The sequence below is a fragment of the Danio rerio genome, chromosome 20 (assembly GCF_049306965.1).
Source record: "Danio rerio strain Tuebingen ecotype United States chromosome 20, GRCz12tu, whole genome shotgun sequence".
Lineage (NCBI taxonomy): Eukaryota > Metazoa > Chordata > Actinopteri > Cypriniformes > Danionidae > Danio > Danio rerio.
In genome coordinates, this window is record NC_133195.1 from 18,890,929 (window position 1) to 19,448,330 (window position 557,402).

Consider the following 557,402-nt stretch of genomic DNA (forward strand, 5'->3'; position numbering starts at 1 on the left):
ACCCAGGGGTCCACCTCTCTCCCTTGACTTGAAGTATAGGCCCCAGGGTGCCCCCTGGCCCTCCACCTAGGGAACTAGGACCCCAGCAAGCTACCCAGGGGTCCACCTCTCTGCCTGGACTTGCAGTAGAGGCCCCAGGGTGCCCCCTTGGCCTCCACCTAGGGGCCTCTGACCCCAGCAAGCTACCCAGGGGTCCACCTTTCTCCCTGGACTTGAAGTATAGGCCCAAGGATGCCCACTGGCCCTCCACCCAGGGGCCTAAGACCCCAACAAGCTACCCAGGGGTCCACAACTCTCCCTGGACTTGCAGTAGAGGCCCCTGGGTGCCCCCTGGCCCTCCACCTAGGGGCCTAAGACCCCAGCAAGCTACCCAGGGGTCCACCTCTCTCCCTTGACTTGAAGTATAGGCCCCAGGGTGCCTCCTGGCCCTCCACCTAGGGGACTAGGACCCCAGCCAGCTACCCAGGGGTCCACCTCTCTGCCTGGACTTGCAGTAGAGGCCCCAGGGTGCCCCCTTGCCCTCCACCCAGGGGCCTCTGACCCCAGCAAGCTAACCAGGGGTCCACCTCTCTCCCTGGACTTGCAGTAGAGGCCCTAGGGTACTTCCTGGCCCTCCACCTAGGGGCCTCTGACCCCAGCAAGCTACCCAGGGGTCCACCTTTCTCCCTGGACTTGAAGTATAGGCCTCAGGGTGCCTCCTGGCCCTACACCTAGGGGCCTAAGACCCCAGCAAGCTACCCAGGGGTCCACAACTCTCCCTGGACTTGCAGTAGAGGCCCCAGGGTGCCCCCTTGGCTTCCACCTAGGGGACTCTGACCCCAGCAAGCTACCCAGGGGTTCAAAACTCTCCCTGGACTTGCAGTAGAGGCCCCAGGGTGCCCCCTTGGCCTCTACCCAGGGGCCTAAGACCCCAGCAAGCTACCCAGGGGGTCCACCTCTTTCCCTGGACTTGCAGTAGAGGCCCTAGGGTACCTCCTGGCCCTCCACCTAGGGGCCTTTGACCTCAGCAAGCTACCCAGGGGTCCACAACTCTCCCTGGACTTGCAGTACAGGCCCCAGGGTGCCCCCTTGGCCTCCACCTAGGGGCCTCTGACCCCAGCAAGCTACCCAGGGGACCACAACTCTCCCTGGACTTGCAGTAGAGGCCCTAGGGTACCTCCTGGCCCTCCACCTAGGGGCCTTTGACCCCAGCAAGCTACCCAGGGGTCCACAACTCTCCCTGGACATGCAGTAGAGGCCCCAGGGTGCCCCCTTGGCCTCCACCTAGGGGCCTCTGACCCCAGCAAGCTACCCAGGGGCCCACAACTCTCCCTGGACTTGCAGTAGAGGCCCCAGGGTGCCCCCTTGGCCTCCACCCAGGGGCCTCTGACCCCAGCAAGCTACCCAGGGGTCCACATTTCTCCCTGGACTTGAAGTATAGGCCCAAGGGTGCCCACTGGCCATCCACCTAGGGGCCTAAGACCCCAACAAGCTACCCAGGGGTCCACAACTTTCCCTGGACTTGCAGTAGAGGCCCCAGGGTGCCCCCTGGCCCTCCACCTAGGGGCCTCTGTCCCCAGCAAGCTACCCAGGGGTCCACCTCTCTCCCTTGACTTGAAGTATAGGCCCCAGGGTGCCCCCTGGCCCTCCACCTAGGGGACTAGGACCCCAGCAAGCTACCCAGGGGTCCACCTCTCTGCCTGGACTTGCAGTAGAGGCCCCAGGGTGCCCACTGGCCCTCCACCTAGGGGCCTAAGACCCCAGCTAGCTACCCAGGGGTCCACCTCTCTGCCTGGACTTGCAGTAGAGGCCCCAGGGTGCCCCCTTGCCCTCCACCCAGGGGCCTCTGACCCCAGCAAGCTACCCAGGGGTCCACCTCTCTCCTTGGACTTGCAGTAGAGGCCCTAGGGTACCTCCTGGCCCTCCACCTAGGGGCCTCTGACCCCAGCAAGCTACCCAGGGGTCCACAACTCTCCCTGGACTTGCAGTAGAGGCCCCAGGGTGCCCCCTTGGCCTCCACCCAGGTGCCTCTGACCCCAGCAAGCTACCCAGGGGTCCACCTTTCTCCCTGGACTTGAAGTATAGGCCTCAGGGTGCCCACTGGCCCTCCACCTAGGGGCCTAAGACCCCAGCAAGCTACCCAGGGGTCCACAACTCTCCCTGGACTTGCAGTAGAGGCCCCAGGGTGCCCCCTTGGCCTCCACCCAGGGGCCTCTGACCCCAGCAAGCTACCCAGGGGTCCACCTTTCTCCCTGGACTTGAAGTATAGGCCCAAGGGTGCACACTGGCCCTCCATCTAGGGGCCTAAGACCCCAACAAGCTACCCAGGGGTCCACAACTCTCCCTGGACTTGCAGTAGAGGCCCCAGGGTGCCCCCTGGCCCTCCACCTAGGGGCCTAAGACCCCAGCAAGCTACCCAGGGGTCCACTTCTCTCCCTTGACTTGAAGTATAGGCCCCAGGGTGCCCCTTGGCCCTCCACCTAGGGGACTAGGACCCCAGCTAGCTACCCAGGGGTCCACCTCTCTGCCTGGACTTGCAGTAGAGGCCCCAGGGTGCCCCATTGCCCTCCACCCAGGGGCCTCTGACCCCAGCAAGCTACCAAGGGGTCCACCTCTCTCCCTGGACTTGCAGTAGAGGCCCTAGGGTACCCCCTGGCCCTCCACCTAGGGGCCTCTGACCCCAGCAAGCTACCCAGGGGACCACAACTCTCCCTGGACTTGCAGTAGAGGCCCCAGGGTGCCCCCTTGGCCTCCACCCAGGGGCCTCTGACCCCAGCAAGCTACCCAGGGGTCCACCTTTCTCCCTGGACATGAAGTATAGGCCTCAGGGTGCCCACTGGCCCTCCACCTAGGGGCCTAAGACCCCAGCAAGCTACCCAGGGGTCCACAACTCTCCCTGGACTTGCAGTAGAGGCCCCAGGGAGCCCCCTGGCCCTCCACCTAGGGAACTCTGACCCCAGCAAGCTACCCAGGGGTCCACAACTCTCCCTGGACTTGCAGTAGAGGCCCCAGGGTGCCCCCTGGCCCTCCACCCAGGGGTCTAAGACCCCAGCAAGCTACCCAGGGGTCCACCTCACTCCCTGGACATGCAGTAGACGCCCCAGGGTGCCCCCTGGCCCTCCACCTAGTGGCCTTTGACCCCAGGAAGCTATCCAGGGGTCCACCTTGCTCCCTGGACTTGCAGTAGAGGCCCAAGAAGGCCACCTGGCCCTCCATCTAGGGGCCTAGGACCCCAGAAAGCTACCCAGGGGTCCACCTCTTTCCCTGGACTTGCAGTAGAGGCCCCAGGGTGCCCCTTTGCCCTCCAAAAAGGAGTCTTTGACCCCAGCAACCTACCCAGTTGTCCACCTCTTTCCCTGGACTTGGAGGATAGGCCCCAGGGTGCCCCCTGGCCCTCCACCTAGGGGCCTTTGACCCCAGCAAGCTACCCTGGGAGTCCTCCTCTTTCCCTGGACTTGCAGTAGAGGCCCTAGGGTGCCCCCTTGGCCTCCACCTAAGGGCCTCTGACCCCAGCAAGCTACCCAGGGGTCCAAAACTCTCCCTGGACTTGCAGTAGAGGCCCCAGGGTGCCCCCTTAGCCTCCACCCAGGGGCCTCTGACCCCAGCAAGCTACCCAGGGGGTCCACCTCTTTTCCTGGACTTGCAGTAGAGGCCCTAGGGTACCTCCTGGCCCACCACCTAGGGGCCTCTGACCCCAACAAGCTACCCAGGGGACCACAACTCTCTCTGGACTTGCAGTAGAGGCCCCAGGGTACCCCCTTGGCCTCCACCCAGGGTTCTCTGACCCCAGCAAGCTACCCAGGGGGTCCACCTCTTTCCCTGGACTTGCAGTAGAGGCCCTAGGGTACCTCCTGGCCTTCCACCTAGGGGCCTTTGACCCCATCAAGCTACCCAGGGGTCCACAACTCTCCCTGGACTTGCAGTAGAGGCCCCAGGATGCCCCCTTGGCCTCCACCTAGGGGCCTCTGACCCCAGCAAGCTACCCAGGGGTCCACAACTCTCCCTGGACCTGCAGTAGAGGCCCCAGGGTGCCACCTTGGCCTCCACTCAGGGGCCTCTGACCCCAGCAAGCTACCCAGGGGTCCACTTTTCTCCCTGGACTTGAAGTATAGACCCAAGGGTGCCCACTGGCCATCCACCTAGGGGCCTAAGACCCCAACAAGCTACCCAGGGGTCCACAACTCTCCCTGGACTTGCAGTATAGGCCCCAGGGTGCCCCTTGGCCCTCCACCTAGGGGCCTAGGACCCCAGAGAGCTACCCAGGGGTCCACCTCTCTCCCTGGACTTGCAGTAGAGGCCCTGTGGTACCTCCTGGCCCTGCACCTAGGGGCCTCTGACCCCAGCAAGCTACCCAGGGGTCCACAACTCTCCCTGGACTTGCAGTAGAGGCCCCAGGATGCCACCTTGGCTTCCACCTAGGGGACTCTGACCCCAGCAAGCTACCCAGGGGTTCAAAACTCTCCCTGGACTTGCAGTAGAGGCCCCAGGGTGCCCCCTTGGCCTCCACCCAGGGGCCTCTGACCCCAGCAAGCTACCCAGGGGGTCCACCTCTTTCCCTGGACTTGCAGTAGAGGCCCTAGGGTACCTCCTGGCCCTCCACTTAGGGGCCTTTGACCCCAGCAAGCTACCCAGGGGTCCACAACTCTCCCTGGACTTGCAGTACAGGCCCCAGGGTGCCCCCTTGGCCTCCACCTAGGGGCCTCTGACCCCAGCAAGCTACCCAGGGGACCACAACTCTCCCTGGACTTGCAGTAGAGGCCCCAGGGTACCCCCTTGGCCTCCACTCAGGGGCCTCTGACCCCAGCAAGCTACCCAGTGGGTCCACCTCTTTCCCTGGACTTGCAGTAGAGGCCCTAGGGTACCTTCTGGCCCTCCACCTAGGGGCCTTTGACCCCAGCAAGCTACCCAGGGGTCCACAACTCTCCCTGGACTTGCAGTAGAGGCCCCAGGGTGCCCCCTTGGCCTCCACCTAGGGGCCTCTGACCCCAGCAAGCTACCCAGGGGCCCACAACTCTCCCTGGACTTTTGTAGAGAACCCAGGGTGCCCCCTCGGCCTCCACCCAGGGGCCTCTGACCCCAGCAAGCTACCAACGGGTCCGCCTTTCTCCCTGGACTTGAAGTATAGGCCCAAGGGTGCCCACTGGCCATCCACCTAGGGGCCTAAGACCCCAACAAGCTACCCACGGGTCCACCTTTCTCCCTGGACTTGAAGTATAGGCCCAAGGGTTTCCACTGGCCCTCCACCCAGGGGCCACTGACCCCAGCAAGCTACCCAGGGGTCCACCTTTCTCCCTGGACTTGAAGTATAGGCCCAAGGGTGCCCACTGGCCATCTACTTAGGGGCCTAAGACCCCAACAAGCTACCCAGGGGTCCACAACTCTCCCTGGACTTGCAGTAGAGGCCCCAGGGTGCCCCCTGGCCCTCCACCTAGGGGCCTCTGACCCCAGCAAGCTAGCCAGGAGTCCACCTCTCTCCCTGGACTTGCAGTATAGGACCCAGGGTGCCCCCTGGCCCTCCACCTAGGGACCTAAGACCCCAGCAAGCTACCCAGGGGTCCACCTTTCTCCCTGGACTTGAAGTATAGGCCCAAGGGTGCCCACTGGCCCTCCACCTAGGGGCCTAAGACCCCAACAAGCTACCCAGGGGTCCACAACTCTCCCTGGACTTGCAGTAGAGGCCCCAGGGTGCCCCCTGGCCTTCCACCTAGGGGCCTAAGACCCCAGCAAGCTACCCAGGGGTCAACCTCTCTCCCTTGACTTGAAGTATAGGCCCCAGGGTGCCCCCTGGCCCTCCACCTAGGGGACTAGGACCCCAGCTAGCTACCCAGGGGTCCACCTCTCTGCCTGGACTTGCAGTAGAGGCCCCAGGGTGCCCCCTTGCCCTCCACCCAGGGGCCTAAGACCCCAGCAAGCTACCCAGGGGTCCACCTCTCTCCCTGGACTTGCAGTAGAGGCCCTAGGGTACCTCCTGGCCCTCCACGTAGGGGGCCTCTGACCCCAGCAAGCTACCCAGGGGTCCACAACTCTCCCTGGACTTGCAGTAGAGGCCCCAGGGTGCCCCCTTGGCCTCCACCCAGGGGCCTCTGACCCCAGCAAGCTACCCAGGGGTCCACCTTTCTCCCTGGACTTGAAGTATAGGCCTTAGGGTGCCCACTGGCCCTCCACCTAGGGGCCTAAAACCCCAGCAAGCTACCCAGGGGTCCACAACTCTCCCTGGACTTGCAGTAGAGGCCCCAGGGTGCCCCCTTGGCCTCCACCTAGGGGCCTCTGACCCCAGCAAGCTACCCAGGGGTCCACCTCTCTCCCTTGACTTGAAGTATAGGCCCCAGGGTGCCCCCTGGCCCTCCACCTAGGGGACTAGGACCCCAGCAAGCTACCCAGGGGTCCACCTCTCTGCCTGGACTTGCAGTAGAGGCCCCAGGGTGCCCCCTTGGCCTCCACCTAGGGGCCTCTGACCCCAGCAAGCTACCCAGGGGTCCACAACTCTCCCTGGACTTGCAGTAGAGGCCGCAGGGCGCCCCCTTGGCCTCCACCCAGGGGCCTCTGACCTCAGCAAGCTACCCAGGGGTCCACCTTTCTCCCTGGACTTGAAGTATAGGCCCAAGGGTGCCCTCTGGCCCTCCACCTAGGGGCCTAAGACCCAAACAATCTACCCAGGGGTCCAAAACTCTCCCTGGACTTGCAGTAGAGGCCCCAGGGTGCCCCCTTGGCCTCCACCCAGGGGCCTCTGACCCCAGCAAGCTACCCAGGGGGTCCTTCTCTTTCCCTGGACTTGCAGTAGAGGCCCTAGGGTACCTCCTGGCCCTCCACCTAGGGGCCTTTGACCCCAGCAAACTACCCAGGGGTGCACAACTCTCCCTGGACTTGCAGTAGAGGCCCCAGGGTGCCCCCTTGGCCTCCACCTAGGGGCATCTGACCCCAGCAAGCTACCCAGGGGACCACAACTCTCCCTGGACTTGCAGTAGAGGCCCCAGGGTACCCCCTTGGCCTCCACCCAGGGGCCTCTGACCCCAGCAAGCTACCCAGGGGGTCCACCTCTTTCCCTGGACTTGCAGTAGAGGCCCTAGGGTAACTCCTGGCCCTCCACCTAGGGGCCTTTGACCCCAGCAAGCTACCCAGGGGCCCACAACTCTCCCTGGACTTGCAGTAGAGGCCCCAGGGTGCCCCCTTGGCCTCCACCTAGGGGCCTCTGACCCCAGCAAGCTACCCAGGGGTCCACAACTCTCCCTGGACTTGTAGTAGAGGCCCCAGGGTGCCCCCTTGGCCTCCACCCAGGGGCCTCTGACCCCAGCAAGCTACCCAGGGGTCCACCTTTCTCCCTGGACTTGAAGTATAGGCCCAAGGGTGCCCACTGGCCATCCACCTAGGGGCCTAAGACCCCAACAAGCTACCCAGGGGTCCACAACTCTCCCTGGACTTGCAGTAGAGGCCCCAGGGTGCCCCCTGGCCCTCCACCTAGGGGCCTCTGACCCCAGCAAGCTACCCAGGGGTCCATCTCTCTCCCTGGACTTGCAGTATAGGCCCCAGAGTGGCCCCTGGCCCTCCACCTAGGGACCTAAGACCCCAGCAAGCTACCCAGGGGTCCACCTCTCTCCCTTGACTTGAAGTATAGGAGCCAGGGTGCCCCCTGGCCCTCCACCTAGGGAACTAGGACCCCAGCAAGCTACCCAGGGGTCCACCTCTCTGCCTGGACTTGCAGTAGAGGCCCCAGGGTGCCCTCTTGGCCTCCACCTAGGGGCCTCTGACCCCAGCAAGCTACCCAGGGTTCCACCTTTCTCCCTGGACTTGAAGTATAGGCCCAAGGATGCCCACTGGCCCTCCACCTAGGGGCCTAAGACCCCAACAAGCTACCCAGGGGTCCACAACTCTCCCTGGACTTGCAGTAGAGGCCCCTGGGTGCCCCCTGGCCCTCCACCTAGGGGCCTAAGACCCCAGCAAGCTACCCAGGGGCCCACCTCTCTCCCTTGACTTGAAGTATAGGCCCCAGGGTGCGCCCTGGCCCTCCACCTAGGGGACTAGGACCCCAGCAAGCTACCCAGGGGTCCACAACTCTCCCTGGACTTGCAGTAGAGGCCCCAGGGTGCCCCCTGGCCCTCCACCCAGGGGCCTAAGACCCCAGCAAGCTACCCAGGGGTCCACCTCTCTCCCTGGACATGCAGTAGACACCCCAGGGTGCCCCCTGGCCCTCCACCTAGTGGCCTTTGACCCCAGGAAGCTATCCAGGGGTCCACCTTGCTCCCTGGACTTGCAGTAGAGGCCCAAGAAGGCCACCTGGCCCTCCATCTAGGGGCCTAGGACCCCAGAAAGCTACCCAGGGGTCCACCTCTCTCCCTGGACTTGCAGTAGAGGCCCCAGGGTGCCCCCTTGCCCTCCAAAAAGGAGTCTTTGACCCCAGCAACCTACCCAGTAGTCCACCTCTTTCCCTGGACTTGGAGGATAGGCCCCAGGGTGCCCCCTGGCCCTCCACCTAGGGGCCTTTGACCACAGCAAGCTACCCTGGGGGTCCTCCTCTTTGCCTGGACTTGCAGTAGAGGCCCTAGGGTGCCCCCTTGGCCTCCACCTAAGGGCCTCTTACCCCAGCAAGCTACCCAAGGGTCCAAAACTCTCCCTGGACTTGCAGTAGAGGCCCAAGGGTGCCCCCTTGGCCTCCACCCAGGGGCCTCTGACCCCAGCAAGCTACCCAGGGGGTTCACCTCTTTCCCTGGACTTGCAGTAGAGGCCCTAGGGTACCTCCTGGCCCTCCACCTAGGGGCCTTTGACCCCAGCAAGCTTCCCAGGGGTCCACAACTCTCCCTGGACTTGCAGTACAGGCCCCAGGGTGCCCCCTTGCCCTCCACCTAGGGGCCTAAGACCCCAGCAAGCTACCCAGGGGTCCACAACTCTCACTGGACTTGCAGTACAGGCCCCAGGGTGCCCCCTTGGCTTCCACCTAGGGGCCTCTGACCCCAGCAAGCTACCCAGGGGTCCAAAACTCTCCCTGGACTTGCAGTAGAGGCCCCTGGGTGCCCCCTTGGCCTCCACCTAGGGGCCTCTGACCCCAGCAAGCTACCCAGGGGACCACAACTCTCCCTGGACTTGCAGTAGAGGCCCCAGGGTCACCCCTTGGCCTCCACCTAGGGGCCTCTGACCCCAGCAAGCTACCCAGGGGTCCACAACTCTCCCTGGACTTGCAGTAGAGGCCCCAGGGTGCCCCCTTGGCCTCCACCCAGGGGCCTCTGACCCCAACAAGCTACCCAGGGGTCCACCTTTCTCCCTGGACTTGAAGTATAGGCCCAAGGGTGCCCACTGGCCATCCACCTAGGGGCCTAAGACCCCAACAAGCTACCCAGGGGTCCACAACTCTCCTTGGACTTGCAGTAGAGGCCCCAGGGTGCCCCCTGGCCCTCCACCTAGGGGCCTCTGACCCCAGCAAACTACCCAGGGGTCCACAACTCTCCCTGGACTTGCAGTAGAGGCCCCAGGGTGCCCCCTTGGCCTCCACCTAGGGGCCTCTGACCCCAGCAAGCTACCCAGGGGTCCACCTCTCTCCCTTGACTTGAAGTATAGGCCCCAGGGTGCCCCCTGGCCCTCCACCTAGGGGACTAGGACCCTAGCAAGCTACCCAGGGGTCCACCTCTCTGCCTGGACTTGCAGTAGAGGCCCCAGGGTGCCCCCTTGGCCTCCACCTAGGGGCCTCTGACCCCAGCAAGCTACCCAGGGGTCCACAACTCTCCCTGGACTTGCAGTAGAGGCCGCAGGGCGCCCCCTTGGCCTCCACCCAGGGGCCTCTGACCTCAGCAAGCTACCCAGGGGTCCACCTTTCTCCCTGGACTTGAAGTATAGGCCCAAGGGTGCCCTCTGGCCCTCCACCTAGGGGCCTAAGACCCAAACAATCTACCCAGGGGTCCAAAACTCTCCCTGGACTTGCAGTAGAGGCCCCAGGGTGCCCCCTTGGCCTCCACCCAGGGGCCTCTGACCCCAGCAAGCTACCCAGGGGGTCCTTCTCTTTCCCTGGACTTGCAGTAGAGGCCCTAGGGTACCTCCTGGCCCTCCACCTAGGGGCCTTTGACCCCAGCAAACTACCCAGGGGTGCACAACTCTCCCTGGACTTGCAGTAGAGGCCCCAGGGTGCCCCCTTGGCCTCCACCTAGGGGCATCTGACCCCAGCAAGCTACCCAGGGGACCACAACTCTCCCTGGACTTGCAGTAGAGGCCCCAGGGTACCCCCTTGGCCTCCACCCAGGGGCCTCTGACCCCAGCAAGCTACCCAGGGGGTCCACCTCTTTCCCTGGACTTGCAGTAGAGGCCCTAGGGTAACTCCTGGCCCTCCACCTAGGGGCCTTTGACCCCAGCAAGCTACCCAGGGGCCCACAACTCTCCCTGGACTTGCAGTAGAGGCCCCAGGGTGCCCCCTTGGCCTCCACCTAGGGGCCTCTGACCCCAGCAAGCTACCCAGGGGTCCACAACTCTCCCTGGACTTGTAGTAGAGGCCCCAGGGTGCCCCCTTGGCCTCCACCCAGGGGCCTCTGACCCCAGCAAGCTACCCAGGGGTCCACCTTTCTCCCTGGACTTGAAGTATAGGCCCAAGGGTGCCCACTGGCCATCCACCTAGGGGCCTAAGACCCCAACAAGCTACCCAGGGGTCCACAACTCTCCCTGGACTTGCAGTAGAGGCCCCAGGGTGCCCCCTGGCCCTCCACCTAGGGGCCTCTGACCCCAGCAAGCTACCCAGGGGTCCATCTCTCTCCCTGGACTTGCAGTATAGGCCCCAGAGTGGCCCCTGGCCCTCCACCTAGGGACCTAAGACCCCAGCAAGCTACCCAGGGGTCCACCTCTCTCCCTTGACTTGAAGTATAGGAGCCAGGGTGCCCCCTGGCCCTCCACCTAGGGAACTAGGACCCCAGCAAGCTACCCAGGGGTCCACCTCTCTGCCTGGACTTGCAGTAGAGGCCCCAGGGTGCCCTCTTGGCCTCCACCTAGGGGCCTCTGACCCCAGCAAGCTACCCAGGGTTCCACCTTTCTCCCTGGACTTGAAGTATAGGCCCAAGGATGCCCACTGGCCCTCCACCTAGGGGCCTAAGACCCCAACAAGCTACCCAGGGGTCCACAACTCTCCCTGGACTTGCAGTAGAGGCCCCTGGGTGCCCCCTGGCCCTCCACCTAGGGGCCTAAGACCCCAGCAAGCTACCCAGGGGCCCACCTCTCTCCCTTGACTTGAAGTATAGGCCCCAGGGTGCGCCCTGGCCCTCCACCTAGGGGACTAGGACCCCAGCAAGCTACCCAGGGGTCCACAACTCTCCCTGGACTTGCAGTAGAGGCCCCAGGGTGCCCCCTGGCCCTCCACCCAGGGGCCTAAGACCCCAGCAAGCTACCCAGGGGTCCACCTCTCTCCCTGGACATGCAGTAGACACCCCAGGGTGCCCCCTGGCCCTCCACCTAGTGGCCTTTGACCCCAGGAAGCTATCCAGGGGTCCACCTTGCTCCCTGGACTTGCAGTAGAGGCCCAAGAAGGCCACCTGGCCCTCCATCTAGGGGCCTAGGACCCCAGAAAGCTACCCAGGGGTCCACCTCTCTCCCTGGACTTGCAGTAGAGGCCCCAGGGTGCCCCCTTGCCCTCCAAAAAGGAGTCTTTGACCCCAGCAACCTACCCAGTAGTCCACCTCTTTCCCTGGACTTGGAGGATAGGCCCCAGGGTGCCCCCTGGCCCTCCACCTAGGGGCCTTTGACCACAGCAAGCTACCCTGGGGGTCCTCCTCTTTGCCTGGACTTGCAGTAGAGGCCCTAGGGTGCCCCCTTGGCCTCCACCTAAGGGCCTCTTACCCCAGCAAGCTACCCAAGGGTCCAAAACTCTCCCTGGACTTGCAGTAGAGGCCCAAGGGTGCCCCCTTGGCCTCCACCCAGGGGCCTCTGACCCCAGCAAGCTACCCAGGGGGTTCACCTCTTTCCCTGGACTTGCAGTAGAGGCCCTAGGGTACCTCCTGGCCCTCCACCTAGGGGCCTTTGACCCCAGCAAGCTTCCCAGGGGTCCACAACTCTCCCTGGACTTGCAGTACAGGCCCCAGGGTGCCCCCTTGCCCTCCACCTAGGGGCCTAAGACCCCAGCAAGCTACCCAGGGGTCCACAACTCTCACTGGACTTGCAGTACAGGCCCCAGGGTGCCCCCTTGGCTTCCACCTAGGGGCCTCTGACCCCAGCAAGCTACCCAGGGGTCCAAAACTCTCCCTGGACTTGCAGTAGAGGCCCCAGGGTGCCCCCTTGGCCTCCACCTAGGGGCCTCTGACCCCAGCAAGCTACCCAGGGGACCACAACTCTCCCTGGACTTGCAGTAGAGGCCCCAGGGTCACCCCTTGGCCTCCACCTAGGGGCCTCTGACCCCAGCAAGCTACCCAGGGGTCCACAACTCTCCCTGGACTTGCAGTAGAGGCCCCAGGGTGCCCCCTTGGCCTCCACCCAGGGGCCTCTGACCCCAACAAGCTACCCAGGGGTCCACCTTTCTCCCTGGACTTAAAGTATAGGCCCAAGGGTGCCCACTGGCCATCCACCTAGGGGCCTAAGACCCCAACAAGCTACCCAGGGGTCCACAACTCTCCTTGGACTTGCAGTAGAGGCCCCAGGGTGCCCCCTGGCCCTCCACCTAGGGGCCTCTGACCCCAGCAAGCTACCCAGGGGTCCACCTCTCTCCCTGGACTTGCAGTATAGGCCCCAGGGTGCCCCCTGGCCCTCCACCTAGGGACCTAAGACCCCAGCAAGCTACCCAGGGGTCCACCTTTCTCCCTGGACTTGAAGTATAGGCCCAAGGGTGCCCACTGGCCCTCCACCTAGGGGCCTAAGACCCCAACAAGCTACCCAGGGGTCCACAACTCTCCCTGGACTTGCAGTAGAGGCCCCAGGGTGCCCCCTGGCCCTCCACCTAGGGGCCTAAGACCCCAGCAAGCTACCCAGGGGTCAACCTCTCTCCCTTGACTTGAAGTATAGGCCCCAGGGTGCCCCCTGGCCCTCCACCTAGGAGACTAGGACCCCAGCTAGCTACCCAGGGGTCCACCTCTCTGCCTGGACTTGCAGTAGAGGCCCCAGGGTGCCCCCTTGCCCTCCACCTAGGGGCCTCTGACCCCAGCAAGCTACCCAGGGGTCCAGCTCTCTCCCTGGACTTGCAGTAGAGGCCCTAGGGTACCTCCTGGCCCTCCACCTAGGGGCCTCTGACCCCAGCAAGCTACCCAGGGGTCCTCAACTCTCCCTGGACTTGCAGTAGAGGCCCCAGGGTGCCCCATTGGCCTCCACCCAGGGGATTCCGACCCCAGCAAGCTACCCAGGGGTCCACCTTTCTCCCTGGACTTGAAGTATAGGCCTCAGGGTGCCCCCTGGCCCTCCACCTAGGGGCCTAAGAGCCCAGCAAGCTACCCAGGGGTCCACAACTCTCCCTGTACTTGCAGTAGAGGCCCCATTGTGCCCCCTGGCCCTCCACCTAGGGGCTTCTGACCCCAGCAAGCTACCCAGGGGTCCAAAACTTCCCCTGGACTTGCAGTAGAGGCCCCAGGGTGCCCCCTGGCCCTCCACCTAGGGGCCTCTGACCCCAGCAAGCTACCCAGGGGTCCACCTCTCTCCCTGGACTTGCAGTATAGGCCCCAGGGTGCCCCCTGGCCCTCCACCTAGGGACCTAAGACCCCAGCAAGCTACCCAGGGGTCCAACTCTCTCCCTTGACTTGAAGTATAGGCCCCAGGGTGCCCCCTTGCCCTCCAAAAAGGAGTCTTTGACCCCAGCAACCTACCCAGTAGTCCACCTCTTTCCCTGGACTTGGAGGATACGCCCCAGGGTGCCCCCTGGCCCTCCACCTAGGGGCCTTTGACCACAACAAGCTACCCAGGGGTCCACAACTCTCCCTGGACTTGCAGTAGAGGCCCCAGGGTGCCCCCTTGGCCTCCACCCTGGGGCCTCTGACGCCAGTAAGCTACCCAGGGGTCCACCTTTCTCCCTGGACTTGAAGTATAGGCCCAAGGGTGCCCACTGGCCATCCACCTAGGGGCCTAAGACCCCAACAAGCTACCCAGGGGTCCACAACTCTCCCTGGACTTGCAGTAGAGGCCCCAGGGTGCCCCCTGGCCCTCCACCTAGGGGCCACTGACCCCAGCAAGCTACCCAGGGGTCCACCTCTCTCCCTGGACTTGCAGTATAGGCCCCAGGGTGCCCCCTGGCCCTCCACCTAGGGACCTAAGACCCCAGCAAGCTACCCAGGGGTCCACCTCTCTCCCTTGACTTGAAGTATAGGCCCCAGGGTGCCCCCTGGCCCTCCACCAAGGGGCCTCTGACCCCAGCAAGCTACCCAGGGGTCCACCTCTCTCCCTGGACTTGCAGTAGAGGCCCTGGGGTACCTCCTGGCCCTCCACCTAGGGGCCTCTGACCCCAGCAAGCTACCCAGGGGTCCACAACTCTCCCTGGACTTGCCGTAGAGGCCCAAGGGTGCCCCCTTGGCCTCCACCCAGGGGCCTCTGACCCCAGCAAGCTACCCATGGGTCCACCTTTCTCCCTGGACTTGAAGTATAGGCCTCAGGGTGCCTCCTGGCCCTCCACCTAGGGGCCTAAGACCCCAGCAAGCTACCCAGGGGTCCACAACTCTCCCTGGACTTGCAGTAGAGGCCCCAGGATGCCCCCTTGGCTTCCACCTAGGGGACTCTGACCCCAGCAAGCTACCCAGGGGTTCAAAACTCTCCCTGGACTTGCAGTAGAGGCCCCAGGGTGCCCCCTTGGCCTCCACCCAGGGGCCTCTGACCCCAGCAAGCTACCCAGGGGGTCCACCTCTTTCCCTGGACTTGCAGTAGAGGCCCTAGGGTACCTCCTGGCCCTCCACTTAGGGGCCTTTGACCCCAGCAAGCTACCCAGGGGTCCACAACTCTCCCTGGACTTGCAGTACAGGCCCCAGGGTGCCCCCTTGGCCTCCACCTAGGGGCCTCTGACCCCAGCAAGCTACCCAGGGGACCACAACTCTCCCTGGACTTGCAGTAGAGGCCCCAGGGTACCCCCTTGGCCTCCACTCAGGGTCCTCTGACCCCAGCAAGCTACCCAGGGGGTCCACCTCTTTCCCTGGACTTGCAGTAGAGGCCCTAGGGTACCTTCTGGCCCTCCACCTAGGGACCTTTGACCCCAGCAAGCTACCCAGGGGTCCACAACTCTCCCTGGACTTGCAGTAGAGGCCCCAGGGTGCCCCCTTGGCCTCCACCTAGGGGCCTCTGACCCCAGCAAGCTACCCAGGGGCCCACAACTCTCCCTGGACTTGCAGTAGAGGCCCCAGGGTGCCCCCTTGGCCTCCACCCAGGGGCCTCTGACCCCAGCAAGCTACCCAGGGGGTCCACCTCTCTCCCTGGACTTGCAGTAGAGGCCCTGGGGTACCTCCTGGCCCTCCACCTAGGGGCCTCTGACCCCAGCAAGCTACCCAGGGGTCCACAACTCTCCCTGGACTTGCAGTAGAGGCCCAAGGGTGCCCCCTTGGCCTCCACCCAGGGGCCTCTGACCCCAACAATCTACCCAGGGGTCCACCTTTCTCCCTGGACTTGAAGTATAGGCCCAAGGGTGCCCACTGGCCCTCCACCCAGGGGCCTCTGACCCCAGCAAGCTACCCAGGGGTCCACCTTTCTCCCTGGACTTGAAGTATAGGCCCAAGGGTGCCCACTGGCCATCCACTTAGGGGCCTAAGACCCCAACAAGCTACCCAGGGGTCCACAACTCTCCCTGGACTTGCAGTAGAGGCCCCAGGGTGCCCCCTGGCCCTCCACCTAGGGGCCTCTGACCCCAGCAAGCTACCCAGGGGTCCACCTCTCTCCCTGGACTTGAAGTATAGGCCCAAGGGTGCCCACTGGCCCTCCACCTAGGAGCCTAAGACCCCAACAAGCTACCCAGGGGTCCATAACTCTCCCTGGACTTGCTGTAGAGGCCCCAGGGTGCCCCCTGGCCCTCCACCTAGGGGCCTAAGACCCCAGCAAGCTACCCAGGGGTCAACCTCTCTCCCTTGACTTGAAGTATAGGCCCCAGGGTGCCCCCTGGCCCTCCACCTAGGGGACTAGGACCCCAGCTAGCTACCCAGGGGTCCACCTCTCTGCCTGGACTTGCAGTAGAGGCCCCAGGGTGCCCCCTTGCCCTCCACCCAGGGGCCCCTGACCCCAGCAAGCTACCCAGGGGTCCACCTCTCTCCCTGGACTTGCAGTAGAGGCCCTAGGCTACCTCCTGGCCCTCCACGTAGGGGCCTCTGACCCCAGCAAGCTACCCAGGGGTCCACAACTCTCCCTGGACTTGCAGTAGAGGCCCCAGGGTGCCCCCTTGGCCTCCACCCAGGGGCCTCTGACCCCAGCAAGCTACCCAGGGGTCCACCTTTCTCTCTGGACTTGAAGTATAGGCCTCAGGGTGCCCACTGGCCCTCCACCTAGGGGCCTAAGACCCCAGCAAGCTACCCAGGGGTCCACAACTCTCCCTGGACTTGCAGTAGAGGCCCCAGGGTGCCCCCTTGGCCTCCACCCAGGGGCCTCTGACCCCAGCAAGCTACCCAGGGGTCCACATTTCTCCCTGGACATGAAGTATAGGCCCAAGGGTGCCCACTGGCCATCCACCTAGGGGCCTAAGACCCCAACAAGCTACCCAGGGGACCACAACTCTCCCTGGACTTGCAGTAGAGGCCCCAGGGTGCCCCCTGGCCCTCCACCTAGGGGCCTCTGACCCCAGCAAGCTACCCAGGGGTCCACCTTTCTCCCTGGACTTGAAGTATAGGCCTCAGGGTGCCCCCTGGCCCTCCACCTAGGGGCCTAAGACCCCAGCAAGCTACCCAGGGGTCCACAACTCTCCCTGTACTTGCAGTAGAGGCCCCATTGTGCCCCCTGGCCCTCCACCTAGGGGCTTCTGACCCCAGCAAGCTACCCAGGGGTCCAAAACTTCCCCTGGACTTGCAGTAGAGGCCCCAGGGTGCCCCCTGGCCCTCCACCTAGGGGCCTCTGACCCCAGCAAGCTACCCAGGGGTCCACCTCTCTCCCTGGACTTGCAGTATAGGCCCCAGGGTGCCCCCTGGCCCTCCACCTAGGGACCTAAGACCCCAGCAAGCTACCCAGGGGTCCACAACTCTCCCTGGACTTGCAGTAGAGGCCCCAGGGTTCCCCCTGGCCCTCCACCTAGGGGCCTAAGACCCCAGCAAGCTACCCAGGGGTCCACCTCTCTCCCTAGACATGCAGTAGACGCCCCAGGGTGCCTCCTGGCCCTCAACCTAGTGGCCTTTGACCCCAGGAAGCTATCCAGGGGTCCACCTTGCTCCCTGGACTTGCAGTAGAGGCCCAAGAAGGCCACCTGGCCCTCCATCTAGGGGCCTAGGACCCCAGAAAGCTACCCAGGGGTCCACCTCTCTCCCTGGACTTGCAGTAGAGGCCCCAGGGTGCCCCCTTGCCCTCCAAAAAGGAGTCTTTGACCCCAGCAACCTACCCAGTAGTCCACCTCTTTCCCTGGACTTGGAGGATAGGCCCCAGGGTGCCCCCTGGCCCTCCACCTAGGGGCCTTTGACCACAACAAGCTACCCAGGGGTCCACAACTCTCCCTGGACTTGCAGTAGAGGCCCCAGGGTGCCCCCTTGGCCTCCACCCTGGGGCCTCTGACCCCAGTAAGCTACCCAGGGGTCCACCTTTCTCCCTGGACTTGAAGTATAGGCCCAAGGGTGCCCACTGGCCATCCACCTTGGGGCCTAAGACCCCAACAAGCTACCCAGGGGTCCACAACTCTCCCTGGACTTGCAGTAGAGGCCCCAGGGTGCCCCCTGGCCCTCCACCTAGGGGCCACTGACCCCAGCAAGCTACCCAGGGGTCCACCTCTCTCCCTGGACTTGCAGTATAGGCCCCAGGGTGCCCCCTGGCCCTCCACCTAGGGACCTAAGACCCCAGCAAGCTACCCAGGGGTCCACCTCTCTCCCTTGACTTGAAGTATAGGCCCCAGGGTGCCCCCTGGCCCTCCACCTAGGGGCCTCTGACCCCAGCAAGCTACCCAGGGGTCCACCTCTCTCCCTGGACTTGCAGTAGAGGCCCTGGGGTACCTCCTGGCCCTCCACCTAGGGGCCTCTGACCCCAGCAAGCTACCCAGGGGTCCACAACTCTCCCTGGACTTGCAGTAGAGGCCCAAGGGTGCCCCCTTGGCCTCCACCCAGGGGCCTCTGACCCCAGCAAGCTACCCAGGGGTCCACCTTTCTCCCTGGACTTGAAGTATAGGCCTCAGGGTGCCTCCTGGCCCTCCACCTAGGGGCCTAAGACCCCAGCAAGCTACCCAGGGGTCCACAACTCTCCCTGGACTTGCAGTAGAGGCCCCAGGGTGCCCCCTGGCCCTCCACCTAGGGGCCTAAGACCCCAGCAAGCTACCCAGGGGTCAACCTCTCTCCCTTGACTTGAAGTATAGGCCCCAGGGTGCCCCCTGGCCCTCCACCTAGGAGACTAGAACCCCAGCTAGCTACCCAGGGGTCCACCTCTCTGCCTGGACTTGCAGTAGAGGCCCCAGGGTGCCCCCTTGCCCTCCACCTAGGGGCCTCTGACCCCAGCAAGCTACCCAGGGGTCCAGCTCTCTCCCTGGACTTGCAGTAGAGGCCCTAGGGTACCTCCTGGCCCTCCACCTAGGGGCCTCTGACCCCAGCAAGCTACCCAGGGGTCCTCAACTCTCCCTGGACTTGCAGTAGAGGCCCCAGGGTGCCCCATTGGCCTCCACCCAGGGGATTCCGACCCCAGCAAGCTACCCAGGGGTCCACCTTTCTCCCTGGACTTGAAGTATAGGCCTAAGGGTGCCCCCTGGCCCTCCACCTAGGGGCCTAAGACCCCAGCAAGCTACCCAGGGGTCCACAACTCTCCCTGTACTTGCAGTAGAGGCCCCATTGTGCCCCCTGGCCCTCCACCTAGGGGCCTCTGACCCCAGCAAGCTACCCAGGGGTCCAAAACTTCCCCTGGACTTGCAGTAGAGGCCCCAGGGTGCCCCCTGGCCCTCCACCTAGGGGCCTCTGACCCCAGCAAGCTACCCAGGGGTCCACCTCTCTCCCTGGACTTGCAGTATAGGCCCCAGGGTGCCCCCTGGCCCTCCACCTAGGGACCTAAGACCCCAGCAAGCTACCCAGGGGTCCACCTCTCTCCCTTGACTTGAAGTATAGGCCCCAGGGTGCCCCCTGGCCCTCCACCTAGGGGACTAGGACCCCAGCAAGCTACCCAGGGGTCCACCTCTCTGCCTGGACTTGAAGTAGAGGCCCCAGGGTGCCCCCTTGGCCTCCACCTAGGGGCCTCTGACCCCAGCAAGCTACCCAGGGGTCCACAACTCTCCCTGGACTTGCAGTAGAGGCCGCAGGGTGCCCCCTTGGCCTCCACCCAGGGGCCTCTGACCCCAGCAAGCTACCCAGGGGTCCACCTTTCTCCCTGGACTTGAAGTATAGGCCCAAGGGTGCCCTCTGGCCCTCCACCTAGGGGCCTAAGACCCCAACAAGCTACCCAGGGGTCCACAACTCTCCCTGGACTTGCAGTAGAGGCCCCAGGGTTCCCACTGGCCCTCCACCTAAGGGCCTAAGACCCCAGCAAGCTACCCAGGGGTCCACCTCTCTCCCTAGACATGCAGTAGACGCCCCAGGGTGCCTCCTGGCCCTCCACCTAGTGGCCTTTGACCCCAGGAAGCTATCCAGGAGTCCACCTTGCTCCCTGGACTTGCAGTAGAGGCCCAAGAAGGCCACCTGGCCCTCCATCTAGGGGCCTAGGACCCCAGAAAGCTACCCAGGGGTCCACCTCTCTCCCTGGACTTGCAGTAGAGGCCCCAGGGTGCCCCCTTGCCCTCCAAAAAGGAGTCTTTGACCCCAGCAACCTACCCAGTAGTCCACCTCTTTCCCTGGACTTGGAGGATAGGCCCCAGGGTGCCCCCTGGCCCTCCACCTAGGGGCCTTTGACCACAACAAGCTACCCAGGGGTCCACAACTCTCCCTGGACTTGCAGTAGAGGCCCCAGGGTGCCCCCTTGGCCTCCACCCTGGGGCCTCTGACCCCAGTAAGCTACCCAGGGGTCCACCTTTCTCCCTGGACTTGAAGTATAGGCCCAAGGGTGCCCACTGGCCATCCACCTAGGGGCCTAAGACCCCAACAAGCTACCCAGGGGTCCACAACTCTCCCTGGACTTGCAGTAGAGGCCCCAGGGTGCCCCCTGGCCATCCACCTAGGGGCCACTGACCCCAGCAAGCTACCCAGGGGTCCACCTCTCTCCCTGGACTTGCAGTATAGGCCCCAGGGTGCCCCCTGGCCCTCCACCTAGGGACCTAAGACCCCAGCAAGCTACCCAGGGGTCCACCTCTCTCCCTTGACTTGAAGTATAGGCCCCAGGGTGCCCCCTGGCCCTCCACCTAGGGGCCTCTGACCCCAGCAAGCTACCCAGGGGTACACCTCTCTCCCTGGACTTGCAGTAGAGGCCCTGGGGTACCTCCTGGCCCTCCACCTAGGGGCCTCTGACCCCAGCAAGCTACCCAGGGGTCCACAACTCTCCCTGGACTTGCCGTAGAGGCCCAAGGGTGCCCCCTTGGCCTCCACCCAGGGGCCTCTGACCCCAGCAAGCTACCCAGGGGTCCACCTTTCTCCCTGGACTTGAAGTATAGGCCTCAGGGTGCCTCCTGGCCCTCCACCTAGGGGCCTAAGACCCCAGCAAGCTACCCAGGGGTCCACAACTCTCCCTGGACTTGCAGTAGAGGCCCCAGGATGCCCCCTTGGCTTCCACCTAGGGGACTCTGACCCCAGCAAGCTACCCAGGGGTTCAAAACTCTCCCTGGACTTGCAGTAGAGGCCCCAGGGTGCCCCCTTGGCCTCCACCCAGGGGCCTCTGACCCCAGCAAGCTACCCAGGGGGTCCACCTCTTTCCCTGGACTTGCAGTAGAGGCCCTAGGGTACCTCCTGGCCCTCCACTTAGGGGCCTTTGACCCCAGCAAGCTACCCAGGGGTCCACAACTCTCCCTGGACTTGCAGTACAGGCCCCAGGGTGCCCCCTTGGCCTTCACCTAGGGGCCTCTGACCCCAGCAAGCTACTCAGGGGACCACAACTCTCCCTGGACTTGCAGTAGAGGCCCCAGGGTACCCCCTTGGCCTCCACTCAGGGGCCTCTGACCCCAGCAAGCTACCCAGGGGGTCCACCTCTTTCCCTGGACTTGCAGTAAAGGCCCTAGGGTACCTTCTGGCCCTCCACCTAGGGGCCTTTGACCCCAGCAAGCTACCCAGGGGTCCACAACTCTCCCTGGACTTGCAGTAGAGGCCCCAGGGTGCCCCCTTGGCCTCCACCTAGGGGCCTCTGACCCCAGCAAGCTACCCAGGGGCCCACAACTCTCCCTGGACTTGCAGTAGAGGCCCCAGATGCCCCCTTGGCCTCCACCCAGGGGCCTCTGACCCCAGCAAGCTACCAAGGGGTCCGCCTTTCTCCCTGGACTTGAAGTATAGGCCCAAGGGTGCCCACTGGCCATCCACCTAGGGGCCTAAGACCCCAACAAGCTACCCAGGGGTCCACCTTTCTCCCTGGACTTGAAGTATAGGCCCAAGGGTGCCCACTGGCCCTCCACCCAGGGGCCTCTGACCCCAGCAAGCTACCCAGGGGTCCACCTTTCTCCCTGGACTTGAAGTATAGGCCCAAGGGTGCCCACTGGCCATCCACTTAGGGGCCTAAGACCCCAACAAGCTACCCAGGGGTCCACAACTCTCCCTGGACTTGCAGTAGAGGCCCCAGGGTGCCCCCTGGCCCTCCACCTAGGGGCCTCTGACCCCAGCAAGCTACCCAGGGGTCCACCTCTCTCCCTGGACTTGCAGTATAGGCCCCAGGGTGCCCCCTGGCCCTCCACCTAGGGACCTAAGACCCCAGCAAGCTACCCAGGGGTCCACCTTTCTCCCTGGACTTGAAGTATAGGCCCAAGGGTGCCCACTGGCCCTCCACCTAGGGGCCTAAGACCCCAACAAGCTACCCAGGGGTCCACAACTCTCCCTGGACTTGCAGTAGAGGCCCCAGGGTGCCCCCTGGCCCTCCACCTAGGGGCCTAAGACCCCAGCAAGCTACCCAGGGGTCAACCTCTCTCCCTTGACTTGAAGTATAGGCCCCAGGGTGCCCCCTGGCCCTCCACCTAGGGGACTAGGACCCCAGCTAGCTACCCAGGGGTCCACCTCTCTGCCTGGACTTGCAGTAGAGGCCCCAGGGTGCCCCCTTGCCCTCCACCCAGGGACCTCTGACCCCAGCAAGCTACCCAGGGGTCCACCTCTCTCCCTGGACTTGCAGTAGAGGCCCTAGGGTACCTCCTGGCCCTCCACGTAGGGGCCTCTGACCCCAGCAAGCTACCCAGGGGTCCACAACTCTCCCTGGTTTTGCAGTAGAGGCCCCAGGGTGCCCCCTTGGCCTCCACCCAGGGGCCTCTGACCCCAGCAAGCTACCCAGGGGTCCACCTTTCTCCCTGGACTTGAAGTATAGGCCTCAGGGTCCCCACTGGCCCTCCACCTAGGGGCCTAAGACCCCAGCAAGCTACCCAGGGGTCCACAACTCTCCCTGGACTTGCAGTAGAGGCCCCAGGGTTCCCCCTGGCCCTCCACCTAGGGGCCTAAGACCCCAGCAAGCTACCCAGGGGTCCACTCTCTCCCTAGACATGCAGTAGACGCCCCAGGGTGCCTCCTGGCCCTCAACCTAGTGGCCTTTGACCCCAGGAAGCTATCCAGGGGTCCACCTTGCTCCCTGGACTTGCAGTAGAGGCCCAAGAAGGCCACCTGGCCCTCCATCTAGGGGCCTAGGACGCCAGAAAGCTACCCAGGGGACCACCTCTCTCCATGGACTTGCAGTAGAGGCCCCAGGGTGCCCCCTTGCCCTCCAAAAAGGAGTCTTTGACCCCAGCAACCTACCCAGTGGTCCACCTCTTTCCCTGGACTTGGAGGAAAGGCCCCAGAGTGCCCCCTGGCCCTCCACCCAGGGGCTTCCGACCCCAGCAAGCTACCCAGGGGTCCACCATTCTCCCTGGACTTGAAGTATAGGCCTCAGGGTGCCCCCTGGCCCTCCACCTAGGGGCCTAAGACCCCAGCAAGCTACCCAGGGGTCCACAACTCTCCCTGTACTTGCAGTAGAGGCCCCATTGTGCCCCCTGGCCCTCCACGTAGGGGCCTTTGACCACAACAAGCTACCCAGGGGTCCACAACTCTCCCTGGACTTGCAGTAGAGGCCCCAGGGTGCCCCCTTGGCCTCCACCCTGGGGCCTCTGACCCCAGTAAGCTACCCAGGGGTCCACCTTTCTCCCTGGACTTGAAGTATAGGCCCAAGGGTGCCCACTGGCCCTCCACTTAGGGACCTAAGACCCCAGCAAGCTACCCAGGGGTCCACCTCTCTCCCTGGACTTGCAGTAGAGGCCCCAGGGTGCCCCTTGGCCCTCCACCTAGGGGCCACTGACCCCAGCAAGCTACCCAGGGGTCCACCTCTCTCCCTGGACTTGCAGTATAGGCCCCAGGGTGCCCCCTGGCCCTCCACTTAGGGACCTAAGACCCCAGCAAGCTACCCAGGGGTCCACCTCTCTCCCTTGACTTGAAGTATAGGCCCCAGGGTGCCCCCTGGCCCTCCACCTAGGGGCCTCTGACCCCAGCAAGCTACCCAGGGGTCCACCTCTCTCCCTGGACTTGCAGTAGAGGCCCTGGGGTACCTCCTGGCCCTCCACCTAGGGGCCTAAGACCCCAGCAAGCTACCCAGGGGTCCACAACTCTCCCTGGACTTGCAGTAGAGGCCCCAGGATGCCCCCTTGGCTTCCACCTAGGGGACTCTGACCCCAGCAAGCCACCCAGGGGTTCAAAACTCTCCCTGGACTTGCAGTAGAGGCCCCAGGGTGCCCCCTTGGCCTCCACCCAGGGGCCTCTGACCCCAGCAAGCTACCCAGGGGGTCCACCTCTTTCCCTGGACTTGCAGTAGAGGCCCTAGGGTACCTCCTGGCCCTCCACTTAGGGGCCTTTGACCCCAGCAAGCTACCCAGGGGTCCACAACTCTCCCTGGACTTGCAGTACAGGCCCCAGGGTGCCCCCTTGGCCTTCACCTAGGGGCCTCTGACCCCAGCAAGCTACCCAGGGGACCACAACTCTCCCTGGACTTGCAGTAGAGGCCCCTGGGTACCCCCTTGGCCTCCACTCAGGGGCCTCTGACCCCAGCAAGCTACCCAGGGGGTCCACCTCTTTCCCTGGACTTGCAGTAGAGGCCCTAGGGTACCTTCTGGCCCTCCACCTAGGGGCCTTTGACCCCAGCAAGCTACCCAGGGGTCCACAACTCTCCCTGGACTTGCAGTAGAGGCCCCAGGGTGCCCCCTTGGCCTCCACCTAGGGGCCTCTGACCCCAGCAAGCTACCCAGGGGCCCACAACTCTCCCTGGACTTGCAGTAGAGGCCCCAGGGTGCCCCCTTGGCCTCCACCCAGGGGCCTCTGACCCCAGCAAGCTACCAAGGGGTCCGCCTTTCTCCCTGGACTTGAAGTATAGGCCCAAGGGTGCCCACTGGCCATCCACCTAGGGGCCTAAGACCCCAACAAGCTACCCAGGGGTCCACCTTTCTCCCTGGACTTGAAGTATAGGCCCAAGGGTGCCCACTGGCCCTCCACCTAGGGGCCTCTGACCCCAGCAAGCTACCCAGGGGTCCACCTTTCTCCCTGGACTTGAAGTATAGGCCCAAGGGTGCCCACTGGCCATCCACTTAGGGGCCTAAGACCCCAACAAGCTACCCAGGGGTCCACAACTCTCCCTGGACTTGCAGTAGAGGCCCCAGGGTGCCCCCTGGCCCTCCACCTAGGGGCCTCTGACCCCAGCAAGCTACCCAGGGGTCCACCTCTCTCCCTGGACTTGCAGTATAGGCCCCAGGGTGCCCCCTGGCCCTCCACCTAGGGACCTAAGACCCCAGCAAGCTACCCAGGGGTCCACCTTTCTCCCTGGACTTGAAGTATAGGCCCAAGGGTGCCCACTGGCCCTCCACCTAGGGGCCTAAGACCCCAACAAGCTACCCAGGGGTCCACAACTCTCCCTGGACTTGCAGTAGAGGCCCCAGGGTGCCCCCTGGCCCTCCACCTAGGGGCCTAAGACCCCAGCAAGCTACCCAGGGGTCAACCTCTCTCCCTTGACTTGAAGTATAGGCCCCAGGGTGCCCCCTGGCCCTCCACCTAGGGGACTAGGACCCCAGCTAGCTACCCAGGGGTCCACCTCTCTGCCTGGACTTGCAGTAGAGGCCCCAGGGTGCCCCCTTGCCCTCCACCCAGGGACCTCTGACCCCAGCAAGCTACCCAGGGGTCCACCTCTCTCCCTGGACTTGCAGTAGAGGCCCTAGGGTACCTCCTGGCCCTCCACGTAGGGGCCTCTGACCCCAGCAAGCTACCCAGGGGTCCACAACTCTCCCTGGTTTTGCAGTAGAGGCCCCAGGGTGCCCCCTTGGCCTCCACCCAGGGGCCTCTGACCCCAGCAAGCTACCCAGGGGTCCACCTTTCTCCCTGGACTTGAAGTATAGGCCTCAGGGTGCCCACTGGCCCTCCACCTAGGGGCCTAAGACCCCAGCAAGCTACCCAGGGGTCCACAACTCTCCCTGGACTTGCAGTAGAGGCCCCAGGGTTCCCCCTGGCCCTCCACCTAGGGGCCTAAGACCCCAGCAAGCTACCCAGGGGTCCACTCTCTCCCTAGACATGCAGTAGACGCCCCAGGGTGCCTCCTGGCCCTCAACCTAGTGGCCTTTGACCCCAGGAAGCTATCCAGGGGTCCACCTTGCTCCCTGGACTTGCAGTAGAGGCCCAAGAAGGCCACCTGGCCCTCCATCTAGGGGCCTAGGACCCCAGAAAGCTACCCAGGGGTCCACCTCTCTCCCTGGACTTGCAGTAGAGGCCCCAGGGTGCCCCCTTGCCCTCCAAAAAGGAGTCTTTGACCCCAGCAACCTACCCAGTGGTCCACCTCTTTTCCTGGACTTGGAGGAAAGGCCCCAGGGTGCCCCCTGGCCCTCCACCCAGGGGCTTCCGACCCCAGCAAGCTACCCAGGGGTCCACCTTTCTCACTGGACTTGAAGTATAGGCCTCAGGGTGCCCCCTGGCCCTCCACCTAGGGGCCTAAGACCCCAGCAAGCTACCCAGGGGTCCACAACTCTCCCTGTACTTGCAGTAGAGGCCCCATTGTGCCCCCTGGCCCTCCACCTAGGGGCCTCTGACCCCAGCAAGCTACCCAGGGGTCCAAAACTCTCCCTGGACTTGCAGTAGAGGCCCCAGGGTGCCCCCTGGCCCTCCACCTAGGGGCCTCTGACCCCAGCAAGCTACCCAGGGGTCCACCTCTCTCCCTGGACTTGCAGTATAGGCCCCAGGGTGCCCCCTGGCCCTCCACCTAGGGACCTAAGACCCCAGCAAGCTACCCAGGGGTCCACCTCTCTCCCTTGACTTGAAGTATAGGCCCCAGGGTGCCCCCTGGCCCTCCACCTAGGGGACTAGGACCCCAGCAAGCTACCCAGGGGTCCACCTCTCTGCCTGAACTTGAAGTAGAGGCCCCAGGGTGCCCCCTTGGCCTCCACCTAGGGGCCTCTGACCCCAGCAAGCTACCCAGGGGTCCACAACTCTCCCTGGACTTGCAGTAGAGGCCGCAGGGTGCCCCCTTGGCCTCCACCCAGGGGCCTCTGACCCCAGCAAGCTACCCAGGGGTCCACCTTTCTCCTTGGACTTGAAGTATAGGCCCAAGGGTGCCCTCTGGCCCTCCACCTAGGGGCCTAAGACCACAACAAGCTACCCAGGGGTCCACAACTCTCCCTGGACTTGCAGTAGAGGCCCCAGGGTTCCCCCTGGCCCTCCACCTAGGGGCCTAAGACCCCAGCAAGCTACCCAGGGGTCCACCTCTCTCCCTAGACATGCAGTAGACGCCCCAGGGTGCCTCCTGGCCCTCAACCTAGTGGCCTTTGACCCCAGGAAGCTATCCAGGGTTCCACCTTGCTCCCTGGACTTGCAGTAGAGGCCCAAGAAGGCCACCTGGCCCACCATCTAGGGGCCTAGGACCCCAGAAAGCTACCCAGGGGTCCACCTCTCTCCCTGGACTTGCAGTAGAGGCCCCAGGGTGCCCCCTTGCCCTCCAAAAAGGAGTCTTTGACCCCAGCAACCTACCCAGTGGTCCACCTCTTTCCCTGGACTTGGAGGATAGGCCCCAGGGTGCCCCCTGGCCCTCCACCTAGGGGCCTCTGACCCCAGCAAGCTACCCAGGGGTCCAAAACTCTCCCTGGACTTGCAGTAGAGGCCCCAGGGTGCCCCCTGGCCCTCCACCCAGGGGCCTCTGACCCCAGCAAGCTACCCAGGGGTCCACCTTTCTCCCTGGACTTGAAGTATAGGCCTCAGGGTGCCTCCTGGCCCTCCACCTAGGGGCCTCTGACCCCAGCAAGCTACCCAGGGGGTCCACCTCTTTCCCTGGACTTGCAGTAGAGGCCCTAGGGTACCTCCTGGCCCTCCACCTAGGGGCCTCTGACCCCAGCAAGCTACCCAGGGGTCCACCTTTCTCCCTGGACTTGAAGTATAGGCCCAAGGATGCCCACTGGCCCTCCACCTAGGGGCCTAAGACCCCAACAAGCTACCCAGGGGTCCACAACTCTCCCTGGACTTGCAGTAGAGGCCCCTGGGTGCCCCCTGGCCCTCCACCTAGGGGCCTAAGACCCCAGCAAGCTACCCAGGGGTCCACCTCTCTCCCTTGACTTGAAGTATAGGCCCCAGGGTGCCCCCTGGCCCTCCACCTAGGGGACTAGGACCCCAGCCAGCTACCCAGGGGTCCACCTCTCTGCCTGGACTTGCAGTAGAGGCCCCACGGTGCCCCCTTGCCCTCCACCCAGGGGCCTCTGACCCCAGCAAGCTACCCAGGGGTCCACCTCTCTCCCTGGACTTGCAGTAGAGGCCCTAGGGTACCTCCTGGCCCTCCACCTAGGGGCTTCTGACCCCAGCAAGCTACCCAGGGGTCCACCTTTCTCCCTGGACTTGAATTATAGGCCTCAGGGTGCCTCCTGGCCCTACACCTAGGGGCCTAAGACCCCAGCAAGCTACCCAGGGGTCCACAACTCTCCCTGGACTTGCAGTAGAGGCCCCAGGGTGCCCCCTTGGCTTCCACCTAGGGGACTCTGACCCCAGCAAGCTACCCAGGGGTTCAAAACTCTCCCTGGACTTGCAGTAGAGGCCCCAGGGTGCCCCCTTGGCCTCTACCCAGGGGCCTAAGACCCCAGCAAGCTACCCAGGGGGTCCACCTCTTTCCCTGGACTTGCAGTAGAGGCCCTAGGGTACCTCCTGGCCCTCCACCTAGGGGCCTTTGACCTCAGCAAGCTACCCAGGGGTCCACAACTCTCCCTGGACTTGCAGTACAGGCCCCAGGGTGCCCCCTTGGCCTCCACCTAGGGGCCTCTGACCCCAGCAAGCTACCCAGGGGACCACAACTCTCCCTGGACTTGCAGTAGAGGCCCCAGGGTACCCCCTTGGCCTCCACCCAGGGGCCTCTGACCCCAGCAAGCTACCCAGGGGTCCACCTCTTTCCCTGGACTTGCAGTAGAGGCCCTAGGGTACCTCCTGGCCCTCCACCTAGGGGCCTTTGACCCCAGCAAGCTACCCAGGGGTCCACAACTCTCCCTGGACATGCAGTAGAGGCCCCAGGGTGCCCCCTTGGCCTCCACCTAGGGGCCTCTGACCCCAGCAAGCTACCCAGGGGCCCACAACTCTCCCTGGACTTGCAGTAGAGGCCCCAGGGTGCCCCCTTGGCCTCCACCCAGGGGCCTCTGACACCAGCAAGCTACCCAGGGGTCCACATTTCTCCCTGGACTTGAAGTATAGGCCCAAGGGTGCCCACTGGCCATCCACCTAGGGGCCTAAGACCCCATAAAGCTACCCAGGGGTCCACAACTTTCCCTGGACTTGCAGTAGAGGCCCCAGGGTGCCCCCTGGCCCTCCACCTAGGGGCCTCTGTCCCCAGCAAGCTACCCAGGGGTCCACCTCTCTCCCTTGACTTGAAGTATAGGCCCCAGGGTGCCCCCTGGCCCTCCACCTAGGGGACTAGGACCCCAGCAAGCTACCCAGGGGTCCACCTCTCTGCCTGGACTTGCAGTAGAGGCCCCAGGGTGCCCACTGGCCCTCCACCTAGGGGCCTAAGACCCCAGCTAGCTACACAGGGGTCCACCTCTCTGCCTGGACTTGCAGTAGAGGCCCCAGGGTGCCCCCTTGCCGTCCACCCAGGGGCCTCTGACCCCAGCAAGCTACCCAGGGGTCCACCTCTCTCCTTGGACTTGCAGTAGAGGCCCTAGGGTACCTCCTGGCCCTCCACCTAGGGGCCTCTGACCCCAGCAAGCTACCCAGGGGTCCACAACTCTCCCTGGACTTGCAGTAGAGGCCCCAGGGTGCCCCCTTGGCCTCCACCCAGGGGCCTCTGACCCCAGCAAGCTACCCAGGGGTCCACCTTTCTCCCTGGACTTGAAGTGTAGGCCTCAGGGTGCCCACTGGCCCTCCACCTAGGGGCCTAAGACCCCAGCAAGCTACCCAGGGGTCCACAACTCTCCCTGGACTTGCAGTAGAGGCCCCAGGGAGCCCCCTGGCCCTCCACCTAGGGAACTCTGACCCCAGCAAGCTACCCAGGGGTCCACAACTCTCCCTGGACTTGCAGTAGAGGCCCCAGGGTGCCCCCTGGCCCTCCACCCAGGGGTCTAAGACCCCAGCAAGCTACCCAGGGGTCCACCTCACTCCCTGGACATGCAGTAGACGCCCCAGGGTGCCCCCTGGCCCTCCACCTAGTGGCCTTTGACCCCAGGAAGCTATCCAGGGGTCCACCTTGCTCCCTGGACTTGCAGTAGAGGCCCAAGAAGGCCACCTGGCCCTCCATCTAGGGGCCTAGGACCCCAGAAAGCTACCCAGGGGTCCACCTCTTTCCCTGGACTTGCAGTAGAGGCCCCAGGGTGCCCCTTTGCCCTCCAAAAAGGAGTCTTTGACCCCAGCAACCTACCCAGTGGTCCACCTCTTTCCCTGGACTTGGAGGATAGGCCCCAGGGTGCCCCCTGGCCCTCCACCTAGGGGCCTTTGACCCCAGCAAGCTACCCTGGGAGTCCTCCTCTTTCCCTGGACTTGCAGTAGAGGCCCTAGGGTGCCCCCTTGGCCTCCACCTAAGGGCCTCTGACCCCAGCAAGCTACCCAGGGGTCCAAAACTCTCCCTGGACTTGCAGTAGAGGCCCCAGGGTGCCCCCTTGGCCTCCACCCAGGGGCCTCTGACCCCAGCAAGCTACCCAGGGGGTCCACCTCTTTTCCTGGACTTGCAGTAGAGGCCCTAGGGTACCTCCTGGCCCTCCACCTAGGGGCCTCTGACCCCAACAAGCTACCCAGGGGACCACAACTCTCTCTGGACTTGCAGTAGAGGCCCCAGGGTACCCCCTTGGCCTCCACCCAGGGTTCTCTGACCCCAGCAAGCTACCCAGGGGGTCCACCTCTTTCCCTGGACTTGCAGTAGAGGCCCTAGGGTATCTCCTGGCCTTCCACCTAGGGCCCTTTCACCCCATTAAGCTACCCAGGGGTCCACAACTCTCCCTGGACTTGCAGTAGAGGCCCCAGGATGCCCCCTTGGCCTCCACCTAGGGGCCTCTGACCCCAGCAAGCTACCCAGGGGTCCACAACTCTCCCTGGACTTGCAGTAGAGGCCCCAGGGTGCCCCCCTGGCCTCCACTCAGGGGCCTCTGACCCCAGCAAGCTACCTAAGGGTCCACCTTTCTCCCTGGACTTGAAGTATAGACCCAAGGGTGCCCACTGGCCATCCACCTAGGGGCCTAAGACCCCAACAAGCTACCCAGGGGTCCACAACTCTCCCTGGACTTGCAGTATAGGCCCCAGGGTGCCCCTTGGCCCTCCACCTAGGGGCCTAGGACCCCAGAAAGCTACCCAGGGGTCCACCTCTCTCCCTGGACTTGCAGTAGAGGCCCCAGGATGCCCCCTTGGCCTCCACCTAGGGGCCTCTGACCCCAGCAAGCTACCCAGGGGTCCACAACTCTCCCTGGACTTGCAGTAGAGGCCCCAGGATGCCCCCTTGGCCTCCACCTAGGGGCCTCTGACCCCAGCAAGCTACCCAGGGGTCCACAACTCTCCCTGGACTTGCAGTAGAGGCCCCAGGGTGCCCCCTTGGCCTCCACTCAGGGGCCTCTGACCCCAGCAAGCTACCTAAGGGTCCACCTTTCTCCCTGGACTTGAAGTATAGACCCAAGGGTGCCCACTGGCCATCCACCTAGGGGCCTAAGACCCCAACAAGCTACCCAGGGGTCCACAACTCTCCCTGGACTTGCAGTATAGGCCCCAGGGTGCCCCTTGGCCCTCCACCTAGGGGCCTAGGACCCCAGAAAGCTACCCAGGGGTCCACCTCTCTCCCTGGACTTGCAGTAGAGGCCCTGGGGTACCTCCTGGCCCTCCACCTAGGGGCCTCTGACCCCAGCAAGCTACCCAGGGGTCCACAACTCTCCCTGGACTTGCAGTAGAGGCCCAAGGGTGCCCCCATGGCCTCCACCCAGGGGCCTCTGACCCCAGCAAGCTACCCAAGGGTCCACCTTTCTCCCTTGACTTGAAGTATAGGCCTCAGGGTGCCTCCTGGCCCTCCACCTAGGGGCCTAAGACCCCAGCAAGCTACCCAGGGGTCCACAACTCTCCCTGGACTTGCAGTAGAGGCCCCAGGATGCCCCCTTGGCTTCCACCTAGGGGACTCTGACCCCAGCAAGCTACCCAGGGGTTCAAAACTCTCCCTGGACTTGCAGTAGAGGCCCCAGGGTGCCCCCTTGGCCTCCACCCAGGGGCCTCTGACCCCAGCAAGCTACCCAGGGGGTCCACCTCTTTCCCTGGACTTGCAGTAGAGGCCCTAGGGTACCTTCTGGCCCTCCACCTAGGGGCCTTTGACCCCAGCAAGCTACCCAGGGGTCACAACTCTCCCTGGACTTGCAGTAGAGGCCCCAGGGTGCCCCCTTGGCCTCCACCTAGGGGCCTCTGACCCCAGCAAGCTACCCAGGGGCCCACAACTCTCCCTGGACTTGCAGTAGAGGCCCCAGGGTGCCCCCTTGGCCTCCACCCAGGGGCCTCTGACCCCAGCAAGCTACCAAGGGGTCCGCCTTTCTCCCTGGACTTGAAGTATAGGCCCAAGGGTGCCCACTGGCCATCCACCTAGGGGCCTAAGACCCCAACAAGCTACCCAGGGGTCCACCTTTCTCCCTGGACTTGAAGTATAGGCCCAAGGGTTTCCACTGGCCCTCCACCCAGGGGCCACTGACCCCAGCAAGCTACCCAGGGGTCCACCTTTCTCCCTGGACTTGAAGTATAGGCCCAAGGGTGCCCACTGGCCATCCACTTAGGGGCCTAAGACCCCAACAAGCTACCCAGGGGTCCACAACTCTCCCTGGACTTGCAGTAGAGGCCCCAGGGTGCCCCCTGGCCCTCCACCTAGGGGCCTCTGACCCCAGCAAGCTAGCCAGGGGTCCACCTCTCTCCCTGGACTTGCAGTATAGGCCCCAGGGTGCCCCCTGGCCCTCCACCTAGGGACCTAAGACCCCAGCAAGCTACCCAGGGGTCCACCTTTCTCCCTGGACTTGAAGTATAGGCCCAAGGGTGCCCACTGGCCCTCCACCTAGGGGCCTAAGACCCCAACAAGCTACCCAGGGGTCCACAACTCTCCCTGGACTTGCAGTAGAGGCCCCAGGGTGCCCCCTGGCCCTCCACCTAGGGGCCTAAGACCCCAGCAAGCTACCCAGGGGTCAACCTCTCTCCCTTGACTTGAAGTATAGGCCCCAGGGTGCCCCCTGGCCCTCCACCTAGGGGACTAGGACCCCAGCTAGCTACCCAGGGGTCCACCTCTCTGCCTGGACTTGCAGTAGAGGCCCCAGGGTGCCCCCTTGCCCTCCACCCAGGGGCCTTTGACCCCAGCAAGCTACCCAGGGGTCCACCTCTCTCCGTGGACTTGCAGTAGAGGCCCTAGGGTACCTCCTGGCCCTCCACGTAGGGGGCCTCTGACCCCAGCAAGCTACCCAGGGGTCCACAACTCTCCCTGGACTTGCAGTAGAGGCCCCAGGGTGCCCCTTTGGCCTCCACCCAGGGGCCTCTGACCCCAGCAAGCTACCCAGGGGTCCACCTTTCTCCCTGGACTTGAAGTATAGGCCTCAGGGTGCCCACTGGCCCTCCACCTAGGGGCCTAAAACCCCAGCAAGCTACCCAGGGGTCCACAACTCTCCCTGGACTTGCAGTAGAGGCCCCAGGGTGCCCCCTTGGCCTCCACCTAGGGGCCTCTGACCCCAGCAAGCTACCCAGGGGTCCACCTCTCTCCCTTGACTTGAAGTATAGGCCCCAGGGTGCCCCCTGGCCCTCCACCTAGGGGACTAGGACCCCAGCAAGCTACCCAGGGGTCCACCTCTCTGCCTGGACTTGCAGTAGAGGCCCCAGGGTGCCCCCTTGGCCTCCACCTAGGGGCCTCTGACCCCAGCAAGCTACCCAGGGGTCCACAACTCTCCCTGGACTTGCAGTAGAGGCCGCAGGGCACCCCCTTGGCCTCCACCCAGGGGCCTCTGACCTCAGCAAGCTACCCAGGGGTCCACCTTTCTCCCTGGACTTGAAGTATAGGCCCAAGGGTGCCCTCTGGCCCTCCACCTAGGGGCCTAAGACCCAAACAATCTACCCAGGGGTCCAAAACTCTCCCTGGACTTGCAGTAGAGGCCCCAGGGTGCCCCCTTGGCCTCCACCCAGGGGCCTCTGACCCCAGCAAGCTACCCAGGGGGTCCTTCTCTTTCCCTGGACTTGCAGTAGAGGCCCTAGGGTACCTCCTGGCCCTCCACCTAGGGGCCTTTGACCCCAGCAAACTACCCAGGGGTGCACAACTCTCCCTGGACTTGCAGTAGAGGCCCCAGGGTGCCCCCTTGGCCTCCACCTAGGGGCATCTGACCCCAGCAAGCTACCCAGGGGACCACAACTCTCCCTGGACTTGCAGTAGAGGCCCCAGGGTACCCCCTTGGCCTCCACCCAGGGGCCTCTGACCCCAGCAAGCTACCCAGGGGGTCCACCTCTTTCCCTGGACTTGCAGTAGAGGCCCTAGGGTAACTCCTGGCCCTCCACCTAGGGGCCTTTGACCCCAGCAAGCTACCCAGGGGCCCACAACTCTCCCTGGACTTGCAGTAGAGGCCCCAGGGTGCCCCCTTGGCCTCCACCTAGGGCCCTCTGACCCCAGCAAGCTACCCAAGGGTCCACAACTCTCCCTGGACTTGTAGTAGAGGCCCCAGGGTGCCCCCTTGGCCTCCACCCAGGGGCCTCTGACCCCAGCAAGCTACCCAGGGGTCCACCTTTCTCCCTGGACTTGAAGTATAGGCCCAAGGGTGCCCACTGGCCATCCACCTAGGGGCCTAAGACCCCAACAAGCTACCCAGGGGTCCACAACTCTCCCTGGACTTGCAGTAGAGGCCCCAGGGTGCCCCCTGGCCCTCCACCTAGGGGCCTCTGACCCCAGCAAGCTACCCAGGGGTCCATCTCTCTCCCTGGACTTGCAGTATAGGCCCCAGAGTGCCCCCTGGCCCTCCACCTAGGGACCTAAGACCCCAGCAAGCTACCCAGGGGTCCACCTCTCTCCCTTGACTTGAAGTATAGGAGCCAGGGTGCCCCCTGGCCCTCCACCTAGGGAACTAGGACCCCAGCAAGCTACCCAGGGGTCCACCTCTCTGCCTGGACTTGCAGTAGAGGCCCCAGGGTGCCCCCTTGGCCTCCACCTAGGGGCCTCTGACCCCAGCAAGCTACCCAGGGTTCCACCTTTCTCCCTGGACTTGAAGTATAGGCCCAAGGATGCCCACTGGCCCTCCACCTAGGGGCCTAAGACCCCAACAAGCTACCCAGGGGTCCACAACTCTCCCTGGACTTGCAGTAGAGGCCCCTGGGTGCCCCCTGGCCCTCCACCTAGGGGCCTAAGACCCCAGCAAGCTACCCAGGGGTCCACCTCTCTCCCTTGACTTGAAGTATAGGCCCCAGGGTGCGCCCTGGCCCTCCACCTAGGGGACTAGGACCCCAGCAAGCTACCCAGGGGTCCACAACTCTCCCTGGACTTGCAGTAGAGGCCCCAGGGTGCCCCCTGGCCCTCCACCCAGGGGCCTAAGACCCCAGCAAGCTACCCAGGGGTCCACCTCTCTCCCTGGTCATGCAGTAGACACCCCAGGGTGCCCCCTGGCCCTCCACCTAGTGGCCTTTGACCCCAGGAAGCTATCCAGGGGTCCACCTTGCTCCCTGGACTTGCAGTAGAGGCCCAAGAAGGCCACCTGGCCCTCCATCTAGGGGCCTAGGACCCCAGAAAGCTACCCAGGGGTCCACCTCTCTCCCTGGACTTGCAGTAGAGGCCCCAGGGTGCCCCCTTGCCCTCCAAAAATGAGTCTTTGACCCCAGCAACCTAACCAGTAGTCCACCTCTTTCCCTGGACTTGGAGGATAGGCCCCAGGGTGCCCCCTGGCCCTCCACCTAGGGGCCTTTGACCACAGCAAGCTACCCTGGGGGTCCTCCTCTTTGCCTGGACTTGCAGTAGAGGCCCTAGGGTGCCCCCTTGGCCTCCACCTAAGGGCCTCTTACCCCAGCAAGCTACCCAAGGGTCCAAAACTCTCTGCCTGGACTTGCAGTAGAGGCCCCAGGGTGCCCCCTTGGCCTCCACCTAGGGGCCTCTGACCCCAGCAAGCTACCCAGGGGTCCTCAACTCTCCCTGGACTTGCAGTAGAGGCCCCAGGGTGCCCCATTGGCCTCCACCCAGGGGATTCCGACCCCAGCAAGCTACCCAGGGGTCCACCTTTCTCCCTGGACTTGAAGTATAGGCCTCAGGGTGCCCCCTGGCCCTCCACCTAGGGGCCTAAGACCCCAGCAAGCTACCCAGGGGTCCACAACTCTCCCTGTACTTGCAGTAGAGGCCCCATTGTGCCCCCTGGCCCTCCACCTAGGGGCCTCAGACCCCAGCAAGCTACCCAGGGGTCCAAAACATCCCCTGGACTTGCAGTAGAGGCCCCAGGGTGCCCCCTGGCCCTCCACCTAGGGGCCTCTGACCCCAGCAAGCTACCCAGGGGTCCACCTCTCTCCCTGGACTTGCAGTATAGGCCCCAGGGTGCCCCCTGGCCCTCCACCTAGGGACCTAAGACCCCAGCAAGCTACCCAGGGGTCCACCTCTCTGCCTTGACTTGAAGTATAGGCCCCAGGGTGCCCCCTGGCCCTCCACCTAGGGGACTAGGACCCCAGCAAGCTACCCAGGGGTCCACCTCTCTGCCTGGACTTGAAGTAGAGGCCCCAGGGTGCCCTCTTTGCCTCCACCTAGGGGCCTCTGACCCCAGCAAGCTACCCAGGGGTCCACAACTCTCCCTGGACTTGCAGTAGAGGCCGCAGGGTGCCCCCTTGGCCTCCACCCAGGGGTCTCTGACCCCAGCAAGCTACCCAGGGGTCCACCTTTCTCCCTGGACTTGAAGTATAGGCCCAAGGGTGCCCTCTGGCCCTCCACCTAGGGGCCTAAGACCCCAACAAGCTACCCAGGGGTCCACAACTCTCCCTGGACTTGCAGTAGAGGCCCCAGGGTTCCCCCTGGCCCTCCACCTAGGGGCCTAAGACCCCAGCAAGCTACCCAGGGGTCCACCTCTCTCCCTAGACATGCAGTAGACGCCCCAGGGTGCCTTCTGGCCCTCAACCTAGTGGCCTTTGACCCCAGGAAGCTATCCAGTGGTCCACCTTGCTCCCTGGACTTGCAGTAGGGGCCCAAGAAGGCCACCTGGCCCTCCATCTAGGGGCCTAGGACCCCAGAAAGCTACCCAGGGGTCCACCTCTCTCCCTGGACTTGCAGTAGAGGCCCCAGGGTGCCCCCTTGCCCTCCAAAAAGGAGTCTTTGACCCCAGCAACCTACCCAGTAGTCCACCTCTTTCCCTGGACTTGGAGGATAGGCCCCAGGGTGCCCCCTGGCCCTCCACCTAGGGGCCTTTGACGACAACAAGCTACCCAGGGGTCCACAACTCTCCCTGGACTTGCAGTAGAGGCCCCAGGGTGCCCCCTTGGCCTCAACCCTGGGGCCTCTGACCCCAGTAAGCTACCCAGGGGTCCACCTTTCTCCCTGGACTTGAAGTATAGGCCCAAGGGTGCCCACTGGCCATCCACCTAGGGGCCTAAGACCCCAACAAGCTACCCAGGGGTCCACAACTCTCCCTGGACTTGCAGTAGAGGCCCCAGGGTGCCCCCTGGCCCTCCACCTAGGGGCCACTGACCCCAGCAAGCTACCCAGGGGTCCACCTCTCTCCCTGGACTTGCAGTATAGGCCCCAGGGTGCCCCCTGGCCCTCCACCTAGGGACCTAAGACCCCAGCAAGCTACCCAGGGGTCCACCTCTCTCCCTTGACTTGAAGTATAGGCCCCAGGGTGCCCCCTGGCCCTCCACCTAGGGGCCTCTGACCCCAGCAAGCTACCCAGGGGTCCAGCTCTCTCCCTGGACTTGCAGTAGAGGCCCTGGGGTACCTCCTGGCCCTCTACCTAGGGGCCTCTGACCCCAGCAAGCTACCCAGGGGTCCACAACTCTCCCTGGACTTGCAGTAGAGGCCCAAGGGTGCCCCCTTGGCCTCCACCCAGGGGCCTCTGACCCCAGCAAGCTACCCAGGGGTCCACCTTTCTCCCTGGACTTGAAGTATAGGCCTCAGGGTGCCTCCTGGCCCTCCACCTAGGGGCCTAAGTCCCCAGCAAGCTACCCAGGGGTCCACAACTCTCCCTGGACTTGCAGTAGAGGCCCCAGGATGCCCCCTTGGCTTCCACCTAGGGGACTCTGACCCCAGCAAGCTACCCAGGGGTTCAAAACTCTCCCTGGACTTGCAGTAAAGGCCCCAGGGTGCCCCCTTGGCCTCCACCCAGGGGCCTCTGACCCCAGCAAGCTACCCAGGGGGTCCACCTCTTTCCCTGGACTTGCAGTAGAGGCCCTAGGGTACCTCCTGGCCCTCCACTTAGGGGCCTTTGACCCCAGCAAGCTACCCAGGGGTCCACAACTCTCCCTGGACTTGCAGTACAGGCCCCAGGGTGCCCCCTTGGCCTCCACCTAGGGTTCTCTGACCCCAGCAAGCTACCCAGGGGACCACAACTCTCCCTGGACTTGCAGTAGAGGCCCCAGGGTACCCCCTTGGCCTCCACTCATTGGCCTCTGACCCCAGCAAGCTACCCAGGGGGTCCACCTCTTTCCCTGGACTTGCAGTAGAGTCCCTAGGGTACCTTCTGGCCCTCCACCTAGGGGCCTTTGACCCCAGCAAGCTACCCAGGGGTCCACAACTCTCCCTGGACTTGCAGTAGAGAACCCAGGGTGCCCCCTTGGCCTCCACCTAGGGGCCTCTGACCCCAGCAAGCTACCCAGGGGCCCACAACTCTCCCTGGACTTGCAGTAGAGGCCCCAGGGTGCCCCCTTGGCCTCCACCCAGGGGCCTCTGACCCCAGCAAGCTACCAAGGGGTCCGCCTTTCTCCCTGGACTTGAAGTATAGGCCCAAGGGTGCCCACTGGCCATCCACCTAGGGGCCTAAGACCCCAACAAGCTACCCAGGGGTCCACCTTTCTCCCTGGACTTGAAGTATAGGCCCAAGGGTGCCCACTGGCCCTCCACCCAGGGGCCTCTGACCCCAGCAAGCTACCCAGGGGTCCACCTTTCTCCCTGGACTTGAAGTATAGGCCCAAGGGTGCCCACTGGCCATCCACTTAGGGGCCTAAGACCCCAACAAGCTACCCAGGGGTCCACAACTCTCCCTGGACTTGCAGTAGAGGCCCCAGGGTGCCCCCTGGCCCTCCACCTAGGGGCCTCTGACCCCAGCAAGCTACCCAGGGGTCCACCTCTCTCCCTGGACTTGCAGTATAGGCCCCAGGGTGCCCCCTGGCCCTCCACCTAGGGACCTAAGACCCCAGCAAGCTACCCAGGGGTCCACCTTTCTCCCTGGACTTGAAGTATAGGCCCAAGGGTGCCCACTGGCCCTCCACCTAGGGGCCTAAGACCCCAACAAGCTACCCAGGGGTCCACAACTCTCCCTGGACTTGCAGTAGAGGCCCCAGGGTGCCCCCTGGCCCTCCACCTAGGGGCCTAAGACCCCAGCAAGCTACCCAGGGGTCAACCTCTCTCCCTTGACTTGAAGTATAGGCCCCAGGGTGCCCCCTGGCCCTCCACCTAGGAGACTAGGACCCCAGCTAGCTACCCAGGGGTCCACCTCTCTGCCTGGACTTGCAGTAGAGGCCCCAGGGTGCCCCCTTGCCCTCCACCTAGGGGCCTCTGACCCCAGCAAGCTACCCAGGGGTCCAGCTCTCTCCCTGGACTTGCAGTAGAGGCCCTAGGGTACCTCCTGGCCCTCCACCTAGGGGCCTCTGACCCCAGCAAGCTACCCAGGGGTCCTCAACTCTCCCTGGACTTGCAGTAGAGGCCCCAGGGTGCCCCATTGGCCTCCACCCAGGGGATTCCGACCCCAGCAAGCTACCCAGGGGTCCACCTTTCTCCCTGGACTTGAAGTATAGGCCTCAGGGTGCCCCCTGGCCCTCCACCTAGGGGCCTAAGAGCCCAGCAAGCTACCCAGGGGTCCACAACTCTCCCTGTACTTGCAGTAGAGGCCCCATTGTGCCCCCTGGCCCTCCACCTAGGGGCTTCTGACCCCAGCAAGCTACCCAGGGGTCCAAAACTTCCCCTGGACTTGCAGTAGAGGCCCCAGGGTGCCCCCTGGCCCTCCACCTAGGGGCCTCTGACCCCAGCAAGCTACCCAGGGGTCCACCTCTCTCCCTGGACTTGCAGTATAGGCCCCAGGGTGCCCCCTGGCCCTCCACCTAGGGACCTAAGACCCCAGCAAGCTACCCAGGGGTCCAACTCTCTCCCTTGACTTGAAGTATAGGCCCCAGGGTGCCCCCTTGCCCTCCAAAAAGGAGTCTTTGACCCCAGCAACCTACCCAGTAGTCCACCTCTTTCCCTGGACTTGGAGGATACGCCCCAGGGTGCCCCCTGGCCCTCCACCTAGGGGCCTTTGACCACAACAAGCTACCCAGGGATCCACAACTCTCCCTGGACTTGCAGTAGAGGCCCCAGGGTGCCCCCTTGGCCTCCACCCTGGGGCCTCTGACGCCAGTAAGCTACCCAGGGGTCCACCTTTCTCCCTGGACTTGAAGTATAGGCCCAAGGGTGCCCACTGGCCATCCACCTAGGGGCCTAAGACCCCAACAAGCTACCCAGGGGTCCACAACTCTCCCTGGACTTGCAGTAGAGGCCCCAGGGTGCCCCCTGGCCCTCCACCTAGGGGCCACTGACCCCAGCAAGCTACCCAGGGGTCCACCTCTCTCCCTGGACTTGCAGTATAGGCCCCAGGGTGCCCCCTGGCCCTCCACCTAGGGACCTAAGACCCCAGCAAGCTACCCAGGGGTCCACCTCTCTCCCTTGACTTGAAGTATAGGCCCCAGGGTGCCCCCTGGCCCTCCACCAAGGGGCCTCTGACCCCAGCAAGCTACCCAGGGGTCCACCTCTCTCCCTGGACTTGCAGTAGAGGCCCTGGGGTACCTCCTGGCCCTCCACCTAGGGGCCTCTGACCCCAGCAAGCTACCCAGGGGTCCACAACTCTCCCTGGACTTGCAGTAGAGGCCCAAGGGTGCCCCCTTGGCCTCCACCCAGGGGCCTCTGACCCCAGCAAGCTACCCATGGGTCCACCTTTCTCCCTGGACTTGAAGTATAGGCCTCAGGGTGCCTCCTGGCCCTCCACCTAGGGGCCTAAGACCCCAGCAAGCTACCCAGGGGTCCACAACTCTCCCTGGACTTGCAGTAGAGGCCCCAGGATGCCCCCTTTGCTTCCACCTAGGGGACTCTGACCCCAGCAAGCTACCCAGGGGTTCAAAACTCTCCCTGGACTTGCAGTAGAGGCCCCAGGGTGCCCCCTTGGCCTCCACCCAGGGGCCTCTGACCCCAGCAAGCTACCCAGGGGGTCCACCTCTTTCCCTGGACTTGCAGTAGAGGCCCTAGGGTACCTCCTGGCCCTCCACTTAGGGGCCTTTGACCCCAGCAAGCTACCCAGGGGTCCACAACTCTCCCTGGACTTGCAGTACAGGCCCCAGGGTGCCCCCTTGGCCTCCACCTAGGGGCCTCTGACCCCAGCAAGCTACCCAGGGGACCACAACTCTCCCTGGACTTGCAGTAGAGGCCCCAGGGTACCCCCTTGGCCTCCACTCAGGGGCCTCTGACCCCAGCAAGCTACCCAGGGGGTCCACCTCTTTCCCTGGACTTGCAGTAGAGGCCCTAGGGTACCTTCTGGCCCTCCACCTAGGGGCCTTTGACCCCAGCAAGCTACCCAGGGGTCCACAACTCTCCCTGGACTTGCAGTAGAGGCCCCAGGGTGCCCCCTTGGCCTCCACCTAGGGGCCTCTGACCCCAGCAAGCTACCCAGGGGCCCACAACTCTCCCTGGACTTGCAGTAGAGGCCCCAGGGTGCCCCCTTGGCCTCCACCCAGGGGCCTCTGACCCCAGCAAGCTACCCAGGGGTCCACCTCTCTCCCTGGACTTGCAGTAGAGGCCCTGGGGTACCTCCTGGCCCTCCACCTAGGGGCCTCTGACCCCAGCAAGCTACCCAGGGGTCCACAACTCTCCCTGGACTTGCAGTAGAGGCCCAAGGGTGCCCCCTTGGCCTCCACCCAGGGGCCTCTGACCCCAACAATCTACCCAGGGGTCCACCTTTCTCCCTGGACTTGAAGTATAGGCCCAAGGGTGCCCACTGGCCCTCCACCCAGGGGCCTCTGACCCCAGCAAGCTACCCAGGGGTCCACCTTTCTCCCTGGACTTGAAGTATAGGCCCAAGGGTGCCCACTGGCCATCCACTTAGATGCCTAAGACCCCAACAAGCTACCCAGGGGTCCACAACTCTCCCTGGACTTGCAGTAGAGGCCCCAGGGTGCCCCCTGGCCCTCCACCTAGGGGCCTCTGACCCCAGCAAGCTACCCAGGGGTCCACCTCTCTCCCTGGACTTGCAGTATAGGCCCCAGGGTGCCCCCTGGCCCTCCACCTAGGGACTTAAGACCCCAGCAAGCTACCCAGGGGTCCACCTATCTCCCTGGACTTGAAGTATAGGCCCAAGGGTGCCCACTGGCCCTCCACCTAGGAGCCTAAGACCCCAACAAGCTACCCAGGGGTCCATAACTCTCCCTGGACTTGCAGTAGAGGCCCCAGGGTGCCCCCTGGCCCTCCACCTAGGGGCCTAAGACCCCAGCAAGCTACCCAGGGGTCAACCTCTCTCCCTTGACTTGAAGTATAGGCCCCAGGGTGCCCCCTGGCCCTCCACCTAGGGGACTAGGACCCCAGCTAGCTACCCAGGGGTCCACCTCTCTGCCTGGACTTGCAGTAGAGGCCCCAGGGTGCCCCCTTGCCCTCCACCCAGGGGCCCCTGACCCCAGCAAGCTACCCAGGGGTCCACCTCTCTCCCTGGACTTGCAGTAGAGGCCCTAGGCTACCTCCTGGCCCTCCACGTAGGGGCCTCTGACCCCAGCAAGCTACCCAGGGGTCCACAACTCTCCCTGGACTTGCAGTAGAGGCCCCAGGGTGTCCCCTTGGCCTCCACCCAGGGGCCTCTGACCCCAGCAAGCTACCCAGGGGTCCACCTTTCTCTCTGGACTTGAAGTATAGGCCTCAGGGTGCCCACTGGCCCTCCACCTAGGGGCCTAAGACCCCAGCAAGCTACCCAGGGGTCCACAACTCTCCCTGGACTTGCAGTAGAGGCCCCAGGGTGCCCCCTTGGCCTCCACCCAGGGGCCTCTGACCCCAGCAAGCTACCCAGGGGTCCACATTTCTCCCTGGACATGAAGTATAGGCCCAAGGGTGCCCACTGGCCATCCACCTAGGGGCCTAAGACCCCAACAAGCTACCCAGGGGACCACAACTCTCCCTGGACTTGCAGTAGAGGCCCCAGGGTGCCCCCTGGCCCTCCACCTAGGGGCCTCTGACCCCAGCAAGCTACCCAGGGGTCCACCTTTCTCCCTGGACTTGAAGTATAGGCCTCAGGGTGCCCCCTGGCCCTCCACCTAGGGGCCTAAGACCCCAGCAAGCTACCCAGGGGTCCACAACTCTCCCTGTACTTGCAGTAGAGGCCCCATTGTGCCCCCTGGCCCTCCACCTAGGGGCTTCTGACCCCAGCAAGCTACCCAGGGGTCCAAAACTTCCCCTGGACTTGCAGTAGAGGCCCCAGGGTGCCCCCTGGCCCTCCACCTAGGGGCCTCTGACCCCAGCAAGCTACCCAGGGGTCCACCTCTCTCCCTGGACTTGCAGTATAGGCCCCAGGGTGCCCCCTGGCCCTCCACCTAGGGACCTAAGACCCCAGCAAGCTACCCAGGGGTCCACAACTCTCCCTGGACTTGCAGTAGAGGCCCCAGGGTGCCTCCTGGCCCTCAACCTAGTGGCCTTTGACCCCAGGAAGCTATCCAGGGGTCCACCTTGCTCCCTGGACTTGCAGTAGAGGCCCAAGAAGGCCACCTGGCCCTCCATCTAGGGGCCTAGGACCCCAGAAAGCTACCCAGGGGTCCACCTCTCTCCCTGGACTTGCAGTAGAGGCCCCAGGGTGCCCCCTTGCCCTCCAAAAAGGAGTCTTTGACCCCAGCAACCTACCCAGTAGTCCACCTCTTTCCCTGGACTTGGAGGATAGGCCCCAGGGTGCCCCCTGGCCCTCCACCTAGGGGCCTTTGACCACAACAAGCTACCCAGGGGTCCACAACTCTCCCTGGACTTGCAGTAGAGGCCCCAGGGTGCCCCCTTGGCCTCCACCCTGGGGCCTCTGACCCCAGTAAGCTACCCAGGGGTCCACCTTTCTCCCTGGACTTGAAGTATAGGCCCAAGGGTGCCCACTGGCCATCCACCTTGGGGCCTAAGACCCCAACAAGCTACCCAGGGGTCCACAACTCTCCCTGGACTTGCAGTAGAGGCCCCAGGGTGCCCCCTGGCCCTCCACCTAGGGGCCACTGACCCCAGCAAGCTACCCAGGGGTCCACCTCTCTCCCTGGACTTGCAGTATAGGCCCCAGGGTGCCCCCTGGCCCTCCACCTAGGGACCTAAGACCCCAGCAAGCTACCCAGGGGTCCACCTCTCTCCCTTGACTTGAAGTATAGGCCCCAGGGTGCCCCCTGGCCCTCCACCTAGGGGCCTCTGACCCCAGCAAGCTACCCAGGGGTCCACCTCTCTCCCTGGACTTGCAGTAGAGGCCCTGGGGTACCTCCTGGCCCTCCACCTAGGGGCCTCTGACCCCAGCAAGCTACCCAGGGGTCCACAACTCTCCCTGGACTTGCAGTAGAGGCCCAAGGGTGCCCCCTTGGCCTCCACCCAGGGGCCTCTGACCCCAGCAAGCTACCCAGGGGTCCACCTTTCTCCCTGGACTTGAAGTATAGGCCTCAGGGTGCCTCCTGGCCCTCCACCTAGGGGCCTAAGACCCCAGCAAGCTACCCAGGGGTCCACAACTCTCCCTGGACTTGCAGTAGAGGCCCCAGGGTGCCCCCTGGCCCTCCACCTAGGGGCCTAAGACCCCAGCAAGCTACCCAGGGGTCAACCTCTCTCCCTTGACTTGAAGTATAGGCCCCAGGGTGCCCCCTGGCCCTCCACCTAGGAGACTAGAACCCCAGCTAGCTACCCAGGGGTCCACCTCTCTGCCTGGACTTGCAGTAGAGGCCCCAGGGTGCCCCCTTGCCCTCCACCTAGGGGCCTCTGACCCCAGCAAGCTACCCAGGGGTCCAGCTCTCTCCCTGGACTTGCAGTAGAGGCCCTAGGGTACCTCCTGGCCCTCCACCTAGGGGCCTCTGACCCCAGCAAGCTACCCAGGGGTCCTCAACTCTCCCTGGACTTGCAGTAGAGGCCCCAGGGTGCCCCATTGGCCTCCACCCAGGGGATTCCGACCCCAGCAAGCTACCCAGGGGTCCACCTTTCTCCCTGGACTTGAAGTATAGGCCTAAGGGTGCCCCCTGGCCCTCCACCTAGGGGCCTAAGACCCCAGCAAGCTACCCAGGGGTCCACAACTCTCCCTGTACTTGCAGTAGAGGCCCCATTGTGCCCCCTGGCCCTCCACCTAGGGGCCTCTGACCCCAGCAAGCTACCCAGGGGTCCAAAACTTCCCCTGGACTTGCAGTAGAGGCCCCAGGGTGCCCCCTGGCCCTCCACCTAGGGGCCTCTGACCCCAGCAAGCTACCCAGGGGTCCACCTCTCTCCCTGGACTTGCAGTATAGGCCCCAGGGTGCCCCCTGGCTCTCCACCTAGGGACCTAAGACCCCAGCAAGCTACCCAGGGGTCCACCTCTCTCCCTTGACTTGAAGTATAGGCCCCAGGGTGCCCCCTGGCCCTCCACCTAGGGGACTAGGACCCCAGCAAGCTACCCAGGGGTCCACCTCTCTGCCTGGACTTGAAGTAGAGGCCCCAGGGTGCCCCCTTGGCCTCCACCTAGGGGCCTCTGACCCCAGCAAGCTACCCAGGGGTCCACAACTCTCCCTGGACTTGCAGTAGAGGCCGCAGGGTGCCCCCTTGGCCTCCACCCAGGGGCCTCTGACCCCAGCAAGCTACCCAGGGGTCCACCTTTCTCCCTGGACTTGAAGTATAGGCCCAAGGGTGCCCTCTGGCCCTCCACCTAGGGGCCTAAGACCCCAACAAGCTACCCAGGGGTCCACAACTCTCCCTGGACTTGCAGTAGAGGCCCCAGGGTTCCCACTGGCCCTCCACCTAAGGGCCTAAGACCCCAGCAAGCTACCCAGGGGTCCACCTCTCTCCCTAGACATGCAGTAGACGCCCCAGGGTGCCTCCTGGCCCTCCACCTAGTGGCCTTTGACCCCAGGAAGCTATCCAGGAGTCCACCTTGCTCCCTGGACTTGCAGTAGAGGCCCAAGAAGGCCACCTGGCCCTCCATCTAGGGGCCTAGGACCCCAGAAAGCTACCCAGGGGTCCACCTCTCTCCCTGGACTTGCAGTAGAGGCCCCAGGGTGCCCCCTTGCCCTCCAAAAAGGAGTCTTTGACCCCAGCAACCTACCCAGTAGTCCACCTCTTTCCCTGGACTTGGAGGATAGGCCCCAGGGTGCCCCCTGGCCCTCCACCTAGGGGCCTTTGACCACAACAAAATACCCAGGGGTCCACAACTCTCCCTGGACTTGCAGTAGAGGCCCCAGGGTGCCCCCTTGGCCTCCACCCTGGGGCCTCTGACCCCAGTAAGCTACCCAGGGGTCCACCTTTCTCCCTGGACTTGAAGTATAGGCCCAAGGGTGCCCACTGGCCATCCACCTAGGGGCCTAAGACCCCAACAAGCTACCCAGGGGTCCACAACTCTCCCTGGACTTGCAGTAGAGGCCCCAGGGTGCCCCCTGGCCATCCACCTAGGGGCCACTGACCCCAGCAAGCTACCCAGGGGTCCACCTCTCTCCCTGGACTTGCAGTATAGGCCCCAGGGTGCCCCCTGGCCCTCCACCTAGGGACCTAAGACCCCAGCAAGCTACCCAGGGGTCCACCTCTCTCCCTTGACTTGAAGTATAGGCCCCAGGGTGCCCCCTGGCCCTCCACCTAGGGGCCTCTGACCCCAGCAAGCTACCCAGGGGTCCACCTCTCTCCCTGGACTTGCAGTAGAGGCCCTGGGGTACCTCCTGGCCCTCCACCTAGGGGCCTCTGACCCCAGCAAGCTACCCAGGGGTCCACAACTCTCCCTGGACTTGCAGTAGAGGCCCAAGGGTGCCCCCTTGGCCTCCACCCAGGGGCCTCTGACCCCAGCAAGCTACCCAGGGGTCCACCTTTCTCCCTGGACTTGAAGTATAGGCCTCAGGGTGCCTCCTGGCCCTCCACCTAGGGGCCTAAGACCCCAGCAAGCTACCCAGGGGTCCACAACTCTCCCTGGACTTGCAGTAGAGGCCCCAGGATGCCCCCTTGGCTTCCACCTAGGGGACTCTGACCCCAGCAAGCTACCCAGGGGTTCAAAACTCTCCCTGGACTTGCAGTAGAGGCCCCAGGGTGCCCCCTTGGCCTCCACCCAGGGGCCTCTGACCCCAGCAAGCTACCCAGGGGGTCCACCTCTTTCCCTGGACTTGCAGTAGAGGCCCTAGGGTACCTCCTGGCCCTCCACTTAGGGGCCTTTGACCCCAGCAAGCTACCCAGGGGTCCACAACTCTCCCTGGACTTGCAGTACAGGCCCCAGGGTGCCCCCTTGGCCTTCACCTAGGGGCCTCTGACCCCAGCAAGCTACTCAGGGGACCACAACTCTCCCTGGACTTGCAGTAGAGGCCCCAGGGTACCCCCTTGGCCTCCACTCAGGGGCCTCTGACCCCAGCAAGCTACCCAGGGGGTCCACCTCTTTCCCTGGACTTGCAGTAGAGGCCCTAGGGTACCTTCTGGCCCTCCACCTAGGGGCCTTTGACCCCAGCAAGCTACCCAGGGGTCCACAACTCTCCCTGGACTTGCAGTAGAGGCCCCAGGGTGCCCCCTTGGCCTCCACCTAGGGGCCTCTGACCCCAGCAAGCTACCCAGGGGCCCACAACTCTCCCTGGACTTGCAGTAGAGGCCCCAGATGCCCCCTTGGCCTCCACCCAGGGGCCTCTGACCCCAGCAAGCTACCAAGGGGTCCGCCTTTCTCCCTGGACTTGAAGTATAGGCCCAAGGGTGCCCACTGGCCATCCACCTAGGGGCCTAAGACCCCAACAAGCTACCCAGGGGTCCACCTTTCTCCCTGGACTTGAAGTATAGGCCCAAGGGTGCCCACTGGCCCTCCACCCAGGGGCCTCTGACCCCAGCAAGCTACCCAGGGGTCCACCTTTCTCCCTGGACTTGAAGTATAGGCCCAAGGGTGCCCACTGGCCATCCACTTAGGGGCCTAAGACCCCAACAAGCTACCCAGGGGTCCACAACTCTCCCTGGACTTGCAGTAGAGGCCCCAGGGTGCCCCCTGGCCCTCCACCTAGGGGCCTCTGACCCCAGCAAGCTACCCAGGGGTCCACCTCTCTCCCTGGACTTGCAGTATAGGCCCCAGGGTGCCCCCTGGCCCTCCACCTAGGGACCTAAGACCCCAGCAAGCTACCCAGGGGTCCACCTTTCTCCCTGGACTTGAAGTATAGGCCCAAGGGTGCCCACTGGCCCTCCACCTAGGGGCCTAAGACCCCAACAAGCTACCCAGGGGTCCACAACTCTCCCTGGACTTGCAGTAGAGGCCCCAGGGTGCCCCCTGGCCCTCCACCTAGGGGCCTAAGACCCCAGCAAGCTACCCAGGGGTCAACCTCTCTCCCTTGACTTGAAGTATAGGCCCCAGGGTGCCCCCTGGCCCTCCACCTAGGGGATTAGGACCCCAGCTAGCTACCCAGGGGTCCACCTCTCTGCCTGGACTTGCAGTAGAGGCCCCAGGGTGCCCCCTTGCCCTCCACCCAGGGACCTCTGACCCCAGCAAGCTACCCAGGGGTCCACCTCTCTCCCTGGACTTGCAGTAGAGGCCCTAGGGTACCTCCTGGCCCTCCACGTAGGGGCCTCTGACCCCAGCAAGCTACCCAGGGGTCCACAACTCTCCCTGGTTTTGCAGTAGAGGCCCCAGGGTGCCCCCTTGGCCTCCACCCAGGGGCCTCTGACCCCAGCAAGCTACCCAGGGGTCCACCTTTCTCCCTGGACTTGAAGTATAGGCCTCAGGGTGACCACTGGCCCTCCACCTAGGGGCCTAAGACCCCAGCAAGCTACCCAGGGGTCCACAACTCTCCCTGGACTTGCAGTAGAGGCCCCAGGGTTCCCCCTGGCCCTCCACCTAGGGGCCTAAGACCCCAGCAAGCTACCCAGGGGTCCACTCTCTCCCTAGACATGCAGTAGACGCCCCAGGGTGCCTCCTGGCCCTCAACCTAGTGGCCTTTGACCCCAGGAAGCTATCCAGGGGTCCACCTTGCTCCCTGGACTTGCAGTAGAGGCCCAAGAAGGCCACCTGGCCCTCCATCTAGGGGCCTAGGACGCCAGAAAGCTACCCAGGGGACCACCTCTCTCCATGGACTTGCAGTAGAGGCCCCAGGGTGCCCCCTTGCCCTCCAAAAAGGAGTCTTTGACCCCAGCAACCTACCCAGTGGTCCACCTCTTTCCCTGGACTTGGAGGAAAGGCCCCAGGGTGCCCCCTGGCCCTCCACCCAGGGGCTTCCGACCCCAGCAAGCTACCCAGGGGTCCACCATTCTCCCTGGACTTGAAGTATAGGCCTCCGGGTGCCCCCTGGCCCTCCACCTAGGGGCCTAAGACCCCAGCAAGCTACCCAGGGGTCCACAACTCTCCCTGTACTTGCAGTAGAGGCCCCATTGTGCCCCCTGGCCCTCCACGTAGGGGCCTTTGACCACAACAAGCTACCCAGGGGTCCACAACTCTCCCTGGACTTGCAGTAGAGGCCCCAGGGTGCCCCCTTGGCCTCCACCCTGGGGCCTCTGACCCCAGTAAGCTACCCAGGGGTCCACCTTTCTCCCTGGACTTGAAGTATAGGCCCAAGGGTGCCCACTGGCCATCCACCTAGGGGCCTAAGACCACAACAAGCTACCCAGGGGTCCACAACTCTCCCTGGACTTGCAGTAGAGGCCCCAGGGTGCCCCTTGGCCCTCCACCTAGGGGCCACTGACCCCAGCAAGCTACCCAGGGGTCCACCTCTCTCCCTGGACTTGCAGTATAGGCCCCAGGGTGCCCCCTGGCCCTCCACTTAGGGACCTAAGACCCCAGCAAGCTACCCAGGGGTCCACCTCTCTCCCTTGACTTGAAGTATAGGCCCCAGGGTGCCCCCTGGCCCTCCACCTAGGGGCCTCTGACCCCAGCAAGCTACCCAGGGGTCCACCTCTCTCCCTGGACTTGCAGTAGAGGCCCTGGGGTACCTCCTGGCCCTCCACCTAGGGGCCTAAGACCCCAGCAAGCTACCCAGGGGTCCACAACTCTCCCTGGACTTGCAGTAGAGGCCCCAGGATGCCCCCTTGGCTTCCACCTAGGGGACTCTGACCCCAGCAAGCTACCCAGGGGTTCAAAACTCTCCCTGGACTTGCAGTAGAGGCCCCAGGGTGCCCCCTTGGCCTCCACCCAGGGGCCTCTGACCCCAGCAAGCTACCCAGGGGGTCCACCTCTTTCCCTGGACTTGCAGTAGAGGCCCTAGGGTACCTCCTGGCCCTCCACTTAGGGGCCTTTGACCCCAGCAAGCTACCCAGGGGTCCACAACTCTCCCTGGACTTGCAGTACAGGCCCCAGGGTGCCCCCTTGGCCTTCACCTAGGGGCCTCTGACCCCAGCAAGCTACCCAGGGGACCACAACTCTCCCTGGACTTGCAGTAGAGGCCCCAGGGTACCCCCTTGGCCTCCACTCAGGGGCCTCTGACCCCAGCAAGCTACCCAGGGGGTCCACCTCTTTCCCTGGACTTGCAGTAGAGGCCCTAGGGTACCTTCTGGCCCTCCACCTAGGGGCCTTTAACCCCAGCAAGCTACCCAGGGGTCCACAACTCTCCCTGGACTTGCAGTAGAGGCCCCAGGGTGCCCCCTTGGCCTCCACCTAGGGGCCTCTGACCCCAGCAAGCTACCCAGGGGCCCACAACTCTCCCTGGACTTGCAGTAGAGGCCCCAGGGTGCCCCCTTGGCCTCCACCCAGGGGCCTCTGACCCCAGCAAGCTACCAAGGGGTCCGCCTTTCTCCCTGGACTTGAAGTATAGGCCCAAGGGTGCCCACTGGCCATCCACCTAGGGGCCTAAGACCCCAACAAGCTACCCAGGGGTCCACCTTTCTCCCTGGACTTGAAGTATAGGCCCAAGGGTGCCCACTGGCCCTCCACCCAGGGGCCTCTGACCCCAGCAAGCTACCCAGGGGTCCACCTTTCTCCCTGGACTTGAAGTATAGGCCCAAGGGTGCCCACTGGCCATCCACTTAGGGGCCTAAGACCCCAACAAGCTACCCAGGGGTCCACAACTCTCCCTGGACTTGCAGTAGAGGCCCCAGGGTGCCCCCTGGCCCTCCACCTAGGGGCCTCTGACCCCAGCAAGCTACCCAGGGGTCCACCTCTCTCCCTGGACTTGCAGTATAGGCCCCAGGGTGCCCCCTGGCCCTCCACCTAGGGACCTAAGACCCCAGCAAGCTACCCAGGGGTCCACCTTTCTCCCTGGACTTGAAGTATAGGCCCAAGGGTGCCCACTGGCCCTCCACCTAGGGGCCTAAGACCCCAACAAGCTACCCAGGGGTCCACAACTCTCCCTGGACTTGCAGTAGAGGCCCCAGGGTAACCCCTTGGCCTCCACCCAGGGGCCTCTGACCCCAGCAAGCTACCCAGGGGGTCCACCTCTTTCCCTGGTCTTGCAGTAGAGGCCCTAGGTTACCTCCTGGCCCTCCACCTAGGGGCCTTTGACCCCAGCAAGCTACCCAGGGGTCCACAACTCTCCCTGGACTTGCAGTAGAGGCCCCAGGGTGCCCCCTTGGCCTCCACCTAGGGGCCTCTGACCCCAGCAAGCTACCCAGGGGTCCACAACTCTCCCTGGACTTGCAGTAGAGGCCCCAGGGTGCCCCCTTGGCCTCCACCCAGGGGCCTCTGACCCCAGCAAGCTACCCAGGGGTCCACCTTTCTCCCTGGACTTGAAGTATAGGCCCAAGGGTGCCCACTGGCCATCCACATAGGGGCCTAAGACCCCAACAAGCTACCCAGGGGTCCACAACTCTCCCTGGACTTGCAGTAGAGGCCCCAGGGTGTTCCCTGGCCCTCCACCTAGGGGCCTCTGACCCCAGCAAGCTACCCAGGGGTCAACCTCTCTCCCTGGACTTGCAGTATAGGCTCCAGGGTGCCCTCTGGCCCTCCACCTAGGGACCTAAGACCCCAGCAAGCTACCCAGGGGTACACCTCTCTCCCTTGACTTGAAGTATAGGCCCCATGGTTCCCCCTGGCCCTCCACCTAGGGGACTAGGACCCCAGCAAGCTACCCAGGGGTCCGCCTACATGCCTGGACTTGCAGTAGAGGCCCCAGGGTGCCCCCTTGGCCTCCACCTAGGGGCCTCTGACCCCAGCAAGTTACCCAGGGGTCCACAACTCTCCCTGGACTTGCAGTTGAGGCCCCAGGGTGCCCCCTTGGCCTCCACCCAGGGGCCTCTGAATACCAGCAAGCTACCCAGGCGTCCACCTTTCTCCCTGGACTTGAAGTATAGGCCCAAGGGTGCCCACTGGCCCTCCACCAAGGGCCTAAGACCCCAACAAGCAACCCAAGGGTCCACAACTCTCCCTGGACTTACAGTAGAGGCCCCAGGGTGCCCCCTGGCCCTCCACCTAGGGGCCTAAGACCCCAGCAAGCTACCCAGGGGTCCACCTCTCTCCCTTGACTTGAAGTATAGGCCCCAGGGTGCCCCTGGCCCTCCACCTAGGAGACTAGGACCCCAGCTAGCTACCCAGGGGTCCACCTCTCTGCCTGGACTTGCAGTAGAGGCCCCAGGGTGCCCCCTTGCCCTCCACCTAGGGGCCTCTGACCCCAGCAAGCTACCCAGGGGTCTAGCTCTCTCCCTGGACTTGCAGTAGAGGCCCTAGGGTACCTCCTGGCCCTCCACCTAGGGGCTTCTGACCCCAGCAAGCTACCCAGGGGTCCTCAACTCTCCCTGGACTTGCAGTAGAGGCCCCAGGGTGCCCCATTGGCCTCCACCCAGGGGATTCCGACCCCAGTAAGCTACCCAGGGGTCCACCTTTCTCCCTGGACTTGAAGTATAGGCCTCAGGGTGCCCCCTGGCCCTCCACCTAGGGGCCTAAGACCCCAGCAAGCTACCCAGGGGTCCACAACTCTCCCTGTACTTGCAGTAGAGCCCCCATTGTGCCCCCTGGCCTTCCACCTAGGGGCCTCTGACCCCAGCAACCTACCCAGGGGTCCAAAACTTCCCCTGGACTTGCAGTAGAGGCCCCAGGGTGCCCCCTGGCCCTCCACCTAGGGGCCTCTGACCCCAGCAAGCTACCCAGGGGTCCACCTCTCTCCCTGGACTTGCAGTATAGGCCCCAGGGTGCCCCCTGGCCCTCCACCTAGGGACCTAAGACCCCAGCAAGCTACCCAGGGGTCCACCTCTCTCCCTTGACTTGAAGTATAGGCCCCAGGGTGCCCCCTGGCCCTCCACCTAGGGGACTAGGACCCCAGCAAGCTACCCAGGGGTCCACCTCTCTGCCTGGACTTAAAGTAGAGGCCCCAGGGTGCCCCCTTGGCCTCCACCTAGGGGCCTCTGACCCCAGCAAGCTACCCAGGGGTCCACAACTCTCCCTGGACTTGCAGTAGAGGCCGCAGGGTGCCCCCTTGGCCTCCACCCAGGGGCCTCTGACCCCAGCAAGCTACCCAGGGGTCCACCTTTCTCCCTGGTCTTGAAGTATAGGCCCAAGGGTGCCCTCTGGCCCTCCACCTAGGGGCCTAAGACCCCAACAAGCTACCCAGGGGTCCACAACTCTCCCTGGACTTGCAGTAGAGGCCCCAGGATTCCCCCTGGCCCTCCACCTAGGGGCCTAAGACCCCAGCAAGCTACCCAGGGGTCCACCTCTCTCCCTAGACATGCAGTAGACGCCCCAGTGTGCCTCCTGGCCCTCAACCTAGTGGCCTTTGACCCCAGGAAGCTATCCAGGGGTCCACCTTGCTCCCTGGACTTGCAGTAGAGGCCCAAGAAGGCCACCTGGCCCTCCATCTAGGGGCCTAGGACCCCAGAAAGCTACCCAGGGGTCCACCTCTCTCCCTGGACTTGCAGTAGAGGCCCCAGGGTGCCCCCTTGCCCTCCAAAAAGGAGTCTTTGACCCCAGCAACCTACCCAGTAGTCCACCTCTTTCCCTGGACTTGGAGGATAGGCCCCAGGGTGCCCCCTGGCCCTCCACCTAGGGGCCTTTGACCACAACAAGCTACCCAGGGGTCCACAACTCTCCCTGGACTTGCAGTAGAGGCCCCAGGGTGCCCCCTTGGCCTCCACCCTGGGGCCTCTGACCCCAGTAAGCTACCCAGGGGTCCACCTTTCTCCCTGGACTTGAAGTATAGGCCCAAGGGTGCCCACTGGCCATCCACCTAGGGGCCTAAGACCCTAACAAGCTACCCAGGGGTCCACAACTCTCCCTGGACTTGCAGTAGAGGCCCCAGGGTGCCCCCTGGCCCTCCACCTAGGGGCCACTGACCCCAGCAAGCTACCCAGGGGTCCACCTCTCTCCCTGGACTTGCAGTATAGGCCCCAGGGTGCCCCCTGGCCCTCCACCTAGGGACCTAAGACCCCAGCAAGCTACCCAGGGGTCCACCTCTCTCCCTTGACTTGAAGTATTGGCCCCAGGGTGCCCCCTGGCCCTCCACCTAGGGGCCTCTGACCCCAGCAAGCTACCCAGGGGTCCACCTCTCTCACTGGACTTGCAGTAGAGGCCCTGGGGTACCTCCTGGCCCTCCACCTAGGGGCCTTTGACCCCAGCAAGCTACCCAGGGGTCCACAACTCTCCCTGGACTTGCAGTAGAGGCCCAAGGGTGCCCCCTTGGCCTCCACCCAGGGGCCTCTGACCCCAGCAAGCTACCCAGGGGTCCACATTTCTCCCTGGACTTGAAGTATAGGCCTCAGGGTGCCTCCTGGCCCTCCACCTAGGGGCCTAAGACCCCAGCAAGCTACCCAGGGATCCACAACTCTCCCTGGACTTGCAGTAGAGGCCCCAGGATGCCCCCTTGGCTTCCACCTAGGGGACTCTGACCCCAGCAAGCTACCCAGGGGTTCAAAACTCTCCCTTGACTTGCAGTGGAGGCCCCAGGGTGCCCCCTTGGCCTCCACCCAGGGGCCTCTGACCCCAGCAAGCTACCCAGGGGGTCCACCTCTTTCCCTGGACTTGCAGTAGAGGCCCTAGGGTACCTCCTGGCCCTCCACTTAGGGGCCATTGACCCCGGCAAGCTACCCAGGGGTCCACAACTCTTCCTGGACTTGCAGTACAGGCCCCAGGGTGCCCCCTTGGCCTCCACCTAGGGGCCTCTGACCCCAGCAAGCTACCCAGGGGACCACAACTCTCCCTGGACTTGCAGTAGAGGCCCCAGGGTACCCCCTTGGCCTCCACTCAGGGGCCTCTGACCCCAGCAAGCTACCCAGGGGGTCCACCTCTTTCCCTGGACTTGCAGTAGAGGCCCTAGGGTACCTCCTGGCCCTCCACCTAGGGGCTTCTGACCCCAGCAAGCTACCCAGGGGTCCTCAACTCTCCCTGGACTTGCAGTAGAGGCCCCAGGGTGCCCCATTGGCCTCCACCCAGGGGATTCCGACCCCAGTAAGCTACCCAGGGGTCCACCTTTCTCCCTGGACTTGAAGTATAGGCCTCAGGGTGCCCCCTGGCCCTCCACCTAGGGGCCTAAGACCCCAGCAAGCTACCCAGGGGTCCACAACTCTCCCTGTACTTGCAGTAGAGGCCCCATTGTGCCCCCTGGCCTTCCAACTAGGGGCCTCTGACCCCAGCAAGCTACCCAGGGGTCCAAAACTTCCCCTGGACTTGCAGTAGAGGCCCCAGGGTGCCCCCTGGCCCTCCACCTAGGGGCCTCTGACCCCAGCAAGCTACCCAGGGGTCCACCTCTCTCCCTGGACTTGCAGTATAGGCCCCAGGGTGCCCCCTGGCCCTCCACCTAGGGACCTAAGACCCCAGCAAGCTACCCAGGGGTCCACCTCTCTCCCTTGACTTGAAGTATAGGCCCCAGGGTGCCCCCTGGCCCTCCACCTAGGGGACTAGGACCCCAGCAAGCTACCCAGGGGTCCACCTCTCTGCCTGGACTTGAAGTAGAGGCCCCAGGGTGCCCCCTTGGCCTCCACCTAGGGGCCTCTGACCCCAGCAAGCTACCCAGGGGTCCACAACTCTCCCTGGACTTGCAGTAGAGGCCGCAGGGTGCCCCCTTGGCCTCCACCCAGGGGCCTCTGACCCCAGCAAGCTACCCAGGGGTCCACCTTTCTCCCTGGACTTGAAGTATAGGCCCAAGGGTGCCCTCTGGCCCTCCACCTAGGGGCCTAAGACCCCAACAAGCTACCCAGGGGTCCACAACTCTCCCTGGACTTGCAGTAGAGGCCCCAGGATTCCCCCTGGCCCTCCACCTAGGGGCCTAAGACCCCAGCAAGCTACCCAGGGGTCCACCTCTCTCCCTAGACATGCAGTAGACGCCCCAGGGTGCCTCCTGGCCCTCAACCTAGTGGCCTTTGACCCCAGGAAGCTATCCAGGGGTCCACCTTGCTCCCTGGACTTGCAGTAGAGGCCCAAGAAGGCCACCTGGCCCTCCATCTAGGGGCCTAGGACCCCAGAAAGCTACCCAGGGGTCCACCTCTCTCCCTGGACTTGCAGTAGAGGCCCCAGGGTGCCCCCTTGCCCTCCAAAAAGGAGTCTTTGACCCCAGCAACCTACCCAGTAGTCCACCTCTTTCCCTGGACTTGGAGGATAGGCCCCAGGGTGCCCCCTGGCCCTCCACCTAGGGGCCTTTGACCACAACAAGCTACCCAGGGGTCCACAACTCTCCCTGGACTTGCAGTAGAGGCCCCAGGGTGCCCCCTTGGCCTCCACCCTGGGGCCTCTGACCCCAGTAAGCTACCCAGGGGTCCACCTTTCTCCCTGGACTTGAAGTATAGGCCCAAGGGTGCCCACTGGCCATCCACCTAGGGGCCTAAGACCCCAACAAGCTACCCAGGGGTCCACAACTCTCCCTGGACTTGCAGTAGAGGCCCCAGGGTGCCCCCTGGCCCTCCACCTAGGGGCCACTGACCCCAGCAAGCTACCCAGGGGTCCACCTCTCTCCCTGGACTTGCAGTATAGGCCCCAGGGTGCCCCCTGGCCCTCCACCTAGGGACCTAAGACCCCAGCAAGCTACCCAGCGGTCCACCTCTCTCCCTTGACTTGAAGTATTGGCCCCAGGGTGCCCCCTGGCCCTCCACCTAGGGGCCTCTGACCCCAGCAAGCTACCCAGGGGTCCACCTCTCTCACTGGACTTGCAGTAGAGGCCCTGGGGTACCTCCTGGCCCTCCACCTAGGGGCCTTTGACCCCAGCAAGCTACCCAGGGGTCCACAACTCTCCCTGGACTTGCAGTAGAGGCCCAAGGGTGCCCCCTTGGCCTCCACCCAGGGGCCTCTGACCCCAGCAAGCTACCCAGGGGTCCACATTTCTCCCTGGACTTGAAGTATAGGCCTCAGGGTGCCTCCTGGCCCTCCACCTAGGGGCCTAAGACCCCAGCAAGCTACCCAGGGGTCCACAACTCTCCCTGGACTTGCAGTAGAGGCCCCAGGATGCCCCCTTGGCTTCCACCTAGGGGACTCTGACCCCAGCAAGCTACCCAGGGGTTCAAAACTCTCCCTGGACTTGCAGTGGAGGCCCCAGGGTGCCCCCTTGGCCTCCACCCAGGGGCCTCTGACCCCACCAAGCTACCCAGGGGGTCCACCTCTTTCCCTGGACTTGCAGTAGAGGCCCTAGGGTACCTCCTGGCCCTCCACTTAGGGGCCTTTGACCCCGGCAAGCTACCCAGGGGTCCACAACTCTCCCTGGACTTGCAGTACAGGCCCCAGGGTGCCCCCTTGGCCTCCACCTAGGGGCCTCTGACCCCAGCAAGCTACCCAGGGGACCACAACTCTCCCTGGACTTGCAGTAGAGGCCCCAGGGTACCCCCTTGGCCTCCACTCAGGGGCCTCTGACCCCAGCAAGCTACCCAGGGGGTCCACCTCTTTCCCTGGACTTGCAGTAGAGGCCCTAGGGTACCTTCTGGCCCTCCACCTAGGGGCCTTTGACCCCAGCAAGCTACCCAGGGGTCCACAACTCTCCCTGGACTTGCAGTAGAGGCCCCAGGGTGCCCCCTTGGCCTCCACCTAGGGGCCTCTGACCCCAGCAAGCTACCCAGGGGCCCACAACTCTCCCTGGACTTGCAGTAGAGGCCCCAGGGTGCCCCCTTGGCCTTTACCCAGGGGCCTCTGACCCCAGCAAGCTACCAAGGGGTCCGCCTTTCTCCCTGGACTTGAAGTATAGGCCCAAGGGTGCCCACTGGCCATCCACCTAGGGGCCTAAGACCCCAACAAGCTACCCAGGGGTCCACCTTTCTCCCTGGACTTGAAGTATAGGCCCAAGGGTGCCCACTGGCCCTCCACCCAGGGGCCTCTGACCCCAGCAAGCTACCCAGGGGTCCACCTTTCTCCCTGGACTTGAAGTATAGGCCCAAGGGTGCCCACTGTCCATCCACTTAGGGGCCTAAGACCCCAACAAGCTACCCAGGGGTCCACAACTCTCCCTGGACTTGCAGTAGAGGCCCCAGGGTGCCCCCTGGCCCTCCACTTAGGGGCCTCTGACCCCAGCAAGCTACCCAGGGGTCCACCTCTCTCCCTGGACTTGCAGTAAAGGCCCCAGGGTGCCCCCTGGCCCTCCACCTAGGGACCTAAGACCCCAGCAAGCTACCCAGGGGTCCACCTTTCTCCCTGGACTTGAAGTATAGGCCCAAGGGTGCCCACTGGCCCTCCACCTAGGGGCCTAAGACCCCAACAAGCTACCCAGGGGTCCACAACTCTCCCTGGACTTGAAGTATAGGCCCAAGGGTGCCCACTGGCCCTCCACCTAGGGGCCTAAGACCCCAATAAGCTACCCAGGGGTCCACAACTCTCCCTGGACTTGCAGTAGAGGCCCCAGGGTGCCCCCTGGCCCTCCACCTAATGGCCTAAGACCCCAGCAAGCTGCCCAGGGGTCAACCTCTCTCCCTTGACCTGAAGTATAGGCCCCAGGGTGCCCCCTGGCCCTCCACCTAGGAGACTAGGACCCCAGTTAGCTACCCAGGGGTCCACCTCTCTGCCTGGACTTGCAGTAGAGGCCCCAGGGTGCCCCCTTGCCCTCCACCTAGGGGCCTCTGACCCCAGCAAGCTACCCAGGGGTCCAGCTCTCTCCCTGGACTTGCAGTAGAGGCCCTAGGGTACCTCCTGGCCCTCCACCTAGGGGCCTCTGACCCCAGCAAGCTACCCAGGGGTCCTCAACTCTCCCTGGACTTGCAGTAGAGGCCCCAGGGTGCCCCATTGGCCTCCACCCAGGGGATTCCGACCCCAGCAAGCTACCCAGGGGTCCACCTTTCTCCCTGGACTTGAAGTATAGGCCTCAGGGTGCCCCCTGGCCCTCCACCTAGGGGCCTAAGACCCCAGCAAGCTACCCAGGGGTCCACAACTCTCCCTGTACTTGCAGTAGAGGCCCCATTGTGCCCCCTGGCCCTCCACCTAGGGGCCTCTGACCCCAGCAAGCTACCCAGGGGTCCAAAACTTCCCCTGGACTTGCAGTAGAGGCCCCAGGGTGCCCCCTGGCCCTCCACCTAGGGGCCTCTGACCCCAGCAAGCTACCCAGGGGTCCACCTCTCTCCCTGGACTTGCAGTATAGGCCCCAGGGTGCCCCCTGGCCCTCCACCTAGGGACCTAAGACCCCAGCAAGCTACCCAGGGGTCCACCTCTCTCCCTTGACTTGAAGTATAGGCCCCAGGGTGCCCCCTGGCCCTCCACCTAGGGGACTAGGACCCCAGCAAGCTACCCAGGGGTCCACCTCTCTGCCTGGACTTGAAGTAGAGGCCCCAGGGTGCCCCCTTGGCCTCCACCTAGGGGCCTCTGACCCCAGCAAGCTACCCAGGGGTCCACAACTCTCCCTGGACTTGCAGTAGAGGCCACAGGGTGCCCCCTTGGCCTCCACCCAGGGGCCTCTGACCCCAGCAAGCTACCCAGGGGTCCACCTTTCTCCCTGGACTTGAAGTATAGGCCCAAGGGTGCCCTCTGGCCCTCCACCTAGGGGCCTAAGACCCCAACAAGCTACCCAGGGGTCCACAACTCTCCCTGGACTTGCAGTAGAGGCCCCAGGATTCCCCCTGGCCCTCCACCTAGGGGCCTAAGACCCCAGCAAGCTACCCAGGGGTCCACCTCTCTCCCTAGACATGCAGTAGACGCCCCAGGGTGCCTCCTGGCCCTCAACCTAGTGGCCTTTGACCCCAGGAAGCTATCCAGGGGTCCGCCTTGCTCCCTGGACTTGCAGTAGAGGCCCAAGAAGGCCACCTGGCCCTCCATCTAGGGGCCTAGGACCCCAGAAAGCTACCCAGGGGTCCACCTCTCTCCCTGGACTTGCAGTAGAGGCCCCAGGGTGCCCCCTTGCCCTCCAAAAAGGAGTCTTTGACCCCAGCAACCTACCCAGTAGTCCACCTCTTTCCCTGGACTTGGAGGATAGGCCCCAGGGTGCCCCCTGGCCCTCCACCTAGGGGCCTTTGACCACAACAAGCTACCCAGGGGTCCACAACTCTCCCTGGACTTGCAGTAGAGGCCCCAGGGTGCCCCCTTGGCCTCCACCCTGGGGCCTCTGACCCCAGTAAGCTACCCAGGGGTCCACCTTTCTCCCTGTACTTGAAGTATAGGCCCAAGGGTGCCCACTGGCCATCCACCTAGGGGCCTAAGACCCCAACAAGCTACCCAGGGGTCCACAACTCTCCCTGGACTTGCAGTAGAGGCCCCAGGGTGCCCCCTGGCCCTCCACCTAGGGGCCACTGACCCCAGCAAGCTACCCAGGGGTCCACCTCTCTCCCTGGACTTGCAGTATAGGCCCCAGGGTGCCCCCTGGCCCTACATCTAGGGACCTAAGACCCCAGCAAGCTACCCAGGGGTCCACCTCTCTCCCTTGACTTGAAGTATAGGCCCCAGGGTGCCCCCTGGCCCTCCACCTAGGGGCCTCTGACCCCAGCAAGCTACCCAGGGGTCCACCTCTCTCCCTGGACTTGCAGTAGAGGCTCTGGGGTACCTCCTGGCCCTCCACCTAGGGGCCTCTGACCCCAGCAAGCTACCCAGGGGTCCACAACTCTCCCTTGACTTGCAGTAGAGGCCCAAGGGTGCCCCCTTGGCCTCCACCCAGGGGCCTCTGACCCCAGCAAGCTACCCAGGGGTCCACCTTTCTCCCTGGACTTGAAGTATAGGCCTCAGGGTGCCTCCTGGCCCTCCACCTAGGGGCCTAAGACCCCAGCAAGCTACCCAGGGGTCCACAACTCTCCCTGGACTTGCAGTAGAGGCCCCAGGATGCCCCCTTGGCTTCCACCTAGGGGACTCTGACCCCAGCAAGCTACCCAGGGGTTCAAAACTCTCCCTGGACTTGCAGTAGAGGCCCCAGGGTGCCCCCTTGGCCTCCACCCAGGGGCCTCTGACCCCAGCAAGCTACCCAGGGGGTCCACCTCTTTCCCTGGACTTGCAGTAGAGGCCCTAGGGTACCTTCTGGCCCTCCACCTAGGGGCCTTTGACCCCAGCAAGCTACCCAGGGGTCCACAACTCTCCCTGGACTTGCAGTAGAGGCCCCAGGGTGCCCCCTTGGCCTCCACCTAGGGGCCTCTGACCCCAGCAAGCTACCCAGGGGCCCACAACTCTCCCTGGACTTGCAGTAGAGGCCCCAGGGTGCCCCCTTGGCCTCCACCCAGGGGCCTCTGACCCCAGCAAGCTACCAAGGGGTCCGCCTTTCTCCCTGGACTTGAAGTATAGTCCCAAGGGTGCCCACTGGCCATCCACCTAGGGGCCTAAGACCCCAACAAGCTACCCAGGGGTCCACCTTTCTCCCTGGACTTGAAGTATAGGCCCAAGGGTGCCCACTGGCCCTCCACCCAGGGGCCTCTGACCCCAGCAAGCTACCCAGGGGTCCACCTCTCTCCCTGGACTTGCAGTAGAGGCCCCAGGGTGCCCCCTTGCCCTCCAAAAAGGAGTCTTTGACCCCAGCAACCTACCCAGTAGTCCACCTCTTTCCCTGGACTTGGAGGATAGGCCCCAGGGTGCCCCCTGGCCCTCCACCTAGGGGCCTTTGACCACAGCAAGCTACCCTGGGGGTCCTCCTCTTTGCCTGGACTTGCAGTAGAGGCCCTAGGGTGCCCCCTTGGCCTCCACCTAAGGGCCTCTTACCCCAGCAAGCTACCCAAGGGTCCAAAACTCTCCCTGGACTTGCAGTAGAGGCCCCAGGGTGCCCCCTTGGCCTCCACCCAGGGGCCTCTGACCCCAGCAAGCTACCCAGGGGGTCCACCTCTTTCCCTGGACTTGCAGTAGAGGCCCTAGGGTACCTCCTGGCCCTCCACCTAGGGGCCTTTGACCCCAGCAAGCTACCCAGGGGTCCACAACTCTCCCTGGACTTGCAGTACAGGCCCCAGGGTGCCCCCTGGCCCTCCACCTAGGGGCCTAAGACCCCAGCAAGCTACCCAGGGGTCCACAACTCTCACTGGACTTGCAGTACAGGCCCCAGGGTGCCCCCTTGGCTTCCACCTAGGGGCCTCTGACCCCAGCAAGCTACCCAGGGGTCCAAAACTCTCCCTGGACTTGCAGTAGAGGCCCCAGGGTGCCCCCTTGGCCTCCACCTAGGGGCCTCTGACCCCAGCAAGCTACCCAGGGGACCACAACTCTCCCTGGACTTGCAGTAGAGGCCCCAGGGTAACCCCTTGGCCTCCACCTAGGGGCCTCTGACCCCAGCAAGCTACCCAGGGGTCCACAACTCTCCCTGGACTTGCAGTAGAGGCCCCAGGGTGCCCCCTTGGCCTCTACCCAGGGGCCTCTGACCCCAGCAAGCTACCCAGGGGTCCACCTTTCTCCCTGGACTTGAAGTATAGGCCCAAGGGTGCCCACTGGCCATCCACCTAGGGGCCTAAGACCCCAACAAGCTACCCAGGGGTCCACAACTCTCCTTGGACTTGCAGTAGAGGCCCCAGGGTGCCCCCTGGCCCTCCACCTAGGGGCCTCTGACCCCAGCAAGCTACCCAGGGTCCACCTCTCTCCCTGGACTTGCAGTATAGGCCCCAGGGTGCCCCCTGGCCCTCCACCTAGGGACCTAAGACCCCAGCAAGCTACCCAGGGGTCCACCTCTCTCCCTTGATTTGAAGTATAGGCCCCAGGGTGCCCCCTGGCCCTCCACCTAGGGGACTAGGACCCCAGCAAGGTACCCAGGGGTCCACCTCTCTGCCTGGACTTGCAGTAGAGGCCCCAGGGTGCCCCCTTGGCCTCTACTTAGGGCACTCTGACCCCAGCAATCTACCCAGGGGTCCACAACTCTCCCTGGACTTGCAGTAGAGGCCCCAGGGTAACCCCTTGGCCTCCACCCAGGGGCCTCTGACCCCAGCAAGCTACCCAGGGGGTCCACCTCTTTCCCTGGTCTTGCAGTAGAGGCCCTAGGTTACCTCCTGGCCTTCCACCTAGGGGCCTTTGACCCCAGCAAGCTACCCAGGGGTCCACAACTCTCCCTGGACTTGCAGTAGAGGCCCCAGGGTGCCCCCTTGGCCTCCACCTAGGGGCCTCTGACCCCAGCAAGCTACCCAGGGGTCCACAACTCTCCCTGGACTTGCAGTAGAGGCCCCAGGGTGCCCCCTTGGCCTCCACCCAGGGGCCTCTGACCCCAGCAAGCTACCCAGGGGTCCACCTTTCTCCCTGGACTTGACGTATAGGCCCAAGGGTGCCCACTGGCCATCCACATAGGGGCCTAAGACCCCAACAAGCTACCCAGGGGTCCACAACTCTCCCTGGACTTGCAGTAGAGGCCCCAGGGTGTTCCCTGGCCCTCCACCTAGGGGCCTCTGACCCCAGCAAGCTACCCAGGGGTCAACCTCTCTCCCTGGACTTGCAGTATAGGCCCCAGGGTGCCCTCTGGCCCTCCACCTAGGGACCTAAGACCCCAGCAAGCTACCCAGGGGTACACCTCTCTCCCTTGACTTGAAGTATAGGCCCCATGGTTCCCCCTGGCCCTCCACCTAGGGGACTAGGACCCCAGCAAGCTACCCAGGGGTCCGCCTCAATGCTTGGACTTGCAGTAGAGGCCCCAGGGTGCCCCCTTGGCCTCCACCTAGGGGCCTCTGACCCCAACAAGCTACCCAGGGGTCCACAACTCTCCCTGGACTTGCAGTTGAGGCCCCAGGGTGCCCCCTTGGCCTCCACCCAGGGGCCTCTGAATACCAGCAAGCTACCCAGGCGTCCACCTTTCTCCCTGGACTTGAAGTATAGGCCCAAGGGTGCCCCCTGGCCCTCCACCTAGGGGCCTAAGACCCCAGCAAGCTACCCAGGGGTCCACCTCTCTCCCTTGACTTGAAGTATAGGCCCCAGGGTGCCCCTGGCCCTCCACCTAGGAGACTAGGACCCCAGCTAGCTACCCAGGGGTCCACCTCTCTGCCTGGACTTGCAGTAGAGGCCCCAGGGTGCCCCCTTGCCCTCCACCTAGGGGCCTCTGACCCCAGCAAGCTACCCAGGGGTCCAGCTCTCTCCCTGGACTTGCAGTAGAGGCCCTAGGGTACCTCCTGGCCCTCCACCTAGGGGCTTCTGACCCCAGCAAGCTACCCAGGGGTCCTCAACTCTCCCTGGACTTGCAGTAGAGGCCCCAGGGTGCCCCATTGGCCTCCACCCAGGGGATTCCGACCCCAGTAAGCTACCCAGGGGTCCACCTTTCTCCCTGGACTTGAAGTATAGGCCTCAGGGTGCCCCCTGGCCCTCCACCTAGGGGCCTAAGACCCCAGCAAGCTACCCAGGGGTCCACAACTCTCCCTGTACTTGCAGTAGAGGCCCCATTGTGCCCCCTGGCCCTCCACCTAGGGGCCTCTGACCCCAGCAAGCTACCCAGGGGTCCAAAACTTCCCATGGACTTGCAGTAGAGGCCCCAGGGTGCCCCCTGGCCCTCCACCCAGGGGCCTCTGACCCCAGCAAGCTACCCAGGGGTCCACCTCTCTCCCTGGACTTGCAGTATAGGCCCCAGGGTGCCCCCTGGCCCTCCACCTAGGGACCTAAGACCCCAGCAAGCTACACAGGGGTCCACCTCTCTCCCTTGACTTGAAGTATAGGCCCCAGGGTGCCCCCTGGCCCTCCACCTAGGGGACTAGGACCCCAGCAAGCTACCCAGGGGTCCACCTCTCTGCCTGGACTTGAAGTAGAGGCCCCAGGGTGCCCCCTTGGCCTCCACCTAGGGGCCTCTGACCCCAGCAAGCTACCCAGGGGTCCACAACTCTCCATGGACTTGCAGTAGAGGCCGCAGGGTGCCCCCTTGGCCTCCACCCAGGGACCTCTGACCCCAGCAAGCTACCCAGGGGTCCACCTCTCTCCCTGGACTTGCAGTAGAGGCCCTAGGGTACCTCCTGGCCCTCCACGTAGGGGCCTCTGACCCCAGCAAGCTACCCAGGGGTCCACAACTCTCCCTGGTTTTGCAGTAGAGGCCCCAGGGTGCCCCCTTGGCCTCCACCCAGGGGCCTCTGACCCCAGCAAGCTACCCAGGGGTCCACTCTCTCCCTAGACATGCAGTAGACGCCCCAGGGTGCCTCCTGGCCCTCAACCTAGTGGCCTTTGACCCCAGGAAGCTATCCAGGGGTCCACCTTGCTCCCTGGACTTGCAGTAGAGGCCCAAGAAGGCCACCTGGCCCTCCATCTAGGGGCCTAGGACCCCAGAAAGCTACCCAGGGGTCCACAACTCTCCCTGTACTTGCAGTAGAGGCCCCAGGGTGCCCCCTTGCCCTCCAAAAAGGAGTCTTTGACCCCAGCAACCTACCCAGTGGTCCACCTCTTTCCCTGGACTTGGAGGAAAGGCCCCAGGGTGCCCCCTGGCCCTCCACCCAGGGGCTTCCGACCCCAGCAAGCTACCCAGGGGTCCACCTTTCTCCCTGGACTTGAAGTATAGGCCTCAGGGTGCCCCCTGGCCCTCCACCTAGGGGCCTAAGACCCCAGCAAGCTACCCAGGTGTCCACAACTCTCCCTGTACTTGCAGTAGAGGCCCCATTGTGCCCCCTGGCCCTCCACCTAGGGGCCTCTGACCCCAGCAAGCTACCCAGGGGTCCAAAACTCTCCCTGGACTTGCAGTAGAGGCCCCAGGGTGCCCCCTGGCCCTCCACCTAGGGGCCTCTGACCCCAGCAAGCTACCCAGGGGTCCACCTCTCTCCCTGGACTTGCAGTATAGGCCCCAGGGTGCCCCCTGGCCCTCCACCTAGGGACCTAAGACCCCAGCAAGCTACCCTGGGGTCCACCTCTCTCCCTTGACTTGAAGTATAGGCCCCAGGGTGCCCCCTGGCCCTCCACCTAGGGGACTAGGACCCCAGCAAGCTACCCAGGGGTCCACCTCTCTGCCTGGACTTGAAGTAGAGGCCCCAGGGTGCCCCCTTGGCCTCCACATAGGGGCCTCTGACCCCAGCAAGCTACCCAGGGGTCCACAACTCTCCCTGGACTTGCAGTAGAGGCCGCAGGGTGCCCCCTTGGCCTCCACCCAGGGGCCTCTGACCCCAGCAAGCTACCCAGGGGTCCACCTTTCTCCTTGGACTTGAAGTATAGGCCCAAGGGTGCCCTCTGGCCCTCCACCTAGGGGCCTAAGACAACAACAAGCTACCCAGGGGTCCACAACTCTCCCTGGACTTGCAGTAGAGGCCCCAGGGTTCCCCCTGGCCCTCCACCTAGGGGCCTAAGACCCCAGCAAGCTACCCAGGGGTCCACCTCTCTCCCTAGACATGCAGTAGACGCCCCAGGGTGCCTCCTGGCCCTCAACCTAGTGGCCTTTGACCCCAGGAAGCTATCCAGGGTTCCACCTTGCTCCCTGGACTTGCAGTAGAGGCCCAAGAAGGCCACCTGGCCCTCCATCTAGGGGCCTAGGACCCCAGAAAGCTACCCAGGGGTCCACCTCTCTCCCTGGACTTGCAGTAGAGGCCCCAGGGTGCCCCCTTGCCCTCCAAAAAGGAGTCTTTGACCCCAGCAACCTACCCAGTGGTCCACCTCTTTCCCTGGACTTGGAGGATAGGCCCCAGGGTGCCCCCTGGCCCTCCACCTAGGGGCCTCTGACCCCAGCAAGCTACCCTGGGGGTCCTCCTCTTTCCCTGGACTTGCAGTAGAGGCCCCAGGGTGCCCCCTTGGCCTCCACCCAGGGGCCTCTGACCCCAGCAAGCTACCCAGGGGGTCCTCCTTTTTCCCTGGACTTGCAGTAGAGGCCCTAGGGTACCTCCTGGCCCTCCACCTAGGGGTCTTTGACCCCAGCAAACTACCCAGGGGTGCACAACTCTCCCTGGACTTGCAGTACAGGCCCCAGGGTGCCCCCTTGGCCTCCACCTAGGAGCATCTGACCCCAGCAAGCTACCCAGGGGACCACAACTCTCCCTGGACTTGCAGTAGAGGCCCCAGGGTACCCCCTTGGCCTCCACCCAGGGGCCTCTGACCCCAGCAAGCTACCCAGGGGGTCCACCTCTTTCCCTGGACTTGCAGTAGAGGCCCTAGGGTACCTCCTGGCCCTCCACCTAGGGGCCTCTGACCCCAGCAAGCTACCCAGGGGTCCACCTCTCTCCCTTGACTTGAAGTATAGGCCCCAGGGTGCCCCCTGGCCCTCCACCTAGGGAACTAGGACCCCAGCAAGCTACCCAGGGGTCCACCTCTCTGCCTGGACTTGCAGTAGAGGCCCCAGGGTGCCCCCTTGGCCTCCACCTAGGGGCCTCTGACCCCAGCAAGCTACCCAGGGGTCCACCTTTCTCCCTGGACTTGAAGTATAGGCCCAAGGATGCCCACTGGCCCTCCACCTAGGGGCCTAAGACCCCAACAAGCTACCCAGGGGTCCACAACTCTCCCTGGACTTGCAGTAGAGGCCCCTGGGTGCCCCCTGGCCCTCCACCTAGGGGCCTAAGACCCCAGCAAGCTACCCAGGGGTCCACCTCTCTCCCTTGACTTGAAGTATAGGCCCCAGGGTGCCTCCTGGCCCTCCACCTAGGGGACTAGGACCCCAGCCAGCTACCCAGGGGTCCACCTCTCTGCCTGGACTTGCAGTAGAGGCCCCAGGGTGCCCCCTTGCCCTCCACCCAGGGGCCTCTGACCCCAGCAAGCTAACCAGGGGTCCACCTCTCTCCCTGGACTTGCAGTAGAGGCCCTAGGGTACTTCCTGGCCCTCCACCTAGGGGCCTCTGACCCCAGCAAGCTACCCAGGGGTCCACCTTTCTCCCTGGACTTGAAGTATAGGCCTCAGGGTGCCTCCTGGCCCTACACCTAGGGGCCTAAGACCCCAGCAAGCTACCCAGGGGTCCACAACTCTCCCTGGACTTGCAGTAGAGGCCCCAGGGTGCCCCCTTGGCTTCCACCTAGGGGACTCTGACCCCAGCAAGCTACCCAGGGGTTCAAAACTCTCCCTGGACTTGCAGTAGAGGCCCCAGGGTGCCCCCTTGGCCTCTACCCAGGGGCCTAAGACCCCAGCAAGCTACCCAGGGGGTCCACCTCTTTCCCTGGACTTGCAGTAGAGGCCCTAGGGTACCTCCTGGCCCTCCACCTAGGGGCCTTTGACCTCAGCAAGCTACCCAGGGGTCCACAACTCTCCCTGGACTTGCAGTACAGGCCCCAGGGTGCCCCCTTGGCCTCCACCTAGGGGCCTCTGACCCCAGCAAGCTACCCAGGGGACCACAACTCTCCCTGGACTTGCAGTAGAGGCCCTAGGGTACCTCCTGGCCCTCCACCTAGGGGCCTTTGACCCCAGCAAGCTACCCAGGGGTCCACAACTCTCCCTGGACATGCAGTAGAGGCCCCAGGGTGCCCCCTTGGCCTCCACCTAGGGGCCTCTGACCCCAGCAAGCTACCCAGGGGCCCACAACTCTCCCTGGACTTGCAGTAGAGGCCCCAGGGTGCCCCCTTGGCCTCCACCCAGGGGCCTCTGACCCCAGCAAGCTACCCAGGGGTCCACATTTCTCCCTGGACTTGAAGTATAGGCCCAAGGGTGCCCACTGGCCATCCACCTAGGGGCCTAAGACCCCAACAAGCTACCCAGGGGTCCACAACTTTCCCTGGACTTGCAGTAGAGGCCCCAGGGTGCCCCCTGGCCCTCCACCTAGGGGCCTCTGTCCCCAGCAAGCTACCCAGGGGTCCACCTCTCTCCCTTGACTTGAAGTATAGGCCCCAGGGTGCCCCCTGGCCCTCCACCTAGGGGACTAGGACCCCAGCAAGCTACCCAGGGGTCCACCTCTCTGCCTGGACTTGCAGTAGAGGCCCCAGGGTGCCCACTGGCCCTCCACCTAGGGGCCTAAGACCCCAGCTAGCTACCCAGGGGTCCACCTCTCTGCCTGGACTTGCAGTAGAGGCCCCAGGGTGCCCCCTTGCCCTCCACCCAGGGGCCTCTGACCCCAGCAAGCTACCCAGGGGTCCACCTCTCTCCTTGGACTTGCAGTAGAGGCCCTAGGGTACCTCCTGGCCCTCCACCTAGGGGCCTCTGACCCCAGCAAGCTACCCAGGGGTCCACAACTCTCCCTGGACTTGCAGTAGAGGCCCCAGGGTGCCCCCTTGGCCTCCACCCAGGTGCCTCTGACCCCAGCAAGCTACCCAGGGGTCCACCTTTCTCCCTGGACTTGAAGTATAGGCCTCAGGGTGCCCACTGGCCCTCCACCTAGGGGCCTAAGACCCCAGCAAGCTACCCAGGGGTCCACAACTCTCCCTGGACTTGCAGTAGAGGCCCCAGGGTGCCCCCTTGGCCTCCACCCAGGGGCCTCTGACCCCAGCAAGCTACCCAGGGGTCCACCTTTCTCCCTGGACTTGAAGTATAGGCCCAAGGGTGCACACTGGCCCTCCATCTAGGGGCCTAAGACCCCAACAAGCTACCCAGGGGTCCACAACTCTCCCTGGACTTGCAGTAGAGGCCCCAGGGTGCCCCCTGGCCCTCCACCTAGGGGCCTAAGACCCCAGCAAGCTACCCAGGGGTCCACCTCTCTCCCTTGACTTGAAGTATAGGCCCCAGGGTGCCCCTTGGCCCTCCACCTAGGGGACTAGGACCCCAGCTAGCTACCCAGGGGTCCACCTCTCTGCCTGGACTTGCAGTAGAGGCCCCAGGGTGCCCCATTGCCCTCCACCCAGGGGCCTCTGACCCTAGCAAGCTACCAAGGGGTCCACCTCTGTCCCTGGACTTGCAGTAGAGGCCCTAGGGTACCCCCTGGCCCTCCACCTAGGGGCCTCTGACCCCAGCAAGCTAACCAGGGGACCACAACTCTCCCTGGACTTGCAGTAGAGGCCCCAGGGTGCCCCCTTGGCCTCCACCCAGGGGCCTCTGACCCCAGCAAGCTACCCAGGGGTCCACCTTTCTCCCTGGACATGAAGTATAGGCCTCAGGGTGCCCACTGGCCCTCCACCTAGGGGCCTAAGACCCCAGCAAGCTACCCAGGGGTCCACAACTCTCCCTGGACTTGCAGTAGAGGCCCCAGGGAGCCCCCTGGCCCTCCACCTAGGGAACTCTGACCCCAGCAAGCTACCCAGGGGTCCACAACTCTCCCTGGACTTGCAGTAGAGGCCCCAGGGTGCCCCCTGGCCCTCCACCCAGGGGTCTAAGACCCCAGCAAGCTACCCAGGGGTCCACCTCACTCCCTGGACATGCAGTAGACGCCCCAGGGTGCCCCCTGGCCCTCCACCTAGTGGCCTTTGACCCCAGGAAGCTATCCAGGGGTCCACCTTGCTCCCTGGACTTGCAGTAGAGGCCCAAGAAGGCCACCTGGCCCTCCATCTAGGGGCCTAGGACCCCAGAAAGCTACCCAGGGGTCCACCTCTTTCCCTGGACTTGCAGTAGAGGCCCCAGGGTGCCCCTTTGCCCTCCAAAAAGGAGTCTTTGACCCCAGCAACCTACCCAGTTGTCCACCTCTTTCCCTGGACTTGGAGGATAGGCCCCAGGGTGCCCCCTGGCCCTCCACCTAGGGGCCTTTGACCCCAGCAAGCTACCCTGGGAGTCCTCCTCTTTCCCTGGACTTGCAGTAGAGGCCCTAGGGTGCCCCCTTGGCCTCCACCTAAGGGCCTCTGACCCCAGCAAGCTACCCAGGGGTCCAAAACTCTCCCTGGACTTGCAGTAGAGGCCCCAGGGTGCCCCCTTAGCCTCCACCCAGGGGCCTCTGACCCCAGCAAGCTACCCAGGGGGTCCACCTCTTTTCCTGGACTTGCAGTAGAGGCCCTAGGGTACCTCCTGGCCCACCACCTAGGGGCCTCTGACCCCAACAAGCTACCCAGGGGACCACAACTCTCTCTGGACTTGCAGTAGAGGCCCCAGGGTACCCCCTTGGCCTCCACCCAGGGTTCTCTGACCCCAGCAAGCTACCCAGGGGGTCCACCTCTTTCCCTGGACTTGCAGTAGAGGCCCTAGGGTACCTCCTGGCCTTCCACCTAGGGGCCTTTGACCCCATCAAGCTACCCAGGGGTCCACAACTCTCCCTGGACTTGCAGTAGAGGCCCCAGGATGCCCCCTTGGCCTCCACCTAGGGGCCTCTGACCCCAGCAAGCTACCCAGGGGTCCACAACTCTCCCTGGACCTGCAGTAGAGGCCCCAGGGTGCCACCTTGGCCTCCACTCAGGGGCCTCTGACCCCAGCAAGCTACCCAGGGGTCCACTTTTCTCCCTGGACTTGAAGTATAGACCCAAGGGTGCCCACTGGCCATCCACCTAGGGGCCTAAGACCCCAACAAGCTACCCAGGGGTCCACAACTCTCCCTGGACTTGCAGTATAGGCCCCAGGGTGCCCCTTGGCCCTCCACCTAGGGGCCTAGGACCCCAGAAAGCTACCCAGGGGTCCACCTCTCTCCCTGGACTTGCAGTAGAGGCCCTGTGGTACCTCCTGGCCCTCCACCTAGGGGCCTCTGACCCCAGCAAGCTACCCAGGGGTCCACAACTCTCCCTGGACTTGCAGTAGAGGCCCCAGGATGCCCCCTTGGCTTCCACCTAGGGGACTCTGACCCCAGCAAGCTACCCAGGGGTTCAACACTCTCCCTGGACTTGCAGTAGAGGCCCCAGGGTGCCCCCTTGGCCTCCACCCAGGGGCCTCTGACCCCAGCAAGCTACCCAGGGGGTCCACCTCTTTCCCTGGACTTGCAGTAGAGGCCCTAGGGTACCTCCTGGCCCTCCACTTAGGGGCCTTTGACCCCAGCAAGCTACCCAGGGGTCCACAACTCTCCCTGGACTTGCAGTACAGGCCCCAGGGTGCCCCCTTGGCCTCCACCTAGGGGCCTCTGACCCCAGCAAGCTACCCAGGGGACCACAACTCTCCCTGGACTTGCAGTAGAGGCCCCAGGGTACCCCCTTGGCCTCCACTCAGGGGCCTCTGACCCCAGCAAGCTACCCAGTGGGTCCACCTCTTTCCCTGGACTTGCAGTAGAGGCCCTAGGGTACCTTCTGGCCCTCCACCTAGGGGCCTTTGACCCCAGCAAGCTACCCAGGGGTCCACAACTCTCCCTGGACTTGCAGTAGAGGCCCCAGGGTGCCCCCTTGGCCTCCACCTAGGGGCCTCTGACCCCAGCAAGCTACCCAGGGGCCCACAACTCTCCCTGGACTTGCAGTAGAGAACCCAGGGTGCCCCCTCGGCCTCCACCCAGGGGCCTCTGACCCCAGCAAATTACCAACGGGTCCGCCTTTCTCCCTGGACTTGAAGTATAGGCCCAAGGGTGCCCACTGGCCATCCACCTAGGGGCCTAAGACCCCAACAAGCTACCCACGGGTCCACCTTTCTCCCTGGACTTGAAGTATAGGCCCAAGGGTTTCCACTGGCCGTCCACCCAGGGGCCACTGACCCCAGCAAGCTACCCAGGGGTCCACCTTTCTCCCTGGACTTGAAGTATAGGCCCAAGGGTGCCCACTGGCCATCTACTTAGGGGCCTAAGACCCCAACAAGCTACCCAGGGGTCCACAACTCTCCCTGGACTTGCAGTAGAGGCCCCAGGGTGCCCCCTGGCCCTCCACCTAGGGGCCTCTGACCCCAGCAAGCTAGCCAGGAGTCCACCTCTCTCCCTGGACTTGCAGTATAGGACCCAGGGTGCCCCCTGGCCCTCCACCTAGGGACCTAAGACCCCAGCAAGCTACCCAGGGGTCCACCTTTCTCCCTGGACTTGAAGTATAGGCCCAAGGGTGCCCACTGGCCCTCCACCTAGGGGCCTAAGACCCCAACAAGCTACCCAGGGGTCCACAACTCTCCCTGGACTTGCAGTAGAGGCCCCAGGGTGCCCCCTGGCCTTCCACCTAGGGGCCTAAGACCCCAGCAAGCTACCCAGGGGTCAACCTCTCTCCCTTGACTTGAAGTATAGGCCCCAGGGTGCCCCCTGGCCCTCCACCTAGGGGACTAGGACCCCAGCTAGCTACCCAGGGGTCCACCTCTCTGCCTGGACTTGCAGTAGAGGCCCCAGGGTGCCCCCTTGCCCTCCACCCAGGGGCCTAAGACCCCAGCAAGCTACCCAGGGGTCCACCTCTCTCCCTGGACTTGCAGTAGAGGCCCTAGGGTACCTCCTGGCCCTCCACGTAGGGGGCCTCTGACCCCAGCAAGCTACCCAGGGGTCCACAACTCTCCCTGGACTTGCAGTAGAGGCCCCAGGGTGCCCCCTTGGCCTCCACCCAGGGGCCTCTGACCCCAGCAAGCTACCCAGGGGTCCACCTTTCTCCCTGGACTTGAAGTATAGGCCTTAGGGTGCCCACTGGCCCTCCACCTAGGGGCCTAAAACCCCAGCAAGCTACCCAGGGGTCCACAACTCTCCCTGGACTTGCAGTAGAGGCCCCAGGGTGCCCCCTTGGCCTCCACCTAGGGGCCTCTGACCCCAGCAAGCTACCCAGGGGTCCACCTCTCTCCCTTGACTTGAAGTATAGGCCCCAGGGTGCCCCCTGGCCCTCCACCTAGGGGACTAGGACCCCAGCAAGCTACCCAGGGGTCCACCTCTCTGCCTGGACTTGCAGTAGAGGCCCCAGGGTGCCCCCTTGGCCTCCACCTAGGGGCCTCTGACCCCAGCAAGCTACCCAGGGGTCCACAACTCTCCCTGGACTTGCAGTAGAGGCCGCAGGGCGCCCCCTTGGCCTCCACCCAGGGGCCTCTGACCTCAGCAAGCTACCCAGGGGTCCACCTTTCTCCCTGGACTTGAAGTATAGGCCCAAGGGTGCCCTCTGGCCCTCCACCTAGGGGCCTAAGACCCAAACAATCTACCCAGGGGTCCAAAACTCTCCCTGGACTTGCAGTAGAGGCCCCAGGGTGCCCCCTTGGCCTCCACCCAGGGGCCTCTGACCCCAGCAAGCTACCCAGGGGGTCCTTCTCTTTCCCTGGACTTGCAGTAGAGGCCCTAGGGTACCTCCTGGCCCTCCACCTAGGGGCCTTTGACCCCAGCAAACTACCCAGGGGTGCACAACTCTCCCTGGACTTGCAGTAGAGGCCCCAGGGTGCCCCCTTGGCCTCCACCTAGGGGCATCTGACCCCAGCAAGCTACCCAGGGGACCACAACTCTCCCTGGACTTGCAGTAGAGGCCCCAGGGTACCCCCTTGGCCTCCACCCAGGGGCCTCTGACCCCAGCAAGCTACCCAGGGGGTCCACCTCTTTCCCTGGACTTGCAGTAGAGGCCCTAGGGTAACTCCTGGCCCTCCACCTAGGGGCCTTTGACCCCAGCAAGCTACCCAGGGGCCCACAACTCTCCCTGGACTTGCAGTAGAGGCCCCAGGGTGCCCCCTTGGCCTCCACCTAGGGGCCTCTGACCCCAGCAAGCTACCCAGGGGTCCACAACTCTCCCTGGACTTGTAGTAGAGGCCCCAGGGTGCCCCCTTGGCCTCCACCCAGGGGCCTCTGACCCCAGCAAGCTACCCAGGGGTCCACCTTTCTCCCTGGACTTGAAGTATAGGCCCAAGGGTGCCCACTGGCCATCCACCTAGGGGCCTAAGACCCCAACAAGCTACCCAGGGGTCCACAACTCTCCCTGGACTTGCAGTAGAGGCCCCAGGGTGCCCCCTGGCCCTCCACCTAGGGGCCTCTGACCCCAGCAAGCTACCCAGGGGTCCATCTCTCTCCCTGGACTTGCAGTATAGGCCCCAGAGTGGCCCCTGGCCCTCCACCTAGGGACCTAAGACCCCAGCAAGCTACCCAGGGGTCCACCTCTCTCCCTTGACTTGAAGTATAGGAGCCAGGGTGCCCCCTGGCCCTCCACCTAGGGAACTAGGACCCCAGCAAGCTACCCAGGGGTCCACCTCTCTGCCTGGACTTGCAGTAGAGGCCCCAGGGTGCCCTCTTGGCCTCCACCTAGGGGCCTCTGACCCCAGCAAGCTACCCAGGGTTCCACCTTTCTCCCTGGACTTGAAGTATAGGCCCAAGGATGCCCACTGGCCCTCCACCTAGGGGCCTAAGACCCCAACAAGCTACCCAGGGGTCCACAACTCTCCCTGGACTTGCAGTAGAGGCCCCTGGGTGCCCCCTGGCCCTCCACCTAGGGGCCTAAGACCCCAGCAAGCTACCCAGGGGCCCACCTCTCTCCCTTGACTTGAAGTATAGGCCCCAGGGTGCGCCCTGGCCCTCCACCTAGGGGACTAGGACCCCAGCAAGCTACCCAGGGGTCCACAACTCTCCCTGGACTTGCAGTAGAGGCCCCAGGGTGCCCCCTGGCCCTCCACCCAGGGGCCTAAGACCCCAGCAAGCTACCCAGGGGTCCACCTCTCTCCCTGGACATGCAGTAGACACCCCAGGGTGCCCCCTGGCCCTCCACCTAGTGGCCTTTGACCCCAGGAAGCTATCCAGGGGTCCACCTTGCTCCCTGGACTTGCAGTAGAGGCCCAAGAAGGCCACCTGGCCCTCCATCTAGGGGCCTAGGACCCCAGAAAGCTACCCAGGGGTCCACCTCTCTCCCTGGACTTGCAGTAGAGGCCCCAGGGTGCCCCCTTGCCCTCCAAAAAGGAGTCTTTGACCCCAGCAACCTACCCAGTAGTCCACCTCTTTCCCTGGACTTGGAGGATAGGCCCCAGGGTGCCCCCTGGCCCTCCACCTAGGGGCCTTTGACCACAGCAAGCTACCCTGGGGGTCCTCCTCTTTGCCTGGACTTGCAGTAGAGGCCCTAGGGTGCCCCCTTGGCCTCCACCTAAGGGCCTCTTACCCCAGCAAGCTACCCAAGGGTCCAAAACTCTCCCTGGACTTGCAGTAGAGGCCCAAGGGTGCCCCCTTGGCCTCCACCCAGGGGCCTCTGACCCCAGCAAGCTACCCAGGGGGTTCACCTCTTTCCCTGGACTTGCAGTAGAGGCCCTAGGGTACCTCCTGGCCCTCCACCTAGGGGCCTTTGACCCCAGCAAGCTTCCCAGGGGTCCACAACTCTCCCTGGACTTGCAGTACAGGCCCCAGGGTGCCCCCTTGCCCTCCACCTAGGGGCCTAAGACCCCAGCAAGCTACCCAGGGGTCCACAACTCTCACTGGACTTGCAGTACAGGCCCCAGGGTTCCCCCTTGGCTTCCACCTAGGGGCCTCTGACCCCAGCAAGCTACCCAGGGGTCCAAAACTCTCCCTGGACTTGCAGTAGAGGCCCCAGGGTGCCCCCTTGGCCTCCACCTAGGGGCCTCTGACCCCAGCAAGCTACCCAGGGGACCACAACTCTCCCTGGACTTGCAGTAGAGGCCCCAGGGTCACCCCTTGGCCTCCACCTAGGGGCCTCTGACCCCAGCAAGCTACCCAGGGGTCCACAACTCTCCCTGGACTTGCAGTAGAGGCCCCAGGGTGCCCCCTTGGCCTCCACCCAGGGGCCTCTGACCCCAACAAGCTACCCAGGGGTCCACCTTTCTCCCTGGACTTGAAGTATAGGCCCAAGGGTGCCCACTGGCCATCCACCTAGGGGCCTAAGACCCCAACAAGCTACCCAGGGGTCCACAACTCTCCTTGGACTTGCAGTAGAGGCCCCAGGGTGCCCCCTGGCCCTCCACCTAGGGGCCTCTGACCCCAGCAAGCTACCCAGGGGTCCACAACTCTCCCTGGACTTGCAGTAGAGGCCCCAGGGTGCCCCCTTGGCCTCCACCTAGGGGCCTCTGACCCCAGCAAGCTACCCAGGGGTCCACCTCTCTCCCTTGACTTGAAGTATAGGCCCCAGGGTGCCCCCTGGCCCTCCACCTAGGGGACTAGGACCCCAGCAAGCTACCCAGGGGTCCACCTCTCTGCCTGGACTTGCAGTAGAGGCCCCAGGGTGCCCCCTTGGCCTCCACCTAGGGGCCTCTGACCCCAGCAAGCTACCCAGGGGTCCACAACTCTCCCTGGACTTGCAGTAGAGGCCGCAGGGCGCCCCCTTGGCCTCCACCCAGGGGCCTCTGACCTCAGCAAGCTACCCAGGGGTCCACCTTTCTCCCTGGACTTGAAGTATAGGCCCAAGGGTGCCCTCTGGCCCTCCACCTAGGGGCCTAAGACCCAAACAATCTACCCAGGGGTCCAAAACTCTCCCTGGACTTGCAGTAGAGGCCCCAGGGTGCCCCCTTGGCCTCCACCCAGGGGCCTCTGACCCCAGCAAGCTACCCAGGGGGTCCTTCTCTTTCCCTGGACTTGCAGTAGAGGCCCTAGGGTACCTCCTGGCCCTCCACCTAGGGGCCTTTGACCCCAGCAAACTACCCAGGGGTGCACAACTCTCCCTGGACTTGCAGTAGAGGCCCCAGGGTGCCCCCTTGGCCTCCACCTAGGGGCATCTGACCCCAGCAAGCTACCCAGGGGACCACAACTCTCCCTGGACTTGCAGTAGAGGCCCCAGGGTACCCCCTTGGCCTCCACCCAGGGGCCTCTGACCCCAGCAAGCTACCCAGGGGGTCCACCTCTTTCCCTGGACTTGCAGTAGAGGCCCTAGGGTAACTCCTGGCCCTCCACCTAGGGGCCTTTGACCCAAGCAAGCTACCCAGGGGCCCACAACTCTCCCTGGACTTGCAGTAGAGGCCCCAGGGTGCCCCCTTGGCCTCCACCTAGGGGCCTCTGACCCCAGCAAGCTACCCAGGGGTCCACAACTCTCCCTGGACTTGTAGTAGAGGCCCCAGGGTGCCCCCTTGGCCTCCACCCAGGGGCCTCTGACCCCAGCAAGCTACCCAGGGGTCCACCTTTCTCCTGGACTTGAAGTATAGGCCCAAGGGTGCCCACTGGCCATCCACCTAGGGGCCTAAGACCCCAACAAGCTACCCAGGGGTCCACAACTCTCCCTGGACTTGCAGTAGAGGCCCCAGGGTGCCCCCTGGCCCTCCACCTAGGGGCCTCTGACCCCAGCAAGCTACCCAGGGGTCCATCTCTCTCCCTGGACTTGCAGTATAGGCCCCAGAGTGGCCCCTGGCCCTCCACCTAGGGACCTAAGACCCCAGCAAGCTACCCAGGGGTCCACCTCTCTCCCTTGACTTGAAGTATAGGAGCCAGGGTGCCCCCTGGCCCTCCACCTAGGGAACTAGGACCCCAGCAAGCTACCCAGGGGTCCACCTCTCTGCCTGGACTTGCAGTAGAGGCCCCAGGGTGCCCTCTTGGCCTCCACCTAGGGGCCTCTGACCCCAGCAAGCTACCCAGGGTTCCACCTTTCTCCCTGGACTTGAAGTATAGGCCCAAGGATGCCCACTGGCCCTCCACCTAGGGGCCTAAGACCCCAACAAGCTACCCAGGGGTCCACAACTCTCCCTGGACTTGCAGTAGAGGCCCCTGGGTGCCCCCTGGACCTCCACCTAGGGGCCTAAGACCCCAGCAAGCTACCCAGGGCCCACCTCTCTCCCTTGACTTGAAGTATAGGCCCCAGGGTGCGCCCTGGCCCTCCACCTAGGGGACTAGGACCCCAGCAAGCTACCCAGGGGTCCACAACTCTCCCTGGACTTGCAGTAGAGGCCCCAGGGTGCCCCTGGCCCTCCACCCAGGGGCCTAAGACCCCAGCAAGCTACCCAGGGGTCCACCTTCTCCCTGGACATGCAGTAGACACCCCAGGGTGCCCCCTGGCCCTCCACCTAGTGGCCTTTGACCCCAGGAAGCTATCCAGGGGTCCACCTTGCTCCCTGGACTTGCAGTAGAGGCCCAAGAAGGCCACCTGGCCCTCCATCTAGGGGCCTAGGACCCCAGAAAGCTACCCAGGGGTCCACCTCTCTCCCTGGACTTGCAGTAGAGGCCCCAGGGTGCCCCTTGCCCTCCAAAAAGGAGTCTTTGACCCCAGCAACCTACCCAGTAGTCCACCTCTTTCCCTGGACTTGGAGGATAGGCCCCAGGGTGCCCCCTGGCCCTCCACCTAGGGGCCTTTGACCACAGCAAGCTACCCTGGGGGTCCTCCTCTTTGCCTGGACTTGCAGTAGAGGCCCTAGGGTGCCCCCTTGGCCTCCACCTAAGGGCCTCTTACCCCAGCAAGCTACCCAAGGGTCCAAAACTCTCCCTGGACTTGCAGTAGAGGCCCAAGGGTGCCCCCTTGGCCTCCACCCAGGGGCCTCTGACCCCAGCAAGCTACCCAGGGGGTTCACCTCTTTCCCTGGACTTGCAGTAGAGGCCCTAGGGTACCTCCTGGCCCTCCACCTAGGGGCCTTTGACCCCAGAAAGCTTCCCAGGGGTCCACAACTCTCCCTGGACTTGCAGTACAGGCCCCAGGGTGCCCCCTTGCCCTCCACCTAGGGGCCTAAGACCCCAGCAAGCTACCCAGGGGTCCACAACTCTCACTGGACTTGCAGTACAGGCCCCAGAAGCCCCCTTGGCTTCCACCTAGGGGCCTCTGACCCCAGCAAGCTACCCAGGGGTCCAAAACTCTCCCTGACTTGCAGTAGAGGCCCCAGGGTGCCCCCTTGGCCTCCACCTAGGGGCCTCTGACCCCAGCAAGCTACCCAGGGGACCACAACTCTCCCTGGACTTGCAGTAGAGGCCCCAGGGTCACCCCTTGGCCTCCACCTAGGGGCCTCTGACCCCAGCAAGCTACCCAGGGGTCCACAACTCTCCTGGACTTGCAGTAGAGGCCCCAGGGTGCCCCCTTGGCCTCCACCCAGGGGCCTCTGACCCCCAACAAGCTACCCAGGGGTCCACCTTTCTCCCTGGACTTGAAGTATAGGCCCAAGGGTGCCCACTGGCCATCCACCTAGGGGCCTAAGACCCCAACAAGCTACCCAGGGGTCCACAACTCTCCTTGGACTTGCAGTAGAGGCCCCAGGGTGCCCCCTGGCCCTCCACCTAGGGGCCTCTGACCCCAGCAAGCTACCCAGGGGTCCACCTCTCTCCCTGGACTTGCAGTATAGGCCCCAGGGTGCCCCCTGGCCCTCCACCTAGGGACCTAAGACCCCAGCAAGCTACCCAGGGGTCCACCTTTCTCCCTGGACTTGAAGTATAGGCCAAGGGTGCCCACTGGCCCTCCACCTAGGGGCCTAAGACCCCAACAAGCTACCCAGGGGTCCACAACTCTCCCTGGACTTGCAGTAGAGGCCCCAGGGTGCCCCCTGGCCCTCCACCTAGGGGCCTAAGACCCCAGCAAGCTACCCAGGGGTCAACCTCTCTCCCTTGACTTGAAGTATAGGCCCCAGGGTGCCCCTGGCCCTCCACCTAGGAGACTAGGACCCCAGCTAGCTACCCAGGGGTCCACCTCTCTGCCTGGACTTGCAGTAGAGGCCCCAGGGTGCCCCCTTGCCCTCCACCTAGGGGCCTCTGACCCCAGCAAGCTACCCAGGGGTCCAGCTCTCTCCCTGGACTTGCAGTAGAGGCCCTAGGGTACCTCCTGGCCCTCCACCTAGGGGCCTCTGACCCCAGCAAGCTACCCAGGGGTCCTCAACTCTCCCTGGACTTGCAGTAGAGGCCCCAGGGTGCCCCATTGGCCTCCACCCAGGGGATTCCGACCCCAGCAAGCTACCCAGGGGTCCCACCTTTCTCCCTGGACTTGAAGTATAGGCCTCAGGGTGCCCCCTGGCCCTCCACCTAGGGGCCTAAGAGCCCAGCAAGCTACCCAGGGGTCCACAACTCTCCCTGTACTTGCAGTAGAGGCCCCATTGTGCCCCCTGGCCCTCCACCTAGGGGCTTCTGACCCCAGCAAGCTACCCAGGGGTCCAAAACTTCCCCTGGACTTGCAGTAGAGGCCCCAGGGTGCCCCCTGGCCCTCCACCTAGGGGCCTCTGACCCCAGCAAGCTACCCAGGGGTCCAACTCTCTCCCTGGACTTGCAGTATAGGCCCCAGGGTGCCCCCTGGCCCTCCACCTAGGGACCTAAGACCCCAGCAAGCTACCCAGGGGTCCAACTCTCTCCCTTGACTTGAAGTATAGGCCCCAGGGTGCCCCCTTGCCCTCCAAAAAGGAGTCTTTGACCCCAGCAACCTACCCAGTAGTCCACCTCTTTCCCTGGACTTGGAGGATACGCCCCAGGGTGCCCCCTGGCCCTCCACCTAGGGGCCTTTGACCACAACAAGCTACCCAGGGGTCCACAACTCTCCCTGGACTTGCAGTAGAGGCCCCAGGGTGCCCCCTTGGCCTCCACCCTGGGGCCTCTGACGCCAGTAAGCTACCCAGGGGTCCACCTTTCTCCCTGGACTTGAAGTATAGGCCCAAGGGTGCCCACTGGCCATCCACCTAGGGGCCTAAGACCCCAACAAGCTACCCAGGGGTCCACAACTCTCCCTGGACTTGCAGTAGAGGCCCCAGGGTGCCCCCTGGCCCTCCACCTAGGGGCCACTGACCCCAGCAAGCTACCCAGGGGTCCACCTCTCTCCCTGGACTTGCAGTATAGGCCCCAGGGTGCCCCCTGGCCCTCCACCTAGGGACCTAAGACCCCAGCAAGCTACCCAGGGGTCCACCTCTCTCCCTTGACTTGAAGTATAGGCCCCAGGGTGCCCCCTGGCCCTCCACCAAGGGGCCTCTGACCCCAGCAAGCTACCCAGGGGTCCACCTCTCTCCCTGGACTTGCAGTAGAGGCCCTGGGGTACCTCCTGGCCCTCCACCTAGGGGCCTCTGACCCCAGCAAGCTACCCAGGGGTCCACAACTCTCCCTGGACTTGCAGTAGAGGCCCAAGGGTGCCCCCTTGGCCTCCACCCAGGGGCCTCTGACCCCAGCAAGCTACCCATGGGTCCACCTTTCTCCCTGGACTTGAAGTATAGGCCTCAGGGTGCCTCCTGGCCCTCCACCTAGGGGCCTAAGACCCCAGCAAGCTACCCAGGGGTCCACAACTCTCCCTGGACTTGCAGTAGAGGCCCCAGGATGCCCCCTTGGCTTCCACCTAGGGGACTCTGACCCCAGCAAGCTACCCAGGGGTTCAAAACTCTCCCTGGACTTGCAGTAGAGGCCCCAGGGTGCCCCCTTGGCCTCCACCCAGGGGCCTCTGACCCCAGCAAGCTACCCAGGGGGTCCACCTCTTTCCCTGGACTTGCAGTAGAGGCCCTAGGGTACCTCCTGGCCCTCCACTTAGGGGCCTTTGACCCCAGCAAGCTACCCAGGGGTCCACAACTCTCCCTGGAATTGCAGTACAGGCCCCAGGGTGCCCCCTTGGCCTCCACCTAGGGGCCTCTGACCCCAGCAAGCTACCCAGGGGACCACAACTCTCCCTGGACTTGCAGTAGAGGCCCCAGGGTACCCCCTTGGCCTCCACTCAGGGGCCTCTGACCCCAGCAAGCTACCCAGGGGGTCCACCTCTTTCCCTGGACTTGCAGTAGAGGCCCTAGGGTACCTTCTGGCCCTCCACCTAGGGGCCTTTGACCCCAGCAAGCTACCCAGGGGTCCACAACTCTCCCTGGACTTGCAGTAGAGGCCCCAGGGTGCCCCCTTGGCCTCCACCTAGGGGCCTCTGACCCCAGCAAGCTACCCAGGGGCCCACAACTCTCCCTGGACTTGCAGTAGAGGCCCCAGGGTGCCCCCTTGGCCTCCACCCAGGGGCCTCTGACCCCAGCAAGCTACCCAGGGGTCCACCTCTCTCCCTGGACTTGCAGTAGAGGCCCTGGGGTACCTCCTGGCCCTCCACCTAGGGGCCTCTGACCCCAGCAAGCTACCCAGGGGTCCACAACTCTCCCTGGACTTGCAGTAGAGGCCCAAGGGTGCCCCCTTGGCCTCCACCCAGGGGCCTCTGACCCCAACAATCTACCCAGGGGTCCACCTTTCTCCCTGGACTTGAAGTATAGGCCCAAGGGTGCCCACTGGCCCTCCACCCAGGGGCCTCTGACCCCAGCAAGCTACCCAGGGGTCCACCTTTCTCCCTGGACTTGAAGTATAGGCCCAAGGGTGCCCACTGGCCATCCACTTAGGGGCCTAAGACCCCAACAAGCTACCCAGGGGTCCACAACTCTCCCTGGACTTGCAGTAGAGGCCCCAGGGTGCCCCCTGGCCCTCCACCTAGGGGCCTCTGACCCCAGCAAGCTACCCAGGGGTCCACCTCTCTCCCTGGACTTGCAGTATAGGCCCCAGGGTGCCCCCTGGCCCTCCACCTAGGGACTTAAGACCCCAGCAAGCTACCCAGGGGTCCACCTATCTCCCTGGACTTGAAGTATAGGCCCAAGGGTGCCCACTGGCCCTCCACCTAGGAGCCTAAGACCCCAACAAGCTACCCAGGGGTCCATAACTCTCCCTGGACTTGCAGTAGAGGCCACAGGGTGCCCCCTGGCCCTCCACCTAGGGGCCTAAGACCCCAGCAAGCTACCCAGGGGTCAACCTCTCTCCCTTGACTTGAAGTATAGGCCCCAGGGTGCCCCCTGGCCCTCCACCTAGGGGACTAGGACCCCAGCTAGCTACCCAGGGGTCCACCTCTCTGCCTGGACTTGCAGTAGAGGCCCCAGGGTGCCCCCTTGCCCTCCACCCAGGGGCCCCTGACCCCAGCAAGCTACCCAGGGGTCCACCTCTCTCCCTGGACTTGCAGTAGAGGCCCTAGGCTACCTCCTGGCCCTCCACGTAGGGGCCTCTGACCCCAGCAAGCTACCCAGGGGTCCACAACTCTCCCTGGACTTGCAGTAGAGGCCCCAGGGTGCCCCCTTGGCCTCCACCCAGGGGCCTCTGACCCCAGCAAGCTACCCAGGGGTCCACCTTTCTCTCTGGACTTGAAGTATAGGCCTCAGGGTGCCCACTGGCCCTCCACCTAGGGGCCTAAGACCCCAGCAAGCTACCCAGGGGTCCACAACTCTCCCTGGACTTGCAGTAGAGGCCCCAGGGTGCCCCCTTGGCCTCCACCCAGGGGCCTCTGACCCCAGCAAGCTACCCAGGGGTCCACATTTCTCCCTGGACATGAAGTATAGGCCCAAGGGTGCCCACTGGCCATCCACCTAGGGGCCTAAGACCCCAACAAGCTACCCAGGGGACCACAACTCTCCCTGGACTTGCAGTAGAGGCCCCAGGGTGCCCCCTGGCCCTCCACCTAGGGGCCTCTGACCCCAGCAAGCTACCCAGGGGTCCACCTTTCTCCCTGGACTTGAAGTATAGGCCTCAGGGTGCCCCCTGGCCCTCCACCTAGGGGCCTAAGACCCCAGCAAGCTACCCAGGGGTCCACAACTCTCCCTGTACTTGCAGTAGAGGCCCCATTGTGCCCCCTGGCCCTCCACCTAGGGGCTTCTGACCCCAGCAAGCTACCCAGGGGTCCAAAACTTCCCCTGGACTTGCAGTAGAGGCCCCAGGGTGCCCCCTGGCCCTCCACCTAGGGGCCTCTGACCCCAGCAAGCTACCCAGGGGTCCACCTCTCTCCCTGGACTTGCAGTATAGGCCCCAGGGTGCCCCCTGGCCCTCCACCTAGGGACCTAAGACCCCAGCAAGCTACCCAGGGGTCCACCTCTCTCCCTTGACTTGAAGTATAGGCCCCAGGGTGCCCCCTGGCCCTCCACCTAGGGGACTAGGACCCCAGCAAGCTACCCAGGGGTCCACCTCTCTGCCTGGACTTGAAGTAGAGGCCCCAGGGTGCCCCCTTGGCCTCCACCTAGGGGCCTCTGACCCCAGCAAGCTACCCAGGGGTCCACAACTCTCCCTGGACTTGCAGTAGAGGCCGCAGGGTGCCCCCTTGGCCTCCACCCAGGGGCCTCTGACCCCAGCAAGCTACCCAGGGGTCCACCTTTCTCCCTGGACTTGAAGTATAGGCCCAAGGGTGCCCTCTGGCCCTCCACCTAGGGGCCTAAGACCCCAACAAGCTACCCAGGGGTCCACAACTCTCCCTGGACTTGCAGTAGAGGCCCCAGGGTTCCCACTGGCCCTCCACCTAAGGGCCTAAGACCCCAGCAAGCTACCCAGGGGTCCACCTCTCTCCCTAGACATGCAGTAGACGCCCCAGGGTGCCTCCTGGCCCTCCACCTAGTGGCCTTTGACCCCAGGAAGCTATCCAGGAGTCCACCTTGCTCCCTGGACTTGCAGTAGAGGCCCAAGAAGGCCACCTGGCCCTCCATCTAGGGGCCTAGGACCCCAGAAAGCTACCCAGGGGTCCACCTCTCTCCCTGGACTTGCAGTAGAGGCCTCAGGGTGCCCCCTTGCCCTCCAAAAAGGAGTCTTTGACCCCAGCAACCTACCCAGTAGTCCACCTCTTTCCCTGGACTTGGAGGATAGGCCCCAGGGTGCCCCCTGGCCCTCCACCTAGGGGCCTTTGACCACAACAAGCTACCCAGGGGTCCACAACTCTCCCTGGACTTGCAGTAGAGGCCCCAGGGTGCCCCCTTGGCCTCCACCCTGGGGCCTCTGACCCCAGTAAGCTACCCAGGGGTCCACCTTTCTCCCTGGACTTGAAGTATAGGCCCAAGGGTGCCCACTGGCCATCCACCTAGGGGCCTAAGACCCCAACAAGCTACCCAGGGGTCCACAACTCTCCCTGGACTTGCAGTAGAGGCCCCAGGGTGCCCCCTGGCCATCCACCTAGGGGCCACTGACCCCAGCAAGCTACCCAGGGGTCCACCTCTCTCCCTGGACTTGCAGTATAGGCCCCAGGGTGCCCCCTGGCCCTCCACCTAGGGACCTAAGACCCCAGCAAGCTACCCAGGGGTCCACCTCTCTCCCTTGACTTGAAGTATAGGCCCCAGGGTGCCCCCTGGCCCTCCACCTAGGGGCCTCTGACCCCAGCAAGCTACCCAGGGGTCCACCTCTCTCCCTGGACTTGCAGTAGAGGCCCTGGGGTACCTCCTGGCCCTCCACCTAGGGGCCTCTGACCCCAGCAAGCTACCCAGGGGTCCACAACTCTCCCTGGACTTGCAGTAGAGGCCCAAGGGTGCCCCCTTGGCCTCCACCCAGGGGCCTCTGACCCCAGCAAGCTACCCAGGGGTCCACCTTTCTCCCTGGACTTGAAGTATAGGCCTCAGGGTGCCTCCTGGCCCTCCACCTAGGGGCCTAAGACCCCAGCAAGCTACCCAGGGGTCCACAACTCTCCCTGGACTTGCAGTAGAGGCCCCAGGATGCCCCCTTGGCTTCCACCTAGGGGACTCTGACCCCAGCAAGCTACCCAGGGGTTCAAAACTCTCCCTGGACTTGCAGTAGAGGCCCCAGGGTGCCCCCTTGGCCTCCACCCAGGGGCCTCTGACCCCAGCAAGCTACCCAGGGGGTCCACCTCTTTCCCTGGACTTGCAGTAGAGGCCCTAGGGTACCTCCTGGCCCTCCACTTAGGGGCCTTTGACCCCAGCAAGCTACCCAGGGGTCCACAACTCTCCCTGGACTTGCAGTACAGGCCCCAGGGTGCCCCCTTGGCCTTCACCTAGGGGCCTCTGACCCCAGCAAGCTACTCAGGGGACCACAACTCTCCCTGGACTTGCAGTAGAGGCCCCAGGGTACCCCCTTGGCCTCCACTCAGGGGCCTCTGACCCCAGCAAGCTACCCAGGGGGTCCACCTCTTTCCCTGGACTTGCAGTAAAGGCCCTAGGGTACCTTCTGGCCCTCCACTTAGGGGCCTTTGACCCCAGCAAGCTACCCAGGGGTCCACAACTCTCCCTGGACTTGCAGTAGAGGCCCCAGGGTGCCCCCTTGGCCTCCACCTAGGGGCCTCTGACCCCAGCAAGCTACCCAGGGGCCCACAACTCTCCCTGGACTTGCAGTAGAGGCCCCAGATGCCCCCTTGGCCTCCACCCAGGGGCCTCTGACCCCAGCAAGCTACCAAGGGGTCCGCCTTTCTCCCTGGACTTGAAGTATAGGCCCAAGGGTGCCCACTGGCCATCCACCTAGGGGCCTAAGACCCCAACAAGCTACCCAGGGGTCCACCTTTCTCCCTGGACTTGAAGTATAGGCCCAAGGGTGCCCACTGGCCCTCCACCCAGGGGCCTCTGACCCCAGCAAGCTACCCAGGGGTCCACCTTTCTCCCTGGACTTGAAGTATAGGCCCAAGGGTGCCCACTGGCCATCCACTTAGGGGCCTAAGACCCCAACAAGCTACCCAGGGGTCCACAACTCTCCCTGGACTTGCAGTAGAGGCCCCAGGGTGCCCCCTGGCCCTCCACCTAGGGGCCTCTGACCCCAGCAAGCTACCCAGGGGTCCACCTCTCTCCCTGGACTTGCAGTATAGGCCCCAGGGTGCCCCCTGGCCCTCCACCTAGGGACCTAAGACCCCAGCAAGCTACCCAGGGGTCCACCTTTCTCCCTGGACTTGAAGTATAGGCCCAAGGGTGCCCACTGGCCCTCCACCTAGGGGCCTAAGACCCCAACAAGCTACCCAGGGGTCCACAACTCTCCCTGGACTTGCAGTAGAGGCCCCAGGGTGCCCCCTGGCCCTCCACCTAGGGGCCTAAGACCCCAGCAAGCTACCCAGGGGTCAACCTCTCTCCCTTGACTTGAAGTATAGGCCCCAGGGTGCCCCCTGGCCCTCCACCTAGGGGACTAGGACCCCAGCTAGCTACCCAGGGGTCCACCTCTCTGCCTGGACTTGCAGTAGAGGCCCCAGGGTGCCCCCTTGCCCTCCACCCAGGGACCTCTGACCCCAGCAAGCTACCCAGGGGTCCACCTCTCTCCCTGGACTTGCAGTAGAGGCCCTACGGTACCTCCTGGCCCTCCACGTAGGGGCCTCTGACCCCAGCAAGCTACCCAGGGGTCCACAACTCTCCCTGGTTTTGCAGTAGAGGCCCCAGGGTGCCCCCTTGGCCTCCACCCAGGGGCCTCTGACCCCAGCAAGCTACCCAGGGGTCCACCTTTCTCCCTGGACTTGAAGTATAGGCCTCAGGGTGCCCACTGGCCCTCCACCTAGGGGCCTAAGACCCCAGCAAGCTACCCAGGGGTCCACAACTCTCCCTGGACTTGCAGTAGAGGCCCCAGGGTTCCCCCTGGCCCTCCACCTAGGGGCCTAAGACCCCAGCAAGCTACCCAGGGGTCCACTCTCTCCCTAGACATGCAGTAGACGCCCCAGGGTGCCTCCTGGCCCTCAACCTAGTGGCCTTTGACCCCAGGAAGCTATCCAGGGGTCCACCTTGCTCCCTGGACTTGCAGTAGAGGCCCAAGAAGGCCACCTGGCCCTCCATCTAGGGGCCTAGGACGCCAGAAAGCTACCCAGGGGACCACCTCTCTCCATGGACTTGCAGTAGAGGCCCCAGGGTGCCCCCTTGCCCTCCAAAAAGGAGTCTTTGACCCCAGCAACCTACCCAGTGGTCCACCTCTTTCCCTGGACTTGGAGGAAAGGCCCCAGAGTGCCCCCTGGCCCTCCACCCAGGGGCTTCCGACCCCAGCAAGCTACCCAGGGGTCCACCATTCTCCCTGGACTTGAAGTATAGGCCTCAGGGTGCCCCCTGGCCCTCCACCTAGGGGCCTAAGACCCCAGCAAGCTACCCAGGGGTCCACAACTCTCCCTGTACTTGCAGTAGAGGCCCCATTGTGCCCCCTGGCCCTCCACGTAGGGGCCTTTGACCACAACAAGCTACCCAGGGGTCCACAACTCTCCCTGGACTTGCAGTAGAGGCCCCAGGGTGCCCCCTTGGCCTCCACCCTGGGGCCTCTGACCCCAGTAAGCTACCCAGGGGTCCACCTTTCTCCCTGGACTTGAAGTATAGGCCCAAGGGTGCCCACTGGCCATCCACCTAGGGGCCTAAGACCACAACAAGCTACCCAGGGGTCCACAACTCTCCCTGGACTTGCAGTAGAGGCCCCAGGGTGCCCCTTGGCCCTCCACCTAGGGGCCACTGACCCCAGCAAGCTACCCAGGGGTCCACCTCTCTCCCTGGACTTGCAGTATAGGCCCCAGGGTGCCCCCTGGCCCTCCACTTAGGGACCTAAGACCCCAGCAAGCTACCCAGGGGTCCACCTCTCTCCCTTGACTTGAAGTATAGGCCCCAGGGTGCCCCCTGGCCCTCCACCTAGGGGCCTCTGACCCCAGCAAGCTACCCAGGGGTCCACCTCTCTCCCTGGACTTGCAGTAGAGGCCCTGGGGTACCTCCTGGCCCTCCACCTAGGGGCCTAAGACCCCAGCAAGCTACCCAGGGGTCCACAACTCTCCCTGGACTTGCAGTAGAGGCCCCAGGATGCCCCCTTGGCTTCCACCTAGGGGACTCTGACCCCAGCAAGCCACCCAGGGGTTCAAAACTCTCCCTGGACTTGCAGTAGAGGCCCCAGGGTGCCCCCTTGGCCTCCACCCAGGGGCCTCTGACCCCAGCAAGCTACCCAGGGGGTCCACCTCTTTCCCTGGACTTGCAGTAGAGGCCCTAGGGTACCTCCTGGCCCTCCACTTAGGGGCCTTTGACCCCAGCAAGCTACCCAGGGGTCCACAACTCTCCCTGGACTTGCAGTACAGGCCCCAGGGTGCCCCCTTGGCCTTCACCTAGGGGCCTCTGACCCCAGCAAGCTACCCAGGGGACCACAACTCTCCCTGGACTTGCAGTAGAGGCCCCAGGGTACCCCCTTGGCCTCCACTCAGGGGCCTCTGACCCCAGCAAGCTACCCAGGGGGTCCACCTCTTTCCCTGGACTTGCAGTAGAGGCCCTAGGGTACCTTCTGGCCCTCCACCTAGGGGCCTTTGACCCCAGCAAGCTACCCAGGGGTCCACAACTCTCCCTGGACTTGCAGTAGAGGCCCCAGGGTGCCCCCTTGGCCTCCACCTAGGGGCCTCTGACCCCAGCAAGCTACCCAGGGGCCCACAACTCTCCCTGGACTTGCAGTAGAGGCCCCAGGGTGCCCCCTTGGCCTCCACCCAGGGGCCTCTGACCCCAGCAAGCTACCAAGGGGTCCGCCTTTCTCCCTGGACTTGAAGTATAGGCCCAAGGGTGCCCACTGGCCATCCACCTAGGGGCCTAAGACCCCAACAAGCTACCCAGGGGTCCACCTTTCTCCCTGGACTTGAAGTATAGGCCCAAGGGTGCCCACTGGCCCTCCACCTAGGGGCCTCTGACCCCAGCAAGCTACCCAGGGGTCCACCTTTCTCCCTGGACTTGAAGTATAGGCCCAAGGGTGCCCACTGGCCATCCACTTAGGGGCCTAAGACCCCAACAAGCTACCCAGGGGTCCACAACTCTCCCTGGACTTGCAGTAGAGGCCCCAGGGTGCCCCCTGGCCCTCCACCTAGGGGCCTCTGACCCCAGCAAGCTACCCAGGGGTCCACCTCTCTCCCTGGACTTGCAGTATAGGCCCCAGGGTGCCCCCTGGCCCTCCACCTAGGGACCTAAGACCCCAGCAAGCTACCCAGGGGTCCACCTCTCTCCCTTGACTTGAAGTATAGGCCCCAGGGTGCCCCCTGGCCCTCCACCTAGGGGACTAGGACCCCAGCAAGCTACCCAGGGGTCCACCTCTCTGCCTGGACTTGAAGTAGAGGCCCCAGGGTGCCCCCTTGGCCTCCACCTAGGGGCCTCTGACCCCAGCAAGCTACCCAGGGGTCCACAACTCTCCCTGGACTTGCAGTAGAGGCCGCAGGGTGCCCCCTTGGCCTCCACCCAGGGGCCTCTGACCCCAGCAAGCTACCCAGGGGTCCACCTTTCTCCTTGGACTTGAAGTATAGGCCCAAGGGTGCCCTCTGGCCCTCCACCTAGGGGCCTAAGACCACAACAAGCTACCCAGGGGTCCACAACTCTCCCTGGACTTGCAGTAGAGGCCCCAGGGTTCCCCCTGGCCCTCCACCTAGGGGCCTAAGACCCCAGCAAGCTACCCAGGGGTCCACCTCTCTCCCTAGACATGCAGTAGACGCCCCAGGGTGCCTCCTGGCCCTCAACCTAGTGGCCTTTGACCCCAGGAAGCTATCCAGGGTTCCACCTTGCTCCCTGGACTTGCAGTAGAGGCCCAAGAAGGCCACCTGGCCCACCATCTAGGGGCCTAGGACCCCAGAAAGCTACCCAGGGGTCCACCTCTCTCCCTGGACTTGCAGTAGAGGCCCCAGGGTGCCCCCTTGCCCTCCAAAAAGGAGTCTTTGACCCCAGCAACCTACCCAGTGGTCCACCTCTTTCCCTGGACTTGGAGGATAGGCCCCAGGGTGCCCCCTGGCCCTCCACCTAGGGGCCTCTGACCCCAGCAAGCTACCCTGGGGGTCCTCCTCTTTCCCTGGACTTGCAGTAGAGGCCCCAGGGTGCCCCCTTGGCCTCCACCCAGGGGCCTCTGACCCCAGCAAGCTACCCAGGGGTCCACAACTCTCCCTGGACTTGCAGTAGAGGCCCAAGGGTGCCCCCTTGGCCTCCACCCAGGGGCCTCTGACCCCAGCAAGCTACCCAGGGGTCCACCTTTCTCCCTGGACTTGAAGTATAGGCCTCAGGGTGCCTCCTGGCCCTCCACCTAGGGGCCTCTGACCCCAGCAAGCTACCCAGGGGGTCCACCTCTTTCCCTGGACTTGCAGTAGAGGCCCTAGGGTACCTCCTGGCCCTCCACCTAGGGGCCTCTGACCCCAGCAAGCTACCCAGGGGTCCACCTTTCTCCCTGGACTTGAAGTATAGGCCCAAGGATGCCCACTGGCCCTCCACCTAGGGGCCTAAGACCCCAACAAGCTACCCAGGGGTCCACAACTCTCCCTGGACTTGCAGTAGAGGCCCCTGGGTGCCCCCTGGCCCTCCACCTAGGGGCCTAAGACCCCAGCAAGCTACCCAGGGGTCCACCTCTCTCCCTTGACTTGAAGTATAGGCCCCAGGGTGCCCCCTGGCCCTCCACCTAGGGGACTAGGACCCCAGCCAGCTACCCAGGGGTCCACCTCTCTGCCTGGACTTGCAGTAGAGGCCCCACGGTGCCCCCTTGCCCTCCACCCAGGGGCCTCTGACCCCAGCAAGCTACCCAGGGGTCCACCTCTCTCCCTGGACTTGCAGTAGAGGCCCTAGGGTACCTCCTGGCCCTCCACCTAGGGGCTTCTGACCCCAGCAAGCTACCCAGGGGTCCACCTTTCTCCCTGGACTTGAATTATAGGCCTCAGGGTGCCTCCTGGCCCTACACCTAGGGGCCTAAGACCCCAGCAAGCTACCCAGGGGTCCACAACTCTCCCTGGACTTGCAGTAGAGGCCCCAGGGTGCCCCCTTGGCTTCCACCTAGGGGACTCTGACCCCAGCAAGCTACCCAGGGGTTCAAAACTCTCCCTGGACTTGCAGTAGAGGCCCCAGGGTGCCCCCTTGGCCTCTACCCAGGGGCCTAAGACCCCAGCAAGCTACCCAGGGGGTCCACCTCTTTCCCTGGACTTGCAGTAGAGGCCCTAGGGTACCTCCTGGCCCTCCACCTAGGGGCCTTTGACCTCAGCAAGCTACCCAGGGGTCCACAACTCTCCCTGGACTTGCAGTACAGGCCCCAGGGTGCCCCCTTGGCCTCCACCTAGGGGCCTCTGACCCCAGCAAGCTACCCAGGGGACCACAACTCTCCCTGGACTTGCAGTAGAGGCCCCAGGGTACCCCCTTGGCCTCCACCCAGGGGCCTCTGACCCCAGCAAGCTACCCAGGGGTCCACCTCTTTCCCTGGACTTGCAGTAGAGGCCCTAGGGTACCTCCTGGCCCTCCACCTAGGGGCCTTTGACCCCAGCAAGCTACCCAGGGGTCCACAACTCTCCCTGGACATGCAGTAGAGGCCCCAGGGTGCCCCCTTGGCCTCCACCTAGGGGCCTCTGACCCCAGCAAGCTACCCAGGGGCCCACAACTCTCCCTGGACTTGCAGTAGAGGCCCCAGGGTGCCCCCTTGGCCTCCACCCAGGGGCCTCTGACACCAGCAAGCTACCCAGGGGTCCACATTTCTCCCTGGACTTGAAGTAAAGGCCCAAGGGTGCCCACTGGCCATCCACCTAGGGGCCTAAGACCCCATAAAGCTACCCAGGGGTCCACAACTTTCCCTGGACTTGCAGTAGAGGCCCCAGGGTGCCCCCTGGCCCTCCACCTAGGGGCCTCTGTCCCCAGCAAGCTACCCAGGGGTCCACCTCTCTCCCTTGACTTGAAGTATAGGCCCCAGGGTGCCCCCTGGCCCTCCACCTAGGGGACTAGGACCCCAGCAAGCTACCCAGGGGTCCACAACTCTCCCTGGACTTGCAGTAGAGGCCCCAGGATGCCCCCTTGGCTTCCACCTAGGGGACTCTGACCCCAGCAAGCTACCCAGGGGTTCAAAACTCTCCCTGGACTTGCAGTAAAGGCCCCAGGGTGCCCCCTTGGCCTCCACCCAGGGGCCTCTGACCCCAGCAAGCTACCCAGGGGGTCCACCTCTTTCCCTGGACTTGCAGTAGAGGCCCTAGGGTACCTCCTGGCCCTCCACTTAGGGGCCTTTGACCCCAGCAAGCTACCCAGGGGTCCACAACTCTCCCTGGACTTGCAGTACAGGCCCCAGGGTGCCCCCTTGGCCTCCACCTAGGGGCCTCTGACCCCAGCAAGCTACCCAGGGGACCACAACTCTCCCTGGACTTGCAGTAGAGGCCCCAGGGTACCCCCTTGGCCTCCACTCATTGGCCTCTGACCCCAGCAAGCTACCCAGGGGGTCCACCTCTTTCCCTGGACTTGCAGTAGAGTCCCTAGGGTACCTTCTGGCCCTCCACCTAGGGGCCTTTGACCCCAGCAAGCTACCCAGGGGTCCACAACTCTCCCTGGACTTGCAGTAGAGAACCCAGGGTGCCCCCTTGGCCTCCACCTAGGGCCCTCTGACCCCAGCAAGCTACCCAGGGGCCCACAACTCTCCCTGGACTTGCAGTAGAGGCCCCAGGGTGCCCCCTTGGCCTCCACCCAGGGGCCTCTGACCCCAGCAAGCTACCAAGGGGTCCGCCTTTCTCCCTGGACTTGAAGTATAGGCCCAAGGGTGCCCACTGGCCATCCACCTAGGGGCCTAAGACCCCAACAAGCTACCCAGGGGTCCACCTTTCTCCCTGGACTTGAAGTATAGGCCCAAGGGTGCCCACTGGCCCTCCACCCAGGGGCCTCTGACCCCAGCAAGCTACCCAGGGGTCCACCTTTCTCCCTGGACTTGAAGTATAGGCCCAAGGGTGCCTACTGGCCATCCACTTAGGGGCCTAAGACCCCAACAAGCTACCCAGGGGTCCACAACTCTCCCTGGACTTGCAGTAGAGGCCCCAGGGTGCCCCCTGGCCCTCCACCTAGGGGCCTCTGACCCCAGCAAGCTACCCAGGGGTCCACCTCTCTCCCTGGACTTGCAGTATAGGCCCCAGGGTGCCCCCTGGCCCTCCACCTAGGGACCTAAGACCCCAGCAAGCTACCCAGGGGTCCACCTTTCTCCCTGGACTTGAAGTATAGGCCCAAGGGTGCCCACTGGCCCTCCACCTAGGGGCCTAAGACCCCAACAAGCTACCCAGGGGTCCACAACTCTCCCTGGACTTGCAGTAGAGGCCCCAGGGTGCCCCCTGGCCCTCCACCTAGGGGCCTAAGACCCCAGCAAGCTACCCAGGGGTCAACCTCTCTCCCTTGACTTGAAGTATAGGCCCCAGGGTGCCCCCTGGCCCTCCACCTAGGAGACTAGGACCCCAGCTAGCTACCCAGGGGTCCACCTCTCTGCCTGGACTTGCAGTAGAGGCCCCAGGGTGCCCCCTTGCCCTCCACCTAGGGGCCTCTGACCCCAGCAAGCTACCCAGGGGTCCAGCTCTCTCCCTGGACTTGCAGTAGAGGCCCTAGGGTACCTCCTGGCCCTCCACCTAGGGGCCTCTGACCCCAGCAAGCTACCCAGGGGTCCTCAACTCTCCCTGGACTTGCAGTAGAGGCCCCAGGGTGCCCCATTGGCCTCCACCCAGGGGATTCCGACCCCAGCAAGCTACCCAGGGGTCCACCTTTCTCCCTGGACTTGAAGTATAGGCCTCAGGGTGCCCCCTGGCCCTCCACCTAGGGGCCTAAGAGCCCAGCAAGCTACCCAGGGGTCCACAACTCTCCCTGTACTTGCAGTAGAGGCCCCATTGTGCCCCCTGGCCCTCCACCTAGGGGCTTCTGACCCCAGCAAGCTACCCAGGGGTCCAAAACTTCCCCTGGACTTGCAGTAGAGGCCCCAGGGTGCCCCCTGGCCCTCCACCTAGGGGCCTCTGACCCCAGCAAGCTACCCAGGGGTCCACCTCTCTCCCTGGACTTGCAGTATAGGCCCCAGGGTGCCCCCTGGCCCTCCACCTAGGGACCTAAGACCCCAGCAAGCTACCCAGGGGTCCAACTCTCTCCCTTGACTTGAAGTATAGGCCCCAGGGTGCCCCCTTGCCCTCCAAAAAGGAGTCTTTGACCCCAGCAACCTACCCAGTAGTCCACCTCTTTCCCTGGACTTGGAGGATACGCCCCAGGGTGCCCCCTGGCCCTCCACCTAGGGGCCTTTGACCACAACAAGCTACCCAGGGATCCACAACTCTCCCTGGACTTGCAGTAGAGGCCCCAGGGTGCCCCCTTGGCCTCCACCCTGGGGCCTCTGACGCCAGTAAGCTACCCAGGGGTCCACCTTTCTCCCTGGACTTGAAGTATAGGCCCAAGGGTGCCCACTGGCCATCCACCTAGGGGCCTAAGACCCCAACAAGCTACCCAGGGGTCCACAACTCTCCCTGGACTTGCAGTAGAGGCCCCAGGGTGCCCCCTGGCCCTCCACCTAGGGGCCACTGACCCCAGCAAGCTACCCAGGGGTCCACCTCTCTCCCTGGACTTGCAGTATAGGCCCCAGGGTGCCCCCTGGCCCTCCACCTAGGGACCTAAGACCCCAGCAAGCTACCCAGGGGTCCACCTCTCTCCCTTGACTTGAAGTATAGGCCCCAGGGTGCCCCCTGGCCCTCCACCAAGGGGCCTCTGACCCCAGCAAGCTACCCAGGGGTCCACCTCTCTCCCTGGACTTGCAGTAGAGGCCCTGGGGTACCTCCTGGCCCTCCACCTAGGGGCCTCTGACCCCAGCAAGCTACCCAGGGGTCCACAACTCTCCCTGGACTTGCAGTAGAGGCCCAAGGGTGCCCCCTTGGCCTCCACCCAGGGGCCTCTGACCCCAGCAAGCTACCCATGGGTCCACCTTTCTCCCTGGACTTGAAGTATAGGCCTCAGGGTGCCTCCTGGCCCTCCACCTAGGGGCCTAAGACCCCAGCAAGCTACCCAGGGGTCCACAACTCTCCCTGGACTTGCAGTAGAGGCCCCAGGATGCCCCCTTGGCTTCCACCTAGGGGACTCTGACCCCAGCAAGCTACCCAGGGGTTCAAAACTCTCCCTGGACTTGCAGTAGAGGCCCCAGGGTGCCCCCTTGGCCTCCACCCAGGGGCCTCTGACCCCAGCAAGCTACCCAGGGGGTCCACCTCTTTCCCTGGACTTGCAGTAGAGGCCCTAGGGTACCTCCTGGCCCTCCACTTAGGGGCCTTTGACCCCAGCAAGCTACCCAGGGGTCCACAACTCTCCCTGGACTTGCAGTACAGGCCCCAGGGTGCCCCCTTGGCCTCCACCTAGGGGCCTCTGACCCCAGCAAGCTACCCAGGGGACCACAACTCTCCCTGGACTTGCAGTAGAGGCCCCAGGGTACCCCCTTGGCCTCCACTCAGGGGCCTCTGACCCCAGCAAGCTACCCAGGGGGTCCACCTCTTTCCCTGGACTTGCAGTAGAGGCCCTAGGGTACCTTCTGGCCCTCCACCTAGGGGCCTTTGACCCCAGCAAGCTACCCAGGGGTCCACAACTCTCCCTGGACTTGCAGTAGAGGCCCCAGGGTGCCCCCTTGGCCTCCACCTAGGGGCCTCTGACCCCAGCAAGCTACCCAGGGGCCCACAACTCTCCCTGGACTTGCAGTAGAGGCCCCAGGGTGCCCCCTTGGCCTCCACCCAGGGGCCTCTGACCCCAGCAAGCTACCCAGGGGTCCACCTCTCTCCCTGGACTTGCAGTAGAGGCCCTGGGGTACCTCCTGGCCCTCCACCTAGGGGCCTCTGACCCCAGCAAGCTACCCAGGGGTCCACAACTCTCCCTGGACTTGCAGTAGAGGCCCAAGGGTGCCCCCTTGGCCTCCACCCAGGGGCCTCTGACCCCAACAATCTACCCAGGGGTCCACCTTTCTCCCTGGACTTGAAGTATAGGCCCAAGGGTGCCCACTGGCCCTCCACCCAGGGGCCTCTGACCCCAGCAAGCTACCCAGGGGTCCACCTTTCTCCCTGGACTTGAAGTATAGGCCCAAGGGTGCCCACTGGCCATCCACTTAGGGGCCTAAGACCCCAACAAGCTACCCAGGGGTCCACAACTCTCCCTGGACTTGCAGTAGAGGCCCCAGGGTGCCCCCTGGCCCTCCACCTAGGGGCCTCTGACCCCAGCAAGCTACCCAGGGGTCCACCTCTCTCCCTGGACTTGCAGTATAGGCCCCAGGGTGCCCCCTGGCCCTCCACCTAGGGACTTAAGACCCCAGCAAGCTACCCAGGGGTCCACCTATCTCCCTGGACTTGAAGTATAGGCCCAAGGGTGCCCACTGGCCCTCCACCTAGGAGCCTAAGACCCCAACAAGCTACCCAGGGGTCCATAACTCTCCCTGGACTTGCAGTAGAGGCCCCAGGGTGCCCCCTGGCCCTCCACCTAGGGGCCTAAGACCCCAGCAAGCTACCCAGGGGTCAACCTCTCTCCCTTGACTTGAAGTATAGGCCCCAGGGTGCCCCCTGGCCCTCCACCTAGGGGACTAGGACCCCAGCTAGCTACCCAGGGGTCCACCTCTCTGCCTGGACTTGCAGTAGAGGCCCCAGGGTGCCCCCTTGCCCTCCACCCAGGGGCCCCTGACCCCAGCAAGCTACCCAGGGGTCCACCTCTCTCCCTGGACTTGCAGTAGAGGCCCTAGGCTACCTCCTGGCCCTCCACGTAGGGGCCTCTGACCCCAGCAAGCTACCCAGGGGTCCACAACTCTCCCTGGACTTGCAGTAGAGGCCCCAGGGTGCCCCCTTGGCCTCCACCCAGGGGCCTCTGACCCCAGCAAGCTACCCAGGGGTCCACCTTTCTCTCTGGACTTGAAGTATAGGCCTCAGGGTGCCCACTGGCCCTCCACCTAGGGGCCTAAGACCCCAGCAAGCTACCCAGGGGTCCACAACTCTCCCTGGACTTGCAGTAGAGGCCCCAGGGTGCCCCCTTGGCCTCCACCCAGGGGCCTCTGACCCCAGCAAGCTACCCAGGGGTCCACATTTCTCCCTGGACATGAAGTATAGGCCCAAGGGTGCCCACTGGCCATCCACCTAGGGGCCTAAGACCCCAACAAGCTACCCAGGGGACCACAACTCTCCCTGGACTTGCAGTAGAGGCCCCAGGGTGCCCCCTGGCCCTCCACCTAGGGGCCTCTGACTCCAGCAAGCTACCCAGGGGTCCACCTTTCTCCCTGGACTTGAAGTATAGGCCTCAGGGTGCCCCCTGGCCCTCCACCTAGGGGCCTAAGACCCCAGCAAGCTACCCAGGGGTCCACAACTCTCCCTGTACTTGCAGTAGAGGCCCCATTGTGCCCCCTGGCCCTCCACCTAGGGGCTTCTGACCCCAGCAAGCTACCCAGGGGTCCAAAACTTCCCCTGGACTTGCAGTAGAGGCCACAGGGTGCCCCCTGGCCCTCCACCTAGGGGCCTCTGACCCCAGCAAGCTACCCAGGGGTCCACCTCTCTCCCTGGACTTGCAGTATAGGCCCCAGGGTGCCCCCTGGCCCTCCACCTAGGGACCTAAGACCCCAGCAAGCTACCCAGGGGTCCACAACTCTCCCTGGACTTGCAGTAGAGGCCCCAGGGTGCCTCCTGGCCCTCAACCTAGTGGCCTTTGACCCCAGGAAGCTATCCAGGGGTCCACCTTGCTCCCTGGACTTGCAGTAGAGGCCCAAGAAGGCCACCTGGCCCTCCATCTAGGGGCCTAGGACCCCAGAAAGCTACCCAGGGGTCCACCTCTCTCCCTGGACTTGCAGTAGAGGCCCCAGGGTGCCCCCTTGCCCTCCAAAAAGGAGTCTTTGACCCCAGCAACCTACCCAGTAGTCCACCTCTTTCCCTGGACTTGGAGGATAGGCCCCAGGGTGCCCCCTGGCCCTCCACCTAGGGGCCTTTGACCACAACAAGCTACCCAGGGGTCCACAACTCTCCCTGGACTTGCAGTAGAGGCCCCAGGGTGCCCCCTTGGCCTCCACCCTGGGGCCTCTGACCCCAGTAAGCTACCCAGGGGTCCACCTTTCTCCCTGGACTTGAAGTATAGGCCCAAGGGTGCCCACTGGCCATCCACCTTGGGGCCTAAGACCCCAACAAGCTACCCAGGGGTCCACAACTCTCCCTGGACTTGCAGTAGAGGCCCCAGGGTGCCCCCTGGCCCTCCACCTAGGGGCCACTGACCCCAGCAAGCTACCCAGGGGTCCACCTCTCTCCCTGGACTTGCAGTATAGGCCCCAGGGTGCCCCCTGGCCCTCCACCTAGGGACCTAAGACCCCAGCAAGCTACCCAGGGGTCCACCTCTCTCCCTTGACTTGAAGTATAGGCCCCAGGGTGCCCCCTGGCCCTCCACCTAGGGGCCTCTGACCCCAGCAAGCTACCCAGGGGTCCACCTCTCTCCCTGGACTTGCAGTAGAGGCCCTGGGGTACCTCCTGGCCCTCCACCTAGGGGCCTCTGACCCCAGCAAGCTACCCAGGGGTCCACAACTCTCCCTGGACTTGCAGTAGAGGCCCAAGGGTGCCCCCTTGGCCTCCACCCAGGGGCCTCTGACCCCAGCAAGCTACCCAGGGGTCCACCTTTCTCCCTGGACTTGAAGTATAGGCCTCAGGGTGCCTCCTGGCCCTCCACCTAGGGGCCTAAGACCCCAGCAAGCTACCCAGGGGTCCACAACTCTCCCTGGACTTGCAGTAGAGGCCCCAGGGTGCCCCCTGGCCCTCCACCTAGGGGCCTAAGACCCCAGCAAGCTACCCAGGGGTCAACCTCTCTCCCTTGACTTGAAGTATAGGCCCCAGGGTGCCCCCTGGCCCTCCACCTAGGAGACTAGAACCCCAGCTAGCTACCCAGGGGTCCACCTCTCTGCCTGGACTTGCAGTAGAGGCCCCAGGGTGCCCCCTTGCCCTCCACCTAGGGGCCTCTGACCCCAGCAAGCTACCCAGGGGTCCAGCTCTCTCCCTGGACTTGCAGTAGAGGCCCTAGGGTACCTCCTGGCCCTCCACCTAGGGGCCTCTGACCCCAGCAAGCTACCCAGGGGTCCTCAACTCTCCCTGGACTTGCAGTAGAGGCCCCAGGGTGCCCCATTGGCCTCCACCCAGGGGATTCCGACCCCAGCAAGCTACCCAGGGGTCCACCTTTCTCCCTGGACTTGAAGTATAGGCCTAAGGGTGCCCCCTGGCCCTCCACCTAGGGGCCTAAGACCCCAGCAAGCTACCCAGGGGTCCACAACTCTCCCTGTACTTGCAGTAGAGGCCCCATTGTGCCCCCTGGCCCTCCACCTAGGGGCCTCTGACCCCAGCAAGCTACCCAGGGGTCCAAAACTTCCCCTGGACTTGCAGTAGAGGCCCCAGGGTGCCCCCTGGCCCTCCACCTAGGGGCCTCTGACCCCAGCAAGCTACCCAGGGGTCCACCTCTCTCCCTGGACTTGCAGTATAGGCCCCAGGGTGCCCCCTGGCCCTCCACCTAGGGACCTAAGACCCCAGCAAGCTACCCAGGGGTCCACCTCTCTCCCTTGACTTGAAGTATAGGCCCCAGGGTGCCCCCTGGCCCTCCACCTAGGGGACTAGGACCCCAGCAAGCTACCCAGGGGTCCACCTCTCTGCCTGGACTTGCAGTAGAGGCCCCAGGGTGCCCACTGGCCCTCCACCTAGGGGCCTAAGACCCCAGCTAGCTACACAGGGGTCCACCTCTCTGCCTGGACTTGCAGTAGAGGCCCCAGGGTGCCCCCTTGCCGTCCACCCAGGGGCCTCTGACCCCAGCAAGCTACCCAGGGGTCCACCTCTCTCCTTGGACTTGCAGTAGAGGCCCTAGGGTACCTCCTGGCCCTCCACCTAGGGGCCTCTGACCCCAGCAAGCTACCCAGGGGTCCACAACTCTCCCTGGACTTGCAGTAGAGGCCCCAGGGTGCCCCCTTGGCCTCCACCCAGGGGCCTCTGACCCCAGCAAGCTACCCAGGGGTCCACCTTTCTCCCTGGACTTGAAGTGTAGGCCTCAGGGTGCCCACTGGCCCTCCACCTAGGGGCCTAAGACCCCAGCAAGCTACCCAGGGGTCCACAACTCTCCCTGGACTTGCAGTAGAGGCCCCAGGGAGCCCCCTGGCCCTCCACCTAGGGAACTCTGACCCCAGCAAGCTACCCAGGGGTCCACAACTCTCCCTGGACTTGCAGTAGAGGCCCCAGGGTGCCCCCTGGCCCTCCACCCAGGGGTCTAAGACCCCAGCAAGCTACCCAGGGGTCCACCTCACTCCCTGGACATGCAGTAGACGCCCCAGGGTGCCCCCTGGCCCTCCACCTAGTGGCCTTTGACCCCAGGAAGCTATCCAGGGGTCCACCTTGCTCCCTGGACTTGCAGTAGAGGCCCAAGAAGGCCACCTGGCCCTCCATCTAGGGGCCTAGGACCCCAGAAAGCTACCCAGGGGTCCACCTCTTTCCCTGGACTTGCAGTAGAGGCCCCAGGGTGCCCCTTTGCCCTCCAAAAAGGAGTCTTTGACCCCAGCAACCTACCCAGTGGTCCACCTCTTTCCCTGGACTTGGAGGATAGGCCCCAGGGTGCCCCCTGGCCCTCCACCTAGGGGCCTTTGACCCCAGCAAGCTACCCTGGGAGTCCTCCTCTTTCCCTGGACTTGCAGTAGAGACCCTAGGGTGCCCCCTTGGCCTCCACCTAAGGGCCTCTGACCCCAGCAAGCTACCCAGGGGTCCAAAACTCTCCCTGGACTTGCAGTAGAGGCCCCAGGGTGCCCCCTTGGCCTCCACCCAGGGGCCTCTGACCCCAGCAAGCTACCCAGGGGGTCCACCTCTTTTCCTGGACTTGCAGTAGAGGCCCTAGGGTACCTCCTGGCCCTCCACCTAGGGGCCTCTGACCCCAACAAGCTACCCAGGGGACCACAACTCTCTCTGGACTTGCAGTAGAGGCCCCAGGGTACCCCCTTGGCCTCCACCCAGGGTTCTCTGACCCCAGCAAGCTACCCAGGGGGTCCACCTCTTTCCCTGGACTTGCAGTAGAGGCCCTAGGGTACCTCCTGGCCTTCCACCTAGGGGCCTTTCACCCCATTAAGCTACCCAGGGGTCCACAACTCTCCCTGGACTTGCAGTAGAGGCCCCAGGATGCCCCCTTGGCCTCCACCTAGGGGCCTCTGACCCCAGCAAGCTACCCAGGGGTCCACAACTCTCCCTGGACTTGCAGTAGAGGCCCCAGGGTGCCCCCTTGGCCTCCACTCAGGGGCCTCTGACCCCAGCAAGCTACCTAAGGGTCCACCTTTCTCCCTGGACTTGAAGTATAGACCCAAGGGTGCCCACTGGCCATCCACCTAGGGGCCTAAGACCCCAACAAGCTACCCAGGGGTCCACAACTCTCCCTGGACTTGCAGTATAGGCCCCAGGGTGCCCCTTGGCCCTCCACCTAGGGGCCTAGGACCCCAGAAAGCTACCCAGGGGTCCACCTCTCTCCCTGGACTTGCAGTAGAGGCCCTGGGGTACCTCCTGGCCCTCCACCTAGGGGCCTCTGACCCCAGCAAGCTACCCAGGGGTCCACAACTCTCCCTGGACTTGCAGTAGAGGCCCAAGGGTGCCCCCATGGCCTCCACCCAGGGGCCTCTGACCCCAGCAAGCTACCCAAGGGTCCACCTTTCTCCCTTGACTTGAAGTATAGGCCTCAGGGTGCCTCCTGGCCCTCCACCTAGGGGCCTAAGACCCCAGCAAGCTACCCAGGGGTCCACAACTCTCCCTGGACTTGCAGTAGAGGCCCCAGGATGCCCCCTTGGCTTCCACCTAGGGGACTCTGACCCCAGCAAGCTACCCAGGGGTTCAAAACTCTCCCTGGACTTGCAGTAGAGGCCCCAGGGTGCCCCCTTGGCCTCCACCCAGGGGCCTCTGACCCCAGCAAGCTACCCAGGGGGTCCACCTCTTTCCCTGGACTTGCAGTAGAGGCCCTAGGGTACCTTCTGGCCCTCCACCTAGGGGCCTTTGACCCCAGCAAGCTACCCAGGGGTCACAACTCTCCCTGGACTTGCAGTAGAGGCCCCAGGGTGCCCCCTTGGCCTCCACCTAGGGGCCTCTGACCCCAGCAAGCTACCCAGGGGCCCACAACTCTCCCTGGACTTGCAGTAGAGGCCCCAGGGTGCCCCCTTGGCCTCCACCCAGGGGCCTCTGACCCCAGCAAGCTACCAAGGGGTCCGCCTTTCTCCCTGGACTTGAAGTATAGGCCCAAGGGTGCCCACTGGCCATCCACCTAGGGGCCTAAGACCCCAACAAGCTACCCAGGGGTCCACCTTTCTCCCTGGACTTGAAGTATAGGCCCAAGGGTTTCCACTGGCCCTCCACCCAGGGGCCACTGACCCCAGCAAGCTACCCAGGGGTCCACCTTTCTCCCTGGACTTGAAGTATAGGCCTAAGGGTGCCCACTGGCCATCCACTTAGGGGCCTAAGACCCCAACAAGCTACCCAGGGGTCCACAACTCTCCCTGGACTTGCAGTAGAGGCCCCAGGGTGCCCCCTGGCCCTCCACCTAGGGGCCTCTGACCCCAGCAAGCTAGCCAGGGGTCCACCTCTCTCCCTGGACTTGCAGTATAGGCCCCAGGGTGCCCCCTGGCCCTCCACCTAGGGACCTAAGACCCCAGCAAGCTACCCAGGGGTCCACCTTTCTCCCTGGACTTGAAGTATAGGCCCAAGGGTGCCCACTGGCCCTCCACCTAGGGGCCTAAGACCCCAACAAGCTACCCAGGGGTCCACAACTCTCCCTGGACTTGCAGTAGAGGCCCCAGGGTGCCCCCTGGCCCTCCACCTAGGGGCCTAAGACCCCAGCAAGCTACCCAGGGGTCAACCTCTCTCCCTTGACTTGAAGTATAGGCCCCAGGGTGCCCCCTGGCCCTCCACCTAGGGGACTAGGACCCCAGCTAGCTACCCAGGGGTCCACCTCTCTGCCTGGACTTGCAGTAGAGGCCCCAGGGTGCCCCCTTGCCCTCCACCCAGGGGCCTTTGACCCCAGCAAGCTACCCAGGGGTCCACCTCTCTCCGTGGACTTGCAGTAGAGGCCCTAGGGTACCTCCTGGCCCTCCACGTAGGGGGCCTCTGACCCCAGCAAGCTACCCAGGGGTCCACAACTCTCCCTGGACTTGCAGTAGAGGCCCCAGGGTGCCCCTTTGGCCTCCACCCAGGGGCCTCTGACCCCAGCAAGCTACCCAGGGGTCCACCTTTCTCCCTGGACTTGAAGTATAGGCCTCAGGGTGCCCACTGGCCCTCCACCTAGGGGCCTAAAACCCCAGCAAGCTACCCAGGGGTCCACAACTCTCCCTGGACTTGCAGTAGAGGCCCCAGGGTGCCCCCTTGGCCTCCACCTAGGGGCCTCTGACCCCAGCAAGCTACCCAGGGGTCCACCTCTCTCCCTTGACTTGAAGTATAGGCCCCAGGGTGCCCCCTGGCCCTCCACCTAGGGGACTAGGACCCCAGCAAGCTACCCAGGGGTCCACCTCTCTGCCTGGACTTGCAGTAGAGGCCCCAGGGTGCCCCCTTGGCCTCCACCTAGGGGCCTCTGACCCCAGCAAGCTACCCAGGGGTCCACAACTCTCCCTGGACTTGCAGTAGAGGCCGCAGGGCACCCCCTTGGCCTCCACCCAGGGGCCTCTGACCTCAGCAAGCTACCCAGGGGTCCACCTTTCTCCCTGGACTTGAAGTATAGGCCCAAGGGTGCCCTCTGGCCCTCCACCTAGGGGCCTAAGACCCAAACAATCTACCCAGGGGTCCAAAACTCTCCCTGGACTTGCAGTAGAGGCCCCAGGGTGCCCCCTTGGCCTCCACCCAGGGGCCTCTGACCCCAGCAAGCTACCCAGGGGGTCCTTCTCTTTCCCTGGACTTGCAGTAGAGGCCCTAGGGTACCTCCTGGCCCTCCACCTAGGGGCCTTTGACCCCAGCAAACTACCCAGGCGTGCACAACTCTCCCTGGACTTGCAGTAGAGGCCCCAGGGTGCCCCCTTGGCCTCCACCTAGGGGCATCTGACCCCAGCAAGCTACCCAGGGGACCACAACTCTCCCTGGACTTGCAGTAGAGGCCCCAGGGTACCCCCTTGGCCTCCACCCAGGGGCCTCTGACCCCAGCAAGCTACCCAGGGGGTCCACCTCTTTCCCTGGACTTGCAGTAGAGGCCCTAGGGTAACTCCTGGCCCTCCACCTAGGGGCCTTTGACCCCAGCAAGCTACCCAGGGGCCCACAACTCTCCCTGGACTTGCAGTAGAGGCCCCAGGGTGCCCCCTTGGCCTCCACCTAGGGCCCTCTGACCCCAGCAAGCTACCCAAGGGTCCACAACTCTCCCTGGACTTGTAGTAGAGGCCCCAGGGTGCCCCCTTGGCCTCCACCCAGGGGCCTCTGACCCCAGCAAGCTACCCAGGGGTCCACCTTTCTCCCTGGACTTGAAGTATAGGCCCAAGGGTGCCCACTGGCCATCCACCTAGGGGCCTAAGACCCCAACAAGCTACCCAGGGGTCCACAACTCTCCCTGGACTTGCAGTAGAGGCCCCAGGGTGCCCCCTGGCCCTCCACCTAGGGGCCTCTGACCCCAGCAAGCTACCCAGGGGTCCATCTCTCTCCCTGGACTTGCAGTATAGGCCCCAGAGTGCCCCCTGGCCCTCCACCTAGGGACCTAAGACCCCAGCAAGCTACCCAGGGGTCCACCTCTCTCCCTTGACTTGAAGTATAGGAGCCAGGGTGCCCCCTGGCCCTCCACCTAGGGAACTAGGACCCCAGCAAGCTACCCAGGGGTCCACCTCTCTGCCTGGACTTGCAGTAGAGGCCCCAGGGTGCCCCCTTGGCCTCCACCTAGGGGCCTCTGACCCCAGCAAGCTACCCAGGGTTCCACCTTTCTCCCTGGACTTGAAGTATAGGCCCAAGGATGCCCACTGGCCCTCCACCTAGGGGCCTAAGACCCCAACAAGCTACCCAGGGGTCCACAACTCTCCCTGGACTTGCAGTAGAGGCCCCTGGGTGCCCCCTGGCCCTCCACCTAGGGGCCTAAGACCCCAGCAAGCTACCCAGGGGTCCACCTCTCTCCCTTGACTTGAAGTATAGGCCCCAGGGTGCGCCCTGGCCCTCCACCTAGGGGACTAGGACCCCAGCAAGCTACCCAGGGGTCCACAACTCTCCCTGGACTTGCAGTAGAGGCCCCAGGGTGCCCCCTGGCCCTCCACCCAGGGGCCTAAGACCCCAGCAAGCTACCCAGGGGTCCACCTCTCTCCCTGGTCATGCAGTAGACACCCCAGGGTGCCCCCTGGCCCTCCACCTAGTGGCCTTTGACCCCAGGAAGCTATCCAGGGGTCCACCTTGCTCCCTGGACTTGCAGTAGAGGCCCAAGAAGGCCACCTGGCCCTCCATCTAGGGGCCTAGGACCCCAGAAAGCTACCCAGGGGTCCACCTCTCTCCCTGGACTTGCAGTAGAGAGCCCAGGGTGCCCCCTTGCCCTCCAAAAAGGAGTCTTTGACCCCAGCAACCTAACCAGTAGTCCACCTCTTTCCCTGGACTTGGAGGATAGGCCCCAGGGTGCCCCCTGGCCCTCCACCTAGGGGCCTTTGACCACAGCAAGCTACCCTGGGGGTCCTCCTCTTTGCCTGGACTTGCAGTAGAGGCCCTAGGGTGCCCCCTTGGCCTCCACCTAAGGGCCTCTTACCCCAGCAAGCTACCCAAGGGTCCAAAACTCTCCCTGGACTTGCAGTAGAGGCCCCAGGGTGCCCCCTTGGCCTCCACCCAGGGGCCTCTGACCCCAGCAAGCTACCCAGGGGGTCCACCTCTTTCCCTGGACTTGCAGTAGAGGCCCTAGGGTACCTCCTGGCCCTCCACCTAGGGGCCTTTGACCCCAGCAAGCTACCCAGGGGTCCACAACTCTCCCTGGACTTGCAGTACAGGCCCCAGGGTGCCCCCTGGCCCTCCACCTAGGGGCCTAAGACCCCAGCAAGCTACCCAGGGGTCCACAACTCTCACTGGACTTGCAGTACAGGCCCCAGGGTGCCCCCTTGGCTTCCACCTAGGGGCCTCTGACCCCAGCAAGCTACCCAGGGGTCCAAAACTCTCCCTGGACTTGCAGTAGAGGCCCCAGGGTGCCCCCTTGGCCTCCACCTAGGGGCCTCTGACCCCAGCAAGCTACCCAGGGGACCACAACTCTCCCTGGACTTGCAGTAGAGGCCCCAGGGTCACCCCTTGGCCTGCACCTAGGGGCCTCTGACCCCAGCAAGCTACCCAGGGGTCCACAACTCTCCCTGGACTTGCAGTAGAGGCCCCAGGGTGCCCCCTTGGCCTCCACCCAGGGGCCTCTGACCCCAACAAGCTACCCAGGGGTCCACCTTTCTCCCTGGACTTGAAGTATAGGCCCAAGGGTGCCCACTGGCCATCCACCTAGGGGCCTAAGACCCCAACAAGCTACCCAGGGGTCCACAACTCTCCTTGGACTTGCAGTAGAGGCCCCAGGGTGCCCCCTGGCCCTCCACCTAGGGGCCTCTGACCCCAGCAAGCTACCCAGGGGTCCACCTCTCTCCCTGGACTTGCAGTATAGGCCCCAGGGTGCCCCCTGGCCCTCCACCTAGGGACCTAAGACCCCAGCAAGCTACCCAGGGGTCCACCTCTCTCCCTTGACTTGAAGTATAGGCCCCAGGGTGCCCCCTGGCCCTCCACCTAGGGGACTAGGACCCCAGCAAGGTACCCAGGGGTCCACCTCTCTGCCTGGACTTGCAGTAGAGGCCCCAGGGTGCCCCCTTGGCCTCAACCTAGGGCACTCTGACCCCAGCAATCTACCCAGGGGTCCACAACTCTCCCTGGACTTGCAGTAGAGGCCCCAGGGTAACCCCTTGGACTCCACCCAGGATCCTCTGACCCCAGCAAGCTACCCAGGGGGTCCACTTCTTTCCCTGGTCTTGCAGTAGAGGCCCTAGGTTACCTCCTGGCCCTCCACCTAGGGGCCTTTGACCCCAGCAAGCTACCCAGGGGTCCACATCTCTCCCTGGACTTGCAGTAGAGGCCCCAGGGTGCCCCCTTGGCCTCCACCTAGGGGCCTCTGACCCCAGCAAGCTACCCAGGGGTCCACAACTCTCCCTGGACTTGCAGTAGAGGCCCCAGGGTGTCCCCTTGGCTTCCACCCAGGGGCCTCTGACCCCAGCAAGCTACCCAGGGGTCCACCTTTATCCCTGGACTTGAAGTATAGGCCCAAGGGTGCCCACTGGCCATCCACATAGGGGCCTAAGACCCCAACAAGCTACCCAGGGGTCCACAACTCTCCCTGGACTTGCAGTAGAGGCCCCAGGGTGTTCCCTGGCCCTCCACCTAGGGGCCTCTGACCCCAGCAAGCTACCCAGGGGTCAACCTCTCTCCCTGGACTTGCAGTGTAGGCCCCAGGGTGCCCTCTGGCCCTCCACCTAGGGACCTAAGACCCCAGCAAGCTACCCAGGGGTACACCTCTCTCCCTTGACTTGAAGTATAGGCCCCATGGTTCCCCCTGGCCCTCCACCTAGGGGACTAGGACCCCAGCAAGCTACCCAGGGGTCCGCCTCTATGCCTGGAATTGCAGTAGAGGCCCCAGGGTGCCCCCTTGGCCTCCACCTAGGGGCCTCTGACCCCAACAAGCTACCCAGGGGTCCACAACTCTCCCTGGACTTGCAGTTGAGGCCCCAGGGTGCCCCCTTGGCCTCCACCCAGGGGCCTCTGAATACCAGCAAGCTACCCAGGGGTCCACCTTTCTCCCTGGACTTGAAGTATAGGCCCAAGGGTGCCCACTGGCCCTCCACCTAGGGGCCTAAGACCCCAGCAAGCTACCCAGGGGTCCACAACTCTCCCTGGACTTGCAGTAGAGGCCCCAGGGTGCCCCCTTGGCCTCCACCCAGGGGCCTCTGACCCCAGCAAGCTACCCAGGGGTCCACCTCTCTCCCTGGACTTGCAGTATAGGCCCCAGGGTGCCCCCTGGCCCTCCACCTAGGGACCTAAGACCCCAGCAAGCTACCCAGGGGTCCACCTCTCTCCCTTGACTTGAAGTATAGGCCCCAGGGTGCCCCCTGGCCCTCCACCTAGGGGACTAGGACCCCAGCAAGGTACCCAGGGGTCCACCTCTCTGCCTGGACTTGCAGTAGAGGCCCCAGGGTGCCCCCTTGGCCTCAACCTAGGGCACTCTGACCCCAGCAATCTACCCAGGGGTCAACAACTCTCCCTGGACTTGCAGTAGAGGCCCCAGGGTAACCCCTTGGACTCCACCCAGGATCCTCTGACCCCAGCAAGCTACCCAGGGGGTCCACCTCTTTCCCTGGTCTTGCAGTAGAGGCCCTAGGTTACCTCCTGGCCCTCCACCTAGGGGCCTTTGACCCCAGCAAGCTACCCAGGGGTCCACATCTCTCCCTGGACTTGCAGTAGAGGCCCCAGGGTGCCCCCTTGGCCTCCACCTAGGGGCCTCTGACCCCAGCAAGCTACCCAGGGGTCCACAACTCTCCCTGGACTTGCAGTAGAGGCCCCAGGGTGTCCCCTTGGCCTCCACCCAGGGGCCTCTGACCCCAGCAAGCTACCCAGGGGTCCACCTTTATCCCTGGACTTGAAGTATAGGCCCAAGGGTGCCCACTGGCCATCCACATAGGGGCCTAAGACCCCAACAAGCTACCCAGGGGTCCACAACTCTCCCTGGACTTGCAGTAGAGGCCCCAGGGTGTTCCCTGGCCCTCCACCTAGGGGCCTCTGACCCCAGCAAGCTACCCAGGGGTCAACCTCTCTCCCTGGACTTGCAGTATAGGCCCCAGGGTGCCCTCTGGCCCTCCACCTAGGGACCTAAGACCCCAGCAAGCTACCCAGGGGTACACCTCTCTCCCTTGACTTGAAGTATAGGCCCCATGGTTCCCCCTGGCCCTCCACCTAGGGGACTAGGACCCCAGCAAGCTACCCAGGGGTCCGCCTCTATGCCTGGAATTGCAGTAGAGGCCCCAGGGTGCCCCCTTGGCCTCCACCTAGGGGCCTCTGACCCCAGCAAGCTACCCAGGGGTCCACAACTCTCCCTGGACTTGCAGTAGAGGCCGCAGGGTGCCCCCTTGGCCTCCACCCAGGGGCCTCTGACCCCAGCAAGCTACCCAGGGGTCCACCTTTCTCCTTGGACTTGAAGTATAGGCCCAAGGGTGCCCTCTGGCCCTCCACCTAGGGGCCTAAGACCACAACAAGCTACCCAGGGGTCCACAACTCTCCCTGGACTTGCAGTAGAGGCCCCAGGGTTCCCCCTGGCCCTCCACCTAGGGGCCTAAGACCCCAGCAAGCTACCCAGGGGTCCACCTCTCTCCCTAGACATGCAGTAGACGCCCCAGGGTGCCTCCTGGCCCTCAACCTAGTGGCCTTTGACCCCAGGAAGCTATCCAGGGTTCCACCTTGCTCCCTGGACTTGCAGTAGAGGCCCAAGAAGGCCACCTGGCCCACCATCTAGGGGCCTAGGACCCCAGAAAGCTACCCAGGGGTCCACCTCTCTCCCTGGACTTGCAGTAGAGGCCCCAGGGTGCCCCCTTGCCCTCCAAAAAGGAGTCTTTGACCCCAGCAACCTACCCAGTGGTCCACCTCTTTCCCTGGACTTGGAGGATAGGCCCCAGGGTGCCCCCTGGCCCTCCACCTAGGGGCCTCTGACCCCAGCAAGCTACCCTGGGGGTCCTCCTCTTTCCCTGGACTTGCAGTAGAGGCCCCAGGGTGCCCCCTTGGCCTCCACCCAGGGGCCTCTGACCCCAGCAAGCTACCCAGGGGTCCACAACTCTCCCTGGACTTGCAGTAGAGGCCCAAGGGTGCCCCCTTGGCCTCCACCCAGGGGCCTCTGACCCCAGCAAGCTACCCAGGGGTCCACCTTTCTCCCTGGACTTGAAGTATAGGCCTCAGGGTGCCTCCTGGCCCTCCACCTAGGGGCCTCTGACCCCAGCAAGCTACCCAGGGGGTCCACCTCTTTCCCTGGACTTGCAGTAGAGGCCCTAGGGTACCTCCTGGCCCTCCACCTAGGGGCCTCTGACCCCAGCAAGCTACCCAGGGGTCCACCTTTCTCCCTGGACTTGAAGTATAGGCCCAAGGATGCCCACTGGCCCTCCACCTAGGGGCCTAAGACCCCAACAAGCTACCCAGGGGTCCACAACTCTCCCTGGACTTGCAGTAGAGGCCCCTGGGTGCCCCCTGGCCCTCCACCTAGGGGCCTAAGACCCCAGCAAGCTACCCAGGGGTCCACCTCTCTCCCTTGACTTGAAGTATAGGCCCCAGGGTGCCCCCTGGCCCTCCACCTAGGGGACTAGGACCCCAGCCAGCTACCCAGGGGTCCACCTCTCTGCCTGGACTTGCAGTAGAGGCCCCACGGTGCCCCCTTGCCCTCCACCCAGGGGCCTCTGACCCCAGCAAGCTACCCAGGGGTCCACCTCTCTCCCTGGACTTGCAGTAGAGGCCCTAGGGTACCTCCTGGCCCTCCACCTAGGGGCTTCTGACCCCAGCAAGCTACCCAGGGGTCCACCTTTCTCCCTGGACTTGAATTATAGGCCTCAGGGTGCCTCCTGGCCCTACACCTAGGGGCCTAAGACCCCAGCAAGCTACCCAGGGGTCCACAACTCTCCCTGGACTTGCAGTAGAGGCCCCAGGGTGCCCCCTTGGCTTCCACCTAGGGGACTCTGACCCCAGCAAGCTACCCAGGGGTTCAAAACTCTCCCTGGACTTGCAGTAGAGGCCCCAGGGTGCCCCCTTGGCCTCTACCCAGGGGCCTAAGACCCCAGCAAGCTACCCAGGGGGTCCACCTCTTTCCCTGGACTTGCAGTAGAGGCCCTAGGGTACCTCCTGGCCCTCCACCTAGGGGCCTTTGACCTCAGCAAGCTACCCAGGGGTCCACAACTCTCCCTGGACTTGCAGTACAGGCCCCAGGGTGCCCCCTTGGCCTCCACCTAGGGGCCTCTGACCCCAGCAAGCTACCCAGGGGACCACAACTCTCCCTGGACTTGCAGTAGAGGCCCCAGGGTACCCCCTTGGCCTCCACCCAGGGGCCTCTGACCCCAGCAAGCTACCCAGGGGTCCACCTCTTTCCCTGGACTTGCAGTAGAGGCCCTAGGGTACCTCCTGGCCCTCCACCTAGGGGCCTTTGACCCCAGCAAGCTACCCAGGGGTCCACAACTCTCCCTGGACATGCAGTAGAGGCCCCAGGGTGCCCCCTTGGCCTCCACCTAGGGGCCTCTGACCCCAGCAAGCTACCCAGGGGCCCACAACTCTCCCTGGACTTGCAGTAGAGGCCCCAGGGTGCCCCCTTGGCCTCCACCCAGGGGCCTCTGACACCAGCAAGCTACCCAGGGGTCCACATTTCTCCCTGGACTTGAAGTAAAGGCCCAAGGGTGCCCACTGGCCATCCACCTAGGGGCCTAAGACCCCATAAAGCTACCCAGGGGTCCACAACTTTCCCTGGACTTGCAGTAGAGGCCCCAGGGTGCCCCCTGGCCCTCCACCTAGGGGCCTCTGTCCCCAGCAAGCTACCCAGGGGTCCACCTCTCTCCCTTGACTTGAAGTATAGGCCCCAGGGTGCCCCCTGGCCCTCCACCTAGGGGACTAGGACCCCAGCAAGCTACCCAGGGGTCCACAACTCTCCCTGGACTTGCAGTAGAGGCCCCAGGATGCCCCCTTGGCTTCCACCTAGGGGACTCTGACCCCAGCAAGCTACCCAGGGGTTCAAAACTCTCCCTGGACTTGCAGTAAAGGCCCCAGGGTGCCCCCTTGGCCTCCACCCAGGGGCCTCTGACCCCAGCAAGCTACCCAGGGGGTCCACCTCTTTCCCTGGACTTGCAGTAGAGGCCCTAGGGTACCTCCTGGCCCTCCACTTAGGGGCCTTTGACCCCAGCAAGCTACCCAGGGGTCCACAACTCTCCCTGGACTTGCAGTACAGGCCCCAGGGTGCCCCCTTGGCCTCCACCTAGGGGCCTCTGACCCCAGCAAGCTACCCAGGGGACCACAACTCTCCCTGGACTTGCAGTAGAGGCCCCAGGGTACCCCCTTGGCCTCCACTCATTGGCCTCTGACCCCAGCAAGCTACCCAGGGGGTCCACCTCTTTCCCTGGACTTGCAGTAGAGTCCCTAGGGTACCTTCTGGCCCTCCACCTAGGGGCCTTTGACCCCAGCAAGCTACCCAGGGGTCCACAACTCTCCCTGGACTTGCAGTAGAGAACCCAGGGTGCCCCCTTGGCCTCCACCTAGGGCCCTCTGACCCCAGCAAGCTACCCAGGGGCCCACAACTCTCCCTGGACTTGCAGTAGAGGCCCCAGGGTGCCCCCTTGGCCTCCACCCAGGGGCCTCTGACCCCAGCAAGCTACCAAGGGGTCCGCCTTTCTCCCTGGACTTGAAGTATAGGCCCAAGGGTGCCCACTGGCCATCCACCTAGGGGCCTAAGACCCCAACAAGCTACCCAGGGGTCCACCTTTCTCCCTGGACTTGAAGTATAGGCCCAAGGGTGCCCACTGGCCCTCCACCCAGGGGCCTCTGACCCCAGCAAGCTACCCAGGGGTCCACCTTTCTCCCTGGACTTGAAGTATAGGCCCAAGGGTGCCCACTGGCCATCCACTTAGGGGCCTAAGACCCCAACAAGCTACCCAGGGGTCCACAACTCTCCCTGGACTTGCAGTAGAGGCCCCAGGGTGCCCCCTGGCCCTCCACCTAGGGGCCTCTGACCCCAGCAAGCTACCCAGGGGTCCACCTCTCTCCCTGGACTTGCAGTATAGGCCCCAGGGTGCCCCCTGGCCCTCCACCTAGGGACCTAAGACCCCAGCAAGCTACCCAGGGGTCCACCTTTCTCCCTGGACTTGAAGTATAGGCCCAAGGGTGCCCACTGGCCCTCCACCTAGGGGCCTAAGACCCCAACAAGCTACCCAGGGGTCCACAACTCTCCCTGGACTTGCAGTAGAGGCCCCAGGGTGCCCCCTGGCCCTCCACCTAGGGGCCTAAGACCCCAGCAAGCTACCCAGGGGTCAACCTCTCTCCCTTGACTTGAAGTATAGGCCCCAGGGTGCCCCCTGGCCCTCCACCTAGGAGACTAGGACCCCAGCTAGCTACCCAGGGGTCCACCTCTCTGCCTGGACTTGCAGTAGAGGCCCCAGGGTGCCCCCTTGCCCTCCACCTAGGGGCCTCTGACCCCAGCAAGCTACCCAGGGGTCCAGCTCTCTCCCTGGACTTGCAGTAGAGGCCCTAGGGTACCTCCTGGCCCTCCACCTAGGGGCCTCTGACCCCAGCAAGCTACCCAGGGGTCCTCAACTCTCCCTGGACTTGCAGTAGAGGCCCCAGGGTGCCCCATTGGCCTCCACCCAGGGGATTCCGACCCCAGCAAGCTACCCAGGGGTCCACCTTTCTCCCTGGACTTGAAGTATAGGCCTCAGGGTGCCCCCTGGCCCTCCACCTAGGGGCCTAAGAGCCCAGCAAGCTACCCAGGGGTCCACAACTCTCCCTGTACTTGCAGTAGAGGCCCCATTGTGCCCCCTGGCCCTCCACCTAGGGGCTTCTGACCCCAGCAAGCTACCCAGGGGTCCAAAACTTCCCCTGGACTTGCAGTAGAGGCCCCAGGGTGCCCCCTGGCCCTCCACCTAGGGGCCTCTGACCCCAGCAAGCTACCCAGGGGTCCACCTCTCTCCCTGGACTTGCAGTATAGGCCCCAGGGTGCCCCCTGGCCCTCCACCTAGGGACCTAAGACCCCAGCAAGCTACCCAGGGGTCCAACTCTCTCCCTTGACTTGAAGTATAGGCCCCAGGGTGCCCCCTTGCCCTCCAAAAAGGAGTCTTTGACCCCAGCAACCTACCCAGTAGTCCACCTCTTTCCCTGGACTTGGAGGATACGCCCCAGGGTGCCCCCTGGCCCTCCACCTAGGGGCCTTTGACCACAACAAGCTACCCAGGGATCCACAACTCTCCCTGGACTTGCAGTAGAGGCCCCAGGGTGCCCCCTTGGCCTCCACCCTGGGGCCTCTGACGCCAGTAAGCTACCCAGGGGTCCACCTTTCTCCCTGGACTTGAAGTATAGGCCCAAGGGTGCCCACTGGCCATCCACCTAGGGGCCTAAGACCCCAACAAGCTACCCAGGGGTCCACAACTCTCCCTGGACTTGCAGTAGAGGCCCCAGGGTGCCCCCTGGCCCTCCACCTAGGGGCCACTGACCCCAGCAAGCTACCCAGGGGTCCACCTCTCTCCCTGGACTTGCAGTATAGGCCCCAGGGTGCCCCCTGGCCCTCCACCTAGGGACCTAAGACCCCAGCAAGCTACCCAGGGGTCCACCTCTCTCCCTTGACTTGAAGTATAGGCCCCAGGGTGCCCCCTGGCCCTCCACCAAGGGGCCTCTGACCCCAGCAAGCTACCCAGGGGTCCACCTCTCTCCCTGGACTTGCAGTAGAGGCCCTGGGGTACCTCCTGGCCCTCCACCTAGGGGCCTCTGACCCCAGCAAGCTACCCAGGGGTCCACAACTCTCCCTGGACTTGCAGTAGAGGCCCAAGGGTGCCCCCTTGGCCTCCACCCAGGGGCCTCTGACCCCAGCAAGCTACCCATGGGTCCACCTTTCTCCCTGGACTTGAAGTATAGGCCTCAGGGTGCCTCCTGGCCCTCCACCTAGGGGCCTAAGACCCCAGCAAGCTACCCAGGGGTCCACAACTCTCCCTGGACTTGCAGTAGAGGCCCCAGGATGCCCCCTTGGCTTCCACCTAGGGGACTCTGACCCCAGCAAGCTACCCAGGGGTTCAAAACTCTCCCTGGACTTGCAGTAGAGGCCCCAGGGTGCCCCCTTGGCCTCCACCCAGGGGCCTCTGACCCCAGCAAGCTACCCAGGGGGTCCACCTCTTTCCCTGGACTTGCAGTAGAGGCCCTAGGGTACCTCCTGGCCCTCCACTTAGGGGCCTTTGACCCCAGCAAGCTACCCAGGGGTCCACAACTCTCCCTGGACTTGCAGTACAGGCCCCAGGGTGCCCCCTTGGCCTCCACCTAGGGGCCTCTGACCCCAGCAAGCTACCCAGGGGACCACAACTCTCCCTGGACTTGCAGTAGAGGCCCCAGGGTACCCCCTTGGCCTCCACTCAGGGGCCTCTGACCCCAGCAAGCTACCCAGGGGGTCCACCTCTTTCCCTGGACTTGCAGTAGAGGCCCTAGGGTACCTTCTGGCCCTCCACCTAGGGGCCTTTGACCCCAGCAAGCTACCCAGGGGTCCACAACTCTCCCTGGACTTGCAGTAGAGGCCCCAGGGTGCCCCCTTGGCCTCCACCTAGGGGCCTCTGACCCCAGCAAGCTACCCAGGGGCCCACAACTCTCCCTGGACTTGCAGTAGAGGCCCCAGGGTGCCCCCTTGGCCTCCACCCAGGGGCCTCTGACCCCAGCAAGCTACCCAGGGGTCCACCTCTCTCCCTGGACTTGCAGTAGAGGCCCTGGGGTACCTCCTGGCCCTCCACCTAGGGGCCTCTGACCCCAGCAAGCTACCCAGGGGTCCACAACTCTCCCTGGACTTGCAGTAGAGGCCCAAGGGTGCCCCCTTGGCCTCCACCCAGGGGCCTCTGACCCCAACAATCTACCCAGGGGTCCACCTTTCTCCCTGGACTTGAAGTATAGGCCCAAGGGTGCCCACTGGCCCTCCACCCAGGGGCCTCTGACCCCAGCAAGCTACCCAGGGGTCCACCTTTCTCCCTGGACTTGAAGTATAGGCCCAAGGGTGCCCACTGGCCATCCACTTAGGGGCCTAAGACCCCAACAAGCTACCCAGGGGTCCACAACTCTCCCTGGACTTGCAGTAGAGGCCCCAGGGTGCCCCCTGGCCCTCCACCTAGGGGCCTCTGACCCCAGCAAGCTACCCAGGGGTCCACCTCTCTCCCTGGACTTGCAGTATAGGCCCCAGGGTGCCCCCTGGCCCTCCACCTAGGGACTTAAGACCCCAGCAAGCTACCCAGGGGTCCACCTATCTCCCTGGACTTGAAGTATAGGCCCAAGGGTGCCCACTGGCCCTCCACCTAGGAGCCTAAGACCCCAACAAGCTACCCAGGGGTCCATAACTCTCCCTGGACTTGCAGTAGAGGCCCCAGGGTGCCCCCTGGCCCTCCACCTAGGGGCCTAAGACCCCAGCAAGCTACCCAGGGGTCAACCTCTCTCCCTTGACTTGAAGTATAGGCCCCAGGGTGCCCCCTGGCCCTCCACCTAGGGGACTAGGACCCCAGCTAGCTACCCAGGGGTCCACCTCTCTGCCTGGACTTGCAGTAGAGGCCCCAGGGTGCCCCCTTGCCCTCCACCCAGGGGCCCCTGACCCCAGCAAGCTACCCAGGGGTCCACCTCTCTCCCTGGACTTGCAGTAGAGGCCCTAGGCTACCTCCTGGCCCTCCACGTAGGGGCCTCTGACCCCAGCAAGCTACCCAGGGGTCCACAACTCTCCCTGGACTTGCAGTAGAGGCCCCAGGGTGCCCCCTTGGCCTCCACCCAGGGGCCTCTGACCCCAGCAAGCTACCCAGGGGTCCACCTTTCTCTCTGGACTTGAAGTATAGGCCTCAGGGTGCCCACTGGCCCTCCACCTAGGGGCCTAAGACCCCAGCAAGCTACCCAGGGGTCCACAACTCTCCCTGGACTTGCAGTAGAGGCCCCAGGGTGCCCCCTTGGCCTCCACCCAGGGGCCTCTGACCCCAGCAAGCTACCCAGGGGTCCACATTTCTCCCTGGACATGAAGTATAGGCCCAAGGGTGCCCACTGGCCATCCACCTAGGGGCCTAAGACCCCAACAAGCTACCCAGGGGACCACAACTCTCCCTGGACTTGCAGTAGAGGCCCCAGGGTGCCCCCTGGCCCTCCACCTAGGGGCCTCTGACCCCAGCAAGCTACCCAGGGGTCCACCTTTCTCCCTGGACTTGAAGTATAGGCCTCAGGGTGCCCCCTGGCCCTCCACCTAGGGGCCTAAGACCCCAGCAAGCTACCCAGGGGTCCACAACTCTCCCTGTACTTGCAGTAGAGGCCCCATTGTGCCCCCTGGCCCTCCACCTAGGGGCTTCTGACCCCAGCAAGCTACCCAGGGGTCCAAAACTTCCCCTGGACTTGCAGTAGAGGCCCCAGGGTGCCCCCTGGCCCTCCACCTAGGGGCCTCTGACCCCAGCAAGCTACCCAGGGGTCCACCTCTCTCCCTGGACTTGCAGTATAGGCCCCAGGGTGCCCCCTGGCCCTCCACCTAGGGACCTAAGACCCCAGCAAGCTACCCAGGGGTCCACAACTCTCCCTGGACTTGCAGTAGAGGCCCCAGGGTGCCTCCTGGCCCTCAACCTAGTGGCCTTTGACCCCAGGAAGCTATCCAGGGGTCCACCTTGCTCCCTGGACTTGCAGTAGAGGCCCAAGAAGGCCACCTGGCCCTCCATCTAGGGGCCTAGGACCCCAGAAAGCTACCCAGGGGTCCACCTCTCTCCCTGGACTTGCAGTAGAGGCCCCAGGGTGCCCCCTTGCCCTCCAAAAAGGAGTCTTTGACCCCAGCAACCTACCCAGTAGTCCACCTCTTTCCCTGGACTTGGAGGATAGGCCCCAGGGTGCCCCCTGGCCCTCCACCTAGGGGCCTTTGACCACAACAAGCTACCCAGGGGTCCACAACTCTCCCTGGACTTGCAGTAGAGGCCCCAGGGTGCCCCCTTGGCCTCCACCCTGGGGCCTCTGACCCCAGTAAGCTACCCAGGGGTCCACCTTTCTCCCTGGACTTGAAGTATAGGCCCAAGGGTGCCCACTGGCCATCCACCTTGGGGCCTAAGACCCCAACAAGCTACCCAGGGGTCCACAACTCTCCCTGGACTTGCAGTAGAGGCCCCAGGGTGCCCCCTGGCCCTCCACCTAGGGGCCACTGACCCCAGCAAGCTACCCAGGGGTCCACCTCTCTCCCTGGACTTGCAGTATAGGCCCCAGGGTGCCCCCTGGCCCTCCACCTAGGGACCTAAGACCCCAGCAAGCTACCCAGGGGTCCACCTCTCTCCCTTGACTTGAAGTATAGGCCCCAGGGTGCCCCCTGGCCCTCCACCTAGGGGCCTCTGACCCCAGCAAGCTACCCAGGGGTCCACCTCTCTCCCTGGACTTGCAGTAGAGGCCCTGGGGTACCTCCTGGCCCTCCACCTAGGGGCCTCTGACCCCAGCAAGCTACCCAGGGGTCCACAACTCTCCCTGGACTTGCAGTAGAGGCCCAAGGGTGCCCCCTTGGCCTCCACCCAGGGGCCTCTGACCCCAGCAAGCTACCCAGGGGTCCACCTTTCTCCCTGGACTTGAAGTATAGGCCTCAGGGTGCCTCCTGGCCCTCCACCTAGGGGCCTAAGACCCCAGCAAGCTACCCAGGGGTCCACAACTCTCCCTGGACTTGCAGTAGAGGCCCCAGGGTGCCCCCTGGCCCTCCACCTAGGGGCCTAAGACCCCAGCAAGCTACCCAGGGGTCAACCTCTCTCCCTTGACTTGAAGTATAGGCCCCAGGGTGCCCCCTGGCCCTCCACCTAGGAGACTAGAACCCCAGCTAGCTACCCAGGGGTCCACCTCTCTGCCTGGACTTGCAGTAGAGGCCCCAGGGTGCCCCCTTGCCCTCCACCTAGGGGCCTCTGACCCCAGCAAGCTACCCAGGGGTCCAGCTCTCTCCCTGGACTTGCAGTAGAGGCCCTAGGGTACCTCCTGGCCCTCCACCTAGGGGCCTCTGACCCCAGCAAGCTACCCAGGGGTCCTCAACTCTCCCTGGACTTGCAGTAGAGGCCCCAGGGTGCCCCATTGGCCTCCACCCAGGGGATTCCGACCCCAGCAAGCTACCCAGGGGTCCACCTTTCTCCCTGGACTTGAAGTATAGGCCTAAGGGTGCCCCCTGGCCCTCCACCTAGGGGCCTAAGACCCCAGCAAGCTACCCAGGGGTCCACAACTCTCCCTGTACTTGCAGTAGAGGCCCCATTGTGCCCCCTGGCCCTCCACCTAGGGGCCTCTGACCCCAGCAAGCTACCCAGGGGTCCAAAACTTCCCCTGGACTTGCAGTAGAGGCCCCAGGGTGCCCCCTGGCCCTCCACCTAGGGGCCTCTGACCCCAGCAAGCTACCCAGGGGTCCACCTCTCTCCCTGGACTTGCAGTATAGGCCCCAGGGTGCCCCCTGGCCCTCCACCTAGGGACCTAAGACCCCAGCAAGCTACCCAGGGGTCCACCTCTCTCCCTTGACTTGAAGTATAGGCCCCAGGGTGCCCCCTGGCCCTCCACCTAGGGGACTAGGACCCCAGCAAGCTACCCAGGGGTCCACCTCTCTGCCTGGACTTGCAGTAGAGGCCCCAGGGTGCCCACTGGCCCTCCACCTAGGGGCCTAAGACCCCAGCTAGCTACACAGGGGTCCACCTCTCTGCCTGGACTTGCAGTAGAGGCCCCAGGGTGCCCCCTTGCCGTCCACCCAGGGGCCTCTGACCCCAGCAAGCTACCCAGGGGTCCACCTCTCTCCTTGGACTTGCAGTAGAGGCCCTAGGGTACCTCCTGGCCCTCCACCTAGGGGCCTCTGACCCCAGCAAGCTACCCAGGGGTCCACAACTCTCCCTGGACTTGCAGTAGAGGCCCCAGGGTGCCCCCTTGGCCTCCACCCAGGGGCCTCTGACCCCAGCAAGCTACCCAGGGGTCCACCTTTCTCCCTGGACTTGAAGTGTAGGCCTCAGGGTGCCCACTGGCCCTCCACCTAGGGGCCTAAGACCCCAGCAAGCTACCCAGGGGTCCACAACTCTCCCTGGACTTGCAGTAGAGGCCCCAGGGAGCCCCCTGGCCCTCCACCTAGGGAACTCTGACCCCAGCAAGCTACCCAGGGGTCCACAACTCTCCCTGGACTTGCAGTAGAGGCCCCAGGGTGCCCCCTGGCCCTCCACCCAGGGGTCTAAGACCCCAGCAAGCTACCCAGGGGTCCACCTCACTCCCTGGACATGCAGTAGACGCCCCAGGGTGCCCCCTGGCCCTCCACCTAGTGGCCTTTGACCCCAGGAAGCTATCCAGGGGTCCACCTTGCTCCCTGGACTTGCAGTAGAGGCCCAAGAAGGCCACCTGGCCCTCCATCTAGGGGCCTAGGACCCCAGAAAGCTACCCAGGGGTCCACCTCTTTCCCTGGACTTGCAGTAGAGGCCCCAGGGTGCCCCTTTGCCCTCCAAAAAGGAGTCTTTGACCCCAGCAACCTACCCAGTGGTCCACCTCTTTCCCTGGACTTGGAGGATAGGCCCCAGGGTGCCCCCTGGCCCTCCACCTAGGAGCCTTTGACCCCAGCAAGCTACCCTGGGAGTCCTCCTCTTTCCCTGGACTTGCAGTAGAGACCCTAGGGTGCCCCCTTGGCCTCCACCTAAGGGCCTCTGACCCCAGCAAGCTACCCAGGGGTCCAAAACTCTCCCTGGACTTGCAGTAGAGGCCCCAGGGTGCCCCCTTGGCCTCCACCCAGGGGCCTCTGACCCCAGCAAGCTACCCAGGGGGTCCACCTCTTTTCCTGGACTTGCAGTAGAGGCCCTAGGGTACCTCCTGGCCCTCCACCTAGGGGCCTCTGACCCCAACAAGCTACCCAGGGGACCACAACTCTCTCTGGACTTGCAGTAGAGGCCCCAGGGTACCCCCTTGGCCTCCACCCAGGGTTCTCTGACCCCAGCAAGCTACCCAGGGGGTCCACCTCTTTCCCTGGACTTGCAGTAGAGGCCCTAGGGTACCTCCTGGCCTTCCACCTAGGGGCCTTTCACCCCATTAAGCTACCCAGGGGTCCACAACTCTCCCTGGACTTGCAGTAGAGGCCCCAGGATGCCCCCTTGGCCTCCACCTAGGGGCCTCTGACCCCAGCAAGCTACCCAGGGGTCCACAACTCTCCCTGGACTTGCAGTAGAGGCCCCAGGGTGCCCCCTTGGCCTCCACTCAGGGGCCTCTGACCCCAGCAAGCTACCTAAGGGTCCACCTTTCTCCCTGGACTTGAAGTATAGACCCAAGGGTGCCCACTGGCCATCCACCTAGGGGCCTAAGACCCCAACAAGCTACCCAGGGGTCCACAACTCTCCCTGGACTTGCAGTATAGGCCCCAGGGTGCCCCTTGGCCCTCCACCTAGGGGCCTAGGACCCCAGAAAGCTACCCAGGGGTCCACCTCTCTCCCTGGACTTGCAGTAGAGGCCCTGGGGTACCTCCTGGCCCTCCACCTAGGGGCCTCTGACCCCAGCAAGCTACCCAGGGGTCCACAACTCTCCCTGGACTTGCAGTAGAGGCCCAAGGGTGCCCCCATGGCCTCCACCCAGGGGCCTCTGACCCCAGCAAGCTACCCAAGGGTCCACCTTTCTCCCTTGACTTGAAGTATAGGCCTCAGGGTGCCTCCTGGCCCTCCACCTAGGGGCCTAAGACCCCAGCAAGCTACCCAGGGGTCCACAACTCTCCCTGGACTTGCAGTAGAGGCCCCAGGATGCCCCCTTGGCTTCCACCTAGGGGACTCTGACCCCAGCAAGCTACCCAGGGGTTCAAAACTCTCCCTGGACTTGCAGTAGAGGCCCCAGGGTGCCCCCTTGGCCTCCACCCAGGGGCCTCTGACCCCAGCAAGCTACCCAGGGGGTCCACCTCTTTCCCTGGACTTGCAGTAGAGGCCCTAGGGTACCTTCTGGCCCTCCACCTAGGGGCCTTTGACCCCAGCAAGCTACCCAGGGGTCACAACTCTCCCTGGACTTGCAGTAGAGGCCCCAGGGTGCCCCCTTGGCCTCCACCTAGGGGCCTCTGACCCCAGCAAGCTACCCAGGGGCCCACAACTCTCCCTGGACTTGCAGTAGAGGCCCCAGGGTGCCCCCTTGGCCTCCACCCAGGGGCCTCTGACCCCAGCAAGCTACCAAGGGGTCCGCCTTTCTCCCTGGACTTGAAGTATAGGCCCAAGGGTGCCCACTGGCCATCCACCTAGGGGCCTAAGACCCCAACAAGCTACCCAGGGGTCCACCTTTCTCCCTGGACTTGAAGTATAGGCCCAAGGGTTTCCACTGGCCCTCCACCCAGGGGCCACTGACCCCAGCAAGCTACCCAGGGGTCCACCTTTCTCCCTGGACTTGAAGTATAGGCCTAAGGGTGCCCACTGGCCATCCACTTAGGGGCCTAAGACCCCAACAAGCTACCCAGGGGTCCACAACTCTCCCTGGACTTGCAGTAGAGGCCCCAGGGTGCCCCCTGGCCCTCCACCTAGGGGCCTCTGACCCCAGCAAGCTAGCCAGGGGTCCACCTCTCTCCCTGGACTTGCAGTATAGGCCCCAGGGTGCCCCCTGGCCCTCCACCTAGGGACCTAAGACCCCAGCAAGCTACCCAGGGGTCCACCTTTCTCCCTGGACTTGAAGTATAGGCCCAAGGGTGCCCACTGGCCCTCCACCTAGGGGCCTAAGACCCCAACAAGCTACCCAGGGGTCCACAACTCTCCCTGGACTTGCAGTAGAGGCCCCAGGGTGCCCCCTGGCCCTCCACCTAGGGGCCTAAGACCCCAGCAAGCTACCCAGGGGTCAACCTCTCTCCCTTGACTTGAAGTATAGGCCCCAGGGTGCCCCCTGGCCCTCCACCTAGGGGACTAGGACCCCAGCTAGCTACCCAGGGGTCCACCTCTCTGCCTGGACTTGCAGTAGAGGCCCCAGGGTGCCCCCTTGCCCTCCACCCAGGGGCCTTTGACCCCAGCAAGCTACCCAGGGGTCCACCTCTCTCCGTGGACTTGCAGTAGAGGCCCTAGGGTACCTCCTGGCCCTCCACGTAGGGGGCCTCTGACCCCAGCAAGCTACCCAGGGGTCCACAACTCTCCCTGGACTTGCAGTAGAGGCCCCAGGGTGCCCCTTTGGCCTCCACCCAGGGGCCTCTGACCCCAGCAAGCTACCCAGGGGTCCACCTTTCTCCCTGGACTTGAAGTATAGGCCTCAGGGTGCCCACTGGCCCTCCACCTAGGGGCCTAAAACCCCAGCAAGCTACCCAGGGGTCCACAACTCTCCCTGGACTTGCAGTAGAGGCCCCAGGGTGCCCCCTTGGCCTCCACCTAGGGGCCTCTGACCCCAGCAAGCTACCCAGGGGTCCACCTCTCTCCCTTGACTTGAAGTATAGGCCCCAGGGTGCCCCCTGGCCCTCCACCTAGGGGACTAGGACCCCAGCAAGCTACCCAGGGGTCCACCTCTCTGCCTGGACTTGCAGTAGAGGCCCCAGGGTGCCCCCTTGGCCTCCACCTAGGGGCCTCTGACCCCAGCAAGCTACCCAGGGGTCCACAACTCTCCCTGGACTTGCAGTAGAGGCCGCAGGGCACCCCCTTGGCCTCCACCCAGGGGCCTCTGACCTCAGCAAGCTACCCAGGGGTCCACCTTTCTCCCTGGACTTGAAGTATAGGCCCAAGGGTGCCCTCTGGCCCTCCACCTAGGGGCCTAAGACCCAAACAATCTACCCAGGGGTCCAAAACTCTCCCTGGACTTGCAGTAGAGGCCCCAGGGTGCCCCCTTGGCCTCCACCCAGGGGCCTCTGACCCCAGCAAGCTACCCAGGGGGTCCTTCTCTTTCCCTGGACTTGCAGTAGAGGCCCTAGGGTACCTCCTGGCCCTCCACCTAGGGGCCTTTGACCCCAGCAAACTACCCAGGCGTGCACAACTCTCCCTGGACTTGCAGTAGAGGCCCCAGGGTGCCCCCTTGGCCTCCACCTAGGGGCATCTGACCCCAGCAAGCTACCCAGGGGACCACAACTCTCCCTGGACTTGCAGTAGAGGCCCCAGGGTACCCCCTTGGCCTCCACCCAGGGGCCTCTGACCCCAGCAAGCTACCCAGGGGGTCCACCTCTTTCCCTGGACTTGCAGTAGAGGCCCTAGGGTAACTCCTGGCCCTCCACCTAGGGGCCTTTGACCCCAGCAAGCTACCCAGGGGCCCACAACTCTCCCTGGACTTGCAGTAGAGGCCCCAGGGTGCCCCCTTGGCCTCCACCTAGGGCCCTCTGACCCCAGCAAGCTACCCAAGGGTCCACAACTCTCCCTGGACTTGTAGTAGAGGCCCCAGGGTGCCCCCTTGGCCTCCACCCAGGGGCCTCTGACCCCAGCAAGCTACCCAGGGGTCCACCTTTCTCCCTGGACTTGAAGTATAGGCCCAAGGGTGCCCACTGGCCATCCACCTAGGGGCCTAAGACCCCAACAAGCTACCCAGGGGTCCACAACTCTCCCTGGACTTGCAGTAGAGGCCCCAGGGTGCCCCCTGGCCCTCCACCTAGGGGCCTCTGACCCCAGCAAGCTACCCAGGGGTCCATCTCTCTCCCTGGACTTGCAGTATAGGCCCCAGAGTGCCCCCTGGCCCTCCACCTAGGGACCTAAGACCCCAGCAAGCTACCCAGGGGTCCACCTCTCTCCCTTGACTTGAAGTATAGGAGCCAGGGTGCCCCCTGGCCCTCCACCTAGGGAACTAGGACCCCAGCAAGCTACCCAGGGGTCCACCTCTCTGCCTGGACTTGCAGTAGAGGCCCCAGGGTGCCCCCTTGGCCTCCACCTAGGGGCCTCTGACCCCAGCAAGCTACCCAGGGTTCCACCTTTCTCCCTGGACTTGAAGTATAGGCCCAAGGATGCCCACTGGCCCTCCACCTAGGGGCCTAAGACCCCAACAAGCTACCCAGGGGTCCACAACTCTCCCTGGACTTGCAGTAGAGGCCCCTGGGTGCCCCCTGGCCCTCCACCTAGGGGCCTAAGACCCCAGCAAGCTACCCAGGGGTCCACCTCTCTCCCTTGACTTGAAGTATAGGCCCCAGGGTGCGCCCTGGCCCTCCACCTAGGGGACTAGGACCCCAGCAAGCTACCCAGGGGTCCACAACTCTCCCTGGACTTGCAGTAGAGGCCCCAGGGTGCCCCCTGGCCCTCCACCCAGGGGCCTAAGACCCCAGCAAGCTACCCAGGGGTCCACCTCTCTCCCTGGTCATGCAGTAGACACCCCAGGGTGCCCCCTGGCCCTCCACCTAGTGGCCTTTGACCCCAGGAAGCTATCCAGGGGTCCACCTTGCTCCCTGGACTTGCAGTAGAGGCCCAAGAAGGCCACCTGGCCCTCCATCTAGGGGCCTAGGACCCCAGAAAGCTACCCAGGGGTCCACCTCTCTCCCTGGACTTGCAGTAGAGGCCCCAGGGTGCCCCCTTGCCCTCCAAAAAGGAGTCTTTGACCCCAGCAACCTAACCAGTAGTCCACCTCTTTCCCTGGACTTGGAGGATAGGCCCCAGGGTGCCCCCTGGCCCTCCACCTAGGGGCCTTTGACCACAGCAAGCTACCCTGGGGGTCCTCCTCTTTGCCTGGACTTGCAGTAGAGGCCCTAGGGTGCCCCCTTGGCCTCCACCTAAGGGCCTCTTACCCCAGCAAGCTACCCAAGGGTCCAAAACTCTCCCTGGACTTGCAGTAGAGGCCCCAGGGTGCCCCCTTGGCCTCCACCCAGGGGCCTCTGACCCCAGCAAGCTACCCAGGGGGTCCACCTCTTTCCCTGGACTTGCAGTAGAGGCCCTAGGGTACCTCCTGGCCCTCCACCTAGGGGCCTTTGACCCCAGCAAGCTACCCAGGGGTCCACAACTCTCCCTGGACTTGCAGTACAGGCCCCAGGGTGCCCCCTGGCCCTCCACCTAGGGGCCTAAGACCCCAGCAAGCTACCCAGGGGTCCACAACTCTCACTGGACTTGCAGTACAGGCCCCAGGGTGCCCCCTTGGCTTCCACCTAGGGGCCTCTGACCCCAGCAAGCTACCCAGGGGTCCAAAACTCTCCCTGGACTTGCAGTAGAGGCCCCAGGGTGCCCCCTTGGCCTCCACCTAGGGGCCTCTGACCCCAGCAAGCTACCCAGGGGACCACAACTCTCCCTGGACTTGCAGTAGAGGCCCCAGGGTCACCCCTTGGCCTGCACCTAGGGGCCTCTGACCCCAGCAAGCTACCCAGGGGGTCCACCTCTTTCCCTGGACTTGCAGTAGAGGCCCTAGGGTACCTTCTGGCCCTCCACCTAGGGGCCTTTGACCCCAGCAAGCTACCCAGGGGTCACAACTCTCCCTGGACTTGCAGTAGAGGCCCCAGGGTGCCCCCTTGGCCTCCACCTAGGGGCCTCTGACCCCAGCAAGCTACCCAGGGGCCCACAACTCTCCCTGGACTTGCAGTAGAGGCCCCAGGGTGCCCCCTTGGCCTCCACCCAGGGGCCTCTGACCCCAGCAAGCTACCAAGGGGTCCGCCTTTCTCCCTGGACTTGAAGTATAGGCCCAAGGGTGCCCACTGGCCATCCACCTAGGGGCCTAAGACCCCAACAAGCTACCCAGGGGTCCACCTTTCTCCCTGGACTTGAAGTATAGGCCCAAGGGTTTCCACTGGCCCTCCACCCAGGGGCCACTGACCCCAGCAAGCTACCCAGGGGTCCACCTTTCTCCCTGGACTTGAAGTATAGGCCTAAGGGTGCCCACTGGCCATCCACTTAGGGGCCTAAGACCCCAACAAGCTACCCAGGGGTCCACAACTCTCCCTGGACTTGCAGTAGAGGCCCCAGGGTGCCCCCTGGCCCTCCACCTAGGGGCCTCTGACCCCAGCAAGCTAGCCAGGGGTCCACCTCTCTCCCTGGACTTGCAGTATAGGCCCCAGGGTGCCCCCTGGCCCTCCACCTAGGGACCTAAGACCCCAGCAAGCTACCCAGGGGTCCACCTTTCTCCCTGGACTTGAAGTATAGGCCCAAGGGTGCCCACTGGCCCTCCACCTAGGGGCCTAAGACCCCAACAAGCTACCCAGGGGTCCACAACTCTCCCTGGACTTGCAGTAGAGGCCCCAGGGTGCCCCCTGGCCCTCCACCTAGGGGCCTAAGACCCCAGCAAGCTACCCAGGGGTCAACCTCTCTCCCTTGACTTGAAGTATAGGCCCCAGGGTGCCCCCTGGCCCTCCACCTAGGGGACTAGGACCCCAGCTAGCTACCCAGGGGTCCACCTCTCTGCCTGGACTTGCAGTAGAGGCCCCAGGGTGCCCCCTTGCCCTCCACCCAGGGGCCTTTGACCCCAGCAAGCTACCCAGGGGTCCACCTCTCTCCGTGGACTTGCAGTAGAGGCCCTAGGGTACCTCCTGGCCCTCCACGTAGGGGGCCTCTGACCCCAGCAAGCTACCCAGGGGTCCACAACTCTCCCTGGACTTGCAGTAGAGGCCCCAGGGTGCCCCTTTGGCCTCCACCCAGGGGCCTCTGACCCCAGCAAGCTACCCAGGGGTCCACCTTTCTCCCTGGACTTGAAGTATAGGCCTCAGGGTGCCCACTGGCCCTCCACCTAGGGGCCTAAAACCCCAGCAAGCTACCCAGGGGTCCACAACTCTCCCTGGACTTGCAGTAGAGGCCCCAGGGTGCCCCCTTGGCCTCCACCTAGGGGCCTCTGACCCCAGCAAGCTACCCAGGGGTCCACCTCTCTCCCTTGACTTGAAGTATAGGCCCCAGGGTGCCCCCTGGCCCTCCACCTAGGGGACTAGGACCCCAGCAAGCTACCCAGGGGTCCACCTCTCTGCCTGGACTTGCAGTAGAGGCCCCAGGGTGCCCCCTTGGCCTCCACCTAGGGGCCTCTGACCCCAGCAAGCTACCCAGGGGTCCACAACTCTCCCTGGACTTGCAGTAGAGGCCGCAGGGCACCCCCTTGGCCTCCACCCAGGGGCCTCTGACCTCAGCAAGCTACCCAGGGGTCCACCTTTCTCCCTGGACTTGAAGTATAGGCCCAAGGGTGCCCTCTGGCCCTCCACCTAGGGGCCTAAGACCCAAACAATCTACCCAGGGGTCCAAAACTCTCCCTGGACTTGCAGTAGAGGCCCCAGGGTGCCCCCTTGGCCTCCACCCAGGGGCCTCTGACCCCAGCAAGCTACCCAGGGGGTCCTTCTCTTTCCCTGGACTTGCAGTAGAGGCCCTAGGGTACCTCCTGGCCCTCCACCTAGGGGCCTTTGACCCCAGCAAACTACCCAGGCGTGCACAACTCTCCCTGGACTTGCAGTAGAGGCCCCAGGGTGCCCCCTTGGCCTCCACCTAGGGGCATCTGACCCCAGCAAGCTACCCAGGGGACCACAACTCTCCCTGGACTTGCAGTAGAGGCCCCAGGGTACCCCCTTGGCCTCCACCCAGGGGCCTCTGACCCCAGCAAGCTACCCAGGGGGTCCACCTCTTTCCCTGGACTTGCAGTAGAGGCCCTAGGGTAACTCCTGGCCCTCCACCTAGGGGCCTTTGACCCCAGCAAGCTACCCAGGGGCCCACAACTCTCCCTGGACTTGCAGTAGAGGCCCCAGGGTGCCCCCTTGGCCTCCACCTAGGGCCCTCTGACCCCAGCAAGCTACCCAAGGGTCCACAACTCTCCCTGGACTTGTAGTAGAGGCCCCAGGGTGCCCCCTTGGCCTCCACCCAGGGGCCTCTGACCCCAGCAAGCTACCCAGGGGTCCACCTTTCTCCCTGGACTTGAAGTATAGGCCCAAGGGTGCCCACTGGCCATCCACCTAGGGGCCTAAGACCCCAACAAGCTACCCAGGGGTCCACAACTCTCCCTGGACTTGCAGTAGAGGCCCCAGGGTGCCCCCTGGCCCTCCACCTAGGGGCCTCTGACCCCAGCAAGCTACCCAGGGGTCCATCTCTCTCCCTGGACTTGCAGTATAGGCCCCAGAGTGCCCCCTGGCCCTCCACCTAGGGACCTAAGACCCCAGCAAGCTACCCAGGGGTCCACCTCTCTCCCTTGACTTGAAGTATAGGAGCCAGGGTGCCCCCTGGCCCTCCACCTAGGGAACTAGGACCCCAGCAAGCTACCCAGGGGTCCACCTCTCTGCCTGGACTTGCAGTAGAGGCCCCAGGGTGCCCCCTTGGCCTCCACCTAGGGGCCTCTGACCCCAGCAAGCTACCCAGGGTTCCACCTTTCTCCCTGGACTTGAAGTATAGGCCCAAGGATGCCCACTGGCCCTCCACCTAGGGGCCTAAGACCCCAACAAGCTACCCAGGGGTCCACAACTCTCCCTGGACTTGCAGTAGAGGCCCCTGGGTGCCCCCTGGCCCTCCACCTAGGGGCCTAAGACCCCAGCAAGCTACCCAGGGGTCCACCTCTCTCCCTTGACTTGAAGTATAGGCCCCAGGGTGCGCCCTGGCCCTCCACCTAGGGGACTAGGACCCCAGCAAGCTACCCAGGGGTCCACAACTCTCCCTGGACTTGCAGTAGAGGCCCCAGGGTGCCCCCTGGCCCTCCACCCAGGGGCCTAAGACCCCAGCAAGCTACCCAGGGGTCCACCTCTCTCCCTGGTCATGCAGTAGACACCCCAGGGTGCCCCCTGGCCCTCCACCTAGTGGCCTTTGACCCCAGGAAGCTATCCAGGGGTCCACCTTGCTCCCTGGACTTGCAGTAGAGGCCCAAGAAGGCCACCTGGCCCTCCATCTAGGGGCCTAGGACCCCAGAAAGCTACCCAGGGGTCCACCTCTCTCCCTGGACTTGCAGTAGAGGCCCCAGGGTGCCCCCTTGCCCTCCAAAAAGGAGTCTTTGACCCCAGCAACCTAACCAGTAGTCCACCTCTTTCCCTGGACTTGGAGGATAGGCCCCAGGGTGCCCCCTGGCCCTCCACCTAGGGGCCTTTGACCACAGCAAGCTACCCTGGGGGTCCTCCTCTTTGCCTGGACTTGCAGTAGAGGCCCTAGGGTGCCCCCTTGGCCTCCACCTAAGGGCCTCTTACCCCAGCAAGCTACCCAAGGGTCCAAAACTCTCCCTGGACTTGCAGTAGAGGCCCCAGGGTGCCCCCTTGGCCTCCACCCAGGGGCCTCTGACCCCAGCAAGCTACCCAGGGGGTCCACCTCTTTCCCTGGACTTGCAGTAGAGGCCCTAGGGTACCTCCTGGCCCTCCACCTAGGGGCCTTTGACCCCAGCAAGCTACCCAGGGGTCCACAACTCTCCCTGGACTTGCAGTACAGGCCCCAGGGTGCCCCCTGGCCCTCCACCTAGGGGCCTAAGACCCCAGCAAGCTACCCAGGGGTCCACAACTCTCACTGGACTTGCAGTACAGGCCCCAGGGTGCCCCCTTGGCTTCCACCTAGGGGCCTCTGACCCCAGCAAGCTACCCAGGGGTCCAAAACTCTCCCTGGACTTGCAGTAGAGGCCCCAGGGTGCCCCCTTGGCCTCCACCTAGGGGCCTCTGACCCCAGCAAGCTACCCAGGGGACCACAACTCTCCCTGGACTTGCAGTAGAGGCCCCAGGGTCACCCCTTGGCCTGCACCTAGGGGCCTCTGACCCCAGCAAGCTACCCAGGGGTCCACAACTCTCCCTGGACTTGCAGTAGAGGCCCCAGGGTGCCCCCTTGGCCTCCACCCAGGGGCCTCTGACCCCAACAAGCTACCCAGGGGTCCACCTTTCTCCCTGGACTTGAAGTATAGGCCCAAGGGTGCCCACTGGCCATCCACCTAGGGGCCTAAGACCCCAACAAGCTACCCAGGGGTCCACAACTCTCCTTGGACTTGCAGTAGAGGCCCCAGGGTGCCCCCTGGCCCTCCACCTAGGGGCCTCTGACCCCAGCAAGCTACCCAGGGGTCCACCTCTCTCCCTGGACTTGCAGTATAGGCCCCAGGGTGCCCCCTGGCCCTCCACCTAGGGACCTAAGACCCCAGCAAGCTACCCAGGGGTCCACCTCTCTCCCTTGACTTGAAGTATAGGCCCCAGGGTGCCCCCTGGCCCTCCACCTAGGGGACTAGGACCCCAGCAAGGTACCCAGGGGTCCACCTCTCTGCCTGGACTTGCAGTAGAGGCCCCAGGGTGCCCCCTTGGCCTCAACCTAGGGCACTCTGACCCCAGCAATCTACCCAGGGGTCCACAACTCTCCCTGGACTTGCAGTAGAGGCCCCAGGGTAACCCCTTGGACTCCACCCAGGATCCTCTGACCCCAGCAAGCTACCCAGGGGGTCCACTTCTTTCCCTGGTCTTGCAGTAGAGGCCCTAGGTTACCTCCTGGCCCTCCACCTAGGGGCCTTTGACCCCAGCAAGCTACCCAGGGGTCCACATCTCTCCCTGGACTTGCAGTAGAGGCCCCAGGGTGCCCCCTTGGCCTCCACCTAGGGGCCTCTGACCCCAGCAAGCTACCCAGGGGTCCACAACTCTCCCTGGACTTGCAGTAGAGGCCCCAGGGTGTCCCCTTGGCTTCCACCCAGGGGCCTCTGACCCCAGCAAGCTACCCAGGGGTCCACCTTTATCCCTGGACTTGAAGTATAGGCCCAAGGGTGCCCACTGGCCATCCACATAGGGGCCTAAGACCCCAACAAGCTACCCAGGGGTCCACAACTCTCCCTGGACTTGCAGTAGAGGCCCCAGGGTGTTCCCTGGCCCTCCACCTAGGGGCCTCTGACCCCAGCAAGCTACCCAGGGGTCAACCTCTCTCCCTGGACTTGCAGTATAGGCCCCAGGGTGCCCTCTGGCCCTCCACCTAGGGACCTAAGACCCCAGCAAGCTACCCAGGGGTACACCTCTCTCCCTTGACTTGAAGTATAGGCCCCATGGTTCCCCCTGGCCCTCCACCTAGGGGACTAGGACCCCAGCAAGCTACCCAGGGGTCCGCCTCTATGCCTGGAATTGCAGTAGAGGCCCCAGGGTGCCCCCTTGGCCTCCACCTAGGGGCCTCTGACCCCAACAAGCTACCCAGGGGTCCACAACTCTCCCTGGACTTGCAGTTGAGGCCCCAGGGTGCCCCCTTGGCCTCCACCCAGGGGCCTCTGAATACCAGCAAGCTACCCAGGGGTCCACCTTTCTCCCTGGACTTGAAGTATAGGCCCAAGGGTGCCCACTGGCCCTCCACCTAGGGGCCTAAGACCCCAGCAAGCTACCCAGGGGTCCACAACTCTCCCTGGACTTGCAGTAGAGGCCCCAGGGTGCCCCCTTGGCCTCCACCCAGGGGCCTCTGACCCCAGCAAGCTACCCAGGGGTCCACCTCTCTCCCTGGACTTGCAGTATAGGCCCCAGGGTGCCCCCTGGCCCTCCACCTAGGGACCTAAGACCCCAGCAAGCTACCCAGGGGTCCACCTCTCTCCCTTGACTTGAAGTATAGGCCCCAGGGTGCCCCCTGGCCCTCCACCTAGGGGACTAGGACCCCAGCAAGGTACCCAGGGGTCCACCTCTCTGCCTGGACTTGCAGTAGAGGCCCCAGGGTGCCCCCTTGGCCTCAACCTAGGGCACTCTGACCCCAGCAATCTACCCAGGGGTCAACAACTCTCCCTGGACTTGCAGTAGAGGCCCCAGGGTAACCCCTTGGACTCCACCCAGGATCCTCTGACCCCAGCAAGCTACCCAGGGGGTCCACCTCTTTCCCTGGTCTTGCAGTAGAGGCCCTAGGTTACCTCCTGGCCCTCCACCTAGGGGCCTTTGACCCCAGCAAGCTACCCAGGGGTCCACATCTCTCCCTGGACTTGCAGTAGAGGCCCCAGGGTGCCCCCTTGGCCTCCACCTAGGGGCCTCTGACCCCAGCAAGCTACCCAGGGGTCCACAACTCTCCCTGGACTTGCAGTAGAGGCCCCAGGGTGTCCCCTTGGCCTCCACCCAGGGGCCTCTGACCCCAGCAAGCTACCCAGGGGTCCACCTTTATCCCTGGACTTGAAGTATAGGCCCAAGGGTGCCCACTGGCCATCCACATAGGGGCCTAAGACCCCAACAAGCTACCCAGGGGTCCACAACTCTCCCTGGACTTGCAGTAGAGGCCCCAGGGTGTTCCCTGGCCCTCCACCTAGGGGCCTCTGACCCCAGCAAGCTACCCAGGGGTCAACCTCTCTCCCTGGACTTGCAGTATAGGCCCCAGGGTGCCCTCTGGCCCTCCACCTAGGGACCTAAGACCCCAGCAAGCTACCCAGGGGTACACCTCTCTCCCTTGACTTGAAGTATAGGCCCCATGGTTCCCCCTGGCCCTCCACCTAGGGGACTAGGACCCCAGCAAGCTACCCAGGGGTCCGCCTCTATGCCTGGAATTGCAGTAGAGGCCCCAGGGTGCCCCCTTGGCCTCCACCTAGGGGCCTCTGACCCCAACAAGCTACCCAGGGGTCCACAACTCTCCCTGGACTTGCAGTTGAGGCCCCAGGGTGCCCCCTTGGCCTCCACCCAGGGGCCTCTGAATACCAGCAAGCTACCCAGGGGTCCACCTTTCTCCCTGGACTTGAAGTATAGGCCCAAGGGTGCCCACTGGCCCTCCACCTAGGGGCCTAAGACCCCAGCAAGCTACCCAGGGGTCCACAACTCTCCCTGGACTTGCAGTAGAGGCCCCAGGGTGCCCCCTTGGCCTCCACCCAGGGGCCTCTGACCCCAGCAAGCTACCCAGGGGTCCACATTTCTCCCTGGACATGAAGTATAGGCCCAAGGTTTCCCACTGGCCATCCACCTAGGGGCCTAAGACCCCAACAAGCTACCCAGGGGTCCACAACTCTCCCTGGACTTGCAGTAGAGGCCCCAGGGTGCCCCCTGGCCCTCCACCTAGGGGCCTCTGACCCCAGCAAGCTACCCAGGGGTCCACCTCTCTCCCTTGACTTGAAGTATAGGCCCCAGGGTGCCCCCTGGCCCTCCACCTAGGGGACTAGGACCCCAGCAAGCTACCCAGGGGTCCACCTCTCTTTCTGGACTTGCAGTAGAGGCCCCAGGGTGCCCCCTTGGCCTCCACCTAGGGGCCTCTGACCCCAGCAAGCTACCCAGGGGTCCTCAACTCTCCCTGGACTTGCAGTAGAGGCCCCAGGGTGCCCCCTTGGCCTCCACCCAGGGGATTCCGACCCCAGCAAGCTACCCAGGGGTCCACCTTTCTCCCTGGACTTGAAGTATAGGCCTCAGGGTGCCCCCTGGCCCTCCACCTAGGGGCCTAAGACCCCAGCAAGCTACCCAGGGGTCCACAACTCTCCCTGTACTTGCAGTAGAGGCCCCATTGTGCCCCCTGGCCCTCCACCTAGGGGCTTCTGACCCCAGCAAGCTACCCAGGGGTCCAAAACTTCCCCTGGACTTGCAGTAGAGGCCCCAGGGTGCCCCCTGGCCCTCCACCTAGGGGCCTCTGACCCCAGCAAGCTACCCAGGGGTCCACCTCTCTCCCTGGACTTGCAGTATAGGCCCCAGGGTGCCCCCTGGCCCTCCACCTAGGGACCTAAGACCCCAGCAAGCTACCCAGGGGTCCACCTCTCTCCCTTGACTTGAAGTATAGGCCCCAGGGTGCCCCCTGGCCCTCCACCTAGGGGACTAGGACCCCAGCAAGCTACCCAGGGGTCCACCTCTCTGCCTGGACTTGAAGTAGAGGCCCCAGGGTGCCCCCTTGGCCTCCACCTAGGGGCCTCTGACCCCAGCAAGCTACCCAGGGGTCCACAACTCTCCCTGGACTTGCAGTAGAGGCCGCAGGGTGCCCCCTTGGCCTCCACCCAGGGGCCTCTGACCCCAGCAAGCTACCCAGGGGTCCACCTTTCTCCCTGGACTTGAAGTATAGGCCCAAGGGTGCCCTCTGGCCCTCCACCTAGTGGCCTAAGACCCCAGCAAGCTACCCAGGGGTCCACAACTCTCCCTGGACTTGCAGTAGAGGCCCCAGGGTTCCCCCTGGCCCTCCACCTAGGGGCCTAAGACCCCAGCAAGCTACCCAGGGGTCCACCTCTCTCCCTAGACATGCAGTAGACGCCCCAGGGTGCCTCCTGGCCCTCAACCTAGTGGCCTTTGACCCCAGGAAGCTATCCAGGGGTCCACCTTGCTCCCTGGACTTGCAGTAGAGGCCTAAGAAGGCCACCTGGCCCTCCATCTAGGGGCCTAGGACCCCAGAAAGCTACCCAGGGGTCCACCTCTCTCCCTGGACTTGCAGTAGAGGCCCCAGGGTGCCCCCTTGCCCTCCAAAAAGGAGTCTTTGACCCCAGCAACCTACCCAGTAGTCCACCTCTTTCCCTGGACTTGGAGGATAGGCCCCAGGGTGCCCCCTGGCCCTCCACCTAGGGGCCTTTGACCACAACAAGCTACCCAGGGGTCCACAACTCTCCCTGGACTTGCAGTAGAGGCCCCAGGGTGCCCCCTTGGCCTCCACCCTGGGGCCTCTGACCCCAGTAAGCTACCCAGGGGTCCACCTTTCTCCCTGGACTTGAAGTATAGGCCCAAGGGTGCCCACTGGCCATCCACCTTGGGGCCTAAGACCCCAACAAGCTACCCAGGGGTCCACAACTCTCCCTGGACTTGCAGTAGAGGCCCCAGGGTGCCCCCTGGCCCTCCACCTAGGGGCCACTGACCCCAGCAAGCTACCCAAGGGTCCACCTCTCTCCCTGGACTTGCAGTATAGGCCCCAGGGTGCCCCCTGGCCCTCCACCTAGGGACCTAAGACCCCAGCAAGCTACCCAGGGGTCCACCTCACTCCCTTGACTTGAAGTATAGGCCCCAGGGTGCCCCCTGGCCCTCCACCTAGGGGCCTCTGACCCCAGCAAGCTACCCAGGGGTCCACCTCTCTCCCTGGACTTGCAGTAGAGGCCCTGGGGTACCTCCTGGCCCTCCACCTAGGGGCCTCAGACCCCAGCAAGCTACCCAGGGGTCCACAACTCTCCCTGGACTTGCAGTAGAGGCCCAAGGGTGCCCCCTTGGCCTCCACCCAGGGGCCTCTGACCCCAGCAAGCTACCCAGGGGTCCACCTTTCTCCCTGGACTTGAAGTATAGGCCTCAGGGTGCCTCCTGGCCCTCCACCTAGGGGCCTAAGACCCCAGCAAGCTACCCAGGGGTCCACAACTCTCCCTGGACTTGCAGTAGAGGCCCCAGGATGCCCCCTTGGCTTCCACCTAGGGGACTCTGACCCCAGCAAGCTACCCAGGGGTTCAAAACTCTCCCTGGACTTGCAGTAGAGGCCCCAGGGTGCCCCCTTGGCCTCCACCCAGGGGCCTCTGACCCCAGCAAGCTACCCAGGGGGTCCACCTCTTTCCCTGGACTTGCAGTAGAGGCCCTAGGGTACCTCCTGGCCCTCCACTTAGGGGCCTTTGACCCCAGCAAGCTACCCAGGGGTCCACAACTCTCCCTGGACTTGCAGTACAGGCCCCAGGGTGCCCCCTTGGCCTCCACCTAGGGGCCTCTGACCCCAGCAAGCTACCCAGGGGACCACAACTCTCCCTGGACTTGCAGTAGAGGCCCCAGGGTACCCCCTTGGCCTCCACTCAGGGGCCTCTGACCCCAGCAAGCTACCCAGGGGGTCCACCTCTTTCCCTGGACTTGCAGTAGAGGCCCTAGGGTACCTTCTGGCCCTCCACCTAGGGGCCTTTGACCCCAGCAAGCTACCCAGTTCAATTCAATTCAATTCAGCTTTATTTGTATAGCGCTTTTACAATGTAGATTGTGTCAAAGCAGCTTCACATAAATGGTCATAGTAATTGGAACAGTGTGGTTCAGGTTTTAGTGTTTAAGTTCAGTTCAGTTCAGTTTAGCTCTGTTCAGTGTGATTTAATCATTACTGAGAGTTCAAACACTGAAGAGCAAATTCAACGATGCGTAGCTCTACCAATCCTGAACCATGCGAGGCAGTGGCGACAGCGGAGAGGGAAAAAAAAACTTCACCTGATGGGAGTGAAGAAAAAAAACCTTGAGAGAACCAGACTCAGTTGGGCACGACCATTTTAATTTCTCCGCTGGCCAAAAGTCTTGTGCAGAACTTCATTCGCCGTGGTTTATTCTGGAAGATGGCCTCAATGAAGACTCGTCTGTCCCTGGAGCGTCGCTGGAATCAGACTCATGTTCTCCACTCCCCACGACCATCAGCGCAGCAGCAGCTCAGGATATGGCCTGGTCCCGGATATGGAATCCTTGGGATCATCACGTCGCTGGTCTTGGATCCAATCAGTGACTCCGCCTAATCTGAGGACCTCGGGATGAGTATCCCCAGGTGAAAATAGAGAATAAAGAGAATAATTAGCGTAGCTGCTGTTCATAGTGTATGTAAGCAAGATGTAGAAGCCAGTGTGGAACCTGCTAGGTGATGCACTGAGTGTATGCTTTACTAAACAGATAGGTCTTTAATCTAGTTTTGAACTGGGAGAGTGTGTCTGAGCCTCGGACATTACCAGGAAGGCTATTCCAGAGTGTAGGAGCCATGAAAGAGAAGGCTCGACCTCCTTTACTTGATTTTGCTATTCTAGGTACTACCAGAAGCCCTGAATTTTGAGATCTTAAGGAGCGAGTTGGTTCGTAGCGAGACAGAAGGTTGGTTAGATAAACAGGAGCTAGATTATTTAGAGCTTTATAGGTGAGAAGTAATATTTTAAATTCAATACGAAATTTAACAGGCAGCCAGTGTAAGGAGGATAAAATTGGGGTTATATGATCATATTTTCTAGACCTGGTCAGAACTCTGGCTGCTGCATTTTGCACTAATTGAAGTTTGTTAATAGAGGATGCTGGGCAGCCAGCAAATAGAGCATTACAGTAATCCAGTCTCGAAGTCATAAAAGCATGGACTAGCTTTTCTGCATCTGAGATGGATAGCATATTTCGTAATTTAGCGATATTTCTCAGATGAAAGAAGGCAGTTTTTGTGACATGGGATATATGGTTTTTAAAAGTTAGATTGCTGTCTAATATGACACCCAGATCTTTTATAGTAGAGCTAAAGCTAACTTTGTATCCCCCTAATTGTAAATTGAGTTGCGAGATCTGCTGTGTGCAAGATTTAGGCCCAATAAGTAATAATTCTGTTTTGTCTGAGTTTAAGAGAAGAAAATTGTTGGTCATCCAGTCTTTGATGTCTTTGATACACTCAGTTAGTTTAGAAAGTTCAGACGTCTCGTCAGGTTTAGTGGAAATATCTAATTGAGTATCATCTGCATAGCAGTGAAAGCTGATCCCATGTCTTCTAATAATGTCTCCCATAGGTAGCATGTAAATTGTAAACAGTAAAGGGCCTAAAACTGATCCTTGAGGCACCCCATACTTTACTGGGCAGATTTGTGAAGGCTGTCCATTAAGATTTACAAACTGGTAGCGGTCAGTTAAGTATGACTTAAACCATTGTAGAGCCTGTCCCTGGACACCTGTAGACTTTAAGCGATTTATGAGGATATTGTGGTCAATGTTATCAAATGCCGCACTAAGATCGAGTAAAACTAATAGCGAGACGCACCCTCGGTCAGCAGCTAAGAGTAAATCGTTGGTTATTTTCACTAAGGCGGTTTCTGTACTGTGGTGAGCCCTGAAACCTGACTGAAACACTTCAAAAATATTGTTTGTCTGCAGAAAAGAGCATAATTGAGTGGAAACAACTTTTTCTAGTATTTTAGACATAAATGGAAGATTTGAAATAGGCCTATAGTTAGCTAAGTTGTTGGTGTCTAGTTGCGGTTTCTTAATAATAGGCTTAATAACAGCTAGCTTGTAAGAGTTTGGAACATGGCCTATAGATAAAGAAGAGTTGATAATGTTAAGAAGAGGTTCTCCTATAGCAGGTAGCAGCTCTTTCAGTAATTTTGTTGGAATTGAGTCCAGCATACACGTAGCTGGTTTAGAGCTATTTATAATTTTCACTAACTCTTCATGTTCTATGATTTTGAAGCAGTGTAGGTTATTAATATGATTTAATGAAATATTTACAGGATTTGGAGTATAAGCCGGTGCAGAAAGTTTGGCATCTCCTATTTTCTGTCTAAAGCCTTCTATTTTATTACTGAAAAAATTCATGAAGTCATCACTACTAATTTGCGGTGGAGTAGTTTGGACCCAGGGGTCCACAACTCTCCCTGGACTTGCAGTAGAGGCCCCATGGTGCCCCCTTGGCCTCCACCTAGGGGCCTCTGACCCCAGCAAGCTACCCAGGGGCCCACAACTCTCCCTGGACTTGCAGTAGAGGCCCCAGGGTGCCCCCTTGGCCTCCACCCAGGGGCCTCTGACCCCAGCAAGCTACCAAGGGGTCCGCCTTTCTCCCTGGACTTGAAGTATAGGCCCAAGGGTGCCCACTGGCGATCCACCTAGGGGCCTAAGACCCCAACAAGCAACCCAGGGGTTCACCTTTCTCCCTGGACTTGAAGTATAGGCCCAAGGGTGCCCACTGGCCCTCCACCCAGGGGCCCCTGACCCCAGCAAGCTACCCAGGGGTCCACCTTTCTCCCTGGACTTGAAGTATAGGCCCAAGGGTGCCCACTGGCCATCCACTTAGGGGCCTAAGACCCCAACAAGCTACCCAGGGGTCCACAACTCTCCCTGGACTTGCAGTAGAGGCCCCAGGGTGCCCCCTGGCCCTCCACCTAGGGGCCTAAGACCCCAGCAAGCTACCCAGGGGTCAACCTCTCTCCCTTGACTTGAAGTATAGGCCCCAGGGTGCCCCCTGGCCCTCCACCTAGGGGACTAGGACCCCAGCTAGCTACCCAGGGGTCCACCTCTCTGCCTGGACTTGCAGTAGAGGCCCCAGGGTGCCCCCTTGCCCTCCACCCAGGGGCCTCTGACCCCAGCAAGCTACCCAGGGGTCCACCTCTCTCACTGGACTTGCAATAGAGGCCCTAGGGTACCTCCTGGCCCTCCACGTAGGGGCCTCTGACCCCAGCAAGCTACCCAGGGGTCCACAACTCTCCCTGGACTTGCAGTAGAGGCCCCAGGGTGCCCCCTTGGCCTCCACCCAGGGGCCTCTGACCCCAGCAAGCTACCCAGGGGTCCACCTTTCTCCCTGGACTTGAAGTATAGGCCTCAGGGTGCCCACTGGCCCTCCACCTAGGGGCCTAAGACCCCAGCAAGCTACCCAGGGGTCCACAACTCTCCCTGGACTTGCAGTAGAGGCCCCAGGGTGCCCCCTTGGCCTCCACCCAGGGGCCTCTGACCCCAGCAAGCTACCCAGGGGTCCACATTTCTCCCTGGACATGAAGTATAGGCCCAAGGGTGCCCACTGGCCATCCACCTAGGGGCCTAAGACCCCAACAAGCTACCCAGGGGTCCACAACTCTCCCTGGACTTGCAGTAGAGGCCCCAGGGTGCCCCCTGCCCCTCCACCTAGGGGCCTCTGACCCCAGCAAGCTACCCAGGGGTCCACCTCTCTCCCTTGACTTGAAGTATAGGCCCCAGGGTGCCCCCTGGCCCTCCACCTAGGGGACTAGGACCCCAGCAAGCTACCCAGGGGTCCACCTCTCTTTCTGGACTTGCAGTAGAGGCCCCAGGGTGCCCCCTTGGCCTCCACCTAGGGGCCTCTGACCCCAGCAAGCTACCCAGGGGTCCTCAACTCTCCCTGGACTTGCAGTAGAGGCCCCAGGGTGCCCCATTGGCCTCCACCCAGGGGATTCCGACCCCAGCAAGCTACCCAGGGGTCCACCTTTCTCCCTGGACTTGAAGTATAGGCCTCAGGGTGCCCCCTGGCCCTCCACCTAGGGGCCTAAGACCCCAGCAAGCTACCCAGGGGTCCACAACTCTCCCTGTACTTGCAGTAGAGGCCCCATTGTGCCCCCTGGCCCTCCACCTAGGGGCTTCTGACCCCAGCAAGCTACCCAGGGGTCCAAAACTTCCCCTGGACTTGCAGTAGAGGCCCCAGGGTGCCCCCTGGCCCTCCACCTAGGGGCTTCTGACCCCAGCAAGCTACCCAGGGGTCCAAAACTTCCCCTGGACTTGCAGTAGAGGCCCCAGGGTGCCCCCTGGCCCTCCACATAGGGGCCTCTGACCCCAGCAAGCTACCCAGGGGTCCACCTCTCTCCCTGGACTTGCAGTATAGGCCCCAGGGTGCCCCCTGGCCCTCCACCTAGGGACCTAAGACCCCAGCAAAATACCCAGGGGTCCACCTCTCTCCCTTGACTTGAAGTATAGGCCCCAGGGTGCCCCCTGGCCCTCCACCTAGGGGACTAGGACCCCAGCAAGCTACCCAGGGGTCCACCTCTCTGCCTGGACTTGCAGTAGAGGCCCCAGGGTGCCCCCTTGCCCTCCACCTAGGGGCCTCTGACCCCAGCAAGCTACCCAGGGGTCCAGCTCTCTCCCTGGACTTGCAGTAGAGGCCCTAGGGTACCTCCTGGCCCTCCACCTAGGGGCTTCTGACCCCAGCAAGCTACCCAGGGGTCCTCAACTCTCCCTGGACTTGCAGTAGAGGCCCCAGGGTGCCCCATTGGCCTCCACCCAGGGGATTCCGACCCCAGTAAGCTACCCAGGGGTCCACCTTTCTCCCTGGACTTGAAGTATAGGCCTCAGGGTGCCCCCTGGCCCTCCACCTAGGGGCCTAAGACCCCAGCAAGCTACCCAGGGGTCCACAACTCTCCCTGTACTTGCAGTAGAGGCCCCATTGTGCCCCCTGGCCCTCCACCTAGGGGCCTCTGACCCCAGCAAGCTACCCAGGGGTCCAAAACTTCCCATGGACTTGCAGTAGAGGCCCCAGGGTGCCCCCTGGCCCTCCACCCAGGGGCCTCTGACCCCAGCAAGCTACCCAGGGGTCCACCTCTCTCCCTGGACTTGCAGTATAGGCCCCAGGGTGCCCCCTGGCCCTCCACCTAGGGACCTAAGACCCCAGCAAGCTACCCAGGGGTCCACCTCTCTCCCTTGACTTGAAGTATAGGCCCCAGGGTGCCCCCTGGCCCTCCACCTAGGGGACTAGGACCCCAGCAAGCTACCCAGGGGTCCACCTCTCTGCCTGGACTTGAAGTAGAGGCCCCAGGGTGCCCCCTTGGCCTCCACCTAGGGGCCTCTGACCCCAGCAAGCTACCCAGGGGTCCACAACTCTCCCTGGACTTGCAGTAGAGGCCGCAGGGTGCCCCCTTGGCCTCCACCCAGGGACCTCTGACCCCAGCAAGCTACCCAGGGGTCCACCTCTCTCCCTGGACTTGCAGTAGAGGCCCTAGGGTACCTCCTGGCCCTCCACGTAGGGGCCTCTGACCCCAGCAAGCTACCCAGGGGTCCACAACTCTCCCTGGTTTTGCAGTAGAGGCCCCAGGGTGCCCCCTTGGCCTCCACCCAGGGGCCTCTGACCCCAGCAAGCTACCCAGGGGTCCACCTTTCTCCCTGGACTTGAAGTATAGGCCCCAGGATTCCCCCTGGCCCTCCACCTAGGGGCCTAAGACCCCAGCAAGCTACCCAGGGGTCCACTCTCTCCCTAGACATGCAGTAGACGCCCCAGGGTGCCTCCTGGCCCTCAACCTAGTGGCCTTTGACCCCAGGAAGCTATCCAGGGGTCCACCTTGCTCCCTGGACTTGCAGTAGAGGCCCAAGAAGGCCACCTGGCCCTCCATCTAGGGGCCTAGGACCCCAGAAAGCTACCCAGGGGTCCACAACTCTCCCTGTACTTGCAGTAGAGGCCCCAGGGTGCCCCCTTGCCCTCCAAAAAGGAGTCTTTGACCCCAGCAACCTACCCAGTGGTCCACCTCTTTCCCTGGACTTGGAGGAAAGGCCCCAGGGTGCCCCCTGGCCCTCCACCCAGGGGCTTCCGACCCCAGCAAGCTACCCAGGGGTCCACCTTTCTCCCTGGACTTGAAGTATAGGCCTCAGGGTGCCCCCTGGCCCTCCACCTAGGGGCCTAAGACCCCAGCAAGCTACCCAGGTGTCCACAACTCTCCCTGTACTTGCAGTAGAGGCCCCATTGTGCCCCCTGGCCCTCCACCTAGGGGCCTCTGACCCCAGCAAGCTACCCAGGGGTCCAAAACTCTCCCTGGACTTGCAGTAGAGGCCCCAGGGTGCCCCCTGGCCCTCCACCTAGGGGCCTCTGACCCCAGCAAGCTACCCAGGGGTCCACCTCTCTCCCTGGACTTGCAGTATAGGCCCCAGGGTGCCCCCTGGCCCTCCACCTAGGGACCTAAGACCCCAGCAAGCTACCCTGGGGTCCACCTCTCTCCCTTGACTTGAAGTATAGGCCCCAGGGTGCCCCCTGGCCCTCCACCTAGGGGACTAGGACCCCAGCAAGCTACCCAGGGGTCCACCTCTCTGCCTGGACTTGAAGTAGAGGCCCCAGGGTGCCCCCTTGGCCTCCACCTAGGGGCCTCTGACCCCAGCAAGCTACCCAGGGGTCCACAACTCTCCCTGGACTTGCAGTAGAGGCCGCAGGGTGCCCCCTTGGCCTCCACCCAGGGGCCTCTGACCCCAGCAAGCTACCCAGGGGTCCACCTTTCTCCTTGGACTTGAAGTATAGGCCCAAGGGTGCCCTCTGGCCCTCCACCTAGGGGCCTAAGACCACAACAAGCTACCCAGGGGTCCACAACTCTCCCTGGACTTGCAGTAGAGGCCCCAGGGTTCCCCCTGGCCCTCCACCTAGGGGCCTAAGACCCCAGCAAGCTACCCAGGGGTCCACCTCTCTCCCTAGACATGCAGTAGACGCCCCAGGGTGCCTCCTGGCCCTCAACCTAGTGGCCTTTGACCCCAGGAAGCTATCCAGGGTTCCACCTTGCTCCCTGGACTTGCAGTAGAGGCCCAAGAAGGCCACCTGGCCCTCCATCTAGGGGCCTAGGACCCCAGAAAGCTACCCAGGGGTCCACCTCTCTCCCTGGACTTGCAGTAGAGGCCCCAGGGTGCCCCCTTGCCCTCCAAAAAGGAGTCTTTGACCCCAGCAACCTACCCAGTGGTCCACCTCTTTCCCTGGACTTGGAGGATAGGCCCCAGGGTGCCCCCTGGCCCTCCACCTAGGGGCCTCTGACCCCAGCAAGCTACCCTGGGGGTCCTCCTCTTTCCCTGGACTTGCAGTAGAGGCCCCAGGGTACCCCCTTGGCCTCCACCCAGGGGCCTCTGACCCCAGCAAGCTACCCAGGGGGTCCTCCTTTTTCCCTGGACTTGCAGTAGAGGCCCTAGGGTACCTCCTGGCCCTCCACCTAGGGGTCTTTGACCCCAGCAAACTACCCAGGGGTGCACAACTCTCCCTGGACTTGCAGTACAGGCCCCAGGGTGCCCCCTTGGCCTCCACCTAGGAGCATCTGACCCCAGCAAGCTACCCAGGGGACCACAACTCTCCCTGGACTTGCAGTAGAGGCCCCAGGGTACCCCCTTGGCCTCCACCCAGGGGCCTCTGACCCCAGCAAGCTACCCAGGGGGTCCACCTCTTTCCCTGGACTTGCAGTAGAGGCCCTAGGGTACCTCCTGGCCCTCCACCTAGGGGCCTCTGACCCCAGCAAGCTACCCAGGGGTCCACCTCTCTCCCTTGACTTGAAGTATAGGCCCCAGGGTGCCCCCTGGCCCTCCACCTAGGGAACTAGGACCCCAGCAAGCTACCCAGGGGTCCACCTCTCTGCCTGGACTTGCAGTAGAGGCCCCAGGGTGCCCCCTTGGCCTCCACCTAGGGGCCTCTGACCCCAGCAAGCTACCCAGGGGTCCACCTTTCTCCCTGAACTTGAAGTATAGGCCCAAGGATGCCCACTGGCCCTCCACCTAGGGGCCTAAGACCCCAACAAGCTACCCAGGGGTCCACAACTCTCCCTGGACTTGCAGTAGAGGCCCCTGGGTGCCCCCTGGCCCTCCACCTAGGGGCCTAAGACCCCAGCAAGCTACCCAGGGGTCCACCTCTCTCCCTTGACTTGAAGTATAGGCCCCAGGGTGCCTCCTGGCCCTCCACCTAGGGGACTAGGACCCCAGCCAGCTACCCAGGGGTCCACCTCTCTGCCTGGACTTGCAGTAGAGGCCCCAGGGTGCCCCCTTGCCCTCCACCCAGGGGCCTCTGACCCCAGCAAGCTAACCAGGGGTCCACCTCTCTCCCTGGACTTGCAGTAGAGGCCCTAGGGTACTTCCTGGCCCTCCACCTAGGGGCCTCTGACCCCAGCAAGCTACCCAGGGGTCCACCTTTCTCCCTGGACTTGAAGTATAGGCCTCAGGGTGCCTCCTGGCCCTACACCTAGGGGCCTAAGACCCCAGCAAGCTACCCAGGGGTCCACAACTCTCCCTGGACTTGCAGTAGAGGCCCCAGGGTGCCCCCTTGGCTTCCACCTAGGGGACTCTGACCCCAGCAAGCTACCCAGGGGTTCAAAACTCTCCCTGGACTTGCAGTAGAGGCCCCAGGGTGCCCCCTTGGGCTCTACCCAGGGGCCTAAGACCCCAGCAAGCTACCCAGGGGGTCCACCTCTTTCCCTGGACTTGCAGTAGAGGCCCTAGGGTACCTCCTGGCCCTCCACCTAGGGGCCTTTGACCTCAGCAAGCTACCCAGGGGTCCACAACTCTCCCTGGACTTGCAGTACAGGCCCCAGGGTGCCCCCTTGGCCTCCACCTAGGGGCCTCTGACCCCAGCAAGCTACCCAGGGGACCACAACTCTCCCTGGACTTGCAGTAGAGGCCCTAGGGTACCTCCTGGCCCTCCACCTAGGGGCCTTTGACCCCAGCAAGCTACCCAGGGGTCCACAACTCTCCCTGGACATGCAGTAGAGGCCCCAGGGTGCCCCCTTGGCCTCCACCTAGGGGCCTCTGACCCCAGCAAGCTACCCAGGGGCCCACAACTCTCCCTGGACTTGCAGTAGAGGCCCCAGGGTGCCCCCTTGGCCTCCACCCAGGGGCCTCTGACCCCAGCAAGCTACCCAGGGGTCCACATTTCTCCCTGGACTTGAAGTATAGGCCCAAGGGTGCCCACTGGCCATCCACCTAGGGGCCTAAGACCCCAACAAGCTACCCAGGGGTCCACAACTTTCCCTGGACTTGCAGTAGAGGCCCCAGGGTGCCCCCTGGCCCTCCACCTAGGGGCCTCTGTCCCCAGCAAGCTACCCAGGGGTCCACCTCTCTCCCTTGACTTGAAGTATAGGCCCCAGGGTGCCCCCTGGCCCTCCACCTAGGGGACTAGGACCCCAGCAAGCTACCCAGGGGTCCACCTCTCTGCCTGGACTTGCAGTAGAGGCCCCAGGGTGCCCACTGGCCCTCCACCTAGGGGCCTAAGACCCCAGCTAGCTACCCAGGGGTCCACCTCTCTGCCTGGACTTGCAGTAGAGGCCCCAGGGTGCCCCCTTGCCCTCCACCCAGGGGCCTCTGACCCCAGCAAGCTACCCAGGGGTCCACCTCTCTCCTTGGACTTGCAGTAGAGGCCCTAGGGTACCTCCTGGCCCTCCACCTAGGGGCCTCTGACCCCAGCAAGCTACCCAGGGGTCCACAACTCTCCCTGGACTTGCAGTAGAGGCCCCAGGGTGCCCCCTTGGCCTCCACCCAGGGGCCTCTGACCCCAGCAAGCTACCCAGGGGTCCACCTTTCTCCCTGGACTTGAAGTATAGGCCCAAGGGTGCACACTGGCCCTCCATCTAGGGGCCTAAGACCCCAACAAGCTACCCAGGGGTCCACAACTCTCCCTGGACTTGCAGTAGAGGCCCCAGGGTGCCCCCTGGCCCTCCACCTAGGGGCCTAAGACCCCAGCAAGCTACCCAGGGGTCCACCTCTCTCCCTTGACTTGAAGTATAGGCCCCAGGGTGCCCCTTGGCCCTCCACCTAGGGGACTAGGACCCCAGCTAGCTACCCAGGGGTCCACCTCTCTGCCTGGACTTGCAGTAGAGGCCCCAGGGTGCCCCATTGCCCTCCACCCAGGGGCCTCTGACCCCAGCAAGCTACCAAGGGGTCCACCTCTCTCCCTGGACTTGCAGTAGAGGCCCTAGGGTACCCCCTGGCCCTCCACCTAGGGGCCTCTGACCCCAGCAAGCTACCCAGGGGACCACAACTCTCCCTGGACTTGCAGTAGAGGCCCCAGGGTGCCCCCTTGGCCTCCACCCAGGGGCCTCTGACCCCAGCAAGCTACCCAGGGGTCCACCTTTCTCCCTGGACATGAAGTATAGGCCTCAGGGTGCCCACTGGCCCTCCACCTAGGGGCCTAAGACCCCAGCAAGCTACCCAGGGGTCCACAACTCTCCCTGGACTTGCAGTAGAGGCCCCAGGGAGCCCCCTGGCCCTCCACCTAGGGAACTCTGACCCCAGCAAGCTACCCAGGGGTCCACAACTCTCCCTGGACTTGCAGTAGAGGCCCCAGGGTGCCCCCTGGCCCTCCACCCAGGGGTCTAAGACCCCAGCAAGCTACCCAGGGGTCCACCTCACTCCCTGGACATGCAGTAGACGCCCCAGGGTGCCCCCTGGCCCTCCACCTAGTGGCCTTTGACCCCAGGAAGCTATCCAGGGGTCCACCTTGCTCCCTGGACTTGCAGTAGAGGCCCAAGAAGGCCACCTGGCCCTCCATCTAGGGGCCTAGGACCCCAGAAAGCTACCCAGGGGTCCACCTCTTTCCCTGGACTTGCAGTAGAGGCCCCAGGGTGCCCCTTTGCCCTCCAAAAAGGAGTCTTTGACCCCAGCAACCTACCCAGTTGTCCACCTCTTTCCCTGGACTTGGAGGATAGGCCCCAGGGTGCCCCCTGGCCCTCCACCTAGGGGCCTTTGACCCCAGCAAGCTACCCTGGGAGTCCTCCTCTTTCCCTGGACTTGCAGTAGAGGCCCTAGGGTGCCCCCTTGGCCTCCACCTAAGGGCCTCTGACCCCAGCAAGCTACCCAGGGGTCCAAAACTCTCCCTGGACTTGCAGTAGAGGCCCCAGGGTGCCCCCTTAGCCTCCACCCAGGGGCCTCTGACCCCAGCAAGCTACCCAGGGGGTCCACCTCTTTTCCTGGACTTGCAGTAGAGGCCCTAGGGTACCTCCTGGCCCACCACCTAGGGGCCTCTGACCCCAACAAGCTACCCAGGGGACCACAACTCTCTCTGGACTTGCAGTAGAGGCCCCAGGGTACCCCCTTGGCCTCCACCCAGGGTTCTCTGACCCCAGCAAGCTACCCAGGGGGTCCACCTCTTTCCCTGGACTTGCAGTAGAGGCCCTAGGGTACCTCCTGGCCTTCCACCTAGGGGCCTTTGACCCCATCAAGCTACCCAGGGGTCCACAACTCTCCCTGGACTTGCAGTAGAGGCCCCAGGATGCCCCCTTGGCCTCCACCTAGGGGCCTCTGACCCCAGCAAGCTACCCAGGGGTCCACAACTCTCCCTGGACCTGCAGTAGAGGCCCCAGGGTGCCACCTTGGCCTCCACTCAGGGGCCTCTGACCCCAGCAAGCTACATAGGGGTCCACTTTTCTCCCTGGACTTGAAGTATAGACCCAAGGGTGCCCACTGGCCATCCACCTAGGGGCCTAAGACCCCAACAAGCTACCCAGGGGTCCACAACTCTCCCTGGACTTGCAGTATAGGCCCCAGGGTGCCCCTTGGCCCTCCACCTAGGGGCCTAGGACCCCAGAAAGCTACCCAGGGGTCCACCTCTCTCCCTGGACTTGCAGTAGAGGCCCTGTGGTACCTCCTGGCCCTGCACCTAGGGGCCTCTGACCCCAGCAAGCTACCCAGGGGTCCACAACTCTCCCTGGACTTGCAGTAGAGGCCCCAGGATGCCCCCTTGGCTTCCACCTAGGGGACTCTGACCCCAGCAAGCTACCCAGGGGTTCAAAACTCTCCCTGGACTTGCAGTAGAGGCCCCAGGGTGCCCCCTTGGCCTCCACCCAGGGGCCTCTGACCCCAGCAAGCTACCCAGGGGGTCCACCTCTTTCCCTGGACTTGCAGTAGAGGCCCTAGGGTACCTCCTGGCCCTCCACTTAGGGGCCTTTGACCCCAGCAAGCTACCCAGGGGTCCACAACTCTCCCTGGACTTGCAGTACAGGCCCCAGGGTGCCCCCTTGGCCTCCACCTAGGGGCCTCTGACCCCAGCAAGCTACCCAGGGGACCACAACTCTCCCTGGACTTGCAGTAGAGGCCCCAGGGTACCCCCTTGGCCTCCACTCAGGGGCCTCTGACCCCAGCAAGCTACCCAGTGGGTCCACCTCTTTCCCTGGACTTGCAGTAGAGGCCCTAGGGTACCTTCTGGCCCTCCACCTAGGGGCCTTTGACCCCAGCAAGCTACCCAGGGGTCCACAACTCTCCCTGGACTTGCAGTAGAGGCCCCAGGGTGCCCCCTTGGCCTCCACCTAGGGGCCTCTGACCCCAGCAAGCTACCCAGGGGCCCACAACTCTCCCTGGACTTGCAGTAGAGAACCCAGGGTGCCCCCTCGGCCTCCACCCAGGGGCCTCTGACCCCAGCAAGCTACCAACGGGTCCGCCTTTCTCCCTGGACTTGAAGTATAGGCCCAAGGGTGCCCACTGGCCATCCACCTAGGGGCCTAAGACCCCAACAAGCTACCCACGGGTCCACCTTTCTCCCTGGACTTGAAGTATAGGCCCAAGGGTTTCCACTGGCCCTCCACCCAGGGGCCACTGACCCCAGCAAGCTACCCAGGGGTCCACCTTTCTCCCTGGACTTGAAGTATAGGCCCAAGGGTGCCCACTGGCCATCTACTTAGGGGCCTAAGACCCCAACAAGCTACCCAGGGGTCCACAACTCTCCCTGGACTTGCAGTAGAGGCCCCAGGGTGCCCCCTGGCCCTCCACCTAGGGGCCTCTGACCCCAGCAAGCTAGCCAGGAGTCCACCTCTCTCCCTGGACTTGCAGTATAGGACCCAGGGTGCCCCCTGGCCCTCCACCTAGGGACCTAAGACCCCAGCAAGCTACCCAGGGGTCCACCTTTCTCCCTGGACTTGAAGTATAGGCCCAAGGGTGCCCACTGGCCCTCCACCTAGGGGCCTAAGACCCCAACAAGCTACCCAGGGGTCCACAACTCTCCCTGGACTTGCAGTAGAGGCCCCAGGGTGCCCCCTGGCCTTCCACCTAGGGGCCTAAGACCCCAGCAAGCTACCCAGGGGTCAACCTCTCTCCCTTGACTTGAAGTATAGGCCCCAGGGTGCCCCCTGGCCCTCCACCTAGGGGACTAGGACCCCAGCTAGCTACCCAGGGGTCCACCTCTCTGCCTGGACTTGCAGTAGAGGCCCCAGGGTGCCCCCTTGCCCTCCACCCAGGGGCCTAAGACCCCAGCAAGCTACCCAGGGGTCCACCTCTCTCCCTGGACTTGCAGTAGAGGCCCTAGGGTACCTCCTGGCCCTCCACGTAGGGGGCCTCTGACCCCAGCAAGCTACCCAGGGGTCCACAACTCTCCCTGGACTTGCAGTAGAGGCCCCAGGGTGCCCCCTTGGCCTCCACCCAGGGGCCTCTGACCCCAGCAAGCTACCCAGGGGTCCACCTTTCTCCCTGGACTTGAAGTATAGGCCTTAGGGTGCCCACTGGCCCTCCACCTAGGGGCCTAAAACCTCAGCAAGCTACCCAGGGGTCCACAACTCTCCCTGGACTTGCAGTAGAGGCCCCAGGGTGCCCCCTTGGCCTCCACCTAGGGGCCTCTGACCCCAGCAAGCTACCCAGGGGTCCACCTCTCTCCCTTGACTTGAAGTATAGGCCCCAGGGTGCCCCCTGGCCCTCCACCTAGGGGACTAGGACCCCAGCAAGCTACCCAGGGGTCCACCTCTCTGCCTGGACTTGCAGTAGAGGCCCCAGGGTGCCCCCTTGGCCTCCACCTAGGGGCCTCTGACCCCAGCAAGCTACCCAGGGGTCCACAACTCTCCCTGGACTTGCAGTAGAGGCCGCAGGGCGCCCCCTTGGCCTCCACCCAGGGGCCTCTGACCTCAGCAAGCTACCCAGGGGTCCACCTTTCTCCCTGGACTTGAAGTATAGGCCCAAGGGTGCCCTCTGGCCCTCCACCTAGGGGCCTAAGACCCAAACAATCTACCCAGGGGTCCAAAACTCTCCCTGGACTTGCAGTAGAGGCCCCAGGGTGCCCCCTTGGCCTCCACCCAGGGGCCTCTGACCCCAGCAAGCTACCCAGGGGGTCCTTCTCTTTCCCTGGACTTGCAGTAGAGGCCCTAGGGTACCTCCTGGCCCTCCACCTAGGGGCCTTTGACCCCAGCAAACTACCCAGGGGTGCACAACTCTCCCTGGACTTGCAGTAGAGGCCCCAGGGTGCCCCCTTGGCCTCCACCTAGGGGCATCTGACCCCAGCAAGCTACCCAGGGGACCACAACTCTCCCTGGACTTGCAGTAGAGGCCCCAGGGTACCCCCTTGGCCTCCACCCAGGGGCCTCTGACCCCAGCAAGCTACCCAGGGGGTCCACCTCTTTCCCTGGACTTGCAGTAGAGGCCCTAGGGTAACTCCTGGCCCTCCACCTAGGGGCCTTTGACCCCAGCAAGCTACCCAGGGGCCCACAACTCTCCCTGGACTTGCAGTAGAGGCCCCAGGGTGCCCCCTTGGCCTCCACCTAGGGGCCTCTGACCCCAGCAAGCTACCCAGGGGTCCACAACTCTCCCTGGACTTGTAGTAGAGGCCCCAGGGTGCCCCCTTGGCCTCCACCCAGGGGTCTCTGACCCCAGCAAGCTACCCAGGGGTCCACCTTTCTCCCTGGACTTGAAGTATAGGCCCAAGGGTGCCCACTGGCCATCCACCTAGGGGCCTAAGACCCCAGCAAGCTACCCAGGGGTCCACCTCTCTCCCTTGACTTGAAGTATAGGAGCCAGGGTGCCCCCTGGCCCTCCACCTAGGGAACTAGGACCCCAGCAAGCTACCCAGGGGTCCACCTCTCTGCCTGGACTTGCAGTAGAGGCCCCAGGGTGCCCTCTTGGCCTCCACCTAGGGGCCTCTGACCCCAGCAAGCTACCCAGGGTTCCACCTTTCTCCCTGGACTTGAAGTATAGGCCCAAGGATGCCCACTGGCCCTCCACCTAGGGGCCTAAGACCCCAACAAGCTACCCAGGGGTCCACAACTCTCCCTGGACTTGCAGTAGAGGCCCCTGGGTGCCCCCTGGCCCTCCACCTAGGGGCCTAAGACCCCAGCAAGCTACCCAGGGGCCCACCTCTCTCCCTTGACTTGAAGTATAGGCCCCAGGGTGCGCCCTGGCCCTCCACCTAGGGGACTAGGACCCCAGCAAGCTACCCAGGGGTCCACAACTCTCCCTGGACTTGCAGTAGAGGCCCCAGGGTGCCCCCTGGCCCTCCACCCAGGGGCCTAAGACCCCTGCAAGCTACCCAGGGGTCCACCTCTCTCCCTGGACATGCAGTAGACACCCCAGGGTGCCCCCTGGCCCTCCACCTAGTGGCCTTTGACCCCAGGAAGCTATCCAGGGGTCCACCTTGCTCCCTGGACTTGCAGTAGAGGCCCAAGAAGGCCACCTGGCCCTCCATCTAGGGGCCTAGGACCCCAGAAAGCTACCCAGGGGTCCACCTCTCTCCCTGGACTTGCAGTAGAGGCCCCAGGGTGCCCCCTTGCCCTCCAAAAAGGAGTCTTTGACCCCAGCAACCTACCCAGTAGTCCACCTCTTTCCCTGGACTTGGAGGATAGGCCCCAGGGTGCCCCCTGGCCCTCCACCTAGGGGCCTTTGACCACAGCAAGCTACCCTGGGGGTCCTCCTCTTTGCCTGGACTTGCAGTAGAGGCCCTAGGGTGCCCCCTTGGCCTCCACCTAAGGGCCTCTTACCCCAGCAAGCTACCCAAGGGTCCAAAACTCTCCCTGGACTTGCAGTAGAGGCCCAAGGGTGCCCCCTTGGCCTCCACCCAGGGGCCTCTGACCCCAGCAAGCTACCCAGGGGGTTCACCTCTTTCCCTGGACTTGCAGTAGAGGCCCTAGGGTACCTCCTGGCCCTCCACCTAGGGGCCTTTGACCCCAGCAAGCTTCCCAGGGGTCCACAACTCTCCCTGGACTTGCAGTACAGGCCCCAGGGTGCCCCCTTGCCCTCCACCTAGGGGCCTAAGACCCCAGCAAGCTACCCAGGGGTCCACAACTCTCACTGGACTTGCAGTACAGGCCCCAGGGTGCCCCCTTGGCTTCCACCTAGGGGCCTCTGACCCCAGCAAGCTACCCAGGGGTCCAAAACTCTCCCTGGACTTGCAGTAGAGGCCCCAGGGTGCCCCCTTGGCCTCCACCTAGGGGCCTCTGACCCCAGCAAGCTACCCAGGGGACCACAACTCTCCCTGGACTTGCAGTAGAGGCCCCAGGGTCACCCCTTGGCCTCCACCTAGGGGCCTCTGACCCCAGCAAGCTACCCAGGGGTCCACAACTCTCCCTGGACTTGCAGTAGAGGCCCCAGGGTGCCCCCTTGGCCTCCACCCAGGGGCCTCTGACCCCAACAAGCTACCCAGGGGTCCACCTTTCTCCCTGGACTTGAAGTATAGGCCCAAGGGTGCCCACTGGCCATCCACCTAGGGGCCTAAGACCCCAACAAGCTACCCAGGGGTCCACAACTCTCCTTGGACTTGCAGTAGAGGCCCCAGGGTGCCCCCTGGCCCTCCACCTAGGGGCCTCTGACCCCAGCAAGCTACCCAGGGGTCCACAACTCTCCCTGGACTTGCAGTAGAGGCCCCAGGGTGCCCCCTTGGCCTCCACCTAGGGGCCTCTGACCCCAGCAAGCTACCCAGGGGTCCACCTCTCTCCCTTGACTTGAAGTATAGGCCCCAGGGTGCCCCCTGGCCCTCCACCTAGGGGACTAGGACCCCAGCAAGCTACCCAGGGGTCCACCTCTCTGCCTGGACTTGCAGTAGAGGCCGCAGGGCGCCCCCTTGGCCTCCACCCAGGGGCCTCTGACCTCAGCAAGCTACCCAGGGGTCCACCTTTCTCCCTGGACTTGAAGTATAGGCCCAAGGGTGCCCTCTGGCCCTCCACCTAGGGGCCTAAGACCCAAACAATCTACCCAGGGGTCCAAAACTCTCCCTGGACTTGCAGTAGAGGCCCCAGGGTGCCCCCTTGGCCTCCACCCAGGGGCCTCTGACCCCAGCAAGCTACCCAGGGGGTCCTTCTCTTTCCCTGGACTTGCAGTAGAGGCCCTAGGGTACCTCCTGGCCCTCCACCTAGGGGCCTTTGACCCCAGCAAACTACCCAGGGGTGCACAACTCTCCCTGGACTTGCAGTAGAGGCCCCAGGGTGCCCCCTTGGCCTCCACCTAGGGGCATCTGACCCCAGCAAGCTACCCAGGGGACCACAACTCTCCCTGGACTTGCAGTAGAGGCCCCAGGGTACCCCCTTGGCCTCCACCCAGGGGCCTCTGACCCCAGCAAGCTACCCAGGGGGTCCACCTCTTTCCCTGGACTTGCAGTAGAGGCCCTAGGGTAACTCCTGGCCCTCCACCTAGGGGCCTTTGACCCCAGCAAGCTACCCAGGGGCCCACAACTCTCCCTGGACTTGCAGTAGAGGCCCCAGGGTGCCCCCTTGGCCTCCACCTAGGGGCCTCTGACCCCAGCAAGCTACCCAGGGGTCCACAACTCTCCCTGGACTTGTAGTAGAGGCCCCAGGGTGCCCCCTTGGCCTCCACCCAGGGGCCTCTGACCCCAGCAAGCTAGCCAGGGGTCCACCTTTCTCCCTGGACTTGAAGTATAGGCCCAAGGGTGCCCACTGGCCATCCACCTAGGGGCCTAAGACCCCAACAAGCTACCCAGGGGTCCACAACTCTCCCTGGACTTGCAGTAGAGGCCCCAGGGTGCCCCCTGGCCCTCCACCTAGGGGCCTCTGACCCCAGCAAGCTACCCAGGGGTCCATCTCTCTCCCTGGACTTGCAGTATAGGCCCCAGAGTGGCCCCTGGCCCTCCACCTAGGGACCTAAGACCCCAGCAAGCTACCCAGGGGTCCACCTCTCTCCCTTGACTTGAAGTATAGGAGCCAGGGTGCCCCCTGGCCCTCCACCTAGGGAACTAGGACCCCAGCAAGCTACCCAGGGGTCCACCTCTCTGCCTGGACTTGCAGTAGAGGCCCCAGGGTGCCCTCTTGGCCTCCACCTAGGGGCCTCTGACCCCAGCAAGCTACCCAGGGTTCCACCTTTCTCCCTGGACTTGAAGTATAGGCCCAAGGATGCCCACTGGCCCTCCACCTAGGGGCCTAAGACCCCAACAAGCTACCCAGGGGTCCACAACTCTCCCTGGACTTGCAGTAGAGGCCCCTGGGTGCCCCCTGGCCCTCCACCTAGGGGCCTAAGACCCCAGCAAGCTACCCAGGGGCCCACCTCTCTCCCTTGACTTGAAGTATAGGCCCCAGGGTGCGCCCTGGCCCTCCACCTAGGGGACTAGGACCCCAGCAAGCTACCCAGGGGTCCACAACTCTCCCTGGACTTGCAGTAGAGGCCCCAGGGTGCCCCCTGGCCCTCCACCCAGGGGCCTAAGACCCCAGCAAGCTACCCAGGGGTCCACCTCTCTCCCTGGACATGCAGTAGACACCCCAGGGTGCCCCCTGGCCCTCCACCTAGTGGCCTTTGACCCCAGGAAGCTATCCAGGGGTCCACCTTGCTCCCTGGACTTGCAGTAGAGGCCCAAGAAGGCCACCTGGCCCTCCATCTAGGGGCCTAGGACCCCAGAAAGCTACCCAGGGGTCCACCTCTCTCCCTGGACTTGCAGTAGAGGCCCCAGGGTGCCCCCTTGCCCTCCAAAAAGGAGTCTTTGACCCCAGCAACCTACCCAGTAGTCCACCTCTTTCCCTGGACTTGGAGGATAGGCCCCAGGGTGCCCCCTGGCCCTCCACCTAGGGGCCTTTGACCACAGCAAGCTACCCTGGGGGTCCTCCTCTTTGCCTGGACTTGCAGTAGAGGCCCTAGGGTGCCCCTTGGCCTCCACCTAAGGGCCTCTTACCCCAGCAAGCTACCCAAGGGTCCAAAACTCTCCCTGGACTTGCAGTAGAGGCCCAAGGGTGCCCCCTTGGCCTCCACCCAGGGGCCTCTGACCCCAGCAAGCTACCCAGGGGGTTCACCTCTTTCCCTGGACTTGCAGTAGAGGCCCTAGGGTACCTCCTGGCCCTCCACCTAGGGGCCTTTGACCCCAGCAAGCTTCCCAGGGGTCCACAACTCTCCCTGGACTTGCAGTACAGGCCCCAGGGTGCCCCCTTGCCCTCCACCTAGGGGCCTAAGACCCCAGCAAGCTACCCAGGGGTCCACAACTCTCACTGGACTTGCAGTACAGGCCCCAGGGTGCCCCCTTGGCTTCCACCTAGGGGCCTCTGACCCCAGCAAGCTACCCAGGGGTCCAAAACTCTCCCTGGACTTGCAGTAGAGGCCCCAGGGTGCCCCCTTGGCCTCCACCTAGGGGCCTCTGACCCCAGCAAGCTACCCAGGGGACCACAACTCTCCCTGGACTTGCAGTAGAGGCCCCAGGGTCACCCCTTGGCCTCCACCTAGGGGCCTCTGACCCCAGCAAGCTACCCAGGGGTCCACAACTCTCCCTGGACTTGCAGTAGAGGCCCCAGGGTGCCCCCTTGGCCTCCACCCAGGGGCCTCTGACCCCAACAAGCTACCCAGGGGTCCACCTTTCTCCCTGGACTTGAAGTATAGGCCCAAGGGTGCCCACTGGCCATCCACCTAGGGGCCTAAGACCCCAACAAGCTACCCAGGGGTCCACAACTCTCCTTGGACTTGCAGTAGAGGCCCCAGGGTGCCCCCTGGCCCTCCACCTAGGGGCCTCTGACCCCAGCAAGCTACCCAGGGGTCCACCTCTCTCCCTGGACTTGCAGTATAGGCCCCAGGGTGCCCCCTGGCCCTCCACCTAGGGACCTAAGACCCCAGCAAGCTACCCAGGGGTCCACCTTTCTCCCTGGACTTGAAGTATAGGCCCAAGGGTGCCCACTGGCCCTCCACCTAGGGGCCTAAGACCCCAACAAGCTACCCAGGGGTCCACAACTCTCCCTGGACTTGCAGTAGAGGCCCCAGGGTGCCCCCTGGCCCTCCACCTAGGGGCCTAAGACCCCAGCAAGCTACCCAGGGGTCAACCTCTCTCCCTTGACTTGAAGTATAGGCCCCAGGGTGCCCCCTGGCCCTCCACCTAGGAGACTAGGACCCCAGCTAGCTACCCAGGGGTCCACCTCTCTGCCTGGACTTGCAGTAGAGGCCCCAGGGTGCCCCCTTGTCCTCCACCTAGGGGCCTCTGACCCCAGCAAGCTACCCAGGGGTCCAGCTCTCTCCCTGGACTTGCAGTAGAGGCCCTAGGGTACCTCCTGGCCCTCCACCTAGGGGCCTCTGACCCCAGCAAGCTACCCAGGGGTCCTCAACTCTCCCTGGACTTGCAGTAGAGGCCCCAGGGTGCCCCATTGGCCTCCACCCAGGGGATTCCGACCCCAGCAAGCTACCCAGGGGTCCACCTTTCTCCCTGGACTTGAAGTATAGGCCTCAGGGTGCCCCCTGGCCCTCCACCTAGGGGCCTAAGAGCCCAGCAAGCTACCCAGGGGTCCACAACTCTCCCTGTACTTGCAGTAGAGGCCCCATTGTGCCCCCTGGCCCTCCACCTAGGGGCTTCTGACCCCAGCAAGCTACCCAGGGGTCCAAAACTTCCCCTGGACTTGCAGTAGAGGCCCCAGGGTGCCCCCTGGCCCTCCACCTAGGGGCCTCTGACCCCAGCAAGCTACCCAGGGGTCCACCTCTCTCCCTGGACTTGCAGTATAGGCCCCAGGGTGCCCCCTGGCCCTCCACCTAGGGACCTAAGACCCCAGCAAGCTACCCAGGGGTCCAACTCTCTCCCTTGACTTGAAGTATAGGCCCCAGGGTGCCCCCTTGCCCTCCAAAAAGGAGTCTTTGACCCCAGCAACCTACCCAGTAGTCCACCTCTTTCCCTGGACTTGGAGGATACGCCCCAGGGTGCCCCCTGGCCCTCCACCTAGGGGCCTTTGACCACAACAAGCTACCCAGGGGTCCACAACTCTCCCTGGACTTGCAGTAGAGGCCCCAGGGTGCCCCCTTGGCCTCCACCCTGGGGCCTCTGACGCCAGTAAGCTACCCAGGGGTCCACCTTTCTCCCTGGACTTGAAGTATAGGCCCAAGGGTGCCCACTGGCCATCCACCTAGGGGCCTAAGACCCCAACAAGCTACCCAGGGGTCCACAACTCTCCCTGGACTTGCAGTAGAGGCCCCAGGGTGCCCCCTGGCCCTCCACCTAGGGGCCACTGACCCCAGCAAGCTACCCAGGGGTCCACCTCTCTCCCTGGACTTGCAGTATAGGCCCCAGGGTGCCCCCTGGCCCTCCACCTAGGGACCTAAGACCCCAGCAAGCTACCCAGGGGTCCACCTCTCTCCCTTGACTTGAAGTATAGGCCCCAGGGTGCCCCCTGGCCCTCCACCAAGGGGCCTCTGACCCCAGCAAGCTACCCAGTGGTCCACCTCTCTCCCTGGACTTGCAGTAGAGGCCCTGGGGTACCTCCTGGCCCTCCACCTAGGGGCCTCTGACCCCAGCAAGCTACCCAGGGGTCCACAACTCTCCCTGGACTTGCAGTAGAGGCCCAAGGGTGCCCCCTTGGCCTCCACCCAGGGGCCTCTGACCCCAGCAAGCTACCCATGGGTCCACCTTTCTCCCTGGACTTGAAGTATAGGCCTCAGGGTGCCTCCTGGCCCTCCACCTAGGGGCCTAAGACCCCAGCAAGCTACCCAGGGGTCCACAACTCTCCCTGGACTTGCAGTAGAGGCCCCAGGATGCCCCCTTGGCTTCCACCTAGGGGACTCTGACCCCAGCAAGCTACCCAGGGGTTCAAAACTCTCCCTGGACTTGCAGTAGAGGCCCCAGGGTGCCCCCTTGGCCTCCACCCAGGGGCCTCTGACCCCAGCAAGCTACCCAGGGGGTCCACCTCTTTCCCTGGACTTGCAGTAGAGGCCCTAGGGTACCTCCTGGCCCTCCACTTAGGGGCCTTTGACCCCAGCAAGCTACCCAGGGGTCCACAACTCTCCCTGGACTTGCAGTACAGGCCCCAGGGTGCCCCCTTGGCCTCCACCTAGGGGCCTCTGACCCCAGCAAGCTACCCAGGGGACCACAACTCTCCCTGGACTTGCAGTAGAGGCCCCAGGGTACCCCCTTGGCCTCCACTCAGGGGCCTCTGACCCCAGCAAGCTACCCAGGGGGTCCACCTCTTTCCCTGGACTTGCAGTAGAGGCCCTAGGGTACCTTCTGGCCCTCCACCTAGGGGCCTTTGACCCCAGCAAGCTACCCAGGGGTCCACAACTCTCCCTGGACTTGCAGTAGAGGCCCCAGGGTGCCCCCTTGGCCTCCACCTAGGGGCCTCTGACCCCAGCAAGCTACCCAGGGGCCCACAACTCTCCCTGGACTTGCAGTAGAGGCCCCAGGGTGCCCCCTTGGCCTCCACCCAGGGGCCTCTGACCCCAGCAAGCTACCCAGGGGTCCACCTCTCTCCCTGGACTTGCAGTAGAGGCCCTGGGGTACCTCCTGGCCCTCCACCTAGGGGCCTCTGACCCCAGCAAGCTACCCAGGGGTCCACAACTCTCCCTGGACTTGCAGTAGAGGCCCAAGGGTGCCCCCTTGGCCTCCACCCAGGGGCCTCTGACCCCAACAATCTACCCAGGGGTCCACCTTTCTCCCTGGACTTGAAGTATAGGCCCAAGGGTGCCCACTGGCCCTCCACCCAGGGGCCTCTGACCCCAGCAAGCTACCCAGGGGTCCACCTTTCTCCCTGGACTTGAAGTATAGGCCCAAGGGTGCCCACTGGCCATCCACTTAGGGGCCTAAGACCCCAACAAGCTACCCAGGGGTCCACAACTCTCCCTGGACTTGCAGTAGAGGCCCCAGGGTGCCCCCTGGCCCTCCACCTAGGGGCCTCTGACCCCAGCAAGCTACCCAGGGGTCCACCTCTCTCCCTGGACTTGCAGTATAGGCCCCAGGGTGCCCCCTGGCCCTCCACCTAGGGACTTAAGACCCCAGCAAGCTACCCAGGGGTCCACCTATCTCCCTGGACTTGAAGTATAGGCCCAAGGGTGCCCACTGGCCCTCCACCTAGGAGCCTAAGACCCCAACAAGCTACCCAGGGGTCCATAACTCTCCCTGGACTTGCAGTAGAGGCCCCAGGGTGCCCCCTGGCCCTCCACCTAGGGGCCTAAGACCCCAGCAAGCTACCCAGGGGTCAACCTCTCTCCCTTGACTTGAAGTATAGGCCCCAGGGTGCCCCCTGGCCCTCCACCTAGGGGACTAGGACCCCAGCTAGCTACCCAGGGGTCCACCTCTCTGCCTGGACTTGCAGTAGAGGCCCCAGGGTGCCCCCTTGCCCTCCACCCAGGGGCCCCTGACCCCAGCAAGCTACCCAGGGGTCCACCTCTCTCCCTGGACTTGCAGTAGAGGCCCTAGGCTACCTCCTGGCCCTCCACGTAGGGGCCTCTGACCCCAGCAAGCTACCCAGGGGTCCACAACTCTCCCTGGACTTGCAGTAGAGGCCCCAGGGTGCCCCCTTGGCCTCCACCCAGGGGCCTCTGACCCCAGCAAGCTACCCAGGGGTCCACCTTTCTCTCTGGACTTGAAGTATAGGCCTCAGGGTGCCCACTGGCCCTCCACCTAGGGGCCTAAGACCCCAGCAAGCTACCCAGGGGTCCACAACTCTCCCTGGACTTGCAGTAGAGGCCCCAGGGTGCCCCCTAGGCCTCCACCCAGGGGCCTCTGACCCCAGCAAGCTACCCAGGGGTCCACATTTCTCCCTGGACATGAAGTATAGGCCCAAGGGTGCCCACTGGCCATCCACCTAGGGGCCTAAGACCCCAACAAGCTACCCAGGGGACCACAACTCTCCCTGGACTTGCAGTAGAGGCCCCAGGGTGCCCCCTGGCCCTCCACCTAGGGGCCTCTGACCCCAGCAAGCTACCCAGGGGTCCACCTTTCTCCCTGGACTTGAAGTATAGGCCTCAGGGTGCCCCCTGGCCCTCCACCTAGGGGCCTAAGACCCCAGCAAGCTACCCAGGGGTCCACAACTCTCCCTGTACTTGCAGTAGAGGCCCCATTGTGCCCCCTGGCCCTCCACCTAGGGGCTTCTGACCCCAGCAAGCTACCCAGGGGTCCAAAACTTCCCCTGGACTTGCAGTAGAGGCCCCAGGGTGCCCCCTGGCCCTCCACCTAGGGGCCTCTGACCCCAGCAAGCTACCCAGGGGTCCACCTCTCTCCCTGGACTTGCAGTATAGGCCCCAGGGTGCCCCCTGGCCCTCCACCTAGGGACCTAAGACCCCAGCAAGCTACCCAGGGGTCCACAACTCTCCCTGGACTTGCAGTAGAGGCCCCAGGGTTCCCCCTGGCCCTCCACCTAGGGGCCTAAGACCCCAGCAAGCTACCCAGGGGTCCACCTCTCTCCCTAGACATGCAGTAGACGCCCCAGGGTGCCTCCTGGCCCTCAACCTAGTGGCCTTTGACCCCAGGAAGCTATCCAGGGGTCCACCTTGCTCCCTGGACTTGCAGTAGAGGCCCAAGAAGGCCACCTGGCCCTCCATCTAGGGGCCTAGGACCCCAGAAAGCTACCCAGGGGTCCACCTCTCTCCCTGGACTTGCAGTAGAGGCCCCAGGGTGCCCCCTTGCCCTCCAAAAAGGAGTCTTTGACCCCAGCAACCTACCCAGTAGTCCACCTCTTTCCCTGGACTTGGAGGATAGGCCCCGGGGTGCCCCCTGGCCCTCCACCTAGGGGCCTTTGACCACAACAAGCTACCCAGGGGTCCACAACTCTCCCTGGACTTGCAGTAGAGGCCCCAGGGTGCCCCCTTGGCCTCCACCCTGGGGCCTCTGACCCCAGTAAGCTACCCAGGGGTCCACCTTTCTCCCTGGACTTGAAGTATAGGCCCAAGGGTGCCCACTGGCCATCCACCTTGGGGCCTAAGACCCCAACAAGCTACCCAGGGGTCCACAACTCTCCCTGGACTTGCAGTAGAGGCCCCAGGGTGCCCCCTGGCCCTCCACCTAGGGGCCACTGACCCCAGCAAGCTACCCAGGGGTCCACCTCTCTCCCTGGACTTGCAGTATAGGCCCCAGGGTGCCCCCTGGCCCTCCACCTAGGGACCTAAGACCCCAGCAAGCTACCCAGGGGTCCACCTCTCTCCCTTGACTTGAAGTATAGGCCCCAGGGTGCCCCCTGGCCCTCCACCTAGGGGCCTCTGACCCCAGCAAGCTACCCAGGGGTCCACCTCTCTCCCTGGACTTGCAGTAGAGGCCCTGGGGTACCTCCTGGCCCTCCACCTAGGGGCCTCTGACCCCAGCAAGCTACCCAGGGGTCCACAACTCTCCCTGGACTTGCAGTAGAGGCCCAAGGGTGCCCCCTTGGCCTCCACCCAGGGGCCTCTGACCCCAGCAAGCTACCCAGGGGTCCACCTTTCTCCCTGGACTTGAAGTATAGGCCTCAGGGTGCCTCCTGGCCCTCCACCTAGGGGCCTAAGACCCCAGCAAGCTACCCAGGGGTCCACAACTCTCCCTGGACTTGCAGTAGAGGCCCCAGGGTGCCCCCTGGCCCTCCACCTAGGGGCCTAAGACCCCAGCAAGCTACCCAGGGGTCAACCTCTCTCCCTTGACTTGAAGTATAGGCCCCAGGGTGCCCCCTGGCCCTCCACCTAGGAGACTAGAACCCCAGCTAGCTACCCAGGGGTCCACCTCTCTGCCTGGACTTGCAGTAGAGGCCCCAGGGTGCCCCCTTGCCCTCCACCTAGGGGCCTCTGACCCCAGCAAGCTACCCAGGGGTCCAGCTCTCTCCCTGGACTTGCAGTAGAGGCCCTAGGGTACCTCCTGGCCCTCCACCTAGGGGCCTCTGACCCCAGCAAGCTACCCAGGGGTCCACAACTCTCCCTGTACTTGCAGTAGAGGCCCCATTGTGCCCCCTGGCCCTCCACCTAGGGGCCTCTGACCCCAGCAAGCTACCCAGGGGTCCAAAACTTCCCCTGGACTTGCAGTAGAGGCCCCAGGGTGCCCCCTGGCCCTCCACCTAGGGGCCTCTGACCCCAGCAAGCTACCCAGGGGTCCACCTCTCTCCCTGGACTTGCAGTATAGGCCCCAGGGTGCCCCCTGGCCCTCCACCTAGGGACCTAAGACCCCAGCAAGCTACCCAGGGGTCCACCTCTCTCCCTTGACTTGAAGTATAGGCCCCAGGGTGCCCCCTGGCCCTCCACCTAGGGGACTAGGACCCCAGCAAGCTACCCAGGGGTCCACCTCTCTGCCTGGACTTGAAGTAGAGGCCCCAGGGTGCCCCCTTGGCCTCCACCTAGGGGCCTCTGACCCCAGCAAGCTACCCAGGGGTCCACAACTCTCCCTGGACTTGCAGTAGAGGCCGCAGGGTGCCCCCTTGGCCTCCACCCAGGGGCCTCTGACCCCAGCAAGCTACCCAGGGGTCCACCTTTCTCCCTGGACTTGAAGTATAGGCCCAAGGGTGCCCTCTGGCCCTCCACCTAGGGGCCTAAGACCCCAACAAGCTACCCAGGGGTCCACAACTCTCCCTGGACTTGCAGTAGAGGCCCCAGGGTTCCCACTGGCCCTCCACCTAAGGGCCTAAGACCCCAGCAAGCTACCCAGGGGTCCACCTCTCTCCCTAGACATGCAGTAGACGCCCCAGGGTGCCTCCTGGCCCTCCACCTAGTGGCCTTTGACCCCAGGAAGCTATCCAGGAGTCCACCTTGCTCCCTGGACTTGCAGTAGAGGCCCAAGAAGGCCACCTGGCCCTCCATCTAGGGGCCTAGGACCCCAGAAAGCTACCCAGGGGTCCACCTCTCTCCCTGGACTTGCAGTAGAGGCCCCAGGGTGCCCCCTTGCCCTCCAAAAAGGAGTCTTTGACCCCAGCAACCTACCCAGTAGTCCACCTCTTTCCCTGGACTTGGAGGATAGGCCCCAGGGTGCCCCCTGGCCCTCCACCTAGGGGCCTTTGACCACAACAAGCTACCCAGGGGTCCACAACTCTCCCTGGACTTGCAGTAGAGGCCCCAGGGTGCCCCCTTGGCCTCCACCCTGGGGCCTCTGACCCCAGTAAGCTACCCAGGGGTCCACCTTTCTCCCTGGACTTGAAGTATAGGCCCAAGGGTGCCCACTGGCCATCCACCTAGGGGCCTAAGACCCCAACAAGCTACCCAGGGGTCCACAACTCTCCCTGGACTTGCAGTAGAGGCCCCAGGGTGCCCCCTGGCCATCCACCTAGGGGCCACTGACCCCAGCAAGCTACCCAGGGGTCCACCTCTCTCCCTGGACTTGCAGTATAGGCCCCAGGGTGCCCCCTGGCCCTCCACCTAGGGACCTAAGACCCCAGCAAGCTACCCAGGGGTCCACCTCTCTCCCTTGACTTGAAGTATAGGCCCCAGGGTGCCCCCTGGCCCTCCACCTAGGGGCCTCTGACCCCAGCAAGCTACCCAGGGGTCCACCTCTCTCCCTGGACTTGCAGTAGAGGCCCTGGGGTACCTCCTGGCCCTCCACCTAGGGGCCTCTGACCCCAGCAAGCTACCCAGGGGTCCACAACTCTCCCTGGACTTGCAGTAGAGGCCCAAGGGTGCCCCCTTGGCCTCCACCCAGGGGCCTCTGACCCCAGCAAGCTACCCAGGGGTCCACAACTCTCCCTGGACTTGCAGTAGAGGCCCCAGGGTGCCCCCTTGCCCTCCAAAAAGGAGTCTTTGACCCCAGCAACCTACCCAGTGGTCCACCTCTTTCCCTGGACTTGGAGGAAAGGCCCCAGAGTGCCCCCTGGCCCTCCACCCAGGGGCTTCCGACCCCAGCAAGCTACCCAGGGGTCCACCATTCTCCCTGGACTTGAAGTATAGGCCTCAGGGTGCCCCCTGGCCCTCCACCTAGGGGCCTAAGACCCCAGCAAGCTACCCAGGGGTCCACAACTCTCCCTGTACTTGCAGTAGAGGCCCCATTGTGCCCCCTGGCCCTCCACGTAGGGGCCTTTGACCACAACAAGCTACCCAGGGGTCCACAACTCTCCCTGGACTTGCAGTAGAGGCCCCAGGGTGCCCCCTTGGCCTCCACCCTGGGGCCTCTGACCCCAGTAAGCTACCCAGGGGTCCACCTTTCTCCCTGGACTTGAAGTATAGGCCCAAGGGTGCCCACTGGCCATCCACCTAGGGGCCTAAGACCACAACAAGCTACCCAGGGGTCCACAACTCTCCCTGGACTTGCAGTAGAGGCCCCAGGGTGCCCCTTGGCCCTCCACCTAGGGGCCACTGACCCCAGCAAGCTACCCAGGGGTCCACCTCTCTCCCTGGACTTGCAGTATAGGCCCCAGGGTGCCCCCTGGCCCTCCACTTAGGGACCTAAGACCCCAGCAAGCTACCCAGGGGTCCACCTCTCTCCCTTGACTTGAAGTATAGGCCCCAGGGTGCCCCCTGGCCCTCCACCTAGGGGCCTCTGACCCCAGCAAGCTACCCAGGGGTCCACCTCTCTCCCTGGACTTGCAGTAGAGGCCCTGGGGTACCTCCTGGCCCTCCACCTAGGGGCCTAAGACCCCAGCAAGCTACCCAGGGGTCCACAACTCTCCCTGGACTTGCAGTAGAGGCCCCAGGATGCCCCCTTGGCTTCCACCTAGGGGACTCTGACCCCAGCAAGCCACCCAGGGGTTCAAAACTCTCCCTGGACTTGCAGTAGAGGCCCCAGGGTGCCCCCTTGGCCTCCACCCAGGGGCCTCTGACCCCAGCAAGCTACCCAGGGGGTCCACCTCTTTCCCTGGACTTGCAGTAGAGGCCCTAGGGTACCTCCTGGCCCTCCACTTAGGGGCCTTTGACCCCAGCAAGCTACCCAGGGGTCCACAACTCTCCCTGGACTTGCAGTACAGGCCCCAGGGTGCCCCCTTGGCCTTCACCTAGGGGCCTCTGACCCCAGCAAGCTACCCAGGGGACCACAACTCTCCCTGGACTTGCAGTAGAGGCCCCTGGGTACCCCCTTGGCCTCCACTCAGGGGCCTCTGACCCCAGCAAGCTACCCAGGGGGTCCACCTCTTTCCCTGGACTTGCAGTAGAGGCCCTAGGGTACCTTCTGGCCCTCCACCTAGGGGCCTTTGACCCCAGCAAGCTACCCAGGGGTCCACAACTCTCCCTGGACTTGCAGTAGAGGCCCCAGGGTGCCCCCTTGGCCTCCACCTAGGGGCCTCTGACCCCAGCAAGCTACCCAGGGGCCCACAACTCTCCCTGGACTTGCAGTAGAGGCCCCAGGGTGCCCCCTTGGCCTCCACCCAGGGGCCTCTGACCCCAGCAAGCTACCAAGGGGTCCGCCTTTCTCCCTGGACTTGAAGTATAGGCCCAAGGGTGCCCACTGGCCATCCACCTAGGGGCCTAAGACCCCAACAAGCTACCCAGGGGTCCACCTTTCTCCCTGGACTTGAAGTATAGGCCCAAGGGTGCCCACTGGCCCTCCACCTAGGGGCCTCTGACCCCAGCAAGCTACCCAGGGGTCCACCTTTCTCCCTGGACTTGAAGTATAGGCCCAAGGGTGCCAACTGGCCATCCACTTAGGGGCCTAAGACCCCAACAAGCTACCCAGGGGTCCACAACTCTCCCTGGACTTGCAGTAGAGGCCCCAGGGTGCCCCCTGGCCCTCCACCTAGGGGCCTCTGACCCCAGCAAGCTACCCAGGGGTCCACCTCTCTCCCTGGACTTGCAGTATAGGCCCCAGGGTGCCCCCTGGCCCTCCACCTAGGGACCTAAGACCCCAGCAAGCTACCCAGGGGTCCACCTTTCTCCCTGGACTTGAAGTATAGGCCCAAGGGTGCCCACTGGCCCTCCACCTAGGGGCCTAAGACCCCAACAAGCTACCCAGGGGTCCACAACTCTCCCTGGACTTGCAGTAGAGGCCCCAGGGTGCCCCCTGGCCCTCCACCTAGGGGCCTAAGACCCCAGCAAGCTACCCAGGGGTCAACCTCTCTCCCTTGACTTGAAGTATAGGCCCCAGGGTGCCCCCTGGCCCTCCACCTAGGGGACTAGGACCCCAGCTAGCTACCCAGGGGTCCACCTCTCTGCCTGGACTTGCAGTAGAGGCCCCAGGGTGCCCCCTTGCCCTCCACCCAGGGACCTCTGACCCCAGCAAGCTACCCAGGGGTCCACCTCTCTCCCTGGACTTGCAGTAGAGGCCCTAGGGTACCTCCTGGCCCTCCACGTAGGGGCCTCTGACCCCAGCAAGCTACCCAGGGGTCCACAACTCTCCCTGGTTTTGCAGTAGAGGCCCCAGGGTGCCCCCTTGGCCTCCACCCAGGGGCCTCTGACCCCAGCAAGCTACCCAGGGGTCCACCTTTCTCCCTGGACTTGAAGTATAGGCCTCAGGGTGCCCACTGGCCCTCCACCTAGGGGCCTAAGACCCCAGCAAGCTACCCAGGGGTCCACAACTCTCCCTGGACTTGCAGTAGAGGCCCCAGGGTTCCCCCTGGCCCTCCACCTAGGGGCCTAAGACCCCAGCAAGCTACCCAGGGGTCCACTCTCTCCCTAGACATGCAGTAGACGCCCCAGGGTGCCTCCTGGCCCTCAACCTAGTGGCCTTTGACCCCAGGAAGCTATCCAGGGGTCCACCTTGCTCCCTGGACTTGCAGTAGAGGCCCAAGAAGGCCACCTGGCCCTCCATCTAGGGGCCTAGGACGCCAGAAAGCTACCCAGGGGACCACCTCTCTCCATGGACTTGCAGTAGAGGCCCCAGGGTGCCCCCTTGCCCTCCAAAAAGGAGTCTTTGACCCCAGCAACCTACCCAGTGGTCCACCTCTTTCCCTGGACTTGGAGGAAAGGCCCCAGGGTGCCCCCTGGCCCTCCACCCAGGGGCTTCCGACCCCAGCAAGCTACCCAGGGGTCCACCATTCTCCCTGGACTTGAAGTATAGGCCTCCGGGTGCCCCCTGGCCCTCCACCTAGGGGCCTAAGACCCCAGCAAGCTACCCAGGGGTCCACAACTCTCCCTGTACTTGCAGTAGAGGCCCCATTGTGCCCCCTGGCCCTCCACGTAGGGGTCTTTGACCACAACAAGCTACCCAGGGGTCCACAACTCTCCCTGGACTTGCAGTAGAGGCCCCAGGGTGCCCCCTTGGCCTCCACCCTGGGGCCTCTGACCCCAGTAAGCTACCCAGGGGTCCACCTTTCTCCCTGGACTTGAAGTATAGGCCCAAGGGTGCCCACTGGCCATCCACCTAGGGGCCTAAGACCACAACAAGCTACCCAGGGGTCCACAACTCTCCCTGGACTTGCAGTAGAGGCCCCAGGGTGCCCCTTGGCCCTCCACCTAGGGGCCACTGACCCCAGCAAGCTACCCAGGGGTCCACCTCTCTCCCTGGACTTGCAGTATAGGCCCCAGGGTGCCCCCTGGCCCTCCACTTAGGGACCTAAGACCCCAGCAAGCTACCCAGGGGTCCACCTCTCTCCCTTGACTTGAAGTATAGGCCCCAGGGTGCCCCCTGGCCCTCCACCTAGGGGCCTCTGACCCCAGCAAGCTACCCAGGGGTCCACCTCTCTCCCTGGACTTGCAGTAGAGGCCCTGGGGTACCTCCTGGCCCTCCACCTAGGGGCCTAAGACCCCAGCAAGCTACCCAGGGGTCCACAACTCTCCCTGGACTTGCAGTAGAGGCCCCAGGATGCCCCCTTGGCTTCCACCTAGGGGACTCTGACCCCAGCAAGCTACCCAGGGGTTCAAAACTCTCCCTGGACTTGCAGTAGAGGCCCCAGGGTGCCCCCTTGGCCTCCACCCAGGGGCCTCTGACCCCAGCAAGCTACCCAGGGGGTCCACCTCTTTCCCTGGACTTGCAGTAGAGGCCCTAGGGTACCTCCTGGCCCTCCACTTAGGGGCCTTTGACCCCAGCAAGCTACCCAGGGGTCCACAACTCTCCCTGGACTTGCAGTACAGGCCCCAGGGTGCCCCCTTGGCCTTCACCTAGGGGCCTCTGACCCCAGCAAGCTACCCAGGGGACCACAACTCTCCCTGGACTTGCAGTAGAGGCCCCAGGGTACCCCCTTGGCCTCCACTCAGGGGCCTCTGACCCCAGCAAGCTACCCAGGGGGTCCACCTCTTTCCCTGGACTTGCAGTAGAGGCCCTAGGGTACCTTCTGGCCCTCCACCTAGGGGCCTTTGACCCCAGCAAGCTACCCAGGGGTCCACAACTCTCCCTGGACTTGCAGTAGAGGCCCCAGGGTGCCCCCTTGGCCTCCACCTAGGGGCCTCTGACCCCAGCAAGCTACCCAGGGGCCCACAACTCTCCCTGGACTTGCAGTAGAGGCCCCAGGGTGCCCCCTTGGCCTCCACCCAGGGGCCTCTGACCCCAGCAAGCTACCAAGGGGTCCGCCTTTCTCCCTGGACTTGAAGTATAGGCCCAAGGGTGCCCACTGGCCATCCACCTAGGGGCCTAAGACCCCAACAAGCTACCCAGGGGTCCACCTTTCTCCCTGGACTTGAAGTATAGGCCCAAGGGTGCCCACTGGCCCTCCACCCAGGGGCCTCTGACCCCAGCAAGCTACCCAGGGGTCCACCTTTCTCCCTGGACTTGAAGTATAGGCCCAAGGGTGCCCACTGGCCATCCACTTAGGGGCCTAAGACCCCAACAAGCTACCCAGGGGTCCACAACTCTCCCTGGACTTGCAGTAGAGGCCCCAGGGTGCCCCCTGGCCCTCCACCTAGGGGCCTCTGACCCCAGCAAGCTACCCAGGGGTCCACCTCTCTCCCTGGACTTGCAGTATAGGCCCCAGGGTGCCCCCTGGCCCTCCACCTAGGGACCTAAGACCCCAGCAAGCTACCCAGGGGTCCACCTTTCTCCCTGGACTTGAAGTATAGGCCCAAGGGTGCCCACTGGCCCTCCACCTAGGGGCCTAAGACCCCAACAAGCTACCCAGGGGTCCACAACTCTCCCTGGACTTGCAGTAGAGGCCCCAGGGTAACCCCTTGGCCTCCACCCAGGGGCCTCTGACCCCAGCAAGCTACCCAGGGGGTCCACCTCTTTCCCTGGTCTTGCAGTAGAGGCCCTAGGTTACCTCCTGGCCCTCCACCTAGGGGCCTTTGACCCCAGCAAGCTACCCAGGGGTCCACAACTCTCCCTGGACTTGCAGTAGAGGCCCCAGGGTGCCCCCTTGGCCTCCACCTAGGGGCCTCTGACCCCAGCAAGCTACCCAGGGGTCCACAACTCTCCCTGGACTTGCAGTAGAGGCCCCAGGGTGCCCCCTTGGCCTCCACCCAGGGGCCTCTGACCCCAGCAAGCTACCCAGGGGTCCACCTTTCTCCCTGGACTTGAAGTATAGGCCCAAGGGTGCCCACTGGCCATCCACATAGGGGCCTAAGACCCCAACAAGCTACCCAGGGGTCCACAACTCTCCCTGGACTTGCAGTAGAGGCCCCAGGGTGTTCCCTGGCCCTCCACCTAGGGGCCTCTGACCCCAGCAAGCTACCCAGGGGTCAACCTCTCTCCCTGGACTTGCAGTATAGGCTCCAGGGTGCCCTCTGGCCCTCCACCTAGGGACCTAAGACCCCAGCAAGCTACCCAGGGGTACACCTCTCTCCCTTGACTTGAAGTATAGGCCCCATGGTTCCCCCTGGCCCTCCACCTAGGGGACTAGGACCCCAGCAAGCTACCCAGGGGTCCGCCTACATGCCTGGACTTGCAGTAGAGGCCCCAGGGTGCCCCCTTGGCCTCCACCTAGGGGCCTCTGACCCCAGCAAGTTACCCAGGGGTCCACAACTCTCCCTGGACTTGCAGTTGAGGCCCCAGGGTGCCCCCTTGGCCTCCACCCAGGGGCCTCTGAATACCAGCAAGATACCCAGGCGTCCACCTTTCTCCCTGGACTTGAAGTATAGGCCCAAGGGTGCCCACTGGCCCTCCACCAAGGGCCTAAGACCCCAACAAGCAACCCAAGGGTCCACAACTCTCCCTGGACTTACAGTAGAGGCCCCAGGGTGCCCCCTGGCCCTCCACCTAGGGGCCTAAGACCCCAGCAAGCTACCCAGGGGTCCACCTCTCTCCCTTGACTTGAAGTATAGGCCCCAGGGTGCCCCTGGCCCTCCACCTAGGAGACTAGGACCCCAGCTAGCTACCCAGGGGTCCACCTCTCTGCCTGGACTTGCAGTAGAGGCCCCAGGGTGCCCCCTTGCCCTCCACCTAGGGGCCTCTGACCCCAGCAAGCTACCCAGGGGTCTAGCTCTCTCCCTGGACTTGCAGTAGAGGCCCTAGGGTACCTCCTGGCCCTCCACCTAGGGGCTTCTGACCCCAGCAAGCTACCCAGGGGTCCTCAACTCTCCCTGGACTTGCAGTAGAGGCCCCAGGGTGCCCCATTGGCCTCCACCCAGGGGATTCCGACCCCAGTAAGCTACCCAGGGGTCCACCTTTCTCCCTGGACTTGAAGTATAGGCCTCAGGGTGCCCCCTGGCCCTCCACCTAGGGGCCTAAGACCCCAGCAAGCTACCCAGGGGTCCACAACTCTCCCTGTACTTGCAGTAGAGCCCCCATTGTGCCCCCTGGCCTTCCACCTAGGGGCCTCTGACCCCAGCAACCTACCCAGGGGTCCAAAACTTCCCCTGGACTTGCAGTAGAGGCCCCAGGGTGCCCCCTGGCCCTCCACCTAGGGGCCTCTGACCCCAGCAAGCTACCCAGGGGTCCACCTCTCTCCCTGGACTTGCAGTATAGGCCCCAGGGTGCCCCCTGGCCCTCCACCTAGGCACCTAAGACCCCAGCAAGCTACCCAGGGGTCCACCTCTCTCCCTTGACTTGAAGTATAGGCCCCAGGGTGCCCCCTGGCCCTCCACCTAGGGGACTAGGACCCCAGCAAGCTACCCAGGGGTCCACCTCTCTGCCTGGACTTGAAGTAGAGGCCCCAGGGTGCCCCCTTGGCCTCCACCTAGGGGCCTCTGACCCCAGCAAGCTACCCAGGGGTCCACAACTCTCCCTGGACTTGCAGTAGAGGCCGCAGGGTGCCCCCTTGGCCTCCACCAAGGGGCCTCTGACCCCAGCAAGCTACCCAGGGGTCCACCTTTCTCCCTGGTCTTGAAGTATAGGCCCAAGGGTGCCCTCTGGCCCTCCACCTAGGGGCCTAAGACCCCAACAAGCTACCCAGGGGTCCACAACTCTCCCTGGACTTGCAGTAGAGGCCCCAGGATTCCCCCTGGCCCTCCACCTAGGGGCCTAAGACCCCAGCAAGCTACCCAGGGGTCCACCTCTCTCCCTAGACATGCAGTAGACGCCCCAGGGTGCCTCCTGGCCCTCAACCTAGTGGCCTTTGACCCCAGGAAGCTATCCAGGGGTCCACCTTGCTCCCTGGACTTGCAGTAGAGGCCCAAGAAGGCCACCTGGCCCTCCATCTAGGGGCCTAGGACCCCAGAAAGCTACCCAGGGGTCCACCTCTCTCCCTGGACTTGCAGTAGAGGCCCCAGGGTGCCCCCTTGCCCTCCAAAAAGGAGTCTTTGACCCCAGCAACCTACCCAGTAGTCCACCTCTTTCCCTGGACTTGGAGGATAGGCCCCAGGGTGCCCCCTGGCCCTCCACCTAGGGGCCTTTGACCACAACAAGCTACCCAGGGGTCCACAACTCTCCCTGGACTTGCAGTAGAGGCCCCAGGGTGCCCCCTTGGCCTCCACCCTGGGGCCTCTGACCCCAGTAAGCTACCCAGGGGTCCACCTTTCTCCCTGGACTTGAAGTATAGGCCCAAGGGTGCCCACTGGCCATCCACCTAGGGGCCTAAGACCCTAACAAGCTACCCAGGGGTCCACAACTCTCCCTGGACTTGCAGTAGAGGCCCCAGGGTGCCCCCTGGCCCTCCACCTAGGGGCCACTGACCCCAGCAAGCTACCCAGGGGTCCACCTCTCTCCCTGGACTTGCAGTATAGGCCCCAGGGTGCCCCCTGGCCCTCCACCTAGGGACCTAAGACCCCAGCAAGCTACCCAGGGGTCCACCTCTCTCCCTTGACTTGAAGTATTGGCCCCAGGGTGCCCCCTGGCCCTCCACCTAGGGGCCTCTGACCCCAGCAAGCTACCCAGGGGTCCACCTCTCTCACTGGACTTGCAGTAGAGGCCCTGGGGTACCTCCTGGCCCTCCACCTAGGGGCCTTTGACCCCAGCAAGCTACCCAGGGGTCCACAACTCTCCCTGGACTTGCAGTAGAGGCCCAAGGGTGCCCCCTTGGCCTCCACCCAGGGGCCTCTGACCCCAGCAAGCTACCCAGGGGTCCACATTTCTCCCTGGACTTGAAGTATAGGCCTCAGGGTGCCTCCTGGCCCTCCACCTAGGGGCCTAAGACCCCAGCAAGCTACCCAGGGATCCACAACTCTCCCTGGACTTGCAGTAGAGGCCCCAGGATGCCCCCTTGGCTTCCACCTAGGGGACTCTGACCCCAGCAAGCTACCCAGGGGTTCAAAACTCTCCCTGGACTTGCAGTGGAGGCCCCAGGGTGCCCCCTTGGCCTCCACCCAGGGGCCTCTGACCCCAGCAAGCTACCCAGGGGGTCCACCTCTTTCCCTGGACTTGCAGTAGAGGCCCTAGGGTACCTCCTGGCCCTCCACTTAGGGGCCTTTGACCCCGGCAAGCTACCCAGGGGTCCACAACTCTTCCTGGACTTGCAGTACAGGCCCCAGGGTGCCCCCTTGGCCTCCACCTAGGGGCCTCTGACCCCAGCAAGCTACCCAGGGGACCACAACTCTCCCTGGACTTGCAGTAGAGGCCCCAGAGTACCCCCTTGGCCTCCACTCAGGGGCCTCTGACCCCAGCAAGCTACCCAGGGGGTCCACCTCTTTCCCTGGACTTGCAGTAGAGGCCCTAGGGTACCTCCTGGCCCTCCACCTAGGGGCTTCTGACCCCAGCAAGCTACCCAGGGGTCCTCAACTCTCCCTGGACTTGCAGTAGAGGCCCCAGGGTGCCCCATTGGCCTCCACCCAGGGGATTCCGACCCCAGTAAGCTACCCAGGGGTCCACCTTTCTCCCTGGACTTGAAGTATAGGCCTCAGGGTGCCCCCTGGCCCTCCACCTAGGGGCCTAAGACCCCAGCAAGCTACCCAGGGGTCCACAACTCTCCCTGTACTTGCAGTAGAGGCCCCATTGTGCCCCCTGGCCTTCCACCTAGGGGCCTCTGACCCCAGCAAGCTACCCAGGGGTCCAAAACTTCCCCTGGACTTGCAGTAGAGGCCCCAGGGTGCCCCCTGGCCCTCCACCTAGGGGCCTCTGACCCCAGCAAGCTACCCAGGGGTCCACCTCTCTCCCTGGACTTGCAGTATAGGCCCCAGGGTGCCCCCTGGCCCTCCACCTAGGGACCTAAGACCCCAGCAAGCTACCCAGGGGTCCACCTCTCTCCCTTGACTTGAAGTATAGGCCCCAGGGTGCCCCCTGGCCCTCCACCTAGGGGACTAGGACCCCAGCAAGCTACCCAGGGGTCCACAACTCTCCCTGGACTTGCAGTAGAGGCCCCAGGGTGCCCCCTGGCCCTCCACCCAGGGGCCTAAGACCCCAGCAAGCTACCCAGGGGTCCACCTCTCTCCCTGGACATGCAGTAGACACCCCAGGGTGCCCCCTGGCCCTCCACCTAGTGGCCTTTGACCCCAGGAAGCTATCCAGGGGTCCACCTTGCTCCCTGGACTTGCAGTAGAGGCCCAAGAAGGCCACCTGGCCCTCCATCTAGGGGCCTAGGACCCCAGAAAGCTACCCAGGGGTCCACCTCTCTCCCTGGACTTGCAGTAGAGGCCCCAGGGTGCCCCCTTGCCCTCCAAAAAGGAGTCTTTGACCCCAGCAACCTACCCAGTAGTCCACCTCTTTCCCTGGACTTGGAGGATAGGCCCCAGGGTGCCCCCTGGCCCTCCACCTAGGGGCCTTTGACCACAGCAAGCTACCCTGGGGGTCCTCCTCTTTGCCTGGACTTGCAGTAGAGGCCCTAGGGTGCCCCCTTGGCCTCCACCTAAGGGCCTCTTACCCCAGCAAGCTACCCAAGGGTCCAAAACTCTCCCTGGACTTGCAGTAGAGGCCCAAGGGTGCCCCCTTGGCCTCCACCCAGGGGCCTCTGACCCCAGCAAGCTACCCAGGGGGTTCACCTCTTTCCCTGGACTTGCAGTAGAGGCCCTAGGGTACCTCCTGGCCCTCCACCTAGGGGCCTTTGACCCCAGCAAGCTACCCAGGGGTCCACAACTCTCCCTGGACTTGCAGTAGAGGCCCCAGGGTGCCCCCTTGGCCTCCACCTAGGGGCCTCTGACCCCAGCAAGCTACCCAGGGGACCACAACTCTCCCTGGACTTGCAGTAGAGGCCCCAGGGTCACCCCTTGGCCTCCACCTAGGGGCCTCTGACCCCAGCAAGCTACCCAGGGGTCCACAACTCTCCCTGGACTTGCAGTAGAGGCCCCAGGGTGCGCCCTTGGCCTCCACCCAGGGGCCTCTGACCCCAACAAGCTACCCAGGGGTCCACCTTTCTCCCTGGACTTGAAGTATAGGCCCAAGGGTGCCCACTGGCCATCCACCTAGGGGCCTAAGACCCCAACAAGCTACCCAGGGGTCCACAACTCTCCTTGGACTTGCAGTAGAGGCCCCAGGGTGCCCCCTGGACCTCCACCTAGGGGCCTCTGACCCCAGCAAGCTACCCAGGGGTCCACAACTCTCCCTGGACTTGCAGTAGAGGCCCCAGGGTGCCCCCTTGGCCTCCACCTAGGGGCCTCTGACCCCAGCAAGCTACCCAGGGGTCCACCTCTCTCCCTTGACTTGAAGTATAGGCCCCAGGGTGCCCCCTGGCCCTCCACCTAGGGGACTAGGACCCCAGCAAGCTACCCAGGGGTCCACCTCTCTGCCTGGACTTGCAGTAGAGACCCCAGGGTGCCCCCTTGGCCTCCACCTAGGGGCCTCTGACCCCAGCAAGCTACCCAGGGGTCCACAACTCTCCCTGGACTTGCAGTAGAGGCCGCAGGGCGCCCCCTTGGCCTCCACCCAGGGGCCTCTGACCTCAGCAAGCTACCCAGGGGTCCACCTTTCTCCCTGGACTTGAAGTATAGGCCCAAGGGTGCCCTCTGGCCCTCCACCTAGGGGCCTAAGACCCAAACAATCTACCCAGGGGTCCAAAACTCTCCCTGGACTTGCAGTAGAGGCCCCAGGGTGCCCCCTTGGCCTCCACCCAGGGGCCTCTGACCCCAGCAAGCTACCCAGGGGGTCCTTCTCTTTCCCTGGACTTGCAGTAGAGGCCCTAGGTTACCTCCTGGCCCTCCACCTAGGGGCCTTTGACCCCAGCAAACTACCCAGGGGTGCACAACTCTCCCTGGACTTGCAGTAGAGGCCCCAGGGTGCCCCCTTGGCCTCCACCTAGGGGCATCTGACCCCAGCAAGCTACCCAGGGGACCACAACTCTCCCTGGACTTGCAGTAGAGGCCCCAGGGTACCCCCTTGGCCTCCACCCAGGGGCCTCTGACCCCAGCAAGCTACCCAGGGGGTCCACCTCTTTCCCTGGACTTGCAGTAGAGGCCCTAGGGTAACTCCTGGCCCTCCACCTAGGGGCCTTTGACCCAAGCAAGCTACCCAGGGGCCCACAACTCTCCCTGGACTTGCAGTAGAGGCCCCAGGGTGCCCCCTTGGCCTCCACCTAGGGGCCTCTGACCCCAGCAAGCTACCCAGGGGTCCACAACTCTCCCTGGACTTGTAGTAGAGGCCCCAGGGTGCCCCCTTGGCCTCCACCCAGGGGCCTCTGACCCCAGCAAGCTACCCAGGGGTCCACCTTTCTCCCTGGACTTGAAGTATAGGCCCAAGGGTGCCCACTGGCCATCCACCTAGGGGCCTAAGACCCCAACAAGCTACCCAGGGGTCCACAACTCTCCCTGGACTTGCAGTAGAGGCCCCAGGGTGCCCCCTGGCCCTCCACCTAGGGGCCTCTGACCCCAGCAAGCTACCCAGGGGTCCATCTCTCTCCCTGGACTTGCAGTATAGGCCCCAGAGTGGCCCCTGGCCCTCCACCTAGGGACCTAAGACCCCAGCAAGCTACCCAGGGGTCCACCTCTCTCCCTTGACTTGAAGTATAGGAGCCAGGGTGCCCCCTGGCCCTCCACCTAGGGAACTAGGACCCCAGCAAGCTACCCAGGGGTCCACCTCTCTGCCTGGACTTGCAGTAGAGGCCCCAGGGTGCCCTCTTGGCCTCCACCTAGGGGCCTCTGACCCCAGCAAGCTACCCAGGGTTCCACCTTTCTCCCTGGACTTGAAGTATAGGCCCAAGGATGCCCACTGGCCCTCCACCTAGGGGCCTAAGACCCCAACAAGCTACCCAGGGGTCCACAACTCTCCCTGGACTTGCAGTAGAGGCCCCTGGGTGCCCCCTGGCCCTCCACCTAGGGGCCTAAGACCCCAGCAAGCTACCCAGGGGCCCACCTCTCTCCCTTGACTTGAAGTATAGGCCCCAGGGTGCGCCCTGGCCCTCCACCTAGGGGACTAGGACCCCAGCAAGCTACCCAGGGGTCCACAACTCTCCCTGGACTTGCAGTAGAGGCCCCAGGGTGCCCCCTGGCCCTCCACCCAGGGGCCTAAGACCCCAGCAAGCTACCCAGGGGTCCACCTCTCTCCCTGGACATGCAGTAGACACCCCAGGGTGCCCCCTGGCTCTCCACCTAGTGGCCTTTGACCCCAGGAAGCTATCCAGGGGTCCACCTTGCTCCCTGGACTTGCAGTAGAGGCCCAAGAAGGCCACCTGGCCCTCCATCTAGGGGCCTAGGACCCCAGAAAGCTACCCAGGGGTCCACCTCTCTCCCTGGACTTGCAGTAGAGGCCCCAGGGTGCCCCCTTGCCCTCCAAAAAGGAGTCTTTGACCCCAGCAACCTACCCAGTAGTCCACCTCTTTCCCTGGACTTGGAGGATAGGCCCCAGGGTGCCCCCTGGCCCTCCACCTAGGGGCCTTTGACCACAGCAAGCTACCCTGGGGGTCCTCCTCTTTGCCTGGACTTGCAGTAGAGGCCCTAGGGTGCCCCCTTGGCCTCCACCTAAGGGCCTCTTACCCCAGCAAGCTACCCAAGGGTCCAAAACTCTCCCTGGACTTGCAGTAGAGGCCCAAGGGTGCCCCCTTGGCCTCCACCCAGGGGCCTCTGACCCCAGCAAGCTACCCAGGGGGTTCACCTCTTTCCCTGGACTTGCAGTAGAGGCCCTAGGGTACCTCCTGGCCCTCCACCTAGGGGCCTTTGACCCCAGCAAGCTTCCCAGGGGTCCACAACTCTCCCTGGACTTGCAGTACAGGCCCCAGGGTGCCCCCTTGCCCTCCACCTAGGGGCCTAAGACCCCAGCAAGCTACCCAGGGGTCCACAACTCTCTCTGGACTTGCAGTACAGGCCCCAGGGTGCCCCCTTGGCTTCCACCTAGAGGCCTCTGACCCCAGCAAGCTACCCAGGGGTCCAAAACTCTCCCTGGACTTGCAGTAGAGGCCCCAGGGTGCCCCCTTGGCCTCCACCTAGGGGCCTCTGACCCCAGCAAGCTACCCAGGGGACCACAACTCTCCCTGGACTTGCAGTAGAGGCCCCAGGGTCACCCCTTGGCCTCCACCTAGGGGCCTCTGACCCCAGCAAGCTACCCAGGGGTCCACAACTCTCCCTGGACTTGCAGTAGAGGCCCCAGGGTGCCCCCTTGGCCTCCACCCAGGGGCCTCTGACCCCAACAAGCTACCCAGGGGTCCACCTTTCTCCCTGGACTTGAAGTATAGGCCCAAGGGTGCCCACTGGCCATCCACCTAGGGGCCTAAGACCCCAACAAGCTACCCAGGGGTCCACAACTCTCCTTGGACTTGCAGTAGAGGCCCCAGGGTGCCCCCTGGCCCTCCACCTAGGGGCCTCTGACCCCAGCAAGCTACCCAGGGGTCCACCTCTCTCCCTGGACTTGCAGTATAGGCCCCAGGGTGCCCCCTGGCCCTCCACCTAGGGACCTAAGACCCCAGCAAGCTACCCAGGGGTCCACCTTTCTCCCTGGACTTGAAGTATAGGCCCAAGGGTGCCCACTGGCCCTCCACCTAGGGGCCTAAGACCCCAACAAGCTACCCAGGGGTCCACAACTCTCCCTGGACTTGCAGTAGAGGCCCCAGGGTGCCCCCTGGCCCTCCACCTAGGGGCCTAAGACCCCAGCAAGCTACCCAGGGGTCAACCTCTCTCCCTTGACTTGAAGTATAGGCCCCAGGGTGCCCCCTGGCCCTCCACCTAGGAGACTAGGACCCCAGCTAGCTACCCAGGGGTCCACCTCTCTGCCTGGACTTGCAGTAGAGGCCCCAGGGTGCCCCCTTGCCCTCCACCTAGGGGCCTCTGACCCCAGCAAGCTACCCAGGGGTCCAGCTCTCTCCCTGGACTTGCAGTAGAGGCCCTAGGGTACCTCCTGGCCCTCCACCTAGGGGCCTCTGACCCCAGCAAGCTACCCAAGGGTCCTCAACTCTCCCTGGACTTGCAGTAGAGGCCCCAGGGTGCCCCATTGGCCTCCACCCAGGGGATTCCGACCCCAGCAAGCTACCCAGGGGTCCACCTTTCTCCCTGGACTTGAAGTATAGGCCTCAGGGTGCCCCCTGGCCCTCCACCTAGGGGCCTAAGAGCCCAGCAAGCTACCCAGGGGTCCACAACTCTCCCTGTACTTGCAGTAGAGGCCCCATTGTGCCCCCTGGCCCTCCACCTAGGGGCTTCTGACCCCAGCAAGCTACCCAGGGGTCCAAAACTTCCCCTGGACTTGCAGTAGAGGCCCCAGGGTGCCCCCTGGCCCTCCACCTAGGGGCCTCTGACCCCAGCAAGCTACCCAGGGGTCCACCTCTCTCCCTGGACTTGCAGTATAGGCCCCAGGGTGCCCCCTGGCCCTCCACCTAGGGACCTAAGACCCCAGCAAGCTACCCAGGGGTCCAACTCTCTCCCTTGACTTGAAGTATAGGCCCCAGGGTGCCCCCTTGCCCTCCAAAAAGGAGTCTTTGACCCCAGCAACCTACCCAGTAGTCCACCTCTTTCCCTGGACTTGGAGGATACGCCCCAGGGTGCCCCCTGGCCCTCCACCTAGGGGCCTTTGACCACAACAAGCTACCCAGGGGTCCACAACTCTCCCTGGACTTGCAGTAGAGGCCCCAGGGTGCCCCCTTGGCCTCCACCCTGGGGCCTCTGACGCCAGTAAGCTACCCAGGGGTCCACCTTTCTCCCTGGACTTGAAGTATAGGCCCAAGGGTGCCCACTGGCCATCCACCTAGGGGCCTAAGACCCCAACAAGCTACCCAGGGGTCCACAACTCTCCCTGGACTTGCAGTAGAGGCCCCAGGGTGCCCCCTGGCCCTCCACCTAGGGGCCACTGACCCCAGCAAGCTACCCAGGGGTCCACCTCTCTCCCTGGACTTGCAGTATAGGCCCCAGGGTGCCCCCTGGCCCTCCACCTAGGGACCTAAGACCCCAGCAAGCTACCCAGGGGTCCACCTCTCTCCCTTGACTTGAAGTATAGGCCCCAGGGTGCCCCCTGGCCCTCCACCAAGGGGCCTCTGACCCCAGCAAGCTACCCAGGGGTCCACCTCTCTCCCTGGACTTGCAGTAGAGGCCCTGGGGTACCTCCTGGCCCTCCACCTAGGGGCCTCTGACCCCAGCAAGCTACCCAGGGGTCCACAACTCTCCCTGGACTTGCAGTAGAGGCCCAAGGGTGCCCCCTTGGCCTCCACCCAGGGGCCTCTGACCCCAGCAAGCTACCCATGGGTCCACCTTTCTCCCTGGACTTGAAGTATAGGCCTCAGGGTGCCTCCTGGCCCTCCACCTAGGGGCCTAAGACCCCAGCAAGCTACCCAGGGGTCCACAACTCTCCCTGGACTTGCAGTAGAGGCCCCAGGATGCCCCCTTGGCTTCCACCTAGGGGACTCTGACCCCAGCAAGCTACCCAGGGGTTCAAAACTCTCCCTGGACTTGCAGTAGAGGCCCCAGGGTGCCCCCTTGGCCTCCACCCAGGGGCCTCTGACCCCAGCAAGCTACCCAGGGGGTCCACCTCTTTCCCTGGACTTGCAGTAGAGGCCCTAGGGTACCTCCTGGCCCTCCACTTAGGGGCCTTTGACCCCAGCAAGCTACCCAGGGGTCCACAACTCTCCCTGGACTTGCAGTACAGGCCCCAGGGTGCCCCCTTGGCCTCCACCTAGGGGCCTCTGACCCCAGCAAGCTACCCAGGGGCCCACAACTCTCCCTGGACTTGCAGTAGAGGCCCCAGGGTGCCCCCTTGGCCTCCACCCAGGGGCCTCTGACCCCAGCAAGCTACCCAGGGGTCCACCTCTCTCCCTGGACTTGCAGTAGAGGCCCTGGGGTACCTCCTGGCCCTCCACCTAGGGGCCTCTGACCCCAGCAAGCTACCCAGGGGTCCACAACTCTCCCTGGACTTGCAGTAGAGGCCCAAGGGTGCCCCCTTGGCCTCCACCCAGGGGCCTCTGACCCCAACAATCTACCCAGGGGTCCACCTTTCTCCCTGGACTTGAAGTATAGGCCCAAGGGTGCCCACTGGCCCTCCACCCAGGGGCCTCTGACCCCAGCAAGCTACCCAGGGGTCCACCTTTCTCCCTGGACTTGAAGTATAGGCCCAAGGGTGCCCACTGGCCATCCACTTAGGGGCCTAAGACCCCAACAAGCTACCCAGGGGTCCACAACTCTCCCTGGACTTGCAGTAGAGGCCCCAGGGTGCCCCCTGGCCCTCCACCTAGGGGCCTCTGACCCCAGCAAGCTACCCAGGGGTCCACCTCTCTCCCTGGACTTGCAGTATAGGCCCCAGGGTGCCCCCTGGCCCTCCACCTAGGGACTTAAGACCCCAGCAAGCTACCCAGGGGTCCACCTATCTCCCTGGACTTGAAGTATAGGCCCAAGGGTGCCCACTGGCCCTCCACCTAGGAGCCTAAGACCCCAACAAGCTACCCAGGGGTCCATAACTCTCCCTGGACTTGCAGTAGAGGCCCCAGGGTGCCCCCTGGCCCTCCACCTAGGGGCCTAAGACCCCAGCAAGCTACCCAGGGGTCAACCTCTCTCCCTTGACTTGAAGTATAGGCCCCAGGGTGCCCCCTGGCCCTCCACCTAGGGGACTAGGACCCCAGCTAGCTACCCAGGGGTCCACCTCTCTGCCTGGACTTGCAGTAGAGGCCCCAGGGTGCCCCCTTGCCCTCCACCCAGGGGCCCCTGACCCCAGCAAGCTACCCAGGGGTCCACCTCTCTCCCTGGACTTGCAGTAGAGGCCCTAGGCTACCTCCTGGCCCTCCACGTAGGGGCCTCTGACCCCAGCAAGCTACCCAGGGGTCCACAACTCTCCCTGGACTTGCAGTAGAGGCCCCAGGGTGCCCCCTTGGCCTCCACCCAGGGGCCTCTGACCCCAGCAAGCTACCCAGGGGTCCACCTTTCTCTCTGGACTTGAAGTATAGGCCTCAGGGTGCCCACTGGCCCTCCACCTAGGGGCCTAAGACCCCAGCAAGCTACCCAGGGGTCCACAACTCTCCCTGGACTTGCAGTAGAGGCCCCAGGGTGCCCCCTTGGCCTCCACCCAGGGGCCTCTGACCCCAGCAAGCTACCCAGGGGTCCACATTTCTCCCTGGACATGAAGTATAGGCCCAAGGGTGCCCACTGGCCATCCACCTAGGGGCCTAAGACCCCAACAAGCTACCCAGGGGACCACAACTCTCCCTGGACTTGCAGTAGAGGCCCCAGGGTGCCCCCTGGCCCTCCACCTAGGGGCCTCTGACCCCAGCAAGCTACCCAGGGGTCCACCTTTCTCCCTGGACTTGAAGTATAGGCCTCAGGGTGCCCCCTGGCCCTCCACCTAGGGGCCTAAGACCCCAGCAAGCTACCCAGGGGTCCACAACTCTCCCTGTACTTGCAGTAGAGGCCCCATTGTGCCCCCTGGCCCTCCACCTAGGGGCTTCTGACCCCAGCAAGCTACCCAGGGGTCCAAAACTTCCCCTGGACTTGCAGTAGAGGCCCCAGGGTGCCCCCTGGCCCTCCACCTAGGGGCCTCTGACCCCAGCAAGCTACCCAGGGGTCCACCTCTCTCCCTGGACTTGCAGTATAGGCCCCAGGGTGCCCCCTGGCCCTCCACCTAGGGACCTAAGACCCCAGCAAGCTACCCAGGGGTCCACAACTCTCCCTGGACTTGCAGTAGAGGCCCCAGGGTTCCCCCTGGCCCTCCACCTAGGGGCCTAAGACCCCAGCAAGCTACCCAGGGGTCCACCTCTCTCCCTAGACATGCAGTAGACGCCCCAGGGTGCCTCCTGGCCCTCAACCTAGTGGCCTTTGACCCCAGGAAGCTATCCAGGGGTCCACCTTGCTCCCTGGACTTGCAGTAGAGGCCCAAGAAGGCCACCTGGCCCTCCATCTAGGGGCCTAGGACCCCAGAAAGCTACCCAGGGGTCCACCTCTCTCCCTGGACTTGCAGTAGAGGCCCCAGGGTGCCCCCTTGCCCTCCAAAAAGGAGTCTTTGACCCCAGCAACCTACCCAGTAGTCCACCTCTTTCCCTGGACTTGGAGGATAGGCCCCAGGGTGCCCCCTGGCCCTCCACCTAGGGGCCTTTGACCACAACAAGCTACCCAGGGGTCCACAACTCTCCCTGGACTTGCAGTAGAGGCCCCAGGGTGCCCCCTTGGCCTCCACCCTGGGGCCTCTGACCCCAGTAAGCTACCCAGGGGTCCACCTTTCTCCCTGGACTTGAAGTATAGGCCCAAGGGTGCCCACTGGCCATCCACCTTGGGGCCTAAGACCCCAACAAGCTACCCAGGGGTCCACAACTCTCCCTGGACTTGCAGTAGAGGCCCCAGGGTGCCCCCTGGCCCTCCACCTAGGGGCCACTGACCCCAGCAAGCTACCCAGGGGTCCACCTCTCTCCCTGGACTTGCAGTATAGGCCCCAGGGTGCCCCCTGGCCCTCCACCTAGGGACCTAAGACCCCAGCAAGCTACCCAGGGGTCCACCTCTCTCCCTTGACTTGAAGTATAGGCCCCAGGGTGCCCCCTGGCCCTCCACCTAGGGGCCTCTGACCCCAGCAAGCTACCCAGGGGTCCACCTCTCTCCCTGGACTTGCAGTAGAGGCCCTGGGGTACCTCCTGGCCCTCCACCTAGGGGCCTCTGACCCCAGCAAGCTACCCAGGGGTCCACAACTCTCCCTGGACTTGCAGTAGAGGCCCAAGGGTGCCCCCTTGGCCTCCACCCAGGGGCCTCTGACCCCAGCAAGCTACCCAGGGGTCCACCTTTCTCCCTGGACTTGAAGTATAGGCCTCAGGGTGCCTCCTGGCCCTCCACCTAGGGGCCTAAGACCCCAGCAAGCTACCCAGGGGTCCACAACTCTCCCTGGACTTGCAGTAGAGGCCCCAGGGTGCCCCCTGGCCCTCCACCTAGGGGCCTAAGACCCCAGCAAGCTACCCAGGGGTCAACCTCTCTCCCTTGACTTGAAGTATAGGCCCCAGGGTGCCCCCTGGCCCTCCACCTAGGAGACTAGAACCCCAGCTAGCTACCCAGGGGTCCACCTCTCTGCCTGGACTTGCAGTAGAGGCCCCAGGGTGCCCCCTTGCCCTCCACCTAGGGGCCTCTGACCCCAGCAAGCTACCCAGGGGTCCAGCTCTCTCCCTGGACTTGCAGTAGAGGCCCTAGGGTACCTCCTGGCCCTCCACCTAGGGGCCTCTGACCCCAGCAAGCTACCCAGGGGTCCTCAACTCTCCCTGGACTTGCAGTAGAGGCCCCAGGGTGCCCCATTGGCCTCCACCCAGGGGATTCCGACCTCAGCAAGCTACCCAGGGGTCCACCTTTCTCCCTGGACTTGAAGTATAGGCCTAAGGGTGCCCCCTGGCCCTCCACCTAGGGGCCTAAGACCCCAGCAAGCTACCCAGGGGTCCACAACTCTCCCTGTACTTGCAGTAGAGGCCCCATTGTGCCCCCTGGCCCTCCACCTAGGGGCCTCTGACCCCAGCAAGCTACCCAGGGGTCCAAAACTTCCCCTGGACTTGCAGTAGAGGCCCCAGGGTGCCCCCTGGCCCTCCACCTAGGGGCCTCTGACCCCAGCAAGCTACCCAGGGGTCCACCTCTCTCCCTGGACTTGCAGTATAGGCCCCAGGGTGCCCCCTGGCCCTCCACCTAGGGACCTAAGACCCCAGCAAGCTACCCAGGGGTCCACCTCTCTCCCTTGACTTGAAGTATAGGCCCCAGGGTGCCCCCTGGCCCTCCACCTAGGGGACTAGGACCCCAGCAAGCTACCCAGGGGTCCACCTCTCTGCCTGGACTTGAAGTAGAGGCCCCAGGGTGCCCCCTTGGCCTCCACCTAGGGGCCTCTGACCCCAGCAAGCTACCCAGGGGTCCACAACTCTCCCTGGACTTGCAGTAGAGGCCGCAGGGTGCCCCCTTGGCCTCCACCCAGGGGCCTCTGACCCCAGCAAGCTACCCAGGGGTCCACCTTTCTCCCTGGACTTGAAGTATAGGCCCAAGGGTGCCCTCTGGCCCTCCACCTAGGGGCCTAAGACCCCAACAAGCTACCCAGGGGTCCACAACTCTCCCTGGACTTGCAGTAGAGGCCCCAGGGTTCCCACTGGCCCTCCACCTAAGGGCCTAAGACCCCAGCAAGCTACCCAGGGGTCCACCTCTCTCCCTAGACATGCAGTAGACGCCCCAGGGTGCCTCCTGGCCCTCCACCTAGTGGCCTTTGACCCCAGGAAGCTATCCAGGAGTCCACCATGCTCCCTGGACTTGCAGTAGAGGCCCAAGAAGGCCACCTGGCCCTCCATCTAGGGGCCTAGGACCCCAGAAAGCTACCCAGGGGTCCACCTCTCTCCCTGGACTTGCAGTAGAGGCCCCAGGGTGCCCCCTTGCCCTCCAAAAAGGAGTCTTTGACCCCAGCAACCTACCCAGTAGTCCACCTCTTTCCCTGGACTTGGAGGATAGGCCCCAGGGTGCCCCCTGGCCCTCCACCTAGGGGCCTTTGACCACAACAAGCTACCCAGGGGTCCACAACTCTCCCTGGACTTGCAGTAGAGGCCCCAGGGTGCCCCCTTGGCCTCCACCCTGGGGCCTCTGACCCCAGTAAGCTACCCAGGGGTCCACCTTTCTCCCTGGACTTGAAGTATAGGCCCAAGGGTGCCCACTGGCCATCCACCTAGGGGCCTAAGACCCCAACAAGCTACCCAGGGGTCCACAACTCTCCCTGGACTTGCAGTAGAGGCCCCAGGGTGCCCCCTGGCCATCCACCTAGGGGCCACTGACCCCAGCAAGCTACCCAGGGGTCCACCTCTCTCCCTGGACTTGCAGTATAGGCCCCAGGGTGCCCCCTGGCCCTCCACCTAGGGACCTAAGACCCCAGCAAGCTACCCAGGGGTCCACCTCTCTCCCTTGACTTGAAGTATAGGCCCCAGGGTGCCCCCTGGCCCTCCACCTAGGGGCCTCTGACCCCAGCAAGCTACCCAGGGGTCCACCTCTCTCCCTGGACTTGCAGTAGAGGCCCTGGGGTACCTCCTGGCCCTCCACCTAGGGGCCTCTGACCCCAGCAAGCTACCCAGGGGTCCACAACTCTCCCTGGACTTGCAGTAGAGGCCCAAGGGTGCCCCCTTGGCCTCCACCCAGGGGCCTCTGACCCCAGCAAGCTACCCAGGGGTCCACCTTTCTCCCTGGACTTGAAGTATAGGCCTCAGGGTGCCTCCTGGCCCTCCACCTAGGGGCCTAAGACCCCAGCAAGCTACCCAGGGGTCCACAACTCTCCCTGGACTTGCAGTAGAGGCCCCAGGATGCCCCCTTGGCTTCCACCTAGGGGACTCTGACCCCAGCAAGCTACCCAGGGGTTCAAAACTCTCCCTGGACTTGCAGTAGAGGCCCCAGGGTGCCCCCTTGGCCTCCACCCAGGGGCCTCTGACCCCAGCAAGCTACCCAGGGGGTCCACCTCTTTCCCTGGACTTGCAGTAGAGGCCCTAGGGTACCTCCTGGCCCTCCACTTAGGGGCCTTTGACCCCAGCAAGCTACCCAGGGGTCCACAACTCTCCCTGGACTTGCAGTACAGGCCCCAGGGTGCCCCCTTGGCCTTCACCTAGGGGCCTCTGACCCCAGCAAGCTACTCAGGGGACCACAACTCTCCCTGGACTTGCAGTAGAGGCCCCAGGGTACCCCCTTGGCCTCCACTCAGGGGCCTCTGACCCCAGCAAGCTACCCAGGGGGTCCACCTCTTTCCCTGGACTTGCAGTAAAGGCCCTAGGGTACCTTCTGGCCCTCCACCTAGGGGCCTTTGACCCCAGCAAGCTACCCAGGGGTCCACAACTCTCCCTGGACTTGCAGTAGAGGCCCCAGGGTGCCCCCTTGGCCTCCACCTAGGGGCCTCTGACCCCAGCAAGCTACCCAGGGGCCCACAACTCTCCCTGGACTTGCAGTAGAGGCCCCAGATGCCCCCTTGGCCTCCACCCAGGGGCCTCTGACCCCAGCAAGCTACCAAGGGGTCCGCCTTTCTCCCTGGACTTGAAGTATAGGCCCAAGGGTGCCCACTGGCCATCCACCTAGGGGCCTAAGACCCCAACAAGCTACCCAGGGGTCCACCTTTCTCCCTGGACTTGAAGTATAGGCCCAAGGGTGCCCACTGGCCCTCCACCCAGGGGCCTCTGACCCCAGCAAGCTACCCAGGGGTCCACCTTTCTCCCTGGACTTGAAGTATAGGCCCAAGGGTGCCCACTGGCCATCCACTTAGGGGCCTAAGACCCCAACAAGCTACCCAGGGGTCCACAACTCTCCCTGGACTTGCAGTAGAGGCCCCAGGGTGCCCCCTGGCCCTCCACCTAGGGGCCTCTGACCCCAGCAAGCTACCCAGGGGTCCACCTCTCTCCCTGGACTTGCAGTATAGGCCCCAGGGTGCCCCCTGGCCCTCCACCTAGGGACCTAAGACCCCAGCAAGCTACCCAGGGGTCCACCTTTCTCCCTGGACTTGAAGTATAGGCCCAAGGGTGCCCACTGGCCCTCCACCTAGGGGCCTAAGACCCCAACAAGCTACCCAGGGGTCCACAACTCTCCCTGGACTTGCAGTAGAGGCCCCAGGGTGCCCCCTGGCCCTCCACCTAGGGGCCTAAGACCCCAGCAAGCTACCCAGGGGTCAACCTCTCTCCCTTGACTTGAAGTATAGGCCCCAGGGTGCCCCCTGGCCCTCCACCTAGGGGACTAGGACCCCAGCTAGCTACCCAGGGGTCCACCTCTCTGCCTGGACTTGCAGTAGAGGCCCCAGGGTGCCCCCTTGCCCTCCACCCAGGGACCTCTGACCCCAGCAAGCTACCCAGGTGTCCACCTCTCTCCCTGGACTTGCAGTAGAGGCCCTAGGGTACCTCCTGGCCCTCCACGTAGGGGCCTCTGACCCCAGCAAGCTACCCAGGGGTCCACAACTCTCCCTGGTTTTGCAGTAGAGGCCCCAGGGTGCCCCCTTGGCCTCCACCCAGGGGCCTCTGACCCCAGCAAGCTACCCAGGGGTCCACCTTTCTCCCTGGACTTGAAGTATAGGCCTCAGGGTGCCCACTGGCCCTCCACCTAGGGGCCTAAGACCCCAGCAAGCTACCCAGGGGTCCACAACTCTCCCTGGACTTGCAGTAGAGGCCCCAGGGTTCCCCCTGGCCCTCCACCTAGGGGCCTAAGACCCCAGCAAGCTACCCAGGGGTCCACTCTCTCCCTAGACATGCAGTAGACGCCCCAGGGTGCCTCCTGGCCCTCAACCTAGTGGCCTTTGACCCCAGGAAGCTATCCAGGGGTCCACCTTGCTCCCTGGACTTGCAGTAGAGGCCCAAGAAGGCCACCTGGCCCTCCATCTAGGGGCCTAGGACGCCAGAAAGCTACCCAGGGGACCACCTCTCTCCATGGACTTGCAGTAGAGGCCCCAGGGTGCCCCCTTGCCCTCCAAAAAGGAGTCTTTGACCCCAGCAACCTACCCAGTGGTCCACCTCTTTCCCTGGACTTGGAGGAAAGGCCCCAGAGTGCCCCCTGGCCCTCCACCCAGGGGCTTCCGACCCCAGCAAGCTACCCAGGGGTCCACCATTCTCCCTGGACTTGAAGTATAGGCCTCAGGGTGCCCCCTGGCCCTCCACCTAGGGGCCTAAGACCCCAGCAAGCTACCCAGGGGTCCACAACTCTCCCTGTACTTGCAGTAGAGGCCCCATTGTGCCCCCTGGCCCTCCACGTAGGGGCCTTTGACCACAACAAGCTACCCAGGGGTCCACAACTCTCCCTGGACTTGCAGTAGAGGCCCCAGGGTGCCCCCTTGGCCTCCACCCTGGGGCCTCTGACCCCAGTAAGCTACCCAGGGGTCCACCTTTCTCCCTGGACTTGAAGTATAGGCCCAAGGGTGCCCACTGGCCATCCACCTAGGGGCCTAAGACCACAACAAGCTACCCAGGGGTCCACAACTCTCCCTGGACTTGCAGTAGAGGCCCCAGGGTGCCCCTTGGCCCTCCACCTAGGGGCCACTGACCCCAGCAAGCTACCCAGGGGTCCACCTCTCTCCCTGGACTTGCAGTATAGGCCCCAGGGTGCCCCCTGGCCCTCCACTTAGGGACCTAAGACCCCAGCAAGCTACCCAGGGGTCCACCTCTCTCCCTTGACTTGAAGTATAGGCCCCAGGGTGCCCCCTGGCCCTCCACCTAGGGGCCTCTGACCCCAGCAAGCTACCCAGGGGTCCACCTCTCTCCCTGGACTTGCAGTAGAGGCCCTGGGGTACCTCCTGGCCCTCCACCTAGGGGCCTAAGACCCCAGCAAGCTACCCAGGGGTCCACAACTCTCCCTGGACTTGCAGTAGAGGCCCCAGGATGCCCCCTTGGCTTCCACCTAGGGGACTCTGACCCCAGCAAGCCACCCAGGGGTTCAAAACTCTCCCTGGACTTGCAGTAGAGGCCCCAGGGTGCCCCCTTGGCCTCCACCCAGGGGCCTCTGACCCCAGCAAGCTACCCAGGGGGTCCACCTCTTTCCCTGGACTTGCAGTAGAGGCCCTAGGGTACCTCCTGGCCCTCCACTTAGGGGCCTTTGACCCCAGCAAGCTACCCAGGGGTCCACAACTCTCCCTGGACTTGCAGTACAGGCCCCAGGGTGCCCCCTTGGCCTTCACCTAGGGGCCTCTGACCCCAGCAAGCTACCCAGGGGACCACAACTCTCCCTGGACTTGCAGTAGAGGCCCCAGGGTACCCCCTTGGCCTCCACTCAGGGGCCTCTGACCCCAGCAAGCTACCCAGGGGGTCCACCTCTTTCCCTGGACTTGCAGTAGAGGCCCTAGGGTACCTTCTGGCCCTCCACCTAGGGGCCTTTGACCCCAGCAAGCTACCCAGGGGTCCACAACTCTCCCTGGACTTGCAGTAGAGGCCCCAGGGTGCCCCCTTGGCCTCCACCTAGGGGCCTCTGACCCCAGCAAGCTACCCAGGGGCCCACAACTCTCCCTGGACTTGCAGTAGAGGCCCCAGGGTGCCCCCTTGGCCTCCACCCAGGGGCCTCTGACCCCAGCAAGCTACCAAGGGGTCCGCCTTTCTCCCTGGACTTGAAGTATAGGCCCAAGGGTGCCCACTGGCCATCCACCTAGGGGCCTAAGACCCCAACAAGCTACCCAGGGGTCCACCTTTCTCCCTGGACTTGAAGTATAGGCCCAAGGGTGCCCACTGGCCCTCCACCTAGGGGCCTCTGACCCCAGCAAGCTACCCAGGGGTCCACCTTTCTCCCTGGACTTGAAGTATAGGCCCAAGGGTGCCCACTGGCCATCCACTTAGGGGCCTAAGACCCCAACAAGCTACCCAGGGGTCCACAACTCTCCCTGGACTTGCAGTAGAGGCCCCAGGGTGCCCCCTGGCCCTCCACCTAGGGGCCTCTGACCCCAGCAAGCTACCCAGGGGTCCACCTCTCTCCCTGGACTTGCAGTATAGGCCCCAGGGTGCCCCCTGGCCCTCCACCTAGGGACCTAAGACCCCAGCAAGCTACCCAGGGGTCCACCTTTCTCCCTGGACTTGAAGTATAGGCCCAAGGGTGCCCACTGGCCCTCCACCTAGGGGCCTAAGACCCCAACAAGCTACCCAGGGGTCCACAACTCTCCCTGGACTTGCAGTAGAGGCCCCAGGGTGCCCCCTGGCCCTCCACCTAGGGGCCTAAGACCCCAGCAAGCTACCCAGGGGTCAACCTCTCTCCCTTGACTTGAAGTATAGGCCCCAGGGTGCCCCCTGGCCCTCCACCTAGGGGACTAGGACCCCAGCTAGCTACCCAGGGGTCCACCTCTCTGCCTGGACTTGCAGTAGAGGCCCCAGGGTGCCCCCTTGCCCTCCACCCAGGGACCTCTGACCCCAGCAAGCTACCCAGGGGTCCACCTCTCTCCCTGGACTTGCAGTAGAGGCCCTAGGGTACCTCCTGGCCCTCCACGTAGGGGCCTCTGACCCCAGCAAGCTACCCAGGGGTCCACAACTCTCCCTGGTTTTGCAGTAGAGGCCCCAGGGTGCCCCCTTGGCCTCCACCCAGGGGCCTCTGACCCCAGCAAGCTACCCAGGGGTCCACCTTTCTCCCTGGACTTGAAGTATAGGCCTCAGGGTGCCCACTGGCCCTCCACCTAGGGGCCTAAGACCCCAGCAAGCTACCCAGGGGTCCACAACTCTCCCTGGACTTGCAGTAGAGGCCCCAGGGTTCCCCCTGGCCCTCCACCTAGGGGCCTAAGACCCCAGCAAGCTACCCAGGGGTCCACTCTCTCCCTAGACATGCAGTAGACGCCCCAGGGTGCCTCCTGGCCCTCAACCTAGTGGCCTTTGACCCCAGGAAGCTATCCAGGGGTCCACCTTGCTCCCTGGACTTGCAGTAGAGGCCCAAGAAGGCCACCTGGCCCTCCATCTAGGGGCCTAGGACCCCAGAAAGCTACCCAGGGGTCCACCTCTCTCCCTGGACTTGCAGTAGAGGCCCCAGGGTGCCCCCTTGCCCTCCAAAAAGGAGTCTTTGACCCCAGCAACCTACCCAGTGGTCCACCTCTTTTCCTGGACTTGGAGGAAAGGCCCCAGGGTGCCCCCTGGCCCTCCACCCAGGGGCTTCCGACCCCAGCAAGCTACCCAGGGGTCCACCTTTCTCACTGGACTTGAAGTATAGGCCTCAGGGTGCCCCCTGGCCCTCCACCTAGGGGCCTAAGACCCCAGCAAGCTACCCAGGGGTCCACAACTCTCCCTGTACTTGCAGTAGAGGCCCCATTGTGCCCCCTGGCCCTCCACCTAGGGGCCTCTGACCCCAGCAAGCTACCCAGGGGTCCAAAACTCTCCCTGGACTTGCAGTAGAGGCCCCAGGGTGCCCCCTGGCCCTCCACCTAGGGGCCTCTGACCCCAGCAAGCTACCCAGGGGTCCACCTCTCTCCCTGGACTTGCAGTATAGGCCCCAGGGTGCCCCCTGGCCCTCCACCTAGGGACCTAAGACCCCAGCAAGCTACCCAGGGGTCCACCTCTCTCCCTTGACTTGAAGTATAGGCCCCAGGGTGCCCCCTGGCCCTCCACCTAGGGGACTAGGACCCCAGCAAGCTACCCAGGGGTCCACCTCTCTGCCTGGACTTGAAGTAGAGGCCCCAGGGTGCCCCCTTGGCCTCCACCTAGGGGCCTCTGACCCCAGCAAGCTACCCAGGGGTCCACAACTCTCCCTGGACTTGCAGTAGAGGCCGCAGGGTGCCCCCTTGGCCTCCACCCAGGGGCCTCTGACCCCAGCAAGCTACCCAGGGGTCCACCTTTCTCCTTGGACTTGAAGTATAGGCCCAAGGGTGCCCTCTGGCCCTCCACCTAGGGGCCTAAGACCACAACAAGCTACCCAGGGGTCCACAACTCTCCCTGGACTTGCAGTAGAGGCCCCAGGGTTCCCCCTGGCCCTCCACCTAGGGGCCTAAGACCCCAGCAAGCTACCCAGGGGTCCACCTCTCTCCCTAGACATGCAGTAGACGCCCCAGGGTGCCTCCTGGCCCTCAACCTAGTGGCCTTTGACCCCAGGAAGCTATCCAGGGTTCCACCTTGCTCCCTGGACTTGCAGTAGAGGCCCAAGAAGGCCACCTGGCCCACCATCTAGGGGCCTAGGACCCCAGAAAGCTACCCAGGGGTCCACCTCTCTCCCTGGACTTGCAGTAGAGGCCCCAGGGTGCCCCCTTGCCCTCCAAAAAGGAGTCTTTGACCCCAGCAACCTACCCAGTGGTCCACCTCTTTCCCTGGACTTGGAGGATAGGCCCCAGGGTGCCCCCTGGCCCTCCACCTAGGGGCCTCTGACCCCAGCAAGCTACCCTGGGGGTCCTCCTCTTTCCCTGGACTTGCAGTAGAGGCCCCAGGGTGCCCCCTTGGCCTCCACCCAGGGGCCTCTGACCCCAGCAAGCTACCCAGGGGTCCACCTCTCTCACTGGACTTGCAGTAGAGGCCCTGGGGTACCTCCTGGCCCTCCACCTAGGGGCCTCTGACCCCAGCAAGCTACCCAGGGGTCCACAACTCTCCCTGGACTTGCAGTAGAGGCCCAAGGGTGCCCCCTTGGCCTCCACCCAGGGGCCTCTGACCCCAGCAAGCTACCCAGGGGTCCACCTTTCTCCCTGGACTTGAAGTATAGGCCTCAGGGTGCCTCCTGGCCCTCCACCTAGGGGCCTCTGACCCCAGCAAGCTACCCAGGGGGTCCACCTCTTTCCCTGGACTTGCAGTAGAGGCCCTAGGGTACCTCCTGGCCCTCCACCTAGGGGCCTCTGACCCCAGCAAGCTACCCAGGGGTCCACCTTTCTCCCTGGACTTGAAGTATAGGCCCAAGGATGCCCACTGGCCCTCCACCTAGGGGCCTAAGACCCCAACAAGCTACCCAGGGGTCCACAACTCTCCCTGGACTTGCAGTAGAGGCCCCTGGGTGCCCCCTGGCCCTCCACCTAGGGGCCTAAGACCCCAGCAAGCTACCCAGGGGTCCACCTCTCTCCCTTGACTTGAAGTATAGGCCCCAGGGTGCCCCCTGGCCCTCCACCTAGGGGACTAGGACCCCAGCCAGCTACCCAGGGGTCCACCTCTCTGCCTGGACTTGCAGTAGAGGCCCCACGGTGCCCCCTTGCCCTCCACCCAGGGGCCTCTGACCCCAGCAAGCTACCCAGGGGTCCACCTCTCTCCCTGGACTTGCAGTAGAGGCCCTAGGGTACCTCCTGGCCCTCCACCTAGGGGCTTCTGACCCCAGCAAGCTACCCAGGGGTCCACCTTTCTCCCTGGACTTGAATTATAGGCCTCAGGGTGCCTCCTGGCCCTACACCTAGGGGCCTAAGACCCCAGCAAGCTACCCAGGGGTCCACAACTCTCCCTGGACTTGCAGTAGAGGCCCCAGGGTGCCCCCTTGGCTTCCACCTAGGGGACTCTGACCCCAGCAAGCTACCCAGGGGTTCAAAACTCTCCCTGGACTTGCAGTAGAGGCCCCAGGGTGCCCCCTTGGCCTCTACCCAGGGGCCTAAGACCCCAGCAAGCTACCCAGGGGGTCCACCTCTTTCCCTGGACTTGCAGTAGAGGCCCTAGGGTACCTCCTGGCCCTCCACCTAGGGGCCTTTGACCTCAGCAAGCTACCCAGGGGTCCACAACTCTCCCTGGACTTGCAGTACAGGCCCCAGGGTGCCCCCTTGGCCTCCACCTAGGGGCCTCTGACCCCAGCAAGCTACCCAGGGGACCACAACTCTCCCTGGACTTGCAGTAGAGGCCCCAGGGTACCCCCTTGGCCTCCACCCAGGGGCCTCTGACCCCAGCAAGCTACCCAGGGGTCCACCTCTTTCCCTGGACTTGCAGTAGAGGCCCTAGGGTACCTCCTGGCCCTCCACCTAGGGGCCTTTGACCCCAGCAAGCTACCCAGGGGTCCACAACTCTCCCTGGACATGCAGTAGAGGCCCCAGGGTGCCCCCTTGGCCTCCACCTAGGGGCCTCTGACCCCAGCAAGCTACCCAGGGGCCCACAACTCTCCCTGGACTTGCAGTAGAGGCCCCAGGGTGCCCCCTTGGCCTCCACCCAGGGGCCTCTGACACCAGCAAGCTACCCAGGGGTCCACATTTCTCCCTGGACTTGAAGTATAGGCCCAAGGGTGCCCACTGGCCATCCACCTAGGGGCCTAAGACCCCATAAAGCTACCCAGGGGTCCACAACTTTCCCTGGACTTGCAGTAGAGGCCCCAGGGTGCCCCCTGGCCCTCCACCTAGGGGCCTCTGTCCCCAGCAAGCTACCCAGGGGTCCACCTCTCTCCCTTGACTTGAAGTATAGGCCCCAGGGTGCCCCCTGGCCCTCCACCTAGGGGACTAGGACCCCAGCAAGCTACCCAGGGGTCCACCTCTCTGCCTGGACTTGCAGTAGAGGCCCCAGGGTGCCCACTGGCCCTCCACCTAGGGGCCTAAGACCCCAGCTAGCTACACAGGGGTCCACCTCTCTGCCTGGACTTGCAGTAGAGGCCCCAGGGTGCCCCCTTGCCGTCCACCCAGGGGCCTCTGACCCCAGCAAGCTACCCAGGGGTCCACCTCTCTCCTTGGACTTGCAGTAGAGGCCCTAGGGTACCTCCTGGCCCTCCACCTAGGGGCCTCTGACCCCAGCAAGCTACCCAGGGGTCCACAACTCTCCCTGGACTTGCAGTAGAGGCCCCAGGGTGCCCCCTTGGCCTCCACCCAGGGGCCTCTGACCCCAGCAAGCTACCCAGGGGTCCACCTTTCTCCCTGGACTTGAAGTGTAGGCCTCAGGGTGCCCACTGGCCCTCCACCTAGGGGCCTAAGACCCCAGCAAGCTACCCAGGGGTCCACAACTCTCCCTGGACTTGCAGTAGAGGCCCCAGGGAGCCCCCTGGCCCTCCACCTAGGGAACTCTGACCCCAGCAAGCTACCCAGGGGTCCACAACTCTCCCTGGACTTGCAGTAGAGGCCCCAGGGTGCCCCCTGGCCCTCCACCCAGGGGTCTAAGACCCCAGCAAGCTACCCAGGGGTCCACCTCACTCCCTGGACATGCAGTAGACGCCCCAGGGTGCCCCCTGGCCCTCCACCTAGTGGCCTTTGACCCCAGGAAGCTATCCAGGGGTCCACCTTGCTCCCTGGACTTGCAGTAGAGGCCCAAGAAGGCCACCTGGCCCTCCATCTAGGGGCCTAGGACCCCAGAAAGCTACCCAGGGGTCCACCTCTTTCCCTGGACTTGCAGTAGAGGCCCCAGGGTGCCCCTTTGCCCTCCAAAAAGGAGTCTTTGACCCCAGCAACCTACCCAGTGGTCCACCTCTTTCCCTGGACTTGGAGGATAGGCCCCAGGGTGCCCCCTGGCCCTCCACCTAGGGGCCTTTGACCCCAGCAAGCTACCCTGGGAGTCCTCCTCTTTCCCTGGACTTGCAGTAGAGACCCTAGGGTGCCCCCTTGGCCTCCACCTAAGGGCCTCTGACCCCAGCAAGCTACCCAGGGGTCCAAAACTCTCCCTGGACTTGCAGTAGAGGCCCCAGGGTGCCCCCTTGGCCTCCACCCAGGGGCCTCTGACCCCAGCAAGCTACCCAGGGGGTCCACCTCTTTTCCTGGACTTGCAGTAGAGGCCCTAGGGTACCTCCTGGCCCTCCACCTAGGGGCCTCTGACCCCAACAAGCTACCCAGGGGACTACAACTCTCTCTGGACTTGCAGTAGAGGCCCCAGGGTACCCCCTTGGCCTCCACCCAGGGTTCTCTGACCCCAGCAAGCTACCCAGGGGGTCCACCTCTTTCCCTGGACTTGCAGTAGAGGCCCTAGGGTACCTCCTGGCCTTCCACCTAGGGGCCTTTCACCCTATTAAGCTACCCAGGGGTCCACAACTCTCCCTGGACTTGCAGTAGAGGCCCCAGGATGCCCCCTTGGCCTCCACCTAGGGGCCTCTGACCCCAGCAAGCTACCCAGGGGTCCACAACTCTCCCTGGACTTGCAGTAGAGGCCCCAGGGTGCCCCCTTGGCCTCCACTCAGGGGCCTCTGACCCCAGCAAGCTACCTAAGGGTCCACCTTTCTCCCTGGACTTGAAGTATAGACCCAAGGGTGCCCACTGGCCATCCACCTAGGGGCCTAAGACCCCAACAAGCTACCCAGGGGTCCACAACTCTCCCTGGACTTGCAGTATAGGCCCCAGGGTGCCCCTTGGCCCTCCACCTAGGGGCCTAGGACCCCAGAAAGCTACCCAGGGGTCCACCTCTCTCCCTGGACTTGCAGTAGAGGCCCTGGGGTACCTCCTGGCCCTCCACCTAGGGGCCTCTGACCCCAGCAAGCTACCCAGGGGTCCACAACTCTCCCTGGACTTGCAGTAGAGGCCCAAGGGTGCCCCCATGGCCTCCACCCAGGGGCCTCTGACCCCAGCAAGCTACCCAAGGGTCCACCTTTCTCCCTTGACTTGAAGTATAGGCCTCAGGGTGCCTCCTGGCCCTCCACCTAGGGGCCTAAGACCCCAGCAAGCTACCCAGGGGTCCACAACTCTCCCTGGACTTGCAGTAGAGGCCCCAGGATGCCCCCTTGGCTTCCACCTAGGGGACTCTGACCCCAGCAAGCTACCCAGGGGTTCAAAACTCTCCCTGGACTTGCAGTAGAGGCCCCAGGGTGCCCCCTTGGCCTCCACCCAGGGGCCTCTGACCCCAGCAAGCTACCCAGGGGGTCCACCTCTTTCCCTGGACTTGCAGTAGAGGCCCTAGGGTACCTTCTGGCCCTCCACCTAGGGGCCTTTGACCCCAGCAAGCTACCCAGGGGTCACAACTCTCCCTGGACTTGCAGTAGAGGCCCCAGGGTGCCCCCTTGGCCTCCACCTAGGGGCCTCTGACCCCAGCAAGCTACCCAGGGGCCCACAACTCTCCCTGGACTTGCAGTAGAGGACCCAGGGTGCCCCCTTGGCCTCCACCCAGGGGCCTCTGACCCCAGCAAGCTACCAAGGGGTCCGCCTTTCTCCCTGGACTTGAAGTATAGGCCCAAGGGTGCCCACTGGCCATCCACCTAGGGGCCTAAGACCCCAACAAGCTACCCAGGGGTCCACCTTTCTCCCTGGACTTGAAGTATAGGCCCAAGGGTTTCCACTGGCCCTCCACCCAGGGGCCACTGACCCCAGCAAGCTACCCAGGGGTCCACCTTTCTCCCTGGACTTGAAGTATAGGCCCAAGGGTGCCCACTGGCCATCCACTTAGGGGCCTAAGACCCCAACAAGCTACCCAGGGGTCCACAACTCTCCCTGGACTTGCAGTAGAGGCCCCAGGGTGCCCCCTGGCCCTCCACCTAGGGGCCTCTGACCCCAGCAAGCTAGCCAGGGGTCCACCTCTCTCCCTGGACTTGCAGTATAGGCCCCAGGGTGCCCCCTGGCCCTCCACCTAGGGACCTAAGACCCCAGCAAGCTACCCAGGGGTCCACCTTTCTCCCTGGACTTGAAGTATAGGCCCAAGGGTGCCCACTGGCCCTCCACCTAGGGGCCTAAGACCCCAACAAGCTACCCAGGGGTCCACAACTCTCCCTGGACTTGCAGTAGAGGCCCCAGGGTGCCCCCTGGCCCTCCACCTAGGGGCCTAAGACCCCAGCAAGCTACCCAGGGGTCAACCTCTCTCCCTTGACTTGAAGTATAGGCCCCAGGGTGCCCCCTGGCCCTCCACCTAGGGGACTAGGACCCCAGCTAGCTACCCAGGGGTCCACCTCTCTGCCTGGACTTGCAGTAGAGGCCCCAGGGTGCCCCCTTGCCCTCCACCCAGGGGCCTTTGACCCCAGCAAGCTACCCAGGGGTCCACCTCTCTCCGTGGACTTGCAGTAGAGGCCCTAGGGTACCTCCTGGCCCTCCACGTAGGGGGCCTCTGACCCCAGCAAGCTACCCAGGGGTCCACAACTCTCCCTGGACTTGCAGTAGAGGCCCCAGGGTGCCCCTTTGGCCTCCACCCAGGGGCCTCTGACCCCAGCAAGCTACCCAGGGGTCCACCTTTCTCCCTGGACTTGAAGTATAGGCCTCAGGGTGCCCACTGGCCCTCCACCTAGGGGCCTAAAACCCCAGCAAGCTACCCAGGGGTCCACAACTCTCCCTGGACTTGCAGTAGAGGCCCCAGGGTGCCCCCTTGGCCTCCACCTAGGGGCCTCTGACCCCAGCAAGCTACCCAGGGGTCCACCTCTCTCCCTTGACTTGAAGTATAGGCCCCAGGGTGCCCCCTGGCCCTCCACCTAGGGGACTAGGACCCCAGCAAGCTACCCAGGGGTCCACCTCTCTGCCTGGACTTGCAGTAGAGGCCCCAGGGTGCCCCCTTGGCCTCCACCTAGGGGCCTCTGACCCCAGCAAGCTACCCAGGGGTCCACAACTCTCCCTGGACTTGCAGTAGAGGCCGCAGGGCACCCCCTTGGCCTCCACCCAGGGGCCTCTGACCTCAGCAAGCTACCCAGGGGTCCACCTTTCTCCCTGGACTTGAAGTATAGGCCCAAGGGTGCCCTCTGGCCCTCCACCTAGGGGCCTAAGACCCAAACAATCTACCCAGGGGTCCAAAACTCTCCCTGGACTTGCAGTAGAGGCCCCAGGGTGCCCCCTTGGCCTCCACCCAGGGGCCTCTGACCCCAGCAAGCTACCCAGGGGGTCCTTCTCTTTCCCTGGACTTGCAGTAGAGGCCCTAGGGTACCTCCTGGCCCTCCACCTAGGGGCCTTTGACCCCAGCAAACTACCCAGGGGTGCACAACTCTCCCTGGACTTGCAGTAGAGGCCCCAGGGTGCCCCCTTGGCCTCCACCTAGGGGCATCTGACCCCAGCAAGCTACCCAGGGGACCACAACTCTCCCTGGACTTGCAGTAGAGGCCCCAGGGTACCCCCTTGGCCTCCACCCAGGGGCCTCTGACCCCAGCAAGCTACCCAGGGGGTCCACCTCTTTCCCTGGACTTGCAGTAGAGGCCCTAGGGTAACTCCTGGCCCTCCACCTAGGGGCCTTTGACCCCAGCAAGCTACCCAGGGGCCCACAACTCTCCCTGGACTTGCAGTAGAGGCCCCAGGGTGCCCCCTTGGCCTCCACCTAGGGCCCTCTGACCCCAGCAAGCTACCCAAGGGTCCACAACTCTCCCTGGACTTGTAGTAGAGGCCCCAGGGTGCCCCCTTGGCCTCCACCCAGGGGCCTCTGACCCCAGCAAGCTACCCAGGGGTCCACCTTTCTCCCTGGACTTGAAGTATAGGCCCAAGGGTGCCCACTGGCCATCCACCTAGGGGCCTAAGACCCCAACAAGCTACCCAGGGGTCCACAACTCTCCCTGGACTTGCAGTAGAGGCCCCAGGGTGCCCCCTGGCCCTCCACCTAGGGGCCTCTGACCCCAGCAAGCTACCCAGGGGTCCATCTCTCTCCCTGGACTTGCAGTATAGGCCCCAGAGTGCCCCCTGGCCCTCCACCTAGGGACCTAAGACCCCAGCAAGCTACCCAGGGGTCCACCTCTCTCCCTTGACTTGAAGTATAGGAGCCAGGGTGCCCCCTGGCCCTCCACCTAGGGAACTAGGACCCCAGCAAGCTACCCAGGGGTCCACCTCTCTGCCTGGACTTGCAGTAGAGGCCCCAGGGTGCCCCCTTGGCCTCCACCTAGGGGCCTCTGACCCCAGCAAGCTACCCAGGGTTCCACCTTTCTCCCTGGACTTGAAGTATAGGCCCAAGGATGCCCACTGGCCCTCCACCTAGGGGCCTAAGACCCCAACAAGCTACCCAGGGGTCCACAACTCTCCCTGGACTTGCAGTAGAGGCCCCTGGGTGCCCCCTGGCCCTCCACCTAGGGGCCTAAGACCCCAGCAAGCTACCCAGGGGTCCACCTCTCTCCCTTGACTTGAAGTATAGGCCCCAGGGTGCGCCCTGGCCCTCCACCTAGGGGACTAGGACCCCAGCAAGCTACCCAGGGGTCCACAACTCTCCCTGGACTTGCAGTAGAGGCCCCAGGGTGCCCCCTGGCCCTCCACCCAGGGGCCTAAGACCCCAGCAAGCTACCCAGGGGTCCACCTCTCTCCCTGGTCATGCAGTAGACACCCCAGGGTGCCCCCTGGCCCTCCACCTAGTGGCCTTTGACCCCAGGAAGCTATCCAGGGGTCCACCTTGCTCCCTGGACTTGCAGTAGAGGCCCAAGAAGGCCACCTGGCCCTCCATCTAGGGGCCTAGGACCCCAGAAAGCTACCCAGGGGTCCACCTCTCTCCCTGGACTTGCAGTAGAGGCCCCAGGGTGCCCCCTTGCCCTCCAAAAATGAGTCTTTGACCCCAGCAACCTAACCAGTAGTCCACCTCTTTCCCTGGACGTGGAGGATAGGCCCCAGGGTGCCCCCTGGCCCTCCACCTAGGGGCCTTTGACCACAGCAAGCTACCCTGGGGGTCCTCCTCTTTGCCTGGACTTGCAGTAGAGGCCCTAGGGTGCCCCCTTGGCCTCCACCTAAGGGCCTCTTACCCCAGCAAGCTACCCAAGGGTCCAAAACTCTCTGCCTGGACTTGCAGTAGAGGCCCCAGGGTGCCCCCTTGGCCTCCACCTAGGGGCCTCTGACCCCAGCAAGCTACCCAGGGGTCCTCAACTCTCCCTGGACTTGCAGTAGAGGCCCCAGGGTGCCCCATTGGCCTCCACCCAGGGGATTCCGACCCCAGCAAGCTACCCAGGGGTCCACCTTTCTCCCTGGACTTGAAGTATAGGCCTCAGGGTGCCCCCTGGCCCTCCACCTAGGGGCCTAAGACCCCAGCAAGCTACCCAGGGGTCCACAACTCTCCCTGTACTTGCAGTAGAGGCCCCATTGTGCCCCCTGGCCCTCCACCTAGGGGCCTCAGACCCCAGCAAGCTACCCAGGGGTCCAAAACTTCCCCTGGACTTGCAGTAGAGGCCCCAGGGTGCCCCCTGGCCCTCCACCTAGGGGCCTCTGACCCCAGCAAGCTACCCAGGGGTCCACCTCTCTCCCTGGACTTGCAGTATAGGCCCCAGGGTGCCCCCTGGCCCTCCACCTAGGGACCTAAGACCCCAGCAAGCTACCCAGGGGTCCACCTCTCTGCCTTGACTTGAAGTATAGGCCCCAGGGTGCCCCCTGGCCCTCCACCTAGGGGACTAGGACCCCAGCAAGCTACCCAGGGGTCCACCTCTCTGCCTGGACTTGAAGTAGAGGCCCCAGGGTGCCCTCTTTGCCTCCACCTAGGGGCCTCTGACCCCAGCAAGCTACCCAGGGGTCCACAACTCTCCCTGGACTTGCAGTAGAGGCCGCAGGGTGCCCCCTTGGCCTCCACCCAGGGGTCTCTGACCCCAGCAAGCTACCCAGGGGTCCACCTTTCTCCCTGGACTTGAAGTATAGGCCCAAGGGTGCCCTCTGGCCCTCCACCTAGGGGCCTAAGACCCCAACAAGCTACCCAGGGGTCCACAACTCTCCCTGGACTTGCAGTAGAGGCCCCAGGGTTCCCCCTGGCCCTCCACCTAGGGGCCTAAGACCCCAGCAAGCTACCCAGGGGTCCACCTCTCTCCCTAGACATGCAGTAGACGCCCCAGGGTGCCTTCTGGCCCTCAACCTAGTGGCCTTTGACCCCAGGAAGCTATCCAGTGGTCCACCTTGCTCCCTGGACTTGCAGTAGGGGCCCAAGAAGGCCACCTGGCCCTCCATCTAGGGGCCTAGGACCCCAGAAAGCTACCCAGGGGTCCACCTCTCTCCCTGGACTTGCAGTAGAGGCCCCAGGGTGCCCCCTTGCCCTCCAAAAAGGAGTCTTTGACCCCAGCAACCTACCCAGTAGTCCACCTCTTTCCCTGGACTTGGAGGATAGGCCCCAGGGTGCCCCCTGGCCCTCCACCTAGGGGCCTTTGACGACAACAAGCTACCCAGGGGTCCACAACTCTCCCTGGACTTGCAGTAGAGGCCCCAGGGTGCCCCCTTGGCCTCAACCCTGGGGCCTCTGACCCCAGTAAGCTACCCAGGGGTCCACCTTTCTCCCTGGACTTGAAGTATAGGCCCAAGGGTGCCCACTGGCCATCCACCTAGGGGCCTAAGACCCCAACAAGCTACCCAGGGGTCCACAACTCTCCCTGGACTTGCAGTAGAGGCCCCAGGGTGCCCCCTGGCCCTCCACCTAGGGGCCACTGACCCCAGCAAGCTACCCAGGGGTCCACCTCTCTCCCTGGACTTGCAGTATAGGCCCCAGGGTGCCCCCTGGCCCTCCACCTAGGGACCTAAGACCCCAGCAAGCTACCCAGGGGTCCACCTCTCTCCCTTGACTTGAAGTATAGGCCCCAGGGTGCCCCCTGGCCCTCCACCTAGGGGCCTCTGACCCCAGCAAGCTACCCAGGGGTCCAGCTCTCTCCCTGGACTTGCAGTAGAGGCCCTGGGGTACCTCCTGGCCCTCTACCTAGGGGCCTCTGACCCCAGCAAGCTACCCAGGGGTCCACAACTCTCCCTGGACTTGCAGTAGAGGCCCAAGGGTGCCCCCTTGGCCTCCACCCAGGGGCCTCTGACCCCAGCAAGCTACCCAGGGGTCCACCTTTCTCCCTGGACTTGAAGTATAGGCCTCAGGGTGCCTCCTGGCCCTCCACCTAGGGGCCTAAGTCCCCAGCAAGCTACCCAGGGGTCCACAACTCTCCCTGGACTTGCAGTAGAGGCCCCAGGATGCCCCCTTGGCTTCCACCTAGGGGACTCTGACCCCAGCAAGCTACCCAGGGGTTCAAAACTCTCCCTGGACTTGCAGTAAAGGCCCCAGGGTGCCCCCTTGGCCTCCACCCAGGGGCCTCTGACCCCAGCAAGCTACCCAGGGGGTCCACCTCTTTCCCTGGACTTGCAGTAGAGGCCCTAGGGTACCTCCTGGCCCTCCACTTAGGGGCCTTTGACCCCAGCAAGCTACCCAGGGGTCCACAACTCTCCCTGGACTTGCAGTACAGGCCCCAGGGTGCCCCCTTGGCCTCCACCTAGGGGCCTCTGACCCCAGCAAGCTACCCAGGGGACCACAACTCTCCCTGGACTTGCAGTAGAGGCCCCAGGGTACCCCCTTGGCCTCCACTCATTGGCCTCTGACCCCAGCAAGCTACCCAGGGGGTCCACCTCTTTCCCTGGACTTGCAGTAGAGTCCCTAGGGTACCTTCTGGCCCTCCACCTAGGGGCCTTTGACCCCAGCAAGCTACCCAGGGGTCCACAACTCTCCCTGGACTTGCAGTAGAGAACCCAGGGTGCCCCCTTGGCCTCCACCTAGGGGCCTCTGACCCCAGCAAGCTACCCAGGGGCCCACAACTCTCCCTGGACTTGCAGTAGAGGCCCCAGGGTGCCCCCTTGGCCTCCACCCAGGGGCCTCTGACCCCAGCAAGCTACCAAGGGGTCCGCCTTTCTCCCTGGACTTGAAGTATAGGCCCAAGGGTGCCCACTGGCCATCCACCTAGGGGCCTAAGACCCCAACAAGCTACCCAGGGGTCCACCTTTCTCCCTGGACTTGAAGTATAGGCCCAAGGGTGCCCACTGGCCCTCCACCCAGGGGCCTCTGACCCCAGCAAGCTACCCAGGGGTCCACCTTTCTCCCTGGACTTGAAGTATAGGCCCAAGGGTGCCCACTGGCCATCCACTTAGGGGCCTAAGACCCCAACAAGCTACCCAGGGGTCCACAACTCTCCCTGGACTTGCAGTAGAGGCCCCAGGGTGCCCCCTGGCCCTCCACCTAGGGGCCTCTGACCCCAGCAAGCTACCCAGGGGTCCACCTCTCTCCCTGGACTTGCAGTATAGGCCCCAGGGTGCCCCCTGGCCCTCCACCTAGGGACCTAAGACCCCAGCAAGCTACCCAGGGGTCCACCTTTCTCCCTGGACTTGAAGTATAGGCCCAAGGGTGCCCACTGGCCCTCCACCTAGGGGCCTAAGACCCCAACAAGCTACCCAGGGGTCCACAACTCTCCCTGGACTTGCAGTAGAGGCCCCAGGGTGCCCCCTGGCCCTCCACCTAGGGGCCTAAGACCCCAGCAAGCTACCCAGGGGTCAACCTCTCTCCCTTGACTTGAAGTATAGGCCCCAGGGTGCCCCCTGGCCCTCCACCTAGGAGACTAGGACCCCAGCTAGCTACCCAGGGGTCCACCTCTCTGCCTGGACTTGCAGTAGAGGCCCCAGGGTGCCCCCTTGCCCTCCACCTAGGGGCCTCTGACCCCAGCAAGCTACCCAGGGGTCCAGCTCTCTCCCTGGACTTGCAGTAGAGGCCCTAGGGTACCTCCTGGCCCTCCACCTAGGGGCCTCTGACCCCAGCAAGCTACCCAGGGGTCCTCAACTCTCCCTGGACTTGCAGTAGAGGCCCCAGGGTGCCCCATTGGCCTCCACCCAGGGGATTCCGACCCCAGCAAGCTACCCAGGGGTCCACCTTTCTCCCTGGACTTGAAGTATAGGCCTCAGGGTGCCCCCTGGCCCTCCACCTAGGGGCCTAAGAGCCCAGCAAGCTACCCAGGGGTCCACAACTCTCCCTGTACTTGCAGTAGAGGCCCCATTGTGCCCCCTGGCCCTCCACCTAGGGGCTTCTGACCCCAGCAAGCTACCCAGGGGTCCAAAACTTCCCCTGGACTTGCAGTAGAGGCCCCAGGGTGCCCCCTGGCCCTCCACCTAGGGGCCTCTGACCCCAGCAAGCTACCCAGGGGTCCACCTCTCTCCCTGGACTTGCAGTATAGGCCCCAGGGTGCCCCCTGGCCCTCCACCTAGGGACCTAAGACCCCAGCAAGCTACCCAGGGGTCCAACTCTCTCCCTTGACTTGAAGTATAGGCCCCAGGGTGCCCCCTTGCCCTTCAAAAAGGAGTCTTTGACCCCAGCAACCTACCCAGTAGTCCACCTCTTTCCCTGGACTTGGAGGATACGCCCCAGGGTGCCCCCTGGCCCTCCACCTAGGGGCCTTTGACCACAACAAGCTACCCAGGGATCCACAACTCTCCCTGGACTTGCAGTAGAGGCCCCAGGGTGCCCCCTTGGCCTCCACCCTGGGGCCTCTGACGCCAGTAAGCTACCCAGGGGTCCACCTTTCTCCCTGGACTTGAAGTATAGGCCCAAGGGTGCCCACTGGCCATCCACCTAGGGGCCTAAGACCCCAACAAGCTACCCAGGGGTCCACAACTCTCCCTGGACTTGCAGTAGAGGCCCCAGGGTGCCCCCTGGCCCTCCACCTAGGGGCCACTGACCCCAGCAAGCTACCCAGGGGTCCACCTCTCTCCCTGGACTTGCAGTATAGGCCCCAGGGTGCCCCCTGGCCCTCCACCTAGGGACCTAAGACCCCAGCAAGCTACCCAGGGGTCCACCTCTCTCCCTTGACTTGAAGTATAGGCCCCAGGGTGCCCCCTGGCCCTCCACCAAGGGGCCTCTGACCCCAGCAAGCTACCCAGGGGTCCACCTCTCTCCCTGGACTTGCAGTAGAGGCCCTGGGGTACCTCCTGGCCCTCCACCTAGGGGCCTCTGACCCCAGCAAGCTACCCAGGGGTCCACAACTCTCCCTGGACTTGCAGTAGAGGCCCAAGGGTGCCCCCTTGGCCTCCACCCAGGGGCCTCTGACCCCAGCAAGCTACCCATGGGTCCACCTTTCTCCCTGGACTTGAAGTATAGGCCTCAGGGTGCCTCCTGGCCCTCCACCTAGGGGCCTAAGACCCCAGCAAGCTACCCAGGGGTCCACAACTCTCCCTGGACTTGCAGTAGAGGCCCCAGGATGCCCCCTTGGCTTCCACCTAGGGGACTCTGACCCCAGCAAGCTACCCAGGGGTTCAAAACTCTCCCTGGACTTGCAGTAGAGGCCCCAGGGTGCCCCCTTGGCCTCCACCCAGGGGCCTCTGACCCCAGCAAGCTACCCAGGGGGTCCACCTCTTTCCCTGGACTTGCAGTAGAGGCCCTAGGGTACCTCCTGGCCCTCCACTTAGGGGCCTTTGACCCCAGCAAGCTACCCAGGGGTCCACAACTCTCCCTGGACTTGCAGTACAGGCCCCAGGGTGCCCCCTTGGCCTCCACCTAGGGGCCTCTGACCCCAGCAAGCTACCCAGGGGACCACAACTCTCCCTGGACTTGCAGTAGAGGCCCCAGGGTACCCCCTTGGCCTCCACTCAGGGGCCTCTGACCCCAGCAAGCTACCCAGGGGGTCCACCTCTTTCCCTGGACTTGCAGTAGAGGCCCTAGGGTACCTTCTGGCCCTCCACCTAGGGGCCTTTGACCCCAGCAAGCTACCCAGGGGTCCACAACTCTCCCTGGACTTGCAGTAGAGGCCCCAGGGTGCCCCCTTGGCCTCCACCTAGGGGCCTCTGACCCCAGCAAGCTACCCAGGGGCCCACAACTCTCCCTGGACTTGCAGTAGAGGCCCCAGGGTGCCCCCTTGGCCTCCACCCAGGGGCCTCTGACCCCAGCAAGCTACCCAGGGGTCCACCTCTCTCCCTGGACTTGCAGTAGAGGCCCTGGGGTACCTCCTGGCCCTCCACCTAGGGGCCTCTGACCCCAGCAAGCTACCCAGGGGTCCACAACTCTCCCTGGACTTGCAGTAGAGGCCCAAGGGTGCCCCCTTGGCCTCCACCCAGGGGCCTCTGACCCCAACAATCTACCCAGGGGTCCACCTTTCTCCCTGGACTTGAAGTATAGGCCCAAGGGTGCCCACTGGCCCTCCACCCAGGGGCCTCTGACCCAAGCAAGCTACCCAGGGGTCCACCTTTCTCCCTGGACTTGAAGTATAGGCCCAAGGGTGCCCACTGGCCATCCACTTAGGGGCCTAAGACCCCAACAAGCTACCCAGGGGTCCACAACTCTCCCTGGACTTGCAGTAGAGGCCCCAGGGTGCCCCCTGGCCCTCCACCTAGGGGCCTCTGACCCCAGCAAGCTACCCAGGGGTCCACCTCTCTCCCTGGACTTGCAGTATAGGCCCCAGGGTGCCCCCTGGCCCTCCACCTAGGGACTTAAGACCCCAGCAAGCTACCCAGGGGTCCACCTATCTCCCTGGACTTGAAGTATAGGCCCAAGGGTGCCCACTGGCCCTCCACCTAGGAGCCTAAGACCCCAACAAGCTACCCAGGGGTCCATAACTCTCCCTGGACTTGCAGTAGAGGCCCCAGGGTGCCCCCTGGCCCTCCACCTAGGGGCCTAAGACCCCAGCAAGCTACCCAGGGGTCAACCTCTCTCCCTTGACTTGAAGTATAGGCCCCAGGGTGCCCCCTGGCCCTCCACCTAGGGGACTAGGACCCCAGCTAGCTACCCAGGGGTCCACCTCTCTGCCTGGACTTGCAGTAGAGGCCCCAGGGTGCCCCCTTGCCCTCCACCCAGGGGCCCCTGACCCCAGCAAGCTACCCAGGGGTCCACCTCTCTCCCTGGACTTGCAGTAGAGGCCCTAGGCTACCTCCTGGCCCTCCACGTAGGGGCCTCTGACCCCAGCAAGCTACCCAGGGGTCCACAACTCTCCCTGGACTTGCAGTAGAGGCCCCAGGGTGCCCCCTTGGCCTCCACCCAGGGGCCTCTGACCCCAGCAAGCTACCCAGGGGTCCACCTTTCTCTCTGGACTTGAAGTATAGGCCTCAGGGTGCCCACTGGCCCTCCACCTAGGGGCCTAAGACCCCAGCAAGCTACCCAGGGGTCCACAACTCTCCCTGGACTTGCAGTAGAGGCCCCAGGGTGCCCCCTTGGCCTTCACCCAGGAGCCTCTGACCCCAGCAAGCTACCCAGGGGTCCACATTTCTCCCTGGACATGAAGTATAGGCCCAAGGGTGCCCACTGGCCATCCACCTAGGGGCCTAAGACCCCAACAAGCTACCCAGGGGACCACAACTCTCCCTGGACTTGCAGTAGAGGCCCCAGGGTGCCCCCTGGCCCTCCACCTAGGGGCCTCTGACCCCAGCAAGCTACCCAGGGGTCCACCTTTCTCCCTGGACTTGAAGTATAGGCCTCAGGGTGCCCCCTGGCCCTCCACCTAGGGGCCTAAGACCCCAGCAAGCTACCCAGGGGTCCACAACTCTCCCTGTACTTGCAGTAGAGGCCCCATTGTGCCCCCTGGCCCTCCACCTAGGGGCTTCTGACCCCAGCAAGCTACCCAGGGGTCCAAAACTTCCCCTGGACTTGCAGTAGAGGCCCCAGGGTGCCCCCTGGCCCTCCACCTAGGGGCCTCTGACCCCAGCAAGCTACCCAGGGGTCCACCTCTCTCCCTGGACTTGCAGTATAGGCCCCAGGGTGCCCCCTGGCCCTCCACCTAGGGACCTAAGACCCCAGCAAGCTACCCAGGGGTCCACAACTCTCCCTGGACTTGCAGTAGAGGCCCCAGGGTGCCTCCTGGCCCTCAACCTAGTGGCCTTTGACCCCAGGAAGCTATCCAGGGGTCCACCTTGCTCCCTGGACTTGCAGTAGAGGCCCAAGAAGGCCACCTGGCCCTCCATCTAGGGGCCTAGGACCCCAGAAAGCTACCCAGGGGTCCACCTCTCTCCCTGGACTTGCAGTAGAGGCCCCAGGGTGCCCCCTTGCCCTCCAAAAAGGAGTCTTTGACCCCAGCAACCTACCCAGTAGTCCACCTCTTTCCCTGGACTTGGAGGATAGGCCCCAGGGTGCCCCCTGGCCCTCCACCTTGGGGCCTTTGACCACAACAAGCTACCCAGGGGTCCACAACTCTCCCTGGACTTGCAGTAGAGGCCCCAGGGTGCCCCCTTGGCCTCCACCCTGGGGCCTCTGACCCCAGTAAGCTACCCAGGGGTCCACCTTTCTCCCTGGACTTGAAGTATAGGCCCAAGGGTGCCCACTGGCCATCCACCTTGGGGCCTAAGACCCCAACAAGCTACCCAGGGGTCCACAACTCTCCCTGGACTTGCAGTAGAGGCCCCAGGGTGCCCCCTGGCCCTCCACCTAGGGGCCACTGACCCCAGCAAGCTACCCAGGGGTCCACCTCTCTCCCTGGACTTGCAGTATAGGCCCCAGGGTGCCCCCTGGCCCTCCACCTAGGGACCTAAGACCCCAGCAAGCTACCCAGGGGTCCACCTCTCTCCCTTGACTTGAAGTATAGGCCCCAGGGTGCCCCCTGGCCCTCCACCTAGGGGCCTCTGACCCCAGCAAGCTACCCAGGGGTCCACCTCTCTCCCTGGACTTGCAGTAGAGGCCCTGGGGTACCTCCTGGCCCTCCACCTAGGGGCCTCTGACCCCAGCAAGCTACCCAGGGGTCCACAACTCTCCCTGGACTTGCAGTAGAGGCCCAAGGGTGCCCCCTTGGCCTCCACCCAGGGGCCTCTGACCCCAGCAAGCTACCCAGGGGTCCACCTTTCTCCCTGGACTTGAAGTATAGGCCTCAGGGTGCCTCCTGGCCCTCCACCTAGGGGCCTAAGACCCCAGCAAGCTACCCAGGGGTCAACCTCTCTCCCTTGACTTGAAGTATAGGCCCCAGGGTGCCCCCTGGCCCTCCACCTAGGGGACTAGGACCCCAGCTAGCTACCCAGGGGTCCACTTCTCTGCCTGGACTTGCAGTAGAGGCCCCAGGGTGCCCCCTTGCCCTCCACCCAGGGGTCTCTGACCCCAGCAAGCTACCCAGGGGTCCACCTCTCTCCCTGGACTTGCAGTAGAGGCCCTAGGGTACCTCCTGGCCCTCCACATAGGGGCCTCTGACCCCAGCAAGCTACCCAGGGGTCCACAACTCTCCCTGGACTTGCAGTAGAGGCCCCAGGGTGCCCCCTTGGCCTCCACCCAGGGGCCTCTGACCCCAGCAAGCTACCCAGGGGTCCACCTTTCTCCCTGGACTTGAAGTATAGGCCTCAGGGTGCCCACTGGCCCTCCACCTAGGGGCCTAAGACCCCAGCAAGCTACCCAGGGGTCCACAACTCTCCCTGGACTTGCAGTAGAGGCCCCAGGGTGCCCCCTTGGCCTCCACCCAGGGGCCTCTGACCCCAGCAAGCTACCCAGGGGTCAACATTTCTCCCTGGACATGAAGTATAGGCCCAAGGGTGCCCACTGGCCATCCACCTAGGGGCCTAAGACCCCAACAAGCTACCCAGGGGTCCACAACTCTCCCTGGACTTGCAGTAGAGGCCCCAGGGTGCCCCCTGGCCCTCCACCTAGGGGCCTCTGACCCCAGCAAGCTACCCAGGGGTCCACCTCTCTCCCTTAACTTGAAGTATAGGCCCCAGGGTGCCCCCTGGCCCTCCACCTAGGGGACTAGGACCCCAGCAAGCTACCCAGGGGTCCACCTCTCTTTCTGGACTTGCAGTAGAGGCCCCAGGGTGCCCCCTTGGCCTCCACCTAGGGGCCTCTGACCCCAGCAAGCTACCCAGGGGTCCACAACTCTCCCTGGACTTGCAGTAGAGGCCCCAGGGTGCCCCCTTGGCCTCCACCTAGGGGCCTCTGACCCCAGCAAGCTACCCAGGGGTCCACAACTCTCCCTGGACTTGCAGTAGAGGCCGCAGGGTGCCCCCTTGGCCTCCACCCAGGGGCCTCTGACCTCAGCAAGCTACCCAGGGGTCCACCTTTCTCCCTGGACTTGAAGTATAGGCCCCAGGGTGCCCCCTTGGCCTCCGCCCAGGGGCCTCTGACCCCAGCAAGCTACCCAGGGGGTCCTTCTCTTTCCCTGGACTTGCAGTAGAGGCCCTAGGGTACCTCCTGGCCCTCCACCTAGGGGCCTTTGACCCCAGCAAACTACCCAGGGGTGCACAACTCTCCCTGGACTTGCAGTACAGGCCCCAGGGTGCCCCCTTGGCCTCCACCTAGGGGCATCTGACCCCAGCAAGCTACCCAGGGGACCACAACTCTCCCTGGACTTGCAGTAGAGGCCCCAGGGTACCCCCTTGGCCTACACCCAGGGGCCTTTGACCCCAGCAAGCTACCCAGGGGGTCCACCTCTTTCCCTGGACTTGCAGTAGAGGCCCTAGGGTAACTCCTGGTCCTCCACCTAGGGGCCTTTGACCCCAGCAAGCTACCCAGGGGTCCACAACTCTCCCTGGACTTGTAGTAGAGGCCCCAGGGTGCCCCCTTGGCCTCCACCCAGGGGCCTCTGACCCCAGCAAGCTACCCAGGGGTCCACCTTTCTCCCTGGACTTAAAGTATAGGCCCAAGGGTGCCCACTGTCCATCCACCTAGGGGCCTAAGACCCCAACAAGCTACCCAGGGGTCCACAACTCTCCCTGGACTTGCAGTAGAGGCCCCAGGGTGCCCCCTGGCCCTCCACCTAGGGGCCTCTGACACCAGCAAGCTACCCAGGGGTCCACCTCTCTCCCTGGACTTGCAGTATAGGCCCCAGAGTGCCCCCTGGCCCTCCACCTAGGGACCTAAGACCCCAGCAAGCTACCCAGGGGTCCACCTCTCTCCCTTGACTTGAAGTATAGGAGCCAGGGTGCCCCCTGGCCCTCCACCTAGGGAACTAGGACCCCAGCAAGCTACCCAGGGGTCCACCTCTCTGCCTGGACTTGCAGTAGAGGCCCCAGGGTGCCCCCTTGGCCTCCACCTAGGGGCCTCTGACCCCAGCAAGCTACCCAGGGTTCCACCTTTCTCCCTGGACTTGAAGTATAGGCCCAAGGATGCCCACTGGCCCTCCACCTAGGGGCCTAAGACCCCAACAAGCTACCCAGGGGTCCACAACTCTCCCTGGACTTGCAGTAGAGGCCCCTGGGTGCCCCCTGGCCCTCCACCTAGGGGCCTAAGACCCCAGCAAGCTACCCAGGGGTCCACCTCTCTCCCTTGACTTGAAGTATAGGCCCCAGGGTGCGCCCAGGCCCTCCACCTAGGGGACTAGGACCCCAGCAAGCTACCCAGGGGTCCACAACTTTCCCTGGACTTGTAGTAGAGGCCCCAGGGTGCCCCCTGGCCCTCCACCCAGGGGCCTAAGACCCCAGCAAGCTACCCAGGGGTCCACCTCTCTCCCTGGACATGCAGTAGACGCCCCAGGGTGCCCCCTGGCCCTCCACCTAGTGGTCTTTGACCCCAGGAAGCTATCCAGGGGTCCACCTTGCTCCCTGGACTTGCAGTAGAGGCCCAAGAAGGCCACCTGGCCCTCCATCTAGGGGCCTAGGACCCCAGAAAGCTACCCAGGGGTCCACCTCTCTCCCTGGACTTGCAGTAGAGGCCCCAGGGTGCCCCCTTGCCCTCCAAAAAGGAGTCTTTGACCCCAGCAACCTACCCAGTAGTCCACCTCTTTCCCTGGACTTGGAGGATAGGCCCCAGGGTGCCCCCTGGCCCTCCACCTAGGGGCCTTTGACCACAGCAAGCTACCCTGGGGGTCCTCCTCTTTGCCTGGACTTGCAGTAGAGGCCCTAGGGTGCCCCCTTGGCCTCCACCTAAGGGCCTCTTACCCCAGCAAGCTACCCAAGGGTCCAAAACTCTCCCTGGACTTGCAGTAGAGGCCCCAGGGTGCCCCCTTGGCCTCCACCCAGGGGCCTCTGACCCCAGCAAGCTACCCAGGGGGTCCACCTCTTTCCCTGGACTTGCAGTAGAGGCCCTAGGGTACCTCCTGGCCCTCCACCTAGGGGCCTTTGACCCCAGCAAGCTACCCAGGGGTCCACAACTCTCCCTGGACTTGCAGTACAGGCCCCAGGGTGCCCCCTGGCTCTCCACCTAGGGGCCTAAGACCCCAGCAAGCTACCCAGGGGTCCACAACTCTCACTGGACTTGCAGTACAGGCCCCAGGGTGCCCCCTTGGCTTCCACCTAGGGGCCTCTGACCCCAGCAAGCTACCCAGGGGTCCAAAACTCTCCCTGGACTTGCAGTAGAGGCCCCAGGGTGCCCCCTTGGCCTCCACCTAGGGGCCTCTGACCCCAGCAAGCTACCCAGGGGACCACAACTCTCCCTGGACTTGCAGTAGAGGCCCCAGGGTCACCCCTTGGCCTCCACCTAGGGGCCTCTGACCCCAGCAAGCTACCCAGGGGTCCACAACTCACCCTGGACTTGCAGTAGAGGCCCCAGGTTGCCCCCTTGGCCTCCACCCAGGGGCCTCTGACCCCAGCAAGCTACCCAGGGGTCCACCTTTCTCCCTGGACTTGAAGTATAGGCCCAAGGGTGCCCACTGGCCATCCACCTAGGGGCCTTAGACCCCAACAAGCTACCCAGGGGTCCACAACTCTCCTTGGACTTGCAGTAGAGGCCCCAGGGTGCCCCCTGGCCCTCCACCTAGGGGCCTCTGACCCCAGCAAGCTACCCAGGGGTCCACCTCTCTCCCTGGACTTGCAGTATAGGCCCCAGGGTGCCCCCTGGCCCTCCACCTAGGGACCTAAGACCCCAGCAAGCTACCCAGGGGTCCACCTCTCTCCCTTGACTTGAAGTATAGGCCCCAGGGTGCACCCTGGCCCTCCACCTAGGGGACTAGGACCCCAGCAAGGTACCCAGGGGTCCACCTCTCTGACTGGACTTGCAGTAGAGGCCCCAGGGTGCCCCCTTGGCCTCCACCTAGGGCACTCTGACCCCAGCAATCTACCCAGGGGTCCACAACTCTCCCTGGACTTGCAGTAGAGGCCCCAGGGTAACCCCTTGGCCTCCACCCAGGGGCCTCTGACCCCAGCAAGCTACCCAGGGGGTCCACCTCTTTCCCTGGTCTTGCAGTAGAGGCCCTAGGTTACCTCCTGGCCCTCCACCTAGGGGCCTTTGACCCCAGCAAGCTACCCAGGGGTCCACAACTCTCCCTGGACTTGCAGTAGAGGCCCCAGGGTGCCCCCTTGGCCTCCACCTAGGGGCCTCTGACCCCAGCAAGCTACCCAGGGGTCCACAACTCTCCCTGGACTTGCAGTAGAGGCCGCAGGGTGCCCCCTTGGCCTCCACCCAGGGGCCTCTGACCCCAGCAAGCTACCCAGGGGTCCACCTTTCTCCCTGGACTTGAAGTATAGGCCCAAGGGTGCCCACTGGCCATCCACATAGGGGCCTAAGACCCCAACAAGCTACCCAGGGGTCCACAACTCTCCCTGGACTTGCAGTAGAAGCCCCAGGGTGTTCCCTGGCCCTCCACCTAGGGGCCTCTGACCCCAGCAAGCTACCCAGGGGTCAACCTCTCTCCCTGGACTTGCAGTATAGGCCCCAGGGTGCCCTCTGGCCCTCCACCTAGGGACCTAAGACCCCAGCAAGCTACCCAGGGGTACACCTCTCTCCCTTGACTTGAAGTATAGGCCCCATGGTTCCCCCTGGCCCTCCACCTAAGGGACTAGGACCCCAGCAAGCTACCCAGGGGTCCGCCTCTATGCCTGGACTTGCAGTAGAGGCCCCAGGGTGCCCGCTTGGCCTCCACCTAGGGGCCTCTGACCCCAACAAGCTACCCAGGGGTCCACAACTCTCCCTGGACTTCCAGTTGAGGCCCCAGGGTGCCCCCTTGGCCTCCACCCAGGGGCCTCTGAATACCAGCAAGCTACCCAGGGGTCCACAACTCTCCCTGTACTTGCAGTAGAGGCCCCATTGTGCCCCCTGGCCCTCCACCTAGGGGCCTCTGACCCCAGCAAGCTACCCAGGGGTCCAAAACATCCCCTGGACTTGCAGTAGAGGCCCCAGGGTGCCCCCTGGCCCTCCACCTAGGGGCCTCTGACCCCAGCAAGCTACCCAGGGGTCCACCTCTCTCCCTGGACTTGCAGTATAGGCCCCAGGGTGCCCCCTGGCCCTCCACCTAGGGACCTAAGACCCCAGCAAGCTACCCAGGGGTCCACCTCTCTCCCTTGACTTGAAGTATAGACCCCAGGGTGCCCCCTGGCCCTCCACCTAGGGGACTAGGACCCCAGCAAGCTACCCAGGGGTCCACCTCTCTGCCTGGACTTGAAGTAGAGGCCCCAGGGTGCCCCCTTGGCCTCCACCTAGGGGCCTCTGACCCCAGCAAGCTACCCAGGGGTCCACAACTCTCCCTGGACTTGCAGTAGAGGTCGCAGGGTGCCCCCTTGGCCTCCACCCAGGGGCCTCTGACCCCAGCAAGCTACCCAGGGGTCCACCTTTCTCCCTGGACTTGAAGTATAGGCCCAAGGGTGCCCTCTGGCCCTCCACCTAGGGGCCTAAGACCCCAACAAGCTACCCAGGGGTCCACAACTCTCCCTGGACTTGCAGTAGAGGCCCCAGGATTCCCCCTGGCCCTCCACCTAGGGGCCTAAGACCCCAGCAAGCTACCCAGGGGTCCACCTCTCTCCCTAGACATGCAGTAGACGCCCCAGGGTGCCTCCTGGCCCTCAACCTAGTGGCCTTTGACCCCAGGAAGCTATCCAGGGGTCCACCTTGCTCCCTGGACTTGCAGTAGAGGCCCAAGAAGGCCACCTGGCCCTCCATCTAGGGGCCTAGGACCCCAGAAAGCTACCCAGGGGTCCACCTCTCTCCCTTGACTTGCAGTAGAGGCCCCAGGGTGCCCCCTTGCCCTCCAAAAAGGAGTCTTTGACCCCAGCAACCTACCCAGTAGTCCACCTCTTTCCCTGGACTTGGAGGATAGGCCCCAGGGTGCCCCCTGGCCCTCCACCTAGGGGCCTTTGACCACAACAAGCTACCCAGGGGTCCACAACTCTCCCTGGACTTGCAGTAGAGGCCCCAGGGTGCCCCCTTGGCCTCCATCCTGGGGCCTCTGACTCCAGTAAGCTACCCAGGGGTCCACCTTTCTCCCTGGACTTGAAGTATAGGCCCAAGGGTGCCCACTGGCCATCCACCTAGGGGCCTAAGACCCCAACAAGCTACCCAGGGGTCCACAACTCTCCCTGGTTCTTGCAGTAGAGGCCCCAGGGTGCCCCCTGGCCCTCCACCTAGGGGCCACTGACCCCAGCAAGCTACCCAGGGGTCCACCTCTCTCCCTGGACTTGCAGTATAGGCCCCAGGGTGCCCCCTGGCCCTCCACCTAGGGACCTAAGACCCCAGCAAGCTACCCAGGGGTCCACCTCTCTCCCTTGACTTGAAGTATTGGCCCCAGGGTGCCCCCTGGCCCTCCACCTAGGGGCCTCTGACCCCAGCAAGCTACCCAGGGGTCCACCTCTCTCACTGGACTTGCAGTAGAGGCCCTGGGGTACCTCCTGGCCCTCCACCTAGGGGCCTCTGACCCCAGCAAGCTACCCAGGGGTCCACAACTCTCCCTGGACTTGCAGTAGAGGCCCAAGGGTGCCCCCTTGGCCTCCACCCAGGGGCCTCTGACCCCAGCAAGCTACCCAGGGGTCCACCTTTCTCCCTGGACTTGAAGTATAGGCCTCAGGGTGCCTCCTGGCCCTCCACCTAGGGGCCTAAGACCCCAGCAAGCTACCCAGGGGTCCACAACTCTCCCTGGACTTGCAGTAGAGGCCCCAGGATGCCCCCTTGGCTTCCACCTAGGGGACTCTGACCCCAGCAAGCTACCCAGGGGTTCAAAACTCTCCCTGGACTTGCAGTAGAGGCCCCAGGGTGCCCCCTTGGCCTCCACCCAGGGGCCTCTGACCCCAGCAAGCTACCCAGGGGGTCCACCTCTTTCCCTGGACTTGCAGTAGAGGCCCTAGGGTACCTCCTGGCCCTCCACTTAGGGGCCTTTGACCCCAGCAAGCTACCCAGGGGTCCACAACTCTCCCTGGACTTGCAGTACAGGCCCCAGGGTGCCCCCTTGGCCTCCACCTAGGGGCCTCTGACCCCAGCAAGCTACCCAGGGGACCACAACTCTCCCTGGACTTGCAGTAGAGGCCCCAGGGTACCCCCTTGGCCTCCACTCAGGGGCCTCTGACCCCAGCAAGCTACCCAGGGGGTCCACCTCTTTCCCTGGACTTGCAGTAGAGGCCCTAGGGTACCTTCTGGCCCTCCACCTAGGGGCCTTTGACCCCAGCAAGCTACCCAGGGGTCCACAACTCTCCCTGGACTTGCAGTAGAGGCCCCAGGGTGCCCCCTTGGCCTCCACCTAGGGGCCTTTGACCCCAGCAAGCTACCCAGGGGCCCACAACTCTCCCTGGACTTGCAGTAGAGGCCCCAGGGTGCCCCCTTGGCCTCCACCCAGGGGCCTCTGACCCCAGCAAGCTACCAAGGGGTCCGCCTTTCTCCCTGGACTTGAAGTATAGGCCCAAGGGTGCCCACTGGCCATCCACCTAGGGGCCTAAGACCCCAACAAGCTACCCAGGGGTCCACCTTTCTCCCTGGACTTGAAGTATAGGCCCAAGGGTGCCCACTGGCCCTCCACCCAGGGGCGTCTGACCCCAGCAAGCTACCCAGGGGTCCACCTTTCTCCCTGGACTTGAAGTATAGGCCCAAGGGTGCCCACTGGCCATCCACTTAGGGGCCTAAGACCCCAACAAGCTACCCAGGGGTCCACAACTCTCCCTGGACTTGCAGTAGAGGCCCCAGGGTGCCCCCTGGCCCTCCACCTAGGGGCCTCTGACCCCAGCAAGCTACCCAGGGGTCCACCTCTCTCCCTGGACTTGCAGTATAGGCCCCAGGGTGCCCCCTGGCCCTCCACCTAGGGACCTAAGACCCCAGCAAGCTACCCAGGGGTCCACCTTTCTTCCTGGACTTGAAGTATAGGCCCAAGGGTGCCCACTGGCCCTCCACCTAGGGGCCTAAGACCCCAACAAGCTACCCAGGGGTCCACAACTCTCCCTGGACTTGCAGTAGAGGCCCCAGGGTGCCCCCTGGCCCTCCACCTAGGGGCCTAAGACCCCAGCAAGCTACCCAGGGGTCAACCTCTCTCCCTTGACTTGAAGTATAGGCCCCAGGGTGCCCCCTGGCCCTCCACCTAGGAGACTAGGACCCCAGCTAGCTACCCAGGGGTCCACCTCTCTGCCTGGACTTGCAGTAGAGGCCCCAGGGTGCCCCCTTGCCCTCCACCTAGGGGCCTCTGACCCCAGCAAGCTACCCAGGGGTCCAGCTCTCTCCTTGGACTTGCAGTAGAGGCCCTAGGGTACCTCCTGGCCCTCCACCTAGGGGCCTCTGACCCCAGCAAGCTACCCAGGGGTCCTCAACTCTCCCTGGACTTGCAGTAGAGGCCCCAGGGTGCCCCATTGGCCTCCACCCAGGGGATTCCGACCCCAGCAAGCTACCCAGGGGTCCACCTTTCTCCCTGGACTTGAAGTATAGGCCTCAGGGTGCCCCCTGGCCCTCCACCTAGGGGCCTAAGACCCCAGCAAGCTACCCAGGGGTCCACAACTCTCCCTGTACTTGCAGTAGAGGCCCCATTGTGCCCCCTGGCCCTCCACCTAGGGGCCTCTGACCCCAGCAAGCTACCCAGGGGTCCAAAACTTCCCCTGGACTTGCAGTAGAGGCCCCAGGGTGCCCCCTGGCCCTCCACCTAGGGGCCTCTGACCCCAGCAAGCTACCCAGGGGTCCACCTCTCTCCCTGGACTTGCAGTATAGGCCCCAGGGTGCCCCCTGGCCCTCCACCTAGGGACCTAAGACCCCAGCAAGCTACCCAGGGGTCCACCTCTCTCCCTTGACTTGAAGTATAGGCCCCAGGGTGCCCCCTGGCCCTCCACCTAGGGGACTAGGACCCCAGCAAGCTACCCAGGGGTCCACCTCTCTGCCTGGACTTGAAGTAGAGGCCCCAGGGTGCCCCCTTGGCCTCCACCTAGGGGCCTCTGACCCCAGCAAGCTACCCAGGGGTCCACAACTCTCCCTGGACTGGCAGTAGAGGCCGCAGGGTGCCCCCTTGGCCTCCACCCAGGGGCCTCTGACCCCAGCAAGCTACCCAGGGGTCCACCTTTCTCCCTGGACTTGAAGTATAGGCCCAAGGGTGCCCTCTGGCCCTCCACCTAGGGGCCTAAGACCCCAACAAGCTACCCAGGGGTCCACAACTCTCCCTGGACTTGCAGTAGAGGCCCCAGGGTTCCCCCTGGCCCTCCACCTAGGGGCCTAAGACCCCAGCAAGCTACCCAGGGGTCCACCTCTCTCCCTAGACATGCAGTAGACGCCCCAGGGTGCCTCCTGGCCCTCAACCTAGTGGCCTTTGACCCCAGGAAGCTATCCAGGGGTCCACCTTGCTCCCTGGACTTGCAGTAGAGGCCCAAGAAGGCCACCTGGCCCTCCATCTAGGGGCCTAGGACCCCAGAAAGCTACCCAGGGGTCCACCTCTCTCCCTGGACTTGCAGTAGAGGCCCCAGGGTGCCCCCTTGCCCTCCAAAAAGGAGTCTTTGACCCCAGCAACCTACCCAGTAGTCCACCTCTTTCCCTGGACTTGGAGGATAGGCCCCAGGGTGCCCCCTGGCCCTCCACCTAGGGGCCTTTGACCACAACAAGCTACCCAGGGGTCCACAACTCTCCCTGGACTTGCAGTAGAGGCCCCAGGGTGCCCCCTTGGCCTCCACCCTGGGGCCTCTGACCCCACTAAGCTACCCAGGGGTCCACCTTTCTCCCTGGACTTGAAGTATAGGCCCAAGGGTGCCCACTGGCCATCCACCTAGGGGCCTAAGACCCCAACAAGCTACCCAGGGGTCCACAACTCTCCCTGGACTTGTAGTAGAGACCCCAGGGTGCCCCCTGGCCCTCCACCTAGGGGCCACTGACCCCAGCAAGCTACCCAGGGGTCCACCTCTCTCCCTGGACTTGCAGTATAGGCCCCAGGGTGCCCCCTGGCCCTCCACCTAGGGACCTAAGACCCCAGCAAGCTACCCAGGGGTCCACCTCTCTCCTTTGACTTGAAGTATAGGCCCCAGGGTGCCCCCTGGCCCTCCACCTAGGGGCCTCTGACCCCAGCAAGCTACCCAGGGGTCCACCTTTCTCCCTGGACTTGAAGTATAGGCCCAAGGGTGCCCACTGGCCATCCACCTAGGGGCCTAAGACCCCAACAAGCTACCCAGGGGTCCACCTTTCTCCCTGGACTTGAAGTATAGGCCCAAGGGTGCCCACTGGCCCTCCACCCAGGGGCGTCTGACCCCAGCAAGCTACCCAGGGGTCCACCTTTCTCCCTGGACTTGAAGTATAGGCCCAAGGGTGCCCACTGGCCATCCACTTAGGGGCCTAAGACCCCAACAAGCTACCCAGGGGTCCACAACTCTCCCTGGACTTGCAGTAGAGGCCCCAGGGTGCCCCCTGGCCCTCCACCTAGGGGCCTCTGACCCCAGCAAGCTACCCAGGGGTCCACCTCTCTCCCTGGACTTGCAGTATAGGCCCCAGGGTGCCCCCTGGCCCTCCACCTAGGGACCTAAGACCCCAGCAAGCTACCCAGGGGTCCACCTTTCTCCCTGGACTTGAAGTATAGGCCCAAGGGTGCCCACTGGCCCTCCACCTAGGGGCCTAAGACCCCAACAAGCAACCCAGGGGTCCACAACTCTCCCTGGACTTGCAGTAGAGGCCCCAGGGTGCCCCCTGGCCCTCCACCTAGGGGCCTAAGACCCCAGCAAGCTACCCAGGGGTCAACCTCTCTCCCTTGACTTGAAGTATAGGCCCCAGGGTGCCCCCTGGCCCTCCACCTAGGGGACTAGGACCCCAGCTAGCTACCCAGGGGTCCAACTCTCTGCCTGGACTTGCAGTAGAGGCCCCAGGGTGCCCCCTTGCCCTCCACCCAGGGACCTCTGACCCCAGCAAGCTACCCAGGGGTCCACCTCTCTCCCTGGACTTGCAGTAGAGGCCCTAGGGTACCTCCTGGCCCTCCACGTAGGGGCCTCTGACCCCAGCAAGCTACCCAGGGGTCCACAACTCTCCCAGGTTTTGCAGTAGAGGCCCCAGGGTGCCCCCTTGGCCTCCACCCAGGGGCCTCTGACCCCAGCAAGCTACCCAGGGGTCCACCTTTCTCCCTGGACTTGAAGTATAGGCCTCAGGGTGCCCACTGGCCCTCCACCTAGGGGCCTAAGACCCCAGCAAGCTACCCAGGGGTCCACAACTCTCCCTGGACTTGCAGTAGAGGCCCCAGGGTTCCCCCTGGCCCTCCACCTAGGGGCCTAAGACCCCAGCAAGCTACCCAGGGGTCCACTCTCTCCCTAGACATGCAGTAGACGCCCCAGGGTGCCTCCTGGCCCTCAACCTAGTGGCCTTTGACCCCAGGAAGCTATCCAGGGGTCCACCTTGCTCCCTGGACTTGCAGTAGAGGCCCAAGAAGGCCACCTGGCCCTCCATCTAGGGGCCTAGGACCCCAGAAAGCTACCCAGGGGTCCACCTTTCTCCCTGGACTTGCAGTAGAGGCCCCAGGGTGCCCCCTTGCCCTCCAAAAAGGAGTCTTTGACCCCAGCAACCTACCCAGTGGTCCACCTCTTTCCCTGGACTTGGAGGAAAGGCCCCAGGGTGCCCCCTGGCCCTCCACCCAGGGGCTTCCGACCCCAGCAAGCTACCCAGGGGTCCACCTTTCTCCCTGGACTTGAAGTATAGGCCTCAGGGTGCCCCCTGGCCCTCCACCTAGGGGCCTAAGACCCCAGCAAGCTACCCAGGGGTCCACAACTCTCCCTGTACTTGCAGTAGAGGCCCCATTGTGCCCCCTGGCCCTCCACCTAGGGGCCTCTGACCCCAGCAAGCTACCCAGGGGTCCAAAACTCTCCCTGGACTTGCAGTAGAGGCCCCAGGGTGCCCCCTGGCCCTCCACCTAGGGGCCTCTGACCCCAGCAAGCTACCCAGGGGTCCACCTCTCTCCCTGGACTTGCACTATAGGCCCCAGGGTGCCCCCTGGCCCTCCACCTAGGTACCTAAGACCCCAGCAAGCTACCCAGGGGTCCACCTCTCTCCCTTGACTTGAAGTATAGGCCCCAGGGTGCCCCCTGGCCCTCCACCTAGGGGATTAGGACCCCAGCAAGCTACCCAGGGGTCCACCTCTCTGCCTGGACTTGAAGTAGAGGCCCCAGGGTGCCCCCTTGGCCTCCACCTAGGGGCCTCTGACCCCAGCAAGCTACCCAGGGGTCCACAACTCTCCCTGGACTTGCAGTAGAGGCCGCAGGGTGCCCCCTTGGCCTCCACCCAGGGGCCTCTGACCCCAGCAAGCTACCCAGGGGTCCACCTTTCTCCTTGGACTTGAAGTATAGGCCCAAGGGTGCCCTCTGGCCCTCCACCTAGGGGCCTAAGACCACAACAAGCTACCCAGGGGTCCACAACTCTCCCTGGACTTGCAGTAGAGGCCCCAGGGTTCCCCCTGGCCCTCCACCTAGGGGCCTAAGACCCCAGCAAGCTACCCAGGGGTCCACCTCTCTCCCTAGACATGCAGTAGACGCCCCAGGGTGCCTCCTGGCCCTCAACCTAGTGGCCTTTGACCCCAGGAAGCTATCCAGGGTTCCACCTTGCTCCCTGGACTTGCAGTAGAGGCCCAAGAAGGCCACCTGGCCCTCCATCTAGGGGCCTAGGACCCCAGAAAGCTACCCAGGGGTCCACCTCTCTCCCTGGACTTGCAGTAGAGGCCCCAGGGTGCCCCCTTGCCCTCCAAAAAGGAGTCTTTGACCCCAGCAACCTACCCAGTGGTCCACCTCTTTCCCTGGACTTGGAGGATAGGCCCCAGGGTGCCCCCTTGGCCTCCACCCAGGGGCCTCTGACCCCAGCAAGCTACCCAGGGGGTCCACCTCTTTCCCTGGACTTGCAGTAGAGGCCCTAGGGTACCTCCTGGCCCTCCATTTAGGGGCCTTTGACCCCAGCAAGCTACCCAGGGGTCCACAACTCTCCCTGGACTTGCAGTACAGGCCCCAGGGTGCCCCCTTGGCCTCCACCTAGGGGCCTCTGACCCCAGCAAGCTACCCAGGGGACCACAACTCTCCCTGGACTTGCAGTAGAGGCCCCAGGGTACCCCCTTGGCCTCCACTCAGGGGCCTCTGACCCCAGCAAGCTACCCAGGGGGTCCACCTCTTTCCCTGGACTTGCAGTAGAGGCCCTAGGGTACCTTCTGGCCCTCCACCTAGGGGCCTTTGACCCCAGCAAGCTACCCAGGGGTCCACAACTCTCCCTGGACTTGCAGTAGAGGCCCCAGGGTGCCCCCTTGGCCTCCACCTAGGGGCCTCTGACCCCAGCAAGCTACCCAGGGGCCCACAACTCTCCCTGGACTTGCAGTAGAGGCCCCAGGGTGCCCCCTTGGCCTCCACCCAGGGGCCTCTGACCCCAGCAAGCTACCAAGGGGTCCGCCTTTCTCCCTGGACTTGAAGTATAGGCCCAAGGGTGCCCACTGGCCATCCACCTAGGGGCCTAAGACCCCAACAAGCTACCCAGGGGTCCACCTTTCTCCCTGGACTTGAAGTATAGGCCCAAGGGTGCCCACTGGCCCTCCACCCAGGGGCGTCTGACCCCAGCAAGCTACCCAGGGGTCCACCTTTCTCCCTGGACTTGAAGTATAGGCCCAAGGGTGCCCACTGGCCATCCACTTAGGGGCCTAAGACCCCAACAAGCTACCCAGGGGTCCACAACTCTCCCTGGACTTGCAGTAGAGGCCCCAGGGTGCCCCCTGGCCCTCCACCTAGGGGCCTCTGACCCCAGCAAGCTACCCAGGGGTCCACCTCTCTCCCTGGACTTGCAGTATAGGCCCCAGGGTGCCCCCTGGCCCTCCACCTAGGGACCTAAGACCCCAGCAAGCTACCCAGGGGTCCACCTTTCTCCCTGGACTTGAAGTATAGGCCCAAGGGTGCCCACTGGCCCTCCACCTAGGGGCCTAAGACCCCAACAAGCTACCCAGGGGTCCACAACTCTCCCTGGACTTGCAGTAGAGGCCCCAGGGTGCCCCCTGGCCCTCCACCTAGGGGCCTAAGACCCCAGCAAGCTACCCAGGGGTCAACCTCTCTCCCTTGACTTGAAGTATAGGCCCCAGGGTGCCCCCTGGCCCTCCACCTAGGAGACTAGGACCCCAGCTAGCTACCCAGGGGTCCACCTCTCTGCCTGGACTTGCAGTAGAGGCCCCAGGGTGCCCCCTTGCCCTCCACCTAGGGGCCTCTGACCCCAGCAAGCTACCCAGGGGTCCAGCTCTCTCCTTGGACTTGCAGTAGAGGCCCTAGGGTACCTCCTGGCCCTCCACCTAGGGGCCTCTGACCCCAGCAAGCTACCCAGGGGTCCTCAACTCTCCCTGGACTTGCAGTAGAGGCCCCAGGGTGCCCCATTGGCCTCCACCCAGGGGATTCCGACCCCAGCAAGCTACCCAGGGGTCCACCTTTCTTCCTGGACTTGAAGTATAGGCCTCAGGGTGCCCCCTGGCCCTCCACCTAGGGGCCTAAGACCCCAGCAAGCTACCCAGGGGTCCACAACTCTCCCTGTACTTGCAGTAGAGGCCCCATTGTGCCCCCTGGCCCTCCACCTAGGGGCCTCTGACCCCAGCAAGCTACCCAGGGGTCCAAAACTTCCCCTGGACTTGCAGTAGAGGCCCCAGGGTGCCCCCTGGCCCTCCACCTAGGGGCCTCTGACCCCAGCAAGCTACCCAGGGGTCCACCTCTCTCCCTGGACTTGCAGTATAGGCCCCAGGGTGCCCCCTGGCCCTCCACCTAGGGACCCAAGACCCCAGCAAGCTACCCAGGGGTCCACCTCTCTCCCTTGACTTGAAGTATAGGCCCCAGGGTGCCCCCTGGCCCTCCACCTAGGGGACTAGGACCCCAGCAAGCTACCCAGGGGTCCACCTCTCTGCCTGGACTTGAAGTAGAGGCCCCAGGGTGCCCCCTTGGCCTCCACCTAGGGGCCTCTGGCCCCAGCAAGCTACCCAGGGGTCCACAACTCTCCCTGGACTTGCAGTAGAGGCCGCAGGGTGCCCCCTTGGCCTCCACCCAGGGGCCTCTGACCCCAGCAAGCTACCCAGGGGTCCACCTTTCTCCCTGGACTTGAAGTATAGGCCCAAGGGTGCCCTCTGGCCCTCCACCTAGGGGCCTAAGACCCCAACAAGCTACCCAGGGGTCCACAACTCTCCCTGGACTTGCAGTAGAGGCCCCAGGGTTCCCCCTGGCCCTCCACCTAGGGGCCTAAGACCCCAGCAAGCTACCCAGGGGTCCACCTCTCTCCCTAGACATGCAGTAGACGCCCCAGGGTGCCTCCTGGCCCTCAACCTAGTGGCCTTTGACCCCAGGAAGCTATCCAGGGGTCCACCTTGCTCCCTGGACTTGCAGTAGAGGCCCAAGAAGGCCACCTGGCCCTCCATCTAGGGGCCTAGGACCCCAGAAAGCTACCCAGGGGTCCACCTCTCTCCCTGGACTTGCAGTAGAGGCCCCAGGGTGCCCCCTTGCCCTCCAAAAAGGAGTCTTTGACCCCAGCAACCTACCCAGTAGTCCACCTCTTTCCCTGGACTTGGAGGATAGGCCCCAGGGTGCCCCCTGGCCCTCCACCTAGGGGCCTTTGACCACAACAAGCTACCCAGGGGTCCACAACTCTCCCTGGACTTGCAGTAGAGGCCCCAGGGTGCCCCCTTGGCCTCCACCCTGGGGCCTCTGACCCCAGTAAGCTACCCAGGGGTCCACCTTTCTCCCTGGACTTGAAGTATAGGCCCAAGGGTGCCCACTGGCCATCCACCTAGGGGCCTAAGACCCCAACAAGCTACCCAGGGGTCCACAACTCTCCCTGGACTTGCAGTAGAGGCCCCAGGGTGCCCCCTGGCCCTCCACCTAGGGGCCACTGACCCCAGCAAGCTACCCAGGGGTCCACCTCTCTCCCTGGACTTGCAGTATAGGCCCCAGGGTGCCCCCTGGCCCTCCACCTAGGGACCTAAGACCCCAGCAAGCTACCCAGGGGTCCACCTCTCTCCCTTGACTTGAAGTATAGGCCCCAGGGTGCCCCCTGGCCCTCCACCTAGGGGCCTCTGACCCCAGCAAGCTACCCAGGGGTCCACCTTTCTCCCTGGACTTGAAGTATAGGCCCAAGGGTGCCCACTGGCCCTCCACCTAGGGGCCTAAGACCCCAACAAGCTACCCAGGGGTCCACCTTTCTCCCTGGACTTGAAGTATAGGCCCAAGGGTGCCCACTGGCCCTCCACCCAGGGGCCTCTGACCCCAGCAAGCTACCCAGGGGTCCACCTTTCTCCCTGGACTTGAAGTATAGGCCCAAGGGTGCCCACTGGCCATCCACTTAGGGGCCTAAGACCCCAACAAGCTACCCAGGGGTCCACAACTCTCCCTGGACTTGCAGTAGAGGCCCCAGGGTGCCCCCTGGCCCTCCACCTAGGGGCCTCTGACCCCAGCAAGCTACCCAGGGGTCCACCTCTCTCCCTGGACTTGCAGTATAGGCCCCAGGGTGCCCCCTGGCCCTCCACCTAGGGACCTAAGACCCCAGCAAGCTACCCAGGGGTCCACCTTTCTCCCTGGACTTGAAGTATAGGCCCAAGGGTGCCCACTGGCCCTCCACCTAGGGGCCTAAGACCCCAACAAGCAACCCAGGGGTCCACAACTCTCCCTGGACTTGCAGTAGAGGCCCCAGGGTGCCCCCTGGCCCTCCACCTAGGGGCCTAAGACCCCAGCAAGCTACCCAGGGGTCAACCTCTCTCCCTTGACTTGAAGTATAGGCCCCAGGGTGCCCCCTGGCCCTCCACCTAGGGGACTAGGACCCCAGCTAGCTACCCAGGGGTCCACCTCTCTGCCTGGACTTGCAGTAGAGGCCCCAGGGTGCCCCCTTGCCCTCCACCCAGGGACCTCTGACCCCAGCAAGCTACCCAGGGGTCCACCTCTCTCCCTGGACTTGCAGTAAAGGCCCTAGGGTACCTCCTGGCCCTCCACGTAGGGGCCTCTGACCCCAGCAAGCTACCCAGGGGTCCACAACTCTCCCAGGTTTTGCAGTAGAGGCCCCAGGGTGCCCCCTTGGCCTCCACCCAGGGGCCTCTGACCCCAGCAAGCTACCCAGGGGTCCACCTTTCTCCCTGGACTTGAAGTATAGGCCTCAGGGTGCCCACTGGCCCTCCACCTAGGGGCCTAAGACCCCAGCAAGCTACCCAGGGGTCCACAACTCTCCCTGGACTTTTAGTAGAGGCCCCAGGGTTCCCCCTGGCCCTCCACCTAGGGGCCTAAGACCCCAGCAAGCTACCCAGGGGTCCACTCTCTCCCTAGACATGCAGTAGACGCCCCAGGGTGCCTCCTGGCCCTCAACCTAGTGGCCTTTGACCCCAGGAAGCTATCCAGGGGTCCACCTTGCTCCCTGGACTTGCAGTAGAGGCCCAAGAAGGCCACCTGGCCCTCCATCTAGGGGCCTAGGACCCCAGAAAGCTACCCAGGGGTCCACCTCTCTCCCTGGACTTGCAGTAGAGGCCCCAGGGTGCCCCCTTGCCCTCCAAAAAGGAGTCTTTGACCCCAGCAACCTACCCAGTGGTCCACCTCTTTCCCTGGACTTGGAGGAAAGGCCCCAGGGTGCCCCCTGGCCCTCCACCCAGGGGCTTCCGACCCCAGCAAGCTACCCAGGGGTCCACCTTTCTCCCTGGACTTGAAGTATAGGCCCCAGGGTGCCCCCTGGCCCTCCACCTAGGGGCCTAAGACCCCAGCAAGCTACCCAGGGGTCAACCTCTCTCCCTTGACTTGAAGTATAGGCCCCAGGGTGCCCCCTGGCCCTCCACCTAGGGGACTAGGACCCCAGCTAGCTACCCAGGGGTCCACCTCTCTGCCTGGACTTGCAGTAGAGGCCCCAGGGTGCCCCCTTGCCCTCCACCCAGGGACCTCTGACCCCAGCAAGCTACCCAGGGGTCCACCTCTCTCCCTGGACTTGCAGTAGAGGCCCTAGGGTACCTCCTGGCCCTCCACGTAGGGGCCTCTGACCCCAGCAAGCTACCCAGGGGTCCACAACTCTCCCTGGTTTTGCAGTAGAGGCCCCAGGGTGCCCCCTTGGCCTCCACCCAGGGGCCTCTGACCCCAGCAAGCTACCCAGGGGTCCACCTTTCTCCCTGGACTTGAAGTATAGGCCTCAGGGTGCCCACTGGCCCTCCACCTAGGGGCCTAAGACCCCAGCAAGCTACCCAGGGGTCCACAACTCTCCCTGGACTTGCAGTAGAGGCCCCAGGGTTCCCCCTGGCCCTCCACCTAGGGGCCTAAGACCCCAGCAAGCTACCCAGGGGTCCACTCTCTCCCTAGACATGCAGTAGACGCCCCAGGGTGCCTCCTGGCCCTCAACCTAGTGGCCTTTGACCCCAGGAAGCTATCCAGGGGTCCACCTTGCTCCCTGGACTTGCAGTAGAGGCCCAAGAAGGCCACCTGGCCCTCCATCTAGGGGCCTAGGACCCCAGAAAGCTACCCAGGGGTCCACCTCTCTCCCTGGACTTGCAGTAGAGGCCCCAGGGTGCCCCCTTGCCCTCCAAAAAGGAGTCTTTGACCCCAGCAACCTACCCAGTGGTCCACCTCTTTCCCTGGACTTGGAGGAAAGGCCCCAGGGTGCCCCCTGGCCCTCCACCCAGGGGCTTCCGACCCCAGCAAGCTACCCAGGGGTCCACCTTTCTCCCTGGACTTGAAGTATAGGCCTCAGGGTGCCCCCTGGCCCTCCACCTAGGGGCCTAAGACCCCAGCAAGCTACCCAGGGGTCCACAACTCTCCCTGTACTTGCAGTAGAGGCCCCATTGTGCCCCCTGGCCCTCCACCTAGGGGCCTCTGACCCCAGCAAGCTACCCAGGGGTCCAAAACTCTCCCTGGACTTGCAGTAGAGGCCCCAGGGTGCCCCCTGGCCCTCCACCTAGGGGCCTCTGACCCCAGCAAGCTACCCAGGGGTCCACCTCTCTCCCTGGACTTGCACTATAGGCCCCAGGGTGCCCCCTGGCCCTCCACCTAGGGACCTAAGACCCCAGCAAGCTACCCAGGGGTCCACCTCTCTCCCTTGACTTGAAGTATAGGCCCCAGGGTGCCCCCTGGCCCTCCACCTAGGGGATTAGGACCCCAGCAAGCTACCCAGGGGTCCACCTCTCTGCCTGGACTTGAAGTAGAGGCCCCAGGGTGCCCCCTTGGCCTCCACCTAGGGGCCTCTGACCCCAGCAAGCTACCCAGGGGTCCACAACTCTCCCTGGACTTGCAGTAGAGGCCGCAGGGTGCCCCCTTGGCCTCCACCCAGGGGCCTCTGACCCCAGCAAGCTACCCAGGGGTCCACCTTTCTCCTTGGACTTGAAGTATAGGCCCAAGGGTGCCCTCTGGCCCTCCACCTAGGGGCCTAAGACCACAACAAGCTACCCAGGGGTCCACAACTCTCCCTGGACTTGCAGTAGAGGCCCCAGGGTTCCCCCTGGCCCTCCACCTAGGGGCCTAAGACCCCAGCAAGCTACCCAGGGGTCCACCTCTCTCCCTAGACATGCAGTAGACGCCCCAGGGTGCCTCCTGGCCCTCAACCTAGTGGCCTTTGACCCCAGGAAGCTATCCAGGGTTCCACCTTGCTCCCTGGACTTGCAGTAGAGGCCCAAGAAGGCCACCTGGCCCTCCATCTAGGGGCCTAGGACCCCAGAAAGCTACCCAGGGGTCCACCTCTCTCCCTGGACTTGCAGTAGAGGCCCCAGGGTGCCCCTTTGCCCTCCAAAAAGGAGTCTTTGACCCCAGCAACCTACCCAGTGGTCCACCTCTTTCCCTGGACTTGGAGGATAGGCCCCAGGGTGCCCCCTTGGCCTTCACCTAGGGGCCTCTGACCCCAGCAAGCTAACAAGGGGACCACAACTCTCCCTGGACTTGCAGTAGAGGCCCCAGGGTACCCCCTTGGCCTCCACTCAGGGGCCTCTGACCCCAGCAAGCTACCCAGGGGGTCCACCTCTTTCCCTGGACTTGCAGTAGAGGCCCTAGGGTACCTTCTGGCCCTCCACCTAGGGGCCTTTGACCCCAGCAAGCTACCCAGGGGTCCACAACTCTCCCTGGACTTGCAGTAGAGGCCCCAGGGTGCCCCCTTGGCCTCCACCTAGGGGCCTCTGACCCCAGCAAGCTACCCAGGGGCCCACAACTCTCCCTCGACTTGCAGTAGAGGCCCCAGGGTGCCCCCTTGGCCTCCACCCAGGGGCCTCTGACCCCAGCAAGCTACCAAGGGGTCCGCCTTTCTCCCTGGACTTGAAGTAGAGGCCCAAGGGTGCCCACTGGCCATCCACCTAGGGGCCTAAGACCCCAACAAGCTACCCAGGGGTCCACCTTTCTCCCTGGACTTGAAGTATAGGCCCAAGGGTGCCCACTGGCCCTCCACCCAGGGGCCTCTGACCCCAGCAAGCTACCCAGGGGTCCACCTTTCTCCCTGGACTTGAAGTATAGGCCCAAGGGTGCCCACTGGCCATCCACTTAGGGGCCTAAGACCCCAACAAGCTACCCAGGGGTCCACAACTCTCCCTGGACTTGCAGTAGAGGCCCCAGGGTGCCCCCTGGCCCTCCACCTAGGGGCCTCTGACCCCAGCAAGCTACCCAGGGGTCCACCTCTCTCCCTGGACTTGCAGTATAGGCCCCAGGGTGCCCCCTGGCCCTCCACCTAGGGACCTAAGACCCCAGCAAGCTACCCAGGGGTCCACCTTTCTCCCTGAACTTGAAGTATAGGCCCAAGGGTGCCCACTGGCCCTCCACCTAGGGGCCTAAGACCCCAACAAGCAACCCAGGGGTCCACAACTCTCCCTGGACTTGCAGTAGAGGCCCCAGGGTGCCCCCTGGCCCTCCACCTAGGGGCCTAAGACCCCAGCAAGCTACCAAGGGGTCAACCTCTCTCCCTTGACTTGAAGTATAGGCTCCAGGGTGCCCCCTGGCCCTCCACCTAGGGGACTAGGACCCCAGCTAGCTACCCAGGGGTCCACCTCTCTGCCTGGACTTGCAGTAGAGGCCCCAGGGTGCCCCCTTGCCCTCCACCCAGGGAGCTCTGACCCCAGCAAGCTACCCAGGGGTCCACCTCTCTCCCTGGACTTGCAGTAGAGGCCCTAGGGTACCTCCTGGCCCTCCACGTAGGGGCCTCTGACCCCAGCAAGCTACCCAGGGGTCCACAACTCTCCCTGGTTTTGCAGTAGAGGCCCCAGGGTGCCCCCTTGGCCTCCACCCAGGGGCCTCTGACCCCAGCAAGCTACCCAGGGGTCCACCTTTCTCCCTGGACTTGAAGTATAGGCCTCAGGGTGCCCACTGGCCCTCCACCTAGGGGCCTAAGACCCCAGCAAGCTACCCAGGGGTCCACAACTCTCCCTGGACTTGCAGTAGAGGCCCCAGGGTTCCCCCTGGCCCTCCACCTAGGGGCCTAAGACCCCAGCAAGCTACCCAGGGGTCCACTCTCTCCCTAGACATGCAGTAGACGCCCCAGGGTGCCTCCTGGCCCTCAACAAAGTGGCCTTTGACCCCAGGAAGCAATCCAGGGGTCCACCTTGCTCCCTGGACTTGCAGTAGAGGCCCAAGAAGGCCACCTGGCCCTCCATCTAGGGGCCTAGGACCCCAGAAAGCTACCCAGGGGTCCACCTCTTTCCCTGGACTTGCAGTAGAGGCCCCAGGGTTCCCCCTGGCCCTCCACCTAGGGGCCTAAGACCCCAGCAAGCTACCCAGGGGTCCACCTCTCTCCCTAGACATGCAGTAGACGCCCCAGGGTGCCTCCTGGCCCTCAACCTAGTGGCCTTTGACCCCAGGAAGCTATCCAGGGTTCCACCTTGCTCCCTGGACTTGCAGTAGAGGCCCAAGAAGGCCACCTGGCCCTCCATCTAGGGGCCTAGGACCCCAGAAAGCTACCCAGGGGTCCACCTCTCTCCCTGGACTTGCAGTAGAGGCCCCAGGGTGCCCCCTTGCCCTCCAAAAAGGAGTCTTTGACCCCAGCAACCTACCCAGTGGTCCACCTCTTTCCCTGGACTTGGAGGATAGGCCCCAGGGTGCCCCCTTGGCCTTCACCTAGGGGCCTCTGACCCCAGCAAGCTACCCAGGGGACCACAACTCTCCCTGGACTTGCAGTAGAGGCCCCAGGGTACCCCCTTGGCCTCCACTCAGGGGCCTCTGACCCCAGCAAGCTACCCAGGGGGTCCACCTCTTTCCCTGGACTTGCAGTAGAGGCCCTAGGGTACCTTCTGGCCCTCCACCTAGGGGCCTTTGACCCCAGCAAGCTACCCAGGGGTCCACAACTCTCCCTGGACTTGCAGTAGAGGCCCCAGGGTGCCCCCTTGAGCTCCACCTAGGGGCCTCTCACCCCAGCAAGCTACCCAGGGGCCCACAACTCTCCCTCGACTTGCAGTAGAGGCCCCAGGGTGCCCCCTTGGCCTCCACCCAGGGGCCTCTGACCCCAGCAAGCTACCAAGGGGTCCGCCTTTCTCCCTGGACTTGAAGTATAGGCCCAAGGGTGCCCACTGGCCATCCACCTAGGGGCCTAAGACCCCAACAAGCTACCCAGGGGTCCACCTTTCTCCCTGGACTTGAAGTATAGGCCCAAGGGTGCCCATTGGCCCTCCACCCAGGGGCCTCTGACCCCAGCAAGCTACCCAGGGGTCCACCTTTCTCCCTGGACTTGAAGTATAGGCCCAAGGGTGCCCACTGGCCATCCACTTAGGGGCCTAAGACCCCAACAAGCTACCCAGGGGTCCACAACTCTCCCTGGACTTGCAGTAGAGGCCCCAGGGTGCCCCCTGGCCCTCCACCTAGGGGCCTCTGACCCCAGCAAGCTACCCAGGGGTCCACCTCTCTCCCTGGACTTGCAGTATAGGCCCCAGGGTGCCCCCTGGCCCTCCACCTAGGGACCTAAGACCCCAGCAAGCTACCCAGGGGTCCACCTTTCTCCCTGGACTTGAAGTATAGGCCCAAGGGTGCCCACTGGCCCTCCACCTAGGGGCCTAAGACCCCAACAAGCAACCCAGGGGTCCACAACTCTCCCTGGACTTGCAGTAGAGGCCCCAGGGTGCCCCCTGGCCCTCCACCTAGGGGCCTAAGACCCCAGCAAGCTACCAAGGGGTCAACCTCTCTCCCTTGACTTGAAGTATAGGCTCCAGGGTGCCCCCTGGCCCTCCACCTAGGGGACTAGGACCCCAGCTAGCTACCCAGGGGTCCACCTCTCTGCCTGGACTTGCAGTAGAGGCCCCAGGGTGCCCCCTTGCCCTCCACCCAGGGACCTCTGACCCCAGCAAGCTACCCAGGGGTCCACCTCTCTCCCTGGACTTGCAGTAGAGGCCCTAGGGTACCTCCTGGCCCTCCACGTAGGGGCCTCTGACCCCAGCAAGCTACCCAGGGGTCCACAACTCTCCCTGGTTTTGCAGTAGAGGCCCCAGGGTGCCCCCTTGGCCTCCACCCAGGGGCCTCTGACCCCAGCAAGCTACCCAGGGGTCCACCTTTCTCCCTGGACTTGAAGTATAGGCCTCAGGGTGCCCACTGGCCCTCCACCTAGGGGCCTAAGACCCCAGCAAGCTACCCAGGGGTCCACAACTCTCCCTGGACTTGCAGTAGAGGCCCCAGGGTTCCCCCTGGCCCTCCACCTAGGGGCCTAAGACCCCAGCAAGCTACCCAGGGGTCCACTCTCTCCCTAGACATGCAGTAGACGCCCCAGGGTGCCTCCTGGCCCTCAACCTAGTGGCCTTTGACCCCAGGAAGCAATCCAGGGGTCCACCTTGCTCCCTGGACTTGCAGTAGAGGCCCAAGAAGGCCACCTGGCCCTCCATCTAGGGGCCTAGGACCCCAGAAAGCTACCCAGGGGTCCACCTCTCTCCCTGGACTTGCAGTAGAGGCCCCAGGGTGCCCCCTTGCCCTCCAAAAAGGAGTCTTTGACCCCAGCAACCTACCCAGTGGTCCACCTCTTTCCCTGGACTTGGAGGAAAGGCCCCAGGGTGCCCCCTGGCCCTCCACCCAGGGGCTTCCGACCCCAGCAAGCTACCCAGGGGTCCACCTTTCTCCCTGGACTTGAAGTATAGGCCTCAGGGTGCCCCCTGGCCCTCCACCTAGGGGCCTAAGACCCCAGCAAGCTACCCAGGGGTCCACAACTCTCCCTGTACTTGCAGTAGAGGCCCCATTGTGCCCCCTGGCCCTCCACCTAGGGGCCTCTGACCCCAGCAAGCTACCCAGGGGTCCAAAACTCTCCCTGGACTTGCAGTAGAGGCCCCAGGGTGCCCCCTGGCCCTCCACCTAGGGGCCTCTGACCCCAGCAAGCTACCCAGGGGTCCACCTCTCTCCCTGGACTTGCACTATAGGCCCCAGGGTGCCCCCTGGCCCTCCACCTAGGGACCTAAGACCCCAGCAAGCTACCCAGGGGTCCACCTCTCTCCCTTGACTTGAAGTATAGGCCCCAGGGTGCCCCCTGGCCCTCCACCTAGGGGATTAGGACCCCAGCAAGCTACCCAGGGGTCCACCTCTCTGCCTGGACTTGAAGTAGAGGCCCCAGGGTGCCCCCTTGGCCTCCACCTAGGGGCCTCTGACCCCAGCAAGCTACCCAGGGGTCCACAACTCTCCCTGGACTTGCAGTAGAGGCCGCAGGGTGCCCCCTTGGCCTCCACCCAGGGGCCTCTGACCCCAGCAAGCTACCCAGCGGTCCACCTTTCTCCTTGGAGTTGAAGTATAGGCCCAAGGGTGCCCTCTGGCCCTCCACCTAGGGGCCTAAGACCACAACAAGCTACCCAGGGGTCCACAACTCTCCCTGGACTTGCAGTAGAGGCCCCAGGGTTCCCCCTGGCCCTCCACCTAGGGGCCTAAGACCCCAGCAAGCTACCCAGGGGTCCACCTCTCTCCCTAGACATGCAGTAGACGCCCCAGGGTGCCTCCTGGCCCTCAACCTAGTGGCCTTTGACCCCAGGAAGCTATCCAGGGTTCCACCTTGCTCCCTGGACTTGCAGTAGAGGCCCAAGAAGGCCACCTGGCCCTCCATCTAGGGGCCTAGGACCCCAGAAAGCTACCCAGGGGTCCACCTCTCTCCCTGGACTTGCAGTAGAGGCCCCAGGGTGACCCCTTGCCCTCCAAAAAGGAGTCTTTGACCCCAGCAACCTACCCAGTGGTCCACCTCTTTCCCTGGACTTGGAGGATAGGCCCCAGGGTGCCCCCTGGCCCTCCACCTAGGGGCCTTTGACCCCAGCAAGCTACCCTGGGGGTCCTCCTTTTTCCCTGGACTTGCAGTAGAGGCCCTAGGGTACCTCCTGGCCCTCCACCTAGGGGTCTTTGACCCCAGCAAACTACCCAGGGGTGCACAACTCTCCCTGGACTTGCAGTACAGGCCCCAGGGTGCCCCCTTGGCCTCCACCTAGGGGCATCTGACCCCAGCAAGCTACCCAGGGGACCACAACTTTCCCTGGACTTGCAGTAGAGGCCCCAGGGTACCCCCTTGGCCTCCACCCAGGGGCCTCTGACCCCAGCAAGCTACCCAGGGGGTCCACCTCTTTCCCTGGACTTGCAGTAGAGGCCCTAGGGTACCTCCTGGCCCTCCACCTAGGGGCCTCTGACCCCAGCAAGCTACCCAGGGGTCCACCTCTCTCCCTTGACTTGAAGTATAGGCCCCAGGGTGCCCCCTGGCCCTCCACCTAGGGAACTAGGACCCCAGCAAGCTACCCAGGGGTCCACCTCTCTGCCTGGACTTGCAGTAGAGGCCCCAGGGTGCCCCCTTGGCCTCCACCTAGGGGCCTCTGACCCCAGCAAGCTACCCAGGGGTCCAACTTTCTCCCTGGACTTGAAGTATAGGCCCAAGGATGCCCACTGGCCCTCCACCTAGGGGCCTAAGACCCCAACAAGCTACCCAGGGGTCCACAACTCTCCCTGGACTTGCAGTAGAGGCCCCTGGGTGCCCCCTGGCCCTCCACCTAGGGGCCTAAGACCCCAGCAAGCTACCCAGGGGTCCACCTCTCTCCCTTGACTTGAAGTATAGGCCCCAGGGTGCCCCCTGGCCCTCCACATAGGGGACTAGGACCCCAGCCAGCTACCCAGGGGTCCACCTCTCTGCCTGGACTTGCAGTAGAGGCCCCAGGGTGCCCCCTTGCCCTCCACCCAGGGGCCTCTGACCCCAGCAAGCTACCCAGGGGTCCACCTCTCTCCCTGGACTTGCAGTAGAGGCCCTAGGGTACCTCCTGGCCCTCCACCTAGGGGCCTCTGACCCCAGCAAGCTACCCAGGGGTCCACCTTTCTCCCTGGACTTGAAGTATAGGCCTCAGGGTGCCTCCTGGCCCTACACCTAGGGGCCTAAGACCCCAGCAAGCTACCCAGGGGTCCACAACTCTCCCTGGACTTGCAGTAGAGGCCCCAGGGTGCCCCCTTGGCTTCCACCTAGGGGACTCTGACCCCAGCAAGCTACCCAGGGGTTCAAAACTCTCCCTGGACTTGCAGTAGAGGCCCCAGGGTGCCCCCTTGGCCTCTACCCAGGGGCTTAAGACCCCAGCAAGCTACCCAGGGGGTCCACCTCTTTCCCTGGACTTGCAGTAGAGGCCCTAGGGTACCTCCTGGCCCTCCACCTAGGGGCCTTTGACCTCAGCAAGCTACCCAGGGGTCCACAACTCTCCCTGGACTTGCAGTACAGGCCCCAGGGTGCCCCCTTGGCCTCCACCTAGGGGCCTCTGACCCAAGCAAGCTACCCAGGGGACCACAACTCTCCCTGGACTTGCAGTAGAGGCCCCAGGGTACCCCCTTGGCCTCCACCCAGGGGCCTCTGACCCCAGCAAGCTACCCAGGGGTCCACCACTTTCACTGGACTTGCAGTAGAGTCCCTAGGGTACCTCCTGGCCCTCCACCTAGGGGCCTTTGACCCCAGCAAGCTACCCAGGGGTCCACAACTCTCCCTGGACATGCAGTAGAGGCCCCAGGGTGCCCCCTTGGCCTCCACCTAGGGGCCTCTGACCCCAGCAAGCTACCCAGGGGCCCACAACTCTCCCTGGACTTGCAGTAGAGGCCCCAGGGTGCCCCCTTGGCCTCCACCCAGGGGCCTCTGACCCCAGCAAGCTACCCAGGGGTCCACATTTCTCCCTGGACTTGAAGTATAGGCCCAAGGGTGTCCACTGGCCATCCACCTAGAGGCCTAAGACCCCAACAAGCTACCCAGGGGTCCACAACTTTCCCTGGACTTGCAGTAGAGGCCCCAGGGTGCCCCCTGGCCCTCCACCTAGGGGCCTCTGTCCCCAGCAAGCTACCCAGGGGTCCACCTCTCTCCCTTGACTTGAAGTATAGGCCCCAGGGTGCCCCCTGGCCCTCCACCTAGGGGACTAGGACCCCAGCAAGCTACCCAGGGGTCCACCTCTCTGCCTGGACTTGCAGTAGAGGCCCCAGGGTGCCCACTGGCCCTCCACCTAGGGGCCTAAGACCCCAGCTAGCTACCCAGGGGTCCACCTCTCTGCCTGGACTTGCAGTAGAGGCCCCAGGGTGCCCCCTTGCCCTCCACCCAGGGGCCTCTGACCCCAGCAAGCTACCCAGGGGTCCACCTCTCTCCTTGGACTTGCAGTAGAGGCCCTAGGGTACCTCCTGGCCCTCCACCTAGGGGCCTAAGACCCCAGCAAGCTACCCAGGGGTCCACAACTCTCCCTGGACTTGCAGTAGAGGCCCCAGGGTTCCCCCTGGCCCTCCACCTAGGGGCCTAAGACCCCAGCAAGCTACCCAGGGGTCCACAACTCTCCCTGGACTTGCAGTAGAGGCCCCAGGGTGCCCCCTTGGCCTCCACCCAGGGGCCTCTGACCCCAGCAAGCTACCCAGGGGTCCACCTTTCTCCCTGGACTTGAAGTATAGGCCTCAGGGTGCCCACTGGCCCTCCACCTAGGGGCCTAAGACCCCAGCAAGCTACCCAGGGGTCCACAACTCTCCCTGGACTTGCAGTAGAGGCCCCAGGGTGCCCCCTTGGCCTCCACCCAGGGGCCTCTGACCCCAGCAAGCTACCCAGGGGTCCACCTTTCTCCCTGGACTTGAAGTATAGGCCCAAGGGTGCACACTGGCCCTCCACCTAGGGGCCTAAGACCCCAACAAGCTACCCAGGGGTCCACAACTCTCCCTGGACTTGCAGTAGAGGCCCCAGGGTGCCCCCTGGCTCTCCACCTAGGGGCCTAAGACCCCAGCAAGCTACCCAGGGGTCCACAACTCTCCCTGGACTTGCAGTAGAGGCCCCAGGGTGCCCCCTTGGCTTCCACCTAGGGGACTCTGACCCCAGCAAGCTACCCAGGGGTTCAAAACTCTCCCTGGACTTGCAGTAGAGGCCCCAGGGTGCCCCCTTGGCCTCTACCCAGGGGCTTAAGACCCCAGCAAGCTACCCAGGGGGTCCACCTCTTTCCCTGGACTTGCAGTAGAGGCCCTAGGGTACCTCCTGGCCCTCCACCTAGGGGCCTTTGACCTCAGCAAGCTACCCAGGGGTTCAAAACTCTCCCTGGACTTGCAGTAGAGGCCCCAGGGTGCCCCCTTGGCCTCTACCCAGGGGCTTAAGACCCCAGCAAGCTACCCAGGGGGTCCACCTCTTTCCCTGGACTTGCAGTAGAGGCCCTAGGGTACCTCCTGGCCCTCCACCTAGGGGCCTTTGACCTCAGCAAGCTACCCAGGGGTCCACAACTCTCCCTGGACTTGCAGTACAGGCCCCAGGGTGCCCCCTTGGCCTCCACCTAGGGGCCTCTGACCCAAGCAAGCTACCCAGGGGTCCACAACTCTCCCTGGACTTGCAGTACAGGCCCCAGGGTGCCCCCTTGGCCTCCACCTAGGGGCCTCTGACCCAAGCAAGCTACCCAGGGGACCACAACTCTCCCTGGACTTGCAGTAGAGGCCCCAGGGTACCCCCTTGGCCTCCACCCAGGGGCCTCTGACCCCAGCAAGCTACCCAGGGGTCCACCACTTTCCCTGGACTTGCAGTAGAGGCCCTAGGGTACCTCCTGGCCCTCCACCTAGGGGCCTTTGACCCCAGCAAGCTACCCAGGGGTCCACAACTCTCCCTGGACATGCAGTAGAGGCCCCAGGGTGCCCCCTTGGCCTCCACCTAGGGGCCTCTGACCCCAGCAAGCTACCCAGGGGCCCACAACTCTCCCTGGACTTGCAGTAGAGGCCCCAGGGTGCCCCCTTGGCCTCCACCCAGGGGCCTCTGACCCCAGCAAGCTACCCAGGGGTCCACATTTCTCCCTGGACTTGAAGTATAGGCCCAAGGGTGTCCACTGGCCATCCACCTAGAGGCCTAAGACCCCAACAAGCTACCCAGGGGTCCACAACTTTCCCTGGACTTGCAGTAGAGGCCCCAGGGTGCCCCCTGGCCCTCCACCTAGGGGCCTCTGTCCCCAGCAAGCTACCCAGGGGTCCACCTCTCTCCCTTGACTTGAAGTATAGGCCCCAGGGTGCCCCCTGGCCCTCCACCTAGGGGACTAGGACCCCAGCAAGCTACCCAGGGGTCCACCTCTCTGCCTGGACTTGCAGTAGAGGCCCCAGGGTGCCCACTGGCCCTCCACCTAGGGGCCTAAGACCCCAGCTAGCTACCCAGGGGTCCACCTCTCTGCCTGGACTTGCAGTAGAGGCCCCAGGGTGCCCCCTTGCCCTCCACCCAGGGGCCTCTGACCCCAGCAAGCTACCCAGGGGTCCACCTCTCTCCTTGGACTTGCAGTAGAGGCCCTAGGGTACCTCCTGGCCCTCCACCTAGGGGCCTAAGACCCCAGCAAGCTACCCAGGGGTCCACAACTCTCCCTGGACTTGCAGTAGAGGCCCCAGGGTTCCCCCTGGCCCTCCACCTAGGGGCCTAAGACCCCAGCAAGCTACCCAGGGGTCCACAACTCTCCCTGGACTTGCAGTAGAGGCCCCAGGGTGCCCCCTTGGCCTCCACCCAGGGGCCTCTGACCCCAGCAAGCTACCCAGGGGTCCACCTTTCTCCCTGGACTTGAAGTATAGGCCTCAGGGTGCCCACTGGCCCTCCACCTAGGGGCCTAAGACCCCAGCAAGCTACCCAGGGGTCCACAACTCTCCCTGGACTTGCAGTAGAGGCCCCAGGGTGCCCCCTTGGCCTCCACCCAGGGGCCTCTGACCCCAGCAAGCTACCCAGGGGTCCACCTCTCTCCCTTGACTTGAAGTATAGGCCCCAGGGTGCCCCTTGGCCCTCCACCTAGGGGACTAGGACCCCAGCTAGCTACCCAGGGGTCCACCTCTCTGCCTGGACTTGCAGTAGAGGCCCCAGGGTGCCCCATTGCCCTCCACCCAGGGGCCTCTGACGCCAGCAAGCTACCAAGGGGTCCACCTCTCTCCCTGGACTTGCAGTAGAGGCCCTAGAGTACCCCCTGGCCCTCCACCTAGGGGCCTCTGACCCCAGCAAGCTACCCAGGGGACCACAACTCTCCCTGGACTTGCAGTAGAGGCCCCAGGGTGCCCCCTTGGCCTCCACCCAGGGGCCTCTGACCCCAGCAAGCTACCCAGGGGTCCACCTTTCTCCCTGGACATGAAGTATAGGCCTCAGGGTGCCCACTGGCCCTCCACCTAGGGGCCTAAGACCCCAGCAAGCTACCCAGGGGTCCACAACTCTCCCTGGACTTGCAGTAGAGGCCCCAGGGAGCCCCCTGGCCCTCCACCTAGGGAACTCTGACCCCAGCAAGCTACCCAGGGGTCCACAACTCTCCCTGGACTTGCAGTAGAGGCCCCAGGGTGCCCCCTGGCCCTCCACCCAGGGGTCTAAGACCCCAGCAAGCTACCCAGGGGTCCACCTCACTCCCTGGACATGCAGTAGACGCCCCAGGGTGCCCCCTGGCCCTCCACCTAGTGGCCTTTGACCCCAGGAAGCTATCCAGGGGTCCACCTTGCTCCCTGGACTTGCAGTAGAGGCCCAAGAAGGCCACCTGGCCCTCCATCTAGGGGCCTAGGACCCCAGAAAGCTACCCAGGGGTCCACCTCTTTCCCTGGACTTGCAGTAGAGGCCCCAGGGTGCCCCTTTGCCCTCCAAAAAGGAGTCTTTGACCCCAGCAACCTACCCAGTGGTCCACCTCTTTCCCTGGACTTGGAGGATAGGCCCCAGGGTGCCCCCTGGCCCTCCACCTAGGGGCCTATGACCCCAGCAAGCTACCCTGGGAGTCCTCCTCTTTTCCTGGACTTGCAGTAGAGGCCCTAGGGTGCCCCCTTGGCCTCCACCTAAGGGCCTCTGACCCCAGCAAGCTACCCAGGGGTCCACAACTCTCCCTGGACTTGCAGTAGAGGCCCCAGGGTGCCCCCTTGGCCTCCACCCAGGGGCCTCTGACCCCAGCAAGCTACCCAGGGGGTCCACCTCTTTTCCTGGACTTGCAGTAGAGGCCCTAGGGTACCTCCTGGCCCTCCACCTAGGGGCCTCTGACCCCAACAAGCTACCCAGGGGACCACAACTCTCTCTGGACTTGCAGTAGAGGCCCCAGGGTACCCCCTTGGCCTCCACCCAGGGTTCTCTGACCCCAGCAAGCTACCCAGGGGGTCCACCTCTTTCCCTGGACTTGCAGTAGAGGCCCTAGGGTACCTCCTGGCCTTCCACCTAGGGGCCTTTGACCCCATCAAGCTACCCAGGGGTCCACAACTCTCCCTGGACTTGCAGTAGATGCCCCAGGATGCCCCCTTGGCCTCCACCTAGGGGCCTCTGACCCCAGCAAGCTACCCAGGGGTCCACAACTCTCCCTGGACTTGCAGTAGAGGCCCCAGGGTGCCCCCTTGGCCTCCACTCAGGGGCCTCTGACCCCAGCAAGCTACCCAGGGGTCCACCTTTCTCCCTGGACTTGAAGTATAGGCCCAAGGGTGCCCACTGGCCATCCACCTAGGGGCCTAAGACCCCAACAAGCTACCCAGGGGTCCACAACTCACCCTGGACTTGCAGTATAGGCCCCAGGGTGCCCCTTGGCCCTCCACCTAGGGGCCTAGGACACCAGAAAGCTACCCAGGGGTCCACCTCTCTCCCTGGACTTGCAGTAGAGGCCCCAGGGTGCCCCTTTGCCCTCCAAAAAGGAGTCGTTGACCCCAGCAACCTACCCAGTGGTCCACCTCTTTCCCTGGACTTGGAGGATAGGCCCCAGGGTGCCCCCTGGCCCTCCACCTAGGGGCCTTTGACCCCAGCAAGCTACCCTGAGGGTCCTCCTCTTTCCCTGGACTTGCAGTAGAGGCCCTAGGGTGCCCCCTTGGCCTCCACCTAAGGGCCTCTGACCCCAGCAAGCTATCCAGGGGTCCAAAACTCTCCCTGGACTTGCAGTAGAGGCCCCAGGGTGCCCCCTTGGCCTCCACCCAGGGGCCTCTGACCCCAGCAAGCTACCCAGTGGGTCCACCTCTTTCCCTGGACTTGCAGTAGAGGCCCTAGGGTACCTCCTGGCCCTCCACCTAGGGGCCTCTGACCCCAGCAAGCTACCCAGGGGACCACAACTCTCCCTGGACTTGCAGTAGAGGCCCCAGGGTACCCCCTTGGCCTCCACCCAGGGTTCTCTGACCCCAGCAAGCTACCCAGGGGGTCCACCTCTTTCCCTGGACTTGCAGTAGAGGCCCTGTGGTACCTCCTGGCCCTCCACCTAGGGGCCTTTGACCCCAGCAAGCTACACAGGGGTCCACAACTCTCCCTGGACTTGCAGTACAGGCCCCAGGGTGCCCCCTTGGCCTCCACCTAGGGGCCTCTGACCCTAGCAAGCTACCCAGGGGACCACAACTCTCCCTGGACTTGCAGTAGAGGCCCCAGGGTACCCCCTTGGCCTCCACCCAGGGGCCTCTGACCCTAGCAAGCTACCCAGGTGGTCCACCTCTTTCCCTGGACTTGCAGTAGAGAACCTAGGGTACCTCTTGGCCTTCCACCTAGGGGCCTTTGACCCCAGCAAGCTACCCAGGGGTCCACAACTCTCCCTGGACTTGCAGTAGAGGCCCCAGGGTGCCCCCTTGGCCTCCACCTAGGGGCCTCTGACCCCAGCAAGCTACCCAGGGGTCCACAACTCTCCCTGGACTTGCAGTAGAGGCCCCAGGGTGCCCCCTTGGCCTCCACCCTGGGGCCTCTGACCCCAGTAAGCTACCCAGGGGTCCACCTTTCTCCCTGGACTTGAAGTATAGGCCCAAGGGTGCCCACTGGCCATCCACCTAGGGGCCTAAGACCCCAACAAGCTACCCAGGGGTCCACAACTCTCCCTGGACTTGCAGTAGAGGCCCCAGGGTGCCCCCTGGCCCTCCACCTAGGGGCCACTGACCCCAGCAAGCTACCCAGGGGTCCACCTCTCTCCCTGGACTTGCAGTATAGGCCCCAGGGTGCCCCCTGGCCCTCCACCTAGGGACCTAAGTCCCCAGCAAGCTACCCAGGGGTCCACCTCTCTCCCTTGACTTGAAGTATAGGCCCCAGGGTTCCCCCTTGGCCTCCACCCAGGGGCCTCTGACCCCAGCAAGCTACCCAGGGGTCCACCTTTCTCCCTGGACTTGAAGTATAGGCCTCAGGGTGCCCACTGGCCCTCCACCTAGGGGCCTAAGACCCCAGCAAGCTACCCAGGGGTCCACAACTCTCCCTGGACTTGCAGTAGAGGCCCCAGGGTGCCCCCTTGGCCTCCACCCAGGGGCCTCTGACCCCAGCAAGCTACCCAGGGGTCCACCTTTCTCCCTGGACTTGAAGTATAGGCCCAAGGGTGCACACTGGCCCTCCACCTAGGGGCCTAAGACCCCAACAAGCTACCCAGGGGTCCACAACTCTCCCTGGACTTGCAGTAGAGGCCCCAGGGTGCCCCCTGGCCCTCCACCTAGGGGCCTAAGAACCCAGCAAGCTACCCAGGGGTCCACCTCTCTCCCTTGACTAGAAGTATAGGCCCCAGGGTGCCCCTTGGCCCTCCACCTAGGGGACTAGGACCCCAGCAAGCTACCCAGGGGTCCACCTCTCTCCCTTGACTTGAAGTATAGGCCCCAGGGTGCCCCCTGGCCCTCCACCTAGGGGCCTCTGACCCCAGCAAGCTACCCAGGGGTCCACCTTTCTCCCTGGACTTGAAGTATAGGCCCAAGGGTGCCCACTGGCCCTCCACCTAGGGGCCTAAGACCCCAACAAGCTACCCAGGGGTCCACCTTTCTCCCTGGACTTGAAGTATAGGCCCAAGGGTGCCCACTGGCCCTCCACCCAGGGGCCTCTGACCCCAGCAAGCTACCCAGGGGTCCACCTTTCTCCCTGGACTTGAAGTATAGGCCCAAGGGTGCCCACTGGCCATCCACTTAGGGGCCTAAGACCCCAACAAGCTACCCAGGGGTCCACAACTCTCCCTGGACTTGCAGTAGAGGCCCCAGGGTGCCCCCTGGCCCTCCACCTAGGGGCCTCTGACCCCAGCAAGCTACCCAGGGGTCCACCTCTCTCCCTGGACTTGCAGTATAGGCCCCAGGGTGCCCCCTGGCCCTCCACCTAGGGACCTAAGACCCCAGCAAGCTACCCAGGGGTCCACCTTTCTCCCTGGACTTGAAGTATAGGCCCAAGGGTGCCCACTGGCCCTCCACCTAGGGGCCTAAGACCCCAACAAGCAACCCAGGGGTCCACAACTCTCCCTGGACTTGCAGTAGAGGCCCCAGGGTGCCCCCTGGCCCTCCACCTAGGGGCCTAAGACCCCAGCAAGCTACCCAGGGGTCAACCTCTCTCCCTTGACTTGAAGTATAGGCCCCAGGGTGCCCCCTGGCCCTCCACCTAGGGGACTAGGACCCCAGCTAGCTACCCAGGGGTCCACCTCTCTGCCTGGACTTGCAGTAGAGGCCCCAGGGTGCCCCCTTGCCCTCCACCCAGGGACCTCTGACCCCAGCAAGCTACCCAGGGGTCCACCTCTCTCCCTGGACTTGCAGTAAAGGCCCTAGGGTACCTCCTGGCCCTCCACGTAGGGGCCTCTGACCCCAGCAAGCTACCCAGGGGTCCACAACTCTCCCAGGTTTTGCAGTAGAGGCCCCAGGGTGCCCCCTTGGCCTCCACCCAGGGGCCTCTGACCCCAGCAAGCTACCCAGGGGTCCACCTTTCTCCCTGGACTTGAAGTATAGGCCTCAGGGTGCCCACTGGCCCTCCACCTAGGGGCCTAAGACCCCAGCAAGCTACCCAGGGGTCCACAACTCTCCCTGGACTTTTAGTAGAGGCCCCAGGGTTCCCCCTGGCCCTCCACCTAGGGGCCTAAGACCCCAGCAAGCTACCCAGGGGTCCACTCTCTCCCTAGACATGCAGTAGACGCCCCAGGGTGCCTCCTGGCCCTCAACCTAGTGGCCTTTGACCCCAGGAAGCTATCCAGGGGTCCACCTTGCTCCCTGGACTTGCAGTAGAGGCCCAAGAAGGCCACCTGGCCCTCCATCTAGGGGCCTAGGACCCCAGAAAGCTACCCAGGGGTCCACCTCTCTCCCTGGACTTGCAGTAGAGGCCCCAGGGTGCCCCCTTGCCCTCCAAAAAGGAGTCTTTGACCCCAGCAACCTACCCAGTGGTCCACCTCTTTCCCTGGACTTGGAGGAAAGGCCCCAGGGTGCCCCCTGGCCCTCCACCCAGGGGCTTCCGACCCCAGCAAGCTACCCAGGGGTCCACCTTTCTCCCTGGACTTGAAGTATAGGCCCCAGGGTGCCCCCTGGCCCTCCACCTAGGGGCCTAAGACCCCAGCAAGCTACCCAGGGGTCAACCTCTCTCCCTTGACTTGAAGTATAGGCCCCAGGGTGCCCCCTGGCCCTCCACCTAGGGGACTAGGACCCCAGCTAGCTACCCAGGGGTCCACCTCTCTGCCTGGACTTGCAGTAGAGGCCCCAGGGTGCCCCCTTGCCCTCCACCCAGGGACCTCTGACCCCAGCAAGCTACCCAGGGGTCCACCTCTCTCCCTGGACTTGCAGTAGAGGCCCTAGGGTACCTCCTGGCCCTCCACGTAGGGGCCTCTGACCCCAGCAAGCTACCCAGGGGTCCACAACTCTCCCTGGTTTTGCAGTAGAGGCCCCAGGGTGCCCCCTTGGCCTCCACCCAGGGGCCTCTGACCCCAGCAAGCTACCCAGGGGTCCACCTTTCTCCCTGGACTTGAAGTATAGGCCTCAGGGTGCCCACTGGCCCTCCACCTAGGGGCCTAAGACCCCAGCAAGCTACCCAGGGGTCCACAACTCTCCCTGGACTTGCAGTAGAGGCCCCAGGGTTCCCCCTGGCCCTCCACCTAGGGGCCTAAGACCCCAGCAAGCTACCCAGGGGTCCACTCTCTCCCTAGACATGCAGTAGACGCCCCAGGGTGCCTCCTGGCCCTCAACCTAGTGGCCTTTGACCCCAGGAAGCTATCCAGGGGTCCACCTTGCTCCCTGGACTTGCAGTAGAGGCCCAAGAAGGCCACCTGGCCCTCCATCTAGGGGCCTAGGACCCCAGAAAGCTACCCAGGGGTCCACCTCTCTCCCTGGACTTGCAGTAGAGGCCCCAGGGTGCCCCCTTGCCCTCCAAAAAGGAGTCTTTGACCCCAGCAACCTACCCAGTGGTCCACCTCTTTCCCTGGACTTGGAGGAAAGGCCCCAGGGTGCCCCCTGGCCCTCCACCCAGGGGCTTCCGACCCCAGCAAGCTACCCAGGGGTCCACCTTTCTCCCTGGACTTGAAGTATAGGCCTCAGGGTGCCCCCTGGCCCTCCACCTAGGGGCCTAAGACCCCAGCAAGCTACCCAGGGGTCCACAACTCTCCCTGTACTTGCAGTAGAGGCCCCATTGTGCCCCCTGGCCCTCCACCTAGGGGCCTCTGACCCCAGCAAGCTACCCAGGGGTCCAAAACTCTCCCTGGACTTGCAGTAGAGGCCCCAGGGTGCCCCCTGGCCCTCCACCTAGGGGCCTCTGACCCCAGCAAGCTACCCAGGGGTCCACCTCTCTCCCTGGACTTGCACTATAGGCCCCAGGGTGCCCCCTGGCCCTCCACCTAGGGACCTAAGACCCCAGCAAGCTACCCAGGGGTCCACCTCTCTCCCTTGACTTGAAGTATAGGCCCCAGGGTGCCCCCTGGCCCTCCACCTAGGGGATTAGGACCCCAGCAAGCTACCCAGGGGTCCACCTCTCTGCCTGGACTTGAAGTAGAGGCCCCAGGGTGCCCCCTTGGCCTCCACCTAGGGGCCTCTGACCCCAGCAAGCTACCCAGGGGTCCACAACTCTCCCTGGACTTGCAGTAGAGGCCGCAGGGTGCCCCCTTGGCCTCCACCCAGGGGCCTCTGACCCCAGCAAGCTACCCAGGGGTCCACCTTTCTCCTTGGACTTGAAGTATAGGCCCAAGGGTGCCCTCTGGCCCTCCACCTAGGGGCCTAAGACCACAACAAGCTACCCAGGGGTCCACAACTCTCCCTGGACTTGCAGTAGAGGCCCCAGGGTTCCCCCTGGCCCTCCACCTAGGGGCCTAAGACCCCAGCAAGCTACCCAGGGGTCCACCTCTCTCCCTAGACATGCAGTAGACGCCCCAGGGTGCCTCCTGGCCCTCAACCTAGTGGCCTTTGACCCCAGGAAGCTATCCAGGGTTCCACCTTGCTCCCTGGACTTGCAGTAGAGGCCCAAGAAGGCCACCTGGCCCTCCATCTAGGGGCCTAGGACCCCAGAAAGCTACCCAGGGGTCCACCTCTCTCCCTGGACTTGCAGTAGAGGCCCCAGGGTGCCCCTTTGCCCTCCAAAAAGGAGTCTTTGACCCCAGCAACCTACCCAGTGGTCCACCTCTTTCCCTGGACTTGGAGGATAGGCCCCAGGGTGCCCCCTTGGCCTTCACCTAGGGGCCTCTGACCCCAGCAAGCTAACAAGGGGACCACAACTCTCCCTGGACTTGCAGTAGAGGCCCCAGGGTACCCCCTTGGCCTCCACTCAGGGGCCTCTGACCCCAGCAAGCTACCCAGGGGGTCCACCTCTTTCCCTGGACTTGCAGTAGAGGCCCTAGGGTACCTTCTGGCCCTCCACCTAGGGGCCTTTGACCCCAGCAAGCTACCCAGGGGTCCACAACTCTCCCTGGACTTGCAGTAGAGGCCCCAGGGTGCCCCCTTGGCCTCCACCTAGGGGCCTCTGACCCCAGCAAGCTACCCAGGGGCCCACAACTCTCCCTCGACTTGCAGTAGAGGCCCCAGGGTGCCCCCTTGGCCTCCACCCAGGGGCCTCTGACCCCAGCAAGCTACCAAGGGGTCCGCCTTTCTCCCTGGACTTGAAGTAGAGGCCCAAGGGTGCCCACTGGCCATCCACCTAGGGGCCTAAGACCCCAACAAGCTACCCAGGGGTCCACCTTTCTCCCTGGACTTGAAGTATAGGCCCAAGGGTGCCCACTGGCCCTCCACCCAGGGGCCTCTGACCCCAGCAAGCTACCCAGGGGTCCACCTTTCTCCCTGGACTTGAAGTATAGGCCCAAGGGTGCCCACTGGCCATCCACTTAGGGGCCTAAGACCCCAACAAGCTACCCAGGGGTCCACAACTCTCCCTGGACTTGCAGTAGAGGCCCCAGGGTGCCCCCTGGCCCTCCACCTAGGGGCCTCTGACCCCAGCAAGCTACCCAGGGGTCCACCTCTCTCCCTGGACTTGCAGTATAGGCCCCAGGGTGCCCCCTGGCCCTCCACCTAGGGACCTAAGACCCCAGCAAGCTACCCAGGGGTCCACCTTTCTCCCTGAACTTGAAGTATAGGCCCAAGGGTGCCCACTGGCCCTCCACCTAGGGGCCTAAGACCCCAACAAGCAACCCAGGGGTCCACAACTCTCCCTGGACTTGCAGTAGAGGCCCCAGGGTGCCCCCTGGCCCTCCACCTAGGGGCCTAAGACCCCAGCAAGCTACCAAGGGGTCAACCTCTCTCCCTTGACTTGAAGTATAGGCTCCAGGGTGCCCCCTGGCCCTCCACCTAGGGGACTAGGACCCCAGCTAGCTACCCAGGGGTCCACCTCTCTGCCTGGACTTGCAGTAGAGGCCCCAGGGTGCCCCCTTGCCCTCCACCCAGGGAGCTCTGACCCCAGCAAGCTACCCAGGGGTCCACCTCTCTCCCTGGACTTGCAGTAGAGGCCCTAGGGTACCTCCTGGCCCTCCACGTAGGGGCCTCTGACCCCAGCAAGCTACCCAGGGGTCCACAACTCTCCCTGGTTTTGCAGTAGAGGCCCCAGGGTGCCCCCTTGGCCTCCACCCAGGGGCCTCTGACCCCAGCAAGCTACCCAGGGGTCCACCTTTCTCCCTGGACTTGAAGTATAGGCCTCAGGGTGCCCACTGGCCCTCCACCTAGGGGCCTAAGACCCCAGCAAGCTACCCAGGGGTCCACAACTCTCCCTGGACTTGCAGTAGAGGCCCCAGGGTTCCCCCTGGCCCTCCACCTAGGGGCCTAAGACCCCAGCAAGCTACCCAGGGGTCCACTCTCTCCCTAGACATGCAGTAGACGCCCCAGGGTGCCTCCTGGCCCTCAACAAAGTGGCCTTTGACCCCAGGAAGCAATCCAGGGGTCCACCTTGCTCCCTGGACTTGCAGTAGAGGCCCAAGAAGGCCACCTGGCCCTCCATCTAGGGGCCTAGGACCCCAGAAAGCTACCCAGGGGTCCACCTCTTTCCCTGGACTTGCAGTAGAGGCCCCAGGGTTCCCCCTGGCCCTCCACCTAGGGGCCTAAGACCCCAGCAAGCTACCCAGGGGTCCACCTCTCTCCCTAGACATGCAGTAGACGCCCCAGGGTGCCTCCTGGCCCTCAACCTAGTGGCCTTTGACCCCAGGAAGCTATCCAGGGTTCCACCTTGCTCCCTGGACTTGCAGTAGAGGCCCAAGAAGGCCACCTGGCCCTCCATCTAGGGGCCTAGGACCCCAGAAAGCTACCCAGGGGTCCACCTCTCTCCCTGGACTTGCAGTAGAGGCCCCAGGGTGCCCCCTTGCCCTCCAAAAAGGAGTCTTTGACCCCAGCAACCTACCCAGTGGTCCACCTCTTTCCCTGGACTTGGAGGATAGGCCCCAGGGTGCCCCCTTGGCCTTCACCTAGGGGCCTCTGACCCCAGCAAGCTACCCAGGGGACCACAACTCTCCCTGGACTTGCAGTAGAGGCCCCAGGGTACCCCCTTGGCCTCCACTCAGGGGCCTCTGACCCCAGCAAGCTACCCAGGGGGTCCACCTCTTTCCCTGGACTTGCAGTAGAGGCCCTAGGGTACCTTCTGGCCCTCCACCTAGGGGCCTTTGACCCCAGCAAGCTACCCAGGGGTCCACAACTCTCCCTGGACTTGCAGTAGAGGCCCCAGGGTGCCCCCTTGAGCTCCACCTAGGGGCCTCTGACCCCAGCAAGCTACCCAGGGGCCCACAACTCTCCCTCGACTTGCAGTAGAGGCCCCAGGGTGCCCCCTTGGCCTCCACCCAGGGGCCTCTGACCCCAGCAAGCTACCAAGGGGTCCGCCTTTCTCCCTGGACTTGAAGTATAGGCCCAAGGGTGCCCACTGGCCATCCACCTAGGGGCCTAAGACCCCAACAAGCTACCCAGGGGTCCACCTTTCTCCCTGGACTTGAAGTATAGGCCCAAGGGTGCCCATTGGCCCTCCACCCAGGGGCCTCTGACCCCAGCAAGCTACCCAGGGGTCCACCTTTCTCCCTGGACTTGAAGTATAGGCCCAAGGGTGCCCACTGGCCATCCACTTAGGGGCCTAAGACCCCAACAAGCTACCCAGGGGTCCACAACTCTCCCTGGACTTGCAGTAGAGGCCCCAGGGTGCCCCCTGGCCCTCCACCTAGGGGCCTCTGACCCCAGCAAGCTACCCAGGGGTCCACCTCTCTCCCTGGACTTGCAGTATAGGCCCCAGGGTGCCCCCTGGCCCTCCACCTAGGGACCTAAGACCCCAGCAAGCTACCCAGGGGTCCACCTTTCTCCCTGGACTTGAAGTATAGGCCCAAGGGTGCCCACTGGCCCTCCACCTAGGGGCCTAAGACCCCAACAAGCAACCCAGGGGTCCACAACTCTCCCTGGACTTGCAGTAGAGGCCCCAGGGTGCCCCCTGGCCCTCCACCTAGGGGCCTAAGACCCCAGCAAGCTACCAAGGGGTCAACCTCTCTCCCTTGACTTGAAGTATAGGCTCCAGGGTGCCCCCTGGCCCTCCACCTAGGGGACTAGGACCCCAGCTAGCTACCCAGGGGTCCACCTCTCTGCCTGGACTTGCAGTAGAGGCCCCAGGGTGCCCCCTTGCCCTCCACCCAGGGACCTCTGACCCCAGCAAGCTACCCAGGGGTCCACCTCTCTCCCTGGACTTGCAGTAGAGGCCCTAGGGTACCTCCTGGCCCTCCACGTAGGGGCCTCTGACCCCAGCAAGCTACCCAGGGGTCCACAACTCTCCCTGGTTTTGCAGTAGAGGCCCCAGGGTGCCCCCTTGGCCTCCACCCAGGGGCCTCTGACCCCAGCAAGCTACCCAGGGGTCCACCTTTCTCCCTGGACTTGAAGTATAGGCCTCAGGGTGCCCACTGGCCCTCCACCTAGGGGCCTAAGACCCCAGCAAGCTACCCAGGGGTCCACAACTCTCCCTGGACTTGCAGTAGAGGCCCCAGGGTTCCCCCTGGCCCTCCACCTAGGGGCCTAAGACCCCAGCAAGCTACCCAGGGGTCCACTCTCTCCCTAGACATGCAGTAGACGCCCCAGGGTGCCTCCTGGCCCTCAACCTAGTGGCCTTTGACCCCAGGAAGCAATCCAGGGGTCCACCTTGCTCCCTGGACTTGCAGTAGAGGCCCAAGAAGGCCACCTGGCCCTCCATCTAGGGGCCTAGGACCCCAGAAAGCTACCCAGGGGTCCACCTCTCTCCCTGGACTTGCAGTAGAGGCCCCAGGGTGCCCCCTTGCCCTCCAAAAAGGAGTCTTTGACCCCAGCAACCTACCCAGTGGTCCACCTCTTTCCCTGGACTTGGAGGAAAGGCCCCAGGGTGCCCCCTGGCCCTCCACCCAGGGGCTTCCGACCCCAGCAAGCTACCCAGGGGTCCACCTTTCTCCCTGGACTTGAAGTATAGGCCTCAGGGTGCCCCCTGGCCCTCCACCTAGGGGCCTAAGACCCCAGCAAGCTACCCAGGGGTCCACAACTCTCCCTGTACTTGCAGTAGAGGCCCCATTGTGCCCCCTGGCCCTCCACCTAGGGGCCTCTGACCCCAGCAAGCTACCCAGGGGTCCAAAACTCTCCCTGGACTTGCAGTAGAGGCCCCAGGGTGCCCCCTGGCCCTCCACCTAGGGGCCTCTGACCCCAGCAAGCTACCCAGGGGTCCACCTCTCTCCCTGGACTTGCACTATAGGCCCCAGGGTGCCCCCTGGCCCTCCACCTAGGGACCTAAGACCCCAGCAAGCTACCCAGGGGTCCACCTCTCTCCCTTGACTTGAAGTATAGGCCCCAGGGTGCCCCCTGGCCCTCCACCTAGGGGATTAGGACCCCAGCAAGCTACCCAGGGGTCCACCTCTCTGCCTGGACTTGAAGTAGAGGCCCCAGGGTGCCCCCTTGGCCTCCACCTAGGGGCCTCTGACCCCAGCAAGCTACCCAGGGGTCCACAACTCTCCCTGGACTTGCAGTAGAGGCCGCAGGGTGCCCCCTTGGCCTCCACCCAGGGGCCTCTGACCCCAGCAAGCTACCCAGCGGTCCACCTTTCTCCTTGGAGTTGAAGTATAGGCCCAAGGGTGCCCTCTGGCCCTCCACCTAGGGGCCTAAGACCACAACAAGCTACCCAGGGGTCCACAACTCTCCCTGGACTTGCAGTAGAGGCCCCAGGGTTCCCCCTGGCCCTCCACCTAGGGGCCTAAGACCCCAGCAAGCTACCCAGGGGTCCACCTCTCTCCCTAGACATGCAGTAGACGCCCCAGGGTGCCTCCTGGCCCTCAACCTAGTGGCCTTTGACCCCAGGAAGCTATCCAGGGTTCCACCTTGCTCCCTGGACTTGCAGTAGAGGCCCAAGAAGGCCACCTGGCCCTCCATCTAGGGGCCTAGGACCCCAGAAAGCTACCCAGGGGTCCACCTCTCTCCCTGGACTTGCAGTAGAGGCCCCAGGGTGACCCCTTGCCCTCCAAAAAGGAGTCTTTGACCCCAGCAACCTACCCAGTGGTCCACCTCTTTCCCTGGACTTGGAGGATAGGCCCCAGGGTGCCTCCTGGCCCTCCACCTAGGGGCCTTTGACCCCAGCAAGCTACCCTGGGGGTCCTCCTTTTTCCCTGGACTTGCAGTAGAGGCCCTAGGGTACCTCCTGGCCCTCCACCTAGGGGTCTTTGACCCCAGCAAACTACCCAGGGGTGCACAACTCTCCCTGGACTTGCAGTACAGGCCCCAGGGTGCCCCCTTGGCCTCCACCTAGGGGCATCTGACCCCAGCAAGCTACCCAGGGGACCACAACTTTCCCTGGACTTGCAGTAGAGGCCCCAGGGTACCCCCTTGGCCTCCACCCAGGGGCCTCTGACCCCAGCAAGCTACCCAGGGGGTCCACCTCTTTCCCTGGACTTGCAGTAGAGGCCCTAGGGTACCTCCTGGCCCTCCACCTAGGGGCCTCTGACCCCAGCAAGCTACCCAGGGGTCCACCTCTCTCCCTTGACTTGAAGTATAGGCCCCAGGGTGCCCCCTGGCCCTCCACCTAGGGAACTAGGACCCCAGCAAGCTACCCAGGGGTCCACCTCTCTGCCTGGACTTGCAGTAGAGGCCCCAGGGTGCCCCCTTGGCCTCCACCTAGGGGCCTCTGACCCCAGCAAGCTACCCAGGGGTCCAACTTTCTCCCTGGACTTGAAGTATAGGCCCAAGGATGCCCACTGGCCCTCCACCTAGGGGCCTAAGACCCCAACAAGCTACCCAGGGGTCCACAACTCTCCCTGGACTTGCAGTAGAGGCCCCTGGGTGCCCCCTGGCCCTCCACCTAGGGGCCTAAGACCCCAGCAAGCTACCCAGGGGTCCACCTCTCTCCCTTGACTTGAAGTATAGGCCCCAGGGTGCCCCCTGGCCCTCCACATAGGGGACTAGGACCCCAGCCAGCTACCCAGGGGTCCACCTCTCTGCCTGGACTTGCAGTAGAGGCCCCAGGGTGCCCCCTTGCCCTCCACCCAGGGGCCTCTGACCCCAGCAAGCTACCCAGGGGTCCACCTCTCTCCCTGGACTTGCAGTAGAGGCCCTAGGGTACCTCCTGGCCCTCCACCTAGGGGCCTCTGACCCCAGCAAGCTACCCAGGGGTCCACCTTTCTCCCTGGACTTGAAGTATAGGCCTCAGGGTGCCTCCTGGCCCTACACCTAGGGGCCTAAGACCCCAGCAAGCTACCCAGGGGTCCACAACTCTCCCTGGACTTGCAGTAGAGGCCCCAGGGTGCCCCCTTGGCTTCCACCTAGGGGACTCTGACCCCAGCAAGCTACCCAGGGGTTCAAAACTCTCCCTGGACTTGCAGTAGAGGCCCCAGGGTGCCCCCTTGGCCTCTACCCAGGGGCTTAAGACCCCAGCAAGCTACCCAGGGGGTCCACCTCTTTCCCTGGACTTGCAGTAGAGGCCCTAGGGTACCTCCTGGCCCTCCACCTAGGGGCCTTTGACCTCAGCAAGCTACCCAGGGGTCCACAACTCTCCCTGGACTTGCAGTACAGGCCCCAGGGTGCCCCCTTGGCCTCCACCTAGGGGCCTCTGACCCAAGCAAGCTACCCAGGGGACCACAACTCTCCCTGGACTTGCAGTAGAGGCCCCAGGGTACCCCCTTGGCCTCCACCCAGGGGCCTCTGACCCCAGCAAGCTACCCAGGGGTCCACCACTTTCACTGGACTTGCAGTAGAGTCCCTAGGGTACCTCCTGGCCCTCCACCTAGGGGCCTTTGACCCCAGCAAGCTACCCAGGGGTCCACAACTCTCCCTGGACATGCAGTAGAGGCCCCAGGGTGCCCCCTTGGCCTCCACCTAGGGGCCTCTGACCCCAGCAAGCTACCCAGGGGCCCACAACTCTCCCTGGACTTGCAGTAGAGGCCCCAGGGTGCCCCCTTGGCCTCCACCCAGGGGCCTCTGACCCCAGCAAGCTACCCAGGGGTCCACATTTCTCCCTGGACTTGAAGTATAGGCCCAAGGGTGTCCACTGGCCATCCACCTAGAGGCCTAAGACCCCAACAAGCTACCCAGGGGTCCACAACTTTCCCTGGACTTGCAGTAGAGGCCCCAGGGTGCCCCCTGGCCCTCCACCTAGGGGCCTCTGTCCCCAGCAAGCTACCCAGGGGTCCACCTCTCTCCCTTGACTTGAAGTATAGGCCCCAGGGTGCCCCCTGGCCCTCCACCTAGGGGACTAGGACCCCAGCAAGCTACCCAGGGGTCCACCTCTCTGCCTGGACTTGCAGTAGAGGCCCCAGGGTGCCCACTGGCCCTCCACCTAGGGGCCTAAGACCCCAGCTAGCTACCCAGGGGTCCACCTCTCTGCCTGGACTTGCAGTAGAGGCCCCAGGGTGCCCCCTTGCCCTCCACCCAGGGGCCTCTGACCCCAGCAAGCTACCCAGGGGTCCACCTCTCTCCTTGGACTTGCAGTAGAGGCCCTAGGGTACCTCCTGGCCCTCCACCTAGGGGCCTAAGACCCCAGCAAGCTACCCAGGGGTCCACAACTCTCCCTGGACTTGCAGTAGAGGCCCCAGGGTTCCCCCTGGCCCTCCACCTAGGGGCCTAAGACCCCAGCAAGCTACCCAGGGGTCCACAACTCTCCCTGGACTTGCAGTAGAGGCCCCAGGGTGCCCCCTTGGCCTCCACCCAGGGGCCTCTGACCCCAGCAAGCTACCCAGGGGTCCACCTTTCTCCCTGGACTTGAAGTATAGGCCTCAGGGTGCCCACTGGCCCTCCACCTAGGGGCCTAAGACCCCAGCAAGCTACCCAGGGGTCCACAACTCTCCCTGGACTTGCAGTAGAGGCCCCAGGGTGCCCCCTTGGCCTCCACCCAGGGGCCTCTGACCCCAGCAAGCTACCCAGGGGTCCACCTTTCTCCCTGGACTTGAAGTATAGGCCCAAGGGTGCACACTGGCCCTCCACCTAGGGGCCTAAGACCCCAACAAGCTACCCAGGGGTCCACAACTCTCCCTGGACTTGCAGTAGAGGCCCCAGGGTGCCCCCTGGCTCTCCACCTAGGGGCCTAAGACCCCAGCAAGCTACCCAGGGGTCCACAACTCTCCCTGGACTTGCAGTAGAGGCCCCAGGGTGCCCCCTTGGCTTCCACCTAGGGGACTCTGACCCCAGCAAGCTACCCAGGGGTTCAAAACTCTCCCTGGACTTGCAGTAGAGGCCCCAGGGTGCCCCCTTGGCCTCTACCCAGGGGCTTAAGACCCCAGCAAGCTACCCAGGGGGTCCACCTCTTTCCCTGGACTTGCAGTAGAGGCCCTAGGGTACCTCCTGGCCCTCCACCTAGGGGCCTTTGACCTCAGCAAGCTACCCAGGGGTTCAAAACTCTCCCTGGACTTGCAGTAGAGGCCCCAGGGTGCCCCCTTGGCCTCTACCCAGGGGCTTAAGACCCCAGCAAGCTACCCAGGGGGTCCACCTCTTTCCCTGGACTTGCAGTAGAGGCCCTAGGGTACCTCCTGGCCCTCCACCTAGGGGCCTTTGACCTCAGCAAGCTACCCAGGGGTCCACAACTCTCCCTGGACTTGCAGTACAGGCCCCAGGGTGCCCCCTTGGCCTCCACCTAGGGGCCTCTGACCCAAGCAAGCTACCCAGGGGTCCACAACTCTCCCTGGACTTGCAGTACAGGCCCCAGGGTGCCCCCTTGGCCTCCACCTAGGGGCCTCTGACCCAAGCAAGCTACCCAGGGGACCACAACTCTCCCTGGACTTGCAGTAGAGGCCCCAGGGTACCCCCTTGGCCTCCACCCAGGGGCCTCTGACCCCAGCAAGCTACCCAGGGGTCCACCACTTTCCCTGGACTTGCAGTAGAGGCCCTAGGGTACCTCCTGGCCCTCCACCTAGGGGCCTTTGACCCCAGCAAGCTACCCAGGGGTCCACAACTCTCCCTGGACATGCAGTAGAGGCCCCAGGGTGCCCCCTTGGCCTCCACCTAGGGGCCTCTGACCCCAGCAAGCTACCCAGGGGCCCACAACTCTCCCTGGACTTGCAGTAGAGGCCCCAGGGTGCCCCCTTGGCCTCCACCCAGGGGCCTCTGACCCCAGCAAGCTACCCAGGGGTCCACATTTCTCCCTGGACTTGAAGTATAGGCCCAAGGGTGTCCACTGGCCATCCACCTAGAGGCCTAAGACCCCAACAAGCTACCCAGGGGTCCACAACTTTCCCTGGACTTGCAGTAGAGGCCCCAGGGTGCCCCCTGGCCCTCCACCTAGGGGCCTCTGTCCCCAGCAAGCTACCCAGGGGTCCACCTCTCTCCCTTGACTTGAAGTATAGGCCCCAGGGTGCCCCCTGGCCCTCCACCTAGGGGACTAGGACCCCAGCAAGCTACCCAGGGGTCCACCTCTCTGCCTGGACTTGCAGTAGAGGCCCCAGGGTGCCCACTGGCCCTCCACCTAGGGGCCTAAGACCCCAGCTAGCTACCCAGGGGTCCACCTCTCTGCCTGGACTTGCAGTAGAGGCCCCAGGGTGCCCCCTTGCCCTCCACCCAGGGGCCTCTGACCCCAGCAAGCTACCCAGGGGTCCACCTCTCTCCTTGGACTTGCAGTAGAGGCCCTAGGGTACCTCCTGGCCCTCCACCTAGGGGCCTAAGACCCCAGCAAGCTACCCAGGGGTCCACAACTCTCCCTGGACTTGCAGTAGAGGCCCCAGGGTTCCCCCTGGCCCTCCACCTAGGGGCCTAAGACCCCAGCAAGCTACCCAGGGGTCCACAACTCTCCCTGGACTTGCAGTAGAGGCCCCAGGGTGCCCCCTTGGCCTCCACCCAGGGGCCTCTGACCCCAGCAAGCTACCCAGGGGTCCACCTTTCTCCCTGGACTTGAAGTATAGGCCTCAGGGTGCCCACTGGCCCTCCACCTAGGGGCCTAAGACCCCAGCAAGCTACCCAGGGGTCCACAACTCTCCCTGGACTTGCAGTAGAGGCCCCAGGGTGCCCCCTTGGCCTCCACCCAGGGGCCTCTGACCCCAGCAAGCTACCCAGGGGTCCACCTCTCTCCCTTGACTTGAAGTATAGGCCCCAGGGTGCCCCTTGGCCCTCCACCTAGGGGACTAGGACCCCAGCTAGCTACCCAGGGGTCCACCTCTCTGCCTGGACTTGCAGTAGAGGCCCCAGGGTGCCCCATTGCCCTCCACCCAGGGGCCTCTGACGCCAGCAAGCTACCAAGGGGTCCACCTCTCTCCCTGGACTTGCAGTAGAGGCCCTAGAGTACCCCCTGGCCCTCCACCTAGGGGCCTCTGACCCCAGCAAGCTACCCAGGGGACCACAACTCTCCCTGGACTTGCAGTAGAGGCCCCAGGGTGCCCCCTTGGCCTCCACCCAGGGGCCTCTGACCCCAGCAAGCTACCCAGGGGTCCACCTTTCTCCCTGGACATGAAGTATAGGCCTCAGGGTGCCCACTGGCCCTCCACCTAGGGGCCTAAGACCCCAGCAAGCTACCCAGGGGTCCACAACTCTCCCTGGACTTGCAGTAGAGGCCCCAGGGAGCCCCCTGGCCCTCCACCTAGGGAACTCTGACCCCAGCAAGCTACCCAGGGGTCCACAACTCTCCCTGGACTTGCAGTAGAGGCCCCAGGGTGCCCCCTGGCCCTCCACCCAGGGGTCTAAGACCCCAGCAAGCTACCCAGGGGTCCACCTCACTCCCTGGACATGCAGTAGACGCCCCAGGGTGCCCCCTGGCCCTCCACCTAGTGGCCTTTGACCCCAGGAAGCTATCCAGGGGTCCACCTTGCTCCCTGGACTTGCAGTAGAGGCCCAAGAAGGCCACCTGGCCCTCCATCTAGGGGCCTAGGACCCCAGAAAGCTACCCAGGGGTCCACCTCTTTCCCTGGACTTGCAGTAGAGGCCCCAGGGTGCCCCTTTGCCCTCCAAAAAGGAGTCTTTGACCCCAGCAACCTACCCAGTGGTCCACCTCTTTCCCTGGACTTGGAGGATAGGCCCCAGGGTGCCCCCTGGCCCTCCACCTAGGGGCCTATGACCCCAGCAAGCTACCCTGGGAGTCCTCCTCTTTTCCTGGACTTGCAGTAGAGGCCCTAGGGTGCCCCCTTGGCCTCCACCTAAGGGCCTCTGACCCCAGCAAGCTACCCAGGGGTCCACAACTCTCCCTGGACTTGCAGTAGAGGCCCCAGGGTGCCCCCTTGGCCTCCACCCAGGGGCCTCTGACCCCAGCAAGCTACCCAGGGGGTCCACCTCTTTTCCTGGACTTGCAGTAGAGGCCCTAGGGTACCTCCTGGCCCTCCACCTAGGGGCCTCTGACCCCAACAAGCTACCCAGGGGACCACAACTCTCTCTGGACTTGCAGTAGAGGCCCCAGGGTACCCCCTTGGCCTCCACCCAGGGTTCTCTGACCCCAGCAAGCTACCCAGGGGGTCCACCTCTTTCCCTGGACTTGCAGTAGAGGCCCTAGGGTACCTCCTGGCCTTCCACCTAGGGGCCTTTGACCCCATCAAGCTACCCAGGGGTCCACAACTCTCCCTGGACTTGCAGTAGATGCCCCAGGATGCCCCCTTGGCCTCCACCTAGGGGCCTCTGACCCCAGCAAGCTACCCAGGGGTCCACAACTCTCCCTGGACTTGCAGTAGAGGCCCCAGGGTGCCCCCTTGGCCTCCACTCAGGGGCCTCTGACCCCAGCAAGCTACCCAGGGGTCCACCTTTCTCCCTGGACTTGAAGTATAGGCCCAAGGGTGCCCACTGGCCATCCACCTAGGGGCCTAAGACCCCAACAAGCTACCCAGGGGTCCACAACTCACCCTGGACTTGCAGTATAGGCCCCAGGGTGCCCCTTGGCCCTCCACCTAGGGGCCTAGGACACCAGAAAGCTACCCAGGGGTCCACCTCTCTCCCTGGACTTGCAGTAGAGGCCCCAGGGTGCCCCTTTGCCCTCCAAAAAGGAGTCGTTGACCCCAGCAACCTACCCAGTGGTCCACCTCTTTCCCTGGACTTGGAGGATAGGCCCCAGGGTGCCCCCTGGCCCTCCACCTAGGGGCCTTTGACCCCAGCAAGCTACCCTGAGGGTCCTCCTCTTTCCCTGGACTTGCAGTAGAGGCCCTAGGGTGCCCCCTTGGCCTCCACCTAAGGGCCTCTGACCCCAGCAAGCTATCCAGGGGTCCAAAACTCTCCCTGGACTTGCAGTAGAGGCCCCAGGGTGCCCCCTTGGCCTCCACCCAGGGGCCTCTGACCCCAGCAAGCTACCCAGTGGGTCCACCTCTTTCCCTGGACTTGCAGTAGAGGCCCTAGGGTACCTCCTGGCCCTCCACCTAGGGGCCTCTGACCCCAGCAAGCTACCCAGGGGACCACAACTCTCCCTGGACTTGCAGTAGAGGCCCCAGGGTACCCCCTTGGCCTCCACCCAGGGTTCTCTGACCCCAGCAAGCTACCCAGGGGGTCCACCTCTTTCCCTGGACTTGCAGTAGAGGCCCTGTGGTACCTCCTGGCCCTCCACCTAGGGGCCTTTGACCCCAGCAAGCTACACAGGGGTCCACAACTCTCCCTGGACTTGCAGTACAGGCCCCAGGGTGCCCCCTTGGCCTCCACCTAGGGGCCTCTGACCCTAGCAAGCTACCCAGGGGACCACAACTCTCCCTGGACTTGCAGTAGAGGCCCCAGGGTACCCCCTTGGCCTCCACCCAGGGGCCTCTGACCCTAGCAAGCTACCCAGGTGGTCCACCTCTTTCCCTGGACTTGCAGTAGAGAACCTAGGGTACCTCTTGGCCTTCCACCTAGGGGCCTTTGACCCCAGCAAGCTACCCAGGGGTCCACAACTCTCCCTGGACTTGCAGTAGAGGCCCCAGGGTGCCCCCTTGGCCTCCACCTAGGGGCCTCTGACCCCAGCAAGCTACCCAGGGGTCCACAACTCTCCCTGGACTTGCAGTAGAGGCCCCAGGGTGCCCCCTTGGCCTCCACCCTGGGGCCTCTGACCCCAGTAAGCTACCCAGGGGTCCACCTTTCTCCCTGGACTTGAAGTATAGGCCCAAGGGTGCCCACTGGCCATCCACCTAGGGGCCTAAGACCCCAACAAGCTACCCAGGGGTCCACAACTCTCCCTGGACTTGCAGTAGAGGCCCCAGGGTGCCCCCTGGCCCTCCACCTAGGGGCCACTGACCCCAGCAAGCTACCCAGGGGTCCACCTCTCTCCCTGGACTTGCAGTATAGGCCCCAGGGTGCCCCCTGGCCCTCCACCTAGGGACCTAAGTCCCCAGCAAGCTACCCAGGGGTCCACCTCTCTCCCTTGACTTGAAGTATAGGCCCCAGGGTTCCCCCTTGGCCTCCACCCAGGGGCCTCTGACCCCAGCAAGCTACCCAGGGGTCCACCTTTCTCCCTGGACTTGAAGTATAGGCCTCAGGGTGCCCACTGGCCCTCCACCTAGGGGCCTAAGACCCCAGCAAGCTACCCAGGGGTCCACAACTCTCCCTGGACTTGCAGTAGAGGCCCCAGGGTGCCCCCTTGGCCTCCACCCAGGGGCCTCTGACCCCAGCAAGCTACCCAGGGGTCCACCTTTCTCCCTGGACTTGAAGTATAGGCCCAAGGGTGCACACTGGCCCTCCACCTAGGGGCCTAAGACCCCAACAAGCTACCCAGGGGTCCACAACTCTCCCTGGACTTGCAGTAGAGGCCCCAGGGTGCCCCCTGGCCCTCCACCTAGGGGCCTAAGAACCCAGCAAGCTACCCAGGGGTCCACCTCTCTCCCTTGACTAGAAGTATAGGCCCCAGGGTGCCCCTTGGCCCTCCACCTAGGGGACTAGGACCCCAGCTAGCTACCCAGGGGTCCACCTCTCTGCCTGGACTTGCAGTAGAGGCCCCAGGGTGCCCCATTGCCCTCCACCCAGGGGCCTCTGACCCCAGCAAGCTACCAAGGGGTCCACCTCTCTCCCTGGACTTGCAGTAGAGGCCCTAGGGTACCCCCTGGCCCTCCACCTAGGGGCCTCTGACCCCAGCAAGCTACCCAGGGGACCACAACTCTCCCTGGACTTGCAGTAGAGGCCCCAGGGTGCCCCCTTGGCCTCCACCCAGGGGCCTCTGACCCCAGCAAGTTACCCAGGGGTCCACCTTTCTCCCTGGACATGAAGTATAGGCCTCAGGGTGCCCACTGGCCCTCCACCTAGGGGCCTAAGACCCCAGCAAGCTACCCAGGGGTCCACAACTCTCCCTAGACTTGCAGTAGAGGCCCCAGGGAGCCCCCTGGCCCTCCACCTTGGGAACTCTGACCCCAGCAAGCTACCCAGGGGTCCACAACTCTAACTGGACTTGCAGTAGAGGCCCCAGGGTGCCCCCTGGCCCTCCACCCAGGGGTCTAAGACCCCAGCAAGCTACCCAGGGGTCCACCTCACTCCCTGGACATGCAGTAGACGCCCCAGGGTGCCCCCTGGCCCTCCACCTAGGGGCCTCTGACCCCAGCAAGCTACCCAGGGGTCCACAACTCTCCCTGGACTTGCAGTAGAGGCCCAAGGGTGCCCCTTTGCCCTCCAAAAAGGAGTCTTTGACCCCAGCAACCTACCCAGTGGTCCACCTCTTTCCCTGGACTTGGAGGATAGGCCCCAGGGTGCCCCCTGGCCCTCCACCTAGGGGCCTTTGACCCCAGCAAGCTACCCTGGGAGTCCTCCTCTTTCCCTGGACTTGCAGTAGAGGCCCTAGGGTGCCCCCTTGGACTCCACCTAAGGGCCTCTGACCCCAGCAAGCTACCCAGGGGTCCAAAACTCTCCCTGGACTTGCAGTAGAGGCCCCAGGGTACCCCCTTGGCCTCCACCCAGGGTTCTCTGACCCCAGCAAGCTACCCAGGGGGTCCACCTCTTTCCCTGGACTTGCAGTAGAGGCCCTAGGGTACCTCCTGGCCTTCCACCTAGGGGCCTTTGACCCCAGCAAGCTACCCAGGGGTCCACAACTCTCCCTGGACTTGCAGTAGAGGCCCCAGGATGCCCCCCTTGGCCTCCACCTAGGGGCCTCTGACCCCAGCAAGCTACCCAGGGGTCCACAACTCTCCCTGGACTTGCAGTAGAGGCCCCAGGGTGCCCCCTTGGCCTCCACCCAGGGGCCTCTGACCCCAGCAAGCTACCCAGGGGTCCACCTTTCTCCCTGGACTTGAAGTATAGGCCCAAGGGTGCCCACTGGCCATCCACCTAGGGGCCTAAGACCCCAACAAGCTACCCAGGGGTCCACAACTCTCCCTGGACTTGCAGTATAGGCCCCAGGGTGCCCCTTGGCCCTCCACCTAGGGGCCTAGGACCCCAGAAAGCTACCCAGGGGTCCACCTCTCTCCCTGGACTTGCAGTAGAGGCCCCAGGGTGCCCCTTTGCCCTCCAAAAAGGAGTCGTTGACCCCAGCAACCTACCCAGTGGTCCACCTCTTTCCCTGGACTTGGAGGATAGGCCCCAGGGTGCCCCCTGGCCCTCCACCTAGGGGCCTCTGACCCCAGCAAGCTACCCTGAGGGTCCTCCTCTTTCCCTGGACTTGCAGTAGAGGCCCTAGGGTGCCCCCTTGGCCTCCACCTAAGGGCCTCTGACCCCAGCAAGCTATCCAGGGGTCCAAAACTCTCCCTGGACTTGCAGTAGAGGCCCCAGGGTGCCCCCTTGGCCTCCACCCAGGGGCCTCTGACCCCAGCAAGCTACCCAGGGGGTCCACCTCTTTCCCTGGACTTGCAGTAGAGGCCCTAGGGTACCTCCTGGCCCTCCACCTAGGGGCCTCTGACCCCAGCAAGCTACCCAGGAGACCACAACTCTCCCTGGACTTGCAGTAGAGGCCCCAGGGTACCCCCTTGGCCTCCACCCAGGGTTCTCTGACCCCAGCAAGCTACCCAGGGGGTCCACCTCTTTCCCTGGACTTGCAGTAGAGGCCCTGTGGTACCTCCTGGCCCTCCACCTAGGGGCCTTTGACCCCAGCAAGCTACACAGGGGTCCACAACTCTCCCTGGACTTGCAGTACAGGCCCCAGGGTGCCCCCTTGGCCTCCACCTAGGGGCCTCTGACCCTAGCAAGCTACCCAGGGGACCACAACTCTCCCTGGACTTGCAGTAGAGGCCCCAGGGTACCCCCTTGGCCTCCACCCAGGGGCCTCTGACCCCAGCAAGCTACCCAGGTGGTCCACCTCTTTCCCTGGACTTGCAGTAGAGAACGTAGGGTACCTCTTGGCCTTCCACCTAGGGGCCTTTGACCCCAGCAAGCTACCCAGGGGTCCACAACTCTCCCTGGACTTGCAGTAGAGGCCCCAGGGTGCCCCCTTGGCCTCCACCTAGGAGCCTCTGACCCCAGCAAGCTACCCAGGGGTCCACAACTCTCCCTGGACTTGCAGTAGAGGCCCCAGGGTGCCCCCTTGGCCTCCACCCTGGGGCCTCTGACCCCAGTAAGCTACCCAGGGGTCCACCTTTCTCCCTGGACTTGAAGTATAGGCCCAAGGGTGCCCACTGGCCATCCACCTAGGGGCCTAAGACCCCAACAAGCTACCCAGGGGTCCACAACTCTCCCTGGACTTGCAGTAGAGGCCCCAGGGTGCCCCCTGGCCCTCCACCTAGGGGCCACTGACCCCAGCAAGCTACCCAGGGGTCCACCTCTCTCCCTGGACTTGCAGTATAGGCCCCAGGGTGCCCCCTGGCCCTCCACCTAGGGACCTAAGTCCCCAGCAAGCTACCCAGGGGTCCACCTCTCTCCCTTGACTTGAAGTATAGGCCCCAGGGTGCCCCCTGGCCCTCCACCTAGGGGCCTCTGACCCCAGCAAGCTACCCAGGGGTCCACCTCTCTCCCTGGACTTGCAGTAGAGGCCCTGGGGTACCTCCTGGCCCTCCACCTAGGGGCCTCTGACCCCAGCAAGCTACCCAGGGGTCCACAACTCTCCCTGGACTTGCAGTAGAGGCCCAAGGGTGCCCCCTTGGCCTCCACCCAGGGGCCTCTGACCCCAGCAAGCTACCCAAGGGTCCACCTTTCTCCCTGGACTTGAAGTATAGGCCTCAGGGTGCCTCCTGGCCCTCCACCTAGGGGCCTAAGACCCCAGCAAGCTACCCAGGGGTCCACAACTCTCCCTGGACTTGCAGTAGAGGCCCCAGGATGCCCCCTTGGCTTCCACCTAGGGGACTCTGACCCCAGCAAGCTACCCAGGGGTTCAAAACTCTCCCTGGACTTGCAGTAGAGGACCCAGGGTGCCCCCTTGGCCTCCACCCAGGGGCCTCTGACCCCAGCAAGCTACCCAGGGGGTCCACCTCTTTCCCTGGACTTGCAGTAGAGGCCCTAGGGTACCTCCTGGCCCTCCACTTAGGGGCCTTTGACCCCAGCAAGCTACCCAGGGGTCCACAACTCTCCCTGGACTTGCAGTACAGGCCCCAGGGTGCCCCCTTGGCCTCCACCTAGGGGCCTCTGACCCCAGCAAGCTACCCAGGGGACCACAACTCTCCCTGGACTTGCAGTAGAGGCCCCAGGGTACCCCCTTGGCCTCCACTCAGGGGCCTCTGACCCCAGCAAGCTACCCAGGGCGTCCACCTCTTTCCCTGGACTTGCAGTAGAGGCCCTAGGGTACCTTCTGGCCCTCCACCTAGGGGCCTTTGACCCCAGCAAGCTACCCAGGGGTCCACAACTCTCCCTGGACTTGCAGTAGAGGCCCCAGGGTGCCCCCTTGGCCTCCACCTAGGGGCCTCTGACCCCAGCAAGCTACCCAGGGGCCCACAACTCTCCCTGGACTTGCAGTAGAGGCCCCAGGGTGCCCCCTTGGCCTCCACCCAGGGGCCTCTGACCCCAGCAAGCTACCAAGGGGTCCGCCTTTCTCCCTGGACTTGAAGTATAGGCCCAAGGGTGCCCACTGGCCATCCACCTAGGGGCCTAAGACCCCAACAAGCTACCCAGGGGTCCACCTTTCTCCCTGGACTTGAAGTATAGCCCCAAGGGTTTCCACTGGCCCTCCACCCAGGGGCCACTGACCCCAGCAAGCTACCCAGGGGTCCACCATTCTCCCTGGACTTGAAGTATAGGCCCAAGGGTGCCCACTGGCCATCCACCTAGGGGCCTAAGACCCCAACAAGCTACCCAGGGGTCCACAACTCTCCCTGGACTTGCAGTAGAGGCCCCAGGGTGCCCCCTGGCCCTCCACCTAGGGGCCTCTGACCCCAGCAAGCTAGCCAGGGGTCCACCTCTCTCCCTGGACTTGCAGTATAGGCCCCAGGGTGCCCCCTGGCCCTCCACCTAGGGACCTAAGACCCCAGCAAGCTACCCAGGGGTCCACCTTTCTCCCTGGACTTGAAGTATGGGCCCAAAGGTGCCCACTGGCCCTCCACCTAGGGGCCTAAGACCCCAACAAGCTACCCAGGGGTCCACAACTCTCCCTGGACTTGCAGTAGAGGCCCCAGGGTGCCCCCTGGCCCTCCACCTAGGGGCCTAAGACCCCAGCAAGCTACCCAGGGGTCAACCTCTCTCCCTTGTCTTGAAGTATAGGCCCCAGGGTGCCCCCTGGCCCTCCACCTAGGGGACTAGGACCCCAGCTAGCTACCCAGGGGTCCACCTCTCTGCCTGGACTTGCAGTAGAGGCCCCAGGGTGCCCCCTTGCCCTCCACCCAGGGGCCTCTGACCCCAGCAAGCTACCCAGGGGTCCACCTCTCTCCCTGGACTTGCAGTAGAGGCCCTAGGGTACCTCCTGGCCCTCCACGTAGGGGGCCTCTGACCCCAGCAAGCTACCCAGGGGTCCACAACTCTCCCTGGACTTGCAGTAGAGGCCCCAGGGTGCCCCCTTGGCCTCCACCCAGGGGCCTCTGACCCCAGCAAGCTACCCAGGGGTCCACCTTTCTCCCTGGACTTGAAGTATAGGCCTCAGGGTGCCCACTGGCCCTCCACCTAGGGGCTTAAGACCCCAGCAAGCTACCCAGGGGTCCACAACTCTCCCTGGACTTGCAGTAGAGGCCCCAGGGTGCCCCCTTGGCCTCCACCTAGGGGCCTCTGACCCCAGCAAGCTACCCAGGGGTCCACAACTCTCCCTGGACTTGCAGTAGAGGCCCCAGGGTGCCCCCTTGGCCTCCACCCAGGGGCCTCTGACCCCTGCAAGCTACCCAGGGGTCCACATTTCTCCCTGGACATGAAGTATAGGCCCAAGGGTGCCCACTGGCCATCCACCTAGGGGCCTAAGACCCCAACAAGCTACCCAGGGGTCCTCAACTCTCCCTGGACTTGCAGTAGAGGCCCCAGGGTGCCCCCTGGCCCTCCACCTAGGGGCCTCTGACCCCAGCAAGCTACCCAGGGGTCCACCTCTCTCCCTTGACTTGAAGTATAGGCCCCAGGGTGCCCCCTGGCCCTCCACCTAGGGGACTAGGACCCCAGCAAGCTACCCAGGGGTCCACCTCTCTGCCTGGACTTGCAGTAGAGGCCCCAGGGTGCCCCCTTGGCCTCCACCTAGGGGCCTCTGACCCCAGCAAGCTACCCAGGGGTCCAAAACTCTCCCTGGACTTGCAGTAGAGGCCCCAGGGTGCCCCCTTGGCCTCCACCCAGGGGCCTCTGACCCCAGCAAGCTACCCAGGGGTCCACCTTTCTCCCTGGACTTGAAGTATAGGCCCAAGGGTGCCCACTGGCCATCCACCTAGGGGCCTAAGACCCCAACAAGCTACCCAGGGGTCCACAACTCTCCCTGGACTTGCAGTATAGGCCCCAGGGTGCCCCTTGGCCCTCCACCTAGGGGCCTAGGACCCCAGAAAGCTACCCAGGGGTCCACCTCTCTCCCTGGACTTGCAGTAGAGGCCCCAGGGTGCCCCTTTGCCCTCCAAAAAGGAGTCGTTGACCCCAGCAACCTACCCAGTGGTCCACCTCTTTCCCTGGACTTGGAGGATAGGCCCCAGAGTGCCCCCTGGCCCTCCACCTAGGGGCCTCTGACCCCAGCAAGCTACCCTGAGGGTCCTCCTCTTTCCCTGGACTTGCAGTAGAGGCCCTAGGGTGCCCCCTTGGCCTCCACCTAAGGGCCTCTGACCCCAGCAAGCTATCCAGGGGTCCAAAACTCTCCCTGGACTTGCAGTAGAGGCCCCAGGGTGCCCCCTTGGCCTCCACCCAGGGGCCTCTGACCCCAGCAAGCTACCCAGGGGGTCCACCTCTTTCCCTGGACTTGCAGTAGAGGCCCTAGGGTACCTCCTGGCCCTCCACCTAGGGGCCTCTGACCCCAGCAAGCTACCCAGGGGACCACAACTCTCCCTGGACTTGCAGTAGAGGCCCCAGGGTACCCCCTTGGCCTCCACCCAGGGTTCTCTGACCCCAGCAAGCTACCCAGGGGGTCCACCTCTTTCCCTGGACTTGCAGTAGAGGCCCTGTGGTACCTCCTGGCCCTCCACCTAGGGGCCTTTGACCCCAGCAAGCTACACAGGGGTCCACAACTCTCCCTGGACTTGCAGTAGAGGCCCCAGGGTGCCCCCTTGGCCTCCACCTAGGGGCCTCTGACCCTAGCAAGCTACCCAGGGGACCACAACTCTCCCTGGACTTGCAGTAGAGGCCCCAGGGTGCCCCTTTGGCCTCCACCTAGGGGCCTCTGACCCCAGCAAGCTACCCAGGTGGTCCACCTCTTTCCCTGGACTTGCAGTAGAGAACCTAGGGTACCTCTTGGCCTTCCACCTAGGGGCCTTTGACCCCAGCAAGCTACCCAGGGGTCCACAACTCTCCCTGGACTTGCAGTAGAGGCCCCAGGGTGCCCCCTTGGCCTCCACCTAGGGGCCTCTGACCCCAGTAAGCTACCCAGGGGTCCACCTTTCTCCCTGGACTTGAAGTATAGGCCCAAGGGTGCCCACTGGCCATCCACCTAGGGGCCTAAGACCCCAACAAGCTACCCAGGGGTCCACAACTCTCCCTGGACTTGCAGTAGAGACCCCAGGGTGCCCCCTGGCCCTCCACCTAGGGGCCACTGACCCCAGCAAGCTACCCAGGGGTCCACCTCTCTCCCTGGACTTGCAGTATAGGCCCCAGGGTGCCCCCTGACCCTCCACCTAGGGACCTAAGTCCCCAGCAAGCTACCCAGGGGTCCACCTCTCTCCCTTGACTTGAAGTATAGGCCCCAGGGTGCCCCCTGGCCCTCCACCTAGGGGCCTCTGACCCCAGCAAGCTACCCAGGGGTCCACCTCTCTCCCTGGACTTGCAGTAGAGGCCCTGGGGTACCTCCTGGCCCTCCACCTAGGGGCCTCTGACCCCAGCAAGCTACCCAGGGGTCCACAACTCTCCCTGGACTTGCAGTAGAGGCCCGAGGGTGCCCCCTTGGCCTCCACCCAGGGGCCTCTGACCCCAGCAAGCTACCCAAGGGTCCACCTTTCTCCCTGGACTTGAAGTATAGGCCTCAGGGTGCCTCCTGGCCCTCCACCTAGGGGCCTAAGACCCCAGCAAGCTACCCAGGGGTCCACAACTCTCCCTGGACTTGCAGTAGAGGCCCCAGGATGCCCCCTTGGCTTCCACCTAGGGGACTCTGACCCCAGCTAGCTACCCAGGGGTCCACCTCTCTGCCTGGACTTGCACTAGAGGCCCCAGGGTGCCCCCTTGCCCTCCACCTAGGGACCTAAGTCCCCAGCAAGCTACCCAGGGGTCCACCTCTCTCCCTTGACTTGAAGTATAGGCCCCAGGGTGCCCCCTGGCCCTCCACCTAGGGGCCTCTGACCCCAGCAAGCTACCCAGGGGTCCACCTCTCTCTGGACTTGCAGTAGAGGCCCTGGGGTACCTCCTGGCCCTCCACCTAGGGGCCTCTGACCCCAGCAAGCTACCCAGGGGTCCACAACTCTCCCTGGACTTGCAGTAGAGGCCCGAGGGTGCCCCCTTGGCCTCCACCCAGGGGCCTCTGACCCCAGCAAGCTACCCAAGGGTCCACCTTTCTCCCTGGACTTGAAGTATAGGCCTCAGGGTGCCTCCTGGCCCTCCACCTAGGGGCCTAAGACCCCAGCAAGCTACCCAGGGGTCCACAACTCTCCCTGGACTTGCAGTAGAGGCCCCAGGATGCCCCCTTGGCTTCCACCTAGGGGACTCTGACCCCAGCAAGCTACCCAGGGGTTCAAAACTCTCCCTGGACTTGCAGTAGAGGCCCCAGGGTGCCCCCTTGGCCTCCACCCAGGGGCCTCTGACCCCAGCAAGCTACCCAGGGGGTCCACCTCTTTCACTGGACTTGCAGTAGAGGCCCTAGGGTACCTCCTGGCCCTCCACTTAGGGGCCTTTGACCCCAGCAAGCTACCCAGGGGTCCACAACTCTCCCTGGACTTGCAGTACAGGCCCCAGGGTGCCCCCTTGGCCTCCACCTAGGGGCCTCTGACCCCAGCAAGCTACCCAGGGGACCACAACTCTCCCTGGACTTGCAGTAGAGGCCCCAGGGTACCCCCTTGGCCTCCACTCAGGGGCCTCTGACCCCAGCAAGCTACCCAGGGGGTCCACCTCTTTCCCTGGACTTGCAGTAGAGGCCCTAGGGTACCTTCTGGCCCTCCACCTAGGGGCCTTTGACCCCAGCAAGCTACCCAGGGGTCCACAACTCTCCCTGGACTTGCAGTAGAGGCCCCAGGGTGCCCCCTTGGCCTCCACCTAGGGGCCTCTGACCCCAGCAAGCTACCCAGGGGCCCACAACTCTCCCTGGACTTGCAGTAGAGGCCCCAGGGTGCCCCCTTGGCCTCCACCCAGGGGCCTCTGACCCCAGCAAGCTACCAAGGGGTCCGCCTTTTTCCCTGGACTTGAAGTATAGGCCCAAGGGTGCCCACTGGCCATCCACCTAAGGGCGTAAGACCCCAACAAGCTACCCAGGGGTCCACAACTCTCCCTGGACTTGCAGTAGAGGCCCCAGGGTGCCCCCTGGCCCTCCACCTAGGGGCCTAAGACCCCAGCAAGCTACCCAGGGGTCAACCTCTCTCCCTTGACTTGAAGTATAGGCCCCAGGGTGCCCCCTGGCCCTCCACCTAGGGGACTAGGACCCCAGCTAGCTACCCAGGGGTCCACCTCTCTGCCTGGACTTGCAGTAGAGGCCCCAGGGTGCCCCCTTGCCCTCCACCCAGGGGCCTTTGACCCCAGCAAGCTACACAGGGGTCCACCTCTCTCCCTGGACTTGCAGTAGAGGCCCTAGGGTACCTCCTGGCCCTCCACGTAGGGGGCCTCTGACCCCAGCAAGCTACCCAGGGGTCCACAACTCTCCCTGGACTTGCAGTAGAGGCCCCAGGGTGCCCCCTTGGCCTCCACCCAGGGGCCTCTGACCCCAGCAAGCTACCCAGGGGTCCACCTTTCTCCCTGGACTTAAAGTATAGGCCTCAGGGTGCCCACTGGCCCTCCACCTAGGGGCCTAAGACCCCAGCAAGCTACCCAGGGGTCCACAACTCTCCCTGGACTTGCAGTAGAAGCCCCAGGGTGCCCCCTTGGCCTCCACCTAGGGGCCTCTGACCCCAGCAAGCTACCCAGGGGTCCACAACTCTCCCTGGACTTGCAGTAGAGGCCCCAGGGTGCCCCCTTGGCCTCCACCCAGGGGCCTCTGACCCCAGCAAGCTACCCAGGGGTCCACATTTCTCCCTGGACATGAAGTATAGGCCCAAGGGTGTCCACTGGCCATCCACCTAGGGGCCTAAGACCCCAACAAGCTACCCAGGGGTCCTCAACTCTCCCTGGACTTGCAGTAGAGGCCCCAGGGTGCCCCCTGGCCCTCCACCTAGGGGCCTCTGACCCCAGCAAGCTACCCAGGGGTCCACCTCTCTCCCTTGACTTGAAGTATAGGCCCCAGGGTGCCCCCTGGCCCTCCACCTAGGGGACTAGGACCCCAGCAAGCTACCCAGGGGTCCACCTCTCTGCCTGGACTTGCAGTAGAGGCCCCAGGGTGCCCCCTTGGCCTCCACCTAGGGGCCTCTGACCCCAGCAAGCTACCCAGGGGTCCACAACTCTCCCTGGACTTGCAGTAGAGGCCGCAGGGCGCCCCCTTGGCCTCCACCCAGGGGCCTCTGACCTCAGCAAGCTACCCAGGGGTCCATCTTTCTCCCTGGACTTGAAGTATAGGCCCAAGGGTGCCCTCTGGCCCTCCACCTAGGGGCCTAAGACCCAAACAATCTACCAAGGGGTCCAAAACTCTCCCTGGACTTGCAGTAGAGGCCCCAGGGTGCCCCCTTGGCCTCCACCCAGGGGCCTCTGACCCCAGCAAGCTACCCAGGGGGTCCTTCTCTTTCCCTGGACTTGCAGTAGAGGCCCTAGGGTACCTCCTGGCCCTCCACCTAGGGGCCTTTGACCCCAGCAAACTACCCAGGGGTGCACAACTCTCCCTGGACTTGCAGTAGAGGCCCCAGGGTGCCCCCTTGGCCTCCACCTAGGGGCATCTGACCCCAGCAAGCTACCCAGGGGACCACAACTCTCCCTGGACTTGCAGTAGAGGCCCCAGTGTACCCCCTTGTCCTCCACCCAGGGGCCTCTGACCCCAGCAAGCTACCCAGGGGGTCCACCTCTTTCCCTGGACTTGCAGTAGAGGCCCTAGGGTAACTCCTGGCCCTCCACCTAGGGGCCTTTGACCCCAGCAAGCTACCCAGGGGCCCACAACTCTCCCTGGACTTGCAGTAGAGGCCCCAGGGTGCCCCCTTGGCCTCCACCTAGGGGCCTCTGACCCCAGCAAGCTACCCAGGGGTCCACAACTCTCCCTGGACTTGTAGTAGAGGCCCCAGGGTGCCCCCTTGGCCTCCACCCAGGGGCCTCTGACCCCAGCAAGCTACCCAGGGGTCCACCTTTCTCCCTGGACTTGAAGTATAGGCCCAAGGGTGCCCACTGGCCATCCACCTAGGGGCCTAAGACCCCAACAAGCTACCCAGGGGTCCACAACTCTCCCTGGACTTGCAGTAGAGGCCCCAGGGTGCCCCCTGGCCCTCCACCTAGGGGCCTCTGACCCCAGCAAGCTACCCAGGGGTCCATCTCTCTCCCTGGACTTGCAGTATAGGCCCCAGAGTGCCCCCTGGCCCTCCACCTAGGGACCTAAGACCCCAGCAAGCTACCCAGGGGTCCACCTCTCTCCCTTGACTTGAAGTATAGGAGCCAGGGTGCCCCCTGGCCCTCCACCTAGGGAACTAGGACCCCAGCAAGCTACCCAGGGGTCCACCTCTCTGCCTGGACTTGCAGTAGAGGCCCCAGGGTGCCCCCTTGGCCTCCACCTAGGGGCCTCTGACCCCAGGAAGCTGCCCAGGGTTCCACCTTTCTCCCTGGACTTGAAGTATAGGCCCAAGGATGCCCACTGGCCCTCCACCTAGGGGCCTAAGACCCCAACAAGCTACCCAGGGGTCCACAACTCTCCCTGGACTTGCAGTAGAGGCCCCTGGGTGCCCCCTGGACCTCCACCTAGGGGCCTAAGACCCCAGCAAGCTACCCAGGGGTCCACCTCTCTCCCTTGACTTGAAGTATAGGCCCCAGGGTGCGCCCTGGCCCTCCACCTAGGGGACTAGGACCCCAGCAAGCTACCCAGGGGTCCACAACTCTCCCTGGACTTGCAGTAGAGGCCCCAGGGTGCCCCCTGGCCCTCCACCCAGGGGCCTAAGACCCCAGCAAGCTACCCAGGGGTCCACCTCTCTCCCTGGACATGCAGTAGACACCCCAGGGTGCCCCCTGGCCCCCCACCTAGTGGCCTTTGACCCCAGGAAGCTATCCAGGGGTCCACCTTGCTCCCTGGACTTGCAGTAGAGGCCCAAGAAGGCAACCTGGCCCTCCATCTAGGGGCCTAGGACCCCAGAAAGCTACCCAGGGGTCGACCTCTCTCCCTGGACTTGCAGTAGAGGCCCCAGGGTGCCCCCTTGCCCTCCAAAAAGGAGTCTTTGACCCCAGCAACCTACCCAGTAGTCCACCTCTTTCCCTGGACTTGGAGGATAGGCCCCAGGGTGCCCCCTGGCCCTCCACCTAGAGGCCTTTGACCACAGCAAGCTACCCTGGGGGTCCTCCTCTTTGCCTGGACTTGCAGTAGAGGCCCTAGGGTGCCCCCTTGGCCTCCACCTAAGGGCCTCTTACCCCAGCAAGCTACCCAAGGGTCCAAAACTCTCCCTGGACTTGCAGTAGAGGCCCCAGGGTGCCCCCTTGGCCTCCACCCAGGGGCCTCTGACCCCAGCAAGCTACCCAGGGGGTCCACCTCTTTCCCTGGACTTGCAGTAGAGGCCCTAGGGTACCTCCTGGCCCTCCACCTAGGGGCCTTTGACCCCAGCAAGCTACCCAGGGGTCCACAACTCTCCCTGGACTTGCAGTACAGGCCCCAGGGTGCCCCCTGGCCCTCCACCTAGGGGCCTAAGACTCCAGCAAGCTACCCAGGGGTCCACAACTCTCACTGGACTTGCAGTACAGGCCCCAGGGTGCCCCCTTGGCTTCCACCTAGGGGCCTCTGACCCCAGCAAGCTACCCAGGGGTCCAAAACTCTCCCTGGACTTGCAGTAGAGGTCCCAGGGTGCCCCCTTGGCGTCCACCTAGGGGCCTCTGACCCCAGCAAGCTACCCAGGGGACCACAACTCTCCCTGGACTTGCAGTAGAGGCCCCAGGGTCACCCCTTGGCCTCCACCTAGGGGCCTCTGACCCCAGCAAGCTACCCAGGGGTCCACAACTCTCCTTGGACTTGCAGTAGAGGCCCCAGGGTGCCCCCTTGGCCTCCACCCAGGGGCCTCTGACCCCAACAAGCTACCCAGGGGTCCACCTTTCTCCCTGGACTTGAAGTATAGGCCCAAGGGTGCCCACTGGCCATCCACCTAGGGGCCTAAGACCCCAACAAGCTACCCAGGGGTCCACAACTCTCCTTGGACTTGCAGTAGAGGCCCCAGGGTGCCCCCTGGCCCTCCACCTAGGGGCCTCTGACCCCAGCAAGCTACCCAGGGGTCCACCTCTCTCCCTGGACTTGCAGTATAGGCCCCAGGGTGCCCCCTGGCCCTCCACCTAGGGACCTAAGACCCCAGCAAGCTACCCAGGGGTCCACCTCTCTCCCTTGACTTGAAGTATAGGCCCCAGGGTGCCCCCTGGCCCTCCACCTAGGGGACTAGGACCCCAGCAAGGTACCCAGGGGTCCACCTCTCTGCCTGGACTTGCAGTAGAGGCCCCAGGGTGCCCCCTTGGCCTCAACCTAGGGCACTCTGACCACAGCAATCTACCCAGGGGTCCACAACTCTCCCTGGACTTGCAGTAGAGGCCCCAGGGTAACCCCTTGGCCTCCACCCAGGATCCTCTGACCCCAGCAAGCTACCCAGGGGGTCCACCTCTTTCCCTGGTCTTGCAGTAGAGGCCCTAGGTTACCTCCTGGCCCTCCACCTAGGGGCCTTTGACCCCAGCAACCTACCCAGGGGTCCACAACTCTCCCTGGACTTGCAGTAGAGGCCCCAGGGTGCCCCCTTGGCCTCCACCTAGGGGCCTCTGACCCCAGCAAGCTACCCAGGGGTCCACAACTCTCCCTGGACTTGCAGTAGAGGCCCCAGGGTGCCCCCTTGGCCTCCACCCAGGGGCCTCTTACCCCAGCAAGCTACCCAGGGGTCCACCTTTCTCCCTGGACTTGAAGTATAGGCCCAAGGGTGCCCACTGGCCATCCACATAGGGGCCTAAGACCCCAACAAGCTACCCAGGGGTCCACAACTCTCCCTGGACTTGCAGTAGAGGCCCCAGGGTGTTCCCTGGCCCTCCACCTAGGGGCCTCTGACCCCAGCAAGCTACCCAGGGGTCAACCTCTCTCCCTGGACTTGCAGTATAGGCCCCAGGGTGCCCTCTGGCCCTCCACCTAGGGACCTAAGACCCCAGCAAGCTACCCAGGGGTACACCTCTCTCCCTTGACTTGAAGTATAGGCCCCATGGTTCCCCCTGGCCCTCCACCTAGGGGACTAGGACCCCAGCAAGCTACCCAGGGGTCCGCCTCTATGCCTGGACTTGCAGTAGAGGCCCCAGGGTGCCCCCTTGGCCTCCACCTAGGGGCCTCTGACCCCAACAAGCTACCCAGGGGTCCACAACTCTCCCTGGACTTGCAGTTGAGGCCCCAGGGTGCCCCTTTGGCCTCCACCCACGGGCCTCTGAATACCAGCAAGCTACCCAGGGGTATACCTTTCTCCCTGGACTTGAAGTATAGGCCCAAGGGTGCCCACTGGCCCTCCACCTAGGGGCCTAAGACCCCAACAAGCAACCCAGGGGTCCACAACTCTCCCTGGACTTACAGTAGAGGCCCCAGGGTGCCCCCTGGCCCTCCACCTAGGGGCCTAAGACCCCAGCAAGCTACCCAGGGGTCCACCTCTCTCCCTTGACTTGAAGTATAGGCCCCAGGGTGCCCCTGGCCCTCCACCTAGGAGACTAGGACCCCAGCTAGCTACCCAGGGGTCCACCTCTCTGCCTGGACTTGCAGTAGAGGCCCCAGGGTGCCCCCTTGCCCTCCACCTAGGGGCCTCTGACCCCAGCAAGCTACCCAGGGGTCCAGCTCTCTCCCTGGACTTGCAGTAGAGGCCCTAGGGTACCTCCTGGCCCTCCACCTAGGGGCCTCTGACCCCAGCAAGCTACCCAGGGGTCCTCAACTCTCCCTGGACTTGCAGTAGAGGCCCCAGGGTGCCCCATTGGCCTCCACCCAGGGGATTCCGACCCCAGCAAGCTACCCAGGGGTCCACCTTTCTCCCTGGACTTGAAGTATAGGCCTCAGGGTGCCCCCTGGCCCTCCACCTAGGGGCCTAGGACCCCAGCAAGCTACCCAGGGGTCCACAACTCTCCCTGTACTTGCAGTAGAGGCCCCATTGTGCCCCCTGGCCCTCCACCTAGGGGCCTCAGACCCCAGCAAGTCACCCAGGGGTCCAAAACTTCCCCTGGACTTGCAGTAGAGGCCCCAGGGTGCCCCCTGGCCCTCCACCTAGGGGCCTCTGACCCCAGCAAGCTACCCAGGGGTCCACCTCTCTCCCTGGACTTGCAGTATAGGCCCCAGGGTGCCCCCTGGCCCTCCACCTAGGGACCTAAGACCCCAGCAAGCTACCCAGGGGTCCACCTCTCTCCCTTGACTTGAAGTATAGGCCCCAGGGTGCCCCCTGGCCCTCCACCTAGGGGACTAGGACCCCAGCAAGCTACCCAGGGGTCCACCTCTCTGCCTGGACTTGAAGTAGAGGCCCCAGGGTGCCCCCTTGGCCTCCACCTAGGGGCCTCTGACCCCAGCAAGCTACCCAGGGGTCCACAACGCTCCCTGGACTTGCAGTAGAGGCCGCAGGGTGCCCCCTTGGCCTCCACCCAGGGGTCTCTGACCCCAGCAAGCTACCCAGGGGTCCAGCTTTCTCCCTGGACTTGAAGTATAGGCCCAAGGGTGCCCTCTGGCCCTCCACCTAGGGGCCTAAGACCCCAACAAGCTACCCAGGGGTCCACAACTCTCCCTGGACTTGCAGTAGAGGCCCCAGGGTTCCCCCTGGCCCTCCACCTAGGGGCCTAAGACCCCAGTAGGCTACCCAGGGGTCCACCTCTCTCCCTAGACATGCAGTAGACGCCCCAGGGTGCCTCCTGGCCCTCAACCTAGTGGCCTTTGACCCCAGGAAGCTATCCAGGGGTCCACCTTGCTCCCTGGACTTGCAGTAGAGGCCCAAGAAGGCCACCTGGCCCTCCATCTAGGGGCCTAGGACCCCAGAAAGCTACCCAGGGGTCCACCTCTCTCCCTGGACTTGCAGTAGAGGCCCCAGGGTGCCCCCTTGCCCTCCAAAAAGGAGTATTTGACCCCAGCAACCTACCCAGTGGTCCACCTCTTTCCCTGGACTTGGAGGATAGGCCCCAGGGTGCCCCCTGGCCCTCCACCTAGGGGCCTCTGACCCCAGCAAGCTACCCTGGGGGTCCTCCTCTTTCCCTGGACTTGCAGTAGAGGCCCTAGGGTGCCCCCTTGGCCTCCACCTAGGGGCCTCTGACCCCAGCAAGCTACCCAGGGGTCCAAAACTCTCCCTGGACTTGCAGTAGAGGCCCCAGGGTGCCCCCTTGGCCTCCACCCAGGGGCCTCTGATCCCAGCAAGCTACCCAGGGGGTCCTCCTCTTTCCCTGGACTTGCAGTAGAGGCCCTAGGGTACCTCCTGGCCCTCCACCTAGGGGCCTTTGACCCCAGCAAACTACCCAGGGGTGCACAACTCTCCCTGGACTTGCAGTACAGGCCCCAGGGTGCCCCCTTGGCCTCCACCTAGGGGCATCTGACCCCAGCAAGCTACCCAGGGGACCACAACTCTCCCTGGACTTGCAGTAGAGGCCCCAGGGTACCCCCTTGGCCTCCACCCAGGGGCCTCTGACCCCAGCAAGCTACCCAGGGGGTCCACCTCTTTCCCTGGACTTGCAGTAGAGGCCCTAGGGTACCTCCTGGCCCTCCACCTAGGGGCCTTTGACCCCAGCAAGCTACCCAGGGGCCCACAACTCTCCCTGGACTTGCAGTAGAGGCCCCAGGGTGCCCCCTTGGCCTCCACCTAGGGACCTCTGACCCCAGCAAGCTACCCAGGGGTCCACAACTCTCCCTGGACTTGTAGTAGAGGCCCCAGGGTGCCCTCTTGGCCTCCACCCAGGGGCCTCTGACCCCAGCAAGCTACCCAGGGGTCCACCTTTCTCCCTGGACTTGAAGTATAGGCCCAAGGGTGCCCACTGGCCATCCACCTAGGGGCCTAAGACCCCAACAAGCTACCCTGGGGTCCACAACTCTCCCTGGACTTGCAGTAGAGGCCCCAGGGTGCCCCCTGGCCCTCCACCTAGGGGCCTCTGACCCCAGCAAGCTACCCAGGGGTCCACCTCTCTCCCTGGACTTGCAGTATAGGCCCCAGAGTGCCCCCTGGCCCTCCACCTAGGGACCTAAGACCCCAGCAAGCTACCCAGGGGTCCACCTCTCTCCCTTGACTTGAAGTATAGGCCCCAGGGTGCCCCCTGGCCCTCCACCTAGGGAACTAGGACCCCAGCAAGCTCCCCAGGGGTCCACCTCTCTGCCTGGACTTGCAGTAGAGGCCCCAGGGTGCCCCCTTGGCCTCCACCTAGGGGCCTCTGACCCCAGCAAGCTACCCAGGGGTCCACCTTTCTCCCTGGACTTGAAGTATAGGCCCAAGGATGCCCACTGGCCCTCCACCTAGGGGCCTAAGACCACAACAAGCTACCCAGGGGTACACAAATCTCCCTGGTCTTGCAGTAGAGGCCCCTGGGTGCCCCCTGGCCCTCCACCTAGGGGCCTAAGACCCCAGCAAGCTACCCAGGGGTCCACCTCTCTCCCTTTACTTGAAGTATAGGCCCCAGGGTGCCCCCTGGCCCTCCACCTAGGGGACTAGGACCCCAGCCAGCTACCCAGGGGTCCACCTCTCTGCCTGGACTTGCAGTAGAGGCCCCAGGGTGCCCCCTTGGCCCTCCACCCAGGTGCCTCTGACCCCAGCAAGCTACCCAGGGGTCCACCTCTCTCCCTGGACTTGCAGTAGAGGCCCTAGGGTACCTCCTGGCCCTCCACCTAGGGGCCTCTGACCCCAGCAAGCTACCCAGGGGTCCACAACTCTCCCTGGACTTGTTGTAGAGGCCCAAGGGTGCCCCCTTGGCCTCCACCTAGGGGACTAGGACCCCAGCAAGCTACCCAGGGGTCCACCTCTCTGCCTGGACTTGCAGTAGAGGCCCCAGGGTTCCCCCTGGCCCTCCACCTAGAGGCCTAAGACCCCAGCAAGCTACCCAGGGGTCCACCTCTCTCCCTAGACATGCAGTAGACGCCCCAGGGTGCCTCCTGGCTCTCAACCTAGTGGCCTTTGACCCCAGGAAGCTATCCAGGGGTCCACCTTGCTCCCTGGACTTGCAGTAGAGGCCCAAGAAGGCCACCTGGCCCTCCATCTAGGGGCCTAGGACCCCAGAAAGCTACCCAGGGGTCCACCTCTCTCCCTGGACTTGCAGTAGAGGCCCCAGGGTGCCCCCTTGCCCTCCAAAAAGGAGTCTTTGACCCCAGCAACCTACCCAGTGGTCCACCTCTTTCCCTGGACTTGGAGGATAGGCCCCAGGGTGCCCCCTGGCCCTCCACCTAGGGGCCTCTGACCCCAGCAAGCTACCCTGGGGGTCCTCCTCTTGCCCTGGACTTGCAGTAGAGGCCCTAGGGTGCCCCCTTGGCCTCCACCTAGGGGCCTCTGACCCCAGCAAGCTACCCAGGGGTCCAAAACTCTCCCTGGACTTGCAGTAGAGGCCCCAGGGTGCCCCCTTGGCCTCCACCCAGGGGTCTCTGATCACAGCAAGCTACCCAGGGGGTCCTCCTCTTTCCCTGGACTTGCAGTAGAGGCCCTAGGGTACCTCCTGGCCCTCCACCTAGGGGCCTTTGACCCCAGCAAACTACCCAGGGGTGCACAACTCTCCCTGGACTTGCAGTACAGGCCCCAGGGTGCCCCCTTGGCCTCCACCTAGGGGCATCTGACCCCAGCAAGCTACCCAGGGGACCACAACTCTCCCTGGACTTGCAGTAGAGGCCCCAGGGTACCCCCTTGGCCTCCACCCAGGGGCCTCTGACCCCAGCAAGCTACCCAGGGGGTCCACCTCTTTCCCTGGACTTGCAGTAGAGGCCCTAGGGTACCTCCTGGCCCTCCACCTAGGGGCCTTTGACCCCAGCAAGCTACCCAGGGGCCCACAACTCTCCCTGGACTTGCAGTAGAAGCCCCAGGGTGCCCCCTTGGCCTCCACCTAGGGGCCTCTGACCCCAGCAAGCTACCCAGGGGTCCACAACTCTCCCTGGACTTGTAGTAGAGGCCCCAGGGTGCCCCCTTGGCCTCCACCCAGGGGCCTCTGACCCCAGCAAGCTACCCAGGGGTCCACCTTTCTCCCTGGACTTGAAGTATAGGCCCAAGGGTGCCCACTGGCCATCCACCTAGGGGCCTAAGACCCCAACAAGCTACCCAGGGGTCCACAACTCTCCCTGGACTTGCAGTAGAGGCCCCAGGGTGCCCCCTGGCCCTCCACCTAGGGGCCTCTGACCCCAGCAAGCTACCCAGGGGTCCACCTCTCTCCCTGGACTTGCAGTATAGGCCCCAGAGTGCCCCTGGCCCTCCACCTAGGGACCTAAGACCCCAGCAAGCTACCCAGGGGTCCACCTCTCTCCCTTGACTTGAAGTATAGGCCCCAGGGTGCCCCCTGGCCCTCCACCTAGGGAACTAGGACCCCAGCAAGCTACCCAGGGGTCCACCTCTCTGCCTGGACTTGCAGTAGAGGCCCCAGGGTGCCCCCTTGGCCTCCACCTAGGGGCCTCTGACCCCAGCAAGCTACCCAGGGGTCCACCTTTCTCCCTGGACTTGAAGTATAGGCCCAAGGATGCCCACTGGCCCTCCACCTAGGGGCCTAAGACCACAACAAGCTACCCAGGGGTCCACAACTCTCCCTGGACTTGCAGTAGAGGCCCCTGGGTGCCCCTTGGCCCTCCACCTAGGGGCCTAAGACCCCAGCAAGCTACCCAGGGGTCCACCTCTCTCCCTTGACTTGAAGTATAGGCCCCAGGGTGCCCCCTGGCCCTCCACCTAGGGGACTAGGACCCCAGCCAGCTACCCAGGGGTCCACCTCTCTGCCTGGACTTGCAGTAGAGGCCCCAGGGTGCCCCCTTGGCCTCCACCCAGGGGCCTCTGACCCCAGCAAGCTACCCAGGGGTCCACCTTTCTCCCTGGACTTGAAGTATAGGCCCAAGGGTGCCCACTGGCCATCCACCTAGGGGCCTAAGACCCCAACAAGCTACCCAGGGGTCCACAACTCTCCCTGGACTTGCAGTAGAGGCCCCAGGGTGCCCCCTGGCCCTCCACCTAGGGGCCTCTGACCCCAGCAAGCTACCCAGGGGTCCACCTCTCTCCCTGGACTTGCAGTATAGGCCCCAGAGTGCCCCCTGGCCCTCCACCTAGGGACCTAAGACCCCAGCAAGCTACCCAGGGGTCCACCTCTCTCCCTTGACTTGAAGTATAGGCCCCAGGGTGCCCCCTGGCCCTCCACCTAGGGAACTAGGACCCCAGCAAGCTCCCCAGGGGTCCACCTCACTGCCTGGACTTGCAGTAGAGGCCCCAGGGTGCCCCCTTGGCCTCCACCTAGGGGCCTCTGACCCCAGCAAGCTACCCAGGGGTCCACCTTTCTCCCTGGACTTGAAGTATAGGCCCAAGGATGCCCACTGGCCCTCCACCTAGGGGCCTAAGACCACAACAAGCTACCCAGGGGTCCACAACTCTCCCTGGACTTGCAGTAGAGGCCCCTGGGTGCCCCCTGGCCCTCCACCTAGGGGCCTAAGACCCCAGCAAGCTACCCAGGGGTCCACCTCTATCCCTTGACTTGAAGTATAGGCCCCAGGGTGCCCCCTGGCCCTCCACCTAGGGGACTAGGACCCCAGCCAGCTACCCAGGGGTCCACCTCTCTGCCTGGACTTGCAGTAGAGGCCCCAGGGTGCCCCCTTGCCCTCCACCCAGGGGCCTCTGACCCCAGCAAGCTACCCAGGGGTCCACCTCTCTCCCTGGACTTGCAGTAGAGGCCCTAGGGTACCTCCTGGCCCTCCACCTAGGGGCCTCTGACCCCAGCAAGCTACCCAGGGGTCCACAACTCTCCCTGGACTTGTTGTAGAGGCCCAAGGGTGCCCCCTTGGCCTCCACCTAGGGGACTAGGACCCCAGCAAGCTACCCAGGGGTCCACATCTTTGCCTGGACTTGCAGTAGAGGCCCCAGGGTTCCCCCTGGCCCTCCACCTAGGGGCCTAAGACCCCAGCAAGCTACCCAGGGGTCCACCTCTCTCCCTAGACATGCAGTAGACGCCCCAGGGTGCCTCCTGGCCCTCAACCTAGTGGCCTTTGACCCCAGGAAGCTATCCAGGGGTCCACCTTGCTCCCTGGACTTGCAGTAGAGGCCCAAGAAGGCCACCTGGCCCTCCATCTAGGGGCCTAGGACCCCAGAAAGCTACCCAGGGGTCCACCTCTCTCCCTGCACTTGCAGTAGAGGCCCCAGGGAGCCCCCTTGCCCTCCAAAAAGGAGTCTTTGACCCCAGCAACCTACCCAGTGGTCCACCTCTTTCCCTGGACTTGGAGGATAGGCCCCAGGGTGCCCCCTGGCCCTCCACCTAGGGGCATCTGACCCCAGCAAGCTACCCTGGGGGTCCTCCTCTTTCCCTGGACTTGCAGTAGAGGCCCCAGGGTGCCCCCTTGGCCTCCACCCAGGGGTCTCTGATCACAGCAAGCTACCCAGGGGGTCCTCCTCTTTCCCTGGACTTGCAGTAGAGGCCCTAGGGTACCTCCTGGCCCTCCACCTAGGGGCCTTTGACCCCAGCAAATTACCCAGGGGTGCACAACTCTCCCTGGACTTGCAGTACAGGCCCCAGGGTGCCCCCTTGGCCTCCACCTAGGGGCATCTGACCCCAGCAAGCTACCCAGGGGACCACAACTCTCCCTGGACTTGCAGTAGAGGCCCCAGGGTACCCCCTTGGCCTCCACCCAGGGGCCTCTGACCCCAGCAAGCTACCCAGGGGGTCCACCTCTTTCCCTGGACTTGCAGTAGAGGCCCTAGGGTACCTCCTGGCCCTCCACCTAGGGGCCTTTGACCCCAGCAAGCTACCCAGGGGCCCACAACTCTCCCTGGACTTGCAGTAGAGGCCCCAGGGTGCCCCCTTGGCCTCCACCTAGGGGCCTCTGACCCCAGCAAGCTACCCAGGGGTCCACAACTCTCCCTGGACTTGTAGTAGAGGCCCCAGGGTGCCCCCTCGGCCTCCACCCAGGGGCCTCTGACCCCAGCAAGCTACCCAGGGGTCCACCTTTCTCCCTGGACTTGAAGTATAGGCCCAAGGGTGCCCACTGGCCATCCACCTAGGGGCCTAAGACCCCAACAAGCTACCCAGGGGTCCACAACTCTCCCTGGACTTGCAGTAAAGGCCCCAGGGTGCCCCCTGGCCCTCCACCTAGGGGCCTCTGACCCCAGCAAGCTACCCAGGGGTCCACCTCTCTCCCTGGACTTGCAGTATAGGCCCCAGAGTGCCCCCTGGCCCTCCACCTAGGGACCTAAGACCCCAGCAAGCTACCCAGGGGTCCACCTCTCTCCCTTGACTTGAAGTATAGGCCCCAGGGTGCCCCCTGGCCCTCCACCTAGGGAACTAGGACCCCAGCAAGCTCCCCAGGGGTCCACCTCTCTGCCTGGACTTGCAGTAGAGGCCCCAGGGTGCCCCCTTGGCCTCCACCTAGGGGCCTCTGACCCCAGCAAGCTACCCAGGGGTCCACCTTTCTCCCTGGACTTGAAGTATAGGCCCAAGGATGCCCACTGGCCCTCCACCTAGGGGCCTAAGACCACAACAAGCTACCCAGGGGTCCACAACTCTCCCTGGACTTGCAGTAGAGGCCCCTGGGTGCCCCTTGGCCCTCCACCTAGGGGCCTAAGACCCCAGCAAGCTACCCAGGGGTCCACCTCTCTCCCTTGACTTGAAGTATAGGCCCCAGGGTGCCCCCTGGCCCTCCACCTAGGGGACTAGGACCCCAGCCAGCTACCCAGGGGTCCACCTCTCTGCCTGGACTTGCAGTAGAGGCCCCAGGGTGCCCCCTTGCCCTCCACCCAGGGGCCTCTAACCCCAGCAAGCTACCCAGGGGTCCACCTCTCTCCCTGGACTTGCAGTAGAGGCCCTAGGGTACCTCCTGGCCCTCCACCTAGGGGCCTCTGACCCCAGCAAGCTACCCAGGGGTCCACAACTCTCCCTGGACTTGTTGTAGAGGCCCAAGGGTGCCCCCTTGGCCTCCACCTAGGGGTCTCTGACGCCAGCAAGCTACCCAAGGGTCCACCTTTCTCCCTGGACTTGAAGTATAGGCCTCAGGGTGCCCACTGGCCCTCCACCTAGGGGCCTAAGACCCCAGCAAGCTACCCAGGGGTCCACAACTCTCCCTGGACTTGCAGTAGAGGCCCCATGGTGCCCCCTTGGCTTCCACCTAGGGGACTCTGACCCCAGCAAGCTACCCAGGGGTTCAAAACTCTCCCTGGACTTGAAGTAGAGGCCCCAGGGTGCCCCCTTGGCCTCCACCTAGGGGCCTCTGACCCCAGCAAGCTACCCAGGGGACCACAACTCTCCCTGGACTTGCAGTAGAGGCCCCAGGGTACCCCCTTGGCCTCCACCCAGGGGCCTCTGACCCCAGCAAGCTACCCAGGGGTCCACCTCTTTCCCTGGACTTGCAGTAGAGGCCCTAGGGTACCTCCTGGCCCTCCACCTAGGGGCCTTTGACCCCAGCAAGCTACCCAGGGGCCCACAACTCTCCCTGGACTTGCAGTAGAGGCCCCAGGGTGCCCCCTTGGCCTCCACCCAGGGGCCTCTGACCCCAGCAAGCTACCCAGGGGTCCACATTTCTCCCTGGACTTGAAGTATAGGCCCAAGGGTGCCCACTGGCCATCCACCTAGGGGCCTAAGACCCCAACAAGCTACCCAGGGGTCCACAACTTTCCCTGGACTTGCAGTAGAGGCCCCAGGGTGCCCCCTGGCCCTCCACCTAGGGGCCTGTGACCCCAGCAAGCTACCCTGGGGTCCACCTCTCTCCCTTGACTTGAAGTATAGGCCCCAGGGTGCCCCCTGGCCCTCCACCTAGGGGACTAGGACCCCAGCAAGCTACCCAGGGGTCCACCTCTCTGCCTGGACTTGCAGTAGAGGCCCCAGGGTGCCCACCGGCCCTCCACCTAGGGGCCTAAAACCCCAGCTAGCTACCCAGGGGTCCACCTCTCTGCCTGGACTTGCAGTAGAGGCCCCAGGGTGCCCCCTTGCCCTCCACCCAGGGGCCTCTGACCCCAGCAAGCTACCCAGGGGTCCACCTCTCTCCTTGGACTTGCAGTAGAGGCCCTAGGGTACCTCCTGGCCCTCCACCTAGGGGCCTCTGACCCCAGCAAGCTACCCAGGGGTCCACAACTCTCCCTGGACTTGCAGTAGAGGCCCCAGGGTGCCCCCTTGGCCTCCACCCAGGGGCCTCTGACCCCAGCAAGCTACCCAGGGGTCCACCTTTCTCCCTGGACTTGAAGTATAGGCCTCAGGGTGCCCACTGGCCCTCCACCTAGGGGCCTAAGACCCCAGCAAGCTACCCAGGGGTCCACAACTCTCCCTGGACTTGCAGTAGAGGCCCCAGGGTGCCCCCTTGGCCTCCACCCAGGGGCCTCTGACCCCAGCAAGCTACCCAGGGGTCCACCTTTCTCCCTGGACTTGAAGTATAGGCCCAAGGGTGCACACTGGCCCTCCACCTAGGGGCCTAAGATCCCAACAAGCTACCCAGGGGTCCACAACTCTCCCTGGACTTGCAGTAGAGGCCCCAGGGTGCCCCCTGGCCCTCCACCTAGGGGCCTAAGACCCCAGCAAGCTACCCAGGGGTCCACCTCTCTCCCTTGACTTGAAGTATAGGCCCCAGGGTGCCCCCTGGCCCTCCACCTAGGGGACTAGGACCCCAGCTAGCTACCCAGGGGTCCACCTCTCTGCCTGGACTTGCAGTAGAGGCCCCAGGGTGCCCCATTGCCCTCCACCCAGGGGCCTCTGACCCCAGCAAGCTACCCAGGGGTCCACCTCTCTCCCTGGACTTGCAGTAGAGGCCCTAAGGTACCTCCTGGCCCTCCACCTAGGGGCCTCTGACCCCAGCAAGCTACCCAGGGGACCACAACTCTCCCTGGACTTGCAGTAGAGGCCCCAGGGTGCCCCCTTGGCCTCCACCCAGGGGCCTCTGACCCCAGCAAGCTACCCAGGGGTCCACCTTTCTCCCTGGACATGAAGTATAGGCCTCAGGGTGCCCACTGGCCCTCCACCTAGGGGCCTAAGACCAGAGCAAGCTACCCAGGGGTCCACAACTCTCCCTGGACTTGCAGTAGAGGCCCCAGGGAGCCCCCTGGCCCTCCACCTAGGGAACTCTGACCCCAGCAAGCTACCCAGGGGTCCACAACTCTCCCTGGACTTGCAGTAGAGGCCCCAGGGTGCCCCCTGGCCCTCCACCCAGGAGCCTAAGACCCCAGCAAGCTACCCAGGGGTCCACCTCTCTCCCTGGACATGCAGTAGACGCCCCAGGGTGCCCCCTGGCCCTCCACCTAGTGGCCTTTGACCCCAGGAAGCTATCCAGGGGTCCACCTTGCTCCCTCGACTTGCAGTAGAGGCCCAAGAAGGCCACCTGGCCCTCCATCTAGGGGCCTAGGACCCCAGAAAGCTACCCAGGGGTCCACCTCTTTCCCTGGACTTGCAGTAGAGGCCCCAGGGTGCCCCCTTGCCCTCCAAAAAGGAGTCTTTGACCCCAGCAACCTACCCAGTGGTCCACCTCTTTCCCTGGACTTGGAGGATAGGCCCCAGGGTGCCCCCTGGCCCTCCACCTAGGGGCCTTTGACCCCAGCAAGCTACCCTGGGAGTCCTCCTCTTTCCCTGGACTTGCAGTAGAGGCCTTAGGGTGCCCCCTTGGCCTCCACCTAAGGGCCTCTGACCCCAGCAAGCTACCCAGGGGTCCAAAACTCTCCCTGGACTTGCAGTAGAGGCCCCAGGGTGCCCCCTTGGCCTCCACCCAGGGGCCTCTGACCCCAGCAAGCTACCCAGGGGGTCCACCTCTTTCCCTGGACTTGCAGTAGAGGCCCTAGGGTACCTCCTGGCCCTCCACCTAGGGGCCTCTGACCCCAGCAAGCTACCCAGGGAACCACAACTCTCTCTGGACTTGCAGTAGAGGCCCCAGGGTACCCCCTTGGCCTCCACCCAGGGTTCTCTGACCCCAGCAAGCTACCCAGGGGGTCCACCTCTTTCCCTGGACTTGCAGTAGAGGCCCTAGGGTACCTCCTGGCCCTCCACCTAGGGGCCTTTGACCCCAGCAAGCTACACAGGGGTCCACAACTCTCAATGGACTTGCAGTACAGGCCCCAGGGTGCCCCCTTGGCCTCCACCTAGGGGCCTCTGACCCTAGCAAGCTACCCAGGGGACCACAACTCTCTCTGGACTTGCAGTAGAGGCCCCAGGGTACCCCTTTGGCCTCCACCCAGGGGCCTCTGACCCCAGCAAGCTACCCAGGGGGTCCACCTCTTTCCCTGGACTTGCAGTAGAGAACCTAGGGTACCTCCTGGCCTTCCACCTAGGGGCCTTTGACCCCAGCAAGCTACCCAGGGGTCCACAACTCTCCCTGGACTTGCAGTAGAGGCCCCAGGGTGCCCCCTTGGCCTCCACCTAGGGGCCTCTGACCCCAGCAAGCTACCCAGGGGTCCACAACTCTCCCTGGACTTGCAGTAGAGGCCCCAGGGTGCCCCCTTGGCTTCCACCCAGGGGCCTCTGACCCCAGCAAGCTACCCAGGGGTCCACCTTTCTCCCTGGACTTGAAGTATAGGCCCAAGGGTGCCCACTGGCCATCCACCTAGGGGCCTAAGACCCCAACAAGCTACCCAGGGGTCCACAACTCTCCCTGGACTTGCAGTAGAGGCCCCAGGGTGCCCCCTTGGCCTCCACCCAGGGGCCTCTGACCCCAGCAAGCTACCCAGGGGTCCACATTTCTCCCTGGACTTGAAGTATAGGCCCAAGGGTGCCCACTGGCCATCCACCTAGGGGCCTAAGACCCCAACAAGCTACCCAGGGGTCCACAACTTTCCCTGGACTTGCAGTAGAGGCCCCAGGGTGCCCCCTGGCCCTCCACCTAGGGGCCTGTGACCCCAGCAAGCTACCCTGGGGTCCACCTCTCTCCCTTGACTTGAAGTATAGGCCCCAGGGTGCCCCCTGGCCCTCCACCTAGGGGACTAGGACCCCAGCAAGCTACCCAGGGGTCCACCTCTCTGCCTGGACTTGCAGTAGAGGCCCCAGGGTGCCCACCGGCCCTCCACCTAGGGGCCTAAAACCCCAGCTAGCTACCCAGGGGTCCACCTCTCTGCCTGGACTTGCAGTAGAGGCCCCAGGGTGCCCCCTTGCCCTCCACCCAGGGGCCTCTGACCCCAGCAAGCTACCCAGGGGTCCACCTCTCTCCTTGGACTTGCAGTAGAGGCCCTAGGGTACCTCCTGGCCCTCCACCTAGGGGCCTCTGACCCCAGCAAGCTACCCAGGGGTCCACAACTCTCCCTGGACTTGCAGTAGAGGCCCCAGGGTGCCCCCTTGGCCTCCACCCAGGGGCCTCTGACCCCAGCAAGCTACCCAGGGGTCCACCTTTCTCCCTGGACTTGAAGTATAGGCCTCAGGGTGCCCACTGGCCCTCCACCTAGGGGCCTAAGACCCCAGCAAGCTACCCAGGGGTCCACAACTCTCCCTGGACTTGCAGTAGAGGCCCCAGGGTGCCCCCTTGGCCTCCACCCAGGGGCCTCTGACCCCAGCAAGCTACCCAGGGGTCCACCTTTCTCCCTGGACTTGAAGTATAGGCCCAAGGGTGCACACTGGCCCTCCACCTAGGGGCCTAAGATCCCAACAAGCTACCCAGGGGTCCACAACTCTCCCTGGACTTGCAGTAGAGGCCCCAGGGTGCCCCCTGGCCCTCCACCTAGGGGCCTAAGACCCCAGCAAGCTACCCAGGGGTCCACCTCTCTCCCTTGACTTGAAGTATAGGCCCCAGGGTGCCCCCTGGCCCTCCACCTAGGGGACTAGGACCCCAGCTAGCTACCCAGGGGTCCACCTCTCTGCCTGGACTTGCAGTAGAGGCCCCAGGGTGCCCCATTGCCCTCCACCCAGGGGCCTCTGACCCCAGCAAGCTACCCAGGGGTCCACCTCTCTCCCTGGTCTTGCAGTAGAGGCCCTAAGGTACCTCCTGGCCCTCCACCTAGGGGCCTCTGACCCCAGCAAGCTACCCAGGGGACCACAACTCTCCCTGGACTTGCAGTAGAGGCCCCAGGGTGCCCCCTTGGCCTCCACCCAGGGGCCTCTGACCCCAGCAAGCTACCCAGGGGTCCACCTTTCTCCCTGGACATGAAGTATAGGCCTCAGGGTGCCCACTGGCCCTCCACCTAGGGGCCTAAGACCAGAGCAAGCTACCCAGGGGTCCACAACTCTCCCTGGACTTGCAGTAGAGGCCCCAGGGAGCCCCCTGGCCCTCCACCTAGGGAACTCTGACCCCAGCAAGCTACCCAGGGGTCCACAACTCTCCCTGGACTTGCAGTAGAGGCCCCAGGGTGCCCCCTGGCCCTCCACCCAGGAGCCTAAGACCCCAGCAAGCTACCCAGGGGTCCACCTCTCTCCCTGGACATGCAGTAGACGCCCCAGGGTGCCCCCTGGCCCTCCACCTAGTGGCCTTTGACCCCAGGAAGCTATCCAGGGGTCCACCTTGCTCCCTGGACTTGCAGTAGAGGCCCAAGAAGGCCACCTGGCCCTCCATCTAGGGGCCTAGGACCCCAGAAAGCTACCCAGGGGTCCACCTCTTTCCCTGGACTTGCAGTAGAGGCCCCAGGGTGCCCCCTTGCCCTCCAAAAAGGAGTCTTTGACCCCAGCAACCTACCCAGTGGTCCACCTCTTTCCCTGGACTTGGAGGATAGGCCCCAGGGTGCCCCCTGGCCCTCCACCTAGGGGCCTTTGACCCCAGCAAGCTACCCTGGGAGTCCTCCTCTTTCCCTGGACTTGCAGTAGAGGCCTTGGGTGCCCCCTTGGCCTCCACCTAAGGGCCTCTGACCCCAGCAAGCTACCCAGGGGTCCAAAACTCTCCCTGGACTTGCAGTAGAGGCCCCAGGGTGCCCCCTTGGCCTCCACCCAGGGGCCTCTGACCCCAGCAAGCTACCCAGGGGGTCCACCTCTTTCCCTGGACTTGCAGTAGAGGCCCTAGGGTACCTCCTGGCCCTCCACCTAGGGGCCTCTGACCCCAGCAAGCTACCCAGGGAACCACAACTCTCTCTGGACTTGCAGTAGAGGCCCCAGGGTACCCCCTTGGCCTCCACCCAGGGTTCTCTGACCCCAGCAAGCTACCCAGGGGGTCCACCTCTTTCCCTGGACTTGCAGTAGAGGCCCTAGGGTACCTCCTGGCCCTCCACCTAGGGGCCTTTGACCCCAGCAAGCTACACAGGTGTCCACAACTCTCAATGGACTTGCAGTACAGGCCCCAGGGTGCCCCCTTGGCCTCCACCTAGGGGCCTCTGACCCTAGCAAGCTACCCAGGGGACCACAACTCTCTCTGGACTTGCAGTAGAGGCCCCAGGGTACCCCTTTGGCCTCCACCCAGGGGCCTCTGACCCCAGCAAGCTACCCAGGGGGTCCACCTCTTTCCCTGGACTTGCAGTAGAGAACCTAGGGTACCTCCTGGCCTTCCACCTAGGGGCCTTTGACCCCAGCAAGCTACCCAGGGGTCCACAACTCTCCCTGGACTTGCAGTAGAGGCCCCAGGGTGCCCCCTTGGCCTCCACCTAGGGGCCTCTGACCCCAGCAAGCTACCCAGGGGTCCACAACTCTCCCTGGACTTGCAGTAGAGGCCCCAGGGTGCCCCCTTGGCCTCCACCCAGGGGCCTCTGACCCCAGCAAGCTACCCAGGGGTCCACCTTTCTCCCTGGACTTGAAGTATAGGCCCAAGGGTGCCCACTGGCCATCCACCTAGGGGCCTAAGACCCCAACAAGCTACCCAGGGGTCCACAACTCTCCCTGGACTTGCAGTAGAGGCCCAAGGGTGCCCCCTGGCCCTCCACCTAGGGGCCTCTGACCCCAGCAAGCTACCCAGGGGTCCACCGCTCTCCCTGGACTTGCAGTATAGGCCCCAGGGTGCCCCCTGGCCCTCCACCTAGGGGCCTAGGACCCCAGAAAGCTACCCAGGGGTCCACCTGTCTCCCTGGACTTGCAGTAGAGGACCCAGGGTGCCCCTTTGCCCTCCAAAAAGGAGTCGTTGACCCCAGCAACCTACCCAGTGGTCCACCTCTTTCCCTGGACTTGGAGGATAGGCCCCAGGGTGCCCCCTGGCCCTCCACCTAGGGGCCTTTGACCCCAGCAAGCTACCCTGAGGGTCCTCCTCTTTCCCTGGACTTGCAGTAGAGGCCCTAGGGTGCCCCCTTGGCCTCCACCTAAGGGCCTCTGACCCCGGCAAGCTATCCAGGGGTCCAAAACTCTCCCTGGACTTGCAGTAGAGGCCCCAGGGTGCCCCCTTGGCCTCCACCCAGGGGCCTCTGACCCCAGCAAGCTACCCAGGGGGTCCACCTCTTTCCCTGGACTTGCAGTAGAGGCCCTAGGGTACCTCCTGGCCCTCCACCTAGGGGCCTCTGACCCCAGCAAGCTACCCAGGGGGCCACAACTCTCCCTGGACTTGCAGTAGAGGCCCCAGGGTACCCCCTTGGCCTCCACCCAGGGTTCTCTGACCCCAGCAAGCTACCCAGGGGGTCCACCTCTTTCCCTGGACTTGCAGTAGAGGCCCTATGGTACCTCCTGGCCCTCCACCTAGGGGCCTTTGACCCCAGCAAGCTACACAGGGGTCCACAACTCTCCCTGGACTTGCAGTACAGCCCCCAGGGTGCCCCCTTGGCCTCCACCTAGGGGCCTCTGACCCTAGCAAGCTACCCAGGGGACCACAACTCTCCCTGGACTTGCAGTAGAGGCCCCAGGGTACCCCCTTGGCCTCCACCCAGGGGCCTCTGACCCCAGCAAGCTACCCAGGTGGTCCACCTCTTTCCCTGGACTTGCAGTAGAGAACCTAGGGTACCTCTTGGCCTTCCACCTAGGGGCCTTTGACCCCAGCAAGCTACCCAGGGGTCCACAACTCTCCCTGGACTTGCAGTAGAGGCCCCAGGGTGCCCCCTTGGCCTCCACCTAGGGGCCCCTGACCCCAGCAAGCTACCCAGGGGTCCACAACTTTCCCTGGACTTGCAGTAGAGGCCCCAGGGTGCCCCCTTGGCCTCCACCCTGGGGCCTCTGACCCCAGTAAGCTACCCAGGGGTCCACCTTTCTCCCTGGACTTGAAGTATAGGCCCAAGGGTGCCCACTGGCCATCCACCTAGGGGCCTAAGACCCCAACAAGCTACCCAGGGGTCCACAACTCTCCCTGGACTTGCAGTAGAGGCCCCAGGGTGCCCCCTGGCCCTCCACCTAGGGGCCTCTGACCCCAGCAAGCTACCCAGGGGTCCACCTCTCTCCCTGGACTTGCAGTATAGGCCCCAGGGTGCCCCCTGGCCCTCCACATAGGGACCTAAGACCCCAGCAAGCTACCCAGGGGTCCACCTCTCTCCCTTGACTTGAAGTAAAGGCCCCAGGGTGCCCCCTGGCCCTCCACCTAGGGGACTAGGACCCCAGCAAGGTACCCAGGGGTCAACCTCTCTGCCTGGACTTGCAGTAGAGGCCCCAGGGTGCCCCCTTAGCCTCCACCTAGGGGCCTCTGACCCCAGCAAGCTACCCAGGGGTCCACAACTCTCCCTGGACTTGCAGTGGAGGCCCCAGGGTAACCCCTTGGCCTCCATCCAGGGGCCTCTGACCCCAGCAAGCTACCCAGGGGGTCCACCTCTTTCCCTGGACTTGCAGTAGAGGCCCTCGGCTACCCCCTGGCCCTCCACCTAGGGGACGAGGACCCCAGCAAGCTACCCAGGGGTCCACAACTCTCCCTGGACTTGCAGTAGAGACCCTAGGGTACCTCTTGGCCTTCCACCTAGGGGCCTTTGACCCCAGCAAGCTACCCAGGGGTCCACAACTCTCCCTGGACTTGCAGTAGAGGCCCCAGGGTGCCCCCTTGGCCTCCACCCTGGGGCCTCTGACCCCAGTAAGCTACCCAGGGGTCCACCTTTCTCCCTGGACTTGAAGTATAGGCCCAAGGGTGCCCACTGGCCATCCACCTAGGGGCCTAAGACCCCAACAAGCTACCCAGGGGTCCACAACTCTCCCTGGACTTGCAGTAGAGGCCCCAGGGTGCCCCCTGGCCCTCCACCTAGGAGCCTATGACCCCAGCAAGCTACCCAGGGGTCCACCTCTCTCCCTGGAATTGCAGTATAGGCCCCAGGGTGCCCCCTGCCCCTCCACCTAGGGACCTAAGACCCCAGCAAGCTACCCAGGGGTCCACCTCTCTCCCTTGACTTGAAGTATAGGCCCCAGGGTGCCCCCTGGCCCTCCACCTAGGGGACTAGGACCCCAGCAAGGTACCCAGGGGTCCACCTCTCTGCCTGGACTTGCAGTAGAGGCCCCAGGGTGCCCCCTTAGCCTCCACCTAGGGGCCTCTGACCCCAGCAAGCTACCCAGGGGTCCACAACTCTCCCTGGACTTGCAGTAGAGGCCCCAGGGTAATACCCTTGGCCTCCATCAAAGGGCCTCTGACCCCAGCAAGCTACCCAGATGGTCCACCTCTTTCCCTGGACTTGCAGTAGAGGCCCTAGGGTACCCCCTGGCCCTCCACCTAGGGGACTAGGACCCCAGCAAGCTACCCAGGGGTCCACAACTCTCCCTGGACTTGCAGTAGAGGCCCCAGGGTGCCCCCTTGGCCTCCACCTAGGGGCCTCTGACCCCAGCAAGCTACCCAGGGGTCCACAACTCTCCCTGGACTTGCAGTAGAGGCCCCAGGGTGCCCCCTTGGCCTCCACCCAGGGGCCTCTGACCCCAGCAAGCTACCCAGGGGTCCACCTTTCTCCCTGGACCTGAAGTATAGGCCCAAGGGTGCCCACTGGCCCTCCACCTAGGGGCGTAAGACCCCAACAAGCTACCCAGGGGTCCACAACTCTCCCTTGACTTACAGTAGAGGCCCCAGGGTGCCCCCTGGCCCTCCACCTAGGGGACCCAAGCAAGCTACCCAGGGGTCCTCCTCTCTCCCTTGACTTGAAGTATAGGCCCCAAGGTGCCCCCTGGCCCTCCACCTAGGAGACTAGGACCCCAGCTAGCTACCCAGGGGTCCACCTCTCTGCCTGGACTTGCAGTAGAGGCCCCAGGGTGCCCCCTTGCCCTCCACCTAGGGGCCTCTGACCCCAGCAAGCTACCCAGGGGTCCACAACTCTCCCTGTACTTGCAGTAGAGGCCCCAGGGTGCCCCCTGGCCCTCCACCTAGGGGCCTCTGACCCCAGCAAGCTACCCAGGGGTCCACCTCTCTCCCTGGACTTGCAGTATAGGACCCAGGGTGCCCCCTGGCCCTCCACCTAGGGACCTAAGACCCCAGCAAGCTACCCAGGGGTCCACCTCTCTCCCTTGACTTGAAGTATAGGCCCCAGGGTGCCCCCTGGCCCTCCACCTAGGGGACTAGGACCCAAGCAAGCTACCCAGGGGTCCACCTCTCTGCCTGGACTTGCAGTAGAGGTCCCAGGGTGCCCCCTTGGCCTCCACCTAGGGGCCTCTGACCCCAGCAAGCTACCCAGGGGTCCACAACTCTCCCTGGACTTGCAGTAGAGGCCGCAGGGTGCCCCCTTGGCCTCCACCCAGGGGCCTCTGACCCCAGCAAGCTACCCAGGGGTCCACCTTTCTCCCTGGACTTGAAGTATAGGCCCAAGGGTGCCCTCTGGCCCTCCACCTAGGGGCCTAAGACCCCAACAAGCTACTCAGGGGTCCACAACTCTCCCTGGACTTGCAGTAGAGGCCCCAGGGTTCCCCTTGGCCCTCCACCTAGGGGCCTAAGACCTCAGCAAGCTACCCAGGGGTCCACCTCTCTCCCTAGACATGCAGTAGACGCCCCAGGGTGCCCCCTGGCCCTCCACCTAGTGGCCTTTGACCCCAGGAAGCTACCCAGGGGGTCCACCTCTTTCCCTGGACTTGCAGTAGAGGCCCTAGGGTAAATCCTGGCCCTCCACCTAGGGACCTAAGACCCCAGCAAGCTACCCAGGGGTCCACCTCTCTCCCTTGACTTGAAGTATAGGCCCCAGGGTGCCCCCTGGCCCTCCACCTAGGGGACAAGGACCCCAGCAAGCCACCCAGGGGTCCACCTCTCTGCCTGGACTTGCAGTAGAGGCCCCAGGGTGCCCCCTTGGCCTCCACCTAGGAGCCTCTAACCCCAGCAAGCTACCCAGGGGTCCACAACTCTCCCTGGACTTGCAGTAGAGGCCCCAGGGTGCCCCCTTGGCCTCCACCCAGGGTCCTCTGACCCCAGCAAGCTACCCAGGGGTCCACCTTTCTCCCTGGACTTGAAGTATATGCCCAAGGGTGCCCACTGGCCCTCCACCTAGTGGGCCTAAGACCCCAACAAGCTACCCAGGGGTCCACAACTCTCCCTGGACTTGCAGTAGAGGCCCCAGGGTGCCACCTGGCCCTCCACTTAGGGGCCTCTGACCCCAGCAAGCTACCCAGGGGTCCAAAACTCTCCCTGGACTTGCAGTAGAGGCCCCAGGGTCACCCCTTGGCCTCCACCTAGGGGCCTCTGACCCCAGCAAGCTACCCAGGGGTCCACAACTCTGCGCGGACTTGCAGTAGAGGCCCCAGGGTGCCCCCTTGGCCTCCACCCAGGGGCCTCTGACCCCAGCAAGCTACCCAGGGGTCCACCTTTCTCCCTGGACTAGAAGTATAGGCCTCAGGGTGCCTCCTGGCCCTCCACCTAGGGGCCTAAGACCCCAGCAAACTACCCAGGGGTCCAATACTCTCCCTGGACTTGCAGTAGAGGCCCCAGGGTGCCCCCTTGGCTTCCACCTAGGGGACTCTGACCCCAGCAAGCTACCCAGGGGTTCAAAACTCTCCCTGGACTTGCAGTAGACGCCCCAGGGTGCCCCCTGGCCCTCCACCTGGTGGCCTTTGACCCCAGAAAGCTACCCAGGGGGTCCACCTCTTTCCCTGGACTTGCAGTAGAGGCCCTAGGGTACCTCCTGGCCCTCCACCTAGGGACCTAAGACCCCAGCAAGCTACCCAGGGGTCCACCTCTCTCCCTTGACTTGAAGTATAGGCCCCAGGATGCCCCCTGGCCCTCCACCTAGGGGACTAGGACCCCAGCAAGCTACCCAGGGGTCAACCTCTCTGCCTGGACTTGCAGTAGAGGCCCCAGGGTGCCCCCTTGGCCTCCACCAAGGGGCCTCTGACCCCAGCAAGCTACCCAGGGGTCCACAACTCTCCCTGGACTTGCAGTTGAGGCCGCAGGGTGCCCCCTTGGCCTCCACCCAGGGGCCTCTGACCCCAGCAAGCTACCCAGTGGTCCACCTTTCTCCCTGGACTTGAAGTATAGGCCCAAGGGTGCCCTCTGGCCCTTCACCTAGGGGCCTAAGACCCCAACAAGCTACTCAGGGGTCCACAACTCTCCCTGGACTTGCAGTAGAGGCCCCAGGGTTCCCCCTGGCCCTCCACCTAGGGGCCTAAGACCCCAGCAAGCTACCCAGGTGTCCACCTCTCTCCCCAAACATGCAGTAGAGGCCCCAGGGTGCCCCCTGGCCCTCCACCTGGTGGCCTTTGACCCCAGGAAGCTACCCAGGGGGTCCACCTATTTCCCTGGACTTGCAGTAGAGGCCCTAGGGTACCTCCTGGCCCTCCACCTAGGGACCTAAGACCCCAGCAAGCTACCCAGGGGTCCACCTCTCTCCCTTGACTTGAAGTATAGGCCCCAGGGTGCCCCCTGGCCCTCCACCTAGGGGACAAGGACCCCAGCAAGCTACCCAGGGGTCCACCTCTCTCCCTGGACTTGCAGTAGAGGCCCCAGGGTGCCACCTGGCCCTCCACCTAGGGGCCTAAGACCCCAGCAAGCTACCCAGGGGTCCACCTCTCTCCCTTGACTTGAAGTATAGGCCCCAGGGTGCCCCCTGCCCCTCCACCTAGGAGACTAGGACCCCAGCTAGCTACCCAGGGGTCCACCTCTCTGCCTGGACTTGTAGTAGAGGCCCCAGGGTGCCCCCTTGCCCTCCACCTAGGGGCCTCTGACCCCAGCAAGCTACCCAGGGGTCCAGCTCTTTGCCTGGACTTGCAGTAGAGGCCCCAGGGTGCCCCCTTGGCCTCCACCTAGGGACCTCTGACCCCAGCAAGCTACCCAGGGGTCCACAACTCTCCCTGGACTTGCAGTAGAGGCCCCAGGGTGCCCCCTGGCCCTCCACCTAGGGGCCTCTGACCCCAGCAAGCTACCCAGGGGTCCACCTCTTTGCCTGGACTTGCAGTAGAGGCCCCAGGGTGCCCCCTTGCCCTCCACCTAGGGGCCTCTGACCCCAGCAAGCTACCCAGGGGTCCACCTCTTTGCCTGGACTTGCAGTAGAGGCCCCTGGGTGCCCCCTTGGTCTCCACCTAGGGACTTCTGACCCCAGCAAGCTACCCAGGGGTCCACAAGCCTCCCTGGACTTGCAGTAGAGGCCCCAGGGTAACCCCTTGGCCTCCATCCAGGGGCCTCTGACCCCAGCAAGCTACCCAGGGGGTCCACCTCTTTCCCTGGACATGCAGTAAAGGCCCTAGGGTACCCCCTGGCCCTCCACCTAGGGGACTAAGACCCCAGCAAGCTACCCAGGGGTCCACAACTCTCCCTGGACTTGCAGTAGAGGCCCCAGGGTGCCCCCTTGGCCTCCACCTAGGGGCCTCTGACCCCAGCAAGCTACCCAGGGGTCCACAACTCTCCCTGGACTTGCAGTAGAGGCCCCAGGGTGCCCCCTTGGCCTCCACCCAGAGGCCTCTGACCCCAGCAAGCTACCCAGGGGTCCACCTTTCTCCCTGGACTTGAAGTATAGGCCCAAGGGTGCCCACTGGCCCTCCACCTAGAGGCCTAAGACCCCAACAAGCTACCCAGGGGTCCACAACTCTCCCTGGACTTACAGTAGAGGCCCCAGGGTGCCCCCTGGCCCTCCACCTAGGGGCCTAAGACCCCAGCAAGCTACCCAGGGGTCCACCTCTCTCCCTTGACTTGAAGTATAGGCCCCAAGGTGCCCCCTGGCCCTCCACCTAGGAGACTAGGACCCCAGCTAGCTACCCAGGGGTCCACTTCTCTGCCTGGACTTGCAGTAGAGGCCCCAGGGTGCCCCCTTGCCCTCCACCTAGGGGCCTCTGACCCCAGCAAGCTACCCAGTGGTCCACAACTCTCCCTGTACTTGCAGTAGAGGCCCCAGGGTGCCCCCTGGCCGTCCACCTAGGGGCCTCTGACCCCAGCAAGCTACCCAGGGGTCCACAACTCTCCCTGGACTTGCAGTAGAGGCCCCAGGGTGCCCCCTGGCCCTCCACCTAGGGACCTAAGACCCCAGCAAGCTACCCAGGGGTCCACCTCTCTCCCTTGAATTGAAGTATAGGCCCCAGGGTGCCCCCCTGGCCCTCCACCTAGGGACCTAAGACCCCAGCAAGCTACTCAGGGGTCCACCTCTCTCCCTTGACTTGAAGTATAGGCCCCAGGGTGCCCCCTGGCCCTCCACCTAGGGGACTAGGACCCCAGCAAGCTACCCAGGGGTCCACCTCTCTGCCTGGACTTGCAGTAGAGGCCCCAGGGTGCCCCCTTGGCCCTCCACCTAGGGAACTAGGACCCCAGCAAGCTACCCAGGGGTCCACCTTTCTCCCTGGACTTGAAGTATAGGCCCAAGGATGCCCACTGGCCCTCCACCTAGGGGCCTAAGACCCCAACAAGCTACCCAGGGGTCCACAACTCTCCCTGGACTTGCAGTAGAGGCCCCTGGGTGCCCCCTGGCCCTCCACCTAAGGGCCTAAGACCCCAGCAAGCTACCCAGGGGTCCACCTCTCTCCCTTGACTTGAAGTATAGGCCCCAGGGTGCCCCCTGGCCCTCCACCTAGGGGACTAGGACCCCAGCCAGCTACCCAGGGGTCCACCTCTCTGCCTGGACTTGCAGTAGAGGCCCCAGGGTGCCCCCTTGCCCTCCACCCAGGGGCCTCTGACCCCAGCAAGCTACCCAGGGGTCCACCTCTCTCCCTGGACTTGCAGTAGAGGCCCTAGGGTACCTCCTGGCCCTCCACCTAGGGGCCTCTAACCCCAGCAAGCTACCCAGGGGTCCACAACTCTCCCTGGACTTGCAGTAGAGGCCCCAGGGTGCCCCCTTGGCTTCCACCTAGGGGACTCTGACCCCAGCAAGCTACCCAGGGGTTCAAAACTCTCCCTGGACTTGCAGTAGAGGCCCCAGGGTGCCCCCTTGGCCTCCACCCTGGGGCCTAAGACCCCAGCAAGCTACCCAGGGGGTCCACCTCTTTCCCTGGACTTGCAGTAGAGGCCCCAGGGTACCTCCTGGCCCTCCACCTAGGGGCCTTTGACCCCAGCAAACTACCCAGGGGTCCACAACTCTCCCTGGACTTGCAGTACAGGCCCCAGGGTGCCCCCTTGGCCTCCACCTAGGGGCCTCTGACCCCAGCAAGCTACCCAGGGGACCACAACTCTCCCTGGACTTGCAGTAGAGGCCCCAGGGTACCCCCTTGGCCTCCACCCAGGGGCCTCTGACCCCAGCAAGCTACCCAGGGGTCCACCTCTTTCCCTGGACTTGCAGTAGAGGCCCTAGGGTACCTCCTGGCCCTCCACCTAGGGGCCTTTGACCCCAGCAAGCTACCCAGGGGTCCACAACTCTCCCTGGACTTGCAGTAGAGGCCCTAGGATGCCCCCTTGGCCTCCACCTAGGGGCCTCTGACCGCAGCAAGCTACCCAGGGGCCCACAACTCTCCCTGGACTTGCAGTAGAGGCCCCAGGGTGCCCCCTTGGCCTCCACCCAGGGGCCTCTGACCCCAGCAAGCTACGCAGGGGTCCACATTTCTCCCTGGACTTGAAGTATAGGCCCAAGGGTGCCCACTGGCCATCCACCTAGGGGCCTAAGACCCCAACAAGCTACCCAGGGGTCCACAACTTTCCCTGGACTTGCAGTAGAGGCCCCAGGGTGCCCCCTGGCCCTCCACCTAGGGGCCTGTGACCCCAGCAAGCTACCCAGGGGTCCACCTCTCTCCCTTGACTTGAAGTATAGGCCCCAGGGTGCACCCTGGCCCTCCACCTAGGGGACTAGGACCCCAGCAAGCTACCCAGGGGTCCACCTCTCTGCCTGGACTTGCAGTAGAGGCCCCAGGGTGCCCACTGGCCCTCCACCTAGGGGCCTTAGACCCCAGCTAGCTACCCAGGGGTCCACCTCTCTGCCTGGACTTGCAGTAGAGGCCCCAGGGTGCCCCCTTGCCCTCCACCCAGGGGCCTCTGACCCCAGCAAGCTACCCAGGGGTCCACCTCTCTCCTTGGACTTGCAGTAGAGGCCCTAGGGTACCTCCTGGCCCTCCACCTAGGGGCCTCTGACCCCAGTAAGCTACCCAGGGGTCCACAACTCTCCCTGTACTTGCAGTAGAGGCCCCAGGGTGCCCCCTTGGCCTCCACCCAGGGGCCTCTGACCCCAGCAAGCTACCCAGGGGTCCACCTTTCTCCCTGGACTTAGAGTATAGGCCTCAGGGTGCCCACTGGCCCTCCACCTAGGGGCCTAAGACCCCAGCAAGCTACCCAGGGGTCCACAACTCTCCCTAGACTTGCAGTAGAGGCCCCAGGGTGCCCCCTTGGCCTCGACCCAGGGGCCTCTGACCCCAGCAAGCTACCCAGGGGTCCACCTTTCTCCCTGGACTTGAAGTATAGGCCCAAGGGTGCACACTGGCCCTCCACCTAGGGGCCTAAGACCCCAACAAGCTACCCAGGGGTCCACAACTCTCCCTGGACTTGCAGTAGAGGCCCCAGGGTGCCCCCTGGCCCTCCACCTAGGGGCCTAAGACCCCAGCAAGCTACCCAGGGGTCCACCTCTCTCCCTTGACTTGAAGTATAGGCCCCAGGGTGCCCCTTTGCCCTCCACCTAGGGGACTAGGACCCCAGCTAGCTACCCAGGGGTCCACCTCTCTGCCTGGACTTGCAGTAGAGGCCCCAGGGTGCCCCATTGCCCTCCACCCACGGCCCTCACCCCAGCAAGCTACCCAGGGGTCCACCTCTCTCCCTGGACTTGCAGTAGAGGCCCTAGGGTACCTCCTGGCCCTCCACCTAGGGGCCTCTGACCCCAGCAAGCTACCCAGGGGACCACAACTCTCCCTGGACTTGCAGTAGAGGCCCCAGGGTTCCCCCTTGGCCTCCACCCAGGGGCCTCTGACCCCAGCAAGCTACCCAGGGGTCCACCTTTCTCCCTGGACATGAAGTATAGGCCTCAAGGTGCCCACTGGCCCTCCACCTAGGGGCCTAAGACCCCAGCAAGCTACCCAGGGGTCCACAACTCTCCCTGGAATTGCAGTATAGGCCCCAGGGTGCCCCCTGCCCCTCCACCTAGGGACCTAAGACCCCAGCAAGCTACCCAGGGGTCCACCTCTCTCCCTTGACTTGAAGTATAGGCCCCAGGGTGCCCCCTGGCCCTCCACCTAGGGGACTAGGACCCCAGCAAGGTACCCAGGGGTCCACCTCTCTGCCTGGACTTGCAGTAGAGGCCCCAGGGTGCCCCCTTAGCCTCCACCTAGGGGCCTCTGACCCCAGCAAGCTACCCAGGGGTCCACAACTCTCCCTGGACTTGCAGTAGAGGCCCCAGGGTAATACCCTTGGCCTCCATCAAAGGGCCTCTGACCCCAGCAAGCTACCCAGATGGTCCACCTCTTTCCCTGGACTTGCAGTAGAGGCCCTAGGGTACCCCCTGGCCCTCCACCTAGGGGACTAGGACCCCAGCAAGCTACCCAGGGGTCCACAACTCTCCCTGGACTTGCAGTAGAGGCCCCAGGGTGCCCCCTTGGCCTCCACCTAGGGGCCTCTGACCCCAGCAAGCTACCCAGGGGTCCACAACTCTCCCTGGACTTGCAGTAGAGGCCCCAGGGTGCCCCCTTGGCCTCCACCCAGGGGCCTCTGACCCCAGCAAGCTACCCAGGGGTCCACCTTTCTCCCTGGACCTGAAGTATAGGCCCAAGGGTGCCCACTGGCCCTCCACCTAGGGGCGTAAGACCCCAACAAGCTACCCAGGGGTCCACAACTCTCCCTTGACTTACAGTAGAGGCCCCAGGGTGCCCCCTGGCCCTCCACCTAGGGGACCCAAGCAAGCTACCCAGGGGTCCTCCTCTCTCCCTTGACTTGAAGTATAGGCCCCAAGGTGCCCCCTGGCCCTCCACCTAGGAGACTAGGACCCCAGCTAGCTACCCAGGGGTCCACCTCTCTGCCTGGACTTGCAGTAGAGGCCCCAGGGTGCCCCCTTGCCCTCCACCTAGGGGCCTCTGACCCCAGCAAGCTACCCAGGGGTCCACAACTCTCCCTGTACTTGCAGTAGAGGCCCCAGGGTGCCCCCTGGCCCTCCACCTAGGGGCCTCTGACCCCAGCAAGCTACCCAGGGGTCCACCTCTCTCCCTGGACTTGCAGTATAGGACCCAGGGTGCCCCCTGGCCCTCCACCTAGGGACCTAAGACCCCAGCAAGCTACCCAGGGGTCCACCTCTCTCCCTTGACTTGAAGTATAGGCCCCAGGGTGCCCCCTGGCCCTCCACCTAGGGGACTAGGACCCAAGCAAGCTACCCAGGGGTCCACCTCTCTGCCTGGACTTGCAGTAGAGGTCCCAGGGTGCCCCCTTGGCCTCCACCTAGGGGCCTCTGACCCCAGCAAGCTACCCAGGGGTCCACAACTCTCCCTGGACTTGCAGTAGAGGCCGCAGGGTGCCCCCTTGGCCTCCACCCAGGGGCCTCTGACCCCAGCAAGCTACCCAGGGGTCCACCTTTCTCCCTGGACTTGAAGTATAGGCCCAAGGGTGCCCTCTGGCCCTCCACCTAGGGGCCTAAGACCCCAACAAGCTACTCAGGGGTCCACAACTCTCCCTGGACTTGCAGTAGAGGCCCCAGGGTTCCCCTTGGCCCTCCACCTAGGGGCCTAAGACCTCAGCAAGCTACCCAGGGGTCCACCTCTCTCCCTAGACATGCAGTAGACGCCCCAGGGTGCCCCCTGGCCCTCCACCTAGTGGCCTTTGACCCCAGGAAGCTACCCAGGGGGTCCACCTCTTTCCCTGGACTTGCAGTAGAGGCCCTAGGGTAAATCCTGGCCCTCCACCTAGGGACCTAAGACCCCAGCAAGCTACCCAGGGGTCCACCTCTCTCCCTTGACTTGAAGTATAGGCCCCAGGGTGCCCCCTGGCCCTCCACCTAGGGGACAAGGACCCCAGCAAGCCACCCAGGGGTCCACCTCTCTGCCTGGACTTGCAGTAGAGGCCCCAGGGTGCCCCCTTGGCCTCCACCTAGGAGCCTCTAACCCCAGCAAGCTACCCAGGGGTCCACAACTCTCCCTGGACTTGCAGTAGAGGCCCCAGGGTGCCCCCTTGGCCTCCACCCAGGGTCCTCTGACCCCAGCAAGCTACCCAGGGGTCCACCTTTCTCCCTGGACTTGAAGTATATGCCCAAGGGTGCCCACTGGCCCTCCACCTAGTGGGCCTAAGACCCCAACAAGCTACCCAGGGGTCCACAACTCTCCCTGGACTTGCAGTAGAGGCCCCAGGGTGCCACCTGGCCCTCCACTTAGGGGCCTCTGACCCCAGCAAGCTACCCAGGGGTCCAAAACTCTCCCTGGACTTGCAGTAGAGGCCCCAGGGTCACCCCTTGGCCTCCACCTAGGGGCCTCTGACCCCAGCAAGCTACCCAGGGGTCCACAACTCTGCGCGGACTTGCAGTAGAGGCCCCAGGGTGCCCCCTTGGCCTCCACCCAGGGGCCTCTGACCCCAGCAAGCTACCCAGGGGTCCACCTTTCTCCCTGGACTAGAAGTATAGGCCTCAGGGTGCCTCCTGGCCCTCCACCTAGGGGCCTAAGACCCCAGCAAACTACCCAGGGGCCCAATACTCTCCCTGGACTTGCAGTAGAGGCCCCAGGGTGCCCCCTTGGCTTCCACCTAGGGGACTCTGACCCCAGCAAGCTACCCAGGGGTTCAAAACTCTCCCTGGACTTGCAGTAGACGCCCCAGGGTGCCCCCTGGCCCTCCACCTGGTGGCCTTTGACCCCAGAAAGCTACCCAGGGGGTCCACCTCTTTCCCTGGACTTGCAGTAGAGGCCCTAGGGTACCTCCTGGCCCTCCACCTAGGGACCTAAGACCCCAGCAAGCTACCCAGGGGTCCACCTCTCTCCCTTGACTTGAAGTATAGGCCCCAGGATGCCCCCTGGCCCTCCACCTAGGGGACTAGGACCCCAGCAAGCTACCCAGGGGTCAACCTCTCTGCCTGGACTTGCAGTAGAGGCCCCAGGGTGCCCCCTTGGCCTCCACCAAGGGGCCTCTGACCCCAGCAAGCTACCCAGGGGTCCACAACTCTCCCTGGACTTGCAGTTGAGGCCGCAGGGTGCCCCCTTGGCCTCCACCCAGGGGCCTCTGACCCCAGCAAGCTACCCAGTGGTCCACCTTTCTCCCTGGACTTGAAGTATAGGCCCAAGGGTGCCCTCTGGCCCTTCACCTAGGGGCCTAAGACCCCAACAAGCTACTCAGGGGTCCACAACTCTCCCTGGACTTGCAGTAGAGGCCCCAGGGTTCCCCCTGGCCCTCCACCTAGGGGCCTAAGACCCCAGCAAGCTACCCAGGTGTCCACCTCTCTCCCCAAACATGCAGTAGAGGCCCCAGGGTGCCCCCTGGCCCTCCACCTGGTGGCCTTTGACCCCAGGAAGCTACCCAGGGGGTCCACCTATTTCCCTGGACTTGCAGTAGAGGCCCTAGGGTACCTCCTGGCCCTCCACCTAGGGACCTAAGACCCCAGCAAGCTACCCAGGGGTCCACCTCTCTCCCTTGACTTGAAGTATAGGCCCCAGGGTGCCCCCTGGCCCTCCACCTAGGGGACAAGGACCCCAGCAAGCTACCCAGGGGTCCACCTCTCTCCCTGGACTTGCAGTAGAGGCCCCAGGGTGCCACCTGGCCCTCCACCTAGGGGCCTAAGACCCCAGCAAGCTACCCAGGGGTCCACCTCTCTCCCTTGACTTGAAGTATAGGCCCCAGGGTGCCCCCTGCCCCTCCACCTAGGAGACTAGGACCCCAGCTAGCTACCCAGGGGTCCACCTCTCTGCCTGGACTTGTAGTAGAGGCCCCAGGGTGCCCCCTTGCCCTCCACCTAGGGGCCTCTGACCCCAGCAAGCTACCCAGGGGTCCAGCTCTTTGCCTGGACTTGCAGTAGAGGCCCCAGGGTGCCCCCTTGGCCTCCACCTAGGGACCTCTGACCCCAGCAAGCTACCCAGGGGTCCACAACTCTCCCTGGACTTGCAGTAGAGGCCCCAGGGTGCCCCCTGGCCCTCCACCTAGGGGCCTCTGACCCCAGCAAGCTACCCAGGGGTCCACCTCTTTGCCTGGACTTGCAGTAGAGGCCCCAGGGTGCCCCCTTGCCCTCCACCTAGGGGCCTCTGACCCCAGCAAGCTACCCAGGGGTCCACCTCTTTGCCTGGACTTGCAGTAGAGGCCCCTGGGTGCCCCCTTGGTCTCCACCTAGGGACTTCTGACCCCAGCAAGCTACCCAGGGGTCCACAAGCCTACCTGGACTTGCAGTAGAGGCCCCAGGGTAACCCCTTGGCCTCCATCCAGGGGCCTCTGACCCCAGCAAGCTACCCAGGGGGTCCACCTCTTTCCCTGGACATGCAGTAAAGGCCCTAGGGTACCCCCTGGCCCTCCACCTAGGGGACTAAGACCCCAGCAAGCTACCCAGGGGTCCACAACTCTCCCTGGACTTGCAGTAGAGGCCCCAGGGTGCCCCCTTGGCCTCCACCTAGGGGCCTCTGACCCCAGCAAGCTACCCAGGGGTCCACAACTCTCCCTGGACTTGCAGTAGAGGCCCCAGGGTGCCCCCTTGGCCTCCACCCAGAGGCCTCTGACCCCAGCAAGCTACCCAGGGGTCCACCTTTCTCCCTGGACTTGAAGTATAGGCCCAAGGGTGCCCACTGGCCCTCCACCTAGAGGCCTAAGACCCCAACAAGCTACCCAGGGGTCCACAACTCTCCCTGGACTTACAGTAGAGGCCCCAGGGTGCCCCCTGGCCCTCCACCTAGGGGCCTAAGACCCCAGCAAGCTACCCAGGGGTCCACCTCTCTCCCTTGACTTGAAGTATAGGCCCCAAGGTGCCCCCTGGCCCTCCACCTAGGAGACTAGGACCCCAGCTAGCTACCCAGGGGTCCACTTCTCTGCCTGGACTTGCAGTAGAGGCCCCAGGGTGCCCCCTTGCCCTCCACCTAGGGGCCTCTGACCCCAGCAAGCTACCCAGTGGTCCACAACTCTCCCTGTACTTGCAGTAGAGGCCCCAGGGTGCCCCCTGGCCGTCCACCTAGGGGCCTCTGACCCCAGCAAGCTACCCAGGGGTCCACAACTCTCCCTGGACTTGCAGTAGAGGCCCCAGGGTGCCCCCTGGCCCTCCACCTAGGGACCTAAGACCCCAGCAAGCTACCCAGGGGTCCACCTCTCTCCCTTGAATTGAAGTATAGGCCCCAGGGTGCCCCCCTGGCCCTCCACCTAGGGACCTAAGACCCCAGCAAGCTACTCAGGGGTCCACCTCTCTCCCTTGACTTGAAGTATAGGCCCCAGGGTGCCCCCTGGCCCTCCACCTAGGGGACTAGGACCCCAGCAAGCTACCCAGGGGTCCACCTCTCTGCCTGGACTTGCAGTAGAGGCCCCAGGGTGCCCCCTTGGCCCTCCACCTAGGGAACTAGGACCCCAGCAAGCTACCCAGGGGTCCACCTTTCTCCCTGGACTTGAAGTATAGGCCCAAGGATGCCCACTGGCCCTCCACCTAGGGGCCTAAGACCCCAACAAGCTACCCAGGGGTCCACAACTCTCCCTGGACTTGCAGTAGAGGCCCCTGGGTGCCCCCTGGCCCTCCACCTAAGGGCCTAAGACCCCAGCAAGCTACCCAGGGGTCCACCTCTCTCCCTTGACTTGAAGTATAGGCCCCAGGGTGCCCCCTGGCCCTCCACCTAGGGGACTAGGACCCCAGCCAGCTACCCAGGGGTCCACCTCTCTGCCTGGACTTGCAGTAGAGGCCCCAGGGTGCCCCCTTGCCCTCCACCGAGGGGCCTCTGACCCCAGCAAGCTACCCAGGGGTCCACCTCTCTCCCTGGACTTGCAGTAGAGGCCCTAGGGTACCTCCTGGCCCTCCACCTAGGGGCCTCTAACCCCAGCAAGCTACCCAGGGGTCCACAACTCTCCCTGGACTTGCAGTAGAGGCCCCAGGGTGCCCCCTTGGCTTCCACCTAGGGGACTCTGACCCCAGCAAGCTACCCAGGGGTTCAAAACTCTCCCTGGACTTGCAGTAGAGGCCCCAGGGTGCCCCCTTGGCCTCCACCCTGGGGCCTAAGACCCCAGCAAGCTACCCAGGGGGTCCACCTCTTTCCCTGGACTTGCAGTAGAGGCCCCAGGGTACCTCCTGGCCCTCCACCTAGGGGCCTTTGACCCCAGCAAACTACCCAGGGGTCCACAACTCTCCCTGGACTTGCAGTACAGGCCCCAGGGTGCCCCCTTGGCCTCCACCTAGGGGCCTCTGACCCCAGCAAGCTACCCAGGGGACCACAACTCTCCCTGGACTTGCAGTAGAGGCCCCAGGGTACCCCCTTGGCCTCCACCCAGGGGCCTCTGACCCCAGCAAGCTACCCAGGGGTCCACCTCTTTCCCTGGACTTGCAGTAGAGGCCCTAGGGTACCTCCTGGCCCTCCACCTAGGGGCCTTTGACCCCAGCAAGCTACCCAGGGGTCCACAACTCTCCCTGGACTTGCAGTAGAGGCCCCAGGATGCCCCCTTGGCCTCCACCTAGGGGCCTCTGACCGCAGCAAGCTACCCAGGGGCCCACAACTCTCCCTGGACTTGCAGTAGAGGCCCCAGGGTGCCCCCTTGGCCTCCACCCAGGGGCCTCTGACCCCAGCAAGCTACGCAGGGGTCCACATTTCTCCCTGGACTTGAAGTATAGGCCCAAGGGTGCCCACTGGCCATCCACCTAGGGGCCTAAGACCCCAACAAGCTACCCAGGGGTCCACAACTTTCCCTGGACTTGCAGTAGAGGCCCCAGGGTGCCCCCTGGCCCTCCACCTAGGGGCCTGTGACCCCAGCAAGCTACCCAGGGGTCCACCTCTCTCCCTTGACTTGAAGTATAGGCCCCAGGGTGCACCCTGGCCCTCCACCTAGGGGACTAGGACCCCAGCAAGCTACCCAGGGGTCCACCTCTCTGCCTGGACTTGCAGTAGAGGCCCCAGGGTGCCCACTGGCCCTCCACCTAGGGGCCTTAGACCCCAGCTAGCTACCCAGGGGTCCACCTCTCTGCCTGGACTTGCAGTAGAGGCCCCAGGGTGCCCCCTTGCCCTCCACCCAGGGGCCTCTGACCCCAGCAAGCTACCCAGGGGTCCACCTCTCTCCTTGGACTTGCAGTAGAGGCCCTAGGGTACCTCCTGGCCCTCCACCTAGGGGCCTCTGACCCCAGTAAGCTACCCAGGGGTCCACAACTCTCCCTGTACTTGCAGTAGAGGCCCCAGGGTGCCCCCTTGGCCTCCACCCAGGGGCCTCTGACCCCAGCAAGCTACCCAGGGGTCCACCTTTCTCCCTGGACTTAGAGTATAGGCCTCAGGGTGCCCACTGGCCCTCCACCTAGGGGCCTAAGACCCCAGCAAGCTACCCAGGGGTCCACAACTCTCCCTAGACTTGCAGTAGAGGCCCCAGGGTGCCCCCTTGGCCTCGACCCAGGGGCCTCTGACCCCAGCAAGCTACCCAGGGGTCCACCTTTCTCCCTGGACTTGAAGTATAGGCCCAAGGGTGCACACTGGCCCTCCACCTAGGGGCCTAAGACCCCAACAAGCTACCCAGGGGTCCACAACTCTCCCTGGACTTGCAGTAGAGGCCCCAGGGTGCCCCCTGGCCCTCCACCTAGGGGCCTAAGACCCCAGCAAGCTACCCAGGGGTCCACCTCTCTCCCTTGACTTGAAGTATAGGCCCCAGGGTGCCCCTTTGCCCTCCACCTAGGGGACTAGGACCCCAGCTAGCTACCCAGGGGTCCACCTCTCTGCCTGGACTTGCAGTAGAGGCCCCAGGGTGCCCCATTGCCCTCCACCCACGGCCCTCACCCCAGCAAGCTACCCAGGGGTCCACCTCTCTCCCTGGACTTGCAGTAGAGGCCCTAGGGTACCTCCTGGCCCTCCACCTAGGGGCCTCTGACCCCAGCAAGCTACCCAGGGGACCACAACTCTCCCTGGACTTGCAGTAGAGGCCCCAGGGTTCCCCCTTGGCCTCCACCCAGGGGCCTCTGACCCCAGCAAGCTACCCAGGGGTCCACCTTTCTCCCTGGACATGAAGTATAGGCCTCAAGGTGCCCACTGGCCCTCCACCTAGGGGCCTAAGACCCCAGCAAGCTACCCAGGGGTCCACAACTCTCCCTGGACTTGCAGTAGAGGCCCCAGGGAGCCCCCTGGCCCTCCACCTAGGGAGCTCTGACCCCAGCAAGCTACCCAGGGGTCCACAACTCTCCCTGGACTTGCAGTAGAGGCCCCAGGGTGCCCCCTGGCCCTCCACCCAGGGGCCTAAGACCCCAGCAAGCTACCCAGGGGTCCACCTCTCTCCCTGGACATGCAGTAGACGCCCCAGGGTGCCCCCTGGCCCTCCACCTAGTGGCCTTTGACCCCAGGAAGCTATCCAGGGGTCCACCTTGCTTCCTGGACTTGCAGTAGAGGCCCAAGAAGGCCACCTGGCCCTCCATCTAGGGGCCTAGGACCCCAGAAAGCTACCCAGGGGTCCACCTCTTTCCCTGGACTTGCAGTAGAGGCCCCAGGGTGCCCCCTTGCCCTCCAAAAAGGAGTCTTTGACCCCAGCAACCTACCCAGTGGTCCACCTCTTTCCCTGGACTTGGAGGATAGGCCCCAGGGTGCCCCCTGGCCCTCCACCTAGGGGCCTCTGACCCCAGCAAGCTACCCTGGGAGTCCTCCTCTTTCCCTGGACTTGCAGTAGAGGCCCTAGGGTGCCCCCTTGCCCTCCACCTAGGGGCCTCTGACCCCAGCAAGCTACCCAGGGGTCCACAACTCTCCCTGTACTTGCAGTAGAGGCCCCAGGGTGCCCCCTGGCCCTCCATCTAGGGGCCTCTGACCCCAGCAAGCTACCCAGGGGTCCACAACTCTCCCTGGACTTGCAGTAGAGGCCCAAGGGTGCCCACTGGCCATCCACCTAGGGGCCTAAGACCCCAACAAGCTACCCAGGGGTCCACAACTTTCCCTGGACTTGCAGTAGAGGCCCCAGGGTGCCCCCTGGCCCTCCACCTAGGGGCCTGTGACCCCAGCAAGCTACCCAGGGGTCCACCTCTCTCCCTTGACTTGAAGTATAGGCCCCAGGGTGCCCCCTGGCCCTCCACCTAGGGGACTAGGACCCCAGCAAGCTACCCAGGGGTCCACCTCTCTGCCTGGACTTGCAGTAGAGGCCCCAGGGTGCCCACCGGCCCTCCACCTAGGGGCCTAAAACCCCAGCTAGCTACCCAGGGGTCCACCTCTCTGCCTGGACTTGCAGTAGAGGCCCCAGGGTGCCCCCTTGCCCTCCACCCAGGGGTCTCTGACCCCAGCAAGCTACCCAGGGGTGCACCTCTCTCCTTGGACTTGCAGTAGAGGCCCTAGGGTACCTCCTGGCCCTCCACCTAGGGGCCTCTGACCCCAGCAAGCTACCCAGGGGTCCACAACTCTCCCTGGACTTGCAGTAGAGGCCCCAGGGTGCCCCCTTGGCCTCCACCCAGGGGCCTCTGACCCCAGCAAGCTACCCAGGGGTCCACCTTTCTCCCTGGACTTGAAGTATAGGCCTCAGGGTGCCCACTGGCCCTCCACCTAGGGGCCTAAGACCCCAGCAAGCTACCCAGGGGTCCACAACTCTCCCTGGACTTGCAGTAGAGGCCCCAGGGTGCCCCCTTGGCCTCCACCCAGGGGCCTCTGACCCCAGCAAGCTACCCAGGGGTCCACCTTTCTCCCTGGACTTGAAGTATAGGCCCAAGGGTGCACACTGGCCCTCCACCTAGGGGCCTAAGATCCCAACAAGCTACCCAGGGGTCCACAACTCTCCCTGGACTTGCAGTAGAGGCCCCAGGGTGCCCCCTGGCCCTCCACCTAGGGGCCTAAGACCCCAGCAAGCTACCCAGGGGTCCACCTCTCTCCCTTGACTTGAAGTATAGGCCCCAGGGTGCCCCCTGGCCCTCCACCTAGGGGACTAGGACCCCAGCTAGCTACCCAGGGGTCCACCTCTCTGCCTGGACTTGCAGTAGAGGCCCCAGGGTGCCCCATTGCCCTCCACCCAGGGGCCTCTGACCCCAGCAAGCTACCCAGGGGTCCACCTCTCTCCCTGGACTTGCAGTAGAGGCCCTAAGGTACCTCCTGGCCCTCCACCTAGGGGCCTCTGACCCCAGCAAGCTACCCAGGGGTCCACCTCTCTCCCTGGACTTGCAGTAGAGGCCCTAAGGTACCTCCTGGCCCTCCACCCAGGGGCCTCTGACCCCAGCAAGCTACCCAGGGGTCCACCTTTCTCCCTGGACATGAAGTATAGGCCTCAGGGTGCCCACTGGCCCTCCACCTAGGGGCCTAAGACCAGAGCAAGCTACCCATGGGTCCACAACTCTCCCTGGACTTGCAGTAGAGGCCCCAGGGAGCCCCCTGGCCCTCCACCTAGGGAACTCTGACCCCAGCAAGCTACCCAGGGGTCCACAACTCTCCCTGGACTTGCAGTAGAGGCCCCAGGGTGCCCCCTGGCCCTCCACCCAGGAGCCTAAGACCCCAGCAAGCTACCCAGGGGTCCACCTCTCTCCCTGGACATGCAGTAGACGCCCCAGGGTGCCCCCTGGCCCTCCACCTAGTGGCCTTTGACCCCAGGAAGCTATCCAGGGGTCCACCTTGCTCCCTGGACTTGCAGTAGAGGCCCAAGAAGGCCACCTGGCCCTCCATCTAGGAGCCTAGGACCCCAGAAAGCTACCCAGGGGTCCACCTCTTTCCCTGGACTTGCAGTAGAGGCCCCAGGGTGCCCCCTTGCCCTCCAAAAAGGAGTCTATGACCCCAGCAACCTACCCAGTGGTCCACCTCTTTCCCTGGACTTGGAGGATAGGCCCCAGGGTGCCCCCTGGCCCTCCACCTAGGGGCCTTTGACCCCAGCAAGCTACCCTGGGAGTCCTCCTCTTTCCCTGGACTTGCAGTAGAGGCCCTAGGGTGCCCCCTTGGCCTCCACCTAAGGGCCTCTGACCCCAGCAAGCTACCCAGGGGTCCAAAACTCTCCCTGGACTTGCAGTAGAGGCCCCAGGGTGCCCCCTTGGCCTCCACCCAGGGGCCTCTGACCCCAGCAAGCTACCCAGGGGGTCCACCTCTTTCCCTGGACTTGCAGTAGAGGCCCTAGGGTACCTCCTGGCCCTCCACCTAGGGGCCTCTGACCCCAGCAAGCTACCCAGGGAACCACAACTCTCTCTGGACTTGCAGTAGAGGCCCCAGGGTACCCCCTTGGCCTCCACCCAGGGTTCTCTGACCCCAGCAAGCTACCCAGGGGGTCCACCTCTTTCCCTGGACTTGCAGTAGAGGCCCTAGGGTACCTCCTGGCCCTCCACCTAGGGGCCTTTGACCCCAGCAAGCTACACAGGGGTCCACAACTCTCCCTGGACTTGCAGTACAGGCCCCAGGGTGCCCCCTTGGGCTCCACCTAGGGGCCTCTGACCCTAGCAAGCTACCCAGGGGACCACAACTCTCTGTGGACTTGCAGTAGAGGCCCCAGGGTACCCCCTTGGCCTCCACCCAGGGGCCTCTGACCCCAGCAAGCTACCCAGGGGGTCCACCTCTTTCCCTGGACTTGCAGTAGAGAACCTAGGGTACCTCCTGGCCTTCCACCTAGGGGCCTTTGACCCCAGCAAGCTACCCAGGGGTCCACAACTCTCCCTGGACTTGCAGTAGAGGCCCCAGGGTGCCCCCTTGGCCTCCACCTAGGGGCCTCTGACCCCAGCAAGCTACCCAGGGGTCCACAACTCTCCCTGGACTTGCAGTAGAGGCCCCAGGGTGCCCCCTTGGCCTCCACCCAGGGGCCTCTGACCCCAGCAAGCTACCCAGGGGTCCACCTTTCTCCCTGGACTTGAAGAATAGGCCCAAGGGTGCCCACTGGCCATCCACCTAGGGGCCTAAGACCCCAACAAGCTACCCAGGGGTCCACAACTCTCCCTGGACTTGCAGTAGAGGCCCAAGGGTGCCCCCTGGCCCTCCACCTAGGGGCCTCTGACCCCAGCAAGCTACCCAGGGGTCCACCGCTCTCCCTGGACTTGCAGTATAGGCCCCAGGGTGCCCCCTGGCCCTCCACCTAGGGGCCTAGGACCCCAGAAAGCTACCCAGGGGTCCACCTGTCTCCCTGGACTTGCAGTAGAGGACCCAGGGTGCCCCTTTGCCCTCCAAAAAGGAGTCGTTGACCCCAGCAACCTACCCAGTGGTCCACCTCTTTCCCTGGACTTGGAGGATAGGCCCCAGGGTGCCCCCTGGCCCTCCACCTAGGGGCCTTTGACCCCAGCAAGCTACCCTGAGGGTCCTACTCTTTCCCTGGACTTGCAGTAGAGGCCCTAGGGTGCCCCCTTGGCCTCCACCTAAGGGCCTCTGACCCCAGCAAGCTATCCAGGGGTCCAAAACTCTCCCTGGACTTGCAGTAGAGGCCCCAGGCGGCCCCCTTGGCCTCCACCCAGGGGCCTCTGACCCCAGCAAGCTACCCAGAGGGTCCACCTCTTTCCCTGGACTTGCAGTAGAGGCCCTAGGGTACCTCCTGGCCCTCCACCTAGGGGCCTCTGACCCCAGCAAGCTACCCAGGGGACCACAACTCTCCCTGGACTTGCAGTAGAGGCCCCAGGGTACCCCCTTGGCCTCCACCCAGGGTTCTCTGACCCCAGCAAGCTACCCAGGGGGTCCACCTCTTTCCCTGGACTTGCAGTAGAGGCCCTATGGTACCTCCTGGCCCTCCACCTAGGGGCCTTTGACCCCAGCAAGCTACACAGGGGTCCACAACTCTCCCTGGACTTGCAGTACAGGCCCCAGGGTGCCCCCTTGGCCTCCACCTAGGGGCCTCTGACCCTAGCAAGCTACCCAGGGGACCACAACTCTCCCTGGACTTGCAGTAGAGGCCCCAGGGTACCCCCTTGGCCTCCACCCAGGGGCCTCTGACCCCAGCAAGCTACCCAGGTGGTCCACCTCTTTCCCTGGACTTGCAGTAGAGAACCTAGGGTACCTCTTGGCCTTCCACCTAGGGGCCTTTGACCCCAGCAAGCTACCCAGGGGTCCACAACTCTCCCTGGACTTGCAGTAGAGGCCCCAGGGTGCCCCCTTGGCCTCCACCTAGGGGCCCCTGACCCCAGCAAGCTACCCAGGGGTCCACAACTTTCCCTGGACTTGCAGTAGAGGCCCCAGGGTGCCCCCTTGGCCTCCACCCTGGGGCCTCTGACCCCAGTAAGCTACCCAGGGGTCCACCTTTCTCCCTGGACTTGAAGTATAGGCCCAAGGGTGCCCACTGGCCATCCACCTAGGGGCCTAAGACCCCAACAAGCTACCCAGGGGTCCACAACTCTCCCTGGACTTGCAGTAGAGGCCCCAGGGTGCCACCTGGCCCTCCACCTAGGGGCCTCTGACCCCAGCAAGCTACCCAGGGGTCCACCTCTCTCCCTGGACTTGCAGTATAGGCCCCAGGGTGCCCCCTGGCCCTCCACATAGGGACCTAAGACCCCAGCAAGCTACCCAGGGGTCCACCTCTCTCCCTTGACTTGAAGTATAGGCCCCAGGGTGCCCCCTGGCCCTCCACCTAGGGGACTAGGACCCCAGCAAGGTACCCAGGGGTCCACCTCTCTGCCTGGACTTGCAGTAGAGGCCCCAGGGTGCCCCCTTAGCCTCCACCTAGGGGCCTCTGACCCCAGCAAGCTACCCAGGGGTCCACAACTCTCCCTGGACTTGCAGTAGAGGCCCCAGGGTAACCCCTTGGCCTCCATCCAGGGGCCTCTGACCCCAGCAAGCTACCCAGGGGGTCCACCTCTTTCCCTGGACTTGCAGTAGAGGCCCTCGGGTACCCCCTGGCCCTCCACCTAGGGGACGAGGACCCCAGCAAGCTACCCAGGAGTCCACAACTCTCCCTGGACTTGCAGTAGAGAACCTAGGGTACCTCTTGGCCCTCCACCTAGGGGCCTTTGACCCCAGCAAGCTACCCAGGGGTCCACAACTCTCCCTGGACTTGCAGTAGAGGCCCCAGGGTGCCCCCTTGGCCTCCACCCTGGGGCCTCTGACCCCAGTAAGCTACCCAGGGGTCCACCTTTCTCCCTGGACTTGAAGTATAGGCCCAAGGGTGCCCACTGGCCATCCACCTAGGGGCCTAAGACCCCAACAAGCTACCCAGGGGTCCACAACTCTCCCTGGACTTGCAGTAGAGGCCCCAGGGTGCCCCCTGGCCCTCCACCTAGGAGCCTATGACCCCAGCAAGCTACCCAGGGGTCCACCTCTCTCCCTGGAATTGCAGTATAGGCCCCAGGGTGCCCCCTGCCCCTCCACCTAGGGACCTAAGACCCCAGCAAGCTACCCAGGGGTCCACCTCTCTCCCTTGACTTGAAGTATAGGCCCCAGGGTGCCCCCTGGCCCTCCACCTAGGGGACTAGGACCCCAGCAAGGTACCCAGGGGTCCACCTCTCTGCCTGGACTTGCAGTAGAGGCCCCAGGGTGCCACCTTAGCCTCCACCTAGGGGCCTCTGACCCCAGCAAGCTACCCAGGGGTCCACAACTCTCCCTGGACTTGCAGTAGAGGCCCCAGGGTAACCCCTTGGCCTCCATCCAGGGGCCTCTGACCCCAGCAAGCTACCCAGATGGTCCACCTCTTTCCCTGGACTTGCAGTAGAGGCCCTAGGGTACCCCCTGGCCCTCCACCTAGGGGACTAGGACCCCAGCAAGCTACCCAGGGGTCCACAACTCTCCCTGGACTTGCAGTAGAGGCCCCAGGGTGCCCCCTTGGCCTCCACCTAGGGGCCTCTGACCCCAGCAAGCTACCCAGGGGTCCACAACTCTCCCTGGACTTGCAGTAGAGGCCCCAGGGTGCCCCCTTGGCCTCCACCTAGGGGCCTCTGACCCCAGCAAGCTACCCAGGGGTCCACCTTTCTCCCTGGACCTGAAGTATAGGCCCAAGGGTGCCCACTGGCCCTCCACCTTGGGGCGTAAGACCCCAACAAGCTACCCAGGGGTCCACAACTCTCCCTTGACTTACAGTAGAGGCCCCAGGGTGCGCCCTGGCCCTCCACCTAAGGGACCCCAGCAAGCTACCCAGGGGTCCTCCTCTCTCCCTTGACTTGAAGTATAGGCCCCAGGGTGCCCCCTGGCCCTCCACCTAGGAGACTAGGACCCCAGCTAGCTACCCAGGGGTCCACCTCTCTGCCCGGACTTGCAGTAGAGGCCCCAGGGTGCCCCCTTGCCCTCCACCTAGGGGCCTCTGACCCCAGCAAGCTACCCAGGGGTCCACAACTCTCCCTGTACTTGCAGTAGAGGCCCCAGGGTGCCCCCTGGCCCTCCACCTAGGGGCCTCTGACCCCAGCAAGCTACCCAGGGGTCCACCTCTCTCCCTGGACTTGCAGTATAGGACCCAGGGTGCCCCCTGGCCCTCCACCTAGGGACCTAAGACCCCAGCAAGCTACCCAGGGGTCCACCTCTCTCCCTTGACTTGAAGTATAGGCCCCAGGGTGCCCCCTGGCCCTCCACCTAGGGGACTAGGACCCAAGCAAGCTACCCAGGGGTCCACCTCTCTGCCTGGACTTGCAGTAGAGGTCCCAGGGTGCCCCCTTGGCCTCCACCTAGGGGCCTCTGACCCCAGCAAGCTACCCAGGGGTCCACAACTCTCCCTGGACTTGCAGTAGAGGCCGCAGGGTGCCCCCTTGGCCTCCACCCAGGGGCCTCTGACCCCAGCAAGCTACCCAGGGGTCCACCTTTCTCCCTGGACTTGAAGTATAGGCCCAAGGGTGCCCTCTGGCCCTCCACCTAGGGGCCTAAGACCCCAACAAGCTACTCAGGGGTCCACAACTCTCCCTGGACTTGCAGTAGAGGCCCCAGGGTTCCCCCTGGCCCTCCACCTAGGGGCCTAAGACCCCAGCAAGCTACCCAGGGGTCCACCTCTCTCCCTAGACATGCAGTAGACGCCCCAGGGTGCCCCCTGGCCCTCCACCTAGTGGCCTTTGACCCCAGGAAGCTACCCAGGGGGTCCACCTCTTTCCCTGGACTTGCAGTAGAGGCCCTAGGGTAAATCCTGGCCCTCCAACTAGGGACCTAAGACCCCAGCAAGCTACCCAGGGGTCCACAACTCTCCCTGGACTTGCAGTAGAGGCCCCAGGGTGCCCCCTTGGCCTCCACCCAGGGTCCTCTGACCCCAGCAAGCTACCCAGGGGTCCACCTTTCTCCCTGGACTTGAAGTATAGGCCCAAGGGTGCCCACTGGCCCTCCACCTAGTGGGCCTAAGACCCCAACAAGCTACCCAGGGGTCCACAACTCTCCCTGGACTTGCAGTAGAGGCCCCAGGGTGCCACCTGGCCCTCCACTTAGGGGCCTCTGACCCCAGCAAGCTACCCAGGGGTCCAAAACTCTCCCTGGACTTGCAGTAGAGGCCCCAGGGTCACCCCTTGGCCTCCACCTAGGGGCCTCTGACCCCAGCAAGCTACCCAGGGGTCCACAACTCTGCACGGACTTGCAGTAGAGGCCCCAGGGTGCCCCCTTGGCCTCCACCCAGGGGCCTCTGACCCCAGCAAGCTACCCAGGGGTCCACCTTTCTCCCTGGACTTGAAGTATAGGCCTCAGGGTGCCTCCTGGCCCTCCACCTAGGGGCCTAAGACCCCAGCAAGCTACCCAGGGGTCCACAACTCTCCCTGGACTTGCAGTAGAGGCCCCAGGGTGCCCCCTTGGCTTCCACCTAGGGGACTCTGACCCCAGCAAGCTACCCAGGGGTTCAAAACTCTCCCTGGACTTGCAGTAGACGCCCCAGGGTGCCCCCTGGCCCTCCACCTGGTGGCCTTTGACCCCAGAAAGCTACCCAGGGGGTCCACCTCTTTCCCTGGACTTGCAGTAGAGGCCCTAGGGTACCTCCTGGCCCTCCACCTAGGGACCTAAGACCCCAGCAAGCTACCCAGGGGTCCACCTCTCTCCCTTGACTTGAAGTATAGGCCCCAGGATGCCCCCTGGCCCTCCACCTAGGGGACTAGGACCCCAGCAAGCTACCCAGGGGTCAACCTCTCTGCCTGGACTTGCAGTAGAGGCCCCAGGGTGCCCCCTTGGCCTCCACCTAGGGGCCTCTGACCCCAGCAAGCTACCCAGGGGTCCACAACTCTCCCTGGACTTGCAGTTGAGGCCGCAGGGTGCCCCCTTGGCCTCCACCCAGGGGCCTCTGACCCCAGCAAGCTACCCAGTGGTCCACCTTTCTCCCTGGACTTGAAGTATAGGCCCAAGGGTGCCCTCTGGCCCTTCACCTAGGGGCCTAAGACCCCAACAAGCTACTCAGGGGTCCACAACTCTCCCTGGACTTGCAGTAGAGGCCCCAGGGTTCCCCCTGGCCCTCCACCTAGGGGCCTAAGACCCCAGCAAGCTACCCAGGTGTCCACCTCTCTCCCCAGACATGCAGTAGAGGCCCCAGGGTGCCCCCTGGCCCTCCACCTGGTGGCCTTTGACCCCAGGAAGCTACCCAGGGGGTCCACCTATTTCCCTGGACTTGCAGTAGAGGCCCTAGGGTACCTCCTGGCCCTCCACCTAGGGACCTAAGACCCCAGCAAGCTACCCAGGGGTCCACCTCTCTCCCTTGACTTGAAGTATAGGCCCCAGGGTGCCCCCTGGCCCTCCACCTAGGGGACAAGGACCCCAGCAAGCTACCCAGGGGTCCACCTCTCTCCCTGGACTTGCAGTAGAGGCCCCAGGGTGCCACCTGGCCCTCCACCTAGGGGCCTAAGACCCCAGCAAGCTACCCAGGGGTCCACCTCTCTCCCTTGACTTGAAGTATAGGCCCCAGGGTGCCCCCTGCCCCTCCACCTAGGAGACTAGGACCCCAGCTAGCTACCCAGGGGTCCACCTCACTGCCTGGACTTGTAGTAGAGGCCCCAGGGTGCCCCCTTGCCCTCCACCTAGGGGCCTCTGACCCCAGCAAGCTACCCAGGGGTCCAGCTCTTTGCCTGGACTTGCAGTAGAGGCCCCAGGGTGCCCCCTTGGCCTCCACCTAGGGACCTCTGACCCCAGCAAGCTACCCAGGGGTCCACAACTCTCCCTGGACTTGCAGTAGAGGCCCCAGGGTGCCCCCTGGCCCTCCACCTAGGGGCCTCTGACCCCAGCAAGCTACCCAGGGGTCCACCTCTCTGCCTGTACTTGCAGTAGAGGCCCCAGGGTGCCCCCTGGCCCTCCACCTAGGGGCCTCTGACCCCAGCAAGCTACCCAGGGGTCCACCTCTCTCCCTGGACTTGCATTATAGGACCCAGGGTGCCCCCTGGCCCTCCACCTAGGGACCTAAGACCCCAGCAAGCTACCCAGGGGTCCACCTCTCTCCCTTGAATTGAAGTATAGGCCCCAGGGTGCCCCCTGGCCCTCCACCTAGGGACCTAAGACCCCAGCAAGCTACCCAGGGGTCCACCTCTCTCCCTTGACTTGAAGTATAGGCCCCAGGGTGCCCCCTTGCCCTCCACCTAGGGGACTAGGACCCCAGCAAGCTACCCAGGGGTCCACCTCTCTGCCTGGACTTGCAGTAGAGGCCCCAGGGTGCCCCCTTGGCCCTCCACCTAGGGAACCAGGATCCCAGCAAGCTACCCAGGGGTCCACCTTTCTCCCTGGACTTGAAGTATAGGCCCAAGGATGCCCACTGGCCCTCCACCTAGGGGCCTAAGACCCCAGCAAGCTACCCAGGGGTCCACCTCTCTCCCTTGACTTGAAGTATAGGCCCCAGGGTGCCCCCTGGCCCTCCACCTAGGGGACTAGGACCCCAGCCAGCTACCCAGGGGTCCAGCTCTTTGCCTGGACTTGCAGTAGAGGCCCCAGGGTGCCCCCTTGGCCTCCACCTAGGGACCTCTGACCCCAGCAAGCTACCCAGGGGTCCACAACTCTCCCTGGACTTGCAGTAGAGGCCCCAGGGTGCCCCCTGGCCCTCCACCTAGGGGCCTCTGACCCCAGCAAGCTACCCAGGGGTCCACCTCTTTGCCTGGACTTGCAGTAGAGGCCCCAGGGTGCCCCCTTGCCCTCCACCTAGGGGCCTCTGACCCCAGCAAGCTACCCAGGGGTCCACCTCTTTGCCTGGACTTGCAGTAGAGGCCCCTGGGTGCCCCCTTGGTCTCCACCTAGGGACTTCTGACCCCAGCAAGCTACCCAGGGGTCCACAAGCCTCCCTGGACTTGCAGTAGAGGCCCCAGGGTAACCCCTTGGCCTCCATCCAGGGGCCTCTGACCCCAGCAAGCTACCCAGGGGGTCCACCTCTTTCCCTGGACTTGCAGTAAAGGCCCTAGGGTACCCCCTGGCCCTCCACCTAGGGGACTAAGACCCCAGCAAGCTACCCAGGGGTCCACAACTCTCCCTGGACTTGCAGTAGAGGCCCCAGGGTGCCCCCTTGGCCTCCACCTAGGGGCCTCTGACCCCAGCAAGCTACCCAGGGGTCCACAACTCTCCCTGGACTTGCAGTAGAGGCCCCAGGGTGCCCCCTTGGCCTCCACCCAGAGGCCTCTGACCCCAGCAAGCTACCCAGGGGTCCACCTTTCTCCCTGGACTTGAAGTATAGGCCCAAGGGTGCCCACTGGCCCTCCACCTAGAGGCCTAAGACCCCAACAAGCTACCCAGGGGTCCACAACTCTCCCTGGACTTACAGTAGAGGCCCCAGGGTGCCCCCTGGCCCTCCACCTAGGGGCCTAAGACCCCAGCAAGCTACCCAGGGGTCCACCTCTCTCCCTTGACTTGAAGTATAGGCCCCAAGGTGCCCCCTGGCCCTCCACCTAGGAGACTAGGACCCCAGCTAGCTACCCAGGGGTCCACTTCTCTGCCTGGACTTGCAGTAGAGGCCCCAGGGTGCCCCCTTGCCCTCCACCTAGGGGCCTCTGACCCCAGCAAGCTACCCAGTGGTCCACAACTCTCCCTGTACTTGCAGTAGAGGCCCCAGGGTGCCCCCTGGCCGTCCACCTAGGGGCCTCTGACCCCAGCAAGCTACCCAGGGGTCCACAACTCTCCCTGGACTTGCAGTAGAGGCCCCAGGGTGCCCCCTGGCCCTCCACCTAGGGACCTAAGACCCCAGCAAGCTACCCAGGGGTCCACCTCTCTCCCTTGAATTGAAGTATAGGCCCCAGGGTGCCCCCTTGGCCCTCCACCTAGGGACCTAAGACCACAGCAAGCTACCCAGGGGTCCACCTCTCTCCCTTGACTTGAAGTATAGGCCCCAGGGTGCCCCCTGGCCCTCCACCTAGGGGACTAGGACCCCAGCAAGCTACCCAGGGGTCCACCTCTCTGCCTGGACTTGCAGTAGAGGCCCCAGGGTGCCCCCTTGGCCCTCCACCTAGGGAACTAGGACCCCAGCAAGCTACCCAGGGGTCCACCTTTCTCCCTGGACTTGAAGTATAGGCCCAAGGATGCCCACTGGCCCTCCACCTAGGGGCCTAAGACCCCAACAAGCTACCCAGGGGTCCACAACTCTCCCTGGACTTGCAGTAGAGGCCCCTGGGTGCCCCCTGGCCCTCCACCTAGGGGCCTAAGACCCCAGCAAGCTACCCAGGGGTCCACCTCTCTCCCTTGACTTGAAGTATAGGCCCCAGGGTGCCCCCTGGCCCTCCACCTAGGGGACTAGGACCCCAGCCAGCTACCCAGGGGTCCACCTCTCTGCCTGGACTTGCAGTAGAGGCCCCAGGGTGCCCCCTTGCCCTCCACCCAGGGGCCTCTGACCCCAGCAAGCTACCCAGGGGTCCACCTCTCTCCCTGGACTTGCAGTAGAGGCCCTAGGGTACCTCCTGGCCCTCCACCTAGGGGCCTCTAACCCCAGCAAGCTACCCAGGGGTCCACCTCTCTCCCTGGACTTGTTGTAGAGGCCCAAGGGTGCCCCCTTGGCTTCCACCTAGGGGACTCTGACCCCAGCAAGCTACCCAGGGGTTCAAAACTCTCCCTGGACTTGCAGTAGAGGCCCCAGGGTGCCCCCTTGGCCTCCACCCAGGGGCCTAAGACCCCAGCAAGCTACCCAGGGGGTCCACCTCTTTCCCTGGACTTGCAGTAGAGGCCCCAGGGTGCCCCCTTGCCCTCCACCCAGGGGCCTCTGACCCCAGCAAGCTACCCAGGGGTCCACCTCTCTCCCTGGACTTGAAGTATAGGCCTCAGGGTGCCTCCTGGCCTTCCACCTAGGGGCCTAAGACCCCAGCAAGCTACCCAGGGGTCCACAACTCTCCCTGGACTTGCAGTAGAGGCCCCAGGGTGCCCCCTTGGCTTCCACCTAGGGGACTCTGACCCCAGCAAGCTACCCAGGGGTTCAAAACTCTCCCTGGACTTGCAGTAGAGGCCCCAGGGTGCCCCCTTGGCCTCCACCCAGGGGCCTAAGACCCCAGCAAGCTACCCAGGGGGTCCACCTCTTTTCCTGGACTTGCAGTAGAGGCCCTAGGGTACCTCCTGGCCCTCCACCTAGGGGCCTTTGACCCCAGCAAGCTACCCAGGGGTCCACAACTCTCCCTGGACTTGCAGTACAGGCCCCAGGGTGCCCCCTTGGCCTCCACCTAGGGGCCTCTGACCCCAGCAAGCTACCCAGGGGACCACAACTCTCCCTGGACTTGCAGTAGAGGCCCCAGGGTACCCCCTTGGCCTCCACCCAGGGGCCTCTGACCCCAGCAAGCTACCCAGGGGTCCACCTCTTTCCCTGGACTTGCAGTAGAGGCCCTAGGGTACCTCCTGGCCCTCCACCTAGTGGGCCTTTGACCCCAGCAAGCTACCCAGGGGTCCACAACTCTCCCTGGACTTGCAGTAGAGGCCCCAGGGTGCCCCCTTGGCCTCCACCTAGGGGCCTCTGACCCCAGCAAGCTACCCAGGGGCCCACAACTCTCCCTGGACTTGCAGTAGAGGCCCCAGGGTGCCCCCTTGGCCTCCACCCAGGGGCCTCTGACCCCAGCAAGCTACCCAGGGGTCCACATTTCTCCCTGGACTTGAAGTATAGGCCCAAGGGTGCCCACTGGCCATCCACCTAGGGGCCTAAGACCCCAACAAGCTACCCAGGGGTCCACAACTTTCCCTGGACTTGCAGTAGAGGCCCTAGGGTACCTCCTGGCCCTCCACCTAGAGGCCTCTAACCCCAGCAAGCTACCCAGGGGTCCACAACTCTCCCTGGACTTGTTGTAGAGGCCCAAGGGTGCCCCCTTGGCCTCCACCCAGGGGCATCTGACCCCAGCAAGCTACCCAGGGCTCCACCTTTCTCCCTGGACTTGAAGTATAGGCCTCAGGGTGCCTCCTGGCCCTCCACCTAGGGGCCTAAGACCCCAGCAAGCTACCCAGGGGTCCACAACTCTCCCTGGACTTGCAGTAGAGGCCCCAGGGTGCCCCCTTGGCTTCCACCTAGGGGACTCTGACCCCAGCAAGCTACCCAGGGGTTCAAAACTCTCCCTGGACTTGCAGTAGAGGCCCCAGGGTGCCCCCTTGGCCTCCACCCTGGGGCCTAAGACCCCAGCAAGCTACCCAGGGGGTCCACCTCTTTCCCTGGACTTGCAGTAGAGGCCCCAGGGTACCTCCTGGCCCTCCACCTAGGGGCCTTTGACCCCAGCAAACTACCCAGGGGTCCACAACTCTCCCTGGACTTGCAGTACAGGCCCAGGGTGCCCCCTTGGCCTCCACCTAGGGGCCTCTGACCCCAGCAAGCTACCCAGGGGACCACAACTCTCCCTGGACTTGCAGTAGAGGCCCCAGGGTGCCCCCTTGGCTTCCACCTAGGGGACTCTGACCCCAGCAAGCTACCCAGGGGTCCACCTCTTTCCCTGGACTTGCAGTAGAGGCCCTAGGGTACCTCCTGGCCCTCCACCTAGGGGCCTTTGACCCCAGCAAGCTACCCAGGGGTCCACAACTCTCCCTGGACTTGCAGTAGAGGCCCCAGGATGCCCCCTTGGCCTCCACCTAGGGGCCTCTGACCCCAGCAAGCTACCCAGGGGCCCACAACTCTCCCTGGACTTGCAGTAGAGGCCCCAGGGTGCCCCTTTGGCCTCCACCCAGGGGCCTCTGACCCCAGCAAGCTACCCAGGGGTCCACATTTCTCCCTGGACTTGAAGTATAGGCCCAAGGGTGCCCACTGGCCATCCACCTAGGGGCCTAAGACCCCAACAAGCTACCCAGGGGTCCACAACTGTCCCTGGACTTGCAGTAGAGGCCCCAGGGTGCCCCCTGGCCCTCCACCTAGGGGCCTGTGACCCCAGCAAGCTACCCAGGGGTCCACCTCTCTCCCTTGACTTGAAGTATAGGCCCCAGGGTGCACCCTGGCCCTCCACCTAGGGGACTAGGACCCCAGCAAGCTACCCAGGGGTCCACCTCTCTGCCTGGACTTGCAGTAGAGGCCCCAGGGTGCCCACTGGCCCTCCACCTAGGGGTCTTAGACCCCAGCTAGCTACCCAGGGGTCCACCTCTCTGCCTGGACTTGCAGTAGAGGCCCCAGGGTGCCCCCTTGCCCTCCACCCAGGGGCCTCTGACCCCAGCAAGCTACCCAGGGGTCCACCTCTCTCCTTGGACTTGCAGTAGAGGCCCTAGGGTACCTCCTGGCCCTCCACCTAGGGGCCTCTGACCCCAGCAAGCTACCCAGGGGTCCACAACTCTCCCTGTACTTGCAGTAGAGGCCCCAGGGTGCCCCCTTGGCCTCCACCCAGGGGCCTCTGACCCCAGCAAGCTACCCAGGGGTCCACCTTTCTCCCTGGACTTAGAGTATAGGCCTCAGGGTGCCCACTGGCCCTCCACCTAGGGGCCTAAGACCCCAGCAAGCTACCCAGGGGTCCACAACTCTCCCTAGACTTGCAGTAGACGCCCCAGGGTGCCCCCTTGGCCTCGACCCAGGGGCCTCTGACCCCAGCAAGCTACCCAGGGGTCCACCTTTCTCCCTGGACTTGAAGTATAGGCCCAAGGGTGCACAATGGCCCTCCACCTAGGGGCCTAAGACCCCAACAAGCTACCCAGGGGTCCACAACTCTCCCTGGACTTGCAGTAGAGGCCCCAGGGTGCCCCCTGGCCCTCCACCTAGGGGCCTAAGACCCCAGCAAGCTACCCAGGGGTCCACCTCTCTCCCTTGACTTGAAGTATAGGCCCCAGGGTGCCCCCTTGCCCTCCACCTAGGGGACTAGGACCCCAGCTAGCTACCCAGGGGTCCACCTCTCTGCCTGGACTTGCAGTAGAGGCCCCAGGGGGCCCCATTGCCCTCCACCCACGGCCCTCACCCCAGCAAGCTACCCAGGGGTCCACCTCTCTCCCTGGACTTGCAGTAGAGGCCCTATGGTACCTCCTGGCCCTCCACCTAGGGGCCTCTGACCCCAGCAAGCTACCCAGGGGACCACAACTCTCCCTGGACTTGCAGTAGAGGCCCCAGGGTTCCCCCTTGCCCTCCACCCAGGGGCCTCTGACCCCAGCAAGCTACCCAGGGGTCCACAACTTTCCCTGGACTTGCAGTAGAGGCCCTAGGGTACCTCCTGGCCCTCCACCTAGAGGCCTCTAACCCCAGCAAGCTACCCAGGGGTCCACCTCTCTCCCTGGACTTGCAGTATAGGACCCAGGGTGCCCCCTGGCCCTCCACCTAGGGACCTAAGACCCCAGCAAGCTACCCAGGGGTCCACCTCTCTCCCTTGACTTGAAGTATAGGCCCCAGGGTGCCCCCTGGCCCTCCACTTAGGGGACTAGGACCCAAGCAAGCTACCCAGGGGTCCACATCTCTGCCTGGACTTGCAGTAGAGGCCCCAGGGTGCCCCCTTGGCCTCCACTTAGGGGCCTCTGACCCCAGCAAGCTACCCAGGGGCCCACAACTCTCCCTGGACTTGCAGTAGAGGCCCCAGGGTGCCCCCTTGGCCTCCACCCAGGGGCCTCTGACCCCAGCAAGCTACCCAGGGGTCCACATTTCTCCCTGTACTTGCAGTAGAGGCCCCAGGGTGCCCCCTGGCCCTCCATCTAGGGGCCTCTGACCCCAGCAAGCTACCCAGGGGTCCACAACTCTCCCTGGACTTGCAGTAGAGGCCCCAGGGTGCCCCCTGGCCCTCCACCTAGGGGCCTCTGACCCCAGCAAGCTACCCAGGGGTCCACCTCTCTCCCTGGACTTGCAGTATAGGACCCAGGGTGCCCCCTGGCCCTCCACCTAGGGACCTAAGACCCCAGCAAGCTACCCAGGGGTCCACCTCTCTCCCTTGACTTGAAGTATAGGCCCCAGGGTGCCCCCTGGCCCTCCACCTAGGGGACTAGGACCCAAGCAAGCTACCCAGGGGTCCACATCTCTGCCTGGACTTGCAGTAGAGGCCCCAGGGTGCCCCCTTGGCCTCCACTTAGGGGCCTCTGACCCCAGCAAGCTACCCAGGGGCCCACAACTCTCCCTGGACTTGCAGTAGAGGCCCCAGGGTGCCCCCTTGGCCTCCACCCAGGGGCCTCTGACCCCAGCAAGCTACCCAGGGGTCCACATTTCTCCCTGGACTTGAAGTATAGGCCCAAGGGTGCCCACTGGCCATCCACCTAGGGGCCTAAGACCCCAACAAGCTACCCAGGGGTCCACAACTTTCCCTGGACTTGCAGTAGAGGCCCCAGGGTGCCCCCTGGCCCTCCACCTAGGGGCCTGTGACCCCAGCAAGCTACCCAGGGGTCCACCTCTCTCCCTTCACTTGAAGTATAGGCCCCAGGGTGCCCCCTGGCCCTCCACCTAGGGGACTAGGACCCCAGCAAGCTACCCAGGGGTCCACCTCTCTGCCTGGACTTGCAGTAGAGGCCCCAGGGTGCCCACCGGCCCTCCACCTAGGGGCCTAAAACCCCAGCTAGCTACCCAGGGGTCCACCTCTCTGCCTGGACTTGCAGTAGAGGCCCCAGGGTGCCCCCTTGCCCTCCACCCAGGGGCCTCTGACCCCAGCAAGCTACCCAGGGGTCCACCTCTCTCCTTGGACTTGCAGTAGAGGCCCTAGGGTACCTCCTGGCCCTCCACCTAGGGGCCTCTGACCCCAGCAAGCTACCCAGGGGTCCACAACTCTCCCTGGACTTGCAGTAGAGGCCCCAGGGTGCCCCCTTGGCCTCCACCCAGGGGCCTCTGACCCCAGCAAGCTACCCAGGGGTCCACCTTTCTCCCTGGACTTGAAGAATAGGCCTCAGGGTGCCCACTGGCCCTCCACCTAGGGGCCTAAGACCCCAGCAAGCTACCCAGGGGTCCACAACTCTCCCTGGACTTGCAGTAGAGGCCCCAGGGTGCCCCCTTGGCCTCCACCCAGGGGCCTCTGACCCCAGCAAGCTACCCAGGGGTCCACCTTTCTCCCTGGACTTGAAGTATAGGCCCAAGGGTGCACACTGGCCCTCCACCTAGGGGCCTAAGATCCCAACAAGCTACCCAGGGGTCCACAACTCTCCCTGGACTTGCAGTAGAGGCCCCAGGGTGCCCCCTGGCCCTCCACCTAGGGGCCTAAGACCCCAGCAAGCTACCCAGGGGTCCACCTCTCTCTCTTGACTTGAAGTATAGGCCCCAGGGTGCCCCCTGGCCCTCCACCTAGGGGACTAGGACCCCAGCTAGCTACCCAGGGGTCCACCTCTCTGCCTGGACTTGCAGTAGAGGCCCCAGGGTGCCCCATTGCCCTCCACCCAGGGGCCTCTGACCCCAGCAAGCTACCCAGGGGTCCACCTCTCTCCCTGGACTTGCAGTAGAGGCCCTAAGGTACCTCCTGGCCCTCCACCTAGGGGCCTCTGACCCCAGCAAGCTACCCAGGGGACCACAACTCTCCCTGGACTTGCAGTAGAGGCCCCAGGGTGCCCCCTTGGCCTCCACCCAGGGGCCTCTGACCCCAGCAAGCTACCCAGGGGTCCACCTTTCTCCCTGGACATGAAGTATAGGCCTCAGGGTGCCCACTGGCCCTCCACCTAGGGGCCTAAGACCAGAGCAAGCTACCCATGGGTCCACAACTCTCCCTGGACTTGCAGTAGAGGCCCCAGGGAGCCCCCTGGCCCTCCACCTAGGGAACTCTGACCCCAGCAAGCTACCCAGGGGTCCACAACTCTCCCTGGACTTGCAGTAGAGGCCCCAGGGTGCCCCCTGGCCCTCCACCCAGGAGCCTAAGACCCCAGCAAGCTACCCAGGGGTCCACCTCTCTCCCTGGACATGCAGTAGACGCCCCAGGGTGCCCCCTGGCCCTCCACCTAGTGGCCTTTGACCCCAGGAAGCTATCCAGGGGTCCACCTTGCTCCCTGGACTTGCAGTAGAGGCCCAAGAAGGCCACCTGGCCCTCCATCTAGGGGCCTAGGACCCCAGAAAGCTACCCAGGGGTCCACCTCTTTCCCTGGACTTGCAGTAGAGGCCCCAGGGTGCCCCCTTGCCCTCCAAAAAGGAGTCTTTGACCCCAGCAACCTACCCAGTGGTCCACCTCTTTCCCTGGACTTGGAGGATAGGCCCCAGGGTGCCCCCTGGCCCTCCACCTAGGGGCCTTTGACCCCAGCAAGCTACCCTGGGAGTCCTCCTCTTTCCCTGGACTTGCAGTAGAGGCCCTAGGGTGCCCCCTTGGCCTCCACCTAAGGGCCTCTGACCCCAGCAAGCTACCCAGGGGTCCAAAACTCTCCCTGGACTTGCAGTAGAGGCCCCAGGGTGCCCCCTTGGCCTCCACCCAGGGGCCTCTGACCCCAGCAAGCTACCCAGGGGGTCCACCTCTTTCCCTGGACTTGCAGTAGAGGCCCTAGGGTACCTCCTGGCCCTCCACCTAGGGGCCTCTGACCCCAGCAAGCTACCCAGGGAACCACAACTCTCTCTGGACTTGCAGTAGAGGCCCCAGGGTACCCCCTTGGCCTCCACCCAGGGTTCTCTGACCCCAGCAAGCTACCCAGGGGGTCCACCTCTTTCCCTGGACTTGCAGTAGAGAACCTAGGGTACCTCCTGGCCTTCCACCTAGGGGCCTTTGACCCCAGCAAGCTACCCAGGGGTCCACAACTCTCCCTGGACTTGCAGTAGAGGCCCCAGGGTGCCCCCTTGGCCTCCACCTAGGGGCCTCTGACCCCAGCAAGCTACCCAGGGGTCCACAACTCTCCCTGGACTTGCAGTAGAGGCCCCAGGGTGCCCCCTTGGCCTCCACCCAGGGGCCTCTGACCCCAGCAAGCTACCCAGGGGTCCACCTTTCTCCCTGGACTTGAAGTATAGGCCCAAGGGTGCCCACTGGCCATCCACCTAGGGGCCTAAGACCCCAACAAGCTACCCAGGGGTCCACAACTCTCCCTGGACTTGCAGTAGAGGCCCAAGGGTGCCCCCTGGCCCTCCACCTAGGGGCCTCTGACCCCAGCAAGCTACCCAGGGGTCCACCGCTCTCCCTGGACTTGCAGTATAGGCCCCAGGGTGCCCCCTGGCCCTCCACCTAGGGGCCTAGGACCCCAGAAAGCTACCCAGGGGTCCACCTGTCTCCCTGGACTTGCAGTAGAGGACCCAGGGTGCCCCTTTGCCCTCCAAAAAGGAGTCGTTGACCCCAGCAACCTACCCAGTGGTCCACCTCTTTCCCTGGACTTGGAGGATAGGCCCCAGGGTGCCCCCTGGCCCTCCACCTAGGGGCCTTTGACCCCAGCAAGCTACCCTGAGGGTCCTCCTCTTTCCCTGGACTTGCAGTAGAGGCCCTAGGGTGCCCCCTTGGCCTCCACCTAAGGGCCTCTGACCCCGGCAAGCTATCCAGGGGTCCAAAACTCTCCCTGGACTTGCAGTAGAGGCCCCAGGCGGCCCCCTTGGCCTCCACCCAGGGGCCTCTGACCCCAGCAAGCTACCCAGGGGGTCCATCTCTTTCCCTGGACTTGCAGTAGAGGCCCTAGGGTACCTCCTGGCCCTCCACCTAGGGGCCTCTGACCCCAGCAAGCTACCCAGGGGACCACAACTCTCCCTGGACTTGCAGTAGAGGCCCCAGGGTACCCCCTTGGCCTCCACCCAGGGTTCTCTGACCCCAGCAAGCTACCCAGGGGGTCCACCTCTTTCCCTGGACTTGCAGTAGAGGCCCTATGGTACCTCCTCGCCCTCCACCTAGGGGCCTTTGACCCCAGCAAGCTACACAGGGGTCCACAACTCTCCCTGGACTTGCAGTACAGGCCCCAGGGTGCCCCCTTGGCCTCCACCTAGGGGCCTCTGACCCTAGCAAGCTACCCAGGGGACCACAACTCTCCCTGGACTTGCAGTAGAGGCCCCAGGGTACCCCCTTGGCCTCCACCCAGGGGCCTCTGACCCCAGCAAGCTACCCAGGTGGTCCACCTCTTTCCCTGGACTTGCAGTAGAGAACCTAGGGTACCTCTTGGCCTTCCACCTAGGGGCCTTTGACCCCAGCAAGCTACCCAGGGGTCCACAACTCTCCCTGGACTTGCAGTAGAGGCCCCAGGGTGCCCCCTTGGCCTCCACCTAGGGGCCCCTGACCCCAGCAAGCTACCCAGGGGTCCACAACTTTCCCTGGACTTGCAGTAGAGGCCCCAGGGTGCCCCCTTGGCCTCCACCCTGGGGCCTCTGACCCCAGTAAGCTACCCAGGGGTCCACCTTTCTCCCTGGACTTGAAGTATAGGCCCAAGGGTGCCCACTGGCCATCCACCTAGGGGCCTAAGACCCCAACAAGCTACCCAGGGGTCCACAACTCTCCCTGGACTTGCAGTAGAGGCCCCAGGGTGCCCCCTGGCCCTCCACCTAGGGGCCTCTGACCCCAGCAAGCTACCCAGGGGTCCACCTCTCTCCCTGGACTTGCAGTATAGGCCCCAGGGTGCCCGCTGGCCCTCCACATAGGGACCTAAGACCCCAGCAAGCTACCCAGGGGTCCACCTCTCTCCCTTGACTTGAAGTATAGGCCCCAGGGTGCCCCCTGGCCCTCCACCTAGGGGACTAGGACCCCAGCAAGGTACCCAGGGGTCCACCTCTCTGCCTGGACTTGCAGTAGAGGCCCCAGGGTGCCCCCTTAGCCTCCACCTAGGGGCCTCTGACCCCAGCAAGCTACCCAGGGGTCCACAACTCTCCCTGGACTTGCAGTAATGGCCCCAGGGTAACCCCTTGGCCTCCATCCAGGGGCCTCTGACCCCAGCAAGCTACCCAGGGGGTCCACCTCTTTCCCTGGACTTGCAGTAGAGGCCCTCGGGTACCCCCTGGCCCTCCACCTAGGGGACGAGGACCCCAGCAAGCTACCCAGGGGTCCACAACTCTCCCTGGACTTGCAGTAGAGAACCTAGGGTACCTCTTGGCCTTCCACCTAGGGGCCTTTGACCCCAGCAAGCTACCCAGGGGTCCACAACTCTCCCTGGACTTGCAGTAGAGGCCCCAGGGTGCCCCCTTGGCCTCCACCCTGGGGCCTCTGACCCCAGTAAGCTACCCAGGGGTCCACCTTTCTCCCTGGACTTGAAGTATAGGCCCAAGGTTGCCCACTGGCCATCCACCTAGGGGCCTAAGACCCCAACAAGCTACCCAGGGGTCCACAACTCTCCCTGGACTTGCAGTAGAGGCCCCAGGGTGCCCCCTGGCCCTCCACCTAGGAGCCTATGACCCCAGCAAGCTACCCAGGGGTCCACCTCTCTCCCTGGAATTGCAGTATAGGCCCAAGGGTGCCCACTGGCCATCCACATAGGGGCCTAAGACCCCAACAAGCTACCCAGGGGTCCACAACTCTCCCTGGACTTGCAGTAGAGGCCCCAGGGTGCCCCCTGGCCCTCCACCTAGGGGCCTCTGACCCCAGCAAGCTACCCAGGGGTCAACCTCTCTCCCTGGACTTGCAGTATAGGCCCCAGGGTGCCCTCTGGCCCTCCACCTAGGGACCTAAGACCCCAGCAAGCTACCCAGGGGTACACCTCTCTCCCTTGACTTGAAGTATAGGCCCCATGGTTCCCCCTGGCCCTCCACCTAGGGGACTAGGACCCCAGCAAGCTACCCAGGGGTCCGCCTCTATGCCTGGACTTGCAGTAGAGGCCCCAGGGTGCCCCCTTGGCCTCCACCTAGGGGCCTCTGACCCCAGCAAGCTACCCAGGGGTCCACAACTCTCCCTGGACTTGCAGTAGAGGCCCCAGGGTGCCCCTTTGGCCTCCACCCAGGGGCCTCAGAATACCAGCAAGCTACCCAGGGGTCCACCTTTCTCCCTGGACTTGCAGTATAGGCCCAAGGGTGCCCACTGGCCCTCCACCTAGGGGCCTAAGACCCCAACAAGCTACCCAGGGGTCCACAACTCTCCCTGGACTTACAGTAGAGGCCCCAGGGTGCCCCCTGGCCCTCCACCTAGGGGCCTAAGACCCCAGCAAGCTACCCAGGGGTCCACCTCTCTCCCTTGACTTGAAGTATAGGCCCCAGGGTGCCCCTGGCCCTCCACCTAGGAGACTAGGACCCCAGCTAGCTACCCAGGGGTCCACCTCTCTGCCTGGACTTGCAGTAGAGGCCCCAGGGTGCCCCCTTGCCCTCCACCTAGGGGCCTCTGACCCCAGCAAGCTACCCAGGGGTCCAGCTCTCTCCCTGGACTTGCAGTAGAGGCCCTAGGGTACCTCCTGGCCCTCAACCTAGGGGCCTCTGACCCCAGCAAGCTACCCAGGGGTCCTCAACTCTCCCTGGACTTGCAGTAGAGGCCCCAGGGTGCCCCATTGGCCTCCACCCAGGGGCTTCCGACCCCAGCAAGCTACCAAGGGGTCCACCTTTCTCCCTGGACTTGAAGTATAGGCCTCAGGGTGCCCCCTGGCCCTCCACCTAGGGGCCTAAGACCCCAGCAAGCTACCCAGGGGTCCACAACTCTCCCTGTACTTGCAGTAGAGGCCCCAATGTGCCCCCTGGCCCTCTACCTAGGGGCCTCTGACCCCAGCAAGCTACCCAGGGGTCCAAAACTCTCCCTGGACTTGCAGTAGAGGCCCCAGGGTGCCCCCTGGCCCTCCACCTAGGGGCCTCTGACCCCAGCAAGCTACCCAGGGGTCCGCCTCTCTCCCTGGACTTGCAGTATAGGCCCCAGGGTGCCCCCTGGCCCTCCACCTAGGGACCTAAGACCCCAGCAAGCTACCCAGGGGTCCACCTCTCTCCCTTGACTTGAAGTATAGGCCCCAGGGTGCCCCCTGGCCCTCCACCTATGGGACTAGGACCCCAGCAAGCTACCCAGGGGTCCACCTCTCTGCCTGGACTTGAAGTAGAGGCCCCAGGGTGCCCCCTTGGCCTCCACCTAGGGGCCTCTGACCCCAGCAAGCTACCCAGGGGTCCACAACTCTCCCTGGACTTGCAGTAGAGGCCGCAGGGTGCCCCCTTGGCCTCCACCCAGGGGCCTCTGACCCCAGCAAGCTACCCAGGGGTCCACCTTTCTCCCTGGACTTGAAGTATAGGCCCAAGGGTGCCCTCTGGCCCTCCACCTAGGGGCCTAAGACCCCAACAAGCTACCCAGGGGTCCACAACTCTCCCTGGACTTGCAGTAGAGGCCCCAGGGTTCCCCCTGGCCCTCCACCTAGGGGCCTAAGACCCCAGCAAGCTACCCAGGGGTCCACCTCTCTCCCTAGACATGCAGTAGACGCCCCAGGGTGCCTCCTGGCCCTCAACCTAGTGGCCTTTGACCCCAGGAAGCTATCCAGGGGTCCACCTTGCTCCCTGAACTTGCAGTAGAGGCCCAAGAAGGCCACCTGGCCCTCCATCTAGGGGCCTAGGACCCCAGAAAGCTACCCAGGGGTCCACCTCTCTCCCTGGACTTGCAGTAGAGGCCCCAGGGTGCCCCCTTGCCCTCCAAAAAGGAGACTTTGACCCCAGCAACCTACCCAGTGGTCCACCTTTCTCCCTGGACTTGGAGGATAGAACCCAGGGTGCCCCCTGGCCCTCCACCTAGGGGCCTCTGACCCCAGCAAGCTACCCTGGGGGTCCTCCTCTTTCCCTGGACTTGCAGTAGAGGCCCTAGTGTGCCCCCTTGGCCTCCACCTAGGGGCCTAAGACCCAAACAATCTACCCAGGGGTCCAAAACTCTCCCTGGACTTGCAGTAGAGGCCCCAGGGTGCCCCCTTGGCCTCCACCCAGGGGCCTCTGACCCCAGCAAGCTACCCAGGGGGTCCTTCTCTTTCCCTGGACTTGCAGTAGAGGCCCTAGGGTACCTCCTGGCCCTCCACCTAGGGGCCTTTGACCCCAGCAAACTACCCAGGGGTGCACAACTCTCCCTGGACTTGCAGTAGAGGCCCCAGGGTGCCCCCTTGGCCTCCACCTAGGGGCATCTGACCCCAGCAAGCTACCCAGGGGACCACAACTCTCCCTGGACTTGCAGTAGAGGCCCCAGGGTACCCCCTTGGCCTCCACCCAGGGCCCTCTGACCCCAGCAAGCTACCCAGGGGGTCCACCTCTTTCCCTGGACTTGCAGTAGAGGCCCTAGGGTAACTCCTGGCCCTCCACCTAGGGGCCTTTGACCCCAGCAAGCTACCCAGGGGCCCACAACTCTCCCTGGACTTGCAGTAGAGGCCCCAGGGTGCCCCCTTGGCCTCCACCTAGGGGCCTCTGACCCCAGCAAGCTACCCAGGGGTCCACAACTCTCCCTGGACTTGTAGTAGAGGCCCCAGGGTGCCCCCTTGGCCTCCACCCAGGGGCCTCTGACCCCAGCAAGCTACCCAGGGGTCCACCTTTCTCCCTGGACTTGAAGTATAGGCCCAAGGGTGCCCACTGGCCATCCACCTAGGGGCCTAAGACCCCAACAAGCTACCCAGGGGTCCACAACTCTCCCTGGACTTGCAGTAGAGGCCCCAGGGTGCCCCCTTGGCCTCCACCCAGGGGCCTCTGACCCCAGCAAGCTACCCAGGGGGTCCACCTCTTTCCCTGGACTTGCAGTAGAGGCCCTAGGGTACCTCCTGGCCCTCCACCTAGGGGCCTCTGACCCCAGCAAGCTACCCAGGGGGCCACAACTCTCCCTGGACTTGCAGTAGAGGCCCCAGGGTACCCCCTTGGCCTCCACCCAGGGTTCTCTGACCCCAGCAAGCTACCCAGGGGGTCCACCTCTTTCCCTGGACTTGCAGTAGAGGCCCTATGGTACCTCCTGGCCCTCCACCTAGGGGCCTTTGACCCCAGCAAGCTACACAGGGGTCCACAACTCTCCCTGGACTTGCAGTACAGCCCCCAGGGTGCCCCCTTGGCCTCCACCTAGGGGCCTCTGACCCTAGCAAGCTACCCAGGGGACCACAACTCTCCCTGGACTTGCAGTAGAGGCCCCAGGGTACCCCCTTGGCCTCCACCCAGGGGCCTCTGACCCCAGCAAGCTACCCAGGTGGTCCACCTCTTTCCCTGGACTTGCAGTAGAGAACCTAGGGTACCTCTTGGCCTTCCACCTAGGGGCCTTTGACCCCAGCAAGCTACCCAGGGGTCCACAACTCTCCCTGGACTTGCAGTAGAGGCCCCAGGGTGCCCCCTTGGCCTCCACCTAGGGGCCCCTGACCCCAGCAAGCTACCCAGGGGTCCACAACTTTCCCTGGACTTGCAGTAGAGGCCCCAGGGTGCCCCCTTGGCCTCCACCCTGGGGCCTCTGACCCCAGTAAGCTACCCAGGGGTCCACCTTTCTCCCTGGACTTGAAGTATAGGCCCAAGGGTGCCCACTGGCCATCCACCTAGGGGCCTAAGACCCCAACAAGCTACCCAGGGGTCCACAACTCTCCCTGGACTTGCAGTAGAGGCCCCAGGGTGCCCCCTGGCCCTCCACCTAGGGGCCTCTGACCCCAGCAAGCTACCCAGGGGTCCACCTCTCTCCCTGGACTTGCAGTATAGGCCCCAGGGTGCCCCCTGGCCCTCCACATAGGGACCTAAGACCCCAGCAAGCTACCCAGGGGTCCACCTCTCTCCCTTGACTTGAAGTAAAGGCCCCAGGGTGCCCCCTGGCCCTCCACCTAGGGGACTAGGACCCCAGCAAGGTACCCAGGGGTCAACCTCTCTGCCTGGACTTGCAGTAGAGGCCCCAGGGTGCCCCCTTAGCCTCCACCTAGGGGCCTCTGACCCCAGCAAGCTACCCAGGGGTCCACAACTCTCCCTGGACTTGCAGTGGAGGCCCCAGGGTAACCCCTTGGCCTCCATCCAGGGGCCTCTGACCCCAGCAAGCTACCCAGGGGGTCCACCTCTTTCCCTGGACTTGCAGTAGAGGCCCTCGGCTACCCCCTGGCCCTCCACCTAGGGGACGAGGACCCCAGCAAGCTACCCAGGGGTCCACAACTCTCCCTGGACTTGCAGTAGAGAACCTAGGGTACCTCTTGGCCTTCCACCTAGGGGCCTTTGACCCCAGCAAGCTACCCAGGGGTCCACAACTCTCCCTGGACTTGCAGTAGAGGCCCCAGGGTGCCCCCTTGGCCTCCACCCTGGGGCCTCTGACCCCAGTAAGCTACCCAGGGGTCCACCTTTCTCCCTGGACTTGAAGTATAGGCCCAAGGGTGCCCACTGGCCATCCACCTAGGGGCCTAAGACCCCAACAAGCTACCCAGGGGTCCACAACTCTCCCTGGACTTGCAGTAGAGGCCCCAGGGTGCCCCCTGGCCCTCCACCTAGGAGCCTATGACCCCAGCAAGCTACCCAGGGGTCCACCTCTCTCCCTGGAATTGCAGTATAGGCCCCAGGGTGCCCCCTGCCCCTCCACCTAGGGACCTAAGACCCCAGCAAGCTACCCAGGGGTCCACCTCTCTCCCTTGACTTGAAGTATAGGCCCCAGGGTGCCCCCTGGCCCTCCACCTAGGGGACTAGGACCCCAGCAAGGTACCCAGGGGTCCACCTCTCTGCCTGGACTTGCAGTAGAGGCCCCAGGGTGCCCCCTTAGCCTCCACCTAGGGGCCTCTGACCCCAGCAAGCTACCCAGGGGTCCACAACTCTCCCTGGACTTGCAGTAGAGGCCCCAGGGTAATACCCTTGGCCTCCATCAAAGGGCCTCTGACCCCAGCAAGCTACCCAGATGGTCCACCTCTTTCCCTGGACTTGCAGTAGAGGCCCTAGGGTACCCCCTGGCCCTCCACCTAGGGGACTAGGACCCCAGCAAGCTACCCAGGGGTCCACAACTCTCCCTGGACTTGCAGTAGAGGCCCCAGGGTGCCCCCTTGGCCTCCACCTAGGGGCCTCTGACCCCAGCAAGCTACCCAGGGGTCCACAACTCTCCCTGGACTTGCAGTAGAGGCCCCAGGGTGCCCCCTTGGCCTCCACCCAGGGGCCTCTGACCCCAGCAAGCTACCCAGGGGTCCACCTTTCTCCCTGGACCTGAAGTATAGGCCCAAGGGTGCCCACTGGCCCTCCACCTAGGGGCGTAAGACCCCAACAAGCTACCCAGGGGTCCACAACTCTCCCTTGACTTACAGTAGAGGCCCCAGGGTGCCCCCTGGCCCTCCACCTAGGGGACCCAAGCAAGCTACCCAGGGGTCCTCCTCTCTCCCTTGACTTGAAGTATAGGCCCCAAGGTGCCCCCTGGCCCTCCACCTAGGAGACTAGGACCCCAGCTAGCTACCCAGGGGTCCACCTCTCTGCCTGGACTTGCAGTAGAGGCCCCAGGGTGCCCCCTTGCCCTCCACCTAGGGGCCTCTGACCCCAGCAAGCTACCCAGGGGTCCACAACTCTCCCTGTACTTGCAGTAGAGGCCCCAGGGTGCCCCCTGGCCCTCCACCTAGGGGCCTCTGACCCCAGCAAGCTACCCAGGGGTCCACCTCTCTCCCTGGACTTGCAGTATAGGACCCAGGGTGCCCCCTGGCCCTCCACCTAGGGACCTAAGACCCCAGCAAGCTACCCAGGGGTCCACCTCTCTCCCTTGACTTGAAGTATAGGCCCCAGGGTGCCCCCTGGCCCTCCACCTAGGGGACTAGGACCCAAGCAAGCTACCCAGGGGTCCACCTCTCTGCCTGGACTTGCAGTAGAGGTCCCAGGGTGCCCCCTTGGCCTCCACCTAGGGGCCTCTGACCCCAGCAAGCTACCCAGGGGTCCACAACTCTCCCTGGACTTGCAGTAGAGGCCGCAGGGTGCCCCCTTGGCCTCCACCCAGGGGCCTCTGACCCCAGCAAGCTACCCAGGGGTCCACCTTTCTCCCTGGACTTGAAGTATAGGCCCAAGGGTGCCCTCTGGCCCTCCACCTAGGGGCCTAAGACCCCAACAAGCTACTCAGGGGTCCACAACTCTCCCTGGACTTGCAGTAGAGGCCCCAGGGTTCCCCTTGGCCCTCCACCTAGGGGCCTAAGACCTCAGCAAGCTACCCAGGGGTCCACCTCTCTCCCTAGACATGCAGTAGACGCCCCAGGGTGCCCCCTGGCCCTCCACCTAGTGGCCTTTGACCCCAGGAAGCTACCCAGGGGGTCCACCTCTTTCCCTGGACTTGCAGTAGAGGCCCTAGGGTAAATCCTGGCCCTCCACCTAGGGACCTAAGACCCCAGCAAGCTACCCAGGGGTCCACCTCTCTCCCTTGACTTGAAGTATAGGCCCCAGGGTGCCCCCTGGCCCTCCACCTAGGGGACAAGGACCCCAGCAAGCCACCCAGGGGTCCACCTCTCTGCCTGGACTTGCAGTAGAGGCCCCAGGGTGCCCCCTTGGCCTCCACCTAGGAGCCTCTAACCCCAGCAAGCTACCCAGGGGTCCACAACTCTCCCTGGACTTGCAGTAGAGGCCCCAGGGTGCCCCCTTGGCCTCCACCCAGGGTCCTCTGACCCCAGCAAGCTACCCAGGGGTCCACCTTTCTCCCTGGACTTGAAGTATATGCCCAAGGGTGCCCACTGGCCCTCCACCTAGTGGGCCTAAGACCCCAACAAGCTACCCAGGGGTCCACAACTCTCCCTGGACTTGCAGTAGAGGCCCCAGGGTGCCACCTGGCCCTCCACTTAGGGGCCTCTGACCCCAGCAAGCTACCCAGGGGTCCAAAACTCTCCCTGGACTTGCAGTAGAGGCCCCAGGGTCACCCCTTGGCCTCCACCTAGGGGCCTCTGACCCCAGCAAGCTACCCAGGGGTCCACAACTCTGCGCGGACTTGCAGTAGAGGCCCCAGGGTGCCCCCTTGGCCTCCACCCAGGGGCCTCTGACCCCAGCAAGCTACCCAGGGGTCCACCTTTCTCCCTGGACTAGAAGTATAGGCCTCAGGGTGCCTCCTGGCCCTCCACCTAGGGGCCTAAGACCCCAGCAAACTACCCAGGGGTCCAATACTCTCCCTGGACTTGCAGTAGAGGCCCCAGGGTGCCCCCTTGGCTTCCACCTAGGGGACTCTGACCCCAGCAAGCTACCCAGGGGTTCAAAACTCTCCCTGGACTTGCAGTAGACGCCCCAGGGTGCCCCCTGGCCCTCCACCTGGTGGCCTTTGACCCCAGAAAGCTACCCAGGGGGTCCACCTCTTTCCCTGGACTTGCAGTAGAGGCCCTAGGGTACCTCCTGGCCCTCCACCTAGGGACCTAAGACCCCAGCAAGCTACCCAGGGGTCCACCTCTCTCCCTTGACTTGAAGTATAGGCCCCAGGATGCCCCCTGGCCCTCCACCTAGGGGACTAGGACCCCAGCAAGCTACCCAGGGGTCAACCTCTCTGCCTGGACTTGCAGTAGAGGCCCCAGGGTGCCCCCTTGGCCTCCACCAAGGGGCCTCTGACCCCAGCAAGCTACCCAGGGGTCCACAACTCTCCCTGGACTTGCAGTTGAGGCCGCAGGGTGCCCCCTTGGCCTCCACCCAGGGGCCTCTGACCCCAGCAAGCTACCCAGTGGTCCACCTTTCTCCCTGGACTTGAAGTATAGGCCCAAGGGTGCCCTCTGGCCCTTCACCTAGGGGCCTAAGACCCCAACAAGCTACTCAGGGGTCCACAACTCTCCCTGGACTTGCAGTAGAGGCCCCAGGGTTCCCCCTGGCCCTCCACCTAGGGGCCTAAGACCCCAGCAAGCTACCCAGGTGTCCACCTCTCTCCCCAAACATGCAGTAGAGGCCCCAGGGTGCCCCCTGGCCCTCCACCTGGTGGCCTTTGACCCCAGGAAGCTACCCAGGGGGTCCACCTATTTCCCTGGACTTGCAGTAGAGGCCCTAGGGTACCTCCTGGCCCTCCACCTAGGGACCTAAGACCCCAGCAAGCTACCCAGGGGTCCACCTCTCTCCCTTGACTTGAAGTATAGGCCCCAGGGTGCCCCCTGGCCCTCCACCTAGGGGACAAGGACCCCAGCAAGCTACCCAGGGGTCCACCTCTCTCCCTGGACTTGCAGTAGAGGCCCCAGGGTGCCACCTGGCCCTCCACCTAGGGGCCTAAGACCCCAGCAAGCTACCCAGGGGTCCACCTCTCTCCCTTGACTTGAAGTATAGGCCCCAGGGTGCCCCCTGCCCCTCCACCTAGGAGACTAGGACCCCAGCTAGCTACCCAGGGGTCCACCTCTCTGCCTGGACTTGTAGTAGAGGCCCCAGGGTGCCCCCTTGCCCTCCACCTAGGGGCCTCTGACCCCAGCAAGCTACCCAGGGGTCCAGCTCTTTGCCTGGACTTGCAGTAGAGGCCCCAGGGTGCCCCCTTGGCCTCCACCTAGGGACCTCTGACCCCAGCAAGCTACCCAGGGGTCCACAACTCTCCCTGGACTTGCAGTAGAGGCCCCAGGGTGCCCCCTGGCCCTCCACCTAGGGGCCTCTGACCCCAGCAAGCTACCCAGGGGTCCACCTCTTTGCCTGGACTTGCAGTAGAGGCCCCAGGGTGCCCCCTTGCCCTCCACCTAGGGGCCTCTGACCCCAGCAAGCTACCCAGGGGTCCACCTCTTTGCCTGGACTTGCAGTAGAGGCCCCTGGGTGCCCCCTTGGTCTCCACCTAGGGACTTCTGACCCCAGCAAGCTACCCAGGGGTCCACAAGCCTCCCTGGACTTGCAGTAGAGGCCCCAGGGTAACCCCTTGGCCTCCATCCAGGGGCCTCTGACCCCAGCAAGCTACCCAGGGGGTCCACCTCTTTCCCTGGACATGCAGTAAAGGCCCTAGGGTACCCCCTGGCCCTCCACCTAGGGGACTAAGACCCCAGCAAGCTACCCAGGGGTCCACAACTCTCCCTGGACTTGCAGTAGAGGCCCCAGGGTGCCCCCTTGGCCTCCACCTAGGGGCCTCTGACCCCAGCAAGCTACCCAGGGGTCCACAACTCTCCCTGGACTTGCAGTAGAGGCCCCAGGGTGCCCCCTTGGCCTCCACCCAGAGGCCTCTGACCCCAGCAAGCTACCCAGGGGTCCACCTTTCTCCCTGGACTTGAAGTATAGGCCCAAGGGTGCCCACTGGCCCTCCACCTAGAGGCCTAAGACCCCAACAAGCTACCCAGGGGTCCACAACTCTCCCTGGACTTACAGTAGAGGCCCCAGGGTGCCCCCTGGCCCTCCACCTAGGGGCCTAAGACCCCAGCAAGCTACCCAGGGGTCCACCTCTCTCCCTTGACTTGAAGTATAGGCCCCAAGGTGCCCCCTGGCCCTCCACCTAGGAGACTAGGACCCCAGCTAGCTACCCAGGGGTCCACTTCTCTGCCTGGACTTGCAGTAGAGGCCCCAGGGTGCCCCCTTGCCCTCCACCTAGGGGCCTCTGACCCCAGCAAGCTACCCAGTGGTCCACAACTCTCCCTGTACTTGCAGTAGAGGCCCCAGGGTGCCCCCTGGCCGTCCACCTAGGGGCCTCTGACCCCAGCAAGCTACCCAGGGGTCCACAACTCTCCCTGGACTTGCAGTAGAGGCCCCAGGGTGCCCCCTGGCCCTCCACCTAGGGACCTAAGACCCCAGCAAGCTACCCAGGGGTCCACCTCTCTCCCTTGAATTGAAGTATAGGCCCCAGGGTGCCCCCCTGGCCCTCCACCTAGGGACCTAAGACCCCAGCAAGCTACTCAGGGGTCCACCTCTCTCCCTTGACTTGAAGTATAGGCCCCAGGGTGCCCCCTGGCCCTCCACCTAGGGGACTAGGACCCCAGCAAGCTACCCAGGGGTCCACCTCTCTGCCTGGACTTGCAGTAGAGGCCCCAGGGTGCCCCCTTGGCCCTCCACCTAGGGAACTAGGACCCCAGCAAGCTACCCAGGGGTCCACCTTTCTCCCTGGACTTGAAGTATAGGCCCAAGGATGCCCACTGGCCCTCCACCTAGGGGCCTAAGACCCCAACAAGCTACCCAGGGGTCCACAACTCTCCCTGGACTTGCAGTAGAGGCCCCTGGGTGCCCCCTGGCCCTCCACCTAAGGGCCTAAGACCCCAGCAAGCTACCCAGGGGTCCACCTCTCTCCCTTGACTTGAAGTATAGGCCCCAGGGTGCCCCCTGGCCCTCCACCTAGGGGACTAGGACCCCAGCCAGCTACCCAGGGGTCCACCTCTCTGCCTGGACTTGCAGTAGAGGCCCCAGGGTGCCCCCTTGCCCTCCACCGAGGGGCCTCTGACCCCAGCAAGCTACCCAGGGGTCCACCTCTCTCCCTGGACTTGCAGTAGAGGCCCTAGGGTACCTCCTGGCCCTCCACCTAGGGGCCTCTAACCCCAGCAAGCTACCCAGGGGTCCACAACTCTCCCTGGACTTGCAGTAGAGGCCCCAGGGTGCCCCCTTGGCTTCCACCTAGGGGACTCTGACCCCAGCAAGCTACCCAGGGGTTCAAAACTCTCCCTGGACTTGCAGTAGAGGCCCCAGGGTGCCCCCTTGGCCTCCACCCTGGGGCCTAAGACCCCAGCAAGCTACCCAGGGGGTCCACCTCTTTCCCTGGACTTGCAGTAGAGGCCCCAGGGTACCTCCTGGCCCTCCACCTAGGGGCCTTTGACCCCAGCAAACTACCCAGGGGTCCACAACTCTCCCTGGACTTGCAGTACAGGCCCCAGGGTGCCCCCTTGGCCTCCACCTAGGGGCCTCTGACCCCAGCAAGCTACCCAGGGGACCACAACTCTCCCTGGACTTGCAGTAGAGGCCCCAGGGTACCCCCTTGGCCTCCACCCAGGGGCCTCTGACCCCAGCAAGCTACCCAGGGGTCCACCTCTTTCCCTGGACTTGCAGTAGAGGCCCTAGGGTACCTCCTGGCCCTCCACCTAGGGGCCTTTGACCCCAGCAAGCTACCCAGGGGTCCACAACTCTCCCTGGACTTGCAGTAGAGGCCCCAGGATGCCCCCTTGGCCTCCACCTAGGGGCCTCTGACCGCAGCAAGCTACCCAGGGGCCCACAACTCTCCCTGGACTTGCAGTAGAGGCCCCAGGGTGCCCCCTTGGCCTCCACCCAGGGGCCTCTGACCCCAGCAAGCTACGCAGGGGTCCACATTTCTCCCTGGACTTGAAGTATAGGCCCAAGGGTGCCCACTGGCCATCCACCTAGGGGCCTAAGACCCCAACAAGCTACCCAGGGGTCCACAACTTTCCCTGGACTTGCAGTAGAGGCCCCAGGGTGCCCCCTGGCCCTCCACCTAGGGGCCTGTGACCCCAGCAAGCTACCCAGGGGTCCACCTCTCTCCCTTGACTTGAAGTATAGGCCCCAGGGTGCACCCTGGCCCTCCACCTAGGGGACTAGGACCCCAGCAAGCTACCCAGGGGTCCACCTCTCTGCCTGGACTTGCAGTAGAGGCCCCAGGGTGCCCACTGGCCCTCCACCTAGGGGCCTTAGACCCCAGCTAGCTACCCAGGGGTCCACCTCTCTGCCTGGACTTGCAGTAGAGGCCCCAGGGTGCCCCCTTGCCCTCCACCCAGGGGCCTCTGACCCCAGCAAGCTACCCAGGGGTCCACCTCTCTCCTTGGACTTGCAGTAGAGGCCCTAGGGTACCTCCTGGCCCTCCACCTAGGGGCCTCTGACCCCAGTAAGCTACCCAGGGGTCCACAACTCTCCCTGTACTTGCAGTAGAGGCCCCAGGGTGCCCCCTTGGCCTCCACCCAGGGGCCTCTGACCCCAGCAAGCTACCCAGGGGTCCACCTTTCTCCCTGGACTTAGAGTATAGGCCTCAGGGTGCCCACTGGCCCTCCACCTAGGGGCCTAAGACCCCAGCAAGCTACCCAGGGGTCCACAACTCTCCCTAGACTTGCAGTAGAGGCCCCAGGGTGCCCCCTTGGCCTCGACCCAGGGGCCTCTGACCCCAGCAAGCTACCCAGGGGTCCACCTTTCTCCCTGGACTTGAAGTATAGGCCCAAGGGTGCACACTGGCCCTCCACCTAGGGGCCTAAGACCCCAACAAGCTACCCAGGGGTCCACAACTCTCCCTGGACTTGCAGTAGAGGCCCCAGGGTGCCCCCTGGCCCTCCACCTAGGGGCCTAAGACCCCAGCAAGCTACCCAGGGGTCCACCTCTCTCCCTTGACTTGAAGTATAGGCCCCAGGGTGCCCCTTTGCCCTCCACCTAGGGGACTAGGACCCCAGCTAGCTACCCAGGGGTCCACCTCTCTGCCTGGACTTGCAGTAGAGGCCCCAGGGTGCCCCATTGCCCTCCACCCACGGCCCTCACCCCAGCAAGCTACCCAGGGGTCCACCTCTCTCCCTGGACTTGCAGTAGAGGCCCTAGGGTACCTCCTGGCCCTCCACCTAGGGGCCTCTGACCCCAGCAAGCTACCCAGGGGACCACAACTCTCCCTGGACTTGCAGTAGAGGCCCCAGGGTTCCCCCTTGGCCTCCACCCAGGGGCCTCTGACCCCAGCAAGCTACCCAGGGGTCCACCTTTCTCCCTGGACATGAAGTATAGGCCTCAAGGTGCCCACTGGCCCTCCACCTAGGGGCCTAAGACCCCAGCAAGCTACCCAGGGGTCCACAACTCTCCCTGGACTTGCAGTAGAGGCCCCAGGGAGCCCCCTGGCCCTCCACCTAGGGAGCTCTGACCCCAGCAAGCTACCCAGGGGTCCACAACTCTCCCTGGACTTGCAGTAGAGGCCCCAGGGTGCCCCCTGGCCCTCCACCCAGGGGCCTAAGACCCCAGCAAGCTACCCAGGGGTCCACCTCTCTCCCTGGACATGCAGTAGACGCCCCAGGGTGCCCCCTGGCCCTCCACCTAGTGGCCTTTGACCCCAGGAAGCTATCCAGGGGTCCACCTTGCTTCCTGGACTTGCAGTAGAGGCCCAAGAAGGCCACCTGGCCCTCCATCTAGGGGCCTAGGACCCCAGAAAGCTACCCAGGGGTCCACCTCTTTCCCTGGACTTGCAGTAGAGGCCCCAGGGTGCCCCCTTGCCCTCCAAAAAGGAGTCTTTGACCCCAGCAACCTACCCAGTGGTCCACCTCTTTCCCTGGACTTGGAGGATAGGCCCCAGGGTGCCCCCTGGCCCTCCACCTAGGGGCCTCTGACCCCAGCAAGCTACCCTGGGAGTCCTCCTCTTTCCCTGGACTTGCAGTAGAGGCCCTAGGGTGCCCCCTTGCCCTCCACCTAGGGGCCTCTGACCCCAGCAAGCTACCCAGGGGTCCACAACTCTCCCTGTACTTGCAGTAGAGGCCCCAGGGTGCCCCCTGGCCCTCCATCTAGGGGCCTCTGACCCCAGCAAGCTACCCAGGGGTCCACAACTCTCCCTGGACTTGCAGTAGAGGCCCAAGGGTGCCCACTGGCCATCCACCTAGGGGCCTAAGACCCCAACAAGCTACCCAGGGGTCCACAACTTTCCCTGGACTTGCAGTAGAGGCCCCAGGGTGCCCCCTGGCCCTCCACCTAGGGGCCTGTGACCCCAGCAAGCTACCCAGGGGTCCACCTCTCTCCCTTGACTTGAAGTATAGGCCCCAGGGTGCCCCCTGGCCCTCCACCTAGGGGACTAGGACCCCAGCAAGCTACCCAGGGGTCCACCTCTCTGCCTGGACTTGCAGTAGAGGCCCCAGGGTGCCCACCGGCCCTCCACCTAGGGGCCTAAAACCCCAGCTAGCTACCCAGGGGTCCACCTCTCTGCCTGGACTTGCAGTAGAGGCCCCAGGGTGCCCCCTTGCCCTCCACCCAGGGGTCTCTGACCCCAGCAAGCTACCCAGGGGTCCACCTCTCTCCTTGGACTTGCAGTAGAGGCCCTAGGGTACCTCCTGGCCCTCCACCTAGGGGCCTCTGACCCCAGCAAGCTACCCAGGGGTCCACAACTCTCCCTGGACTTGCAGTAGAGGCCCCAGGGTGCCCCCTTGGCCTCCACCCAGGGGCCTCTGACCCCAGCAAGCTACCCAGGGGTCCACCTTTCTCCCTGGACTTGAAGTATAGGCCTCAGGGTGCCCACTGGCCCTCCACCTAGGGGCCTAAGACCCCAGCAAGCTACCCAGGGGTCCACAACTCTCCCTGGACTTGCAGTAGAGGCCCCAGGGTGCCCCCTTGGCCTCCACCCAGGGGCCTCTGACCCCAGCAAGCTACCCAGGGGTCCACCTTTCTCCCTGGACTTGAAGTATAGGCCCAAGGGTGCACACTGGCCCTCCACCTAGGGGCCTAAGATCCCAACAAGCTACCCAGGGGTCCACAACTCTCCCTGGACTTGCAGTAGAGGCCCCAGGGTGCCCCCTGGCCCTCCACCTAGGGGCCTAAGACCCCAGCAAGCTACCCAGGGGTCCACCTCTCTCCCTTGACTTGAAGTATAGGCCCCAGGGTGCCCCCTGGCCCTCCACCTAGGGGACTAGGACCCCAGCTAGCTACCCAGGGGTCCACCTCTCTGCCTGGACTTGCAGTAGAGGCCCCAGGGTGCCCCATTGCCCTCCACCCAGGGGCCTCTGACCCCAGCAAGCTACCCAGGGGTCCACCTCTCTCCCTGGACTTGCAGTAGAGGCCCTAAGGTACCTCCTGGCCCTCCACCTAGGGGCCTCTGACCCCAGCAAGCTACCCAGGGGTCCACCTCTCTCCCTGGACTTGCAGTAGAGGCCCTAAGGTACCTCCTGGCCCTCCACCCAGGGGCCTCTGACCCCAGCAAGCTACCCAGGGGTCCACCTTTCTCCCTGGACATGAAGTATAGGCCTCAGGGTGCCCACTGGCCCTCCACCTAGGGGCCTAAGACCAGAGCAAGCTACCCATGGGTCCACAACTCTCCCTGGACTTGCAGTAGAGGCCCCAGGGAGCCCCCTGGCCCTCCACCTAGGGAACTCTGACCCCAGCAAGCTACCCAGGGGTCCACAACTCTCCCTGGACTTGCAGTAGAGGCCCCAGGGTGCCCCCTGGCCCTCCACCCAGGAGCCTAAGACCCCAGCAAGCTACCCAGGGGTCCACCTCTCTCCCTGGACATGCAGTAGACGCCCCAGGGTGCCCCCTGGCCCTCCACCTAGTGGCCTTTGACCCCAGGAAGCTATCCAGGGGTCCACCTTGCTCCCTGGACTTGCAGTAGAGGCCCAAGAAGGCCACCTGGCCCTCCATCTAGGAGCCTAGGACCCCAGAAAGCTACCCAGGGGTCCACCTCTTTCCCTGGACTTGCAGTAGAGGCCCCAGGGTGCCCCCTTGCCCTCCAAAAAGGAGTCTATGACCCCAGCAACCTACCCAGTGGTCCACCTCTTTCCCTGGACTTGGAGGATAGGCCCCAGGGTGCCCCCTGGCCCTCCACCTAGGGGCCTTTGACCCCAGCAAGCTACCCTGGGAGTCCTCCTCTTTCCCTGGACTTGCAGTAGAGGCCCTAGGGTGCCCCCTTGGCCTCCACCTAAGGGCCTCTGACCCCAGCAAGCTACCCAGGGGTCCAAAACTCTCCCTGGACTTGCAGTAGAGGCCCCAGGGTGCCCCCTTGGCCTCCACCCAGGGGCCTCTGACCCCAGCAAGCTACCCAGGGGGTCCACCTCTTTCCCTGGACTTGCAGTAGAGGCCCTAGGGTACCTCCTGGCCCTCCACCTAGGGGCCTCTGACCCCAGCAAGCTACCCAGGGAACCACAACTCTCTCTGGACTTGCAGTAGAGGCCCCAGGGTACCCCCTTGGCCTCCACCCAGGGTTCTCTGACCCCAGCAAGCTACCCAGGGGGTCCACCTCTTTCCCTGGACTTGCAGTAGAGGCCCTAGGGTACCTCCTGGCCCTCCACCTAGGGGCCTTTGACCCCAGCAAGCTACACAGGGGTCCACAACTCTCCCTGGACTTGCAGTACAGGCCCCAGGGTGCCCCCTTGGGCTCCACCTAGGGGCCTCTGACCCTAGCAAGCTACCCAGGGGACCACAACTCTCTGTGGACTTGCAGTAGAGGCCCCAGGGTACCCCCTTGGCCTCCACCCAGGGGCCTCTGACCCCAGCAAGCTACCCAGGGGGTCCACCTCTTTCCCTGGACTTGCAGTAGAGAACCTAGGGTACCTCCTGGCCTTCCACCTAGGGGCCTTTGACCCCAGCAAGCTACCCAGGGGTCCACAACTCTCCCTGGACTTGCAGTAGAGGCCCCAGGGTGCCCCCTTGGCCTCCACCTAGGGGCCTCTGACCCCAGCAAGCTACCCAGGGGTCCACAACTCTCCCTGGACTTGCAGTAGAGGCCCCAGGGTGCCCCCTTGGCCTCCACCCAGGGGCCTCTGACCCCAGCAAGCTACCCAGGGGTCCACCTTTCTCCCTGGACTTGAAGAATAGGCCCAAGGGTGCCCACTGGCCATCCACCTAGGGGCCTAAGACCCCAACAAGCTACCCAGGGGTCCACAACTCTCCCTGGACTTGCAGTAGAGGCCCAAGGGTGCCCCCTGGCCCTCCACCTAGGGGCCTCTGACCCCAGCAAGCTACCCAGGGGTCCACCGCTCTCCCTGGACTTGCAGTATAGGCCCCAGGGTGCCCCCTGGCCCTCCACCTAGGGGCCTAGGACCCCAGAAAGCTACCCAGGGGTCCACCTGTCTCCCTGGACTTGCAGTAGAGGACCCAGGGTGCCCCTTTGCCCTCCAAAAAGGAGTCGTTGACCCCAGCAACCTACCCAGTGGTCCACCTCTTTCCCTGGACTTGGAGGATAGGCCCCAGGGTGCCCCCTGGCCCTCCACCTAGGGGCCTTTGACCCCAGCAAGCTACCCTGAGGGTCCTACTCTTTCCCTGGACTTGCAGTAGAGGCCCTAGGGTGCCCCCTTGGCCTCCACCTAAGGGCCTCTGACCCCAGCAAGCTATCCAGGGGTCCAAAACTCTCCCTGGACTTGCAGTAGAGGCCCCAGGCGGCCCCCTTGGCCTCCACCCAGGGGCCTCTGACCCCAGCAAGCTACCCAGAGGGTCCACCTCTTTCCCTGGACTTGCAGTAGAGGCCCTAGGGTACCTCCTGGCCCTCCACCTAGGGGCCTCTGACCCCAGCAAGCTACCCAGGGGACCACAACTCTCCCTGGACTTGCAGTAGAGGCCCCAGGGTACCCCCTTGGCCTCCACCCAGGGTTCTCTGACCCCAGCAAGCTACCCAGGGGGTCCACCTCTTTCCCTGGACTTGCAGTAGAGGCCCTATGGTACCTCCTGGCCCTCCACCTAGGGGCCTTTGACCCCAGCAAGCTACACAGGGGTCCACAACTCTCCCTGGACTTGCAGTACAGGCCCCAGGGTGCCCCCTTGGCCTCCACCTAGGGGCCTCTGACCCTAGCAAGCTACCCAGGGGACCACAACTCTCCCTGGACTTGCAGTAGAGGCCCCAGGGTACCCCCTTGGCCTCCACCCAGGGGCCTCTGACCCCAGCAAGCTACCCAGGTGGTCCACCTCTTTCCCTGGACTTGCAGTAGAGAACCTAGGGTACCTCTTGGCCTTCCACCTAGGGGCCTTTGACCCCAGCAAGCTACCCAGGGGTCCACAACTCTCCCTGGACTTGCAGTAGAGGCCCCAGGGTGCCCCCTTGGCCTCCACCTAGGGGCCCCTGACCCCAGCAAGCTACCCAGGGGTCCACAACTTTCCCTGGACTTGCAGTAGAGGCCCCAGGGTGCCCCCTTGGCCTCCACCCTGGGGCCTCTGACCCCAGTAAGCTACCCAGGGGTCCACCTTTCTCCCTGGACTTGAAGTATAGGCCCAAGGGTGCCCACTGGCCATCCACCTAGGGGCCTAAGACCCCAACAAGCTACCCAGGGGTCCACAACTCTCCCTGGACTTGCAGTAGAGGCCCCAGGGTGCCACCTGGCCCTCCACCTAGGGGCCTCTGACCCCAGCAAGCTACCCAGGGGTCCACCTCTCTCCCTGGACTTGCAGTATAGGCCCCAGGGTGCCCCCTGGCCCTCCACATAGGGACCTAAGACCCCAGCAAGCTACCCAGGGGTCCACCTCTCTCCCTTGACTTGAAGTATAGGCCCCAGGGTGCCCCCTGGCCCTCCACCTAGGGGACTAGGACCCCAGCAAGGTACCCAGGGGTCCACCTCTCTGCCTGGACTTGCAGTAGAGGCCCCAGGGTGCCCCCTTAGCCTCCACCTAGGGGCCTCTGACCCCAGCAAGCTACCCAGGGGTCCACAACTCTCCCTGGACTTGCAGTAGAGGCCCCAGGGTAACCCCTTGGCCTCCATCCAGGGGCCTCTGACCCCAGCAAGCTACCCAGGGGGTCCACCTCTTTCCCTGGACTTGCAGTAGAGGCCCTCGGGTACCCCCTGGCCCTCCACCTAGGGGACGAGGACCCCAGCAAGCTACCCAGGAGTCCACAACTCTCCCTGGACTTGCAGTAGAGAACCTAGGGTACCTCTTGGCCCTCCACCTAGGGGCCTTTGACCCCAGCAAGCTACCCAGGGGTCCACAACTCTCCCTGGACTTGCAGTAGAGGCCCCAGGGTGCCCCCTTGGCCTCCACCCTGGGGCCTCTGACCCCAGTAAGCTACCCAGGGGTCCACCTTTCTCCCTGGACTTGAAGTATAGGCCCAAGGGTGCCCACTGGCCATCCACCTAGGGGCCTAAGACCCCAACAAGCTACCCAGGGGTCCACAACTCTCCCTGGACTTGCAGTAGAGGCCCCAGGGTGCCCCCTGGCCCTCCACCTAGGAGCCTATGACCCCAGCAAGCTACCCAGGGGTCCACCTCTCTCCCTGGAATTGCAGTATAGGCCCCAGGGTGCCCCCTGCCCCTCCACCTAGGGACCTAAGACCCCAGCAAGCTACCCAGGGGTCCACCTCTCTCCCTTGACTTGAAGTATAGGCCCCAGGGTGCCCCCTGGCCCTCCACCTAGGGGACTAGGACCCCAGCAAGGTACCCAGGGGTCCACCTCTCTGCCTGGACTTGCAGTAGAGGCCCCAGGGTGCCACCTTAGCCTCCACCTAGGGGCCTCTGACCCCAGCAAGCTACCCAGGGGTCCACAACTCTCCCTGGACTTGCAGTAGAGGCCCCAGGGTAACCCCTTGGCCTCCATCCAGGGGCCTCTGACCCCAGCAAGCTACCCAGATGGTCCACCTCTTTCCCTGGACTTGCAGTAGAGGCCCTAGGGTACCCCCTGGCCCTCCACCTAGGGGACTAGGACCCCAGCAAGCTACCCAGGGGTCCACAACTCTCCCTGGACTTGCAGTAGAGGCCCCAGGGTGCCCCCTTGGCCTCCACCTAGGGGCCTCTGACCCCAGCAAGCTACCCAGGGGTCCACAACTCTCCCTGGACTTGCAGTAGAGGCCCCAGGGTGCCCCCTTGGCCTCCACCTAGGGGCCTCTGACCCCAGCAAGCTACCCAGGGGTCCACCTTTCTCCCTGGACCTGAAGTATAGGCCCAAGGGTGCCCACTGGCCCTCCACCTTGGGGCGTAAGACCCCAACAAGCTACCCAGGGGTCCACAACTCTCCCTTGACTTACAGTAGAGGCCCCAGGGTGCGCCCTGGCCCTCCACCTAAGGGACCCCAGCAAGCTACCCAGGGGTCCTCCTCTCTCCCTTGACTTGAAGTATAGGCCCCAGGGTGCCCCCTGGCCCTCCACCTAGGAGACTAGGACCCCAGCTAGCTACCCAGGGGTCCACCTCTCTGCCCGGACTTGCAGTAGAGGCCCCAGGGTGCCCCCTTGCCCTCCACCTAGGGGCCTCTGACCCCAGCAAGCTACCCAGGGGTCCACAACTCTCCCTGTACTTGCAGTAGAGGCCCCAGGGTGCCCCCTGGCCCTCCACCTAGGGGCCTCTGACCCCAGCAAGCTACCCAGGGGTCCACCTCTCTCCCTGGACTTGCAGTATAGGACCCAGGGTGCCCCCTGGCCCTCCACCTAGGGACCTAAGACCCCAGCAAGCTACCCAGGGGTCCACCTCTCTCCCTTGACTTGAAGTATAGGCCCCAGGGTGCCCCCTGGCCCTCCACCTAGGGGACTAGGACCCAAGCAAGCTACCCAGGGGTCCACCTCTCTGCCTGGACTTGCAGTAGAGGTCCCAGGGTGCCCCCTTGGCCTCCACCTAGGGGCCTCTGACCCCAGCAAGCTACCCAGGGGTCCACAACTCTCCCTGGACTTGCAGTAGAGGCCGCAGGGTGCCCCCTTGGCCTCCACCCAGGGGCCTCTGACCCCAGCAAGCTACCCAGGGGTCCACCTTTCTCCCTGGACTTGAAGTATAGGCCCAAGGGTGCCCTCTGGCCCTCCACCTAGGGGCCTAAGACCCCAACAAGCTACTCAGGGGTCCACAACTCTCCCTGGACTTGCAGTAGAGGCCCCAGGGTTCCCCCTGGCCCTCCACCTAGGGGCCTAAGACCCCAGCAAGCTACCCAGGGGTCCACCTCTCTCCCTAGACATGCAGTAGACGCCCCAGGGTGCCCCCTGGCCCTCCACCTAGTGGCCTTTGACCCCAGGAAGCTACCCAGGGGGTCCACCTCTTTCCCTGGACTTGCAGTAGAGGCCCTAGGGTAAATCCTGGCCCTCCACCTAGGGACCTAAGACCCCAGCAAGCTACCCAGGGGTCCACAACTCTCCCTGGACTTGCAGTAGAGGCCCCAGGGTGCCCCCTTGGCCTCCACCCAGGGTCCTCTGACCCCAGCAAGCTACCCAGGGGTCCACCTTTCTCCCTGGACTTGAAGTATAGGCCCAAGGGTGCCCACTGGCCCTCCACCTAGTGGGCCTAAGACCCCAACAAGCTACCCAGGGGTCCACAACTCTCCCTGGACTTGCAGTAGAGGCCCCAGGGTGCCACCTGGCCCTCCACTTAGGGGCCTCTGACCCCAGCAAGCTACCCAGGGGTCCAAAACTCTCCCTGGACTTGCAGTAGAGGCCCCAGGGTCACCCCTTGGCCTCCACCTAGGGGCCTCTGACCCCAGCAAGCTACCCAGGGGTCCACAACTCTGCACGGACTTGCAGTAGAGGCCCCAGGGTGCCCCCTTGGCCTCCACCCAGGGGCCTCTGACCCCAGCAAGCTACCCAGGGGTCCACCTTTCTCCCTGGACTTGAAGTATAGGCCTCAGGGTGCCTCCTGGCCCTCCACCTAGGGGCCTAAGACCCCAGCAAGCTACCCAGGGGTCCACAACTCTCCCTGGACTTGCAGTAGAGGCCCCAGGGTGCCCCCTTGGCTTCCACCTAGGGGACTCTGACCCCAGCAAGCTACCCAGGGGTTCAAAACTCTCCCTGGACTTGCAGTAGACGCCCCAGGGTGCCCCCTGGCCCTCCACCTGGTGGCCTTTGACCCCAGAAAGCTACCCAGGGGGTCCACCTCTTTCCCTGGACTTGCAGTAGAGGCCCTAGGGTACCTCCTGGCCCTCCACCTAGGGACCTAAGACCCCAGCAAGCTACCCAGGGGTCCACCTCTCTCCCTTGACTTGAAGTATAGGCCCCAGGATGCCCCCTGGCCCTCCACCTAGGGGACTAGGACCCCAGCAAGCTACCCAGGGGTCAACCTCTCTGCCTGGACTTGCAGTAGAGGCCCCAGGGTGCCCCCTTGGCCTCCACCTAGGGGCCTCTGACCCCAGCAAGCTACCCAGGGGTCCACAACTCTCCCTGGACTTGCAGTTGAGGCCGCAGGGTGCCCCCTTGGCCTCCACCCAGGGGCCTCTGACCCCAGCAAGCTACCCAGTGGTCCACCTTTCTCCCTGGACTTGAAGTATAGGCCCAAGGGTGCCCTCTGGCCCTTCACCTAGGGGCCTAAGACCCCAACAAGCTACTCAGGGGTCCACAACTCTCCCTGGACTTGCAGTAGAGGCCCCAGGGTTCCCCCTGGCCCTCCACCTAGGGGCCTAAGACCCCAGCAAGCTACCCAGGTGTCCACCTCTCTCCCCAGACATGCAGTAGAGGCCCCAGGGTGCCCCCTGGCCCTCCACCTGGTGGCCTTTGACCCCAGGAAGCTACCCAGGGGGTCCACCTATTTCCCTGGACTTGCAGTAGAGGCCCTAGGGTACCTCCTGGCCCTCCACCTAGGGACCTAAGACCCCAGCAAGCTACCCAGGGGTCCACCTCTCTCCCTTGACTTGAAGTATAGGCCCCAGGGTGCCCCCTGGCCCTCCACCTAGGGGACAAGGACCCCAGCAAGCTACCCAGGGGTCCACCTCTCTCCCTGGACTTGCAGTAGAGGCCCCAGGGTGCCACCTGGCCCTCCACCTAGGGGCCTAAGACCCCAGCAAGCTACCCAGGGGTCCACCTCTCTCCCTTGACTTGAAGTATAGGCCCCAGGGTGCCCCCTGCCCCTCCACCTAGGAGACTAGGACCCCAGCTAGCTACCCAGGGGTCCACCTCACTGCCTGGACTTGTAGTAGAGGCCCCAGGGTGCCCCCTTGCCCTCCACCTAGGGGCCTCTGACCCCAGCAAGCTACCCAGGGGTCCAGCTCTTTGCCTGGACTTGCAGTAGAGGCCCCAGGGTGCCCCCTTGGCCTCCACCTAGGGACCTCTGACCCCAGCAAGCTACCCAGGGGTCCACAACTCTCCCTGGACTTGCAGTAGAGGCCCCAGGGTGCCCCCTGGCCCTCCACCTAGGGGCCTCTGACCCCAGCAAGCTACCCAGGGGTCCACCTCTCTGCCTGTACTTGCAGTAGAGGCCCCAGGGTGCCCCCTGGCCCTCCACCTAGGGGCCTCTGACCCCAGCAAGCTACCCAGGGGTCCACCTCTCTCCCTGGACTTGCATTATAGGACCCAGGGTGCCCCCTGGCCCTCCACCTAGGGACCTAAGACCCCAGCAAGCTACCCAGGGGTCCACCTCTCTCCCTTGAATTGAAGTATAGGCCCCAGGGTGCCCCCTGGCCCTCCACCTAGGGACCTAAGACCCCAGCAAGCTACCCAGGGGTCCACCTCTCTCCCTTGACTTGAAGTATAGGCCCCAGGGTGCCCCCTTGCCCTCCACCTAGGGGACTAGGACCCCAGCAAGCTACCCAGGGGTCCACCTCTCTGCCTGGACTTGCAGTAGAGGCCCCAGGGTGCCCCCTTGGCCCTCCACCTAGGGAACCAGGATCCCAGCAAGCTACCCAGGGGTCCACCTTTCTCCCTGGACTTGAAGTATAGGCCCAAGGATGCCCACTGGCCCTCCACCTAGGGGCCTAAGACCCCAGCAAGCTACCCAGGGGTCCACCTCTCTCCCTTGACTTGAAGTATAGGCCCCAGGGTGCCCCCTGGCCCTCCACCTAGGGGACTAGGACCCCAGCCAGCTACCCAGGGGTCCAGCTCTTTGCCTGGACTTGCAGTAGAGGCCCCAGGGTGCCCCCTTGGCCTCCACCTAGGGACCTCTGACCCCAGCAAGCTACCCAGGGGTCCACAACTCTCCCTGGACTTGCAGTAGAGGCCCCAGGGTGCCCCCTGGCCCTCCACCTAGGGGCCTCTGACCCCAGCAAGCTACCCAGGGGTCCACCTCTTTGCCTGGACTTGCAGTAGAGGCCCCAGGGTGCCCCCTTGCCCTCCACCTAGGGGCCTCTGACCCCAGCAAGCTACCCAGGGGTCCACCTCTTTGCCTGGACTTGCAGTAGAGGCCCCTGGGTGCCCCCTTGGTCTCCACCTAGGGACTTCTGACCCCAGCAAGCTACCCAGGGGTCCACAAGCCTCCCTGGACTTGCAGTAGAGGCCCCAGGGTAACCCCTTGGCCTCCATCCAGGGGCCTCTGACCCCAGCAAGCTACCCAGGGGGTCCACCTCTTTCCCTGGACTTGCAGTAAAGGCCCTAGGGTACCCCCTGGCCCTCCACCTAGGGGACTAAGACCCCAGCAAGCTACCCAGGGGTCCACAACTCTCCCTGGACTTGCAGTAGAGGCCCCAGGGTGCCCCCTTGGCCTCCACCTAGGGGCCTCTGACCCCAGCAAGCTACCCAGGGGTCCACAACTCTCCCTGGACTTGCAGTAGAGGCCCCAGGGTGCCCCCTTGGCCTCCACCCAGAGGCCTCTGACCCCAGCAAGCTACCCAGGGGTCCACCTTTCTCCCTGGACTTGAAGTATAGGCCCAAGGGTGCCCACTGGCCCTCCACCTAGAGGCCTAAGACCCCAACAAGCTACCCAGGGGTCCACAACTCTCCCTGGACTTACAGTAGAGGCCCCAGGGTGCCCCCTGGCCCTCCACGTAGGGGCCTAAGACCCCAGCAAGCTACCCAGGGGTCCACCTCTCTCCCTTGACTTGAAGTATAGGCCCCAAGGTGCCCCCTGGCCCTCCACCTAGGAGACTAGGACCCCAGCTAGCTACCCAGGGGTCCACTTCTCTGCCTGGACTTGCAGTAGAGGCCCCAGGGTGCCCCCTTGCCCTCCACCTAGGGGCCTCTGACCCCAGCAAGCTACCCAGTGGTCCACAACTCTCCCTGTACTTGCAGTAGAGGCCCCAGGGTGCCCCCTGGCCGTCCACCTAGGGGCCTCTGACCCCAGCAAGCTACCCAGGGGTCCACAACTCTCCCTGGACTTGCAGTAGAGGCCCCAGGGTGCCCCCTGGCCCTCCACCTAGGGACCTAAGACCCCAGCAAGCTACCCAGGGGTCCACCTCTCTCCCTTGAATTGAAGTATAGGCCCCAGGGTGCCCCCTTGGCCCTCCACCTAGGGACCTAAGACCACAGCAAGCTACCCAGGGGTCCACCTCTCTCCCTTGACTTGAAGTATAGGCCCCAGGGTGCCCCCTGGCCCTCCACCTAGGGGACTAGGACCCCAGCAAGCTACCCAGGGGTCCACCTCTCTGCCTGGACTTGCAGTAGAGGCCCCAGGGTGCCCCCTTGGCCCTCCACCTAGGGAACTAGGACCCCAGCAAGCTACCCAGGGGTCCACCTTTCTCCCTGGACTTGAAGTATAGGCCCAAGGATGCCCACTGGCCCTCCACCTAGGGGCCTAAGACCCCAACAAGCTACCCAGGGGTCCACAACTCTCCCTGGACTTGCAGTAGAGGCCCCTGGGTGCCCCCTGGCCCTCCACCTAGGGGCCTAAGACCCCAGCAAGCTACCCAGGGGTCCACCTCTCTCCCTTGACTTGAAGTATAGGCCCCAGGGTGCCCCCTGGCCCTCCACCTAGGGGACTAGGACCCCAGCCAGCTACCCAGGGGTCCACCTCTCTGCCTGGACTTGCAGTAGAGGCCCCAGGGTGCCCCCTTGCCCTCCACCCAGGGGCCTCTGACCCCAGCAAGCTACCCAGGGGTCCACCTCTCTCCCTGGACTTGCAGTAGAGGCCCTAGGGTACCTCCTGGCCCTCCACCTAGGGGCCTCTAACCCCAGCAAGCTACCCAGGGGTCCACCTCTCTCCCTGGACTTGTTGTAGAGGCCCAAGGGTGCCCCCTTGGCTTCCACCTAGGGGACTCTGACCCCAGCAAGCTACCCAGGGGTTCAAAACTCTCCCTGGACTTGCAGTAGAGGCCCCAGGGTGCCCCCTTGGCCTCCACCCAGGGGCCTAAGACCCCAGCAAGCTACCCAGGGGGTCCACCTCTTTCCCTGGACTTGCAGTAGAGGCCCCAGGGTGCCCCCTTGCCCTCCACCCAGGGGCCTCTGACCCCAGCAAGCTACCCAGGGGTCCACCTCTCTCCCTGGACTTGAAGTATAGGCCTCAGGGTGCCTCCTGGCCTTCCACCTAGGGGCCTAAGACCCCAGCAAGCTACCCAGGGGTCCACAACTCTCCCTGGACTTGCAGTAGAGGCCCCAGGGTGCCCCCTTGGCTTCCACCTAGGGGACTCTGACCCCAGCAAGCTACCCAGGGGTTCAAAACTCTCCCTGGACTTGCAGTAGAGGCCCCAGGGTGCCCCCTTGGCCTCCACCCAGGGGCCTAAGACCCCAGCAAGCTACCCAGGGGGTCCACCTCTTTTCCTGGACTTGCAGTAGAGGCCCTAGGGTACCTCCTGGCCCTCCACCTAGGGGCCTTTGACCCCAGCAAGCTACCCAGGGGTCCACAACTCTCCCTGGACTTGCAGTACAGGCCCCAGGGTGCCCCCTTGGCCTCCACCTAGGGGCCTCTGACCCCAGCAAGCTACCCAGGGGACCACAACTCTCCCTGGACTTGCAGTAGAGGCCCCAGGGTACCCCCTTGGCCTCCACCCAGGGGCCTCTGACCCCAGCAAGCTACCCAGGGGTCCACCTCTTTCCCTGGACTTGCAGTAGAGGCCCTAGGGTACCTCCTGGCCCTCCACCTAGTGGGCCTTTGACCCCAGCAAGCTACCCAGGGGTCCACAACTCTCCCTGGACTTGCAGTAGAGGCCCCAGGGTGCCCCCTTGGCCTCCACCTAGGGGCCTCTGACCCCAGCAAGCTACCCAGGGGCCCACAACTCTCCCTGGACTTGCAGTAGAGGCCCCAGGGTGCCCCCTTGGCCTCCACCCAGGGGCCTCTGACCCCAGCAAGCTACCCAGGGGTCCACATTTCTCCCTGGACTTGAAGTATAGGCCCAAGGGTGCCCACTGGCCATCCACCTAGGGGCCTAAGACCCCAACAAGCTACCCAGGGGTCCACAACTTTCCCTGGACTTGCAGTAGAGGCCCTAGGGTACCTCCTGGCCCTCCACCTAGAGGCCTCTAACCCCAGCAAGCTACCCAGGGGTCCACAACTCTCCCTGGACTTGTTGTAGAGGCCCAAGGGTGCCCCCTTGGCCTCCACCCAGGGGCATCTGACCCCAGCAAGCTACCCAGGGCTCCACCTTTCTCCCTGGACTTGAAGTATAGGCCTCAGGGTGCCTCCTGGCCCTCCACCTAGGGGCCTAAGACCCCAGCAAGCTACCCAGGGGTCCACAACTCTCCCTGGACTTGCAGTAGAGGCCCCAGGGTGCCCCCTTGGCTTCCACCTAGGGGACTCTGACCCCAGCAAGCTACCCAGGGGTTCAAAACTCTCCCTGGACTTGCAGTAGAGGCCCCAGGGTGCCCCCTTGGCCTCCACCCTGGGGCCTAAGACCCCAGCAAGCTACCCAGGGGGTCCACCTCTTTCCCTGGACTTGCAGTAGAGGCCCCAGGGTACCTCCTGGCCCTCCACCTAGGGGCCTTTGACCCCAGCAAACTACCCAGGGGTCCACAACTCTCCCTGGACTTGCAGTACAGGCCCAGGGTGCCCCCTTGGCCTCCACCTAGGGGCCTCTGACCCCAGCAAGCTACCCAGGGGACCACAACTCTCCCTGGACTTGCAGTAGAGGCCCCAGGGTGCCCCCTTGGCTTCCACCTAGGGGACTCTGACCCCAGCAAGCTACCCAGGGGTCCACCTCTTTCCCTGGACTTGCAGTAGAGGCCCTAGGGTACCTCCTGGCCCTCCACCTAGGGGCCTTTGACCCCAGCAAGCTACCCAGGGGTCCACAACTCTCCCTGGACTTGCAGTAGAGGCCCCAGGATGCCCCCTTGGCCTCCACCTAGGGGCCTCTGACCCCAGCAAGCTACCCAGGGGCCCACAACTCTCCCTGGACTTGCAGTAGAGGCCCCAGGGTGCCCCTTTGGCCTCCACCCAGGGGCCTCTGACCCCAGCAAGCTACCCAGGGGTCCACATTTCTCCCTGGACTTGAAGTATAGGCCCAAGGGTGCCCACTGGCCATCCACCTAGGGGCCTAAGACCCCAACAAGCTACCCAGGGGTCCACAACTGTCCCTGGACTTGCAGTAGAGGCCCCAGGGTGCCCCCTGGCCCTCCACCTAGGGGCCTGTGACCCCAGCAAGCTACCCAGGGGTCCACCTCTCTCCCTTGACTTGAAGTATAGGCCCCAGGGTGCACCCTGGCCCTCCACCTAGGGGACTAGGACCCCAGCAAGCTACCCAGGGGTCCACCTCTCTGCCTGGACTTGCAGTAGAGGCCCCAGGGTGCCCACTGGCCCTCCACCTAGGGGTCTTAGACCCCAGCTAGCTACCCAGGGGTCCACCTCTCTGCCTGGACTTGCAGTAGAGGCCCCAGGGTGCCCCCTTGCCCTCCACCCAGGGGCCTCTGACCCCAGCAAGCTACCCAGGGGTCCACCTCTCTCCTTGGACTTGCAGTAGAGGCCCTAGGGTACCTCCTGGCCCTCCACCTAGGGGCCTCTGACCCCAGCAAGCTACCCAGGGGTCCACAACTCTCCCTGTACTTGCAGTAGAGGCCCCAGGGTGCCCCCTTGGCCTCCACCCAGGGGCCTCTGACCCCAGCAAGCTACCCAGGGGTCCACCTTTCTCCCTGGACTTAGAGTATAGGCCTCAGGGTGCCCACTGGCCCTCCACCTAGGGGCCTAAGACCCCAGCAAGCTACCCAGGGGTCCACAACTCTCCCTAGACTTGCAGTAGACGCCCCAGGGTGCCCCCTTGGCCTCGACCCAGGGGCCTCTGACCCCAGCAAGCTACCCAGGGGTCCACCTTTCTCCCTGGACTTGAAGTATAGGCCCAAGGGTGCACAATGGCCCTCCACCTAGGGGCCTAAGACCCCAACAAGCTACCCAGGGGTCCACAACTCTCCCTGGACTTGCAGTAGAGGCCCCAGGGTGCCCCCTGGCCCTCCACCTAGGGGCCTAAGACCCCAGCAAGCTACCCAGGGGTCCACCTCTCTCCCTTGACTTGAAGTATAGGCCCCAGGGTGCCCCCTTGCCCTCCACCTAGGGGACTAGGACCCCAGCTAGCTACCCAGGGGTCCACCTCTCTGCCTGGACTTGCAGTAGAGGCCCCAGGGGGCCCCATTGCCCTCCACCCACGGCCCTCACCCCAGCAAGCTACCCAGGGGTCCACCTCTCTCCCTGGACTTGCAGTAGAGGCCCTATGGTACCTCCTGGCCCTCCACCTAGGGGCCTCTGACCCCAGCAAGCTACCCAGGGGACCACAACTCTCCCTGGACTTGCAGTAGAGGCCCCAGGGTTCCCCCTTGCCCTCCACCCAGGGGCCTCTGACCCCAGCAAGCTACCCAGGGGTCCACAACTTTCCCTGGACTTGCAGTAGAGGCCCTAGGGTACCTCCTGGCCCTCCACCTAGAGGCCTCTAACCCCAGCAAGCTACCCAGGGGTCCACCTCTCTCCCTGGACTTGCAGTATAGGACCCAGGGTGCCCCCTGGCCCTCCACCTAGGGACCTAAGACCCCAGCAAGCTACCCAGGGGTCCACCTCTCTCCCTTGACTTGAAGTATAGGCCCCAGGGTGCCCCCTGGCCCTCCACTTAGGGGACTAGGACCCAAGCAAGCTACCCAGGGGTCCACATCTCTGCCTGGACTTGCAGTAGAGGCCCCAGGGTGCCCCCTTGGCCTCCACTTAGGGGCCTCTGACCCCAGCAAGCTACCCAGGGGCCCACAACTCTCCCTGGACTTGCAGTAGAGGCCCCAGGGTGCCCCCTTGGCCTCCACCCAGGGGCCTCTGACCCCAGCAAGCTACCCAGGGGTCCACATTTCTCCCTGTACTTGCAGTAGAGGCCCCAGGGTGCCCCCTGGCCCTCCATCTAGGGGCCTCTGACCCCAGCAAGCTACCCAGGGGTCCACAACTCTCCCTGGACTTGCAGTAGAGGCCCCAGGGTGCCCCCTGGCCCTCCACCTAGGGGCCTCTGACCCCAGCAAGCTACCCAGGGGTCCACCTCTCTCCCTGGACTTGCAGTATAGGACCCAGGGTGCCCCCTGGCCCTCCACCTAGGGACCTAAGACCCCAGCAAGCTACCCAGGGGTCCACCTCTCTCCCTTGACTTGAAGTATAGGCCCCAGGGTGCCCCCTGGCCCTCCACCTAGGGGACTAGGACCCAAGCAAGCTACCCAGGGGTCCACATCTCTGCCTGGACTTGCAGTAGAGGCCCCAGGGTGCCCCCTTGGCCTCCACTTAGGGGCCTCTGACCCCAGCAAGCTACCCAGGGGCCCACAACTCTCCCTGGACTTGCAGTAGAGGCCCCAGGGTGCCCCCTTGGCCTCCACCCAGGGGCCTCTGACCCCAGCAAGCTACCCAGGGGTCCACATTTCTCCCTGGACTTGAAGTATAGGCCCAAGGGTGCCCACTGGCCATCCACCTAGGGGCCTAAGACCCCAACAAGCTACCCAGGGGTCCACAACTTTCCCTGGACTTGCAGTAGAGGCCCCAGGGTGCCCCCTGGCCCTCCACCTAGGGGCCTGTGACCCCAGCAAGCTACCCAGGGGTCCACCTCTCTCCCTTCACTTGAAGTATAGGCCCCAGGGTGCCCCCTGGCCCTCCACCTAGGGGACTAGGACCCCAGCAAGCTACCCAGGGGTCCACCTCTCTGCCTGGACTTGCAGTAGAGGCCCCAGGGTGCCCACCGGCCCTCCACCTAGGGGCCTAAAACCCCAGCTAGCTACCCAGGGGTCCACCTCTCTGCCTGGACTTGCAGTAGAGGCCCCAGGGTGCCCCCTTGCCCTCCACCCAGGGGCCTCTGACCCCAGCAAGCTACCCAGGGGTCCACCTCTCTCCTTGGACTTGCAGTAGAGGCCCTAGGGTACCTCCTGGCCCTCCACCTAGGGGCCTCTGACCCCAGCAAGCTACCCAGGGGTCCACAACTCTCCCTGGACTTGCAGTAGAGGCCCCAGGGTGCCCCCTTGGCCTCCACCCAGGGGCCTCTGACCCCAGCAAGCTACCCAGGGGTCCACCTTTCTCCCTGGACTTGAAGAATAGGCCTCAGGGTGCCCACTGGCCCTCCACCTAGGGGCCTAAGACCCCAGCAAGCTACCCAGGGGTCCACAACTCTCCCTGGACTTGCAGTAGAGGCCCCAGGGTGCCCCCTTGGCCTCCACCCAGGGGCCTCTGACCCCAGCAAGCTACCCAGGGGTCCACCTTTCTCCCTGGACTTGAAGTATAGGCCCAAGGGTGCACACTGGCCCTCCACCTAGGGGCCTAAGATCCCAACAAGCTACCCAGGGGTCCACAACTCTCCCTGGACTTGCAGTAGAGGCCCCAGGGTGCCCCCTGGCCCTCCACCTAGGGGCCTAAGACCCCAGCAAGCTACCCAGGGGTCCACCTCTCTCTCTTGACTTGAAGTATAGGCCCCAGGGTGCCCCCTGGCCCTCCACCTAGGGGACTAGGACCCCAGCTAGCTACCCAGGGGTCCACCTCTCTGCCTGGACTTGCAGTAGAGGCCCCAGGGTGCCCCATTGCCCTCCACCCAGGGGCCTCTGACCCCAGCAAGCTACCCAGGGGTCCACCTCTCTCCCTGGACTTGCAGTAGAGGCCCTAAGGTACCTCCTGGCCCTCCACCTAGGGGCCTCTGACCCCAGCAAGCTACCCAGGGGACCACAACTCTCCCTGGACTTGCAGTAGAGGCCCCAGGGTGCCCCCTTGGCCTCCACCCAGGGGCCTCTGACCCCAGCAAGCTACCCAGGGGTCCACCTTTCTCCCTGGACATGAAGTATAGGCCTCAGGGTGCCCACTGGCCCTCCACCTAGGGGCCTAAGACCAGAGCAAGCTACCCATGGGTCCACAACTCTCCCTGGACTTGCAGTAGAGGCCCCAGGGAGCCCCCTGGCCCTCCACCTAGGGAACTCTGACCCCAGCAAGCTACCCAGGGGTCCACAACTCTCCCTGGACTTGCAGTAGAGGCCCCAGGGTGCCCCCTGGCCCTCCACCCAGGAGCCTAAGACCCCAGCAAGCTACCCAGGGGTCCACCTCTCTCCCTGGACATGCAGTAGACGCCCCAGGGTGCCCCCTGGCCCTCCACCTAGTGGCCTTTGACCCCAGGAAGCTATCCAGGGGTCCACCTTGCTCCCTGGACTTGCAGTAGAGGCCCAAGAAGGCCACCTGGCCCTCCATCTAGGGGCCTAGGACCCCAGAAAGCTACCCAGGGGTCCACCTCTTTCCCTGGACTTGCAGTAGAGGCCCCAGGGTGCCCCCTTGCCCTCCAAAAAGGAGTCTTTGACCCCAGCAACCTACCCAGTGGTCCACCTCTTTCCCTGGACTTGGAGGATAGGCCCCAGGGTGCCCCCTGGCCCTCCACCTAGGGGCCTTTGACCCCAGCAAGCTACCCTGGGAGTCCTCCTCTTTCCCTGGACTTGCAGTAGAGGCCCTAGGGTGCCCCCTTGGCCTCCACCTAAGGGCCTCTGACCCCAGCAAGCTACCCAGGGGTCCAAAACTCTCCCTGGACTTGCAGTAGAGGCCCCAGGGTGCCCCCTTGGCCTCCACCCAGGGGCCTCTGACCCCAGCAAGCTACCCAGGGGGTCCACCTCTTTCCCTGGACTTGCAGTAGAGGCCCTAGGGTACCTCCTGGCCCTCCACCTAGGGGCCTCTGACCCCAGCAAGCTACCCAGGGAACCACAACTCTCTCTGGACTTGCAGTAGAGGCCCCAGGGTACCCCCTTGGCCTCCACCCAGGGTTCTCTGACCCCAGCAAGCTACCCAGGGGGTCCACCTCTTTCCCTGGACTTGCAGTAGAGAACCTAGGGTACCTCCTGGCCTTCCACCTAGGGGCCTTTGACCCCAGCAAGCTACCCAGGGGTCCACAACTCTCCCTGGACTTGCAGTAGAGGCCCCAGGGTGCCCCCTTGGCCTCCACCTAGGGGCCTCTGACCCCAGCAAGCTACCCAGGGGTCCACAACTCTCCCTGGACTTGCAGTAGAGGCCCCAGGGTGCCCCCTTGGCCTCCACCCAGGGGCCTCTGACCCCAGCAAGCTACCCAGGGGTCCACCTTTCTCCCTGGACTTGAAGTATAGGCCCAAGGGTGCCCACTGGCCATCCACCTAGGGGCCTAAGACCCCAACAAGCTACCCAGGGGTCCACAACTCTCCCTGGACTTGCAGTAGAGGCCCAAGGGTGCCCCCTGGCCCTCCACCTAGGGGCCTCTGACCCCAGCAAGCTACCCAGGGGTCCACCGCTCTCCCTGGACTTGCAGTATAGGCCCCAGGGTGCCCCCTGGCCCTCCACCTAGGGGCCTAGGACCCCAGAAAGCTACCCAGGGGTCCACCTGTCTCCCTGGACTTGCAGTAGAGGACCCAGGGTGCCCCTTTGCCCTCCAAAAAGGAGTCGTTGACCCCAGCAACCTACCCAGTGGTCCACCTCTTTCCCTGGACTTGGAGGATAGGCCCCAGGGTGCCCCCTGGCCCTCCACCTAGGGGCCTTTGACCCCAGCAAGCTACCCTGAGGGTCCTCCTCTTTCCCTGGACTTGCAGTAGAGGCCCTAGGGTGCCCCCTTGGCCTCCACCTAAGGGCCTCTGACCCCGGCAAGCTATCCAGGGGTCCAAAACTCTCCCTGGACTTGCAGTAGAGGCCCCAGGCGGCCCCCTTGGCCTCCACCCAGGGGCCTCTGACCCCAGCAAGCTACCCAGGGGGTCCATCTCTTTCCCTGGACTTGCAGTAGAGGCCCTAGGGTACCTCCTGGCCCTCCACCTAGGGGCCTCTGACCCCAGCAAGCTACCCAGGGGACCACAACTCTCCCTGGACTTGCAGTAGAGGCCCCAGGGTACCCCCTTGGCCTCCACCCAGGGTTCTCTGACCCCAGCAAGCTACCCAGGGGGTCCACCTCTTTCCCTGGACTTGCAGTAGAGGCCCTATGGTACCTCCTCGCCCTCCACCTAGGGGCCTTTGACCCCAGCAAGCTACACAGGGGTCCACAACTCTCCCTGGACTTGCAGTACAGGCCCCAGGGTGCCCCCTTGGCCTCCACCTAGGGGCCTCTGACCCTAGCAAGCTACCCAGGGGACCACAACTCTCCCTGGACTTGCAGTAGAGGCCCCAGGGTACCCCCTTGGCCTCCACCCAGGGGCCTCTGACCCCAGCAAGCTACCCAGGTGGTCCACCTCTTTCCCTGGACTTGCAGTAGAGAACCTAGGGTACCTCTTGGCCTTCCACCTAGGGGCCTTTGACCCCAGCAAGCTACCCAGGGGTCCACAACTCTCCCTGGACTTGCAGTAGAGGCCCCAGGGTGCCCCCTTGGCCTCCACCTAGGGGCCCCTGACCCCAGCAAGCTACCCAGGGGTCCACAACTTTCCCTGGACTTGCAGTAGAGGCCCCAGGGTGCCCCCTTGGCCTCCACCCTGGGGCCTCTGACCCCAGTAAGCTACCCAGGGGTCCACCTTTCTCCCTGGACTTGAAGTATAGGCCCAAGGGTGCCCACTGGCCATCCACCTAGGGGCCTAAGACCCCAACAAGCTACCCAGGGGTCCACAACTCTCCCTGGACTTGCAGTAGAGGCCCCAGGGTGCCCCCTGGCCCTCCACCTAGGGGCCTCTGACCCCAGCAAGCTACCCAGGGGTCCACCTCTCTCCCTGGACTTGCAGTATAGGCCCCAGGGTGCCCGCTGGCCCTCCACATAGGGACCTAAGACCCCAGCAAGCTACCCAGGGGTCCACCTCTCTCCCTTGACTTGAAGTATAGGCCCCAGGGTGCCCCCTGGCCCTCCACCTAGGGGACTAGGACCCCAGCAAGGTACCCAGGGGTCCACCTCTCTGCCTGGACTTGCAGTAGAGGCCCCAGGGTGCCCCCTTAGCCTCCACCTAGGGGCCTCTGACCCCAGCAAGCTACCCAGGGGTCCACAACTCTCCCTGGACTTGCAGTAATGGCCCCAGGGTAACCCCTTGGCCTCCATCCAGGGGCCTCTGACCCCAGCAAGCTACCCAGGGGGTCCACCTCTTTCCCTGGACTTGCAGTAGAGGCCCTCGGGTACCCCCTGGCCCTCCACCTAGGGGACGAGGACCCCAGCAAGCTACCCAGGGGTCCACAACTCTCCCTGGACTTGCAGTAGAGAACCTAGGGTACCTCTTGGCCTTCCACCTAGGGGCCTTTGACCCCAGCAAGCTACCCAGGGGTCCACAACTCTCCCTGGACTTGCAGTAGAGGCCCCAGGGTGCCCCCTTGGCCTCCACCCTGGGGCCTCTGACCCCAGTAAGCTACCCAGGGGTCCACCTTTCTCCCTGGACTTGAAGTATAGGCCCAAGGTTGCCCACTGGCCATCCACCTAGGGGCCTAAGACCCCAACAAGCTACCCAGGGGTCCACAACTCTCCCTGGACTTGCAGTAGAGGCCCCAGGGTGCCCCCTGGCCCTCCACCTAGGAGCCTATGACCCCAGCAAGCTACCCAGGGGTCCACCTCTCTCCCTGGAATTGCAGTATAGGCCCAAGGGTGCCCACTGGCCATCCACATAGGGGCCTAAGACCCCAACAAGCTACCCAGGGGTCCACAACTCTCCCTGGACTTGCAGTAGAGGCCCCAGGGTGCCCCCTGGCCCTCCACCTAGGGGCCTCTGACCCCAGCAAGCTACCCAGGGGTCAACCTCTCTCCCTGGACTTGCAGTATAGGCCCCAGGGTGCCCTCTGGCCCTCCACCTAGGGACCTAAGACCCCAGCAAGCTACCCAGGGGTACACCTCTCTCCCTTGACTTGAAGTATAGGCCCCATGGTTCCCCCTGGCCCTCCACCTAGGGGACTAGGACCCCAGCAAGCTACCCAGGGGTCCGCCTCTATGCCTGGACTTGCAGTAGAGGCCCCAGGGTGCCCCCTTGGCCTCCACCTAGGGGCCTCTGACCCCAGCAAGCTACCCAGGGGTCCACAACTCTCCCTGGACTTGCAGTAGAGGCCCCAGGGTGCCCCTTTGGCCTCCACCCAGGGGCCTCAGAATACCAGCAAGCTACCCAGGGGTCCACCTTTCTCCCTGGACTTGCAGTATAGGCCCAAGGGTGCCCACTGGCCCTCCACCTAGGGGCCTAAGACCCCAACAAGCTACCCAGGGGTCCACAACTCTCCCTGGACTTACAGTAGAGGCCCCAGGGTGCCCCCTGGCCCTCCACCTAGGGGCCTAAGACCCCAGCAAGCTACCCAGGGGTCCACCTCTCTCCCTTGACTTGAAGTATAGGCCCCAGGGTGCCCCTGGCCCTCCACCTAGGAGACTAGGACCCCAGCTAGCTACCCAGGGGTCCACCTCTCTGCCTGGACTTGCAGTAGAGGCCCCAGGGTGCCCCCTTGCCCTCCACCTAGGGGCCTCTGACCCCAGCAAGCTACCCAGGGGTCCAGCTCTCTCCCTGGACTTGCAGTAGAGGCCCTAGGGTACCTCCTGGCCCTCAACCTAGGGGCCTCTGACCCCAGCAAGCTACCCAGGGGTCCTCAACTCTCCCTGGACTTGCAGTAGAGGCCCCAGGGTGCCCCATTGGCCTCCACCCAGGGGCTTCCGACCCCAGCAAGCTACCAAGGGGTCCACCTTTCTCCCTGGACTTGAAGTATAGGCCTCAGGGTGCCCCCTGGCCCTCCACCTAGGGGCCTAAGACCCCAGCAAGCTACCCAGGGGTCCACAACTCTCCCTGTACTTGCAGTAGAGGCCCCAATGTGCCCCCTGGCCCTCTACCTAGGGGCCTCTGACCCCAGCAAGCTACCCAGGGGTCCAAAACTCTCCCTGGACTTGCAGTAGAGGCCCCAGGGTGCCCCCTGGCCCTCCACCTAGGGGCCTCTGACCCCAGCAAGCTACCCAGGGGTCCGCCTCTCTCCCTGGACTTGCAGTATAGGCCCCAGGGTGCCCCCTGGCCCTCCACCTAGGGACCTAAGACCCCAGCAAGCTACCCAGGGGTCCACCTCTCTCCCTTGACTTGAAGTATAGGCCCCAGGGTGCCCCCTGGCCCTCCACCTATGGGACTAGGACCCCAGCAAGCTACCCAGGGGTCCACCTCTCTGCCTGGACTTGAAGTAGAGGCCCCAGGGTGCCCCCTTGGCCTCCACCTAGGGGCCTCTGACCCCAGCAAGCTACCCAGGGGTCCACAACTCTCCCTGGACTTGCAGTAGAGGCCGCAGGGTGCCCCCTTGGCCTCCACCCAGGGGCCTCTGACCCCAGCAAGCTACCCAGGGGTCCACCTTTCTCCCTGGACTTGAAGTATAGGCCCAAGGGTGCCCTCTGGCCCTCCACCTAGGGGCCTAAGACCCCAACAAGCTACCCAGGGGTCCACAACTCTCCCTGGACTTGCAGTAGAGGCCCCAGGGTTCCCCCTGGCCCTCCACCTAGGGGCCTAAGACCCCAGCAAGCTACCCAGGGGTCCACCTCTCTCCCTAGACATGCAGTAGACGCCCCAGGGTGCCTCCTGGCCCTCAACCTAGTGGCCTTTGACCCCAGGAAGCTATCCAGGGGTCCACCTTGCTCCCTGAACTTGCAGTAGAGGCCCAAGAAGGCCACCTGGCCCTCCATCTAGGGGCCTAGGACCCCAGAAAGCTACCCAGGGGTCCACCTCTCTCCCTGGACTTGCAGTAGAGGCCCCAGGGTGCCCCCTTGCCCTCCAAAAAGGAGACTTTGACCCCAGCAACCTACCCAGTGGTCCACCTTTCTCCCTGGACTTGGAGGATAGAACCCAGGGTGCCCCCTGGCCCTCCACCTAGGGGCCTCTGACCCCAGCAAGCTACCCTGGGGGTCCTCCTCTTTCCCTGGACTTGCAGTAGAGGCCCTAGTGTGCCCCCTTGGCCTCCACCTAGGGGCCTAAGACCCAAACAATCTACCCAGGGGTCCAAAACTCTCCCTGGACTTGCAGTAGAGGCCCCAGGGTGCCCCCTTGGCCTCCACCCAGGGGCCTCTGACCCCAGCAAGCTACCCAGGGGGTCCTTCTCTTTCCCTGGACTTGCAGTAGAGGCCCTAGGGTACCTCCTGGCCCTCCACCTAGGGGCCTTTGACCCCAGCAAACTACCCAGGGGTGCACAACTCTCCCTGGACTTGCAGTAGAGGCCCCAGGGTGCCCCCTTGGCCTCCACCTAGGGGCATCTGACCCCAGCAAGCTACCCAGGGGACCACAACTCTCCCTGGACTTGCAGTAGAGGCCCCAGGGTACCCCCTTGGCCTCCACCCAGGGCCCTCTGACCCCAGCAAGCTACCCAGGGGGTCCACCTCTTTCCCTGGACTTGCAGTAGAGGCCCTAGGGTAACTCCTGGCCCTCCACCTAGGGGCCTTTGACCCCAGCAAGCTACCCAGGGGCCCACAACTCTCCCTGGACTTGCAGTAGAGGCCCCAGGGTGCCCCCTTGGCCTCCACCTAGGGGCCTCTGACCCCAGCAAGCTACCCAGGGGTCCACAACTCTCCCTGGACTTGTAGTAGAGGCCCCAGGGTGCCCCCTTGGCCTCCACCCAGGGGCCTCTGACCCCAGCAAGCTACCCAGGGGTCCACCTTTCTCCCTGGACTTGAAGTATAGGCCCAAGGGTGCCCACTGGCCATCCACCTAGGGGCCTAAGACCCCAACAAGCTACCCAGGGGTCCACAACTCTCCCTGGACTTGCAGTAGAGGCCCCAGGGTGCCCCCTGGCCCTCCACCTAGGGGCCTCTGACCCCAGCAAGCTACCCAGGGGTCCGTCTCTCTCCCTGGACTTGCAGTATAGGCCCCAGAGTGCCCCCTGGCCCTCCACCTAGGGACCTAAGACCCCAGCAAGCTACCCAGGGGTCCACCTCTCTCCTTTGACTTGAAGTATAGGAGCCAGGGTGCCCCCTGGCCCTCCACCTAGGGAACTAGGACCCCAGCAAGCTACCCAGGGGTCCACCTCTCTGCCTGGACTTGCAGTAGAGGCCCCAGGGTGCCCCCTTGGCCTCCACCTAGGGGCCTCTGACCCCAGCAAGCTACCCAGGGTTCCACCTTTCTCCCTGGACTTGAAGTATAGGCCCAAGGATGCCCACTGGCCCTCCACCTAGGGGCCTAAGACCCCAACAAGCTACCCAGGGGTCCACAACTCTCCCTGGACTTGCAGTAGAGGCCCCTGGGTGCCCCCTGGCCCTCCACCTAGGGGCCTAAGAGCCCAGCAAGCTACCCAGGGGTCCACCTCTCTCCCTTGACTTGAAGTATAGGCCCCAGGGTGCGCCCTGGCCCTCCACCTAGGGGACTAGGACCCCAGCAAGCTACCCAGGGGTCCACAACTCTCCCTGGACTTGCAGTAGAGGCCCCAGGGTGCCCCCTGGCCCTCCACCCAGGGGCCTAAGACCCCAGCAAGCTACCCAGGGGTCCACCTCTCTCCCTGGACATGCAGTAGACACCCCAGGGTGCCCCCTGGCCCTCCACCTAGTGGCCTTTGACCCCAGGAAGCTATCCAGGGGTCCACCTTGCTCCCTGGACTTGCAGTAGAGGCCCAAGAAGGCAACCTGGCCCTCCATCTAGGGGCCTAGGACCCCAGAAAGCTACCCAGGGGTCCACCTCTCTCCCTGGACTTGCAGTAGAGGCCCCAGGGTGCCCCCTTGCCCTCCAAAAAGGAGTCTTTGACCCCAGCAACCTACCCAGTAGTCCACCTCTTTCCCTGGACTTGGAGGATAGGCCCCAGGGTGCCCCCTGGCCCTCCACCTAGGGGCCGTTGACCACAGCAAGCTACCCTGGGGGTCCTCCTCTTTGCCTGGACTTGCAGTAGAGGCCCTAGGGTGCCCCCTTGGCCTCCACCTAAGGGCCTCTTACCCCAGCAAGCTACCCAAGGGTCCAAAACTCTCCCTGGACTTGCAGTAGAGGCCCCAGGGTGCCCCCTTGGCCTCCACCCAGGGGCCTATGACCCCAGCAAGCTACCCAGGGGGTCCACCTCTTTCCCTGGACTTGCAGTAGAGGCCCTAGGGTACCTCCTGGCCCTCCACCTAAGGGCCTTTGACCCCAGCAAGCTACCCAGTGGTCCACAACTCTCCCTGGACTTGCAGTACAGGCCCCAGGGTGCCCCCTGGCCCTCCACCTAGGGGCCTAAGACCCCAGCAAGCTACCCAGGGGTCCACAACTCTCACTGGACTTGCAGTACAGGCCCCAGGGTGCCCCCTTGGCTTCCACCTAGGGGCCTCTGACCCCAGCAAGCTACCCAGGGGTCCAAAACTCTCCCTGGACTTGCAGTAGAGGCCCCAGGGTGCCCCCTTGGCGTCCACCTAGGGGCCTCTGACCCCAGCAAGCTACCCAGGGGACCACAACTCTCCCTGGACTTGCAGTAGAGGCCCCATGGTCACCCCTTGGCCTCCACCTAGGGGCCTCTGACCCCAGCAAGCTACCCAGGGGTCCATAACTCTCCTTGGACTTGCAGTAGAGGCCCCAGGGTGCCCCCTTGGCCTCCACCCAGGGGCCTCTGACCCCAACAAGCTACCCAGGGGTCCACCTTTCTCCCTGGACTTGAAGTATAGGCCCAAGGGTGCCCACTGGCTATCCACCTAGGGGCCTAAGACCCCAACAAGCTACCCAGGGGTCCACAACTCTCCTTGGACTTGCAGTAGAGGCCCCAGGGTGCCCCCTGGCCCTCCACCTAGGGGCCTCTGACCCCAGCAAGCTACCCAGGGGTCCATCTCTCTCCCTGGACTTGCAGTATAGGCCCCAGAGTGCCCCCTGGCCCTCCACCTAGGGACCTAAGACCCCAGCAAGCTACCCAGGGGTCCACCTCTCTCCCTTGACTTGAAGTATAGGAGCCAGGGTGCCCCCTGGCCCTCCACCTAGGGAACTAGGACCCCAGCAAGCTACCCAGGGGTCCACCTCTCTGCCTGGACTTGCAGTAGAGGCCCCAGGGTGCCCCCTTGGCCTCCACCTAGGGGCCTCTGACCCCAGCAAGCTACCCAGGGTTCCACCTTTCTCCCTGGATTTGAAGTATAGGCCCAAGGATGCCCACTGGCCCTCCACCTAGGGGCCTAAGACCCAAACAAGCTACCCAGGGGTCCACAACTCTCCCTGGACTTGCAGTAGAGGCCCCTGGGTGCCCCCTGGCCCTCCACCTAGGGGCCTAAGAGCCCAGCAAGCTACCCAGGGGTCCACCTCTCTCCCTTGACTTGAAGTATAGGCCCCAGGGTGCGCCCTGGCCCTCCACCTAGGGGACTAGGACCCCAGCAAGCTACCCAGGGGTCCACAACTCTCCCTGGACTTGCAGTAGAGGCCCCAGGGTGCCCCCTGGCCCTCCACCCAGGGGCCTAAGACCCCAGCAAGCTACCCAGGGGTCCACCTCTCTCCCTGGACATGCAGTAGACACCCCAGGGTGCCCCCTGGCCCTCCACCTAGTGGCCTTTGACCCCAGGAAGCTATCCAGGGGTCCACCTTGCACCCTGGACTTGCAGTAGAGGCCCAAGAAGACAACCTGGCCCTCCATCTAGGGGCCTAGGACCCCAGAAAGCTACCCAGGGGTCCACCTCTCTCCCTGGACTTGCAGTAGAGGCCCCAGGGTGCCCCCTTGCCCTCCAAAAAGGAGTCTTTGACCCCAGCAACCTACCCAGTAGTCCACCTCTTTCCCTGGACTTGGAGGATAGGCCCCAGGGTGCCCCCTGGCCCTCCACCTAGGGGCCTTTGACCACAGCAAGCTACCCTGGGGGTCCTCCTCTTTGCCTGGACTTGCAGTAGAGGCCCTAGGGTGCCCCCTTGGCCTCCACCTAAGGGCCTCTTACCCCAGCAAGCTACCCAAGGGTCCAAAACTCTCCCTGGACTTGCAGTAGAGGCCCCAGGGTGCCCCCTTGGCCTCCACCCAGGGGCCTATGACCCCAGCAAGCTACCCAGGGGGTCCACCTCTTTCCCTGGACTTGCAGTAGAGGCCCTAGGGTACCTCCTGGCCCTCCACCTAGGGGCCTTTGACCCCAGCAAGCTACCCAGTGGTCCACAACTCTCCCTGGACTTGCAGTACAGGCCCCAGGGTGCCCCCTGGCCCTCCACCTAGGGGCCTAAGACCCCAGCAAGCTACCCAGGGGTCCACAACTCTCACTGGACTTGCAGTACAGGCCCCAGGGTGCCCCCTTGGCTTCCACCTAGGGGCCTCTGACCCCAGCAAGCTACCCAGGGGTCCAAAACTCTCCCTGGACTTGCAGTAGAGGCCCCAGGGTGCCCCCTTGGCGTCCACCTAGGGGCCTCTGACCCCAGCAAGCTACCCAGGGGACCACAACTCTCCCTGGACTTGCAGTAGAGGCCCCATGGTCACCCCTTGGCCTCCACCTAGGGGCCTCTGACCCCAGCAAGCTACCAAGGGGTCCACAACTCTCCTTGGACTTGCAGTAGAGGCCCCAGGGTGCCCCCTTGGCCTCCACCCAGGGGCCTCTGACCCCAACAAGCTACCCAGGGGTCCACCTTTCTCCCTGGACTTGAAGTATAGGCCCAAGGGTGCCCACTGGTTATCCACCTAGGGGCCTAAGACCCCAACAAGCTACCCAGGGGTCCACAACTCTCCTTGGACTTGCAGTAGAGGCCCCAGGGTGCCCCCTGGCCCTCCACCTAGGGGCCTCTGACCCCAGCAAGCTACCCAGGGGTCCACCTCTCTCCCTGGACTTGCAGTATAGGCCCCAGGGTGCCCCCTGGCCCTCCACCTAGGGACCTAAGACCCCAGCAAGCTACCCAGGGGTCCACCTCTCTCCCTTGACTTGAAGTATAGGCCCCAGGGTGCCCCCTGGCCCTCCACCTAGGGGACTAGGACCCCAGCAAGGTACCCAGGGGTCCACCTCTCTGCCTGGACTTGCAGTAGAGGCCCCAGGGTGCCCCCTTGGCCTCAACCTAGGGCACTCTGACCCCAGCAATCTACCCAGGGGTCCACAACTCTCCCTGGACTTGCAGTAGAGGCCCCAGGGTAACCCCTTGGCCTCCACCCAGGATCCTCTGACCCCAGCAAGCTACCCAGGGGGTCCACCTCTTTCCCTGGTCTTGCAGTAGAGGCCCTAGGTTACCTCCTGGCCCTCCACCTAGGGGCCTTTGACCCCAGCAAGCTACCCAGGGGTCCACAACTCTCCCTGGACTTGCAGTAGAGGCCCCAGGGTGCCCCCTTGGCCTCCACCTAGGGGCCTCTGACCCCAGTAAGCTACCCAGGGGTCCACAACTCTCCCTGGACTTGCATTAGAGGCCCCAGGGTGCCCCCTTGGCCTCCACCCAGGGGCCTCTGACCCCAGCAAGCTACCCAGGGGTCCACCTTTCTCCCTGGACTTGAAGTATAGGCCCAAGGGTGCCCACTGGCCATCCACATAGTGGCCTAAGACCCCAACAAGCTACCCAGGGGTCCACAACTCTCCCTGGACTTGCAGTAGAGGCCCCAGGGTGTTCCCTGGCCCTCCACCTAGGGGCCTCTGACCCCAGCAAGCTACCCAGGGGTCAACCTCTCTCCCTGGACTTGCAGTATAGGCCCCAGGGTGCCCTCTGGCCCTCCACCTAGGGACCTAAGACCCCAGCAAGCTACCCAGGGGTACACCTCTCTCCCTTGACTTGAAGTATAGGCCCCATGGTTCCCCCTGGCCCTCCACCTAGGGGACTAGGACCCCAGCAAGCTACCCAGGGGTCCGCCTCTATGCCTGGACTTGCAGTAGAGGCCCCAGGGTGCCCCCTTGGCCTCCACCTAGGGGCCTCTGACCCCAACAAGCTACCCAGGGGTCCACAACTCTCCCTGGACTTGCAGTTGAGGCCCCAGGGTGCCCCCTTGGCCTCCACCCAGGGGCCTCTGAATACCAGCAAGCTACCCAGGGGTCCACCTTTCTCCCTGGACTTGAAGTATAGGCACAAGGGTGCCCACTGGCCCTCCACCTAGGGGCCTAAGACCCCAACAAGCAACCCAGGGGTCCACAACTCTCCCTGGACTTACAGTAGAGGCCCCAGGGTGCCCCCTGGCCCTCCACCTAGGGGCCTAAGACCCCAGCAAGCTACCCAGGGGTCCAACTCTCTCCCTTGACTTGAAGTATAGGCCCCAGGGTGCCCCTGGCCCTCCACCTAGGAGACTAGGACCCCAGCTAGCTACCCAGGGGTCCACCTCTCTGCCTGGACTTGCAGTAGAGGCCCCAGGGTGCCCCCTTGCCCTCCACCTAGGGGCCTCTGACCCCAGCAAGCTACCCAGGGGTCCAGCTCTCTCCCTGGACTTGCAGTAGAGGCCCTAGGGTACCTCCTGGCCCTCCACCTAGGGGCCTCTGACCCCAGCAAGCTACCCAGGGGTCCTCAACTCTCCCTGGACTTGCAGTAGAGGCCCCAGGGTGCCCCATTGGCCTCCACCCAGGGGATTCCGACCCCAGCAAGCTACCCAGGGGTCCACCTTTCTCCCTGGACTTGAAGTATAGGCCTCAGGGTGCCCCCTGGCCCTCCACCTAGGGGCCTAAGACCCCAGCAAGCTATCCAGGGGTCCACAACTCTCCCTGTACTTGCAGTAGAGGCCCCATTGTGCCCCCTGGCCCTCCACCTAGGGGCCTCAGACCCCAGCAAGTCACCCAGGGGTCCAAAACTTCCCCTGGACCTGCAGTAGAGGCCCCAGGGTGCCCCCTGGCCCTCCACCTAGGGGCCTCTGACCCCAGCAAGCTACCCAGGGGTCCACCTCTCTCCCTGGACTTGCAGTATAGGCCCCAGGGTGCCCCCTGGCCCTCCACCTAGGGACCTAGAACCCCAGCAAGCTACCCAGGGGTCCACCTCTCTGCCTGGACTTGAAGTAGAGGCCCCAGGGTGCCCCCTTGGCCTCCACCTAGGGGCCTCTGACCCCAGCAAGCTACCCAGGGGTCCACAACTCTCCCTGGACTTGCAGTAGAGGCCGCAGGGTGCCCCCTTGGCCTCCACCCAGGGGTCTCTGACCCCAGCAAGCTACCCAGGGGTCCACCTGTCTCCCTGGACTTGAAGTATAGGCCCAAGGGTGCCCTCTGGCCCTCCACCTAGGGGCCTAAGACCCCAACAAGCTACCCAGGGGTCAACAACTCTCCCTGGACTTGCAGTAGAGGCCCCAGGGTTCCCCCTGGCCCTCCACCTAGGGGCCTAAGACCCCAGCAAGCTACCCAGGGGTCCACCTCTCTCCCTAGACATGCAGTAGACGCCCCAGGGTGCCTCCTGGCCCTCAACCTAGTGGCCTTTGACCCCAGGAAGCTATCCAGGGGTCCACCTTGCTCCCTGGACTTGCAGTAGAGGCCCAAGAAGGCCACCTGGCCCTCCATCTAGGGGCCTAGGACCCCAGAAAGCTACCCAGGGGTCCACCTCTCTCCCTGGACTTGCAGTAGAGGCCCCAGGGTGCCCCCTTGCCCTCCAAAAAGGAGTCTTTGACCCCAGCAACCTACCCAGTGGTCCACCTCTTTCCCTGGACTTGGAGGATAGGCCCCAGGGTGCCCCCTGGCCCTCCACCTAGGGGCCTCTGACCCCAGCAAGCTACCCTGGGGGTCCTCCTCTTTCCCTGGACTTGCAGTAGAGGCCCTAGGGTGCCCCCTTGGCCTCCACCTAGGGGCCTCTGACCCCAGCAAGCTACCCAGGGGTCCAAAACTCTCCCTGGACTTGCAGTAGAGGCCCCAGGGTGCCCCCTTGGCCTCCACCCAGGGGCCTCTGATCCCAGCAAGCTACCCAGGGGGTCCTCCTCTTTCCCTGGACTTGCAGTAGAGGCCCTAGGGTACCTCCTGGCCCTCCACCTAGGGGCCTTTGACCCCAGCAAACTACCCAGGGGTGCACAACTCTCCCTGGACTTGCAGTACAGGCCCCAGGGTGCCCCTTTGGCCTCCACCTAGGGGCATCTGACCCAGCAAGCTACCCAGGGGACCACAACTCTCCCTGGACTTGCAGTAGAGGCCCCAGGGTACCCCCTTGGCCTCCACCCAGGGGCCTCTGACCCCAGCAAGCTACCCAGGGGGTCCACCTCTTTCCCTGGACTTGCAGTAGAGGCCCTAGGGTGCCCCCTGGCCCTCCACCTAGGGGCCTAAGACCCCAGCAAGCTACCCAGGGGTCCACCTCTCTCCCTTGACTTGAAGTATAGGCCCCAGGGTGCCCCCTGGCCCTCCACCTAGGGGACTAGGACCCCAGCCAGCTACCCAGGGGTCCACCTCTCTGCCTGGACTTGCAGTAGAGGCCCCAGGGTGCCCCCTTGCCCTCCACCCAGGGGCCTCTGACCCCAGCAAGCTACCCAGGGGTCCACCTCTCTCCCTGGACTTGCAGTAGAGGCCCTAGGGTACCTCCTGGCCCTCCACCTAGGGGCCTCTGACCCCAGCAAGCTACCCAGGGGTCCACAACTCTCCCTGGACTTGTTGTAGAGGCCCAAGGGTGCCCCCTTGGCCTCCACCTAGGGGACTAGGACCCCAGCAAGCTACCCAGGGGTCCACCTCTCTGCCTAGACTTGCAGTAGAGGCCCCAGGGTTCCCCCTGGCCCTCCACCTAGGGGCTTAAGACCCCAGCAAGCTACCCAGGGGTCCACCTCTCTCCCTAGACATGCAGTAGACGCCCCAGGGTGCCTGCTGGCCCTCAACCTAGTGGCCTTTGACCCTAGGAAGCTATCCAGGGGTCCACCTTGCTCCCTGGACTTGCAGTAGAGGCCCAAGAAGGCCACCTGGCCCTCCATCTAGGGGCCTAGGACCCCAGAAAGCTACCCAGGGGTCCACCTCTCTCCCTGGACTTGCAGTAGAGGCCCCAGGGTGCCCCCTTGCCCTCCAAAAAGGAGTCTTTGACCCCAGCAACCTACCCAGTGGTCCACCTCTTTCCCTGGACTTGGAGGATAGGCCCCAGGGTGCCCCCTGGCCCTCCACCTAGGGGCCTCTGACCCCAGCAAGCTACCCTGGGGGTCCTCCTCTTTCCCTGGACTTGCAGTAGAGGCCCTAGGGTGCCCCCTTGGCCTCCACCTAGGGGCCTCTGACCCCAGCAAGCTACCCAGGGGTCCAAAACTCTCCCTGGACTTGCAGTAGAGGCCCCAGGGTGCCCCCTTGGCCTCCACCCAGGGGTCTCTGATCACAGCAAGCTACCCAGGGGGTCCTCCTCTTTCCCTGGACTTGCAGTAGAGGCCCTAGGGTACCTCCTGGCCCTCCACCTAGAGGCCTCTAACCCCAGCAAGCTACCCAGGGGTCCACAACTCTCCCTGGACTTGTTGTAGAGGCCCAAGGGTGCCCCCTTGGCCTCCACCCAGGGGCATCTGACCCCAGCAAGCTACCCAGGGCTCCACCTTTCTCCTTGGACTTGAAGTATAGGCCTCAGGGTGCCTCCTGGCCCTCCACCTAGGGGCCTAAGACCCCAGCAAGCTACCCAGGGGTCCACAACTCTCCCTGGACTTGCAGTAGAGGCCCCAGGGTGCCAACTTGGCTTCCACCTAGGGGACTCTGACCCCAGCAAGCTACCCAGGGGTTCAAAACTCTCCCTGGACTTGCAGTAGAGGCCCTAGGGTGCCCCCTTGGCCTCCACCCTGGGGCCTAAGACCCCAGCAAGCTACCCAGGGGGTCCACCTCTTTCCCTGGACTTGCAGTAGAGGCCCCAGGGTACCTCCTGGCCCTCCACCTAGGGGCCTTTGACCCCAGCAAACTACCCAGGGGTCCACAACTCTCCCTGGACTTGCAGTACAGGCCCAGGGTGCCCCCTTGGCCTCCACCTAGGGGCCTCTGACCCCAGCAAGCTACCCAGGGGACCACAACTCTCCCTGGACTTGCAGTAGAGGCCCCAGGGTGCCCCCTTGGCTTCCACCTAGGGGACTCTGACCCCAGCAAGCTACCCAGGGGTCCACCTCTTTCCCTGGACTTGCAGTAGAGGCCCTAGGGTACCTCCTGGCCCTCCACCTAGGGGCCTTTGACCCCAGCAAGCTACCCAGGGGTCCACAACTCTCCCTGGACTTGCAGTAGAGGCCCCAGGATGCCCCCTTGGCCTCCACCTAGGGGCCTCTGACCCCAGCAAGCTACCCAGGGGCCCACAACTCTCCCTGGACTTGCAGTAGAGGCCCCAGGGTGCCCCTTTGGCCTCCACCCAGGGGCCTCTGACCCCAGCAAGCTACCCAGGGGTCCACATTTCTCCCTGGACTTGAAGTATAGGCCCAAGGGTGCCCACTGGCCATCCACCTAGGGGCCTAAGACCCCAACAAGCTACCCAGGGGTCCACAACTTTCCCTGGACTTGCAGTAGAGGCCCCAGGGTGCCCCCTGGCCCTCCACCTAGGGGCCTGTGACCCCAGCAAGCTACCCAGGGGTCCACCTCTCTCCCTTGACTTGAAGTATAGGCCCCAGGGTGCACCCTGGCCCTCCACCTAGGGGACTAGGACCCCAGCAAGCTACCCAGGGGTCCACCTCTCTGCCTGGACTTGCAGTAGAGGCCCCAGGGTGCCCACTGGCCCTCCACCTAGGGGTCTTAGACCCCAGCTAGCTACCCAGGGGTCCACCTCTCTGCCTGGACTTGCAGTATAGGCCCCAGGGTGCCCCCTTGCCCTCCACCCAGGGGCCTCTGACCCCAGCAAGCTACCCAGGGGTCCACCTCTCTCCTTGGACTTGCAGTAGAGGCCCTAGGGTACCTCCTGGCCCTCCACCTAGGGGCCTCTGACCCCAGCAAGCTACCCAGGGGTCCACAACTCTCCCTGTACTTGCAGTAGAGGCCCCAGGGTGCCCCCTTGGCCTCCACCCAGGGGCCTCTGACCCCAGCAAGCTACCCAGGGGTCCACCTTTCTCCCTGGACTTAGAGTATAGGCCTCAGGGTGCCCACTGGCCCTCCACCTAGGGGCCTAAGACCCCAGCAAGCTACCCAGGGGTCCACAACTCTCCCTAGACTTGCAGTAGAGGCCCCAGGGTGCCCCCTTGGCCTCGACCCAGGGGCCTCTGACCCCAGCAAGCTACCCAGGGGTCCACCTTTCTCCCTGGACTTGAAGTATAGGCCCAAGGGTGCACAATGGCCCTCCACCTAGGGGCCTAAGACCCCAACAAGCTACCCAGGGGTCCACAACTCTCCCTGGACTTGCAGTAGAGGCCCCAGGGTGCCCCCTGGCCCTCCACCTAGGGGCCTAAGACCCCAGCAAGCTACCCAGGGGTCCACCTCTCTCCCTTGACTTGAAGTATAGGCCCCAGGGTGCCCCCTTGCCCTCCACCTAGGGGACTAGGACCCCAGCTAGCTACCCAGGGGTCCACCTCTCTGCCTGGACTTGCAGTAGAGGCCCCAGGGTGCCCCATTGCCCTCCACCCACGGCCCTCACCCCAGCAAGCTACCCAGGGGTCCACCTCTCTCCCTGGACTTGCAGTAGAGGCCCTATGGTACCTCCTGGCCCTCCACCTAGGGGCCTCTGACCCCAGCAAGCTACCCAGGGGACCACAACTCTCCCTGGACTTGCAGTAGAGGCCCCAGGGTTCCCCCTTGCCCTCCACCCAGGGGCCTCTGACCCCAGCAAGCTACCCAGGGGTCCACAACTTTCCCTGGACTTGCAGTAGAGGCCCTAGGGTACCTCCTGGCCCTCCACCTAGAGGCCTCTAACCCCAGCAAGCTACCCAGGGGTCCACCTCTCTCCCTGGACTTGCAGTATAGGACCCAGGGTGCCCCCTGGCCCTCCACCTAGGGACCTAAGACCCCAGCAAGCTACCCAGGGGTCCACCTCTCTCCCTTGACTTGAAGTATAGGCCCCAGGGTGCCCCCTGGCCCTCCACCTAGGGGACTAGGACCCAAGCAAGCTACCCAGGGGTCCACATCTCTGCCTGGACTTGCAGTAGAGGCCCCAGGGTGCCCCCTTGGCCTCCACTTAGGGGCCTCTGACCCCAGCAAGCTACCCAGGGGCCCACAACTCTCCCTGGACTTGCAGTAGAGGCCCCAGGGTGCCCCCTTGGCCTCCACCCAGGGGCCTCTGACCCCAGCAAGCTACCCAGGGGTCCACATTTCTCCCTGTACTTGCAGTAGAGGCCCCAGGGTGCCCCCTGGCCCTCCATCTAGGGGCCTCTGACCCCAGCAAGCTACCCAGGGGTCCACAACTCTCCCTGGACTTGCAGTAGAGGCCCCAGGGTGCCCCCTGGCCCTCCACCTAGGGGCCTCTGACCCCAGCAAGCTACCCAGGGGTCCACCTCTCTCCCTGGACTTGCAGTATAGGACCCAGGGTGCCCCCTGGCCCTCCACCTAGGGACCTAAGACCCCAGCAAGCTACCCAGGGGTCCACCTCTCTCCCTTGACTTGAAGTATAGGCCCCAGGGTGCCCCCTGGCCCTCCACCTAGGGGACTAGGACCCAAGCAAGCTACCCAGGGGTCCACATCTCTGCCTGGACTTGCAGTAGAGGCCCCAGGGTGCCCCCTTGGCCTCCACTTAGGGGCCTCTGACCCCAGCAAGCTACCCAGGGGCCCACAACTCTCCCTGGACTTGCAGTAGAGGCCCCAGGGTGCCCCCTTGGCCTCCACCCAGGGGCCTCTGACCCCAGCAAGCTACCCAGGGGTCCACATTTCTCCCTGGACTTGAAGTATAGGCCCAAGGGTGCCCACTGGCCATCCACCTAGGGGCCTAAGACCCCAACAAGCTACCCAGGGGTCCACAACTTTCCCTGGACTTGCAGTAGAGGCCCCAGGGTGCCCCCTGGCCCTCCACCTAGGGGCCTGTGACCCCAGCAAGCTACCCAGGGGTCCACCTCTCTCCCTTCACTTGAAGTATAGGCCCCAGGGTGCCCCCTGGCCCTCCACCTAGGGGACTAGGACCCCAGCAAGCTACCCAGGGGTCCACCTCTCTGCCTGGACTTGCAGTAGAGGCCCCTGGGAGCCCACCGGCCCTCCACCTAGGGGACTAGGACCCCAGCAAGCTACCCAGGGGTCCACCTCTCTGCCTGGACTTGCAGTAGAGGCCCCAGGGTGCCCACCGGCCCTCCACCTAGGGGCCTAAAACCCCAGCTAGCTACCCAGGGGTCCACCTCTCTGCCTGGACTTGCAGTAGAGGCCCCAGGGTGCCCCCTTGCCCTCCACCCAGGGGCCTCTGACCCCAGCAAGCTACCCAGGGGTCCACCTCTCTCCTTGGACTTGCAGTAGAGGCCCTAGGGTACCTCCTGGCCCTCCACCTAGGGGCCTCTGACCCCAGCAAGCTACCCAGGGGTCCACAACTCTCCCTGGACTTGCAGTAGAGGCCCCAGGGTGCCCCCTTGGCCTCCACCCAGGGGCCTCTGACCCCAGCAAGCTACCCAGGGGTCCACCTTTCTCCCTGGACTTGAAGAATAGGCCTCAGGGTGCCCACTGGCCCTCTACCTAGGGGCCTAAGACCCCAGCAAGCTACCCAGGGGTCCACCTTTCTCCCTGGACTTGAAGTATAGGCCCAAGGGTGCACACTGGCCCTCCACCTAGGGGCCTAAGATCCCAACAAGCTACCCAGGGGTCCACAACTCTCCCTGGACTTGCAGTAGAGGCCCCAGGGTGCCCCCTGGCCCTCCACCTAGGGGCCTAAGACCCCAGCAAGCTACCCAGGGGTCCACCTCTCTCCCTTGACTTGAAGTATAGGCCCCAGGGTGCCCCCTGGCCCTCCACCTAGGGGACTAGGACCCCAGCTAGCTACCCAGGGGTCCACCTCTCTGCCTGGACTTGCAGTAGAGGCCCCAGGGTGCCCCATTGCCCTCCACCCAGGGGCCTCTGACCCCAGCAAGCTACCCAGGGGTCCACCTCTCTCCCTGGACTTGCAGTAGAGGCCCTAAGGTACCTCCTGGCCCTCCACCTAGGGGCCTCTGACCCCAGCAAGCTACCCAGGGGACCACAACTCTCCCTGGACTTGCAGTAGAGGCCCCAGGGTGCCCCCTTGGCCTCCACCCAGGGGCCTCTGACCCCAGCAAGCTACCCAGGGGTCCACCTTTCTCCCTGGACATGAAGTATAGGCCTCAGGGTGCCCACTGGCCCTCCACCTAGGGGCCTAAGACCAGAGCAAGCTACCCATGGGTCCACAACTCTCCCTGGACTTGCAGTAGAGGCCCCAGGGAGCCCCCTGGCCCTCCACCTAGGGAACTCTGACCCCAGCAAGCTACCCAGGGGTCCACAACTCTCCCTGGACTTGCAGTAGAGGCCCCAGGGTGCCCCCTGGCCCTCCACCCAGGAGCCTAAGACCCCAGCAAGCTACCCAGGGGTCCACCTCTCTCCCTGGACATGCAGTAGACGCCCCAGGGTGCCCCCTGGCCCTCCACCTAGTGGCCTTTGACCCCAGGAAGCTATCCAGGGGTCCACCTTGCTCCCTGGACTTGCAGTAGAGGCCCAAGAAGGCCACCTGGCCCTCCATCTAGGGGCCTAGGACCCCAGAAAGCTACCCAGGGGTCCACCTCTTTCCCTGGACTTGCAGTAGAGGCCCCAGGGTGCCCCCTTGCCCTCCAAAAAGGAGTCTTTGACCCCAGCAACCTACCCAGTGGTCCACCTCTTTCCCTGGACTTGGAGGATAGGCCCCAGGGTGCCCCCTGGCCCTCCACCTAGGGGCCTTTGACCCCAGCAAGCTACCCTGGGAGTCCTCCTCTTTCCCTGGACTTGCAGTAGAGGCCCTAGGGTGCCCCCTTGGCCTCCACCTAAGGGCCTCTGACCCCAGCAAGCTACCCAGGGGTCCAAAACTCTCCCTGGACTTGCAGTAGAGGCCCCAGGGTGCCCCCTTGGCCTCCACCCAGGGGCCTCTGACCCCAGCAAGCTACCCAGGGGGTCCACCTCTTTCCCTGGACTTGCAGTAGAGGCCCTAGGGTACCTCCTGGCCCTCCACCTAGGGGCCTCTGACCCCAGCAAGCTACCCAGGGAACCACAACTCTCTCTGGACTTGCAGTAGAGGCCCCAGGGTGCCCCCTTGGCCTCCACCCAGGGGCCTCTGACCCCAGCAAGCTACCCAGGGGTCCACCTTTCTCCCTGGACTTGAAGTATAGGCCCAAGGGTGCCCACTGGCCATCCACCTAGGGGCCTTTGACCCCAGCAAGCTACCCTGGGAGTCCTCCTCTTTCCCTGGACTTGCAGTAGAGGCCCTAGGGTGCCCCCTTGGCCTCCACCCAGGGTTCTCTGACCCCAGCAAGCTACCCAGGGGGTCCACCTCTTTCCCTGGACTTGCAGTAGAGAACCTAGGGTACCTCCTGGCCTTCCACCTAGGGGCCTTTGACCCCAGCAAGCTACCCAGGGGTCCACAACTCTCCCTGGACTTGCAGTAGAGGCCCCAGGGTGCCCCCTTGGCCTCCACCTAGGGGCCTCTGACCCCAGCAAGCTACCCAGGGGTCCACAACTCTCCCTGGACTTGCAGTAGAGGCCCCAGGGTGCCCCCTTGGCCTCCACCCAGGGGCCTCTGACCCCAGCAAGCTACCCAGGGGTCCACCTTTCTCCCTGGACTTGAAGTATAGGCCCAAGGGTGCCCACTGGCCATCCACCTAGGGGCCTAAGACCCCAACAAGCTACCCAGGGGTCCACAACTCTCCCTGGACTTGCAGTAGAGGCCCAAGGGTGCCCCCTGGCCCTCCACCTAGGGGCCTCTGACCCCAGCAAGCTACCCAGGGGTCCACCGCTCTCCCTGGACTTGCAGTATAGGCCCCAGGGTGCCCCCTGGCCCTCCACCTAGGGGCCTAGGACCCCAGAAAGCTACCCAGGGGTCCACCTGTCTCCCTGGACTTGCAGTAGAGGACCCAGGGTGCCCCTTTGCCCTCCAAAAAGGAGTCGTTGACCCCAGCAACCTACCCAGTGGTCCACCTCTTTCCCTGGACTTGGAGGATAGGCCCCAGGGTGCCCCCTGGCCCTCCACCTAGGGGCCTTTGACCCCAGCAAGCTACCCTGAGGGTCCTCCTCTTTCCCTGGACTTGCAGTAGAGGCCCTAGGGTGCCCCCTTGGCCTCCACCTAAGGGCCTCTGACCCCGGCAAGCTATCCAGGGGTCCAAAACTCTCCCTGGACTTGCAGTAGAGGCCCCAGGCGGCCCCCTTGGCCTCCACCCAGGGGCCTCTGACCCCAGCAAGCTACCCAGGGGGTCCATCTCTTTCCCTGGACTTGCAGTAGAGGCCCTAGGGTACCTCCTGGCCCTCCACCTAGGGGCCTCTGACCCCAGCAAGCTACCCAGGGGACCACAACTCTCCCTGGACTTGCAGTAGAGGCCCCAGGGTACCCCCTTGGCCTCCACCCAGGGTTCTCTGACCCCAGCAAGCTACCCAGGGGGTCCACCTCTTTCCCTGGACTTGCAGTAGAGGCCCTATGGTACCTCCTCGCCCTCCACCTAGGGGCCTTTGACCCCAGCAAGCTACACAGGGGTCCACAACTCTCCCTGGACTTGCAGTACAGGCCCCAGGGTGCCCCTTGGCCTCCACCTAGGGGCCTCTGACCCTAGCAAGCTACCCAGGGGACCACAACTCTCCCTGGACTTGCAGTAGAGGCCCCAGGGTACCCCCTTGGCCTCCACCCAGGGGCCTCTGACCCCAGCAAGCTACCCAGGTGGTCCACCTCTTTCCCTGGACTTGCAGTAGAGAACCTAGGGTACCTCTTGGCCTTCCACCTAGGGGCCTTTGACCCCAGCAAGCTACCCAGGGGTCCACAACTCTCCCTGGACTTGCAGTAGAGGCCCCAGGGTGCCCCCTTGGCCTCCACCTAGGGGCCCCTGACCCCAGCAAGCTACCCAGGGGTCCACAACTTTCCCTGGACTTGCAGTAGAGGCCCCAGGGTGCCCCCTTGGCCTCCACCCTGGGGCCTCTGACCCCAGTAAGCTACCCAGGGGTCCACCTTTCTCCCTGGACTTGAAGTATAGGCCCAAGGGTGCCCACTGGCCATCCACCTAGGGGCCTAAGACCCCAACAAGCTACCCAGGGGTCCACAACTCTCCCTGGACTTGCAGTAGAGGCCCCAGGGTGCCCCCTGGCCCTCCACCTAGGGGCCTCTGACCCCAGCAAGCTACCCAGGGGTCCACCTCTCTCCCTGGACTTGCAGTATAGGCCCCAGGGTGCCCGCTGGCCCTCCACATAGGGACCTAAGACCCCAGCAAGCTACCCAGGGGTCCACCTCTCTCCCTTGACTTGAAGTATAGGCCCCAGGGTGCCCCCTGGCCCTCCACCTAGGGGACTAGGACCCCAGCAAGGTACCCAGGGGTCCACCTCTCTGCCTGGACTTGCAGTAGAGGCCCCAGGGTGCCCCCTTAGCCTCCACCTAGGGGCCTCTGACCCCAGCAAGCTACCCAGGGGTCCACAACTCTCCCTGGACTTGCAGTAGAGGCCCCAGGGTAACCCCTTGGCCTCCATCCAGGGGCCTCTGACCCCAGCAAGCTACCCAGGGGGTCCACCTCTTTCCCTGGACTTGCAGTAGAGGCCCTCAAGTACCCCCTGGCCCTCCACCTAGGGGACGAGGACCCCAGCAAGCTACCCAGGGGTCCACAACTCTCCCTGGACTTGCAGTAGAGAACCTAGGGTACCTCTTGGCCTTCCACCTAGGGGCCTTTGACCCCAGCAAGCTACCCAGGGGTCCACAACTCTCCCTGGACTTGCAGTAGAGGCCCCAGGGTGCCCCCTTGGCCTCCACCCTGGGGCCTCTGACCCCAGTAAGCTACCCAGGGGTCCACCTTTCTCCCTGGACTTGAAGTATAGGCCCAAGGGTGCCCACTGGCCATCCACCTAGGGGCCTAAGACCCCAACAAGCTACCCAGGGGTCCACAACTCTCCCTGGACTTGCAGTAGAGGCCCCAGGGTGCCCCCTGGCCCTCCACCTAGGAGCCTATGACCCCAGCAAGCTACCCAGGGGTCCACCTCTCTCCCTGGAATTGCAGTATAGGCCCAAGGGTGCCCACTGGCCATCCACATAGGGGCCTAAGACCCCAACAAGCTACCCAGGGGTCCACAACTCTCCCTGGACTTGCAGTAGAGGCCCCAGGGTGCCCCCTGGCCCTCCACCTAGGGGCCTCTGACCCCAGCAAGCTACCCAGGGGTCAACCTCTCTCCCTGGACTTGCAGTATAGGCCCCAGGGTGCCCTCTGGCCCTCCACCTAGGGACCTAAGACCCCAGCAAGCTACCCAGGGGTACACCTCTCTCCCTTGACTTGAAGTATAGGCCCCATGGTTCCCCCTGGCCCTCCACCTAGGGGACTAGGACCCCAGCAAGCTACCCAGGGGTCCGCCTCTATGCCTGGACTTGCAGTAGAGGCCCCAGGGTGCCCCCTTGGCCTCCACCTAGGGGCCTCTGACCCCAGCAAGCTACCCAGGGGTCCACAACTCTCCCTGGACTTGCAGTAGAGGCCCCAGGGTGCCCCTTTGGCCTCCACCCAGGGGCCTCTGAATACCAGCAAGCTACCCAGGGGTCCACCTTTCTCCCTGGACTTGCAGTATAGGCCCAAGGGTGCCCACTGGCCCTCCACCTAGGGGCCTAAGACCCCAACAAGCTACCCAGGGGTCCACAACTCTCCCTGGACTTACAGTAGAGGCCCCAGGGTGCCCCCTGGCCCTCCACCTAGGGGCCTAAGACCCCAGCAAGCTACCCAGGGGTCCACCTCTCTCCCTTGACTTGAAGTATAGGCCCCAGGGTGCCCCTGGCCCTCCACCTAGGAGACTAGGACCCCAGCTAGCTACCCAGGGGTCCACCTCTCTGCCTGGACTTGCAGTAGAGGCCCCAGGGTGCCCCCTTGCCCTCCACCTAGGGGCCTCTGACCCCAGCAAGCTACCCAGGGGTCCAGCTCTCTCCCTGGACTTGCAGTAGAGGCCCTAGGGTACCTCCTGGCCCTCAACCTAGGGGCCTCTGACCCCAGCAAGCTACCCAGGGGTCCTCAACTCTCCCTGGACTTGCAGTAGAGGCCCCAGGGTGCCCCATTGGCCTCCACCCAGGGGCTTCCGACCCCAGCAAGCTACCAAGGGGTCCACCTTTCTCCCTGGACTTGAAGTATAGGCCTCAGGGTGCCCCCTGGCCCTCCACCTAGGGGCCTAAGACCCCAGCAAGCTACCCAGGGGTCCACAACTCTCCCTGTACTTGCAGTAGAGGCCCCAATGTGCCCCCTGGCCCTCTACCTAGGGGCCTCTGACCCCAGCAAGCTACCCAGGGGTCCAAAACTCTCCCTGGACTTGCAGTAGAGGCCCCAGGGTGCCCCCTGGCCCTCCACCTAGGGGCCTCTGACCCCAGCAAGCTACCCAGGGGTCCGCCTCTCTCCCTGGACTTGCAGTATAGGCCCCAGGGTGCCCCCTGGCCCTCCACCTAGGGACCTAAGACCCCAGCAAGCTACCCAGGGGTCCACCTCTCTCCCTTGACTTGAAGTATAGGCCCCAGGGTGCCCCCTGGCCCTCCACCTATGGGACTAGGACCCCAGCAAGCTACCCAGGGGTCCACCTCTCTGCCTGGACTTGAAGTAGAGGCCCCAGGGTGCCCCCTTGGCCTCCACCTAGGGGCCTCTGACCCCAGCAAGCTACCCAGGGGTCCACAACTCTCCCTGGACTTGCAGTAGAGGCCGCAGGGTGCCCCCTTGGCCTCCACCCAGGGGCCTCTGACCCCAGCAAGCTACCCAGGGGTCCACCTTTCTCCCTGGACTTGAAGTATAGGCCCAAGGGTGCCCTCTGGCCCTCCACCTAGGGGCCTAAGACCCCAACAAGCTACCCAGGGGTCAACAACTCTCCCTGGACTTGCAGTAGAGGCCCCAGGGTTCCCCCTGGCCCTCCACCTAGGGGCCTAAGACCCCAGCAAGCTACCCAGGGGTCCACCTCTCTCCCTAGACATGCAGTAGACGCCCCAGGGTGCCTCCTGGCCCTCAACCTAGTGGCCTTTGACCCCAGGAAGCTATCCAGGGGTCCACCTTGCTCCCTGAACTTGCAGTAGAGGCCCAAGAAGGCCACCTGGCCCTCCATCTAGGGGCCTAGGACCCCAGAAAGCTACCCAGGGGTCCACCTCTCTCCCTGGACTTGCAGTAGAGGCCCCAGGGTGCCCCCTTGCCCTCCAAAAAGGAGACTTTGACCCCAGCAACCTACCCAGTGGTCCACCTTTCTCCCTGGACTTGGAGGATAGAACCCAGGGTGCCCCCTGGCCCTCCACCTAGGGGCCTCTGACCCCAGCAAGCTACCCTGGGGGTCCTCCTCTTTCCCTGGACTTGCAGTAGAGGCCCTAGTGTGCCCCCTTGGCCTCCACCTAGGGGCCTAAGACCCAAACAATCTACCCAGGGGTCCAAAACTCTCCCTGGACTTGCAGTAGAGGCCCCAGGGTGCCCCCTTGGCCTCCACCCAGGGGCCTCTGACCCCAGCAAGCTACCCAGGGGGTCCTTCTCTTTCCCTGGACTTGCAGTAGAGGCCCTAGGGTACCTCCTGGCCCTCCACCTAGGGGCCTTTGACCCCAGCAAACTACCCAGGGGTGCACAACTCTCCCTGGACTTGCAGTAGAGGCCCCAGGGTGCCCCCTTGGCCTCCACCTAGGGGCATCTGACCCCAGCAAGCTACCCAGGGGACCACAACTCTCCCTGGACTTGCAGTAGAGGCCCCAGGGTACCCCCTTGGCCTCCACCCAGGGGCCTCTGACCCCAGCAAGCTACCCAGGGGGTCCACCTCTTTCCCTGGACTTGCAGTAGAGGCCCTAGGGTAACTCCTGGCCCTCCACCTAGGGGCCTTTGACCCCAGCAAGCTACCCAGGGGCCCACAACTCTCCCTGGACTTGCAGTAGAGGCCCCAGGGTGCCCCCTTGGCCTCCACCTAGGGGCCTCTGACCCCAGCAAGCTACCCAGGGGTCCACAACTCTCCCTGGACTTGTAGTAGAGGCCCCAGGGTGCCCCCTTGGCCTCCACCCAGGGGCCTCTGACCCCAGCAAGCTACCCAGGGGTCCACCTTTCTCCCTGGACTTGAAGTATAGGCCCAAGGGTGCCCACTGGCCATCCACCTAGGGGCCTAAGACCCCAACAAGCTACCCAGGGGTCCACAACTCTCCCTGGACTTGCAGTAGAGGCCCCAGGGTGCCCCCTGGCCCTCCACCTAGGGGCCTCTGACCCCAGCAAGCTACCCAGGGGTCCGTCTCTCTCCCTGGACTTGCAGTATAGGCCCCAGAGTGCCCCCTGGCCCTCCACCTAGGGACCTAAGACCCCAGCAAGCTACCCAGGGGTCCACCTCTCTCCTTTGACTTGAAGTATAGGAGCCAGGGTGCCCCCTGGCCCTCCACCTAGGGAACTAGGACCCCAGCAAGCTACCCAGGGGTCCACCTCTCTGCCTGGACTTGCAGTAGAGGCCCCAGGGTGCCCCCTTGGCCTCCACCTAGGGGCCTCTGACCCCAGCAAGCTACCCAGGGTTCCACCTTTCTCCCTGGACTTGAAGTATAGGCCCAAGGATGCCCACTGGCCCTCCACCTAGGGGCCTAAGACCCCAACAAGCTACCCAGGGGTCCACAACTCTCCCTGGACTTGCAGTAGAGGCCCCTGGGTGCCCCCTGGCCCTCCACTTAGGGGCCTAAGAGCCCAGCAAGCTACCCAGGGGTCCACCTCTCTCCCTTGACTTGAAGTATAGGCCCCAGGGTGCTCCCTGGCCCTCCACCTAGGGGACTAGGACCCCAGCAAGCTACCCAGGGGTCCACAACTCTCCCTGGACTTGCAGTAGAGGCCCCAGGGTGCCCCCTGGCCCTCCACCCAGGGGCCTAAGACCCCAGCAAGCTACCCAGGGGTCCACCTCTCTCCCTGGACATGCAGTAGACACCCCAGGGTGCCCCCTGGCCCTCCACCTAGTGGCCTTTGACCCCAGGAAGCTATCCAGGGGTCCACCTTGCTCCCTGGACTTGCAGTAGAGGCCCAAGAAGGCAACCTGGCCCTCCATCTAGGGGCCTAGGACCCCAGAAAGCTACCCAGGGGTCCACCTCTCTCCCTGGACTTGCAGTAGAGGCCCCAGGGTGCCCCCTTGCCCTCCAAAAAGGAGTCTTTGACCCCAGCAACCTACCCAGTAGTCCACCTCTTTCCCTGGACTTGGAGGATAGGCCCCAGGGTGCCCCCTGGCCCTCCACCTAGGGGCCGTTGACCACAGCAAGCTACCCTGGGGGTCCTCCTCTTTGATTGGACTTGCAGTAGAGGCCCTAGGGTGCCCCCTTGGCCTCCACCTAAGGGCCTCTTACCCCAGCAAGCTACCCAAGGGTCCAAAACTCTCCCTGGACTTGCAGTAGAGGCCCCAGGGTGCCCCCTTGGCCTCCACCCAGGGGCCTATGACCCCAGCAAGCTACCCAGGGGGTCCACCTCTTTCCCTGGACTTGCAGTAGAGGCCCTAGGGTACCTCCTGGCCCTCCACCTAGGGGCCTTTGACCCCAGCAAGCTACCCAGTGGTCCACAACTCTCCCTGGACTTGCAGTACAGGCCCCAGGGTGCCCCCTGGCCCTCCACCTAGGGGCCTAAGACCCCAGCAAGCTACCCAGGGGTCCACAACTCTCACTGGACTTGCAGTACAGGCCCCAGGGTGCCCCCTTGGCTTCCACCTAGGGGCCTCTGACCCCAGCAAGCTACCCAGGGGTCCAAAACTCTCCCTGGACTTGCAGTAGAGGCCCCAGGGTGCCCCCTTGGCGTCCACCTAGGGGCCTCTGACCCCAGCAAGCTACCCAGGGGACCACAACTCTCCCTGGACTTGCAGTAGAGGCCCCATGGTCACCCCTTGGCCTCCACCTAGGGGCCTCTGACCCCAGCAAGCTACCCAGGGGTCCATAACTCTCCTTGGACTTGCAGTAGAGGCCCCAGGGTGCCCCCTTGGCCTCCACCCAGGGGCCTCTGACCCCAACAAGCTACCCAGGGGTCCACCTTTCTCCCTGGACTTGAAGTATAGGCCCAAGGGTGCCCACTGGCTATCCACCTAGGGGCCTAAGACCCCAACAAGCTACCCAGGGGTCCACAACTCTCCTTGGACTTGCAGTAGAGGCCCCAGGGTGCCCCCTGGCCCTCCACCTAGGGGCCTCTGACCCCAGCAAGCTACCCAGGGGTCCATCTCTCTCCCTGGACTTGCAGTATAGGCCCCAGAGTGCCCCCTGGCCCTCCACCTAGGGACCTAAGACCCCAGCAAGCTACCCAGGGGTCCACCTCTCTCCCTTGACTTGAAGTATAGGAGCCAGGGTGCCCCCTGGCCCTCCACCTAGGGAACTAGGACCCCAGCAAGCTACCCAGGGGTCCACCTCTCTGCCTGGACTTGCAGTAGAGGCCCCAGGGTGCCCCCTTGGCCTCCACCTAGGGGCCTCTGACCCCAGCAAGCTACCCAGGGTTCCACCTTTCTCCCTGGACTTGAAGTATAGGCCCAAGGATGCCCACTGGCCCTCCACCTAGGGGCCTAAGACCCAAACAAGCTACCCAGGGGTCCACAACTCTCCCTGGACTTGCAGTAGAGGCCCCTGGGTGCCCCCTGGCCCTCCACCTAGGGGCCTAAGAGCCCAGCAAGCTACCCAGGGGTCCACCTCTCTCCCTTGACTTGAAGTATAGGCCCCAGGGTGCGCCCTGGCCCTCCACCTAGGGGACTAGGACCCCAGCAAGCTACCCAGGGGTCCACAACTCTCCCTGGACTTGCAGTAGAGGCCCCAGGGTGCCCCCTGGCCCTCCACCCAGGGGCCTAAGACCCCAGCAAGCTACCCAGGGGTCCACCTCTCTCCCTGGACATGCAGTAGACACCCCAGGGTGCCCCCTGGCCCTCCACCTAGTGGCCTTTGACCCCAGGAAGCTATCCAGGGGTCCACCTTGCTCCCTGGACTTGCAGTAGAGGCCCAAGAAGGCAACCTGGCCCTCCATCTAGGGGCCTAGGACCCCAGAAAGCTACCCAGGGGTCCACCTCTCTCCCTGGACTTGCAGTAGAGGCCCCAGGGTGCCCCCTTGCCCTCCAAAAAGGAGTCTTTGACCCCAGCAACCTACCCAGTAGTCCACCTCTTTCCCTGGACTTGGAGGATAGGCCCCAGGGTGCCCCCTGGCCCTCCACCTAGGGGCCTTTGACCACAGCAAGCTACCCTGGGGGTCCTCCTCTTTGCCTGGACTTGCAGTAGAGGCCCTAGGGTGCCCCCTTGGCCTCCACCTAAGGGCCTCTTACCCCAGCAAGCTACCCAAGGGTCCAAAACTCTCCCTGGACTTGCAGTAGAGGCCCCAGGGTGCCCCCTTGGCCTCCACCCAGGGGCCTATGACCCCAGCAAGCTACCCAGGGGGTCCACCTCTTTCCCTGGACTTGCAGTAGAGGCCCTAGGGTACCTCCTGGCCCTCCACCTAGGGGCCTTTGACCCCAGCAAGCTACCCAGTGGTCCACAACTCTCCCTGGACTTGCAGTACAGGCCCCAGGGTGCCCCCTGGCCCTCCACCTAGGGGCCTAAGACCCCAGCAAGCTACCCAGGGGTCCACAACTCTCACTGGACTTGCAGTACAGGCCCCAGGGTGCCCCCTTGGCTTCCACCTAGGGGCCTCTGACCCCAGCAAGCTACCCAGGGGTCCAAAACTCTCCCTGGACTTGCAGTAGAGGCCCCAGGGTGCCCCCTTGGCGTCCACCTAGGGGCCTCTGACCCCAGCAAGCTACCCAGGGGACCACAACTCTCCCTGGACTTGCAGTAGAGGCCCCATGGTCACCCCTTGGCCTCCACCTAGGGGCCTCTGACCCCAGCAAGCTACCAAGGGGTCCACAACTCTCCTTGGACTTGCAGTAGAGGCCCCAGGGTGCCCCCTTGGCCTCCACCCAGGGGCCTCTGACCCCAACAAGCTACCCAGGGGTCCACCTTTCTCCCTGGACTTGAAGTATAGGCCCAAGGGTGCCCACTGGCCATCCACCTAGGGGCCTAAGACCCCAACAAGCTACCCAGGGGTCCACAACTCTCCTTGGACTTGCAGTAGAGGCCCCAGGGTGCCCCCTGGCCCTCCACCTAGGGGCCTCTGACCCCAGCAAGCTACCCAGGGGTCCACCTCTCTCCCTGGACTTGCAGTATAGGCCCCAGGGTGCCCCCTGGCCCTCCACCTAGGGACCTAAGACCCCAGCAAGCTACCCAGGGGTCCACCTCTCTCCCTTGACTTGAAGTATAGGCCCCAGGGTGCCCCCTGGCCCTCCACCTAGGGGACTAGGACCCCAGCAAGGTACCCAGGGGTCCACCTCTCTGCCTGGACTTGCAGTAGAGGCCCCAGGGTGCCCCCTTGGCCTCAACCTAGGGCACTCTGACCCCAGCAATCTACCCAGGGGTCCACAACTCTCCCTGGACTTGCAGTAGAGGCCCCAGGGTAACCCCTTGGCCTCCACCCAGGATCCTCTGACCCCAGCAAGCTACCCAGGGGGTCCACCTCTTTCCCTGGTCTTGCAGTAGAGGCCCTAGGTTACCTCCTGGCCCTCCACCTAGGGGCCTTTGACCCCAGCAAGCTACCCAGGGGTCCACAACTCTCCCAGGACTTGCAGTAGAGGCCCCAGGGTGCCCCCTTGGCCTCCACCTAGGGGCCTCTGACCCCAGTAAGCTACCCAGGGGTCCACAACTCTCCCTGGACTTGCATTAGAGGCCCCAGGGTGCCCCCTTGGCCTCCACCCAGGGGCCTCTGACCCCAGCAAGCTACCCAGGGGTCCACCTTTCTCCCTGGACTTGAAGTATAGGCCCAAGGGTGCCCACTGGCCATCCACATAGTGGCCTAAGACCCCAACAAGCTACCCAGGGGTCCACAACTCTCCCTGGACTTGCAGTAGAGGCCCCAGGGTGTTCCCTGGCCCTCCACCTAGGGGCCTCTGACCCCAGCAAGCTACCCAGGGGTCAACCTCTCTCCCTGGACTTGCAGTATAGGCCCCAGGGTGCCCTCTGGCCCTCCACCTAGGGACCTAAGACCCCAGCAAGCTACCCAGGGGTACACCTCTCTCCCTTGACTTGAAGTATAGGCCCCATGGTTCCCCCTGGCCCTCCACCTAGGGGACTAGGACCCCAGCAAGCTACCCAGGGGTCCGCCTCTATGCCTGGACTTGCAGTAGAGGCCCCAGGGTGCCCCCTTGGCCTCCACCTAGGGGCCTCTGACCCCAACAAGCTACCCAGGGGTCCACAACTCTCCCTGGACTTGCAGTTGAGGCCCCAGGGTGCCCCCTTGGCCTCCACCCAGGGGCCTCTGAATACCAGCAAGCTACCCAGGGGTCCACCTTTCTCCCTGGACTTGAAGTATAGGCACAAGGGTGCCCACTGGCCCTCCACCTAGGGGCCTAAGACCCCAACAAGCAACCCAGGGGTCCACAACTCTCCCTGGACTTACAGTAGAGGCCCCAGGGTGCCCCCTGGCCCTCCACCTAGGGGCCTAAGACCCCAGCAAGCTACCCAGGGGTCCAACTCTCTCCCTTGACTTGAAGTATAGGCCCCAGGGTGCCCCTGGCCCTCCACCTAGGAGACTAGGACCCCAGCTAGCTACCCAGGGGTCCACCTCTCTGCCTGGACTTGCAGTAGAGGCCCCAGGGTGCCCCCTTGCCCTCCACCTAGGGGCCTCTGACCCCAGCAAGCTACCCAGGGGTCCAGCTCTCTCCCTGGACTTGCAGTAGAGGCCCTAGGGTACCTCCTGGCCCTCCACCTAGGGGCCTCTGACCCCAGCAAGCTACCCAGGGGTCCTCAACTCTCCCTGGACTTGCAGTAGAGGCCCCAGGGTGCCCCATTGGCCTCCACCCAGGGGATTCCGACCCCAGCAAGCTACCCAGGGGTCCACCTTTCTCCCTGGACTTGAAGTATAGGCCTCAGGGTGCCCCCTGGCCCTCCACCTAGGGGCCTAAGACCCCAGCAAGCTATCCAGGGGTCCACAACTCTCCCTGTACTTGCAGTAGAGGCCCCATTGTGCCCCCTGGCCCTCCACCTAGGGGCCTCAGACCCCAGCAAGTCACCCAGGGGTCCAAAACTTCCCCTGGACCTGCAGTAGAGGCCCCAGGGTGCCCCCTGGCCCTCCACCTAGGGGCCTCTGACACCAGCAAGCTACCCAGGGGTCCACCTCTCTCCCTGGACTTGCAGTATAGGCCCCAGGGTGCCCCCTGGCCCTCCACCTAGGGACCTAGAACCCCAGCAAGCTACCCAGGGGTCCACCTCTCTGCCTGGACTTGAAGTAGAGGCCCCAGGGTGCCCCCTTGGCCTCCACCTAGGGGCCTCTGACCCCAGCAAGCTACCCAGGGGTCCACCTCTCTCCCTGGACTTGCAGTAGAGGCCCTAGGGTACCTCCTGGCCCTCCACCTAGGGGCCTCTGACCCCAGCAAGCTACCCAGGGGTCCACAACTCTCCCTGGACTTGTTGTAGAGGCCCAAGGGTGCCCCCTTGGCCTCCACCTAGGGGACTAGGACCCCAGCAAGCTACCCAGGGGTCCACCTCTCTGCCTAGACTTGCAGTAGAGGCCCCAGGGTTCCCCCTGGCCCTCCACCTAGGGGCTTAAGACCCCAGCAAGCTACCCAGGGGTCCACCTCTCTCCCTAGACATGCAGTAGACGCCCCAGGGTGCCTCCTGGCCCTCAACCTAGTGGCCTTTGACCCTAGGAAGCTATCCAGGGGTCCACCTTGCTCCCTGGACTTGCAGTAGAGGCCCAAGAAGGCCACCTGGCCCTCCATCTAGGGGCCTAGGACCCCAGAAAGCTACCCAGGGGTCCACCTCTCTCCCTGGACTTGCAGTAGAGGCCCCAGGGTGCCCCCTTGCCCTCCAAAAAGGAGTCTTTGACCCCAGCAACCTACCCAGTGGTCCACCTCTTTCCCTGGACTTGGAGGATAGGCCCCAGGGTGCCCCCTGGCCCTCCACCTAGGGGCCTCTGACCCCAGCAAGCTACCCTGGGGGTCCTCCTCTTTCCCTGGACTTGCAGTAGAGGCCCTAGGGTGCCCCCTTGGCCTCCACCTAGGGGCCTCTGACCCCAGCAAGCTACCCAGGGGTCCAAAACTCTCCCTGGACTTGCAGTAGAGGCCCCAGGGTGCCCCCTTGGCCTCCACCCAGGGGTCTCTGATCACAGCAAGCTACCCAGGGGGTCCTCCTCTTTCCCTGGACTTGCAGTAGAGGCCCTAGGGTACCTCCTGGCCCTCCACCTAGGGGCCTTTGACCCCAGCAAACTACCCAGGGGTGCACAACTCTCCCTGGACTTGCAGTACAGGCCCCAGGGTGCCCCCTTGGCCTCCACCTAGGGGCATCTGACCCCAGCAAGCTACCCAGGGGACCACAACTCTCCCTGGACTTGCAGTAGAGGCCCCAGGGTACCCCCTTGGCCTCCACCCAGGGGCCTCTGACCCCAGCAAGCTACCCAGGGGGTCCACCTCTTTCCCTGGACTTGCAGTAGAGGCCCTAGGGTACCTCCTGGCCCTCCACCTAGGGGCCTTTGACCCCAGCAAGCTACCCAGGGGCCCACAACTCTCCCTGGACTTGCAGTAGAGGCCCCAGGGTGCCCCCTTGGCCTCCACCTAGGGGCCTCTGACCCCAGCAAGCTACCCAGGGGTCCACAACTCTCCCTGGACTTGTAGTAGAGGCCCCAGGGTGCCCCCTTGGCCTCCACCCAGGGGCCTCTGACCCCAGCAAGCTACCCAGGGGTCCACCTTTCTCCCTGGACTTGAAGTATAGGCCCAAGGGTGCCCACTGGCCATCCACCTAGGGGCCTAAGACCCCAACAAGCTACCCAGGGGTCCACAACTCTCCCTGGACTTGCAGTAGAGGCCCCAGGGTGCCCCCTGGCCCTCCACCTAGGGGCCTCTGACCCCAGCAAGCCACCCAGGGGTCCACCTCTCTCCCTGGACTTGCAGTATAGGCCCCAGAGTGCCCCCTGGCCCTCCACCTAGGGACCTAAGACCCCAGCAAGCTACCCAGGGGTCCACCTCTCTCCCTTGACTTGAAGTATAGGCCCCAGGGTGCCCCCTGGCCCTCCACCTAGGGAACTAGGACCCCAGCAAGCTCCCCAGGGGTCCACCTCTCTGCCTGGACTTGCAGTAGAGGCCCCAGGGTGCCCCTTTGGCCTCCACCTAGGGGCCTCTGACCCCAGCAAGCTATCCAGGGGTCCACCTTTCTCCCTGGACTTGAAGTATATGCCCAAGGATGCCCACTGGCCCTCCACCTAGGGGCCTAAGACCACAACAAGCTTCCCAGGGGTCCACAACTCTCCCTGGACTTGCAGTAGAGGCCCCTGGGTGCCCCCTGGCCCTCCACCTAGGGGCCTAAGACCCCAGCAAGCTACCCAGGGGTCCACCTCTCTCCCTTGACTTGAAGTATAGGCCCCAGGGTGCCCCCTGGCCCTCCACCTAGGGGACTAGGACCCCAGCCAGCTACCCAGGGGTCCACCTCTCTGCCTGGACTTGCAGTAGAGGCCCCAGGGTGCCCCCTTGCCCTCCACCCAGGGGCCTCTGACCCCAGCAAGCTACCCAGGGGTCCACCTCTCTCCCTGGACTTGCAGTAGAGGCCCTAGGGTACCTCCTGGCCCTCCACCTAGGGGCCTCTGACCCCAGCAAGCTACCCAGGGGTCCACAACTCTCCCTGGACTTGTTGTAGAGGCCCAAGGGTGCCCCCTTGGCCTCCACCTAGGGGTCTCTGACGCCAGCAAGCTACCCAGGGGTCCACCTTTCTCCCTGGACTTGAAGTATAGGCCTCAGGGTGCCCACTGGCCCTCCACCTAGGGGCCTAAGACCCCAGCAAGCTACCCAGGGGTCCACAACTCTCCCTGGACTTGCAGTAGAGGCCCCATGGTGCCCCCTTGGCTTCCACCTAGGGGACTCTGACCCCAGCAAGCTACCCAGGGGTTCAAAACTTTCCCTGGACTTGCAGTAGAGGCCCCAGGGTGCCCCCTTGGCCTCCACCTAGGGGCCTCTGACCCCAGCAAGCTACCCAGGGGACCACAACTCTCCCTGGACTTGCAGTAGAGGCCCCAGGGTACCCCCTTGGCCTCCACCCAGGGGCCTCTGACCCCAGCAAGCTACCCAGGGGTCCACCTCTTTCCCTGGACTTGCAGTAGAGGCCCTAGGGTACCTCCTGGCCCTCCACCTAGGGGCCTTTGACCCCAGCAAGCTGCCCAGGGGTCCACAACTCTCCCTGGACTTGCAGTAGAGGCCCCAGGGTGCCCCCTTGGCCTCCACCTAGGGGCCTCTGACCCCAGCAAGCTACCCAGGGGCCCACAACTCTCCCTGGACTTGCAGTAGAGGCCCCAGGGTGCCCCCTTGGCCTCCACCCAGGGGCCTCTGACCCCAGCAAGCTACCCAGGGGTCCACATTTCTCCCTGGACTTGAAGTATAGGCCCAAGGGTGCCCACTGGCCCTCCACCTAGGGGCCTAAGACCCCAACAAGCTACCCAGGGGTCCACAACTTTCCCTGGACTTGCAGTAGAGGCCCCAGGGTGCCCCCTGGCCCTCCACCTAGGGGCCTGTGACCCCAGCAAGCTACCCAGGGGTCCACCTCTCTCCCTTGACTTGAAGTATAGGCCCCAGGGTGCCCCCTGGCCCTCCACCTAGGGGACTAGGACCCCAGCAAGCTACCCAGGGGTCCACCTCTCTGCCTGGACTTGCAGTAGAGGCCCCAGGGTGCCCACCGGCCCTCCACCTAGGGGCCTAAAACCCCAGCTAGCTACCCAGGGGTCCACCTCTCTGCCTGGACTTGCAGTAGAGGCCCCAGGGTGCCCCCTTGCCCTCCACCCAGGGGCCTCTGACCCCAGCAAGCTACCCAGGGGTCCACCTCTCTCCTTGGACTTGCAGTAGAGGCCCTAGGGTACCTCCTGGCCCTCCACCTAGGGGCCTCTGACCCCAGCAAGCTACCCAGGGGTCCACAACTCTCCCTGGACTTGCAGTAGAGGCCCCAGGGTGCCCCCTTGGCCTCCACCCAGGGGCCTCTGACCCCAGCAAGCTACCCAGGGGTCCACCTTTCTCCCTGGACTTGAAGTATAGACCTCAGGGTGCCCACTGGCCCTCCACCTAGGGGCCTAAGACCCCAGCAAGCTACCCAGGGGTCCACAACTCTCCCTGGACTTGCAGTAGAGGCCCCAGGGTGCCCCCTTGGCCTCCACCCAGGGGCCTCTGACCCCAGCAAGCTACCCAGGGGTCCACCTTTCTCCCTGGACTTGAAGTATAGGCCCAAGGGTGCACACTGGCCCTCCACCTAGGGGCCTAAGATCCCAACAAGCTACCCAGGGGTCCACAACTCTCCCTGGACTTGCAGTAGAGGCCCCAGGGTGCCCCCTGGCCCTCCACCTAGGGGCCTAAGACCCCAGCAAGCTACCCAGGGGTCCACCTCTCTCCCTTGACTTGAAGTATAGGCCCCAGGGTGCCCCCTGGCCCTCCACCTAGGGGACTAGGACCCCAGCTAGCTACCCAGGGGTCCACCTCTCTGCCTGGACTTGCAGTAGAGGCCCCAGGGTGCCCCATTGCCCTCCACCCAGGGGCCTCTGACCCCAGCAAGCTACCCAGGGGTCCACCTCTCTCCCTGGACTTGCAGTAGAGGCCCTAAGGTACCTCCTGGACCTCCACCTAGGGGCCTCTGACCCCAGCAAGCTACCCAGGAGACCAAAACTCTCCCTGGACTTGCAGTAGAGGCCCCAGGGTGCCCCCTTGGCCTCCACCCAGGGGCCTCTGACCCCAGCAAGCTACCAGGGGTCCACCTTTCTCCCTGGACATGAAGTATAGGCCTCAGGGTGCCCACTGGCCCTCCACCTAGGGGCCTAAGACCAGAGCAAGCTACCCAGGGGTCCACAACTCTCCCTGGACTTGCAGTAGAGGCCCCAGGGAGCCCCCTGGCCCTCCACCTAGGGAACTCTGACCCCAGCAAGCTACCCAGGGGTCCACAACTCTCCCTGGACTTGCAGTAGAGGCCCCAGGGTGCCCCCTGGCCCTCCACCCAGGAGCCTAAGACCCCAGCAAGCTACCCAGGGGTCCACCTCTCTCCCTGGACATGCAGTAGACGCCCCAGGGTTTCCCCTGGCCCTCCACCTAGTGGCCTTTGACCCCAGGAAGCTATCCAGGGGTCCACCTTGCTCCCTGGACTTGCAGTAGAGGCCCAAGAAGGCCACCTGGCCCTCCATCTAGGGGCCTAGGACCCCAGAAAGCTACCCAGGGGTCCACCTCTTTCCCTGGACTTGCAGTAGAGGCCCCAGGGTGCCCCCTTGCCCTCCAAAAAGGAGTCTTTGACCCCAGCAACCTACCCAGTGGTCCACCTCTTTCCCTGGACTTGGAGGATAGGCCCCAGGGTGCCCCCTGGCCCTCCACCTAGGGGCCTTTGACCCCAGCAAGCTACCCTGGGAGTCCTCCTCTTTCCCTGGACTTGCAGTAGAGGCCCTAGGGTGCCCCCTTGGCCTCCACCTAAGGGCCTCTGACCCCAGCAAGCTACCCAGGGGTCCAAAACTCTCCCTGGACTTGCAGTAGAGGCCCCAGGGTGCCCCCTTGGCCTCCACCCAGGGGCCTCTGACCCCAGCAAGCTACCCAGGGGGTCCACCTCTTTCCCTGGACTTGCAGTAGAGGCCCCAGGGTGCCCCCTTGGCCTCCACCCAGGGGCCTCTGACCCCAGCAAGCTACCCAGGGGGTCCACCTCTTTCCCTGGACTTGCAGTAGAGGCCCTAGGGTACCTCCTGGCCCTCCACCTAGGGGCCTCTGACCCCAGCAAGCTACCCAGGGAACCACAACTCTCTCTGGACTTGCAGTAGAGGCCCCAGGGTACCCCCTTGGCCTCCACCCAGGGTTCTCTGACCCCAGCAAGCTACCCAGGGGGTCCACCTCTTTCCCTGGACTTGCAGTAGAGGCCCTAGGGTACCTCCTGGCCCTCCACCTAGGGGCCTTTGACCCCAGCAAGCTACACAGGGGTCCACAACTCTCCCTGGACTTGCAGTACAGGCCCCAGGGTGCCCCCTTGGCCTCCACCTAGGGGCCTCTGACCCTAGCAAGCTACCCAGGGGACCACAACTCTCTCTGGACTTGCAGTAGAGGCCCCAGGGTACCCCCTTGGCCTCCACCCAGGGGCCTCTGACCCCAGCAAGCTACCCAGGGGGTCCACCTCTTTCCCTGGACTTGCAGTAGAGAACCTAGGGTACCTCCTGGCCTTCCACCTAGGGGCCTTTGACCCCAGCAAGCTACCCAGGGGTCCACAACTCTCCCTGGACTTGCAGTAGAGGCCCCAGGGTGCCCCCTTGGCCTCCACCTAGGGGCCTCTGACCCCAGCAAGCTACCCAGGGGTCCACAACTCTCCCTGGACTTGCAGTAGAGGCCCCAGGGTGCCCCCTTGGCCTCCACCCAGGGGCCTCTGACCCCAGCAAGCTACCCAGGGGTCCACCTTTCTCCCTGGACTTGAAGTATAGGCCCAAGGGTGCCCACTGGCCATCCACCTAGGGGCCTAAGACCCCAACAAGCTACCCAGGGGTCCACAACTCTCCCTGGACTTGCAGTAGAGGCCCAAGGGTGCCCCCTGGCCCTCCACCTAGGGGCCTCTGACCCCAGCAAGCTACCCAGGGGTCCACCGCTCTCCCTGGACTTGCAGTATAGGCCCCAGGGTGCCCCCTGGCCCTCCACCTAGGGGCCTAGGACCCCAGAAAGCTACCCAGGGGTCCACCTGTCTCCCTGGACTTGCAGTAGAGGCCCCAGGGTGCCCCTTTGCCCTCCAAAAAGGAGTCGTTGACCCCAGCAACCTACCCAGTGGTCCACCTCTTTCCCTGGACTTGGAGGATAGGCCCCAGGGTGCCCCCTGGCCCTCCACCTAGGGGCCTTTGACCCCAGCAAGCTACCCTGAGGGTCCTCCTCTTTCCCTGGACTTGCAGTAGAGGCCCTAGGGTGCCCCCTTGGCCTCCACCTAAGGGCCTTTGACCCCGGCAAGCTATCCAGGGGTCCAAAACTCTCCCTGGACTTGCAGTAGAGGCCCCAGGGTACCCCCTTGGCCTCCACCCAGGGTTCTCTGACCCCAGCAAGCTACCCAGGGGGTCCACCTCTTTCCCTGGACTTGCAGTAGAGGCCCTATGGTACCTCCTGGCCCTCCACCTAGGGGCCTTTGACCCCAGCAAGCTACACAGGGGTCCACAACTCTCCCTGGACTTGCAGTACAGGCCCCAGGGTGCCCCCTTGGCCTCCACCTAGGGGCCTCTGACCCTAGCAAGCTACCCAGGGGACCACAACTCTCCCTGGACTTGCAGTAGAGGCCCCAGGGTACCCCCTTGGCCTCCACCCAGGGGCCTCTGACCCCAGCAAGCTACCCAGGTGGTCCACCTCTTTCCCTGGACTTGCAGTAGAGAACCTAGGGTACCTCTTGGCCTTCCACCTAGGGGCCTTTGACCCCAGCAAGCTACCCAGGGGTCCACAACTCTCCCTGGACTTGCAGTAGAGGCCCCAGGGTGCCCCCTTGGCCTCCACCTAGGGGCCCCTGACCCCAGCAAGCTACCCAGGGGTCCACAACTTTCCCTGGACTTGCAGTAGAGGCCCCAGGGTGCCCCCTTGGCCTCCACCCTGGGGCCTCTGACCCCAGTAAGCTACCCAGGGTTTCACCTTTCTCCCTGGACTTGAAGTATAGGCCCAAGGGTGCCCACTGGCCATCCACCTAGGGGCCTAAGACCCCAACAAGCTACCCAGGGGTCCACAACTCTCCCATGACTTGCAGTAGAGGCCCCAGGGTGCCCCCTGGCCCTCCACCTAGGGGCCTCTGACCCCAGCAAGCTACCCAGGGGTCCACCTCTCTCCCTGGACTTGCAGTATAGGCCCCAGGGTGCCCCCTGGCCCTCCACCTAGGGACCTAAGACCCCAGCAAGCTACCCAGGGGTCCACCTCTCTCCCTTGACTTGAAGTATAGGCCCCAGGGTGCCCCCTGGCCCTCCACCTAGGGGACTAGGACCCCAGCAAGGTACCCAGGGGTCCACCTCTCTGCCTGGACTTGCAGTAGAGGCCCCAGGGTGCCCCCTTAGCCTCCACCTAGGGGCCTCTGACCCCAGCAAGCTACCCAGGGGTCCACAACTCTCCCTGGACTTGCAGTAGAGGCCCCAGGGTAACCCCTTGGCCTCCATCCAGGGGCCTCTGACCCCAGCAAGCTACCCAGGGGGTCCACCTCTTTCCCTGGACTTGCAGTAGAGGCCCTAGGGTACCCCCTGGCCCTCCACCTAGGGGACGAGGACCCCAGCAAGCTAACCAGGGGTCCACAACTCTCCCTGGACTTGCAGTAGAGAACCTAGGGTACCTCTTGGCCTTCCACCTAGGGGCCTTTGACCCCAGCAAGCTACCCAGGGGTCCACAACTCTCCCTGGACATGCAGTAGAGGCCCCAGGGTGCCCCCTTGGCCTCCACCCTGGGGCCTCTGACCCCAGTAAGCTACCCAGGGGTCCACCTTTCTCCCTGGACTTGAAGTATAGGCCCAAGGGTGCCCACTGGCCATCCACCTAGGGGCCTAAGACCCCAACAAGCTACCCAGGGGTCCACAACTCTCCCTGGACTTGCAGTAGAGGCCCCAGGGTGCCCCCTTGGCCTCCACCTAGGGGCCTCTGACCCCAGCAAGCTACCCAGGGGTCCACAACTCTCCCTGGACTTGCAGTAGAGGCCCCAGGGTGCCCCCTTGGCCTCCACCCAGGGGCCTCTGACCCCAGCAAGCTACCCAGGGGTCCACCTTTCTCCCTGGACCTGAAGTATAGGCCCAAGGGTGCCCACTGGCCCTCCACCTAGGGGCGTAAGACCCCAACAAGCTACCCAGGGGTCCACAACTCTCCCTTGACTTACAGTAGAGGCCCCAGGGTGCCCCCTGGCCCTCCACCTAGGGGACCCCAGCAAGCTACCCAGGGGTCCACCTCTCTCCCTTGACTTGAAGTATAGGCCCCAGGTTGCCCCCTGGCCCTCCACCTAGGAGACTAGGACCCCAGCTAGCTACCCAGGGGTCCACCTCTCTGCCTGGACTTGCAGTAGAGGCCCCAGGGTGCCCCCTTGCCCTCCACCTAGGGGCCTCTGACCCCAGCAAGCTACCCAGGGGTCCACAACTCTCCCTGTACTTGCAGTAGAGGCCCCAGGGTGCCCCCTGGCCCTCCACCTAGGGGCCTCTGACCCCAGCAAGCTACCCAGGGGTCCACCTCTCTCCCTGGACTTGCAGTATAGGACCCAGGGTGCCCCCTGGCCCTCCACCTAGGGACCTAAGACCCCAGCAAGCTACCCAGGGGTCCACCTCTCTCCCTTGACTTGAAGTATAGGCCCCAGGGTGCCCCCTGGCCCTCCACCTAGGGGACTAGGACCCAAGCAAGCTACCCAGGGGTCCACCTCTCTGCCTGGACTTGCAGTAGAGGCCCCAGGGTGCCCCCTTGGCCTCCACCTAGGGGCCTCTGACCCCAGCAAGCTACCCAGGGGTCCACAACTCTCCCTGGACTTGCAGTAGAGGCCGCAGGGTGCCCCCTTGGCCTCCACCCAGGGGCCTCTGACCCCAGCAAGCTACCCAGGGGTCCACCTTTCTCCCTGGACTTGAAGTATAGGCCCAAGGGTGCCCTCTGGCCCTCCACCTAGGGGCCTAAGACCCCAACAAGCTACTCAGGGGTCCACAACTCTCCCTGGACTTGCAGTAGAGGCCCCAGGGTTCCCCCTGGCCCTCCACCTAGGGGCCTAAGACCCCAGCAAGCTACCCAGGGGTCCACCTCTCTCCCTAGACATGCAGTAGACGCCCCAGGGTGCCCCCTGGCCCTCCACCTAGTGGCCTTTGACCCCAGGAAGCTACCCAGGGGGTCCACCTCTTTCCCTGGACTTGCAGTAGAGGCCCTAGGGTAAATCCTGGCCCTCCACCTAGGGACCTAAGACCCCAGCAAGCTACCCAGGGGTCCACCTCTCTCCCTTGACTTGAAGTATAGGCCCCAGGGTGCCCCCTGGCCCTCCACCTAGGGGACAAGGACCCCAGCAAGCTACCCAGGGGTCCACCTCTCTGCCTGGACTTGCAGTAGAGGCCCCAGGGTGCCCCCTTGGCCTCCACCTAGGAGCCTCTAACCCCAGCAAGCTACCCAGGGGTCCACAACTCTCCCTGGACTTGCAGTAGAGGCCCCAGGGTGCCCCCTTGGCCTCCACCCAGGGTCCTCTGACCCCAGCAAGCTACCCAGGGGTCCACCTTTCTCCCTGGACTTGAAGTATAGGCCCAAGGGTGCCCACTGGCCCTCCACCTAGTGGGCCTAAGACCCCAACAAGCTACCCAGGGGTCCACAACTCTCCCTGGACTTGCAGTAGAGGCCCCAGGGTGCCACCTGGCCCTCCACTTAGGGGCCTCTGACCCCAGCAAGCTACCCAGGGGTCCAAAACTCTCCCTGGACTTGCAGTAGAGGCCCCAGGGTCACCCCTTGGCCTCCACCTAGGGGCCTCTGACCCCAGCAAGCTACCCAGGGGTCCACAACTCTGCACGGACTTGCAGTAGAGGCCCCAGGGTGCCCCCTTGGCCTCTACCCAGGGGTCTCTGACCCCAGCAAGCTACACAGGGGTCCACCTTTCTCCCTGGACTAGAAATATAGGCCTCAGGGTGCCTCCTGGCCCTCCACCTAGGGGCCTAAGACCCCAGCAAGCTACCCAGGGGTCCACAACTCTCCCTGGACTTGCAGTAGAGGCCCCAGGGTGCCCCCTTGGCTTCCACCTAGGGGACTCTGACCCCAGCAAGCTACCCAGGGGTTCAAAACTCTCCCTGGACTTGCAGTAAACGCCCCAGGGTGCCCCCTGGCCCTCCACCTGGTGGCCTTTGACCCCAGAAAGCTACCCAGGGGGTCCACCTCTTTCCCTGGACTTGCAGTAGAGGCCCTAGGGTACCTCCTGGCCCTCCACCTAGGGACCTAAGACCCCAGCAAGCTACCCAGGGGTCCACCTCTCTCCCTTGACTTGAAGTATAGGCCCCAGGGTGCCCCCTGGCCCTCCACCTAGGGGACTAGGACCCCAGCAAGCTACCCAGGGGTCCACCTCTCTGCCTGGACTTGCAGTAGAGGCCCCAGGGTGCCCCCTTGGCCTCCACCTAGGGGCCTCTGACCCCAGCAAGCTACCCAGGGGTCCACAACTCTCCCTGGACTTGCAGTTGAGGCCGCAGGGTGCCCCCTTGGCATCCACCCAGGGGCCTCTGACCCCAGCAAGCTACCCAGTGGTCCACCTTTCTCCCTGGACTTGAAGTATAGGCCCAAGGGTGCCCTCTGGCCCTCCACCTAGGGGCCTAAGACCCCATCAAGCTACTCAGGGGTCCACAACTCTCCCTGGACTTGCAGTAGAGGCCCCAGGGTTCCCCCTGGCCCTCCACCTAGGGGCCTAAGACCCCAGCAAGCTACCCAGGTGTCCACCTCTCTCCCCAGACATGCAGTAGAGGCCCCAGGGTGCCCCCTGGCCCTCCACCTGGTGGCCTTTGACCCCAGGAAGCTACCCAGGGGGTCCACCTATTTCCCTGCACTTGCAGTAGAGGCCCTAGGGTACCTCCTGGCCCTCCACCTATTGACCTAAGACCCCAGCAAGCTACCCAGGGGTCCACCTCTCTCCCTTGACTTGAAGTATAGGCCCCAGGGTGCCCCCTGGCCCTCCACCTAGGGGACAAGGACCCCAGCAAGCTACCCAGGGGTCCACCTCTCTGCCTGGACTTGCAGTAGAGGCCCCAGGGTGCCCCCTTGGCCTCCACCTAGGGGCCTCTGACCCCAGCAAGCTACCCAGGGGTCCACAACTCTCCCTGGACTTGCAGTAGAGGCCCCAGGGTGCCCCCTTGGCCTCCACCCAGGGTCCTCTGACCCCAGCAAGCTACCCAGGGGTCCACCTTTCTCCCTGGACTTGAAGTATAGGCCCAAGGGTGCCCACTGGCCCTCCACCTAGTGGGCCTAAGACCCCAACAAGCTACCCAGGGGTCCACAACTCTCCCTGGACTTGCAGTAGAGGCCCCAGGGTGCCACCTGGCCCTCCACCTAGGGGCCTAAGACCCCAGCAAGCTACCCAGGGGTCCACCTCTCTCCCTTGACTTGAAGTATAGGCCCCAGGGTGCCCCCTGCCCCTCCACCTAGGAGACTAGGACCCCAGCTAGCTACCCAGGGGTCCACCTCTCTGCCTGGACTTGCAGTAGAGGCCCCAGGGTGCCCCCTTGCCCTCCACCTAGGGGCCTCTGACCCCAGCAAGCTACCCAGGGGTCCAGCTCTTTGCCTGGACTTGCAGTAGAGGCCCCAGGGTGCCCCCTTGGCCTCCACCTAGGGACCTCTGACCCCAGCAAGCTACCCAGGGGTCCACAACTCTCCCTGGACTTGCAGTAGAGGCCCCAGGGTGCCCCCTGGCCCTCTACCTAGGGGCCTCTGACCCCAGCAAGCTACCCAGGGGTCCACCTCTTTGCCTGGACTTGCAGTAGAGGCCCCAGGGTGCCCCCTTGCTCTCCACGTAGGGGCCTCTGACCCCAGCAAGCTACCCAGGGGTCCACCTCTTTGCCTGGACTTGCAGTAGAGGCCCCTGGGTGCCCCCTTGGTCTCCACCTAGGGACTTCTGACCCCAGCAAGCTACCCAGGGGTCCACAACTCTCCCTGGACTTGCAGTAGAGGCCCCAGGGTGCCCCCTGGCCCTCCACCTAGGGGCCTCTGACCCCAGCAAGCTACCCAGGGGTCCACCTCTCTCCCTGGACTTGCAGTATAGGCCCCAGAGTGCCCCCTGGCCCTCCACCTAGGGACCTAAGACCCCAGCAAGCTACCCAGGGGTCCACCTCTCTCCCTTGACTTGAAGTATAGGCCCCAGGGTGCCCCCTGGCCCTCCACCTAGGGAACTAGGACCCCAGCAAGCTCCCCAGGGGTCCACCTCTCTGCCTGGACTTGCAGTAGAGGCCCCAGGGTGCCCCTTTGGCCTCCACCTAGGGGCCTCTGACCCCAGCAAGCTACCCAGGGGTCCACCTTTCTCCCTGGACTTGAAGTATATGCCCAAGGATGCCCACTGGCCCTCCACCTAGTGGGCCTAAGACCCCAACAAGCTACCCAGGGGTCCACAACTCTCCCTGGACTTGCAGTAGAGGCCCCAGGGTGCCACCTGGCCCTCCACCTAGGGGCCTAAGACCCCAGCAAGCTACCCAGGGGTCCACCTCTCTCCCTTGACTTGAAGTATAGGCCCCAGGGTGCCCCCTGCCCCTCCACCTAGGAGACTAGGACCCCAGCTAGCTACCCAGGGGTCCACCTCTCTGCCTGGACTTGCAGTAGAGGCCCCAGGGTGCCCCCTTGCCCTCCACCTAGGGGCCTCTGACCCCAGCAAGCTACCCAGGGGTCCAGCTCTTTGCCTGGACTTGCAGTAGAGGCCCCAGGGTGCCCCCTTGGCCTCCACCTAGGGACCTCTGACCCCAGCAAGCTACCAAGGGGTCCACAACTCTCCCTGGACTTGCAGTAGAGGCCCCAGGGTGCCCCCTGGCCCTCTACCTAGGGGCCTCTGACCCCAGCAAGCTACCCAGGGGTCCACCTCTTTGCCTGGACTTGCAGTAGAGGCCCCAGGGTGCCCCCTTGCTCTCCACGTAGGGGCCTCTGACCCCAGCAAGCTACCCAGGGGTCCACCTCTTTGCCTGGACTTGCAGTAGAGGCCCCTGGGTGCCCCCTTGGTCTCCACCTAGGGACTTCTGACCCCAGCAAGCTACCCAGGGGTCCACAACTCTCCCTGGACTTGCAGTAGAGGCCCCAGGGTGCCCCCTGGCCCTCCACCTAGGGGCCTCTGACCCCAGCAAGCTACCCAGGGGTCCACCTCTCTCCCTGGACTTGCAGTATAGGCCCCAGAGTGCCCCCTGGCCCTCCACCTAGGGACCTAAGACCCCAGCAAGCTACCCAGGGGTCCACCTCTCTCCCTTGACTTGAAGTATAGGCCCCAGGGTGCCCCCTGGCCCTCCACCTAGGGGACTAGGACCCCAGCCAGCTACCCAGGGGTCCACCTCTCTGCCTGGACTTGCAGTAGAGGCCCCAGGGTGCCCCCTTGCCCTCCACCCAGGGGCCTCTGACCCCAGCAAGCTACCCAGGGGTCCACCTCTCTCCCTGGACTTGCAGTAGAGGCCCTAGGGTACCTCCTGGCCCTCCACCTAGGGGCCTCTGACCCCAGCAAGCTACCCAGGGGTCCACAACTCTCCCTGGACTTGTTGTAGAGGCCCAAGGGTGCCCCCTTGGCCTCCACCTAGGGGTCTCTGACGCCAGCAAGCTACCCAGGGGTCCACCTTTCTCCCTGGACTTGAAGTATAGGCCTCAGGGTGCCCACTGGCCCTCCACCTAGGGGCCTAAGACCCCAGCAAGCTACCCAGGGGTCCACAACTCTCCCTGGACTTGCAGTAGAGGCCCCATGGTGCCCCCTTGGCTTCCACCTAGGGGACTCTGACCCCAGCAAGCTACCCAGGGGTTCAAAACTCTCCCTGGACTTGCAGTAGAGGCCCCAGGGTGCCCCCTTGGCCTCCACCTAGGGGCCTCTGACCCCAGCAAGCTACCCAGGGGACCACAACTCTCCCTGGACTTGCAGTAGAGGCCCCAGGGTACCCCCTTGGCCTCCACCCAGGGGCCTCTGACCCCAGCAAGCTACCCAGGGGTCCACCTCTTTCCCTGGACTTGCAGTAGAGGCCCTAGGGTACCTCCTGGCCCTCCACCTAGGGGCCTTTGACCCCAGCAAGCTGCCCAGGGGTCCACAACTCTCCCTGGACTTGCAGTAGAGGCCCCAGGGTGCCCCCTTGGCCTCCACCTAGGGGCCTCTGACCCCAGCAAGCTACCCAGGGGCCCACAACTCTCCCTGGACTTGCAGTAGAGGCCCCAGGGTGCCCCCTTGGCCTCCACCCAGGGGCCTCTGACCCCAGCAAGCTACCCAGGGGTCCACATTTCTCCCTGGACTTGAAGTATAGGCCCAAGGGTGCCCACTGGCCATCCACCTAGGGGCCTAAGACCCCAACAAGCTACCCAGGGGTCCACAACTTTCCCTGGACTTGCAGTAGAGGCCCCAGGGTGCCCCCTGGCCCTCCACCTAGGGGCCTGTGACCCCAGCAAGCTACCCAGGGGTCCACCTCTCTCCCTTGACTTGAAGTATAGGCCCCAGGGTGCCCCCTGGCCCTCCACCTAGGGGACTAGGACCCCAGCAAGCTACCCAGGGGTCCACCTCTCTGCCTGGACTTGCAGTAGAGGCCCCAGGGTGCCCACCGGCCCTCCACCTAGGGGCCTAAAACCCCAGCTAGCTACCCAGGGGTCCACCTCTCTGCCTGGACTTGCAGTAGAGGCCCCAGGGTGCCCCCTTGCCCTCCACCCAGGGGCCTCTGACCCCAGCAAGCTACCCAGGGGTCCACCTCTCTCCTTGGACTTGCAGTAGAGGCCCTAGGGTACCCCCTGGCCCTCCACCTAGGGGCCTCTGACCCCAGCAAGCTACCCAGGGGTCCACAACTCTCCCTGGACTTGCAGTAGAGGCCCCAGGGTGCCCCCTTGGCCTCCACCCAGGGGCCTCTGACCCCAGCAAGCTACCCAGGGGTCCACCTTTCTCCCTGGACTTGAAGTATAGGCCTCAGGGTGCCCACTGGCCCTCCACCTAGGGGCCTAAGACCCCAGCAAGCTACCCAGGGGTCCACAACTCTCCTTGGACTTGCAGTAGAGGCCTCAGGGTGCCCCCTTGGCCTCCACCCAGGGGCCTCTGACCCCAGCAAGCTACCCAGGGGTCCACCTTTCTCCCTGGACTTGAAGTATAGGCCCAAGGGTGCACACTGGCCCTCCACCTAGGGGCCTAAGATCCCAACAAGCTACCCAGGGGTCCACAACTCTCCCTGGACTTGCAGTAGAGGCCCCAGGGTGCCCCCTGGCCCTCCACCTAGGGGCCTAAGACCCCAGCAAGCTACCCAGGGGTCCACCTCTCTCCCTTGACTTGAAGTATAGGCCCCAGGGTGCCCCCTGGCCCTCCACCGAGGGGACTAGGACCCCAGCTAGCTACCCAGGGGTCCACCTCTCTCCCTGGACTTGCAGTAGAGGCCCTAAGGTACCTCCTGGCCCTCCACCTAGGGGCCTCTGACCCCAGCAAGCTACCCAGGAGACCAAAACTCTCCCTGGACTTGCAGTAGAGGCCCCAGGGTGCCCCCTTGGCCTCCACCCAGGGGCCTCTGACCCCAGCAAGCTACCCAGGGGTCCACCTTTCTCCCTGGACATGAAGTATAGGCCTCAGGGTGCCCACTGGCCCTCCACCTAGGGGCCTAAGACCAGAGCAAGCTACCCAGGGGTCCACAACTCTCCCTGGACTTGCAGTAGAGGCCCCAGGGAGCCCCCTGGCCCTCCACCTAGGGAACTCTGACCCCAGCAAGCTACCCAGGGGTCCACAACTCTCCCTGGACTTGCAGTAGAGGCCCCAGGGTGCCCCCTGGCCCTCCACCCAGGAGCCTAAGACCCCAGCAAGCTACCCAGGGGTCCACCTCTCTCCCTGGACATGCAGTAGACGCCCCAGGGTGCCCCCTGGCCCTCCACCTAGTGGCCTTTGACCCCAGGAAGCTATCCAGGGGTCCACCTTGCTCCCTGGACTTGCAGTAGAGGCCCAAGAAGGCCACCTGGCCCTCCATCTAGGGGCCTAGGACCCCAGAAAGCTACCCAGGGGTCCACCTCTTTCCCTGGACTTGCAGTAGAGGCCCCAGGGTGCCCCCTTGCCCTCCAAAAAGGAGTCTTTGACCCCAGCAACCTACCCAGTGGTCCACCTCTTTCCCTGGACTTGGAGGATAGGCCCCAGGGTGCCCCCTGGCCCTCCACCTAGGGGCCTTTGACCCCAGCAAGCTACCCTGGGAGTCCTCCTCTTTCCCTGGACTTGCAGTAGTGGCCCTAGGGTGCCCCCTTGGCCTCCACCTAAGGGCCTCTGACCCCAGCAAGCTACCCAGGGGTCCAAAACTCTCCCTGGACTTGCAGTAGAGGCCCCAGGGTGCCCCCTTGGCCTCCACCCAGGGGCCTCTGACCCCAGCAAGCTACCCAGGGGGTCCACCTCTTTCCCTGGACTTGCAGTAGAGGCCCTAGGGTACCTCCTGGCCCTCCACCTAGGGGCCTCTGACCCCAGCAAGCTACCCAGGGAACCACAACTCTCTCTGGACTTGCAGTAGAGGCCCCAGGGTACCCCCTTGGCCTCCACCCAGGGTTATCTGACCCCAGCAAGCTACCCAGGGGGTCCACCTCTTTCCCTGGACTTGCAGTAGAGGCCCTAGGGTACCTCCTGGCCCTCCACCTAGGGGCCTTTGACCCCAGCAAGCTACACAGGGGTCCACAACTCTCCCTGGACTTGCAGTACAGGCCCCAGGGTGCCCCCTTGGCCTCCACCTAGGGGCCTCTGACCCTAGCAAGCTACCCAGGGGACCACAACTCTCTCTGGACTTGCAGTAGAGGCCCCAGGGTACCCCCTTGGCCTCCACCCAGGGGCCTCTGACCCCAGCAAGCTACCCAGGGGGTCCACCTCTTTCCCTGGACTTGCAGTAGAGAACCTAGGGTACCTCCTGGCCTTCCACTTAGGGGCCTTTGACCCCAGCAAGCTACCCAGGGGTCCACAACTCTCCCTGGACTTGCAGTAGAGGCCCCAGGGTGCCCCCTTGGCCTCCACCTAGGGGCCTCTGACCCCAGCAAGCTACCCAGGGGTCCACAACTCTCCATGGACTTGCAGTAGAGGCCCCAGGGTGCCCCCTTGGCCTCCACCCAGGGGCCTCTGACCCCAGCAAGCTACCCAGGGGTCCACCTTTCTCCCTGGACTTGAAGTATAGGCCCAAGGGTGCCCACTGGCCATCCACCTAGGGGCCTAAGACCCCAACAAGCTACCCAGGGGTCCACAACTCTCCCTGGACTTGCAGTAGAGGCCCAAGGGTTTCCCCTGGCCCTCCACCTAGGGGCCTCTGACCCCAGCAAGCTACCCAGGGGTCCACCGCTCTCCCTGGACTTGCAGTATAGGCCCCAGGGTGCCCCCTGGCCCTCCACCTAGGGGCCTAGGACCCCAGAAAGCTACCCAGGGGTCCACCTGTCTCCCTGGACTTGCAGTAGAGGCCCCAGGGTGCCCCTTTGCCCTCCAAAAAGGAGTCGTTGACCCCAGCAACCTACCCAGATGTCCACCTCTTTCCCTGGACTTGGAGGATAGGCCCCAGGGTGCCCCCTGGCCCTCCACCTAGGGGCCTTTGACCCCAGCAAGCTACCCTGAGGGTCCTCCTCTTTCCCTGGACTTGCAGTAGAGGCCCTAGGGTGCCCCCTTGGCCTCCACCTAAGGGCCTCTGAACCCGGCAAGCTATCCAGGGGTCCAAAACTCTCCCTGGACTTGCAGTAGAGGCCCCAGGGTACCCCCTTGGCCTCCACCCAGGGTTCTCTGACCCCAGCAAGCTACCCAGGGGGTCCACCACTTTCCCTGGACTTGCAGTAGAGGCCCTATGGTACCTCCTGGCCCTCCACCTAGGGGCCTTTGACCCCAGCAAGCTACACAGGGGTCCACAACTCTCCCTGGACTTGCAGTACAGGCCCCAGGGTGCCCCCTTGGCCTCCACCTAGGGGCCTCTGACCCTAGCAAGCTACCCAGGGGACCACAACTCTCCCTGGACTTGCAGTAGAGGCCCCAGGGTACCCCCTTGGCCTCCACCCAGGGGCCTCTGACCCCAGCAAGCTACCCAGGTGGTCCACCTCTTTCCCTGGACTTGCAGTAGAGAACCTAGGGTACCTCTTGGCCTTCCACCTAGGGGCCTTTGACCCCAGCAAGCTACCCAGGGGTCCACAACTCTCCCTGGACTTGCAGTAGAGGCCCCAGGGTGCCCCCTTGGCCTCCACCTAGGGGCCCCTGACCCCAGCAAGCTACCCAGGGGTCCACAACTTTCCCTGGACTTGCAGTAGAGGCCCCAGGGTGCCCCCTTGGCCTCCACCCTGGGGCCTCTGACCCCAGTAAGCTACCCAGGGGTCCACCTTTCTCCCTGGACTTGAAGTATAGGCCCAAGGGTGCCCACTGGCCATCCACCTAGGGGCCTAAGACCCCAACAAGCTACCCAGGGGTCCACAACTCTCCCATGACTTGCAGTAGAGGCCCCAGGGTGCCCCCTGGCCCTCCACCTAGGGGCCTCTGACCCCAGCAAGCTACCCAGGGGTCCACCTCTCTCCCTGGACTTGCAGTATAGGCCCCAGGGTGCCCCCTGGCCCTCCACCTAGGGACCTAAGACCCCAGCAAGCTACCCAGGGGTCCACCTCTCTCCCTTGACTTGAAGTATAGGCCCCAGGGTGCCCCCTGGCCCTCCACCTAGGGGACTAGGACCCCAGCAAGGTACCCAGGGGTCCACCTCTCTGCCTGGACTTGCAGTAGAGGCCCCAGGGTGCCCCCTTAGCCTCCACCTAGGGGCCTCTGACCCCAGCAAGCTACCCAGGGGTCCACAACTCTCCCTGGACTTGCAGTAGAGGCCCCAGGGTAACCCCTTGGCCTCCATCCAGGGGCCTCTGACCCCAGCAAGCTACCCAGGGGGTCCACCTCTTTCCCTGGACTTGCAGTAGAGGCCCTAGGGTACCCCCTGGCCCTCCACCTAGGGGACGAGGACCCCAGCAAGCTACCCAGGGGTCCACAACTCTCCCTGGACTTGCAGTAGAGAACCTAGGGTACCTCTTGGCCTTCCACCTAGGGGCCTTTGACCCCAGCAAGCTACCCAGGGGTCCACAACTCTCCCTGGACATGCAGTAGAGGCCCCAGGGTGCCCCCTTGGCCTCCACCCTGGGGCCTCTGACCCCAGTAAGCTACCCAGGGGTCCACCTTTCTCCCTGGACTTGAAGTATAGGCCCAAGGGTGCCCACTGGCCATCCACCTAGGGGCCTAAGACCCCAACAAGCTACCCAGGGGTCCACAACTCTCCCTGGACTTGCAGTAGAGGCCCCAGGGTGCCCCCTTGGCCTCCACCTAGGGGCCTCTGACCCCAGCAAGCTACCCAGGGGTCCACAACTCTCCCTGGACTTGCAGTAGAGGCCCCAGGGTGCCCCCTTGGCCTCCACCCAGGGGCCTCTGACCCCAGCAAGCTACCCAGGGGTCCACCTTTCTCCCTGGACCTGAAGTATAGGCCCAAGGGTGCCCACTGGCCCTCCACCTAGGGGCGTAAGACCCCAACAAGCTACCCAGGGGTCCACAACTCTCCCTTGACTTACAGTAGAGGCCCCAGGGTGCCCCCTGGCCCTCCACCTAGGGGACCCCAGCAAGCTACCCAGGGGTCCACCTCTCTCCCTTGACTTGAAGTATAGGCCCCAGGTTGCCCCCTGGCCCTCCACCTAGGAGACTAGGACCCCAGCTAGCTACCCAGGGGTCCACCTCTCTGCCTGGACTTGCAGTAGAGGCCCCAGGGTGCCCCCTTGCCCTCCACCTAGGGGCCTCTGACCCCAGCAAGCTACCCAGGGGTCCACAACTCTCCCTGTACTTGCAGTAGAGGCCCCAGGGTGCCCCCTGGCCCTCCACCTAGGGGCCTCTGACCCCAGCAAGCTACCCAGGGGTCCACCTCTCTCCCTGGACTTGCAGTATAGGACCCAGGGTGCCCCCTGGCCCTCCACCTAGGGACCTAAGACCCCAGCAAGCTACCCAGGGGTCCACCTCTCTCCCTTGACTTGAAGTATAGGCCCCAGGGTGCCCCCTGGCCCTCCACCTAGGGGACTAGGACCCAAGCAAGCTACCCAGGGGTCCACCTCTCTGCCTGGACTTGCAGTAGAGGCCCCAGGGTGCCCCCTTGGCCTCCACCTAGGGGCCTCTGACCCCAGCAAGCTACCCAGGGGTCCACAACTCTCCCTGGACTTGCAGTAGAGGCCGCAGGGTGCCCCCTTGGCCTCCACCCAGGGGCCTCTGACCCCAGCCAGCTACCCAGGGGTCCACCTTTCTCCCTGGACTTGAAGTATAGGCCCAAGGGTGCCCTCTGGCCCTCCACCTAGGGGCCTAAGACCCCAACAAGCTACTCAGGTGTCCACAACTCTCCCTGGACTTGCAGTAGAGGCCCCAGGGTTCCCCCTGGCCCTCCACCTAGGGGCCTAAGACCCCAGCAAGCTACCCAGGGGTCCACCTCTCTCCCTAGACATGCAGTAGACGCCCCAGGGTGCCCCCTGGCCCTCCACCTAGTGGCCTTTGACCCCAGGAAGCTACCCAGGGGGTCCACCTCTTTCCCTGGACTTGCAGTAGAGGCCCTAGGGTAAATCCTGGCCCTCCACCTAGGGACCTAAGACCCCAGCAAGCTACCCAGGGGTCCACCTCTCTCCCTTGACTTGAAGTATAGGCCCCAGGGTGCCCCCTGGCCCTCCACCTAGGGGACAAGGACCCCAGCAAGCCACCCAGGGGTCCACCTCTCTGCCTGGACTTGCAGTAGAGGCCCCAGGGTGCCCCCTTGGCCTCCACCTAGGAGCCTCTAACCCCAGCAAGCTACCCAGGGGTCCACAACTCTCCCTGGACTTGCAGTAGAGGCCCCAGGGTGCCCCCTTGGCCTCCACCCAGGGTCCTCTGACCCCAGCAAGCTACCCAGGGGTCCACCTTTCTCCCTGGACTTGAAGTATAGGCCCAAGGGTGCCCACTGGCCCTCCACCTAGTGGGCCTAAGACCCCAACAAGCTACCCAGGGGTCCACAACTCTCCCTGGACTTGCAGTAGAGGCCCCAGGGTGCCACCTGGCCCTCCACTTAGGGGCCTAAGACCCCAGCAAGCTACCCAGGGGTCCAAAACTCTCCCTGGACTTGCAGTAGAGGCCCCAGGGTCACCCCTTGGCCTCCACCTAGGGGCCTCTGACCCCAGCAAGCTACCCAGGGGTCCACAACTCTGCACGGACTTGCAGTAGAGGCCCCAGGGTGCCCCCTTGGCCTCCACCCAGGGGCCTCTGACCCCAGCAAGCTACACAGGGGTCCACCTTTCTCCCTGGACTAGAAGTATAGGCCTCAGGGTGCCTCCTGGCCCTCCACCTAGGGGCCTAAGACCCCAGCAAGCTACCCAGGGGTCCACAACTCTCCCTGGACTTGCAGTAGAGGCCCCAGGGTGCCCCCTTGGCTTCCACCTAGGGGACTCTGACCCCAGCAAGCTACCCAGGGGTTCAAAACTCTCCCTGGACTTGCAGTAAACGCCCCAGGGTGCCCCCTGGCCCTCCACCTGGTGGCCTTTGACCCCAGAAAGCTACCCAGGGGGTCCACCTCTTTCCCTGGACTTGCAGTAGAGGCCCTAGGGTACCTCCTGGCCCTCCACCTAGGGATCTAAGACCCCAGCAAGCTACCCAGGGGTCCACCTCTCTCCCTTGACTTGAAGTATAGGCCCCAGGGTGCCCCCTGGCCCTCCACCTAGGGGACTAGGACCCCAGCAAGCTACCCAGGGGTCCACCTCTCTGCCTGGACTTGCAGTAGAGGCCCCAGGGTGCCCCCTTGGCCTCCACCTAGGGGCCTCTGACCCCAGCAAGCTACCCAGGGGTCCACAACTCTCCCTGGACTTGCAGTTGAGGCCGCAGGGTGCCCCCTTGGCCTCCACCCAGGGGCCTCTGACCCCAGCAAGCTACCCAGTGGTCCACCTTTCTCCCTGGACTTGAAGTATAGGCCCAAGGGTGCCCTCTGGCCCTCCACCTAGGGGCCTAAGACCCCAACAAGCTACTCAGGGGTCCACAACTCTCCCTGGACTTGCAGTAGAGGCCCCAGGGTTCCCCCTGGCCCTCCACCTAGGGGCCTAAGACCCCAGCAAGCTACCCAGGTGTCCACCTCTCTCCCCAGACATGCAGTAGAGGCCCCAGGGTGCCCCCTGGCCCTCCACCTGGTGGCCTTTGACCCCAGGAAGCTACCCAGGGGGTCCACCTATTTCCCTGGACTTGCAGTAGAGGCCCTAGGGTACCTCCTGGCCCTCCACCTATTGACCTAAGACCCCAGCAAGCTACCCAGGGGTCCACCTCTCTCCCTTGACTTGAAGTATAGGCCCCAGGGTGCCCCCTGGCCCTCCATCTAGGGGACAAGGACCCCAGCAAGCTACCCAGGGGTCCACCTCTCTGCCTGGACTTGCAGTAGAGGCCCCAGGGTGCCCCCTTGGCCTCCACCTAGGGGCCTCTGACCCCAGCAAGCTACCCAGGGGTCCACAACTCTCCCTGGACTTGCAGTAGATGCCCCAGGGTGCCCCCTTGGCCTCCACCCAGGGTCCTCTGACCCCAGCAAGCTACCCAGGGGTCCACCTTTCTCCCTGGACTTGAAGTATAGGCCCAAGGGTGCCCACTGGCCCTCCACCTAGTGGGCCTAAGACCCCAACAAGCTACCCAGGGGTCCACAACTCTCCCTGGACTTGCAGTAGAGGCCCCAGGGTGCCATCTGGCCCTCCACCTAGGGGCCTAAGACCCCAGCAAGCTACCCAGGGGTCCACCTCTCTCCCTTGACTTGAAGTATAGGCCCCAGGGTGCCCCCTGCCCCTCCACCTAGGAGACTAGGACCCCAGCTAGCTACCCAGGGGTCCACCTCTCTGCCTGGACTTGCAGTAGAGGCCCCAGGGTGCCCCCTTGCCCTCCACCTAGGGGCCTCTGACCCCAGCAAGCTACCCAGGGGTCCAGCTCTTTGCCTGGACTTGCAGTAGAGGCCCCAGGGTGCCCCCTTGGCCTCCACCTAGGGACCTCTGACCCCAGCAAGCTACCCAGGGGTCCACAACTCTCCCTGGACTTGCAGTAGAGGCCCCAGGGTGCCCCCTGGCCCTCTACCTAGGGGCCTCTGACCCCAGCAAGCTACCCAGGGGTCCACCTCTTTGCCTGGACTTGCAGTAGAGGCCCCAGGGTGCCCCCTTGCTCTCCACGTAGGGGCCTCTGACCCCAGCAAGCTACCCAGGGGTCCACCTCTTTGCCTGGACTTGCAGTAGAGGCCCCTGGGTGCCCCCTTGGTCTCCACCTAGGGACTTCTGACCCCAGCAAGCTACCCAGGGGTCCACAAGTCTCCCTGGACTTGCAGTAGAGGCCCCAGGGTAACCCCTTGGCCTCCATCCAGGGGCCTCTGACCCCAGCAAGCTACCCAGGGGGTCCACCTCTTTCCCTGGACTTGCAGTAAAGGCCCTAGGGTACCCCCTGGCCCTCCACCTAGGGGACTAGGACCCCAGCAAGCTACCCAGGGGTCCACAACTCTCCCTGGACTTGCAGTAGAGGCCCCAGGGTGCCCCCTTGGCCTCCACCTAGGGGCCTCTGACCCCAGCAAGCTACCCAGGGGTCCACAACTCTCCCTGGACTTGCAGTAGAGGCCCCAGGGTGCCCCCTTGGCCTCCACCCAGAGGCCTCTGACCCCAGCAAGCTACCCAGGGGTCCACCTTTCTCCCTGGACTTGAAGTATAGGCCCAAGGGTGCCCACTGGCCCTCCACCTAGAGGCCTAAGACCCCAACAAGCTACCCAGGGGTCCACAACTCTCCCTGGACTTACAGTAGAGGCCCCAGGGTGCCCCCTGGCCCTCCACCTAGGAGCCTAAGACCCCAGCAAGCTACCCAGGGGTCCACCTCTCTCCCTTGACTTGAAGTATAGGCCCCAAGGTGCCCCCTGGCCCTCCACCTAGGAGACTAGGACCCCAGCTAGCTACCCAGGGGTCCACTTCTCTGCCTGGACTTGCAGTAGAGGCCCCAGGGTGCCCCCTTGCCCTCCACCTAGGGGCCTCTGACCCCAGCAAGCTACCCAGTGGTCCACAACTCTCCCTGTACTTGCAGTAGAGGCCCCAGGGTGCCCCCTGGCCGTCCACCTAGGGGCCTCTGACCCCAGCAAGCTACCCAGGGGTCCACAACTCTCCCTGGACTTGCAGTAGAGGCCCCAGGGTGCCCCCTGGCCCTCCACCTAGGGACCTAAGACCCCAGCAAGCTACCCAGGGGTCCACCTCTCTCCCTTGAATTGAAGTATAGGCCCCAGGGTGCCCCCTGGCCCTCCACCTAGGGACCTAAGACCCCAGCAAGCTACCCAGGGGTCCACCTCTCTCCCTTGACTTGAAGTATAGGCCCCAGGGTGCCCCCTGGCCCTCCACCTAGGGGACTAGGACCCCAGCAAGCTACCCAGGGGTCCACCTTTCTCCCTGGACTTGAAGTATAGGCCCAAGGATGCCCACTGGCCCTCCACCTAGGGGCCTAAGACCCCAACAAGCTACCCAGGGGTCCACAACTCTCCCTGGACTTGCAGTAGAGGCCCCTGGGTGCCCCCTGGCCCTCCACCTAGGGGCCAAAGACCCCAGCAAGCTACCCAGGGGTCCACCTCTCTCCCTTGACTTGAAGTATAGGCCCCAGGGTGCCCCCTGGCCCTCCACCTAGGGGACTAGGACCCCAGCCAGCTACCCAGGGGTCCACCTCTCTGCCTGGACTTGCAGTAGAGGCCCCAGGGTGCCCCCTTGCCCTCCACCCAGGGGCCTCTGACCCCAGCAAGCTACCCAGGGGTCCACCTCTCTCCCTGGACTTGCAGTAGAGGCCCTAGGGTACCTCCTGGCCCTCCACCTAGGGGCCTCTAACCCCAGCAAGCTACCCAGGGGTCCACCTCTCTCCCTGGACTTGTTGTAGAGGCCCAAGGGTGCCCCCTTGGCTTCCACCTAGGGGACTCTGACCCCAGCAAGCTACCCAGGGGTTCAAAACTCTCCCTGGACTTGCAGTAGAGGCCCCAGGGTGCCCCCTTGGCCTCCACCCAGGGGCCTAAGACCCCAGCAAGCTACCCAGGGGGTCCACCTCTTTCCCTGGACTTGCAGTAGAGACCCCAGGGTGCCCCCTTGCCCTCCACCCAGGGGCCTCTGACCCCAGCAAGCTACCCAGGGGTCCACCTCTCTCCCTGGACTTGAAGTATAGGCCTCAGGGTGCCTCCTGGCCCTCCACCTAGGGGCCTAAGACCCCAGCAAGCTACCCAGGGGTCCACAACTCTCCCTGGACTTGCAGTAGAGGCCCCAGGGTGCCCCCTTGGCTTCCACCTAGGGGACTCTGACCCCAGCAAGCTACCCAGGGGTTCAAAACTCTCCCTGGACTTGCAGTAGAGGCCCCAGGGTGCCCCCTTGGCCTCCACCCAGGGGCCTCTGACCCCAGCAAGCTACCCAGGGGTCCACCTCTTTCCCTGGACTTGCAGTAGAGGCCCTAGGGTACCTCCTGGCCAACCACCTAGTGGGCCTTTGATCCCAGCAAGCTACCCAGGGGTCCACAACTCTCCCTGGACTTGCAGTAGAGGCCCCAGGGTGCCCCCTTGGCCTCCACCTAGGGGCCTCTGACCCCAGCAAGCTACCCAGGGGCCCACAACTCTCCCTGGACTTGCAGTAGAGGCCCCAGGGTGCCCCCTTGGCCTCCACCCAGGGGCCTCTGACCCCAGCAAGCTACCCAGGGGTCCACATTTCTCCCTGGACTTGAAGTATAGGCCCAAGGTGCCCACCGGCCATCCACCTAGGGGCCTAAGACCCCAACAAGCTACCCAGGGGTCCACAACTTTCCCTGGACTTGCAGTAGAGGCCCTAGGGTACCTCCTGGCCCTCCACCTAGAGGCCTCTAACCCCAGCAAGCTACCCAGGGCTCCACAACTCTCCCTGGACTTGTTGTAGAGGCCCAAGGGTGCCCCCTTGGCCTCCACCCAGGGGCATCTGACCCCAGCAAGCTACCCAGGGCTCCACCTTTCTCCCTGGACTTGAAGTATAGGCCTCAGGGTGCCTCCTGGCCCTCCACCTAGGGGCCTAAGACCCCAGCAAGCTACCCAGGGGTCCACAACTCTCCCTGGACTTGCAGTAGAGGCCCCAGGGTGCCCCCTTGGCTTCCACCTAGGGGACTCTGACCCCAGCAAGCTACCCAGGGGTTCAAAACTCTCCCTGGACTTGCAGTAGAGGCCCCAGGGTGCCCCCTTGGCCTCCACCCTGGGGCCTAAGACCCCAGCAAGCTACCCAGGGGGTCCACCTCTTTCCCTGGACTTGCAGTAGAGGCCCCAGGGTACCTCCTGGCCCTCCACCTAGGGGCCTTTGACCCCAGCAAGCTACCCAGGGGTCCACAACTCTCCCTGGACTTGCAGTAGAGGCCCCAGGGTGCCCCCTTGGCCTCCACCTAGGGGCCTCTGACCCCAGCAAGCTACCCAGGGGACCACAACTCTCCCTGGACTTGCAGTAGAGGCCCCAGGGTACCCCCTTGGCCTCCACCCAGGGGCCTCTGACCCCAGCAAGCTACCCAGGGGTCCACCTCTTTCCCTGGACTTGCAGTAGAGGCCCTAGGGTACCTCCTGGCCCTCCACCTAGGGGCCTTTGACCCCAGCAAGCTACCCAGGGGTCCACAACTCTCCCTGGACTTGCAGTAGAGGCCCCAGGATGCCCCCTTGGCCTCCACCTAGGGGCCTCTGACCCCAGCAAGCTACCCAGGGGCCCACAACTCTCCCTGGACTTGCAGTAGAGGCCCCAGGGTGCCCCCTTGGCCTCCACCCAGGGGCCTCTGACCCCAGCAAGCTACCCAGGGGTCCACATTTCTCCCTGGACTTGAAGTATAGGCCCAAGGGTGCCCACTGGCCATCCACCTAGGGGCCTAAGACCCCAACAAGCTACCCAGGGGTCCACAACTTTCCCTGGACTTGCAGTAGAGGCCCCAGGGTGCCCCCTGGCCCTCCACCTAGGGGCCTGTGACCCCAGCAAGCTACCCAGGGGTCCACCTCTCTCCCTTGACTTGAAGTATAGGCCCCAGGGTGCACCCTGGCCCTCCACCTAGGGGACTAGGACCCCAGCAAGCTACCCAGGGGTCCACCTCTCTGCCTGGACTTGCAGTAGAGTCCCCAGGGTGCCCACTGGCCCTCCACCTAGGGGCCTTAGACCCCAGCTAGCTACCCAGGGGTCCACCTCTCTGCCTGGACTTGCAGTAGAGGCCCCAGGGTGCCCCCTTGCCCTCCACCCAGGGGCCTCTGACCCCAGCAAGCTACCCAGGGGTCCACCTCTCTCCCTGGACTTGCAGTAGAGGCCCTAGGGTACCTCCTGGCCCTCCACCTAGGGGCCTCTGACCCCAGCAAGCTACCCAGGGGTCCACAACTCTCCCTGGACTTGTTGTAGAGGCCCAAGGGTGCCCCCTTGGCCTCCACCTAGGGGTCTCTGACGCCAGCAAGCTACCCAGGGGTCCACCTTTCTCCCTGGACTTGAAGTATAGGCCTCAGGGTGCCCACTGGCCCTCCACCTAGGGGCCTAAGACCCCAGCAAGCTACCCAGGGGTCCACAACTCTCCCTGGACTTGCAGTAGAGGCCCCATGGTGCCCCCTTGGCTTCCACCTAGGGGACTCTGACCCCAGCAAGCTACCCAGGGGTTCAAAACTCTCCCTGGACTTGCAGTAGAGGCCACAGGGTGCCCCCTTGGCCTCCACCTAGGGGCCTCTGACCCCAGCAAGCTACCCAGGGGACCACAACTCTCCCTGGACTTGCAGTAGAGGCCCCAGGGTACCCCATTGGCCTCCACCCAGGGGCCTCTGACCCCAGCAAGCTACCCAGGGGTCCACCTCTTTCCCTGGACTTGCAGTAGAGGCCCTAGGGTACCTCCTGGCCCTCCACCTAGGGGCCTTTGACCCCAGCAAGCTGCCCAGGGGTCCACAAATCTCCCTGGACTTGCAGTAGAGGCCCCAGGGTGCCCCCTTGGCCTCCACCTAGGGGCCTCTGACCCCAGCAAGCTACCCAGGGGCCCACAACTCTCCCTGGACTTGCAGTAGAGGCCCCAGGGTGCCCCCTTGGCCTCCACCCAGGGGCCTCTGACCCCAGCAAGCTACCCAGGGGTCCACATTTCTCCCTGGACTTGAAGTATAGGCCCAAGGGTGCCCACTGGCCATCCACCTAGGGGCCTAAGACCCCAACAAGCTACCCAGGGGTCCACAACTTTCCCTGGACTTGCAGTAGAGGCCCCAGGGTGCCCCCTGGCCCTCCACCTAGGGGCCTGTGACCCCAGCAAGCTACCCAGGGGTCCACCTCTCTCCCTTGACTTGAAGTATAGGCCCCAGGGTGCCCCCTGGCCCTCCACCTAGGGGCCTAAAACCCCAGCTAGCTACCCAGGGGTCCACCTCTCTGCCTGGACTTGCAGTAGAGGCCCCAGGGTGCCCCCTTGCCCTCCACCCAGGGGCCTCTGACCCCAGCAAGCTACCCAGGGGTCCACCTCTCTCCTTGGACTTGCAGTAGAGGCCCTAGGGTACCTCCTGGCCCTCCACCTAGGGGCCTCTGACCCCAGCAAGCTACCCAGGGGTCCACAACTCTCCCTGGACTTGCAGTAGAGGCCCCAGGGTGCCCCCTTGGCCTCCACCCAGGGGCCTCTGACCCCAGCAAGCTACCCAGGGGTCCACCTTTCTCCCTGGACTTGAAGTATAGGCCTCAGGGTGCCCACTGGCCCTCCACCTAGGGACCTAAGACCCCAGCAAGCTACCCAGGGGTCCACCTCTCTCCCTTGACTTGAAGTATAGGCCCCAGAGTGCCCCCTGGCCCTCCACCTAGGGGACTAGGACCCAAGCAAGCTACCCAGGGGTCCACCTCTCTGCCTGGACTTGCAGTAGAGGCCCCAGGGTGCCCCCTTGGCCTCCACCTAGGGGCCTCTGACCCCAGCAAGCTACCCAGGGGTCCACAACTCTCCCTGGACTTGCAGTAGAGGCCGCAGGGTGCCCCCTTGGCCTCCACCCAGGGGCCTCTGACCCCAGCAAGCTACCCAGGGGTCCACCTTTCTCCCTGGACTTGAAGTATAGGCCCAAGGGTGCCCTCTGGCCCTCCACCTAGGGGCCTAAGACCCCAACAAGCTACTCAGGGGTCCACAACTCTCCCTGGACTTGCAGTAGAGGCCCCAGGGTTCCCCCTGGCCCTCCACCTAGGGGCCTAAGACCCCAGCAAGCTACCCAGGGGTCCACCTCTCTCCCTAGACATGCAGTAGACGCCCCAGGGTGCCCCCTGGCCCTCCACCTAGTGGCCTTTGACCCCAGGAAGCTACCCAGGGGGTCCACCTCTTTCCCTGGACTTGCAGTAGAGGCCCTAGGGTAAATCCTGGCCCTCCACCTAGGGACCTAAGACCCCAGCAAGCTACCCAGGGGTCCACCTCTCTCCCTTGACTTGAAGTATAGGCCCCAGGGTGCCCCCTGGCCCTCCACCTAGGGGACAAGGACCCCAGCAAGCCACCCAGGGGTCCACCTCTCTGCCTGGACTTGCAGTAGAGGCCCCAGGGTGCCCCCTTGGCCTCCACCTAGGAGCCTCTAACCCCAGCAAGCTACCCAGGGGTCCACAACTCTCCCTGGACTTGCAGTAGAGGCCCCAGGGTGCCCCCTTGGCCTCCACCCAGGGTCCTCTGACCCCAGCAAGCTACCCAGGGGTCCACCTTTCTCCCTGGACTTGAAGTATAGGCCCAAGGGTGCCCACTGGCCCTCCACCTAGTGGGCCTAAGACCCCAACAAGCTACCCAGGGGTCCACAACTCTCCCTGGACTTGCAGTAGAGGCCCCAGGGTGCCACCTGGCCCTCCACTTAGGGGCCTCTGACCCCAGCAAGCTACCCAGGGGTCCAAAACTCTCCCTGGACTTGCAGTAGAGGCCCCAGGGTCACCCCTTGGCCTCCACCTAGGGGCCTCTGACCCCAGCAAGCTACCCAGGGGTCCACAACTCTGCACGGACTTGCAGTAGAGGCCCCAGGGTGCCCCCTTGGCCTCCACCCAGGGGCCTCTGACCCCAGCAAGCTACACAGGGGTCCACCTTTCTCCCTGGACTAGAAGTATAGGCCTCAGGGTGCCTCCTGGCCCTCCACCTAGGGGCCTAAGACCCCAGCAAGCTACCCAGGGGTCCACAACTCTCCCTGGACTTGCAGTAGAGGCCCCAGGGTGCCCCCTTGGCTTCCACCTAGGGGACTCTGACCCCAGCAAGCTACCCAGGGGTTCAAAACTCTCCCTGGACTTGCAGTAGACGCCCCAGGGTGCCCCCTGGCCCTCCACCTGGTGGCCTTTGACCCCAGAAAGCTACCCAGGGGGTCCACCTCTTTCCCTGGACTTGCAGTAGAGGCCCTAGGGTACCTCCTGGCCCTCCACCTAGGGACCTAAGACCCCAGCAAGCTACCCAGGGGTCCACCTCTCTCCCTTGACTTGAAGTATAGGCCCCAGGGTGCCCCCTGGCCCTCCACCTAGGGGACTAGGACCCCAGCAAGCTACCCAGGGGTCCACCTCTCTGCCTGGACTTGCAGTAGAGGCCCCAGGGTGCCCCCTTGGCCTCCACCTAGGGGCCTCTGACCCCAGCAAGCTACCCAGGGGTCCACAACTCTCCCTGGACTTGCAGTTGAGGCCGCAGGGTGCCCCCTTGGCCTCCACCCAGGGGCCTCTGACCCCAGCAAGCTACCCAGTGGTCCACTTTTCTCCCTGGACTTGAAGTATAGGCCCAAGGGTGCCCTCTGGCCCTCCACCTAGGGGCCTAAGACCCCAACAAGCTACTCAGGGGTCCACAACTCTCCCTGGACTTGCAGTAGAGGCCCCAGGGTTCCCCCTGGCCCTCCACCTAGGGGCCTAAGACCCCAGCAAGCTACCCAGGTGTCCACCTCTCTCCCCAGACATGCAGTAGAGGCCCCAGGGTGCCCCCTGGCCCTCCACCTGGTGGCCTTTGACCCCAGGAAGCTACCCAGGGGGTCCACCTATTTCCCTGGACTTGCAGTAGAGGCCCTAGGGTACCTCCTGGCCCTCCACCTAGGGACCTAAGACCCCAGCAAGCTACCCAGGGGTCCACCTCTCTCCCTTGACTTGAAGTATAGGCCCCAGGGTGCCCCCTGGCCCTCCACCTAGGGGACAAGGACCCCAGCAAGCTACCCAGGGGTCCACCTCTCTGCCTGGACTTGCAGTAGAGGCCCCAGGGTGCCCCCTTGGCCTCCACCTAGGGGCCTCTGACCCCAGCAAGCTACCCAGGGGTCCACAACTCTCCCTGGACTTGCAGTAGAGGCCCCAGGGTGCCCCCTTGGCCTCAGCCCAGGGTCCTCTGACCCCAGCAAGCTACCCAGGGGTCCACCTTTCTCCCTGGACTTGAAGTATAGGCCCAAGGGTGCCCCCTTGCCCTCCACCTAGGGGCCTCTGACCCCAGCAAGCTACCCAGGGGTCCACCTCTTTGCCTGGACTTGCAGTAGAGGCCCCAGGGTGCCCCCTTGCCCTCCACCTAGGGGCCTCTGACCCCAGCAAGCTACCCAGGGGTCCACCTCTTTGCCTGGACTTGCAGTAGAGGCCCCTGGGTGCCCCCTTGGTCTCCACCTAGGGACTTCTGACCCCAGCAAGCTACCCAGGGGTCCACAAGTCTCCCTGGACTTGCAGTAGAGGCCCCAGGGTAACCCCTTGGCCTCCATCCAGGGGCCTCTGACCCCAGCAAGCTACCCAGGGGGTCCACCTCTTTCCCTGGACTTGCAGTAAAGGCCCTAGGGTACCCCCTGGCCCTCCACCTAGGGGACTAGGACCCCAGCAAGCTACCCAGGGGTCCACAACTCTCCCTGGACTTGCAGTAGAGGCCCCAGGGTGCCCCCTTGGCCTCCACCTAGGGGCCTCTGACCCCAGCAAGCTACCCAGGGGTCCACAACTCTCCCTGGACTTGCAGTAGAGGCCCCAGGGTGCCCCCTTGGCCTCCACCCAGAGGCCTCTGACCCCAGCAAGCTACCCAGGGGTCCACCTTTCTCCCTGGACTTGAAGTATAGGCCCCAGGGTGCCCACTGGCCCTCCACCTAGAGGCCTAAGACCCCAACAAGCTACCCAGGGGTCCACAACTCTCTCTGGACTTACAGTAGAGGCCCCAGGGTGCCCCCTGGCCCTCCACCTAGGGGCCTAAGACCCCAGCAAGCTACCCAGGGGACCACCTCTCTCCCTTGACTTGAAGTATAGGCCCCAAGGTGCCCCCTGGCCCTCCACCTAGGAGACTAGGACCCCAGCTAGCTACCCAGGGGTCCACTTCTCTGCCTGGACTTGCAGTAGAGGCCCCAGGGTGCCCCCTTGCCCTCCACCTAGGGGCCTCTGACCCCAGCAAGCTACCCAGTGGTCCACAACTCTACCTGTACTTGCAGTAGAGGCCCCAGGGTGCCCCCTGGCCGTCCACCTAGGGGCCTCTGACCCCAGCAAGCTACCCAGGGGTCCACAACTCTCCCTGGACTTGCAGTAGAGGCCCCAGGGTGCCCCCTGGCCCTCCACCTAGGGACCTAAGACCCCAGCAAGCTACCCAGGGGTCCACCTCTCTCCCTTGAATTGAAGTATAGGCCCCAGGGTGCCCCCTGGCCCTCCACCTAGGGACCTAAGACCCCAGCAAGCTACCCAGGGGTCCACCTCTCTCCCTTGACTTGAAGTATAGGCCCCAGGGTGCCCCCTGGCCCTCCACCTAGGGGACTAGGACCCCAGCAAGCTACCCAGGGGTCCACCTCTCTGCCTGGACTTGCAGTAGAGGCCCCAGGGTGCCCCCTTGGCCCTCCACCTAGGGAACTAGGACCCCAGCAAGCTACCCAGGGGTCCACCTTTCTCCCTGGACTTGAAGTATAGGCCCAAGGGTGCACACTGGCCCTCCACCTAGGGGCCTAAGATCCCAACAAGCTACCCAGGGGTCCACAACTCTCCCTGGACTTGCAGTAGAGGCCCCAGGGTGCCCCCTGGCCCTCCACCTAGGGGCCTAAGACCCCAGCAAGCTACCCAGGGGTCCACCTCTCTCCCTTGACTTGAAGTATAGGCCCCAGGGTGCCCCCTGGCCCTCCACCTAGGGGACTAGGACCCCAGCTAGCTACCCAGGGGTCCACCTCTCTGCCTGGACTTGCAGTAGAGGCCCCAGGGTGCCCCATTGCCCTCCACCCAGGGGCCTCTGACCCCAGCAAGCTACCCAGGGGTCCACCTCTCTCCCTGGACTTGCAGTAGAGGCCCTAAGGTACCTCCTGGCCCTCCACCTAGGGGCCTCTGACCCCAGCAAGCTACCCAGGAGACCACAACTCTCCCTGGACTTGCAGTAGAGGCCCCAGGGTGCCTCCTTGGCCTCCACCCAGGGGCCTCTGACCCCAGCAAGCTACCCAGGGGTCCACCTTTCTCCCTGGACATGAAGTATAGGCCTCAGGGTGCCCACTTGCCCTCCACCTAGGGGCCTAAGACCAGAGCAAGCTACCCAGGGGTCCACAACTCTCCCTGGACTTGCAGTAGAGGCCCCAGGGAGCCCCCTGGCCCTCCACCTAGGGAACTCTGACCCCAGCAAGCTACCCAGGGGTCCACAACTCTCCCTGGACTTGCAGTAGAGGCCCCAGGGTGCCCCCTGGCCCTCCACCCAGGAGCCTAAGACCCCAGCAAGCTACCCAGGGGTCCACCTCTCTCCCTGGACATGCAGTAGACGCCCCAGGGTGCCCCCTGGCCCTCCACCTAGTGGCCTTTGACCCCAGGAAGCTATCCAGGGGTCCACCTTGCTCCCTGGACTTGCAGTAGAGGCCCAAGAAGGCCACCTGGCCCTCCATCTAGGGGCCTAGGACCCCAGAAAGCTACCCAGGGGTCCACCTCTTTCCCTGGACTTGCAGTAGAGGCCACAGGGTGCCCCCTTGCCCTCCAAAAAGGAGTCTTTGACCCCAGCAACCTACCCAGTGGTCCACCTCTTTCCCTGGACTTGGAGGATAGGCCCCAGGGTGCCCCCTGGCCCTCCACCTAGGGGCCTTTGACCCCAGCAAGCTACCCTGGGAGTCCTCCTCTTTCCCTGGACTTGCAGTAGAGGCCCTAGGGTGCCCCCTTGGCCTCCACCTAAGGGCCTCTGACCCCAGCAAGCTACCCAGGGGTCCAAAACTCTCCCTGGACTTGCAGTAGAGGCCCCAGGGTGCCCCCTTGGCCTCCACCCAGGGGCCTCTGACCCCAGCAAGCTACCCAGGGGGTCCACCTCTTTCCCTGGACTTGCAGTAGAGGCCCTAGGGTACCTCCTGGCCCTCCACCTAGGGGCCTCTGACCCCAGCAAGCTACCCAGGGAACCACAACTCTCTCTGGACTTGCAGTAGAGGCCCCAGGGTACCCCCTTGGCCTCCACCCAGGGTTCTCTGACCCCAGCAAGCTACCCAGGGGGTCCACCTCTTTCCCTGGACTTGCAGTAGAGGCCCTAGGGTACCTCCTGGCCCTCCACCTAGGGGCCTTTGACCCCAGCAAGCTACACAGGGGTCCACAACTCTCCCTGGACTTGCAGTACAGGCCCCAGGGTGCCCCCTTGGCCTCCACCTAGGGGCCTCTGACCCTAGCAAGCTACCCAGGGGACCACAACTCTCTCTGGACTTGCAGTAGAGGCCCCAGGGTACCCCCTTGGCCTCCACCCAGGGGCCTCTGACCCCAGCAAGCTACCCAGGGGGTCCACCTCTTTCCCTGGACTTGCAGTAGAGAACCTAGGGTACCTCCTGGCCTTCCACCTAGGGGCCTTTGACCCCAGCAAGCTACCCAGGGGTCCACAACTCTCCCTGGACTTGCAGTAGAGGCCCCAGGGTGCCCCCTTAGCCTCCACCTAGGAGCCTCTGACCCCAGCAAGCTACCCAGGGGTCCACAACTCTCCCTGGACTTGCAGTAGAGGCCCCAGGGTAACCCCTTGGCCTCCATCCAGGGGCCTCTGACCCCAGCAAGCTACCCAGGGGGTCCACCTCTTTCCCTGGACTTGCAGTAGAGGCCCTAGGGTACCCCCTGGCCCTCCACCTAGGGGACGAGGACCCCAGCAAGCTACCCAGGGGTCCACAACTCTCCCTGGACTTGCAGTAGAGAACCTAGGGTACCTCTTGGCCTTCCACCTAGGGGCCTTTGACCCCAGCAAGCTACCCAGGGGTCCACAACTCTCCCTGGACATGCAGTAGAGGCCCCAGGGTGCCCCCTTGGCCTCCACCCTGGGGCCTCTGACCCCAGTAAGCTACCCAGGGGTCCACCTTTCTCCCTGGACTTGAAGTATAGGCCCAAGGGTGCCCACTGGCCATCCACCTAGGGGCCTAAGACCCCAACAAGCTACCCAGGGGTCCACAACTCTCCCTGGACTTGCAGTAGAGGCCCCAGGGTGCCCCCTTGGCCTCCACCTAGGGGCCTCTGACCCCAGCAAGCTACCCAGGGGTCCACAACTCTCCCTGGACTTGCAGTAGAGGCCCCAGGGTGCCCCCTTGGCCTCCACCCAGGGGCCTCTGACCCCAGCAAGCTACCCAGGGGTCCACCTTTCTCCCTGGACCTGAAGTATAGGCCCAAGGGTGCCCACTGGCCCTCCACCTAGGGGCGTAAGACCCCAACAAGCTACCCAGGGGTCCACAACTCTCCCTTGACTTACAGTAGAGGCCCCAGGGTGCCCCCTGGCCCTCCACCTAGGGGACCCCAGCAAGCTACCCAGGGGTCCACCTCTCTCCCTTGACTTGAAGTATAGGCCCCAGGTTGCCCCCTGGCCCTCCACCTAGGAGACTAGGACCCCAGCTAGCTACCCAGGGGTCCACCTCTCTGCCTGGACTTGCAGTAGAGGCCCCAGGGTGCCCCCTTGCCCTCCACCTAGGGGCCTTTGACCCCAGCAAGCTACCCAGGGGTCCACAACTCTCCCTGTACTTGCAGTAGAGGCCCAAGGGTGCCCCCTGGCCCTCCACCTAGGGGCCTCTGACCCCAGCAAGCTACCCAGGGGTCCACCTCTCTCCCTGGACTTGCAGTATAGGACCCAGGGTGCCCCCTGGCCCTCCACCTAGGGACCTAAGACCCCAGCAAGCTACCCAGGGGTCCACCTCTCTCCCTTGACTTGAAGTATAGGCCCCAGGGTGCCCCCTGGCCCTCCACCTAGGGGACTAGGACCCAAGCAAGCTACCCAGGGGTCCACCTCTCTGCCTGGACTTGCAGTAGAGGCCCCAGGGTGCCCCCTTGGCCTCCACCTAGGGGCCTCTGACCCCAGCAAGCTACCCAGGGGTCCACAACTCTCCCTGGACTTGCAGTAGAGGCCGCAGGGTGCCCCCTTGGCCTCCACCCAGGGGCCTCTGACCCCAGCAAGCTACCCAGGGGTCCACCTTTCTCCCTGGACTTGAAGTTTAGGCCCAAGGGTGCCCTCTGGCCCTCCACCTAGGGGCCTAAGACCCCAACAAGCTACTCAGGTGTCCACAACTCTCCCTGGACTTGCAGTAGAGGCCCCAGGGTTCCCCCTGGCCCTCCACCTAGGGGCCTAAGACACCAGCAAGCTACCCAGGGGTCCACCTCTCTCCCTAGACATGCAGTAGACGCCCCAGGGTGCCCCCTGGCCCTCCACCTAGTGGCCTTTGACCCCAGGAAGCTACCCAGGGGGTCCACCTCTTTCCCTGGACTTGCAGTAGAGGCCCTAGGGTAAATCCTGGCCCTCCACCTAGGGACCTAAGACCCCAGCAAGCTACCCAGGGGTCCACCTCTCTCCCTTGACTTGAAGTATAGGCCCCAGGGTGCCCCCTGGCCCTCCACCTAGGGGACAAGGACCCCAGCAAGCCACCCAGGGGTCCACCTCTCTGCCTGGACTTGCAGTAGAGGCCCCAGGGTGCCCCCTTGGCCTCCACCTAGGAGCCTCTAACCCCAGCAAGCTACCCAGGGGTCCACAACTCTCCCTGGACTTGCAGTAGAGGCCCTAGGGTGCCCCCTTGGCCTCCACCCAGGGTCCTCTGACCCCAGCAAGCTACCCAGGGGTCCACCTTTCTCCCTGGACTTGAAGTATAGGCCCAAGGGTGCCCACTGGCCCTCCACCTAGTGGGCCTAAGACCCCAACAAGCTACCCAGGGGTCCACAACTCTCCCTGGACTTGCAGTAGAGGCCCCAGGGTGCCACCTGGCCCTCCACTTAGGGGCCTCTGACCCCAGCAAGCTACCCAGGGGTCCAAAACTCTCCCTGGACTTGCAGTAGAGGCCCCAGGGTCACCCCTTGGCCTCCACCTAGGGGCCTCTGACCCCAGCAAGCTACCCAGGGGTCCACAACTCTGCACGGACTTGCAGTAGAGGCCCCAGGGTGCCCCCTTGGCCTCCACCCAGGGGCCTCTGACCCCAGCAAGCTACACAGGGGTCCACCTTTCTCCCTGGACTAGAAGTATAGGCCTCAGGGTGCCTCCTGGCCCTCCACCTAGGGGCCTAAGACCCCAGCAAGCTACCCAGGGGTCCACAACTCTCCCTGGACTTGCAGTAGAGGCCCCAGGGTGCCCCCTTGGCTTCCACCTAGGGGACTCTGACCCCAGCAAGCTACCCAGGGGTTCAAAACTCTCCCTGGACTTGCAGTAAACGCCCCAGGGTGCCCCCTGGCCCTCCACCTGGTGGCCTTTGACCCCAGAAAGCTACCCAGGGGGTCCACCTCTTTCCCTGGACTTGCAGTAGAGGCCCTAGGGTACCTCCTGGCCCTCCACCTAGGGACCTAAGACCCCAGCAAGCTACCCAGGGGTCCACCTCTCTCCCTTGACTTGAAGTATAGGCCCCAGGGTGCCCCCTGGCCCTCCACCTAGGGGACTAGGACCCCAGCAAGCTACCCAGGGGTCCACCTCTCTGCCTGGACTTGCAGTAGAGGCCCCAGGGTGCCCCCTTGGCCTCCACCTAGGGGCCTCTGACCCCAGCAAGCTACCCAGGGGTCCACAACTCTCCCTGGACTTGCAGTTGAGGCCGCAGGGTGCCCCCTTGGCCTCCACCCAGGGGCCTCTGACCCCAGCAAGCTACCCAGTGGTCCACCTTTCTCCCTGGACTTGAAGTATAGGCCCAAGGGTGCCCTCTGGCCCTCCACCTAGGGGCCTAAGACCCCAACAAGCTACTCAGGGGTCCACAACTCTCCCTGGACTTGCAGTAGAGGCCCCAGGGTTCCCCCTCGCCCTCCACCTAGGGGCCTAAGACCCCAGCAAGCTACCCAGGTGTCCACCTCTCTCCCCAGACATGCAGTAGAGGCCCCAGGGTGCCCCCTGGCCCTCCACCTGGTGGCCTTTGACCCCAGCAAGCTACCCGGGGGGTCCACCTATTTCCCTGGACTTGCAGTAGAGGCCCTAGGGTACCTCCTGGCCCTCCACCTATTGACCTAAGACCCCAGCAAGCTACCCAGGGGTCCACCTCTCTCCCTTGACTTGAAGTATAGGCCCCAGGGTGCCCCCTGGCCCTCCACCTAGGGGACAAGGACCCCAGCAAGCTACCCAGGGGTCCACCTCTCTGCCTGGACTTGCAGTAGAGGCCCCAGGGTGCCCCCTTGGCCTCCACCTAGGGGCCTCTGACCCCAGCAAGCTACCCAGGGGTCCACAACTCTCCCTGGACTTGCAGTAGAGGCCCCAGGGTGCCCCCTTGGCCTCCACCCAGGGTCCTCTGACCCCAGCAAGCTACCCAGGGGTCCACCTTTCTCCCTGGACTTGAAGTATAGGCCCAAGGGTGCCCACTGGCCCTCCACCTAGTGGGCCTAAGACCCCAACAAGCTACCCAGGGGTCCACAACTCTCCCTGGACTTGCAGTAGAGGCCCCAGGGTGCCACCTGGCCCTCCACCTAGGGGCCTAAGACCCCAGCAAGCTACCCAGGGGTCCACCTCTCTCCCTTGACTTGAAGTATAGGCCCCAGGGTGCCCCCTGCCCCTCCACCTAGGAGACTAGGACCCCAGCTAGCTACCCAGGGGTCCACCTCTCTGCCTGGACTTGCAGTAGAGGCCCCAGGGTGCCCCCTTGCCCTCCACCTAGGGGCCTCTGACCCCAGCAAGCTACCCAGGGGTCCAGCTCTTTGCCTGGACTTGCAGTAGAGGCCCCAGGGTGCCCCCTTGGCCTCCACCTAGGGACCTCTGACCCCAGCAAGCTACCCAGGGGTCCACAACTCTCCCTGGACTTGCAGTAGAGGCCCCAGGGTGCCCCCTGGCCCTCTACCTAGGGGCCTCTGACCCCAGCAAGCTACCCAGGGGTCCACCTCTTTGCCTGGACTTGCAGTAGAGGCCCCAGGGTGCCCCCTTGCTCTCCACGTAGGGGCCTCTGACCCCAGCAAGCTACCCAGGGGTCCACCTCTTTGCCTGGACTTGCAGTAGAGGCCCCTGGGTGCCCCCTTGGTCTCCACCTAGGGACTTCTGACCCCAGCAAGCTACCCAGGGGTCCACAAGTCTCCCTGGACTTGCAGTAGAGGCCCCAGGGTAACCCCTTGGCCTCCATCCAGGGGCCTCTGACCCCAGCAAGCTACCCAGGGGGTCCACCTCTTTCCCTGGACTTGCAGTAAAGGCCCTAGGGTACCCCCTGGCCCTCCACCTAGGGGACTAGGACCCCAGCAAGCTACCCAGGGGTCCACAACTCTCCCTGGACTTGCAGTAGAGGCCCCAGGGTGCCCCCTTGGCCTCCACCTAGGGGCCTCTGACCCCAGCAAGCTACCCAGGGGTCCACAACTCTCCCTGGACTTGCAGTAGAGGCCCCAGGGTGCCCCCTTGGCCTCCACCCAGAGGCCTCTGACCCCAGCAAGCTACCCAGGGGTCCACCTTTCTCCCTGGACTTGAAGTATAGGCCCAAGGGTGCCCACTGGCCCTCCACCTAGAGGCCTAAGACCCCAACAAGCTACCCAGGGGTCCACAACTCTCCCTGGACTTACAGTAGAGGCCCCAGGGTGCCCCCTGGCCCTCCACCTAGGAGCCTAAGACCCCAGCAAGCTACCCAGGGGTCCACCTCTCTCCCTTGACTTGAAGTATAGGCCCCAAGGTGCCCCCTGGCCCTCCACCTAGGAGACTAGGACCCCAGCTAGCTACCCAGGGGTCCACTTCTCTGCCTGGACTTGCAGTAGAGGCCCCAGGGTGCCCCCTTGCCCTCCACCTAGGGGCCTCTGACCCCAGCAAGCTACCCAGTGGTCCACAACTCTCCCTGTACTTGCAGTAGAGGCCCCAGGGTGCCCCCTGGCCGTCCACCTAGGGGCCTCTGACCCCAGCAAGCTACCCAGGGGTCCACAACTCTCCCTGGACTTGCAGTAGAGGCCCCAGGGTGCCCCCTGGCCCTCCACCTAGGGACCTAAGACCCCAGCAAGCTACCCAGGGGTCCACCTCTCTCCCTTGAATTGAAGTATAGGCCCCAGGGTGCCCCCTGGCCCTCCACCTAGGGACCTAAGACCCCAGCAAGCTACCCAGGGGTCCACCTCTCTCCCTTGACTTGAAGTATAGGCCCCAGGGTGCCCCCTGGCCCTCCACCTAGGGGACTAGGACCCCAGCAATCTACCCAGGGGTCCACCTTTCTCCCTGGACTTGAAGTATAGGCCCAAGGATGCCCACTGGCCCTCCACCTAGGGGCCTAAGACCCCAACAAGCTACCCAGGGGTCCACAACTCTCCCTGGACTTGCAGTAGAGGCCCCTGGGTGCCCCCTGGCCCTCCACCTAGGGGCCTAAGACCCCAGCAAGCTACCCAGGGGTCCACCTCTCTCCCTTGACTTGAAGTATAGGCCCCAGGGTGCCCCCTGGCCCTCCACCTAGGGGACTAGGACCCCAGCCAGCTACCCAGGGGTCCACCTCTCTGCCTGGACTTGCAGTAGAGGCCCCAGGGTGCCCCCTTGCCCTCCACCCAGGGGCCTCTGACCCCAGCAAGCTACCCAGGGGTCCACCTCTCTCCCTGGACTTGCAGTAGAGGCCCTAGGGTACCTCCTGGCCCTCCACCTAGGGGCCTCTAACCCCAGCAAGCTACCCAGGGGTCCACCTCTCTCCCTGGACTTGTTGTAGAGGCCCAAGGGTGCCCCCTTGGCTTCCACCTAGGGGACTCTGACCCCAGCAAGCTACCCAGGGGTTCAAAACTCTCCCTGGACTTGCAGTAGAGGCCCCAGGGTGCCCCCTTGGCCTCCACCCAGGGGCCTAAGACCCCAGCAAGCTACCCAGGGGGTCCACCTCTTTCCCTGGACTTGCAGTAGAGACCCCAGGGTGCCCCCTTGCCCTCCACCCAGGGGCCTCTGACCCCAGCAAGCTACCCAGGGGTCCACCTCTCTCCCTGGACTTGAAGTATAGGCCTCAGGGTGCCTCCTGGCCCTCCACCTAGGGGCCTAAGACCCCAGCAAGCTACCCAGGGGTCCACAACTCTCCCTGGACTTGCAGTAGAGGCCCCAGGGTGCCCCCTTGGCTTCCACCTAGGGGACTCTGACCCCAGCAAGCTACCCAGGGGTTCAAAACTCTCCCTGGACTTGCAGTAGAGGCCCCAGGGTGCCCCCTTGGCCTCCACCCAGGGGCCTCTGACCCCAGCAAGCTACCCAGGGGTCCACCTCTTTCCCTGGACTTGCAGTAGAGGCCCTAGGGTACCTCCTGGCCCACCACCTAGTGGGCCTTTGATCCCAGCAAGCTACCCAGGGGTCCACAACTCTCCCTGGACTTGCAGTAGAGGCCCCAGGGTGCCCCCTTGGCCTCCACCTAGGGGCCTCTGACCCCAGCAAGCTACCCAGGGGCCCACAACTCTCCCTGGACTTGCAGTAGAGGCCCCAGGGTGCCCCCTTGGCCTCCACCCAGGGGCCTCTGACCCCAGCAAGCTACCCAGGGGTCCACATTTCTCCCTGGACTTGAAGTATAGGCCCAAGGTGCCCACTGGCCATCCACCTAGGGGCCTAAGACCCCAACAAGCTACCCAGGGGTCCACAACTTTCCCTGGACTTGCAGTAGAGGCCCTAGGGTACCTCCTGGCCCTCCACCTAGAGGCCTCTAACCCCAGCAAGCTACCCAGGGCTCCACAACTCTCCCTGGACTTGTTGTAGAGGCCCAAGGGTGCCCCCTTGGCCTCCACCCAGGGGCATCTGACCCCAGCAAGCTACCCAGGGCTCCACCTTTCTCCCTGGACTTGAAGTATAGGCCTCAGGGTGCCTCCTGGCCCTCCACCTAGGGGCCTAAGACCCCAGCAAGCTACCCAGGGGTCCACAACTCTCCCTGGACTTGCAGTAGAGGCCCCAGGGTGCCCCCTTGGCTTCCACCTAGGGGACTCTGACCCCAGCAAGCTACCCAGGGGTTCAAAACTCTCCCTGGACTTGCAGTAGAGGCCCCAGGGTGCCCCCTTGGCCTCCACCCTGGGGCCTAAGACCCCAGCAAGCTACCCAGGGGGTCCACCTCTTTCCCTGGACTTGCAGTAGAGGCCCCAGGGTACCTCCTGGCCCTCCACCTAGGGGCCTTTGACCCCAGCAAGCTACCCAGGGGTCCACAACTCTCCCTGGACTTGCAGTAGAGGCCCCAGGGTGCCCCCTTGGCCTCCACCTAGGGGCCTCTGACCCCAGCAAGCTACCCAGGGGACCACAACTCTCCCTGGACTTGCAGTAGAGGCCCCAGGGTACCCCCTTGGCCTCCACCCAGGGGCCTCTGACCCCAGCAAGCTACCCAGGGGTCCACCTCTTTCCCTGGACTTGCAGTAGAGGCCCTAGGGTACCTCCTGGCCCTCCACCTAGGGGCCTTTGACCCCAGCAAGCTACCCAGGGGTCCACAACTCTCCCTGGACTTGCAGTAGAGGCCCCAGGATGCCCCCTTGGCCTCCACCTAGGGGCCTCTGACCCCAGCAAGCTACCCAGGGGCCCACAACTCTCCCTGGACTTGCAGTAGAGGCCCCAGGGTGCCCCCTTGGCCTCCACCCAGGGGCCTCTGACCCCAGCAAGCTACCCAGGGGTCCACATTTCTCCCTGGACTTGAAGTATAGGCCCAAGGGTGCCCACTGGCCATCCACCTAGGGGCCTAAGACCCCAACAAGCTACCCAGGGGTCCACAACTTTCCCTGGACTTGCAGTAGAGGCCCCAGGGTGCCCCCTGGCCCTCCACCTAGGGGCCTGTGACCCCAGCAAGCTACCCAGGGGTCCACCTCTCTCCCTTGACTTGAAGTATAGGCCCCAGGGTGCACCCTGGCCCTCCACCTAGGGGACTAGGACCCCAGCAAGCTACCCAGGGGTCCACCTCTCTGCCTGGACTTGCAGTAGAGGCCCCAGGGTGCCCACTGGCCCTCCACCTAGGGGCCTTAGACCCCAGCTAGCTACCCAGGGGTCCACCTCTCTGCCTGGACTTGCAGTAGAGGCCCCAGGGTGCCCCCTTGCCCTCCACCCAGGGGCCTCTGACCCCAGCAAGCTACCCAGGGGTCCACCTCTCTCCCTGGACTTGCAGTAGAGGCCCTAGGGTACCTCCTGGCCCTCCACCTAGGGGCCTCTGACCCCAGCAAGCTACCCAGGGGTCCACAACTCTCCCTGGACTTGTTGTAGAGGCCCAAGGGTGCCCCCTTGGCCTCCACCTAGGGGTCTCTGACGCCAGCAAGCTACCCAGGGGTCCACCTTTCTCCCTGGACTTGAAGTATAGGCCTCAGGGTGCCCACTGGCCCTCCACCTAGGGGCCTAAGACCCCAGCAAGCTACCCAGGGGTCCACAACTCTCCCTGGACTTGCAGTAGAGGCCCCATGGTGCCCCCTTGGCTTCCACCTAGGGGACTCTGACCCCAGCAAGCTACCCAGGGGTTCAAAACTCTCCCTGGACTTGCAGTAGAGGCCACAGGGTGCCCCCTTGGCCTCCACCTAGGGGCCTCTGACCCCAGCAAGCTACCCAGGGGACCACAACTCTCCCTGGACTTGCAGTAGAGGCCCCAGGGTACCCCATTGGCCTCCACCCAGGGGCCTCTGACCCCAGCAAGCTACCCAGGGGTCCACCTCTTTCCCTGGACTTGCAGTAGAGGCCCTAGGGTACCTCCTGGCCCTCCACCTAGGGGCCTTTGACCCCAGCAAGCTGCCCAGGGGTCCACAAATATCCCTGGACTTGCAGTAGAGGCCCCAGGGTGCCCCCTTGGCCTCCACCTAGGGGCCTCTGACCCCAGCAAGCTACCCAGGGGCCCACAACTCTCCCTGGACTTGCAGTAGAGGCCCCAGGGTGCCCCCTTGGCCTCCACCCAGGGGCCTCTGACCCCAGCAAGCTACCCAGGGGTCCACATTTCTCCCTGGACTTGAAGTATAGGCCCAAGGGTGCCCACTGGCCATCCACCTAGGGGCCTAAGACCCCAACAAGCTACCCAGGGGTCCACAACTTTCCCTGGACTTGCAGTAGAGGCCCCAGGGTGCCCCCTGGCCCTCCACCTAGGGGCCTGTGACCCCAGCAAGCTACCCAGGGGTCCACCTCTCTCCCTTGACTTGAAGTATAGGCCCCAGGGTGCCCCCTGGCCCTCCACCTAGGGGACTAGGACCCCAGCAAGCTACCCAGGGGTCCACCTCTCTGCCTGGACTTGCAGTAGAGGCCCCAGGGTGCCCACCGGCCCTCCACCTAGGGGCCTAAAACCCCAGCTAGCTACCCAGGGGTCCACCTCTCTGCCTGGACTTGCAGTAGAGGCCCCAGGGTGCCCCCTTGCCCTCCACCCAGGGGCCTCTGACCCCAGCAAGCTACCCAGGGGTCCACCTCTCTCCTTGGACTTGCAGTAGAGGCCCTAGGGTACCTCCTGGCCCTCCACCTAGGGGCCTCTGACCCCAGCAAGCTACCCAGGGGTCCACAACTCTCCCTGGACTTGCAGTAGAGGCCCCAGGGTGCCCCCTTGGCCTCCACCCAGGGGCCTCTGACCCCAGCAAGCTACCCAGGGGTCCACCTTTCTCCCTGGACTTGAAGTATAGGCCTCAGGGTGCCCACTGGCCCTCCACCTAGGGGCCTAAGACCCCAGCAAGCTACCCAGGGGTCCACAACTCTCCCTGGACTTGCAGTAGAGGCCCCAGGGTGCCCCCTTGGCCTCCACCCAGGGGCCTCTGACCCCAGCAAGCTACCCAGGGGTCCACCTTTCTCCCTGGACTTGAAGTATAGGCCCAAGGGTGCACACTGGCCCTCCACCTAGGGGCCTAAGATCCCAACAAGCTACCCAGGGGTCCACAACTCTCCCTGGACTTGCAGTAGAGGCCCCAGGGTGCCCCCTGGCCCTCCACCTAGGGGCCTAAGACCCCAGCAAGCTACCCAGGGGTCCACCTCTCTCCCTTGACTTGAAGTATAGGCCCCAGGGTGCCCCCTGGCCCTCCACCTAGGGGACTAGGACCCCAGCTAGCTACCCAGGGGTCCACCTCTCTGCCTGGACTTGCAGTAGAGGCCCCAGGGTGCCCCATTGCCCTCCACCCAGGGGCCTCTGACCCCAGCAAACTACCCAGGGGTCCACCTCTCTCCCTGGACTTGCAGTAGAGGCCCTAAGGTACCTCCTGGCCCTCCACCTAGGGGCCTCTGACCCCAGCAAGCTACCCAGGGGACCACAACTCTCCCTGGACTTGCAGTAGAGGCCCCAGGGTGCCCCCTTGGCCTCCACCCAGGGGCCTCTGACCCCAGCAAGCTACCCAGGGGTCCACCTTTCTCCCTGGACATGAAGTATAGGCCTCAGGGTGCCCACTGGCCCTCCACCTAGGGGCCTAAGACCAGAGCAAGCTACCCATGGGTCCACAACTCTCCCTGGACTTGCAGTAGAGGCCCCAGGGAGCCCCCTGGCCCTCCACCTAGGGAACTCTGACCCCAGCAAGCTACCCAGGGGTCCACAACTCTCCCTGGACTTGCAGTAGAGGCCCCAGGGTGCCCCCTGGCCCTCCACCCAGGAGCCTAAGACCCCAGCAAGCTACCCAGGGGTCCACCTCTCTCCCTGGACATGCAGTAGACGCCCCAGGGTGCCCCCTGGCCCTCCACCTAGTGGCCTTTGACCCCAGGAAGCTATCCAGGGGTCCACCTTGCTCCCTGGACTTGCAGTAGAGGCCCAAGAAGGCCACCTGGCCCTCCATCTAGGGGCCTAGGACCCCAGAAAGCTACCCAGGGGTCCACCTCTTTCCCTGGACTTGCAGTAGAGGCCCCAGGGTGCCCCCTTGCCCTCCAAAAAGGAGTCTTTGACCCCAGCAACCTACCCAGTGGTCCACCTCTTTCCCTGGACTTGGAGGATAGGCCCCAGGGTGCCCCCTGGCCCTCCACCTAGGGGCCTTTGACCCCAGCAAGCTACCCTGGGAGTCCTCCTCTTTCCCTGGACTTGCAGTAGAGGCCCTAGGGTGCCCCCTTGGCCTCCACCTAAGGGCCTCTGACCCCAGCAAGCTACCCAGGGGTCCAAAACTCTCCCTGGACTTGCAGTAGAGGCCCCAGGGTGCCCCCTTGGCCTCCACCCAGGGGCCTCTGACCCCAGCAAGCTACCCAGGGGGTCCACCTCTTTCCCTGGACTTGCAGTAGAGGCCCTAGGGTACCTCCTGGCCCTCCACCTAGGGGCCTCTGACCCCAGCAAGCTACCCAGGGAACCACAACTCTCTCTGGACTTGCAGTAGAGGCCCCAGGGTGCCCCCTTGGCCTCCACCCAGGGGCCTCTGACCCCAGCAAGCTACCCAGGGGTCCACCTTTCTCCCTGGACTTGAAGTATAGGCCCAAGGGTGCCCACTGGCCATCCACCTAGGGGCCTTTGACCCCAGCAAGCTACCCTGGGAGTCCTCCTCTTTCCCTGGACTTGCAGTAGAGGCCCTAGGGTGCCCCCTTGGCCTCCACCCAGGGTTCTCTGACCCCAGCAAGCTACCCAGGGGGTCCACCTCTTTCCCTGGACTTGCAGTAGAGAACCTAGGGTACCTCCTGGCCTTCCACCTAGGGGCCTTTGACCCCAGCAAGCTACCCAGGGGTCCACAACTCTCCCTGGACTTGCAGTAGAGGCCCCAGGGTGCCCCCTTGGCCTCCACCTAGGGGCCTCTGACCCCAGCAAGCTACCCAGGGGTCCACAACTCTCCCTGGACTTGCAGTAGAGGCCCCAGGGTGCCCCCTTGGCCTCCACCCAGGGGCCTCTGACCCCAGCAAGCTACCCAGGGGTCCACCTTTCTCCCTGGACTTGAAGTATAGGCCCAAGGGTGCCCACTGGCCATCCACCTAGGGGCCTAAGACCCCAACAAGCTACCCAGGGGTCCACAACTCTCCCTGGACTTGCAGTAGAGGCCCAAGGGTGCCCCCTGGCCCTCCACCTAGGGGCCTCTGACCCCAGCAAGCTACCCAGGGGTCCACCGCTCTCCCTGGACTTGCAGTATAGGCCCCAGGGTGCCCCCTGGCCCTCCACCTAGGGGCCTAGGACCCCAGAAAGCTACCCAGGGGTCCACCTGTCTCCCTGGACTTGCAGTAGAGGACCCAGGGTGCCCCTTTGCCCTCCAAAAAGGAGTCGTTGACCCCAGCAACCTACCCAGTGGTCCACCTCTTTCCCTGGACTTGGAGGATAGGCCCCAGGGTGCCCCCTGGCCCTCCACCTAGGGGCCTTTGACCCCAGCAAGCTACCCTGAGGGTCCTCCTCTTTCCCTGGACTTGCAGTAGAGGCCCTAGGGTGCCCCCTTGGCCTCCACCTAAGGGCCTCTGACCCCGGCAAGCTATCCAGGGGTCCAAAACTCTCCCTGGACTTGCAGTAGAGGCCCCAGGCGGCCCCCTTGGCCTCCACCCAGGGGCCTCTGACCCCAGCAAGCTACCCAGGGGGTCCATCTCTTTCCCTGGACTTGCAGTAGAGGCCCTAGGGTACCTCCTGGCCCTCCACCTAGGGGCCTCTGACCCCAGCAAGCTACCCAGGGGACCACAACTCTCCCTGGACTTGCAGTAGAGGCCCCAGGGTACCCCCTTGGCCTCCACCCAGGGTTCTCTGACCCCAGCAAGCTACCCAGGGGGTCCACCTCTTTCCCTGGACTTGCAGTAGAGGCCCTATGGTACCTCCTCGCCCTCCACCTAGGGGCCTTTGACCCCAGCAAGCTACACAGGGGTCCACAACTCTCCCTGGACTTGCAGTACAGGCCCCAGGGTGCCCCTTGGCCTCCACCTAGGGGCCTCTGACCCTAGCAAGCTACCCAGGGGACCACAACTCTCCCTGGACTTGCAGTAGAGGCCCCAGGGTACCCCCTTGGCCTCCACCCAGGGGCCTCTGACCCCAGCAAGCTACCCAGGTGGTCCACCTCTTTCCCTGGACTTGCAGTAGAGAACCTAGGGTACCTCTTGGCCTTCCACCTAGGGGCCTTTGACCCCAGCAAGCTACCCAGGGGTCCACAACTCTCCCTGGACTTGCAGTAGATGCCCCAGGGTGCCCCCTTGGCCTCCACCTAGGGGCCCCTGACCCCAGCAAGCTACCCAGGGGTCCACAACTTTCCCTGGACTTGCAGTAGAGGCCCCAGGGTGCCCCCTTGGCCTCCACCCTGGGGCCTCTGACCCCAGTAAGCTACCCAGGGGTCCACCTTTCTCCCTGGACTTGAAGTATAGGCCCAAGGGTGCCCACTGGCCATCCACCTAGGGGCCTAAGACCCCAACAAGCTACCCAGGGGTCCACAACTCTCCCTGGACTTGCAGTAGAGGCCCCAGGGTGCCCCCTGGCCCTCCACCTAGGGGCCTCTGACCCCAGCAAGCTACCCAGGGGTCCACCTCTCTCCCTGGACTTGCAGTATAGGCCCCAGGGTGCCCGCTGGCCCTCCACATAGGGACCTAAGACCCCAGCAAGCTACCCAGGGGTCCACCTCTCTCCCTTGACTTGAAGTATAGGCCCCAGGGTGCCCCCTGGCCCTCCACCTAGGGGACTAGGACCCCAGCAAGGTACCCAGGGGTCCACCTCTCTGCCTGGACTTGCAGTAGAGGCCCCAGGGTGCCCCCTTAGCCTCCACCTAGGGGCCTCTGACCCCAGCAAGCTACCCAGGGGTCCACAACTCTCCCTGGACTTGCAGTAGAGGCCCCAGGGTAACCCCTTGGCCTCCATCCAGGGGCCTCTGACCCCAGCAAGCTACCCAGGGGGTCCACCTCTTTCCCTGGACTTGCAGTAGAGGCCCTCGGGTACCCCCTGGCCCTCCACCTAGGGGACGAGGACCCCAGCAAGCTACCCAGGGGTCCACAACTCTCCCTGGACTTGCAGTAGAGAACCTAGGGTACCTCTTGGCCTTCCACCTAGGGGCCTTTGACCCCAGCAAGCTACCCAGGGGTCCACAACTCTCCCTGGACTTGCAGTAGAGGCCCCAGGGTGCCCCCTTGGCCTCCACCCTGGGGCCTCTGACCCCAGTAAGCTACCCAGGGGTCCACCTTTCTCCCTGGACTTGAAGTATAGGCCCAAGGGTGCCCACTGGCCATCCACCTAGGGGCCTAAGACCCCAACAAGCTACCCAGGGGTCCACAACTCTCCCTGGACTTGCAGTAGAGGCCCCAGGGTGCCCCCTGGCCCTCCACCTAGGAGCCTATGACCCCAGCAAGCTACCCAGGGGTCCACCTCTCTCCCTGGAATTGCAGTATAGGCCCAAGGGTGCCCACTGGCCATCCACATAGGGGCCTAAGACCCCAACAAGCTACCCAGGGGTCCACAACTCTCCCTGGACTTGCAGTAGAGGCCCCAGGGTGCCCCCTGGCCCTCCACCTAGGGGCCTCTGACCCCAGCAAGCTACCCAGGGGTCAACCTCTCTCCCTGGACTTGCAGTATAGGCCCCAGGGTGCCCTCTGGCCCTCCACCTAGGGACCTAAGACCCCAGCAAGCTACCCAGGGGTACACCTCTCTCCCTTGACTTGAAGTATAGGCCCCATGGTTCCCCCTGGCCCTCCACCTAGGGGACTAGGACCCCAGCAAGCTACCCAGGGGTCCGCCTCTATGCCTGGACTTGCAGTAGAGGCCCCAGGGTGCCCCCTTGGCCTCCACCTAGGGGCCTCTGACCCCAGCAAGCTACCCAGGGGTCCACAACTCTCCCTGGACTTGCAGTAGAGGCCCCAGGGTGCCCCTTTGGCCTCCACCCAGGGGCCTCTGAATACCAGCAAGCTACCCAGGGGTCCACCTTTCTCCCTGGACTTGCAGTATAGGCCCAAGGGTGCCCACTGGCCCTCCACCTAGGGGCCTAAGACCCCAACAAGCTACCCAGGGGTCCACAACTCTCCCTGGACTTACAGTAGAGGCCCCAGGGTGCCCCCTGGCCCTCCACCTAGGGGCCTAAGACCCCAGCAAGCTACCCAGGGGTCCACCTCTCTCCCTTGACTTGAAGTATAGGCCCCAGGGTGCCCCTGGCCCTCCACCTAGGAGACTAGGACCCCAGCTAGCTACCCAGGGGTCCACCTCTCTGCCTGGACTTGCAGTAGAGGCCCCAGGGTGCCCCCTTGCCCTCCACCTAGGGGCCTCTGACCCCAGCAAGCTACCCAGGGGTCCAGCTCTCTCCCTGGACTTGCAGTAGAGGCCCTAGGGTACCTCCTGGCCCTCAACCTAGGGGCCTCTGACCCCAGCAAGCTACCCAGGGGTCCTCAACTCTCCCTGGACTTGCAGTAGAGGCCCCAGGGTGCCCCATTGGCCTCCACCCAGGGGCTTCCGACCCCAGCAAGCTACCAAGGGGTCCACCTTTCTCCCTGGACTTGAAGTATAGGCCTCAGGGTGCCCCCTGGCCCTCCACCTAGGGGCCTAAGACCCCAGCAAGCTACCCAGGGGTCCACAACTCTCCCTGTACTTGCAGTAGAGGCCCCAATGTGCCCCCTGGCCCTCTACCTAGGGGCCTCTGACCCCAGCAAGCTACCCAGGGGTCCAAAACTCTCCCTGGACTTGCAGTAGAGGCCCCAGGGTGCCCCCTGGCCCTCCACCTAGGGGCCTCTGACCCCAGCAAGCTACCCAGGGGTCCGCCTCTCTCCCTGGACTTGCAGTATAGGCCCCAGGGTGCCCCCTGGCCCTCCACCTAGGGACCTAAGACCCCAGCAAGCTACCCAGGGGTCCACCTCTCTCCCTTGACTTGAAGTATAGGCCCCAGGGTGCCCCCTGGCCCTCCACCTATGGGACTAGGACCCCAGCAAGCTACCCAGGGGTCCACCTCTCTGCCTGGACTTGAAGTAGAGGCCCCAGGGTGCCCCCTTGGCCTCCACCTAGGGGCCTCTGACCCCAGCAAGCTACCCAGGGGTCCACAACTCTCCCTGGACTTGCAGTAGAGGCCGCAGGGTGCCCCCTTGGCCTCCACCCAGGGGCCTCTGACCCCAGCAAGCTACCCAGGGGTCCACCTTTCTCCCTGGACTTGAAGTATAGGCCCAAGGGTGCCCTCTGGCCCTCCACCTAGGGGCCTAAGACCCCAACAAGCTACCCAGGGGTCAACAACTCTCCCTGGACTTGCAGTAGAGGCCCCAGGGTTCCCCCTGGCCCTCCACCTAGGGGCCTAAGACCCCAGCAAGCTACCCAGGGGTCCACCTCTCTCCCTAGACATGCAGTAGACGCCCCAGGGTGCCTCCTGGCCCTCAACCTAGTGGCCTTTGACCCCAGGAAGCTATCCAGGGGTCCACCTTGCTCCCTGAACTTGCAGTAGAGGCCCAAGAAGGCCACCTGGCCCTCCATCTAGGGGCCTAGGACCCCAGAAAGCTACCCAGGGGTCCACCTCTCTCCCTGGACTTGCAGTAGAGGCCCCAGGGTGCCCCCTTGCCCTCCAAAAAGGAGACTTTGACCCCAGCAACCTACCCAGTGGTCCACCTTTCTCCCTGGACTTGGAGGATAGAACCCAGGGTGCCCCCTGGCCCTCCACCTAGGGGCCTCTGACCCCAGCAAGCTACCCTGGGGGTCCTCCTCTTTCCCTGGACTTGCAGTAGAGGCCCTAGTGTGCCCCCTTGGCCTCCACCTAGGGGCCTAAGACCCAAACAATCTACCCAGGGGTCCAAAACTCTCCCTGGACTTGCAGTAGAGGCCCCAGGGTGCCCCCTTGGCCTCCACCCAGGGGCCTCTGACCCCAGCAAGCTACCCAGGGGGTCCTTCTCTTTCCCTGGACTTGCAGTAGAGGCCCTAGGGTACCTCCTGGCCCTCCACCTAGGGGCCTTTGACCCCAGCAAACTACCCAGGGGTGCACAACTCTCCCTGGACTTGCAGTAGAGGCCCCAGGGTGCCCCCTTGGCCTCCACCTAGGGGCATCTGACCCCAGCAAGCTACCCAGGGGACCACAACTCTCCCTGGACTTGCAGTAGAGGCCCCAGGGTACCCCCTTGGCCTCCACCCAGGGGCCTCTGACCCCAGCAAGCTACCCAGGGGGTCCACCTCTTTCCCTGGACTTGCAGTAGAGGCCCTAGGGTAACTCCTGGCCCTCCACCTAGGGGCCTTTGACCCCAGCAAGCTACCCAGGGGCCCACAACTCTCCCTGGACTTGCAGTAGAGGCCCCAGGGTGCCCCCTTGGCCTCCACCTAGGGGCCTCTGACCCCAGCAAGCTACCCAGGGGTCCACAACTCTCCCTGGACTTGTAGTAGAGGCCCCAGGGTGCCCCCTTGGCCTCCACCCAGGGGCCTCTGACCCCAGCAAGCTACCCAGGGGTCCACCTTTCTCCCTGGACTTGAAGTATAGGCCCAAGGGTGCCCACTGGCCATCCACCTAGGGGCCTAAGACCCCAACAAGCTACCCAGGGGTCCACAACTCTCCCTGGACTTGCAGTAGAGGCCCCAGGGTGCCCCCTGGCCCTCCACCTAGGGGCCTCTGACCCCAGCAAGCTACCCAGGGGTCCGTCTCTCTCCCTGGACTTGCAGTATAGGCCCCAGAGTGCCCCCTGGCCCTCCACCTAGGGACCTAAGACCCCAGCAAGCTACCCAGGGGTCCACCTCTCTCCTTTGACTTGAAGTATAGGAGCCAGGGTGCCCCCTGGCCCTCCACCTAGGGAACTAGGACCCCAGCAAGCTACCCAGGGGTCCACCTCTCTGCCTGGACTTGCAGTAGAGGCCCCAGGGTGCCCCCTTGGCCTCCACCTAGGGGCCTCTGACCCCAGCAAGCTACCCAGGGTTCCACCTTTCTCCCTGGACTTGAAGTATAGGCCCAAGGATGCCCACTGGCCCTCCACCTAGGGGCCTAAGACCCCAACAAGCTACCCAGGGGTCCACAACTCTCCCTGGACTTGCAGTAGAGGCCCCTGGGTGCCCCCTGGCCCTCCACTTAGGGGCCTAAGAGCCCAGCAAGCTACCCAGGGGTCCACCTCTCTCCCTTGACTTGAAGTATAGGCCCCAGGGTGCTCCCTGGCCCTCCACCTAGGGGACTAGGACCCCAGCAAGCTACCCAGGGGTCCACAACTCTCCCTGGACTTGCAGTAGAGGCCCCAGGGTGCCCCCTGGCCCTCCACCCAGGGGCCTAAGACCCCAGCAAGCTACCCAGGGGTCCACCTCTCTCCCTGGACATGCAGTAGACACCCCAGGGTGCCCCCTGGCCCTCCACCTAGTGGCCTTTGACCCCAGGAAGCTATCCAGGGGTCCACCTTGCTCCCTGGACTTGCAGTAGAGGCCCAAGAAGGCAACCTGGCCCTCCATCTAGGGGCCTAGGACCCCAGAAAGCTACCCAGGGGTCCACCTCTCTCCCTGGACTTGCAGTAGAGGCCCCAGGGTGCCCCCTTGCCCTCCAAAAAGGAGTCTTTGACCCCAGCAACCTACCCAGTAGTCCACCTCTTTCCCTGGACTTGGAGGATAGGCCCCAGGGTGCCCCCTGGCCCTCCACCTAGGGGCCGTTGACCACAGCAAGCTACCCTGGGGGTCCTCCTCTTTGATTGGACTTGCAGTAGAGGCCCTAGGGTGCCCCCTTGGCCTCCACCTAAGGGCCTCTTACCCCAGCAAGCTACCCAAGGGTCCAAAACTCTCCCTGGACTTGCAGTAGAGGCCCCAGGGTGCCCCCTTGGCCTCCACCCAGGGGCCTATGACCCCAGCAAGCTACCCAGGGGGTCCACCTCTTTCCCTGGACTTGCAGTAGAGGCCCTAGGGTACCTCCTGGCCCTCCACCTAGGGGCCTTTGACCCCAGCAAGCTACCCAGTGGTCCACAACTCTCCCTGGACTTGCAGTACAGGCCCCAGGGTGCCCCCTGGCCCTCCACCTAGGGGCCTAAGACCCCAGCAAGCTACCCAGGGGTCCACAACTCTCACTGGACTTGCAGTACAGGCCCCAGGGTGCCCCCTTGGCTTCCACCTAGGGGCCTCTGACCCCAGCAAGCTACCCAGGGGTCCAAAACTCTCCCTGGACTTGCAGTAGAGGCCCCAGGGTGCCCCCTTGGCGTCCACCTAGGGGCCTCTGACCCCAGCAAGCTACCCAGGGGACCACAACTCTCCCTGGACTTGCAGTAGAGGCCCCATGGTCACCCCTTGGCCTCCACCTAGGGGCCTCTGACCCCAGCAAGCTACCCAGGGGTCCATAACTCTCCTTGGACTTGCAGTAGAGGCCCCAGGGTGCCCCCTTGGCCTCCACCCAGGGGCCTCTGACCCCAACAAGCTACCCAGGGGTCCACCTTTCTCCCTGGACTTGAAGTATAGGCCCAAGGGTGCCCACTGGCTATCCACCTAGGGGCCTAAGACCCCAACAAGCTACCCAGGGGTCCACAACTCTCCTTGGACTTGCAGTAGAGGCCCCAGGGTGCCCCCTGGCCCTCCACCTAGGGGCCTCTGACCCCAGCAAGCTACCCAGGGGTCCATCTCTCTCCCTGGACTTGCAGTATAGGCCCCAGAGTGCCCCCTGGCCCTCCACCTAGGGACCTAAGACCCCAGCAAGCTACCCAGGGGTCCACCTCTCTCCCTTGACTTGAAGTATAGGAGCCAGGGTGCCCCCTGGCCCTCCACCTAGGGAACTAGGACCCCAGCAAGCTACCCAGGGGTCCACCTCTCTGCCTGGACTTGCAGTAGAGGCCCCAGGGTGCCCCCTTGGCCTCCACCTAGGGGCCTCTGACCCCAGCAAGCTACCCAGGGTTCCACCTTTCTCCCTGGACTTGAAGTATAGGCCCAAGGATGCCCACTGGCCCTCCACCTAGGGGCCTAAGACCCAAACAAGCTACCCAGGGGTCCACAACTCTCCCTGGACTTGCAGTAGAGGCCCCTGGGTGCCCCCTGGCCCTCCACCTAGGGGCCTAAGAGCCCAGCAAGCTACCCAGGGGTCCACCTCTCTCCCTTGACTTGAAGTATAGGCCCCAGGGTGCGCCCTGGCCCTCCACCTAGGGGACTAGGACCCCAGCAAGCTACCCAGGGGTCCACAACTCTCCCTGGACTTGCAGTAGAGGCCCCAGGGTGCCCCCTGGCCCTCCACCCAGGGGCCTAAGACCCCAGCAAGCTACCCAGGGGTCCACCTCTCTCCCTGGACATGCAGTAGACACCCCAGGGTGCCCCCTGGCCCTCCACCTAGTGGCCTTTGACCCCAGGAAGCTATCCAGGGGTCCACCTTGCTCCCTGGACTTGCAGTAGAGGCCCAAGAAGGCAACCTGGCCCTCCATCTAGGGGCCTAGGACCCCAGAAAGCTACCCAGGGGTCCACCTCTCTCCCTGGACTTGCAGTAGAGGCCCCAGGGTGCCCCCTTGCCCTCCAAAAAGGAGTCTTTGACCCCAGCAACCTACCCAGTAGTCCACCTCTTTCCCTGGACTTGGAGGATAGGCCCCAGGGTGCCCCCTGGCCCTCCACCTAGGGGCCTTTGACCACAGCAAGCTACCCTGGGGGTCCTCCTCTTTGCCTGGACTTGCAGTAGAGGCCCTAGGGTGCCCCCTTGGCCTCCACCTAAGGGCCTCTTACCCCAGCAAGCTACCCAAGGGTCCAAAACTCTCCCTGGACTTGCAGTAGAGGCCCCAGGGTGCCCCCTTGGCCTCCACCCAGGGGCCTATGACCCCAGCAAGCTACCCAGGGGGTCCACCTCTTTCCCTGGACTTGCAGTAGAGGCCCTAGGGTACCTCCTGGCCCTCCACCTAGGGGCCTTTGACCCCAGCAAGCTACCCAGTGGTCCACAACTCTCCCTGGACTTGCAGTACAGGCCCCAGGGTGCCCCCTGGCCCTCCACCTAGGGGCCTAAGACCCCAGCAAGCTACCCAGGGGTCCACAACTCTCACTGGACTTGCAGTACAGGCCCCAGGGTGCCCCCTTGGCTTCCACCTAGGGGCCTCTGACCCCAGCAAGCTACCCAGGGGTCCAAAACTCTCCCTGGACTTGCAGTAGAGGCCCCAGGGTGCCCCCTTGGCGTCCACCTAGGGGCCTCTGACCCCAGCAAGCTACCCAGGGGACCACAACTCTCCCTGGACTTGCAGTAGAGGCCCCATGGTCACCCCTTGGCCTCCACCTAGGGGCCTCTGACCCCAGCAAGCTACCAAGGGGTCCACAACTCTCCTTGGACTTGCAGTAGAGGCCCCAGGGTGCCCCCTTGGCCTCCACCCAGGGGCCTCTGACCCCAACAAGCTACCCAGGGGTCCACCTTTCTCCCTGGACTTGAAGTATAGGCCCAAGGGTGCCCACTGGCCATCCACCTAGGGGCCTAAGACCCCAACAAGCTACCCAGGGGTCCACAACTCTCCTTGGACTTGCAGTAGAGGCCCCAGGGTGCCCCCTGGCCCTCCACCTAGGGGCCTCTGACCCCAGCAAGCTACCCAGGGGTCCACCTCTCTCCCTGGACTTGCAGTATAGGCCCCAGGGTGCCCCCTGGCCCTCCACCTAGGGACCTAAGACCCCAGCAAGCTACCCAGGGGTCCACCTCTCTCCCTTGACTTGAAGTATAGGCCCCAGGGTGCCCCCTGGCCCTCCACCTAGGGGACTAGGACCCCAGCAAGGTACCCAGGGGTCCACCTCTCTGCCTGGACTTGCAGTAGAGGCCCCAGGGTGCCCCCTTGGCCTCAACCTAGGGCACTCTGACCCCAGCAATCTACCCAGGGGTCCACAACTCTCCCTGGACTTGCAGTAGAGGCCCCAGGGTAACCCCTTGGCCTCCACCCAGGATCCTCTGACCCCAGCAAGCTACCCAGGGGGTCCACCTCTTTCCCTGGTCTTGCAGTAGAGGCCCTAGGTTACCTCCTGGCCCTCCACCTAGGGGCCTTTGACCCCAGCAAGCTACCCAGGGGTCCACAACTCTCCCAGGACTTGCAGTAGAGGCCCCAGGGTGCCCCCTTGGCCTCCACCTAGGGGCCTCTGACCCCAGTAAGCTACCCAGGGGTCCACAACTCTCCCTGGACTTGCATTAGAGGCCCCAGGGTGCCCCCTTGGCCTCCACCCAGGGGCCTCTGACCCCAGCAAGCTACCCAGGGGTCCACCTTTCTCCCTGGACTTGAAGTATAGGCCCAAGGGTGCCCACTGGCCATCCACATAGTGGCCTAAGACCCCAACAAGCTACCCAGGGGTCCACAACTCTCCCTGGACTTGCAGTAGAGGCCCCAGGGTGTTCCCTGGCCCTCCACCTAGGGGCCTCTGACCCCAGCAAGCTACCCAGGGGTCAACCTCTCTCCCTGGACTTGCAGTATAGGCCCCAGGGTGCCCTCTGGCCCTCCACCTAGGGACCTAAGACCCCAGCAAGCTACCCAGGGGTACACCTCTCTCCCTTGACTTGAAGTATAGGCCCCATGGTTCCCCCTGGCCCTCCACCTAGGGGACTAGGACCCCAGCAAGCTACCCAGGGGTCCGCCTCTATGCCTGGACTTGCAGTAGAGGCCCCAGGGTGCCCCCTTGGCCTCCACCTAGGGGCCTCTGACCCCAACAAGCTACCCAGGGGTCCACAACTCTCCCTGGACTTGCAGTTGAGGCCCCAGGGTGCCCCCTTGGCCTCCACCCAGGGGCCTCTGAATACCAGCAAGCTACCCAGGGGTCCACCTTTCTCCCTGGACTTGAAGTATAGGCACAAGGGTGCCCACTGGCCCTCCACCTAGGGGCCTAAGACCCCAACAAGCAACCCAGGGGTCCACAACTCTCCCTGGACTTACAGTAGAGGCCCCAGGGTGCCCCCTGGCCCTCCACCTAGGGGCCTAAGACCCCAGCAAGCTACCCAGGGGTCCAACTCTCTCCCTTGACTTGAAGTATAGGCCCCAGGGTGCCCCTGGCCCTCCACCTAGGAGACTAGGACCCCAGCTAGCTACCCAGGGGTCCACCTCTCTGCCTGGACTTGCAGTAGAGGCCCCAGGGTGCCCCCTTGCCCTCCACCTAGGGGCCTCTGACCCCAGCAAGCTACCCAGGGGTCCAGCTCTCTCCCTGGACTTGCAGTAGAGGCCCTAGGGTACCTCCTGGCCCTCCACCTAGGGGCCTCTGACCCCAGCAAGCTACCCAGGGGTCCTCAACTCTCCCTGGACTTGCAGTAGAGGCCCCAGGGTGCCCCATTGGCCTCCACCCAGGGGATTCCGACCCCAGCAAGCTACCCAGGGGTCCACCTTTCTCCCTGGACTTGAAGTATAGGCCTCAGGGTGCCCCCTGGCCCTCCACCTAGGGGCCTAAGACCCCAGCAAGCTATCCAGGGGTCCACAACTCTCCCTGTACTTGCAGTAGAGGCCCCATTGTGCCCCCTGGCCCTCCACCTAGGGGCCTCAGACCCCAGCAAGTCACCCAGGGGTCCAAAACTTCCCCTGGACCTGCAGTAGAGGCCCCAGGGTGCCCCCTGGCCCTCCACCTAGGGGCCTCTGACCCCAGCAAGCTACCCAGGGGTCCACCTCTCTCCCTGGACTTGCAGTATAGGCCCCAGGGTGCCCCCTGGCCCTCCACCTAGGGACCTAGAACCCCAGCAAGCTACCCAGGGGTCCACCTCTCTGCCTGGACTTGAAGTAGAGGCCCCAGGGTGCCCCCTTGGCCTCCACCTAGGGGCCTCTGACCCCAGCAAGCTACCCAGGGGTCCACAACTCTCCCTGGACTTGCAGTAGAGGCCGCAGGGTGCCCCCTTGGCCTCCACCCAGGGGTCTCTGACCCCAGCAAGCTACCCAGGGGTCCACCTGTCTCCCTGGACTTGAAGTAGAGGCCCAAGGGTGCCCTCTGGCCCTCCACCTAGGGGCCTAAGACCCCAACAAGCTACCCAGGGGTCAACAACTCTCCCTGGACTTGCAGTAGAGGCCCCAGGGTTCCCCCTGGCCCTCCACCTAGGGGCCTAAGACCCCAGCAAGCTACCCAGGGGTCCACCTCTCTCCCTAGACATGCAGTAGACGCCCCAGGGTGCCTCCTGGCCCTCAACCTAGTGGCCTTTGACCCCAGGAAGCTATCCAGGGGTCCACCTTGCTCCCTGGACTTGCAGTAGAGGCCCAAGAAGGCCACCTGGCCCTCCATCTAGGGGCCTAGGACCCCAGAAAGCTACCCAGGGGTCCACCTCTCTCCCTGGACTTGCAGTAGAGGCCCCAGGGTGCCCCCTTGCCCTCCAAAAAGGAGTCTTTGACCCCAGCAACCTACCCAGTGGTCCACCTCTTTCCCTGGACTTGGAGGATAGGCCCCAGGGTGCCCCCTGGCCCTCCACCTAGGGGCCTCTGACCCCAGCAAGCTACCCTGGGGGTCCTCCTCTTTCCCTGGACTTGCAGTAGAGGCCCTAGGGTGCCCCCTTGGCCTCCACCTAGGGGCCTCTGACCCCAGCAAGCTACCCAGGGGTCCAAAACTCTCCCTGGACTTGCAGTAGAGGCCCCAGGGTGCCCCCTTGGCCTCCACCCAGGGGCCTCTGATCCCAGCAAGCTACCCAGGGGGTCCTCCTCTTTCCCTGGACTTGCAGTAGAGGCCCTAGGGTACCTCCTGGCCCTCCACCTAGGGGCCTTTGACCCCAGCAAACTACCCAGGGGTGCACAACTCTCCCTGGACTTGCAGTACAGGCCCCAGGGTGCCCCTTTGGCCTCCACCTAGGGGCATCTGACCCAGCAAGCTACCCAGGGGACCACAACTCTCCCTGGACTTGCAGTAGAGGCCCCAGGGTACCCCCTTGGCCTCCACCCAGGGGCCTCTGACCCCAGCAAGCTACCCAGGGGGTCCACCTCTTTCCCTGGACTTGCAGTAGAGGCCCTAGGGTGCCCCCTGGCCCTCCACCTAGGGGCCTAAGACCCCAGCAAGCTACCCAGGGGTCCACCTCTCTCCCTTGACTTGAAGTATAGGCCCCAGGGTGCCCCCTGGCCCTCCACCTAGGGGACTAGGACCCCAGCCAGCTACCCAGGGGTCCACCTCTCTGCCTGGACTTGCAGTAGAGGCCCCAGGGTGCCCCCTTGCCCTCCACCCAGGGGCCTCTGACCCCAGCAAGCTACCCAGGGGTCCACCTCTCTCCCTGGACTTGCAGTAGAGGCCCTAGGGTACCTCCTGGCCCTCCACCTAGGGGCCTCTGACCCCAGCAAGCTACCCAGGGGTCCACAACTCTCCCTGGACTTGTTGTAGAGGCCCAAGGGTGCCCCCTTGGCCTCCACCTAGGGGACTAGGACCCCAGCAAGCTACCCAGGGGTCCACCTCTCTGCCTAGACTTGCAGTAGAGGCCCCAGGGTTCCCCCTGGCCCTCCACCTAGGGGCTTAAGACCCCAGCAAGCTACCCAGGGGTCCACCTCTCTCCCTAGACATGCAGTAGACGCCCCAGGGTGCCTCCTGGCCCTCAACCTAGTGGCCTTTGACCCTAGGAAGCTATCCAGGGGTCCACCTTGCTCCCTGGACTTGCAGTAGAGGCCCAAGAAGGCCACCTGGCCCTCCATCTAGGGGCCTAGGACCCCAGAAAGCTACCCAGGGGTCCACCTCTCTCCCTGGACTTGCAGTAGAGGCCCCAGGGTGCCCCCTTGCCCTCCAAAAAGGAGTCTTTGACCCCAGCAACCTACCCAGTGGTCCACCTCTTTCCCTGGACTTGGAGGATAGGCCCCAGGGTGCCCCCTGGCCCTCCACCTAGGGGCCTCTGACCCCAGCAAGCTACCCTGGGGGTCCTCCTCTTTCCCTGGACTTGCAGTAGAGGCCCTAGGGTGCCCCCTTGGCCTCCACCTAGGGGCCTCTGACCCCAGCAAGCTACCCAGGGGTCCAAAACTCTCCCTGGACTTGCAGTAGAGGCCCCAGGGTGCCCCCTTGGCCTCCACCCAGGGGTCTCTGATCACAGCAAGCTACCCAGGGGGTCCTCCTCTTTCCCTGGACTTGCAGTAGAGGCCCTAGGGTACCTCCTGGCCCTCCACCTAGGGGCCTTTGACCCCAGCAAACTACCCAGGGGTGCACAACTCTCCCTGGACTTGCAGTACAGGCCCCAGGGTGCCCCCTTGGCCTCCACCTAGGGGCATCTGACCCCAGCAAGCTACCCAGGGGACCACAACTCTCCCTGGACTTGCAGTAGAGGCCCCAGGGTACCCCCTTGGCCTCCACCCAGGGGCCTCTGACCCCAGCAAGCTACCCAGGGGGTCCACCTCTTTCCCTGGACTTGCAGTAGAGGCCCTAGGGTACCTCCTGGCCCTCCACCTAGGGGCCTTTGACCCCAGCAAGCTACCCAGGGGCCCACAACTCTCCCTGGACTTGCAGTAGAGGCCCCAGGGTGCCCCCTTGGCCTCCACCTAGGGGCCTCTGACCCCAGCAAGCTACCCAGGGGTCCACAACTCTCCCTGGACTTGTAGTAGAGGCCCCAGGGTGCCCCCTTGGCCTCCACCCAGGGGCCTCTGACCCCAGCAAGCTACCCAGGGGTCCACCTTTCTCCCTGGACTTGAAGTATAGGCCCAAGGGTGCCCACTGGCCATCCACCTAGGGGCCTAAGACCCCAACAAGCTACCCAGGGGTCCACAACTCTCCCTGGACTTGCAGTAGAGGCCCCAGGGTGCCCCCTGGCCCTCCACCTAGGGGCCTCTGACCCCAGCAAGCCACCCAGGGGTCCACCTCTCTCCCTGGACTTGCAGTATAGGCCCCAGAGTGCCCCCTGGCCCTCCACCTAGGGACCTAAGACCCCAGCAAGCTACCCAGGGGTCCACCTCTCTCCCTTGACTTGAAGTATAGGCCCCAGGGTGCCCCCTGGCCCTCCACCTAGGGAACTAGGACCCCAGCAAGCTCCCCAGGGGTCCACCTCTCTGCCTGGACTTGCAGTAGAGGCCCCAGGGTGCCCCTTTGGCCTCCACCTAGGGGCCTCTGACCCCAGCAAGCTATCCAGGGGTCCACCTTTCTCCCTGGACTTGAAGTATATGCCCAAGGATGCCCACTGGCCCTCCACCTAGGGGCCTAAGACCACAACAAGCTTCCCAGGGGTCCACAACTCTCCCTGGACTTGCAGTAGAGGCCCCTGGGTGCCCCCTGGCCCTCCACCTAGGGGCCTAAGACCCCAGCAAGCTACCCAGGGGTCCACCTCTCTCCCTTGACTTGAAGTATAGGCCCCAGGGTGCCCCCTGGCCCTCCACCTAGGGGACTAGGACCCCAGCCAGCTACCCAGGGGTCCACCTCTCTGCCTGGACTTGCAGTAGAGGCCCCAGGGTGCCCCCTTGCCCTCCACCCAGGGGCCTCTGACCCCAGCAAGCTACCCAGGGGTCCACCTCTCTCCCTGGACTTGCAGTAGAGGCCCTAGGGTACCTCCTGGCCCTCCACCTAGGGGCCTCTGACCCCAGCAAGCTACCCAGGGGTCCACAACTCTCCCTGGACTTGTTGTAGAGGCCCAAGGGTGCCCCCTTGGCCTCCACCTAGGGGTCTCTGACGCCAGCAAGCTACCCAGGGGTCCACCTTTCTCCCTGGACTTGAAGTATAGGCCTCAGGGTGCCCACTGGCCCTCCACCTAGGGGCCTAAGACCCCAGCAAGCTACCCAGGGGTCCACAACTCTCCCTGGACTTGCAGTAGAGGCCCCATGGTGCCCCCTTGGCTTCCACCTAGGGGACTCTGACCCCAGCAAGCTACCCAGGGGTTCAAAACTCTCCCTGGACTTGCAGTAGAGGCCCCAGGGTGCCCCCTTGGCCTCCACCTAGGGGCCTCTGACCCCAGCAAGCTACCCAGGGGACCACAACTCTCCCTGGACTTGCAGTAGAGGCCCCAGGGTACCCCCTTGGCCTCCACCCAGGGGCCTCTGACCCCAGCAAGCTACCCAGGGGTCCACCTCTTTCCCTGGACTTGCAGTAGAGGCCCTAGGGTACCTCCTGGCCCTCCACCTAGGGGCCTTTGACCCCAGCAAGCTGCCCAGGGGTCCACAACTCTCCCTGGACTTGCAGTAGAGGCCCCAGGGTGCCCCCTTGGCCTCCACCTAGGGGCCTCTGACCCCAGCAAGCTACCCAGGGGCCCACAACTCTCCCTGGACTTGCAGTAGAGGCCCCAGGGTGCCCCCTTGGCCTCCACCCAGGGGCCTCTGACCCCAGCAAGCTACCCAGGGGTCCACATTTCTCCCTGGACTTGAAGTATAGGCCCAAGGGTGCCCACTGGCCCTCCACCTAGGGGCCTAAGACCCCAACAAGCTACCCAGGGGTCCACAACTTTCCCTGGACTTGCAGTAGAGGCCCCAGGGTGCCCCCTGGCCCTCCACCTAGGGGCCTGTGACCCCAGCAAGCTACCCAGGGGTCCACCTCTCTCCCTTGACTTGAAGTATAGGCCCCAGGGTGCCCCCTGGCCCTCCACCTAGGGGACTAGGACCCCAGCAAGCTACCCAGGGGTCCACCTCTCTGCCTGGACTTGCAGTAGAGGCCCCAGGGTGCCCACCGGCCCTCCACCTAGGGGCCTAAAACCCCAGCTAGCTACCCAGGGGTCCACCTCTCTGCCTGGACTTGCAGTAGAGGCCCCAGGGTGCCCCCTTGCCCTCCACCCAGGGGCCTCTGACCCCAGCAAGCTACCCAGGGGTCCACCTCTCTCCTTGGACTTGCAGTAGAGGCCCTAGGGTACCTCCTGGCCCTCCACCTAGGGGCCTCTGACCCCAGCAAGCTACCCAGGGGTCCACAACTCTCCCTGGACTTGCAGTAGAGGCTCAGGGTGCCCCCTTGGCCTCCACCCAGGGGCCTCTGACCCCAGCAAGCTACCCAGGGGTCCACCTTTCTCCCTGGACTTGAAGTATAGACCTCAGGGTGCCCACTGGCCCTCCACCTAGGGGCCTAAGACCCCAGCAAGCTACCCAGGGGTCCACAACTCTCCCTGGACTTGCAGTAGAGGCCCCAGGGTGCCCCCTTGGCCTCCACCCAGGGGCCTCTGACCCCAGCAAGCTACCCAGGGGTCCACCTTTCTCCCTGGACTTGAAGTATAGGCCCAAGGGTGCACACTGGCCCTCCACCTAGGGGCCTAAGATCCCAACAAGCTACCCAGGGGTCCACAACTCTCCCTGGACTTGCAGTAGAGGCCCCAGGGTGCCCCCTGGCCCTCCACCTAGGGGCCTAAGACCCCAGCAAGCTACCCAGGGGTCCACCTCTCTCCCTTGACTTGAAGTATAGGCCCCAGGGTGCCCCCTGGCCCTCCACCTAGGGGACTAGGACCCCAGCTAGCTACCCAGGGGTCCACCTCTCTGCCTGGACTTGCAGTAGAGGCCCCAGGGTGCCCCATTGCCCTCCACCCAGGGGCCTCTGACCCCAGCAAGCTACCCAGGGGTCCACCTCTCTCCCTGGACTTGCAGTAGAGGCCCTAAGGTACCTCCTGGACCTCCACCTAGGGGCCTCTGACCCCAGCAAGCTACCCAGGAGACCACAACTCTCCCTGGACTTGCAGTAGAGGCCCCAGGGTGCCCCCTTGGCCTCCACCCAGGGGCCTCTGACCCCAGCAAGCTACCAGGGGTCCACCTTTCTCCCTGGACATGAAGTATAGGCCTCAGGGTGCCCACTGGCCCTCCACCTAGGGGCCTAAGACCAGAGCAAGCTACCCAGGGGTCCACAACTCTCCCTGGACTTGCAGTAGAGGCCCCAGGGAGCCCCCTGGCCCTCCACCTAGGGAACTCTGACCCCAGCAAGCTACCCAGGGGTCCACAACTCTCCCTGGACTTGCAGTAGAGGCCCCAGGGTGCCCCCTGGCCCTCCACCCAGGAGCCTAAGACCCCAGCAAGCTACCCAGGGGTCCACCTCTCTCCCTGGACATGCAGTAGACGCCCCAGGGTGCCCCCTGGCCCTCCACCTAGTGGCCTTTGACCCCAGGAAGCTATCCAGGGGTCCACCTTGCTCCCTGGACTTGCAGTAGAGGCCCAAGAAGGCCACCTGGCCCTCCATCTAGGGGCCTAGGACCCCAGAAAGCTACCCAGGGGTCCACCTCTTTCCCTGGACTTGCAGTAGAGGCCCCAGGGTGCCCCCTTGCCCTCCAAAAAGGAGTCTTTGACCCCAGCAACCTACCCAGTGGTCCACCTCTTTCCCTGGACTTGGAGGATAGGCCCCAGGGTGCCCCCTGGCCCTCCACCTAGGGGCCTTTGACCCCAGCAAGCTACCCTGGGAGTCCTCCTCTTTCCCTGGACTTGCAGTAGAGGCCCTAGGGTGCCCCCTTGGCCTCCACCTAAGGGCCTCTGACCCCAGCAAGCTACCCAGGGGTCCAAAACTCTCCCTGGACTTGCAGTAGAGGCCCCAGGGTGCCCCCTTGGCCTCCACCCAGGGGCCTCTGACCCCAGCAAGCTACCCAGGGGGTCCACCTCTTTCCCTGGACTTGCAGTAGAGGCCCTAGGGTACCTCCTGGCCCTCCACCTAGGGGCCTCTGACCCCAGCAAGCTACCCAGGGAACCACAACTCTCTCTGGACTTGCAGTAGAGGCCCCAGGGTACCCCCTTGGCCTCCACCCAGGGTTCTCTGACCCCAGCAAGCTACCCAGGGGGTCCACCTCTTTCCCTGGACTTGCAGTAGAGGCCCTAGGGTACCTCCTGGCCCTCCACCTAGGGGCCTTTGACCCCAGCAAGCTACACAGGGGTCCACAACTCTCCCTGGACTTGCAGTACAGGCCCCAGGGTGCCCCCTTGGCCTCCACCTAGGGGCCTCTGACCCTAGCAAGCTACCCAGGGGACCACAACTCTCTCTGGACTTGCAGTAGAGGCCCCAGGGTACCCCCTTGGCCTCCACCCAGGGGCCTCTGACCCCAGCAAGCTACCCAGGGGGTCCACCTCTTTCCCTGGACTTGCAGTAGAGAACCTAGGGTACCTCCTGGCCTTCCACCTAGGGGCCTTTGACCCCAGCAAGCTACCCAGGGGTCCACAACTCTCCCTGGACTTGCAGTAGAGGCCCCAGGGTGCCCCCTTGGCCTCCACCTAGGGGCCTCTGACCCCAGCAAGCTACCCAGGGGTCCACAACTCTCCCTGGACTTGCAGTAGAGGCCCCAGGGTGCCCCCTTGGCCTCCACCCAGGGGCCTCTGACCCCAGCAAGCTACCCAGGGGTCCACCTTTCTCCCTGGACTTGAAGTATAGGCCCAAGGGTGCCCACTGGCCATCCACCTAGGGGCCTAAGACCCCAACAAGCTACCCAGGGGTCCACAACTCTCCCTGGACTTGCAGTAGAGGCCCAAGGGTGCCCCCTGGCCCTCCACCTAGGGGCCTCTGACCCCAGCAAGCTACCCAGGGGTCCACCGCTCTCCCTGGACTTGCAGTATAGGCCCCAGGGTGCCCCCTGGCCCTCCACCTAGGGGCCTAGGACCCCAGAAAGCTACCCAGGGGTCCACCTGTCTCCCTGGACTTGCAGTAGAGGCCCCAGGGTGCCCCTTTGCCCTCCAAAAAGGAGTCGTTGACCCCAGCAACCTACCCAGTGGTCCACCTCTTTCCCTGGACTTGGAGGATAGGCCCCAGGGTGCCCCCTGGCCCTCCACCTAGGGGCCTTTGACCCCAGCAAGCTACCCTGAGGGTCCTCCTCTTTCCCTGGACTTGCAGTAGAGGCCCTAGGGTGCCCCCTTGGCCTCCACCTAAGGGCCTTTGACCCCGGCAAGCTATCCAGGGGTCCAAAACTCTCCCTGGACTTGCAGTAGAGGCCCCAGGGTACCCCCTTGGCCTCCACCCAGGGTTCTCTGACCCCAGCAAGCTACCCAGGGGGTCCACCTCTTTCCCTGGACTTGCAGTAGAGGCCCTATGGTACCTCCTGGCCCTCCACCTAGGGGCCTTTGACCCCAGCAAGCTACACAGGGGTCCACAACTCTCCCTGGACTTGCAGTACAGGCCCCAGGGTGCCCCCTTGGCCTCCACCTAGGGGCCTCTGACCCTAGCAAGCTACCCAGGGGACCACAACTCTCCCTGGACTTGCAGTAGAGGCCCCAGGGTACCCCCTTGGCCTCCACCCAGGGGCCTCTGACCCCAGCAAGCTACCCAGGTGGTCCACCTCTTTCCCTGGACTTGCAGTAGAGAACCTAGGGTACCTCTTGGCCTTCCACCTAGGGGCCTTTGACCCCAGCAAGCTACCCAGGGGTCCACAACTCTCCCTGGACTTGCAGTAGAGGCCCCAGGGTGCCCCCTTGGCCTCCACCTAGGGGCCCCTGACCCCAGCAAGCTACCCAGGGGTCCACAACTTTCCCTGGACTTGCAGTAGAGGCCCCAGGGTGCCCCCTTGGCCTCCACCCTGGGGCCTCTGACCCCAGTAAGCTACCCAGGGTTTCACCTTTCTCCCTGGACTTGAAGTATAGGCCCAAGGGTGCCCACTGGCCATCCACCTAGGGGCCTAAGACCCCAACAAGCTACCCAGGGGTCCACAACTCTCCCATGACTTGCAGTAGAGGCCCCAGGGTGCCCCCTGGCCCTCCACCTAGGGGCCTCTGACCCCAGCAAGCTACCCAGGGGTCCACCTCTCTCCCTGGACTTGCAGTATAGGCCCCAGGGTGCCCCCTGGCCCTCCACCTAGGGACCTAAGACCCCAGCAAGCTACCCAGGGGTCCACCTCTCTCCCTTGACTTGAAGTATAGGCCCCAGGGTGCCCCCTGGCCCTCCACCTAGGGGACTAGGACCCCAGCAAGGTACCCAGGGGTCCACCTCTCTGCCTGGACTTGCAGTAGAGGCCCCAGGGTGCCCCCTTAGCCTCCACCTAGGGGCCTCTGACCCCAGCAAGCTACCCAGGGGTCCACAACTCTCCCTGGACTTGCAGTAGAGGCCCCAGGGTAACCCCTTGGCCTCCATCCAGGGGCCTCTGACCCCAGCAAGCTACCCAGGGGGTCCACCTCTTTCCCTGGACTTGCAGTAGAGGCCCTAGGGTACCCCCTGGCCCTCCACCTAGGGGACGAGGACCCCAGCAAGCTAACCAGGGGTCCACAACTCTCCCTGGACTTGCAGTAGAGAACCTAGGGTACCTCTTGGCCTTCCACCTAGGGGCCTTTGACCCCAGCAAGCTACCCAGGGGTCCACAACTCTCCCTGGACATGCAGTAGAGGCCCCAGGGTGCCCCCTTGGCCTCCACCCTGGGGCCTCTGACCCCAGTAAGCTACCCAGGGGTCCACCTTTCTCCCTGGACTTGAAGTATAGGCCCAAGGGTGCCCACTGGCCATCCACCTAGGGGCCTAAGACCCCAACAAGCTACCCAGGGGTCCACAACTCTCCCTGGACTTGCAGTAGAGGCCCCAGGGTGCCCCCTTGGCCTCCACCTAGGGGCCTCTGACCCCAGCAGGCTACCCAGGGGTCCACAACTCTCCCTGGACTTGCAGTAGAGGCCCCAGGGTGCCCCCTTGGCCTCCACCCAGGGGCCTCTGACCCCAGCAAGCTACCCAGGGGTCCACCTTTCTCCCTGGACCTGAAGTATAGGCCCAAGGGTGCCCACTGGCCCTCCACCTAGGGGCGTAAGACCCCAACAAGCTACCCAGGGGTCCACAACTCTCCCTTGACTTACAGTAGAGGCCCCAGGGTGCCCCCTGGCCCTCCACCTAGGGGACCCCAGCAAGCTACCCAGGGGTCCACCTCTCTCCCTTGACTTGAAGTATAGGCCCCAGGTTGCCCCCTGGCCCTCCACCTAGGAGACTAGGACCCCAGCTAGCTACCCAGGGGTCCACCTCTCTGCCTGGACTTGCAGTAGAGGCCCCAGGGTGCCCCCTTGCCCTCCACCTAGGGGCCTCTGACCCCAGCAAGCTACCCAGGGGTCCACAACTCTCCCTGTACTTGCAGTAGAGGCCCCAGGGTGCCCCCTGGCCCTCCACCTAGGGGCCTCTGACCCCAGCAAGCTACCCAGGGGTCCACCTCTCTCCCTGGACTTGCAGTATAGGACCCAGGGTGCCCCCTGGCCCTCCACCTAGGGACCTAAGACCCCAGCAAGCTACCCAGGGGTCCACCTCTCTCCCTTGACTTGAAGTATAGGCCCCAGGGTGCCCCCTGGCCCTCCACCTAGGGGACTAGGACCCAAGCAAGCTACCCAGGGGTCCACCTCTCTGCCTGGACTTGCAGTAGAGGCCCCAGGGTGCCCCCTTGGCCTCCACCTAGGGGCCTCTGACCCCAGCAAGCTACCCAGGGGTCCACAACTCTCCCTGGACTTGCAGTAGAGGCCGCAGGGTGCCCCCTTGGCCTCCACCCAGGGGCCTCTGACCCCAGCAAGCTACCCAGGGGTCCACCTTTCTCCCTGGACTTGAAGTATAGGCCCAAGGGTGCCCTCTGGCCCTCCACCTAGGGGCCTAAGACCCCAACAAGCTACTCAGGGGTCCACAACTCTCCCTGGACTTGCAGTAGAGGCCCCAGGGTTCCCCCTGGCCCTCCACCTAGGGGCCTAAGACCCCAGCAAGCTACCCAGGGGTCCACCTCTCTCCCTAGACATGCAGTAGACGCCCCAGGGTGCCCCCTGGCCCTCCACCTAGTGGCCTTTGACCCCAGGAAGCTACCCAGGGGGTCCACCTCTTTCCCTGGACTTGCAGTAGAGGCCCTAGGGTAAATCCTGGCCCTCCACCTAGGGACCTAAGACCCCAGCAAGCTACCCAGGGGTCCACCTCTCTCCCTTGACTTGAAGTATAGGCCCCAGGGTGCCCCCTGGCCCTCCACCTAGGGGACAAGGACCCCAGCAAGCTACCCAGGGGTCCACCTCTCTGCCTGGACTTGCAGTAGAGGCCCCAGGGTGCCCCCTTGGCCTCCACCTAGGAGCCTCTAACCCCAGCAAGCTACCCAGGGGTCCACAACTCTCCCTGGACTTGCAGTAGAGGCCCCAGGGTGCCCCCTTGGCCTCCACCCAGGGTCCTCTGACCCCAGCAAGCTACCCAGGGGTCCACCTTTCTCCCTGGACTTGAAGTATAGGCCCAAGGGTGCCCACTGGCCCTCCACCTAGTGGGCCTAAGACCCCAACAAGCTACCCAGGGGTCCACAACTCTCCCTGGACTTGCAGTAGAGGCCCCAGGGTGCCACCTGGCCCTCCACTTAGGGGCCTCTGACCCCAGCAAGCTACCCAGGGGTCCAAAACTCTCCCTGGACTTGCAGTAGAGGCCCCAGGGTCACCCCTTGGCCTCCACCTAGGGGCCTCTGACCCCAGCAAGCTACCCAGGGGTCCACAACTCTGCACGGACTTGCAGTAGAGGCCCCAGGGTGCCCCCTTGGCCTCTACCCAGGGGTCTCTGACCCCAGCAAGCTACACAGGGGTCCACCTTTCTCCCTGGACTAGAAATATAGGCCTCAGGGTGCCTCCTGGCCCTCCACCTAGGGGCCTAAGACCCCAGCAAGCTACCCAGGGGTCCACAACTCTCCCTGGACTTGCAGTAGAGGCCCCAGGGTGCCCCCTTGGCTTCCACCTAGGGGACTCTGACCCCAGCAAGCTACCCAGGGGTTCAAAACTCTCCCTGGACTTGCAGTAAACGCCCCAGGGTGCCCCCTGGCCCTCCACCTGGTGGCCTTTGACCCCAGAAAGCTACCCAGGGGGTCCACCTCTTTCCCTGGACTTGCAGTAGAGGCCCTAGGGTACCTCCTGGCCCTCCACCTAGGGACCTAAGACCCCAGCAAGCTACCCAGGGGTCCACCTCTCTCCCTTGACTTGAAGTATAGGCCCCAGGGTGCCCCCTGGCCCTCCACCTAGGGGACTAGGACCCCAGCAAGCTACCCAGGGGTCCACCTCTCTGCCTGGACTTGCAGTAGAGGCCCCAGGGTGCCCCCTTGGCCTCCACCTAGGGGCCTCTGACCCCAGCAAGCTACCCAGGGGTCCACAACTCTCCCTGGACTTGCAGTTGAGGCCGCAGGGTGCCCCCTTGGCATCCACCCAGGGGCCTCTGACCCCAGCAAGCTACCCAGTGGTCCACCTTTCTCCCTGGACTTGAAGTATAGGCCCAAGGGTGCCCTCTGGCCCTCCACCTAGGGGCCTAAGACCCCATCAAGCTACTCAGGGGTCCACAACTCTCCCTGGACTTGCAGTAGAGGCCCCAGGGTTCCCCCTGGCCCTCCACCTAGGGGCCTAAGACCCCAGCAAGCTACCCAGGTGTCCACCTCTCTCCCCAGACATGCAGTAGAGGCCCCAGGGTGCCCCCTGGCCCTCCACCTGGTGGCCTTTGACCCCAGGAAGCTACCCAGGGGGTCCACCTATTTCCCTGCACTTGCAGTAGAGGCCCTAGGGTACCTCCTGGCCCTCCACCTATTGACCTAAGACCCCAGCAAGCTACCCAGGGGTCCACCTCTCTCCCTTGACTTGAAGTATAGGCCCCAGGGTGCCCCCTGGCCCTCCACCTAGGGGACAAGGACCCCAGCAAGCTACCCAGGGGTCCACCTCTCTGCCTGGACTTGCAGTAGAGGCCCCAGGGTGCCCCCTTGGCCTCCACCTAGGGGCCTCTGACCCCAGCAAGCTACCCAGGGGTCCACAACTCTCCCTGGACTTGCAGTAGAGGCCCCAGGGTGCCCCCTTGGCCTCCACCCAGGGTCCTCTGACCCCAGCAAGCTACCCAGGGGTCCACCTTTCTCCCTGGACTTGAAGTATAGGCCCAAGGGTGCCCACTGGCCCTCCACCTAGTGGGCCTAAGACCCCAACAAGCTACCCAGGGGTCCACAACTCTCCCTGGACTTGCAGTAGAGGCCCCAGGGTGCCACCTGGCCCTCCACCTAGGGGCCTAAGACCCCAGCAAGCTACCCAGGGGTCCACCTCTCTCCCTTGACTTGAAGTATAGGCCCCAGGGTGCCCCCTGCCCCTCCACCTAGGAGACTAGGACCCCAGCTAGCTACCCAGGGGTCCACCTCTCTGCCTGGACTTGCAGTAGAGGCCCCAGGGTGCCCCCTTGCCCTCCACCTAGGGGCCTCTGACCCCAGCAAGCTACCCAGGGGTCCAGCTCTTTGCCTGGACTTGCAGTAGAGGCCCCAGGGTGCCCCCTTGGCCTCCACCTAGGGACCTCTGACCCCAGCAAGCTACCCAGGGGTCCACAACTCTCCCTGGACTTGCAGTAGAGGCCCCAGGGTGCCCCCTGGCCCTCTACCTAGGGGCCTCTGACCCCAGCAAGCTACCCAGGGGTCCACCTCTTTGCCTGGACTTGCAGTAGAGGCCCCAGGGTGCCCCCTTGCTCTCCACGTAGGGGCCTCTGACCCCAGCAAGCTACCCAGGGGTCCACCTCTTTGCCTGGACTTGCAGTAGAGGCCCCTGGGTGCCCCCTTGGTCTCCACCTAGGGACTTCTGACCCCAGCAAGCTACCCAGGGGTCCACAACTCTCCCTGGACTTGCAGTAGAGGCCCCAGGGTGCCCCCTGGCCCTCCACCTAGGGGCCTCTGACCCCAGCAAGCTACCCAGGGGTCCACCTCTCTCCCTGGACTTGCAGTATAGGCCCCAGAGTGCCCCCTGGCCCTCCACCTAGGGACCTAAGACCCCAGCAAGCTACCCAGGGGTCCACCTCTCTCCCTTGACTTGAAGTATAGGCCCCAGGGTGCCCCCTGGCCCTCCACCTAGGGAACTAGGACCCCAGCAAGCTCCCCAGGGGTCCACCTCTCTGCCTGGACTTACAGTAGAGGCCCCAGGGTGCCCCTTTGGCCTCCACCTAGGGGCCTCTGACCCCAGCAAGCTACCCAGGGGTCCACCTTTCTCCCTGGACTTGAAGTATATGCCCAAGGATGCCCACTGGCCCTCCACCTAGTGGGCCTAAGACCCCAACAAGCTACCCAGGGGTCCACAACTCTCCCTGGACTTGCAGTAGAGGCCCCAGGGTGCCACCTGGCCCTCCACCTAGGGGCCTAAGACCCCAGCAAGCTACCCAGGGGTCCACCTCTCTCCCTTGACTTGAAGTATAGGCCCCAGGGTGCCCCCTGCCCCTCCACCTAGGAGACTAGGACCCCAGCTAGCTACCCAGGGGTCCACCTCTCTGCCTGGACTTGCAGTAGAGGCCCCAGGGTGCCCCCTTGCCCTCCACCTAGGGGCCTCTGACCCCAGCAAGCTACCCAGGGGTCCAGCTCTTTGCCTGGACTTGCAGTAGAGGCCCCAGGGTGCCCCCTTGGCCTCCACCTAGGGACCTCTGACCCCAGCAAGCTACCAAGGGGTCCACAACTCTCCCTGGACTTGCAGTAGAGGCCCCAGGGTGCCCCCTGGCCCTCTACCTAGGGGCCTCTGACCCCAGCAAGCTACCCAGGGGTCCACCTCTTTGCCTGGACTTGCAGTAGAGGCCCCAGGGTGCCCCCTTGCTCTCCACGTAGGGGCCTCTGACCCCAGCAAGCTACCCAGGGGTCCACCTCTTTGCCTGGACTTGCAGTAGAGGCCCCTGGGTGCCCCCTTGGTCTCCACCTAGGGACTTCTGACCCCAGCAAGCTACCCAGGGGTCCACAACTCTCCCTGGACTTGCAGTAGAGGCCCCAGGGTGCCCCCTGGCCCTCCACCTAGGGGCCTCTGACCCCAGCAAGCTACCCAGGGGTCCACCTCTCTCCCTGGACTTGCAGTATAGGCCCCAGAGTGCCCCCTGGCCCTCCACCTAGGGACCTAAGACCCCAGCAAGCTACCCAGGGGTCCACCTCTCTCCCTTGACTTGAAGTATAGGCCCCAGGGTGCCCCCTGGCCCTCCACCTAGGGGACTAGGACCCCAGCCAGCTACCCAGGGGTCCACCTCTCTGCCTGGACTTGCAGTAGAGGCCCCAGGGTGCCCCCTTGCCCTCCACCCAGGGGCCTCTGACCCCAGCAAGCTACCCAGGGGTCCACCTCTCTCCCTGGACTTGCAGTAGAGGCCCTAGGGTACCTCCTGGCCCTCCACCTAGGGGCCTCTGACCCCAGCAAGCTACCCAGGGGTCCACAACTCTCCCTGGACTTGTTGTAGAGGCCCAAGGGTGCCCCCTTGGCCTCCACCTAGGGGTCTCTGACGCCAGCAAGCTACCCAGGGGTCCACCTTTCTCCCTGGACTTGAAGTATAGGCCTCAGGGTGCCCACTGGCCCTCCACCTAGGGGCCTAAGACCCCAGCAAGCTACCCAGGGGTCCACAACTCTCCCTGGACTTGCAGTAGAGGCCCCATGGTGCCCCCTTGGCTTCCACCTAGGGGACTCTGACCCCAGCAAGCTACCCAGGGGTTCAAAACTCTCCCTGGACTTGCAGTAGAGGCCCCAGGGTGCCCCCTTGGCCTCCACCTAGGGGCCTCTGACCCCAGCAAGCTACCCAGGGGACCACAACTCTCCCTGGACTTGCAGTAGAGGCCCCAGGGTACCCCCTTGGCCTCCACCCAGGGGCCTCTGACCCCAGCAAGCTACCCAGGGGTCCACCTCTTTCCCTGGACTTGCAGTAGAGGCCCTAGGGTACCTCCTGGCCCTCCACCTAGGGGCCTTTGACCCCAGCAAGCTGCCCAGGGGTCCACAACTCTCCCTGGACTTGCAGTAGAGGCCCCAGGGTGCCCCCTTGGCCTCCACCTAGGGGCCTCTGACCCCAGCAAGCTACCCAGGGGCCCACAACTCTCCCTGGACTTGCAGTAGAGGCCCCAGGGTGCCCCCTTGGCCTCCACCCAGGGGCCTCTGACCCCAGCAAGCTACCCAGGGGTCCACATTTCTCCCTGGACTTGAAGTATAGGCCCAAGGGTGCCCACTGGCCATCCACCTAGGGGCCTAAGACCCCAACAAGCTACCCAGGGGTCCACAACTTTCCCTGGACTTGCAGTAGAGGCCCCAGGGTGCCCCCTGGCCCTCCACCTAGGGGCCTGTGACCCCAGCAAGCTACCCAGGGGTCCACCTCTCTCCCTTGACTTGAAGTATAGGCCCCAGGGTGCCCCCTGGCCCTCCACCTAGGGGACTAGGACCCCAGCAAGCTACCCAGGGGTCCACCTCTCTGCCTGGACTTGCAGTAGAGGCCCCAGGGTGCCCACCGGCCCTCCACCTAGGGGCCTAAAACCCCAGCTAGCTACCCAGGGGTCCACCTCTCTGCCTGGACTTGCAGTAGAGGCCCCAGGGTGCCCCCTTGCCCTCCACCCAGGGGCCTCTGACCCCAGCAAGCTACCCAGGGGTCCACCTCTCTCCTTGGACTTGCAGTAGAGGCCCTAGGGTACCCCCTGGCCCTCCACCTAGGGGCCTCTGACCCCAGCAAGCTACCCAGGGGTCCACAACTCTCCCTGGACTTGCAGTAGAGGCCCCAGGGTGCCCCCTTGGCCTCCACCCAGGGGCCTCTGACCCCAGCAAGCTACCCAGGGGTCCACCTTTCTCCCTGGACTTGAAGTATAGGCCTCAGGGTGCCCACTGGCCCTCCACCTAGGGGCCTAAGACCCCAGCAAGCTACCCAGGGGTCCACAACTCTCCTTGGACTTGCAGTAGAGGCCTCAGGGTGCCCCCTTGGCCTCCACCCAGGGGCCTCTGACCCCAGCAAGCTACCCAGGGGTCCACCTTTCTCCCTGGACTTGAAGTATAGGCCCAAGGGTGCACACTGGCCCTCCACCTAGGGGCCTAAGATCCCAACAAGCTACCCAGGGGTCCACAACTCTCCCTGGACTTGCAGTAGAGGCCCCAGGGTGCCCCCTGGCCCTCCACCTAGGGGCCTAAGACCCCAGCAAGCTACCCAGGGGTCCACCTCTCTCCCTTGACTTGAAGTATAGGCCCCAGGGTGCCCCCTGGCCCTCCACCGAGGGGACTAGGACCCCAGCTAGCTACCCAGGGGTCCACCTCTCTCCCTGGACTTGCAGTAGAGGCCCTAAGGTACCTCCTGGCCCTCCACCTAGGGGCCTCTGACCCCAGCAAGCTACCCAGGAGACCACAACTCTCCCTGGACTTGCAGTAGAGGCCCCAGGGTGCCCCCTTGGCCTCCACCCAGGGGCCTCTGACCCCAGCAAGCTACCCAGGGGTCCACCTTTCTCCCTGGACATGAAGTATAGGCCTCAGGGTGCCCACTGGCCCTCCACCTAGGGGCCTAAGACCAGAGCAAGCTACCCAGGGGTCCACAACTCTCCCTGGACTTGCAGTAGAGGCCCCAGGGAGCCCCCTGGCCCTCCACCTAGGGAACTCTGACCCCAGCAAGCTACCCAGGGGTCCACAACTCTCCCTGGACTTGCAGTAGAGGCCCCAGGGTGCCCCCTGGCCCTCCACCCAGGAGCCTAAGACCCCAGCAAGCTACCCAGGGGTCCACCTCTCTCCCTGGACATGCAGTAGACGCCCCAGGGTGCCCCCTGGCCCTCCACCTAGTGGCCTTTGACCCCAGGAAGCTATCCAGGGGTCCACCTTGCTCCCTGGACTTGCAGTAGAGGCCCAAGAAGGCCACCTGGCCCTCCATCTAGGGGCCTAGGACCCCAGAAAGCTACCCAGGGGTCCACCTCTTTCCCTGGACTTGCAGTAGAGGCCCCAGGGTGCCCCCTTGCCCTCCAAAAAGGAGTCTTTGACCCCAGCAACCTACCCAGTGGTCCACCTCTTTCCCTGGACTTGGAGGATAGGCCCCAGGGTGCCCCCTGGCCCTCCACCTAGGGGCCTTTGACCCCAGCAAGCTACCCTGGGAGTCCTCCTCTTTCCCTGGACTTGCAGTAGTGGCCCTAGGGTGCCCCCTTGGCCTCCACCTAAGGGCCTCTGACCCCAGCAAGCTACCCAGGGGTCCAAAACTCTCCCTGGACTTGCAGTAGAGGCCCCAGGGTGCCCCCTTGGCCTCCACCCAGGGGCCTCTGACCCCAGCAAGCTACCCAGGGGGTCCACCTCTTTCCCTGGACTTGCAGTAGAGGCCCTAGGGTACCTCCTGGCCCTCCACCTAGGGGCCTCTGACCCCAGCAAGCTACCCAGGGAACCACAACTCTCTCTGGACTTGCAGTAGAGGCCCCAGGGTACCCCCTTGGCCTCCACCCAGGGTTATCTGACCCCAGCAAGCTACCCAGGGGGTCCACCTCTTTCCCTGGACTTGCAGTAGAGGCCCTAGGGTACCTCCTGGCCCTCCACCTAGGGGCCTTTGACCCCAGCAAGCTACACAGGGGTCCACAACTCTCCCTGGACTTGCAGTACAGGCCCCAGGGTGCCCCCTTGGCCTCCACCTAGGGGCCTCTGACCCTAGCAAGCTACCCAGGGGACCACAACTCTCTCTGGACTTGCAGTAGAGGCCCCAGGGTACCCCCTTGGCCTCCACCCAGGGGCCTCTGACCCCAGCAAGCTACCCAGGGGGTCCACCTCTTTCCCTGGACTTGCAGTAGAGAACCTAGGGTACCTCCTGGCCTTCCACTTAGGGGCCTTTGACCCCAGCAAGCTACCCAGGGGTCCACAACTCTCCCTGGACTTGCAGTAGAGGCCCCAGGGTGCCCCCTTGGCCTCCACCTAGGGGCCTCTGACCCCAGCAAGCTACCCAGGGGTCCACAACTCTCCATGGACTTGCAGTAGAGGCCCCAGGGTGCCCCCTTGGCCTCCACCCAGGGGCCTCTGACCCCAGCAAGCTACCCAGGGGTCCACCTTTCTCCCTGGACTTGAATTATAGGCCCAAGGGTGCCCACTGGCCATCCACCTAGGGGCCTAAGACCCCAACAAGCTACCCAGGGGTCCACAACTCTCCCTGGACTTGCAGTAGAGGCCCAAGGGTTTCCCCTGGCCCTCCACCTAGGGGCCTCTGACCCCAGCAAGCTACCCAGGGGTCCACCGCTCTCCCTGGACTTGCAGTATAGGCCCCAGGGTGCCCCCTGGCCCTCCACCTAGGGGCCTAGGACCCCAGAAAGCTACCCAGGGGTCCACCTGTCTCCCTGGACTTGCAGTAGAGGCCCCAGGGTGCCCCTTTGCCCTCCAAAAAGGAGTCGTTGACCCCAGCAACCTACCCAGATGTCCACCTCTTTCCCTGGACTTGGAGGATAGGCCCCAGGGTGCCCCCTGGCCCTCCACCTAGGGGCCTTTGACCCCAGCAAGCTACCCTGAGGGTCCTCCTCTTTCCCTGGACTTGCAGTAGAGGCCCTAGGGTGCCCCCTTGGCCTCCACCTAAGGGCCTCTGAACCCGGCAAGCTATCCAGGGGTCCAAAACTCTCCCTGGACTTGCAGTAGAGGCCCCAGGGTACCCCCTTGGCCTCCACCCAGGGTTCTCTGACCCCAGCAAGCTACCCAGGGGGTCCACCACTTTCCCTGGACTTGCAGTAGAGGCCCTATGGTACCTCCTGGCCCTCCACCTAGGGGCCTTTGACCCCAGCAAGCTACACAGGGGTCCACAACTCTCCCTGGACTTGCAGTACAGGCCCCAGGGTGCCCCCTTGGCCTCCACCTAGGGGCCTCTGACCCTAGCAAGCTACCCAGGGGACCACAACTCTCCCTGGACTTGCAGTAGAGGCCCCAGGGTACCCCCTTGGCCTCCACCCAGGGGCCTCTGACCCCAGCAAGCTACCCAGGTGGTCCACCTCTTTCCCTGGACTTGCAGTAGAGAACCTAGGGTACCTCTTGGCCTTCCACCTAGGGGCCTTTGACCCCAGCAAGCTACCCAGGGGTCCACAACTCTCCCTGGACTTGCAGTAGAGGCCCCAGGGTGCCCCCTTGGCCTCCACCTAGGGGCCCCTGACCCCAGCAAGCTACCCAGGGGTCCACAACTTTCCCTGGACTTGCAGTAGAGGCCCCAGGGTGCCCCCTTGGCCTCCACCCTGGGGCCTCTGACCCCAGTAAGCTACCCAGGGGTCCACCTTTCTCCCTGGACTTGAAGTATAGGCCCAAGGGTGCCCACTGGCCATCCACCTAGGGGCCTAAGACCCCAACAAGCTACCCAGGGGTCCACAACTCTCCCATGACTTGCAGTAGAGGCCCCAGGGTGCCCCCTGGCCCTCCACCTAGGGGCCTCTGACCCCAGCAAGCTACCCAGGGGTCCACCTCTCTCCCTGGACTTGCAGTATAGGCCCCAGGGTGCCCCCTGGCCCTCCACCTAGGGACCTAAGACCCCAGCAAGCTACCCAGGGGTCCACCTCTCTCCCTTGACTTGAAGTATAGGCCCCAGGGTGCCCCCTGGCCCTCCACCTAGGGGACTAGGACCCCAGCAAGGTACCCAGGGGTCCACCTCTCTGCCTGGACTTGCAGTAGAGGCCCCAGGGTGCCCCCTTAGCCTCCACCTAGGGGCCTCTGACCCCAGCAAGCTACCCAGGGGTCCACAACTCTCCCTGGACTTGCAGTAGAGGCCCCAGGGTAACCCCTTGGCCTCCATCCAGGGGCCTCTGACCCCAGCAAGCTACCCAGGGGGTCCACCTCTTTCCCTGGACTTGCAGTAGAGGCCCTAGGGTACCCCCTGGCCCTCCACCTAGGGGACGAGGACCCCAGCAAGCTACCCAGGGGTCCACAACTCTCCCTGGACTTGCAGTAGAGAACCTAGGGTACCTCTTGGCCTTCCACCTAGGGGCCTTTGACCCCAGCAAGCTACCCAGGGGTCCACAACTCTCCCTGGACATGCAGTAGAGGCCCCAGGGTGCCCCCTTGGCCTCCACCCTGGGGCCTCTGACCCCAGTAAGCTACCCAGGGGTCCACCTTTCTCCCTGGACTTGAAGTATAGGCCCAAGGGTGCCCACTGGCCATCCACCTAGGGGCCTAAGACCCCAACAAGCTACCCAGGGGTCCACAACTCTCCCTGGACTTGCAGTAGAGGCCCCAGGGTGCCCCCTTGGCCTCCACCTAGGGGCCTCTGACCCCAGCAAGCTACCCAGGGGTCCACAACTCTCCCTGGACTTGCAGTAGAGGCCCCAGGGTGCCCCCTTGGCCTCCACCCAGGGGTCTCTGACCCCAGCAAGCTACCCAGGGGTCCACCTTTCTCCCTGGACCTGAAGTATAGGCCCAAGGGTGCCCACTGGCCCTCCACCTAGGGGCGTAAGACCCCAACAAGCTACCCAGGGGTCCACAACTCTCCCTTGACTTACAGTAGAGGCCCCAGGGTGCCCCCTGGCCCTCCACCTAGGGGACCCCAGCAAGCTACCCAGGGGTCCACCTCTCTCCCTTGACTTGAAGTATAGGCCCCAGGTTGCCCCCTGGCCCTCCACCTAGGAGACTAGGACCCCAGCTAGCTACCCAGGGGTCCACCTCTCTGCCTGGACTTGCAGTAGAGGCCCCAGGGTGCCCCCTTGCCCTCCACCTAGGGGCCTCTGACCCCAGCAAGCTACCCAGGGGTCCACAACTCTCCCTGTACTTGCAGTAGAGGCCCCAGGGTGCCCCCTGGCCCTCCACCTAGGGGCCTCTGACCCCAGCAAGCTACCCAGGGGTCCACCTCTCTCCCTGGACTTGCAGTATAGGACCCAGGGTGCCCCCTGGCCCTCCACCTAGGGACCTAAGACCCCAGCAAGCTACCCAGGGGTCCACCTCTCTCCCTTGACTTGAAGTATAGGCCCCAGGGTGCCCCCTGGCCCTCCACCTAGGGGACTAGGACCCAAGCAAGCTACCCAGGGGTCCACCTCTCTGCCTGGACTTGCAGTAGAGGCCCCAGGGTGCCCCCTTGGCCTCCACCTAGGGGCCTCTGACCCCAGCAAGCTACCCAGGGGTCCACAACTCTCCCTGGACTTGCAGTAGAGGCCGCAGGGTGCCCCCTTGGCCTCCACCCAGGGGCCTCTGACCCCAGCCAGCTACCCAGGGGTCCACCTTTCTCCCTGGACTTGAAGTATAGGCCCAAGGGTGCCCTCTGGCCCTCCACCTAGGGGCCTAAGACCCCAACAAGCTACTCAGGTGTCCACAACTCTCCCTGGACTTGCAGTAGAGGCCCCAGGGTTCCCCCTGGCCCTCCACCTAGGGGCCTAAGACCCCAGCAAGCTACCCAGGGGTCCACCTCTCTCCCTAGACATGCAGTAGACGCCCCAGGGTGCCCCCTGGCCCTCCACCTAGTGGCCTTTGACCCCAGGAAGCTACCTAGGGGGTCCACCTCTTTCCCTGGACTTGCAGTAGAGGCCCTAGGGTAAATCCTGGCCCTCCACCTAGGGACCTAAGACCCCAGCAAGCTACCCAGGGGTCCACCTCTCTCCCTTGACTTGAAGTATAGGCCCCAGGGTGCCCCCTGGCCCTCCACCTAGGGGACAAGGACCCCAGCAAGCCACCCAGGGGTCCACCTCTCTGCCTGGACTTGCAGTAGAGGCCCCAGGGTGCCCCCTTGGCCTCCACCTAGGAGCCTCTAACCCCAGCAAGCTACCCAGGGGTCCACAACTCTCCCTGGACTTGCAGTAGAGGCCCCAGGGTGCCCCCTTGGCCTCCACCCAGGGTCCTCTGACCCCAGCAAGCTACCCAGGGGTCCACCTTTCTCCCTGGACTTGAAGTATAGGCCCAAGGGTGCCCACTGGCCCTCCACCTAGTGGGCCTAAGACCCCAACAAGCTACCCAGGGGTCCACAACTCTCCCTGGACTTGCAGTAGAGGCCCCAGGGTGCCACCTGGCCCTCCACTTAGGGGCCTAAGACCCCAGCAAGCTACCCAGGGGTCCAAAACTCTCCCTGGACTTGCAGTAGAGGCCCCAGGGTCACCCCTTGGCCTCCACCTAGGGGCCTCTGACCCCAGCAAGCTACCCAGGGGTCCACAACTCTGCACGGACTTGCAGTAGAGGCCCCAGGGTGCCCCCTTGGCCTCCACCCAGGGGCCTCTGACCCCAGCAAGCTACACAGGGGTCCACCTTTCTCCCTGGACTAGAAGTATAGGCCTCAGGGTGCCTCCTGGCCCTCCACCTAGGGGCCTAAGACCCCAGCAAGCTACCCAGGGGTCCACAACTCTCCCTGGACTTGCAGTAGAGGCCCCAGGGTGCCCCCTTGGCTTCCACCTAGGGGACTCTGACCCCAGCAAGCTACCCAGGGGTTCAAAACTCTCCCTGGACTTGCAGTAAACGCCCCAGGGTGCCCCCTGGCCCTCCACCTGGTGGCCTTTGACCCCAGAAAGCTACCCAGGGGGTCCACCTCTTTCCCTGGACTTGCAGTAGAGGCCCTAGGGTACCTCCTGGCCCTCCACCTAGGGATCTAAGACCCCAGCAAGCTACCCAGGGGTCCACCTCTCTCCCTTGACTTGAAGTATAGGCCCCAGGGTGCCCCCTGGCCCTCCACCTAGGGGACTAGGACCCCAGCAAGCTACCCAGGGGTCCACCTCTCTGCCTGGACTTGCAGTAGAGGCCCCAGGGTGCCCCCTTGGCCTCCACCTAGGGGCCTCTGACCCCAGCAAGCTACCCAGGGGTCCACAACTCTCCCTGGACTTGCAGTTGAGGCCGCAGGGTGCCCCCTTGGCCTCCACCCAGGGGCCTCTGACCCCAGCAAGCTACCCAGTGGTCCACCTTTCTCCCTGGACTTGAAGTATAGGCCCAAGGGTGCCCTCTGGCCCTCCACCTAGGGGCCTAAGACCCCAACAAGCTACTCAGGGGTCCACAACTCTCCCTGGACTTGCAGTAGAGGCCCCAGGGTTCCCCCTGGCCCTCCACCTAGGGGCCTAAGACCCCAGCAAGCTACCCAGGTGTCCACCTCTCTCCCCAGACATGCAGTAGAGGCCCCAGGGTGCCCCCTGGCCCTCCACCTGGTGGCCTTTGACCCCAGGAAGCTACCCAGGGGGTCCACCTATTTCCCTGGACTTGCAGTAGAGGCCCTAGGGTACCTCCTGGCCCTCCACCTATTGACCTAAGACCCCAGCAAGCTACCCAGGGGTCCACCTCTCTCCCTTGACTTGAAGTATAGGCCCCAGGGTGCCCCCTGGCCCTCCATCTAGGGGACAAGGACCCCAGCAAGCTACCCAGGGGTCCACCTCTCTGCCTGGACTTGCAGTAGAGGCCCCAGGGTGCCCCCTTGGCCTCCACCTAGGGGCCTCTGACCCCAGCAAGCTACCCAGGGGTCCACAACTCTCCCTGGACTTGCAGTAGATGCCCCAGGGTGCCCCCTTGGCCTCCACCCAGGGTCCTCTGACCCCAGCAAGCTACCCAGGGGTCCACCTTTCTCCCTGGACTTGAAGTATAGGCCCAAGGGTGCCCACTGGCCCTCCACCTAGTGGGCCTAAGACCCCAACAAGCTACCCAGGGGTCCACAACTCTCCCTGGACTTGCAGTAGAGGCCCCAGGGTGCCATCTGGCCCTCCACCTAGGGGCCTAAGACCCCAGCAAGCTACCCAGGGGTCCACCTCTCTCCCTTGACTTGAAGTATAGGCCCCAGGGTGCCCCCTGCCCCTCCACCTAGGAGACTAGGACCCCAGCTAGCTACCCAGGGGTCCACCTCTCTGCCTGGACTTGCAGTAGAGGCCCCAGGGTGCCCCCTTGCCCTCCACCTAGGGGCCTCTGACCCCAGCAAGCTACCCAGGGGTCCAGCTCTTTGCCTGGACTTGCAGTAGAGGCCCCAGGGTGCCCCCTTGGCCTCCACCTAGGGACCTCTGACCCCAGCAAGCTACCCAGGGGTCCACAACTCTCCCTGGACTTGCAGTAGAGGCCCCAGGGTGCCCCCTGGCCCTCTACCTAGGGGCCTCTGACCCCAGCAAGCTACCCAGGGGTCCACCTCTTTGCCTGGACTTGCAGTAGAGGCCCCAGGGTGCCCCCTTGCTCTCCACGTAGGGGCCTCTGACCCCAGCAAGCTACCCAGGGGTCCACCTCTTTGCCTGGACTTGCAGTAGAGGCCCCTGGGTGCCCCCTTGGTCTCCACCTAGGGACTTCTGACCCCAGCAAGCTACCCAGGGGTCCACAAGTCTCCCTGGACTTGCAGTAGAGGCCCCAGGGTAACCCCTTGGCCTCCATCCAGGGGCCTCTGACCCCAGCAAGCTACCCAGGGGGTCCACCTCTTTCCCTGGACTTGCAGTAAAGGCCCTAGGGTACCCCCTGGCCCTCCACCTAGGGGACTAGGACCCCAGCAAGCTACCCAGGGGTCCACAACTCTCCCTGGACTTGCAGTAGAGGCCCCAGGGTGCCCCCTTGGCCTCCACCTAGGGGCCTCTGACCCCAGCAAGCTACCCAGGGGTCCACAACTCTCCCTGGACTTGCAGTAGAGGCCCCAGGGTGCCCCCTTGGCCTCCACCCAGAGGCCTCTGACCCCAGCAAGCTACCCAGGGGTCCACCTTTCTCCCTGGACTTGAAGTATAGGCCCAAGGGTGCCCACTGGCCCTCCACCTAGAGGCCTAAGACCCCAACAAGCTACCCAGGGGTCCACAACTCTCCCTGGACTTACAGTAGAGGCCCCAGGGTGCCCCCTGGCCCTCCACCTAGGAGCCTAAGACCCCAGCAAGCTACCCAGGGGTCCACCTCTCTCCCTTGACTTGAAGTATAGGCCCCAAGGTGCCCCCTGGCCCTCCACCTAGGAGACTAGGACCCCAGCTAGCTACCCAGGGGTCCACTTCTCTGCCTGGACTTGCAGTAGAGGCCCCAGGGTGCCCCCTTGCCCTCCACCTAGGGGCCTCTGACCCCAGCAAGCTACCCAGTGGTCCACAACTCTCCCTGTACTTGCAGTAGAGGCCCCAGGGTGCCCCCTGGCCGTCCACCTAGGGGCCTCTGACCCCAGCAAGCTACCCAGGGGTCCACAACTCTCCCTGGACTTGCAGTAGAGGCCCCAGGGTGCCCCCTGGCCCTCCACCTAGGGACCTAAGACCCCAGCAAGCTACCCAGGGGTCCACCTCTCTCCCTTGAATTGAAGTATAGGCCCCAGGGTGCCCCCTGGCCCTCCACCTAGGGACCTAAGACCCCAGCAAGCTACCCAGGGGTCCACCTCTCTCCCTTGACTTGAAGTATAGGCCCCAGGGTGCCCCCTGGCCCTCCACCTAGGGGACTAGGACCCCAGCAAGCTACCCAGGGGTCCACCTTTCTCCCTGGACTTGAAGTATAGGCCCAAGGATGCCCACTGGCCCTCCACCTAGGGGCCTAAGACCCCAACAAGCTACCCAGGGGTCCACAACTCTCCCTGGACTTGCAGTAGAGGCCCCTGGGTGCCCCCTGGCCCTCCACCTAGGGGCCAAAGACCCCAGCAAGCTACCCAGGGGTCCACCTCTCTCCCTTGACTTGAAGTATAGGCCCCAGGGTGCCCCCTGGCCCTCCACCTAGGGGACTAGGACCCCAGCCAGCTACCCAGGGGTCCACCTCTCTGCCTGGACTTGCAGTAGAGGCCCCAGGGTGCCCCCTTGCCCTCCACCCAGGGGCCTCTGACCCCAGCAAGCTACCCAGGGGTCCACCTCTCTCCCTGGACTTGCAGTAGAGGCCCTAGGGTACCTCCTGGCCCTCCACCTAGGGGCCTCTAACCCCAGCAAGCTACCCAGGGGTCCACCTCTCTCCCTGGACTTGTTGTAGAGGCCCAAGGGTGCCCCCTTGGCTTCCACCTAGGGGACTCTGACCCCAGCAAGCTACCCAGGGGTTCAAAACTCTCCCTGGACTTGCAGTAGAGGCCCCAGGGTGCCCCCTTGGCCTCCACCCAGGGGCCTAAGACCCCAGCAAGCTACCCAGGGGGTCCACCTCTTTCCCTGGACTTGCAGTAGAGACCCCAGGGTGCCCCCTTGCCCTCCACCCAGGGGCCTCTGACCCCAGCAAGCTACCCAGGGGTCCACCTCTCTCCCTGGACTTGAAGTATAGGCCTCAGGGTGCCTCCTGGCCCTCCACCTAGGGGCCTAAGACCCCAGCAAGCTACCCAGGGGTCCACAACTCTCCCTGGACTTGCAGTAGAGGCCCCAGGGTGCCCCCTTGGCTTCCACCTAGGGGACTCTGACCCCAGCAAGCTACCCAGGGGTTCAAAACTCTCCCTGGACTTGCAGTAGAGGCCCCAGGGTGCCCCCTTGGCCTCCACCCAGGGGCCTCTGACCCCAGCAAGCTACCCAGGGGTCCACCTCTTTCCCTGGACTTGCAGTAGAGGCCCTAGGGTACCTCCTGGCCAACCACCTAGTGGGCCTTTGATCCCAGCAAGCTACCCAGGGGTCCACAACTCTCCCTGGACTTGCAGTAGAGGCCCCAGGGTGCCCCCTTGGCCTCCACCTAGGGGCCTCTGACCCCAGCAAGCTACCCAGGGGCCCACAACTCTCCCTGGACTTGCAGTAGAGGCCCCAGGGTGCCCCCTTGGCCTCCACCCAGGGGCCTCTGACCCCAGCAAGCTACCCAGGGGTCCACATTTCTCCCTGGACTTGAAGTATAGGCCCAAGGTGCCCACCGGCCATCCACCTAGGGGCCTAAGACCCCAACAAGCTACCCAGGGGTCCACAACTTTCCCTGGACTTGCAGTAGAGGCCCTAGGGTACCTCCTGGCCCTCCACCTAGAGGCCTCTAACCCCAGCAAGCTACCCAGGGCTCCACAACTCTCCCTGGACTTGTTGTAGAGGCCCAAGGGTGCCCCCTTGGCCTCCACCCAGGGGCATCTGACCCCAGCAAGCTACCCAGGGCTCCACCTTTCTCCCTGGACTTGAAGTATAGGCCTCAGGGTGCCTCCTGGCCCTCCACCTAGGGGCCTCTGACCCCAGCAAGCTACCCAGGGGTCCACAACTCTCCCTGGACTTGCAGTAGAGGCCCCAGGGTGCCCCCTTGGCTTCCACCTAGGGGACTCTGACCCCAGCAAGCTACCCAGGGGTTCAAAACTCTCCCTGGACTTGCAGTAGAGGCCCCAGGGTGCCCCCTTGGCCTCCACCCTGGGGCCTAAGACCCCAGCAAGCTACCCAGGGGGTCCACCTCTTTCCCTGGACTTGCAGTAGAGGCCCCAGGGTACCTCCTGGCCCTCCACCTAGGGGCCTTTGACCCCAGCAAGCTACCCAGGGGTCCACAACTCTCCCTGGACTTGCAGTAGAGGCCCCAGGGTGCCCCCTTGGCCTCCACCTAGGGGCCTCTGACCCCAGCAAGCTACCCAGGGGACCACAACTCTCCCTGGACTTGCAGTAGAGGCCCCAGGGTACCCCCTTGGCCTCCACCCAGGGGCCTCTGACCCCAGCAAGCTACCCAGGGGTCCACCTCTTTCCCTGGACTTGCAGTAGAGGCCCTAGGGTACCTCCTGGCCCTCCACCTAGGGGCCTTTGACCCCAGCAAGCTACCCAGGGGTCCACAACTCTCCCTGGACTTGCAGTAGAGGCCCCAGGATGCCCCCTTGGCCTCCACCTAGGGGCCTCTGACCCCAGCAAGCTACCCAGGGGCCCACAACTCTCCCTGGACTTGCAGTAGAGGCCCCAGGGTGCCCCCTTGGCCTCCACCCAGGGGCCTCTGACCCCAGCAAGCTACCCAGGGGTCCACATTTCTCCCTGGACTTGAAGTATAGGCCCAAGGGTGCCCACTGGCCATCCACCTAGGGGCCTAAGACCCCAACAAGCTACCCAGGGGTCCACAACTTTCCCTGGACTTGCAGTAGAGGCCCCAGGGTGCCCCCTGGCCCTCCACCTAGGGGCCTGTGACCCCAGCAAGCTACCCAGGGGTCCACCTCTCTCCCTTGACTTGAAGTATAGGCCCCAGGGTGCACCCTGGCCCTCCACCTAGGGGACTAGGACCCCAGCAAGCTACCCAGGGGTCCACCTCTCTGCCTGGACTTGCAGTAGAGTCCCCAGGGTGCCCACTGGCCCTCCACCTAGGGGCCTTAGACCCCAGCTAGCTACCCAGGGGTCCACCTCTCTGCCTGGACTTGCAGTAGAGGCCCCAGGGTGCCCCCTTGCCCTCCACCCAGGGGCCTCTGACCCCAGCAAGCTACCCAGGGGTCCACCTCTCTCCCTGGACTTGCAGTAGAGGCCCTAGGGTACCTCCTGGCCCTCCACCTAGGGGCCTCTGACCCCAGCAAGCTACCCAGGGGTCCACAACTCTCCCTGGACTTGTTGTAGAGGCCCAAGGGTGCCCCCTTGGCCTCCACCTAGGGGTCTCTGACGCCAGCAAGCTACCCAGGGGTCCACCTTTCTCCCTGGACTTGAAGTATAGGCCTCAGGGTGCCCACTGGCCCTCCACCTAGGGGCCTAAGACCCCAGCAAGCTACCCAGGGGTCCACAACTCTCCCTGGACTTGCAGTAGAGGCCCCATGGTGCCCCCTTGGCTTCCACCTAGGGGACTCTGACCCCAGCAAGCTACCCAGGGGTTCAAAACTCTCCCTGGACTTGCAGTAGAGGCCACAGGGTGCCCCCTTGGCCTCCACCTAGGGGCCTCTGACCCCAGCAAGCTACCCAGGGGACCACAACTCTCCCTGGACTTGCAGTAGAGGCCCCAGGGTACCCCATTGGCCTCCACCCAGGGGCCTCTGACCCCAGCAAGCTACCCAGGGGTCCACCTCTTTCCCTGGACTTGCAGTAGAGGCCCTAGGGTACCTCCTGGCCCTCCACCTAGGGGCCTTTGACCCCAGCAAGCTGCCCAGGGGTCCACAAATCTCCCTGGACTTGCAGTAGAGGCCCCAGGGTGCCCCCTTGGCCTCCACCTAGGGGCCTCTGACCCCAGCAAGCTACCCAGGGGCCCACAACTCTCCCTGGACTTGCAGTAGAGGCCCCAGGGTGCCCCCTTGGCCTCCACCCAGGGGCCTCTGACCCCAGCAAGCTACCCAGGGGTCCACCTTTCTCCCTGGACTTGAAGTATAGGCCCAAGGGTGCCCACTGGCCATCCACCTAGGGGCCTAAGACCCCAACAAGCTACCCAGGGGTCCACAACTTTCCCTGGACTTGCAGTAGAGGCCCCAGGGTGCCCCCTGGCCCTCCACCTAGGGGCCTGTGACCCCAGCAAGCTACCCAGGGGTCCACCTCTCTCCCTTGACTTGAAGTATAGGCCCCAGGGTGCCCCCTGGCCCTCCACCTAGGGGCCTAAAACCCCAGCTAGCTACCCAGGGGTCCACCTCTCTGCCTGGACTTGCAGTAGAGGCCCCAGGGTGCCCCCTTGCCCTCCACCCAGGGGCCTCTGACCCCAGCAAGCTACCCAGGGGTCCACCTCTCTCCTTGGACTTGCAGTAGAGGCCCTAGGGTACCTCCTGGCCCTCCACCTAGGGGCCTCTGACCCCAGCAAGCTACCCAGGGGTCCACAACTCTCCCTGGACTTGCAGTAGAGGCCCCAGGGTGCCCCCTTGGCCTCCACCCAGGGGCCTCTGACCCCAGCAAGCTACCCAGGGGTCCACCTTTCTCCCTGGACTTGAAGTATAGGCCTCAGGGTGCCCACTGGCCCTCCACCTAGGGACCTAAGACCCCAGCAAGCTACCCAGGGGTCCACCTCTCTCCCTTGACTTGAAGTATAGGCCCCAGGGTGCCCCCTGGCCCTCCACCTAGGGGACTAGGACCCAAGCAAGCTACCCAGGGGTCCACCTCTCTGCCTGGACTTGCAGTAGAGGCCCCAGGGTGCCCCCTCGGCCTCCACCTAGGGGCCTCTGACCCCAGCAAGCTACCCAGGGGTCCACAACTCTCCCTGGACTTGCAGTAGAGGCCGCAGGGTGCCCCCTTGGCCTCCACCCAGGGGCCTCTGACCCCAGCAAGCTACCCAGGGGTCCACCTTTCTCCCTGGACTTGAAGTATAGGCCCAAGGGTGCCCTCTGGCCCTCCACCTAGGGGCCTAAGACCCCAACAAGCTACTCAGGGGTCCACAACTCTCCCTGGACTTGCAGTAGAGGCCCCAGGGTTCCCCCTGGCCCTCCACCTAGGGGCCTAAGACCCCAGCAAGCTACCCAGGGGTCCACCTCTCTCCCTAGACATGCAGTAGACGCCCCAGGGTGCCCCCTGGCCCTCCACCTAGTGGCCTTTGACCCCAGGAAGCTACCCAGGGGGTCCACCTCTTTCCCTGGACTTGCAGTAGAGGCCCTAGGGTAAATCCTGGCCCTCCACCTAGGGACCTAAGACCCCAGCAAGCTACCCAGGGGTCCACCTCTCTCCCTTGACTTGAAGTATAGGCCCCAGGGTGCCCCCTGGCCCTCCACCTAGGGGACAAGGACCCCAGCAAGCCACCCAGGGGTCCACCTCTCTGCCTGGACTTGCAGTAGAGGCCCCAGGGTGCCCCCTTGGCCTCCACCTAGGAGCCTCTAACCCCAGCAAGCTACCCAGGGGTCCACAACTCTCCCTGGACTTGCAGTAGAGGCCCCAGGGTGCCCCCTTGGCCTCCACCCAGGGTCCTCTGACCCCAGCAAGCTACCCAGGGGTCCACCTTTCTCCCTGGACTTGAAGTATAGGCCCAAGGGTGCCCACTGGCCCTCCACCTAGTGGGCCTAAGACCCCAACAAGCTACCCAGGGGTCCACAACTCTCCCTGGACTTGCAGTAGAGGCCCCAGGGTGCCACCTGGCCCTCCACTTAGGGGCCTCTGACCCCAGCAAGCTACCCAGGGGTCCAAAACTCTCCCTGGACTTGCAGTAGAGGCCCCAGGGTCACCCCTTGGCCTCCACCTAGGGGCCTCTGACCCCAGCAAGCTACCCAGGGGTCCACAACTCTGCACGGACTTGCAGTAGAGGCCCCAGGGTGCCCCCTTGGCCTCCACCCAGGGGCCTCTGACCCCAGCAAGCTACACAGGGGTCCACCTTTCTCCCTGGACTAGAAGTATAGGCCTCAGGGTGCCTCCTGGCCCTCCACCTAGGGGCCTAAGACCCCAGCAAGCTACCCAGGGGTCCACAGCTCTCCCTGGACTTGCAGTAGAGGCCCCAGGGTGCCCCCTTGGCTTCCACCTAGGGGACTCTGACCCCAGCAAGCTACCCAGGGGTTCAAAACTCTCCCTGGACTTGCAGTAGACGCCCCAGGGTGCCCCCTGGCCCTCCACCTGGTGGCCTTTGACCCCAGAAAGCTACCCAGGGGGTCCACCTCTTTCCCTGGACTTGCAGTAGAGGCCCTAGGGTACCTCCTGGCCCTCCACCTAGGGACCTAAGACCCCAGCAAGCTACCCAGGGGTCCACCTCTCTCCCTTGACTTGAAGTATAGGCCCCAGGGTGCCCCCTGGCCCTCCACCTAGGGGACTAGGACCCCAGCAAGCTACCCAGGGGTCCACCTCTCTGCCTGGACTTGCAGTAGAGGCCCCAGGGTGCCCCCTTGGCCTCCACCTAGGGGCCTCTGACCCCAGCAAGCTACCCAGGGGTCCACAACTCTCCCTGGACTTGCAGTTGAGGCCGCAGGGTGCCCCCTTGGCCTCCACCCAGGGGCCTCTGACCCCAGCAAGCTACCCAGTGGTCCACTTTTCTCCCTGGACTTGAAGTATAGGCCCAAGGGTGCCCTCTGGCCCTCCACCTAGGGGCCTAAGACCCCAACAAGCTACTCAGGGGTCCACAACTCTCCCTGGACTTGCAGTAGAGGCCCCAGGGTTCCCCCTGGCCCTCCACCTAGGGGCCTAAGACCCCAGCAAGCTACCCAGGTGTCCACCTCTCTCCCCAGACATGCAGTAGAGGCCCCAGGGTGCCCCCTGGCCCTCCACCTGGTGGCCTTTGACCCCAGGAAGCTACCCAGGGGGTCCACCTATTTCCCTGGACTTGCAGTAGAGGCCCTAGGGTACCTCCTGGCCCTCCACCTAGGGACCTAAGACCCCAGCAAGCTACCCAGGGGTCCACCTCTCTCCCTTGACTTGAAGTATAGGCCCCAGGGTGCCCCCTGGCCCTCCACCTAGGGGACAAGGACCCCAGCAAGCTACCCAGGGGTCCACCTCTCTGCCTGGACTTGCAGTAGAGGCCCCAGGGTGCCCCCTTGGCCTCCACCTAGGGGCCTCTGACCCCAGCAAGCTACCCAGGGGTCCACAACTCTCCCTGGACTTGCAGTAGAGGCCCCAGGGTGCCCCCTTGGCCTCAGCCCAGGGTCCTCTGACCCCAGCAAGCTACCCAGGGGTCCACCTTTCTCCCTGGACTTGAAGTATAGGCCCAAGGGTGCCCATTGGCCCTCCACCTAGTGGGCCTAAGACCCCAACAAGCTACCCAGGGGTCCACAACTCTCCCTGGACTTGCAGTAGAGGCCCCAGGGTGCCACCTGGCCCTCCACCTAGGGGCCTAAGACCCCAGCAAGCTACCCAGGGGTCCACCTCTCTCCCTTGACTTGAAGTATAGGCCCCAGGGTGCCCCCTGCTCCTCCACCTAGGAGACTAGGACCCCAGCTAGCTACCCAGGGGTCCACTTCTCTGCCTGGACTTGCAGTAGAGGCCCCAGGGTGCCCCCTTGCCCTCCACCTAGGGGCCTCTGACCCCAGCAAGCTACCCAGGGGTCCAGCTCTTTGCCTGGACTTGCAGTAGAGGCCCCAGGGTGCCCCCTTGGCCTCCACCTAGGGACCTCTGACCCCAGCAAGCTACCCAGGGGTCCACAACTCTCCCTGGACTTGCAGTAGAGGCCCCAGGGTGCCCCCTGGCCCTCTACCTAGGGGCCTCTGACCCCAGCAAGCTACCCAGGGGTCCACCTCTTTGCCTGGACTTGCAGTAGAGGCCCCAGGGTGCCCCCTTGCCCTCCACCTAGGGGCCTCTGACCCCAGCAAGCTACCCAGGGGTCCACCTCTTTGCCTGGACTTGCAGTAGAGGCCCCTGGGTGCCCCCTTGGTCTCCACCTAGGGACTTCTGACCCCAGCAAGCTACCCAGGGGTCCACAAGTCTCCCTGGACTTGCAGTAGAGGCCCCAGGGTAACCCCTTGGCCTCCATCCAGGGGCCTCTGACCCCAGCAAGCTACCCAGGGGGTCCACCTCTTTCCCTGGACTTGCAGTAAAGGCCCTAGGGTACCCCCTGGCCCTCCACCTAGGGGACTAGGACCCCAGCAAGCTACCCAGGGGTCCACAACTCTCCCTGGACTTGCAGTAGAGGCCCCAGGGTGCCCCCTTGGCCTCCACCTAGGGGCCTCTGACCCCAGCAAGCTACCCAGGGGTCCACAACTCTCCCTGGACTTGCAGTAGAGGCCCCAGGGTGCCCCCTTGGCCTCCACCCAGAGGCCTCTGACCCCAGCAAGCTACCCAGGGGTCCACCTTTCTCCCTGGACTTGAAGTATAGGCCCCAGGGTGCCCACTGGCCCTCCACCTAGAGGCCTAAGACCCCAACAAGCTACCCAGGGGTCCACAACTCTCTCTGGACTTACAGTAGAGGCCCCAGGGTGCCCCCTGGCCCTCCACCTAGGGGCCTAAGACCCCAGCAAGCTACCCAGGGGACCACCTCTCTCCCTTGACTTGAAGTATAGGCCCCAAGGTGCCCCCTGGCCCTCCACCTAGGAGACTAGGACCCCAGCTAGCTACCCAGGGGTCCACTTCTCTGCCTGGACTTGCAGTAGAGGCCCCAGGGTGCCCCCTTGCCCTCCACCTAGGGGCCTCTGACCCCAGCAAGCTACCCAGTGGTCCACAACTCTACCTGTACTTGCAGTAGAGGCCCCAGGGTGCCCCCTGGCCGTCCACCTAGGGGCCTCTGACCCCAGCAAGCTACCCAGGGGTCCACAACTCTCCCTGGACTTGCAGTAGAGGCCCCAGGGTGCCCCCTGGCCCTCCACCTAGGGACCTAAGACCCCAGCAAGCTACCCAGGGGTCCACCTCTCTCCCTTGAATTGAAGTATAGGCCCCAGGGTGCCCCCTGGCCCTCCACCTAGGGACCTAAGACCCCAGCAAGCTACCCAGGGGTCCACCTCTCTCCCTTGACTTGAAGTATAGGCCCCAGGGTGCCCCCTGGCCCTCCACCTAGGGGACTAGGACCCCAGCAAGCTACCCAGGGGCCCACCTCTCTGCCTGGACTTGCAGTAGAGGCCCCAGGGTGCCCCCTTGGCCCTCCACCTAGGGAACTAGGACCCCAGCAAGCTACCCAGGGGTCCACCTTTCTCCCTGGACTTGAAGTATAGGCCCAAGGGTGCACACTGGCCCTCCACCTAGGGGCCTAAGATCCCAACAAGCTACCCAGGGGTCCACAACTCTCCCTGGACTTGCAGTAGAGGCCCCAGGGTGCCCCCTGGCCCTCCACCTAGGGGCCTAAGACCCCAGCAAGCTACCCAGGGGTCCACCTCTCTCCCTTGACTTGAAGTATAGGCCCCAGGGTGCCCCCTGGCCCTCCACCTAGGGGACTAGGACCCCAGCTAGCTACCCAGGGGTCCACCTCTCTGCCTGGACTTGCAGTAGAGGCCCCAGGGTGCCCCATTGCCCTCCACCCAGGGGCCTCTGACCCCAGCAAGCTACCCAGGGGTCCACCTCTCTCCCTGGACTTGCAGTAGAGGCCCTAAGGTACCTCCTGGCCCTCCACCTAGGGGCCTCTGACCCCAGCAAGCTACCCAGGAGACCACAACTCTCCCTGGACTTGCAGTAGAGGCCCCAGGGTGCCTCCTTGGCCTCCACCCAGGGGCCTCTGACCCCAGCAAGCTACCCAGGGGTCCACCTTTCTCCCTGGACATGAAGTATAGGCCTCAGGGTGCCCACTTGCCCTCCACCTAGGGGCCTAAGACCAGAGCAAGCTACCCAGGGGTCCACAACTCTCCCTGGACTTGCAGTAGAGGCCCCAGGGAGCCCCCTGGCCCTCCACCTAGGGAACTCTGACCCCAGCAAGCTACCCAGGGGTCCACAACTCTCCCTGGACTTGCAGTAGAGGCCCCAGGGTGCCCCCTGGCCCTCCACCCAGGAGCCTAAGACCCCAGCAAGCTACCCAGGGGTCCACCTCTCTCCCTGGACATGCAGTAGACGCCCCAGGGTGCCCCCTGGCCCTCCACCTAGTGGCCTTTGACCCCAGGAAGCTATCCAGGGGTCCACCTTGCTCCCTGGACTTGCAGTAGAGGCCCAAGAAGGCCACCTGGCCCTCCATCTAGGGGCCTAGGACCCCAGAAAGCTACCCAGGGGTCCACCTCTTTCCCTGGACTTGCAGTAGAGGCCACAGGGTGCCCCCTTGCCCTCCAAAAAGGAGTCTTTGACCCCAGCAACCTACCCAGTGGTCCACCTCTTTCCCTGGACTTGGAGGATAGGCCCCAGGGTGCCCCCTGGCCCTCCACCTAGGGGCCTTTGACCCCAGCAAGCTACCCTGGGAGTCCTCCTCTTTCCCTGGACTTGCAGTAGAGGCCCTAGGGTGCCCCCTTGGCCTCCACCTAAGGGCCTCTGACCCCAGCAAGCTACCCAGGGGTCCAAAACTCTCCCTGGACTTGCAGTAGAGGCCCCAGGGTGCCCCCTTGGCCTCCACCCAGGGGCCTCTGACCCCAGCAAGCTACCCAGGGGGTCCACCTCTTTCCCTGGACTTGCAGTAGAGGCCCTAGGGTACCTCCTGGCCCTCCACCTAGGGGCCTCTGACCCCAGCAAGCTACCCAGGGAACCACAACTCTCTCTGGACTTGCAGTAGAGGCCCCAGGGTACCCCCTTGGCCTCCACCCAGGGTTCTCTGACCCCAGCAAGCTACCCAGGGGGTCCACCTCTTTCCCTGGACTTGCAGTAGAGGCCCTAGGGTACCTCCTGGCCCTCCACCTAGGGGCCTTTGACCCCAGCAAGCTACACAGGGGTCCACAACTCTCCCTGGACTTGCAGTACAGGCCCCAGGGTGCCCCCTTGGCCTCCACCTAGGGGCCTCTGACCCTAGCAAGCTACCCAGGGGACCACAACTCTCTCTGGACTTGCAGTAGAGGCCCCAGGGTACCCCCTTGGCCTCCACCCAGGGGCCTCTGACCCCAGCAAGCTACCCAGGGGGTCCACCTCTTTCCCTGGACTTGCAGTAGAGAACCTAGGGTACCTCCTGGCCTTCCACCTAGGGGCCTTTGACCCCAGCAAGCTACCCAGGGGTCCACAACTCTCCCTGGACTTGCAGTAGAGGCCCCAGGGTGCCCCCTTAGCCTCCACCTAGGAGCCTCTGACCCCAGCAAGCTACCCAGGGGTCCACAACTCTCCCTGGACTTGCAGTAGAGGCCCCAGGGTAACCCCTTGGCCTCCATCCAGGGGCCTCTGACCCCAGCAAGCTACCCAGGGGGTCCACCTCTTTCCCTGGACTTGCAGTAGAGGCCCTAGGGTACCCCCTGGCCCTCCACCTAGGGGACGAGGACCCCAGCAAGCTACCCAGGGGTCCACAACTCTCCCTGGACTTGCAGTAGAGAACCTAGGGTACCTCTTGGCCTTCCACCTAGGGGCCTTTGACCCCAGCAAGCTACCCAGGGGTCCACAACTCTCCCTGGACATGCAGTAGAGGCCCCAGGGTGCCCCCTTGGCCTCCACCCTGGGGCCTCTGACCCCAGTAAGCTACCCAGGGGTCCACCTTTCTCCCTGGACTTGAAGTATAGGCCCAAGGGTGCCCACTGGCCATCCACCTAGGGGCCTAAGACCCCAACAAGCTACCCAGGGGTCCACAACTCTCCCTGGACTTGCAGTAGAGGCCCCAGGGTGCCCCCTTGGCCTCCACCTAGGGGCCTCTGACCCCAGCAAGCTACCCAGGGGTCCACAACTCTCCCTGGACTTGCAGTAGAGGCCCCAGGGTGCCCCCTTGGCCTCCACCCAGGGGCCTCTGACCCCAGCAAGCTACCCAGGGGTCCACCTTTCTCCCTGGACCTGAAGTATAGGCCCAAGGGTGCCCACTGGCCCTCCACCTAGGGGCGTAAGACCCCAACAAGCTACCCAGGGGTCCACAACTCTCCCTTGACTTACAGTAGAGGCCCCAGGGTGCCCCCTGGCCCTCCACCTAGGGGACCCCAGCAAGCTACCCAGGGGTCCACCTCTCTCCCTTGACTTGAAGTATAGGCCCCAGGTTGCCCCCTGGCCCTCCACCTAGGAGACTAGGACCCCAGCTAGCTACCCAGGGGTCCACCTCTCTGCCTGGACTTGCAGTAGAGGCCCCAGGGTGCCCCCTTGCCCTCCACCTAGGGGCCTTTGACCCCAGCAAGCTACCCAGGGGTCCACAACTCTCCCTGTACTTGCAGTAGAGGCCCCAGGGTGCCCCCTGGCCCTCCACCTAGGGGCCTCTGACCCCAGCAAGCTACCCAGGGGTCCACCTCTCTCCCTGGACTTGCAGTATAGGACCCAGGGTGCCCCCTGGCCCTCCACCTAGGGACCTAAGACCCCAGCAAGCTACCCAGGGGTCCACCTCTCTCCCTTGACTTGAAGTATAGGCCCCAGGGTGCCCCCTGGCCCTCCACCTAGGGGACTAGGACCCAAGCAAGCTACCCAGGGGTCCACCTCTCTGCCTGGACTTGCAGTAGAGGCCCCAGGGTGCCCCCTTGGCCTCCACCTAGGGGCCTCTGACCCCAGCAAGCTACCCAGGGGTCCACAACTCTCCCTGGACTTGCAGTAGAGGCCGCAGGGTGCCCCCTTGGCCTCCACCCAGGGGCCTCTGACCCCAGCAAGCTACCCAGGGGTCCACCTTTCTCCCTGGACTTGAAGTATAGGCCCAAGGGTGCCCTCTGGCCCTCCACCTAGGGGCCTAAGACCCCAACAAGCTACTCAGGTGTCCACAACTCTCCCTGGACTTGCAGTAGAGGCCCCAGGGTTCCCCCTGGCCCTCCACCTAGGGGCCTAAGACCCCAGCAAGCTACCCAGGGGTCCACCTCTCTCCCTAGACATGCAGTAGACGCCCCAGGGTGCCCCCTGGCCCTCCACCTAGTGGCCTTTGACCCCAGGAAGCTACCCAGGGGGTCCACCTCTTTCCCTGGACTTGCAGTAGAGGCCCTAGGGTAAATCCTGGCCCTCCACCTAGGGACCTAAGACCCCAGCAAGCTACCCAGGGGTCCACCTCTCTCCCTTGACTTGAAGTATAGGCCCCAGGGTGCCCCCTGGCCCTCCACCTAGGGGACAAGGACCCCAGCAAGCCACCCAGGGGTCCACCTCTCTGCCTGGACTTGCAGTAGAGGCCCCAGGGTGCCCCCTTGGCCTCCACCTAGGAGCCTCTAACCCCAGCAAGCTACCCAGGGGTCCACAACTCTCCCTGGACTTGCAGTAGAGGCCCTAGGGAGCCCCCTTGGCCTCCACCCAGGGTCCTCTGACCCCAGCAAGCTAACCAGGGGTCCACCTTTCTCCCTGGACTTGAAGTATAGGCCCAAGGGTGCCCACTGGCCCTCCACCTAGTGGGCCTAAGACCCCAACAAGCTACCCAGGGGTCCACAACTCTCCCTGGACTTGCAGTAGAGGCCCCAGGGTGCCACCTGGCCCTCCACTTAGGGGCCTCTGACCCCAGCAAGCTACCCAGGGGTCCAAAACTCTCCCTGGACTTGCAGTAGAGGCCCCAGGGTCACCCCTTGGCCTCCACCTAGGGGCCTCTGACCCCAGCAAGCTACCCAGGGGTCCACAACTCTGCACGGACTTGCAGTAGAGGCCCCAGGGTGCCCCCTTGGCCTCCACCCAGGGGCCTCTGACCCCAGCAAGCTACACAGGGGTCCACCTTTCTCCCTGGACTAGAAGTATAGGCCTCAGGGTGCCTCCTGGCCCTCCACCTAGGGGCCTAAGACCCCAGCAAGCTACCCAGGGGTCCACAACTCTCCCTGGACTTGCAGTAGAGGCCCCAGGGTGCCCCCTTGGCTTCCACCTAGGGGACTCTGACCCCAGCAAGCTACCCAGGGGTTCAAAACTCTCCCTGGACTTGCAGTAAACGCCCCAGGGTGCCCCCTGGCCCTCCACCTGGTGGCCTTTGACCCCAGAAAGCTACCCAGGGGGTCCACCTCTTTCCCTGGACTTGCAGTAGAGGCCCTAGGGTACCTCCTGGCCCTCCACCTAGGGACCTAAGACCCCAGCAAGCTACCCAGGGGTCCACCTCTCTCCCTTGACTTGAAGTATAGGCCCCAGGGTGCCCCCTGGCCCTCCACCTAGGGGACTAGGACCCCAGCAAGCTACCCAGGGGTCCACCTCTCTGCCTGGACTTGCAGTAGAGGCCCCAGGGTGCCCCCTTGGCCTCCACCTAGGGGCCTCTGACCCCAGCAAGCTACCCAGGGGTCCACAACTCTCCCTGGACTTGCAGTTGAGGCCGCAGGGTGCCCCCTTGGCCTCCACCCAGGGGCCTCTGACCCCAGCAAGCTACCCAGTGGTCCACCTTTCTCCCTGGACTTGAAGTATAGGCCCAAGGGTGCCCTCTGGCCCTCCACCTAGGGGCCTAAGACCCCAACAAGCTACTCAGGGGTCCACAACTCTCCCTGGACTTGCAGTAGAGGCCCCAGGGTTCCCCCTCGCCCTCCACCTAGGGGCCTAAGACCCCAGCAAGCTACCCAGGTGTCCACCTCTCTCCCCAGACATGCAGTAGAGGCCCCAGGGTGCCCCCTGGCCCTCCACCTGGTGGCCTTTGACCCCAGCAAGCTACCCGGGGGGTCCACCTATTTCCCTGGACTTGCAGTAGAGGCCCTAGGGTACCTCCTGGCCCTCCACCTATTGACCTAAGACCCCAGCAAGCTACCCAGGGGTCCACCTCTCTCCCTTGACTTGAAGTATAGGCCCCAGGGTGCCCCCTGGCCCTCCACCTAGGGGACAAGGACCCCAGCAAGCTACCCAGGGGTCCACCTCTCTGCCTGGACTTGCAGTAGAGGCCCCAGGGTGCCCCCTTGGCCTCCACCTAGGGGCCTCTGACCCCAGCAAGCTACCCAGGGGTCCACAACTCTCCCTGGACTTGCAGTAGAGGCCCCAGGGTGCCCCCTTGGCCTCCACCCAGGGTCCTCAGACCCCAGCAAGCTACCCAGGGGTCCACCTTTCTCCCTGGACTTGAAGTATAGGCCCAAGGGTGCCCACTGGCCCTCCACCTAGTGGGCCTAAGACCCCAACAAGCTACCCAGGGGTCCACAACTCTCCCTGGACTTGCAGTAGAGGCCCCAGGGTGCCACCTGGCCCTCCACCTAGGGGCCTAAGACCCCAGCAAGCTACCCAGGGGTCCACCTCTCTCCCTTGACTTGAAGTATAGGCCCCAGGGTGCCCCCTGCCCCTCCACCTAGGAGACTAGGACCCCAGCTAGCTACCCAGGGGTCCACCTCTCTGCCTGGACTTGCAGTAGAGGCCCCAGGGTGCCCCCTTGCCCTCCACCTAGGGGCCTCTGACCCCAGCAAGCTACCCAGGGGTCCAGCTCTTTGCCTGGACTTGCAGTAGAGGCCCCAGGGTGCCCCCTTGGCCTCCACCTAGGGACCTCTGACCCCAGCAAGCTACCCAGGGGTCCACAACTCTCCCTGGACTTGCAGTAGAGGCCCCAGGGTGCCCCCTGGCCCTCTACCTAGGGGCCTCTGACCCCAGCAAGCTACCCAGGGGTCCACCTCTTTGCCTGGACTTGCAGTAGAGGCCCCAGGGTGCCCCCTTGCTCTCCACGTAGGGGCCTCTGACCCCAGCAAGCTACCCAGGGGTCCACCTCTTTGCCTGGACTTGCAGTAGAGGCCCCTGGGTGCCCCCTTGGTCTCCACCTAGGGACTTCTGACCCCAGCAAGCTACCCAGGGGTCCACAAGTCTCCCTGGACTTGCAGTAGAGGCCCCAGGGTAACCCCTTGGCCTCCATCCAGGGGCCTCTGACCCCAGCAAGCTACCCAGGGGGTCCACCTCTTTCCCTGGACTTGCAGTAAAGGCCCTAGGGTACCCCCTGGCCCTCCACCTAGGGGACTAGGACCCCAGCAAGCTACCCAGGGGTCCACAACTCTCCCTGGACTTGCAGTAGAGGCCCCAGGGTGCCCCCTTGGCCTCCACCTAGGGGCCTCTGACCCCAGCAAGCTACCCAGGGGTCCACAACTCTCCCTGGACTTGCAGTAGAGGCCCCAGGGTGCCCCCTTGGCCTCCACCCAGAGGCCTATGACCCCAGCAAGCTACCCAGGGGTCCACCTTTCTCCCTGGACTTGAAGTATAGGCCCAAGGGTGCCCACTGGCCCTCCACCTAGAGGCCTAAGACCCCAACAAGCTACCCAGGGGTCCACAACTCTCCCTGGACTTACAGTAGAGGCCCCAGGGTGCCCCCTGGCCCTCCACCTAGGAGCCTAAGACCCCAGCAAGCTACCCAGGGGTCCACCTCTCTCCCTTGACTTGAAGTATAGGCCCCAAGGTGCCCCCTGGCCCTCCACCTAGGAGACTAGGACCCCAGCTAGCTACCCAGGGGTCCACTTCTCTGCCTGGACTTGCAGTAGAGGCCCCAGGGTGCCCCCTTGCCCTCCACCTAGGGGCCTCTGACCCCAGCAAGCTACCCAGTGGTCCACAACTCTCCCTGTACTTGCAGTAGAGGCCCCAGGGTGCCCCCTGGCCGTCCACCTAGGGGCCTCTGACCCCAGCAAGCTACCCAGGGGTCCACAACTCTCCCTGGACTTGCAGTAGAGGCCCCAGGGTGCCCCCTGGCCCTCCACCTAGGGACCTAAGACCCCAGCAAGCTACCCAGGGGTCCACCTCTCTCCCTTGAATTGAAGTATAGGCCCCAGGGTGCCCCCTGGCCCTCCACCTAGGGACCTAAGACCCCAGCAAGCTACCCAGGGGTCCACCTCTCTCCCTTGACTTGAAGTATAGGCCCCAGGGTGCCCCCTGGCCCTCCACCTAGGGGACTAGGACCCCAGCAATCTACCCAGGGGTCCACCTTTCTCCCTGGACTTGAAGTATAGGCCCAAGGATGCCCACTGGCCCTCCACCTAGGGGCCTAAGACCCCAACAAGCTACCCAGGGGTCCACAACTCTCCCTGGACTTGCAGTAGAGGCCCCTGGGTGCCCCCTGGCCCTCCACCTAGGGGCCTAAGACCCCAGCAAGCTACCCAGGGGTCCACCTCTCTCCCTTGACTTGAAGTATAGGCCCCAGGGTGCCCCCTGGCCCTCCACCTAGGGGACTAGGACCCCAGCCAGCTACCCAGGGGTCCACCTCTCTGCCTGGACTTGCAGTAGAGGCCCCAGGGTGCCCCCTTGCCCTCCACCCAGGGGCCTCTGACCCCAGCAAGCTACCCAGGGGTCCACCTCTCTCCCTGGACTTGCAGTAGAGGCCCTAGGGTACCTCCTGGCCCTCCACCTAGGGGCCTCTAACCCCAGCAAGCTACCCAGGGGTCCACCTCTCTCCCTGGACTTGTTGTAGAGGCCCAAGGGTGCCCCCTTGGCTTCCACCTAGGGGACTCTGACCCCAGCAAGCTACCCAGGGGTTCAAAACTCTCCCTGGACTTGCAGTAGAGGCCCCAGGGTGCCCCCTTGGCCTCCACCCAGGGGCCTAAGACCCCAGCAAGCTACCCAGGGGGTCCACCTCTTTCCCTGGACTTGCAGTAGAGACCCCAGGGTGCCCCCTTGCCCTCCACCCAGGGGCCTCTGACCCCAGCAAGCTACCCAGGGGTCCACCTCTCTCCCTGGACTTGAAGTATAGGCCTCAGGGTGCCTCCTGGCCCTCCACCTAGGGGCCTAAGACCCCAGCAAGCTACCCAGGGGTCCACAACTCTCCCTGGACTTGCAGTAGAGGCCCCAGGGTGCCCCCTTGGCTTCCACCTAGGGGACTCTGACCCCAGCAAGCTACCCAGGGGTTCAAAACTCTCCCTGGACTTGCAGTAGAGGCCCCAGGGTGCCCCCTTGGCCTCCACCCAGGGGCCTCTGACCCCAGCAAGCTACCCAGGGGTCCACCTCTTTCCCTGGACTTGCAGTAGAGGCCCTAGGGTACCTCCTGGCCCACCACCTAGTGGGCCTTTGATCCCAGCAAGCTACCCAGGGGTCCACAACTCTCCCTGGACTTGCAGTAGAGGCCCCAGGGTGCCCCCTTGGCCTCCACCTAGGGGCCTCTGACCCCAGCAAGCTACCCAGGGGCCCACAACTCTCCCTGGACTTGCAGTAGAGGCCCCAGGGTGCCCCCTTGGCCTCCACCCAGGGGCCTCTGACCCCAGCAAGCTACCCAGGGGTCCACATTTCTCCCTGGACTTGAAGTATAGGCCCAAGGTGCCCACTGGCCATCCACCTAGGGGCCTAAGACTCCAACAAGCTACCCAGGGGTCCACAACTTTCCCTGGACTTGCAGTAGAGGCCCTAGGGTACCTCCTGGCCCTCCACCTAGAGGCCTCTAACCCCAGCAAGCTACCCAGGGCTCCACAACTCTCCCTGGACTTGTTGTAGAGGCCCAAGGGTGCCCCCTTGGCCTCCACCCAGGGGCATCTGACCCCAGCAAGCTACCCAGGGCTCCACCTTTCTCCCTGGACTTGAAGTATAGGCCTCAGGGTGCCTCCTGGCCCTCCACCTAGGGGCCTAAGACCCCAGCAAGCTACCCAGGGGTCCACAACTCTCCCTGGACTTGCAGTAGAGGCCCCAGGGTGCCCCCTTGGCTTCCACCTAGGGGACTCTGACCCCAGCAAGCTACCCAGGGGTTCAAAACTCTCCCTGGACTTGCAGTAGAGGCCCCAGGGTGCCCCCTTGGCCTCCACCCTGGGGCCTAAGACCCCAGCAAGCTACCCAGGGGGTCCACCTCTTTCCCTGGACTTGCAGTAGAGGCCCCAGGGTACCTCCTGGCCCTCCACCTAGGGGCCTTTGACCCCAGCAAGCTACCCAGGGGTCCACAACTCTCCCTGGACTTGCAGTAGAGGCCCCAGGGTGCCCCCTTGGCCTCCACCTAGGGGCCTCTGACCCCAGCAAGCTACCCAGGGGACCACAACTCTCCCTGGACTTGCAGTAGAGGCCCCAGGGTACCCCCTTGGCCTCCACCCAGGGGCCTCTGACCCCAGCAAGCTACCCAGGGGTCCACCTCTTTCCCTGGACTTGCAGTAGAGGCCCTAGGGTACCTCCTGGCCCTCCACCTAGGGGCCTTTGACCCCAGCAAGCTACCCAGGGGTCCACAACTCTCCCTGGACTTGCAGTAGAGGCCCCAGGATGCCCCCTTGGCCTCCACCTAGGGGCCTCTGACCCCAGCAAGCTACCCAGGGGCCCACAACTCTCCCTGGACTTGCAGTAGAGGCCCCAGGGTGCCCCCTTGGCCTCCACCCAGGGGCCTCTGACCCCAGCAAGCTACCCAGGGGTCCACATTTCTCCCTGGACTTGAAGTATAGGCCCAAGGGTGCCCACTGGCCATCCACCTAGGGGCCTAAGACCCCAACAAGCTACCCAGGGGTCCACAACTTTCCCTGGACTTGCAGTAGAGGCCCCAGGGTGCCCCCTGGCCCTCCACCTAGGGGCCTGTGACCCCAGCAAGCTACCCAGGGGTCCACCTCTCTCCCTTGACTTGAAGTATAGGCCCCAGGGTGCACCCTGGCCCTCCACCTAGGGGACTAGGACCCCAGCAAGCTACCCAGGGGTCCACCTCTCTGCCTGGACTTGCAGTAGAGGCCCCAGGGTGCCCACTGGCCCTCCACCTAGGGGCCTTAGACCCCAGCTAGCTACCCAGGGGTCCACCTCTCTGCCTGGACTTGCAGTAGAGGCCCCAGGGTGCCCCCTTGCCCTCCACCCAGGGGCCTCTGACCCCAGCAAGCTACCCAGGGGTCCACCTCTCTCCCTGGACTTGCAGTAGAGGCCCTAGGGTACCTCCTGGCCCTCCACCTAGGGGCCTCTGACCCCAGCAAGCTACCCAGGGGTCCACAACTCTCCCTGGACTTGTTGTAGAGGCCCAAGGGTGCCCCCTTGGCCTCCACCTAGGGGTCTCTGACGCCAGCAAGCTACCCAGGGGTCCACCTTTCTCCCTGGACTTGAAGTATAGGCCTCAGGGTGCCCACTGGCCCTCCACCTAGGGGCCTAAGACCCCAGCAAGCTACCCAGGGGTCCACAACTCTCCCTGGACTTGCAGTAGAGGCCCCATGGTGCCCCCTTGGCTTCCACCTAGGGGACTCTGACCCCAGCAAGCTACCCAGGGGTTCAAAACTCTCCCTGGACTTGCAGTAGAGGCCACAGGGTGCCCCCTTGGCCTCCACCTAGGGGCCTCTGACCCCAGCAAGCTACCCAGGGGACCACAACTCTCCCTGGACTTGCAGTAGAGGCCCCAGGGTACCCCATTGGCCTCCACCCAGGGGCCTCTGACCCCAGCAAGCTACCCAGGGGTCCACCTCTTTCCCTGGACTTGCAGTAGAGGCCCTAGGGTACCTCCTGGCCCTCCACCTAGGGGCCTTTGACCCCAGCAAGCTGCCCAGGGGTCCACAAATATCCCTGGACTTGCAGTAGAGGCCCCAGGGTGCCCCCTTGGCCTCCACCTAGGGGCCTCTGACCCCAGCAAGCTACCCAGGGGCCCACAACTCTCCCTGGACTTGCAGTAGAGGCCCCAGGGTGCCCCCTTGGCCTCCACCCAGGGGCCTCTGACCCCAGCAAGCTACCCAGGGGTCCACATTTCTCCCTGGACTTGAAGTATAGGCCCAAGGGTGCCCACTGGCCATCCACCTAGGGGCCTAAGACCCCAACAAGCTACCCAGGGGTCCACAACTTTCCCTGGACTTGCAGTAGAGGCCCCAGGGTGCCCCCTGGCCCTCCACCTAGGGGCCTGTGACCCCAGCAAGCTACCCAGGGGTCCACCTCTCTCCCTTGACTTGAAGTATAGGCCCCAGGGTGCCCCCTGGCCCTCCACCTAGGGGACTAGGACCCCAGCAAGCTACCCAGGGGTCCACCTCTCTGCCTGGACTTGCAGTAGAGGCCCCAGGGTGCCCACCGGCCCTCCACCTAGGGGCCTAAAACCCCAGCTAGCTACCCAGGGGTCCACCTCTCTGCCTGGACTTGCAGTAGAGGCCCCAGGGTGCCCCCTTGCCCTCCACCCAGGGGCCTCTGACCCCAGCAAGCTACCCAGGGGTCCACCTCTCTCCTTGGACTTGCAGTAGAGGCCCTAGGGTACCTCCTGGCCCTCCACCTAGGGGCCTCTGACCCCAGCAAGCTACCCAGGGGTCCACAACTCTCCCTGGACTTGCAGTAGAGGCCCCAGGGTGCCCCCTTGGCCTCCACCCAGGGGCCTCTGACCCCAGCAAGCTACCCAGGGGTCCACCTTTCTCCCTGGACTTGAAGTATAGGCCTCAGGGTGCCCACTGGCCCTCCACCTAGGGGCCTAAGACCCCAGCAAGCTACCCAGGGGTCCACAACTCTCCCTGGACTTGCAGTAGAGGCCCCAGGGTGCCCCCTTGGCCTCCACCCAGGGGCCTCTGACCCCAGCAAGCTACCCAGGGGTCCACCTTTCTCCCTGGACTTGAAGTATAGGCCCAAGGGTGCACACTGGCCCTCCACCTAGGGGCCTAAGATCCCAACAAGCTACCCAGGGGTCCACAACTCTCCCTGGACTTGCAGTAGAGGCCCCAGGGTGCCCCCTGGCCCTCCACCTAGGGGCCTAAGACCCCAGCAAGCTACCCAGGGGTCCACCTCTCTCCCTTGACTTGAAGTATAGGCCCCAGGGTGCCCCCTGGCCCTCCACCTAGGGGACTAGGACCCCAGCTAGCTACCCAGGGGTCCACCTCTCTCCCTGGACTTGCAGTAGAGGCCCTAAGGTACCTCCTGGCCCTCCACCTAGGGGCCTCTGACCCCAGCAAGCTACCCAGGAGACCACAACTCTCCCTGGACTTGCAGTAGAGGCCCCAGGGTGCCCCCTTGGCCTCCACCCAGGGGCCTCTGACCCCAGCAAGCTACCCAGGGGTCCACCTTTCTCCCTGGACATGAAGTATAGGCCTCAGGGTGCCCACTGGCCCTCCACCTAGGGGCCTAAGACCAGAGCAAGCTACCCAGGGGTCCACAACTCTCCCTGGACTTGCAGTAGAGGCCCCAGGGAGCCCCCTGGCCCTCCACCTAGGGAACTCTGACCCCAGCAAGCTACCCAGGGGTCCACAACTCTCCCTGGACTTGCAGTAGAGGCCCCAGGGTGCCCCCTGGCCCTCCACCCAGGAGCCTAAGACCCCAGCAAGCTACCCAGGGGTCCACCTCTCTCCCTGGACATGCAGTAGACGCCCCAGGGTGCCCCCTGGCCCTCCACCTAGTGGCCTTTGACCCCAGGAAGCTATCCAGGGGTCCACCTTGCTCCCTGGACTTGCAGTAGAGGCCCAAGAAGGCCACCTGGCCCTCCATCTAGGGGCCTAGGACCCCAGAAAGCTACCCAGGGGTCCACCTCTTTCCCTGGACTTGCAGTAGAGGCCCCAGGGTGCCCCCTTGCCCTCCAAAAAGGAGTCTTTGACCCCAGCAACCTACCCAGTGGTCCACCTCTTTCCCTGGACTTGGAGGATAGGCCCCAGGGTGCCCCCTGGCCCTCCACCTAGGGGCCTTTGACCCCAGCAAGCTACCCTGGGAGTCCTCCTCTTTCCCTGGACTTGCAGTAGAGGCCCTAGGGTGCCCCCTTGGCCTCCACCTAAGGGCCTCTGACTCCAGCAAGCTACCCAGGGGTCCAAAACTCTCCCTGGACTTGCAGTAGAGGCCCCAGGGTGCCCCCTTGGCCTCCACCCAGGGGCCTCTGACCCCAGCAAGCTACCCAGGGGGTCCACCTCTTTCCCTGGACTTGCAGTAGAGGCCCTAGGGTACCTCCTGGCCCTCCACCTAGGGGCCTCTGACCCCAGCAAGCTACCCAGGGAACCACAACTCTCTCTGGACTTGCAGTAGAGGCCCCAGGGTACCCCCTTGGCCTCCACCCAGGGTTCTCTGACCCCAGCAAGCTACCCAGGGGGTCCACCTCTTTCCCTGGACTTGCAGTAGAGGCCCTAGGGTACCTCCTGGCCCTCCACCTAGGGGCCTTTGACCCCAGCAAGCTACACAGGGGTCCACAACTCTCCCTGGACTTGCAGTACAGGCCCCAGGGTGCCCCCTTGGCCTCCACCTAGGGGCCTCTGACCCTAGCAAGCTACCCAGGGGACCACAACTCTCTCTGGACTTGCAGTAGAGGCCCCAGGGTACCCCCTTGGCCTCCACCCAGGGGCCTCTGACCCCAGCAAGCTACCCAGGGGGTCCACCTCTTTCCCTGGACTTGCAGTAGAGAACCTAGGGTACCTCCTGGCCTTCCACCTAGGGGCCTTTGACCCCAGCAAGCTACCCAGGGGTCCACAACTCTCCCTGGACTTGCAGTAGAGGCCCCAGGGTGCCCCCTTGGCCTCCACCTAGGGGCCTCTGACCCCAGCAAGCTACCCAGGGGTCCACAACTCTCCCTGGACTTGCAGTAGAGGCCCCAGGGTGCCCCCTTAGCCTCCACCCAGGGGCCTCTGACCCCAGCAAGCTACCCAGGGGTCCACCTTTCTCCCTGGACTTGAAGTATAGGCCCAAGGGTGCCCACTGGCCATCCACCTAGGGGCCTAAGACCCCAACAAGCTACCCAGGGGTCCACAACTCTCCCTGGACTTGCAGTAGAGGCCCAAGGGTGCCCCCTGGCCCTCCACCTAGGGGCCTCTGACCCCAGCAAGCTACCCAGGGGTCCACCGCTCTCCCTGGACTTGCAGTATAGGCCCCAGGGTGCCCCCTGGCATTCCACCTAGGGGCCTAGGACCCCAGAAAGCTACCCAGGGGTCCACCTGTCTCCCTGGACTTGCAGTAGAGGCCCCAGGGTGCCCCTTTGCCCTCCAAAAAGGAGTCGTTGACCCCAGCAACCTACCCAGTGGTCCACCTCTTTCCCTGGACTTGCAGTAGAGGCCCTATGGTACCTCCTGGCCCTCCACCTAGGGGCCTTTGACCCCAGCAAGCTACACAGGGGTCCACAACTCTCCCTGGACTTGCAGTACAGGCCCCAGGGTGCCCCCTTGGCCTCCACCTAGGGGCCTCTGACCCTAGCAAGCTACCCAGGGGACCACAACTCTCCCTGGACTTGCAGTAGAGGCCCCAGGGTACCCCCTTGGCCTCCACCCAGGGGCCTCTGACCCCAGCAAGCTACCCAGGTGGTCCACCTCTTTCCCTGGACTTGCAGTAGAGAACCTAGGGTACCTCTTGGCCTTCCACCTAGGGGCCTTTGACCCCAGCAAGCTACCCAGGGGTCCACAACTCTCCCTGGACTTGCAGTAGAGGCCCCAGGGTGCCCCCTTGGCCTCCACCTAGGGGCCCCTGACCCCAGCAAGCTACCCAGGGGTCCACAACTTTCCCTGGACTTGCAGTAGAGGCCCCAGGGTGCCCCCTTGGCCTCCACCCTGGGGCCTCTGACCCCAGTAAGCTACCCAGGGGTCCACCTTTCTCCCTGGACTTGAAGTATAGGCCCAAGGGTGCCCACTGGCCATCCACCTAGGGGCCTAAGACCCCAACAAGCTACCCAGGGGTCCACAACTCTCCCTGGACTTGCAGTAGAGGCCCCAGGGTGCCCCCTGGCCCTCCACCTAGGGGCCTCTGACCCCAGCAAGCTACCCAGGGGTCCACCTCTCTCCCTGGACTTGCAGTATAGGCCCCAGGGTGCCCCCTGGCCCTCCACCTAGGGACCTAAGACCCCAGCAAGCTACCCAGGGGTCCACCTCTCTCCCTTGACTTGAAGTATAGGCCCCAGGGTGCCCCCTGGCCCTCCACCTAGGGGACTAGGACCCCAGCAAGGTACCCAGGGGTCCACCTCTCTGCCTGGACTTGCAGTAGAGGCCCCAGGGTGCCCCCTTAGCCTCCACCTAGGGGCCTCTGACCCCAGCAAGCTACCCAGGGGTCCACAACTCTCCCTGGACTTGCAGTAGAGGCCCCAGGGTAACCCCTTGGCCTCCATCCAGGGGCCTCTGACCCCAGCAAGCTACCCAGGGGGTCCACCTCTTTCCCTGGACTTGCAGTAGAGGCCCTAGGGTACCCCCTGGCCCTCCACCTAGGGGACGAGGACCCCAGCAAGCTACCCAGGGGTCCACAACTCTCCCTGGACTTGCAGTAGAGAACCTAGGGTACCTCTTGGCCTTCCACCTAGGGGCCTTTGACCCCAGCAAGCTACCCAGGGGTCCACAACTCTCCCTGGACTTGCAGTAGAGGCCCCAGGGTGCCCCCTTGGCCTCCACCCTGGGGCCTCTGACCCCAGTAAGCTAGCCAGGGGTCCACCTTTCTCCCTGGACTTGAAGTATAGGCCCAAGGGTGCCCACTGGCCATCCACCTAGGGGCCTAAGACCCCAACAAGCTACCCAGGGGTCCACAACTCTCCCTGGACTTGCAGTATAGGCCCCAGGGTGCCCCCTGGCCCTCCACCTAGGGACCTAAGACCCCAGCAAGCTACCCAGGGGTCCACCTCTCTCCCTTGACTTGAAGTATAGGCCCCAGGGTGCCCCCTGGCCCTCCACCTAGGGGACTAGGACCCCAGCAAGGTACCCAGGGGTCCACCTCTCTGCCTGGACTTGCAGTAGAGGCCCCAGGGTGCCCCCTTAGCCTCCACCTAGGGGCCTCTGACCCCAGCAAGCTACCCAGGGGTCCACAACTCTCCCTGGACTTGCAGTAGAGGCCCCAGGGTAACCCCTTGGCCTCCATCCAGGGGCCTCTGACCCCAGCAAGCTACCCAGGGGGTCCACCTCTTTCCCTGGACTTGCAGTAGAGGCCCTAGGGTACCCCCTGGCCCTCCACCTAGGGGACTAGGACCCCAGCAAGCTACCCAGGGGTCCACAACTCTCCCTGGACTTGCAGTAGAGGCCCCAGGGTTCCCCCTTGGCCTCCACCTAGGGGCCTCTGACCCCAGCAAGCTACCCAGGGGTCCACAACTCTCCCTGGACTTGCAGTAGAGGCCCCAGGGTGCCACCTTGGCCTCCACCCAGGGGCCTCTGACCCCAGCAAGCTACCCAGGGGTACACCTTTCTCCCTGGACCTGAAGTATAGGCCCAAGGGTGCCCACTGGCCCTCCACCTAGGGGCGTAAGACCCCAACAAGCTACCCAGGGGTCCACAACTCTCCCTTGACTTACAGTAGAGGCCCCAGGGTGCCCCCTGGCCCTCCACCTAGGGGACCCCAGCAAGCTACCCAGGGGTCCACCTCTCTCCCTTGACTTGAAGTATAGGCCCCAGGGTGCCCCCTGGCCCTCCACCTAGGAGACTAGGACCCCAGCTAGCTACCCAGGGGTCCACCTCTCTGCCTGGACTTGCAGTAGAGGCCCCAGGGTGCCCCCTTGCCCTCCACCTAGGGGCCTCTGACCCCAGCAAGCTACCCAGGGGTCCACAACTCTCCCTGTACTTGCAGTAGAGGCCCCAGGGTGCCCCCTGGCCCTCCACCTAGGGGCCTCTGACCCCAGCAAGCTACCCAGGGGTCCACCTCTCTCCCTGGACTTGCAGTATAGGACCCAGGGTGCCCCCTGGCCCTCCACCTAGGGACCTAAGACCCCAGCAAGCTACCCAGGGGTCCACCTCTCTCCCTTGACTTGAAGTATAGGCCCCAGGGTGCCCCCTGCCCCTCCACCTAGGAGACTAGGACCCCAGCTAGCTACCCAGGGGTCCACCTCTCTGCCTGGACTTGCAGTAGAGGCCCCAGGGTGCCCCCTTGCCCTCCACCCAGAGGCCTCTGACCCCAGCAAGCTACCCAGGGGTCCACCTTTCTCCCTGGACTTGAAGTATAGGCCCAAGGGTGCCCACTGGCCCTCCACCTAGAGGCCTAAGACCCCAACAAGCTACCCAGGGGTCCACAACTCTCCCTGGACTTACAGTAGAGGCCCCAGGGTGCCCCCTGGCCCTCCACCTAGGAGCCTAAGACCCCAGCAAGCTACCCAGGGGTCCACCTCTCTCCCTTGACTTGAAGTATAGGCCCCAAGGTGCCCCCTGGCCCTCCACCTAGGAGACTAGGACCCCAGCTAGCTACCCAGGGGTCCACTTCTCTGCCTGGACTTGCAGTAGAGGCCCCAGGGTGCCCCCTTGCCCTCCACCTAGGGGCCTCTGACCCCAGCAAGCTACCCAGTGGTCCACAACTCTCCCTGTACTTGCAGTAGAGGCCCCAGGGTGCCCCCTGGCCGTCCACCTAGGGGCCTCTGACCCCAGCAAGCTACCCAGGGGTCCACAACTCTCCCTGGACTTGCAGTAGAGGCCCCAGGGTGCCCCCTGGCCCTCCACCTAGGGACCTAAGACCCCAGCAAGCTACCCAGGGGTCCACCTCTCTCCCTTGAATTGAAGTATAGGCCCCAGGGTGCCCAATGGCCCTCCACCTAGGGACCTAAGACCCCAGCAAGCTACCCAGGGGTCCACCTCTCTCCCTTGACTTGAAGTATAGGCCCCAGGGTGCCCCCTGGCCCTCCACCTAGGGGACTAGGACCCCAGCAAGCTACCCAGGGGTCCACCTTTCTCCCTGGACTTGAAGTATAGGCCCAAGGATGCCCACTGGCCCTCCACCTAGGGGCCTAAGACCCCAACAAGCTACCCAGGGGTCCACAACTCTCCCTGGACTTGCAGTAGAGGCCCCTGGGTGCCCCCTGGCCCTCCACCTAGGGGCCTAAGACCCCAGCAAGCTACCCAGGGGTCCACCTCTCTCCCTTGACTTGAAGTATAGGCCCCAGGGTGCCCCCTGCTCCTCCACCTAGGAGACTAGGACCCCAGCTAGCTACCCAGGGGTCCACTTCTCTGCCTGGACTTGCAGTAGAGGCCCCAGGGTGCCCCCTTGCCCTCCACCTAGGGGCCTCTGACCCCAGCAAGCTACCCAGGGGTCCAGCTCTTTGCCTGGACTTGCAGTAGAGGCCCCAGGGTGCCCCCTTGGCCTCCACCTAGGGACCTCTGACCCCAGCAAGCTACCCAGGGGTCCACAACTCTCCCTGGACTTGCAGTAGAGGCCCCAGGGTGCCCCCTGGCCCTCTACCTAGGGGCCTCTGACCCCAGCAAGCTACCCAGGGGTCCACCTCTTTGCCTGGACTTGCAGTAGAGGCCCCAGGGTGCCCCCTTGCCCTCCACCTAGGGGCCTCTGACCCCAGCAAGCTACCCAGGGGTCCACCTCTTTGCCTGGACTTGCAGTAGAGGCCCCTGGGTGCCCCCTTGGTCTCCACCTAGGGACTTCTGACCCCAGCAAGCTACCCAGGGGTCCACAAGTCTCCCTGGACTTGCAGTAGAGGCCCCAGGGTAACCCCTTGGCCTCCATCCAGGGGCCTCTGACCCCAGCAAGCTACCCAGGGGGTCCACCTCTTTCCCTGGACTTGCAGTAAAGGCCCTAGGGTACCCCCTGGCCCTCCACCTAGGGGACTAGGACCCCAGCAAGCTACCCAGGGGTCCACAACTCTCCCTGGACTTGCAGTAGAGAACCTAGGGTACCTCTTGGCCCTCCACCTAGGGGCCTTTGACCCCAGCAAGCTACACAGGGGTCCACAACTCTCCCTGGACTTGCAGTACAGGCCCCAGGGTGCCTCCTTGGCCTCCACCCAGGGGCCTCTGACCCCAGCAAGCTACCCAGGGGTCCACCTTTCTCCCTGGACATGAAGTATAGGCCTCAGGGTGCCCACTTGCCCTCCACCTAGGGGCCTAAGACCAGAGCAAGCTACCCAGGGGTCCACAACTCTCCCTGGACTTGCAGTAGAGGCCCCAGGGAGCCCCCTGGCCCTCCACCTAGGGAACTCTGACCCCAGCAAGCTACCCAGGGGTCCACAACTCTCCCTGGACTTGCAGTAGAGGCCCCAGGGTGCCCCCTGGCCCTCCACCCAGGAGCCTAAGACCCCAGCAAGCTACCCAGGGGTCCACCTCTCTCCCTGGACATGCAGTAGACGCCCCAGGGTGCCCCCTGGCCCTCCACCTAGTGGCCTTTGACCCCAGGAAGCTATCCAGGGGTCCACCTTGCTCCCTGGACTTGCAGTAGAGGCCCAAGAAGGCCACCTGGCCCTCCATCTAGGGGCCTAGGACCCCAGAAAGCTACCCAGGGGTCCACCTCTTTCCCTGGACTTGCAGTAGAGGCCACAGGGTGCCCCCTTGCCCTCCAAAAAGGAGTCTTTGACCCCAGCAACCTACCCAGTGGTCCACCTCTTTCCCTGGACTTGGAGGATAGGCCCCAGGGTGCCCCCTGGCCCTCCACCTAGGGGCCTTTGACCCCAGCAAGCTACCCTGGGAGTCCTCCTCTTTCCCTGGACTTGCAGTAGAGGCCCTAGGGTGCCCCCTTGGCCTCCACCTAAGGGCCTCTGACCCCAGCAAGCTACCCAGGGGTCCAAAACTCTCCCTGGACTTGCAGTAGAGGCCCCAGGGTGCCCCCTTGGCCTCCACCCAGGGGCCTCTGACCCCAGCAAGCTACCCAGGGGGTCCACCTCTTTCCCTGGACTTGCAGTAGAGGCCCTAGGGTACCTCCTGGCCCTCCACCTAGGGGCCTCTGACCCCAGCAAGCTACCCAGGGAACCACAACTCTCTCTGGACTTGCAGTAGAGGCCCCAGGGTACCCCCTTGGCCTCCACCCAGGGTTCTCTGACCCCAGCAAGCTACCCAGGGGGTCCACCTCTTTCCCTGGACTTGCAGTAGAGGCCCTAGGGTACCTCCTGGCCCTCCACCTAGGGGCCTTTGACCCCAGCAAGCTACACAGGGGTCCACAACTCTCCCTGGACTTGCAGTACAGGCCCCAGGGTGCCCCCTTGGCCTCCACCTAGGGGCCTCTGACCCTAGCAAGCTACCCAGGGGACCACAACTCTCTCTGGACTTGCAGTAGAGGCCCCAGGGTACCCCCTTGGCCTCCACCCAGGGGCCTCTGACCCCAGCAAGCTACCCAGGGGGTCCACCTCTTTCCCTGGACTTGCAGTAGAGAACCTAGGGTACCTCCTGGCCTTCCACCTAGGGGCCTTTGACCCCAGCAAGCTACCCAGGGGTCCACAACTCTCCCTGGACTTGCAGTAGAGGCCCCAGGGTGCCCCCTTGGCCTCCACCTAGGGGCCTCTGACCCCAGCAAGCTACCCAGGGGTCCACAACTCTCCCTGGACTTGCAGTAGAGGCCCCAGGGTGCCCCCTTGGCCTCCACCCAGGGGCCTCTGACCCCAGCAAGCTACCCAGGGGTCCACCTTTCTCCCTGGACTTGAAGTATAGGCCCAAGGGTGCCCACTGGCCATCCACCTAGGGGCCTAAGACCCCAACAAGCTACCCAGGGGTCCACAACTCTCCCATGACTTGCAGTAGAGGCCCCAGGGTGCCCCCTGGCCCTCCACCTAGGGGCCTCTGACCCCAGCAAGCTACCCAGGGGTCCACCTCTCTCCCTGGACTTGCAGTATAGGCCCCAGGGTGCCCCCTGGCCCTCCACCTAGGGACCTAAGACCCCAGCAAGCTACCCAGGGGTCCACCTCTCTCCCTTGACTTGAAGTATAGGCCCCAGGGTGCCCCCTGGCCCTCCACCTAGGGGACTAGGACCCCAGCAAGGTACCCAGGGGTCCACCTCTCTGCCTGGACTTGCAGTAGAGGCCCCAGGGTGCCCCCTTAGCCTCCACCTAGGGGCCTCTGACCCCAGCAAGCTACCCAGGGGTCCACAACTCTCCCTGGACTTGCAGTAGAGGCCCCAGGGTAACCCCTTGGCCTCCATCCAGGGGCCTCTGACCCCAGCAAGCTACCCAGGGGGTCCACCTCTTTCCCTGGACTTGCAGTAGAGGCCCTAGGGTACCCCCTGGCCCTCCACCTAGGGGACGAGGACCCCAGCAAGCTACCCAGGGGTCCACAACTCTCCCTGGACTTGCAGTAGAGAACCTAGGGTACCTCTTGGCCTTCCACCTAGGGGCCTTTGACCCCAGCAAGCTACCCAGGGGTCCACAACTCTCCCTGGACATGCAGTAGAGGCCCCAGGGTGCCCCCTTGGCCTCCACCCTGGGGCCTCTGACCCCAGTAAGCTACCCAGGGGTCCACCTTTCTCCCTGGACTTGAAGTATAGGCCCAAGGGTGCCCACTGGCCATCCACCTAGGGGCCTAAGACCCCAACAAGCTACCCAGGGGTCCACAACTCTCCCTGGACTTGCAGTAGAGGCCCCAGGGTGCCCCCTTGGCCTCCACCTAGGGGCCTCTGACCCCAGCAAGCTACCCAGGGGTCCACAACTCTCCCTGGACTTGCAGTAGAGGCCCCAGGGTGCCCCCTTGGCCTCCACCCAGGGGCCTCTGACCCCAGCAAGCTACCCAGGGGTCCACCTTTCTCCCTGGACCTGAAGTATAGGCCCAAGGGTGCCCACTGGCCCTCCACCTAGGGGCGTAAGACCCCAACAAGCTACCCAGGGGTCCACAACTCTCCCTTGACTTACAGTAGAGGCCCCAGGGTGCCCCCTGGCCCTCCACCTAGGGGACCCCAGCAAGCTACCCAGGGGTCCACCTCTCTCCCTTGACTTGAAGTATAGGCCCCAGGTTGCCCCCTGGCCCTCCACCTAGGAGACTAGGACCCCAGCTAGCTACCCAGGGGTCCACCTCTCTGCCTGGACTTGCAGTAGAGGCCCCAGGGTGCCCCCTTGCCCTCCACCTAGGGGCCTTTGACCCCAGCAAGCTACCCAGGGGTCCACAACTCTCCCTGTACTTGCAGTAGAGGCCCCAGGGTGCCCCCTGGCCCTCCACCTAGGGGCCTCTGACCCCAGCAAGCTACCCAGGGGTCCACCTCTCTCCCTGGACTTGCAGTATAGGACCCAGGGTGCCCCCTGGCCCTCCACCTAGGGACCTAAGACCCCAGCAAGCTACCCAGGGGTCCACCTCTCTCCCTTGACTTGAAGTATAGGCCCCAGGGTGCCCCCTGGCCCTCCACCTAGGGGACTAGGACCCAAGCAAGCTACCCAGGGGTCCACCTCTCTGCCTGGACTTGCAGTAGAGGCCCCAGGGTGCCCCCTTGGCCTCCACCTAGGGGCCTCTGACCCCAGCAAGCTACCCAGGGGTCCACAACTCTCCCTGGACTTGCAGTAGAGGCCGCAGGGTGCCCCCTTGGCCTCCACCCAGGGGCCTCTGACCCCAGCAAGCTACCCAGGGGTCCACCTTTCTCCCTGGACTTGAAGTATAGGCCCAAGGGTGCCCTCTGGCCCTCCACCTAGGGGCCTAAGACCCCAACAAGCTACTCAGGTGTCCACAACTCTCCCTGGACTTGCAGTAGAGGCCCCAGGGTTCCCCCTGGCCCTCCACCTAGGGGCCTAAGACCCCAGCAAGCTACCCAGGGGTCCACCTCTCTCCCTAGACATGCAGTAGACGCCCCAGGGTGCCCCCTGGCCCTCCACCTAGTGGCCTTTGACCCCAGGAAGCTACCCAGGGGGTCCACCTCTTTCCCTGGACTTGCAGTAGAGGCCCTAGGGTAAATCCTGGCCCTCCACCTAGGGACCTAAGACCCCAGCAAGCTACCCAGGGGTCCACCTCTCTCCCTTGACTTGAAGTATAGGCCCCAGGGTGCCCCCTGGCCCTCCACCTAGGGGACAAGGACCCCAGCAAGCCACCCAGGGGTCCACCTCTCTGCCTGGACTTGCAGTAGAGGCCCCAGGGTGCCCCCTTGGCCTCCACCTAGGAGCCTCTAACCCCAGCAAGCTACCCAGGGGTCCACAACTCTCCCTGGACTTGCAGTAGAGGCCCTAGGGTGCCCCCTTGGCCTCCACCCAGGGTCCTCTGACCCCAGCAAGCTACCCAGGGGTCCACCTTTCTCCCTGGACTTGAAGTATAGGCCCAAGGGTGCCCACTGGCCCTCCACCTAGTGGGCCTAAGACCCCAACAAGCTACCCAGGGGTCCACAACTCTCCCTGGACTTGCAGTAGAGGCCCCAGGGTGCCACCTGGCCCTCCACTTAGGGGCCTCTGACCCCAGCAAGCTACCCAGGGGTCCAAAACTCTCCCTGGACTTGCAGTAGAGGCCCCAGGGTCACCCCTTGGCCTCCACCTAGGGGCCTCTGACCCCAGCAAGCTACCCAGGGGTCCACAACTCTGCACGGACTTGCAGTAGAGGCCCCAGGGTGCCCCCTTGGCCTCCACCCAGGGGCCTCTGACCCCAGCAAGCTACACAGGGGTCCACCTTTCTCCCTGGACTAGAAGTATAGGCCTCAGGGTGCCTCCTGGCCCTCCACCTAGGGGCCTAAGACCCCAGCAAGCTACCCAGGGGTCCACAACTCTCCCTGGACTTGCAGTAGAGGCCCCAGGGTGCCCCCTTGGCTTCCACCTAGGGGACTCTGACCCCAGCAAGCTACCCAGGGGTTCAAAACTCTCCCTGGACTTGCAGTAAACGCCCCAGGGTGCCCCCTGGCCCTCCACCTGGTGGCCTTTGACCCCAGAAAGCTACCCAGGGGGTCCACCTCTTTCCCTGGACTTGCAGTAGAGGCCCTAGGGTACCTCCTGGCCCTCCACCTAGGGACCTAAGACCCCAGCAAGCTACCCAGGGGTCCACCTCTCTCCCTTGACTTGAAGTATAGGCCCCAGGGTGCCCCCTGGCCCTCCACCCAGGGGACTAGGACCCCAGCAAGCTACCCAGGGGTCCACCTCTCTGCCTGGACTTGCAGTAGAGGCCCCAGGGTGCCCCCTTGGCCTCCACCTAGGGGCCTCTGACCCCAGCAAGCTACCCAGGGGTCCACAACTCTCCCTGGACTTGCAGTTGAGGCCGCAGGGTGCCCCCTTGGCCTCCACCCAGGGGCCTCTGACCCCAGCAAGCTACCCAGTGGTCCACCTTTCTCCCTGGACTTGAAGTATAGGCCCAAGGGTGCCCTCTGGCCCTCCACCTAGGGGCCTAAGACCCCAACAAGCTACTCAGGGGTCCACAACTCTCCCTGGACTTGCAGTAGAGGCCCCAGGGTTCCCCCTCGCCCTCCACCTAGGGGCCTAAGACCCCAGCAAGCTACCCAGGTGTCCACCTCTCTCCCCAGACATGCAGTAGAGGCCCCAGGGTGCCCCCTGGCCCTCCACCTGGTGGCCTTTGACCCCAGCAAGCTACCCGGGGGGTCCACCTATTTCCCTGGACTTGCAGTAGAGGCCCTAGGGTACCTCCTGGCCCTCCACCTATTGACCTAAGACCCCAGCAAGCTACCCAGGGGTCCACCTCTCTCCCTTGACTTGAAGTATAGGCCCCAGGGTGCCCCCTGGCCCTCCACCTAGGGGACAAGGACCCCAGCAAGCTACCCAGGGGTCCACCTCTCTGCCTGGACTTGCAGTAGAGGCCCCAGGGTGCCCCCTTGGCCTCCACCTAGGGGCCTCTGACCCCAGCAAGCTACCCAGGGGTCCACAACTCTCCCTGGACTTGCAGTAGAGGCCCCAGGGTGCCCCCTTGGCCTCCACCCAGGGTCCTCTGACCCCAGCAAGCTACCCAGGGGTCCACCTTTCTCCCTGGACTTGAAGTATAGGCCCAAGGGTGCCCACTGGCCCTCCACCTAGTGGGCCTAAGACCCCAACAAGCTACCCAGGGGTCCACAACTCTCCCTGGACTTGCAGTAGAGGCCCCAGGGTGCCACCTGGCCCTCCACCTAGGGGCCTAAGACCCCAGCAAGCTACCCAGGGGTCCACCTCTCTCCCTTGACTTGAAGTATAGGCCCCAGGGTGCCCCCTGCCCCTCCACCTAGGAGACTAGGACCCCAGCTAGCTACCCAGGGGTCCACCTCTCTGCCTGGACTTGCAGTAGAGGCCCCAGGGTGCCCCCTTGCCCTCCACCTAGGGGCCTCTGACCCCAGCAAGCTACCCAGGGGTCCAGCTCTTTGCCTGGACTTGCAGTAGAGGCCCCAGGGTGCCCCCTTGGCCTCCACCTAGGGACCTCTGACCCCAGCAAGCTACCCAGGGGTCCACAACTCTCCCTGGACTTGCAGTAGAGGCCCCAGGGTGCCCCCTGGCCCTCTACCTAGGGGCCTCTGACCCCAGCAAGCTACCCAGGGGTCCACCTCTTTGCCTGGACTTGCAGTAGAGGCCCCAGGGTGCCCCCTTGCTCTCCACGTAGGGGCCTCTGACCCCAGCAAGCTACCCAGGGGTCCACCTCTTTGCCTGGACTTGCAGTAGAGGCCCCTGGGTGCCCCCTTGGTCTCCACCTAGGGACTTCTGACCCCAGCAAGCTACCCAGGGGTCCACAAGTCTCCCTGGACTTGCAGTAGAGGCCCCAGGGTAACCCCTTGGCCTCCATCCAGGGGCCTCTGACCCCAGCAAGCTACCCAGGGGGTCCACCTCTTTCCCTGGACTTGCAGTAAAGGCCCTAGGGTACCCCCTGGCCCTCCACCTAGGGGACTAGGACCCCAGCAAGCTACCCAGGGGTCCACAACTCTCCCTGGACTTGCAGTAGAGGCCCCAGGGTGCCCCCTTGGCCTCCACCTAGGGGCCTCTGACCCCAGCAAGCTACCCAGGGGTCCACAACTCTCCCTGGACTTGCAGTAGAGGCCCCAGGGTGCCCCCTTGGCCTCCACCCAGAGGCCTCTGACCCCAGCAAGCTACCCAGGGGTCCACCTTTCTCCCTGGACTTGAAGTATAGGCCCAAGGGTGCCCACTGGCCCTCCACCTAGAGGCCTAAGACCCCAACAAGCTACCCAGGGGTCCACAACTCTCCCTGGACTTACAGTAGAGGCCCCAGGGTGCCCCCTGGCCCTCCACCTAGGAGCCTAAGACCCCAGCAAGCTACCCAGGGGTCCACCTCTCTCCCTTGACTTGAAGTATAGGCCCCAAGGTGCCCCCTGGCCCTCCACCTAGGAGACTAGGACCCCAGCTAGCTACCCAGGGGTCCACTTCTCTGCCTGGACTTGCAGTAGAGGCCCCAGGGTGCCCCCTTGCCCTCCACCTAGGGGCCTCTGACCCCAGCAAGCTACCCAGTGGTCCACAACTCTCCCTGTACTTGCAGTAGAGGCCCCAGGGTGCCCCCTGGCCGTCCACCTAGGGGCCTCTGACCCCAGCAAGCTACCCAGGGGTCCACAACTCTCCCTGGACTTGCAGTAGAGGCCCCAGGGTGCCCCCTGGCCCTCCACCTAGGGACCTAAGACCCCAGCAAGCTACCCAGGGGTCCACCTCTCTCCCTTGAATTGAAGTATAGGCCCCAGGGTGCCCCCTGGCCCTCCACCTAGGGACCTAAGACCCCAGCAAGCTACCCAGGGGTCCACCTCTCTCCCTTGACTTGAAGTATAGGCCCCAGGGTGCCCCCTGGCCCTCCACCTAGGGGACTAGGACCCCATCAAGCTACCCAGGGGTCCACCTTTCTCCCTGGACTTGAAGTATAGGCCCAAGGATGCCCACTGGCCCTCCACCTAGGGGCCTAAGACCCCAACAAGCTACCCAGGGGTCCACAACTCTCCCTGGACTTGCAGTAGAGGCCCCTGGGTGCCCCCTGGCCCTCCACCTAGGGGCCTAAGACCCCAGCAAGCTACCCAGGGGTCCACCTCTCTCCCTTGACTTGAAGTATAGGCCCCAGGGTGCCCCCTGGCCCTCCACCTAGGGGACTAGGACCCCAGCCAGCTACCCAGGGGTCCACCTCTCTGCCTGGACTTGCAGTAGAGGCCCCAGGGTGCCCCCTTGCCCTCCACCCAGGGGCCTCTGACCCCAGCAAGCTACCCAGGGGTCCACCTCTCTCCCTGGACTTGCAGTAGAGGCCCTAGGATACCTCCTGGCCCTCCACCTAGGGGCCTCTAACCCCAGCAAGCTACCCAGGGGTCCACCTCTCTCCCTGGACTTGTTGTAGAGGCCCAAGGGTGCCCCCTTGGCTTCCACCTAGGGGACTCTGACCCCAGCAAGCTACCCAGGGGTTCAAAACTCTCCCTGGACTTGCAGTAGAGGCCCCAGGGTGCCCCCTTGGCCTCCACCCTGGGGCCTAAGACCCCAGCAAGCTACCCAGGGGGTCCACCTCTTTCCCTGGACTTGCAGTAGAGGCCCCAGGGTACCTCCTGGCCCTCCACCTAGGGGCCTTTGACCCCAGCAAGCTACCCAGGGGTCCACAACTCTCCCTGGACTTGCAGTAGAGGCCCCAGGGTGCCCCCTTGGCCTCCACCTAGGGGCCTCTGACCCCAGCAAGCTACCCAGGGGACCACAACTCTCCCTGGACTTGCAGTAGAGGCCCCAGGGTACCCCCTTGGCCTCCACCCAGGGGCCTCTGACCCCAGCAAGCTACCCAGGGGTCCACCTCTTTCCCTGGACTTGCAGTAGAGGCCCTAGGGTACCTCCTGGCCCTCCACCTAGGGGCCTTTGACCCCAGCAAGCTACCCAGGGGTCCACAACTCTCCCTGGACTTGCAGTAGAGGCCCCAGGATGCCCCCTTGGCCTCCACCTAGGGGCCTCTGACCCCAGCAAGCTACCCAGGGGCCCACAACTCTCCCTGGACTTGCAGTAGAGGCCCCAGGGTGCCCCCTTGGCCTCCACCCAGGGGCCTCTGACCCCAGCAAGCTACCCAGGGGTCCACATTTCTCCCTGGACTTGAAGTATAGGCCCAAGGGTGCCCACTGGCCATCCACCTAGGGGCCTAAGACCCCAACAAGCTACCCAGGGGTCCACAACTTTCCCTGGACTTGCAGTAGAGGCCCCAGGGTGCCCCCTGGCCCTCCACCTAGGGGCCTGTGACCCCAGCAAGCTACCCAGGGGTCCACCTCTCTCCCTTGACTTGAAGTATAGGCCCCAGGGTGCACCCTGGCCCTCCACCTAGGGGACTAGGACCCCAGCAAGCTACCCAGGGGTCCACCTCTCTGCCTGGACTTGCAGTAGAGGCCCCAGGGTGCCCACTGGCCCTCCACCTAGGGGCCTTAGACCCCAGCTAGCTACCCAGGGGTCCACCTCTCTGCCTGGACTTGCAGTAGAGGCCCCAGGGTGCCCCCTTGCCCTCCACCCAGGGGCCTCTGACCCCAGCAAGCTACCCAGGGGTCCACCTCTCTCCCTGGACTTGCAGTAGAGGCCCTAGGGTACCTCCTGGCCCTCCACCTAGGGGCCTCTGACCCCAGCAAGCTACCCAGGGGTCCACAACTCTCCCTGGACTTGTTGTAGAGGCCCAAGGGTGCCCCCTTGGCCTCCACCTAGGGGTCTCTGACGCCAGCAAGCTACCCAGGGGTCCACCTTTCTCCCTGGACTTGAAGTATAGGCCTCAGGGTGCCCACTGGCCCTCCACCTAGGGGCCTAAGACCCCAGCAAGCTACCCAGGGGTCCACAACTCTCCCTGGACTTGCAGTAGAGGCCCCATGGTGCCCCCTTGGCTTCCACCTAGGGGACTCTGACCCCAGCAAGCTACCCAGGGGTTCAAAACTCTCCCTGGACTTGCAGTAGAGGCCACAGGGTGCCCCCTTGGCCTCCACCTAGGGGCCTCTGACCCCAGCAAGCTACCCAGGGGACCACAACTCTCCCTGGACTTGCAGTAGAGGCCCCAGGGTACCCCATTGGCCTCCACCCAGGGGCCTCTGACCCCAGCAAGCTACCCAGGGGTCCACCTCTTTCCCTGGACTTGCAGTAGAGGCCCTAGGGTACCTCCTGGCCCTCCACCTAGGGGCCTTTGACCCCAGCAAGCTGCCCAGGGGTCCACAAATATCCCTGGACTTGCAGTAGAGGCCCCAGGGTGCCCCCTTGGCCTCCACCTAGGGGCCTCTGACCCCAGCAAGCTACCCAGGGGCCCACAACTCTCCCTGGACTTGCAGTAGAGGCCCCAGGGTGCCCCCTTGGCCTCCACCCAGGGGCCTCTGACCCCAGCAAGCTACCCAGGGGTCCACATTTCTCCCTGGACTTGAAGTATAGGCCCAAGGGTGCCCACTGGCCATCCACCTAGGGGCCTAAGACCCCAACAAGCTACCCAGGGGTCCACAACTTTCCCTGGACTTGCAGTAGAGGCCCCAGGGTGCCCCCTGGCCCTCCACCTAGGGGCCTGTGACCCCAGCAAGCTACCCAGGGGTCCACCTCTCTCCCTTGACTTGAAGTATAGGCCCCAGGGTGCCCCCTGGCCCTCCACCTAGGGGACTAGGACCCCAGCAAGCTACCCAGGGGTCCACCTCTCTGCCTGGACTTGCAGTAGAGGCCCCAGGGTGCCCACCGGCCCTCCATCTAGGGGCCTAAAACCCCAGCTAGCTACCCAGGGGTCCACCTCTCTGCCTGGACTTGCAGTAGAGGCCCCAGGGTGCCCCCTTGCCCTCCACCCAGGGGCCTCTGACCCCAGCAAGCTACCCAGGGGTCCACCTCTCTCCTTGGACTTGCAGTAGAGGCCCTAGGGTACCTCCTGGCCCTCCACCTAGGGGCCTCTGACCCCAGCAAGCTACCCAGGGGTCCACAACTCTCCCTGGACTTGCAGTAGAGGCCCCAGGGTGCCCCCTTGGCCTCCACCCAGGGGCCTCTGACCCCAGCAAGCTACCCAGGGGTCCACCTTTCTCCCTGGACTTGAAGTATAGGCCTCAGGGTGCCCACTGGCCCTCCACCTAGGGGCCTAAGACCCCAGCAAGCTACCCAGGGGTCCACAACTCTCCCTGGACTTGCAGTAGAGGCCCCAGGGTGCCCCCTTGGCCTCCACCCAGGGGCCTCTGACCCCAGCAAGCTACCCAGGGGTCCACCTTTCTCCCTGGACTTGAAGTATAGGCCCAAGGGTGCACACTGGCCCTCCACCTAGGGGCCTAAGATCCCAACAAGCTACCCAGGGGTCCACAACTCTCCCTGGACTTGCAGTAGAGGCCCCAGGGTGCCCCCTGGCCCTCCACCTAGGGGCCTAAGACCCCAGCAAGCTACCCAGGGGTCCACCTCTCTCCCTTGACTTGAAGTATAGGCCCCAGGGTGCCCCCTGGCCCTCCACCTAGGGGACTAGGACCCCAGCTAGCTACCCAGGGGTCCACCTCTCTGCCTGGACTTTCAGTAGAGGCCCCAGGGTGCCCCATTGCCCTCCACCCAGGGGCCTCTGACCCCAGCAAGCTACCCAGGGGTCCACCTCTCTCCCTGGACTTGCAGTAGAGGCCCTAAGGTACCTCCTGGCCCTCCACCTAGGGGCCTCTGACCCCAGCAAGCTACCCAGGAGACCACAACTCTCCCTGGACTTGCAGTAGAGGCCCCAGGGTGCCCCCTTGGCCTCCACCCAGGGGCCTCTGACCCCAGCAAGCTACCCAGGGGTCCACCTTTCTCCCTGGACATGAAGTATAGGCCTCAGGGTGCCCACTGGCCCTCCACCTAGGGGCCTAAGACCAGAGCAAGCTACCCAGGGGTCCACAACTCTCCCTGGACTTGCAGTAGAGGCCCCAGGGAGCCCCCTGGCCCTCCACCTAGGGAACTCTGACCCCAGCAAGCTACCCAGGGGTCCACAACTCTCCCTGGACTTGCAGTAGAGGCCCCAGGGTGCCCCCTGGCCCTCCACCCAGGAGCCTAAGACCCCAGCAAGCTACCCAGGGGTCCACCTCTCTCCCTGGACATGCAGTAGACGCCCCAGGGTGCCCCCTGGCCCTCCACCTAGTGGCCTTTGACCCCAGGAAGCTATCCAGGGGTCCACCTTGCTCCCTGGACTTGCAGTAGAGGCCCAAGAAGGCCACCTGGCCCTCCATCTAGGGGCCTAGGACCCCAGAAAGCTACCCAGGGGTCCACGTCTTTCCCTGGACTTGCAGTAGAGGCCCCAGGGTGCCCCCTTGCCCTCCAAAAAGGAGTCTTTGACCCCAGCAACCTACCCAGTGGTCCACCTCTTTCCCTGGACTTGGAGGATAGGCCCCAGGGTGCCCCCTGGCCCTCCACCTAGGGGCCTTTGACCCCAGCAAGCTACCCTGGGAGTCCTCCTCTTTCCCTGGACTTGCAGTAGAGGCCCTAGGGTGCCCCCTTGGCCTCCACCTAAGGGCCTCTGACCCCAGCAAGCTACCCAGGGTTCCAAAACTCTCCCTGGACTTGCAGTAGAGGCCCCAGGGTGCCCCCTTGGCCTCCACCCAGGGGCCTCTGACCCCAGCAAGCTACCCAGGGGGTCCACCTCTTTCCCTGGACTTGCAGTAGAGGCCCTAGGGTACCTCCTGGCCCTCCACCTAGGGGCCTCTGACCCCAGCAAGCTACCCAGGGAACCACAACTCTCTCTGGACTTGCAGTAGAGGCCCCAGGGTACCCCCTTGGCCTCCACCCAGGGTTCTCTGACCCCAGCAAGCTACCCAGGGGGTCCACCTCTTTCCCTGGACTTGCAGTAGAGGCCCTAGGGTACCTCCTGGCCCTCCACCTAGGGGCCTTTGACCCCAGCAAGCTACACAGGGGTCCACAACTCTCCCTGGACTTGCAGTACAGGCCCCAGGGTGCCCCCTTGGCCTCCACCTAGGGGCCTCTGACCCTAGCAAGCTACCCAGGGGACCACAACTCTCTCTGGACTTGCAGTAGAGGCCCCAGGGTACCCCCTTGGCCTCCACCCAGGGGCCTCTGACCCCAGCAAGCTACCCAGGGGGTCCACCTCTTTCCCTGGACTTGCAGTAGAGAACCTAGGGTGCCCCCTTGGCCTCCACCCAGGGGCCTCTGACCCCAGCAAGCTACCCAGGGGTCCACCTTTCTCCCTGGACTTGAAGTATAGGCCCAAGGGTGCCCACTGGCCATCCACCTAGGGGCCTAAGACCCCAACAAGCTACCCAGGGGTCCACAACTCTCCCTGGACTTGCAGTAGAGGCCCAAGGGTGCCCCCTGGCCCTCCACCTAGGGGCCTCTGACCCCAGCAAGCTACCCAGGGGTCCACCGCTCTCCCTGGACTTGCAGTATAGGCCCCAGGGTGCCCCCTGGCATTCCACCTAGGGGCCTAGGACCCCAGAAAGCTACCCAGGGGTCCACCTGTCTCCCTGGACTTGCAGTAGAGGCCCCAGGGTGCCCCTTTGCCCTCCAAAAAGGAGTCGTTGACCCCAGCAACCTACCCAGTGGTCCACCTCTTTCCCTGGACTTGCAGTAGAGGCCCTATGGTACCTCCTGGCCCTCCACCTAGGGGCCTTTGACCCCAGCAAGCTACACAGGGGTCCACAACTCTCCCTGGACTTGCAGTACAGGCCCCAGGGTGCCCCCTTGGCCTCCACCTAGGGGCCTCTGACCCTAGCAAGCTACCCAGGGGACCACAACTCTCCCTGGACTTGCAGTAGAGGCCCCAGGGTACCCCCTTGGCCTCCACCCAGGGGCCTCTGACCCCAGCAAGCTACCCAGGTGGTCCACCTCTTTCCCTGGACTTGCAGTAGAGAACCTAGGGTACCTCTTGGCCTTCCACCTAGGGGCCTTTGACCCCAGCAAGCTACCCAGGGGTCCACAACTCTCCCTGGACTTGCAGTAGAGGCCCCAGGGTGCCCCCTTGGCCTCCACCTAGGGGCCCCTGACCCCAGCAAGCTACCCAGGGGTCCACAACTTTCCCTGGACTTGCAGTAGAGGCCCCAGGGTGCCCCCTTGGCCTCCACCCTGGGGCCTCTGACCCCAGTAAGCTACCCAGGGGTCCACCTTTCTCCCTGGACTTGAAGTATAGGCCCAAGGGTGCCCACTGGCCATCCACCTAGGGGCCTAAGACCCCAACAAGCTACCCAGGGGTCCACAACTCTCCCTGGACTTGCAGTAGAGGCCCCAGGGTGCCCCCTGGCCCTCCACCTAGGGGCCTCTGACCCCAGCAAGCTACCCAGGGGTCCACCTCTCTCCCTGGACTTGCAGTATAGGCCCCAGGGTGCCCCCTGGCCCTCCACCTAGGGACCTAAGACCCCAGCAAGCTACCCAGGGGTCCACCTCTCTCCCTTGACTTGAAGTATAGGCCCCAGGGTGCCCCCTGGCCCTCCACCTAGGGGACTAGGACCCCAGCAAGGTACCCAGGGGTCCACCTCTCTGCCTGGACTTGCAGTAGAGGCCCCAGGGTGCCCCCTTAGCCTCCACCTAGGGGCCTCTGACCCCAGCAAGCTACCCAGGGGTCCACAACTCTCCCTGGACTTGCAGTAGAGAACCTAGGGTACCTCTTGGCCTTCCACCTAGGGGCCTTTGACCCCAGCAAGCTACCCAGGGGTCCACAACTCTCCCTGGACTTGCAGTAGAGGCCCCAGGGTGCCCCCTTGGCCTCCACCCTGGGGCCTCTGACCCCAGTAAGCTAGCCAGGGGTCCACCTTTCTCCCTGGACTTGAAGTATAGGCCCAAGGGTGCCCACTGGCCATCCACCTAGGGGCCTAAGACCCCAACAAGCTACCCAGGGGTCCACAACTCTCCCTGGACTTGCAGTATAGGCCCCAGGGTGCCCCCTGGCCCTCCACCTAGGGACCTAAGACCCCAGCAAGCTACCCAGGGGTCCACCTCTCTCCCTTGACTTGAAGTATAGGCCCCAGGGTGCCCCCTGGCCCTCCACCTAGGGGACTAGGACCCCAGCAAGGTACCCAGGGGTCCACCTCTCTGCCTGGACTTGCAGTAGAGGCCCCAGGGTGCCCCCTTAGCCTCCACCTAGGGGCCTCTGACCCCAGCAAGCTACCCAGGGGTCCACAACTCTCCCTGGACTTGCGGTAGAGGCCCCAGGGTAACCCCTTGGCCTCCATCCAGGGGCCTCTGACCCCAGCAAGCTACCCAGGGGGTCCACCTCTTTCCCTGGACTTGCAGTAGAGGCCCTAGGGTACCCCCTGGCCCTCCACCTAGGGGACTAGGACCCCAGCAAGCTACCCAGGGGTCCACAACTCTCCCTGGACTTGCAGTAGAGGCCCCAGGGTTCCCCCTTGGCCTCCACCTAGGGGCCTCTGACCCCAGCAAGCTACCCAGGGGTCCACAACTCTCCCTGGACTTGCAGTAGAGGCCCCAGGGTGCCACCTTGGCCTCCACCCAGGGGCCTCTGACCCCAGCAAGCTACCCAGGGGTACACCTTTCTCCCTGGACCTGAAGTATAGGCCCAAGGGTGCCCACTGGCCCTCCACCTAGGGGCGTAAGACCCCAACAAGCTACCCAGGGGTCCACAACTCTCCCTTGACTTACAGTAGAGGCCCCAGGGTGCCCCCTGGCCCTCCACCTAGGGGACCCCAGCAAGCTACCCAGGGGTCCACCTCTCTCCCTTGACTTGAAGTATAGGCCCCAGGGTGCCCCCTGGCCCTCCACCTAGGAGACTAGGACCCCAGCTAGCTACCCAGGGGTCCACCTCTCTGCCTGGACTTGCAGTAGAGGCCCCAGGGTGCCCCCTTGCCCTCCACCTAGGGGCCTCTGACCCCAGCAAGCTACCCAGGGGTCCACAACTCTCCCTGTACTTGCAGTAGAGGCCCCAGGGTGCCCCCTGGCCCTCCACCTAGGGGCCTCTGACCCCAGCAAGCTACCCAGGGGTCCACCTCTCTCCCTGGACTTGCAGTATAGGACCCAGGGTGCCCCCTGGCCCTCCACCTAGGGACCTAAGACCCCAGCAAGCTACCCAGGGGTCCACCTCTCTCCCTTGACTTGAAGTATAGGCCCCAGGGTGCCCCCTGCCCCTCCACCTAGGAGACTAGGACCCCAGCTAGCTACCCAGGGGTCCACCTCTCTGCCTGGACTTGCAGTAGAGGCCCCAGGGTGCCCCCTTGCCCTCCACCCAGAGGCCTCTGACCCCAGCAAGCTACCCAGGGGTCCACCTTTCTCCCTGGACTTGAAGTATAGGCCCAAGGGTGCCCACTGGCCCTCCACCTAGAGGCCTAAGACCCCAACAAGCTACCCAGGGGTCCACAACTCTCCCTGGACTTACAGTAGAGGCCCCAGGGTGCCCCCTGGCCCTCCACCTAGGAGCCTAAGACCCCAGCAAGCTACCCAGGGGTCCACCTCTCTCCCTTGACTTGAAGTATAGGCCCCAAGGTGCCCCCTGGCCCTCCACCTAGGAGACTAGGACCCCAGCTAGCTACCCAGGGGTCCACTTCTCTGCCTGGACTTGCAGTAGAGGCCCCAGGGTGCCCCCTTGCCCTCCACCTAGGGGCCTCTGACCCCAGCAAGCTACCCAGTGGTCCACAACTCTCCCTGTACTTGCAGTAGAGGCCCCAGGGTGCCCCCTGGCCGTCCACCTAGGGGCCTCTGACCCCAGCAAGCTACCCAGGGGTCCACAACTCTCCCTGGACTTGCAGTAGAGGCCCCAGGGTGCCCCCTGGCCCTCCACCTAGGGACCTAAGACCCCAGCAAGCTACCCAGGGGTCCACCTCTCTCCCTTGAATTGAAGTATAGGCCCCAGGGTGCCCCCTGGCCCTCCACCTAGGGACCTAAGACCCCAGCAAGCTACCCAGGGGTCCACCTCTCTCCCTTGACTTGAAGTATAGGCCCCAGGGTGCCCCCTGGCCCTCCACCTAGGGGACTAGGACCCCAGCAAGCTACCCAGGGGTCCACCTTTCTCCCTGGACTTGAAGTATAGGCCCAAGGATGCCCACTGGCCCTCCACCTAGGGGCCTAAGACCCCAACAAGCTACCCAGGGGTCCACAACTCTCCCTGGACTTGCAGTAGAGGCCCCTGGGTGCCCCCTGGCCCTCCACCTAGGGGCCTAAGACCCCAGCAAGCTACCCAGGGGTCCACCTCTCTCCCTTGACTTGAAGTATAGGCCCCAGGGTGCCCCCTGGCCCTCCACCTAGGGGACTAGGACCCCAGCCAGCTACCCAGGGGTCCACCTCTCTGCCTGGACTTGCAGTAGAGGCCCCAGGGTGCCCCCTTGCCCTCCACCCAGGGGCCTCTGACCCCAGCAAGCTACCCAGGGGTCCACCTCTCTCCCTGGACTTGCAGTAGAGGCCCTAGGGTACCTCCTGGCCCTCCACCTAGGGGCCTCTAACCCCAGCAAGCTACCCAGGGGTCCACCTCTCTCCCTGGACTTGTTGTAGAGGCCCAAGGGTGCCCCCTTGGCTTCCACCTAGGGGACTCTGACCCCAGCAAGCTACCCAGGGGTTCAAAACTCTCCCTGGACTTGCAGTAGAGGCCCCAGGGTGCCCCCTTGGCCTCCACCCAGGGGCCTAAGACCCCAGCAAGCTACCCAGGGGGTCCACCTCTTTCCCTGGACTTGCAGTAGAGACCCCAGGGTGCCCCCTTGCCCTCCACCCAGGGGCCTCTGACCCCAGCAAGCTACCCAGGGGTCCACCTTTCTCCCTGGACTTGAAGTATAGGCCTCAGGGTGCCTCCTGGCCCTCCACCTAGGGGCCTAAGACCCCAGCAAGCTACCCAGGGGTACACAACTCTCCCTGGACTTGCAGTAGAGGCCCCAGGGTGCCCCCTTGGCTTCCACCTAGGGGACTCTGACCCCAGCAAGCTACCCAGGGGTTCAAAACTCTCCCTGGACTTGCAGTAGAGGCCCCAGGGTGCCCTCTTGGCCTCCACCCAGGGGCCTCTGACCCCAGCAAGCTACCCAGGGGTCCACCTCTTTCCCTGGACTTGCAGTAGAGGCCCTAGGGTACCTCCTGGCCCACCACCTAGTGGGCCTTTGATCCCAGCAAGCTACCCAGGGGTCCACAACTCTCCCTGGACTTGCAGTAGAGGCCCCAGGGTGCCCCCTTGGCCTCCACCTAGGGGCCTCTGACCCCAGCAAGCTACCCAGGGGCCCACAACTCTCCCTGGACTTGCAGTAGAGGCCCCAGGGTGCCCCCTTGGCCTCCACCCAGGGGCCTCTGACCCCAGCAAGCTACCCAGGGGTCCACATTTCTCCCTGGACTTGAAGTATAGGCCCAAGGTGCCCACTGGCCATCCACCTAGGGGCCTAAGACCCCAACAAGCTACCCAGGGGTCCACAACTTTCCCTGGACTTGCAGTAGAGGCCCTAGGGTACCTCCTGGCCCTCCACCTAGAGGCCTCTAACCCCAGCAAGCTACCCAGGGCTCCACAACTCTCCCTGGACTTGTTGTAGAGGCCCAAGGGTGCCCCCTTGGCCTCCACCCAGGGGCATCTGACCCCAGCAAGCTACCCAGGGCTCCACCTTTCTCCCTGGACTTGAAGTATAGGCCTCAGGGTGCCTCCTGGCCCTCCACCTAGGGGCCTAAGACCCCAGCAAGCTACCCAGGGGTCCACAACTCTCCCTGGACTTGCAGTAGAGGCCCCAGGGTGCCCCCTTGGCTTCCACCTAGGGGACTCTGACCCCAGCAAGCTACCCAGGGGTTCAAAACTCTCCCTGGACTTGCAGTAGAGGCCCCAGGGTGCCCCCTTGGCCTCCACCCTGGGGCCTAAGACCCCAGCAAGCTACCCAGGGGGTCCACCTCTTTCCCTGGACTTGCAGTAGAGGCCCCAGGGTACCTCCTGGCCCTCCACCTAGGGGCCTTTGACCCCAGCAAGCTACCCAGGGGTCCACAACTCTCCCTGGACTTGCAGTAGAGGCCCCAGGGTGCCCCCTTGGCCTCCACCTAGGGGCCTCTGACCCCAGCAAGCTACCCAGGGGACCACAACTCTCCCTGGACTTGCAGTAGAGGCCCCAGGGTACCCCCTTGGCCTCCACCCAGGGGCCTCTGACCCCAGCAAGCTACCCAGGGGTCCACCTCTTTCCCTGGACTTGCAGTAGAGGCCCTAGGTTACCTCCTGGCCCTCCACCTAGGGGTCTTTGACCCCAGCAAGCTACCCAGGGGTCCACAACTCTCCCTGGACTTGCAGTAGAGGCCCCAGGATGCCCCCTTGGCCTCCACCTAGGGGCCTCTGACCCCAGCAAGCTACCCAGGGGCCCACAACTCTCCCTGGACTTGCAGTAGAAGCCCCAGGGTGCCCCCTTGGCCTCCACCCAGGGGCCTCTGACCCCAGCAAGCTACCCAGGGGTCCACATTTCTCCCTGGACTTGAAGTATAGGCCCAAGGGTGCCCACTGGCCATCCACCTAGGGGCCTAAGACCCCAACAAGCTACCCAGGGGTCCACAACTTTCCCTGGACTTGCAGTAGAGGCCCCAGGGTGCCCCCTGGCCCTCCACCTAGGGGCCTGTGACCCCAGCAAGCTACCCAGGGGTCCACCTCTCTCCCTTGACTTGAAGTATAGGCCCCAGGGTGCACCCTGGCCCTCCACCTAGGGGACTAGGACCCCAGCAAGCTACCCAGGGGTCCACCTCTCTGCCTGGACTTGCAGTAGAGGCCCCAGGGTGCCCACTGGCCCTCCACCTAGGGGCCTTAGACCCCAGCTAGCTACCCAGGGGTCCACCTCTCTGCCTGGACTTGCAGTAGAGGCCCCAGGGTGCCCCCTTGCCCTCCACCCAGGGGCCTCTGACCCCAGCAAGCTACCCAGGGGTCCACCTCTCTCCCTGGACTTGCAGTAGAGGCCCTAGGGTACCTCCTGGCCCTCCACCTAGGGGCCTCTGACCCCAGCAAGCTACCCAGGGGTCCACAACTCTCCCTGGACTTGTTGTAGAGGCCCAAGGGTGCCCCCTTGGCCTCCACCTAGGGGTCTCTGACGCCAGCAAGCTACCCAGGGGTCCACCTTTCTCCCTGGACTTGAAGTATAGGCCTCAGGGTGCCCACTGGCCCTCCACCTAGGGGCCTAAGACCCCAGCAAGCTACCCAGGGGTCCACAACTCTCCCTGGACTTGCAGTAGAGGCCCCATGGTGCCCCCTTGGCTTCCACCTAGGGGACTCTGACCCCAGCAAGCTACCCAGGGGTTCAAAACTCTCCCTGGACTTGCAGTAGAGGCCACAGGGTGCCCCCTTGGCCTCCACCTAGGGGCCTCTGACCCCAGCAAGCTACCCAGGGGACCACAACTCTCCCTGGACTTGCAGTAGAGGCCCCAGGGTACCCCATTGGCCTCCACCCAGGGGCCTCTGACCCCAGCAAGCTACCCAGGGGTCCACCTCTTTCCCTGGACTTGCAGTAGAGGCCCTAGGGTACCTCCTGGCCCTCCACCTAGGGGCCTTTGACCCCAGCAAGCTGCCCAGGGGTCCACAACTCTCCCTGGACTTGCAGTAGAGGCCCCAGGGTGCCCCCTTGGCTTCCACCTAGGGGACTCTGACCCCAGCAAGCTACCCAGGGGTTCAAAACTCTCCCTGGACTTGCAGTAGAGGCCCCAGGGTGCCCCCTTGGCCTCCACCCAGGGGCCTCTGACCCCAGCAAGCTACCCAGGGGTCCACCTCTTTCCCTGGACTTGCAGTAGAGGCCCTAGGGTACCTCCTGGCCCACCACCTAGTGGGCCTTTGATCCCAGCAAGCTACCCAGGGGTCCACAACTCTCCCTGGACTTGCAGTAGAGGCCCCAGGGTGCCCCCTTGGCCTCCACCTAGGGGCCTCTGACCCCAGCAAGCTACCCAGGGGCCCACAACTCTCCCTGGACTTGCAGTAGAGGCCCCAGGGTGCCCCCTTGGCCTCCACCCAGGGGCCTCTGACCCCAGCAAGCTACCCAGGGGTCCACATTTCTCCCTGGACTTGAAGTATAGGCCCAAGGTGCCCACTGGCCATCCACCTAGGGGCCTAAGACCCCAACAAGCTACCCAGGGGTCCACAACTTTCCCTGGACTTGCAGTAGAGGCCCTAGGGTACCTCCTGGCCCTCCACCTAGAGGCCTCTAACCCCAGCAAGCTACCCAGGGCTCCACAACTCTCCCTGGACTTGTTGTAGAGGCCCAAGGGTGCCCCCTTGGCCTCCACCCAGGGGCATCTGACCCCAGCAAGCTACCCAGGGCTCCACCTTTCTCCCTGGACTTGAAGTATAGGCCTCAGGGTGCCTCCTGGCCCTCCACCTAGGGGCCTAAGACCCCAGCAAGCTACCCAGGGGTCCACAACTCTCCCTGGACTTGCAGTAGAGGCCCCAGGGTGCCCCCTTGGCTTCCACCTAGGGGACTCTGACCCCAGCAAGCTACCCAGGGGTTCAAAACTCTCCCTGGACTTGCAGTAGAGGCCCCAGGGTGCCCCCTTGGCCTCCACCCTGGGGCCTAAGACCCCAGCAAGCTACCCAGGGGGTCCACCTCTTTCCCTGGACTTGCAGTAGAGGCCCCAGGGTACCTCCTGGCCCTCCACCTAGGGGCCTTTGACCCCAGCAAGCTACCCAGGGGTCCACAACTCTCCCTGGACTTGCAGTAGAGGCCCCAGGGTGCCCCCTTGGCCTCCACCTAGGGGCCTCTGACCCCAGCAAGCTACCCAGGGGACCACAACTCTCCCTGGACTTGCAGTAGAGGCCCCAGGGTACCCCCTTGGCCTCCACCCAGGGGCCTCTGACCCCAGCAAGCTACCCAGGGGTCCACCTCTTTCCCTGGACTTGCAGTAGAGGCCCTAGGGTACCTCCTGGCCCTCCACCTAGGGGCCTTTGACCCCAGCAAGCTACCCAGGGGTCCACAACTCTCCCTGGACTTGCAGTAGAGGCCCCAGGATGCCCCCTTGGCCTCCACCTAGGGGCCTCTGACCCCAGCAAGCTACCCAGGGGCCCACAACTCTCCCTGGACTTGCAGTAGAAGCCCCAGGGTGCCCCCTTGGCCTCCACCCAGGGGCCTCTGACCCCAGCAAGCTACCCAGGGGTCCACATTTCTCCCTGGACTTGAAGTATAGGCCCAAGGGTGCCCACTGGCCATCCACCTAGGGGCCTAAGACCCCAACAAGCTACCCAGGGGTCCACCTCTCTGCCTGGACTTGCAGTAGAGGCCCCAGGGTGCCCACTGGCCCTCCACCTAGGGGCCTTAGACCCCAGCTAGCTACCCAGGGGTCCACCTCTCTGCCTGGACTTGCAGTAGAGGCCCCAGGGTGCCCCCTTGCCCTCCACCCAGGGGCCTCTGACCCCAGCAAGCTACCCAGGGGTCCACCTCTCTCCCTGGACTTGCAGTAGAGGCCCTAGGGTACCTCCTGGCCCTCCACCTAGGGGCCTCTGACCCCAGCAAGCTACCCAGGGGTCCACAACTCTCCCTGGACTTGTTGTAGAGGCCCAAGGGTGCCCCCTTGGCCTCCACCTAGGGGTCTCTGACGCCAGCAAGCTACCCAGGGGTCCACCTTTCTCCCTGGACTTGAAGTATAGGCCTCAGGGTGCCCACTGGCCCTCCACCTAGGGGCCTAAGACCCCAGCAAGCTACCCAGGGGTCCACAACTCTCCCTGGACTTGCAGTAGAGGCCCCATGGTGCCCCCTTGGCTTCCACCTAGGGGACTCTGACCCCAGCAAGCTACCCAGGGGTTCAAAACTCTCCCTGGACTTGCAGTAGAGGCCACAGGGTGCCCCCTTGGCCTCCACCTAGGGGCCTCTGACCCCAGCAAGCTACCCAGGGGACCACAACTCTCCCTGGACTTGCAGTAGAGGCCCCAGGGTACCCCATTGGCCTCCACCCAGGGGCCTCTGACCCCAGCAAGCTACCCAGGGGTACACCTCTTTCCCTGGACTTGCAGTAGAGGCCCTAGGGTACCTCCTGGCCCTCCACCTAGGGGCCTTTGACCCCAGCAAGCTGCCCAGGGGTCCACAAATCTCCCTGGACTTGCAGTAGAGGCCCCAGGGTGCCCCCTTGGCCTCCACCTAGGGGCCTCTGACCCCAGCAAGCTACCCAGGGGCCCACAACTCTCCCTGGACTTGCAGTAGAGGCCCCAGGGTGCCCCCTTGGCCTCCACCCAGGGGCCTCTGACCCCAGCAAGCTACCCAGGGGTCCACATTTCTCCCTGGACTTGAAGTATAGGCCCAAGGGTGCCCACTGGCCATCCACCTAGGGGCCTAAGACCCCAACAAGCTACCCAGGGGTCCACAACTTTCCCTGGACTTGCAGTAGAGGCCCCAGGGTGCCCCCTGGCCCTCCACCTAGTGGCCTTTGACCCCAGGAAGCTATCCAGGGGTCCACCTTGCTCCCTGGACTTGCAGTAGAGGCCCAAGAAGGCCACCTGGCCCTCCATCTAGGGGCCTAGGACCCCAGAAAGCTACCCAGGGGTCCACCTCTTTCCCTGGACTTGCAGTAGAGGCCCCAGGGTGCCCCCTTGCCCTCCAAAAAGGAGTCTTTGACCCCAGCAACCTACCCAGTGGTCCACCTCTTTCCCTGGACTTGGAGGATAGGCCCCAGGGTGCCCCCTGGCCCTCCACCTAGGGGCCTTTGACCCCAGCAAGCTACCCTGGGAGTCCTCCTCTTTCCCTGGACTTGCAGTAGAGGCCCTAGGGTGCCCCCTTGGCCTCTACCTAAGGGCCTCTGACCCCAGCAAGCTACCCAGGGGTCCAAAACTCTCCCTGGACTTGCAGTAGAGGCCCCAGGGTGCCCCCTTGGCCTCCACCCAGGGGCCTCTGACCCCAGCAAGCTACCCAGGGGGTCCACCTCTTTCCCTGGACTTGCAGTAGAGGCCCTAGGGTACCTCCTGGCCCTCCACCTAGGGGCCTCTGACCCCAGCAAGCTACCCAGGGAACCACAACTCTCTCTGGACTTGCAGTAGAGGCCCCAGGGTACCCCCTTGGCCTCCACCCAGGGTTATCTGACCCCAGCAAGCTACCCAGGGGGTCCACCTCTTTCCCTGGACTTGCAGTAGAGGCCCTAGGGTACCTCCTGGCCCTCCACCTAGGGGCCTTTGACCCCAGCAAGCTACACAGGGGTCCACAACTCTCCCTGGACTTGCAGTACAGGCCCCAGGGTGCCCCCTTGGCCTCCACCTAGGGGCCTCTGACCCTAGCAAGCTACCCAGGGGACCACAACTCTCTCTGGACTTGCAGTAGAGGCCCCAGGGTACCCCCTTGGCCTCCACCCAGGGGCCTCTGACCCCAGCAAGCTACCCAGGGGGTCCACCTCTTTCCCTGGACTTGCAGTAGAGAACCTAGGGTACCTCCTGGCCTTCCACCTAGGGGCCTTTGACCCCAGCAAGCTACCCAGGGGTCCACAACTCTCCCTGGACTTGCAGTAGAGGCCCCAGGGTGCCCCCTTGGCCTCCACCTAGGGGCCTCTGACCCCAGCAAGCTACCCAGGGGTCCACAACTCTCCCTGGACTTGCAGTAGAGGCCCCAGGGTGCCCCCTTGGCCTCCACCCAGGGGCCTCTGACACCAGCAAGCTACCCAGGGGTCCACCTTTCTCCCTGGACTTGAAGTATAGGCCCAAGGGTGCCCACTGGCCATCCACCTAGGGGCCTAAGACCCCAACAAGCTACCCAGGGGTCCACAACTCTCCCTGGACTTGCAGTAGAGGCCCAAGGGTGCCCCCTGGCCCTCCACCTAGGGGCCTCTGACCCCAGCAAGCTACCCAGGGGTCCACCGCTCTCCCTGGACTTGCAGTATAGGCCCCAGGGTGCCCCCTGGCATTCCACCTAGGGGCCTAGGACCCCAGAAAGCTACCCAGGGGTCCACCTGTCTCCCTGGACTTGCAGTAGAGGCCCCAGGGTGCCCCTTTGCCCTCCAAAAAGGAGTCGTTGACCCCAGCAACCTACCCAGTGGTCCACCTCTTTCCCTGGACTTGGAGGATAGGCCCCAGGGTGCCCCCTGGCCCTCCACCTAGGGGCCTTTGACCCCAGCAAGCTACCCTGAGGGTCCTCCTCTTTCCCTGGACTTGCAGTAGAGGCCCTAGGGTGCCCCCTTGGCCTCCACCTAAGGGCCTCTGACCCCGGCAAGCTATCCAGGGGTCCAAAACTCTCCCTGGACTTGCAGTAGAGGCCCCAGGGTACCCCCTTGGCCTCCACCCAGGGTTCTCTGACCCCAGCAAGCTACCCAGGGGGTCCACCTCTTTCCCTGGACTTGCAGTAGAGGCCCTATGGTACCTCCTGGCCCTCCACCTAGGGGCCTTTGACCCCAGCAAGCTACACAGGGGTCCACAACTCTCCCTGGACTTGCAGTACAGGCCCCAGGGTGCCCCCTTGGCCTCCACCTAGGGGCCTCTGACCCTAGCAAGCTACCCAGGGGACCACAACTCTCCCTGGACTTGCAGTAGAGGCCCCAGGGTACCCCCTTGGCCTCCACCCAGGGGCCTCTGACCCCAGCAAGCTACCCAGGTGGTCCACCTCTTTCCCTGGACTTGCAGTAGAGAACCTAGGGTACCTCTTGGCCTTCCACCTAGGGGCCTTTGACCCCAGCAAGCTACCCAGGGGTCCACAACTCTCCCTGGACTTGCAGTAGAGGCCCCAGGGTGCCCCCTTGGCCTCCACCTAGGGGCCTCTGACCCCAGCAAGCTACCCAGGGGTCCACAACTTTCCCTGGACTTGCAGTAGAGGCCCCAGGGTGCCCCCTTGGCCTCCACCCTGGGGCCTCTGACCCCAGTAAGCTACCCAGGGGTCCACCTTTCTCCCTGGACTTGAAGTATAGGCCCAAGGGTGCCCACTGGCCATCCACCTAGGGGCCTAAGACCCCAACAAGCTACCCAGGGGTCCACAACTCTCCCTGGACTTGCAGTAGAGGCCCCAGGGTGCCCCCTGGCCCTCCACCTAGGGGCCTCTGACCCCAGCAAGCTACCCAGGGGTCCACCTCTCTCCCTGGACTTGCAGTATAGGCCCCAGGGTGCCCCCTGGCCCTCCACCTAGGGACCTAAGACCCCAGCAAGCTACCCAGGGGTCCACCTCTCTCCCTTGACTTGAAGTATAGGCCCCAGGGTGCCCCCTGGCCCTCCACCTAGGGGACTAGGACCCCAGCAAGGTACCCAGGGGTCCACCTCTCTGCCTGGACTTGCAGTAGAGGCCCCAGGGTGCCCCCTTAGCCTCCACCTAGGGGCCTCTGACCCCAGCAAGCTACCCAGGGGTCCACAACTCTCCCTGGACTTGCAGTAGAGGCCCCAGGGTAACCCCTTGGCCTCCATCCAGGGGCCTCTGACCCCAGCAAGCTACCCAGGGGGTCCACCTCTTTCCCTGGACTTGCAGTAGAGGCCCTAGGGTACCCCCTGGCCCTCCACCTAGGGGACGAGGACCCCAGCAAGCTACCCAGGGGTCCACAACTCTCCCTGGACTTGCAGTAGAGAACCTAGGGTACCTCTTGGCCTTCCACCTAGGGGCCTTTGACCCCAGCAAGCTACCCAGGGGTCCACAACTCTCCCTGGACTTGCAGTAGAGGCCCCAGGGTGCCCCCTTGGCCTCCACCCTGGGGCCTCTGACCCCAGTAAGCTACCCAGGGGTCCACCTTTCTCCCTGGACTTGAAGTATAGGCCCAAGGGTGCCCACTGGCCATCCACCTAGGGGCCTAAGACCCCAACAAGCTACCCAGGGGTCCACAACTCTCCCTGGACTTGCAGTATAGGCCCCAGGGTGCCCCCTGGCCCTCCACCTAGGGACCTAAGACCCCAGCAAGCTACCCAGGGGTCCACCTCTCTCCCTTGACTTAAAGTATAGGCCCCAGGGTGCCCCCTGGCCCTCCACCTAGGGGACTAGGACCCCAGCAAGGTACCCAGGGGTCCACCTCTCTGCCTGGACTTGCAGTAGAGGCCCCAGGGTGCCCCCTTAGCCTCCACCTTGGGGCCTCTGACCCCAGCAAGCTACCCAGGGGTCCACAACTCTCCCTGGACTTGCAGTAGAGGCCCCAGGGTAACCCCTTGGCCTCCATCCAGGGGCCTCTGACCCCAGCAAGCTACCCAGGGGGTCCACCTCTTTCCCTGGACTTGCAGTAGAGGCCCTAGGGTACCCCCTGGCCCTCCACCTAGGGGACTAGGACCCCAGCAAGCTACCCAGGGGTCCACAACTCTCCCTGGACTTGCAGTAGAGGCCCCAGGGTTCCCCCTTGGCCTCCACCTAGGGGCCTCTGACCCCAGCAAGCTACCCAGGGGTCCACAACTCTCCCTGGACTTGCAGTAGAGGCCCCAGGGTGCCCCCTTGGCCTCCACCCAGGGGCCTCTGACCCCAGCAAGCTACCCAGGGGTCCACCTTTCTCCCTGGACCTGAAGTATAGGCCCAAGGGTGCCCACTGGCCCTCCACCTAGGGGCGTAAGACCCCAACAAGCTACCCAGGGGTCCACAACTCTCCCTTGACTTACAGTAGAGGCCCCAGGGTGCCCCCTGGCCCTCCACCTAGGGGACCCCAGCAAGCTACCCAGGGGTCCACCTCTCTCCCTTGACTTGAAGTATAGGCCCCAGGGTGCCCCCTGGCCCTCCACCTAGGAGACTAGGACCCCAGCTAGCTACCCAGGGGTCCACCTCTCTGCCTGGACTTGCAGTAGAGGCCCCAGGGTGCCCCCTTGCCCTCCACCTAGGGGCCTCTGACCCCAGCAAGCTACCCAGGGGTCCACAACTCTCCCTGTACTTGCAGTAGAGGCCCCAGGGTGCCCCCTGGCCCTCCACCTAGGGGCCTCTGACCCCAGCAAGCTACCCAGGGGTCCACCTCTCTCCCTGGACTTGCAGTATAGGACCCAGGGTGCCCCCTGGCCCTCCACCTAGGGACCTAAGACCCCAGCAAGCTACCCAGGGGTCCACCTCTCTCCCTTGACTTGAAGTATAGGCCCCAGGGTGCCCCCTGGCCCTCCACCTAGGGGACTAGGACCCAAGCAAGCTACCCAGGGGTCCACCTCTCTGCCTGGACTTGCAGTAGAGGCCCCAGGGTGCCCCCTTGGCCTCCATCTAGGGGCCTCTGACCCCAGCAAGCTACCCAGGGGTCCACAACTCTCCCTGGACTTGCAGTAGAGGCCGCAGGGTGCCCCCTTGGCCTCCACCCAGGGGCCTCTGACCCCAGCAAGCTACCCAGGGGTCCACCTTTCTCCCTGGACTTGAAGTATAGGCCCAAGGGTGCCCTCTGGCCCTCCACCTAGGGGCCTAAGACCCCAACAAGCTACTCAGGGGTCCACAACTCTCCCTGGACTTGCAGTAGAGGCCCCAGGGTTCCCCCTGGCCCTCCACCTAGGGGCCTAAGACCCCAGCAAGCTACCCAGGGGTCCACAACTCTCCCTGGACTTGCAGTAGAGGCCGCAGGGTGCCCCCTTGGCCTCCACCCAGGGGCCTCTGACCCCAGCAAGCTACCCAGGGGTCCACCTTTCTCCCTGGACTTGAAGTATAGGCCCAAGGGTGCCCCCTGGCCCTCCACCTAGTGGCCTTTGACCCCAGGAAGCTACCCAGGGGGTCCACCTCTTTCCCTGGACTTGCAGTAGAGGCCCTAGGGTAAATCCTGGCCCTCCACCTAGGGACCTAAGACCCCAGCAAGCTACCCAGGGGTCCACCTCTCTCCCTTGACTTGAAGTATAGGCCCCAGGGTGCCCCCTGGCCCTCCACCTAGGGGACAAGGACCCCAGCAAGCCACCCAGGGGTCCACCTCTCTGCCTGGACTTGCAGTAGAGGCCCCAGGGTGCCCCCTTGGCCTCCACCTAGGAGCCTCTAACCCCAGCAAGCTACCCAGGGGTCCACAACTCTCCCTGGACTTGCAGTAGAGGCCCCAGGGTGCCCCCTTGGCCTCCACCCAGGGTCCTCTGACCCCAGCAAGCTACCCAGGGGTCCACCTTTCTCCCTGGACTTGAAGTATAGGCCTCAGGGTGCCCACTGGCCCTCCACCTAGGGGCCTAAGACCCCAGCAAGCTACCCAGGGGTCCACAACTCTCCCTGGACTTGCAGTAGAGGCCCCATGGTGCCCCCTTGGCTTCCACCTAGGGGACTCTGACCCCAGCAAGCTACCCAGGGGTTCAAAACTCTCCCTGGACTTGCAGTAGAGGCCACAGGGTGCCCCCTTGGCCTCCACCTAGGGGCCTCTGACCCCAGCAAGCTACCCAGGGGACCACAACTCTCCCTGGACTTGCAGTAGAGGCCCCAGGGTACCCCATTGGCCTCCACCCAGGGGCCTCTGACCCCAGCAAGCTACCCAGGGGTCCACCTCTTTCCCTGGACTTGCAGTAGAGGCCCTAGGGTACCTCCTGGCCCTCCACCTAGGGGCCTTTGACCCCAGCAAGCTGCCCAGGGGTCCACAACTCTCCCTGGACTTGCAGTAGAGGCCCCAGGGTGCCCCCTTGGCTTCCACCTAGGGGACTCTGACCCCAGCAAGCTACCCAGGGGTTCAAAACTCTCCCTGGACTTGCAGTAGAGGCCCCAGGGTGCCCCCTTGGCCTCCACCCAGGGGCCTCTGACCCCAGCAAGCTACCCAGGGGTCCACCTCTTTCCCTGGACTTGCAGTAGAGGCCCTAGGGTACCTCCTGGCCCACCACCTAGTGGGCCTTTGATCCCAGCAAGCTACCCAGGGGTCCACAACTCTCCCTGGACTTGCAGTAGAGGCCCCAGGGTGCCCCCTTGGCCTCCACCTAGGGGCCTCTGACCCCAGCAAGCTACCCAGGGGCCCACAACTCTCCCTGGACTTGCAGTAGAGGCCCCAGGGTGCCCCCTTGGCCTCCACCCAGGGGCCTCTGACCCCAGCAAGCTACCCAGGGGTCCACATTTCTCCCTGGACTTGAAGTATAGGCCCAAGGTGCCCACTGGCCATCCACCTAGGGGCCTAAGACCCCAACAAGCTACCCAGGGGTCCACAACTTTCCCTGGACTTGCAGTAGAGGCCCTAGGGTACCTCCTGGCCCTCCACCTAGAGGCCTCTAACCCCAGCAAGCTACCCAGGGCTCCACAACTCTCCCTGGACTTGTTGTAGAGGCCCAAGGGTGCCCCCTTGGCCTCCACCCAGGGGCATCTGACCCCAGCAAGCTACCCAGGGCTCCACCTTTCTCCCTGGACTTGAAGTATAGGCCTCAGGGTGCCTCCTGGCCCTCCACCTAGGGGCCTAAGACCCCAGCAAGCTACCCAGGGGTCCACAACTCTCCCTGGACTTGCAGTAGAGGCCCCAGGGTGCCCCCTTGGCTTCCACCTAGGGGACTCTGACCCCAGCAAGCTACCCAGGGGTTCAAAACTCTCCCTGGACTTGCAGTAGAGGCCCCAGGGTGCCCCCTTGGCCTCCACCCTGGGGCCTAAGACCCCAGCAAGCTACCCAGGGGGTCCACCTCTTTCCCTGGACTTGCAGTAGAGGCCCCAGGGTACCTCCTGGCCCTCCACCTAGGGGCCTTTGACCCCAGCAAGCTACCCAGGGGTCCACAACTCTCCCTGGACTTGCAGTAGAGGCCCCAGGGTGCCCCCTTGGCCTCCACCTAGGGGCCTCTGACCCCAGCAAGCTACCCAGGGGACCACAACTCTCCCTGGACTTGCAGTAGAGGCCCCAGGGTACCCCCTTGGCCTCCACCCAGGGGCCTCTGACCCCAGCAAGCTACCCAGGGGTCCACCTCTTTCCCTGGACTTGCAGTAGAGGCCCTAGGGTACCTCCTGGCCCTCCACCTAGGGGCCTTTGACCCCAGCAAGCTACCCAGGGGTCCACAACTCTCCCTGGACTTGCAGTAGAGGCCCCAGGATGCCCCCTTGGCCTCCACCTAGGGGCCTCTGACCCCAGCAAGCTACCCAGGGGCCCACAACTCTCCCTGGACTTGCAGTAGAAGCCCCAGGGTGCCCCCTTGGCCTCCACCCAGGGGCCTCTGACCCCAGCAAGCTACCCAGGGGTCCACATTTCTCCCTGGACTTGAAGTATAGGCCCAAGGGTGCCCACTGGCCATCCACCTAGGGGCCTAAGACCCCAACAAGCTACCCAGGGGTCCACCTCTCTGCCTGGACTTGCAGTAGAGGCCCCAGGGTGCCCACTGGCCCTCCACCTAGGGGCCTTAGACCCCAGCTAGCTACCCAGGGGTCCACCTCTCTGCCTGGACTTGCAGTAGAGGCCCCAGGGTGCCCCCTTGCCCTCCACCCAGGGGCCTCTGACCCCAGCAAGCTACCCAGGGGTCCACCTCTCTCCCTGGACTTGCAGTAGAGGCCCTAGGGTACCTCCTGGCCCTCCACCTAGGGGCCTCTGACCCCAGCAAGCTACCCAGGGGTCCACAACTCTCCCTGGACTTGTTGTAGAGGCCCAAGGGTGCCCCCTTGGCCTCCACCTAGGGGTCTCTGACGCCAGCAAGCTACCCAGGGGTCCACCTTTCTCCCTGGACTTGAAGTATAGGCCTCAGGGTGCCCACTGGCCCTCCACCTAGGGGCCTAAGACCCCAGCAAGCTACCCAGGGGTCCACAACTCTCCCTGGACTTGCAGTAGAGGCCCCATGGTGCCCCCTTGGCTTCCACCTAGGGGACTCTGACCCCAGCAAGCTACCCAGGGGTTCAAAACTCTCCCTGGACTTGCAGTAGAGGCCACAGGGTGCCCCCTTGGCCTCCACCTAGGGGCCTCTGACCCCAGCAAGCTACCCAGGGGACCACAACTCTCCCTGGACTTGCAGTAGAGGCCCCAGGGTACCCCATTGGCCTCCACCCAGGGGCCTCTGACCCCAGCAAGCTACCCAGGGGTACACCTCTTTCCCTGGACTTGCAGTAGAGGCCCTAGGGTACCTCCTGGCCCTCCACCTAGGGGCCTTTGACCCCAGCAAGCTGCCCAGGGGTCCACAAATCTCCCTGGACTTGCAGTAGAGGCCCCAGGGTGCCCCCTTGGCCTCCACCTAGGGGCCTCTGACCCCAGCAAGCTACCCAGGGGCCCACAACTCTCCCTGGACTTGCAGTAGAGGCCCCAGGGTGCCCCCTTGGCCTCCACCCAGGGGCCTCTGACCCCAGCAAGCTACCCAGGGGTCCACATTTCTCCCTGGACTTGAAGTATAGGCCCAAGGGTGCCCACTGGCCATCCACCTAGGGGCCTAAGACCCCAACAAGCTACCCAGGGGTCCACAACTTTCCCTGGACTTGCAGTAGAGGCCCCAGGGTGCCCCCTGGCCCTCCACCTAGTGGCCTTTGACCCCAGGAAGCTATCCAGGGGTCCACCTTGCTCCCTGGACTTGCAGTAGAGGCCCAAGAAGGCCACCTGGCCCTCCATCTAGGGGCCTAGGACCCCAGAAAGCTACCCAGGGGTCCACCTCTTTCCCTGGACTTGCAGTAGAGGCCCCAGGGTGCCCCCTTGCCCTCCAAAAAGGAGTCTTTGACCCCAGCAACCTACCCAGTGGTCCACCTCTTTCCCTGGACTTGGAGGATAGGCCCCAGGGTGCCCCCTGGCCCTCCACCTAGGGGCCTTTGACCCCAGCAAGCTACCCTGGGAGTCCTCCTCTTTCCCTGGACTTGCAGTAGAGGCCCTAGGGTGCCCCCTTGGCCTCTACCTAAGGGCCTCTGACCCCAGCAAGCTACCCAGGGGTCCAAAACTCTCCCTGGACTTGCAGTAGAGGCCCCAGGGTGCCCCCTTGGCCTCCACCCAGGGGCCTCTGACCCCAGCAAGCTACCCAGGGGGTCCACCTCTTTCCCTGGACTTGCAGTAGAGGCCCTAGGGTACCTCCTGGCCCTCCACCTAGGGGCCTCTGACCCCAGCAAGCTACCCAGGGAACCACAACTCTCTCTGGACTTGCAGTAGAGGCCCCAGGGTACCCCCTTGGCCTCCACCCAGGGTTATCTGACCCCAGCAAGCTACCCAGGGGGTCCACCTCTTTCCCTGGACTTGCAGTAGAGGCCCTAGGGTACCTCCTGGCCCTCCACCTAGGGGCCTTTGACCCCAGCAAGCTACACAGGGGTCCACAACTCTCCCTGGACTTGCAGTACAGGCCCCAGGGTGCCCCCTTGGCCTCCACCTAGGGGCCTCTGACCCTAGCAAGCTACCCAGGGGACCACAACTCTCTCTGGACTTGCAGTAGAGGCCCCAGGGTACCCCCTTGGCCTCCACCCAGGGGCCTCTGACCCCAGCAAGCTACCCAGGGGGTCCACCTCTTTCCCTGGACTTGCAGTAGAGAACCTAGGGTACCTCCTGGCCTTCCACCTAGGGGCCTTTGACCCCAGCAAGCTACCCAGGGGTCCACAACTCTCCCTGGACTTGCAGTAGAGGCCCCAGGGTGCCCCCTTGGCCTCCACCTAGGGGCCTCTGACCCCAGCAAGCTACCCAGGGGTCCACAACTCTCCCTGGACTTGCAGTAGAGGCCCCAGGGTGCCCCCTTGGCCTCCACCCAGGGGCCTCTGACACCAGCAAGCTACCCAGGGGTCCACCTTTCTCCCTGGACTTGAAGTATAGGCCCAAGGGTGCCCACTGGCCATCCACCTAGGGGCCTAAGACCCCAACAAGCTACCCAGGGGTCCACAACTCTCCCTGGACTTGCAGTAGAGGCCCAAGGGTGCCCCCTGGCCCTCCACCTAGGGGCCTCTGACCCCAGCAAGCTACCCAGGGGTCCACCGCTCTCCCTGGACTTGCAGTATAGGCCCCAGGGTGCCCCCTGGCATTCCACCTAGGGGCCTAGGACCCCAGAAAGCTACCCAGGGGTCCACCTGTCTCCCTGGACTTGCAGTAGAGGCCCCAGGGTGCCCCTTTGCCCTCCAAAAAGGAGTCGTTGACCCCAGCAACCTACCCAGTGGTCCACCTCTTTCCCTGGACTTGGAGGATAGGCCCCAGGGTGCCCCCTGGCCCTCCACCTAGGGGCCTTTGACCCCAGCAAGCTACCCTGAGGGTCCTCCTCTTTCCCTGGACTTGCAGTAGAGGCCCTAGGGTGCCCCCTTGGCCTCCACCTAAGGGCCTCTGACCCCGGCAAGCTATCCAGGGGTCCAAAACTCTCCCTGGACTTGCAGTAGAGGCCCCAGGGTACCCCCTTGGCCTCCACCCAGGGTTCTCTGACCCCAGCAAGCTACCCAGGGGGTCCACCTCTTTCCCTGGACTTGCAGTAGAGGCCCTATGGTACCTCCTGGCCCTCCACCTAGGGGCCTTTGACCCCAGCAAGCTACACAGGGGTCCACAACTCTCCCTGGACTTGCAGTACAGGCCCCAGGGTGCCCCCTTGGCCTCCACCTAGGGGCCTCTGACCCTAGCAAGCTACCCAGGGGACCACAACTCTCCCTGGACTTGCAGTAGAGGCCCCAGGGTACCCCCTTGGCCTCCACCCAGGGGCCTCTGACCCCAGCAAGCTACCCAGGTGGTCCACCTCTTTCCCTGGACTTGCAGTAGAGAACCTAGGGTACCTCTTGGCCTTCCACCTAGGGGCCTTTGACCCCAGCAAGCTACCCAGGGGTCCACAACTCTCCCTGGACTTGCAGTAGAGGCCCCAGGGTGCCCCCTTGGCCTCCACCTAGGGGCCTCTGACCCCAGCAAGCTACCCAGGGGTCCACAACTTTCCCTGGACTTGCAGTAGAGGCCCCAGGGTGCCCCCTTGGCCTCCACCCTGGGGCCTCTGACCCCAGTAAGCTACCCAGGGGTCCACCTTTCTCCCTGGACTTGAAGTATAGGCCCAAGGGTGCCCACTGGCCATCCACCTAGGGGCCTAAGACCCCAACAAGCTACCCAGGGGTCCACAACTCTCCCTGGACTTGCAGTAGAGGCCCCAGGGTGCCCCCTGGCCCTCCACCTAGGGGCCTCTGACCCCAGCAAGCTACCCAGGGGTCCACCTCTCTCCCTGGACTTGCAGTATAGGCCCCAGGGTGCCCCCTGGCCCTCCACCTAGGGACCTAAGACCCCAGCAAGCTACCCAGGGGTCCACCTCTCTCCCTTGACTTGAAGTATAGGCCCCAGGGTGCCCCCTGGCCCTCCACCTAGGGGACTAGGACCCCAGCAAGGTACCCAGGGGTCCACCTCTCTGCCTGGACTTGCAGTAGAGGCCCCAGGGTGCCCCCTTAGCCTCCACCTAGGGGCCTCTGACCCCAGCAAGCTACCCAGGGGTCCACAACTCTCCCTGGACTTGCAGTAGAGGCCCCAGGGTAACCCCTTGGCCTCCATCCAGGGGCCTCTGACCCCAGCAAGCTACCCAGGGGGTCCACCTCTTTCCCTGGACTTGCAGTAGAGGCCCTAGGGTACCCCCTGGCCCTCCACCTAGGGGACGAGGACCCCAGCAAGCTACCCAGGGGTCCACAACTCTCCCTGGACTTGCAGTAGAGAACCTAGGGTACCTCTTGGCCTTCCACCTAGGGGCCTTTGACCCCAGCAAGCTACCCAGGGGTCCACAACTCTCCCTGGACTTGCAGTAGAGGCCCCAGGGTGCCCCCTTGGCCTCCACCCTGGGGCCTCTGACCCCAGTAAGCTACCCAGGGGTCCACCTTTCTCCCTGGACTTGAAGTATAGGCCCAAGGGTGCCCACTGGCCATCCACCTAGGGGCCTAAGACCCCAACAAGCTACCCAGGGGTCCACAACTCTCCCTGGACTTGCAGTATAGGCCCCAGGGTGCCCCCTGGCCCTCCACCTAGGGACCTAAGACCCCAGCAAGCTACCCAGGGGTCCACCTCTCTCCCTTGACTTAAAGTATAGGCCCCAGGGTGCCCCCTGGCCCTCCACCTAGGGGACTAGGACCCCAGCAAGGTACCCAGGGGTCCACCTCTCTGCCTGGACTTGCAGTAGAGGCCCCAGGGTGCCCCCTTAGCCTCCACCTTGGGGCCTCTGACCCCAGCAAGCTACCCAGGGGTCCACAACTCTCCCTGGACTTGCAGTAGAGGCCCCAGGGTAACCCCTTGGCCTCCATCCAGGGGCCTCTGACCCCAGCAAGCTACCCAGGGGGTCCACCTCTTTCCCTGGACTTGCAGTAGAGGCCCTAGGGTACCCCCTGGCCCTCCACCTAGGGGACTAGGACCCCAGCAAGCTACCCAGGGGTCCACAACTCTCCCTGGACTTGCAGTAGAGGCCCCAGGGTTCCCCCTTGGCCTCCACCTAGGGGCCTCTGACCCCAGCAAGCTACCCAGGGGTCCACAACTCTCCCTGGACTTGCAGTAGAGGCCCCAGGGTGCCCCCTTGGCCTCCACCCAGGGGCCTCTGACCCCAGCAAGCTACCCAGGGGTCCACCTTTCTCCCTGGACCTGAAGTATAGGCCCAAGGGTGCCCACTGGCCCTCCACCTAGGGGCGTAAGACCCCAACAAGCTACCCAGGGGTCCACAACTCTCCCTTGACTTACAGTAGAGGCCCCAGGGTGCCCCCTGGCCCTCCACCTAGGGGACCCCAGCAAGCTACCCAGGGGTCCACCTCTCTCCCTTGACTTGAAGTATAGGCCCCAGGGTGCCCCCTGGCCCTCCACCTAGGAGACTAGGACCCCAGCTAGCTACCCAGGGGTCCACCTCTCTGCCTGGACTTGCAGTAGAGGCCCCAGGGTGCCCCCTTGCCCTCCACCTAGGGGCCTCTGACCCCAGCAAGCTACCCAGGGGTCCACAACTCTCCCTGTACTTGCAGTAGAGGCCCCAGGGTGCCCCCTGGCCCTCCACCTAGGGGCCTCTGACCCCAGCAAGCTACCCAGGGGTCCACCTCTCTCCCTGGACTTGCAGTATAGGACCCAGGGTGCCCCCTGGCCCTCCACCTAGGGACCTAAGACCCCAGCAAGCTACCCAGGGGTCCACCTCTCTCCCTTGACTTGAAGTATAGGCCCCAGGGTGCCCCCTGGCCCTCCACCTAGGGGACTAGGACCCAAGCAAGCTACCCAGGGGTCCACCTCTCTGCCTGGACTTGCAGTAGAGGCCCCAGGGTGCCCCCTTGGCCTCCATCTAGGGGCCTCTGACCCCAGCAAGCTACCCAGGGGTCCACAACTCTCCCTGGACTTGCAGTAGAGGCCGCAGGGTGCCCCCTTGGCCTCCACCCAGGGGCCTCTGACCCCAGCAAGCTACCCAGGGGTCCACCTTTCTCCCTGGACTTGAAGTATAGGCCCAAGGGTGCCCTCTGGCCCTCCACCTAGGGGCCTAAGACCCCAACAAGCTACTCAGGGGTCCACAACTCTCCCTGGACTTGCAGTAGAGGCCCCAGGGTTCCCCCTGGCCCTCCACCTAGGGGCCTAAGACCCCAGCAAGCTACCCAGGGGTCCACAACTCTCCCTGGACTTGCAGTAGAGGCCGCAGGGTGCCCCCTTGGCCTCCACCCAGGGGCCTCTGACCCCAGCAAGCTACCCAGGGGTCCACCTTTCTCCCTGGACTTGAAGTATAGGCCCAAGGGTGCCCCCTGGCCCTCCACCTAGTGGCCTTTGACCCCAGGAAGCTACCCAGGGGGTCCACCTCTTTCCCTGGACTTGCAGTAGAGGCCCTAGGGTAAATCCTGGCCCTCCACCTAGGGACCTAAGACCCCAGCAAGCTACCCAGGGGTCCACCTCTCTCCCTTGACTTGAAGTATAGGCCCCAGGGTGCCCCCTGGCCCTCCACCTAGGGGACAAGGACCCCAGCAAGCCACCCAGGGGTCCACCTCTCTGCCTGGACTTGCAGTAGAGGCCCCAGGGTGCCCCCTTGGCCTCCACCTAGGAGCCTCTAACCCCAGCAAGCTACCCAGGGGTCCACAACTCTCCCTGGACTTGCAGTAGAGGCCCCAGGGTGCCCCCTTGGCCTCCACCCAGGGTCCTCTGACCCCAGCAAGCTACCCAGGGGTCCACCTTTCTCCCTGGACTTGAAGTATAGGCCCAAGGGTGCCCACTGGCCCTCCACCTAGTGGGCCTAAGACCCCAACAAGCTACCCAGGGGTCCACAACTCTCCCTGGACTTGCAGTAGAGGCCCCAGGGTGCCACCTGGCCCTCCACTTAGGGGCCTCTGACCCCAGCAAGCTACCCAGGGGTCCAAAACTCTCCCTGGACTTGCAGTAGAGGCCCCAGGGTCACCCCTTGGCCTCCACCTAGGGGCCTCTGACCCCAGCAAGCTACCCAGGGGTCCACAACTCTGCACGGACTTGCAGTAGAGGCCCCAGGGTGCCCCCTTGGCCTCCACCCAGGGGCCTCTGACCCCAGCAAGCTACACAGGGGTCCACCTTTCTCCCTGGACTAGAAGTATAGGCCTCAGGGTGCCTCCTGGCCCTCCACCTAGGGGCCTAAGACCCCAGCAAGCTACCCAGGGGTCCACAACTCTCCCTGGACTTGCAGTAGAGGCCCAAGGGTGCCCCCTTGGCTTCCACCTAGGGGACTCTGACCCCAGCAAGCTACCCAGGGGTTCAAAACTCTCCCTGGACTTGCAGTAGACGCCCCAGGGTGCCCCCTGGCCCTCCACCTGGTGGCCTTTGACCCCAGAAAGCTACCCAGGGGGTCCACCTCTTTCCCTGGACTTGCAGTAGAGGCCCTAGGGTACCTCCTGGCCCTCCACCTAGGGACCTAAGACCCCAGCAAGCTACCCAGGGGTCCACCTCTCTCCCTTGACTTGAAGTATAGGCCCCAGGGTGCCCCCTGGCCCTCCACCTAGGGGACTAGGACCCCAGCAAGCTACCCAGGGGTCCACCTCTCTGCCTGGACTTGCAGTAGAGGCCCCAGGGTGCCCCCTTGGCCTCCACCTAGGGGCCTCTGACCCCAGCAAGCTACCCAGGGGTCCACAACTCTCCCTGGACTTGCAGCTGAGGCCGCAGGGTGCCCCCTTGGCCTCCACCCAGGGGCCTCTGACCCCAGCAAGCTACCCAGTGGTCCACCTTTCTCCCTGGACTTGAAGTATAGGCCCAAGGGTGCCCTCTGGCCCTCCACCTAGGGGCCTAAGACCCCAACAAGCTACTCAGGGGTCCACAACTCTCCCTGGACTTGCAGTAGAGGCCCCAGGGTTCCCCCTGGCCCTCCACCTAGGGGCCTAAGACCCCAGCAAGCTACCCAGGTGTCCACCTCTCTCCCCAGACATGCAGTAGAGGCCCCAGGGTGCCCCCTGGCCCTCCACCTGGTGGCCTTTGACCCCAGGAAGCTACCCAGGGGGTCCACCTATTTCCCTGGACTTGCAGTAGAGGCCCTAGGGTACCTCCTGGCCCTCCACCTAGGGACCTAAGACCCCAGCAAGCTACCCAGGGGTCCACCTCTCTCCCTTGACTTGAAGTATAGGCCCCAGGGTGCCCCCTGGCCCTCCACCTAGGGGACAAGGACCCCAGCAAGCTACCCAGGGGTCCACCTCTCTGCCTGGACTTGCAGTAGAGGCCCCAGGGTGCCCCCTTGGCCTCCACCTAGGGGCCTCTGACCCCAGCAAGCTACCCAGGGGTCCACAACTCTCCCTGGACTTGCAGTAGAGGCCCCAGGGTGCCCCCTTGGCCTCCACCCAGGGTCCTCTGACCCCAGCAAGCTACCCAGGGGTCCACCTTTCTCCCTGGACTTGAAGTATAGGCCCAAGGGTGCCCACTGGCCCTCCACCTAGTGGGCCTAAGACCCCAACAAGCTACCCAGGGGTCCACAACTCTCCCTGGACTTGCAGTAGAGGCCCCAGGGTGCCACCTGGCCCTCCACCTAGGGGCCTAAGACCCCAGCAAGCTACCCAGGGGTCCACCTCTCTCCCTTGACTTGAAGTATAGGCCCCAGGGTGCCCCCTGCTCCTCCACCTAGGAGACTAGGACCCCAGCTAGCTACCCAGGGGTCCACTTCTCTGCCTGGACTTGCAGTAGAGGCCCCAGGGTGCCCCCTTGCCCTCCACCTAGGGGCCTCTGACCCCAGCAAGCTACCCAGGGGTCCAGCTCTTTGCCTGGACTTGCAGTAGAGGCCCCAGGGTGCCCCCTTGGCCTCCACCTAGGGACCTCTGACCCCAGCAAGCTACCCAGGGGTCCACAACTCTCCCTGGACTTGCAGTAGAGGCCCCAGGGTGCCCCCTGGCCCTCTACCTAGGGGCCTCTGACCCCAGCAAGCTACCCAGGGGTCCACCTCTTTGCCTGGACTTGCAGTAGAGGCCCCAGGGTGCCCCCTTGCCCTCCACCTAGGGGCCTCTGACCCCAGCAAGCTACCCAGGGGTCCACCTCTTTGCCTGGACTTGCAGTAGAGGCCCCTGGGTGCCCCCTTGGTCTCCACCTAGGGACTTCTGACCCCAGCAAGCTACCCAGGGGTCCACAAGTCTCCCTGGACTTGCAGTAGAGGCCCCAGGGTAACCCCTTGGCCTCCATCCAGGGGCCTCTGACCCCAGCAAGCTACCCAGGGGGTCCACCTCTTTCCCTGGACTTGCAGTAAAGGCCCTAGGGTACCCCCTGGCCCTCCACCTAGGGGACTAGGACCCCAGCAAGCTACCCAGGGGTCCACAACTCTCCCTGGACTTGCAGTAGAGGCCCCAGGGTGCCCCCTTGGCCTCCACCTAGGGGCCTCTGACCCCAGCAAGCTACCCAGGGGTCCACAACTCTCCCTGGACTTGCAGTAGAGGCCCCAGGGTGCCCCCTTGGCCTCCACCCAGAGGCCTCTGACCCCAGCAAGCTACCCAGGGGTCCACCTTTCTCCCTGGACTTGAAGTATAGGCCCCAGGGTGCCCACTGGCCCTCCACCTAGAGGCCTAAGACCCCAACAAGCTACCCAGGGGTCCACAACTCTCTCTGGACTTACAGTAGAGGCCCCAGGGTGCCCCCTGGCCCTCCACCTAGGGGCCTAAGACCCCAGCAAGCTACCCAGGGGACCACCTCTCTCCCTTGACTTGAAGTATAGGCCCCAAGGTGCCCCCTGGCCCTCCACCTAGGAGACTAGGACCCCAGCTAGCTACCCAGGGGTCCACTTCTCTGCCTGGACTTGCAGTAGAGGCCCCAGGGTGCCCCCTTGCCCTCCACCTAGGGGCCTCTGACCCCAGCAAGCTACCCAGTGGTCCACAACTCTCCCTGTACTTGCAGTAGAGGCCCCAGGGTGCCCCCTGGCCGTCCACCTAGGGGCCTCTGACCCCAGCAAGCTACCCAGGGGTCCACAACTCTCCCTGGACTTGCAGTAGAGGCCCCAGGGTGCCCCCTGGCCCTCCACCTAGGGACCTAAGACCCCAGCAAGCTACCCAGGGGTCCACCTCTCTCCCTTGAATTGAAGTATAGGCCCCAGGGTGCCCCCTGGCCCTCCACCTAGGGACCTAAGACCCCAGCAAGCTACCCAGGGGTCCACCTCTCTCCCTTGACTTGAAGTATAGGCCCCAGGGTGCCCCCTGGCCCTCCACCTAGGGGACTAGGACCCCAGCAAGCTACCCAGGGGTCCACCTCTCTGCCTGGACTTGCAGTAGAGGCCCCAGGGTGCCCCCTTGGCCCTCCACCTAGGGAACTAGGACCCCAGCAAGCTACCCAGGGGTCCACCTTTCTCCCTGGACTTGAAGTAGAGGCCCCTGGGTGCCCCCTGGCCCTCCACCTAGGGGCCTAAGACCCCAGCAAGCTACCCAGGGGTCCACCTCTCTCCCTTGACTTGAAGTATAGGCCCCAGGGTGCCCCCTGGCCCTCCACCTAGGGGACTAGGACCCCAGCCAGCTACCCAGGGGTCCACCTCTCTGCCTGGACTTGCAGTAGAGGCCCCAGGGTGCCCCCTTGCCCTCCACCCAGGGGCCTCTGACCCCAGCAAGCTACCCAGGGGTCCACCTCTCTCCCTGGACTTGCAGTAGAGGCCCTAGGGTACCTCCTGGCCCTCCACCTAGGGGCCTCTAACCCCAGCAAGCTACCCAGGGGTCCACCTCTCTCCCTGGACTTGTTGTAGAGGCCCAAGGGTGCCCCCTTGGCTTCCACCTAGGGGACTCTGACCCCAGCAAGCTACCCAGGGGTTCAAAACTCTCCCTGGACTTGCAGTAGAGGCCCCAGGGTGCCCCCTTGGCCTCCACCCAGGGGCCTAAGACCCCAGCAAGCTACCCAGGGGGTCCACCTCTTTCCCTGGACTTGCAGTAGAGACCCCAGGGTGCCCCCTTGCCCTCCACCCAGGGGCCTCTGACCCCAGCAAGCTACCCAGGGGTCCACCTCTCTCCCTGGACTTGAAGTATAGGCCTCAGGGTGCCTCCTGGCCCTCCACCTAGGGGCCTAAGACCCCAGCAAGCTACCCAGGGGTCCACAACTCTCCCTGGACTTGCAGTAGAGGCCCCAGGGTGCCCCCTTGGCTTCCACCTAGGGGACTCTGACCCCAGCAAGCTACCCAGGGGTTCAAAACTCTCCCTGGACTTGCAGTAGAGGCCCCAGGGTGCCCCCTTGGCCTCCACCCAGGGGCCTAAGACCCCAGCAAGCTACCCAGGGGGTCCACCTCTTTCCCTGGACTTGCAGTAGAGGCCCTAGGGTACCTCCTGGCCCTCCACCTAGGGGCCTTTGACCCCAGCAAGCTACCCAGGGGTCCACAACTCTCCCTGGACTTGCAGTACAGGCCCCAGGGTGCCCCCTTGGCCTCCACCTAGGGGCCTCTGACCCCAGCAAGCTACCCAGGGGACCACAACTCTCCCTGGACTTGCAGTAGAGGCCCCAGGGTACCCCCTTGGCCTCCACCCAGGGGCCTCTGACCCCAGCAAGCTACCCAGGGGTCCACCTCTTTCCCTGGACTTGCAGTAGAGGCCCTAGGGTACCTCCTGGCCCACCACCTAGTGGGCCTTTGATCCCAGCAAGCTACCCAGGGGTCCACAACTCTCCCTGGACTTGCAGTAGAGGCCCCAGGGTGCCCCCTTGGCCTCCACCTAGGGGCCTCTGACCCCAGCAAGCTACCCAGGGGCCCACAACTCTCCCTGGACTTGCAGTCGAGGCCCCAGGGTGCCCCCTTGGCCTCCACCCAGGGGCCTCTGACCCCAGCAAGCTACCCAGGGGTCCACATTTCTCCCTGGACTTGAAGTATAGGCCCAAGGGTGCCCACTGGCCATCCACCTAGGGGCCTAAGACCCCAACAAGCTACCCAGGGGTCCACAACTTTCCCTGGACTTGCAGTAGAGGCCCCAGGGTGCCCCCCTGGCCCTCCACCTAGGGGCCTGTGACCCCAGCAAGCTACCCAGGGGTCCACCTCTCTCCCTTGACTTGAAGTATAGGCCCCAGGGTGCACCCTGGCCCTCCACCTAGGGGACTAGGACCCCAGCAAGCTACCCAGGGGTCCACCTCTCTGCCTGGACTTGCAGTAGAGGCCCCAGGGTGCCCACTGGCCCTCCACCTAGGGGCCTTAGACCCCAGCTAGCTACCCAGGGGTCCACCTCTCTGCCTGGACTTGCAGTAGAGGCCCCAGGGTGCCCCCTTGCCCTCCACCCAGGGGCCTCTGACCCCAGCAAGCTACCCAGGGGTCCACCTCTCTCCTTGGACTTGCAGTAGAGGCCCTAGGGTACCTCCTGGCCCTCCACCTAGGGGCCTCTGACCCCAGCAAGCTACCCAGGGGTCCACAACTCTCCCTGTACTTGCAGTAGAGGCCCCAGGGTGCCCCCTTGGCCTCCACCCAGGGGCCTCTGACCCCAGCAAGCTACCCAGGGGTCCACCTTTCTCCCTGGACTTGAAGTATAGGCCTCAGGGTGCCCACTGGCCCTCCACCTAGGGGCCTAAGACCCCAGCAAGCTACCCAGGGGTCCACAACTCTCCCTGGACTTGCAGTAGAGGCCCCAGGGTGCCCCCTTGGCCTCCACCCAGGGGCCTCTGACCCCAGCAAGCTACCCAGGGGTCCACCTTTCTCCCTGGACTTGAAGTATAGGCCCCAGGGTGCCCCCTTGCCCTCCACCTAGGGGACTAGGACCCCAGCTAGCTACCCAGGGGTCCACCTCTCTGCCTGGACTTGCAGTAGAGGCCCCAGGGTGCCCCATTGCCCTCCACCCAGGGGCCTCTGACCCCAGCAAGCTACCCAGGGGTCCACCTCTCTCCCTGGACTTGCAGTAGAGGCCCTAGGGTACCTCCTGGCCCTCCACCTAGGGGCCTCTGACCCCAGCAAGCTACCCAGGGGACCACAACTCTCCCTGGACTTGCAGTAGAGGCCCCAGGGTTCCCCCTTGGCCTCCACCCAGGGGCCTCTGACCCCAGCAAGCTACCCAGGGGTCCACCTTTCTCCCTGGACATGAAGTATAGGCCTCAGGGTGCCCACTGGCCCTCCACCTAGGGGCCTAAGACCCCAGCAAGCTACCCAGGGGTCCACAACTCTCCCTGGACTTGCAGTAGAGGCCCCAGGGAGCCCCCTGGCCCTCCACCTAGGGAACTTTGACCCCAGCAAGCTACCCAGGGGTCCACAACTCTCCCTGGACTTGCAGTAGAGGCCCCAGGGTGCCCCCTGGCCCTCCACCTAGGGGCCTAAGACCCCAGCAAGCTACCCAGGGGTCCACCTCTCTCCCTGGACATGCAGTAGACGCCCCAGGGTGCCCCCTGGCCCTCCACCTAGTGGCCTTTGACCCCAGGAAGCTATCCAGGGGTCCACCTTGCTTCCTGGACTTGCAGTAGAGGCCCAAGAAGGCCACCTGGCCCTCCATCTAGGGGCCTAGGACCCCAGAAAGCTACCCAGGGGTCCACCTCTTTCCCTGGACTTGCAGTAGAGGCCCCAGGGTGCCCCCTTGCCCTCCAAAAAGGAGTCTTTGACCCCAGCAACCTACCCAGTGGTCCACCTCTTTCCCTGGACTTGGAGGATAGGCCCCAGGGTGCCCCCTGGCCCTCCACCTAGGGGCCTCTGACCCCAGCAAGCTACCCTGGGAGTCCTCCTCTTTCCCTGGACTTGCAGTAGAGGCCCTAGGGTGCCCCCTTGCCCTCCACCTAGGGGCCTCTGACCCCAGCAAGCTACCCAGGGGTCCACAACTCTCCCTGTACTTGCAGTAGAGGCCCCAGGGTGCCCCCTGGCCCTCCATCTAGGGGCCTCTGACCCCAGCAAGCTACCCAGGGGTCCACAACTCTCCCTGGACTTGCAGTAGAGGCCCCAGGGTGCCCCCTGGCCCTCCACCTAGGGGCCTCTGACCCCAGCAAGCTACCCAGGGGTCCACCTCTCTCCCTGGACTTGCAGTATAGGACCCAGGGTGCCCCCTGGCCCTCCACCTAGGGACTTAAGACCCCAGCAAGCTACCCAGGGGTCCACCTCTCTCCCTTGACTTGAAGTATAGGCCCCAGGGTGCCCCCTGGCCCTCCACCTATGGGACTAGGACCCAAGCAAGCTACCCAGGGGTCCACCTCTCTGCCTGGACTTGCAGTAGAGGCCCCAGGGTGCCCCCTTGGCCTCCACCTAGGGGCCTCTGACCCCAGCAAGCTACCCAGGGGTCCACAACTCTCCCTGGACTTGCAGTAGAGGCCGCAGGGTGCCCCCTTGGCCTCCACCCAGGGGCCTCTGACCCCAGCAAGCTACCCAGGGGTCCACCTTTCTCCCTGGACTTGAAGTATAGGCCCAAGGGTGCCCTCTGGCCCTCCACCTAGGGGCCTAAGACCCCAACAAGCTACTCAGGGGTCCACAACTCTCCCTGGACTTGCAGTAGAGGCCCCAGGGTTCCCCCTGGCCCTCCACCTAGGGGACTAAGACCCCAGCAAGCTACCCAGGGGTCCACCTCTCTCCCTAGACATGCAGTAGACGCCCCAGGGTGCCCCCTGGCCCTCCACCTAGTGGCCTTTGACCCCAGGAAGCTACCCAGGGGGTCCACCTCTTTCCCTGGACTTGCAGTAGAAGCCCTAGGGTAACTCCTGGCCCTCCACCTAGGGACCTAAGACATCAGCAAGCTACCCAGGGGTCCACAACTCTCCCTTGACTTGAAGTATAGGCCCCAGGGTGCCCCCTGGCCCTCCACCTAGGGGACAAGGACCCCAGCAAGCTACCCAGGGGTCCACCTCTCTGCCTGGACTTGCAGTAGAGGCCCCAGGGTGCCCCCTTGGCCTCCACCTAGGAGCCTCTAACCCCAGCAAGCTACCCAGGGGTCCACAACTCTCCCTGGACTTGCAGTAGAGGCCCCAGGGTGCCCCCTTGGCCTCCACCCAGGGTCCTCTGACCCCAGCAAGCTACCCAGGGGTCCACCTTTCTCCCTGGTCTTGAAGTATAGGCCCAAGGGTGCCCACTGGCCCTCCACCTAGTGGGCCTAAGACCCCAACAAGCTACCCAGGGGTCCACAACTCTCCCTGGACTTGCAGTAGAGGCCCCAGGGTGCCACCTGGCCCTCCACTTAGGGGCCTCTGACCCCAGCAAGCTACCCAGGGGTCCAAAACTCTCCCTGGACTTGCAGTAGAGGCCCCAGGGTCACCCCTTGGCCTCCACCTAGGGGCCTCTGACCCCAGCAAGCTACCCAGGGGTCCACAACTTTCCCTGGACTTGCAGTAGAGGCCCCAGGGTGCCCCCTTGCCCTCCAAAAAGGAGTCTTTGACACCAGCAACCTACCCAGTGGTCCACCTCTTTCCCTGGACTTGGAGGATAGGCCCCAGGGTGCCCCCTGGCCCTCCACCTACGGGCCTTTGACCCCAGCAAGCTACCCTGGGAGTCCTTCTCTTTCCCTGGACTTGCAGTAGAGGCCCTAGGGTGCCCCCTTGGCCTCCACCTAAGGGCCTCTGACCCCAGCAAGCTACCCAGGGGTCCAAAACTCTCCCTGGACTTGCAGTAGAGGCCCCAGGGTGCCCCCTTGGCATCCACCCAGGGGCCTCTGACCCCAGCAAGCTACCCAGGGGGTCCACCTCTTTCCCTGGACTTGCAGTAGAGGCCCTAGGGTACCTCCTGGCCCTCCACCTAGGGGCCTCTGACCCCAGCAAGCTACCCAGGGGACAACAACTCTCTCTGGACTTGCAGTAGAGGCCCCAGGGTACCCCCTTGGCCTCCACCCAGGGTTCTCTGACCCCAGCAAGCTACCCAGGGGGTCCACCTCTTTCCCTGGACTTGCAGTAGAGGCCCTAGGGTACCTCCTGGCCCTCCACCTAGGGGCCTTTGACCCCAGCAAGCTACACAGGGGTCCACAACTCTCCCTGGACTTGCAGTACAGGCCCCAGGGTGCCCCCTTGGCCTCCACCTAGGGGCCTCTGACCCTAGCAAGCTACCCAGGGGACCACAACTCTCTCTGGACTTGCAGTAGAGGCCCCAGGGTACCCCCTTGGCCTCCACCCAGGGGCCTCTGACCCCAGCAAGCTACCCAGGGGGTCCACCTCTTTCCCTGGACTTGCAGTAGAGAACCTAGGGTACCTCCTGGCCTTCCACCTAGGGGCCTTTGACCCCAGCAAGCTACCCAGGGGTCCACAACTCTCCCTGGACTTGCAGTAGAGGCCCCAGGGTGCCCCCTTGGCCTCCACCTAGGGGCCTCTGACCCCAGCAAGCTACCCAGGGGTCCACAACTCTCCCTGGACTTGCAGTAGAGGCCCCAGGGTGCCCCCTTGGCCTCCACCCAGGGGCCTCTGACCCCAGCAAGCTACCCAGGGGTCCACCTTTCTCCCTGGACTTGAAGTATAGGCCCAAGGGTGCCCACTGGCCCTCCACCTAGGGGCCTAAGACCCCAACAAGCTACCCAGGGGTCCACAACTCTCCCTGGACTTGCAGTAGAGGCCTAAGGGTGCCCCCTGGCCCTCCACCTAGGGGCCTCTGACCCCAGCAAGCTACCCAGGGGTCCACCTCTCTCCCTGGACTTGCAGTATAGGCCCCAGGGTGCCCCCTGGCCCTCCACCTA